Source organism: Topomyia yanbarensis, chromosome 2 (assembly GCF_030247195.1).
Source record: "Topomyia yanbarensis strain Yona2022 chromosome 2, ASM3024719v1, whole genome shotgun sequence".
NCBI lineage: Eukaryota > Metazoa > Arthropoda > Insecta > Diptera > Culicidae > Topomyia > Topomyia yanbarensis.
Window position 1 is genome coordinate 450,195,128 of NC_080671.1, and position 513,812 is coordinate 450,708,939.

Genomic DNA, 513,812 nt, shown 5'->3' on the forward strand with positions numbered 1-513,812 from the left:
GAGGTTGGGCAAAGCTGCTTGAAGGGATCATCCATCGTCTGAATACCGAATTAGATCCAAGCATTGCAAGTTATGAGCACCGTAATGGGTGTATACGGGTGTATATATCATTCATGAATCAAAAAAACGATGAATTTTAAAAAATTGGCGAATATTGGGAAATTATTCTTTATTATGTCATGTACTGCAAACCTGAAATAAAACTAGCACAACTAATACAATTTATGAATTCATTATATAGCAACATAAACTTTATACCCGGCTTTTAGTACCGAATCTTTGAACAATTTCACTGCAAATATGTACGATCCCTCCGGTATGGAAGGTGGCAGCTGGCTTTCTTCCAGTATATAATTATCGACGAAGTATGCACCCTTTGGAAAAGGACACGTTCCTGCGGCGGGAAGATTGGAAATCATCCGGAGTCTGTCTACAAATCGATTGTCAATATTCAAGGCTTCGCAAATACCGGTGGAACCGACCATCATTGGTTGTTCGTCATCACCGGAATAAATTTCGTATTTTGTCTGAAAGTGCCGACATTTCAGAAATTAAAAGCGATTATCTCACATAAAAATATTTGCGGCTAACCATATAACTGTTATCCATATCCTGGAAGACTTCGAAGTTTCCACCGATTATAAACACGTTCCGAGACTTCGGGTAAACACGCATCGTTCCATAGTTCAGCAAGTTAGAATCAGTTTCCGAGTACCGTTCGGTTTCTTCATAGGAAATAAAATAGGGCTGAAAAATACAAGAGCTTAATAGTGCTAGAAGAAACGAATGGATTAAAGTGTACCCGAGCATCGTCCGCACAGGTCGGATGAAAGAATGTGACACAGAGCAGAATCACGCAGGTCCAAACTTTTCGATTCATGGCCGTCAATCGTACTATTACTATGAGTAAGGTTCTTGAATGATTTCCACGATGTTCGAGCTGTAGGTTAAAAAACAGACAAGAGTTGGCAATTTAAAAGGTTGCCTAATTTTATAAAATTGGTTACAATCAGAATGTAAATATTTAAATGAAGCTGTAAATAGAGGTTGTAGTCCATTTGAGTAATCTATAATTGGTAACCGTTTCGTGTTGCTGCTACGCTGCGCTCGATCAATGTGATGGAATATCACTTTTCTAACAGCGCCGGAACTCAAATATCAAAATCTTCGTTGAATATTGATTCCTGGGACCAACGAGTCACTGCTCGAAAATTATTTTGTTTCACCACAATGGTAGTCTAACCGGTATTGGTTTACAGCTTTACGCTACAGTAGAAAACGAAAACAAACCCCAATTGAACTATTTCGATTGATGCCTTTTACTTTGTTCAGCCAGTTAAACTACAAACTAGCAGTTTTATGCGCTTTCAATATGCCGTGCTTATACAATATTGTTGATGTACGAAAAACAAAATAACGACTTCCGCATTTACTTCGCTTTAATCAAGTATCTTTTTCGTGTAACTTTAATCAGTACACCAAATAAAACTTTACCATAACAGGTGTTCAATAAAACTTGAGAATGATTTCAATACCTTTCTGCAATTGAAGCAAAGAGCGTAATTTTTTTTCTCTACAAAAGAATTGCTCTCTGGTCCCCCAAGAAATGGGTGGTATGTTTCTTTTCGGTTGGATGCTGTCAGTTCAATCGAAGATGGCATCGAAACAGCAAGCACTCCGCGAGCGTGTTATACGGTTTTACGAAACGCATATCATCGTGGAAAAAAGTTTACGGTAGACACATTTTGAGACGAAAACGTACCCGTGAATATAATTCACCAGATCCTGGCATTCCTGGAGCGTGAAGCGGATGGCCGGTACCGGCCGTCCCGCGAAGAAAATGACGAAGAAGAAGGAAGCGTTAAAAAAGCTGTTCGACAACAAGGACGGAACGAGTTTGCGTGACGGTGGCCGAAAATATCACTGCTCCCATACCTTGTTTCACCGAACCCTCAAGATGGAGGACATCATCTATCGGAAGAAGACTCGATCCCAGTCTGCTTCCTCATCTCGTACAAATCAGAAGCCAAATAGCGCACCGCTTGCGAACAGCACACAAACAAAAAATACTATCCGCGCCGCGCCGTTCTAACGTGTACGTGTAACATATGGACACAGGAAAGTTCCGTAGCACCTAACTTCGAGTGAAATGAGTGAACAACAAAATAAATTTCGCTCATTACGGGAGAACACAATCGCGATTGATTTTTCGCAAACCCGTCTTAGACCTTCAGTGCGCGAGGTGGAACAGTTGGTCAAGGTGAAAATGGAACTTGATCTTACAGAGGTTTCACACGTCCAGCTTCACCACACCAGGAATGTAGTACTAATAACGTTCAACTCCTTAGCCGTGACAGAAAGCTTCGTAGCAAAGAACAAAATGCAACATGACGTCGAATATGAAAACGTCAAAACCAAGATCCCCGTGTATATGTATCTCGATCTCACTGAAATAAAACTCCATGATCTGGCACCTCGTACTGGCACGGAATATATTAAAAGATTCATGTCGAAGTATGGAGAAGTGGAATCAGTCTCTAACGACACATGGAGATACTTTTTCCCTGACATTCCCAACGGTGTTCGGGTTGTGCGAATGTGACTGAACCAACCTATACCGTCTTATTTAACTTTCGAGGCCAGATCATCGCAAGGTGTTAACTACATACAAAGAACCCTTTGCACATACCCTGGACAGACGCCCATGTGCCAGTTTTGTAACAAAACGGCACACTACGGAAAGCCATGTGCCAAATCAACTAAAGAAAATTCATCTACCACAACCCACACCACCAAACAGCCTTGAACATCTACTGATACACCACAGACAGCCGGTCAAAAAATGCATGCCGGACAAACAATATTCCACGGTATCCCAAAGCCAATAGTTAACGTACGCAAGGAAGAAATAAACAAGAAGGAAGACAGCTATACCAGAGTCACACGAAAACACAAAGAGCACCAAGAATCTAACAGCGACGAACAAAGCTCCAACGATGAAGACATGGACGTAAACACGAGCGAGGGAGAGGGCAGACGGACTGAGCAGCAAGCGACAGTAGGTAAACCTGACCATTGCTCACCACCAAGAAAGAAGATAAACACGACAAGCAGAAAGCAGTGCGCCCAGAAAGGCAGCAATAATATTTGATTATTTTTTACTATTATTTTATGAATTGTAATCTATTATCTTTGAATTGTATACGAAATCAAAAAGGCGAATGACCCTTCGGGTTAAAACCTTAATAAACAAACAAACAAAACAAACACGGATGAACAGATACCGATCGTGAAATCGCAGTGCGGGTGGATGACAAAGAACTACCGCGGGACTTCGTTCGTGCTGGACGACAAGAGTTACTTTCCGCTCTCGAAGGCCCACATTCCAGGAAATGACAGCTACCATTCCAGCGACAAGTCGGTCACACCCCCCGAAGTAAAATATAAGGTTAAGCATAAATTTAAAAAAAAAAGTTATTCTGTACATCACCATATCGGACAGAAGCCGTGGTTCAAGCCGAGCGGTCTGGCCTCGCTCGCTCGCTTGCAGGCCAATTTTTAGAACATGTAGTAGGTCTCGTTCAAGTTTACCCAGTTGGCTATAATGAATATTCTTCCGCAGGAGGACACACACATACTGGCTCCGTTGAAAATCATACCCGCTCTCGCTGTTACAGGTGGATGCGGATCATTTTTCTGCTGACATACCGCCAGGAGATTAACAGCCGGAACAACTGCGTATGTATTATCAAAGCGTAAGAGGACTACGAACAAAAATTGACGTGCTGTTCGTCGCTGCTACAGATGTTGATCATGATGTTGGGGAACATTATTCTTGATTTCACAACTTGTCCAAAAATGAGACAGGTTTATAGCGTGTGGGTAAAATGAACACCTTCTGGTGACATGAAAAATGTCCTTTATGTAAGCAAAGTTTAGCGCTGGAAAGCATTTTCCGAGCAATGCTGAAGTCCCAGCATATCATGAGCATTGCATACACACAGGGCATTTTGTAGGTAAAAGAAAACTTGTCATGGAAAAATTCAACTTTCATGACGTAATATTAACCAATTTACAATCCTGTCGCATCGAAACACATCTACAAACTAGGAGTTATCCATGGGTGTTTAAACTTTAAGGATCTGTTGGAGAACATTGAACATAAAGCAACTTGAAGTTAGCGTTCCGGCTAATTTTGAGGCTTGGTACTTGGAGTAGCAAGATGGTTCATATTGCCCCCACTATAAGCTGTTCATTTTACCCCCTAAGATATTTTATTTTTAAACAGCCGTTCAGATTGATCCATTTTGTCCTGATCCCTACTTATTGTTGTGAAATATCTGCGAGAGGTTCAATTACTATGATGTAGCACCATTTTCATTCGTAACCGAGCGCCCTTTCAGTTTACACACGCGCATTGTTTGTTGTAACATTACCTTGAGTTAGGCGATATCGGTGAAGGTGTTTATCCCAGCAAGGGCTGGATTATAAACATTAAAAACATTATAAACGTTAAATTGTGTCAGGTAGGGCAGGGAAGTGCGTTACTAAACAGTTTTCTTGTCTGAAAGACGGCTTTGTTTAGACGAGCTATATCAGCTTTCTACTGTGTGAAGGTCACGCGGGTGACGGATAAAACAAACGAAGGATCAATTCACCTACCAGCTTGTCAGGAACCAACTGGTGAAGTGTTTCGTTTTTTATTTTTCTTATCGATTTTTTTTTCTTTTTTTATTGCTTTTGATTTTTTTATTTTGATTTAAGTTAAACAGTGCGGTCGAGCGTGTTGCTCCCTCAACAAAATGGAACAAACAGAAGGATCACCCTCCGAATACGAGTCTTATGGGGAAGAGGAACGTGTATCTGATTCGGAGACAGATGATGTTATGGTCGATCCACTTCCCCCACTTTCCCCCAATGTCTCACAGCCCCCCCCCCCCCCCCCCCGAGTCAAAGTTTACCAGGATGGATCCGCTGGTTCTTGGGTGGTATACTTTCGGCCCAAAAATAAACCGTTAAACAGCATAACTGTTGCACGGGAGCTGACAAAACGTTACTCGGCCGTAACCGAGATTAAAAAGTTTCAGTCAGATACACTGCGCGTAGTCGTTACTGACTTGAAACAGGCCAATGATATCGTTAGCAATAGCCTCTTTACGCTGGAGTTTCGCGTCCACATCCCTTCTCGTGATGTGGAGATCGACGGTGTGGTAAGTGATGCGGGTCCAACTGTCGATGATCTGATGAATGATGGGGCTGGCCGCTTTAAGGACCCTAACCTTCAATCAGTTAAGATTTTGGAGTGCAAGCAATTGCACTCAAAGTCCAACGAAGATGGGAATTACTATCCATCAGACTCGTTTCGCGTAACCTTCGCCGGATCTGCACTTCCGAGCTACGTTGAAGTGGGAGGAGCTCGTCTACTTGTACGCCTGTTTGTACCGCGGGTCATGAATTGTTCCAATTGCAAGCAGCTAGGTTACACGGCCACCTACTGTAGCAACAAGCAACGGTGCGGTAAATGTGGGGAACGCCATGCGGATGAGAAGTGTGTTTACTGTGGGGAGAATCCGCATGCACTTTTGACATGCCCAACGTACAAACTTCGCGCAGATAAACTGAAGCGATCCGCCAAAGATCGCTCCAGATGCTCTTACGCAGAAATGCTTAAAAGAGCTGTTCCACTTATCTCCGAAAACCCATTCGCTCTCTTGCCAACTGATGATAACGCCTCTAACGACCCTTGCGAGGGGCATTCTTTGGCTCTGCTTGGAAACACTAGGTAAAGACCTAATCAAAACTCACCTGAACTTCCCCGTAAGGGTCCTAGGTTGTCCCAAACAAGGGCACAAAATAAAAATAATTCATCAACTGGAAGTGCTGCCACAAATCCGAAGCTAATACCTCCTGGTTTTGGGAAATTGAGATACAACCAGGAGTTCCCAGCACTCCCCGGGGCACCAAAACTACCAAGTGCTCCCATTTTACAGTCAGAAACTCAACCTAAAATGGGATTCCTTAAATTCTCTGATATTGTGGACTGGATATTAACAGCTTTCAACATTACGGATCCTCTGAAAAGCTTGCTGGTTGCTATTCTACCATCAGTAAGAACATTTTTAAGTTGACTGAACAATGGCCCCTCCTTGCAGCGATCGTATCCTTCGATGGCTAACTTATTAAACGGAATCACGGATTTGATCACTGTTTTACAGTGGAACTGCAGAAGTATTATCCCCAAAATTGATTCATTAAAACACTTACTAGATTACAATAATTGTGATGCCTTTTCCCTATGTGAAACAGCGGATAATGTTAAAACACTTCCACGATTTTAACATTATCTGCTTGGATCGAGAAGACTCATATGGAGGGGTACTTTTAGGGATCAAAAAGTACTACTCCTTCAATCGAATCAATCTCCCTTCGACGCCAGGCATTGAAGTTGTCGCTTGTCAAACAACAATTAAAGGCAAAGATCTTTGCATTGCTTCTATTTACATGCCTCCTAGGGCCATTATGGGATATCGAAGACTCTCTAACGTGATTGAACACCTTCCATCGCCCCGCCTGCTTCTTGGAGACTTTAACTCTCACTGTACAGAGTTGTTTGTACGACGATAATCGATCCTCGACAATTCAAGACCTTTGTGACAACTTCAATATGACAATTCTGAACACAGGGGAAATGACACGGATTCCTAGACCACCAGCGCAAGCAAGTGCACTGGACATATCTCTAGGCTCGACATCCCTACGGTTAGATTGCAAGTGGAAGGTAATATCTGATCCCCACGGTAGTGACCACCTGCCGATTGTAATTGCAATCACCACTCGTTCAAGACCTTCGGAACCAATCAATGTTTCCTATGACCTCACACGAAACATTGATTGGAAGAGCTACGCTGCTGAGATATCCAAAACTATCGACTCAACACAGGTACTTCACCCGGAGGAAGAGTATAAGTTTTTGTCCAACTCGATTCTCGATATCGCGATTCAAACTCAGACGAAACGAGTACCTGACGGGAACACCCAAACACGTTCTCCCAACCCGTGGTGGGACAAAGAGTGCTCAGACGTGTACGCGGAGAAAGCAGCCGCGTATAAAACCTTCCGGAATGACGGGTTAGTTGCTAGTTATCGAGTGTACGCGATATTAGAAAAGCGAACGAAAAATTTAATGAAAGCTAAGAAACGCAGTTACTGGCGCCGGTTTGTCGACGGGTTAACAAGAGAAACATCGATGAGCACTCTTTGGGGCACGACCCGACGTATGCGAAACCGAAACAGTACTAACGAGAGCGTGGAATATTCAAACCGTTGGATATTCGATTTCGCCAAGAAAGTTTGTCCGGATTCCTCCCCGGCACAGAAAATTTACCGCGCCGCGTCACCTTACAATACCGCGAACGAAACACCGTTTACGATAGTGCAGTTCTCACTTGCTCTCTTATCATGTAACAATAAAGCCCCGGGACCAGAAAGAATCAAACTCAACTTGTTGAAGAATCTGCCGGACTCTGCCAAAAGACGCTTGTTGAATTTATTTAATAGGTTTCTTGAGGGTAACATTGTCCCACATGACTGGAGACAGTTGAGGGTCATCGCCATCCAAAAACCAGGAAAACCCGCCTTCGACCACAACTCGTATCGGCCGATTGCAATGCTGTCCTGTATTCGGAAGTTGTTCGAGAAAATGATCTTGTTTCGCCTCGACAATTGGGTTGAAGCAAATGGCTTACTGTCAGGTACACAATTTGGCTTCCGCAAAGGCAAAGGGACGAACGATTGCCTTGCGTTGCTCTCAACAGAAATTCAAATGGCATATGCTAACAAAGAGCAGTTGGCATCAGTATTCTTGGATATTAAGGGGGCTTTCGATTCAGTTTCTATCAACATTCTTTATGAGAAGTTGCACCAGCATGGTCTTTCACCAATTTTAAATAACTTTTTGCAAAACTTGTTGTCTGAAAAACAAATGCATTTCTCGCATGGCATTGCTTCACGAGTCTTCGGTGCATACCCTTCTTGATAACCGTCTATCCAGAACATCATGACATACCTCACATGCAGATGATATAGAGAACATCATGACAGCATCGGAGTGCCAATAATTATCTGAAATATCGACCCTCCCCTCGCCCCTGCGATTACAGGCTGCAAACTACAATACTACAACAAAGTGTGCATATCCGCCACAATGATCAATCAGCAAACGACGATGTCAATTACACAATATGTATCCCACTTCCTACCTTTTTCCTTTACTTACATAAGAGGGGAGCAAGTCGCCCCTAAATAAGGCTTTCCCTTCCCCCACTAACATGTGACATGTAATTAAAAAACCTGTTTTAATCCACCTAGAGGTGCAATTGTGCCTTTCTCATTTCTCCAAACTATGATTTAATAGCTGGTTCGTACAATATAACTTTATGGAAATGTCTTTCATTCTTATTACACTTGGTAAGTATATATAAGAGCACCTTTTTGCATTCATCGCGGTATCGGTTTGAATCGGAGTTTTCTATGTGATCGACCTCCACAACCCGTAACTCCGGTGCTGGAAGTCGGATGGAGATGGAATTTAATATCAGTTTCTGGGGACGCAACTCCTTTCATTTGAGACTAAGTTGAGCAAATCTAGCCATTTTCGAGAAACCAATATAACCGTTATTCTGACTTTGGATGCTTCCGGATCCGTCGATGATGGCCAGTGTGGCCAAAGAGACTTTGGAAAAAAATCACCTTTTTACATTCATCGCAGAATTCGTTAGAATCGGGATTTGCTGCGTGATCGTACGTATCACCCTGTAATTCAGGAACCAGAACTCGGATCCACACAAAATTCAACAGCAGCTGATGGACCTTTCATTTAAAATTAAGTTTGTCAAAATCGGTTCAGAAAATTCCGAGAAACCGATTTGGAAAAATCAAAAAATTTTGTTTTGTAACCATACTCTTCAACTCGTAATTCGGAACAAGATGTCGGTTGAAGATGAAATTCAATGGCAACCTATGGGAATATTATACCTTTCATTTGAATCTTAGTTTGTAAAAATCGGTTCAGCCATCTCCGAGTAACCGATGTGGACATTTTGTTAACAAATCCGCACATACACACACATACATACACACAGATATTTTGCGATCTCGGCGAACTAAGTCGAATGTTATATGAGACTCGGCCCTCCGGGCCTCGGTTAGAAAGTCGGTTTTTGGAGCAATTGCATAACCTTTCTATATAAGAAAGGCAAAAGAATAATATTTAATTAGCTTAATAAGCATGAGTTCAATGTTATCTTCATGTGATTATAATTTGCAAAGGTTGGTGGAATGCGTTTGAACGTGTAGGGAATGGGGGTTTAGTAGAGTGGGTGTGGAGGATGCGTCAGAAATCCTTCATCTTATTTCGGTATACGGGGTGGATGAAGGAAATCTGGGCGTGAGGGTGATCCAAGAAGAGGGGAGTGATGAAGAAGGGAGGTGTAAGGGCAAGGTGGGGAGGGGGGGAAGGGGCGGCTACGCAATACTCAACTGCATATTTTGCCTTCCATTTGAGACTTGGTTTGAGAAAATCGGTTCAGTCATCACCGATGAACCGATGTGACTTTAATTGTGTAATATGCCCGGAATTCCAGACTTCCGGAATCGTCGATAGTGGACAATATATTCAAAGAATGTTTGATTGGCAATCAGTGATCTAGATCTACGATTAGAAGTAATTTGGTGACCATTTCAATAGTTTTTAGCCTCTGAGGTATTACGATTGTACCGATTTATATGGGAAATTCCAGTGTATCCTTACAAACACCCCTGTAACTCCGGAAGCAAGAGTCAGAGCCGAATGAAATTCAGCAGCAGTCAATGGCATTACTGTATCTTTCATTTGAAATTAAGTTCGTAAAAATCGGTAGAGAATTCGTTGTGGAATGGGTGTGATATTAGCTTAGGAACTTGGCGGGTTCCCCGAGGGCGTCATGAACCGTCATAGGTGGCCAATGTGGTCAAAGCTGCTTTGATTGATCATTAGTGATCCAGACCCGCAAACTAGAGTAATGTTACATCAATTTTAATATGTTTTACATCATTTGAACATTATGGTGGTACCAGTTTATATGGGAATTTGCTGTGTGACCGCACTCTTCAACCCGTAACTCCGGAACCGGAAGTCGGATCAACTAAAAATTCAATAGCAGCTTATGGGAGCGTTATACCTTTCAGATGAAACTAAGTTTGCGAAAATCGGTTCAGCCATCTCTGAGAAAATTGTGTGAGTTTAAATGACACACACACACATACACACACACACACATACACACATACACACACACAGACATTTGCCGATCTCGACGAACTGAATCGAATGGTGTATGATACTCGGCCCTCCGGGCCTCGGTTAAAAAGTCGATTTTTACAGTGATTGCATAGCCTTTCTTTATATGAGAAAGGCAAAAATGAATTATCGGCCTCATTAAGCTACAGCATTTGGGCCTAAAAAACGTATTTAAGATAAAAAAATAACACAATTTTCAGAATAAAATTAAAATTTCACCTCAAAAGACCTTATATTCCACATGCCGAATTTAACATCAGCGACAGACATAAATGCCGATTTTTGTTTTTATCATATTTATTTCACATTCGATGGCTTTGGCGATCAAATGACATGATTTCAATATCCTTTGAATACTTAACCAGTCAGGTGTCTATGAAGTTTGTTCTAAATTTAACAAACATTAACTTGATTTGGCTACCTGTTAATTTTACACCCCCTGATCATTTTACCCACAATTCCCCATATTGTTCTGACCAAGAAGTGGCTGAAAGATCAAACCAACAGGCTATTTGGCACCGGGTGGCGGTGTACTCATTGCCGTCTCTAAACCACTCATTTACATGTGCAACAGATATTAACCCATTCATGCCCATGTTGTTTGTGGACAACAACGTTTTTAAACAGCTATAACTTTTGGTTGAGGCGAGATTTGCTCACAAAAACAAGTAAGGCTTATTAATGTGATTATTGCCTTTAATTTGAGTATTAACAGTTACAAGGATCAGTTCTAGAACTGAAGTTATTGCAATTAGTCTGATTGGATTCCGATGTAGCAGTGCTGCCAGGGACAGTTTACGTTGACGACGAAAAATGATTTTTTCGTATATCTTCGTTATGGTGCAATATTATTGAAAACTGATAAAACTTATCAATTTAGACTGGCGTTGGCTACGTTTTCCACGTAATTGGACTATTGTAATTATTCTAGGAGAATTGTATTGAGCATTAGAAGGTAAAAATTGACCAACTTCTAGCACTGCCATGGAAGCACCTATCTTTATGAAAATAGCCTTTTTGTGTTTCTTGACCCCACCGTTTTCAAGGAAAAATAGTTTAAAACCCTACATGCACTAGAAAAAAGTTGGGCATGAAAGGGTTAATCTTGGACTCGAACGAATGCGTAAATATCCTTTCTAACAATACTAATATCTGCGAAACAACACTTCCATCACATAAGAAATACAATACAATTTTTTTCATGGTTTTCATATCTCTCTTGATGGTTTCGAATGTCACTTGAGTTCGAAGAAAGACTTGCTGAGCTACGGAATTATGCGAAACTCCAAGAAGTCATTGCCGTCGGACGACAGATACGTCCCATTGTTTATTATCACAACCTCATAAACGATAAAAACCGCCTTTGGGGCCGCTCGGTTTGTAAATTTCACAGTTTATGGTACCTTTGGCTATGAATGTTTGCCACAAGTGCATATGTCTTGTAAAATTTGGTACTTCGAAGTGAATTTTGACAGCTTCTTCCACTTGAAATGGGTCATCCACCAGAAACTTTTCCTTACCGGTAAAATATTCCTATTGATGGTCTCATCATCAATGAAGCAGCACCGGTATTTCGTTAGCCACGTTGTGTAAAGTTTCCGTGCGCGCTTTGGCAATGCTTTGCTGGCGATCGTTCCGATTTGGAAATTTCTGTACCTTGTACGTGTTCAATCTAAATCTGGACAAAATTTTGCGAAACATCAAGTTTTTTGTGCAAGTTCTGCGCCGAAATATTCGGATTCCGTTTGAAATGAGCGCTCTCTTGGTTTTCTGACTCCTAGCCCCAGATAGTGGAGTAAGTCATTTTTAAACTCACTAATACGTTGCTAATGCTGCTCCAAAGATTTGGCACAGATCCCTTCATCGCAAGGCAAAATATTTTCCACTTTACTTATTCGTTAGAGCATAAACTGCCTACCCAAGCAAAAGAACAGCCCATAATACTCCGTATTTATGGTCAAAATTCATTATGCTGAAAGTGCAATAGCTTCATGTAGAGAATTAAACGAAGACGGTCCTATGAATATCCAAGCTGACACCAAACTGGCACCAATTTAGCTTGAGCTTTAGCTTATGCGACCACCTCTGGCTGCTACTCCGTTATCGATCTGGACTAGCTGAAGTTGCACAGGGAATCAGTAGATTGTTATGCTTGGGAATAGCGAAACACATCTTTCAATGTGCAACTCCTGGTAATCCAAAAGTGTTTTATTGATCAATACCTGCGCCGACTACGCCCGAACGTAGATCGCGGAAGGAAAAGGTAAGAATGTTAGTTCGATACTTGCTTTTGCTAGAGGTCGTATATACTACTGCGCAGCACTCCACAAACATCACGGGAGGAGGAGATATTTGTTAGTAAGCATAGAAGTTGGATTTTTCATCTTCTTTACCGACACCAGAGAGGTGACTCCACTATTTGGACTAAATATCGACCCATCAACTCATGGACCGGGGGGACCAACAGTTTTACTTCCCTTCCGAAGGAAGACGTGACCACAGATTTTTTCACCTCAGAAAAATCTCAAAGACCTCGGTTGGGATTGAACCCAGACCAACTAGAATAAGTGGCGGACACGCTTACCACTCAACCACCGTCGCCGTCAACACCGAATTGGCACCAGTTAGACACTAAATCCGAACAGTTTAGTTATCCATTTTTTTTCCTTTAGGAAAAATTGAATTCTGCATGCTCGTTTGTTTGGCTTTCGTACCACACGGAAAACCAATTGTTCCCAAAATCATGAATAAAGTCCATGAATTCTGGAACAACCACGTTTTTACGTTACGAAAACAGGACCATGAACAAAATTCATGGCTTTTATAATTATGGCGTTTTTATTAGTGGAAATATTTGTGAACTTAAGTCATGATTTCCGCCATGTCATTACCAAATCGATTTTCTGTTCGTGAACTAGTACACAACTTTAAGAACATTATTCATAAAACCAGATATCGACCTAGGATGTTAGTCATAGATTTAGAAACATTAGTTCACAAAATCAAAACAGTCTGGATACTTTCTCGTGAATTATTACACAAAACTTGGAATTTTTTTCATGAATACATACAATCATCGAGAACCAATTCAAAATTCTTAATATATTAGTCACGATTCAATATCCGTGCTCGAGAAATAGTTAATAAAATCATCAAATATTATTCATGTATTCGTGAACAGGTTCATGATTCCTAGTATTATAGCCACGATGTACTACTATTCATGGTCGTGAAATAGATCACGAAATCATGAAATATTATTCATGTATCAGTTACCCAATTCATGATTACTAGTCACGATTTACCATTCGAGCTCATGAAATAGTTCACGAAATCATGAAATATTATTCATGTTTTCGTTAACTGGGTCATGATGCCTAGTATACTAGTAACGATTTACCATTCGTGTTCGTGTAATGTTTCACGAAATCATTCAATATTTTTCATGTATTCGTGAACTGGTACATAATTCCTAGTACTTGACCTAGGATCTATCTTGCGTGCTTGTGTTCCAGTTTACATTGCACAAAGTACAAAAACCAATAATAACCAAAAAATAACAGATCGCGATAAAGCAAAGAGAAATTACGAATATCATAATAAAATTGTTGATGTCATGAACATCAGTCATATTACTCCACGTGTCAAATGCATTCTGGAATAAAATATCATGATAACATGCAAATAAATTACGAAAATCGTGACTAAGATCCTAAAATCAAGAGCAAAAATCATACTAATCGTGACAAAAATAACAAAAATCGTGACTAAGTTCCTGAAATCATGAAAATAACTCACGCTACTCTGACAGGAAAATCCGATAGCAAATTCATGAATAAAATATCACGTTAACTTGATGAGAAATCACAAAAAATCGCGAATGAACTCCTGCAATCAAGAACATCGTTCAACTGTCGCCTGTTGTTACCGTTTACGGGATCGCGGCTGCTCTCAGCCCCCGAGGATGGACGATGCAGTTCCTGAAGGGAACCTGCTTAAGCCCCAACGCCTGGTATGGACGTTCCGGGGTGGGCACGGAAGGCCTCTTTTTGGTCCTCGGGTCCCAGGGTCGTATATTGTTGTGGGAGGGTTTTCGGATCTGGTCGAAGGGTGTGAATTGAATTTAATTTTTTCTAGATTTATTAACTTACTCAATTAATTTGTTCAGCTTCCCAATTTGTGGCGGCGGGCGGATGGGCAGGGTAGGGCGTGGTGGTGCACTGGCGGTAATCTCTGGTGATCGCGATAGGGCAGATCGTCCCTGGTGTCAATCTTTCTGCTGCGGCGGGCCCTCGAGCCACGCGGTCGTCCTTGGCGTTTAGCGGGAGGAGCGATTAACGACACACGGTCGATGAAACCCGCGACGACGGCCTGCTATCTCTTTTACGGTTAGCCGTATCAGCACTAGCACTGATCAGGGCGAGACAGGCAAACTCTTCGCTGGTCCTTGATAATTAGCCGGCGACTTCAGTCAGACCGGCGACCAGGGCTAATCAAGCCGGTTTCACCACTTCTGGTTATCAACAATAACTTGAATAACTTTTATTTTGATCCACTCGCTTCCGTGGTTGAAACCCCAGAGAACGGCTTCCCGTCGTGCAGCTACTACGAACCTCCTCATTCCAATTTCCTTCTGTTCCTTCTTGTACCAACCCATCCCAATGCAGCCAATCACCCTCGTAGCTGACTCCTGCCAGATTTCCCAAATTCCGCCCACTGAAGTTGTACCCACAAGGCTGATAGGGTTTGGTTTTATTTTTTTTATATATTATTATTTACATCGGTATTAAACCTTCCACCAGATTAAACAAAATTGCATCTTAACTTAGAAATATTTATTATTTGTAACCGAGCGGTTACAATCCGCCCGTGGTTGGTTGAAAAAAAATGAACGATTTTTTTTAAATTTACACTTACTCTTGGTTTGTAATATAACTGGTGCAACCATTCTTCTAACTGGCTCATTAAAGAACATTAAATGGTTTAACGACGTCGACAGTGAATTCTCCTATGAACACTCATCACGACAACCACAAACTCAAACAACAGCGGGTTTACACCGAATCTAATCATAATTCCATGCGCTTATAATGAGAAATAACAAAAACTTGAGACACTTATAATGAACACTAATATTAAATAAATATCGATCTTCTTAAACACCATGGGTTTTTCTTGCCCGACACCCTAATCGCGCGCGTCGCGGGTAAAATTGCCGTAAACTGGCAGAAACACTCCAGCGAAGAGTCATACGACGACTGTCGGGCCTAATCAATCTCCTCTTATTCTATCCTACATGTGATCTATTCGTGTTTGGCAGCGACCGATCAACCAACGAAGCGCATACATTCAGCCTTACACTGAACCGAAAGTCGTTGTTGTGGTAGTTCGCCTACAGCAAAGCAACTAAGATTTGTTCTATTGGTAGTACAACCGTATTATTTCCCCTTTATTCGGGTTTGCGATGTTTTCTTCCATCGGGTCAAATTTTGATTCGCGAATCAATCGATTTAGATCGGAGTTTTAACCGAGAATAGTTCCAAATTACCATTTGGTCATTATGGATGCGAGTCCGCGTGAGCTTGATTGACTAAGTGATATCACGGTAACGCGGTTTTGTTCCTCACAAGTTAACGCATCTACTATGAGACCTGCACGTGTCTATTACACTTTCCAACATATCTACCCTATCCCACACTCCGCGGTTGTGCTTACAGGACCTGGCAGCTGAGGATCAGATCTGACGGTGAGTTTCCCGATAGCTATAGTTTTATGTGAGCAACGATCATGAGTCTATTGTCTTATCTTTAATTTTTTTTTTTTAGCTTCAGCCTCCAGAGACTGGGAACGCAAACTATGCAGGCTTTAATAGATTGGCAGGCCATATGCCTAAGTTTCGGCCAGCCGAATCAGTCAGTTCATATGAGGATGAACCGTGTCGGGCGATCACTGTGCAAGGTACATATTGGGGACCTAATTTAGCGTTATAATGATCATTCGCGTTTGACAACCTGGTATTGCGCTTGTAGACAGTCTCGCCCACCTCAAACTGTTTGGCTGCACGGCGGTGGCGCAGATTATAATTATGGGTGGATGTTTTATGTGCTTTAATTAGGTTGTTAGTCACAATTTCGAAAATTTTAGGCGAGTTCTCTTTTATGCGGGCTACCCGTGACTCGATTGACATTTCGTCTTCATCCTGAATAAGATTGTAGTCCGTACCTTTTAAGACTACTTTTTCGCAACGGGTAACGAAAAACGGGCTGAAACCGGTAGAACTGTGAACGGTGGAGTTGATCACCAGTTCTATTTCGGACAGTCGTGTGTCCCAGGACCGTTGATCGTTTCTAGCGTACGATCTGATAGCCGTGTTTATTGATCGATTCACGCGCTCGACGGGATTAGCCTGCGAGTGATATCTGGATGTGAGCCAATGCTTTACTCCATACATTTCCAGTAATGTGCCGAAGTCTTTGGATAGGAATGTGCTAGCATTATCAGTGAGAAGAATGGATGGAACAGAGTTCCTGAAGAACCATTGATCTCGCAGTACTGTCTTAAGGGATCCAACCGATATAGCAGGGAATGCATGCAGCTGTGTCCATTTACTGAATAAGTCCATAATTACCAAGACATACTGTTTTCCAGATCTGGTTCTTGGTAATGGCCCGATATAATCGAGCGCAATGATTTGCCACGGTTGGCTAGCCACTCGCATATCACCCATCAAGGGGGTGGTTGGTATGTTTGCTGGTTTAATTTCTTTGCACACCTGACATTTCTGCACATAGGACCGTATTTCGCTAGTCATTTTAGGCCAGAAATATTGTTGGCGCACCTTTGCGATAGTTTTATCAGTGCCAATGTGCATGGAATCATCATGTGCAGAGGAAATGATTAGTTTACGGGCTTCTGGACTCGGAACCGTTTTCCAATCGAACCGGGGGTCCGTAGGATCGTTTGAAAAGACGAATTTCATTAAACGATTATCTATAATTCGAAAGTCGGGATAATCTTCCGGTGTATCTTCAATCTTTTTTATCAGGTCATTGTACCAAGCAGACTCCGTTTTTGCGTCTATGGTTGCCACACTTCGGGAAAGCGCGTCCGGAACCACATTGTCCTTCCCCCGTCGATGCTGCAAGGTTAAGTCATATTGCTGGAGCGTTAAACTCCAACGACTTAATCGGGATGAGGTTTTCCACTTCGTTCGCATCACGAAGGTTAACGCGGACGAATCGGTTACCAGCGTAAAGTGGCTACCTTCCACGTAACCACGAAAGTGTTCGATCGAAAGAAGGGCAGCTAAACCTTCTTTCTCGGTGGCGTGATAGTTACGTTCGGGTGTAGTTAATTTTTTTGAGTAGTATTCTATTACCTGCTCGCGGCCATCAATTTTCTGAGTTAGGACTCCTGCAATTGCATGGTCGCTGGCATCGGTGTGAATAATGAACTCGAAATCAAAATTAGGCGAATTTAAAATGGGAGCAGTAATGAGCCTGGATTTAATTGCTTGGAATGATTCTTCCGCAGCTAGAGTCCATTTCAAAGTTTTTGATTGGGTTTTCAAAAGCTCTGAAAGGGGGGCGGTGATACTGCTAAAATCAGAAATAAATCTCCGATAGTAGTTGGCCATACCCATGAAACGGCGTAACTTTGTGACAGTTGTGGGCGGCTCATACTCCACAATAGGTCTGATCTTTTCCGGGTTGGTGTGCAATCCGCGAAAAGACAGAATGTAACCTAAAAATGGTATTTCTGAAAGACAGAAATGTGACTTCTCCAATTTGATGGATAAGTTGGCCTCTCGTAGACGTCTCGCGACCTCTTTGAGCAGACGAACGTGTTCTTCAAACGTCTCTGTGACTATGACAATATCGTCCAAGTACACAAAGACGTTTGGTTCCAAAACACCCTGTCCCAGAACTCGATTCATCAACCTGGCCAGAGTTGCTGGGCTGTTGATGAGACCGAAGGGAAGACGGGTGAATTGAAACATTCCCTTTCCTTGCACACTGAACGCTCAGTATTTTCGCGAGGTTTGAGCCAGGGGGATTTGCAAAAATGCTTCCGTGAGGTCGATCGTGCTTAGAAAGCGGGCTGGTGGTAACCTACCGAGTATGCGTCCAGGGTGTGGAAGAGGGTAGCCATCCCGAACCGTCCGTGCATTGAGTTTGCGAGCATCGAGGCACAGCCTAATATCTCCCGAAGATTTGCGAACTGGGACAATGTTTAAGGACCAATCTGAGTTAGATTCTTCTATAATCCCACGGGATAGAAGGCGATCTATTTCGGCGAAAAGACCCGCCTGGACTTTTGGAGCAATGGGGTATGGGTATTGACGAACCGGTTTATCTGATTTGCAATCATATTTTATGAGGATTTCATGCTCGATTAGTGGAGTGGTATCTAATTTATCAGGTGTGGCCACTTTAAACGTCTGCTTAACCTGTTCCAGTATTTGTTTTTGTGGCTCTGATAGAGTAACTGGCGTGTCATCGTTCATAATCGTACTAGGTTTTACTGTGGCGATCGAACACGAGGCTACCGTCGGCAGTATTTTATAAACTCGCCAAAAGTCCATTCCACATATACAGTCGTTCGTCAGATTGGGTACATATAGGGTGGGAATGACCCTGGTTTTACCTTGAAACGAGTATGGTACCAGAACCTCGCCGGCGATCTCCAAGTTGGCACCACTGGCCGTCACGAGCTGTATTGGCTCGGCCGGAGGCCTTAGTCGAACGTTGCGTAATTGTTTAAATACATTGTAATTGAACATTGTCCGGTGACTTCCACTATCGAGAAGTGCACTAAGTGGAATGTCGAAAATTTTGACTTGGACATGAGGACGGTCATCATTACCGTCGGGAGAAGTTAGCGTAATTTTACTAACTTGGGTAAAAGTGGTTTCATTTTCATTTTCATACGATCTTGGCAAATAATGTTCGCCAAGCTCCGAAAGTAACAATGAAAATGATTCCTTAAGAGGCGCTAGAGGAGAATCCTGCGACTTTAGAATTCCCTCGGGGAGTTTTTTTTACAGTACGGACAACTCGGGGAGGCGACTCCGGGGAAGGCACATACTTCGCAAAATAGTCTTCTCGGTAATGTACATTCCGAGGGTTTGTGAAACTCTAGACAATTGTAACATTCGCCATTACGCGGTGGATGGTAATTTCTAACCAGCTTCGCGAAAGCATCTGCATTACCTGAATTATTTTTCGTAGTCGATTCACTAGGTTTAGATTTAGAGGGACCAGGGGAAGGCTCCTTTTGTTCCACTTTTGTGGGTCGATTCTGAATGGTCTGATTCGAATTATTAGGGCGACCTTTATAGTTCGGATTACCTTTCTGATCTGCAGGTTGATTTCGATTATGGAAAGTTCTAGTATTCTGTGGGAAATCGCTCTTTTGATTAGCAATTGCACAGGTTTCTTTTTTTGGACTGCCGAAAACTCTAGCGAAAGCCGAAGAGTCTGCTGCATCAAGGTCATATCCTAAAGACACTAGCTGTGTGAGCGTGGTTATTCGCTTACCTACTAAAAGTTTTCGGTAGTCGTACCTGAGATTCATCTTCAGAACTTCGAGCTTATCACTTTCAGCCATAGGTTGTGACATACTTCGAAACAGCTTCTCCATTTGGAGATAATATTGTTGGAAACTTTCGGCTCGCTGTTGACGGTTTTGATAGATTTTAACCCGCAACACAGCGTCTAAATCGGGATGGCGAAACGCAGCTCTGAGTTCTGATACTAAGTGGTTCCAATTATATAGGCGGTTTTGGCTTCGCATGGCCGTATACCAATTTAAAGCGGAACCGTCGAATAAATGAATGGCTGAGTCAAATAATTCGACTTCGGAGACATGCTCCGATATAGCCATTTGAGTTACTTTTTCTAGAAATTCGTTCATTGCAAGTCCTTGATCGTCGGCTTTGTACTTTTGTATTTTCCATTGCGAGACTGGTATGACTTTGCGAGAGTGCGTTTCATAACGCTGCTGGTTTACCGGGGGAGGAATCACGGGAGGTAAAATTTGTGGGGCGTAGGAGGAAACCATCGGGGTAACGTTAAGAGGGTTAGTGAACGATACTGTGGGGCCTGACCAGGTGATAGGTTTTGAATATCTATTTGGATCAGCCCACATGGGATACTGACCTGAAGGGTTGGAAGTGCCAATTTCTTGGTACAACAGCGGTGGTTTAGAAAACGTGTAATTGGATGAAAATCTAGTGCTCTCGAATGGAGTGGTTTTCGGTGTAGCGGAAAACGTCTGATCAGCCACCGTATCGTGGTATTTTCCGGTTGTCTGTGGTGGAAAGGGAATACTTTGACTTACGGCCATGGTCACTTCACATATCGGATTTGATCTGAAATGTAGTTGGCCATTCGCGGTATGGACTTTGTCTTCGGGGTGAAGGGTTTCGTGACTGACTAAAGCTGGCGAAGGAGGAGCTTGGAATATGTCCGATATTTCCATATCTTTCAACAAGGGAGAGGAGGAGCGAGCGGGTTTACGCAGGTCTTCCTTTAAACTTTTAAATTCAGAAGATAAATCTTTAAACAAATTTCCGATTTCCTTCATCGCCGAAGTAAAATCGTCTATCGTGACGTATTTGGGTTTCACTGTCTTAGGTATTGTCCCGGTTTTTGCGGGCAATGTTTTATTTCTCAGAGCAGCTGCCCCTGCTGGGGATTCACTGCTGCTCGAAGATAAATCTTCATCGGTGAGAAGGCTGGTCTCTTTCCAGAAATGTTCAGAAAACAATAGTGCGACTTTTTTGTATTCCTCCTGGCATATTAATTGCAATTCTTCGTTGCTGTGGTTTTTTATTATTAATAGACGATGGCCTAAATGCAACAACCGTGCTTTACAATGACTGTAATTCTTTCCCCTCGACGCTAAAATTCCATTAATTTCGCTGTACATAGTTTTACAGTTATCAAGGTCCATTTCTGGGTCTTGATCATAACCAATGAGACACTCATGACCTGCTCTTTCTTCCCGTAGGATCTGATTCAATCTACGCTGGCGCTTACAACACGATTCGTCATCGAGTATTACGATGTCACGGAGACGAAGCTCATAGTCTAGCTCGACGGGAGCCAAATGGTCCACGCACATTGTGCGATATAAGGCACCGAAATTAGGACCGGAAAATCTAGGCATTTTGTGAAGAATAGTTTTAATCGTCTGTCACGTAAGTTGCTAGGTGTGAATAAATGTTCTAATGGGTGATGGTTTTGCAGTGGGTACCCTAACCTACTAAACGCTGACTTATCCGAAATTCCAATGTTTCGCGATATTCCTCAAAAGCACATGGAATTCTGTGTGGGAACTAGCAATTCAACTTGAACCTATCGATGGCTCTCGCTCCGGTTTCATCGGACAACTAACTATCTTGATCGAAAACCACGTGTCGGTGTACACACCCGCGTTGGTGAAATCACTAAATTTACTTGCACCAGCTATATCAAGAACCATTACAGTGCGAATAACCAACCACTGCGATTTTTTCAATTTGAGAGAAAATGCAATTTTCACGAAAACTCCCCCACAACTTGAAAGAAAAATTATTCCAGGAATAACTTTCCTTCTCCTAGGAAACTTTCCAAAATTTTAGTTGGGCGCCAAATGTTACCGTTTACGGGATCGCGGCTGCTCTCAGCCCCCGAGGATGGACGATGCAGTTCCTGAAGGGAACCTGCTTAAGCCCCAACGCCTGGTATGGACGTTCCGGGGTGGGCACGGAAGGCCTCTTTTTGGTCCTCGGGTCCCAGGGTCGTATATTGTTGTGGGAGGGTTTTCGGATCTGGTCGAAGGGTGTGAATTGAATTTAATTTTTTCTAGATTTATTAACTTACTCAATTAATTTGTTCAGCTTCCCAATTTGTGGCGGCGGGCGGATGGGCAGGGTAGGGCGTGGTGGTGCACTGGCGGTAATCTCTGGTGATCGCGATAGGGCAGATCGTCCCTGGTGTCAATCTTTCTGCTGCGGCGGGCCCTCGAGCCACGCGGTCGTCCTTGGCGTTTAGCGGGAGGAGCGATTAACGACACACGGTCGATGAAACCCGCGACGACGGCCTGCTATCTCTTTTACGGTTAGCCGTATCAGCACTAGCACTGATCAGGGCGAGACAGGCAAACTCTTCGCTGGTCCTTGATAATTAGCCGGCGACTTCAGTCAGACCGGCGACCAGGGCTAATCAAGCCGGTTTCACCACTTCTGGTTATCAACAATAACTTGAATAACTTTTATTTTGATCCACTCGCTTCCGTGGTTGAAACCCCAGAGAACGGCTTCCCGTCGTGCAGCTACTACGAACCTCCTCATTCCAATTTCCTTCTGTTCCTTCTTGTACCAACCCATCCCAATGCAGCCAATCACCCTCGTAGCTGACTCCTGCCAGATTTCCCAAATTCCGCCCACTGAAGTTGTACCCACAAGGCTGATAGGGTTTGGTTTTATTTTTTTTATATATTATTATTTACATCGGTATTAAACCTTCCACCAGATTAAACAAAATTGCATCTTAACTTAGAAATATTTATTATTTGTAACCGAGCGGTTACACTGTGTATTACCAAATTGTAAACAAAGATCACAACAAAAACTGAACATGTCCAGGGAACAACCACAATAGCCCTACCAAACATTCGATTGTAACGCCATGTATATATTTGACGCGAGTTAGTTTTTTGGAGACACAAACAGTTTTATGAATACGAGGTTTATTATTCCTAATTTCAGAAACTTTGTCACGGTTTTCGTAAATCCTTTAGTTCACGAAATTGTGATCTTGTTTTCATGGATTCATGAACGGATGTTTTTTTCCGTGCAGAAGACAGTTCGATCCCTATAATCGTCAGCAACCCAGAGTTTCTGTGCTTGGCTAACCGAGACATCTCTCGGTACCAGCCAGTTGCTTTAGGCGTTCACACATGTTGCGTGAACTGTTCGGATGTAGTGTCTAACTGGCGCCAATTTTGTGTCAGTTTGGAACACGAAACATTCAAATCCTACTTTTCATGCGCAAATTGGTTTATCCAATTTTTTTTCTTTAGGAAAAAATAAATGTTGAATTATTATTGACTATCGTCAAAAACAGAAAGGTATATTCGAAAACATACGAAACGGTTTCAATTTGATTGTTTTACCACAAGATTTATCATACTTTAAAGTGAATAAATTAATATAATCAATCGAGAATGTTATATAGGTTATTGCATCATTGCTGTTATCTGAGAAGAATACTTTTCATTTAAGACCAAGAATGCCTACATTGGTGAAGTTACAGTTGAGATGTTGATCAATAATTAAATACGTTAGGCATAATTCACAGAAAAAAATAAAAATAATCGTGTAGCTTTTTTGATGTAAAAATTTAAACGTTTCTGCTGTTTTTTCGAATTCGGAAAATCTATGCTATACTACATCATCCTCTCGCATAGCTTTAACAAGAAACTGCAAAATGAACAATATTATGCAGTTGAATTTTCGAACTTAATAATATGAGAGAAAATTATTGTAGTAGCCATATGTGCATATTCTTTCAATAAATAATAATAAAATTGATCATTCTTCATTTCATGAGCTGTTCTTCAGTGCAAATATGTTTTACTTGGACAATTGCAACAAGCATGTATGTAATATGTAAGTTTTCTATACCTAAACATAAATGAGTTTACATATACTAAACGTTAACTTCTGTTATTTGACCTAAAGGTTATTCAAGGTTATACGGTAAAATTAAAAAAAAAATTCCATATCAAATTTGTTCAGCGCTCTTAGCATCCAACGTCATATCCACTCAAAAATGCGATTCTTCAATCGATTCATCAAAATGTTGATTTATGGCAATCGACCATTATACCTAAGGTATTAATGCCTAATGGCATGAGTAGTATATACTTTGGAACATCCTCACCGCCATGGTCGGTTCTGTCCCATATAAACATCATGATTTGTCATATTTATGGTCTTTTGATGATTGCGAAATTTGGCACGGACTATACTCATGATCTTTTCAATGGTCTGAACCTATGAGAAGTTGTTTGAGTAACCGGAAACTATTATTTTTACTGATTTTTTTTTCTTCTTTTATTGATTTCCGCGAAGTTTGTCACTGTTCTGTTTCCGAAGTAGTCAATTATTTGACTATTACAATATTGTCGAAGATTAACAAATTTTTCTTTATTATATCATGTACTGCAAATCTCAAATAAATCTAGCACATTTATACCATTTATACATTATATAGTTAAGTAAAGTTTATACCCGGCCTTTAATACAGAATCTTTCACCAATTTCACTTCAAATATGTACCATCCCTTCGGTATGAAAGGTGGTAACTGGCTCTCTTCCAGTATGTAATTATCGACGAAATACGTACCCTTGGGAAAAGGGCATACTCCGGCTGCGGGAAGATTTGAAACCACCCTGAGTCCGTCTACAAATTTGCTATCAATATTCAAGACTTCACAAATACTGGATGAGCCGTTAGTTACTAGATGCTCGTCATCACCGGCATAAATTTCGTATACCGTCTGGAAAAATGAAAAAGCCGAAATTAAAACCGACTATCTCCAACAAAAAAAAATTTTCGACTAACCGCATAACTGTCATCCAAATCCTGGAACACTTCGAAGTTTGCAACGATTACGAACAAGTTCCGGGACTTCCAGGAAATTCGCATCCTTCCATACTTCAGCAAGTTTGAATCAGATTCCGGGTACGGTTCGACGTAATCAAGGAAAATATCATAGGGCTGAAAAATCATAAACAGGCAATAAATAGTGCTAGAAGAACACCGCCCATAATGAATGAATTGAAAGGTACCCGAGCATCGTCCTCCCAGGTCGGATGATAGAAAGCTACACAGAGCAGAATCACACAAACCGAAACTGTTCGATGCATGGCTGTCAATCAGACTATTACTACGAGTAGAGTTCTTGAATGATTTTCACCATGTTCGAGCAGTAGATAAACAATCAAACAAGTGTTAGTAATTTCAATGGCTACAGCAAGCTAAGCTAAACGCTTTAAACATGCTTATCTAATATTGTTATTGTACGGAAAATAATGTCAACTTCCTCATTTATTGCGCTCCAATCAGATACATTTTTCATGTAATTTTTAAGCAACAATCATAGTACAACAAATTAAACGTTTTCATTCAATATTTCTGCTGTTTATTCATTTTCAGGCAGTCGATGTTACAAATGAACTATCGTCCGTATTTGCATTCTGGGCCACTGTGCGCTGAATCATATAGCTCATCATTCTTCTTTAAAATTAAAAGCCCATTTTGCGACATATCTGCGCGATATGACTACCATATGTGTGTAAAGTGAATGAAGAAGGATCGTTACCAATCATGATAACTTTCACATCTTGTGAAGTCAATTAACCATGACTCGTAGTCAATCTGTTGGAATCGAATGTATACAAATAAGCAAGTCAGTAGCCCCGATTCTGAGTAAGACGGCAAGCTTTATCCGGTTTCATCACATAAGAAATGCCATACTTATATTGTTCATAGTTTTGGTAAAGACGGATGGCGTTACAAGATCCTCGAGTAAATGGACGATGGGAAACACGTGGTATGGTCACCCGATCAAAAATTAGATGTCAAAGTTGAGTCTATTAACCGTTGTAGCTAAGGCTATCACAAGCACAGGTTTCTTTGCCTAGAAAGAATACCCATTCTGGTGGCGGTGTACAGGGCGCCTTTTTACAACGGTCTCATTGTTTTGATTTGTCAAAATTCAATCACAAACCGCTGAGAACAAAGCAAATTCAAGTGTATGTGGAAATATTTTCTTCTGGGATAAAATTAATGTAATAATTCTTTAGTGATATTGTGAAATTTTTAGAACTAAGGAGTGGGAATCCAAGCTGTGTTTTTTTTCGCACAAAATTCTTGCGTTGGAAATCCTCGATGTAAAACAATTGCATATTTTTATTCAGATACAAATTTCCTTGCTTTACAAATTAAATTTTTTGAGAATAATAAGGATTTGTTTGAAATTTGGAATTATTTATTATATTTATACTCATGGAAATACATTTTGACACATCTACATCTTAAAGCAATGAGTTCAGTTCGATAGACAAAAAAAATTAATTTAAAATTTTATTCAGACTATGGGATGCAGTTAGAAATATTTTTAAGGACAATAAAAACAATTTGTATGTTTTTTTAACATGAATAATCATTTGATTAAAAATTGAAGCAAGGAGAAACAGATCTGGCACTACACAACTAGAAAAAATCGTGTAAATTTACGTCTCTTGATTACACGAGCATCAAAAATGAAATAGTTTTACATTTGATTTTAATTTAACATGTCGTTGAATTTTGCGAGTCACGTTATTGTAATTTTATGGCACTGCGCTTAGAAAGTGCATCTTTCATGTAAAATTAAACAGAACACGGTTATATTTCGTAATTTCGTCAATTACGGTTTGTTAGATTGTGGTAAGTTTCGAAATACCTCAACGGTAAAATTTAGTTTTTTTGGTGTGCAGAACACTAGGCGCACGACCAGACAACATGTTTAATGTCGCGATAGCCGTCGCCGCAAGCGCAGAGAACGCTCTTTACGACCCCAATAAGCTGGAGATGCACATTCAATGTATAATGATTGGACATGATCCGAGATGCCACCCGAAGGAAGTCACGACGTTCATCCATCATTTTTAACCAAGGTTGATTGATGCCTTTGGGATTCCTAAACTTTCATTATTTCACAAAATTTGCCAATTTTTGAGCGTTCTCTGACTCTAAATCTAACTGAAAAATTCGTTAAAGCTGCGCGATGTTTCACAAATATTACCTTCTAATGCCTAAGTGTCCGTCTTCTCATTACCATTCTAATCTAAGTGCCACTTTTCTTACTATGTCAATGCGAATGAACTCAAACTAATATTTGTATCAGGAAATCCGGAACGATTTCAATATAAAGAATCTAGGATCGCCCATATTCTCTCCGGGAAAATTAGGAGTGCTTTCCATGCTCCATCGATCGAAGCGCCTACTTGGAACTGTAACGATGTAGACATGGTCGTAGGTAAATATAAAACCATAAGTTTTGTGGGGAAAATGCTTAGCGCGAGTATCTTTGCTGTCAGATAAATTTGTGTGTTTGAAGAACAATTATTACGTTTATATACAATATTATAATTTCTCGTCTATCATTTGAATGTGAATTTACGTGGAATGCTGTTGTCGCCGATAAAGAATTCTTAGTTCCGTGTATTCCAATCAAAGGTCGAATCGAATATACGCCGTAGGGCCCAGCTGCTGGACGAAATATTGTTTCTCTCGTTAATCCGTTGACGAACCGGTGCCAATAACCGCGTTTTTCAGTTTGTTTTTTATTTGCGTTTCTAACGTCGCGTATATTCGGAAAAATTTGGGCGATCTTACGTTTAAAAAGTCCATACAATTCTGAGCACTCTCTGTCCACAACGGAGTGGGAAACCGTCCACGATTGTTCGCGCCAGGTATTCGTTACGTCTGACCTTTGTTCTTATAAGTAGAAAAACAAATCAATCAAAACGTTGCACACTGCCACCGGAGGAATTTCTCATTTTGATTCGATTGTTTCGGATATAGTGGACGCTTAGCTCTTTCAATCAATGGGTACACTAAAGAGGTAGAGTACAACGATAAATCTAACGCACTTGGCATTCGTGTCATTTCCATTGCATTCAAGATGGTCATACTGAAATTGTCGCGAATATCATGCAGTAATATAGATCGGTTATCATGAAGCATGAAGATAACCCCATGACATGCCGTGGGAGTTGAAATCTTCTCGAACCAGTTGAGGTGCGATGTATATGGAAAAGATATCAATAAAGTTTTGCCTATGATTCGGTTTTAACAAACGACAACTTCAATACCTGGTACCGAGCAAAGGCTAATCCAATTGAAAATATAGCACGTTTTGATCCCCAAAACACTCCTCAATATTGTTTTCGGCCATGAATTTCGAATAATGCTAAAATTGAGGAAGATCTATGTCGGAAGTAAACCTAGAAAAATAATATGACTGAAATATAGAGACAACTGAAGTTTTGGATGTCCCATGTGGGCTTTCCGAGACCAGGAGCCAATGGCTTGATCCTCTCCGCATTGTTCACACCGTCCCTTATTTCTACAATGGGTTCTTCAGTTCATGCTCCGGGTTACAAGAAGGCGACCAAGTAGACGAGCCCCGTTCAAAAGAACAAATTTTGGAAGAACAAATCCGGCGAAAGGCTCGAAATGAGGCTGATGGAAAATAAGTTTTCTAATGCTCCTCGATTTTTACTGAACACAATTGCTTGCATACCAGAATTTACACTGATTGAAGCACAGGGATCTGGAAGGAGCCACCCCCTATTTCGCAATCAAGGCCCGTCTCGGAGACTACACCATCAATCTCTACCTCCCGGGCGGGTACGCAGACAAAATACTTTTTCGTACACGGTCAAGTGTTGTTTAGTTAGATCACGCGATTTATCGATGACGTTAAATGACTTGTCTTTGGTCCGGAAGTAGACCATCCGGAGGCCAGTTGTATTAGATATAATTTGTATCGAAAATGAGACTTATTGGTATTATTTTTGCCATCGGAGACATATTCAAATCGACCTCCACTAAGCCTGAAAAGATGTCGGTCGCCGGAGATACCTATCGGCTCACACTCAACTAGCTTCAAAGTACAGTCAGAAAAAACCCGACTCGGAATAGTGGTGGGGTATTTCGGTCGTAGTTAAATTGAATTTTTATTTCTATCACGAACGTCAACAGCAAGGTAGCGACTGCACAAAACATTAACAGTCCTTCCCGTCATGTACGGTAAGCAAGACGTATAGTTTGGATCCACGTATCCGATCCGAGAGTCCGGATCCAGACTCTTGGCCTGGTTCAAGTCCTGACCTGGTAAGGGGAAAAGTGGATGGGTTAGATCCAGGGACTGATCCATTACCGGGTATTGGTCCAGATTCGGGAACTTGTCCGGATCCGGAAACTGGTCCGGATCGGGAACAAGTCCAGATCCGGAAACTGATCCAGATCCGGGAGGTCCACATTTGGGAACTGGTCTAGATCGGGAGCTGTGTCGGATCCGGAAGCTAGGCCGGATACGAAATCTGTGCAAAATTTTTCTTCCACTTTCCAAGTTACCCTACTAAAATTGGTGCAGATCCCGGCCTCAATTTGGGTAGAAATCCACCAGAACTCCGGCTGGTTTGACTTGATACTAATACTATTATAGAAATCGACCGAATTATCCTACATCGTCATTCTACCGTTTACTACCTGTGCGGTAATATGAGTTTAATACCGCAATGCGCAATTGCGTGGTCTGTTACCAAAAAGGCAATAGAATCTTACCCAAAAGTAATAGAAACATGCCCTTTGGATTTTGGGTGTAGTATTCAACAAACACATTTTCGCTAACCAGCCCTGTTAACAAAGAGTGTTTCCAAATAGCCACCAGATATTATCAGGGAATTTTCATTTTCACGTACACACGCCATATCTAAACTTTCGTCGGTACGAGGAGAAATCACTTCGAATTTTACTACCCACTCGGGAAAAAGGTGTTCCGACGGCCCTGCTTCCAAGCCAACATATACCAATGGCTTCGAACAGTTGGGTATACCTCCCCTTTGACGGCTGCGCTTCAAATACTGAAATTTTCGGATTGGTGAGACATCAGCATTACTGTGGATCAAAGCCAAAAACGTATCGTAGGAAATGATCAGTATTTGATGCCAGTGCGAGCGCAATTCAAATATGGAAATTGAATGAAACTTTCTGTATTATCAATGACTTCTAAAAAAATGTGTTTGTAGCGAATCCACCTTTTCCTGCCATGAAACAAAACTGACACACATCCACTATATAGTCGCATAAACTTTATACTCTGCTTTCAGTACCGAATCTTTCACTACTTTCGCCGAAAGTGAGTACGATCCCTTCGGTATGAATGGTGGAAACTGGCTTTCGTCCAGTTCGAAATTATCGACGAAATATTTACCCTTGGGAAAAGGGCATGTTCCAGGGGCGGGATAATTTGACACCTGCCGGAGTTTGGTAATGAGTTTGTTGTTTACATTCAAGTAGTCGCAAGCTCCGGCTGATCCGTATAGAATTGGAATTTTGGAATCGCCTTGGAAAACTTCGTAAGAGAACTGCAAAAGCGACATGCCATAAATTGAAAAACAAACATTTTCGACTAACCGTATATCTGTTATCCATATTCTCGAAGTATTCGCAGGATCCAGTAATTACATACACGTTCCGGGCCTTCTTGGAAACTCGCAACGTTCCAAAGTTCTGGAAGTTAGGATCTGTTTGGGGGTTCGGTTCGAAGCTATCCAGGGAAATTTCATAGGGCTGAAAAATTAGAAACAAAAATTAATAGTGCTAGAAGCACTGGAACCTATCGATACCGCCCATAGAGTATGGAGGTCAATGTACCCGGATATTGATGCTGCAGGTCGGTTGATGAAAAGCTACGCAGAGCAGAATCAGGCAGGTCCGCATTGCTTGATTCATGGCCGACAATCGAGCTGGAAATAGAGTTGTTGAAAGATTTTCACAATGTTAGAGCTCTAGTATGATGACACGGTGCTACGGTGGTTTTGAACTTTTCAAGTGATTTTGTATATTGTGTACGTCTCATCAAATGCAACACGAAAGAATTTTTGAAAAATGTTGCATACACCGAAAAACAATTTCTGTCGAAAAAAAATTCTGATGCCTTCGTCATTAAAAAATTAGTAACATTGTCATTTTTCAGCGGAGTTCAACTGATTTCTTTGCTTATTATTTGATGAAATCATATGGGATTACCAACTATAAGAGAGCCATTATTAATTAAGCTGTAAATAGATCCTGCAGTCCACTAGAGTAATTTATATTTGGTACCGTCTTCGTGTTGCTGGTGAGCAGCACTCAAACAATATGGTAAATGTCATTTTCCTAACACAACTTTCCCTTTCTTTTACACTGTGAATCAAATCAGCTCAGCACTCCTCGTTGTATATTGACCAATATGTTATTGTTTGATAAATATTTTGATTCCGGAAACAAAATTAGTACAATGGTAATCTAAGCCGCTTTGGTTCATAGTTTAACACTAAAGCCGAAACGAAAACATACCCATCTTGAACTATGTTGATTGCTGCCAATTTACAATGTCCAGCTGGCTAAGCTACAAACTCGCAGTTTTATGTGTTTTCAAAATGTCGTGCTTGTACAATACTGTTGATGTACGAGAAAATAATGTCAACACATTTACTGGGCTCCCAACAGGTGTCTTTTTCGTCTAATCTAATTTATCAACAATCAGTACAACAAATATTATACAAGCTGGCAGTAGTGCTGAACTCTGGAGGCTCAGATCGATTTTGATGTCCCGTGCAAATTTATGGAGTGTCAGTTCCAAATTTGAACCAAATCGGGCAAGTCTAGCTGCCGGACCGAGGTGTTTGTAGGTGTTATGAGATTTTTATTGTATTTACATGGATAAAAACCAAAAGTTCCCATTTTCACCGCAAGATGACACTGTATGCATTGTAGTATCACTGGAAGTACAACGGATTATGGTTGCGTATTCGTATGCTGGCGGTGCTGGCTGTTGGTTTGGAACTACTAGCCGCATTCCTCACTAAATGTGAACGCATTGAGCAACCATTACACACTGCTATAAAACGGAAAATAGTATCAATATTTATTAACTCCATTGTTCAATCAAATAATAATCAACTAGTTTTTTTAGCATTTTAGCTCGTACCACAATGATTAGAGTAGAATGGGGTCAAATAGGTATAGGGGTACAATCGATATAGGCATTACCTTTCGCTGAGGTCGAACGTATTACAGCTTCTTTTAATAGGTCAAACTATCGCTAAAGTCACCGCGGTAAAATATTTCGTCATCTGGTTCGATTCGAGAACCACATTAGAAATCTGAATTAGAATATAGGCAACATAGGATCAATTTTCCATTTTTTTTTTCAATTCAATAACTAGAATATAGTGGGGTACTCTGACTCATCAAAACTCGACGAGTCTCCTGGCTTCGACACATTCAATCAAAATTCACTGCTTTCCTAAAACTACTTCAGTTTATGTCTCAGAATTAGCCGTAATTTGGAATATCCTTGGGATCGTTGATACCCTGCCTGTAGATAATTATTTCTTCGTTACGGATAGTATAAGTTGTATAGAGTCCGTCCGTTCGATGGAGCGTGGAAAGCACTCCTAGAATTTTCTGGGGAAAGCACGAAAACTCCTGAGTGTTTTTTTCGGAGAAATCATACCAGATTAGTACCTTAGTTTGGGCCCCTTCCAATTGCTCCATTCCGGGTAATGAGAAGGCACAAACTCTAGCTAAGGCGTGTGTATTAGAAAGTGATTTTTATGAAAGATCAATTCAGTTTAACGAATTGTATATGTATTTTTCTCGTCAAGGGACACTCTAAAGAAGGCAAATTTCGTGGAGCAGTAGAGACTTACGAAAGTGGCAACATTCTATAATCCCACAAGTGTCTATGAAAGCCGGTTTAAGGGGATAGATATGGGTTGTAATTTAATTCGAGTGATGCCCATACCAAATCATTATACGTTGGATGCGCACTCCCAGCATATTGGGCTTGTAGAGAACGATCTTTGAATTTGTGGTGAAGAATTATCACGACATCGAACGTGTTGTCTGGTCATGAGACGAGTACTGTGGTGCCAGATCTCTTCTACAAGACTAGCGTAAAATCTATCGCTGCACTATTGAAATCCGAATGCAAATAACGGACTGGAAGTCGGGCCTTTAAAAAAAACTAGCAGCGTGCTATAACGGTACAAGTTTGTGTTTGTCTTGTTTCTGTCATCGTTTTCCGCCATCTTTTTGCTGATCCTAATATGCTCTCTACTACTAAATCCCCCCAATGTCGCACTTGTGAATGAACCCGTTGTGAATGTATTTCCAAAGAATTGATCCCCCATGTGAATGTCTTTCCGAAGAATATTTTGCGCGCCTACCAAGTGCCAAAATGTATTTCTCCTAGTTTTGATTGTTAAATCAAAGAATCTTTCATTATTAAAATGCTAAGATGCTTTCAAATGTTTTTAAGTCAATATCTTAGGGCCTAAGAAATTCAAATAGACACGTTTGTATATTACCAATATTCCTAGTTTTAAAATGATCATTGTGTTAACATAAAAAAACAAAGTTCTTAAAATATTTAGAGCTGAAATGCCCTAGATTTAAATATATTGAATTGTAAAACAATAAAATTGTTGGCACCATCCAGTTAACGTAAACGTGCTAGTTAAATAGAGAACTCAAATAAACGCTTCATATGCGTTAGGGGACATTATTTAATGTGCTACTGATTGTGTTCATTGTTGCGTTGTTCCCAAATGCATTAACAAGAGTTGTACTTATCCAGAAAATAAATAATGATAGCTTGAAAATATAAAGACACCGTATTGTTTCGTACATATCTGCAACGTGGTAATATTCTGAACCTTTAAATAGAGCAGAGTTATTGATGAATGCAAGAGTAAAAAGTTGATTTAATATACTGCCATGTCATCCCCTATTGCGACATTTCGATTTCTGTATTTATTACTTCCCAAGCACCAAGGAGTTTTTGAGTAAAATTTTTTTAAGTAAGTGATATTTATGTGACCCCCTTTCCACCAAAAAATATGATTCGAAATTGAAAAACTCAAAATGCATGTCAGAACGACCCACCAACAATATTACTTAATGCAAAATGTGTAGGTACAATCCTGTTTTGATCGTATTATTATGCAGTTTATCTTTAAACCCTTTCTGCCGACGATTTTTATAAACTAAGATTTCTACTCTTGGAATTCACCGACAAATGATATAGTCAACGGGCGTAGTCTGCTAAACAGAACACTAGAGACTACCATGAGAATCGTTATTCCTCAGTATTCACTACGCTAGAGTTTGTGGCCCAATCATTTTGATGTGCTTTGAATTACAGGTTCCGACTGAAACTGAAGTAGGGGAAAGTAGACTAAGACAGACACTGTAAGACACCTTCCGTTTCTCAAAAACTGGAATAATTGGAAAAATTTACTGATACTATATAATTTTTAGAGGATTCTGTAAGATAATACTATTATCATGATTAGATATTTGATCAAATCAATAATTTTTATGAGGGGCACGCTAATGCGTATATTTTTTGACACCAGAAAATAATGATTGATTTCGGGAAATAGTTTGATTTGTTGTACTGGTTATTTAGCACATGACTGGTGAAAAACAGAAATTTTAATAAGTAGTTAATAATCAAGGAACTTTTTTGCCTTTCTCATATAAAGAAAGGCTATGCAATCACTGTAAAAATCGACTTTTTAACCGAGGCCCGGAGGGCCGAGTGTCATACACCATTCGATTCAGTTCGTCGAGATCGGCAAATGTCTGTGTGTGTGTATGTGTGTGTGTGTCATGTAAACTCACACAATTTTCTCAGAGATGGCTGAACCGATTTTCGCAAACTTAGTTTCACCTGAAAGGTATAACGCTCCCATAAGCTGCTATTGAATTTTTAGTTGATCCGACTTCCGGGACCGGAGTTACGGGTTGAAGAGCGCAGTCACACAGCAAATTCCCATATAAACTGGTACCACCATGATGTTCAAATGATGTAAAACATATTAAAATTGATGTAAGATTACTCTAGTTTGCGGGTCTGGATCACTAATGATCAATCAAAGCAGCTTTGACCACATTGGCCACCTATGACAGTTCATGACGCCCCCGGGGAACCCGCCAAGTTCCTAAGCTAATATCACACCCATTCCCCAACGAATTCTCTACCGATTTTTACAAACTTGAATTCAAATGAAAGATACAGTAATACCATTGACTGCTGCTGAATTTCATTCGGTTCTGACTTTTGCTTCCGGAGTTACAGGGGTGTTAGTAAGGATACACTGGAATTTCCCATATAAATCGGTACAATCGTAATACCTCAGAGGCTAAAAACTATTGAAATGGTCACCAAATTACTTCTAATCGTAGATCTAGATCACTGATTGCCAATCAAACATTCTTTGAATATATTGTCCACTATCGACGATAACGGAAGTCCGGAATTCCGGGCATATTCTACAATTAAAGTCACATCGGTTCTTCGGTGATGACTGAACCGATTTTCTCAAACCAAGTCTCAAATGGAAGGCAAAATATGCAGTTGAGTATTGCGTCGCCGCCACTCCCCTCCCCCCCGCCTTGCCCTTACACCTCCCTCCTTCATCACTCCCCTCCTCTTGGACCACCCTCACGTCCGCATTTCCTTCATCCACCCTGTATACCGAAATAAGATGAAGGATTTCTAACGCATCCTCCACTCCCACTCTACCCATTCCCTCCACTTTCAAACCCATTCCACCAACATTTCAAAATATAATCACATGAAGATAACATTGAACTCATGCTGATTAAGCTAATTAAATATTATTCTTTTGCCTTTCTCATATAGAAAGTTTATGCAATTGCTCCAAAAACCGACTTTCTAACCGAGGCCCGGAGGGCCGAGTCTCATATAACATTCGACTCAGTTCGCCGAGATCGCAAAATATCTGTGTGTATGTATGTGTGTATGTGTATATGTGCAATGTTAACAAAATGTCCACATCGGTTTCTCGGAAATGGCTGAACGGATTTTTACAAACTAAGATTCAAATGAAAGGTATAATATTCCCATAGGTTGCTATTGAATTTCATTTTCAACCGACATCTTGTTTTGGATTACGAGTTGAAGAGTATGGTTACACAACAAAATTTGTTGATTTGTCCACATCGGTTTCTCGGAATTTTCTGAACCGATTTGACAAACTTGATTTTAAATGAAAGGTCCATCAGCTGCATTTGAATTTTGTGTGGATCCGAGTTCTGGTTCTTGAATTATAGGGTGATACGTACGATCACGCAGCAAATCCCGAATGTAACGAATTCTGCGATGAATGTAAAAAGGTGAAATATTTTCCAAAATGTGAACACAACTGTTGAATTTGTAGATCTAGGTCACCAACAGTCATTCAAAGTCTCTTTGGACACACTGGCCACCATCGACGGATCCGGAAGCATCCAAATTCAGAATAATGGTTATATTGGTTTCTCGAAAATGACTAGACCGATTTGATCAACTTAGTCTCAAACGAAAGGTGTTGCGTCCCCGGAAACTGATATTAAATTCCATCTTCATCCGACTTCCGGCTCCGGAGTTACGGGTTGTGGAGTGCGATCACATAGAAAACTCCGATTCAAACCGATACCGTGATGAATGCAAAAAGGTGCTCTTATATATACTTACCAAGTGTAATAAGAATGAAAGACATTTCCATAATGTTATATTGTACGAACCAGCTGTTAAATCATAGTTTGGAGAAATGAGAAAGGCACAATTGCACCTCTAGGTGGATTAAAACAGGTTTTTTAAATTTGGTATCATTTTGGGTATAACGGACACAATGGGGTAGAGAAAGATGGGTATATTTCCACACATTGAACCACAGCAAAATGCCGTTAAATTGTATAGTACACCCTTAGGTTATATTTTAATATCGAAACGCTGTGATATACCGAGAGAAATCAAAGTTGCGAAGCTTTTCACTCTTACACATGTTGATGAGATATGATCTCAAATCACGGTTGGCGTACAATTTGCAAGCACTGCACTACCCATGATCGCATATTTGTCCCGTTTTCTATGGGATTTCCTATCTTTATGGGACTGGTTTGCGATCATGGGCAGTGCATCACTCGATGAGTCGCCTTTGCTATTTAACCATAAGATATCCGTCTTAGGCGCAGTTCCCCTAAGCCACAAGTAAAATGTAAAGTGAAATTCATATGTAGAATAGCCAAAAAATATTTAAAAAATGAGAGCAAAAATGTGAAAATCAACATACAATGAGTCTTGAATTACTTTACGATTACTTTATGATTAACTGATTACATTGTTTTCATGGTTGATTACGCGAATAATTTTAATAATACAGACAATTACCCTGCTTATTATTGATTACCAAAGTAATCGGCGGATTACCGAATTATTTCGAAAAATCGAAGTAATTCTTGATTAAGTTTCACTATTTTGGCTCGTTGGAAACCCCTTGGTTGGGGCGTCGTTTATGTGTTCGTGTGTTGTTCTGCGTTTCGTCCTCAGTACAGTAAATTTAAACAATGTAAAAATGTTAAGTGAGGTCTTTCGTCCTCAGTACAGTAAATTTAAACAATGTAAAAATGTTAAGTGAGGTTTTTCTTGTGTTAAAATTAATGCTGAACACGAGTTTTGTGATGGTTTTTGAATATTCCTGTTTTTGAAAAAAAAAAATACGGAAATCAACATGATGTACACTAAGGTTTATTTTACACGGGGGATAAGAATCGTGTAAAAAACGCTTTTAATCCACCTAACAGTGTGATGAGACATTTCTTATAACTCTTATCACTCTCTTCGGAACAACATTTAGAACTTGATGCTTCGCGATGTTTTTGATAACACATACTACATGGGATAGTGGCAGGACTCAGAGAATCGCTCAACTCAGCATAGGACAACATCAGTGCTAGAAATCTCAAACCAAATCAATGGGAAAGCGAAAAAATTGCCCATAAAATAGACATACAAACGAATTATTGCTAATGCTCTGTTAATAAAATATCTAAATTCCTCAATCAATCCATTGTTGTGGGAAAACTGTATTTTCCTAAAAGGGTTATATATTGTACTGAGCCAAAAAATTCGAAATTTTTTTTGAAGTTTATACTTTACTCAGATTTCCAACGCGACTGAGAACTAAAAAATCGACGATTTTTCTTGAAAAGGGCGATACTAGCAGTGACACCATTCAAAGAAAATCAACAGTGAATATTCCCAGACTTGGTTTTATTTCCGATTTAAGAACTATTGTGTTTTTACATCCTAGATTGCATGATTCTGTGATCGAAACCCAAAACTTCATAAAGTATTTGAAATTATTAAATTAAAATTTGTTTTTGCTATTGAAAATGAGAGTATCGCCTGTAACCGAACGTTACAGGAATCAAACTACATTTTTGTCGCTATTTACAATGAATCAAAAGAACATTCAAGGTGCTTAATTTATACCCAAAACATATACAAAAACAAGTACACCGTACATACCAAATACACAAAACCAAACCGGTGCGACTTGCTGCTGAAAAGGCCCGATTGAAAAGGGGATCGTCAGTAGGCCTATCAAGGTCGAACACTCGGAAACAGAGCAAGAACCGCCATCAATTGGTCACCGTTGGTCAATTTCATACAGGCGAGCGAGTGCGTAAGATGTGTTCCAATTAAAAAATCAGTGAGTGACTTAAATAGAGCAACCAGTGTCATCGCCATTCAGGTAATGAGATCTAGAGGCCATCTTGATGCTTACTCGAACTCCCAAATACATCCAGTAATTCTGGGATTGCTCTCCACTCACAGGACCTTTTGATACCTACCATAATTTGGGAAGTTGCGAGCTCCCGGAGACACACCGCACACGCATCGGCCTAGGTGACTTGACGGTCACCTACGTCTAACAGTAAAGGACCAGCCTTCAGCCCTCTGGTCGCCAACGAAAACCAGGGACAAAGACTCTCGGCCCTAATTACCAAGGAGAGCCACCCTTCTCGGTCTGGTAAAAGTCGGTCTCGTCCGTCGCCAACCGATCTCGCCAACGAAGCAAGCGCCTGTTGGACACCCCGCCCAGAACGCCTTTCTGGACCGCCCTTTTACCCACAACCCCACCATCGAACCCTAAACCCAAGGATCAGTCATCGCCATCTTGCAGGAAGTTCATCGTGTCAACAGAAATTTCGGACCGAAACCGATCAGCGAGCGCTCGCCGGTCCATTTAGCTGGCAAAACAGTCTTCAATTCCGTACGTACCAGTAACTAGTAAACCCACCAGTGATATGCAAAAACCACACACCACCATACAATAAACCTACGGACTTCAAGAAACTTGAGTGTTTTATATACCACCAGATCCGCGAAATCCCTCCAGTTTGCCCAGTAGCGCGCCGACCCTGCGACTAAGTCCGAGTCACGTGCTGCTGAAGCTTATCGGGTAAACCTTAAGTTACACGCCCCTTTGGCGATTGTTTACTTTTTCGGTCCTACCTATCAGCATTGAAGTATCGCCCTTTCGTTTTTTTACAATAACTACCGTTTTACACCACCGATTTCGTCCGGGTTTTTTCAATAGCGATCATTGTTACTATTTATAGCTGGTATCAGCTTGATAATTCTAAAAAATACGAAAAAAAACAGTTTCGCCTCTAAACTGCTAGCAAAAAAAGTATCGCCCTGTTTGTTTGCATGAAGCGTAGAGGGCGAAACTTTAAATAAACAAACAAAAATACAGTTTCACTCGTTGTATTCTTTGCTGTAGTTTAAGAAAGCAATATCGTAGAATCCAAATTTTTAGGTTAATTTGTTGCGTTTCAAAGCCCTCATTCGCATGTGTGAAAAAACCTTATGTTTACATTTGTAAGTATCGCCATTTTCACAAAAAAGCGTTGAAATGAAATCGCAGCTCCTGATATCACGCTACCACTGAAGTGCATGCGTGCATAGTTCAAACTTTACTTCGACATCAACTTTTTCTAAAAGTGACTTCCCAGTAGTATCCTTGATTTGAATTATTATCACTAATCCTAATGCCAAAGAACAAATAAAAACCTCCCGAAACCGAACCATTTGCGAAAATCATCATCATTACTGGAATTTTCATTTTCACGAAACTTTTCGATAACCTTCCATCACATGCGTTAATGCACTGGGTGCACAGTGCTCTGAAAATCTAGCGAAATCGTCTTAGGGCACCAGCGGGTCTAATTCAGAGCTATCTGCGCGGCGAGTAAAGTAAAGAATACCAAAAATTAATTTCTATTCCATAATTTTCAGTTCAGCAATTCGAGAGATCGTGCTCACCGCAAGCCATGAAAAATAGACTACGTTGTGAAGCGATGGTCACTATTTATTAAAAAAATCACGGTTAAATAAAAAATTAAACTATTAAAAAATTTCAAATAGTTTATAATTTTCGCAAACTTATTAGGAAAATTTGTTTAATAAGCTTTCGTAATATTGTGTAGGAAAAAAGCTGAAAATTTCAGTATTTACTGTATCTGCAACAAATAAACCCTTAAGTATACCAATTAATTGGTACACGAATTGGAATAGGTTCGCCAAATTTTGGAAGAAATCTATAAAATAACCCCTTGAAAACTACCTCAAAATTGTTGTAGTTCGATGCAATAAAAAAATCTCCAAAAAAGAAATGTACCTATTAATGTGAAACACAGCGAATAATACATACAATAAAGCCCCATTTTTATCAACCTCATGGCATGTATTTTAGGCTGACAAAATGGGGACATTGACTAAATCGGGCAATTTTTTTCTTTATAATAAACTGAAGCTGTTAAAATAGTCTTCCCGTCCCTTGATGTAGTCTGATAACTATTCCTGATTATGACGAACTTTTTATTTTTGCGTATTTCCATCTTCATGATAAGGAAAACATGCTCAAGAAAGGATTTACTCGAATTCAGTCTTGTTCGTCTGCTAGAGCCCATCAAACATATGTTCATATTTGGCTGATACAATCGGGGTTTCAATGTATTATAATGGATATTCAGCATTCGAAGAAGTTTCTTGTGAACGAATGTAGAACGACTTTGTTTCTACTTAGTTGAAGTCAGCGGCGTAGCCAGAAATTCGGTTTGGTGGGGGTTTGGTGAAAATCGATCATACTGTCCAAACGGCATAATTCCGAAACCGTAATTTTTGAAGTTTTAAAATTATGCAGAATTAATTTTTCAGAAAATAGTAACAAAGTTCGTGTCTTTAGCGAATTTGTTGAGTCTTTATTGTAGTCATAAATGTTAACCTGAGAAAATTCACAATAAATACTTCTTGGACGACATACCGACAAAATTATTTTATCAAATGATGCGCTGTTTAACGTTTGTAAAACTCATCGAAGATACTAAACCTCCGAAATTGGCGATTTCAAAATGATGCTATCTTGACCATAAATTACTGTTTTTGAACATTTGAACATACATATAATTGGTCATACAACAAAAATCAAATGCTCATCAAAATCGATCAGAACCTGCTAGAGTCGAATGGAAATCGTCATTTTTCATAAATTTCTCTCTACATTCGGAAAGTGTTATCCTCGTTATTAATCATATTACGTTTTCGTCTCAACTCGACGCATTCCCAAAATAAAAACCTGTTTTAATCCACCTAGTGGTGCGATTGTGCTTTTCTCATTAATCCAGACTACGATTCCATGGCTGGTTATGTCCAATACAATGGTGGAAATGAATATTACATGTTCAGTACGATTTGCACATACATACAACGGATCGACAGCCAAGATCTTGAAATACTATGTGATACTGAAACATCGCATGAAACTAGCGGCGGATCATAGAGAAAGATGCGGGAGGTTCAGGTCCTGCCGAAAATTTCCAACTTGTTAAGAAATTTTAAACTAGTTTAAATTTTAAAGTAGCAACCCCTCAGTGCATTATTGACGATTGATTGACGATTTTTAGAGTGATTGCACAACCTTTCTGTATGAGAAAGGCAAAAATTTACCAAAGAGTTTACATCAAATCTCAATGTTTCATGCATTTTAAAGTTATTTGACATCAAAAATACAAATTTGATTTTGAAATTTTTTCATTTCAGTTTATATGGGAATTTGCTGTCTGATCGCACTCTTCAACTCGTAACTCCGGAACCGGAAGTCCAATCAATAAAAAAAATCAATAGCAGCCGATGAGAAGGTTGTACCTTTCATTTGAGACTAACTTTGTGCAAATCGGTCCAGCCATCTCTGAGAAACAGAGGTCACATTTTTTTCCACATACACACATACATACACACAGACATTTTCCGATCTCGACGAACTCAGTCGATTTGCATATGACTTTCTGCCCTCCGGGTCGGGATTAGATTGACGAATTTTAGAGTGAATGAGAAAGGCAAAAACATTTTTAGCAAATGTTGAAAGTTATGCATTTTTTTGGTGAGTAGTTCTATGTTTCATAGACATTAAATCAATTTTAACTTCGCTTTCTATTAAATAAAGACCCTTGTTACAGTACATCTCTACAAAAGCGAGCTCAATTTGAAAAGAAATCTGAGGATTATGATTGATTACAGAACTCTGGAATTTTCTATTGGAATGTTTTCAGGCAGGAATTTGATATTGATGCTATTAGACAACTGTGAAATCAAGACCAATAGATCAGTTACATATCAGGACCCCATTACGTCAATTTATCAAAAGTCCTCATGATTTTTACAACAACAGGACGGATCAAATAATTGTTATTGTAATATTGAATTAAATCAGTCAGCATCAACATCAAGGGTGTGGTGGGGGGTGGAGGGGTTGTATGGTGTTAAATCTTAAAACCTTCTCTTGGCTATGCCGTTGCTTGGAGTTATTTATTTCGCTTTTCATTTTCCAATATGTTTCAGATCGATCCGATGGTTATAAGTTAGAAAAAATTCAGTCAGAAGGTTCGCACAAATGAACATTTTTGCACTGATAAGTTATCAAGTTCCTTCCAGACAACTTGGAAGTGTTCGGTGATTATTTCTAGCGGTTGTAGATAGAAAAATTAAATACAAAATTCGATTTATCGAAATAGTGTTTGGCTTATTTCAATGGATTATTACTATATTGAGCAATAAATAGGCGACAAAGAGTAATACACAAACAACAAGCCATAACTTATAAAGTATTCAAAATTGATATTTGAAGTCTCCAGTAACGTTATTCGCAAAAGTAAGAGCTACAAATTTGCTGAAGGCATCATTTCGATATAATCACTTCCAAGAAAATTTGTGAAAATATCTCACTCACAGGCGGATTAATCAGCAAAAGCACAATACCAAAAGAAAGGGCATATTGCCTCCATTAAATTCTCCGAAGATACTATTGACCTAAAATAAGCCGTTTTGGCGTTAATAATAGATTACATGTTTTTGGTCATATTTCTGGCAACGGGAAATGATAAAAATCTTTTGTCCGCATTTAATGTTGAATATCTCTTTTGATAATAGTCCGATTTCAACAATCTATAGCTTGTTCGAAAGGTATTCGTATAAACTGTCTAAAAATATATAAAGTGTTAATCTATATTGTCAATTTCGGCAGATAATTTTAAAAAAACTGCAAAAGCGAGATTTTTACACATTCAAACATTCATATCTTGGAAACTAAATATCAGAATCAAAAACAAATTAATAGCGTTCTTACTGTTTTATAGGTATTTCATTTAAAATTGATTGGATAAGATCGGTTCAACCATTGCTGAGAAACACAAATGAGAATTTGTCCGTTACATACACACACACGCACACACACACAGACATTGTCCCAAATCGTTGAGCTGAGTCGATTGGTGTATAAGACTCGGGCCTCCGGGCCTCGGAAAAAATCTTAAAAGTTTAAGCGAATTCTATACATTTCTTTTATAAGAAATGTAATAAAAAGTAAGTTTTTGTAATTTATTGATAATTATTTTTTTTAACATAAATTTTTGTATTTGAGATAAAAAACCTGGTTATATGCCTAAATTATCCATAAGTCCGTCTCTGTTGTTTGACGTTAGAGAGAGAACGAAATTATTATATGGAAATTGAATGAATATTCTAACACTCTCTGAATTGTCAAATAATTTTAAAATTTTTCGTTTTTACTGAATTAACCTTTTCCTGTCCTGAAATAAAACTAACACACATCCACTATATAGTCGCATGAACTTTATACCCTGCTTTAAGTACCGAATCTTTCACTATTTTAATCGAAAGTGAGTACGATCCCTTCGGTATGAATGGTGGAAACTGGCTTTCGTCCAGTTCGAAATTATCGACGAAATATTTACCCTTGGGAAAAGGGCATGTTCCAGGGGCGGGATAATTTGACACCTGCCGGAGTTTGGTTATAAGTTTGTTGTTGATATTTAGGAAGTCACAACCTCCGGCTGATCCGAATAGCATTGGAATTTTGGAATCTCCTTGAAAAACTTCGTAAGACAACTGCAAAAACGACATACCATAAATTGAAAAACAAACATTCTCGACTAACCGTATATCTGTTATCCATATTCTCGAGGTATTCGCAGGATCCAGTAATTACAAACACGTTTCGGGCCTTCTTGGAAACTCGCAACGTTCCATAGTTCAGGAAGTTGGGATCAGTTTGGGGGTTCGGTTCGAAGCTATCCAGGGAGATTTCATAGGGCTGAAAAATTAGAAACAAAAAATTAATAGTGCTAGAAGAATTCGAACCCACCAACACCGCCCATGGAGTATGGAGTTAAATGTACCCGGATATTGATGCTGCAGGTCGGTTGATGGAAAGCTACGCAGAGCAGAATCAGGCAGGTCCGCATTGCTTGATTCATGGCCGGCAATCGAGCTGGACATAGAGTTATTGAAAGATTTTCACAATGTTAGAGCTCCTGTATGATGACACGAGGCTACGGTGGTTTTGAACTTTTCAAGTGAACTTGTATATGATGTAGGTCGCATCAAATGCAACACGAAAGAATTTTGGAAAAATGTTGCATACCCCGAAAAACATATACTGTCAAAAAAAAAATTCTGATACCTTCGTCCCCAAAAAATTAATAACATTGTCATTTTTCAGCGAAGTTCAGCTGATTTCTTTGCTTATTATTTGATGAAATCGTATGGGATTAACAACTATAATAGAGCCATTATTAATTAAGCTGTAAAAAGATCCTGCAGTCCACTAGAGTAATCTATATTTGGTACCGTGCTCGAGTTGCTGGTGAGTAGCACTCAAACAAAATGATAAATATCACTTTCCTAACAAAACCTTCCCTTTATTTAACACTGTGATTCAAATCAAATCAGCACTCCTCGTTGTATATTGACCTATGTGTTATTGGTTGATAATTATTTTGATTCCGAAAACAAAATCAATAGTAATCTAAGCCGTTTTGTTTCATAGTTTAACACTAAAGCCGAAACGAAAACATACCCATCTTGTACTATGTTGATTGATGCCAATTTACAATGTCCAGCTGGCTAAGCTACAAACTCGCAGTTTTATGTGTTTTCAAAATGTCGTGCTTGTACAATACTGTTGATGTACGAGAAAATAATGTCAACACATTTACTGGGCTCCCAACAGGTGTCTTTTTCGTCTAATCTAATTTATCAACAATCAGTACAACAAATATTATACAAGCTGGCAGTAGTGCTGAACTCTGGAGGCTCAGATCGATTTTGATGTCCCGTGCAAATTTATGGAGTGTCAGTTCCAAATTTGAACCAAATCGGGCAAGTCTAGCTGCCGGACCGAGGTGTTTATAGGTGTTATGAGATTTTTATTTTATTTACATGGATAAAAACCAAAAGTTCCCATTTTTACCGCAAAATGACACTGTATGCATTGTGGTATCACTGGAAGTACAACGGATTATGGTTGCGTATTCGTATGCTGGCGGTGCTGGCTGTTGGTTTGGAAATACTAGACGCATTCCTCACTAAATGTGAACGCATTGAGCAACCATTACACACTGATATAAAACGGAAAATAGTATCAATATTTATTAACTCCATTGTTCAATCAAAAAATTTCAACTAGTTTTTTTAGCATTTTAGCTCGTATCACAATGATTAGAGTAGAATGGGGTCAAATAGGTATGGGAGTACAATCGATATGAGCATCATCTTTGCTATGTTATGGCAGAGGCCGCTCGTATTGTGTGAATCAGGTACATGTTAGAGAATAGCGTTGACGACTGTCACTTCCGTTGTTACCGTGGATCAGCTGTATTAGTTGGGGCGTCATTTATGTGATTGTTGAAAAACTTTTCGAAGTTCGGTTTTCCGCAACTCGACTGCAAATCATAAATTACTTTATTCTGTATCTATTATAATTCAACAATTACTTACAAATTAGTTTCCTAACTCTTCAATTAATCCAATGAGGTTTCAATTTAGCTAGGTTAGGTTTCCTAGCTCTGTAGATGGTAGACAATAGTTTAATAAGGCTAGTAATACGTAGGTATAGTAATTCATTAGGTTAGTTAGGTAGATATTTTAAACAATGTAATCTTAGGTAATTTTAGGTAGATTATCAAACCTTAAATATTCCACTCAGATGGTATTAACTCCTGCGAAATGTAGCTCTATTATAGCTTAGCTGGTGTTATATGCACAGTCACTGGGAATGACTTTCATATGCCAGGGTGACATTAACTAATGCGCCGCGTCAATAGTCTTCGGCGCCGACTCAAGAAGAACCGATCAAAAGGGCCTAATACCCGCATTTCGCAACACCCCGACCTTTATCTTGAATGGTCTTACTCTCAGTGATGTCCAGCAAGGCTACTTTGATCGTTGGTCTTAAAAGTACTCCAGAAGACGTTTGAACGTCAACCTTCCTCACCTGACCGTCCTTCGTGGGGTAGATTTTAGTGATTCGACCTCGTAACCATCCGTTACGGACCGTCTCGTCTACAATGACCACTGGATCTCCATTTTGAAGCGGACGAACGTCGCTAAACCACTTGGTCCTGCGAGCTATGGTTGGGAGGTAACCTTGAATCCACCGCTTCCAAAATTGGTTTTAAAGCTGTTGCATCGTCTTCCAATTGGCTCTCAATGGAAAGTCCTGATTCACCGATATTCTTGAAGTGGTGTTAGCGCCACTCGAACTCATGAGAATGAAATTGTTCGGTGTTATGGCCTCGTCAGATGAATGCTCCAAGGGTATGAATGTCAGAGGATGACAATTGACAATTATCTCCGCTTCTGCCATAAAGGTCATCAGTTCCTCATCGTTCAGGTGACTAGCATGGTGAAGGGATTTAAATGCATCTTTGATTGAACGCACCTTACGCTCCCACACACCGCCCAAGTGTGGAGCAGAAGGAGGATTAAAAACCCACTCAGTTTCTGCATTGGTGAACGTGGACGCGAATTTTCGATTGATAGTCTTGATTTCGTCTGCAATTTCGCGAGCTGCCCCTCGAAAATTGGTCCCGTTATCGCTGTATATTTGCTGAGGAGCGCCTCTCCGTGCAACGAATCGGCGAATTGCCATTTTACAGGAATCTGCCGACAGTGAGTAGACTACCTCTACATGCACAGCGCGTATAGATAAGCATGTGAAAAGTGCCACCCACCGTTTTTCAATAGTTCGTCCTCGCTTCACGGTCAATGGTCCATAATAATCCAGACCCGTAAATGTGAATGGTCTTACGTACGGCCTAACTCTCGGGTGCGGTAACATAGCCATCCTGGGCGCGGTTGGTTTAGCTCGATAGACTTTACACCATACGCATTGCTTCACTACATTCTTCACTATGCATCGATTTTTGGGTATGTAATATCGTTGACGCAACTCGTTGACGACGGTTTCTACATTGGCATGTCCGTAACGTTGATGGTATTTGTGTATCAGCAGATTGGTGACGTGTGTTTTTCTAGGAACTATCACTGGATTCACGGATCCCTTATCGTCCAAATATGCCGACAGTTTTCCGATTTTACTGCTTCTTTTCAAAGACTCCTTGTTCTCCTCTGATAACTCGGAGTTCTTGCGAATGACATCGATTTCGTAGGCAAACTCCTGTCTTTGAACTAATCGCCACACACTTGCTTCAGCGGCTTCGAAGTCTCGTTGACTTTCTTCTTCGCTTTTGACAACAATGAACGAAGTGATACACATAGGCTAACCTTTTCAGTAGATCTTCCCAGCGAGAAAAAATCGTGAAATCTATTGTCGAGTCACAAACTGCTGCGTGATGATGAATCGCTTTGACTTCCTGCTGCGGATCGGTAAATGTAGTAGGTTGACGTGGCCACTCATGCTTCAGCCGATGTAGGAATGTTGATCCAGTGAACCATGAATTTTCCGGATCAAAGCAAGGGTCGTTTCCCCATTTGGTACCTTTATCGGCGAGATTTAGAGTAGGCGGAACATGAGCCCACTCGTCAATGCTTGTTTCCGACTGAATTTCTGCAACTCGGAAGGCAACAAATTGCTGATACTTTCGTGGATCTGATCGTAACCAAGCCAGGACGGTTGTTGAGGCTTCTGGATTGGAATTGAATGATTCTCCTGAATGCTTTTAAGAAGTCTCACTCCGATCACATCCGCGCACAGCTCGTTGCGTGGAATCGATTGAGGTTTCAAGGGAGTAACCTTCGTTTTGGCAGCTACTAGAGCACAGCGAGGTGTACCGTTGTCAATGATCCGGAAGTAAGCTACAGCACAATAGGCCATCAAGCTAGCATCGACAAAAACATGGAGCTCGAGAGTGTCGTAGCTTCCTAGGTTGTACTTCGGGAAGTAGCATCTCGGCATTTGAATTTCCATCAGATTAGGAATCAATTTCACCCAACGTTGTCAACTCTCAAAATTTTTACTGTTATCAGATCGTCCCATTTTATGCCGGATCTCCACACGTCTTGGATTAATATTTTTCCATGAACTGTATAGAAAGCTACGATCCCGAATGGATCAAAATGACTCATTACCACACGAAGAACTTGTCTCTTGGTTGGAACGATGCTCCCCGTTAATAATGGTTGAAGATCTTCACGGAACTGCGTAGAAAATACGAATGAATCAACCTTGGGAATCCTTACCATCCCAAGCACTCGTTCTGCCACCGTCGATTTCTCCGCCGCAAAACGTTTCCTTGTTTCCATAAAGTCGACCCCGACCCGTCGAAGAACTTCCTCAGAATTGGACTGCCAGTTGCGAATCTCGAACCCAGCTTTGTCGAAAATCAGTCGCACCTCTTCTACTATCCGCACTGTTTCGTAAGTGTTATTAATAATCGCCAACGTAGCTTCTGGATACAACTCCTCGAATTCCCTTGCGTTCGTGTTTTTTACATATTGCGCAAGACACGGTGAGCATGATGCGCCAAAGATTACAACATCCATGACGTATACAGTCCGCGCTTGTTCCGGTTCCGATCGAAACAAGAATCTTTGAACTTGTCGGTCTGTTTGCCTAACCAGCAACTGGTGAAACATTTGACGCACATCTCCTACTGCAACGTACTGCCGTTGTCGAAATTGGAACATAACCTTCAGCAGCGGAGTCAACAGATCTGGCCCCGACAGTAACATAGAGTCAAGGGATACGTCTCCCACACGCGCTGCTGCGTCCCACACAATGCGCACTTTCTCAGGTTTGCGAGGATTCCGAACAATACCCAAGGGAAGGTACCAGGCGCGAAGTTGATCAGAATTACGTAGCTCCTCTTCAGTTGCTTTGTGTGCATAGCCGCGCTCAAGATACTCTTCAATCTGCTCTACGACTTTCCTTTTCAGCTCTTGATCCTTGTCTAGTTTCTTTTCCAAGCAAACTAGGCGACGCTCGGCCATTGCGTAGCTTTCAGGAAACTCGATTGTGTCGCTCTTCCACAACAGCCCACATTCGAAGCTTCCTGACTCAGTTCGCCGGGTAGTTTGCGTTAAAATTTGCCTGGCGCGTTGATCTTCGGGAGATTCTAAAGATGTTACCGGTTTTGTTCCCATATTTTCAACATCGAAATAGTTGTTAACGAGACGGTGAAGTGTGTCGTCTGCAGTGCAATCGCACTTATGAAACATTACGCGATCGGATCGTTTTACTCCCCTCTGTCCGCCGCCAAAAACCGGTTCGCTACTGCGTCTCTCACGTTTGTCTAAGGTCAACTTCAGTGTTGCGTTATCCAATCCAATGAGAATCCGTGGCACAGCATTGGAAAAGCTGCTCACAGGAAGTCCTTTCAAGTGGGGGAACTGTTTGGAAAGTTCCGCATAGTCCAGGCTCTGTTGCGGTAGGTCAAGACGAGGAACCGTTTGGACTTCTGAGATAGTGTACTTCCGCCCACCATGCGAGTTAGAAATGCGCAATTCTACCTGCCGTGATGTTGGTTCATTCCTGGCTACACTTCCTGTCCACTGAATGCATAACGAACTGATATTCCCATTCAATCCAAGTTCTTCAGCGACTTCCTCTTCCATCAACGTGAGGTTGGATCCGTCGTCTAAAAATGCGTAAGTTGAAACAGACTTGCCATTATTTGACAGAAAGACTGGAAGCACCTTGAATAAAACACAAGCTTGGCGAGAACAATGAGCAGAAATAACTCCTGACGAGCCTGTTGGTAGAATTGGGCTAACCTGCTTCGGATTTGGTGGATGGAGAAGGCTATGATGAAACTCATTGCAAACATCGACTTCACAGGATTGTTTTGTTCTGCAACGCCATTTACCGTGACTTCCCAAGCAACGTTGACATAGTTTCGACTGTTCAACAATACGCTTTCGTTGGTCCATATTGAAACCTTTGAATTTACCGCAGTTGCGCAGTTTGTGATCATTCCTGTTACACGCGGGGCACGTTCTCCAATTTTACTTGATACTCTTTTTTTGAACTCGAATCGATCGTAGACTTCTTCTCAACGGAATGTGCATTCACGTAACCACCTTTCTCCTTCCTACCTCGTCGATTTTCTTCCTGAATACAGTCTGAAGGTAACGAAACTTTGCAAGCAGCACTTTTGATGGCTGTAGCGTAATCACTAAATGCTTTTAGCGTTATTTGAGGTATTTTCTGCGTATGAAGCCCCCATTCCACAGTGTTTTAAAACGTCGTTTTCGTGCTCAAAATTAATAGCGTCTAAACCGTTGACTTTAGAGATATAGTTTGTTCGGAGAATTTGTTGTTCTTATGATTGCGCATCCACAGGAGTATACCGTTCAGTGATTAATTCACCTGTAAGTGATATACGAAATTTATTTTCCGAACTAATTAAGATAGAGACTTTGTGTCTTCGGCAAAGTTGTAGCAAATGTTACTACAAAAGAAATTGCTGAAGACACCATATATCTATCTTCAGTAGTTTACGAGTTATGGAACATATTATATGGAAGACCCCTTAAAGTTAGTTTTTTCATGATAACTTTTTTAGACATTCTCGTATCTACTTGGAATCTTCCACAAAGTTATTTGCGGTATCGAAACACATATTTTTGCCGAAAATAATCACTTCCTATCTGTCGAATCTAAAAAGATATTCCAAATTTTACGATTTTTTTGAGGTAACTTCCACCTTAAATAACTCGTTAAGGAAGACCCCCCTGACACTGTTTGCCAACAGACCTCGCGAAAAAAGGTCTTCGCTCGCAATAAAAAGTTGCGCGCACGAGATCCAATTAATTAATTCTTATTTGTGTTTTTATTTTTACATGTATTGTAAACGTATAAAAGATCCATGGCTCCGTTAAGCTACCGCTATGAGCCGTATCAAATAAACGAATTAAAAAAAAAAAAAAACTCGTTAAGGAGCAAAAAGGAGCAAACAACATCATAACATACTGAAAGTACTAGCAAATGCGCTTGGATCGTTCACGCTGAAGCGAAATCAATGTACACCACTTTTTAAATATTACTCTTGAATAAAAATTGCTTGTTTAACAATGCAAAATACTTAGTCTCCCATACAGATGGAACGTAAAAAAAGTTTCATCAGAATCGAAGAAGCTCACTTGATGCAATTGCTTTATGTCAGAAAACATCTGTCACGTTACATAAGAACAACTATATTTTCTCAAAAATGAATAAAACATTAAGGTTTTCACAATACATTTTCAAAAAATAGACAAAGTAGTAAGAAAAAATGTAGGTTAGACATTGTATGCAAACTGTTAGTGTGGTCCACAAAACTTTTTCGAATTTTTGATCTGTCACGTTACAAGTTATTTGTTTTTCATTACTTCACAATTAAACAAAAGAATTTTTCATATTCATCTCAAATTTTCAAGCAATATCATCAAATTTAATTTAGACTACGGCGGAAAAATGTGGTTCCAGGCAAAAAGTTAAAAATATGGATATTTTTTACCTTTTTATCTCCTAACGGTCTTTCAGTCATTTTCAAGTCATGCAAGAAGCATCAACAAACTTTTATAAATGACAGACATGGATTTTTTTTCTGGGCTCATAATTCATTTTGTTTAATATTAGAGGTTATATACAAACGGAAAAAAATAGTTTGACGCAAAATTTAATAAAAAAAATTTCGCCTGTGGTTGCCATTTTCGGAGCTTTGACCGTAAGCTGCCTAAAAATATATAAAGTGTTAATCTATATTGTAAATTTCGGCAGATAATTTAAAAAAAACTACAAAAAACGACATTTTTACACATTCAAACATTAATATCTTGGAAACTAAACATCAGAATCAAAAACAAATTAATAGCGTTCATACTGTTTGATAGGTCTTTCATTTAAAATTGGTTTGGATAAGATCGGTTCAGCCATTGCTGAGAAACACGAATGAGAGTTTGTCCGTTACATACACACACAGACACACACACAGACATTGTCCCAAATCGTCGAGCTGAGTCGATTGGTATATAAGACTCGGCCCTCCGGGCCTCGGAAACAATCTTGAAAGTTTGAGCCAATTCTATACATTTCTTTTATAAGAAATGTAATAAAAAGTAAGTTTTTGTAATTTATTGTTAATTATTTTTTTAACATAAATTTTTGTATTTGAGATAAAAAATTTGGTTATATGCCTAAATTATCCATAAGTCCGTCTCTGTTGTTTGACGTCAGAGAGAGAACGAAATTATTATATGGAAATTGAATGAATATTCTAACACTCTCTGAATTGTCAAATAATTTTAAAATTTTTCGTTTTTTACTGAATTAACCTTTTCCTGTCCTGAAATAAAACTAACACACATCCACTATATAGTCGCATGAATTTTATACCCTGCTTTAAGTACCGAATCTTTCACTATTTTAATCGAAAGTGAGTACGATCCCTTCGGTATGAATGGTGGAAACTGGCTTTCGTCCAGTTCGAAATTATCGACGAAATATTTACCCTTGGGAAAAGGGCATGTTCCAGGGGCGGGATAATTTGACACCTGCCGGAGTTTGGTTATAAGTTTGTTGTTTATATTTAGGAAGTCACAACCTCCGGCTGATCCGAATAGCATTGGAATTTTGGAATCTCCTTGAAAAACTTCGTAAGACAACTGCAAAAACGACATACCATAAATTGAAAAACAAACATTCTCGACTAACCGTATATCTGTTATCCATATTCTCGAGGTATTCGCAGGATCCAGTAATTACAAACACGTTTCGGGCCTTCTTGGAAACTCGCAACGTTCCAAAGTTCAGGAAGTTGGGATCAGTTTGGGGGTTCGGTTCGAAGCTATCCAGGGAGATTTCATAGGGCTGAAAAATTAGAAACAAAAAATTAATAGTGCTAGAAGCATTCGAACCCACCAACACCGCCCATGGAGTATGGAGTTAAATGTACCCGGATATTGATGCTGCAGGTCGGTTGATGGAAAGCTACGCAGAGCAGAATCAGGCAGGTCCGCATTGCTTGATTCATGGCCGGCAATCGAGCTGGACATAGAGTTATTGAAAGATTTTCACAATGTTAGAGCTCTAGTATGATAACACGGTGCTACGGTGGTTTTGAGCTTTTCGAGTTAAGTTGTATATGATGTAAGTCTCATCAAATGCAAAACGAAATAATTTTTGAAAAAAGTTGTATTCCCTAAAAAATATTTTCTGCCAAAAAAAAATTATTATTAGCTACAATGTCATTTTTCAACAGAGTTCAGTTGATTTCTTTGCTTATTGTTTGATGAAATCATATCGGATTACCAACTATAAGAGAGCCATTATTAATTAAGCTGTAAATAGATCTTGCAGTTCACTAGAGTAATTTATGTTTGGTACCGTCTTCGAGTTGCTGGTGAGCAGTACTCAAACAATAAGATAAATGTCATTTTCCTAACACAACTTTCCCTTTCTTTTACACTGAGAATCCAATCAGCTCAGCACTCCTCGTTGTATATTGACCTATATGTTATAGTTTGATAAATATTTTGATTCCGGAAACTAAATCAGTACAATGGTAATCTAAGCCGTTTTGGTTCATAGTTTAACACTAAAGCCGAAACGAAAACAAACCCATCTTGAAATATGTTGATTGATGCGAATTTACAATGTCCAGCTGGCTAAGCTACAAACTCGCAGTTTTATGTGTTTTCAAAATGCCGTGTTTGCACAATATTGTTGATGTACAAGAAAATAATGTCAACACATTTACTGAGCTCCCAACAGGTGTCTTTTTCGTGTAACTTAAGTTATCAACAATCAGTACAGCAAATATCATTCAACCATACATCTGTCAGCACAGCTGAGCTCTGAGGTCGCAGATCGGTTTTGAAATCCTGCGCAATCGATCGGAGTGTCTGCTCCAAATTTGAACCAAACCGGACAAGTCTGACGCTGCCGGACCGAGGTGTTTGAGGTTGATATGAGGTTTTCATTTTATTTACATGGATAAAAAACAATAGTTCCCATTTTCACCGCAAGGTGGGACTGTATGTTATTGTGTCCAATGTCATCACTGGAAGTACAGGAAATAGTTTTGTTGTCTTCAGCATAGATTGATTATCTATTTGTTTGCTTATTTTGGAACAGGGAATAGTCCACAACCACTGGCGGCTTCAAGCAGGGCCAAGGGGGGTTAGATTTCCTATATGAAAGTGGTTTAGTAGAATTTCGTTCAAATAAACTGCCGTTATATGCATATTTGTCCCATGTTCTATGGAATTCCCTATATACATGGGACAATTATGCTTACAACGGCAGTAAAGTTTTTGTGGTTTCTTGGTTTAAAGCCAATCTTCAGGAAGTGACCTGGAGTCTTCTTAGCATCGTATCACACTCAATCAACAGATGCATTCGTTCTCACCAGTTCTCGTTACAGCTAGTTCACCGAGTGCTGTATCTACGAATCAATCAACGAGGACCACGTGATCGACAACGAGTATAGCTTGGTGTAAAGTTTATTTGTTTGAATGCGGAAACCATAACAAGTTTTCCATTGTGTACTGAGATTAATTTCTATCTACGGGAATCATTTACTCTATTGGGAAATAAACACTTTTGGCGTTTTTCATTGAAAAACCCCGGGGCGGTGGATTGCACTGGTGTTGCATTTTCTAGCAGAAGAGCAGGAAACTAGATGTGTTTCATTCCCACTTCTGCTAGAAGGTGCAAAACCAGTGCACAGTGATCCAGAATGCAAATTTAGCAGGAATTTCAACTTTTTGCTAAAATTGGCAAAGTTGTTGTACTTTGCAAGGCCCTTCTTTTTGTTTAAACCGATGCTAGGGTGGTTCTAAATTTAGCAATATTTACAATACAACTTTTTAAAGACTTGAGATAGAGCTTTACTGTCTTCGATGAAGTTGTAGAGCAACACATTTTAGACAAATTTGCTGAAGACATGCAAGCTCTAGCTTTTATATTTTCCATTGCACGAGAAATTCAAATGTAAGCCTTAGGGTGTTCCTTAAAAAACGGTTTTATTTCTGTAACTTTTGAAATTTTTATTTTACGCTAAAGTACCCTTTGGACAACTTAAAGATTATTTTAGGGCGCATAATTTGCTTTAAAACACTAAATACTTAACTTTTTTCGTTTTAAAGTTATAAGAACTTTTATATAAAAAATATAACTTTTTCGAATAGAATTATCTTCGATTCGGGCACTCAACATTGAATACTGTTGCTTTCATATGAAATAGCATGCTTTGTAGTAAAGATCACCAAAAAATAAAATATACGCAAATACGATATTTTTTTTATATCTTGCAATATTTACTAAAAAATTGTTTATTTTTAGTAAAAAGTATATATAACTTTCTAACGAGCGAAGCTAGAGGTTCAGTATATTAAGACAAATTGTTCTCCTTCAAAATGTCTGAAAGTATTTCTAAAGTAATCTTAATGAATAATCAAAACTGCAAAAGTTATTCACAGAAAACCATTTTTCAAGAAACACCCTAAATTTTTTAGTAAATTTCTTGTAAAATGAAAAGTATACGACATAGAGTTTCAGTGTCTTCGACACAGTTTTTCAAAATTTCATTGTCTTCAATTTTGTGGAAGACAGAAAAACTCTATCTCGAACCATTAAAAAGTTATTTTTCTGATTTTGAAAAATTTAGAACCACCCCACCCACTATTTAAAATAATAGGAAAGTATTGTAAAGTGCAATATTTTATCATGAAAACGAAACTATATTTTTCATATTGTTCACCGTGAAAGTAATTTAAACATATTACAAAGAGTCAATTCATGAAAAATCAAATTTTTAATATAACTTTTTCAGTTTTCATTTTTTACAACCTATCCTTCAGATGTTTTTCAGAATTTTTGAAGACGAACATTTTCTTCTAATGCATCAAAACTCTAGCTTTTATTGTTCAGAAGATACAAGCACTTAATATTTAAAAAATAGATTTTTTAAATCAATTTTATGAAATTTTAAAAATATCGTTTTCGCCATTTTTTGCTCAATTATAACTCTAATTATGACCTTATTTATAGTTCAAAAAGAATTATCTTTTATTTGCCCCAAATGAGTAATATTGTTATTCAAAACAACCCCATTGTGGCGAAAAAGTGCTCATAACTTTTCAACCCAAATAGCTAGATATATAGTGCCATGAAACAAATTATTCGCCTTGAAACAATCTTAAAGTTGTCTGAAGACTACTTCAGTTTTTAATGAATACAGCAAAAATTATTGGAATAAAACTGTATTTCTAAGAAACACCCTAAGCTCCGACTTAAAATTTATTGTAAAATAAAAAGTATGACAGATAGAGCTTACATGTCTTGAGCAAACTTTTCCAAAATTTGTCGTTCTACAACTTCGCTGAAGGTCGTTTGGCTCTAGCTAGAATGATAAAAAGTTAATTTTTTTATCTTGGTAAAATTAGAACTACCCTAACTGTTGTTTTAACAAAAAGAAGGGGCTCATAAACTACGAAAACTTCTCCAACACTTAATAAGGCTAAGTTGTTTAGTTTGAGTAAAATCTCAAAATTCCTGCTAAATTTGCATTCTGGACCACTGTGCAGTGCAATCTACTGCCCCGGTGTTTTTCAATGAAAAACGACATTTGTATCGTATACGTCGATGTGATAATCGCTGTAGTACGGCCGGATATTCTTGTTGCTTCCATCTCTTACGGATTATGGTTGCGTATTCGTATGCTGGTGGTGCTGGCTGTTGGTTTGGAAGTACTAGGCGTATCCCTCGCTAAATGTGAACTAAATGGGCCACCACTACACACTGAGCGAAAACGAAAAATAGTATCAGTATTCAATCACTCCATTGTTCCGTCAAATAATTTCAACTAGCTTTATTAGCTTTGTAGCGCGTATCTAGTACCGTCTTTACGCATGGGCACACTGGGCCAGGGCCAGGGGCCGATGAATATGAAATTATTCTATAAACTATATTTCAAAGAAATGTCACTCAATTGTCCATGACTTTTTAGCGTGTGGATAAAAATATATCAGTAGTAGCTCGAAATCGCATATTGCACTGTATCCCAAGTGATCAAGATGTTTAAAGTGCACGGCAGGAAGCGAAGCACTGCACAGTGGGCAAAAAGTGACGCCCAGAGGCACTTAGTTAGTCGCCGCTGGATTTCTATCATAATTTATATACGGAAAGTTGCGTAATTTCATAAGAAATCAACCGCAACTAGTTTGGTTCATTGCACGCATCTGTGACCAGAGCTACGGAGGTTTTAGTACCCGGAGTATTCCGGTATTAGGGTAAAGTAGTAAAAGTGCCAAAATATTCAAGTTTGTTCGTTTTCATTTCAGTTTCCAAGTGTTCACGATAGGATAAAATTTTTGTTCGAGGATTCTATTCATGGAATTTAGGGAAGTGTGATAATAGGAGAGTATAATCTTCGTGAGGAACAAACTAAATTTGGACTAATTTGATTTCTTTTCCGATAGTATTCAATAAACAAGTGTTTCTTCGCTGCTATTTTCCATTACAGCAGTAGTAAGGTTTTGCCACATTAGGGCGACTCAAAAAGGTTTTTTTGTCAATTTTGGTTCTGAAGATGAAACCATAATATGTTATAGACAGCAGTTTCATAACCATAAACTACATTTACTATATTCTGTCTTTTTGCATATTACGAGATACAATAACCAAACTAAGAATTTAGCTAGAGACTTTTTGGGCTTTGTGTAATTTGTTTCCATTCAATGACAGATAAAATTTTGCAAAAATTATAATAAAAACTTGTATTTCCATGATTTAAATATTTTGTTGTTATTTTTTCTACTGTCCATTACTGTACTGTGTAGTTTGTCTTGCACTAATTAGCTTAACATAGATTTCGAGACGACATAGATGAAACCAGGTATCCAATTTCATTTAGAACGCAGCAAACATAAATCTGATCTCATTTAAATATAAAGGCATACAAATTTCATGAATAGACAAGAATAAACAAGTTTTGCCTTTCTCGTTTAGAAAGGTTATGCAATCGGTCGGAATTTCGACACTTTAACCGAGGCCCGCAGGGCCGAATCTCTTATACCATTCGACTGTAGTCTGTGTGTGTGTAGTCTAGTGTGTAGTGTGTAGTCTCAAATGAAAGGTACAACCTTCCCATCGGTCGCTATTGAATTATTGATTTATTTATTGATCCGACTTCTAGTTCCGCAGATACGGGTTGAAAAGTACGATCACACAGCAAATTCCCATATAAACTGGTACCACCATGATGTCCAAATGATGCAACACATATTAAAATGTGTGCAACATTATTTGGATTTGCGTATCTAGATCATTAATGACCCATCGAAGTCGCTTTGACCACATTGGCCACCTATGATGGCTCTTGAGGCCCCGGGTAACTTACCAAGTTCCTAAGTTAATATCATAACCGTCGTCGAGAGCACGCATGGTTTCTTTTACACTACGCACCATGCGTTCCCACACACCACCCATGTGGGGGGCCGCGGGTGGATTGAACGACCACTGTGTTTTGGCGTCAGTGAAAATATTTGCACATTCACTATTAATACGCTTAATCTGTTGCAGCAACTGTCGATTAGCACCGACAAAGTTAGTTCCGTTGTCCGTAAAAATTTCCACAGGGGACCCAAAGGCACGGACGAATCACCGAATGCCATCATACAAGAATCGGTGGATAAGCTGTGCGCTACTTCAATGTGGACAGCTCTGACGACCAGACAAGTGAAAACTGATACATACCGTTTCTCCTTAGGTCTTCCAACCGTCACCTCAAGTGGTCCCAAATAATCAATTCCGACGTAACTGAATGGTCTGACATGGAGAGTAAGCCGCTGTTCTGGTAGTGGAGCCATTCGGGGGGCTAGTGGTTTGTAGATTGGGCTAGATTTGTCAATACTCACTAGTAATTCAGCGGAAATTACTCGATTTTTTAATAATATCGCTACTTCGTCGGAAAAGCATTCGGACTGGGCGGACTCACTTCGATCCAAAGAAAAAACAATTGCTGGGACCTGTCGTAGCAAGCACTTAAGTTGACGGCCGACTGCCTTAATCGTCTGTATCGGTTGGCTATTTGCTTTCAGTTTACAGTTTCGGATGAAGCGGTATGCAAAAGCAATCGATCGAACTAACACGTTCCACTTAGATACTCGCTCCACGCCTTGTTGAGTTTCAGAGATCTGCATATGATGGAGTAAATACCGCGGTCGAAGTTCTAATTATGTGTTCGCCGCGACTTGTCGTTGCTGTGACCAGGTTTCCTTCGATTTCCACAGCAAAGACGGCGCATGAAACCACTTGCTGTTTATATCCGGCTCGGTATCATTTCCCCACTTTGTCAGGCAGTCCACAACATTCTCTTTTGACGGCAGCCACCGCCAGTCCTGCAGCTGGGAATGTGTGAGAATCTCGCCTACATGATGGGCAACGTACTGCTTGTATCTTCGGCTGTCTGAGCGGATCCAAGAAAGTACGGTGCTCGAATCTGTCCAGAAAGTTGTACTGCAAAAATTAAGAGAGTGACAATCGTGAACACGTACCGCCAATCCCGCTCCGAGTGTTGCCGCCTGTAATTCTCTCCTAGGAATAGATTGATACTTGATCGACGCAACTATTCTTTTTGCCATGACTAACGTACAATAGACTCCCGCATCACTGACGACCCGGCAATATGCTGCGCAGCCTAGACCTAGTTCACTTGCATCGGTGAACACGTGCAGCTGGATAGAATGGGAATGATTTGGGTTAACACTGTTAAAATAGTAGCGTGGAATTTTTAAGTGAGAAATTCCGGGTAAGAGGGATACCCATTTCTTCCACTTCTTATGTTCATCCTCCGGAATTCGTTGGTCCCAATGAATGCCGCAACTCCAAAGGTCTTGGATAAACATTTTTCCATTAACCAGATATGGTGCCAATAGCCCCATCGGGTCACATAAACTCATAACGCAGCGGGCAGTTATGCGTTTCGTCGGCCAACCGTTTCCAGTCACATATTCAGCGAGATCACCGTCGAATTCGGTAGAGAACGTAAAGAAGTCGCCGTACGGGTTCCAAACCAACCCGAGAACTCGTTCCCAGCCATTCTGTTTATCCAGACCAATCTTCAATTGCTTTTGTTCGTTCCATTCTCCCAATGCATGCAAAACTTGTTCGCTGTTGCTCACCCAGTTGCGCATTTCAAATCCAGCGCGCGCGTGGATGGTGCGAACTTCTTTAGCTCGCCCTATCACCTCTTCGGGTGAATCGGCTGAATCAAAATAGTCGTCCATATAAGTGCTCCCCATTATTGCTGCTGCAGCGCTTGGAAATTCATCGGCTGACTCGAGTGCATTTTTGTGCATTACGTGTTGGACAGAACATGGCGAGCAGGTCGCACCAAACGTCACCACATCCATGATGTAAGTATCCGGATCCTGTTGTGTATCAAATCGAAAAAAGAAACGTTGAGAGTGTTTATCCTCCGGAATGATTTGCACCTGGTGGCACTTCTCTTTAATATCGCCTCCAAATGCGATCGGTCGTTCTCGAAACGTACAAGTGACAGATGGCAGCGATCGTAACAAATGTGGTCCTTTCATTAACTGCGAATTCAGCGACACGCCTTCAACTCGGGCGGCAGCGTCCCATACAAGCCGCTTCTTTTCTGGTTTCTTGGGATGTGTGACCACGTTAATCGGCAAATACCACACGCGTTTAGGATTAGCCGCATACAACTCCCTTTCAGTTGCTTTATGTGCGTACCCTTTCGCCAAGTATTCTCGAATTTGCTGGAAAACGTTTTCGCGTAGTTCTGGATCTTTTGCTAGCTTAACTTCGAGGCCTTTTAATCTGCGCACTGCCATGCCCCAGCTGTCCGGAAATTTGAAGTCATCGCTCTTCCAAATAAGTCCAGTCTCGAACCTGTTACCTATACGTCGTGTCGTTTGCTCCAGTATCTCTCGGGCTCGGATGCCGTCCGTTGATTCTGGAAGCGGGAGGGTGCACACCACGGTCTCTTCTAACAAGTATTGCTGTCGCATCAGCTCATTGAGCTCGTCGTCAATTACTCGCTGGCAATCGTGGAGCCCGTGAAACCCGCTTTCCATCAGCACGCTCTCACTTGGACCGTACACACCCCAACCGAGTGTGCTTCGAACGGCCACGGGGTCGCCAGGTTGACCAACGCGAGTTTCGATTGGCGCAAACAATTCTAGGTTCTGTAACCCAATCAGTACTTTCGGTTCTGCGTCAACGTACGGAAGAATTGGTAGACCCTGAAGATGAGTAAACCGTTCACAAGATCCAAGACTGCTAGACTTTGTTTTGGTAGGTGTAGGTCTTTTACTGTGTGAGCCCCTTTCAAACAGTGTTGCTGATGACTACCTCGAGCCGAGATTGTGATATCCACTCGTTTGGATGACCTCTCTGTACGCGCCACATTGGATGTCCAGATCAGTTTCAACGGTTCGAGTTCGCCTTTTATACCCAATTTTTTCGCCACGCTCATCTCAACAAGCGTCAATGATGATCCTTCGTCAAGGAAGGCGTAGGTATCGAGTGTGTGTTGACCACTATACAGCGTTATAGAAATTATCTTAAACAGCACTGATCTGCTTACATGTCCGTGTGTATTACACTGCGCTGTCACGGTTCGCTGCAAGACTTGTGAGCCTTCCTTTGCTTGATGTAAAAGTGGATTATGCAACTCACGACAGCCATCCACATTGCATCTTATTCTTGATCTACACTTCCATTTACCGTGATTGAACAGGCATATCTCGCAAAGTGTTGCCTTCTCTGTAACCTCTAGGCGTGATATAATGTTCATTTTATGAAACTTTTCACAATTCCGTACACGATGATTGACTTTCCCGCAGGCCGGGCAGGGCCGACGTGATGGATTCTCGTCCCCGCCACTGCTACTATGAACATGAACGTGCCCTTTCTGAGCTTGCTAACCCAACCAGGGTTTCATCTTTCTCGCGTTGATCACCTCGCTTGCGTCCGCGACCAAAATGTCCATGAAACCGGCGAATTCCTTAAGCGTTGGCTCTGTATATGCTCGCTGAAATCCGACCCACTGCATCTTATACATCGCAGGCAATTTCTCAACAAGATCTTCCATCAATGAAGGATTTGCCAAATGACTGTGGAGCTTGGCCGCTACTAAATGGTCGCACAACTGAAGCACGGCTATACCAAAATCTCTCAGGGCATCCAGGTCTTCTGGATCCGGTGCGTCCAACCTGCTAACCTTTTCCAAGAGGCCCTTCATAATCATTTGTGGTCGACCGTAGAAACGCATCAGGTTTTCTATAATTGACGGTACGCATTCGGGGAACATTAATTTTGTAGCGACTCTTTTTCTGGCTTCCCCTTGAAGGCAGTCTCGCAGGCGAATAATGTTGTCCACGTTTGTAAGGCCGCATATTTTGTTCGCCAGCTCAAAGCTGCTATAAAAGATGGGCCACTCCTCCGGGTCACCGGAAAAGGTGGGTAATTTCTTCGGTCAAACCTTTCTTGCGGCGATCTGACTCGCAGTCAGAACAATATCGGTTTCTCCTGTTAATGAAGGTGGCCGTGGGTTTAGGCGCGGCAGTACTGGGCTTCGTGGGGAAATTTCGTTCAATTGCCCGTTTTCCCCTGCATCAGTATCGTTTTCACCGTCGCAGTATTGGTTTACGGCTGAATGGCGTTGCGAACGTCGATTCGATAGCGCCTCATGATCTGTAACCGATTCCTTTTCGACCAACAGAAGCCCTCCTTTTTGCCGCTCACGTTGGTCACGTCTTTCAGCCACTCTTGCACCAGCTCTGAACCGTGCAATGAGCTGCGTTCGCCCACAATCGCAATTTCTTCCAGCAGGAGCAATTTTTTCACATACTGCTCTTTCAGCTCTATCTTTTGTTTTCTTAGCTCCCGTTCTCTGTCCTGAATTGCCTTATCTTCCGCCAGGCGTCGTTCCTCTTCCTTGAACTTTTCCTCCGACAACTTGTTCTCCTCTTCCAATCGCTTCAAGGCTAATTGATTTCGAGCACGAGCTGATGATGGTGTAGATCGCACCGAACTCGTAAGCTGGCTAGCGGATTTCAGAACAGATGGATTTTTCAAAGGGGTTTGCGGATTTGGTGGGATTTTCTCGACAACGACAACTGGATGACCGGGTTGGGTCAATTTTCGACTTGTATTGCTCTTTACATCCGGATCGATCTTAGGTTTCGGTTTGGCGGACTTTTTTTCACCCTTTTTATTCGCTGGGATGGTAGGGCAATTTGAGCAGTACCACGGGCGGTTCGATACCCCCGGAGACACTCCGGCGCACATAAGGTGATACCAGACAAGAAATTCGTCGCACTGTACCATACCCGTGTCGGCTGAGTTTGGCTCGGTACACCCACCGCAATCATAGCCGTCCGCTTCATCAATTGATCCTTCGGTCATATTTCTACTTGTCGCCATTCCGAATAGTTGCGGTACCGACCATAACCTTTGAGAGTGTTGAAATGAAAGAAACCCTTTGCAGAAACCATTTATGTTTGAGAAGCTCAAAGCTATAAAAGTTTTATTGCAGTGATTATAGTGTTTGGAAAATATATTGTTGTCGACTTACGTTAGTCTTCTGAATAATCCAGACTACAGTTAATTCTATTTTCTCCAAATATAATGGCTTATAACCTAAGGGGCAATGCAAATGGTATATACTTTCTGCTACCATATTTAATTCAATGAATTATTTTACCTGAACCTAATGTTACCTAATTCAATGGAATAGTATACAGCAATGATGGCTGCATGAAATGAATATTTAATACTAGAAAAATGAATTTGGCAAATAATACTAGAATCCGCACGTCTCTTAACAGTCGGTTCGTATCGCGATGAGACGTCAGTTGTTTGACAAGTTCGCGGTCGCTAGTCCGAACATCAGGATCAGAATATATTGGCTCAAATGGCACGTTCCCCGTACATAGTCGGGGATTTGTGCCTTTCTAGTCCGAACATACCCCATCTGGTACAGTGCTGCCGGAACACTGTTTCTCCCAGATCTTTAAACCACCCAGTGGAGTGCTCTACACAACGCCTCTCTTCCGTGTTTTAGCAGCTCACAGGGTAGTTGATCATTGCCAGCGGCTTTATCAGTCCTTAACCCGCCGATCACCTCATGAATCTTCGGTAGATCTTGCACTGGGAATCTGTCGTCGGTTGCGCATGTCCCCAGACTGATTCTTGCGATACTCTCGTCGTCTACTGCTATTTCGATGTTCGTCACAATACAAGGTGGTGCGAAGGTGCGCACATTTATGATGTTGGAAAAAAATTTCCGTTCATTAGAACGTGGTCGATTTGGTTCTCAGTTTGTTAATAAGGTGATCTCAGGGGTGAGGTTCATGTCGCTGATGAGGAGCTTCACATTCTGCCGCGGGCTCCAAATGCGCGTAAAAGTTATCTTTCTCGTTCTCGGGTTACGCTTCGTGAGGGCAGTGCACGTTAACGATGCTGTAGTTGTAGAAAAGGCCTTTGATCCACACACCTCCTTTCTCTGATCGTCTGGTACTTGATTACGTGTTGGTGCATCTTGCCCAGCACTACAAAGCTGATTCCCAATTTGTTTTTTGTGCCGTCGCTCTAGTAGAATGTAACCACGCGATGCCCGTTTTTCCACACATTCTGTCCTGCCAAGCAAAGTTCCTACAATGCTACGTCTTTGAATTTGCTAGTTTTCAGCTCATTGTGTAGGATTCGTTCGAATCCAGGGAAGCAAAAAGACTTACAGTTCGATGTGCCATGTTTCCAATCGTAGTCCTTTTTTCGTTACGAGGGCTTTGATCGATTAATCCGATCCGCCTTGTCCTCCTGATTCTTCGTAATGTAATGTTTTCCCGGCAGTTTGTTGGGTTTGACACAACCTCCTGTCTCCTCGGACAGCCGCGCGGGGTTTCTTTGCCACCTCACGTATTCAGTTCTGTCTACGGTAGGGTTATAGCGCACATGCCCACTCGCACCTTCTTATTTCGCTTCTACTGCAGAAGACGGTAGTACCCAGTTGATGCCGGGATACAGATTAAATGTCATCAATAGACGCACAGGAAAGCATGAGATAGGAGCTTGTGAACACTGGGAAGTATTCACCATTTGATGACCAACCTTCGAAGTTGATGGTTTCGAAATTTTGTGATGTTAACCGTAAGATATATTCTATTTTAAAAGTCTATGAAGATATTGAAGGTATTCTTTTTTTTCTTATTTTACCGCTGAACTGTTTTTGTTTGTGAACTTTCAATAATTTATCAAATTTACATTATATTGAAGCATTTTCGAAAAATCAACGATTTTCTTCAACGGTATAACGCTCCCATAAGCTGCATTTTTTTTATTATTATTTTAAAAGGTGGAATCCCAGTGGAAACATATTGCCTGTTAATTTAATTTATAATGTTATTTCCACATTATAAATTAAATTAAAGTTAAACACTGCTGACGGATGTTTACATTAAATTACAAAACAAAAATTGAATTTAATTGATCCGTCTTCCGGTTCCGGAGTTACGGGTTGAAGAGTACGGTCACACAGCAAATTCCCTTATAAACTGGTAACACCATGGTGTCCGAACGATTCATATTCTAACAGGTTCAACATTACTTGAATTTGCGGGTCTAGACCACTAATGACCAATCATAGTAGCTTTGACCACATTGTCCGACGGTTCTTGAGGCCCCCGAGAAACTCCTAACTTCCTAAGCTAGTGTCACACCTATTTTCCAGCGAACTCTTAACCGATTTTTACAAAGTTAATTTCAAATGAAGGATATAATACTTGTATTGAATGCTATTGAATTTCATTCAGTACTGACTTTTGGTTCCGGAGTTACAGGTAGGTTATTACGGATGGCGCCGGTGGTTGAGTGGTAAGCGTAACCGCCACAGTTGGCCAGTTCTACCCGAGGTCGTTGAGATTTTTCTGTGGTGAAAAAATCTGTGGTCACGTCTCCCTTCGGAAGGGAAGTAAAGCCGTTGGTGCTGGTCTCCGATCGATATCTAGTCCAGATAGTGGAGTAACTTCTCTGGCGTTGGTAAAGAAGAAGTAGAACCAACTTCTATATCTCTTACTAGCAAAAATATCCTATCGGACTTATCATTCCTTTCCTTTTCTCCGCGATCTACGTTCGGGCCTGGTCGCCGCCGGTATTGATCAATAAACACTTTACCAGGAGTTGCACATTGAAAGATGTTTCGCTACCACCAAGCATAATTATCCACCAATTTCCTGTGCATCTTCAGCTAGTCCAGATCGATAGCGGAGTAGTAGCCAGGGGTGGTCGCACAAGCTCAAGCTCAAGCGGAGCTACAGGTAGGTTATTACGGCCACATGGGAATTTCTCATATAAACCGGTACAAGCGTAATACCTCATAGGTTAAAAGTCTATTGATATGAACTTTGTCCAATAATGATAATTTCGGAAGTCCCGGGTTCCGGACATATTCCAGAACTAAAGCCACTTCGGTGAAGACTGAACCAATTTTCACTAACCTAGTCTCAAATGGAAGGTATAATATGCATCTGGGTGTTGCACCATCCCATCCAGCCCTCCTTCTTCTTCCACCCACACCCCTCGCAAATCTCTTACCCACTCTCCTGTCGCAGACCACCCTCACACCCACATTCCCTTCACCCACCAGAAATGGTCGCCCATCTATCAACGAAGACTAGCATATATTGACATATTTTATTTTATTTTATTATCTCATTTTTCATCTGATCCACGTTGGTCTATAATCAAATAATAGCTTATGTAAGAGATTGTTTAGTATTTACGTTGTACGGAAACAAGTTTAAAAGCGAGGGAAATGTCAGCATCGGTATTTTAGCTGTAGTTTGCAGTGAGACCAGCCACCCGGATCATCATCGATGCCTTCTTCGTCAACTTTATCTGAGCGGAATGCTCGGAAGAAGTAGAATAAAGGTGGTTCCTGAAGTCTGCACCTGTTACAGACCAGCCAAGTGAATTTGGTGAGATCAATCTGATTTATAATTAATTTTTATTATCTATTTAGTGGAATATTATATAAATCATTCTAAACCCACATCCTATTTTCCTTCGCTACTAACCAATTCTAACGTCCGTAATGCGTATGGAGATTGCGTGGGTTTCCCGCATCTTCTTAAGTAAGTATTCAACTAACATTTCCTTCCATTTGGCGATCGTAAGAATATAATGGTTAAAATGCACGTTTGTGCCTTGTCGTGTGTTACTGATTATCTCGCAGACAAAAAAAGATGGGTGGGTAATGTCAGAGACATAACCGGAGTGAATTAGAATACACTTTAGGCTGTTAATGCGAATGCTACAATTTTGACTATATTCTGATAGGTTATATTAAAACCAGCCATTTCGTTATTTCTAATGAAAATACCGAAATATCGGTACACGTACATCGAAACCTAAAATATTCTAACATATTTATCCTCATATGGTAACCCTGAAAAGATTATTAAATGAGAGTGAATCAGTTCATTTGGCAACAGTAGAGAATCGTATATACTTGTACCGTTATTTCGCTATTTCTATTAGAAATACCGAAATAACTTATTTTAATAAAACCTTTCAGAAATTAGTAAAAATTGCAGCATTTGTATTAACAGCTTAAAATGTATGCTACTTCATTTCGGTAATGTCGTTGACATTACCTACTCATCTTTCTAATCTAAAACAGAACAATTGTTTTGAAAACCTAATAATTGCTTAACCTAAGACGGTTTAAAGCTACACTTTTGTGAAATCTCAACAGAAAACAAAATTACGTGTTAGTCCGACGAGCTTTCTGTCCCGTTGTTGTTGTGAATCATAAAATTTTTGAACATTTTTCAAAGCGTTATGATTGCGATTACAGGGGGAAATGTTGGTTGAATGATATTTATTAAATTCTCCCAATTAATGTTCTATAGCTACTGTGATCCTATTTCCTTAGGAGGCGCGTTTTACCCCATGTTTTCATAAATAATAATATGCTCGAACCTTAACCAAGCAGTTAACTTAGAATGAAGTTTTCACAATAATGGAGCTTTTCATTTGTGTAGCCGCGATATTCGCAAACAGAATAAGTAAAAAGTACACTGCGTCATTTAGCCGCACACAAAATAAGCCGGGCTTAATGTGGATACATTTAATCTGTTTTACGGACCGTTATTTAACTGAGTTTATAACATGATGATACGTAAAACTTTTTCTCAGTTTGCTCCGCGGACCAAGTATTTTAAATATCCCTTGGTAGTGCAAAAATGCTCTATAAACTCGTAAATAAACTTTCCGAAGTAACTCGTATCAAATCATGAACAGAAAATCGTATTATCAGTATCCAATAAGCCAACACCATCTCCTTTACACAACGAAACAACCAGTACGCATTACGGCTTGCCGGAGGAAACAAACACACAGATAAATTCACCACTGTGCACACTGGAACGCGCGCCGTGGTGAATTTATCTTTACAAGCACCTGACGCCACATATAATTTAAAGAACAAGAGAGCGCGGTTCTCGCACCAAACCACCCCATCGCCAATCCATTTATTCAGCTCTGAAAAAAAAATAAGTGTTGTGTGCGAGACACGACCACGATGACATTAAAAATGCAACCAGTTTTATGAGCAAGCAATATAATCCGTGGCTAAATTAAAACCCGTTAAGGACATTATACATGCGAGCCACAACATAGCTGCTACGCCGCACACACCCCTCTCCCCTGCCTAACCATGTATCTGACATGAGCAAATATAAAAATACGTTTTTCAACACACTAACCTTGCTGGTGTGCCACGAAACTGCTACTTAAGGAAGCTAGAGCATTTTCCTATACAATCAATCCGAGTTTATGATGGAATACCATCTGTAGCTCCTATTTTGTGCGAAAATATCACCCCTCTTCACTTGGGATTTCTTTTCGAAGCACTCTTATTTTTCTTCTTCTCGTTTTCATTGCACTTTTTGAAATGCATTTTATTCACACACCACTGCAAAAACACTCACGAAACTTTAATCGTTTACTAACAAAACTTCAAATTTTCTGCCAATGTGCAGATGACCAAAGGAAAATGTTTGGAAACTCTCATTTGTGCGTTTGAATTTTCACTTCAGATTTCAGTTTTTCTCAATGTAAACAAGCGAGCCGGTGCCTAGCAACGTGGCTTCCACATATTTTCACCTTAATGCCATCGACTGTTTCAGAACTACACACAGGCATACTATTCTTCACTAGAGATAATTGTTGAATTTTCAAATTAAAATCGATAGATAAATTCAAGTTTTAAAAAGTTTTATTCAAATCCATGAAATGGGAACATCAATTGATGATGCTCACAAACAAAGCCTTACATCTATCTTTAAATACCTGCTATCAAATCAAATGTTTGCAAGCGCGATAGCAAAATAACTGGTCATAAATCAAATTATTCGTAAACGAAGAAAGTTCAACATATGTGCCTTTATATATTCGGTGGTTTAATTAACATTAACTCTGAAATGTTCTATATTTGGGGTCCTAAAAGGAACTATTTTAAGGGAATCATTCAAATTAACTGTTTTGTATGTGGGGTCCTGAAAAGGACCATTGGTGGAATCCAGAAATGGACTATTTGTGAGATCCACAAACACGCGTGCTATGGAATGAAAAGTACTGAACTAACTAAGGGCTTTTGGTTTAACAAAAATAACATGCAGAATGGAACAATTAGTCAGCCGCAAAAAAGGTTTGCCATCTCTACCAGCCGCATGTTACTTACATCAGATAAATATTTCGAAATGAAAAGAAACAACTTTTCCCTTCAGCATCTAATATGAAATACTGATAGCTTGAAACGTGACATCGGCTTTTATCACTTTCGCACTGATGATGGAAGGACTGCCTTCATGCAGAATAATGAAAAAATAATTGCGGATTCTTTTTGGTACGGCTTTCGCTAGCTGGCAGTGTTGCCACATCCTCCAATTTTCTGAAACATTGCAGAATTTTGGATTATGTTTCCGAAAGACTATTTTTAATAAATCACAGGTTTTCGCTAATTTTAACCTGGAAATTTACTTTAAGTAGCTGCACATTTTTGTATTGTTTCTGTCGTACGAGACGCTATAGGCACGATGTTACTTGTCTGGCAAAAGAGCAACAACTGATTCAAACAGGCACGCGGCACATTTATTTTTAACTTTTCGTGTTCGTTTGAATCACTAAGCTGCTCCCTATTGACTGCGCTGCCGGGGATAGATTGACTGATGTATGGGAGTTTTCACGTTTTCGAGATCTGTTCATTTTTGCTTGTTTTTCAATAGTGTGATATTGAAATACAAAAATTGTCACGTCATTTCATGATTAGAATCATCAGCGCCTGGCGGCAGTCATGGTATCTATTAGCTCCCATCGATGAATGTGAGCTGACATGAAACGTAGCAGCTGCTACGCTTACAACGTCAGAACACAAACTAACGAATTTTTCTTGTGTTCTCTTTCTACACGCGTCGCAGTTCGTTCGATCAAAAAGAGGCAGTCCCTGCAACGCTTGCTTTTTGAGCGAATTGTACCAACCAACCATAGATCAGATAATTACTACTTTCATAAAATCCATTATTTCCGCTATTTTTAGTAATTGTACATACTACCGAATTGGATACAAAATTGTTGTACATATTTCCAATCAGATAGCGTAATAACCTTATTTTTTCATTCAGTGCAAAGGCAGATATTCACGTTTAAAAAATCGGGTAAAATTCTGGCAAAACATTTTGAAACGGGACCCCTATATTGAAACGTTAGAAGTATTCTTCAAAAATTCGACTAACCTCATCGCTGTTTTCCAAATTTTTGAAGAAATTCCCAGCTATTACATGCAGTTTCCGGGCTTGCTTGGACATTCGCATTGTTCCATAACTTATGAAGTCCGGATCGCTTTGCGAGTACGGTTCGAAGCCATCGATGGTGATATCAAAGAGCTGAAAAAATATAATCAAGAAATTGCTAGATGAACTCGGACTCATTATTCCACCCAGCAGGAATGGATTGAAATGTACCCGTGGATTGAAGCTCCAGATCGATTGATAGAGAGCTACACAGAGCAGATTCACGCAGGCCAAAATTATAAGATTCCTGGACAGCAATCGATCTATTGGTGGATATAGAGTTGTTGAATGATTGCCGCAATGTTGGAGCTGCAGATTGACAAAGTGATAAGAGTTAGCAATTTCAAAGGTGTAATGACGGCTTTACTAAACTTGTTTTTTGGGGCTGTGCCAATGTAATGACTCGATTCACACTCATCAAAACGCGACGCGAGACAGGACATACCACATATTTTCCTTACTAACTTAGTTAGTAAGGACAATAAGTGTTGTGTCCTGTCTTGCGTCGCGTTTTGGTGAGGGCGGCTATACTAATTGTTAAATGAAATGATTAATTACCATCAAAATGCTATTATCCTAATTGAGCTGTAAATAGAAGTTGTAATCAATTGGAGTAATCTATACTTGATAGCGTGTTGTAGCTGAGCCGCTCTCAAACAATGTAGTAGAATGTCACTTTTCTAACACAATATTTCCTTTTCTCAACACTGAGACTGAAAGGAAATCACTACTCTTCCAATTACCAATGAGTTAATTATTACTACAATTATACGATAACAAACCACAATTGTACTATATTTATTGATACCTATTTCAGTGTCAACCCTGGTGCACTACAAACTAGCTGGTTTATGTGATTTCAACATGCCGTGACTATACAATGTTGTTGGTATCCGAAAAAAATCATGTCAATCCCCACATTTATTGATGCATCTTTGCAATGTAATTTTAATCATCAATCATTGCAACAAATAAAACCCTTCCATACAATATTGCTGCTGTTCATTCTTGTTCAGAACATTCGACGGTTATAATGAACTATTTTTCCATACTGCTCATAGTCGGACACCTCTATTTGGACAGTTCCCTCGTCAGTGGGGTCGTAAGTATTGCACTTATTTCTTGGGTAAGCGTCTGCTGGCCTAACTCGCCCTTCCTTCCAGCTGTACGAGATAACAGTCAATTCCTTCGAACCCGATCCGAACATTGACGCCGCGTTTCTCACGATGGGCACCGTCCGGGTGACCAGGAAGAACCGGAACCGTTTCGCCATTACCGGCGATTTTGAGTTGAACCAGAACTGGGGTGATGAAAATGAGGTAACGATAACGATTTAAATCGTATGTTCCTCGGTTAGCGGACATTCATTCTTAACTCTCTTTCCCGCACAGGTGTCCTTTGATATCAAAAGCCGAAACGGAAAGGGTCCATCGATCTACGGCGGGAAGGCAAGTTTTTGCGAATTTTTAAATATGGAAAACTCGATTATTGATGCTTTCCGGAAGGCATCGAATCTACCACCGGTCGGAACCTGTCCGCTGCTGAAGGGCAAGTACGCGATCAACGAGTTCGAGGTTCAGGAGGAAGATCTACCGCCGGTGATGGTAAAGGATCAGTATGTGGTGTCGGCCAGGATGACGGGCAGCAACGGGAAACAGGTGGTGGCATACAAAATTAAGCTGTCGGTTAAATAGTGCATGGTTGCTTGGGGTTTCACGTCTAACCCTATCAATCGATAGACAATAACAATGATCGTATCGGTCAAACTATTGAGACAATCCACCAAAAGCATTGACGCCTTAGGTTAATCGAAAAAAAGTTATTCGTAATAGATCATGCGAAGATTTTGTTGCATTTGACCGAACGTGCTCAATTTCTAAACATCGTGTTTTCTATTCAGCTCAAAAATCTAAATTAAACAGTTCGTAAACCCTACAAATTAACGTGTTTGTCTAACTGAACTCACTGATTTTTTATAGAACCATTTCTTGCTTGTGATTATCTACATCAAATTTATAACTTCATTAACCTATATTATGTGGTCAGCTTTTCACAAAATACATAAAATAGTTTTCTATAGTGGTTACTAGATATCGTTCAGCGCTTCTGTTGAAATTCCTGAAGTTCAGGAATCAGGAATTAGAATATATTTGCTAAAATGGCAGGTTCCCCGTATGTAGATAAGGATTTGTGCTTTGCCGTGTCTTCTCACCAGGCAAGAAGCAAGTAGAATTGGAAGAGTGAAAAAAAAGAACAGCGCAAAATAAACTGCAGGTAAATTAAACTCACAATTAGTTCAAATCGCTTGCGAGTAAGTATAAAGCTCTTTACTACATTGAATTAGAAAGTTTGGTATGTCTTTGAGTATCAGTCGTCCAAAAACTGTGTCGAAAACTCGAAATCGCTAATACGCTACTGCTGGGCAGTTGCATACAGATGATTGACAAAGATCACATGAAAATGACTCAGCGCACTGAATAGTTGCCATGTGATAATTGAGTTTACAGTGACCGGTTAAAGCCCTGGTCAGCATGCCGTAGTGGAGTTTCGAAAAATGTAGGAGTTTTTTCGAAACCACTGGGCACGGTTCTAGAAATCTTCACCGTTGCCAGAAGATCGTGAAAGATAAAGAGTCTGTGATATGTAAGGTCTGTTGCGGTGAAACCTTCCACGCAGTTTGTGCCAATGATGATGCAGCTTTGTTGAACAAGGCCAGCGACGGAACCGTCACAATTGGACGTTTTGAGTTAGCAGTCTTATCTTCACCGGGACGCACTAAAAACCGCACGGTGCAAGCCCCTTCCGACCCAGTTACTGCCGATCCATCAACTGTCACCATTCTTCGATGCTCGGACATGTTTTCAAATCTGTTTAGTCTTCAAGCATGTGTGTGTTTGTTAGCCTTCCAAATCCCACTGACCGGCAGCGGTATCACAAAAAAAAAGTTTTCTGCAATGGTCTGGCTTGCCCATGCAAACAACTTGATTTCGGGATGTGGGAGGTGTTAGCTCTACCGATTTTCCAATAACCCATTTCAGAATGACAGAGACCTAGTGGTACATTCTGAGGTCATCTTCCCGTCGGCAAGCCCAGCTCAAATATAATACGAGCATCAAATTTATACCAGTATTATTATTACACTTTCGATTGCTTACCACGATGAAGTGCGCATGGAATTGACACGTGTTTAATGCATCATCAAATTTTAATTCATAGCATTCAAGACATACCTTGTCACCTTGTACACATCGTCATATACTTTTAAGTGGTTTATATACAAGTGTCAGTTGCGAGTGGGACGTGAAAATCGTATCGCAATCGTTTGAATCTGCGACAGCATACAAGTTGATTGTTTGAGCGAGGATTCCTGCAGTGATAATGAATTAGGAAAATTTTTCATCTGCCCAGAATGATCGCGAAAGTGTGCATCGATGAAACCGCAGCAGGATCAAGCAATCGACAAATCGAGGCGTCGAGGCTGGGCTCCGACGTTGCGCCGATAAGCGCGGAGTTACCTGCTTCTACTTAAGGTCTATCGTTTTAGACGAAGTGCTATATCCGAAGTAGCGGAACTTCAACCGCTGTGGTCGCTATTTTTGACACTGCCAAAAGCAGTATTCACCAATTCTTATTCTATTAAAAAATGGAAAACATTCAGGAATGAAAATATCAAACGAAAAAAGCGTCCGTTCGCACACACCGCTTTGATCTCCATCTGTTTAGTCTTCAAGCATGAGCGTTGTTTCATCAGTGTGCAACGTTAGTCTGTCAGGTAACATTAGCAGCAGTATATGACCTGCTGAAGCTTCGAATGGTGCTGCTTGTTTCTCAAATGTTGACAACTTCCAGGAATAAGAGTTATCAGGCAATCATCCTGACGATGATGTGGAGGAATTTGAGGAATTGACTCTCGACGCAGACTTGAATGGTAAACTGACGATTTATTACCTGAACGTCCGAGGCCTACGCATAAAAATCGATGAAGTTTTCCTAGCAATCTCTTCCTCCCATTACGACATAATTGTTCTTACAGAGACATGGTTAGATGCTAGGGTTCATTCTCGTCAGCTTTTTGGCGATACATATGCTGTTTATAGAAACGATCGCAGTTTTGTGAACAGTCGTAAATCACGTGGAGGCTGGAATCTGCCCCATTATTGGCAGAAACCAGCCGGAATAACCGATTTTTTTTCTGGGCAGGTTGGATAGTGAAATAAAAATTATAGTCCCTAGTTCCTAGATCTGGCACAGTTCCCGATCCGGACCAGTTCCTGGATCCAGACCAGTTGCCAAATCCGGACCTTATGGATCCGGACCTGTCCCTGGATCTAGCCTATCCCCTTTTCCCCTTACCAGTTCCGGGCTTGAACCAGGACCACACTTAGCGCTTAGAACCAGCGTCTGGATCCGGACCCACGGTTCAGACACGTGGATCCAAAACGTAGGTTTTGCTTCCCGTACATGACGAGTAGGACTGTTCATGTTTTGTGCAATCGCTACCTTGCTGTTGACGTCCGTGATAGAAAAAAAATGCAATTTAACACAGACCAAAATACCCCACCACTATTCCGGGTCGGTTTTTTTATGACTGTGCTATGAAGCCAGTCGAGTGTGAGCCGATCTTCAAATACGGAATGTGTCGTGTAGAAAAAATCTAAACTCGCCTTTATCCACATTGTGTTCGCTTCGCTTGATGAGCAATACAATGTCAAGCGAAGTGCTACACACTTCTAGACAATCCGACGCGTTAATATTTATTGTATACTAATTGAATGTGTTGGTATTGCCGTTTGGGGATTTTTTGGTGAGACCGTTTTAGTATTGAAAGTCTTGCTATTAGAGCATTTTTTCTTATTACCGTAAAGGTATTACGGCCGCGTTTTGGGTATAAGTAATATATATTATATTGTCCTTGAAGAAAGGCCCATCAATAAAATTTCTTACAAGGCCCAACTTACAGCAAATTGAATGTCCAGCAAAATATGTCATTTACCGTCCAAAATAATACACATTGACCTCACATTGATTCTAATGCAGAAATATTCAGTCGTGATATATATCTTTAAAGCCTTGTTAAGCTTACAAATGTGATATTCTGTCAAAATCAAAAAAATTACGCTCCTAGCGACAAGTTTTTTATGAAGGATTACCGTGTCTACATACCCGCTAACAAAGTTGAGGTTAACGGAGTGGTCATCGATTCCGATCTACTGAAGCGCGGGGTAGTGTGTTTCAGGAACCCCCCCCCCCCTTCGAGAATATGGAAATTGCGTTTTGACTTCGTTCCATCAGAATCCGAAATTAACCTAGTGTCGGGACAAAGCTGGCGCCGGATCAATGCTAACTTCGAAACCGATGAACACTACTTATGGTTTTGATAAAACCTTTAGTCAAGCATGATGTCCCGCAAAAAAATGAACTCTTAAAGCTTTAAAGCTGATTAGAACTAATGAAAACGAAACATTGGTCCGGCTTAGCAAGCAATATGCATTTTGTTACATTTCTCCTTATGCATATTGCATGTCACTTACTACGCCAAATCACTATGCTGTGACCTTGCTCCTAAAAACTCTATCCGGATGAGATTCGCTATAAAGGCTTAAGCTTACCAACTGCACACTACGGCTCTGAATATGGCATCTGCAACTAAGAGGTGCCAACTTTTTTAAAACTGAATCATAGTTTTCTGAAAGAAAACACAGACCCACCAAAACAATAATTTGGATGACTTCAATTTTGATTACATTGGCTACATGTACCTTGAAAATCGTGTAAATTTCAAATCACATGTAAAGATACGTAACAAGTTATTTAGCTCATTTTTTACACTCAACTAAACGTACATTTACTGGTGTTATTCGAGCTCCGCAGTCTCCACGAAAACGTTTACTCCATGAAATTAGTGATGACAATGGAGACGCCAGCAAAACGAAGAAGCATAACAAAACTATTGACCATAACCTTCGAAACACCATCATCGAAAGCGACGATCAAGGTATCAGAATGAACCACTCTCGGGCGTTGTTGTCCGGCGACGCCGACAATGCTTGACCGCCTAGGAAACGAATCTACACCCGCAAAGGTAAATTGCAGTCGAGTCGTATCAAATAAATGAATTGAAAAAACACTCCTCGGTCAAACAAATTTAATGTCAGTAAACTTAATAATTATCTATACATTTTCCAAACAACGATTGTTCGTTCGTGCACTTTTCAGCATACCATTACGCACCGCCCCATTTCACAGTCGCGACTGAAAATAAACAATCAAATTTAGTCTTCGCTGACCGAAGTAAAACCATAACAAATCTCACCTCAACATGAATCGCCAGCACGCCATCCTCCGCATCGTGCGCAATGTGAATCGAAGCCCGTCCATCAGTTAGCACTGTAACGCTTTTACCCGTGCACGAATTGCCCACCTTATCGCCGGAGATAACATCACAGTAGATACCGGCAGCGAGACCCGTTTGCAGTATCTCCAGCATATCGACTCCCTGATTGTTGAAAGCTACGAAACCTCGATTGCCTCGGGAGAATGCAATCTTATTTGCGCCGTTAGACCACCAATTAGCTACCGGCGTTCCCCAGCAGATATTTCTGAATTTGATCATATTTGCGATTTGCCGCCAGCGATGCTCGCAAACCCAACCGTTTCCGCAGCTGTTATCGGTGTTGATCGACGGTGACACGATGTTGCCGTTACCATCCATAGGCGGCCCAAGGTCAAAGTCGTCAAAAGCGAACGAACTCATGATCCGCAGTTGACCGAACGGATATGCTGCTCCGAAGGCAATCGCCATTTTGTAAGGTTTCGGCAACTTATAGGAGAGAATCGTCCCGTGGTCATGACGCTGGTTATCGTGGTTATCAACGAACACCAAAGCATCACGTGACGGAAGGAGCCCCCAAGCTTCCCCAAACGATTCCAACCATACGAGGTCGTCATTTCCGCGGAACGCTCGACCCAAGTAGAATGAAAACATAAACTCCGTCACCGTTCCCAGGTGGCTGTATTCGTACTTCCGAACCACTTCATGATCGCCATTGTCGATCACTTCTTGCATCATGAAAGCCCGTGCTCCAGCCGGGAACCCAAAATCAGTATTCAGATTCTTCAACCGTCCGTAGATAACTTCCAAATCCTGAGGCCACATATGTTTAGCAGCATCCACCCGGAATCCAGCTACACCCAGATCGATCAGATGATCCATGAACGCTACCAATTTGTCCCGAACCGAATCAAGGCCCTGATTCAAATCTGGCAATCCAAAAAGTTCACAGTTTCGAATCATCACCCGATCATTCCAGTCGGTAATCTCGCAGGATGGGTTGAAATCGGACAGTGTGTAGGGAACCGCTGGAAAATCACGATCGCGTGGAACCGCAGTCGATCCCCCTGTACCATAACCAACACTGCCGTCAGCCGGATGAGCCGCCATGTGGTTAGGAATGATGTCAACATACAGCCGCACGCCAACGGCATTGCACCGTCGGGACATATCCAGGAAATCTGCCTCGGTACCGGACCTGGTTGTCAACTGGTACGACACTGGCTGATAACGTTCCCACCAGGGTCGATTGCTATCACTTGCCGGCGGTTCAACGATCACGTTCTCATTGACTGGTGAAAGCTGTGAAATCATGAAGCTTTAAACCAGTGAAAAAATGGATTGAATGATGCTAACCTGAATACCGCCGAAACCGCGAGGTCCCAACCATCGCTCACATTCCTGGGCAATGTCGGAAAATTTCCACTCGAAAAGATGAACAATGGTGCTGTGACCGGTCCAGAAGTGGGGATCATGCTGAGCTTGTATGCAGCTGAGAGCGGAAAGAACCGAGACTAGAAAAACGGCCGAATACTTCATTGCGACCGAAATTCACTGAACAGAAGGAAAGCGCGAAGAAATCAGTTCGTGGGTTCTGCGAATCTTTTTATACCGTTCGGTTATCAAAAATTAGCCAAAATATGTGGAACCAGTGGCAAAATGGCAGCGATAGCGCGTGTGGATGATAAAGTTTGATTGTGGGGGGTTGAATCTGAGATTAGTTGATGTGCGAGTGGAAGTAGCAATTGGCTTTATTTTCAGCGAAAGCATTTGCTTCCATCTAATAATCTAAGATTATTTTCGATCACTATATAACGGAGTGATCCGAACCTCATCAATCCCTGTGGTTATCGATTGCGGTAAAACTTTTTAAAAATTTCAGATTTAAGGCAGTACCTATGCAAACAGTGCTTTTTAAGACTTTATCTGAATTATCCACGCTCGATTTATTTTGCTCGAGAATGCACCAAAATGGCGCCAATTGAACATCAAATTCAAAAAGTCATACATTTTTTCATTCATTTTAAATTTCATTGACCCTGTGAATATCTCTCTACTGGGGAACAGACTAGGTTTTTTAACACTAGGTTTTTAACACTTTTGGCTACCCAGAATATAATTCACGCGGTTCATATATGCGTGAAAATTTTAAACATGCAACAATTAATTTAAACTGGCCACTACATAGCAGATAACGGCTTTGGTTGGTGAATGAAAAAGAATCAATTTGAAATGAAGGCGATCGGTTAAGTCATGCAAATCCCGCCAACTTGAAGGTGCATGATTGCGGGAGGCTTTGGATTTGAAGCTCGGTTGCGGTAGATTCAACTGAAAGTTGGCATTTGAAAATGAAAACTCGCGCCACTGCTCGGTAGTAAGCACAGAAGTTCTGGTTCGCTGATGAGGAAATTAAATCCAAAACTAGTCTTTTGGTTCGAGGACCAAACGCCTGGCACTATACAATAGTTTTGGATTCAACTTCCTCATCAGCGAATCAGTACTTCTGTGCTTACTACCGAGACATCACTCGGAACAAACCAGTTGTTCACACAAGAAGTGTGACTTTTTGGGTTTAGTGTCTAGCTGGTACCAAGTTGGTGCTGGTTTGGACGTATCTAACGGGCTCCAAGTTAGTGTCAGTTACTGAGGAGGAGAATCCGAAACACTAAAAACCAAACTTTCAAATTAGGAGTTGTCCTTTTATGCGTAAAATTTGGTCTTATCAAAACAAAATTCTCATTTGAGGAAAAAATGCATAGATTCTGCTTAATCAACTAAGTGAGTATAAGTCAAAAAATAAGTAAGAATAAGTGTGCCATTTGCAGGAAAGTCGAACTGGTAAAGAAAGTCAATGTAAACACCAAAAGAACGCAAAACTAAGACTTCGCCAAAGGCGTTAGAGGACAACGGCCCAGCCCTGTCAGTTTCATAAAAGCATGAATGAAACAGACCACTGTCCAGAGCAGTCACAGGCCACCTCTTTAAAAATGTAGCAGAGATCTGGTACCACATTGAGCTCCTCACCCAGAGTCCGGTACACAACCTAGACCCACCCAGTCCTGCACTAAATTGAATCTCTAGTTGAGATTTTGGTGTTCCTTGAAACGCTGAAAATTCCTCGTTTGAAGAGGGTGTTTACTTCGGCTCTCAACTGCATATAGTTTTAAAAAGCAGTAACAGGTGTCCCCATAATGAGAATCGTCAGAGTTGAGCTCTTCATGAACCAAGAGAGCATAATGGTAACCGAATAAACAGACGAACCTTGTCGAACCAGATGTGAATAGGTAAAGCACACGTACGGGGACAAATTGTAAGAACATACAATTTTTCCCCGTGCTGTGCGATTGCCATTTAAAATCTTAGCTCACTGGAGCAAGGCATCTTTCAAACAGCCAACTTTAGTACTTCAGTAGATCCATGCATGAAAAACACGAACCGGTAACTACACCGTAGATCTCAACTTTGTTGGCGGGTATGTAGACGCGGTAATCCTTCATAAAATACTTGTGGCTAGTAATGCTATTTGCTTGCTTTAGACAAGATATCACAATTTTGAACCTATCGTTGTGAACTTTCTAGATTTCAGCTACTCAGTATATCTCAGATCTTTGATCCGAAAAACATCAGATATGGTTCGACTGAATTCATTGTGTCGTGATGTTACTTGGACTGGTAATTCAAATCTTACGATATGCATCGTAATCAACAGTTCACCATATTCATAGTTCCTAACAATTGTCTCCTCAGTATACTGATATACAGTCTCCTAAATAGATACTTTGTCCGTTGCCTCCAAACGCTTAGGGTCTACTGAGAAGCAGATGTGAATTCAATTCAGGAACTTAACCACCGGTTCCGCCGATGGTGTCCACCGTGGTCAATGTGGGTTTGATTGGGCATCGGTGAGCTCCAAGCAATTTAGAACACATTTTATGGAGTTGCATCTTGCATCTTTTAGATAACATGCTGATACCGATTTATATGGGAATTTCATGCGCGACTCTTCGACCCGTAACTCCGGAATCGGAAGTCGGAGTCAAATGAAATTGAATAGCAGCCATTGTACCTTTCATTTGAGACTAAGTTTAATAAAATTGGTTCGGCCATCTCCGAGTAACCGATGTGCAATTGTTGGTCACACACCTACACACACATACCGTAGCCGGTGGAAGTAGGCTCAGTTGAACGTTCCTGACTAGCGCCGATCCAGCTCTGAACGCGGTACCTCATGAAGGACCGCGTCAACCCTCGCACATGCGATCTCACTGCTTGCAAATGTAACCATCCCCAGTAACAATTTCGGTTTTAAGGCACTCTTAAAGAGCTTATTAAAGCTTGATTGTAGTGTTCTATAAAACGTTAAATGCTACTTGGGATGGGATCATAAAGAGGCGTCTACTTACTACGGGCGTAGATAGCGACTTGGAGTTGGGACCCAAAAAGCGTGGAAGAAGACATAATCAACAGCAATAAAAAAAAATCTAACTGAGCAAGTGTGGCGAACCCGTTCGCTAAAGGCGGCCTAGCGAGTTTGCCGATCCAGAAAAACGATCAATTACAACAGCAAATACAGCCGTAACAGCAGCTAGCGTTTCAGGTGTGCACGCTGAAATCAAGCATTACCCAAGAAGACTAGCAGTCTGGTTTACCTAAAGTGACGAAGCTGAGGCAAAAAAATCGAAGAGCTCCATGAATTCGCGAAAAGCAATGAGCACGGACAGATCAGGGATCTAGTGATGAGCATCAAATCCGTCGTAGCAATAGCCGAATGCGAACAGATGGCGTTACTGGAGGGTGCAGATTTCTGTGCCTACACCGAAATGACAATGAAGACCATGGAGGTAGCGAAAACAGAAGTCTGTGAGGCGCCGAAGGATGACCGGTATTGCCGATCTGTGAAAAGAGTACTGGAAACACCAGGATAGGAAGAGGACCCGAAGAAACCCAAGAAGGTCGGTTGACGATACCGAAACAGCCGACAAATGGAGAGTAGTTGGCGAATCGTTGAATCCTCAGGGTTCCATACTCGGCCCACCACTCTGGAATACAATGTACTACGAAATGTTATCACTGGAACTGCCCACGGGAGTTGAGATCGTCGGTCTTAGTTTGTATAATAAATATGTGACACAAGGTGCTAAAACGCACTAAAATCCTGTCAATCCTATTTCTCATTGAATTATTTTCTCCAAATATATCACTAAGGGGCCATTCTTAATGACGCTGCGCATGGACATTTGGAAAAGAGCGTGAATTACAGAGATAAAAAACTAAAAATTAATATGAGACGTAATAGTGGATGGGGATAATAAAACCAATAACAATTTTCAATATACTTGGAGGGGAAGTACATTTTAGATATTTTTTTTCTTTTCTGCGAGACATGGTTGATGAATGGCCTAAAACAAACAATATTCCATAACGAATATCACACGTAACATCGATGATAGAGCAGTGGGATTAGGGCCAAGTTCACTCTGGGTCGTGCAAAACTGAGAAGCACCATCAATGTAAGCACAGAAATCTGTTCTCTCAAGCGTAAAAGTTGAGTAATTACGGCACATCCAAAGGTAATTGTGATGCTACCACCAGAGGTGGTTATGCCGATATTCCGTTTAGTGCGTGAGTTTTACTGAATTGATAGTGAACCAAACAAATCTTTTAAAGTTGTTTTTTTCGAACCTAGATGTCTGTTCTCAGCGATTTAATTGTAATTTAATTAATTTAATTGTTGAATTAAAATTTTAAATTGCATAAGCCAGTAGTATAGCCGAGGGGAGATGCGTTTAACATGGTTGGGATAAATAGTGAGGAGGAGAGGACATCAGTTGTGGAGGATCATACCTAATAATTTCCACTATAATAAACAAATAAAGTGGCGTTATAACATGATAATCCATCAATCATCGAAACAATCATTAATACACACGCGCATCAATCATCGAAACAATCATTAATACACACTAGAACAGCAATAATAACTCACAGAATAGTTGCAGTGAAATTAGTATTCGTTGACATTACGGTATGGTACGGGGTGTTTCCCCCTGGGCCCGGAGTTCTGAAGGGGGCCCGGATTTTTAATTTTAAACAAAAGCTAAAATTTTGACAAATACTTTTTGGACAAAAATTCATTTGAGAATGCAATTAAAAATTCAATATTTTGTGTAACTAAAAATGCGAAAATTTTAAACTACCGCACTAATTGGACATCAAATATATATTTGTACCCAACCAGAAGATCAGACCCGGGCGGGAATAGCTTGGTTAATACATGGATTGGCATGTACGCAGCTCACCCGGGTTCGATTCCCAACCCCGTACACAGGAATGGAGATTTTTTTTATAGAAAATTTTCTAACCTGATTGAACAAGCGAATGACCCTAAGGTTAAAATTTCTGTAAACGAAACAAAAATAATAAACTTATTAGAGTTAAAAAAAAATCTATTTTTTAATTTATTGAATTTACTGTCTTCGCAACTGCTGAATTATTATCGAAAGTAATTATTAGAAAGAAAAAGAAAGCTCCTCAAACTTGTGTTTAGGGTTGCCACTCCGATTTCTGGAGGCTAATTCCGGGTCTTCGTTCAGGTAATTCGGATTTCACCCGGAAGAATTTAATGAATTATTTTGAATTTTGCGAAGACCTTTCCTTCACCAGGAACTCTAAACTGAATGATTCCGACAGCTATGAATTCATCTTTCACCAAAATCTCGGTTTTTTAATCCATTTTTCGCTATTTTTTCCATTGTTTTAATATTTCCATGATTTTTTAAAATTCGTTGATATATTTTTTCAAGTGGTAGATTTGTTTATATTCTGTCTTTTTTTTATCTATTTCCATTGTTACCATATTTTTATTATATTCATCTTTTCACGTTATTCATTTTTCCAATTTTTATCATTACCACTTATTTTAATTTATAGTCATTTCTCTGTTTTTAGATTTTATTAGCAATTTTTGGAGGGAATACTGCTTTCTTTATTTTCTTTTTACTATTGATTCATATTTTTTATATTCTGTTTTTTTTTTTCTTTTGTCATTCGATTCAATTTTTTAAATTTGTTTATTTGCTCTATTTATTCTTATCATACCCTTTTTCTATTGTCTTTTTTTCTCCTTAACTTTTGCATTTCCACAAGCATTTTTAAATTCATCCCAATTTGTCTTATTGCCCCATTTACCTTCCTCGTATTTTGTTCCATGTTTTCTTTTGATTTAACTTTATAATTATTTAAATTATTTAATTTATGATTAAAATCCATTTTTTCAATTTCTTCTGGTTATTTTCTCCATTTTATGTATCTCTATAGTATACCATTTTGGTCCTTTCTACATGTTTTGCTTTCCATTTTGTCCGTTTGCTCCGTTTTTGTTCAATTCATACCTCTCGGGTTCTGGTTCGAAAAAATTGAAACCCAACCATCTCTAATGCCTTGCAGACCATCCGTGTAAACAAAAAATCCAAAATTGGCCACAGATTCTTAGAAAACAGGAATGCTTAAGCGCCCCACATGGCATATTGTTTCACTTTCCCCTACCCTTTTTTGAATTTCAGCTGGAGAAGCATGTGTTCGATTAGTGTAATAGTCAATTCATAATAACTGATCAGATGTTACTGAAATGAGGTGCTGGTTTCATAGCAGTCATAACCTAATACGTCAAAATAGCAAATCGTTCCGTGACGGAATTTAGCATCAAAACTTTGCATTGCTTCGCTAACAGAATCGCTCAAACGAACAAAAAAACAAGCCACTGAACCAATGCAAACCCACTGGTTTGCATATTCTTTTATCCTGTTTATGTTTAATATTTCTATCTAAATATGCGCACACCGTAAAACAAAACTCTGTCAGATTGTACACGTAATGAAATTATAGAATTCATTTTCCCTCGCCACAAAGCAATGCGCCCAGAAGTAAAAACAGCAACAAAAAACACACTACCATCACGCATCCGAGATTCCAAATCCAGGAAGCCGAATAAAAATATGAGCTTCAGTTGGGAACGAAAAAATTAATTATATAAAACATTATACCTACCCCGCGCGGTATCATCATCCTCCGTACGGCGACTCGAACCCGGAAGGCACGGTAAACCTCCCAAGATTTGGATATCGCGCGAACCAACCGGGACTCCGCGCGAACCCCACCGCTACTGCTGCTACTGCTACCTACGATTTAGCCCATCAGTATAAGAAGTGATTCTTTTTTCATGTCTCGCCTGTTGTATGCTCGGAGAGGCAGGGAAATTTTGCAACGTTCTCACCCTCCTGGTCTCATCTCCTTTCAACCAAATGTATGCGACGACCACCACGTAGAAAAAGAGTAATTTTTAAAATTCTTCAAATGTCCACAAAGCAAAGTTTTCTATCCAGTTCTCACATACGTGATGTAAGGGTGTTTCATATTCTTTTAATGTGTTTTATGTAATTCTTACCACAAAACATAGGGGCTAGTGTTCGAGTTTCTGTTAAAAAATTTCAAAGGAGGTAATCATTTGTGACTTTTAATCAATAGCGATAATAACCAGGGCTCTAATCGAAGTACCGAATTAAATGACACCCTAATACCAATTGCGAAACATTGCTTCATCGTAGGATACGCGCGACATCGTCCGGCCAAAGTCAAGCACTTGATGGGCAGCCAAGTGGAAACGCTGTACGTGGATTTTTTAGACTAGTAAATTGTGGCTACCTTCAATGTGATGAAATGTTAGAATTTTATCAGTTATTCATCTTCATTTAATATCGTCGGTATAATATATTATGTATTTTGCCTTCTGTACTCAACCATTTGATTTCGATTGTTTACTGTTTATTTTTCACTCGTAAGTCTTCACATTTTTCTTCTTTTTACATTCCTTTTTACACTTATTCTCCTTTCTTTTTTGAATTATTTACTCTCTTTACGTTCGACAGTGTCATTACACTTTTTACTCGTTTTTCTTCTTCTTTTCTTTTGGTAATCTTTACTTTTTTATCTTTCTTCAATCTATACAATTTTTACTCTTTATACTCTCGTTACTCTCTTCACTCTTTCATTGTAATTGCTCTACATTTGCGGAATTCGTGACTCGACGATAAGCAATGGAGTAACAAAGTATTAATATATTTGCTGATCATGGAGTTGAAATAATCTCAGCCTCAAATGCGCTTTGAATTTTTTAATGTCAGCGTATCAACAGGGTGATAGACCGTCGAGTGTGTAGAAATTTACTTAGTATCAGTCAACTACCCGACCGTTGTAATGCATGATTTTCGTTGCTACCTAAAACCATCATATTTTCCTACCCTAGCTTGCAAACATTACAATTATTTACAATTTCATACGAGAAAAATATATTATTATAATTATTAAAAGATAACATGTTGTATATCTTTCACCGTTCGCTCCCTCAGTTCCGCGGAAAAATTCATAAACAGAACAAAGCACTGTCAACCGGACAAAAGACGACCGGAGCGGGTTCCCGGCCAGAGTTCGTGTGTGCATTTTTAATGCTGGTTGGTCCACCTCAAAGGACTACGAACCAACCAACCAACCAGGCAGTCACCCAACCACCCACCCACCCACTGCCTCGCATCCTTTGAACAAATTACCCCGCCCACACATTTCCGCATCGGTCTCACCGGAAGAAATAATAAATACTTACCGCGCGTGCATTTAAACAAATATGAATAGGATTTATGCGCTGAGCGAGAATGGTGGTCGGTGGCCATTATAGGGAAGGAGCCAAGGGAGATCTCAAATTCCCTGACTGAAATAAATTAAAATTCTTTCGGTTTGTCCACCCAAAAAGCGAGCGCTTGGCTCGCTTTACCACGCCACAAAGGGCCCATCTTTTGTGTTGTCAAAGGCGAGTGAGTTCTTATCAGAAATGTTTAGCAGCTGCATACGTGTACCGGGGGGTTTAAGTACAACAACGCCGCCGGTCACCGCGGCTGGATGTTCAAAGGAGAGGCTGGGTGGCTGAAAGTTAAAATGTAATTAATTCTGCAAGATGTAAAAAAATCACATAAAACACGAAGCCGAGAAACGGTTCCACCGGGGTGCACTTCTTTTGATGCGCCCATCAGGCCGGGGCCGGTCTCAAAAGTGTCGAGGCTCTTTACGAGAGTATAATATACACAATTTTCCTACAGCAGTCGGTGCTCTTTATTTCACGACAGTTGTGCGGAAAAAAGGCGTTCGTTTGTGCACTGGAGCCATAAACGGAGGACTTGGATAATCTGCACGGTGCGAAGCCGAGATTGAATAATTGGTCCGGTGCACTCCAAGGAATATTCGGCTCGAAGCAGGCAAGTACTGTGTGCGAAGGCATATTTGAGGACTCGATTATCAGAATTAGAAATCATAGAAATAGGCTCTTCCGAATTTAAGGAAAAAAAATGGTGGGAAAGCTGTTGAGAATAAAATAATAATAAAAAATAACAACAACCTGATCCGTCTGATGGCTCATGGAAAATCTCTGGCACATCTTCGAGAAAAACAACCTGCTTTGAATACGAAAAATGTTCAGCAGTCCATGTGCTTATTGAACCTTCAACCGCTTACTGAACTAAGCGGCCATTGACGAATGACGTAACTTTTCAGCGAATTTCAAACTCCTACTATTCGTAGATTGCATACTAACGATTATCATGTTGCTTGTAGGTAGTTTAACCCATCTTGCTTGTGAGATAAATGATCGGGAGTGAACTTTATCTCTTTTGAGTTAAGTAAACCAATAGCATGAGAATCGTCATCGCCGGCCACGAACATCTTCACCGATACTTAGGATTGGATAGGAAATGTTCATGTAATGCCTACGTAGGGAAAGCCAACGACTCAGAGAAACTTCTGGAGGTATTACGAAATTGGATTGTGGGACAAGTATAGGTCTAGGATTCGCCAAAAGCAGGCAATGCGATCCGAGTCTACAAATACTCAGAACAACAAGATATTTAGTAAGGTTTTTCTTGTGCTCTCAAACTCTGGATAGCCGGCCATCGAGAGTGAATTACTCATTTCTCTAACCTACAGCAATTTAAACATCAATCAGCCGGCCGTGAGATTATTGCTAAACCTGTGAGCTAGTCTGATATCGATAGTCATCTGAGAATTGGGTAGTAAGGGCACAGAATAAGCGTATTTTTAACGCGCTCAAATCAAGCCACAACTTAGTCTTTCCGTATATCGAGTCATAGAACCCAAGACAACAATACCCTCGAGTTTTACCTAGCTCCAACATCTTAGGCCGATCGCTATCTATACTCTACCTATACAAGCATCTTCTATCTCTGTCACACCATCTTGCAATGGTGTGTCATCTTATGCTTCAGTAACACGGTCAAAATAACGGCTACCACGCCTCCAACTTCGTTTACATACAACGCCTTCTTTGCTCCTATGGATCTAGGTAGCATAACAGAAGAAAAATTCAATTTATTGCAGCAAACAATGCTACAGCTGATGATTGCAATGTTAAATTCTACCTCCATATTTGAATCTTTTCAAATTGGGTGGGAATTTGCTAACAAAATTGTAAAGAATGCAAAAATTCGTATTAAATTTTATGATAAATCTCTTCAATAAAATTAAGATTTCATCTTAGGTATGAGTGTGTGCTGCTCACAATAAAAAAATTATCTAAAGAAAGCTAAGAGAGTTGTAAAGATAACATAGTTCTCAAAAGCCTCCAACTCATACCTCCACGCGAGTCTAAGTCTATTGATGGTAATTGGTGATTTATACCGGTGACGACTGGGTACTATCCGCCGTCTGTGATGGTAGTAGCATAAGAGGGTGCGAAAAAATGAGTAGTTGATCGGAGATCAGCCCCAATAAGACTTTATTATAATTAATATCGATGATCACGGATACTGAAAATCCCCTTCGTATGTATGCGTTTATGAATCTAATTTCAAGTTCCGTTATTGTTGACAAGCCCGAGCATCAGGTTATCAATACCTTGTATTTCCCGCCAATGGTCGATATTATCGCTGGTAGGGGAACATGGGGAGACTTGACCAGGTTTTCAGCTAAACCTGCATAAATCTCTAAAAAAGCCTTCAATCCCTCAAAAGTCAATGAGGTATAATGTGCAAAGTTATTGTGCGTGTTCATGATTTTTGGTAGAATTTTAAATTTAATTTTTCAAAAGTTAAGAAAGTTTTTCTGTGATCGTTTTTCTTGGTCAAGTCTCCCCACTGCGGGGAGACTTGACCATGACCTGGGGAGACTTGACCAAGTGAATTTTTAAAAATCGTAACAAAAAATAATGACATAAAGCATACTGTAATTATTTTTTTAATATTGTCGAGATCCTTAGGAAGCAGTAAAAAAATATGAAAGGGTTGCATTTCATAAATTTTGATTTTTTTAATGCGTTTCTTTCTAAAGATTAACTGTACTGCTTACATTGCATGTTCACACATCACGAAATCAGTCATATCACTGCTAACTTTGTTTACTAATACTAAAATATATAGACTGCTGTTTGAGGTGGGATTTTTTTGTGACGTGATTAACATTAACAGTAGATACCACAGCATAGTAAATACCAGGAATTTTGTGTCTTTTTTCAGCTTATTGCCACTTGGTCAAGTTATTATTAAAAAAAATTGTTCATAAAAAAGTTGTTTCCGATATTTTATTAATTAAATGCCAAGCAGGTTTCAGAGTCTCTGGCGTGTGCCGCTTCAATCCTGAAATTTTTCCTCCTGAAGAGTTTCTGGCAGGATTTGTCACAGATCGACCCAACCCCGAAAACAAACTCGTTCAGACCTCTGCACGTGCACGATCTGATTCGAAAAGTGGCAAGTTGGTAAACGCCGATCGTCTCAAATTTTGACCAATTCCCCAATAAAAGCAGTATTGGAGGAGTAGAAAAACGAAAGCAAACGTAAGCATATGCTGGCGGAAGAAAAAAATCAGCGAGAGCTGGTAAAAAGTTCACTACAGTTGCCAAAGGTAACTCCACAAAGATTAAAAAGTGAATAGTGGATTTAATTTTCCTTACCTATATACGTAAAAACGATATTTTTTTTAATTAAAAGTTTTCCACTGATACATTTGACATGTTTAACTTGTTATACCAAACTCGGTCGACCTACCCCAGCCCTGGGGTTGGTTGACCGATTTTTCTTTCCGCATTTGTTTGTTAATAACTCTTTCCCTGATTTTTTTCATGAATGAAAAAAATTACATATGTACTCAAGGGTTGTATCTTCATGACAGCGTAAACCGGTTTTCAAAAAGTCTAACCAGTACAGAAATTCCGAAAGCAAAACTCGGCCAACCAGCCCCGGTCTCCCCTATAGAAAATCAATAAAACGAACGAAATAAAAAATAAAGCAAAAAGATTAAAGAAAAGGTGATCAAATTAATAAAATGAGTAGAATGATTAATGAAATCAAAATTATAAAATTACCAAATCAAATTAGATTAGCTCATTGAATGAAAATTTTGACTATGCTTAAAAATAGTTATAAGATTAATAGAATAAATTGACTCAAACTAATAAATTGAATGCAATAAATAAAAGGAATGACTGAACCTGAAATGAATAAAATTAAATATGTGAACAAAATGAATTAAATGAAACAGATGATTCAAATGAATCAAACGAATAAACTAAATCAAATGAATCAAATGAAACAAATGAACTCAAATGAATCAAATGAATCGAATGAATCAAATGAATCGAAAAAATAAAATTAATTAAATTAATTTAATGAATTCAGTGAATACAATGAATCAAATGAATAAAATAAATGGAATGAACAAAATGAATAAAACATAAAATAAATGAAATTAATAAAGAAAACAAACGAATCAAATAAACAAAACGAACTGAATTGACAAAATGAATAAAAAGAAATAAATCAGCAGAAAAAATGTATTGATTAAAATGAAAAATTAAACGATGTTAAAAGGTTATAAATTAATAAAAAAATTGAGTGAAATAATTTATTTGGATGAAATGAATTAAACTGAAAAAATAGTCAGGTTATTAAAATGAAGAATCTGAACAAAATGTATGAACTGGAAAAAATGAATGGAATGCATAGAATGAAAACAGTGAATAAAATAAATTAAGTGAATGATATGAGTAAAATGCACGACAAGAATAAACTGATCAGAGTGAATCCAAAGAATGAAACGAAGAAAATAGATAAAATGAACGCAGATGGACCAAATGAATAAAAAGTTGCTGAATGAAATATTTAATTAAAATGCAATGATCATATATTTAAAGTTAAAAAACATTTTTGAATAAAGAAAATGAATGAACCGAATTGTACGAATTTGAGAACCATTGCATCAGAAAGTTATGAAATGTTTTTGAAAATCCCATTTTCTGAAAATGGCTAAATAATATACAATGGACTTTCTAGGGCTTCCATACTTTTTCTGTTTTAGTCTTTTCGTTTTCATGCTTCTTTATTTGACGGCGTCGTTTTAAGATTATCTGGTATTTCTACTTTATTGATGGACCTTAATTAGTTATCAGGAATCTGGAACGTTCAATTTGCTTTGAAATTCAAAATTTACTTTTTGGTTACATATTTCCGATATAAAAGTTTTTGCACAGAATAGAATTTGCTGGTCCAGTATTTTAACGTGCAATTAAACATAAGAGGAATTCCACGAAGATCCGTCCGAAAATCTTTAAAATCGTGACCGACCATCTTAGATTCCGATGAAACTTTACATGTTTCACCGTCATGGAAGACTAAATATTTTCCACAGGTAATAAGATTATTTTGACTCAAGAGCAACTTTTCAAAAGGGCGTAAACGTTTCTACGTGCATGAATTTCGATTTTTTTTGTTCGGTTATTGTATTTTATACAGCAAAACTATCTGAGAACGAGTTACAGGGAATGAATACTTCTGGCTGAAAAAAATATACACTGAAAAAAATGTTGTGTCATTTTTCAAAAAAACAAAAATTTATAATAAAAATTTAAATTGCGAAAAAACCCATTTTTTTAAATTCTTTATATTTTGGAACTAAAAACCTAAAGAGAAAAAAAAATTTTGAATGTGATTGCATGATGGAGAAAAAATCGCTAAAAAAGTTTTTCTAACAATAACTTCGTATATGTTTTTAAATTTCATGTAACTTCCTAATGTTTCACAATATCGCCTTGATGGGGTGGGCGTAGCGTATTGGTAAATCGATTGCCCTGTACGCAGCGCACCTGGGTTCGAGTCCCGACCCCGCACATAGGGTTAGAAATGTTTCATAAGAGATTTTTCTAACCCGAAGAGGCGAATGACCTTAAGGTTAAAACCTCTATAATCGAAATAAAAAAAATATCGCCTTGATGTCAAAGAGAAAGTTACACGAAATTTTATGGGCCTTTTGAAAAACCTATTATTGTTGATGGAGAAACGTGAATAACTTATGAAAATGTCGTAATAAAACAAAATAATTGTGTTGTTAAAACAAAAGTTAAAATATCTCGTGAACTATTACATTTCACAAAAATATTGTTATGAGCATTTTGATTTAAAATGGCGTTTAGAATCATGTTCAAAAAGAAAATTGTATTTTTGACTGCAAATAGTATAAATTATAAAAATATGTCAAAAGTTGTTGTTGGGAAAACTTTTTTATTGAAAACTTCTCCATGATCCAAATACACTAAAAAAAGTTGCTTTTACGTCTTTAAAACGATAAACATTAATTTATTGTCATTTTATGATAGGGTAAGGCGAATAACTTTTAAAAAGAGCATAATTACACGAATTAATTGTTTTTGATGGAGCAAAATTCCAAATATCTCGAAAACTATCGCATTTTGGAAGATTTTTGTTAAATGCATTTTGATTTTAAATGGTGCTTAGAATTATATTCTGTAATAAAATTACAATTTTGTATGTCAATTAGTATGAAATTTAAAAACATGTACGAAGTTATTGTTAGAAAAACTTTTTTACCGATTTTTTCTCCATCATGCAATCACATTCAAAATGTTTTTTCTCTTTAGGTTTTTGTTTCCAAAACATAAAAAATTTAAAAAAATGGTTTTTTCGCAATTTGAATTTTTAACTTAAATTTCTGTTTTTTTGAAAAAAGTTTTACTGTATAAAATACAGTAATCGAACAAAAAAAAATTAAAATTTTTGCACGTAGAAACGTTTACGCCCTTTTGGAACATTAGTCTTGTATCCAAATATTCCAATTGCCAGAGAATATCATGAAGATTCATACAGCGAACACACCTGCAAAGTTTCGTTCGAATCGACGATGGTCATATTTTGCGGTCGGCCGGTTTCTCATGGAATCCCTCATAAGCATAAGAGATCGCCCGTAGTTGCTACTCCGTTATTGACCAGAACCAAATTAGATTGCAAAATGTTCATTGGAACAACATGCTTGGGAATAACATGATGAGCCACATTGCACAATCTATTCTGATCCCTGCATGCTGATCAATACCGACGCCGGCCACGTCCGAATGCAGATCTTCTGGGAAAGGTAGGAATGTTAGTCCGATACATGTTGCTACTAGAGACCGAGGAATCGTCTGCATCTCCACGTGTATAACGGGAAGGGGAGAGTTGTTAGTAAGTGTTATCATGTAGTAATTGCTCTGGGCAGCCGGCTGCCAAGAATATGGGAAATTTATCATTTCTTGTATTAATACGATTAGTAAAATAACCAATTTGAACTCCGGATAGCCGGCTATAAGGAGCACTGCTTATATTTTTTTAATAATAATTTTTAATAATATATCACGCGACGAACTTTTTCGTGTTTTCTATCGTGTCGGTGCTGATTTTACCCGGCGATCGTTTGAATAAAATGAGGAATCTTATACAGAAGCTTCATCAGACTCTTCCATAGGTGTCGCGGAGTTGGTGGTTTGGAAGGAAATAGGGTGTAGGATTCGCTACAAACAAGCGATGCGACCTGTAAATCATAGTTTATTAGGTAGTAGTTCAATTAGTTTTCGAGAACACGATCGCTCGAAAAAGAAGATCTTGTTTAGTTTTTGGTTCTTTTTAAACTCTGGGTAGCCGGCTACCGAGAGTATCCTATGTTTTCTAAACAAAAGCAATTTCAACTCCACACAGCCGATCGTGGGAGTATTGCCTAGAAAAGCTAGTCTTATCTGCGTAATAGGCCGGATCACTATTTATTGCGACATTATTTGGACTAATTTCGGTATTCCTTCTCTACGATATATTTTTTGGGTTGCAAACTACCGAGTGATAACACGTTCTACAGACAAAGAGTTATGGTAGATCTAGATGTTATAAATCCTATTTCCTATTTCTAATATCGGATTGTTTGTGAAATACACGTATTAATATAGTAAAGTGACAAAAGGTCACATGTGCTTTCAAGCCGTTTGAACAGAGAGTGACAGAGGGAGAATGTGATTCGTAAATGAGACAGGTAGATATTTCAAAGTTTTCATTTGTATTAAATTGAATAATGTGAAGTGTCAAGGCTATGACGATAGCATAAAAGGTGTACATTCAGTTGATTATAATGCAGTCTCTTTCCAGTCATCCTTATAGCTTGCATATTGTTTCGTTCGGAATTCTCGTTCAGGATATATGGATAAATGAGTTAGAGGGGACGTTTGAGGAATGCCAAATGATTGAATGACGTTATATTATTTTTATAGGTATATTATGCGATATATTGATACCTTACATCCTTATTATAAATAATTTTAGTTGTAATTTTTGCGTCATAACCAGTATAACCTAAATCTTGCAAAAGAGCTAAATTTTCGCTAGAGTTTTGGGATTCAAAAATAAGTTGCTTTCGGTGATACCACGAGTATATTTATATGAGAAATCTTTTATCTCCCTACTAGGTGAATAACCATCCAACATTTACCTCACGATTGAACGCAACGCCTAATCCAAGGGGTAAACACATGAACTCTAGAAAAAAAATTCACTATGAAATGAACTCACACATTATTTTGTTTTTGAAGTGAACTTACACATTGATTTTTGAGAAATAGCTCATTTTTATAGAGGTAATTCGCAAAATGTTTTCATAATCGAATTTATTAAATCACGTAGATGTGTTTTCATACCCCGATATTCAAAATCGGTTTAGTTTTGCCCCTACAACTTCAGTAAAGCAGTACTTGTTAGAAAGGAATTTTTACAAGCTTTCTATTAAGACACAGGTTGAGGGACAACATTGCTTGGTTTGAAAGTTATTTGCTAAAAACCTGTTGTGTTTTGATAAAATCACCAATGTCTCAGAATGCAAACAACATATCGAAAAAACAAAAATAATAGTGTCAAATGGTCACGTTAGGCCTTTCATTTGAAACTAGTTTCATCAAGATCGGTTCAGCCGTTGCTGAGATAATTACATGATATTTTGTACATACATACATACACACATACACACACAGACATTTTTCCATTCATTTGATAAAATCGCAAAAAACTAACAAATTTACCAAAGACGTAAAGCTAAAAACAAACTATTTGGGGACCAGGTTTTGTAGCCCGAGCAAACGTAAAGTCCATAATACCCCCATACTCATGGGGTTGGGCATGGGTGTTTGAAATGGATTCAACCCACGAAAACACTATCGTCATGGTCCGGTAGATCCCATTGAAAAACCTTACGTTGGTTTATTTATGGGTCATTGAGACCATTTTATGGTGTTTTAATGGTTGTGAAAGTGGGCACGGACCATGTTTACGGTCTTTTCAAGGGGCTGTGTGGTGTTTGAACCCATGAGTATTTGCTCGGGAGTGACGTCTCAATAATCGAAAGAGAAAGATGCTCGCAATGTTACTAAGGTTCCATTCAAAATTTTCTCCAGAACTAGTCTTGTTATGCATGCATGCGCATTCCTCTGTGCTTGACTCTTAAAGTGCAAAGACTCTTACTCTAAAACTTGATTCTGTCAAACACTAGTTACACTGTTATCAGTGATATTATACATAATTAATGCATTTCTATACTGGTTGTAGTCATTAAATACAACACGTATAGTGTAAAATATAGTTATCCCTTAAAGGCATAACGTTGGTTTAAAACAACATTGCGAAAAACATCTCTAAATTATTACAGTAATGTATTGAAACTATTAGACAATTTTCAAAAAATTAAAAAAGCGCCTTTAAGGGTTAATATGACTCTCATGTTTGTAAATAAAGTGAACTGTAATATCAATTGATACAAAAATATCAATTGTGCATTTTTAAAAGATTTATTACGTACAACAAGAATGTTGCCAAAAACGGAGTGTGCCAAAAAGGGAGCATGCCAAAAACGGAATCTTACTGTATCTAGGAATGATAGATATTTCGGCTCACTATATGCACATGAGTTCGAAACATCAATCATGTTATTATAGCTGGCATTCAACCCACATCTAATCGGTTTGGAGCACTAGATTGTATTTAAAAGGACTTGGAACCCTTCTTTCATCCCCTGCCAATGAGAAGGATCAGTTTGAAGCTGGCGAAATAGAAATCGAAACAATTCGGACAAGAATGTGGTCGAGAATCGATGTTCGCTTCCCGTTATTCTTGTCCTTTTGGTCGGTTAAGGAGTGGGGATCGGTCGGATGAATCTGTTGAAAAGGTTTCCATTCATAGTTCTTCAATGAATGCTTGCCCGCTCTTAGAATCACCATTATTTAAATTTGCCATCAAATCAAGAATTTCTTTCCAGTTTGCCAACACTGCTTCCACCTTCGCAACCGTGTCGGCATGTCGGCATTCAAGAAGTGGCGAACTGTCCTTTTCTTTGCCAACCCTTCTTACGATTCTCCACTTATGCATTGTTAACTCAATGAGTCGAAAAGCAACCTAACCGGAAGGTAGTCACTAACTGAAAGTTGGTTTAAATATTGGAAACCAACAGTCGATAACGTTTGTCAAAATATCAACCGCCCATTCCGGTTGGGACCGATCTCGAGTTCAGGGAAATATTGGCCGTTTTGATGGGTAGATGTTTGTTAGACTCGTGTTTCTGACCGTTTTTCGAAAATCGACTGAATGTGAACAATTGTGGCATAGTCTGTTAGATTGGATGTAATGCTGATACGTCATTGTAAAGTTCGTGATATTCTATCATATAGTCAAAATGGGGAACAGTCGTTGTAAAAGAGAATTTTTCTTAGTAATGAAATGAATCGAAAAAGGACAAACCGTAGATTTAGCTCTCCCCGAACCACAGCCTGATTCCCGCTCGAATAAGTATAGTCCCAGATAAAAACGACCAAATCGTGAACAGTCATTACTTCCTCTCACTTAATTTCCAGCATATTGATGGCAAGCCATAAAATTAATGTGCAATTTATGCGAAAAACGATGCGTGAAGCTCTGCCGCGCTATAATGGCGACGCCGTAACGCCGTTTTTACCCTAGCGACTGTTCTGTGGGATGGCGCGAAGCAACAAAAAAAACCGTCGTCAATATCGCTTTAATCATTTTCTTTCTATTAAGCAATAATTTCGCGTTTTTACTTGTAGTACTTTGCCTTTCAAGTTTTACGCCAACTTCCAGTACGCCCTCGCCGCCCTTCCAGTCGGCCGTCACTCCATCACGCGATAAAGATTTCCTTCTCGTTTCGATAGGCTGCCGCGGTTTCTTATCGGTTTGACTAGGCCGGGGAGGAGGAAAGAGAAGGAAAAGCAAGTGATGTGCGTATATCATAAATAGACTGTTCACAGTTTTTTTGTGCGTGTGCAGCTTTTCGAATACAATCGCGATGGGAGGGTGGTGGGTGATTTCGGATGCGGAAAAATCACTTAAGCGAAATCACTTTTTTCCTTCCGCTTGGCATTCAACCGTTTGCCCTTTTTTGCCGAGGAAACGATTGCAAAATTGAGCGGAGAGATGAAAGAACGTCGCCGCCAAAAGTTGAACATTTTTTAGCAGATAAATTATGCATGCTAAATTACCATATATAATAGATAAATAATGCTTTCAATATTTATTCCGTAATATCAATTACTTCCTTTTGTATTCCGGGTCCTTGGAGCAGTGAGTGGAAAACAGTCGCATCTCCGTGATGATGGGAAGGGAAATAATCGATCCATGACAATGACGGGCAAGCTTTACGTCATGCCTTTGACGGTGACGTATCTTCCTTTAATGTTGGTTATAGGTAGGCTGATCAATCGTACACAATTTGGGAGGACTGTACAAATTTTCCAATGTATCTCCGGAAAAAATACCTGCACGGATTTGTCTGGAATTTTCGAGCTTAGTTAAAGTAGATGTACTCCAGGAAAATGCAAATCTTCCACAAACAACCAAATTACGTTGCGAACTAGTTTGGCACGATCTAAAATGCAATTTTGGTGGTAACAGGCAACCAGTAAACGAGAGTAAAAAAATCGAATTTTAAGCATTTTTTCTGAACTCTAAGAACAAGTAAATTTTAAAAATTTTCCCTAACGCAGATAAACAAATTAACAGCTATCTGTCTAACTATCTATATCTAACTAATAGCGTATAATGCGTAATTTCATGAACACGGATATTGGATCGTGACTAATATATTAGGAAACATGAATTAGTTCACAAGGATTGAATTGATTCATGAATAAAATTCCGAATTTCGTGAAATAGTTCACGAAAAAAAATAGCCTGAATATTTTGATTTTGTGAACTACACACCAAAATATAATGAAATTTAAACGACATGTAAATCAACACGAATGTAAACATACAACGATTGAATCCAAAATTTGATTGAAAATTACGTTAAAATTAATTGGAGCATCAAACAGCATATAATTTTACACTTTCATTCGTGTAATATTACATGTCATTCATTTTACAACAGTATTCGAGTAAAAATACTTTGAAGCGCATTGGTTTTCCGTTTAAAGAAACTGTAATTTTCGTGTAAAATTATAATAAAATTCGTCGAAGAAAGCACGACAAGTCGTGTGTATTTGTGGTGGAACTTAATTTTACATTTATATTCATGCTCCAAATATGTGCATGAAAATAAACTTATGGCATATTCGTTTTTGACAGTGCACTACACCGGTGTAGTCGGTGCTACACTCATTCAAACTTGGGTGTAATCAGTCTATCTCTTTCTTTGCACTACACCGGTGTAGCACCAAGAAAAAACGAAAACGCCATTAAAATCACAAAATATTTTTTTCTGTGTAATGTTCCTATATCTATGAAAAAATCATGGTTCAACCTTTGGTTTTATGAATAATGTTCATAAAATTGTAAACTAGTTCGTGTACTGAGAATCGAATTATAAATAACTTGACAGAAACCGTGACTGAAACACAAATATTCCCACTAATAAAAGCGTTATGTGGGCGTTACTGAAGAGAAATTGGACATTATTATAAAAGCCATGGTTTGTGTTCATGGTCCTGTTTTCGTAACGTAAAAATGGGATTGTTCCAGAATTCATTGCACTTTATTCATGATTTTGGGTAAAAAATTTATTTCGTGTGGAAATTAAGCAAAACTTCGCTTATGAAACATACTAAAAAATTATGTTTTCCGTTACTTTTGGTTCCTTGTAAATACTTTAATATTTGATACAAGATCGTTGTAATTATTTTGACCAAATAGTTCGCTACGATAAGAATTACAGCTATTATTCTCATAATGCCATCTTGCCCATATATTTAAAAGGTTGAAGAGTGAAACTGTACGGTAATGTTTTTTGAAAGTCCAACTGGAGCTGTAGAGCTGGATTCTAGGCTGGGTTTCCCGTCAGAATCACTCACTATAGTTGCAGAGGAGACTGGAAATGTAGCATATTAAAACACCGCTTAAGGCCAATTGCAGTGGGCGTTGATTCTGATTGTAATATTTAACGTACGATTCAGATGTGAGGGCGTGGAGATTTCACGATCGCGTGGGAACGAGCGTTTAGCTTGAGACCGCGTTTACATATTTAGAAGTGCTAAAACGTTCACTTAATCACCGGAGCATTTTCATGTCTGCGAAATCGCGGGCGTAACAGTGCGTGGATGATCGCGAAGGATCCGAGTGTTTGTATGTTAACGTATTTGATCGCGTAGGTGTTTCTTTGTCGCGTGTGCTAGTGAGTATGTAACTTCGCGTGTAAATTCGATTGCTTAACCAAGGGGTCATTTTAATGTTGTTTAATTTTGAATGTACGGTTTAGATGCTAGAAGAGATTGAGTTCTCTCATATAACTAGATATCCAGCAATGTCGCCCTGAAACTTGTTGTTTAATGTATATAAACGTCATTTATTGTCTTGAGATTGCTCCAATTGAAGATATGGATGAGGGCTGCTAGGACAAGCCGTGACTGATTCATGATTATTATTGTTTATTGGGCTTCAATCTCGATGGGTCATTCGCCCTCGCGGGCGTTGGTTTGCATGGAACACCGCAATTGTATGTTCGCGTTTGTGACGAGAGTTGTATTATTGCGCAGGGCTCGAGCGTTTGTAGTTTAACGGGTTTAAAGCGTGAGCGTCTGTATGTCGCGTGCACAAAATCGTTTGTACAACCGTGTAATCGCTTGCATATTCGCGTAGGCTATTGAATGTTTGCACGAACGGCGAATTTGAGTGTACGTTTCTTATCTAGAAAGGAATGAGCTTCCCACACATAAAAAAATATTGGTAAAAGTAAGAGTGTTCCACTCTTAGCAAAAAACAACCAACGCATAATATTAGGTTGAAATTAAAACTTTTAAAATAATCAAAAATAGTAATCAAAATAAAAGTTTTCCTTTTAAGTTAATGAAGAAAAGTAATCAAAATAAAAGTTTTATTTTCGAACTAAGAGTTGGTTCTTTCTTATTTTTGCTTATTTTTGCCAACATTTTTCTGTGTGCCCGTATCACTAGAGTATCCGGCCGTAACGCCCTGAGACTACTAGCGCATTTGAATTTTTTGAGACCATGCCGGACCTAGGAATAAAGCCAGGGGCTCTCGGATGATATTGATTCATTATCGCGCTGGAACGGGTATCGGTATAGTCGTATTTGAGATCGAGTATAAACATTCGTTAGTGCTGACATATTGACTTGATCACCGAAGTGTTTTATGTATGTGAGATCGCGGGCGTAGGTGTGCGCTAGGGCATCGCGAATTTTTTTTCTGAATTCTCAAAGGCCCCCTTCTCATATTGTGACAAATTTCAAAGTCAGCTCATTCTATTCTATTCTATTCTATTCTAACCCTTACACAGCCAGTATTGAAAAGCATCCTGGAAAACACTACAGTTATTCTATAGTGTTTTTCTTGTCAATATTAATATTTGAAGCATATCTCGCAAATATTAAAACGGCCAGGCCTACTGTGCAGAGTTGGGTTTAAAGATGTTTCAAAATTAAACGACAATCAAATTATTCAATTAATGAATAATTTGATTAACGAATCATTTCGAACCTTAAAGGAGGAAGAAACGAGGACAACCGTACCAACCGTTTCCGTTTAAAGGGAATATGATAAATCGTTGGGAGTGACTTTGCTAAGAAGGTTAATGTCACTCCTTTGGCCCTTTGGGATGGGACAGAGGTATTTACACCTTGCCCTGGCTAAAAAGCCTAGGATAAAGCGCCTTTCCTCGCTCAAACAAATGTCAAGGTCAGCTCAGATGCTAAATTTCACATCATTTGGACAATTATAGACTCCCGCTAACTTCGATTGAAATTTTTGAAATTGGTACTATGGGAAAAAATGGAGGGAAAATAAATTAACCCTTTCATGCCCAACTTTTTTCTAGTGCATGCCGGGTTTCAAAATTATTTTTCCTTGAAAACGGTGGGGTCAAGAAACACGAAAAGCCTTTTTTCATAAAGATAGGTGCTTCCATCGCAGTGCTAGAAGCTGCTCAATTTTTATCTTCCAATGCTCAATACAATTCTTCTAGAATATTTACAATAGTCCTATTGCATGGAAGCCAAAGACAGTCTAAATTGATAAGTTTTGTCAATTTTCACTAATTTTGCAACATATCGAAGATATATGAAAACATCATTTTCCGTCGTCAACGTAAACTGTTCCTGGCAGCACTGCTCCATCGGAATCCAATCAGACTAATTGCAATAACTTCAGTGATAGAGCTGGTCCTTGGAACTATTAATACTCAAATAAAAGGCAATAATCACATTTATTAACCTTACTTGTTTTTGTGAGCAAATTTTGCTTTTATCAAAAGTTATAGCTGTTTAAAAACGTTGTTGTCCATAAACAACATGGGCATGAATGGGTTAAATGCTATAACTTTTGAAACAGCAATCAGAAAATTACAATTTATACCTCTTTTTAATCTTTTTAATGGAAATAATCTTAGTATTTAAATGGAGATACTTCCTTTTCTAGAAAAATACGGGAAAGTGGGTAACTGAGTCATTTTGGCCCCAAAATCCCCTATTTTTAATAAGTTTTCTGCTTCGTGATGCATATCATACATATTTTGCAGTTTTTCTAATGTAAAAAAAATCGCAGAAATCAAACGGAACCTTTTTGACCTTTGTCCGAATACGAGAAGTTGCCGTTATAGGCCCTTTTATCATTCATATTAAATTTTATCATTTTCTCGTGCATATATCTCTATTATTCTTCACTCAGTTTTAATAAATTGTACCTAGTTAAACGTGGAAAATCCTTAGGAATAAAATAAAAATAGATTCGTTCCGGTAAAATTCAGAAACATCAAACTATCTGACATATAGTCTCGATTTTACATTTTTATCATTGAATAGCGCATATTAACTCCATTTAACAACAAAATCCTTATTAAATTTACTACTTTTAGTGTAAATTAAGCTTGGGGATCACATGAGAAAAGTTTCCATCCTCGAAAAATAGGGAAAGTAGAGGTATTAGGACATTTAATGAAAAAAATGTGATTTGTAGAGTTAATGTCAAAAAAATTTATGTTTCTGAATTTTACCGGTAACGAATCTATATTTGTAGTATTCCTAAAAATTTTCCACGCTCAGCAAGTTACATTTTATGAAAATTTATTGAAGAATAATAGCACGAGAAAATCATAAAATATAATATGAAAGACTGAAGGCCCTATAACCCCAACTTCTCGTATTCGGACAAAGGTCGAAAAGGTTCCGTTCGATTTCTAAGATTATTTCACATTAGAAAAACTGCAAAATAAGTATGAGTTGCATCACGGAGCAGAAAAATTATTAAAATTAGGGGATTTTTGGGCCAAAATGACCCTGTACCCCACTTTCCCGTATTTTTCAAGAAAAGGAAGTATCTCCTTTTAAATTTAAATATAATTTTTCCTTTAAAAAAAGGTTTAAATTGTAATTTTCTAATTGCTACTTCAATAGTTATAGCATTTAATATATTTTTCCTTTATATTTTCCCATAGTACCAATTTCAAAAATTTCAAGCGAAGTGGGCGGGAGTCTAGAATTGTCCAAACGATGTGAAATTTGGCATCTGAGCTTACTTTGACATTTGGCACAATATGAGAGGGGGGACTTTGATAATTAAAAAAAAAAATGTTTTTTTGCAATGCCTTAGTGTGCGCGAATGATCGCGATTGCATGTTAACATGCGTTAACAGTTTTGTATCGCCGTGAAGGGTACAAGCGTTCTTATGTCGACGTGTTTTATCGCGTGGGCGTGTTTATGTCGCGCATGCTAGCGTGTATTTGAATTCGTTTATATAACCATGTAGCCATGTGCGGGTGGGTTTGGCGCTTGACGCATTGTTCATAAATTTGCACATTTTTATTATTGCGAGATCGTGGACATAAGAATGCTACAATTAGAATATGAATGGCCATTTTCCTAGTTAAGTGTGGGTGTAAATTTTTGATAATGGATGCACTAAGTTTTTTTAAAGTAATATCAAATAACGTAATCATTGACTTTGGGTCTTTTGCCTTTGATCTGGAACCAGGACCAGGTGGAACATATTCCAAAAGCCTTACGAAAATCACCTCTTTCAAATTCCATCATATCAAGCATTTAATATTTATAATGTTCGATCGGTTGCCCCAAGCAAATAAATCGTTTTGCATAACCACCTACAACAGGTCGCCGATCGTGACAGTGTTAAAATCAAATTTAAAAACTTCGTGATTATAGATAATGGCAAAATCGAGATTCGACTACAGGATCTGGCGTTTCACACTTGCGATGTGGCCCTTAATAAATTTAAGAAAATCATGTCGCAATACAGAAAAGTGATATCAGTTACAAAAGATACATGGAAAAAAATATTCCTAGATAATGCAATAGTGATTACGTGGTAAGAATGCGGCCTCCCTACCTGAACCTATAATACACGACACAAGACACTACCTTGAAACGGTTCACTATCATAAACCGTGGACAGCAGTCGCCAAAAAAACTCGTCTTCGGCAAGTAATACGAAGTCTTGAATATCATCACCTAATCCACAAACAGTTGTTAATTTTTTGGCTGCTGTTCACGTAATAATGGCAACTGCCACACTGCAAAAACTGTTTCTAATAACTCCAAATCAAAAGCCAGTATCATCAGTAAAGAACCAAAGCCAAAGAAGGCCGATTGACACCCGTGGTCTGTAATGGCCACAAGAAAGAAAGAAGAGCCAACCGTGATCATATGCACGATCACTGGAGAGCAATTAGTGATCCCCAAGATGCAGCAGGACAGGAAGCAAATATTCTCCTGTTGCGAAAAAGGATCTTCACGCGTCATATCAAGTCGCATGCACTTTTCCTTTTTCTGGGTTGCTACTGGTGAGATAAATTCGGGCAACCCCTCTTTTTTACATTTTCATTTTATTATCTGTATAGCATGTATACGTATAGCTATTTTTGTGAAGTTGAAGAATGGGAAACGTCCTCTTTATTCAAGGATTCATACTACAATATTTTGTAAAAACAAACGCTCGGTCTCTGCATTCGGATCTCAGTTGAAAGTTACAATTCCGATATTCCTTGTTTTGCATCTTTAAATTCTTTTTGAATCTAGTCTCCCAAGCCTTGGAATCAAAATGCCACAGTCCAAATTTACCGTCCCCAAAGCTAAGAATGTTGATATCTACTTTAATTGAATTATAACAGTCTGCAATAGCAAGAACTATTAGTTCATTTTAATTAGTTGATATGAAAAATATTAAATAAAAAACATTTTTCCTGTTGCATATTTTAAAAGCCTAATTTGATGAACGAAATGATGTCGCGGAATGATCGAGATAGGTTTTGACGGCAAACTAATTATATTTAAATAACAAAGCTCGAAACACTAACACACAAATTTTGACATTTACTTTCTGTGCTCCATCACTCACACTGAATCCAGAAAATATTTTGTAAAAATGCCATTGCCAGCGGTAAAATATAGGGAAAGTTAGATGTTAGATGTTATTTATTATAGAGGATTCAACCCTAAGGGACATTCTCCTCCGCCGGAAGGTGAGAAATACTTAACAGCCTAATAAATTAACTTTTTTTGTTTCTAAGCCTACAGTTGGTCAGCTTAGTTATAGGTTATTTCAAAATATGATACTCGATTTCAAAAGTCCATCTTGGTTGACCTTGTAGTTAGGGTGCATTGGATGTTCCAATAATTCATGGAAGCATATAGTAAATCAACAATCAAAACTGATCATAATAGTCCTGCAAAAACTAATGGCCCAGATCTTCTCCTCTAATTTTGCGCGAATTTTATACCCGAGCAAATACTTATGGTCCAATTAACATATAGAGCTATATAAGGACTAATATTCACTTCACTCTCTAGCCAATTCACTAGGTGAAGCAAAGTATGTATATCTGATAAATTTCATTCTTCAACTGGACGACATTCAGGTTGAGGACATGCGTGAAACAAACATAACCGAATCCATTCATCCCATACGACGTTACGACTTCCGGATGGACACGCAGCCGGTACCAATTTTACGAGGGTCAAAACTAGCAAAAAACACCAATCATCTGTGAAGAAAACTAAACGATAACGATTGAAGACTGCCTCCCGTCAAATGATTCAATCATGCCCCATTTCAGCTTTCCGATGAAACAAATTGGACCTAATAAGCTATAAAAATATCGTAAAATTATTCAAAACAGCAATTTATGAGCTAGACAAATATCAATTTCCCCTTATTTGATCCCCGGAACGGAAAAAAACAGAGCAGCATCACTCTGAATTGGTCCTCTGGAGAGTAACAACCTCCGAAGGATTCCGACTACACACAAAAAAAAAGAAACAAATTGAATTGATTTGATCTTTCACATCCACTTGGCAGCCCGAGAAACAACTTTGGCGAAGCAGTCCAATCATAAATAATTCTTTTTTTTAGACGTTGGACGTCGTCGGTCCGAAACCAAATCGTGCATTCAGATTTTTTTTTAAGGTAGTCACTAGTCAGTCCTTCAGCTCATTGTAAATGCACCCCTCCAGAAAAGGAAGAGGATGATGGTGCAAGGATACGGGGGAAATCTGGACCGCTTCCTCCCACACCCCTTCGCAAATCGCAGCAACAGAACAACAGCGGTGGCAAGAAAAGGTCGTGTGCCACCGTTTGATTTGCCGGCTCCCCGGGCTTGGACTCGGCCGGTTCGTTGGTCGGCTGATTTCTTTCTTATTTATTCGAAATCATAAATAATAACCCTAAGTGGATGGATGATTTGCTTCGGCAGTAGTCAGCAGATCAAGTCAGGAATTTCAGGAACTTTCGGAGGACACAAGACACGCACGGCCAGGCTTCGGCTTTGAATTTCATGCTTATTGGATCAGGGAAATTTGCTCAATTGATGCCATATTTTTGAAGGGTTTTTTCCGTGTTTTGTGCTGTGTCATTTGCGTTTTCCGTCTTTTCTTTCTGGGGAATTTGGATATGAATAGGTATGAATGGAAAAGTAACATTGATTTTTTCATTGAGATTCCAACTTAAGATGAAATATTATCATTCCAGAAGATCCCCTCAAACTAGACAGATAATTCGTCTTTCTTATTTCTTTTTTTATATTTTTCAAGCTCCTTTACAATTATCGTATATTGACCTGAACAATATAGCATTTGAAGCAGAAATTTGAAGTTAAATCAGAATCTACATTAGCAATTAGTAATTATACCATGTATGCAAAGCAATACTATCAGGAGGAGTATCAGTATACTGATGAAACTAAGTCGAAACGTTAAACATAAGCCTAAACTTAAACTTTTTATACAAAATATTTAAGCCAGGCTTACAGAATTAAAACGGAATGCTTTGTTTTAATTGTAATAAATCATAACTTACCAAAAGCCAAAGGTATTGCACCTTTATGCACAAAATGGTCTCTATCGAATTTTCGTCGATAATTCGGAGGAGGGTAGCAGGGTTGCCACATTCACAGATTTTTCTGTAATGCCGCAGATTGTTTTAACATATTTTGATCACAGATTCTTTTTCATACATTAAAGATTTTTAGAATTTTTATGAAAATTTCACAAATTTCGACAGATTAATGAAAATATTCCAATTTTCTACAGATTTTCATGAAATTTCATAGAGATATTTACACATTTTTTCCGGTTGTAGACATCACAGATGGTAAAAAGATCTTTATGACTAAAACACAGATTGCAATGTGGCAATCTAGGTGCGTAGGAGGTCCGAAAATGTTTACATGAAGTACATGGAGAGAACTGTGGGCGTATAAAAGTTATCCACTTAGGCTCATCACTATGTTTTCTTACATGTGAACGAAAAATTTTAAATAAATCTGATCGAAAATTTGTTAATTCATCGGCGTAGAAAAGTTTTTCAGGTTTGAAACGAGTGCAGAGGTCGTTTATGAATGAAATGAAAATTCGGTACTACTGGTGACTGCTCTGAGGGACTCCGGTTGAATTTAAGAACGTGTTGAACCTAATCTAATGAAACCACAACGATTAGACAGGTAGTATTGCAACCTTCCAGTTAACCACAGAAAAAACTCTGGTCTCTGTAATTTGAGACGAGTACATTGTGTGCTACATTATCGAAGATATTGAAGAAGAAATCAAACTTTTCAGGGATTTTGGCCAAACAGTACACAAGTTATGCGCAAAGAACAAGAGTCGGGGAAAATTCCTACATGTCGCAGTAGAGCAAGATAAGGGAAAAACCTTTAAGAACCTCTCTATCCGAAAGCTACACGAATAAACAAAATTTGGCGAATTTGAGTTCACCACATCATTTACATCGACAACTACAATCCGCTCCAATTAAGACAACATCGAACTATCACTCGCAGGACTCATACTCTTACCGACTTGACAGAAATGAAGTATATACTGAAAACAAAATTAAAATATCTATTTCAGCATCTATGCAAAAAAAAATCATACAGGAAGTTACTGCTAAGTAAATTAGTCAGACACAAGAGAGAAGTATTCAATCGGATATCAAAGTAATGTCAGAAAGTCTAGATGGGAATGTCCTGATCGAAATCGATATTAAAGAGTTGCGAGAAAGTAGCCAAGATCTCATCATACAAAACAAACTCCAAGTAACGTTGAAGAAACACTTAAAAACGAATTAACAAAATTATAGATTCAGATAACAATAAACAAAAAATAATTAAACAACATTTAAGAGCGAAAGAATTCTTCAATAGTTTCATAAATATTAATTTCCCCGCAATAAGACAAGCATTCAAGATATCATACCATATTGAACTTAAACTAAAACATTTTGCTTTAGTCTACTTCTTTATCTGGTACAGACCAGAAGTCGAAAAGCGCACCGCTAGTGAACAGTAAGCAAACAACAAATACTAACGATAAAGTATGAACGTGTAAATAGACAATTACTTGTTTTTGGAACAATTTGGCATCTACCTACCTACCAGGCCAATTTTCTATATTCTTTCGAATACTAGTAATTTCTAGGTGATCTTTGTGAATACATTTGTATTTCCAGTTGCATAAACATTTGATCAGTGGAAAAGGGAGAAGAAAAGGGACGCCTGTGCATATTTTCATAGAGATACATTTTGGCAAACTAAATATTTTGCCCAACAGAATTTCGGTGTTCCTCAAATTAGTAAAAATATCAATATTTTCAAATCGCTTGGGATTGGTGGATCGGACAAGATCGGAAGAGTTCGAATATTTTTTGTATAGCTGAAATCTTGTTTTGTAATACTGGTTCAGCAACTTTGCCGGATCTAGCCGTATAATGTAACTTTTTTATCATTAAAATTTGGAATAAAATGTTTAAAAAAGGTTAAGTTTTGTTTTTTTTGTGTTTCGAATTCATCTCGTCAGTAACTAGCAACGTCTGGGTGTCTAGTTAGACGATGTATCCAAACTAGCTCGGGACATCTCTCGGGACATGTGGCTTTAGGCGTTCACATATGTCGTGTGAACTGTTTGGCATTTTTTGTGTCTAACTAGTGATGATTTGGGTACTAGTTTGGATACATCGTCTAATTAGACACCCAGAAGGTGCTAGTTACTGACGAGATGAATTCGAAACACAAAAAAAAACAAAACTTAATTAAAATTAGGTCTTGTGCCCTTAACGTGCAAAACGGTTTAGTCCAATTTTTATTGCATAAAAAAGCTATTTTTTAAAGTTGGTGCAATACACAGCAATTCTACTTTTTTTAATTAGTTTTAAGTAGAAAAACTCTAGAAAGAGAACTGCGGAGACTCCATTTTGTATCGATTGGATTCGGGTTTAGCTGTCAAAAAACGAATCCAATCGAACATTGCCTATCCTTATAACATTGGACGTGTTGCCATACAATGCTGGGGCATACGTTGCCAAAAATGCTGTTTTTCTCTCCGCAGTTCTCTTTCTTGAGTTTTTCTAGTTTTAAGCTGAAGTTAAACAAACGGTTGTGTTGAACTAGTTTTGTAATAATATTGTCTTATTTAATACAGTCATCATCACTAGAAAGCGATTTTGCTGAATATATAACGAAAACGATTAAAATATCCCCTAAAGTATTGCCATTGGGCATACATGCAAAAATTCTTTAACAATTTTTGATATACTCCTAATTTTGCCACGTTATACTGTAGGTTCTTAGGTATGTAAAAAAATAACACATGATTTAATACCGTCCACTACCACGGATTATATTAAAAGATTCATGTCGATGTATGGAGAAGTGGAATCCGTCAAAATTGACGCTTGGAGAATCTTTTTCCTAGTATTTTCAACGGTGTTCGGGTATTGCGAATGCAGATGAACCAACAAATACCTTTTTACTTGACTTTCGAGAACAGATCACCTCAAGGTGTTAGCCAAAGAATGTTATGTAGATAACCTGGGAAGACACCCACGTACCAGTTCTGTATCCAGACGGCTCACTACGGTAAGCCCAACAAACAGTTTTCGCCATCTGCTGATTCACCATAGACAGCCGGCCAAAAAATAAATGCCAGAGCACCAAACGTCTGACAGCGAAAATCAAAGCTGCTCTAGCAACGACGACATGGGCGTAAACACGAGCGAGGGAGAAGGCAGACGGAACGTATATTATCTCCAAAAATTATGAATGAGGTTGAAACCTTTATCAGTAATAATAATAATAGTAATGTTTTTATTAGTTTGTTTATATATTTATATATATGACGCACAAATCCCCGACTACATACGGGGAACGTGCCATTTGAGCCAATATATTCTGATACCTGATTATATATTCCACTTTGGGTAGTGCATTCAAGGCAAGAAGGTGTGTGATATACATTTCATTCTGTTCGATCAGTTCAATGTCCAATTCGTGGGAAAAGTTTGGTTTGTCGTATGTATTTTAGTATTTTTAGTACCGCGCGTCTCTCGTGCCCAACCACCAAAACATTCCTTACTCTTTTTTCGCCTTGCTTCCCACGAAACTACATTATTTCGTGGGTCATAGGGTGGGTCTCGTTGTGCTTTTTTCGCACCTCTTTTTTTATCTCGCGAGTTTTTCGCTGATATCTCGAAGCCTCACTTAATCCTCCCAGCTTTATCGATATTGACTCGGATATTATCCGGCGGAGAAACTACCCGATTCCGAGTTAAAGTTCCTCGGCGGCAGAATTTCACTCGGTACAGATGTGTGTTTCGTGAACCAATTAGCTCCAAGCCAATTAGAATCTACGCTACTGTGAATTCCTCGGCGGTGGATTTATCCCATTGCCGATGGTTGTTTTCATGAGCCCTGCTTCGTTCCAATAGACTCGATCTAGTCCCGGACAGTGGACCAAGCCAAGTAATAATTATAATTTTATAGCTCTAAGTTTTATGAGTGGCTATAAAACTAACGTAAAACCTCAATTTTTACTAAGGCTACTAAACGAGCTAGCCAGCAGTTGCCGAGGTCTGTCCAGCGATTCCGGGTGGAGAGTAGCTTCCAATTTACTGATATCACAACGACCCGTTGCTGTCTTTTCGATGCGATCTACTCGAACTTGTCCCTGGCAGTGGATCTAGCCTAGTCACGAGCTACCCGGTAGAGCGAAATTTACACGCTGCAGTTCGATTTGTGCCTTCGTTGTTTGAAAGGATAGAGAGTAGCTTGAAGTCTCCGATCTTTCACTGTAGTGTTTTGCTAGCTCTTCAAGGTTGCCCATATAGTCGTTCGCTTTAACACTACAGTGCCGGTTGCCGCGAAGGGTATCCATTGTACGCCACAGTCGTACTACTTGGCGTTTTCCCATGACTGTTGTTTCGCTAGCTTTACCGCTTTTCGTGCTGCTGCTCATGATTTCTGGAATCGTCTGAGTGCTGCTTGCCGGGCGCGAAGATACTTTCTATGCTGCTTAACAGCTTGCTTCACTTCAGAATACCCCCACGGTACAGCTTATGGCCGAGATCGGCCACTACTTCGTGGTATGCATTTGATTGCGGCAGCTACGGTTGTTTGTATCTGCGAACTTGCCAACATCCCACTCATCTGTCGCGTTGATGAACTCGGCTGCACGATCATAGAGCCATTTTTGGTGAGATTTTTGTACATTTGACCAACTACGGATGGCGATCGTCATTGGAAAATGATCGTTGTTATGTTTGTCAGCCAGGGTTCAGGTACTTCCAGAACTGCTGATATTGACCGGCACTGGGGGAGGACCGTTTCGTTGCTAGTGTCGCGGTGATTTCGATGCCGTCTCGGTAAGGACTTCTCGATGAACCTTCTCTGGGCGAAAGCAAGGGGCGATGTGAAGAATCGGTTATGTCAGTCCAGCTCTACAGTGCCAACCGATATCATGTAAACTACATGAACATGTCGAAAAAAACCAACTGATAAACTTCTAGCAGTGCAAAATCACGTCAGATGTAAGACTTTAGCACCTCTAAATTTTAATGATGTTTAGCGCAATGGTACCTACAGAGGAGGTCAAAATCGTGCAAGACGAATAATTTGAAGCAAAGATGGACCTACAATAACTGAAAAAGTTGCACCGAAAGTAGCTCCAGAAAATCAAACACATTTCCTCCAAACATCGGCTAGTTTGTGTTTTTGTACAGAGCTTAGTACTCCTGGTCCTGGTTAGTGTCTAATTCTGATGAGATGAAGTCGAAGTCATAACCGTAACTAATCTCGAAGGAATAAATCTCAATGAAACTGCATCGAGACAAGCAAAGAAAATTATCGCGACACTTAAGCCATGGAACCAAAATTTGACGCAGCCATAGATGACAGTAACCCGAATCGGTTTGTTAACTCGGCAATCGAGAGCTTTATAGGGTGACCACGACCATACGTCCTGGTTTCCCAGGACATGTCCTGGTTTTTCACTGACTGTCCTGGTGTCCTGGGAAGTCGGCGAAAACGTTTGATTTGTCCGGGTTTTGTCCTGTAAGCCTAAAATAATTTTATTCATTGAGTCTTCACTTTATTTCCTCTGGTTCAGATCGCAGTTACGACCGATCGTAACCATAACTGCAACGAATACGACAAACTTATACGCTCAAATCACTCGATTGTACCATCCGATGTCTTTTTTAATCTCCCAACTTTCTTCTCTTATGTGAAAATTGAAAAGAAAAAGAACGAGTCGTTCTTGAATGTGAATGGCCGTTTGCAATGAAATTTGGCAGCCGAACAAATCGAAATGATTCCAGTTGTGAACCAGACTCTGGCTGCTATCAATGGCGTTGAAGCAATGATTACCAAAGCTTCTCCCGGTTTAAATCTTCTTTCAATCCGGGACCCGAAGAATTGTTTTTGGTGCCTCTGAGAAGACCAACTGCATCTGCTTGAGTTCTCGTTCTAGTGTCATATTTTCGTCTTACTGAAAATCCGTGAACATGTTTCAAATCCATGAAAAGGGAAATGACGAAACATTAATAACTATCCTGGAATAACTTCATTGAGTGCTCTCTCTAGCTGGTGATTACGGAACCACTTCAGGGACAGTCAGGCAGTCAGTGCCTAATCCACGATTAATATGGCTTCACGCCTAGATGCTGAACAGCGACTAACCTACCGAGTTTAGCAACCTACATAACAGGTAGTATGGAACGTCGCGCTCAATCTGATATTATTTACACCAACCTATCCAGTGTTTTCATATAACAATCGATAAAGTGGAGAAATTTATAATCAACGGTAGTTTTTGCAGCTATTTCGATCCTGGCTCTCAGATCGAGATATAATGATTATCATATGAGATTGCCAGGTATTTATTTTTCAGCAATGGAGTAGGGCAGCTACTTGGCACCGTTTATGTTTCTGATTTACTTCAATGACGTGTGTTTAGCGCTGATAACTCCCCGCTGGTCCTACACATATGATTTCAAAATATTTTTTCTCATCCGCTAAATTCATGATTGCCGATTCTCATCAACAACATCAACTGCGTGTGTGTAAATCCGAAAAAGAGCTCGGAGATCGAATTCCCATGAAGGATTTTTTGGCGGAACTATGCTTGCCAGACCACAGAACTGTTTTACTGCCGAAGCTCTACCTGCCAGAACTTAGAGATTTTTAGCTGCCGAAAATCTGGGGAGAAGGCACAATCGATTAAAAGGTGATGGAGAGAGGTAGTCCCCTTCGAACTGTCCTGGTTTATTACTCGCTTGATATGGTCACACAACAGCGACGTTTTAACTATAGGGCCATTTGGTAGGTTTAAATTAATCAAGTTGTAGAAATAAATCTTAGTCTAATTCTAACCATCTTTTTAAGACACATTCGAAGTTCGGTGTCGTTTCGTCCATAGTTTGGCATACTTGCCGCATAATGAATCATCACCGTCTGATGACTTCAAAAGGGTTGTAAAATACTGTGGTGAAAATGGGCTTCCACTCATCATAAGCAGTGGTCTATCAGTATGGTAAACACCCATCACATAGCTTTAGGCAACTCAAATATCAGTTTGAGGGAATCGTCTAACATTTGCACGATCTGGCTGAAAATAAGTGTGAGCTGTAACTGTTTGCTGTGACAGTATTACGCGTGAGTTGGCGAACTGGTTCGTGCCGAACGAGTTTGTTCAAACGTCTCTCTACGTATTTTAATCCCAAATCTATGAGCTGAGACCTCTGCATAGTTTCATGGGTATTTCCCACAATCGAATTTTCATATGACTTACAAGCGTCATGGTTGAAACAAACTCACTCATAATGGCAGCATTTCAAGAAGCTTGTTATCTTTGAGTTATTCGTGCTTTTAGAGCAAACCCTTGATTGATGCCGAAATTACTAGACTCATCTAACGAAGATGAAGTACTCAACTGTCGTTTGGACACACTTTCCAGGCTGTAAAGGGCCATCGCGGACGACTGCTCCTGAGTTACTTTTAGGTAGTTTTGATTCTTTGGCATTTGCTCATATAATTGTGACAATTGAATCGATCAACTGGATGAGATTCTATTGTGGTGTCTTTTCATCAGGAAAATGATCAGACGACATGGCCAGTTACCAATCTCCGAATAACATGGTGAATGACACATCGTAGGAAAGACAGATTCTGCATTTTTGTACTAATTTGTTTAAGCTATATTCCGCACTAAGGAGAAAAAATTAGGTAAAAACCAAGTTTTCTACACTATGGAGAAAATTGAGTAAAACCACTTTTGGGCGTGAAGGGAACAAAACCTATAGCTAAATTAGCTATGGAATTTGTGTTGTGACTGCGTTTCAACAGAATCCGACATTAACTTAGTGATACGATCAAGCTAGCGCCGAATTGACGCTAGGTCCAAAAAACGGAGGCAACTTGTGTTCCTGTGAAAACTGCTATTCAAGCGTGATGTCCCGCAAGAAAAGGAATTCTCATTAACCGTTGTGTGTACAACAAAAAAACACCTTCAGCAGGCGACGAGGATATCTGGGTACCCACAAATTGAAATGCTCATAACTAAAGCTTTCTTAACCCATTCATGCCCATGTTGTTTGAGGACAACAACGTTTTTAAACTGCTATAACTTTTGAATGAGGCGAGATTTGCTCACAAACACAAGTAAGGCTCATTAATGTGATTATTGCCATTAATTTGAGTATTAACAGTTACAAGGATCCGCTCTAGAACTGAAGTTATTGCAATTAGTCTGATTGGATTCTGATGAAGCAGTGCTGCCAGAGACAGTTTAGGTTGATGACGGAAAATGATTTTTTCATATATCTTCTTTATGGTGCAGTATTATTGAAAACTGGTAAAACTGATCAATTTAGACTGTCGTTGGCTACGTTTTCCACGTAATTGAACTATTGTAATTATTCTAGGAGAATTTTATTAAGCATTCTAGCACTGCCATGGAAGCTCCTATCTTTATAAAAATGGCTTTTCGTGTTTTTTTGACGCCACCGTTTTCAAGAAAAAATAGTTTTGAGACCCTAAATGCACTAGAAAAAAAGTTGGGCATGAAGGGGTTAAACCGATTTGGACACTTTTAGATGTTTTGTATTCAGGTCCACTTTTCGATTCTATGAAATTGACCCATATGAATGTACCTGGTTCATGGTAATCCGGATTTTTTGGTGGTAATGTTCCAGTATTAGGATATGACTTCAAATTTTCTCGGAAGTCTGTTATTTATTGTTACGGGACCAAATGGAAAATTGACCACGGAATAGCCAGGGAACCTGCTCCAGAATTTCCGTTCCGGGATCAAATCACCAAATGGTCCCAAAACCACAAGATACAGCCTGCTAATGCAATTCCAAGAGTTTTGTACCCATATTTCCAATATTCTATTGAAATTCACAAATAGTATCCCAGCACCGAAATATGCTTCCGGAAATCCGCATTCCCGGGATTTATTTTTACCAAGTCCAAAAGTGGATGAGTTCCTGAACCCAAAACACCCAAAAATTGTCGAAATCGGTTGGAATTTGCCTTGGCATTTCAGTTCTGTGGGTAGCCGGGTCCCCTCGTCGACCTGTTACTTAGTAAAAAAACTCAGGAACCCCTTCTCACTGCCCCCTTACTATATCCACAATATTATTAACCCAAAAGTTTAACTTTGTGAAGTTCTAAGATATCACAAAGTTTCAATTTCCCCCTGTGGATAAAGCACTGGAATTTCATTATTTGAAACATAAAAAGGTATCCGTGTACCCCGTCGGACTCATAACGGTTAGGCTGCTGAGAAGTAATGAAATCGAAACTTGGTGTGGCAAAGTAATTTTTTCGAGTCGTTTCAACACAAGATGGCGGCTGTGTAGCATTTTCCCCAATGTGCATTTTTCTAGAAAGGGTCCACGGCCCCGGAAAACTATCTCCCGTAATTTTTAATCTAGAGCCAAAAACTTTTTCTGGTTCCTTTTAAAAATAGCAATAGCGACGTACGTAGGATTTTTCCGACATTTTGATTTTTCACAAAATGGCGCATATTTGAGTTCAATTCAACACCAAATTGATAATAAAAAAACCTATTTTAATCCACCTAGCGGTGCAATTGTGCCTTTCTCAATCATGAATCACGAGAATGTGTGCGTAGTTTATATTCATTAAAAGCTTTTAAATGCATACATTACATTTTATTATTGTACATCACATGACAACTATATACAGGAAAATAAATCATTATTCGAGTTAAAAAATTTTGAAGAAGAAAAAACAGCCACGGTAATATTGAACTGAAAAAAGGTGCGAAATCGGCAAAGTCCCAAAAAGTCGATCTTTACAAAAAAAATTTTTTCGAGATAACATAAAATCTCGACGTTTCATGCATTTTAAAGATGTTTTGCATCAAAAATACGAATTCGATTTCTAAAATTTCATGGGGTCCCCCATTTGAAAAAAAAAAAATTGAGTTCCGGTTTATATGGGAATTTCATATATGACCGGACGATTTAGTCTATATTTCCGGCCCCATATAAGCGATCCGTACGAAATTTTATAAACATCTGTGGGGATATTATAGCTGTCAGATGATTAAGTTTGTGAAAATCGGCCCAACCATTTCCGGGAAACTGATGTGAGTTCGTAAATTTTGAAAGATGGCCGCTTTTCCCGGGCACTTCCGGAACCGTCTATGGTGGTCAATGTAGTCAACGAAAGTTTGGTTGGCCGTCGGTGACCTAGAACAGCAAATTTAAGTTGTTTGAGAGACATTTTAGCGAAATTTTTACCTTTTTTGCTTTCATCGGAGTATCGGTTTGAATCACAATTTGCTATGTGATCGCACGCCACAACCTATAACTCCGGAACCGGAAGTCGGATCGGGATGAAATTAAATAGCCATTTACGGGGACGCAATACTTTTCATTTTAGGCCAAGTTCAGTCGAATCGGTCTAGCCATCTCCGAGAAACCAGTCACATCGGTTATTCTGAATTTAGATACTTCCGCCGGGGCTTCCTGAACCGATGATGGTGGCCAATGTGGCCAAATAGACTTTGAATGGATGTTAGTGACCTAATACTACAAATCGAAGCAGTTGTGGTCATATTTTCGAAAAAAATTCACCTTTATGCATTCATTGCAGAATTTATTAAAATCGACATTTTCTGCGTGTTCGTACTCATCACCCTGTAATTCCGGAACCGGAAGTCGGAACCATTATAAATTCACCTTTGCACCTTTCATTTGAGACTAAGTTTGTCAAAATCGGTTCAGCCATCTCTGAGAAAAATGAGTGACATTTTTGGTAACATACACACACACACATACGTACATACACATACACACACATACATACATACACACACAGACATTTGCCGAACTCGACGAACTGAATCGAATGGTATATGTCACTCGGCCCTCCGGGCCTCCGTTAAAAAGTCGGTTTTCAGAGCAATTGCAATACCTTTCTATTGAGAAAGACAAAAATTTCACCTTTTTACATTCATCGCAGAATTCGTTAGAATCGAGATTTAATGCGTGATCGTACGTATCCTCCTGTAATTCAGGAACCAGAACTCGGATCCGCACAAAATTCAACAGCAGCTGATGGACCTTCCATTTAAAATCAAGTTTGTCAAAATCGGTTCAGAAAATTCCGAGAAACCGATGTGGACAAATCAACAAATTTTGTTTTGTAACCATACTCTTCAACTCGTAATCCGGGACAAGATGTCGGTTGAAAATCAAATTCAATAGCAACCTATGGGAATAGTATACCTTTCATTTGAATCTTAGTTTGTAAAAATCGGTTCAGCCATCTTCAAAAAACCGATGTGGACATTTTGTTAACAAATCCGCACATACACACATACATACATACATACATACATACATACATACATACATACATACATACATACATACATACATACATACATACATACATACATACACACATACACACAGATATTTTGCGATCTCGGCGAACTGAGTCGAATGTTATATGAGACTCGGCCCTCCGGGGCTCGGTTAGAAAGTCGGTTTTTGGAGCGATTGCGTAACCTTTCTATATGAGAAAGGCAAAAGAATAGTATTTAATTAGCTTAATCAGCATGAGTTCAATGTTATCTTCATGTGATTATATTTTGAAATGTTGGTGGAATGGGTTTAAAAGTGGAGGGAATGGGGGGTTAGTAGAGTGGGAGTGGAGGATGCGTCAGAAATCCTTCATTTTATTTTGGTGTGGATGAAGGAAATGCGGGCGTGAGGGTGGTCCAAGGGGACGGTAGTGATGAAGGAGGGAGATGTAAGGGCAAGGCGGGGGGGGGGGGCGGAGGGGCTCTGATGCAATACTCAGCTGCATATTTTGCCTTCCATTTGAGATTTGGTTTGAGAAAATCGGTTCAGTCATCACCGAAGAACCGATGTGACTTTATTTGTGGAATATATATTCACAATTCACAAATATATTCAAAGAATGTTTGATTGGCAATCAGTGATCTAGATCTGCGATTAGAAGTAATTTGGTGACCATTTCAATAGTTTTTAGCCTCTGAGGTATTACGATTGTACCGATTTATATGGGAAATTCCAGTGTATCCATACTAACACCCCTGTAACTCCGGAAGCAAGAGTCAGAACAGAATGAAATTCAGCAGCAGTCAATGGCATTACTGTATCTTTCATTTGAAATCAAGTTTGTAAAAATCGGTAGAGAATTCGTTGGGGAGTGGGTGTGATATTAGCTTAGGAACTTGGCGGGTTCCCCGGGGGCGTCATGAACTGTCATAGGTGGCCAATGTGGTCAAAGCTGCTTTGATTGATCATTAGTGATCCAGACCCGCAAACTAGAGTAATGTTACATAAATTTTAATATGTATTACATCATTTGAACATCATGGTGGTACCAGTTTATATGGGAATTTGCTGTGTGACCGCACTCTTCAACCCGTAACTCCGGAACCGGAAGTCGGATCATCTAAAAATTCAATAGCAGCTCATGGGAGCGTTATACCTTTCAGATGAAACTAAGTTTGCGAAAATCGGTTCAGCCATCTCTGAGAAAATTGTGTGAGTTTAAATGACACACACACACATACACACACACACACATACACACACACATACATACACACACAGACATTTGCCGATCTCGACGAACTGAATCGAATGGTGTATGACACTCGGCCCTCCGGGCCTCGGTTAAAAAGTCGATTTTTACAGTGATTGCATAGCCTTTCTTTATATGAGAAAGGCAAAAAATCAACAAAAAAATTAAATCCTGCGTACGTCGCTGGAGACATCAATTTAGAATATACTGTGAATTTTTCAAGACGATCAAAAATCATTTGTTAAAGTTACATTTCCGGCCAGCTCAAAAAACGTGATTTTGAGAAAAACGTGGTTAAAGTTTTGTGTACATTCGGAATATACATAAGAGCTATTGCGGTAGAATTGAAAATTTGAACATTTATACATTGTCTTCGTATTCAATTTTTTGGGATGTCATTTTGAACATTTTAGATAAATAAACAAATTTTTGATATTTTTTTAAATTTTACGGTGGTGTAACCGCTGAAATAGATAGAATTGTTAAAATGTATTAGAATGAGAACGTAAATGCACGGTTCATGTGTCGGTGTGAATTAGCAGTGATATTTATAGAATTTGAATTGGGATTGTCGACGAGGTTGTTTTCCCACCCGGTTCATTATCACCGAAAGGCTGCTGAGCCAATAAAAAAAAAATAAATAAAAAATAAAAAAAATTAAGAAAAATCATAAAAAAATAAAAAATAAAAAGAATAAAAAATATAATAAAGTTATATATAATAGTTTCCATTTTTCTCAAAATAAAATTATATATTTGCGACTACTACTGCCGCCTTTGAGGCTCCATTAAATAACAAGCTTCTACATATGCACCCGAAACGAGAAGCATTCAAATCTTATTTTTAGCCTCCTGACTGCTTATATCTCCGTAAATACATATGCTCAATACGAGTTTGAAACAAATACGCTGTGGTCTTGAACTATGTTTATTTTTTCCATCATTTAAAAAAATTTCATTGATTTTTTTACTTATTTTTCAATTCAATGAATATTGTTCATGTTCATGCAAATCTCATATGTGAATGTGATAAAACTTTAACGTAAAGAAATGACAACGCAAAACAACAGCCTCGAATAACACGTCGTTTCCAACAACCAAAGAAAGGACACCGCTATCCGTCCGCCATACGTCACACGAACCAATGACCATCGTGAACACTTTCGCCAACGAAGACCAGCAAACACGTCCATACAGGGACCGAGCTCCAAACGGAGTTAAGCGAGCAAATAATTGCATATTTGAATCCAATCCAGCCGACGCTGACGGTGGTGTTGGAGTCAATTTGGCTCCCTTTCCGAACGACTACTGTCCTCCGATCTAGATGCGATTCCAATAGAGCATGGTTGCGACAGGCGTTTCTCATGAAGAGAACTGCACGGAAAATCCAATGACGTGTCATCAAATATGTAGCTGTTCATTTCTGTGGAAGGTTTCGGGGAGTTCGATAGGTGTGGAGCCCGGTCCGGCTTGGAACCTAGCGGTGGTTAAAAATCGAATGTTTCCACAGCTTTAGTCAATATAAACGATTTGGTTTGTAACTTGTTTCATTTTGAACACCCCTAATACCGATGCAATTGGTCGTTTTTGTCGAAATAAACTGACCAAAGCAAGCAACCGGGATGCGGCTGTTGTCGCATCTGCGAACGAATCGAAATCGGATGGCAAACAGGATGAAACCGATCCAATTGAATGGATGCCACTGAGAGGTAGGTTGGGAGTATGGATGTTGAATATTTAATCCGCCAGTTGATTATTCGGTTGGGTTTTTTGATTTATGATTTATGCTGTTGAATTAAAACGGCCTAATTGGTTTTGTTCGGAAATGCAAAGGGGGGACCCATTTATGGAAGGTGACAGATTGTGGATGGGAGCTGTTCGGTTTAATCGAGTGTACCGACAGCTGTTAATAATGAAACGATTCAACATAATTCACCGGATCGGAATTCGGAAAGGGGTAAAATAACATGGATCAATGATAAAAACCACGGTGTTTAATGAAAGCAGTAATTGTAATCAACTTATTTGGTAGTCTAATAAAGCAACGCAATAATTACAGAAATGCAGGTCATCAACGAGATCATAGCCAATGAATCCGTAAGCGGAGCTCCAGCATCTTCGTAACCCTCACGATTACATTCGTCCTGCTGACAGGCCACGCAGATAGTCGCTTCCGGAAACTCTCCGCATACGTCCAGGTTAGCATAAACGCAACCTTTAACGAGATCCAATGTGTCATTCACCTGAAGCTTCAAACAGCGATAACCAGTATTACGAAAAGGTTCAGTTAGCGAGTTTTTCCAAGCCTCCATTTGACGGAATTGTACATTTGCTATTTTTTCGGAACAAGTCACAAGATGTTCGTCGGTGTCGCAAACATTTTCTACGGATTCGGTATCACATTTTATGCACTTGATAGCTATCGCCATCTGGGTTGCAAGAAGAATAATCCAGATAGGACCGTAGTGCGTCATTTTTGGACACTGGTTGAATGGGAAGTGACCGAAAAACGTTGCAGTTTCCATAGGCCATCGGCGAATAGTTAATCAAGGTCAAAACACTAAAGTAAATTACGCTACAGGCATACATATATATTACGCATTATCAATTCAATTAAATTGAATTGGTTTTAGAATATTCACCTAGCAGTTCAGTTCAGACAGTTACTTTATTTCATATTTTTGTAGTGTAATACATTTTTACAAGTTTTTTAAGTGATGTAGAATACCTCTTTTCAGCTTTGGATTATTTTTGTACAGTTTGTACTAGTTGGATCATTAATATTTTTTTTCGATTTTACTCATTAGAGAGATTGTTTAAATTTAGTATTGGATTCTAACTACTACTTAACCTACTATTTACAACTTAACCTACCTTAACCTACTATTTACAAGTTTATTCTAATGAACATTTAATGATAGAGAGAATTTACAAGTGGAAATTCTGATAATGAGCATTTTTCTCTGAATTTTGATTTTGTTGATGCCATTTTGTCTTCGACTGGCTGGATATCAGCTAGCTGGTGTAAGTCAGTTGTTCGGGTACCATATGGTAGGTTCAGAATCATGCGGAGGGTTCGATTTTGGGCAATCTGGATCTTCTTTTTGTGTGTTTTTGCACATGATTCCCACGCGGGTGATGCGTAATGTATCATTGGGGAAATAATTTGTTTATAGACGGCTAATTTATTTGTTATCGAGAGTCTGGATTTGCGATTGATTAGTGGATAGAGACAACGAACGAGGGTGGAGCATCTGGTGAGGATTTTGTTAACATGTGGTCTAAATGTTAGTTTAGAGTCCACAGTCAACCCTAGAGAAACTATTTCGTTGGACCAGTCAATTTGTGACCCGCATACTGTAACCTTGCAGTTTGGTGGGGGGATGAGTTTTGGTGTGGGACGATGGCGAAAGATGTTGGTCTGCGTTTTGGAGGAATTTATTTTTATTTTCCAGGTTGCGGCATAGGTGGTAAAGGTGTCAAGGCATCGCTGGAGTTTTGCCCTTAGCTCAGTTGGTGTTCTCCCTTTTACGGTGATCGATGTGTCGTCGGCAAAAAAGAAATATTGGCAACCAATGGGGATTTGGGGTATATCTGATGTGTAGATATTATACAGTAGGGGGCCCAATAGACTTCCCTGGGGGACACCAGCAGGTATTGGAAATATGTTTGACTCAGCTCCGCCTAATGTTACCCGGAACTTTGATCTAGGTAATTACGGACTATTTTGATGAGATACAATGGGATGTTGTAGCGACAGAGCTTGTACACCAGTCCACCGTGCCAAACATTATCAAACGCTTTTTCCACGTCAAGAAATGCTGCAGCAGTGGACTTGGAGACGGCTCTGTTCGTATTGATGTTGTTAATCATCCGTAATAGCTGGTGTGTTGTTGAATGGCCTCGGCGAAAACCAAATTGCTCAGGTGGGAGTATGTTATTCTCTGTTACGAAGATGTCCAGTCGGTTGAGAATAATACGTTCGAACAGTTTGCTCAAGGACGAGAGAAGGGAGATGGGCCTGTAGCTGGATGGTAAGGTCGGATCTTTCCCGGGTTTGAGGATTGGGATTATTTTTGCGATTTTCCATACCGATGGAAAGTAGCTGAGACTCAAGCAACAGTTAAATATCTTACAGAGGAGCTCCTGTGCTTTGGTGCTAAGTTTCTTAAGGATAAGATTAAATAGTCCATCAAACCCGGGGGCCTTCATATTTTTTGTGTACTTGATAGCGGAGCAAACCTGTTCAACTGTCACTCTATCAGCCGCCGGTATCACACAATCACTAGCATCCAATTCTGACACACATTGGGCAACCTGTTGTTCAAGAGGACTGCAGATGGTGGAACCAAGTAGGTGGGATGATGCGAATTGATTGCCAATTGCGTTGGTCTTTTCAGAGGGGGTAATAAGCCGCTGGTTGTTTACCGTCAGTGGTGGAACTGGTTTAGGTTTGGATTTCAGTACCTTGGAAACCTTCCAAAAGGGACGAGAACGGTCATCTAGGCCTTGAATAACACGTCCGAAATTTTCATTTCGAAGTGTATCCAGTCGCAACGAGATGGTTTCGGAGAGATTTGAGGCTAAAAGTTTTTTGGATAGATCACCAGATCTCTGGAATTGCCGTCTGTACACATTACGCAGTCTAATTAAGCAAAGTGTGTGGGAATCGATTTTAACGAACTTACCCCGAACAGGAACCCTCCTCACGCATGCCTCGTCAGCCACACCAATTGCATGGTATAGCCGCTCTATCGCTGCATCGATGTCTTCTTCGGTGGTTAGATCCGGATTTTCCTGGAGGTTGTCATCCACTATTCGGCTGAATTGAATCCAGTTGACACGATGGTAATCCTTCCGCGTGGAGACAGAAACAGCAGCTGCACTTCCATTGACTTCGCAAATCACTGGGAAATGGTCGGACGTGAGTTCGTTGAGCGAAACCGGCTTTGAAATTTCGGTGTTGGTGATGAAAATGTCCAGCGTCGATGGATTCCCTGCTTGTGTTACATACGTTGCTTCGTCTGGAAACTGTATCGTGTAGTGCCCCAGTTGTGTTTGGTCAAAAAGCAGGCGTCCATTTTGGTTACATTGGTAGTTTTTCCACAGCTCATGCTTTGCGTTGAGGTCTCCTCCGATGATAAATTTGGTGTTGCTTCTTGAGATAATAGTCAAATCCTTTTTGAAGTAAGCGGCCATCCAATGGCTGGAGTAGCATTGGCGAGGACAATATGCAGATATGAGCCTTATATCACCAGCTAGCGCGTGTATTTCAACTCCCAGTGCTTCAATTATTGTCGTTTTAAATTGCGGTAGGATTGAGAACCGTATACCTTTCTTCAGGATTATCGCCACACCACCCCCTCTGGTGTTTGAGCGATCAAGTCGGATAGTGTTATAGTTGGGAAGCGAGAAATTATCTTTTGCTGTTAAGTGTGTTTCGGTTATTAAACCAACATCGATGTCATGCCTGCTGGCAAAGTCCGCAAGCTCTAACTTTTTTGCTCTTACAGAGCAAGCGTTCCAGTTCACAATTTTCAGAGCGTTAAACACCATACCTGATAATAAACGTGCCTAGGACCTGGATTTGCTCAGGTTTGCTACGGCATTGTCGAAGAGCACTTGTCATGTTCTCGAAAATCTCCATTAGCTCATTAGCCGAAAAAAGAGATGCTGATGATGGGCTTGTCGCTCGGTGTCCAGGGGGGATGGACCATTGACCAGCGGCTGGAGTTGCACTGGCGGGCGGCGAGGATTGGGGCTGGGAATTGCGCGGTCCCAGCGGTGGGAAGTTATCCTGGTTGAAGCTGGGGGCTTTTATTTTACGTCCAGGTTGATTTGCTGCTGATGCTTGTCTCCTGATGTTTTTGTACGCTACACGTTTCGGGCACTGTTTATCTGACGCCTGATGAGCAGCATCACAATTGGCACATTTGTAAGCTACTGCCCCTTCCACCGGGCAACTGACTGTACTGTGGTTTAAGCTGCAGATATCACAACGAGCAGACATGTTGCAATTTTTGGTTCCATGACCAAAGTTCAGACACTTCTGGCATTGGGTAACGTCACGACCACCACGGTATGGTTCCCAGCGAATAATAATGGAACTGAGTGCGCGAATTGCTCGTAGCGTGTTAAGTGTGACTGCTCCTCGCGGAAAGTGCGCTAGGAACAGGCAATCCCTAAACTTCTTCTTTTTCTCGTCACGTCGCCGCATCCGGAAAATATTAAGCGGCTCTAATTTATAATGTTCACATAGCTCGCTCTTGATTTGTTCAGGATCGATGTCTGGTAATCCTCTGATAACCACTTTGAATGGTTTTTCGCCGGGGATATCATGGGTGAAAAACTCTGCCTTGGAATTTTTCAACCAGGTTAGTGTTTTGTTGTAGTCCGATTTTATGCGGACCATAACCTTGACTCCAATGCGACACAGTTTAAATTCAGCAGCGACACCAACTGTCTTCAAACCTTGGGCGAGCTGGCCAATTGGAATTGATTTGACCATAATTGGCGGCAGTTTAACCTTCACAGCAGCGCTGGCATTTGACATGGAATCTCCAAATCCATTCAATTCACTTGAATTGATAGCAGTACCGTTTCCATCCACACGGCTGTACTGGATTGGTGTATGGTTGCTTCTGCCGGATTCCGTTCCATCCTTCTGAACGACATCGATTTTACGTTGCCGTTTCTTTGGTGTCGCAGTGACTGGACTGCAATTTGCTCCACTACCCTTTGGAACGGTAGGACTGAGACTGAGTTTCTTCTTCCTCTTGGTCATAGTGATGCAAGAGAGCTTCCGATGTTGTTAACTATCCGCTTTTCAAGAAAACACGTCCTCACTTGGGACAGTCAAAAACACAATGATGATCACCTCGCAGTGGAGGTGTCTGACATATAATACATTGCTGCAACAGATTTGTCACGATTCCTGTACAGATATACTACAAAACGGGAAAACGAGCAAAAATAAATGCTTGCAAATACTAAGAGGATTCGTTTGATCAGTAAAACTTTAACCTTTCAATTTAGGAGCTTGTTTTACTTTTCAATTCAGAAAAGTAGCGTGATATTTTGACCGTGAAGAACTTTTAATGCACTGAAATAAATTATTTATTCTCTGGTATATATTTCATATGTGCCGAAATATTTACAACAACCTTGAAATTTGAGATTTGTTTATTCATAATTTATAATAATGTTTCTGGGAGCCTCGATTAATATAACCAACTAGCTGCGGAATGTACGTTTAGAAGCAAAAAGCCAACATGGCTTTAAGATACCTACTAATACTACACTCTTTCAAAAAATATATAGTTACCGTAAGCAGCATTGTGACTTTTCTGTCGGATAATAGAAGTAATAAAATATTGTGTTTTTTTCATGTGAAATTCGCCTGAACAAGTTGGGGATTGTGAACGAAGCATATTTTTAATTGCAATTCAAGTGAATTGTAACGCTCTTTTCACGTGCATCTTGCAAAATGTAAATATTTTTAAGAGTGTAGGTAAAGCTACCGACACCAACAACAGTAAACGTGTAGACAATAGACGATGCATAGGTTTTCGTAACGTAACGTAAAAATGATTGGAGTAGTTTTTTTACCTGGTACATATTCATGCAGGCAAAACGAACTCAGTTGGGTGAAATGAGCTGATTTTATATGAGGTTCCAAGTCACCCAAAAAGATTACAGATTTGCAAGCGCAACCTTTTAAAGGTATATGAATATGGCACACACTTTATTAGGCTTAGTATTGAACCGAATATCTCTGGAGTATAGTTCTTGACTTATACAAATGTAATCACCGACACCTGGAGGTTTAAGAATTGCGTACTGTAGATCATTTAGATATGGAGATTTTTATATAGTATATTGTTGAATTCATCGCCAGTTTTAGTTTTCTTGCCGCAGGGAGAGATATAATGCCAATTCATGAGTTTTTTGCAAATACAGTAAGATTCCGTTTTTGGCATGCTCCCTTTTTGACACACTCCGATTTTGGCAACAAATCGGTTCCGTTTTTGGCAACATTTTTGTTGGTCATAATAAGACTTTGAGAAACGTGCAATAGATATTTCTTGTATCAATTAATATCACATTTGACTTTATTTCCAAACATGGGAGTCATATTAATCCTCAAAGGCGCAAATCAATTTTTTTTTTAATATTTTGAAAATTGTCTCATAGCTTCAATACATTACTGTCATAATTTTGAGATGTTTTAAAACAGTGTTATGCATTTAAGGGTTGCCTACATTTTACACTATACGTGTTGTATTTAATCATTACAATAAGTGTAAAGATGCATTATTTATGTAGGGGAACCCGGGGCTATTCGGACCTACTTAAGCAAATCGCCCCTTTAGGTGGATAGATGTGAAAAAAGTTACCTGTGAAAAGTCCTAATTGTTAGTTTGAAACCTCAGCTACATTTTGGTGCCATAAAAAGTTTGTTTGCACCACTCAATGGCAGCGCCAAGCGACGATTTGCAAACCTCTACGTTTTTTCATCCTTTTACAATATAGGGGTAATTCGGACCATACTACGGGGCTATTCAGGTCGTCATTTTTGTTTAATTTGTTTACAATGGAATTATGTTTACCTATGAATTAGTTACAAAAGACACTACTTAAGGAGCAAAAAAATAAATTGCTTTACTACAACTTAATTTGGTATGCCACAGCTATCGATTGTCGGCCCACGTATTTTCTTTGCTGTGGCGTGTGCAATGGTGTGCGCAACCGCAAGCCGCTGAACGGTGATTGACGGATTAGGGGGTCTGAATAGCCCCGTACGCTCATATCGCACAAAAGTGGTGAGCGCCTCGAAAATATCTCTGTTTTCACCTAAACAAAAATCATTCCATAAAATAGGAGCCTCAAGCTTTCCAAAACACTTACCTTTTATTTTTTCACTTTTTTTGTTGCTTTTATCACGACTTTTCATTATAATGATTTTTGTTTCGAGAATGAAAAACAACAAAAAATGTTGTATCCCCTTTCTACTAAGAACAAAGAATCAACTTCAGCTCTCAAAATTGATGTTTCAGAATAGCGGTTCCACGAATATGTACGATAGTCAGAAAGTCTTTTTATTGTCTGAGAAATCGAGGGGGTCCGAATTACCCCCACTGTCTTAATAGCCCCGGGCTCCCCTATAATATGGACAAGTTGCAAGTGATTTTTACTACAAAAATGTTTTTCTTCAAACCTAAATATCTTCAAGCAATGCAGTTCGATTTTCAATCTATCAATTCCATTTGAAAGATCAACGATTGGTTAGTTATGGAGAAGCAATAAATTTATTTATTATTTAAAAGAGCTGTGTTTTTTCAACAAAATTGTTCAATAATTTTCAGAAAGAAGACATAACAGCCCCAGGAGCGAAATCAACACTACCAATCAGTGAATTGTTCAAGTTTTGACGGTCAGTGAGCCGAAGAAAAGCGATTCGAATTAAATGCTATTTTACATATTCGTAATGGAATTGCACTCGAGAAGTGCGCGAAGATTGTGAAAATTCTACAGGACGGCACAGTGGGCAGAATGCTACTTTCGACGCTCAAATCCTCTAGCGCCCTGGGTATGTATCCTGAAGGATTTGTGTCTTCGTAAAAGTATCTTGGATGAAAATGAGCATTATTTTGACAACTGACTGATAAACCTTTCTTGCAAAGAATAAGCACAGCCTTTTGTCTGAACTACAATTTAGAAAACTGCAGAAAGGAATAGACACAGCAGTTATTTGAATAAGATTACTTTATAAATTACTTAACAAATTTATTCTCAGTTCAAAATATTATATTTGAAGTCAAAAACAAGAAAATATTTGCATATATTTTAGTTTACTCAAAATTTCTCTAGCGAAGTAGGAACTATTTCACTTGAATTATATTTTTTTCCTCGTTTCATTTGGCTGCATCTTGTCCCACTTTTTTCTCTTCGTGATTATAAAGTTAAAGGTTTCTACTAGTCACAAAAAAAATTCCAGCTGCCGCCATCTGCCGCTTCGTGGGTTATTAAAAATTTTGTGGAAAATATTTTTTTAATATTTTTGATGAAAACAACCTTAAAATGTCATGATAGCATTTATCACTCTTTAAAGCATTTTTATTATTGTATTTTCGAAGATTTAGGAATTAAACATTTATTTCTAGATATATTTTTCATAATAAAATGTTAAAATCCATTTTCTAGAGAATTTTTTTTAAATGTCGTGTAGCGCCATCTACATAGGTTATAAAGTGTAAATGTCTTCAGTACATGTGTTAGAAATATCAAAACAAACAACTCTGCCGAAGAAAGTTTTTTGATAGAACACCTCTATCAAAAGATAGAACTGATCTAGATCAGTTTCTACTTATCTAGATCAAAACCAAAGTCGTCAAAATAATGATAATTTTCATCTAAGATACTTTGCTAAAGACATTAATCCACCAGGATATATACCCAGGGCGGTAGAGGTTTTGAGCGTCGAAAGCTTACCCCACTGTACGACGTCTGAATTTGATAAAATCATGAATAAAATTGAATTTGCTTATTTTTTCTTTCATCTCATTACATTTCACATATGATTAAAAATCCTTGAAACATTTTTGAAGTCGTAAATTGAAAATCCAAACTTTAAAAATAAGGTTCCATTTTTGGCACGGTTCCGGTTTTGGCAACTGAAAAAAATAACATTGTTGCCAAAAACGGAATCCTACTGTATATCCGTGAAAACAAATTTATATCCATCAGGAACGTTACCACGAGCTGATGTCTCATAGAAATTGGATTCCAGGATTTGTTTGGAACCAGTTTCCGAATAAGTTTCGCCATCGAGCAAGACACAACTATTCATTTTCGCCATAACTTGGTCGTTCAGCTTATGGACCCGAGCTCTGGCAACTATTTGTTTCTGTTTCTGTTCGACGCTTGATTTGAACTTTGCGGGAAGTTGTGAGAGTTTTCTTGCACTTTCTAATCATTCTGGCGACAACACTTTAAAATATTCCAACAGTTTTGCCAGCTCCCGAGCTGACGCTGAAGGGTTTTATAGGTAACAGTGTACAATTATTTTTCTCGGTGCCTCGACCTACAACCTACAACCAAGCCAAGCGAACGGCAGCTTGCAATGTCTCAATTTAGTGTGCATTATCTCGAGAACAAAGGAAACTATAATAAATACAAATATTTATTATCGCCGTCATGAGTAGAGTTGACAAAAAAGCTGTACTCTGACCCAACGCCGCGGTCGTTGACTTGAAATTTTGGCCTATACGACCGAATTTTTCTAGAAGTGCAATTTTTTGTAAAGGAAGAAAAATGGGGGTTGGGCTTACGGAAGTCGACTATCCTCAGTATCACCATCTTCGCAAGGCAGTAATGATACCATTTAAGACGTTAGCTCAAGCCGAACGTTTCACTTTGTACAACAATTTAAGGAGAGGTTCTCGTTCGAATGACCAAAAGCAAAATTTGAATATTTTTGTGGACCAACGAAAAAACATAGAAATAAACAGTTTTAGAATTCAAAAAGTTTATATTTTCGTCTTCATTCAATTTTGTTTAAGAAAAAACAAAATGGCTCCCGTGGTGACGTTCTGTCTAAGGTTAGGTGCGAATGAAATTCCAAAACTGCGTACAGTCTGCTGCTTCAGGATCGATCTCAAACACGAAACTAATAATAATGCTCTATATTAAATCTTTTATTGGAGGAATGATAAGAACCGGTAGAAAACTTTAAATTTGAAACAATGGTGCGATCTCAATCTTTGCGATCGATTTTTAGCCCTTTTTCCACTTTAAGGCTTCAATAAAAATAGTGAATACGAGGAATTTATTCGTTGATATAGGTCGTTCCTCCAATCAAACAGGTTTTATTTCGAGTTGTCAAAAGATGAAGTCTTTAAATTGAACTATTTTCAAATGAGATTGTACGCAGTTTTGAAAATTCATGTTTTGAGATGAACGCGTTTAAATTTTTCAGAATACTTTCTATTAATTAATCGTGGTAGAATATTGATATTTTGAATCCTTTACATGAAATTATGGATTTCGGACATCGCTGATTATGAATCTGAAGTCAGTTTTTCGAAATTCAAAATGGCCGATCCAATATGAAGAGCTCCCACTGAAAAAATAAATGGTATGTATTTCACCCAAAATCGAGAAAAAAAAGGTTTTGTGATTTATAAACACGAATTTATAAAATAAAAATATCGATTGCAATATGGTGGACTAAAATTCGATTTTAACAATTTAGACCAAATTTTTTCGTTTTCACCGTTTTCTGTGGTTGTGAAGCATTTTGGAAACGTGCATAATGCCATGAAAAGGTTTCTACCTGAGGCGCGCGTCTCGATCCGAGAACGTCCCATGGCGGCCAGGACGCCACTTCGAACAATGGTCGGTAGAAACTTTTTGATAGCACGATACACTAGACACTTATACCTTACAAAAATGCAAAGAAAAAAATCAAATGTTTGAAAGTTTTGAATGAGAACCTCCCCTTTAAATTAAGATTCCCGTGTGCATGAAAATTGACATCATAGAGGTAAGGCTAAAATAAAAATATATGTAACCCCCGAAATAGGTATCAACATATTCGCTTCATTCCTAAGATGTAGCACAATAAAAAATTTGGCCTCGCATTTGAGTGTGTTAGCCGGCAACAAAATCACTCAAATCACATGTAAGTTGTGCATGTTCATCGCCACAGTCTAAAAAAAAATTCTATTCGAAAACAAATATTTCTTTCGTCTTTCGATTTTACATAAAATTCGATTTAACGTACATGATTGAATCGGAAAATGTATGTTAAATCGAGGTATACCTGTATCGAGTAACCAAAGGTCCACTGTATACGCGTGTCCGGAGCCAGCGGAACACTTTTCACTCGAGTGGGTAGTATGATTCGGAATGATTTTTAATCGTACTGGCGAAAGGTCAGACATGGCGCGTGTAAGTGAAAATGAAAATTGAAGCATTTATACAGTTACGTCCCAATTACTCCTTTCTTTTAAATTTCCATTCTCTGCGATGGAACCTTTTCAGTGGCTACTGAAGTCCGCATGATAGTGTAGACAAATGGGAAGGTAGCTCCGTCTGCCAACATCTTTTCAGGTTTAATGGACTTTGAATACCAGTCCCTGAATGGTCGACTTTCTAACCAAAAATAAGCTTTTTAGCATAATCGATATATTCCGTGATCTAACTAAACAACAATCGGGCGTGTGCAAAGAATTATTTTGGCTACGTACCCACCCGTGAAGTAGAGATATATGGTGTAGTCTCCGAGAGGGGCCTTCATTGCGAAATATGTGGTTGGCTCCTTACAGAACCCTTTGATTTAGTCAGTGAAAATTTTGGTATGCAAACAATTGTGTTCATCCTTTCGCCAAATTTGTTCTTCCAAACTTTTTTTGAACTTAGCTGTTCTACCTGTTCGCCTTTTTCTGCCGCGGGGCCGTCATTGTAAACAATGGGATCATAGATGTAGAAACAAGGCATGGTGTGGACAAAGCAGAGAGAATTATGAAAAGTATTGATTCTGTGGAGTGACTTCACATGAACTGTTGACATATTTCACATGTAAATTATACGGGAAAAACGAAGGAGGAACGCTCCGAGAAGAAATTCTAAAATAAGCTACGCCACCGGCCACGGCGAGATTCTGACAGACCCATTGAGGGAACATCTTCTAATATGCCTATAAATGCAGAGGAAATAGGAGATTCATTTCCTCTCCTAAGCTTCCTCGTACAGGCCTGAGTGTCCCTTGATGGGTTCTGTTACAAAACCGATGCAAGTGCGTCAGTCCTGTAATTTTCTTATGCTTTATACAATGCATTTGCATTATGTAAAACCTTTTAAACTACCGGCGTAGATCTTCCATAATTTTATCATTATTCGCCAGGGCCGAGAATATACTATGTAGGAGCGTTTTGGGGATCGAAACGTGCTATAAATTCAATCGGATTAGCCTTTGTTCGGTACCAGGTATTGAAGTTCGTGGAACCGCCATTCTGAAACATTAATTTTGAGAGCTGAAGTTGATTTTTTGTTCTTTGTAGAAAGGAGATACAACGTGTTTCGTTGTTTTGCCATTCTCAAAACAAAAATCATTATAATGGAAAAACCGCGATTAAAGCAACAAATAAAAGTGAAAAAATAAAAGGTTTTGGAAAGCTTGAGGCTCTTAGTTTATGTAATGATTTTTGTTTGAGTGAAGACAGAGATATTTTCGAGACACTCACCACTTTTGTGCGATATGAGCGTACGGGGCTATTCGGACCCCCTATTCCGTCAACCACCGTTCAGCTGTTTGCGGCTGCGCACACCATTGCACACGCCACAGCAAAGAAAATACAAGGGGCCGCCAATCGACAGCTGTGACATACCAGATTAAGCTTTTGTAAAGCAGTTTATTATTTTTTTGCTTCCTTTTGCTTGTAACTAATTCATAGCTAAACATAATTCTATTGTAAAAAAAATTAAAGAAAAATGACGGTCTAAATTGCCCCGTAGGGAGGTCCGAAATACCCCTACATTGTAAAAGGCTGGAAAAACGCAGAGGTTTGCAAATCGTCGCCTGGCGCTGTCATTGAGTAGTGCAAATGAACCTTTTATGGCACCAAAATGTAGCTGAGGTGTCAAACTAACAATTAGGATTTTTGACCGGTAACTTTTTTCACATCTATCCACCTAAAAGGGCGATTTGCTTAAGTAGGTCCGAATAGCCCCGGGTTCCCCTATACATCGCATCTATGGTGGCTCTAGAAGACGATAACTCCCACGATATACTACACGTCCACTCTATCCGAAACAATCGAATCAAAACAAGAAATTCCTCCAATGGAAGCGTACAACGTTTTGATAGGTTTGATTCTTTACAGATCAAAGGTCAAACGAAACAAGCCCCGTGGATGGTCTCCCACTCCGTGGTCGGCAGAGAGTGCACAGAATGGTACGCGCAAAGTCTTACAAGGACTTTCTGTAGGTCGGATCGCCCGATTTTTTACGAATATACGCGACGTTAGAAACGCAAATGAAAAATTTGATGAAGCTGAAAAACGCAGTTATTGGCACCGATTCGTCGACGGATTAACGAGAAAAGCAATATTTCGTCTGGTGGCTAGGCCCTACATAGTGTACTCAGCTCAAACTTTGATCAGAATAGATTCCTTTTTCAGCGATTCTAAGATTCCTTTTTCAGCGACAAAGGAATTGTAGATCCCCATTCAAACGATAGACGTTTCGCGATGAAACGATAATACTGTATATAAACATAATGATTGTTCTTTAAATAATTTATCTGACAGCAAATATGCTTGCGCTGAGCATTATAGTGCGCATATCATCATGACGTAGCATACATAGCTTCTATACTAATTATTAAGAAAGTAGCGGTGAGGGCGATCATAAAAGAGGCTGTGCTGCGTACATTCTCCCCAAATAACTTATGGTTTGATATTTACCTATCAACGAACCAAACCCACATCGTTACAGTTCCAAGAAGGCTCTCCGTTCGATGGAGCATGGAAAGCGCTCAGTTCCTGAGTACTTTGTCTGAAGAATAGCACTAGATTACCAGATACAAATATTAGTTTGACTTCTTTCACATTGCTTCATTTCGGGTAATAAGAAACGCGACACTTAGATTGGAATGGTAATGATAAGGCGGACACTTAGGTATTAGAAGGTGATGTTTAAAAACGATCGCGTAGCTTCAACGACTTCTTCAGCATTTCTGGTCAGAGGACGTTCGAAACTTGGCAAATGTCGTAGGGAAGTTTAGGATTCTCAAAGGTTAATACAAATCTTGGTTTAAAGGGGATGGATGAAGGTCGTGGCTTACTTTGGATGACATCTCTGGTCATATCCAATCTGTCGCATATGTTATATGCGCATCTCCAGCGTATTGGGGACATGGAGTACGGTCTCTGCGCTTGTGGTGACGGTTATCGCAACATTAAACATGTTGTCTGGTCGTGCGTCTAGTGTTCTTGCGCCATATCTCCGTTAAACGAATCTCTTCAGTCCAGTGACTATACTCGATCACTCCATTATGTCTCTCATATACATATTTTTAAACACGTTTGATATCCAAATTTAGTTATCTCTTATTTTTTGGTTAACATGCTAACATCTACCTGGAAATATGATCCCAAGAGTTTCTAGTGGATCCAAGAAGGCCCGTCGGCGACCCTGTTCATCATGCCCTGACAGTGATCTCGAATATCTAGTCTTTAATAATATTTCGTACTATATGCTTTAGTCTGAATAAAATTGCATTTATATTTTTTGTATATCGAGTGTAAGTGTATCATCACTTGTTTTAAGAAATAATTTCAAAAAAAAACTTAATTATTATCCCACATTTTCAAGAAATTTAAACTGTAAAGCAAAGAAATTTGTATCTGAATAAAAAAGTGAAATTGTTGTACATCCAGAATTTCAGACGAATGCATTTTGCGTGCGAGACGCATTCGTAGTTGACATCAGGTGTTCCGCCGGCCCTGCGCGTGTCCGCATGAATAATTGGCCAATAGTTACTGTTTATTTCTTACATCATTGCCGACAGCCGCCACAATCGGATCTGTTCTGTCAATCACTAGCATCAGCTATAATATACACCCAATTCCACATCGTTTTGCAATCCGAAAAAAATATCAGCGCACTTCCACCAAAAAAATATATGACAACTGGTTTATTTAGCATAACTCAAAACTGATAGTTTCTTCACTAACCTCCGGGCTTCACCACTAAGTCTGATTGAATTTTATCGGATTCCAACCCCGTGTTCTGATGATTCGAAATGCCGTGTCGTAGCGTGGTTGTTGATAAATGAGTCTACACCGAGCAAAAAGCATTTGAGAATTTCATAAGTCTCGGCATATGAACCAGCCTTCTGACGATGCCATTGAACGCTTTAGAATGTCATAGGTAGGCTTATGAATTCATTTATCTTTATTCATGCACTCCATAGACGTACAAATAATGTATTTCATAAAACAGTCTTATGATTTTGCTCCAATATATGCGTTTAAGAATTTCATAAGTTTTTCTCATGAAACTCATATGAGATCTGTTATTGATTCTATAAAATTATATTGTTTTTCATAAACGTCACTTTTGTGAAAAGTTCATAATTGTTTCTTATGAATTCAGTATTGGCCTGGACGTCCAAAGGAGCTAATAGTTTCAGGCCAGCACTTTTTGGTTACCGCTGTTTGAAACAAACGAAGTGAAATTTTAGTCAAATTGCAACAAAATTTAAAATAATTGTTTTTTATATTATTCAATAAATTACTGTGAGCATTAAATCAGTTTCCATGGTTATGATTTTTCAGAAGATATCCAATATTTTGAAATGAAATCTGTTGTGCATATAATTAGTGTCTGACACGTATTTCATAATTATCAAAATCATTTGAGAAGTAAGAATCATTATCATTCAGTTGTCAAGTCGTTTCCCAGTTGTCTAAGCCCAGTTCCCCAGGAAATATTGACGAAGCGTTGCTCATTATGTACAAATTTTAATATTTAATGGGAGTTTTCTCTTCAATCTTCTGAAGGCATCTACACTTGGCGGTTCATTTGTCCCGAATTTAGTTCTACAAGATGACAACACGAATTAACTCATTATGAATTACGCTCATGTTTTACAATTCTCGGTGGTTTGTTTACTTTGTCAGTTGCGTGAGTTCGAGTGCAAAAGGTGCCCATCTGTTACATTCAAACTCACGTAACTCCCACGTGAACAAACCACCGAAAATTGTCAAACGAAGTTCATCCGGCTCATTTTGGGGTTATGTCGGTTGGTGTAAAACCTAATATCATCTAAAGGTTGATTTTTACTGTTGATTTTTTGTCTACTAAAAATGCTCGAGAAATATCAGCCATGTTCTATTTTTTATATAAATGCACAATAATATCCATAAAAAAACTTATGGCATTCATTCGATCATTGTGATGAATTTCATAAGACTGTTCTATGGAAATCATTATTACTGCTATGTTCTCTGCTTATAAATGTCAGCAATTTTCATAAATGGGCACCTATGGCGTTCATTCGGACATTTTCATAAATTTCATAAGAGTGTCTCATGAAAATAATAAGAGATGGATTTGGAAAATTTCCCCTCCAAATCATAAGACAGACTTATAAAATCCATTTAAAATCCTTATGTCTGAAAGTCATAAGACGTTTTTATGGAAATTCAAAGTAAATTTTGCTCGGTGTAGTACAGGCAGGACGGGATGGCAGCCACACGTAATCAAAGGGCACAGAGCGAGCCCGTTGGGGTTAAGCACTCTCAGCGATATAATTATAAAATAACAATAACTAACACCAACTTCGAGCCAGTTAGCTAAATCCAAACCAGAGTTTGCTCTTTATCGAAGGTCGTTTGAGACCAGTAATTTCCACCTTTTTAAACACAAGAAATAATCGGTAAAAATCGTTATCAACCTTGTACGTTTGACACCTGCATTCCCCGCGTGTATGAGCATGATACACTGTCAATAAGTAGGTCATTTTGTTTACACCGTCGCACCTCTGCTCTGGTGGTACGAAGCAGCTTGCATCGATTATGGCACAATATTTGGGAGGCTTTTCACGTTCAATATATCGACTAGTACATAGTTTTTTCGTGCATGGGAGGTAAGACAGTGCATCGTCACAGCCAGGCCAACCAATAGTGATGAGACTAAAGCCATCTTGCGTGCTACGATCAAAGAACTTAATACCTCGAATTGTTTGTTTTTCGGGAGACATTTGCGTACTTGCACACTTACAACGGTTGCAGGTTAACAGCACCGATTATCGTTAATTGATCTAGACGTAGTTGTAGACGACCATGATCATGACCGTAGACAGCATCAAATTAATTTTACTCGGGCTCTATCGACTACTCATTCATCGAAGAACAACTCATATATCGTGCACGCTATGCAGCACACGTGTCGCCAACGTAGGCCTGTGATTGCTTTTACTCGACCGAGAGGGTACCACAGAGGTTTAACCGATTTTCGACGACAGTCAATGGAAACGATTAGTTCTTTTTTACAGTTCCTTGTTTAGTAGATCTTTTTCTTCCTTCATATTGGGACAAACTCCTTCATATAAGGACGAATGTCAAAATAAACTCCAATTCCAAATTTCACAACGACTATTTGAACCCATTTTTTTATTTTCACTATTCACGTTTGTTATTACAGATGCGAGCAGAGATCCAAATCGATTAGGCGAACTCACTTACATGCAAATGAAAGGCAAACAAATCGTCAAAGTCGACCTTTCAATTCCAACTTAAGCCCTGCTAGAAATTGTATCACCGTACTCCTCATACCGTCTAATATCCATTGTTGTCTCTACCAGGTAGTTTACAGCAACCGATCTCGCACCTTAGAACTGCACGCATGAAATGCATCCAAAGAGCAATAATGAGACCTGTGCATGAATGGTTCCGTCACAGAGTGGAGAGGGGCTGCCGTGAACAACAACAACAACAACAGCAACAACTACAACACACTCGACCGCCGGATAATGATCGGTGTGAGGCTGGTCAGGCATGGCTAGACAGCGACGATCAGTACGGCAGTGATCGTTTACCGCGTTGTATCGTAAAACGCTGATTGCATTCCACATACCTACCTTTTGTACTGTCCTTTATGTTGCCTCACGCAATCTGTACTGCAGCAGCCGATAGACAGAATGACGTCAAAACAGCGGTTGACTGCTGCGACAGCAGCGGTAGCGGTGGTGGCGATGATCGCGATGGGACTAATTGATCAAGGCAAGTTTTGGAGGTTACTTTTGTTGCTCGTTAGTGCGTGCACCGCGATGTCGATCTGATTAACGATCTCACGTTGTTGTCGTTCGCAGGGGTCGTCGCATTGGACTGCCATTTCTGTGTCGGAGTTGACAATTGTAACGTGACCGGGGAGGAGATTGAACCGGTGACCTGCACGGAGAAGATCGTTCACCTGACCAATGAATCGCTGGCCGGATTTATGCCAACCTTGGGGAAGAGCCCGGTTCGAGACCGGGAGGATTTTCAGTGTGTTCACGTGAAGGCGACATCGCTGACAGACATGACGTTCCTATTCGTGCGAGGTTGTGTCTTCGGTACCAAATCGATCGAATTTTGTGCTTTGCGGTATGCCAGTTTTTGCGGAATTCGGGAATGTTTGGCGTGTGATCACGAGAATCGTTGCAACGAAGTCGTCTTCAGCAGCGCTGCTGGGAGGAGTATACCAAATAGTGCGATTGCTATGATTGTGTCGATAGCGGCGGCGACGGCGGCGAGTGCTGTAATCTGTGCCGTTCATCATCAGTACCATCTTCGATGAATAATGTTAATAATTTATCGTGCTTTCAATGACGTTCTTCGATTCGATCGAACCGCGCCTAGTCTCCTGCAGTGTTAGTGTGGAAAATTTTGCAAGCTCTGGTAGATGTATTGCGATGTCGTTACGTTAGCGCAGATCAGGATAATAAAATGTAATTAACCTTTACCACATGAGCCGTTTAATAATCAGTGAATGGCCTTTTGATACCTACGTAGTGTTGAGATAAAAATTTTCCAGAAAAAATTGTGTTGTGACTATAACTATTTTTTCTGTGCTAGTCACATAGATTAGTAAGACTTGTTACTGGAAATAAAATCTGGAACGGTCAGATTTATTGCTTTTACTTTGAATAGTTACAGTTAGTGCGGCGAATGTCATATATTCATGAGATAATTATTGTTACTCGCGAATACTTTTTTCCTACAACTGTGCTGTTTCATCTCTATCTTATAACAAAATAATATCTGCCCGTAATGGACATAGGAAATATTTATCCCCAATTCCTTATAAAGTTTGGTCGAACCGAATAAACGCCTGGTTCGATTCGAACAGACCACACCGACCCGAAAGGGTTGGTTATCATTTCAGAAAGCCGGTGTGCTTAGTCGAGTTAAATGATCATAAGAACAAGACCTGAACTATCACTTAGGTGCCAGTCCTGCACTCCTTTCCTGAACTAGTCCCATACCCAAGGTCAAAAGAGTCAACGACTATCAGGATCCACATGTCGAATTGATCAATTTGCAAGTAGGAGCACATATCTACCAATCAGCCAAGAAGACTTCCGAACCAATGAGAATGAACCATGCCAGTCGAAGGCTACAAGCCCTGCGCCATCTCGCACAGTTCCTGAAATTTGTTGTTTGTTAGTGCTACTTACAGATATCATTTCAATGGTAACAAGTAAGTGTCTCATTCCCCCTTGTGAAACTCGCTTACCGCTGCTCATCTCTTCCGGCATTTCGACGCCGTCGGTCGACCGTCATATAGAAGAGATCTCTTTCATCGAATCCTCAATTTCCGTCAGAACTCGCATGCGTCACGCTCAAGGAGTTCTACAAGCTCGAATATCAAACTATCTGAAGCGAAAAAGACGCTATATATAATTTGATAAATATTCCCTAATCCTATAATCAACTAAGCCTGTCAGTTGATTCTAATGCAAACACGCTAATGATGTGACCATCAAGAATACGTCAGACAACCTTAATTGACCCCTTTCAACACAAGTTTGGCCTTATCAAGCCGTAACGCGGGTGGCGGCGTGAAAACTGCCGAATAGGGATTGAGAACAGCTTGAAGCAACATCTGATGTTGCTCCAAATGTATATGATATCCAAGCTTGACTTGGATAGTTTCATCGACCCTAGTTTGCCTACCTTACATAACTAGACTCTCTGTTCTCCATTCACCCACTTCACGAGATAATTATTGTTGTTAAAATTCTTTCTAACATTTAAAATATTTTACATATGTAAAACTAAGCAAAATTAACGTTGGAGGTTCAAATGAAATTGCTTAAAAGGCTGTAAAGGAACTTACGTTTGAATAAAGAATAAGTTTTTGTTATATTTGTTTCCAAATATCGTTATACGTTTATATAGCTTAGAAAAAAGTTTGACAAGAAGGGGTTAGGATCTTGTATATCAGATGATTTTTTATGCAGTCTGTTTATACGATTCTGTGCTTTTCGCCAGTTTTACTGTACCGAAATATTTTTTATTTTTTTCAATTTATTAAAAGTATTGCCATACATGCAACATATGTTACCGTGTGAGCGTGCATAATGTGAGGGAAATTCCTTTTTTACTATGTTTTGGGCTGCCAGTTTAACTGGTATTTGATATTACAGAACTAACATCAATGGAAAAAGTAAAAGTTATATTTATCATCTTATTATACTAATTGAGGCCAAAAACTCTGTCTAACTATCTTTCGTGTAATTCTGAAAGTCGGTTCGACAAAATTCTTTATGTTAACTTGCCCGAGTGAAAATTTCCAGAAAAAAATTAGGGAAGGGTCTGCAATTTCGATTTTGGAATAAGCATTGTATAATACGTTAAACGAGAAAACCTCGTTTAATGAAAATCAGTTTTCGTGTTCAAATTTAGTTTAAGGTCAAAACTAGTATAAAATTGAAACTAATTTAAAATTTATCAACAAATTGAAAATTTTCGGGGGATTCCAGACCCCCAGGACCTTCTCTCTAGATCCGCCACTGCTCACATGTCAAAGCATGTAAAATTTTATTAACGGGCAGAAATAAGAAATACACATCGCAATGTTGTTTACGTCAAATACAATTTTCATTTTTGTAAGTGTGTAGTAGAGTGACAATAATTCATATGAAGAACTGTCAAATTTTGGGCGAAAGCGGTTAGCTCCCCTCCCCCCGAAGACCTTATGGTTTGTAGAGGATTTGTATAACCAAAATCTCGACAAACATATGATTACGGCCTAAAAGCCAACTGTCAAAATCCACTTTGAATGGAAATTCCGGACAAACCGTTACTAGCCGAACACAGTTCACAACAGTTTATGAAAGAGAAAACTTTTCTCTTTCGGTTACATCTGTGATTGGCGCGTTGACAGTTGGCTTTTAGGCCGTAATCCTATGTTTGTCGAGAAATGTATGGGGAAATACCTGCAGTTCACCAAATTGCCCCTAATGATCGCTGGTAAAATAGTTATAAGCGTTCAAAGCTGAATACTGCTAGTTACTATTCGCAAAGGGCATACTCAGCTTATCTCATGTATGTGAACCACGTGTAAGGGTAGGGTAAAACTGGGTAAAACTCATATATCTTTGAAATACCGAAAGATAGAAAGTTATGTAGTCCCACAAAGTTGTAAAGAATAAGTGAACTTTCATTTTTCAGGATTTCCCCGCATTGTGGATCGTAGTGACCACACTGATCAGAATTCAATACTAAGATTATAACAGAATGCTATTTTCAGCAGCAGAAGCAAAAAATCGCTACACTATAGGAGCCAGTGAAGCAAGTCAGCGCTTTGTTCTATATCTAGTGCACAAACAGGTTTTCGGGAATGATCTCCGGGCCTCCGGGTTTCACATCAACTTCTCCGGGTTTGGTGGGAAGACGCATAATTTCAATTTTTATTCTTTACAAAATATTTAAAAAGTCTAAGTTAACTATTGTTCTGGTTCAGATTTATTTTACCCGACTAACCCTTCGTTTCAAGAAGGCGAAGATAAGTTTACCAAATATGCCTGATTTCTTTCACAAAGAAATGAAAATGAAAAACAAATTTACTACAAATTAAGGAAAGTAATATTTCACTATATGCTACAATTGAAATGTAGCATCCCACTAAGTCGCTCAAAATGGTGTAAAAATTTATTTTGCTACAATTTTACCAAATCAATTCACTGTTAGTTGAGCTGATGATAGCTGCACCAAGGTATGGTAGATTTATTCTGATCCAACTGGCTAGGTCAACATCAAACGAGTTCTTCCGGTGTTGTTGTTACTCCTACAGCGGTCCGTAACTGTTGGCTAGGGAGGTGAGTTTTGCCCCTTTGATGCGACCTCTGGTGATGAATAACCGACACCACATAGTGCTTCCTATGTGATGCTGCTGCCCTGCCTCCTTTGCTCGCCTTTTCCTGTTAGTTGTGGAGGAGAGCAATGCTCGTTCGACTTGTCCTCCACAGCGAGAGTAGCAGATGCTTTTGTATTCGTGGCACTTAGTCGGGGAAGTTAAATACTACACCAGATTAAATTATAGCTTTACTTTAACGTAATAAAAAACGATTAAAGTGCTCTAAAATTCCGAGCAATCGTTTTGATGTCAATTTCTGTCTAGTTCCACTAAAAATCCACCCCCCCCCCCCAGGTCAGTGAAAAACTCCAGATCAAAGGCTCACAAGAGGAGGCAACCCTAATTGTTGCCCCCGGATGCTCAATGAAACGAGTCTGTCAAAGTAAATTTGCCCGTGCTACGGGATAACCTAATTTCTCTAGCCTAAAAAAACTCGTTTTAGACCCACAGACCAGGAGGTGGAACAACTAGTTAAAGTTAAAATGGAGCTTCACCTCGCGAAAGCTATTAAAGATCCACGGCTTATTTAATTGTGCAAAAAGTACCTAATGTTTGATAATTTTTTTGAAGAAGTAAAATGACGTAGACATGTGCGCTATTCTATAAAATGTGTTTAAGGTTTCATCTATAAAATCAAATATTCATAAGAGGTGAACCAGCTCAAAGCTGAAAGCCTCTAAAACAAAGATAAAAAAACGTTCGAGTGAAAGATGTCAAATATGGTGTTCAAAATGGCGGCTTTCTCGAAACAAGATATTTCGAATTAGCGGACATTCTCGTTCTTGAACTGTAACCTACAAAATCGCAATATAGTGATTATTACCGATTTTTTACAGCCGGCCAAAATAGAAAAATCATGCGAAAAAATGATACTTTATTTCCAAGTGACCACCATTTTGTTTCTATACCGATTTTTTACATGTTTTTAGGCTGGGACGCCTCTATGGAATGTAATCTTTTGCGACCTGTATCGTGCTCGCAGATGAGGTTGACGGAACCTCATTATCTGATATGCAACTGCCAAGCAGTAGCGCAATTGCAATTTCGAGTTTTCGGCCGTCCTTATATAGACAAAATGTTTGGACGACTGAAACTCAGAGACATACTAAAGTTTCTTATCCAATGTGGTAAAGAGCTTTAGGCTTACTTACAGGCGAGATTTTTGTGCTGTCATTTTTCCCACCCTTCCTCTTCTACTTCCTCCCTCAAATTTCTCGTTTCCGTCCGATAAGGGAAATGATGAGAAGACATAGCAATGCACGAATTCCAGACTACATACGGGGGACGTGCCATTTGAGCCAATATATTCTGAAAACTGATTCCTACCTTTGACTTAAAAATACTGACGGAACTTAACATACTGATACGTCTACCAGCGGTTCTTAGCAGCCTTCCTCAGTACTCTATAGCAACAGTCCTTCGAAACCAATGGAAGTGTTTGTCATGGACGTCGCAATACTTGATGCTACTGGTTCGCCAGCTTCTGCGCAACATGTAAAAATAACCACACGAAGTCCGCACGAACTCACTGCGATTGTAGAGTCAAGATCGTCAAGGAATCCGCCGAGCTAGTGCAGGATATTATTCATGTCCAGTGGACTGTTCACTGTTCACTCAATGGGAGGTTTCGGAATTTGTCATTTTTGGTTTCTACTCGGTGGAGAAGCCAGTCCAGACTAACCGAAGGACTTGATAGTGGAAAGAGATGGTTCAGCTGAATTTGTGCTTGGGATGACTTCAAACCCTGCAGACGATTGTTTTTCGTATTCCTTCAATCTACGAAACATTCTTCGTTGAATTCTTGATGAACTTCATGATCCTACAAAGCGAGAGGTCGTAATAAATCTTTTCGATCCGCTCGGGATCATTTTACACTTACATTATCAGTCTTCCCAAATGGACGTCAAACACCATGCTTTCTCTCTCTTGTTCTGAGGTCATTTCAAACACACGTTTTGTGTACAAACATGGCCGCCTTAATTCGTACACAAACACTTCACCTATGCGATCGAACTGTGCCTACTCGCCCAAGTAGCATTTCTAGTTTTATAGCACACTACAAGTGCAATATAGGTTTTAAGAAGGGCTTCAAGAGCGTCATTCAAATGTTACTAGGGCGGTGTACGTAAACATAGGTTCATGGCACTAATTGACTCTTTCTTTCTACGCATCATCAGTAGCGTTGACTCATTTTGGGTGATGCGTATCTTTCAACCATGTACGTACACGGTGTGCTCACATGGATGTTTGATCCGAACTTTTTACCACTATACCCCGTCCCCTTGGGTTCAGTGTTTGAGGTGAACATGTCCACCATCACATAGTGTGCTTGCGGTAACACGCGTGCATACAATTTTGTACGCATCTTCAAACTTATCCATATTCATGGGTAGACTGCTTCTGGTAGCAGCTGGAATAAACTTATCAATGATGCGCTCTTCCAAAAGTGTGTCAAACTGTTTCCGAAGCTGAATGAACCAGACCCGCACGCAAGAGGAGAATTTTTGGAGTTCAATCCCCTCTCATGAGGTTTTAAAAATATTTAAAAAAAATAACTCCTTGACCTGGAAAACAATTATACTGTGAACCGTTTTGACACATAAAATGTCATTTGAACTCTGTCACTCTAGAAGCAAGTCATCGGAGAAATCGAGGAAGAAACCTTGCGAGGGTTGTTGGAAAGGTCGGCATCTCTGGAACCGTTCGACAAGTGAGTGGACCAGTTACACAGCAAATGTTAGTCATCGAGTTAGCAACAGGAGCTAAGGAGGAAACACGAATGAACAACGCAACGTCGGAGGTGACTGAAAGCTTAATGGCTGATGAAAATGGGCATCGGTATGGGGAGAAATACCGCCGCCGAGGAACTCTCAGCACCAGCTAACGAATAAATAGGAACGAGTAGCACTAAGAAGAGTAATAAAGCCAGCAAAGGTGGTTGTAATAAGATGTAGGCCATTGTGGTCGGAACATCTGAAGTGATTCGCGTCTCAACCAGTGGTGATATTTGCAGCAGACCTGAGTAGGTCAGTTATACCGCGATAGTAGGACAGCAAGCAATAAAAAGCGGCAATGGAAGAAAAACATTAACGCAAAATAAAAAAATACAGCACAATCACCCCTGAGGTAATACCTAACGGTAACCCCAGAGGGATGAGGATTACGACAAATAAGAGATTTAAGTCGGTAGGCTACAACTACTACAAACAAATGCAGTAAGAAACTAACACTACCACGAGCCAGCAGGCAGCGGGGTCTGTTGGAGATTCGCCATCGATAATAGACGTTAACCCAGTCTATTGAGCTGAATCGATTGGTACACAAGACTCGGCTCTCCAAACTTTGGAAAAACAATTGAGACTTGGAATGAACTGAAAATACTACGGTGCCAGTTCTCGACCTTTTCTTCCAAAAACTACAAACTGCAAGTAAATACTTTTCTGGATAGTAGTGACCCTGTGCAGTTTACTTCCGAATAGTACATAATAACAGTATTAAATTAGAATTTGCAGGATTTAAAAGCAAAGTGGCACCTATTTAGACGCTCTCATCTCGACGGCTTAGGTTTAAATCTGTTATCTTGGACTACGATTCAACACAGGTACCTCGAGCACCACACGCTTACGGTATCCAATTGATATTTCTGCAGCAGTGACGTAGCCAAGGGGAAGGGGGTTAGGGGTTAAACCGTTAAAACTCATTGATACTTACTAATGTAATTAAATTTTACAATAATAATTCTCTGAGCAATTCTCAATGTATTGATTTTTTTGTGCATCACGGAGCCTTTTAGAAAATTATGAAAATGGGATCATATAACTGACCTCGTTGTCGGGATTCCATAGTTGTCAAATTTTATCAGTATCGTAGAAAATAACTGCATGAGAAGACTCCAATAGAAACTGATTCCGGCATTCTGAAACTAATCATAACCGTAAGATTTTCAGAAATAGTTTCAATGTTCATGAAATTGCACAAATTTCTAAATTTGCTGAAAATATTTTTTTAAGAATGCGTACAGTTGAGACGAAAACTTAATATGATTAAAGACGAAAATAACACTTTCGGAAAGTAGAAGAAAAATTATTGAAAATGGCGTTTTCAGTAGGTTAGGATCAATTTTATATGAGCATTGCATTTTTGTTATATTATCAATGAAAAGAATACTTGAGTTCAAGATAACGTCATTTCTAAACCGTCAATTTTAAAGGTTACGCAAAATGTTACTCAATTAAACAGCACATCAACTGATAAAAAAAAATTTGGGTTTACATCCTCCTAGAAGTATAGGAGTCATGGAGAATTAACTTTTCAAACAACTTTAGTTTGAGACTTAATGTCTTCAGTAATGTTTTCGGGAGTGAATATTTTGTCTGTAGGTTATTTTATCAAAATTACATCAAATTGTAGCAATTTCAAAAACCTGTTTTAATCCACCTAGAGGTGCAATTGTGCCTTTCTCATTTCTCCAAACTATGATTTAATAGCTGGTTCGTACAATATAACTTTATGGAAATGTCTTTCATTCTTATTACACTTGGTATGTATATATAAGAGCACCTTTTTGCATTCATCGCGGTATCGGTTTGAATCGGAGTTTTCTATGTGATCGACCTCCACAACCCGTAACTCCGGTGCTGGAAGTCGGATGGAGATGGAATTTAATATCAGTTTCTGGGGACGCAACACCTTTCATTTGAGACTAAGTTGAGCAAATCTAGCCATTTTCGAGAAACCAATATAACCGTTATTCTGACTTTGGATGCTTCCGGATCCGTCGATGGTGGCCAGTGTGGCCAAAGAGACTTTGAATGACTGTTGGGGACCTAGATCTACAAATTCAACAGTTGTGTTTACATTTTGGAAAAAAAATCACCTTTTTACATTCATCGCAGAATTCGTTAGAAGCGGGATTTGCTGCGTGATCGTACGTATCACTCTGTGATTCAGGAACCAGAACTCGGATCCGCACAAAAATCAACAGCAGCTAATGGACCTTTCATTTAAAATCAAATTTGTCAAAATCGGTTCAGAAAATTCCGAGAAAACGATGTGGACAAATCAACAAATTTTGTTTTGTAACCATACTCTTCAACTCGTAATTCGGAACAAGATGTCGGTTGAAAATGAAATTCAATAGCAACCTATGGGAATATTATACCTTTCATTTGAATCTTAGTTTGTAAAAATCGGTTCAGCCATCTCCGAGAACCGATGTGGACATTTTGTTAACAAATCCGCACATACACACACATACATACATACATACATACATACATACATACATACATACATACATACATACATACATACATACATACATACATACATACACACATACATACACACAGATATTTTGCGAACTGAGTCGAATGTTATGTGAGACTTGGCCCTCCGAGCCTCGGTCAGAAAGTCGGTTTTTGGAGCAATTGCATAACCTTTCTATATAAGAAAGGCAAAAGAATAATATTTAATTAGCTTAATAAGCATGAGTTCAATGTTATCTTCATGTGATTATAATTTGCAAAGGTTGGTGGAATGCGTTTGAACGTGTAGGGAATGGGGGTTTAGTACAGTGGGTGTGGAGGATGCGTCAGAAATCCTTCATCTTATTTCGGTATACGGGGTGGATGAAGGAAATCTGGGCGTGAGGGTGATCCAAGAAGAGGGGAGTGATGAAGGAGGGAGGTGTAAGGGCAAGGTGGGGAGGGGGGGGGGTGAAGGGGCGGCTACGCAATACTCAACTGCATATTTTGCCTTCCATTTGAGACTTGGTTTGAGAAAATCGGTTCAGTCATCATCGAAGAACCGATGAGACTTTAATTGTGGAATATGCCCGGAATTCCGGACTTCCGGAATCGTCGATAGTGGACAATATATTCAAAGAATGTTTGATTGGCAATCAGTGATCTAGATCTACGATTAGAAGTAATTTGGTGACCATTTCAATAGTTTTTAGCCTCTGAGGTATTACGATTGTACCGATTTATATGGGAAATTCCAGTGTATCCTTACTAACACCCCTGTAACTCCAGAAGCAAGAGTCAGAACCGAATGAAATTCAGCAGCAGTCAATGGCATTACTGTATCTTTCATTTGAAATTAAGTTCGTAAAAATCGGTAGAGAATTCGTTGTGGAATGGGTGTGATATTAGCTTAGGAACTTGGCGGGTTCCCCGAGGGCGTCATGAACCGTCAAAGGTGGCCAATGTGGTCAAAGCTGCTTTGATTGATCATTAGTGATCCAGACCCGCAAACTAGAGTAATGTTACATCAATTTTAATATGTTTTACATCATTTGAACATTATGGTGGTACCAGTTTATATGAGAATTTTCTGTGTGACCGCACTCTTCAACCCGTAACTCCGGAAGTCGGATCAACGAAAAATTCAATAGCAGCTTATGGGAGCGTTATACCTTTCAGATGAAACTAAGTTTGCGAAAATCGGTTCAGCCATCTCTGAGAAAATTGTGTGAGTTTAAATGACACACACACATACACACACACATACACACACACACACATACATACACACACACAGCCATTTGCCGATCTCGACGAACTGAATCGAATGGTGTATGATACTCGGCCCTTCGGGCCTCGGTTAAAAAGTCGATTTTTACAGTGATTGCATAGCCTTTCTTTATATGAGAAAGGCAAAAACAACCGTTTTTCATCGAATTTCTGGCTGCGTCACTTTTTTGCATAAATTCTACAACGGTACTGGCCGAGATCGGTTTGGGTCATCGGAGGTTCCCCATGTTGTTATTGATGCAAATAGGCGAAATATTGGCTTCGAGCGACCCACACGAGTGGAGATGGGTACCGTTCAAGTATGATCTGAATAACAATTTTGCATGTCACCAGAGATATCCATTGTCATGCTATAAGTTTTATGGCTTCAGTTTACGCATGGTCTTAAGGAGAAATTTTTTTAAACCCATCTTTGTGCGCGAAGAGCACAAACTTCGGCTCATCAGAATCCGACACTAACTTAGTAATAGGAATAATAGTCCTGTTATTATGTTAGTGTCGGATTCTGATGAGACGAAGTCGACACGCGATGTCCAAATACTTCCAAACGTCGACAAGAAACCATTTCAAGTGAGAGTAGTTTTTTTCCCACAGGAAAAATGCGATTACTTTTGACGTGTATATTTTACAGCCTGGGGTAATTGGTAACGCGTGAAAATTTTGAATTTACAAATTTTCTGTTGCCACCAAAAACCATATTTAGCCATTCGGTGTAAACCATTATTTAGAAGCTTCAAGCCACTATTCTAAGATCGGGCTGGGACAGCCGTGAGATTCTCACTCCACCGAACTTTCTTGAACCAAGTCCAATCGAAACCTATCAGGTCGAGATGAAGTATGATTTTAGGAAGAACAACAAGGGAGTGACGGAAGCTAATACTATACCTTGGAAATGATTGAAAAATGTTTAAAAGCTACGACTGTACATACTCTCATAGATGATAGGAGTCACTAGACAATCTCCAATGATTGATCCACGATATGCAAACTGTGCGAAATACATATAACGAACGCCCAATAATTTGGTTTATATGCGATGGATACATGACGCTTGTTAATATTTTTTCAACAATACTTTATTCCATCAATTATTGAAACATCCTGGTAACAATCCATCCTCCAATGAGCAGAAAAATGCTCCACGCCAATGCGGCAGCTCCATTACACCCGTCCTGATCACATTGCTGACACTTTAACTGACCGGAAAATGAAATCGTCGGCTGGCCACAGATTTTACTAGCAGAGTACAGGCAACCCCTGATCATATATGTCTCAACCGTTTGTCCTACAAGCATGAAGAATAAGAAACCCAAATTAATGCCAAGTTCACCAGCAGGTATCTATCAAAGGAACTAACCTTGTAGTTTCAAATCAACCGCGACACAATCATACTTATTCGACGGTGAGATCACGGTATCCAAAGTCGGATAAATTTGCAGCATGCTCTGCATCGTAGTCGAGGCGTAGTCCGGATTACACTGCACGATGTTATTCTTCAGCGATCCATTGCAATCCGCTACACTTTGACACTGGTAGCACTCTAACGTCGTGGCTGATGTTCAAATATGAAAAACGAAGTTACTATTTTCTTGAATATTACTAACATGTTGAAATTACCACTTCCAGTGAACACAGCATATAGGAAAAAGACACCAAGAGCTGAGATTCTAGACCACATTGTAGAGCCGTCTTATTCGGTTTCAATTCCGCAACTGATTGATGGGAAACGTTTGAATCAGCTGTAAAATAACCAAAACTTTTATCAATTTTATCGTTATCTATATGAGTCAGTGCCTAATCTCGACATAAGTTGTGGAACCCCCCGAAAAGCACTCGATAAGCAATCATTGCACTCTTTCCGATAACAACGATTATGCTGTGTTGAACAGACTGGTTTTACCTGGAACTGAATTTTAGTTGAACTGGATAGAATGCATGAAGTGATGGGGTAATCAGTAAATTATGATTGAATTTTAAGATCATTATTATTGGATTTGAGTGTACTTCTCTGTATATATTTTTCACAAGTCAATTACCATTTCTCTATTTTCAATACACCACAATTCCCAAATTTCAAATCTCAAATCTCATTTGTAGCTTCTCGGTTTTTAAATGTCCAGCCTCACTTACCTAATCCACATTGTTTAATTGATGATTTGCGTTCAGTTTCTAGAAAAATGTTTCCTATTCCTAATCTAGAAAAATGTTTCCTATTCGCGTAATTATTGATGATATGAAACGTCCTATAAATTTGATTTTAATCCATAACAAGCCATGATTAAAACTCAATTTTCATCCTAAAGTTCGTGTCTGTTAGAAAAGATTGACCTGCATAGTCGGATCAAAGGCTCAGACTCGTTATTTAAACTATTGTATTTTAATACCTTGCAGATCTTCGTATTTTGCACTATACTTATTCGATATGAAGATTAAAATCGTTCTCAACTTTAATTGAACATTAGACTGAAAACCGATTACTGCATATGTTTGTTATTTTCATGTTTTAACAAAACAACAAATATCACTGGTCAAGAAATTAAGTTCCGTGTGTTTGTGAACAGGTCAAGTGACTTGCAGCACAGAGTACAACAGGATAAATATTGGCACTCCGTCCTAACATAAACCACATACAGTTGTGATCAAAACTGTTAGATCATAGCAGTATTGAAATCTGCGAATTTTAATGTGGCAAAAACTTGTAATTTTACTAAATTTGAATGGAAATTTTGTGAGAATCACCTTATTTCACGTTACTCCTAAAAAAATATAAACATTTAGGAATAACTCGGCATTTAACGGAGGAAAACCTAAAAACTGAAAAATTTTGCAGTTTTTTTTGGAGTAGGGTAGTCCTACCATTTCGTCCGCAACTGTATACAACTGCTAGCCCAATACAACTAATGACGATATCGATCGATGCAATGACCTGCATACACGGCACACATTAGCATCACGCAAACCCATCATTCGCCGATTGACCATCGAACGCAAAAGATGTCATCTAGGCGGCCTTGGACGGACCTGGTCGTATTACTATTCCTGCTGACCGAATCAGGTGGATTCACAGGTGTTAATAATAAGCTCCATTCTCTCCACTAACTTTATTTTTCCAACTCAACAGCGCACTGCATCAAGTGCCTGTCCTGCAAGAGTGACCTGTACGAAGAGGCTTGTGATGCCGTAGGGAAACGGGTGACCTGCACCGAGGAGAACGCACACGAACACTTTCGCTATCTGCAGCGGCTGGATAAGGCACTGGTCGAACCACGGCGTAACGAAGGCTACCAGTGTATGACGATCAAAGTAGGCAACCATCGGTTGGTTAAGGGCTGCGTCTACGCTAATCTGCCGGTGTGTTTGGCATTCCGGAAGAGGGCTAAATTTTGCTCGACCTGCTTGGATGATGATTGTAACAGTTTGAAGTATAGGGATTTCTATCTTAACTAAACCGAAAGGGATTGTTATTCAGGACAATATATAGATATATTGTGCAGTGATCATCAATCGAACAATAACAGTATTGCCAGTTGGAGTATGCGAACACAGTGGATGTCCCTACTTTGTCAAGGTCCCCATTTTACCAGCCTAAAATTCACTAAGGGGCTGATGAAAACGGGTTCATTAGCCCCTTAGTGAATTTTAGGCTGATAAAATGGGGACCTTGACAAAATAGTGACATATTTTTTTCTGTTTAATAAATCAAACCTGTTAAAATATTCTACTTTAGTCCCTAGACATAGGCTCATAATCCTTTCTGATTATTCAGTATATATTTTCCTTGAGGGATCTTAATTTTTTATTTGAATATTTTGCGTCTCTAAGATGAGAAAAATATGCTCAAGAAAAGATTTACGCGAAATAAACAGGGTTCGTCTGAGCTCATCAAACGGGGATTTTTATATGAGGCTGACAATATCGGGGGCCGAGAAAATTAGGTCTTCACTGTAATCGAATTGATTGATTAAATTGAATTGTTCCAATTTAACTTTAACTGGTTAGGATTGCACGTTCCCCGTATAAAGTAATTGTTCCTTGCCGTATCTTCCTATTATTTACTTCATCGGAAGAAAGGGAAAAAGAAGTAGAAGTGCACAAACTAACTGCGTAAAAGCTTGAACCAGTTTACCGCACTGGATTAAAACCATTAGTATGTTACTAAGTTTCAGTCACCCAAACACAGCTTCGTTTATGTAAGAACACCTGAAAGCTCTAAATCGCAATTGCATTGCTGCTGAACAGTCGCACATCAGATGATATGAGGTTTCATAGTCGGGTTCAGTTGATACTAAGTTACTAAGCATTGCGTTTATCCAACTCGAGAATAGACCGAGCGCCCCCCTTTGGAAATAAATCTAACAGTTTTTCGAGATATACCCGCAGGGCCGGCGGAACACTATTTTCCCTAGTGGGTACTAAGATTCGGAGTGATTTCTACCCGTGGTGACGAAAGTTCAGACCTGGCGTGTGTAAGTGAATAGGGAAATTCCCGGATAATATTTGTTGGCTACACCCTTTGTTAACGGACTGCATGGACGACGGCTTAGCGAAAATGCGTTCGTTGATTGCTGATACTTCAAATGTTCCACAGCTAACTACCAATTACTCCATTCTTTTAAATTTCGATGCATTAATTTTCCATTCCCACCGATAAAACCTTTCACAGGTACTGAAGCCTGCATGATAGTGTTGGCTAACGGCAAGGTATCTCCAACGACCAACATCCCCTCAGGCTCAAAGGAGGTCGATTTAAATATTTCTGCGGTGGCAAAAATAATGCCGACAAGTCCACTTTGCGATACAAATTATATCCATCTAATACAGCTGGCACCAGGAATGTCTTCTTCCGGACCAAATATAAGCCATTTAACATCATCGATATATTCGGCATCTAACTAAACACTCGACCATGTACGAAGAGGTCTTGTCTATGTACCCGCCTGGGAAGTAGAGATTGATGGTGTAGTCTCATACAGGGGTCCTAATTGCGAAGTATAAGTTTGGATTCTTAAGAATTCTTTGTTTTAGTCAGTGAAAATTCTGGTTTGCAAGTAATTGCGTTCGGCAAAAATCGAGGAATGTAAGAAAACCACTAATTTTCCATCAGCCTCGTATCGAGCCTTTCGCAGGGTCTGCTCTTCTACACTTTGTTTCTTTTTGAACGGGGCTCGTCTACCTGTTCATCTTTTTGTGGCGCGAGGCATGAACGTCCCTCGTCGCAAATAATGGGGCCTACAGAGCTACCTATTGTAGAAACAAGGCACGCTGTGGAAAATGCGGAGAGATCTATGAAAAGTTTTCCTACAGTGGAGAGACTCCTCACGATCTCTCAACATATTCCACATAATTAATATTTGGGGAAAAATTGAAGCACTCTTCCAAAGAACGCTTCGGGAAGAATTGCTAAATAGGGCTACGCTACCGGCCATGATTAATTTATACGCTTCCTCTTTCACTGAAGAGCGAGAATCTGACCATCCCATTGTGGGAACATTTTCTAGCGTACCATATACAATTTCAAAGGAGGAAAATCGCTTTCTCCCCTTAGCTTCCTCGTAAAAGCCCGATACTGACCCTTGAAGGGTGCAGATAGGACATCGAAAACGCCAAGTGTTACTATATTTTTTCCTAGGTTTTACACCATGCATTTGCATTGTGTAAAACCTGGTTAACTTCCAATGTAGATCTTCCACAATTTTAGCATTATTTGCCAGGACCAGAAAAACACTTTTGGGATCAAAATGGGATTCTTTCAATCGAATTAACCTTTGCTCGGTAGCAGGTATTGAAGTTGTCGCTTGTCAAGTCCGATTCAAATGCAAAGACTTATTGGTATTGTTTCCATATACATCGCACATCAACTGGTTTTAGAAGACTTCAATTCTCACGGTATGCCAATGAATTGTCTTCATGATGATAACCGATCTATCTAACTGCGTGATATTTGCGACAACTTCATCTTGAATACGGTGGATATGACACAAATTGATTGAAAGAGCTACGCGTCCACTATAACCGAAACAATCGAATTAAAACAAGAAATTCTTGCGGTGGAAGCGTACAAGGTTTGGACTGGTTTGATTCTATACATTGCGATTAAATGCCAAACAAAACGAGTACCCGGTGCGAACAACAGTGGACGGTCTCCCACTCCGTGGTGACCAGAGACCGTTCAGAATTGTATGCGAAAAGGTCTTATAAGGACTTTTTGAAAGTCGATTCGCCCAAACTATTCCGAATGTACGTGACGTTAGAAACATAAATAAAAAAATTGACGAAAGCTGAAAAACGCGGTTATTGGCACTGGTTCGCCGATGGATTAACGAGCGAAAAAGATGTTTCAACTGGTGGCTAGACCCTACTTTCAACCTTTGATCGTAAAACATGCAGCCAATAATCATTCGGTGACAACAGCATTCCATGTAGATCCACATTCAAATCGACGTTTCACGATGAATTGATAATGATTATTTTTTATTATTTTTTAAACACACATTTTTATCTGACAGCATAAATGCTCGCGCTAAGCATTGCAGTGCGCATATTACTGTAACGTTCATCAGAAGATGACAGCTATGCCTAACTTCTATGCTATATATTATGACAGTAGTGGAGTGGCGAGGGCGACCACATCGTTACAGTTTCTGGGGAAAATATGAGAGTTCCTGCGTGCTTTATCTGAAAAATCATGCCAGATTACTAGATACAAATATTAGTTTGAGTTCCTTCGCACTATTCTATTGCGGGTAATTAGAAGGCGGACACATAAGAATGTCATTTTTATGAAATATCGCGTAATTTTTTTTTTTCAAAATTTTTTGTCAGTAGACGCTGGCAAATTGGCAAATTTCATGGAATAATGGAAGTTTAGAGATCCCATAGGTATCAACAAACCTTTGTTAAGGGGGATTGATGAGGGTCGTGACTTTCTTCGAGTGATATCTCAGGTCATGTCCAATAATTATACGCTGAATGCGCATCTCCGGGATGTTCGGGTAGGGAATAAGGGTTTTAACGACATTAAATATGTTGTCTGGTCGTGCGCCTAGTGTTCTAACGTCAGATCTATGCTAACCGAATATATTCGACCTCATTCCACTGCACTGGATGTCCTTGATCCGGTGATTTGGAAACAGTCGTTAATGTTCCCTGTTTATAAGAGCGGTGATCGTCAAAATGTTAGAAACTACCGGGGCATAACTAGCCTGTCTGCTGCTTCCAAGATATTTGAAATTGTGGTAAGCACCGTCGTACTCTCGCGCACGAAAAGTTACATTTCTACCGATCAACATGGGTTTATACCCGGACGATTCGTAACCACAAATCTTCTAGATTTCACATCAACTTGCATCACGCAGATGGAGTAAAAGGCACAAATTGATGCAGTTTACACGGACTTAAAAGCTGCATTCGACCGAATTGACCATCGAATATTACCAACCAAAATGTCACGGCTGGGCGCATCACGGCCTTTTGTTAAATGGCTGAGTGACAGAGTCCTACGTGTACAGCTTGGCTATTCTGTTTTCTCCCAATTTACGACCAAATCTGGAGTCCCTCAAAGCAGCAACATGGGACCCCTAGTGTTTGTATTATTTTTCAACAATGCTGCTTTGCTGCTTGGTTTAGGGTGCAAACTGGTTTACGCCGATGATTTCAAATTGTACCTCGTAGTCAGATCAATTGACGACTGCATCCGTCTTCAAGAGCTTCTGGATACATTCGTTAACTGGTGTCGTAGAAACTGGCTGATTATTAGCATTGCAAAATGCCAACTCATAACTTTTCACCGCATGTTCAGTCCAATACGTTACGACTACCAAATCGATAGGTAAAGGCTCACTAGAGTCGATTGCGTCAACGACCTCGGTGTTTTGTTGGATACGAAACTAACATTCAATCAGCATCGCTCAGCTTTAATCTCATAAGCAACCCGACAACTCGGCTTCATTTCTAAAGTCGGCCTGGATTTCAAGGACCCGCATTGTATAAAGGCGTTATATTGTTCGCTGGTTCGCCCACTTCTGGAAAATGCTTTTTTGATTTGGAGCCCACAGCAGCTTACATGGAACTTACGGATTGAACGGGTGCAGAAGAGATTTTTCCGACTTGCACTACGAGACCTTCCATGGCGGAATCCTCTAGACCTTGCTGAAGACATGAAGTCTCTATCTTAATTAGTTCGGAAAATAAATTTCGTATATCACTTATAGGTGAATTAATCACTGAATAGTATACTCCTGTGCATGCGCAATCAGAAGAACAACAACTTCTCCGAACAAACTATACTTCTAAAGTTAACGGTTTAGACGCTATTAATTTTGAGCACGAAAACGACGTTTTAAAACACTGTGCATTGTTCGAATCTGTCAACATTGGATGTTCAGTATCTTGGAAGAATATTACAACCTCATCTAAAAAAATAATGTTGGCGGGAAGCCTTCGAGACGTAATTATAAGGAACTAGCTAATACCCATCCCGCGTTACTGCGACTTTCAATGAAATAGGAGGAAAACACAATTTGTTCCGAAGCGCCATCTAGCGAGCAGATAATCCCCAACCAATAGCACACAAACACGCTCCAGAACAAATGCCTACTATGTATAAATTTTGACGACAATCGGTTAAACCGTTTGGGAGTCCATAAATCATATTCATTCAAACATTGACTTAGATAGATAGATTTACTTTTCAAACATATTTAGTTCGAAATTTAATCAAAAAAGTTGTTTAAAATTACATTATCAACAACTTTACTGAAGACACTAAGGGTCGATTTCTTCACCCTCGCTTAACTTTTAAACCAGGTTCACCAGTACGCTTAAACCTGGCTTAAGCGTTAAGCGAGGGTGAAGAAATCGGCCCTAAGTCTCTTACTATTTTTGAAGAGTTAGTTAACAATCATTACTTCTATAAGATTTAATCACCAATATTAAAAGATGTGCTTATTTATGTTGAACAGCTTCTTCGAGGATGTTAATACTCCAAAATTGATGCTATCGAAATTATGTGATCTTGACCGTTAGCACAGTTTGCGAACATTTATTTCACCTTAAAAGTGCACTTTATATTTTCATATTTTGACTTAGTTGACTTATTATAAAGGAAACTATAAATGGCATCTGCAAGACGAATTTTGTTTCTGAACTTTTAATAATTTATCAAACTCACATGAAATTTAAGCATTTTCGAAAACTCTACGATTTTTCTCAACCCCTCCCTCCCAAACCAAATTTATGGCTACGCCACTGGTCATTAGACTGAATGGTCATTAGACTGAATGATGATAAGACCGAATGGTCATTAGACCGAATGGTCATTGGACCGAATGGTCATTAGACCGAATGGTCATTAGACCGAATGGTCATTAGACCGAATGGTTATTAGACCGAATGATCATTAGACCGAATGGTCATTAGACCGAATGGTCATTAGACCGAATGGTCATTAGACCGAATGGTCATTAGACCGAATGGTCATTAGACCGAATGGTCATTAGACCGAATGGTCATTGGACCGAATGGTCATTAGACCGAATGGTCATTAGACCGAATGGTCATTAGACCGAATGGTCATTAGGGATCATCCATAAATGACGTAGCATTATATGGGGGAGGGGGGAGTTTTGTATTTTGTGATGATGTGTGATGACAGGGGGGGTAGGGGGTCATGTCATGCTACGTAGCTTTTTTAAAGGGGAATAGAATAGAATTTTTAAAAAATTTACGGGGAAAAGGGGGGGCAGAGTTACCGTCAAGCTACGTAATTACCAGGGGGTATTTAGAGGTTTGTGACGAAATGCTACGATGGGGGAGGGGGGTGTTAAAAATCACTCAAAAAATGCTACGTCATTTATGGATCATCCCTTAGACCGAATGGTCATTAGACCGAATGGTCATTAGACCGAATGGTCATTAGACCGAATGGTCATTAGACCGAATGGTCATTAGACCGAATGGTCATTAGACCGAATGGTCATTAGACCGAATGGTCATTAGACCGAATGGTCATTAGACCGAATGGTCATTAGACCGAATGGTCATTAGACCGAATGGTTATTAGACCGAATGATCATTAGACCGAATGGTCATTAGACCGAATGGTCATTAGACCGAATGGTCATTAGACCGAATGGTCATTAGACCGAATGGTCATTAGACCGAATGGTCATTAGACCGAATGGTCATTAGACCGAATGGTCATTAGACCGAATGGTCATTAGACCGAATGGTCATTAGACCGAATGGTCATTAGACCGAATGGTCATTAGACCGAATGGTCATTAGACCGAATGGTCATTAGACCGAATGGTCATTAGACCGAATGGTCATTAGACCGAATGGTCATTAGACCGAATGGTCATTAGACCGAATGGTCATTAGACCGAATGGTCATTGGACCGAATGGTCATTAGACCGAATGGTCATTAAACCGAATGGTCATTAAACCGAATGGTCATTAAACCGAATGGTCATTAAACCGAATGGTCATTAGACCGAATGGTCATTAGACCGAATGGTCATTAGACCGAATGGTCATTAGACCGAATGGTCATTAGACCGAATGGTCATTGGACCGAATGGTCATTAAACCGAATGGTCATTAAACCGAATGGTCATTAAACCGAATGGTCATTAGACCGAATGGTCATTAGACCGAATGGTCATTAGACCGAATGGTCATTAGACCGAATGGTCATTAGACCGAATGGTCATTAGACCGAATGGTCATTAGACCGAATGGTCATTAGACCGAATGGTCATTAGACCGAATGGTCATTAGACCGAATGGTCATTAGACCGAATGGTCATTAGACCGAATGGTCATTAGACCGAATGGTCATTAGACCGAATGGTCATTAGACCGAATGGTCATTAGACCGAATGGTCATTAGACCGAATGGTCATTAGACCGAATGGTCATTAGACCGAATGGTCATTAGACCGAATGGTCATTAGACCGAATGGTCATTAGACCGAATGGTCATTAGACCGAATGGTCATTAGACCGAATGGTCATTAGACCGAATGGTCATTAGACCGAATGGTCATTAGACCGAATGGTCATTAGACCGAATGGTCATTAGACCGAATGATCATTAGACCGAATGGTCATTAGACCGAATGGTCATTAGACCGAATGGTCATTAGACCGAATGGTCATTAGACCGAATGGTCATTAGACCGAATGGTCATTAGACCGAATGGTCATTAGAGCGAATTATCATTAGACCGAATGGTCATTAGGCCGAATGGTCATTAGACCGAATGGTCATTAGAGCGAATTATCATTAGACCGAATGGTTTTGGTCGAGTGCCCTTCGTTAAAAATTTAATAAATTCTCACAACAAAGCCCTGATGACTTGCAGTCTTCGACAAAGTTCTAGATCATTAAAAAATCTTACAGTGACAATTTAAGCTATAGCTATAGTTATTAAGTGGCCCTAAGGGGAAATCTGGTCATGAGCCGAAACGTCGGACAAATAGACAGCTACAGTTTTATTACCAGATTGATTGCATGCCGAACAAAATAATATCCAAAATTCAAATCAGTCGACCCGACCAACTGTCGTAACATCCCATACAGCCTTCAAGCACGATAGTCCGGTTGCAATACTAGTCCGATTGGATTCAAATTTTGCGTGGATACTTGTGTTAGACTAGAAATAAACTCAGGAGTGGCTAATTAAGCTTTTAAAAATTCGTTTTTTTTAACGGTTCAATGTCCAATGGACTGGAAGACACGGAAGGATTATTAAACCTTTTCTTCAACTGAGCTTTCCAGAAACCTCCTCTCGACGCTCTTTCTTTTGTATAGCATGGAAATGATCTTGTAGATGAGCTGTATTTCATAGACAGGAAGTGCCTCGCGATGGCGACATTTTTGTGCCTGGATGCATCGAACAGAAGATTGACTATCTATCAATAAAGTTGCCGAGGGATGAAATGAAACAAATGTCACATTTCTTAGGACTGTTTGGATTACTAGGAGTTGACCATTTTAACAGACAATTTGAATTAAACTAGTTCCGCTGATATACAGAAAATATTACCTCCAGCCCGAAGGTACTAGAACCGTTATACGATTAATTAAAACTGCATTAAATCTTAATTTTGACGACAGCTGAATTTCCCACGACAGTAGGTACCCGAAGAAGCGTCCACAATAAAAAGCTTCCCACTTCCGTCCGACTGGGTGGAGTTCAAACTATGCCTAGCTAGGATAGTGACTTGCTAGATATCTCTATCTCTCGCATTTTATTTCGCCCTCTGTATCTCGCCAGCCAGCCTTTCATCATGACCGACCATTCGCGGCAACGATTATAACTTTACACTTTTGGTTATAATTTATTTACCTAAATCTACACCATAAAATTGTAAAGTATATCCGCTGCACCTCCGGTGGGGTTGTCGGGTTTTCTGACATCCTCGTGCCAAATTGAATCTAATAAGAACGATTCGGACAGTAAGAATATTAGGTCATATGAATAAAATGTTTTTTTATTTCGGAATAGATTCGTGCCTCATCGAAACTAGTTTTTATGATTGACTGTTATTGCTTATTTAAAAAAAAATTTCTAGAATCAGTAGGAACTACCCTACGACCTGCCGCAACCTGCCAACCGGAAGTGGCGACCATTTCTTTCCGCAAACTTGGCTTTCACGAAAACTGTAAAGAGTTTTGCCATCCTATCCATTTGGGTGGAAATAAAAATGTGATTGCAATTTCGCGGTTTCGCTCGGTGCGGGGCCTCTCGGCAAGGAGTTGGTGGATGTGGGATCTCCGAGGTCACGTTTTACGGAAAATAAAAACACTTCTAATAAAGCTACCTGCGCCAGGTCTACACCGTGAACCACCAGTTCCTTCCCCGTTCAGAAATATTCGGATTTGCACACCAGCCGGTGGAGGACGTCATTCACACATAAACCACAATTAGTTTCTCCTCGAGAAATGAGATAATTGTGAATTATAGGATAATGTATTGTGCTACGAGCGGGGCGATTCTTCACCCAACGAACGACTGTCGGATGATGGCGAAAGGAGCTGGGCCGTTCGTTTGGTCAGGCATTTCAGGCGCAGTTCTATACTCTTAAGAAACTGTTTGTCAGCTGTGGCGGAAGCTCTTCTACGAGTAGTTATTCGAAGAAAAGGGTTCAAAAATTAAAATGGAATTAATTCACTTTTTCAGGATCCTGTTGTACCTTCCTGCGGAATCGGTGGTAGTCACATCAGGTGATTCTTCTAAGGGAGGGTGGAAAGAGTTGAGGATTGAGAATGAGCAGTAAATTAATTTATGCGATTTTTTCCTTCGTTTTCTCGCACCACGGCTTTCAGTTTCTCCATACACGTGGCAAGCGCAGAGCTGGGCGATGGGAGCGAGTTCTCTCGTGCAGGACACTGACTGCTGCAGGAGAAACACTTTCTTTCTAATTAACCGGTAATTGTATAAATATGTATTCTCAATTGAGTTGGGGGTCGGTTGGTTGGAGCTGTTCTCGCTTCTTCTTCTTGGCGTTGTTCATTGTATGGTAAGTACTGCAGGTGTGACAGGATAGGTTTTCGGGCAGATTTATGAAGATTAAATTTAGGTGAAACAGAACACTTTACTTAATGCTGAACGGTGGAATGCTGATTTATGATTGTTCTGGTTTCGAAAGAGTTAAAAGTTCTGGTGAAACTTTATCTCTGTGGACTAATAAAATTGACTTATAAATAGAAACGAAAACGAAAACTTTCGCTTACTATAAATGCGCCAATTAATGGATTGGTGCAAAGATCCTGGTGACAAAAGTATTTATGTAATTTGCATTTCGATTTCGTCTCATCAGAATCCGACACTAACTTAGTGACAAGACTAAGCTGACTCCAAAAATCGAAAACAGTATTTGTGTTTCTGGATAGTTCAGCGTGATGTCCCGCAAGAAATTAGCTTAATCAGAATTCCTTTTCTTGTTGGACATCACGCAGGACTAGCAGTTTTCGACGCTAGCTTAGTCCTGACCCTAAGTTAGTTTCGGATTTCGATGAGACGAATTTCATGCCGATTTATTTAAAACTTTATTAATTCATGGATAAATGAATAAAACAAAACAACACCTTTAACTCGTTAAAATGTAACTGTCACACGTAGCGAAAATCCACCAACGTTTCTGCCGTTTTCGGAAACTATAAACTTCATCGCATAAGCACCAGGCAGATCGGCAGGCGGAAAATGATGCTCATTCACTCCAAATCCCTCAATATGATACCGTCCCTTGGGAAACGGGCAGGTTCCTTTCGGTGGAAAATTCGATACGTTGCGAAGCGCCTCCAACGTTCGTGCATCCAGCGTGTAAAACTCACAGAATTCTCGTTCCATCTTCACCAGTAGCAGAACCGAGTCTCCCGAAAGTCGACCGAATTCGAAAGAGGTTCGAAACTGTCTGCCCACATTCCTAAGCAAAGTGAAATTCCCCGATACGTCATAACTGTTGCGGCCTTTCTTGGAGAGACGCACCGTTCCGTAGTCGGCTAGTGGCTGACCTACGCTCTTGAACGGCGTGAACGAATCCAGTGTGATTTCGTGGGACTTTCGGGGAAAGATTAAAATTAAAAATAAATATATGTAACGTTCATTAAGATGTTATACCTGCATTTGTGGAAGTCCATAAAATAGGTAAACTACAATTACTACGACTACTTTCGGCGGAAACATGTTTGGCTATGTCAGTTCTAGGATGTAAGCACATGTATTAAAAACTCGATATACAGATGCGACAGATTTTAGTTTACACGACAAACGTGTTATTTTTTACACTTCCAATGAGATTGTAGATTATACAACATGCGAGAGGTTTCAGATGAAAAAGCAGAACAAGCTAAGTTTTACAGTTCTTCCAAAATAAAACGTTTGATTTCTTCTCAGCCCTCAAATCTTTCATATTTTCGTTTATTTCCAACAGTTCAATACCTTAGCATAACAGAGCCATGGATCTCTAACATTTTTGCAATATGTAAAAATAAACAAATACTAAAATATGAGTGCCTGATCGTCGTGTCGTACCGACACAGCTTGCAACTGCATGTTGAGTTGCTATTTCTTAGCTGCGTTGTCCACCGTAACATGGGGGTCTGCCCATGTTGTGCACGGCTGAATAATTTGGTTCTTGTTCTTACGGGTCTATGTTGTGTTCATCGGAATTTTTTTTTCCTGGTGGATGTTTGAAGAAGATTGCTATTACCAACCACCAAAGAAAATGGTTACGAAACTCAGTGTTTTTGGGCTTCTGCCCAATCCAGTACGATGCGAACGACAAAAATAATTACTTTTACATTGTGTGCCTTGATAGAAGAACAAAAGGTACTGTTACTACAATTTTTGCAGTAGTAATCTGTCTGGATGAGTGGGTTGCAGAAACAAGAAGTGGTGCTCCGGTCAAATACGGTGATTACACGCGTAAGACCGAGCAATCGTGATGTGAAACATTTTTTGAAGGTGAAAAAGTGATGAAATAGCTAAGCAGCACATATCTAGGTACACTTAATGTAGGACATCGGCCAACATTTGCACGAACTGGCAGAGAAGTGGTGTTAGATGTAACTCTCTACTCTGACAGTATTAACTAAAGTTGGCAAATTGGCTCGTACCAAACGAGCTGCAACCGTCGTTATCTGATCATCGTAATCACAAATCTACGAACTGGGACCCCTACGAAGAGTGCTTGGCGACTAGGTTTTAGGGGTATCTTCCGACGATTGAATCTCCACGAGACTTGGATGAGGTCATGGATAAAACAAACTCTCCTATAGTAGTAGCATACCAAAAGGCTTGTCCGCTTCGAACTATGCGTGCTTCAAGAGGAACACAAATATACAAATATAAGTCTTAACTAGATTAAATAAGTTACTTTCGAAATCGAAAAACTTTCATGTCAGTTCGATTAGAACTGCAATGGTGAATACCCGTCAGACGAAGATATTGTACTCAACTGTCTTTTTGGCACACACTTTCCAGGTTGTACGGAGCCATCACTAACGCCTTCCCCTGAGTTCATTACAGGTAGTACGAATTCTTGAGCATTTGCTCGTGGAATTGTGCACAACCGAATCGAACAAAAGGACTCCGTATAAGTCTCCGGGGAAAGATCGAATCATTCCAGTTCTACTACAAAGAGGATATAAGGACTTCAAGCATATTTTGAAAAAAAGTTCTTACTTGTAGTCTTGCAACAGGATACATGCCATTAGCGTGACGGGAAATAACTGTCAAATTTATTCCCAAAGGTGGCCGCGTCACTTATGAGGAGGCAAAGAGCTTTAGACTGATCAGTCTGACCTCCTTCCTGCTCAAATCAGTGGAACGTTTAATCGGCCACTACATTCTATATATTAGCTTGGGTGAACACTCGCATTCAATGCAATATGCGTATCAGCGGGGGAAGTCTACTACCACCTGTTATGCTGTTTGCAGCACTGAAAAAGCTTTTTCACAAAAGCAATCAAGTTTAGGCTTTTTTCTCGACATTGAAGGTGCTTTAAACAACGTGTCTTTCGAATCATTTTAAAAGCAGCATGAGGTCATGGAGTACCTTCACACATCACGAAGTGGATACACGCAATACTTAGCAGCCGACATCAGTGCTTATCGTTAAGACAAGTAGAAATAAGGAAACAGAGTGTTTGCGGATGTCCTCAAGGTGGTGTTCTGTCACCACTTATATGGAACCATGTCGCCGATGGCTTGATGAGGAAACTTAATGAGCTTGGGATTCCGATATATGGTTTCGCCGATGATTATTATATAATGATCACCGGTATTTGCATTGACACACTTTTTGATTTGATTTAGGAAGGCTTATGTGTTGTTGAGCAATGGTGTCTTCATATTGAACTATCAGTTAATCCAAATAAAACATCAATGGTGCATTTCACGCAACGAAAGATTACAACCGGAGATCGTCCGTTGCAGTTATTTGGTTCTGAAATTTATCGCAGATCAAGTTAAGTACGTTGGGGAATTGACTCAAAACTTAAGCGGACAACTCACACCAATTTCAGACTCAAGAAAGCTTGTATGGTCTTCAGCCAATATAGACGGGCTTTCGGCAAACCTTGGGGACTCAAACCCAAGTAAATTCAATGGATCTGCACACGACGCTGTTACGACGTTATCGCCTTGACCGAGACGTGGCTCGACAACCGTACTCTGTCTCGCCAGGTCTTTGGTTCAACATTCGATGTCTACCGCTGTGACCGCAATGCCCTCAACAGCCACAAGACATCAGGCGGTGGTGTTCTTATCGCCGTTCGCCGTGGTATAAAAGCCCGAGTGATCAACGATGACCGGTGGGCGAGCTCCGAGCAAGTGTGGATATCAGTGAAACTTGCCGATCGCAATCTGTTCCTGTGTGTTGTGTATTTTCCACCTGACAGAATTCGTGATTCCAGCCTGATCGATGTACATCTTTCCTCCGTTTCTTTTATCGCCTCGATCGCCGCCCCGTCTGATGATATCGTTATACTGGGCGACTTCAACTTACCTGGCTTGACGTGGTGCCAAGCAAGTAATGGTTTTCTACGATTGGATATCGAAAAATCTGCGCTTATTAACAATGCCAGTTGTATTTTGGACAACTACAGCAGCGCAACTCTTCGGCAAATTAATAATGTCACCAACGAGAGTGGACGTACATTGGACCTCTGCTTTGTAAGTGCCCGGGACTGCGCTCCGTACTGCTGCACTGCACCGACTCCTTTAGTCAAGCAGGTGCGTCATCATCCCCCACTACATCTTGTATTCGCTGGTAACTTAGGAGTGAATTTTGAAGACGTCTCAAGCTCTATCGTCTACGATTTTAAAAACGCTGACCTCGACACCATCGTTAGCACGCTGTTGGATATAAACTGGAACGAAAATATTAACAATGACGACGCGAGCGAAGCAGCGATGACGTTTTCTAGTATTCTTAACTACCTTATCGACCGCCATGTACCAAAACGAACAATTAGTACCGATGAACACCCTCCCTGGCAATCAACCGTCCTAAGACGTTTAAAATCTGCCAAACGAGCTGCATTTAAAAAATTCTCGAAGTATAAGACACTTGCATTACGAAATCACTACTTTCAACTCAACCACGAATACAAACAACAAAGCAGACGCGCCTTTTTTAGACACCAGCGAAACGTCGAGCGTCAACTGAAATCCAAGCCCAAGTCGTTCTGGAAGTATGTTAACGAGCAGCGAAAGGAATCCGGTTTGCCATCTTGTATGTCGTTTAATGGAGTTTTAGGCACCGACACTAAGGAAATTTGCCAACTGTTCTCCGACAAATTTTCAAGCGTTTTTTCCAACGAGCGCTTGCCACCACAACAAGTCGCTGCCGCCGCTAATTTAACTCCTTCTCTAGGACGAACCATCAACCGAATTTGTGTCGATAATGCTGCCATTCTTGCAGCAAATGCCAAACTGAAAGCATCTTGTTCCCCAGGTCCAGATGGTGTTCCCTCGATTTTTGTCAAAAAGTGCATCAGTGGGCTTCTTGAACCACTTCGGCGAGTCTTCGAGCTATCACTCACTACTGGTACATTCCCTTCCTGCTGGAAAGCAGCGCACATGTTTCCAGCTCATAAAAAAGGAAACAAATCGAACATTGATAATTATCGGGGAATCTCGTGTTTAAGTGCTGTATCAAAACTGTTCGAGCTGGTTGTGTTAGATCCTATTTTCTTTCACTGCAAACACTACATTGCAGATGACCAACACGGTTTCATGCCTAAACGATCGACAACGACAAACCTGCTCTCGTTCACAACATATGTAATGGATGGATTCGCTGACGGATTGCAAACCGATGCTATTTATATGGATCTATCTGCGGCCTTCGACAAAATCAACCATGATATCGCAATAGCGAAGCTGGACAAACTCGGCATTCATGGACAACTTCTGCGCTGGTTTCGTTCCTACCTCGATGGAAGGCAACTCCAAATCAGCATTAAGGACTGTCTATCTGCACCATTCTTCGCTACATCCGGCATACCACAAGGAAGCCATCTCGGTCCAGTAATATTCCTCCTCTACTTTAATGACGTCAATTTCACATTACAAGGACCCCGCCTTTCTTTCGCCGACGACATGAAAATTTTTCAACAAATACGGGATAAAACCGATGCCGAGCTTCTTCAGAGGGAACTGGACAGCTTTAGTACGTGGTGTGATCTAAACAGGATGGTTTTAAACCCGAGCAAATGCTCAATCGTTACGTTCACGCGGAAACGCCATCCGACTCAGTTTAACTACCATTTCTTCGGCTCGAGCATTCCAAGACACTCTCACATCAAAGATCTCGGAGTCATCATGGATTCGGCATTAACATTCAAACCACATACGTCATACATCGTGGATAAGGCATCACGACAGCTTGGGTTCATCTTCCGAATAGCGAAAAACTTCAGGGACGTATATTGTCTTAAATCGCTTTACTGCGCGTTGGTCCGCTCAACGTTAGAATATTGTTCAGCTGTTTGGAATCCGTACTACCAGAATGGGATTGACAGAATCGAGGCTGTCCAACGCAGGTTCATACGCTTCGCCCTTCGTCATCTCCCATGGCGAAACAGATTTCAGCTGCCGAGCTATGAAAACCGTTGCCAGCTTATACACCTCGATACACTCAGCATTCGGAGGGACTGCTCTCGAGCCCTGTTCGTCTCGGACTTACTCTCTGCCAGAGTGGATTGCCCTACAATCCTCGGACGTCTGGATCTTCAAGCTCTACGTAATAACTCCCTTCTGCGAGTTCCGTTCAGGAGAACCAACCAGTTCTACCACTGTCGATAAGTTGGATGAAGCACAAGATTCGCTGTAGACCTGCATTCGAACATGCCAACCATTGCCGTAGCTTGCAAACTTTCGTTCAAACAAAAACTTTTCTGTCGGATGTGAGTTCGAAAATGTTGAAGAGTTTGTTGCATTTTTCCAAGCACAATTACAGTATTCCAATCAGGGCCACTGACTGAACATTGCAAACTCAATTATTGCATGAATACTATTCAGCATGCTGAGTATTATTTGTGTGATCTTTGTGAATCCGATTACGGAACTTCATATCATTTGATATGTAACAGTCCTGCAGTAACGCAATTGCGTATTCAGATATTTGGTTCTCCATACATAGATGAACCTATGTATAGAGAGATGAAACTCAAGGATATGCTGTTGTCCCTAACCCAGTGTGGTAAAGAGCTATAGTTTAAGCTGTATTTGAATAACAATTTCTTCTCGAAGGTGTTGTCATTCTGTTATCTTAATATTTCCTCGGGGTGTTGATATATTTGCGCACTATTTAAATAAAAATTCTAAATCCTTCCGGGTCGGAAGTTTAATCCCTGCTATTGTAGCACCTGCAGAACGTTCAGCATTCTTCCGGGTGTACAAAACCCAAACAATGGAATATCACTCACTAACACAAGATGTTTAATAAGCAACTCAGGATATTCAATGCAGTTCAGTGTTGCAAATATCTTGGGATTCAAGAGCCGTCAGAGCCGGTGACTGCAGTTTCAGATTTAGAATGGTCTTCATTGAATCATTGAATAGGAATCAAAACGTGTTTATTTACTTTTTCATTCATCTGACAAATTATAGTCCTAAAAAAAATTAGAAGTAATGGTAAGAGCCCGCAAAACTTAAATGTGAACATGGGCGGATCCAGAAAAAAAATTCGGAGCGGGTCCGAAATTTCGATTTTGAAATGTTCATTGTACAATACGTAATATGTAATACCCTCATTTAATTAAAATCAGTTTTGGTGGTCGAATATGGTTTGGAATGATTTTGAATTTAGAACGAAAAAAAACTAGAAACCATTTAAACATTTCTCAAGAACTTAAAAATTTTCGGGAGGGGGGTCCGGACCCCCAGGATCCGACACTGAATGCAAATAAACGTTTGTTAGTATCTTCGGATCGCTTCTGAACATAATCAAATTGATTGCACCCACCACTAAATTCACGAATAATGACTGAAATTGGTACATGGAAACCAAAAAGAGAACGGTTAAATGGAGCTGTCAGGAACAGTCGAATGTACGCCGCTGGAATCGGTGAGTAGCATTTAAGGGAGATAGACGCACCACCGATTTCTTTATATATCTTCTTTAAAGTGAGCACAGCTTATTGATCTTTACGGCGTTGCTTTAGCCACTCGACCTCTAGCAGATGACACCGATCATTATAGGGCAAAAGGTTTTTAGCATCCCTTCAAGAAAGCAAACGTAGGCCGAATCGACAAATTGTTTTTGTACACGTTCACTTCTCACAATCTACGTAGTGTGATACGGACTCCAGACAGCGAACGAAGATTCCAAAATTGAAATAAAAAATAAAAAACGGCGGATGGCAGTGAATTCTCTTGATGAATCTAAGTTGACAAATCACACGATAGATGATATCCATACGGTGAGCATTGAAACAGTGGCGTAGCCAGAAATTTGGTTTGGAGGGGCTTTTGATGAAAATCGCAAATTTTTTGAAAAAATCTTAAAATTTAATATGATTTGATAAATTATTGAAAACTCAAAAACATAAGCAGTCTAACAGACGTCATTCCAGTCTACAAACAAGAAGGATCAACATGGAACAGTTTTCAAACCTCTATAGATTATTTTCTTGTATAATATGTCAATGAAGTCAAAAATTGCGATCTTTTAAAGTGGGATAAATGATCTAAAAAGATTTCAACGTTCAAGATCACCTAATATAATAATCCTTGACTTTGAAGGTTTGACAACTTCGGGAAGTTATCAACATAAAACAGCGCCTGCTTTGATATAGAAATTTTAGTGATTAATTCTCATAGAGGTAATTATGGTGAATTAATTTTTCAAAGATATTAAGAGACATGGTGCCTTCAGCAAAGTTTTTGATAATGTCATTTCAAACAATTTTGTTGAAAATGTGAAGGCTACATGAATTTAACATATAGGGATTTAAATGGACTGGGCATGCTATATTTCTCCTTAGTGAAGAAAAATTTAGGTGAAAACTATTTTTTTCTGCGCTAGGGATAAAATTGTTTCAAACAATCATTGCGAGTTGAGAACACAAAACCTATAACTAAATTATGGATGGATGGAACTGAAACTTACGTTTCGACTTCATCTCATCAGAATCCGACACTAACTTGGTGGGCGGACTAAGCTAGCGCCGAATTGATGCTAGCTCCTGAAAATGGAATCACTCTTTGTGTTTTTGAGTCCTTTTAATATCTGGGAATTATTTGTTTTAAATCCAGTTCCCTTATTTTTTTTGTAAGCTTCAAAGGCACCTCTTGAACGCAATGTGAATTTATTATTTAATTACCGCAGAAGAGATTTATCAAATACAGTAATTTCAGCATAGCTTATTGTAACGGTTTTCTACTACTATATTTCGATACTCTGAATATGTGGGATATTTATGTCTTTGACAAAGTTGTTTGAAATAGCACTTTCGAAAACTTTGCTGGAGACATTAAGTCTGCACCCAAATTTGCTTGAAGAGTAATTCTTCTCTATAATTACTTCTAGGAGGATTAACCGTCAAAATTATTCTATCAGCAGAAGAACAGTTTTACGTTTTGAAATTCTTCAATGTTACTTAACATCGAAATTTGGCAGTTTCGAATGAATGTGATCGTGACCGTTAAAAATCTATCGAGCATTAATTTTACTTTTCTTTATTAGTCAACCTCACAACTTGCAGTACGTAGCACACAAAATTTTAGTACGCCATTCATTGTTTCTGAAATGTTATTTGAAATGTATGCAAGTTTTCGGTAAATAAGCTTATGTTTTATATGCAATCAACCTATTCAAATTTAGATTCCCATTCGAAAAATTGTCTCTAATCTATATTTTGAAGCATCTTTCCAAAAATGAGCTCATTATAATTCAGACAGTTATTTTATTTTACATTGAAGTAATTTGACAACTATGGGATTTTGGCTAAGAAATAAGTTACAAGATCCCCTTCCCACAATTTTCCAAAAGTTTGAAAGTGACGCTTTAAACACAGTTATCAATGTAGTGATCAGAGAGTATTTTTCCAAAAATATTTTGTGGAATATTAAATTAAATTCGTCAGTATCAATTTTTTTTTTTCAATGCAATTAATTTTGGTTTGGGGGGGTTTTAACCCCCAAACCCCCCCCCCCTGGCTACGCCACTGCATTGAAAGTTTGTTGGTTTCCAATAGCACCCCATGTTGATGATGTGATTTGCACGTCCAATCGTAGATTTCCCGATACAATAGTCGTGGCTCTGGCCATCGATAGAATCTTATCACTACACATTTATAGATGTTGAGGGATATACGGTTTATTTCACACTATGTCACAAAAACATTTAATATCTTTTGATAGTCGGTTGGTTTTTTACCGTCATATATGTTTTCAAAGGATCGGCATAGCACGGCAATATCTTTGAAATACAAATTGAATAGCAATGGTTCAAGACTACTACCTTGTGTAATGCCGGACTTGTTTTCGAACATGTCGTCGGAAATAATCCGAATTATAATGCCTTGTTCCGCATAAGTAGAGCTAAAACGATCACAGGAAGCTCAACTGTAATAAATGTATGAATGCGCACCGCCGAACTAATGAAGGACATTGATCTAGGCCTCTTACTGTGGACACAAATCACATAAAAATATATAAGCGCGATATGCACACGAGCGCTTATTTGTATGCATGGAGTCAAAAAATCTACTTCAAATCAAAATCAATCAGATATTTCTTTAATCTTCCCAAATGAGTCACTGAATCGATCAAGAGTTTATACGTTATTTTGTTAGTGAATCGGACACGATTCTTTTACCTGACTTTCGGTTTCCACCACCGTGGCTCAAAAACCATAACAATCACAAAGTCGAGGCCCACGAAAAACTATTTATTTATTTATTTTGTTCCGATCTTCGGTAGATACCGTCCAGATTATATAAAAATAACATACTATCCAACTTCTAAATTATTAAAAATTCCTAATAGCTAACATATAACTGGATATGGTGGTATTAAAATCAAACAAATGAGAGGCATTTTTCTGGTAAAGATACGAGTCGTAAGAGGTATTCCTTCCTACCTAACAACACCATACAGCATACACAGTAGACCGGCAACAATTTTGACTTTTTTTTCGGAACACTGTTAAATCAAACGGTTGATGGCTGCACATACTATTTGTAAAATATGAGCTTTTCTGAAAACTCTAGTTCACCCACAATAATTTTCAAGTTTGTATGTGAAAATGTATGAAAAATAGGCAAAAGAAACAATAAATTAATTAAAAAATGCCAGGATCATCTTGTGCATCCCACAATCTGCAGATATATAGCTTAAGGTGCAAGGATCAACAGACTGAAAATTGATCCGATTTTGCAGTAAAAAGATATTCTCATATAAAATAATGTGTTGCATCTCTTTCTCGTACATGCATAGGATCGCCAATTTCAAAAAATTGGTTGGTTTTCAAAGTTAAATAACTTTGTTGGAGAACTTCCAATCAATATGCAACCTTCAACAAAGTTGTTCGTTATAAAATAAGATATTCGACCAAAAGTTTTGAGGTATACAGAGTTACTATGGATTTTTTATTTAATTTTAAGTTTTTATTTCCGAGCTTCCACATATATTACCATAGAAATTTAAAACCTCTTGTGGGTGAACTAGAGCTATCCGATAAAGCTCATATTTTGCATGTGATCTTTGCATCCAATAACCATTTAAATTAGCAATATTCCGAAAAAAATGTCAAAATTGTTGCCGGTCTAATGCACAGAACGAAAATTACCCAAACCAGGCTGTCATCAGACAACACATCTAACGCGGAGTATACATCGCGTAGTATGCATCACAATCGGTTATTCATCCTATACGGCTATAAAATTCAAATGAAAATGTCTTCAATAAGATCATCTGATCTACAAACCGTTGCCAAACTTGTGACTGCTGTTCAGATCATTATGGCAACAACTGAAACAGCAGCATACAGCGCCTCAAGAGCTATAATCAGCCACATCAGCAAGTAATGTAATTGAAATGACAGCGTGTTCATACTGGTGACCCGTACGTTCAAGAAACAAGGAAAAACATTTACCGGAGCGTCAAATGATGAAAAACAATTTCGATTCAACGAATACCGTGACTAGAGTCAAAATTTGCGATTAGTATCATAGAATTTAAACGACATTCAAAAATGTCAGCTTATGATTCATAATGCTTAATGCGTAATTTCAAAAATAAGTAATCAATTTTTGAGGCATAATTAAGATTTAGCTTGCGAAATAATTCAATTTTTTTTTTATTACTGTACTGCCAAATACATCAAACGGACCAAAACTAGCACTCTTATGTATGAACTTGTGTAAACTAATGCAACTCGTTGGTAAGGGTAAAAAACACCTGCACGCAATCCGTGATCAGTCCAATAGTACTGTCGCGTATCATTAAATAGCACCGCCAAAAACCCTCGGGTATCATCCTCGGAACCATCGAGTTATTGACCAGCAGATCTTTAATCCAGTAAGAACCCTTCGGAAATGGACACAGCCCTTCCGGGGGTACCGGAGGCATATTGGTGTAGTTACTGTACATCCGTTGAAAGTAGCGATATCTAGTTTTCATGTGATCACAGAAGGGTGTGAAGGGCAACTTGAAGGGTGTCCTTTGCAATAGGTTACTTCTCATAGCGCTTCGGTCACAGATAACACCAGACTGAAAGATATATAAAGAAATTTTATTTGATTTGATCACTTCTGGTAATAAATTGACCGTTACCTCCAACGTCTCTCCCAAATTCCTCAGAACTTCGAAAGTGCCGTTGAGCACTGTGTGGGTTTGGTTAAATCTTCTTACTCGCATCTTTGTAAAATCGGTGAAACTCCCGTTTACGGATTCGAATCCGTCCAGACGGGCGCTCATTTTAGGCAGTGGATGACCACTGTTAAATGTCAGTATTACCGACCAACTAATCAGATGCGATAGTTTCATGTTACACCCGAGGGGCAGGTGCCGTTGGTTCACGAATGGCAAAGCCAAACTAATGATAGGAATGCTAGCGTACAGTATGATATAGTGGAAAATACGAGCTAAATGTGTCAGGCTATCTGGACACCATCTGGTACACACGTACCGATGTAGCTACATGTTTTTCTCACCTCAATAAAAGATTTGAACAGGTTTTGTGATCCACGCTGAAGGGATTTAATTTTTTTTATTCATATTTCCTGCCACAATTGTCTGATCTGTGATGGTGTTCACGGATCCCCCAAAGTTTTACATAAATAAAATGTTTCAAGTTGAAAAATTTCATTTTGACGCTTTCATGCCAACTTTTTTCTAATACATGCAGGGTTCTAAAACAAATTTTCCTTAAGACTGTTGGCGTTGAGAAACACGAAAAACCTATTTTGATGAAACTATGTGCTTCTCTGGCAGTGCTGGAAGCACGCCAATTTTTACCAAGCAATGCTGAAAACAATTGTCCAAGAATATTTACAATACAGTCCAAAACAGTAGTCAAATTGCTTGGCAAAGGTAGTTGCAGACAGACTAAATTGATAAAATTGAATAGTTTTCAATATATCAACATTTTACTTTTCACTGTTAACTGTGATTGTCCCTGGAAACAGGGCTCTTGCTGAATTTAATCAAATCAATTGCAATGTCTTGAGTCCTACGGATAATACATACTACACACTCAATTCGGTTCGGCAATTTCCCAACAGCCGTGTAGTCAGCAAATTTAGTAACTGATATCTCAGTAAAGTGAGATTTGTTCGCTGATTTTCGGTGAAATATTTTCCGAGTCTCAGTTATCAAACGTCACTTTTACTGAGATCTCAGCTAAAAAATTGTTTACTGAGATCTCAGCTGTTGAGATCTCGGTAAAAGATGCAAAAAAATCTGAGATTCGGCAGAAAAAAGTGTGTAGTGTTCAACTTAAAGGTTATTAAGCTTACTTGTCCGGGATATTTTGGATTTCCACCTTGCCCCCGAAAATTTTCCAGGAGAAAAAATTTCACGTTGTTTCTAGACGTCATGATACTTCAAAATTTAACATAAAATTGGTGCAAAATTTTCCGACTGATTAGTGTAACCATTTCGTATTTCCGGTCAGTATAATGATCATTACTAACGTTAAAAACTCACACAGTTTCTTCCAAAACTTTGAAAATGGGCCCCTATAGAGTACTTTCCAATCTGTATCAGTATTAGTGTGAACGACGATTTGTTTTCCTCCGCCTGTCATAATGTTCTGATAGGTGAAGAAAAACAATTTGGGTCAGGTCATTTTCGTGATGGAACCTGAACAACCGCTATTGACAGCTGGATGAAAACAAACTCTTCAGTAATGTGTGTGAAATAATTCGCGTAGATCATGCATGTTGAAAGGTTGGTCGTAGTCACGACAAAAGATATATACGATTTTTCATAGAATCTCGTGTGGGATGAGGGATATGAGTATTCCAGATTCCAAGATAAGAAAATAGAATTTCAGACGTCCTATTATAATTGAATATAATATGGATATATCTCACAAGATAAAAAATATTATTGACTAGATGCTGTGTTCCAGAGCGTCGGTATTGTTTGAAAATATTTACCAAAAATTCGTTGGCTAACGTGCAAATATCCAACCGTTTGAGTTGCTACCATATTGTACAACTGGATATTTCAAAGTGCCAGTTATGGCTGCTTTTGTCAGATTTTTTGAACATCGTTGTTTAGATATTTTTGCAAATTTACAAACATTGAAAATGCATAGTACTATCGGTAATGAACAAAATATATTCTTGCTAGCTCTAGAGAGGATCTTTTTATGGCAGGATAAGAATTGGTTCCGTAATTGAAAAAAAATGCGATAGCCAAATATGGTAATCCTGCTTAAAAAATGATTTAGATATTTGAATAGAAATAAATATTAAATTCAAAACCACAATTTACGGAGGCTAACCATGAGACACGCATAATACACTTGAAGTGCTTTCTATTTCGCCTCTCATACATGAGTGGTTCTAAAATAAGTTCTGACGCTTATGTTTATAGATTCGAGTCATTTTGACGTTCAGCTTCGAAAGACATTTTAAACAAACTTAACCTAGCACAGAGGGAATTGAATATATCTTCTTCTTACTAGTGGAAAGATTAAATAGTAGAACATGCAGAATATTATTATTTTCAAAATGTGCATAGCTCAGTTCGCTTTATTTTTTTCTGAGCTAGCCGCGACTTCTCTTAAGAATTATAGCAATGAACGGAGCCCATCAACAAGTAGCACAAAAAAGACAATTAAACAAACCGTCATTTTGCCGCAGCAAGGAACACGCGGATGCAGAATAAATAAATCTCTAGGGGATAAACAGAATATCTACACGGAAAAACACTGGTCCCAAAATCATGAATAAAGTGCCATTAATTATGGAACAATCACGTTTTTAAGTTACGAAAACAGAACCATGAACGAAACTCATGTGTTTTGTAATTATGTTCAATTTTTCTTCAGTAACACCTGCATAACGATTTCATTAGTCGAGATGTATTTTTTTTGAGCTTCAGCCATTACCAAATCGGTTTTCTGCACGTGTTCACAACTTTCTGAACATTATTCACAAAACCAAAGGTTTATTTCGGTGATCTGATTCATACGAACATTATTCAAAGTCGAGTATGCGACGTGAACTGATTCATGATTTATTACATCTTGAACATGATCTGGTTTTCGTGGTTGTGAATTAGTTCAATAAATCAAAACATATTTGCTCCTGAACTATAAGCATAAGCATAAGCAAAAGAGATCGCCCGTAGTTGCTACTCCGTTATTGACCAGAACCAAATTAGGTTGCAAAATGTTCATTGAAACAACATGCTTGGGAATAACATGATGAGCCACATTGTACAATCTATATTGATCCCTGCATGCTGATCAATACCGACGCCGGCCACGTCCGAATGCAGATCTTCTGGGAAAGGAAGGAATGTTAGTCCGATACATGTTGCTACTAGAGACCAAGGAATCCTCTGCATCTCCACATGTATCACGGGAAGGGGAGAGTTGTTAGTAAGTGTGCCAATAGCGTTATTATGTAATAATTGCTCAGGGCAGCCGGCTGCCGAGAATTTGGGAAATTTATCATTTGTTGATTAATACGATTATCAAAATAAGCAACTTGAACTCCGGATAGCTCGCTATAAGGAGCATTGCTTATATTTTTTAATTTAGTTTTTTTTAGCTTTTGGTTCTTTTTAAACTCTGGGTAGCCCGCTACCGAGGGTATCGTGTTTTTTTTAAACAAATGCAATTTCAACTCCACACAGCCGAACATGAAAATGTTGCCTAAAAAAGCTAATCTTATCTGCGTAATTGGCCGGATCACTATTTATTGCGACAGTATTTAGACAAATTTCGCTATTCCTTCTCTACTATATTTTTGGGCTGCAAACTACCGAGTGATAACACGTTATACAGACAGAGTTATAATAGCTCGACATGTTATAAATCAACGAAAGTATTTCCTATTTTCCATATCTGATTGTTTGCGAAATACACATATACGAACGGTTATATTGAACATTGAAGGGGAATACAGAGAATCGTCAACCTGATGCACGAGCTGGTTACCAAAAACGGAACTTGAAATTAGATTCATCAAAACAGAATTTTCAGTACGTATTGACCTGCGATCATCGATACCAGTCAAATCAAAGTCCTATTGGAGCCGACCTCCGAACAACTATTCATTTTTACAGTATTGTCATCTCGGCTAGATCCCACCCTCTCATTCCGCCACTATCAGTAGAAGGCTGATAGCACAAAGTCGTCGTCGGTCTAAGAACCAAATGTCATCAATAGACCTAGACTCGCACGGAGGCATGAGATAGAATTGAAAGCTAATGAATGAACATGACAGCAAAACACTTATTCTTCGTGCAGACATAACTGAAGGTAATTGCCAACCGGTCAATTCTCAAATCTTATACATGATTGAAGTCGTCATTCCACTCAAATAAGGCCATGTGCACATTGAATGCTCTGTGGATCAGTGCCCCCGTTGGTAAAACAAACCCTAAACAAACATAGAAATTAATTTGCTCAGTCCAAAGAAAAGTTGGCCGACCTGCGGATACGTGTTCCCTTACAGTGCCATCTCGTCAACGAACACCCAAAATTTACATGCGACAAAATATCTACAATCCCGAATATAAAAGAAGCAAAACCTCTACTCATTTGCAATAAAATAAGAAAGCTAAAAAACAGTTGAATATCCAAGTCGGCTCATTTTCAAAGATAGCACCGCCGACGAAACATCCAACAAAAATAGGTGACAAGGGATGTGCACGAAAATAGTTGAGCTGGTTTGTCACCTATTTTTCGGGCGAAGAATTTTGGAGCGACACCTGGTAGTCGCTAGTCGCCGGTGAAACGGCAATTATTTGAATACGCCAATTTTTCTTATTGCCGTATTTTCTCACTTTTTGGATCGAATTTTTTTCTCTGAAAAATCAGTTTTCACTATTTTTAGAATGTACACTGTGTTTCTAGATGTTTTCTGTGCACTTTTATTGTTCTTGCATCGGGAATTTTTTTTCATTTACCGGAATTCGATTTTCACAAACTGTCACCACTCGAGCCAGTCGAAAATATGCCGAAAAATGCGTTTATAAGCCAATTCACGCTGTATAATCGTTAAATTGCACCGTTATTCACACTTTCGATAACCGAGAGGCAGTAAACTGTGCCGAAAATGATAAAAATATACCGACTCTAAGGGAGCTCCACGAGAGTCAACTGCTTGCGACGAAGATCGCAAAAACCATTTATACGTAAGGGCTTACTTAGTTTTAAATTCAATTTTACATTTCGCCATTAACATGTGACAGCCGTGACCGCCACTCGTGCGCAGAAATTTGGATTTTTTTACGTTTCTTTTAGTAGAAAAGTGTTGAAATCCTTAAACATTGATAATTTTATCCTAATCCTGGAGGGCTGCGTCTTGTGTATCAATCGTCTCAGCTCAACAGATTGAGTAAATGTTTGTCAACGAGAAGGAATCATCAACAGGCACCGCTGTCTACTGACTTGTAGTAGATTCGGATTGGTTTGTTGGGTTTGGGCTTAACTCACCGACTAAACCTAAACCTCTTGTATCTCGCAATCCTCATCCATCTGGGGTAACTGGTACTAGGTACTACTTCGGTAGGTATTGTGCTCTTACTATTTCTGTTCTGTTTGTGTTAATCGTTCATGTTTTCATCCATAGCTGCTATTCTTTGCTTGCTGTCCAACCTTCACGGTTTAATTTAGCTGTCCTGGTCTGCTGCCACCTGGCGAGGCACAAACCGATCCGAAGGTGTCAACCATAATGATTTATATCTCTTTATAAGCACCTTCGCAGAGTTTCTTATCTTTCTCGGCGCTACTCGTTCCTATTTATCTGCTTGCTGGTACTGAGAACTCCTCGGCGGCGGTATTTCACCCGATACCGATGCCCATTTGCGCGATCCATTTAGCTGTCAGCCACGCCGGCGGTGTGATCTTCGACGGTGAAATTTCTCCAGATAACGATATCACGATTTTCTCCAACCTCGTTTTTTTCTTCCATAGCTCTCGTTGTAGCTCGCTGAGTGACATTTGCTGTGGAACTGGTCTAATCACAACTTATATATTATATATTTGAAGGCTTCTCAAAAGAAAAATTTGAGTCTTCATATGAAATATCATCATTTTTTAAAGGAACACTTTAAGTGTATCGGATACTGTTTCTATCTGGCATGGTAATGTGGACACACCATTTTTCCCGTTCTGCCATTCAAAATATTTGCTCACTGGACCAACTGGAGTTCTTGAAACAACTAACCCCATCTCTTCAGGAGATCCACGCACGACAATCTAGAATTGGTGACTACACCGTCGATCTCAACTTTAAAAGCGGGCATGTATCCATCATAAAAGGTTTGTCGACAGTAACGATATTGGCTTTAAACAGAATATTGTAATTCAAAGCTTATTGGGACGAATTTACTAGATATCTATCACGGCTGAATATTTCTACGTCAGTTCTTTCGAAATCCTTAGAATTACAAAACCAGTAATCTAAAAAAACGGACTGAATACTTTTGCAGATATAGCTTTTCCTTCAAAACAACGTAACCCACACATTTCTATATCAACGATGCGTTTTCGGGCATCAGTGAGAGGTTTAGAAATGGAAGCAAATTGTTCCATCTTCTTATCCAACTCATTTCTTAATGATTATCGAATTGACATCCTGCACACCAGAATACTGGCCTGATAAAGACTTCGCACACTTGTAGCAAAGCCTGGCCTTATCAGTCACCCAATTTACCATGGCTTTTGTTAACTTGGAACATTTTTGATGATATTTATAGCCGCAGAAAAAGCACAACACAAGACCTTCGATGAGACTCACCGTTCCCGTACACTTTGCACACAGGGCGCTCATTGTAGACAAATTAAAGCGAAACACAACAAAACAAAAAACTACAACACCTCACTGCGGGCAAGCCTATACAGCCGGCCGTTCTAACGAACTGAAGTCTCGAAATCACAGAACAATTATAGTTTGTATGATAATACTTATCCGAATGATATTCTGATTAGCAATTAGCACTCACATAGTGCGAAAAACAAAGTACTTCACACAAATTTTATCGATTGATTTTGCACTTTCTTCACACACAAGTTTGTCGGAGAACAACTCCATTAAATGACCTACAAAAAACTCCCCAAAACATATTTCCTCCTGAAATATTTCACGAAACTCGGAATATTATGAATCTTTTTAATCATCGTGAACTAGTTCACAATATACACAATTTCATATACGTTCTCGTAAAAAAGTTAAAAAATCATAGAATATAATTCATGTATACGTGAACTGGTTCATGATTTATTATAAATCAGTCACAACTCACAGTTCATGCTCGTGGAAAATCATGAAATTTTCTTCATGGAAACGTGAGCTGGCTCACGATTCTTAGTATAAGTCACTCAAGACCATAAAAGCCCGTGCAATAGTCCAATCATCATAAAATCATAAAATGTTTTATATATATTAGTGAACTAATTCATGATCCCAAGTAGAAGATTCATGATCTTTTTCGAGTGCTTGTGATATTGAGATTTGTACAAACTTAGTCTCAAATGAAACCTTCCCATCAGTCGCCATTGATTTTTTCATTGATCAGACTTCCGGTTCTGGAGTTACGGGTTGAAGAGTGCAATCACACAACAAATTCTCATATACACTGTAACTAATGCCACTTTTTGAACCCTATAACTAAAAACCCATGTGTGTAAAGTGGCTCGATTTTCATGAGAATTCTCTCAAAATTTTGTAGATTTTCAAAAAAAAAAAAAAAAAGGAAAGGTTGGGGCGACTTCTAAACCTTAGCGAAAGTCCACCAAATTTACGATACACGTCCAAAACACCTGTGAACCTTGGATTTTCTGATTTTCGTGTTTTTGGCTCACCTTATTGTCCTGGTCCCTATGGTAGGGCGAAGGATCTCTGAACAATTTTTTCAGTAAGGATGGCAGCAAACGACCCTAATCGTGTCATTTCACTAATTTTAGATGTCCAAAATTAGTTTAGTAACCGTTGGGAAAGACAACGTTTCGAGCAGGATTATATGCCAAGATGCCTTCAGCGGCCAGATTCTTAGCAAGTGACCAATAGTGAATCCGAAATTGAAGTACGGTGGGCCCGTACAGAATATCATCTGTACTGGCCAACTGTACGAGAAATCCATGAGAGCAAGCGGCAACCGGGGCATTCCCTGGGATCTGTTTCGTCGTTTTCCAGTCTACCGATATATCCAGGAATCCTTAAAACCGGTGTAACCAGGTCGTAGGCGAATCTGAACAGTTCGCACGTACGTGTGATTGGGCTCACCTGACGCCAGTGCGGTTCTGACTGGCAGGGTCGGAAAAGATGAACAATTGAAGGTCGTCCACAGGCTGCCAGACGATCGTGGGGAATATAACGGCTGCTTTGACAGAGAAACTCACACACAGAGGCGAGACCACCGCCATTGTTACTTTCATTAATCACCATCATTCCACATGAATTGAAGCCATTAATTAAAATCTTCGATGTGCGGTTAGCATTCGAATCCGATGCGTGTAGTTGAGCGATTGGTCTATGAAGCTGGTTTCAGTAAACTGAACTGAACATACAAAGCAAAACAAAAAAGACACAGCCGGCTTCTTCTTGCGATTCTATCAAAGCTAGTAGCAGAAGCAGCGACTTTCGTTTTCCTAAGACAATACGAAAATTCAATCTCCTTTTAATTTTAAATCAGCAATTTTGATCCTCATTTTAATTTTCATTAAATGAAATTATAGCAAGGTGCATCATATAACTCAACCAGAACGCGGCAACAACGGGAAATATGCACACCAATAGTGCTTCAGTCGTCCAATATCATCGCTAGCTTCTAATTCCACGAAATCGAACAACGACAAGTAAATATCGTCGATAGTGTATTTTCGTTCGCCCAGCACTACGTTCAATATCGAAGGGACTAATGTCGCTCTCAATCTCAAAGCGAAAACGAGTATGCGTAGGAAATAATAAAATTGCTTTAGAAAGTAGCGTCGCTGTCGCGTCGTTTTCGCCTGATTTTCGGTAAATGAAAAAAAAACATTTTTCGACTCTGAGCTGAACCATTCGAAGAAATTCTCTTGCCAGACGTTTTATTTCTAGGGACCCTGAAGGCTCGTCCAAGTTCTGTCTCCGGCACATCACACACACGGGAGTTCACTTTGCGATCAACTCATTTGAAACTTGCTATTTCGAAACATCAAAACTTTATTAAGTCATGACAAATAAGTAAATATAGCAAAACTACACCCACCACTACCAATCCCTGCTTAAGATGTTAGCGTCGCATGTAACGAAAAACCGGCCACGTTTTTGCCATTTTCAGCAATTACAAACTTCATCAAATAAGCACCCGGCAGAGTAGCCGGCGGAAAATGACGTTCATTGACTCCGTACCCGTCGATGTAGTACGGTCCCTTCAGCAGCGGGCAGGTTCCTTTCGGCGGGAAGTTGGACACATTGCGAAACGCCTCCAGCATGTGTGTATCCGAATCGTACAGCTGACAGAATTCCTGTTCCATTTTCACCGGTGGCAAAAACGAATCGCCCGAAATTCGTCCAAATTCAAATGTGGCCCGAAACTGTCTGCCCAAGTTCCGAAGCATAGTGAAATTTCCTGATAAATCGTAATTGTTTCGACCTTTCTTGGAGAGGCGCAGCGTTCCGTAGTTGACCAGTGGCTGACCGATACTCTTGGTCGGTGCGAATGAGTCCAGTGTGATTTCGTAGGGCTTTTGAGAAAATGGTTTAAAATAAGCGATACGTTACTTGCTACATATTTAAATCTTTCACCTGCACTTGTGGAATTTCATGAAGAAGAATGGCAGCAATTACTGCGACTGCTTTTACCGAAAACATGATCGACTGTGTCAGTTCTGGAAAATGACAATGCCCGATATATAGATGGAAATGATTTTCGGTTACACGGCAAAGTTTATTTTTCCCACTACCATTCGTAGATTGATGATTACACACTACACGCGAGATGCTATAAACGGGGAAAACAGAACAAGCCAGGTTCCACCGACACGACAAGTATTGCAGTTATTTGAAGTGGCACAGATAAATCAGTCTCATTCGGAAACCATCATTGATTTGTTGAAGCTCTGGAATGAAACCGCCACTTAAGGAAACTCTTCTTTAACCAAGCATCTTAAAGGGAAGGGGAAAACACGATTTATTTTCCGGCGCATAAGACGAAAACGAACAGAATCCTGCGGATGCGTTCGGTATGCAAATCGCAAGGAAGAGGCCCTGCTTTGGCACATGGCAACAGGAGTAACAATAGTGCTTCCGTAAACAACCATCACACAACAGAGAGGTGGCTGCGGTTTCGGAAGATATGTGAAAAGTTTGCGTATCGTATAAATTCTCTCCACTTCAGTCCGCTCCATCGACTTACGACTTGGTTTGCTGTTGCATGGTGCTGCATGGCAGTGTCCATCCCCACAAATAACTGACAACTGGTTCGAAGAAGGCCGGAGAAAGTGATTGTGTCCTTGCCTTTGTAGTGCTTGATTGCTGTGCTGCAATCATGGTGCTTCAGTGAGTCGCGTCAGGATGGAAAGAAGCTGATGTTGGAAGGGTTGGCAGATTCGCATTCCTGCTGGTTATACTATCAACGATTTGAGATATTATTCACAATCGTGTAAGTTCTTGCAATTTGGTTTATTTTATATGTAGGGAGTTTTTTATATTGAGTACAGATTTTGGGCTAGGTTTGTGGGACCGTATTTGAAGACAACGCCAAAGTGTTATAGGAAAACCTCATATAACTAAAGTGCCCTACGAGCAAAAGGTCTTCGGATTATCATTCTTCACGAGGCTCCGAAGTTCACGCATCGTTGATCATTTTTGTACGAAACAGTGTGCAGACTGTCCGGTTGTATCACCAGCTTATACATATCTTCCTGACGCATCCAGCTGCGCCACTTATCGACTTCAGGTCTAGCATGATGAGAGCGGTGTACGCTGATTATGCTGTAGTCGAAGAAATGACCTTTGGTGCTCTTTATACTACATCATCTGGTTGATCGCCTGTCATGCGTTGGCGCATCTTACCTGGTACTACAGAGCAGATTAACAGCTCTTTCGATGGAGTTGCTCGCTTTTCCGCTTTTTGTAACATTGGTATTGACGTGAACATTGATTCACTAACGTCTCAATTAGCAGTTTAAATGAATTCCACATGAAGGTAGGACCGAAGATTCATACGAAAATCAAATCTCATGTAAGTGAGTTTACGACGTGTCTCGAATTCTTCATCGTTCCCAGGATAATAAGTAATCTTCTCTTGAAGAAAGTGGATGTACCAATCTTGCATTACTGAAGACTGTGCAGATGATAATCTCGAATTTTAATGTATTTAATCGAGTAGATACGAGGTGATAGTCTTCTTTCACGTGTTGAAGTCACGTCGCATGAAGAATTCGAAACTACTCCAAGAAACCCAATTTGGCTCAATTTTAAGCGGCCCTGTTCCAACCTTTTTATATCACCACTGAAGAGAATCTCAACGAGATAGTACAACGTTTTTAGGAAGATCGAATCCTGGGACATTTCCGGAAAAAACATCTTCGGACGAGACCTTCATGAATCATTTTCGTGCCAATCACAAATGTATTCCGGAGGGCAGATTTGTCTTATGCCTTCCTATCAATGATACGAAAGATCAGTTCCAAAACCATAGCAGAAATTCGCGATAGCGATTCCTTGATTTACGGTAACGATTAGATAGATCCTCGAAACTTAAGAGACAGTACACTTCCTTTCTAGAAGATTATGAAATACCTTCTCAATTGTAGCCGAGATAGCGGCAGATATCGACAAACCCCCATCGGTGGGCTATTTACCTCATCTTTACGTTTTTAAACGGAGCAGCACAACCTCGTTGTATTCTTTGCGTGAATTAGTTTTCAACTTTATGAACACTAAGCGTAAACCAAAGTTGATTCGTGATTTTATTTTAAAATTTAGTAACATGATTTATTGCATCATTGGTTTTCGCGGTTGTGAATTAGTTCACAAAATCGAAATAGTCTGGATATTTTCTCGTGAACTATCTCACTAATCTCGAAATGTTATTCATGAATCCTTTCAATTCTTGTGATCTAACTCAAGATTTCTAAGCTCACATTCGTGCTCGTGAAATAGTTCACAAAAGTATAACATATTATTCATCCATTCGTGATCTGAGTCATTATTCCTAATATGATTCCTAGATTCCTTGTCCGCAAATGAGGCCACAGGACACACACACATATTCACTACGGATTTCGCTGTAGCTATTCACACGCTGTTTCCGTTGTCGTGTTAAAATAGTAAGAACAAAATCCATAGTGAATATTTTTGTGGCGTGTTGCCTGTTTCCTCGTCTGCAGACAGCCTAATAGTCACGACTGATCAGTCGTGCTCGTGAAATAGTTCAAAAAATCATATAAAATTATTCATGGGTTAGTGAACTGATTCATGATTCCTAGTACATTATTCACGGCTTGTGGTATTTAGAAGATATGCCTAATCATTTTGAATTTCATGCAACTCTGCACATCATCGTGAAATTTTCCCGTCATCAACTAGGGTGATGAGTCTATTATCACTATGTTTCTATTATCACGCTATTCATTTGAAGCCGTTGGTTAGAGCAGTGTCTGCCATCTTTATTTAACGCATTGAGTCAAATGGTAGTGCAACAATAGGGCCACTCGATTCGTGTTTTCGTTGCGCTCAAACAGGAGAATTTCACTGTTTTCAGCGCATGTATGTTATTATCTAGGTTTTTAACAACGAAGCAAAGCTGTTGATGCCAATTTGTACGCATTCCATTGATTGTAGGTCGAGTAAATAATGATTCAGTGAGGCACCCTCCTTAGTATGGTGAAAATAGGCACTTTACCCTATTTTAAAAAAATTGAAATATTATTCATTTTTGTTTCTTGAACTTTTTCATGAAATATCGCTGCTAGCGACTAATATTAGGTACGAGCAATAGATCAAAGAAAACTTTTAGGACCATCGTTATTGATTTCAAAAGGTTCAGTTTGATGTCTGGACAGAAAACGAAAACTCCTATGAGCACCAAAAATACATTAGAGAGTCACAATTGGTGTTGGTGAAATAGTTCATAAAACAAACTTTTTTTGGTAAACGCGAAATGTAAACTTTCAAATTGATACACGTTGGGAATCCGTGTTTCTTTATTGCCATCTACACAACGTGTTTGACGACTGCAGTCCAACTGCATTGCGTCGATCGCTGCGCCCCCTATATACAAACGTTTGCGGAACGCGTTTCAGGGTTTGATTTATTCGGAATTTCAGTAGCGGGTATTTACACACGTTTCGAATAGAGCCTAAACGTCTGTTATCTGTGGTCACACTTTTATGAACCAGTCCATATCGTCATGTCACCTCCGAGTAAATAATCTGATGGCAACCAAAAAGTAACATATCTCGATAAGGCGAAGAGAAATTACAGATATGGGCCCATCCATAAATGACGTAGCATTATATGGGGGAGGGGGAAGTCTTGTAGTTTGTGATAATGTGTGACGACAGGGGGGTGGGGAGTCATGTCTGCTACGTAGCTTTTTTAAAGGAGAATAGGGGTTGACCTGATGTCACGACAATCTTACCCGTTTCATCTGACATCGATTTTTTTTTATTTTTTGCCTTTCTCAATAGAAAGGTATTGCAATTGCTCTGAAAACCGACTTCTTAACGGAGGCCCGGAGGGCCGAGTGACATATACCATTCGATTCAGTTCGTCGAGTTCGGCAAATGTCTGTGTGTGTATGTATGTGTGTATGTATGTGTGTATGTATGTATGTGTGTGTGTATGTGCGTCTGTGTGTATGTGACCAAAAATGTCACTCATTTTTCTCAGAGATGGCTGAACCGATTTTGACAAACTTAGTCTCAAATGAAAGGTGCAACGTTCCCATAGGCCGCTATTGAATTTCTAATGGATCCCACTTCCGGTTCCGGAATTACAGGGTTATAAGTACGAACACGCAGAAAATGTCGATTTTAATAAATTCTGCAATGAATGTATAAAGGTGAAAAATTTTCCAAAATATGACCACAACTGCTTCGATTTGTAGTATTAGGTCACTAACATCCATTCAAAGTCTATTTGGCCACATTGGCCACCATCCTCGGTTCCGGAAGCACCGGCGGAAGTATCTAAATTCAGAATAACAGTCACATCGGTTTCTCGGAGATGGCTAGACCGATTCGACTAAACTTGGCCTCAAATGAAAGGTATTGCGTCCCCGTAAATGGCTATTTAATTTCATCCCGATCCGACTTCCGGTTCCGGAGTTACAGGTTGTGGCGTGCGATCACATAGCAAATTGTGATTCAAACCGGTACTCCGATGAAAGCAAAAAAGGTAAAAATTTCACTAAAATGTCTCTCAAACAACTTAAATTTGCTGTTCTAGGTCACCGACGGCCAACCAAACTTTCGTTGACTACATTAACCATCATAGACGGTTCCGGAAGTGCCCGGGAAAAGCGGCCATCTTTCAAAATTTACGAACTCACATCAGTTTCCCGGAAATGGTTGGGCCAATTTTCACAAACTTAGTCCCAAATGATAGCTATAATATCCCCATAGATGTCTATAAAATTTCGTACGGATCGCTTATATGGTTCCGGAAATATAGACTAAACCGTCCGGTCACATATGAAATTCCCATATAAGCCGAAACTCAAATTTTTTTTTTTCAAAGGGGGGACCCCATGAAATTTCAGAAATCGAATTCGTATTTTTGATGCCAAACATCTTTAAAATGCATGAAACGTCGAGATTTTATGTTATCTCGAAAAAATTTTGTTTATAAAAATCGACTTTTTGGGACTTTGCCGATTTTGCACCTTTTTTCAGTTCAATATTACCGTGGCTTTTTTTTCTTTTTCAAAATTTTAGAACTCGAATAATGATTTATTTTCCTGTATATAGTTGTCATGTGATGTATAATAATAAAATGTAATATATGCATTTAAAAGCTTTTAATGAATATAAACAACGCAAACATTCTCGTGATTCATGATTGAGAAAGGCACAATTGCACCGCTAGGTGGATTAAAATAGGTTTTTTTTTATTTTCTACGGGGACAAGTGGGGGGAGGGTTACCGTCAAGCTACGTAATTACCAGGGGGTATTTAGAGGTTTGTGACGAAATGTTACGATGGGGGAGAGGGCTGTTGAAAATCGCTCAAAAAATGCTACGTCATTTATGGATTGTCACTATCATGAAAAATTTGCCGATACCATGACCTATATATTAAGGGATGTTATCAGCTAAATCAGTCATAACATAACATAGCCGATAACATCCCACAAATAAAGGTCTACAGTCGTCAGATAGCTTGAAAACCTGTTTTAATCCAGCTAGCAGTGCAATTGTGTCTTTCTCAATCATGAACACGAAAATTTTTGCGATGTTTATAATCATTGAAAGCTTTCAAATGTACATATTACATTTTTATTATACATGACATGACAACTATATACAAGAAAAGAAATTATTATTCGAATTCTAAAATTTTTCAAAAGTAAAAACAACCACGGTAATATTATATTGAAAAACCCAGTTTTAATCCACCTAGTGGTGCAATTTTGCCTTTCTCATTTATCCAAACTATGATTTAATGGCTGGTTATGTGCAATATAACATTGTGGAAATGTTTATTACATTCTTATTACACTTGATGAGCATATATAACTGCACGACTGTCACGAACCTGATAAGCAACATGTCGATACTGACACACTTGAATCAAACAAAAATATAATATTAATAAGCGTAATCAGCGTGATTTCAATATTGTCTTCATGTTAACTTCATGGTGGAGAAGGGAAGGAATATAATTAGTGGGAGAGGGAGGATGCGTCGGGAATCATCTAACTTATTGCAGTATACGGGGTGGATGAAGAGAATGCATGTGGGAGGTTGGTCTGAGAGGGTAGGGGTGAGAGAGGCCTGGGGGTTGGGAGGTAGGAGGTGGAGGGGTAGATGGAGGGTTCAACACCAAACTTCATATTATACCTTCCATTTGAGACTAGGTTAGTGAAATTTGGTTCAGTCGTCACCGAAGTGGCTTTAGATCTGGAATTTGCCCGGAACCCCGGGACTTCCGGAATTATCGATAGTGGACAATACATTCCAATAATTTTTGATTCGCCATCAGTAAACTAGGTCTGCGAATTGAGGTAATTTGATGTTCATTTCACTAGTTTTTGAACCTATGAGGTATTACGATTGTACCGGTTTATATGGAAATTTTTATGAGACCGCAATTACCAACCTATCACTCCGGAACCAAAAGTCAGAACTGAATGAAATTCAATAGCAGTCAATGGGAGTATTTTATCTTTCATTTGAAATCAAGTTTGTAAAAATCGGTTAAGGGTTTGCTGGAAAATAAGTGTGACATTAGCTCGGGGGCTTGGCGAGTTCCAGGGGGCATCAAGATCCGTCATAGATGACCAATGTGGCCAAAACTACTTTAATTGGTCATTAGTGATCCAGACCCGCAAATCAAAGTAATGTTGAACGTATTTGAATATGTATGACATCATTCGGACATCCTAGGGTTAGCAGTTTATATGGGAATTTGCTGTGTGACCACACTCTTCAACCCATAACTCCGGAACCGGAAGTCGGACCAACTAAAAATTCAATAGCGTCTTATGGGAGCATTATACTGTTCATTTGAAACTGAGTTTGTGCAAATCGGTTCAGCCATCTCTGAGAAAATTGAGTTTATTTGACACACACATACATACACACATACATACGCACACACAGACATTTTGCGATCTCGACGAACTGAATCGAGTGGGATATGACACTCGGCCTTCCGGGATTTGGTTAGAAAATCGATTTTTGGAGTGATTGCATAGCCTTTCTTTATATAAGAAAGGTAAAATTGTTTTCGAGGTAACATAAAATCTCGACGTTTCATGCATTTTAAAGATGTTTGGCATCAAAAATACGAATTCGATTTCTGAAATTTCATGGGTTCCTTCCTTTGAAAAAAAATTGAGTTCCGGCTTATACGAGAATTTCATATGTGACTGGACGGTTTAGACTACATTTCCCGGATCAAATAAGCGATCCGTACGAAATTTTATAGACATCTGTGGGGATATTGTAGCTATCATTTGTGACTAAGTTGGTGAAAATCGCCCAAAGAAACTGATGTGAGTTCGTTAATTTTTAAAGATGGCCGCACTTCCGGAACCGGCTATGGTGGTCAATGTAGTCAACGAAAGTTTGGTTGGCCGTCGGTGACCTAGAACTGCAAATTTAAGTTGTTTGGGAGACATTTTAGCTTTCATCCGAGTATCGGTTTGAATCGGAATTTGCTATGTCACAACCCGTAACTCCGGAACCGGAAGTCAGATGGGAACGTTGTACCTTTCATTTGAAACTTAGTTTGTCAAAATCGGTTCTGCAATCTCTCAGAAAAATGAGTGACATTTTTGGTTTAATACACACACATACACACATACATACACACATACATACATACACATACATTCATACACACAGACATTTCCCTAAATCGACGAACTGAATCGAATGGTATATGTCACTCGGCCCTCCGGGCTTCCGTTAAAAAGTCGGTTTTCAGAGCAATTGCAATACCTTTCTATTGAGAAAGGCAAAAAGATAACGTGTATATCAATTACAAATTCATGGCTAAGATTCCGAAATCATGAACATAAATCACACTACTCTGGCAGAAAATTCTAATGCGAAAGTCGTACCTATGATCCTGACACCATGAACACAAATTACCCTATTCATCCAGAAAAATATCACAGTAACGTGATTAGAAATTACTAAAATCGCGACTGATCTCCTGAAATCATGAACATCGTTTAACTGGCGGCTCTTCTGGTTGACAAAAAGGTTATTCAAACCAGTGTATCCCCATATGATGAACAAAGACTAAGCATATCCAGGGAACAACCACAGAAACCCAACCAAACATTCGAATGTAACGCCATGGATATTTTTGGAGCGAACTAGTTTCTTGAACACAAATAGTTTCATGAATACAAGGTTTGTTATTCATAACGTTAGGATTTTTATCACGATGTCCGTAAATCGTTCAGCTCACACGTATTTTTTCATGAACTTATGAACGAATTTTACAGTTTCTGGACACAAAATTTTCAAAGGATCGTAGAAGCAGGATGTTTAACAATATATACGCGAACGGCGGTCTTAGCGGAATGTACGTACTTTACATTGGTTTTACTATGTTTGTTTTTAGTTGTATACCTGGTATTTCGATTACTACTTGTAATCTTCCTTAGTATTTGTATCAGTCTATAGGAAATTACGAGATTGCTAAGTCTATTATCTAGGAAAATGGGTAGGCTGTGGTCGGTAGGTACCTAGGTGCGTGACACTAACCGGGTTTTGCACGTAGGTAATATTTCGAAGAGCCATGAATATCCGTTACCTTGGTCTCGATTTAGTAAGGAAGGAATGTTTGAAAATTTCTAGGCTAAAAATAATTTCCAAGGATTGGAGATTTGACGTTAAATTTTAATATCTTCTATCGTTAGGTTATGTTTTTCAGAAAAAAAACGTGTTCCGCAACCTTGGATTTGAAGTGAAATGAATTGAAAGATTCCCTAGAAGCTTATGCTATTTTTGCAATATGCTCCTTGAACCGAATATCTAATATTCTTTTAGTTTGTCCAATATAAACTTTATCGCAATGTGAACATGTTATTTTGTATACCCCTGATTTGTTCCGTGTTTCTGTCGGATCCTTTGTGGATCCTAGTATTAATTTTAGGTGGTAGTTTCGACTACTGAAAACTAGGTATATTCCAAACTTGGATAAACCGTATTTTTGTTGAAATCTACCGCAACCTTTTTTTAAATTTTCAGTTGTTGGAGTTAAAGTTGTGAGATTTTTCTTATTAGGCATTCTAAATTTTTTTTATTAATTATTAACTGGAAAGTTTGCTCTGGATACCCGCTAAGCTTGCCTATTTCTAAAATGAATTCTGTTTCTTTAATTTTTGCTTCTTCCCCTAATGGTAAAGTGCGCATTCTATGGGCCATGTGATGAAAAGCGGCCATTTTATACTGATAAGAATGGTTTGAAGTATTTGGTATAATTCTTTCGGTATTTGTAGGTTTCCAATATATTTCGAAAGTCAAGGACCCTACAAGCACATCCAAGAAGGGCAATTTGTTACTTTCTTTGTGTGTAAAATTGATTTTTTTATGGATGTTGGTAATGGTTTCCAACATCCGGGATAAATTTTTACGTTTGATAATACCGAAGATATCATCAACGTATCGCCACCAGCGTTTTGGTAACTCGCCTTTCTTCTTCAAACATTTATGGAGGTTTGACATAAATAGTTCACTAAGAAAAGGAGAAATCAGAAAATCCTTGGTTTGTTTGTAAAAGACATCCCGGAATGTAAAGTTTTTTTCTTCTATGCAAAGGTTGTAGTAACCAATCCTCCAAGAAAATATTTTACCGGGACACTTGAGAATAGTGCGGTTACGTCAAAGGAGACCATAATCTCACCGTCTTTGTTTGAGAAAGGATGATTTGCTTTGTATAACCGTAGTGGGCGCCAAAGCTTTTCAACAGAGATAGATAGAAATTAGGTGTCTTCTACAAAGTTGTAGAAAAGGCATTTTGCAGTAATTCTTCTGAACATGTCGATAACCTCTCTTTTTTGAAAAGTTTGTATTGGCCCTCTATGCAATCACAGGTGGAACTAAAGTTTTCGAACTGAAACATGACTCGCATCATGTACTAAAATTCTTCTAAACTTACTATTCAGCCAATAATTTATAGATTGACGGATTGACTTACATTCTTCGACAAAGTTTTAGACAATTCAATAATCGTTCTTATTTACACTTGCAGTTATAATCTGATGCATAGATGCATAGATGCCACCTAGTGGTAAAATTGCAAGCTAGTGAGTTTTCTGTCAACAGATGCTACGGCATTTAATTAGCAAGGGACTGGAAGGTGAAGTATATTTTTCAATATTTAGAGCCATAGTACTCAAGGGAGAGCAAGGATTTGAAGGGAGAAAGTTTAGAAAATCCTTCAAATCCTTGCTCTCCCTTGAGTACTATGGCTCTAAATATTGAAAAATATACTTCACCTTCCAGTCCCTTGCTAATTAAATGCCGTAACAACTGTTGACAAATTGACTCAATAGGTCGTTAACAAAAATGATTAACCCAAAAAAGTGCTAAAAATAGTGAGTTTTCTCCAGGTAAATTGTCGAAAAGTCCTATGCAAACTGCGAGCACGTTGGGCCGGTAGCAAGACTTGTCCGATTTACTTCAAATTTGAAGCAAATACTCCTGGTGGGACTAGGAATCGACTCAGGTGTGGTCGAATGCGTTTTCAAAAATTCAATATTTTTTATGAAAATTGGGGTATAGTTTATATTCAAGAATAAGAGAACACATCGCGTCAACACGCCTCTTATTTCTCGTTTCCTTTAGATTTCCCTGATTTTAAATTACTGCAATTTATTCGATTTAATTCGATTTTTTTGGGATTTGCTATGACCATTTACTTGAAATCGAGTTTTTTTTGATTATTTTGATTACAAGAATCATTCGCCTTAGAAAAATCTGTTTTATAATAATATATAACCCTATGTGCGGAGTTGGGAATCAACCCAGGTAAGGCAATCGATTTATGCAATCAAGTGATTTTATCAATTTCGTGGCATTATTTCTGACATTAGCCAACTCAGGTTATAACTTTTGTAAGTAAATAGTGAAATTCGATCATAAACATTAAAATAGTGCATTTCTGGAGCGTTTTTGACTTAGGTTCGCTCGATGCAATTGTGACCATAAATTTTTACACGGTTTCATTCACGCTATCTAAGTCAATTGGTATACTAATTTTTAATTGTACGGTGATTGAAATTTTAGGATATCAAATGAATTGGCTCTAATCTGTTTTGAAATTGGTTTGCTCTTTGAATTAAAATAATTAGTACTTGATTTTTTTTTACAATCACCATCAAGATTTGAAGAGATATTGGGCTTATTGTAGAAAGTTGTAATGTTTATTAGATTGCAGAATTGTTTTACTATTTATTGGGAAACTGTTTCGATTGAAGTCATATAACGCGTCAAAGTTGTACCACAGAGAACAGACATAGCTTAGAACAAACTTTCCTGAAAAATCTGTGTTAGCATTTAAATGAAAATACGTTGAAAATCACCATCGCATATAGGTTCGCATGCATGAAACTCCTTTGTATCCAAGTTTGCACGCAACGCCTTATAGCATTTGCTTACCGATCGTAGCGCTACTTGCTAGTGACATTTTAAAACGACAGTTTTATTTCTTACACACATTGAAAACTTGACTTGTATGTCAGTTCTCAGTGGTTGTACTAATATCGACGTAAGGTTCTTTCGAAAATGTCGGTGTACTCGAACCGAAAAGAGAAGATGAGATTACAATTTCAAAAACATTTATTTTAAGTGCGCAAAACAAATGAAAGAGGCACTCTTGATCAGGGATGCTAACGGTACCGGTAAACTACATTTTTTCATTTGCACGAGCCGTACAGCGACGCATCACTACTGCTCTTGCCAGAACGGTAGCCAAATGGAGTACACTTTTCCGTACAGCAGTAAAATACATTTTTGTTTTGCTGCTGTACTCCGACTGCTCGGTGAGAGTGTAGCGTTGTACATTTTTCTCTGCATAGTCAAAGGGAGAGGCCCGCACACGAAAGCGTTGATGCCGGTCGTGGTGTAAATGAACCGCATTCATTGTCGTCGGTTGTGATGAAAAATATTAAATAGATTAAAAATATTAAAAAGTGTAAAGTAAGGCTGTACCGCTCGCGTCTGGTGGCTGTACGGAGGGCAGTATTTTTTGCCATGTTACTGCTTTGCACACAGGCTGCCGTGCAGCGCTGGGCATCCTGCACTAGCGAACGACAGCAGCGTCGTATGAGAAAGGACAATGTAGGCAAAAAATTTACAGCCGTAGAAAAGGTAGGCATTTTGCATCCTTGCTCTTGATTCGATTTCAATTCCTTCATCTCTTTTATCCTCGGTTTCACAACCATCACAAAATTAGAGGCTGCCATAATTGAAGAGATGAAATCAAAACGGTAATCCCACCTTGCTAACTTATAAATGCATCCAGCCGCAACATTTTAGTCGCTGTGCGATTGCCTATTGATGTCTCACTGCACAGTGGTCGGAAACGCCAAAAACGTGAACTTAATTCACTAGAGGCCAAACCATCGAACATATTTACAGGGTGTCTTTAGAAGAATTGTTCATATGAATGTTCCCCACAATCTGATAACAATCGAAATTAGGCATGGCTTACTATGATCGAACTAAAAAAATCAACTTTTTATACTGACGACGTAGAAAGTTGGTATCTTCGACAAAGTTTTAGAAATGCTCATAGTAAAGAATATTGTTGAATAACTTGAGCTTGTAGGACTAAAGGTTATCGAGTTATAAGGCGTTTCCTATGGCAACCCCCTTAAATCTATTTTTTTAATATAACTTTTTTTATTGTGACTTTTCGTACAAACTATGTTCAAGACAAATATGTAGGTATTAAAACTACATAATATTGTCGAAGACTATATATAAAAATACTCATTCATTTTGTTATTGTTATTGAAGATTTTTACATTTTTTTACGCCAACTTCAACTACGTATAAGAAAGAAAGGTGCAAACCAAAATGCACAAACAGGCACTTTTTTAATTGTTTAAACTATGCACAATAAAGCTAAAAAGGTTTGGTGCGTGGCACTCTAGCACCCTATGAATAGGGTAAGCTTACTTTATCATGTTTTTTGACTTTTTCCATACAAAAATCAGAAAAAAAAATTTTTTTTTTGATTTTTTTACCCCAATTTTTTAAATTTTTGGTTTGATATTCAATTTCAAGTATTATTTCAACTTATACCTGAATAGTTCAGATTTTTTAAACGAGGTGGCAGAATATGAAGTTTTTAATATCATTGGAGATCGCAAACTAATATATACCCAAATAGACATGTCATAATGAATTTAATGCTCACAAAAGGATGTCATACCATTAATTACTAAATTTTACGGAAAAAAAAGAAAAACATTTTTTTTGCTGATTTTTGTATGGAAAAAATCAAAAAACATGATAAAGTAAGCTTACCCTATTCATAGGGTTCTAGAGTGCCACACACCAAACCTTTTTAGCTTGATTGTGCATAGTTTATACAGTGAAAAAAGTGCGTGTTCGTGTATTTTGGTTTGCACCTTTCTTTCTTATACGTAGTTGAAGTTGGAGTAAAAAAATGTAAAAATCATCAATAACTTTGAAACGTATGAGTATTTTTATATACAGTCTTCGACAATATTATGCAGTTTTGATACCTACACATTTGTCTTGAACATAGTTTTCACGAAAAGTCACAATAAAAAAAGTTATATTAAAAAAATAGATTTAAGGGGGTTGCCATAGACAACGCCTTATAACTCGATAACCTTTAGTCCTATAAGCTCAAGTTCTTCGACAACATTCTTCACTATGAGCATTTCTAAAACTTTGTCGAAGACACCAACTTTCTACGTCGTCAGTATAAAAAGTTAATTTTTTTAGTTCTATCATAGTAAGCCATGCCTAATTTCAGTTGTTATCAGATTGTGGGGAATATTCATAAGAACAATTCTTCCAAAGACACCCTGTAAATATATTCGATGGTTTGGCCTCTAGTGAATTAAGTTCACGTTTTTGGCGTTTCCGACCACTGTGCACTGCTGTTTCGTCCACAAAAGAATTCACATATCATTTGCTTAGTCTCGGGAGTTATCTACGAGTTACTGAAGATCTCAAGAATCAAATCGGCAAGAAGATTTGGTGAATCAACGTCTGCTGTCAAGATCGTAGCTCCATAGTTCGAGAGATGCTGGTTGTCACATTTGCTTGCACATCACGAATAGCCCAGGGAAGCGATTTGGGACCGTCCACGATTCTGCTTTACTTCAATTGCATGTATTTAGTGTTGCAGCATCCAGGCCGGTCCTTCGCAACGCTCTCAAAATATTTCGTCTCATCCGCTCAATTGAAGTTTGAAAATTTCTCAAACAACAGCTTGAGACCTTCACTGATTGTGGTATAGCAAGAGCGGCGTCACGCGTGTTTGAAAATCCGGCGAAATGCTCAATGATCGAGCTCTGGCCACCAGAGCTTCAGAATTTTTTATGACTGCCGAAAACCTGGGGAGAATTTCGCCAGACTCGTTCGATCGAGTGGTAACGGTGTGGATGGGGTGGAGGGAGTTCTTTCTGTCCATAGTTTTTACCTGTGTGATATAGTCACCCTCAGAAAGCTATAAAGAATTTATTTCACTACATAAATGAAATGGTAGAATCTTTAAGATGGTGTTCAGACAAATCCCGGTCCAAGCTAGTGATCGCGTGCCGAACCGAAATCGAAGAACTAAGCATTGTCAACACTATCTACCTTGTCTGGGTGCCCGGACATTGCGGTATTACTGGAAATGAACGGGCTGACGAATTGGCCAGAGCAAGTTCAGCGTTTGACTTCGTTGGTCCTGAGCCCGCGCTGCCAATTTCGACAAGTTGGATAAGGGAAAAATACGGTCCTGGGCTTTGTCCGAGCACCGCAATTATTGGAGAAATTTACAAACGTGTCGCCAAACAAAGGCGTTTCTAGAACAACCTTGCCCAGTGATTTCGAAAAATCTCCTACATTTTTCGAAGCTCCACTGCGGCATGCTGACCAGGGCTTTAACCGGCCACTGCAAACTCAATTATCTCATGGCAACTATTCAGCGCGCTGAGTCTTTTTCATGTGATCTTTGTGAATCCGACTACGGAACCTCATATCATCTGATATGCAACTGTCCAGCGGTAGCGCAATTGCGATTTCGAGTCTTCGGCCGTCCTTATATAGACGAAACCATGTTTGGACGACTGAAACTCAGAGACATACTAAAGTTTCTTATTCAATGTGGTAAAGAGCTTTAGGCTTATTCGCAGGCAAGTTGAACTACTTGTGAATTTAACTTGTACCTCCTTGTCCTTTCCATCCGCTCAGGAAATGATGAAAACATACGGCAAGGCACAAATCCCCGACTACATACGGGGAACGTGCCATTTAAGCCAATATATTCTGATTCCAGCTGGGCGACACTGACCGTTGTCTTGCGTCCATGGCGGAGTCTCAGTTTTGCGCCCCTTTAGTTTTTTTGTTTATTTTCCTTCGGCCTCTGTCACCGACGCCAAAGAAGTCTCCACCACCTGAACCCTAGATATCGGCCCATCAACACATGCAACAGGACCAACGGCTTTACTTCATTTCAGAAAATCTCAATGGCCTCGGCTGGGATTGAACACACACCTATTGGGGTGAAGGGTGCTCATGCTTACCACTCCACCACCAGCGCCATTTTTGGTTGGTGAATTATTGATTTTCTTCTATCTCAACCGGGTTCTCACTGACAACTAAAAAACTTGACGAATGTAAACCATACAATCTAAAGAGAAAACTTGGTTCATTTCGGTCAAGTATGAAAAAGTTACTCAAGTTTGAAAGTGTCGCAATAATTATCGATTCACCCATTACGAAGCATATTATCAGATTGGAATTGCCAATCCAAGTACCGTTACGACATTCCTGTTATATCTCAGATATTATCTATCCATCTTTTGGCGTGAGTGAAACAACGATGTTTTTATGATCTGTTGCTCTATAGTTTTTTTCACATTCTTCATGTCAGTTGCTAAGAAAAGCGGTAGACTTCCAGACTATATCGAGTGAAAACAGGTACAACATTTATGCTCTACTATCCTCTAACTAGTCTTTCAATTTATCTATCTTCTGTAATTATTGTTTCTTCCTTCATATTCTTTACGTTTTCACTTTGCGCCGGACTCAAAGCCCATACACATAAATTCTTCTGTTGAAATCCAGCTGATAGTAAAGTCGGAGTCTTTGATGACGCATCTTGTTCGACATCCAAACAAGATGCGTCATCAAAGACTCTGACTTCCCATTTAAAATCATTCACACTGAACTCGCTCTGACCATATATGATTTTTCAGATAAAAAATAAACCGCTAAGTATTCTAAATATTTCCGGAATACGCAGAAATATTCAGCCGTGACAGATATCTAGAAAGTTCGCCCTGATGAGTTCAGAATTGTGAAAGTATGTCTTAAGCAAGCAAATAATGTTACTGGCTGTAAGCCTTTTACGAAGGGCTACCGCGTCTGCATACCCGCGCACAAAGTTGAGATGGACGGTGTGTTCACCCATTCCATTTCGCTGTTTAAAGGACCGAAGCAAAGATTTCAAAGATTTTAAATGGAAATCGTACAGGACGGAACAGAATTGAATGTCCCTTCAAACTTGTACCTTTAATGGAACTGTTAAGCCTAATTACGTCTTGTGCGACAACGTTCGTCTCTACCTGCTCCTCTATGTGCACCACATATCATGCATTGCACTAAACACAAACGAGTGAGCCACTGTAGCAATAAGTACCCGATGTGTCAAGTGCACAAAATATTTTTAGGAAATGCTGAAAAGTGTACCTATTGTGGGAAGAGTCCACATGTTCTGTTACCATACCCGCATATAAACAGAATCCCGGAGAATCTTAAGCATTCTCTTATGATACTATAAGCACAATTTTGCAGAAATACTTACAAGAGCTACCACAAATCATTATGCTATCGTGGCCCTGGAAGAGTGCGGCTCTCCCCTTATAAGAGTCTCTGTAACTGCTCCCTAAACTATAGGCTGACGAGATTGCTTGTAAATGCTAAAAATTTTCTCTTGACTGGCCGTCAAATCTAACAGTGTGAGATAGCGCTGAAACAAATCCGAAGCAAATAGCTTCTGATCTTAGAAATTTGTTATCAAACAAGGAGTTTCTAGCTTTTCAATCAAATCCAAAAATCTTAAGTGGTTTAACATTTCAACCAGAGATTCAAATTGGAGCAGGACTGGTTAGATCTAGATTGGGAACCGGTAACCTTGTGGTAAGGCTGAACTCCTCCCAGCATCGAGTAGAATTTAAATCTTACTGTTCGGTATTAGATTGTCTTCTCGATGATAATCTATCTGGCCATGTGACCTACTTTATTGCCATTGAATGTGATTTGTCACATTTATGTTTCTTTGAAACTGAGAAAACGAATGATGAACTTTGCATAATTTTCGCTATTTTTTAATTTTAACTCTTTTCAGTTGAAATGCTCGTGTCGTGCATGTTCGTCATTTACTCATTTATTTTTCTTACTTTTAAGAAAAACGCTATTCAGTGGCGTAGTCAGGGGGTTTTTGGGGGTTAAACCCCCCCCTAAACCTAAATATTTGAATCGAAAAAAAACTTAATGCTGACTAATTTAATAAAATATGGTGCAATGATAATTTTGGAAGTATATTGTCTGATCACTACATTACCCTAGTAACAACTTTGGTTTTATGATAGATTTATAGCCCCTTATAAAACTTACATTGCACTTGCAGTGTGCTATAAAACTTCAATTGTTACTTGGGTAAGAATCTATTGTTTTAGGTATCATGAGGACTTTTGGAAAATAGTGGGAATTGGATCTTGTAACTGAACTCTTAGCCGAGGTCCTATAGCTGGCAAATTATTATGAGTTCTTTTGAAGGGATGTTCCAAAATATGGATTAGGGACAATGCTTCGAATGGGAAGCGAAGGTTGATTAGGTTGATTATCTATAAACACAAACTTCTTTACTGAAAAATTGGATAATTTAATTTTTTTTTCCACAATGTATTTTTTTGAAAATGCGAAGAGTTGACGCAAAAACTCAATGTGATTGACAACGATAATAATATTTTGGACTATGGAAGGAAAATGATAAAAAATAATTTTTTCGTTTGGTCAGAATCGGTTTTTATGAGCATTTGATTTTTGTTGTATAATCAATTATATAAATATCCTTTAAGCGGCATAAGAAATAATAAAATTTTCAAAATATTTCAAGTTAGTGGCATATTTGAGTGTTCAATTGAATGGTGTGATAAAATGTTGTATACGAGGACTCGTTTTGGATTTGCGAGCTTCAATTGTGAATAAAACTAAAAATATTGCTTAAAAAAATTGTTTGCGGTCACGATCGCGTTATTTCGGAACTCTAAATTTTGGATGCTTAGTATTTTTGAAATATATTACAACGTAAAGTAGCACACGTTTATCTTCTAATAAAATAATTTTGGAGGTTAACCCTCCTAGAAGTAATTATGAAGTATATATTCTTTAAACAAATATAGTTCGAGAGTAAATGTCTTCAGCAGTTTTCGAAAATGCTATTTAAATCAACTTTGTTTAATGGGACGGGCAAAGCGTAGTTGGTAAGTGGATTGCCTTGTACCCATCTCATCTAGATTCAATTCCCAGTCCCCGCACATTAGATAAGAATTTTTTCTAACCTGAAAAAAGAACCGAAAGACCCTAAGGTTAACGCTTCTACAATCAAAATGAAAAAATAAACTTTGTTGACGACATTCCATAATTAATTTTGAAGAAGACATAAATATTCCGTGTGGATAGAATATCGAAATATATTAGACTATATGATCGGTGTTAAGTTAGACCGGACTAAGTGGCATTGTATTGATTTCGAGAAAAACGAATTTAAAATTTGAATCGCTATAATTCTTGCATATTGTAACATATATCAAATCAGCTTAAAAGTCGAATGTAGCTAAAGAAATTCTTTATCCAACGTTATGATCATCTCATTTTTTAAGGTTTTGCGACTTAGTCCGGTCTGACTTAACACCGATCATAGTGAAGCAAAACTTTTCAAAACAAGTTATTCTGATCTTACTGAAATTGATAAATCTCTTCTGCTGTGTATAAATAGTAAAATTCTCATTCTATTCAAGGTAAAGTCTTTTTATTGAAAAAACTGGCTTTAAGAAAATTTCTAAAATATTGTTTTGTATCTCGATATATTGCATTTATTTAGCCTTCATATTTTCTACAAAGTTTTTTAAAATAACATTATCAACAACTTTGCTGAAGACACAAAATCTCTTACTATTTTCGATGATTACTTCTCCATACCAAAATTGTTATATCAAAGCTTTTTATGTTGGAATGCTTCTTCGAAGTTGCTAAACCTACAAAGTTGATGATTTCGAAATTATGTGATTTTGACCGTTAGAAAAGTTTTTGAACATTTATTCCACTTTAAAATTGCACTTTGTATTTGCATTCTTTTATAAAAGAAATTACCAGGAGCGTGAACGAGAATGAGGACTAGAAAGCAACGGCAGCAGTGGAAGCGGGCAAACCGTAGGAGCAGCGTGACAATCAAAATACGAGTTGCCCAAATAAATTAATGAAACAGTTAATAGAATAAAGAGACATCGGTATCCGGAATAAGATGGGGTTTCTTTGAAGATGAAACAAGTTCCCTTGACAACACTCAGTTCGCTGTCGTACGATTTCTCTTAGAAGTGTGAATGGGGATCTGAAGTTCTGAGCAGTAACGACAGTAGTTACAGGAAAACCCCGGAAAGTTATCTGAGCTGGTGTGTTATGAGTGCAAACTTTTGTTCTATCATTACATTTAAATTGTTCATTTTGTTTATTGTATTGTATTATCCGACTTAGAATCATAAAGATGCTGTATATTGAACGGAACGAAGTTTTTCTGGAAATCCGATCTGTCAGCTGTTCGACGAAATTAAGCAGACCGATTTCAAAGAAACCTAGTCTGCATACTTGCGCTAGTATGTTCGGGCTGTCGATTTCAGACTTTCGCTGCAAATAGGTCTATTTTTGCAACTTTTCTTAGAGCATACCAAACAAATTTCCGCTGAATACTTGCGATACGGACTTCTTAGTTTTTGTAATATGAAATGAGATTACGACACATTTTCCGTTCCTCAATGTCTTTCGGTTTTCAATGCACCATTTCGAGAACATAGAGAATCATCATTGTAGTCGATAGCAGTTTAGACTTCCGCCAATAGGAAATGTTTTGTAATCATTTGTGAAAAGTAATATACAAAGTTCAGAGAATATCGAGGTAATACCATTGAAGCACAGCACGAACAGAATCTGCCCAAGATTGTACCTTGTGGTACACCAGAGCGTTTGGTGAAATTCGGAAACGAATTTCCGATTTTCACTTGCAGCAAGTTGAGGTGGATTTCAAGCCAGCAGCATAGTATCGCAGAAAATCTAATTTTGGAATATTTTTAAAGGGTAATATCAGGATTAATGCGGTCAACTTTTCTTTAATATTATCGATTCAAAACTTCGTAAACTCCATGAGGTTGGTGGTAATCGATCTACTTGAGATGAAACCATGCTACTCAGGAGCTATACACCACGACGTTGCTCTTGTCGTTCTTCGAATATATGATGCGTATCGTTGTTGATTATATCACTTATATTGAAAACTTGGTATTTAAAAGTCGATCCTCAAGAATGGGCTACGTGTGTGTACCTACGTTTTCTGTTAAACACCGAAGATGGACATTTGACCAGGGAAGCTTTGGAGGTGTTCGGAAACATGGTGTTTTGTTAAACATTAAAACCCTACTTATATTGCCAAACATACGGAGCGCATAGTTAACGTCATAGCAGTTCAATATAGACGACCAGGCGGTTGCTTCCAGTTCACGTAGGAGAAAATTTGGGTTTTTTGAGTTCAACGACTGGGTGTTATGTAAACACTAGGGAGATTTAGTAGGTCGAAAACAACGGTAGGATGGTGCTTATCCAATGGTACTAACGGTTAGTCGAATTCTTCCAAGACAGTATAAGACTTCACTTCGTGAACGAATATCAGATCAAGTGTTGACCTACTGTACGCTGCTATGAGCCATTCCATCTAGTAATAGTCCTTGTGCGACCACTTCGCTTCTCACACGGCAGACAAAATGAGCAAATGAAATTCTTCGTTGCTACATACGTAGGACGATGTAATCTTCTTCGATACGCTGAGATATTTCCTGAGCATATAAACTAGAATCCAATGAACGTTTGACAACGACCTACTCTCGAAAATTCTGGTATCAGAAGTGAATGCTATACGTTTCTAGCTGGATAGTCGGTTCACAAAATTGGAATGCATACACTAGGGAGAAACGTCAATCATCACGGAGCCATTCAGTGCAGAAGGTTGGTCACTTGTTTGATCATTTGTTGCTTTGCATTAGAAGTTAAGGGAAACGAGCATTTCACTTTTTTCTGAAAATTATAAATACTTAGATGGAATGGGGTCTTTTCCAACGCTGATCGAGAGTTATGAGCAGCAGTGTCGTAGTCATCTTTTATCAGATCAACATCGGCGTTTTTGGAAACGCCAGTCGATTATCAATGAATTCCTGGAAATAAACACAGTCTGGCCATGCTTCAGCGCTCAAAGCAGCATTACGTGTATCGATACCTACGAAAATAAATGGCATTATTGAAACCTGATCTTAAAAAATTGTTACCCCTCTAATGCCCAAATTATTGTTTTGCTTGAAAAAAACTTCTGCTATAGTCTTCGAGGTGAGAATGAAGAAAATAATATTAATAGTTCCTGTAAGTAATACATTATTCATTCAAACCTTAAAATATGCAAGCCACTTAAAGGCGCTGTTCTGAAGTTGGGCGAATAAAAATCAAGAACTTTTTTTCTTCTAGTTAATTTGATATTAGCTAGGCTCATTTCGCTGTGTGGGCATCATGATCAGTGTAAGTTGCCTAATAAAATAATTTGAATTCATCAATTATGTATCATACATAATAGACGAATTCAAATTATTTAGTTAGGCAAGTTCAAATTAAAAAAAAAGTTTAAATTTAAAACAAAAATGATGAAATTTAGTAACTTTATCTATTACGCTCGAAAACCCAATAAGGTCAACGCTACAAAACAGAATATTGCATTATTGCACATTGGAGAATATATTACACAGTATTTGAAGCGCACAACTAGATACATAGCCAATGAAAAATAGATTCCGCTAACTAGCCCTAAACTCCCCTGAATATTATTGAATGATAAGGATATTGATTTTTTAATAGAAGCATTCGCACAGAATTTTGTAAATATGCTTCTTTTTAGAACACAATGCTAGTTCCGGTACAATTATTAATCAGTAACAGTCAGTATCAGTAACAGTGAGCGAAAAAAAACAGAATGTTTTTTTTTCGCTCAGCTGCCCAACACCGTCTTCAGGTGGACAAAATACTTTTCCAAAAAAGCTAAACTTTCGATTAATTCCACGAAACCAATTCACATCTATAGTGAAATACTATTAATAGGCTACTCAAAAATATTTGAAATTATAGAAATTTCCAAAAATAGTTAAAATTTGTTTAATGATTTTACCACTAAACACAAAATAGTTTTTTTTGAGAATTAGAGGGTTGAGGTTCAACTAAGAAAGCTTTAAAAAGCGGTTACCTCTGAAACCGAAGGTAGTTTTTTCCGCTACCCCTGTCACAATCATCATGAAAGTCAATCAATATATTTGGGGCATTGTTAGTATACTGCAAATTGATTTTCATGATGACCGTTCCAACCCAATGGAAACAAACTGCATTTTTTGTTTTCAAAGTTGGTCACTTTTTGAGGTTTTATTATTTGAACCTCGATGTAAACTCTTTAATTCATATGTAATCACTTTGACCAGCTGCAGGTACATTGCAACTGGTTCTGGGAGATCTTGTACACACATATACCGAAAAGCGCAGACCATAGCGACCGGAATATGTAACATCAGCGGTCTTCGTGAACAAAAAATGTGTCCAGTCTCATATTAGGCACTTTTGACAGTAGCTGGAAAATAAAAAAAATTGATTCTAGAGTCTGATTCTTCGGACGACAAATTTTTGGTTAATATTCCTGTTATGCGGCACAATGAACTATTCCACCTCGGTAATTTTTGAACAATTTAATCACATTGGAACTCCTTCGAATACATGTGAACACTTTACGATGGACGATTTCAGAATTTCGTTCACGGACATATTTCAAAAATATCCATGTCTTGCTTCGCATTTAGCAGTGTTCTTGATGTCTGAATATTTGAAGACTTTTGGAAACATGTCGCCAAAACCATGTTGGGAAAATTTCTGAATCCGGATTTTAACAACAAACATTGTTGGTACTTTTGGCAGCAATTCACCAAATCGTAAGAAATCGATGATGTGTATCGTAACCAAACACATTTCATGTTATCCGGGAACAGGTGAACCCTTCACGACCGGATACAATCAATTCGGATGGTTTGACATGGTTGGTTAGCGGTTAATATCTCGTCGTAAAACAGCCACCACAAACCGGCTAAATTTTTCGAATAATTTATCCACTTGTTTACTTATTTGAAGTTTGTTTTTGTCGTTTTTGTATCATTGCGAAAATAGGTCAGCGCTTGCCGTGATCTTCAGAATTTTTAAAATGACGTTAATAAATGAGTGCGTTCAATGTCGCTATCCGTGTTGCTAGTCGTTACTTTTGACAGATTGACTTGATTTCGTTCATGATATCCCGGATATCACGCAAACATGATGATATGAGATGACATTTAAAATATATGGGATATCAAGTGATATGCTATGTAATATCACCGGATATCAAGATAATCCGCATATCACTTGATATCAGCGCTAATGTGAACATAGTATTAGACTAATTTTGTTTCTGAACTTTCACTAATATTTCTGGCTACGCCACTGACACTATTTATTGTGAATAAATTTGAATGGGACTAACAAGACCGTAGTGTGGTCCCTTTGATGGAGTACCAATTTTGTGTTTATATTACAATTATTGTAATATAATAATATTGTGTACCTGGAAATGGCACTTATCCTGCCTTATGTTATGATTTATCCCACTTATTATACATAGCAGATCCATATTCCAGCGCCCCCTGTGATTCTAGCCAACCGCACGCTGACCTGACTATACATTATTATTACATTATTACACGGATTTTTTTATTCTTGAAGGTGTCTTTCCGAGATATCTGCATTTCTGGCAGCACTGCCGCCAAGAAAATAGTTCATTTCCAACATACACCGAACACCTATCGGTGGTACCATTTGGAATGAGCCTTGGCTGTCCCACAAAATACCCATGTTTCGACCGTAAAGCTAAACCACATTATCTTACGAAAGTTGTTTATGTTTCTTCCTAATATCAAATTAAGAGTTGAAGATTAGTTACGATGGAGCGTCTATAAATTGCGATAGTCCTAAATTGATTCTGGCCACCAGCCGTGCGCACACAGTCAACGTCGGATGGATCGGGTTCCGGATTCACTATACAGTAAACGAACGAGACGAGATCCTCCTCCGACCGATGATGCTGGGAGGAAGTGGAAAGAAAGTGTACTTACCATTTTGACGCGGCTAATGTTACACTGGAGGAAAGGTGAGTTTCGGTGGTTTCTCGCCAAGTCAAGCGTTCGTCGGGTAGTTGTTCACGTTCACGCGGTGGGTTAGCGAGAGGGATCTTTCGCGGCCCGCATCTTTCGATATTACACGATGTACCCTTTCGCTGTGGTTTCTTGACGGTGAGTAATTAATTATTTAAATTATTAATATGAATTCGACGCCTTGGGTTCAACGTTAGCATCGTAGCTGTCTGGAATCGATAATTGAAAAATATTTAACTTTTAAGGGGTAGTTTTTATAAATCTCAAGTGACACTTGATTAGGTCCTAAAAACCAGCTGTTAACCTCGAACGACATTTTAAAAGATCACATTTCAAACTGATTTTTTTTCATAATTAAATTATGTAGGATGTTGTCAAATGACAAGAATTTAATTTTTAAAGAAATCAAAAAACAAAAATTTACTTCAAATCATCATATTAAATAAGCCAAGAATACATCCTGGTTGAGTTGGATGTCACTTTCAGCAACTAATGAGAGGGGAGCCACATCTTGTTTGTATTTATTAAACAAATATCCTTCGTCTTCGCCAGTCAAATAAATCAAATCTCGCAAAACCAGCCAGTCGTTCACCGCCGCCGTGTTCCAAAAATTGGCACTCTTCCAACAGACGCGAGAGCGCTGCCGCACATCCTTTACCGATGATAAAGAAGTAATCTAAATATTCTATAAATTCTCAAATTTACTACCTTCAAACCCTTCCTCTTCCCACTGTCACTGCCAACACGAACATCCGACACATTTGAGGTTCATTATTATTACTATTATTTTCGGAAATATTTTCTTATTAAAAGTACACACAAAACTCCCCCCCAACGCTCGCTACTGTGGTTGCTTGGGTAGGGTGGTACGAATGGTGCCTGTATAAACAGAATCCGCTGGGGTAAAACTATCGTCAAACTTTCGGCGAACTAACAACGCGTGGGGGCACATCTTTAGCGTAAACAAAACAGCCTCCCCCACGACCTGACTGATGATGCTCTGATGCTGACGGTAAGGATGCCCTCTATCGCATCGATGGAATGAATACCTTCAGCCACGGCAGTTATAGAGGAGGCTTGATTAGGCACGCGGCTAAAAGAAGGTGCCGCTGCCATGTTTCTTGTACCGAGGGGTGCAACTAAGTTGATTTTATTCGCTTTTTCGTTCTGTTTTTAAACGTTTTATTTTGGCCCTAGCTTAACAGAGCCGCTGGTCCAGAAAATAAAAAATAAAATAAAATCAATTTTAGAGTACGCCAAGGAGTAACCTGGGGTGACATTTCGCTTATTGAAACGAAAGGTTTTTTGTATACAAGCTTGTATGAAAAATTCGTTTCGTGCAACGTGGCCCCTGATATGAGAATCAATTGGTCCGCTTCCTCGATTGTCGGTTTCGTCCATACCATCATCGCAGCTGGTGCCTGGTAGATCATCGTTGATTGTTTCTGTTTCTTTTCATTGCTGTTTCAACATTCGTTCTCGGTTCGACAACAGTCTGTCGTCAGACTGGAGATATTCGAAAAAGTGTGTTGATTTTTCACCTTTCGCCTTGAAAGCGTCGGCAAAGCTATAAAGCTGAAGAGTCTACCAAAGTCTTCTAAAATATTATTGAACGGCAGACCAATGAATTGCCAAATCGATGTACCCCCCGAGCGTCGCGCAAGGAACCGAAAGTCAGGATTCAAGATTGACTTTTGGTGAAAGGATGAGTGTGCGAACTTAGGCAGGACGTCACCGAAGACATTCGAGGCAAATTTATTAACACCAAACACTTGCCGGCAGGCGAAAAACCGACCCCCTCCCCCACCCTGGCCAACAACCTGGCCACGACGATAAATATAGTTTGTCTTTTCCGTGGTATTCCCGGTTCATTGAAGACCCGCTCACGTGCACGGGCGTGGAGAGACATAAATTATATCGAATTTCATTTTCCATATGAGCGCATATCCTCTAGAAGGTAGTGCGGTTCTATGGTTTGGTCTAGATCGTGAGGCTGAGACAGGTCCCATGTGTCAGCTAAAGGATTTTGTTCGACCTGAAGTAGGTCTTGATTAATTGGAACGCTTTCAGATTTTGATTGAGGAGCTATTTTATAATAATAGAATGCTTCTTCACTAGCTGTAATTATAACCTTGTTCGTAAAACTGTTGGACTCGAACCCAGCACGACCCACTGAGCCGCGACCCTATCTCCCGAAAATTCAGCTTATAGTCAGTTAGAGCTCCAAAAAATCAAACACAAATATTTTACTTTGAATAACAAACATCGAATCCGTCTTCCGCCAGATTGTGCACGAGCCGACCGGTTGCGGATTGTTTTCCGGTGTTCCTGGCAGTGACAGTGAACGCCATCAGTGAAAACAAAGTTGCCCAAGCCAGGACCAGGATGAAGCAATCATCCATGCTGCCGCCGTGTACAGAAGACCATGCATGGGATTGTCATTCTTCGTCCCGATTCCGAGGATGCCAAAAGCAAAAGTAAGATGTGATGTGCGGTGGTACTGTTTTCATTTAAGATTAATTTTCTAATTACATAAAATCACAATCGGAGCATTCCTCCTCCGACCAAGACCAAGGAGACGAACGATGAGAACGTTCCGGCTTCAGGTAGATCCCGTTCGTTGTTTCGGCTGATAGGGCGAACAGTCCCATCCGTTTTGTGGGTGTTGGGTGTGGTGGTGATGCAGCCCAGGTTGTCTGTCGCATGTGAGCGAGCGTCTTCGGATGAAAATGAAAATTAATCTCGATTTTACCGGGGAATTTGACGCTGGCAAGCAGCCTGATGAGTGTAAGAAGTATGCCTCGGGACTCGAGGAACGCAGCTGCACAAAATTGGAACTGTGTTGTGACAGCGACTACTGGCAAGCTAACTCGGATCATTGGTACTGATTGGAATGGTATAATTCGTTAGAATTATGTTTCGGACTAGGTTATGAAGTCAATTGCGCTGTCGTGCCTGACAACGTTGTAGCACTGGGATGGATATGTTGCGTTAGTTTATTAGTCGTTGAAACATGGATTTTACCTTTTCTGAATATGGACGTTCCATGCATGAGGCAGATCAACAAAGATATCCGGCGAGAAACGCGTCTCCTTCTCGCAGCATATCCGCAGGGAATTGAATCGATTTATATACTTCTCTCGCTTGGATATTAAAGACGCGTTTCACAAGCTGAAACTAGATGAGGAGTAAGCCAATAACAAGATTTTTAATTCCCAAGGATATTTGCATTCGACTTTAAAATTGTTCAAAAAGGGTAGTACTGAAACACTGCTTGCTTTGCTGAAAGTATTTTCCGGTACAAGAGATTGGTTTTCGGAATTTTCTCCGTTGTCCTTCGGTATTGCTTTCTGATGGTGCTGGCTGTTTATTATGAGGTACTGGACGTAGCTTTTGCAGATATCATTAGACTGCGTTTTGAGTTTCACTTTCGTAGGCTACCTTTTTTGGTTTCTGAGCATGATGATGTATTATATGGTTACAGAACTGCCATGAATTATCGTTTCCGTTATAAGTACAAAGAGTAGTCTGAGTTATGATACCGCATTGTGATTTGTACACCAGTTGCAAATAGGAAGGAATGGGTTGCTCCAATCGCAATTTCACCACAAAAAACTACTAGGGAAGAAGGTTCTCCATGTATTCTCCGTAATGGGTTCTGCTTCTCCGAATTGGGACATAATTTTTTAATGGTAACATTTCCAGTAAGTGGTAGCAAATCGTGTAGCCATAATTCGACTGTTTCCTAGTCCGTATAGACACGGGTATTGTTCAAAATGAAACCTATCGTCTGGGCCAATTTGTTAAACGTTACCCAATACTAGGTCTAATACGGAGAGATCTAAAGTCAATGCTCACCGTATTTAGCCAGAGCACCACATTTTGCTGCTGGGACACACTCATCTTGATAGATCACCTCTGCAGGAATAAAAGTAACTGTTTTCATACGATGCCCACTAGATAAAAGTAACTATTTTATGCCGTTCGATTTCCACTGGTGCGGCGTGAAGCAGAAAGTAGACTGAATATAGTGACCACTGTCTTCCGTAGTTAAAAACAGAGATCGCCAGATAAGTATCAAAAGTTATCAAGTAAATTATTTTTGTATCTAATAACTGCATCAATGTTGTGTTCGCAAAAACCAGAATTGGAAGACTATAATGTACCAATGTTGACATTGACATTGGCTTCTAACCAATTATAGTTCGGCCCTTTCGAAACAAACGTAGGAATCAAAAGCCATCAATATGGAATATTAACAGAACAAGATTTGTGAAGATTTTAAGTAAGTTCACTGCAGATTTTTTCTGTTATATCATTCGATATCGAGTGGTAGAAGGCGATAAACGGAGCTTTTTTCGGAAGACTGTGAACTCAGTTGACACTGGGTACACTGGATCGGAAAATTTCTCCGAGAGACTGAACGAGCAGGTCGGTTTAATGAACAGACCAGTGATTAGGGAATTAAACCCGCCTCTATCATACAATCCGAGATTTTTTTGAAGATTTGTTCCTTCACCGACTATTGTATTTATTTCCGATAGAATTCGATTTCCAAACAATTCGACCGAAGCTCGTTCGTATTTGTCTGTTGCTAATTTCATGTAAATTCAAACCTCAAATCTTGAAATGTATAGCATGGAACATCTATTCAGGAGATTGTATATAAATGCCAGAAATATTGAGGAGATAATTTTTAGGAGCTGTGGTCTGCTTGATTATGGTGTATAACATTAGAGTTGAATTACCATTCCAAGCTCTGTCACGACAGTCTGGTTATGTTCCAGACTCATTTTTTGCACATACGAATGAAACAAAAATGCTTTTATGTTGTTATTGGTACAGGTTTTTACACATTCTCTATGCCAGAGGCTAGAAAAATCGTTAGCATTCAGCTATACATCGAGTGGAGAAAGATAATCATATTAGCTCGTCTGGAGATTTAATATATTATATTTCCGTAATGCGTGTCTCTTCCTACATATTTTTAAGTTTTCATTAGGCCCGTGAATTTATGAACTCTGCTGAAAAAATCCAGCCGATGGTGAAATGAATATCGAACAAGATTTGTCATCGAATATTCTGGCGTCTCGTTCAAAATCATACATTTTGAACTCGGTCGGACCATATCTGAACTCCTTTCGGGTCGAAAATAGTCTGCAAAGTATTCTAAAAATTATGAAATCTCTGTCGCCAAAATATTCAGCCGTGCCAGATATCTCGAAAATTCGCCCAGGTGAGCTCATAATTGTGATATCCTGTTTGAAGCAAACAAATGACATGACTAGCGACAAGTGTTTTATGAAGGACTATCGCGCCTACATTCCCGCTCACACAGTCGAGATCGAATGTGTGCTCACCAGTTCCAGTTTGTCATACGCTGTAAAATTTTTCATTCACTACTTTTTTGTCATTTTCCATTTTACTACGCTCACTGCAAAAAAAATCATAATGTCAATAAATATTCAGACACTATTCCCTTTAATACAACTTTAACTTTTTTCGAATTAACTTTCCATAAATAGTCCATTTCACCAAGACCCAAGTGCGTATGGGTATGAAGTGGATAGATACAAATGGGTTAAGAGAAAACAGACATTCTTTATATACAAGCGAAAAAAATGATCGTCGAAGGATTTGTAGAAGTACGTACTTCCGACTGCGAATACTCGAATCACTTGTCGTTTGACGTCTATCTGAGGATTAGGGCATTGCAAAAAAAAACTTTTTTTTGAATTCTCAAAGGCCCCCCTCGTATATTGTGACAAATGTCAAAGTAAGCTCAGATGCCAAATTTCACATCATTTGGACAATTTTAGACCCCCGCCCACTTCGCTTGAAATTTTTTGAAATTGGTACTATGGGAAAATATGGAGGAAAAATACATTAAATGCTATAACTTTTGAAGTAGCAATCAGAAAATTACAATTTATATCTCTTTTGAAAGGAAATAATCTAAGTATTTGAATGAAGATATATTTGTTTCTAGAAAAATATGGGAAAGTGGGGTACTGGGTCATTTTGGCCCCAAAATCCCCTATTTTTAATGATTTTTCTGCTCCGTGATGCAAATCATACATAGTTTGTAGTTTTTCTAATGTGAAAAAATCTCAGAAATCGAACGGAATCCTTTTGACCTTAGTTTGAATACGAGAAGTTGGGGTTATAGGGCTTTTTGTCAGTCATATTAAATTTTATCATTTTCTCATGCATATATCTCTATTATTCTTCAATCAATTTTCATAAAATGTAACTTATTGAACGTGTAAAATTCTGAGGAATAAAACAAAAATAAAAACGTTTAAGGTAAAATTCAGAAACATCAAACTTTTTGATATTTACTCTACAAATCTCATTTTTTTCATTATTTGTCCTAATACCTCAACTTCCCCTATTTCTCCAGGAATGAAACTTTTCTCATGTGATCCCTAAGCATATTTTACACTAAAAGTAGTAAATTAAATAAGAATTTTGTTGTTAAATGGAGTTAATATGCGCGATTTTATGATAAAAATGTGAAATCGGCACTATATGTCAGATAATTTGATGTTCCAGAATTTTACCGGTAACGAATCTATTTTTGTTATAATCCTAAGGATTTTCCACGTTCAACAAGGTATAGTTTATGAAAATTGAGTGAAGAATAATAGAGATATATTCACGAGAAAATTATGAAGTTTAATATGAATGTCAAAAGGCCATTTAACCCCAACTTCTCGTATTCGGACTAAGGTCAAAAGGCTTCCGTTCTATTTCTGAGATTTTTTTACATTAGGAAAACTACAAAATATGTATGATTTGCATCACGGAGCAGAAAAATCATTAAAAATAGGAGATTTTGGGGCCAAAATGACCCAGTACCCCACTTTTCCGTATTTTTCTAGAAACAAATATATCTCCATTCAAATACTAAGATTATTTCCTTCCAAAAGAGGTATAAATTTTAATTTTCTGATTGCTACTTCAAAAGTTATAGCATTTAATGTATTTTTCCTCCATATTTTCCCAGAGGATTTACAGAACTGCAGCTCGTCCATTTCCATCCTGATCTTTTTGTAGTATCGTGATGTGTTTAAAAAGGAATTGTTGGAAATGCGAGAAGCTTAATTTTAAAATAAGTTCCTTTCCGTTAGGCACAGCTAACAAAATGAAACTTATTTTAGCGCCGCCCGTCTCGTTTGCCACCCTGCGGACCCTACATTCTGGCTTCGAAAGTTTCCGACATATGGAATAGTCGGAAGGAAGCAGCTAATCAACCAACGCGCTTCATTAGGGACATCCATAAATGACGTAGCATTTTTGAGTGATTTTTAACTCCCCCCTCCCCCCATCGTAGCATTTCGTCACAAACCTCTGAATACCCCCCGTGGTAATTACGTAGCTTGACGGTAACTCCCCCCCCCCCCCCTTCCCGATCAGAATGAAATAACAAGATTATAACAGAACACAATTTTTGTAGCATATTGTGCTATAAATTAGGTCTCGTTAATAGTTAAAATAACTGAAATTTATAACAAGTAACAGTGCGAGATATAGTTTTGAAACATTTTTGTTATGTGTTTCTGATCGGGTTGTCACCGTAAAATTTACAAAAAAATAAAAACGATGTTAGTTATTCCCCTTAAAAAAGCTACGTAGCATGACGTGAGCCCCCTGTCGTCACACATCATCACAAAATACAAAACTCCCCCCTCCCCCATATAATGCTACGTCATTTATGGATGGTCCCTTCGAGCGACGGTCATATTCATCGTCAGAAAGTAGGTCGTATTCAAACTACGCTAGGCAGTCCCGTTACTCACGGCTCACAGAAAGGAGGCTTGCTATTCCGCGAATTCACAGTTTTCGGTGACGTCAGAGAAATCGTTGAGATAAACAAACGGATTTCTCGAAAGTTGTTAATTGACAATATTTGAGCTCTTACGGTGGAAAAAATAGTGTGCAATGGATTTTTGACGTAAATTACGCCATAATTACACTAGACACAGTGGATAATCAGTGCATCTATGTGATTATTAGCGTAAATCGTGAATTTGGTTGCATGCCATAGAAAACATATCCCACCGTACTTTTCTGATCATGGCAAAGGTTTTGGACATCCGCGTAGCTTCCTTGTGATTTACCAGGTGCCGATCATTCGTTAGCAACAAACAGTATATGAATTTCATGTAATTGTTTTCGCCGACGATTTCTATAACGCGCTCTCGCCAAATGTTTACACTCTAACGAGCTAGCCTAGTATATGTAAGCTGTGCGTTATGCAACGTTATGTGCAGGTTGAGTATACCAGATGCAAGTGGTGCCAAATTCATCACGTTCAGTAAAATTCAAAAATTCTTTTTAGATTACAGAATTGAGAAAAATGGTTTAATGAGCTATACTTATCAATCAAATTCTGTTTTAAAAATTGTCATTGCGTTTAAACCAAAATGAGAGTCTTATTACTACTGCAAATAGCAAATACAAGTACTAGGGTGGATGTACCAATAGTCGCATGCTTAAGGAAAACTTTTGATAAAAAATCGATTAATAGACCTATGGGCAATGTTAATACATCAAACGAAAGCTTTCAGTCCCTACTTCATAGGAAAAATATAAAGATGGCTTAATAACCGATTTATGTATTCAAAACCGCTTGTACCACTATAGGAACACATGTACCAATAGTGGTGCTAATCGCTAATTTCGGTTCCTATTGTTGCAAATCCCATTGCTTTCTTATGGGACTTGCAACTATAGGTACACTACATCAACTATAGGTGCAAGGGAGCTCAAAATTCTAATAAAATCATTCTTTTCAATAGTTATTTGAGCAAATTTCAAGGATAACAGTTTTATTGTCGCATAATTTTAGTGCGATGAATCGATAAAAAAATATTTGTTGATGGTTGGTACCTTAGTTAGGCGTATAACCCACTACTGCAACTATTGGTACACCTCAACTATAGGAGCACCCACCCTAGTTACACAAACTTTCTGGCAACCTTAGAGTGGCGTTTAGTAAGCAGTTGGTGCGGTGTGTACGTTTCGGTGAATGTCCCAATAGTTAACCCAGGAAACCCAGTAAAAAAGGGCAATTTGCTGGCTAACGGGGGGCTATTTACCAACTAGCTTCCCAGTCAAAAAAGGTGAACGAACACGCTCAGACGATTTAAACACTTTAACGTTTGACTCAACTCACCTGTGCTAATTGCTCCTAGGAATAAATGCAATTTGCGGATGCGATATAAAGGAAATTTCAATTCTTAGCCATTTTTTCTGGCGGCTGAGATGGACTTGACTGTTTTTCGCGGTTCATGTTTGACTTGAGCTTATAATTGTTCTTTTTTCAGCAATAATTCGCGTGTTCTCGCTTGAATATTGTTTGTCTAGAAATTGTGGAATCGTGTGTAAATATAGTGGAACAAGATCCCTGACTTAAAGCCTTAACGAACGTCTGATTTTGGTAAATTTTGGTGTGCAATACCAATTTCACCATTGATTTTTCCTATAGTTTAGTGGATATTACCTAGTATGTTGACAAGTTTATGTGAGTAGATAATGAATCCGAAAATAAGGATTATTCATAATTTTCATATTAGGCAATTAAGGCCGATTTCTTCACCTTCGCTTAGCTTTTAAACAGGTTCACCAGTATGTGTAAACCTGGCTTAAGTGCTAGGCGAGGGTGAAGAAATCGGTCCTAAGAGCGATTAAATGGCGCATTCCGTGGGCGGTTAAGGAGCGGGTTAGTTAGATAGTCAAATTTTGCAACCCATGACATAAGTAGATGTTCTTTTGAACTCAACAAGATTAATTCATTTTCGATCCATGGTGAAAGTATAGAAATAATGGTTCTTTTTTATAGTTTAGGCCAGACGTTTAATGTAACTACCCGGATAGAATTTTACAATAGCATCTACCCTACAAACAATAATAAAACAATAAATATTATAGTTATTACTGTTTCAACATTGTTCGATGCCAAGTTCTCACAGTAGATTTACAATAAAATTTCATGTAACAATAAATTTCACCGTTCAGCAAAAATCTGATACAGTGCATTCACATTAAATTTTACTGTTTTCGAGAAAAAAATGTATAGAGAAAAATTGATTTTTTTAATGTTAAGATACATAACCACCCCCCTTTTTCACTGTAAAAGTCTATTTTACATTGAAATTTACTGTAATAATGTTAAAGTTTATTGTTTTTGTATTGTAGCAAAACACTAAAACTTACTGTAAATTAATGTAAAATTACTGTACTGTCACAGTGAAAATCATGGTTTTGTTACTGTACATTTCTATTCGGGTAGTTTGGGAAGATATACATCTTCATACGAAGCGAACTGAACTACAAACACTTCAAAAAATAGTTATCGATACTTAACTATTTCATATGATCACAAATTTAAAGAAGAATATTCAATCAAATTCGTTGATAAAGTTAGTTTTCATTGTTTTCAAACATCAAACATTAAAATTGTTCAAATCTATACATATAAGCGGTACAACTTATTTCAAGACCAATCATGTGTATTTGGGTTCAATTGAGAAAGCTTCGACTCCCTTTCAGAACGAAAAAAGCACCTTTTCCCAAACCGTTGAAGAATTCTTCCTGAAAATCAACAGTACTCTAACAATATCTCGAATACGTTAATTGATTGATTGACTAGCGAAAAATCCTGATTTTTTCGTTCTCAAAAATGACAGTTGTTTAAGGCTTTCTCAGTTGAACATTAATACCGTGGGGCATAATTTGCTTAATGGTCGATATTTTCACCCTCGCTTAACGCTTGAGCCAGGTTTACGCACCGGTATAAAAATTATAAGCGAGGGCGAAAAAATCTGCTTTTGGTGATTATCGTTTATTCGTAGATTGAGGTTTTGAATTCAACATGAGTTAAACGAGTTCTAATATTTAAATTATTTAATTTCGTCTCCCAAGAATATTGAGCTAGTTTTCGTCTGTGTATTTTTAATACAATAATAATTGAATATTTGGGTACGATAATTCAGAAGGTTCTATTCAGGACCCATATTAAAACCAAAAATAGATTACTATAATTATTTAAACATTCCACTGTATAGTTAGAAATATGTTCATCAGAATCCGGCACTAACTTAGTGACAGGACTAAGCTAGCGCCGGATCAACGCTAGCTCCAAAAAATGAAGACACAATTTGTGTTCCTGAGCAAACCTCTAGTCAAGCGTGAATCCCCCAAGAATTTTGCATAAATTTTCAATAAGAACGAAAAAACTGATATACAAAAATATAACTCAGAAAGAATAAAAGTTCTCAGGCTATCTCGGGCCATCCAAAATTCGGATAATTTGTAAATTTTAACATTATATTTTCCAGTACCAACATTCGTAGCTATCTGTTTGGATGCGAGGAAACTTTTGCTGCAGAACTGTACAAGGTGACCGAAATACCGAGCACATTATATTTGGAGAGCCGATCTGGTCGGATTGTTTACTGTTATGATGGTGATTTCAATAAATGTTTTCCATTTCGTACCTATTATAACCAAAGAGACCAGACGGCCATCTCGAGTGTAAAACTTTTGCAAAAATTTACGCCCCATTTAAAAGTAATTGAGATATCACAATCAGGTGCACTACTGTCGTTATTTCATTTAGTGGGTGAGCTTGACAGCTAATCACATACAAATTTCAAAATGGCCGATATAATTATACAGGGTGTTTGGTTCATGGTTAAGAACCTCTCGAGGGATGATTGACTGTCATATTTGGAGAAAAAAATTGTTCTACACATACCATGAAATCTCAACCGTTACTAAGTTATTGAACTTTTTGTGTTAAAACTTAGTTGTCTTAAAATAGCTCTAACTCAAAAAATATACTTTGTATTTCAAATCTTTTAGATTCATTGGATAGGTGAGAAAATTTTACACTGAAAAATGTCCTCAAATATTTCAGCTATTGAGGTTAAGTAATCTTTTCACAGTAATTTATGTAAAATTTAACAATTTTGATCGATTTTTCGTTCACTTCACGAAAATCTTAATAGTTAACATCACTATTTTAATACTTCAAATTTTTATTCTTGAAAAGTTGTATAATTTGTTCTTTGACATGATACACTTATCTTGTCTTGTTTTCATGTGTTTGGGTTATTGAACTTGGATATTTTTATCTCATATTCACTAATACTAGCTCTTATTGAAAAAGTATGTCACTTATTGTACCTTTACTTATTTTTATTCGAAAGCCAGGAAAATGTTGCAGAGAAAAATGTATTAATACCTTTCAGTTAAGTGATTTTAGTATTCTTTTTGAAGTTAATTAGTTTAAAGTTAGTGTTATTATTAGCATTTTCGTTATTTTCTTAAAATAGTAAATAATAAACTTCATCATTATTATCATGTAATTAAGGTTGGACAGAGAAAGGGTGAAATTTGCAAACCAGTTTTTTCCACACCGTATGTCAGATCTTTATAAAAATCAATCAGCAGTAGTGTAACAACATTCTACATACGCTGATTGATTTTTATGAAGATCTGACATACGGTGTGGAAAAAAACTGCTTTTTTCGTTTGCGAATTTTGCGCATTCTCTGTTCAACCTTAATGCATCACAGCAAGTTCTACAATCCTTCCTTTGACTCCATTCAATTATCTCTTTTAATTTCGAAGCAAAATCATTTTTATCTTCTCGTTTCATATGCAAAAACATCGATTTCGAACCCACTGCATTTGTGATAAGGCCATGCTGTGTTAACTATTAAATTGCAGCGAAATGAAAAGCGATAGGGATAAAGTGTCAAATAACAAGTTGTAGAGAATATTAAGGGGCACCAAATGAACAATAGTGACGATAAATTTAGTTGATTAATAATTACAATAATTACAAAAATCACCAAAAAACGCAACTTTTGAGTTATTTTACTAGTAAAAAGTCATGTAGTACACTTAACTAAAAGATATCTGTACATACATCGAAATGAAATTTTCTCAGCTTTCCACTGAAGCCCTGATAATAGCGATATAAAGCATATTTTATAGATTAGCGTCTTTCAAGAAATTGCAAGTCAATTACAGGAAAAGTTTAGAAGTCAAATTACAAGAAAACGAGAAGAGTTAGAAATATTATGTTGAAGAAGGTAATTAAAGCTAATTATCTGAAAGATATGAGAACATTATTCAATAGAAAATTTTCTCACCTTTCCAATGGCACTAAAAGATTTAAAATACGAGGTATACTTTTTGAGTTAGAAGTGTTTTAAGATAAACAAGTTTTTACACAAAAAGTTCAATAACTCTGTAACGATTGAGATTTGATGGAATGTGTAGAACGATTTTTTGCTCCAAATATGACAGTAAATCACCCTTAGAGAGATTCTTACTCATGAACCAAACACCCTGTACACTACCAACTAAGGAGTGCAAAAAACTAAGTTATGTTAGGTATTCTGTTGTTATGCGCAAAAAATGTGTTTGGTCTTTTCCAAAGACTTTCCCGTTTTGGAATTTAGGCATAGTACCAGCAGTTTGAGTCTCATCTCAAAAGACAGTTTCGATGCAATATTCCTTATCAGCAAAAATGAGCTTCTGCGCTCACTACCGAGACATCACTCGTTTACGCGAGATGTGTGACTTTTGGACTTTTGTGTCTAATTGGCGCCAATTAGGTGATTATTTGGATTTATCTAACTAGCATTAAGTTAGTGTTATTTACTGATGAGAAGAATCCGAAGCACTAAAAACCCAAACAAAAAAAAATTGTTTCAAACTCGTACAACACAGATCCAATAATGGACGCTTGTTGAATGCCCAATGTTGGTCCAACGAAGGGCCTGCATTAGACGATTTTGAAACATCGATTTCTTAGGGGATAGTATGGTGGTATTAGGGTTTTAACGGGTATTCGTTGAAATGTTTACAGAAGTATCATAAACTTATTAGTTCGAACATGGATGATACGAGCTTTTTTCTAGAACTATAATATCATATTATAAAGACTGTTTTTAAATATTTTTCCATTACCAATGAATTTCTTTTCTTTATAAATTTGCATTTATAGCTAAAAATTATATAGAAAAATCTATCCGATGCTCTGGTGGAGCTTGTCACAGGCAATTGCGGAAGTAACATGCGGTTCTAATTTTTTTATATCTACCCTGAAACCCCCAAAATGTCGTGGTCTGTGGTCCTAGCCCAGTGTGCTTGTGCGTGGTTTTGTCTGGCTCTGAGTTATTGTCGGATTCTGATGAGATGAAATCGAAACGCAAATCCCATAATTAGCTAGTCATTTGAAAAAATAAATAATTGTTTGACCATTGCCTTTAAAGTTTCCATTGCATTTTTCGTTCTCATCTTATAAACAAATAGGAATGACAATAAAATAATTGTCTCAAAACAGTGAAATAGATACGTAGAATACAGCCATAGAAAAAAAATCAAACAAAAACTCGCATAATTTCTCAATACTTCTTTCTTCCGTAATAAACTTATCAAACCGAAGAACGTGAGCAATGCTGTTTCTCAAAGCATAAACATTTCATAAATCCTGCACACTCGCGAGCTACCCTCCCCCGTCATAAACATGCTAAAAACGAAAGCATCTTAGCGTAAACCCCTGCCCCTGTCCGGGAGTCTATCTACCATTCGCAATCCATATTCATAAATACATTCTCCTTGTCTTTCACAGTCGAAAATCATGATTTATGTATCGCCGAAATCAATTCCAACATACCTGAAATGCTTTTCACTCCCCCTTCCTTCCTATCTAAGCTCTATCTCTCGCACGTCAGTTCTTCCCGGTGGTGCCCACACACGAAACAATCATTGAGTAAACATTGACAAGGCAAAACGTGAATCCGTGTGCGGGGGAAGAAAACGGAAATGCCACCGTATAAAGGTTATGTCACTTTACTTTCCCGGCTATACATCTCCCGAAGTGCACCTTGATTGCCAATTCCGGATAAGAATAAAGATTTTACAAGCATTGCTCCCATGATGCCTTCGTTGCGTTGTTTTTTTTTTGGGTTCGATCGAAAGCACCCGACATACAGTCGTCATCCTCTAACGGAGTCGAATAAAATATGAGAAATGACTGACAGGACCTCTTCCTTCGCCCCTACCATCACCGCTGAAAACAAACACAACACATCACCCGGAGAGGGATCGAAATGGATATGTTTTATTAAACGCGAACGAAAGTGACACATCTTCGTCGGGGTCGGTTGATAAATGGGCCTTGCTCTGGAAGATGGGGAAAAATTCGCCAGCTCCGATGTGAGCGGAATATTTGCGAGTTCTCGATGATGGGTTCATGTGTTGCCGTTCCGTTTATGATGGACACGGAACATACGGCGGAAGTGTCGAATCAATTGAATTGAGTTGCCAACCTGCTTGTTTGATGGTGCTTAGTGTAGACAAACTTGATTAAAGCCCGTGGCTACGAATGTCAACCTGAGCGGAATTAATAAATGGAAGCAATGTGACATTCGTAATTGTACAGAATGTTTCGAATTTTGAGCAAAAGAAATTGAGATTTTGAAAAAAGATGATTCAAAATATAGGTTGTACTAATAATTAGTACATCCCAATTTATTTACCAATATATCAAATTTCCTTTGTTTAGAATGTACCATGACGGATATTTTTCTTCTTTTTCAAGTTCTAGTTAATTCCCGTCGGCCTATTTCCGCTACGAGGCCAAACACCGACGCCAGAGCAGTGACTTCACTATCTCGACTAGATATCGACCCATCTGCTTATAGACCACTTCCCTTCCGAAGGACCACAGATTTTCTTCAGCTCAGAAAAATATCCATGGCTTCAGCTGGGATTGAACCCAGACCAACTGGGGTAAATGGCGATCACCACTCAACCACCGGTGCCGACGCAAATTTTTCGTGTTACCAGAAACACGGCTAAATGATTCAATTTATTTATTCAATTCAGGTTGAGATCCGAAGCTCACTCTAATCAAGTCAATTATCAACAGAAAAATGAAACCATCGATTACATCAGTTAACCTCAAACCCACAGTTCGAGGAAAAACGATTATCAATGATCTGGTTACGACCCAGAGTGGATGAAAAACACGGCTCGAAAATGGTTAAAACACTTTATTTCAACCCTAATTTTTTATGAATGAGTAAATTCAGAATAATAATGCAGTGTCATAATTGTGACGGCGCCTAAACTGCGCTAAGTGGTCCACAGTGTAAACAGTTTCAACATAAAAATAATTTTTCCTCAATCAATTTCAAAAATAAAATTTACCAATCTTCACATGCTCCGCATCATAGAACCTTACAAATTCACGCGCGCTTAGCGTCCATCGGGAGGATTGGCTGTATCGGTCTTTATCGGCCACACCCAACTGAGCAGAGCAGCTGTTCGGCAAGAGATCAAACTTCGCAGTTTGACAGTTCTCTCCGTATTCGCTCTCGCATTTCGTTTCTGCAGTCGTAAAAGCCGCCGTGGATGATTTGTTTTTGTTTTGTAATCGGTCGGTTTTAATATTTTGATTGCTGATTATCGCTCCCTTGCAATACGAATTTGGTTTGTGATTAGTGGATTGTGTGACCCCGTCAGTGAATTATACAAGTGTGTGCGACGATGGCGGTAACTTCGACCGATAGTTTCGGCTTCAATGAGCTGAAGCTGTTTGAGGTAGCTCGCGATTGCCTTCCGGACGATCGGAAGAAAACGCAAAATTTGCTGGAAACCAAGGATGATATGTTGTTTGTGTGGAATCAGAAAAATTGTAGCGTACTGGTGCTGAACTGGAGGGCAGCTAATATTAAACGGGACGAGCAGGCCAAGTATCAGGTAGGTTCTATTTTTTGGTATTTCTGTCGGGAGAAAGCAACTTCCACGGGAACATAACCTTGCTTCGTGTTGATTCTTGTTTATAAAATCAAGCGAGAGAGAAAGAGAATGTGAGCAAGGCAGTGCTGCCATGTTTGCCTCCGTACCGCAAGTAACGGATCGTTATAAATACGAATGCAAAATTTAATTATTTTAGGTCAGACCGCAAGACACACACAGTTTAGACGAAATTATTTACCATTAGAGAAAGATGGGGTAAAACGCACCCCTCAAGGAAATATGATCATAACTAACTAAACCATAGAACATTATTTGGGTAAATTTAATTATTTAAATCATTTAGCCAACATTTTTCTCTGTAATCATAATCACAACGCTTTGCAAAATTGTCAAAAACAAAATTATTCATGTTTTCAAAATCAATCGGAACAGAATGCACCGCAATAACGGGGTACAATGCTTGATGAACAAGCAAGGAGTCTTGTTTTCGGAATTCCACAAAAGGGGGAAAGCATGTGGACAAAAATCGAAAATTGCACCAACTCCAATTTAAACCATGTTTATATATACTCTAGATAAGAAATTTCCAGAGCAGCTCGGAAATATATTTGACTAAACTGTGTAACATGGATGTCTAAAGATAAAACTTATGAAAAATAGACATATCACGTGCATTTTCTCAACTGTTCGTATCTTTGCTGAATTTTGAATGAAATGAAGATGTTCAGATATGTCATTATAAAGCTAAGAATGCCAGCTTTGTGATTACATTATTGGAAATTCATATATATATTGCATTAATATGGAATTATATGAAAAATAACCAATCAAAGTCCTAATATATCCATAAATTGGATCCGGGAAAAAAGTCCCCCGGAATTCTTGATGGGGGATACAAGGATAATGCATCTTCTAACTTATAGCGAAGATTTTATTTGCCCGAGTTTGAGAACGCATCACTTGAAGTTTTAAAGGCAGTCTCAACTAGTAGACCAGAAAAGGATACTTCAGTACATGTTTCGGTTGAGTGCTTTATATTCTACAACGAAATGAACGTGGGTTACCATTAGATTGTATGTATTGAAAAGATAGTTGATATGACTACATTTTTCCAATACAACATTACTGTGTAGCAATAACCGGTACTGAGCTATACTGGAATTCCCAACTTACCGTTAACACGACCAATGCAACCAAATATTTGAAATTCTTAAATAGCATGATTTGTAATTTCAAAAATGTTCATGCTTATATTAATGAGCCCCGGACTCATCAAAAGCAGCTTTAGCGACCAAGAATTTTTTTTCGTAATATAAAAAAAGTATTTCACTACTTATTCTGATAGTTTTAACCGTTTCGTTTTCGAGATGTTGGTTTATATAGGATTCATTATACTATATCTCCGGAACAAAATTCCAAATAAAACAACAATTAATCGCAAACTATGAATATAAAGAAGATATATTGGCATAGCAATCAACTGAAAGAGCGACATTAACTGTAAAGCTCATTGGTCATTTCAACATTGAAATAATCGTTAAATAGCCTATGCACTTCAAGCTCCTTTCTATTTATATCTATTTAAGTAAATAAATTAAAATATTCATCTGTTTCTTTCGCGACTTGCATTCTCTCTCCGTTACTATTTGTTTGAGGGTTAGAAAGCACATTTTATCTGAACTTTACCTTTTTTCGATTATTGAGTTTTTTGTAACACTTTGAAGCCAAAGTCCTATTTTTGCTAAAAAAAATCTACTAACATTTTTTTGTAAAAATAGTTGTAATAATAATTTTATCGAAAGGTCTTCTAGACCTGGAGAATGATGTGAAGAAGAATTGTGGAAAATTTCGCATCGATTGGTCCAATAGATTTTGAGTTATGATGCACACCGTATTTTTACGGAAATTCACTGTCACTTAACCAATGAAAATTTAAGAAAATATTGTTCAAATGTTGCATCATTATATGGAAAGTGATTGAATTGACTAAAACTCTCTGCGCCTCTTTTTTATTTTTTTGAAAAAAAAAATTCACCTTGAATACTTTAGACCAAACCCCCGACCACTCCCCCTCCCCCTTAAGGTTTTTAATCCTGGATACGTCCATTATGAGTTTCGTATATTATTAACAACTCAAACAAGATTTTCGCGAAAGAATATGAGTCAAAATATTTTTGGCCACCTGTTTGTATGGAACCTTCCTATTGTGCGATGGAGCAAAGATATAATTTTAGCAAACAGTTATTTTATTTAAATTACTTTTCATTTGCAATTCGACAGAATAACGAACAACGGTAAAATAGTAGTAGAATGTACTGATATAATAGCAAAACAGCCTTTACATGAGGGAAAAACCCTTATTGCACGAGCTACAATAATTTCATGAGAAGAGCACAAACTTTGACAGCGTATATTTACTATGGCTGACTTCCGGTTGGTGTCACCCTTTTCTGAAAATTTTCAGCAATTTTCGACGTAAGCAAGGGTTGCATTTTGCCTAGAGGGTGCGATCTATCCCATCTTCCTCTACTTGTTTAGTTGGATTAAAATAATTAAACTAGGCGCAAAATTTCTTAAACAACTAATTCACACTAAAACAAGTGCACGTAATCGGGATACCTTTAATCTATAATTTTACCGAAATTGAAACAGAAAATCAAGGTTACAGAGAATATTTTTAATCCTGAACGTCCTTTCGAAAGCATAAAAAATCGCACTTTCGAAACATGACTTAATTGAAGTTAGACTTTGTGCCCTTAATGCGAAAATTTGTTTAATCCAATTTTTTGGGGAATTAATATTGCATAATGCCAGGCGTTTGACTCTGCAGCCAAAAGACAAGAGTTTGTTTTCGATTTCTCGTCAGCAAACCAGAGCTTCTACATATGCCTTCCGGGACTTCACTGGGGACAAGTCAGTTGTTTTAGCCATTCACGTGTATCGTGTTGCCTAATATCTGATCATCTTTCTTGAAGGTGAAGCGTTAGTTGTGTTATCCCCCTTGGATGTCATTAGGTATGCCTTCTCTTGCGGTATCTTTCACGTGTATGCTGCGTCTCGGTACTGCTTTCTTGCTGTTCACGTTCAGAGGATCTTATTTGTTTCTTGTTCTTCCGGGTCACTGTTGTAAATTCGTTTTCATTGGTACAGGTCGTACTCGATTATCCGTGATTCAATTATCCGAGGAAAATGATTCGATTGTCCGGGTATTTCGAAAAGAATTCAAATTTCAGCTATAATGTCCTGATTATAGTGCTAATTCGATCGTTGCAGTCAATAGATTTTTTTGGGGTTGACCTTCTCTCAAATTTTGGCCTATCTCTAAAATAGCATATAGGGTTACGGCTCCCTAATTCATCTTAGCTCCTCTATTCATCTCACCCATTTGAACACATTAATTAGAGCAGTATCTGCTATCTCTATTCGACGCATTAGCTCAAATGGTAGGATGAATACGTTGAACCCGACTTTTCGTTTCGCTCAAACGCGAGCATTTCACGTTTTTCAAACAAAAAATTTAACTTCGGAACGAAGCAAAGATGACCTATTTAAGCGTAATCCAGTCACTCTAAGTCGAGTTATTAACGAAACAGTGTGACATCCTGGCTAATGAGATGAATAAGGGCTCGTTTACCCTATATGGGTTATTCCGCGCAAAGTGCCCAAAAAGAACCAAAGCCAATGTTTTTTCTTCGGGTTATATCTCTGCTACTGTTTGCACTAGAATCAATCAGCGAGATGATTTTTGAAGGATTGGTTCAATGTATCTAGAAATTTTGTTTTTTTAAATCCCCGGATAATCGAGTCCGACCTGTATTTGCTTCTTCTTTGACGGAAGTGGTTTTCGGTTTGGAGACATTTGGCGCATTCATTACTTAGCTGTTGGTAATGAAACGTGTTGCTGGGTGCGATCATTGCTTAGTTAATATTTGTTATTGCTCGGTTGGCAGTCATTGGTAAGACTGTGTACCGGTATTGGTCATAACAGATAGCATTTCCTTAGCAGCCTCTGCGCACAGTTCATGGACAACTATAGCGGCTGATTACAGAATTAGTACGTTCCGAAGACCCTAGGAAAGAATTTCCAAGTGTTATCATTAACGGTATTCACTTCTCCGTTTTTGACATGTGTTGTTTGGTAACGCTAACATTTCTGCGGTATCTTATCATGTAGCCTTATTTCAACAGTATCGTCGTCTATATATGTATGTGACTCCATTTTCGATTCCCCGAAGATCTGAACAGAAACTACACGCATCAACGGTTTAATCAAAAAGAGTGGGAATTTACTATCTATTCTATTTACTAAGTTCACACAATTAAATCCAATTTTTCTAACACTTATTCAAAATTGAATTATCGCACAGTAGAACCGCGACAGGTTACTACATCTAGAAGTTCAAATGATCAAAAACGATGTACTTATGATCAGATAAAGACAGTTCGAGCTCGTTGGGTAGGAGTCAGTTTGCCAATTCATGCGTACTATTTTCAGAGCAGAGAGTTACATCTAAGTCCTGTTCTCTGCAAGATTCCATTACCGGTACTTATTGTACAGAAAATAGAAGATACCAAACACGTTGGCTTATGATCGCCTTTAGCGAACCCCAGAATGGCCATTAGTCGCAATAGAAACATGTGTCCACTGTGTAACAGATTCCCTTATCACAGCAAGGATAATACCCATGATACTCCCTGCGCGACTGGCATATTTTAATCATGTCAGCCATTCAGTCCTCGGCATGGAGAAACACTTCGACTCGAGGACTCCTGTTTTCAGTCGTCTCTTGTGACATGGGAACTGGAACTCAGTGGATCAATTCTTAGCTGAGATACTTCAACCCGCCGGATGCCACTCGGCCTCTAGGCTGGTTTAGTCAGGAGAAAGATAATAAACTGTTATCAACCTCCTAGTGGACCACAGCCACGACGTGTATTTAAGTCATAACTTGACTCGAAAGTATTTTCCCCTCCCGCAGGTTGATGGGATTGACGGTATTGTAAACATCATCAAGCCACAATAGATTCAATAGAGTTATCTAAATATAAGGACCTTCGTTCTTTTTAGTTTCTATTTGCCCAAAGTTTTACTATAGAGGTTAATTATTTCCCATGGTAATAATCCACCAATCATTATGACTACACCGGATTTGATTTATATAAGAAGCCCGCTTCAAGATGTTGATTACAATAGTGGTGTATCGAGGAGGGCTGATGTGAGCCTTTTTTCTGTTATATACCTTTCCTCTATTTACCCGCTCATAGCCAACAATCAACCAGTAACAAATAGATAATTGAGAAAGGATGTGCTATGTGTGGTAGTTGGCTATTCAAGTATTAGTAGTGTTTGAAGTACTAATGTATATCTTTCATGTGATGATGATAACTCCAGCTATATCTTGTACCTGTCTAATCTATTACGTCTCTCATATATTGTCTTTTATTTCTTCTTTTCGAGTCCTATACTGCCATTCTACACCCACCTTCAGCTGGGTTAGCAAAAACGGTGATAGTGAACGTCTTGACACTCACACATTCTCAAACGCGGTCTCAAACAGGAACCTACAAAAATGCCCTCGCGCACGCAGTTACAAATCGGTCACGTCCGGAAGTCTATCCTTGATCCTAGAAGCCTAGGCCTTCAGCTGGACCATTTTAGAAAATACGCTCATGTTCAGGGTAGTATTAATTATAGAAAGGTACTAGATTTCACTAACGATATAGCGAGCCCTGCACATTTTTTATTCATTGGTACCTTGGGTACCGCTGCACATACATTATTGAATTTTGGAATTATTGAATAGGGATGAACTGTCATGTACAATTACTTCTAGTTGAGCCACCGAGTAATAAAGCTGCGATACGGAGAAGAATAATAAAAAGGTGTACACTCAGGTTTTTTTTACGCGGGGGATACGAGCCGCGTAAATGAAAACCGCGTAAATGAAAACCGCGTAAATTTCAAAATCCGCGTAAATGAAAACCGCGTAAATTTCAAAATCCGCGTAAATGAAAACCGCGTAAATTTCAAAATCCGCGTAAATGAAAACCGCGTAAATTTCAAAATCCGCGTAAATGAAAACCGCGTAAATTTCAAAATCCGCGTAAATGAAGACCACTTAAATTTAAGAATCCGCGATAAAGGGAACCTCATTGATGGATACCGCGTAAATTCCAAAATCCGCGTAAATGAAAACCGCGTAGATTTCAAAAACCGCGTAAATGAAAACCGCGTAAATTTCAAAAACCGCGTAAATGAAAACCGCGTAAATTTCAAAATCCGCGTAAATGAAAACCGCGTAAATTTCAAAATCCGCGTAAATGAAAACCGCGTAAATTTCAAAATCCGCGTAAAAAAAACCGCGTAAAAAAATACCGCGCAAAAAAAACCGCGCAAAAAAAACTTGAGTGTATTAAACTACGTACCATTGTAACACCTCGTGAGTCCTCAAAGAAATCCTTTGCCACATACTGTGCCTGGTGCCGCCATAAGGAAAACTAACTTACCGGTCACAACAGCTCATACCTATTATACAACACGTATCATGGCGACATGACTGGAAAGCCTATCGATATAAGGGATCCCACTCTCTGTCAGAATTTTAAACGCACACCGAAAATTTAATATCAGACTCACGGTGCGCGCGACCATTTAAGAGCACACGCAAATATGTTACAAAATCACGTCGGCGTACAAACGTTAGAGCCCCTCGCGATTTTCCAAGCAACCTACGCCCACGAACTCGCAAACATGATTACACCCCGGTGATAAGGTGAACTCTAGTGATATGGTTATAACTCACTCCCTGTCAGAATGTGATCCGTACACTAAAAACTAATTATCAGAATGACGGTCCACGAATATGTGAATGGCCGCAGGGTTTCAAAATCGAATTTATGCAAGCGAAGTCACATACACGTGAGCACACGCGACAAACACTTCGACATACGAACGCTTAACCCCTTCACGATCATCCACGCACACCTATGCCCGCGATCGCGCATACTTGATAACACTCCGGTAATTATGTCAACGTTTTAATACATACGAAGTTACAAACGCAGTCTCAAACGCGAATCTGCAAACGCGCGAGGTCATGAATCGGTCACGTTCGGAAATCTTTACTCTTCATTCTAGCAACTTAGGCCCATACATCCAGTTGGACCAATCAAAAAATAAAGCTCATATCCACTAGACCACACGTTCTACTGCGACATGACTGGGAACACTAGTGATACCCACTTTCTTCTAGAATCTGAACCGTACACGAAAAAATATGTATCAGATACACGGTCCGCGCGCGATCATTGTAGACCACCCGCGAATATGCGAAAGGCACACGGTTATAAAATAGAATTTATACACGCGAAGTTACATATACGTTAGCACACGCGACATACAAACGCACACGCGATCAAACACGTTAACGTACAAATGCTCGATCCCTTCGCGATGATACTCGCTATCGCGAGTCCCTACGCCCGCACATACCTGAACCGTACAATGAATATCACATTCAGAATCACGGCCCGCTACAATTGGCCTAAAGCAGTGATTTAGTGGGCGCCATTCCCCTGTCTCACCTGCAAATTGTGGTATGTGATTCTGACGGGGAGCCCTTCCGAGAACCTAGCTCTACAGCTCCACTACATCTATCGAAAAAAAACTTATTCTTGTTTATTTCACTGAAAAAAATGCTAAAATACTATAAGTTTGGTGTAATGAAATCATTGCTTTATGCCTTTACGTAAATCAAACTTTCTTGACAATTTTCGTACAAAAAGGTATGTATCCCCTTAACATGCTTAACAATAACTAGAACTGTCTGTGTATGTCAGCGGCATAAAGAATCGCCCAAATTATTTTCGTTGACAAATATTGATGCGCAATGGTGAACATACTTGCTACATCTTCTTATTATTTTGACTTTTACGGAGCCGCTGAAAGCGACCACTCCCCGAACATAAATCAACAATGAAAAGTTTTTTAATCAATATGCTTCGGGACATGATTACGATTACATCACGTCGCTTGTAAAATACTCGTACACACTGGGATTTTCCACCCGACAGCAGCCAGTAGCTGATGAACGACGGGTCCGTATTTCATCGCTCGCGTGCACTCGCGCGCACCGGGACTTTATGTGACATTAAACGGCACTGTTAAGAGACCGTCCGGCCAACGCAGATCCACCGGAGTGCCGAAGGGGACAGGGCAATGAGACGAGTCGCTGCTAAGGAAGCACCACTATAGCAAAGATGACATATTTATGACCATGAGGCTCTGCATTAACAACTGGTACCGGAAGAGCCTGAAAACCAAGAATCAACTCCGGGATCCGCACCGAAGCACCGGCAAAAGGGGATATCCTTAATTACGGAAGTATTAAGAAATTTTCAACTGCACTAATAATAGTATCTCGAAAGTATAAATTGTACCCACACTCATCATAATAATAAAATAATCCCGACCCTCCGCCAGCAGAGCAGCTCATCGTCACCGCATCTCCGACGTTTTTCTTCCGAAAAAGGAACTTCCGATTTTTCTGCGGAGCCGAGCGGAGGAAGACCACTCGCTGCACATCTTTCGCCGACTGGATCCCTCTGTCTCTCTCTTTCTCTCGTCGCCGTTCGTATAAGTGTATTTCTTGATCATCCAACTGCAGCTACCAGCTACAGCAACGCGACCGGCCGATGCTGCATCTGCAGCAGCAGGATGAAGGAACTTTTGCCATTTGCCACCCCCGCCGGTTTTATACGTATGTACGTACGTCCGTACGTACTCCCGCCGACATCAGACCGGCCTCTGGTTTACGAGTGCGACTGGAGTCGTTCTTTTTTTGTTGTTGGTCATAATTCACAAAATTATCACCCCCTGCTTTTTATTGCGGAATCGCACTGCGGGATGGCAGCCTTGAGTGTGGATGGTTCGTATGTTGGAGAGTCGGGGGTAGGTTTTGGTTCGAAATATTCACTCTGTAACAGTGACATTGCCGTTAGTTGGTTAGCTTTTAGAATCTAGAATTCGTCGTGTGAAATTGGTTCATAGTCACGAACTCTGACCGAACCGGTTGCTTGGTATTGGGCTGTAAACTCTTTTGCCTATCTACACAAAAGCTATACGCGAATCTCTCGATTTTATACAGCAAGAGAGGGCTGGGTCTATTCAGGGTCTTCAATATTTTTCAACTTCTCTACTGAACATCAATTGTAGTCCTTTTTGGACACCTGGATCGATATTTTTTGTTCAGACTGGAATTCAAAGTTTGAATCTTTCAAAAGTACGACGCTGCTGTCAACTACTACCTTATTTTATTTCTAACGTATAATTATAACAACGCAGAGTGCGTTCCACTATCACTATTTCTCACACTTCCTCCGAATTGTAGAAAACCCCATCCCATCCCCAACATTCAGCTAGTCATCCGAACATAGCCGAAACAGATAAAAAATGGCATTACAACCTATCGTTAGCTAACAACAACTGCTCCGCGTTGAAAAGCTGAGCTGATTTCGGTGCCGCCAAAGGAAAATGATCCGTTTGCTGAGATGTCGAAAGACGAATGAAAGCAGTTATGATGAAAAGGATCTATCTCCCCATTCCATACCCAAACCAACCCAAGGCAAGTGTCGCTCTAGAGACATATTTCTGCTTTTGTGACTGTATATTTTCGTTTGTTTGCCCGGTTTTTGGAAGTCGAGTGTGAGGGGGGATCAAGAGAGGGTAGTTTTGAAAGGAATGCTTGTCGAACTTGTGTAACTCACTGGCACTGGGCCTGGCGACGAGAAAGAAATGAAAAGATATAAGATTAATAAATATTAGGAGGAAAAGTTTTGCCTAGTTTGCACCCCTCCTCCTCCTTGTGGGTATGGCACTGCGTGTGTGCAAGGAAGATTCAAAGACGTTGGGAAATCGCTTTTATTAATGGTTTCTTTTCATTCGCTCGCTAAGAAGTGAGCGGGCAACCACCAACACAATCAGAGAAAAGGAAAATATGGAATGTTTACTCGATGATATCTTTGCTTTCTTTTCAGTTGGAATTACTGGCTAGAGGAATTTATCATATATCATTGATCCTTAAGAAGGTCCCTCATGTGACTACAACTGTTTAGTTTTTGTTACAAAAACAAAAAAACATCACAATCCCAGTTCATCACAGCTCCTACTTATTTTCGAAACAAAACTTTCCTTCCTACACCCTCCCTCCCCCTTCGTGAGCAGATCGTAAATTATTGACGAAATTTGCCCTCTTATCTTCTTCCCGTTCCGTGAATTTGAATAATTTTGTTACGATCATAAAATTATGAATGCAGGACAATTTTCCGGAGCGCGCTGGCTAAATTAAGGTGTATTTTTCCCGCTTGCCATCGAAAGTGAGCAACGAAATGCGATAATGTCGATATAGATTGCCGCGGCCCACAAGTTGGCTCCTTTTTTCCGGTGAAGAAGAGTGCGGCCAGCGACGGCGGCAAAGAATAAGAGAAGAGTCCAATTTGAGCGAAGGAAGAAAAAAACTTCTTGGTCACCCCCTCCGGCAAATAAATGTTAATCATTACGCTGGCCCTGGAGACTGAGTACTGCTAGGTACCTGATCCTGAAGCAATAATAAAAAAAAACTCGAACAAATTGGAACCTGAAAATGAAAAATCCATTATTTTTTCTTTGGTCTCTCATCCTCGGAGTAAAAAGTAATAAAATTTCCTTTCTATAATTTAAATCGCCAATTTTGGCGACGCAGAAGGACGGAAGTGCGCACCTTTTGCCCGGCCAGTCGCAGAACAGTCGGATTGCTGTGTGGAGTTTGCGATTGCATATAATTTAAGATTATGGCCATAAAAGCTAATTATGGCGATAAATAACTCATTATTAGTTGATAAATTGCCACCATCGGAAATTACGTGCAGGAAGTTACTTAACTAAATGAAAAATTGAAACGATGGTAGGAAAAATCCAAATTCAATGTTGACAAATAATGATCCTTTTGGGAAATTCATTTTTATATAATTGGATGCCTTTATCATTTTTTTAATGAATTCAAACCATTTTTATAAATCTTTCTTGAAATAGAACTAACTAAGTATTAGATTAACCAAGAGTTACACATTGTGCCGAGCATTGATCAGAAAATAAAATCGCTTCCAAACTTCCACTTTTCGGATCGCTTCATGACAACTAGGGCTCATTTTGAAAGCACGAGTTTCTAGGATGACACCTCTGTTTTTTTTCCATTCTGGTCCTCAAGAATCAATTCTGTCACATAATTTAGCTATCACAAAGCGTCGATTCCTGGAGAAACCTGGGAAAACGAAAAGTTTACATCCAAAACAGGAAACAAACTTAAACCGATATTTTTCAGTTTGAACTGGAAACAGTATACCCGTGGAAACGAAACGGCCAGAATACACACATGCTCATGGTCCAAATTCACCCTCCACCACCAGAGCTCAGAAATATTGACATCTTTGGGTGAGGAACCAAATTAATTTCATGTCCGCCGCACTGAAGGATATGTTTCGGTTGTTTGCCTCATCGCTTATTCATTCGGTGCAGCGCATTCATTCAGTTATTTTCGGTTCCAATTCATCTTCAGTCGTAAATTGAACTGCGTCTTGATGCTGGCTCTGAGCGGGATTATCGAGCAAAAATACGCCAGTCATAGCAGTTCACTTATGCCCGAAAATGTTTAATATGCCTACAATCTGTCCATATAATAACGAATACATGCTTTGATTGGTGAATTAATTTATAATTTCTGTGCACTGTACAATTCTGGTTTGAGTAAATTCACGTAGAAATATGCAAATTAATTTGAGGTCGACACGCACCGCATTGATAATTTCAATTGCACAACATTCGGAATTTTATTTTTGGATAAAATTTTCCTCCACAAGGAACCCTTGTTTTTTTTTATTTCGATTATAGAGGTTTTAACCTTAAGGTCATTCGCCTCTTCGGGTTAGAAAAATCTCTAACCCCATGTGCGGGGTTGGGACTCGAACCCAGGTGCGCTGCGTACAAGGCAATCGATTTACCAATACGCTACGCCCACCCACTGGTTCCTTGTTTCTAATAAGTAGTTAACATTACAACAAACGAATCGCGCGCGAAAACTGTTGCTTAAGAGCTATACGCACACGTTCACATGTGCGCCTAGAAAGAAAATAACTCACGGTAGCATGAAAAGAATATACATGGAAGACCCGTTTTTATCAGCCCCCGATTTTATCGGTTTTTTACCTAATTTTATCAACCAGACAGGATTATAAGGCTATGTCTTCGGATTGAAGAAGAACATTATTACAATTTCGGTTTATTGAAAAGAAAATGTTAAATATGTTTTGTTTTTGTTCCCATTTGGTCAGCCCAAAATTAGCCAAGGGGGCTGATAAAAACGGGTCTTCGCTGTAATACATAGTTTTCCGCTTCATTGAATATGGTTAGAACGGCCCGTTAATGCTGACTTTTAGTATTTAATTTTTTTTATATATTTGAGCTGAGATATAGCAAAAAAATAAGATCGGCCATGTAAAATATAAAAACTAAATTAACCTTTTTGTCCTTCTTGTATAGAAAGGTTATGCAATCTCTCTGAAAATCGACTGTTTAGCCAAGGCCGGGCGGGCTGAGTAATTATACCATTCGACTCAGTTCGTCGATTTCGGCAAATGTTTGTGTGTGTGTGCGTATATGAGTGTATGTATGTGATCAACAATTGCACATCGGTTACTCGGAGATGGCCGAACCGATTTTATCAAACTTAGTCTCAAATAAAAGGTTCTCATAGGCTGCTAATTAATTTCATTTAATCCCGACTTTCGGTTCCGAAGGTACGAGTTGACAAGTGTGGTCACGCTTGAAATTATCATATAAATCGGTACTAGCGTGTTATCTAAAAGATGCAAAACTTCATAAAATGTGTTCTAATTTGCTTGGACTTATAGCTTCAGCTCACTGCAGCCCAATCCAACCTACTTTGAACCACTTTTGACACCTGGCTGATATTAAATTCAATTGCAGTCGGGGTTCTGTTTTCTGTGTTACGGGTTGAAGTATGCGGTCACATGTCTAATTCCCATACAAATCGGTATAACTGTCATATCTAAATGATTCAAAGCTAATTGAAATGTATTCTAAATTGCGTTTTTTACGCGAAAACGGTAAAGCGTACAGCAATTGTGTCTTCTAGAATGTTTTATGAAAATCCAAGACCTTCATTTTGATGCCATAGTTATAGTGATTAATTCCGCTTGAAGTGAGATTTTTTCAAAGTATGAAAAACAAGATGAAGTCTTCAAAAGTATTGAAGAACTGATTTTTGCAAACATCTTTACAGAAGATCACACATCTCCATTTATTGCACACTCGATGTTATTGACCGTTGTTTGTGAATAACCCCTAAAACATTTTTCAAATCTATTCTATTCTATTCTATTTACACAGCCAGTATTGAAAAGCATCCTGGAAAACACTGCAGTTATTCGTTAGTGTTTCTCTTGTCAACATTAATATTTGAAGCATTTTATAATGTGTCGCAAATATTAAAACGGCCAGACCTACTGTGCAGAGTTGGGTTTGAATATGTTTCAATATTATACGACAATAGGGCATTGCAAAATTTTTTTTTTGAATTCTCAAAGACCCCCCCCTCTCATATTGTGACAAATGTCAAAGTAAGCTCAGATGCCAAATTTCACATCATTTGGACAATTCTAGACCCCCGCCCACTTCGCTTGAAATTTTTGTACTTGGTGCTATGGGAAAAAGTTCATATATTTTTATTAAATGTTATAACTTTTGAAGAAGCAATCAGAAAATTACAATTTAAACCTCTTTTTAAATTAAATAACGTTAGTACTGGAATGGAGATAATCCTTTTTCTATAAAAATACGGGAAAGTGGGGTACTGGGTCATTTTGACCCCAAAATCCCCTATTTTTTTGAATTTTTCTGCTCCGTTGTGCAAACCATACATATTTTGCAGTTTTTCTAATGTGACAAAATCTCAGAAATCGTACGGAACCTTTTAGACCTTTGGCCGAATACGAGAAGTTGGGGTTATAGGACCTTTCGTCATTTATATTAAATTTTATCATTTTCTCGTGCATATATCTCTATTATTGTTCATTCAATTTTCATAAATTTTACCTTGTTCAACGTGGAAAATCCTAAGAAACAAAATAAAAACAGATTCGTTACCGGTAAAATTCAGAAACATCAAATTATCTGACATATAGTCTCGATTTCACATTTTTATCATAAAATCGCACACATTAACTCCATTTAACAACAAAATTCTTATTTAATCTACTATTTATAGTGAAAAATGCGCTTAGGAATCACATGAGAAAAGTTTCATACCTGGAAAAATAGGTGAAGTTGAGGTATTAGGACATTTAATGAAAAAAATGGGGTTTGTAGAGTTAATGTCAAAAAATTTCATGCTTTTGAATTTTAAAGCAAACGAATCTATTTTTGTTGTATTTCTAAGAATTTTCCACATTTAACAAGGTACAATTTATTAAAATTGAATGAAGAATAATAGAGATTTATGCATGAGAAAATGATTAAATTTAACATAAATAACAAAAGGCCCTATAACCCCAACTTCTCGTATTCGGACAAAGGTCTAAAAGGTTCCATTCGATTTCTGAGATTTTTTTCACATTAGAAAAACTGCAAAATATGTATGGTTTGCACCACGGAGCAGAAAAATTCAAAAAATAGGGGATTTTGGGGCCAATATGACCCAATACCCCACAATCCCGTATTTTTCTAGGAACAGGAATATCTTCATTCCAATACTAAGGTTATTTCCTTTAAAAAGAGGTATAAATTGTAATTTTCTGATTGCTATTTCAAAAGTTATAGCATTTAATATATTTTTCCTCCACATTTTCCGATAGCACCAATTTCAAAAATTTCAAGCAAATTGGGCGGGGGTCTAGAATTGTCCAAATGATGTCAAATTCGGCATCTGAGCTTACTTTGACATTTGTCAAAATATGAGAGGGGGGGGGGGGCCTTTGAGAATTGCAATGCCCTAATACGACAATTGAATTATTCATTTAATGAACAATTCAACCAACGAATCGTTTTGAAACTTGAATGAGGAAGAAGCGAGGACAACCGTACCGATCGTTTGAGTTCATAGGGGGTTAGGATTAAACGTTGGGAGTGACTTTGCTAAGAAGGTTAATGTCACTCCTTTGGTCCTTTGGGGTGGGACAGAGGTATTTACACCTTGCCCTGGCTCATTAAGCCTAGGTTAAAGCGCCTTTACTCGCTCTGCGCCAAACTAATGCTGACCACGGTCTTAGATCCGAGTCGCTCTAGGCTCGCTCTAGTATTTACAAAAGCCATATAAAAATGACAGTTTAGAGTGAACTTAGAGCGACTCCGATCCAAAATGAAATCAGCATTAACATGCACCTGTGCTTTAAACTTGCATTGTCCTTAGGAGATTATTTCGTGAAAAAAATATGTGATTATTTCCTAATTTAAGTATTTAAGTATAAATATTTAATTGGAGCATGGTAGCTTGGTTATTTTCGTTCAGTTGATGACAAACAGAAGGGAAACAAGTGAAATCAAAAAATGAATATACATTATAGAAGTTATGAAGTTAAAATGAAACTCTCGAATGGAACCTTCGACTCCTGACAGCAGGTTTATTGCTAAGTCTAGTTTCATGGTCAAGACTGATTCGCTCTAGAGCATCAGCTGTCAAACCATTATAGCAAACATAAGTCGTTGGTTACCCCTCTAATGAAAAAAGGCCGCACACACGTCCTAGAGCATGGCGCAGAGTAGACGCACAAAGCATAGAAAGGAGAGACAGGAGGAGATAGCATAGCATAGCAAAAACGACCGCACTCATCATGGGTGGTTGATACAATGGAATCTTTTTATACAATAATATAGTTCATTGCACACCTGACTATGTCCGTACGATCGCTAGAGGGAAAGAAATGTTAGTTGGATGCCTACTTAAGAAGATGCGGGGAACCCACGCAATCTCCATAGGTATTACGGATGTTGGATTTTGTTAGTAGGGAAGAAAATGGGGTGTGGGTTTGGGGTGATTTATATGCGTATTTGATCAATTTATTTGTTTTATCGTCACATTCTAATAACTTTGCAATGAATGCGCGTGAATCAAGTCGCCAAAAATTAGTCTTCCCAAATGAACATCGAACATTATGTTCGCCCTAGTTCTGTGCTCATCTTATACCCACATTTCGTGTGCAAACTCGAACGCGCTTATGCGTACCGAAACACGAGCACATGCTCGTCTGCACAACCGAACACCATGTACGTACGCGGTGCTCGTACACACAGGTTCTTGATACTAGTTTTCTCTTTCTCTCACTCATCATCACTAGCATTGACTCATTCTGTTTTGTGGTTCCCTTTCTTGTGTACGCACACGGTGTACGTACACGGTGTTTAAACCTAAGTTTGCACATCGTTCGCTTGGGTTCGGTGTTAGATGCGAACCTGTACGCACAGGCAAGACACGTTTAAGGTTGAACGCGTGCACGAAATTTTGTGCACGGGTGCAAACTTGTCGATGTTCATGGGAAGACTGCCAAAAATACACCCACTCGTTCAGCGTAGCGCTATTTATAAATGACTAGTTGAAGCAACGATTTCACTGATGATGGACCCTAATTAATTGAGAGCACGTGAAATTGTTTAATGTTATTTTTTCAATGTTTATATATTGTATCCAAATAATTTTGTTATTGTAAATACGGGATCAACGAGATAATCCATTTACATCCATTTTGCACTGAAATGTTGTTGAATAAGCTCCTCATAAATAACCTGCCCTACTAACACAAACACCTATTCCTGAAACTTCTATGAAAGTAGTATGGGTTCCCTGCACTTTCGCAAGTAGATGTAGAACTAACATTCCTTTCCTTCCTCGACGATTGTAAGGACGTGGCCAGGTGTACACTGTGATGCTTGTTCCACTATGAAGAAAAAGCGTTAATCCTAAATGTTTTTTTTTTCTTGCTACACGATATAGTGGATATTTTGGTAAATATTAGCTAATCATTGTACAGTCAACCACGATTTGTGCAATCGTATATGCTATGCTATTTGATCTATTTATTTGATTTTTATATATAGATGTGTAATGATGGGTGGATCTTACCAAATTGGTTATTACTTGTATTATTCCTTTTAACCTGCCTTTCTTCTTATGAGAGCTCTCTCCGATTATTTGATAGTTTTGTTGCCTCAAGCTTTTGATTTCCGTAATAAGAGGTCAATTTATCTGCGTATTTTGCAGTATCCTACTATTTGAAACGGCAATGAAGTTGTAAATGATTTTTCTGGTTCTGATGCAGTATTTCCGATTAATAATATAGTGTTTTACAATACTACCAGTATCATTATAAAGCATGATAGTTCAAAAAACGAAAGACCTATTAATTTTCCGGAATTGAAGGGCTCACAATGGCCACTTCTGGTTCTCTGATTGCTCAAACGAAACGTTATCACGCTATTGTGTTTCAACAAAATCCCTACTAAAAAGAGACACAATATTGCAAAATGGAGTTGGTAGCAGTTCAATTGGACTACTGTGACAAGCTAAAGGATTATGCAATATTTGTTTTCTATACATACTATTTAGTATACTTTAACGATGTGCGTTACAGACATACCTAACCTAAGCTAAGCTAAGCTACTTTAACGATGTGCGTTATGGACAGTTACTTATGCTGGTTTCGTTTTTGATTTCGAGTCGCTGTACGTTTGCAGTAATGTTTGCAAAATCTATATTGAAATATAATTTAAGATTATGGCCATAAAAGCTAATTACGACGATAAATAACTCATTATTAGTTGATAAATTGCCACCATCGGAAATTATGTACAGGAAGTTACTTAACTAAATGAAAAATTGAAACGATAATAGGGAAAAAAAGAATTCAAAAATTTTTTGGGAGCCATCCAAATATAACGACCTATAACTTCTCAAGCATTTAAAGAAGAGACTTCGAGTATTCAGCAAAAATATTCGTGTAAGTAAACTCCATTTTTTTAAAGACGTTAACTCGTTACTTATACCAAACAAAAATTGATGAAAAATCTCACTTATAGGAGTATTAATAACGAAAATCATTGAAGCAAATGACAAATCTTGCTATTTTTGATGAGTTGTCCGAAAACACTATTGACGTAAACTTAGCCGTTTTCAGGTTAATATCCAATCATCATTTGAAACATTTTATTTTTCAAAAATTACCAAATTACTTTGAAAATACACAGGATAAGCCATTGTTGTAATATAGAAACCTGTTCATTTTGTTAATTAAAATCTTCTTACGGATCATACCGAACTTGTCAGAAAAATATTTAAAAAGTTAGATCAATGAATTGGCTTGATAGGGATCATCCACAAACAACCAACAATAATGTTGAAAATATTAAAGATAAAGACTTTGTGTCTTCACCAAAGTTGTTGGCAAAAGCTTGCTCTATAACTTTGCTGAAAACATAATTTTAATATTTGTACTTGCAAGAAAATTGGTAAATCAATACCACTTTTAAGGAGATTGATCCTTAAAATAGTAACGCCATATGAAATGTGCTTGTGATGTCCACAAATTCCTCCGAAGACGTCATTGACCCAGATTTAACGATTCAGGCGTAATCAATTGATCGCACGATTTTGGCAAAAACTAAACCTTAACTAAAAACACGATTTTATAAATATAGCAGTGAGATGAGACATTTCTTACATTACATATTACTGTTCTCTCATACGCAGTACGCATTCAATTACAGATGGGATGAACACAGTTTTGTGTCCTGCACGAATAATATCTTGAATAATTTAGGGAAAACAAAAAATGAATGCAATTCAAAAAATTAGGTAATAAAAGAAAAGAACGGTAATGTAAATCAAACCATTAAAATAAACAGAGCAAATAAAAATTAAAAAGAAGAAACGAATAAAAAGATTAGATTGCATAAAACGAACAAAATGAAAATTGTAAAATACAATAACAATAATATAACTAACAAAATGATTTAACTCATTAAATGAACAACATGAATTGAATTAGTAATAGCCCTTGGCATGATACTGTACCTTGATGTGGTCCGGGGGCTTTTTCACCAAAGCAGCATTACAGTGATGATATCACAGAAACTTGGGATACGATTAGGGACCGTTCATAAATTACGTAAGCTTTTAGGGAGGGAGGGGGTACGGCAAATTATGATATGTTGTGACATATGGGGGAGGGGGAGTAAGCTAGAACGTTACGTAATGTGTTTTTACTGAAGAAAAAAAAATGTAAAAGGATTTGTTACGTAATAGAGGAGGGGGATAAAGAAATCTGTGACAATTTGTTACATGGGGGGAGGGAAGAGCCAATTTTAAGCTATTTTTGCGTTACGAAATTTATGAATGGTCCCTTATTTTCTTTTTAGTTAAGCTACACTGTGATCAATTTTAGTACGTAAATTGGCGACATTTATTATCCACTGCTATGGTCAAATAATATACAATGTGGATTCAGGGCCGAATTCTCTTTGGAGGCACCCTTCTTCTATTGCTGTATTTTGAATTGGATCAATGCTAACACTGACTAGCATAAATTGCTTATTCTTTCATATACACTCACAGTCTCGTTCCAAATACACAAACGTGGCATTCACGATAACACAATCCTGGGCACAAATGCGAACACCCGCGATCTCGCCAACATTCAAACACCTCAGGAAGTAAGTTAACGTTTGCACCCAAAAATTTACTAATGCGGTCTCAACCATCAACCCACCGCTCGCGCAATCATGAATCTGTAACGTCCACAAGTCTCTGCCCTTGATGCTAGCAGCTTAAACTCATGCTTTCAGTTGGACCAATAGAAATAAAAACTAGACAAGACATCCACGTGCGATCATTGAAAAACAGTTACATTTACACTAGCACACGCGACAAAAACGTCAACGTACAATCGTTCGAGTCCTTCGCGATCATCCACACACAACCACATCCGCGATCTCGCAAACAGGATAACGGTGACTGAGTGAACGGTTTGGCACTTATAAATTCACAAACGCGGTCTCAAGAGTAAACCTCCAAATGCCCGTGTTCGCGCGATCAAGAATCGGTTTCGTTCGGAAACCCCTATTCTCGGCCCTAGTAGCATACCTCCAGTGCCTTCAGGTGGACCAATCAAAAGGCTGACACTCATATCCACTAAACTACGCGTTCCATGGCGACATAAAAATCGAATTTATACACACGAAGTCGCATACGCGCGACAAAAAAAACATACGAATGCTTGAGCCCTTCGCGATCATCCACAGACACAAGCGAAGTCACATACACGCGACAAACACATTAACATACGAACACTTAAGCCCTTCGCGATCATCCACGCACACATATGCCAGCGATCGTGCAAACTTGAGAACACCTCGATCATAAGGTGACGAAATTAAAAAATGCGGTCTCAAACGCAAACTCACAAACGCCCGCGTTCGCGCGATCATGGATCGGTCACGTCCGGAAATCTTTACCCTCCGTTTTAGCAACTTAGGTCCATACAATGGACGAATGTAAAAATAAACCTCATATCCACTAGACAACACGTTCCATGGCGACATGACCGGAAACTTTAGTGATATGGATAAACTCACTTTCTTCTAGCATCTGAACCGTACACCGAAAATTTAGTATCAGATTCACGGTTCGCGCGTGATCATCCAAGAACACATAAAATCGAACTTATACACGCGAAGTTACATATACGATAGCACTCGCGACATACAAACGCACACGCGATCGAATACGTTAGCGTACAAACGCTCGAGCCTTTCGCGATGATACTCGCGATCCCGAAGTCCCTACACCCGCACTTATTTGAATGTTTTTGGTGCGAAAACCTAAATTAAGACTGTTATTTTACTTGTTGGGTAGCCCAGCTTTTCACGGTTATTTCCAAACTTTTCGGATCATCAAAATCAAAATAATAGCTTGAACTTTTTATCCATGGCGAGTAAGGTTATGAATTTTTTTGTCAATAATAATAATTTCATGCTGAAACACACGTACCATATACGAGAAATGGACGTGGTCCAACTTCGACAGTGGCCTGACCCTGACAACATACCTCTATATAAAATGTTTAGTATTTCCGATATTTGTAAAGCCCTCTCGCAGGTTGATGGGATTGACGGTATTGTAAACATCATCAAGCCACAATAGATTCAATAGAGTTATCTAAATATAAGGACCTACGCTCTTTTTAGTTTCTATTCGCAACAAGTTCTACTACTAGAGGTTAATTAGTTCTCATGTTAATAATCCACCAATCGTTATGACTACTCAGGATTTGATTTATATAAGAAGCCCGCTGCAAGATGTTGATTACAATACGCCTCGATAGTGGTGTATCGAGGAGGCCGGGAAGGCTGATATGAGCTTTTTTCTGTTCTATACCTTTCCTCTATTTACCCGCTCATAACCAACAATCAACCAGTAACAAATAGATAATTAAGAAAGGATGTGCTATGTGTGGTGGTTGGCTATTCAAGTAGTAGTAGTAATAATGTATGTCTTTCACGTGATGATCATAACTTCAGCTGTATCTTGTACCTGTTTAATCTATTACGTCTCTCATATCTTGGCTTTTATTTCTTCTTTTCGAGTCCTATACTGCCATTCTACATCCGCCTTCAACTGGGTCAGCAAAGATGGTGATAGTGAACGCCTTAACACTCTCACATTCTCAAACGCGGTCTCAAGCGGGAACCTACAAAAATGCCCTCGCGCTCGCGATTACGAATCGGTCACGTCCGGAAGTCTGTCCTTGATCGTAGAAGCCTGGGTCCATGCCTTCAGATGGACCAATTAAGAAAATACGCCCATGCCTATTAGACAACGCGTCTCATGGTGACACGACCGGGAACCCTATCGATATAAGGGATCACAATCTCTGTCAGAGTTTTCACCGCACACCGAAAATTTGATATCAGACTCACGATTCGCGCTACCATTCAGGAACACACGCAAATATGTTACAAAATCACGTTTGCGTACAATCGTTAGAGCCCCTCGCGATTTTCCAAGTAACCCATGAACTCACAAACATGATTACACCCCGGTGATAAGGTGAACGTCTCAGCACTCATAAACTTACCAACGCTATCTCAAGAGTCAACCTACAAACTCCCGCGCTCGCGACACCATGAGTCGGGGTCGTCCGGAAGTCTCTATCCTCGGTACCAACATAAAAAAATTGAAAAATTAAGAAAAAATAACTCCTATATCCACTAGACAAAACGTTCCATGGCGACATGACCGGGAACTCTAGTGATATGGGGTAACTCACTCCCTGTCAAAATGTGATCCGTACACCGAAAACAAAATGAATATGTGAATGGCCGCATGGTTTCAAAATCAAATTTATACACGCGAAGTCACATACATGCGAGCACACGCGACAAACACTTCGACATACGAACGCTTCAAGCCCTTCGCGATCATCCACGCATACCTATGCTCGCGATCGCGTATAGTTGATAACACTCCGGTAATTATGTGAACGTTTTAGTACATTCGAAGTTACAAACGCGACCCTCCAAACGCGCGAGATCATGAATCGGTCACGTTCGGAAATCTTTACTCTTCAGTCTAGCAACTTAGGTCCATACATCCAGTTGGACCAATCAAAAAATAAAGCTTATAACCACTAGACCACACGTTCTACTGCGACATGACTGGAAACTCTAGTGATATCGAAGAACCCACTTTCTTCTAGAATCTAAACCGTACATGAAAAAATAAGTATCAGATTCACGGTTCGCGCGCGATCATTCTAGAACACACGCGAATATGCGAAAGGCACACGGTTATAAAATACAATTTATACACGCGAAGTTACATACACGTTAGCTTCACACGCGATCGAACACGTTACCGTACAAGTGCTCAAACTCTTCGCGATGATACACGCTATCGCGAGTCCCTACGCCCGCACATACCTGAACCGTACAATGAATATCACATCCAGAATCACAACCCGCTACAATTGGTCTAAAGCAGTGTTTTAGTGGGCGCCATTCGCCTGTCTCGTCTGCAAATTGTAGTATGTGATTCTGACGGGAGGTCCCAAAACCCAAATTTCCTGTATTTTACGAGGAGCGAAAACATCTGCATTTAAATACAATGATTGTGTACCTTAAAAAAGTATTAACTGTGATTTTTCGAGTGCTACTTCAAAAGTTATAGCATTTAATATATTTTTCCTCATATTTTCCCATAGTGCCAATGTCAAAAATTTCAAGCGATGTGGGCGGCAGTATTAAATTGTCCAAATGATGTAAAATTTGGCATTTGAGCTTACTTTGATATTTGTCGCAATAAGAAAGGAGAGGACTTTCAGAGTAAAAAAAATTACGTTGCCCTAATGTATGTGTGTATATGGCAAAATGTCACCTGTTTGTATGGGTGGAACAATTTGCACAAACTTCTCAAATAAGAGGTAAAACCTTCTCACAGGCTGCTGTTGATTCTGTTTTATCGATCGGAGTTTTGGTTCCGGAGTTATGGGTAGTTGGCCAAGCTGTATTATTGTGCAACATGCCACTATGCCGCCTGTCACCTCTGATACAGAACTCCTATCTCATACCCTACATTAGCATCCCAAGCGTTTGGTCCCTTTAGTCAAACAATCAAATAATTTATTCAATATTCCGGAAGCCGGTATTCAGGGTATTCAAAAGCACAGTAAGTGCGAATTCAAGTAACTGAAGTAGTTGAGTTCATCACCCGCATACACTTTCCGCTAACAGAAAGAACTGCGCATGGACTGTGCATTGTAAATGTGGTTCATATTAACTGTCAGCAAAGACTGCCAGGAAATCAAACCACGAGGCAGCTTTGTGTGAACAATGTTTTTGCTCATATTCCTATCAAAAACTGGTGAATTGTTTTCCACAAGCATCCTGTAATTTTTCTTTTGACATGTGTGCTTTTCCTCACTTCAGAAAGGAGAATTGGTCTCTTCGGAAAATACGGCGCGGCCTGGCCTAACTTCCGTACACATCCTAGCTCCTATGCAACATCATCAACAACAACAACAAATGTACGGTGGAACGAAAAACGAACCCGGCAGGCAACCCTCAAGTGTTTCCCAGCGAGGCGGCGAGCTTCAGCGATTTACGATTATAATTATTGCCGGCCACCGATCCTGCTCTACCTGCCCCACGTTTCCCGCGGCCCTCCGGTGGCATTCCTCGCTAGGTGAAACCCGTTGTTCCATATGGTTAAACATTCCGAGGTTCAGAATGAGAGGTCTTGATGCGATACAAGAGCTCACTCCGCGTTCGGATTTGTGTTTTTTTGTATGGTTTGCGGTTTCCTGATTTTTCAAACACGATCCGAATCCGCGGGAGGTGGAAAAACAGTGCAAAAAAAAGTGCGGGATTTCCCGTTTTGTGTGTGGAAGGAAAAACACAAATTTCACCATTTGATGTTTCACAAGAGTATTTCGCTTCGCCACTTAAAAGTGCAGTCAGAACAGGTATAATTTATTTCAATTTTTTCGCTCTCTCACTCTTCACTTCAGGTTAACGTTCTCACATCCTTTGACTGGTGGACTCAGTTCAGTGGGTGGGTTGATGTGTGTGTGTGTGTGTGTGTGGAAAAAATAGGAAACTGCGAAAGAGCAAAATTGCTGCCTGAATGAATGCGTTCGTCTTTGATTTTCCCGGCTCAAGTGGTCTGCTGCCTGACTGGTGGTCTTTTGACTGGGAAAATCTTTGATTTTGTGCACTACCGAACGAATCGCAATGTCGCAATGGTGTTTCCTGTGCACTGCATATAGAATAGCATAATGTTTATAAAAGAGCTCGGCTTTTTCTCCGGGTGGGATGCTTAATGATAGTGACGTGTTTCATGCTCCGAGTGTTGTTACCCAGATGTGCGCAAAAACAACAAAATTTAACGGTTTAACATTACTCATCTTACGACAATATGCCCAATATTTCCTTTATCGAGCTTAACGGCGAGAATGTTCCACATCCGCCACCCCCACCATTTATTTTCACTCCATCCACCAACCCACACTTATTCCCAGGAGACCTCCCTCCAGTCGCTGCTGGCCAAAAGCAAACCTCATCAACTTCACCAAACAGCGCGTACCGAAATCAGGGAATCATAAAGGCGAACCAAAGCCTAAAATAAATTTCCACCGAGCCGAAATAACAGATGTTTGCCCATCACCGCTGACAAATGGCCTGGTGCTGCTAAATTGGTTAATAGATGATGGATGGAGGTCATCACCACCTTCAATGCCGGGAGTGCTGGTGGTGGTGCGCGTTTCATTCTGCTGCTGGCTGGTGTAAAACACAGTCCAGATGGGTCAGTCCGAGGGAAGCTGATTTGATGATCGACGAGATAAAAGCTTTTTCCTCGCACTTTGGTTGGACACCTCTCCCGGTCTCTGAACCGAATCGAACGGAATCTAACTGGACGACACAATCGGCGGTGAGGGGAAACTGGTAGCCGTAATCATAATAATAGATCATTATATCGTTAGGGCGACGAATCACTTCCCGATGCGTGACGAAATGGATGACGGTGTGGCAAAAGGCCATTTTTATGACCTGGTCCAAATTGGATCAGCACTCCGTTTGATATGGTGCATAAATGATCCATCACCCCCCGCGACTGAACTTTATTACGGATTGATGGACTCCGGCTAGCTTCAACTACACAACTATGTATGTATAAGTCGTGAAACGATTTTCTTCGCTTGGGAAGAAAAAATCCAAATTTGTTGAAACAAAGATGCTATTTACGATTATTGTCCTTACTTCGCCGACTGCAAGGATGTGCCGAAGCGAAGCGGTGCTAAAAATTCAATTTCCGGTGTGTTGCACATGGCCTTGTGCTGCCACTGCCATCGTCATAAAGCTAGGATATTATGATCACTTTTATGCAAATCGTTTCTTACCGAGAGCAAAGGTTAAGAAGAAGGCGAGAAAAGCTTTCTCCTTCGCCCGGCTGGCGATGGGACGAAAGAATATAGTCGCAAATGTACAGATGTCTGTATGTGGTTGCAGGTCTCGCCGTATCTTGAATGCGCTTTTGATTGCTAATAAAATCGCTCTATTTATTTTTATTTTAATAACGCCGTTATGGTGATCAAATTTCATTTTTGCTAGTTGCTAATAAAAATTGAATATTTTGTATGTGGTTTCAACCGCTAGCTAGCAAAAAATAAGTGAAGTTGTAGGGAAGATACATTGTAAATGGCCGATAAGCACTAGATTGCCCAAAAAAAAAATGAATTTAGAAAAATTAAATTGTTTCATTCGATCCCTAGTACTATTTTCAATGCTTGACATGACTATTCTTTTTTAAATTCAGAAAGTACGTAAAAATTTTGTTATTAAGCTTCCCATCCTCCAAATTTTCCTCCTTAGGGTGAAATATAGCATAGAAGCTTCCCATGTTTCCATAATGAATTGTCGGGATTTCCATCATCACCCATGTACTACGGTTGTATTCACTTTTGATGCCGAACCCCAATTTGCTATGGACACAAGAGTTCGGAGGGTTTTGGCCTTGAGTGCAAGTCGTAAGTTATTTGAGGTATACTATTCCTGAGCCATTTTCCCATAGTGGCAGGAAGCTTGGTCTGACCAAAACGGCACGGAACAACTGCGTTTCTTCAGAAAGGAAACAAGTGTCTTTGACATAAATGTCTCGATTGAGAGCGGCAGTTATAACGATTGTTTCACTTTTCAACCCACACGTACAAATCACATGCCAAACCAAGTATTTTTTTTCGGAAACTTCAACAACTTTTCTGCTAAAACTTACGTTGAACCATTTTACATTTCTTAGAAAAGAAATGTATAGAATTCATTATATTAGTAGTCGTATAAAGCTCTTGATCTTTGAGTTGCTTGAGATTGGTTTGATGAACACGGGAAAAAACCTGTTCATAAATTTGTGAACAAAAAACACAATTGCGTGAACTGAACTCATTAATAATAAGCCTCGTATTCATGAAACTTTTTGTGTTTCCAAAAAAACTAGTTCACGTCAACAATATACATGGCGTTACATTCTAATATTTCATTGGGTAACTGTTATAATTCTTGTTCATAATTTTGTAATACACTCACTCAAAACAAATCGTCGGGAGCGTAAATGCATCTGCTTTTTTGCTCTCAAACTGTGAGCGAAAAACATCGAAGTGATTCGGTGCTAGTAATCATGTGTCGTTATGGCCTAGAGTGTAAAAAGACGTTTTAACAAGTAGATGTTTGTGGTTTCTACTCCTGATGCTACTCGTCAGTCATAGGTTTAGTTCCTAAAACATACGTACAAACGGGGTAATAGCAACAGTGAGCTTACTAGCGAATCTGAAAAGGGGTACCCAATATGACTGACGTTCAAAATACCAATAGTTTTATCATGATATTCGTAATTCTTATTCGTGTTATCGTAACATATTATTTCAGGGTTACTACCGGTTTTATTACTCGGAGTAATATAGCAATATGAACCGAATCATGAAAATGTAACGGATTCGCAGTATCTTGTTTTGTGAAATGTTTCACAAACACGATTTGGTATTCTAAAATGTTTTATTTAGCGCTCATCTCAGTTTTCGTTCTCTGTCCGGACATCACACTGAACCTTATCAAATGTTTTAGTGTTTCGGATTCTCCTCGTCAGTAACTAGCACCAACTGGGTGTCTAGTTAGACGATGTATCTAAACTAGTACCCAAATTAGCACTAGTTAGACACTAAAATCCAAAAAGTCACACGTCTTGCGTGAACACTAAACAACTGGCTTATACCGAGTGATGTCTCGATAGTAAGCACAGAAGTTTCGAGACTATCGAGATATCACTCGGTAAATTTCATTGGTTGTATGCTGAACTGGAATCACAGTCACGGTAAGCCTCTTGGAATTAAAAACACATTAAGCGGAAATTGTTATAACTCATACAAATATTTATATTTTTCCGTGTCATCCAGCTGATTTTACAAATTAGGCATTGTATTGCGCAAGACGTATAACAAGTATTCAATAAAAATATGACTACTTTTACAAAAACTCGAACTTTTCCTTGTTTTCCTGCAGCCCACCATATATAACACCTTAACGCAGTTCATGACCCACGGTGCAAAACGGCGAACAGGCAAATGAGCTTTGTCAAAGAAGAGATAATTAGGTAGAGCAGACTAGACGATGGTTAGCAGATAATAGTCTGAATATATGCAGGTCCTTTTCTCGTTATCTGCGACAAATTTTGAATGGTCGTTTACAGTCCAACTCCTTGTTTCAGCAGATCCGCACAATTTAAACTCGAATCGGAAACGACGCCGTGTATTTCGATCTGGTTTGTTGGTATATACACTCTGTACTCGTAAAAGGTCACTAGCTAGCCATATCATTTGTCTGCTCCAGACTATTTACCATCACCCTAAGCATATTGGTGCGAGTTTTCGATGTTTTGTTTCATGGCTGAATTTTGTTCCTTCAGGACTCTAGATATCTTCGATAGATTCAAAAATAGTTTGTCTTTCGCCCAGAAAAACAAGCATGGATATAGTTTCGGCCGGGGAGTCGATTCTATTTCGATATCCATCTCACCTTGAGGCAAATCATTGTTAAGGGAAGTCATTGTACGGGCCTAGAGCCCAGTGCACGATGGTGGGTATTACAAGAATGGGGAATGGAATATAATAGCAGCATTTGTCTTTGTTTAACGGTATCAAGCCGGCTCACAAATAAAAAAGCAATGCTGATCTGTTGCTTAGCTACTTAACCCGCTTCTGCCCAAATTGATGTTTTGCTTAAAAAAGTTATTGAAGATTGTTTATTATTATTTAGAAAGCCGAAAAATATATTGCCAGCTTACGGAAGCTACGGATTTTTCATTTAGGGAGGGGTAAGGGCTTCAGTTTTAAAAAATAAAACAATTTTTTTTTCAAGTTCAAATCTAAATATCATGATTTATGAAACATAATATATTAGGCTGCCCCAAAAAAAACGATGTTCAACCCTACATGAAAGATAAATATATTTTAAGTACTTTTATAGAAAAAATCAAGTTTCTAAAAATCATCTAGAGGTTCCGCAAATGCGATTTATGCAAAATGACAATTTTTGAGTAAAATTGTCGTATATAAGCGGTTTTCGCAATTTTTTCAAAGTTATTTTTAAAATATTTTTTTTTATTTTTCTGTACACGAGATTAAATCCCATTTAAAAGTTTTTTACAAAAAGTGCTTATATCAATGATAGAACAGGTCGTCAAACGGTGAGATATCAGTTTTCACTAAAGATATAAGAATGGCAGGGGGACGCCATGTTCCGTTTGGAGTTTCAATTTAGCTGTTGAAGCTTATAGCTAAGTTCGGATTCCGGACGGAACATGTTGTTTCTTTGTTTTTCTAATCTCTTCAGATCTCACAAGTCTGCTATCTCATGCCTCCACGCGAGTCTAAGTCTATTGATGACATTTGGTCCTTAAGGTTGCACAGAGGATGCGCAAAATTCGCAAACGAAAAAAAGCAGTTTTTTTCCAGACCGTATGTCAGATCTTCATAAAAATCAATCAGCGTATGTAGAATGTTGTTACAGTACTGCTGATTGATTTTTATGAAGATCTGACATACGGTGTGGAAAAAAACTGCTTTTTTCGTTTGCGAATTTTGCGCATTCTCCGTGCAACCTTAAACATGCGACGACTGGGTGCTATCAGCCTTCTGCGGATAGTAGCAGAATGAGAGGGTGCGAACAGATCTTATCAAGAAAACACTACCATAAAAACGAATTGCTGATCGAAAATCAGCCGCAACCACGCTTTAATCTGACTAGTATCGATGATCGCGGGCCAATACGTACTGAAAATTCGCCGCGTCTGTTTTACGAATCTAATTTCGTTATTGCGAAGCAGCCCGTGTATCAGGTTAATAATCTTTAATATTTCTCTTCAATGGTCGTTATTATCGCTCGCATACGTGTATTTTACAAATCATCCGATACGTAAAATAGGAAATACTTTCCTTGATTTATAACATCTCGCGGTATCGTAACTCTGTATAACGTGTTATCACTCGGTAGTTTTCAACCCAATAAATATATCATAGAGAAGGAATAACAAAATCTGTCTAAATACTGTTGCAATAAATAGTGATCCCATTCCGCAGATAAGATTAGCTTTTCTAGACAATACTCCTACGGTCTGCCGTGTGGAGTTCAAATTGCTTTTGATTAGAAAACATAGGATATTCTCGGTAGCCAGCTACCCAGAGTTTGAAAAGAACCAAAAACTAAACAAGATTTTTTTCTTTTTCGAGTGATCATTTACTCGAAGACTAACTAAACAACCACCTGCTAAACTATGCTTTACAAGTCGCATCGCTTGCTTGGAGCGAATCCTAGACCTTATACCCTTCCGAACTGCCAACTCCGTGATATCTATTGAAGAGCCTGATGAATCGTCTACCTTCCGTTAATTATGTAGAGCATCAACGCTTCCCGTCTACCTTATCCTTTATCCTTCCCCGTGAACGATGGGGATGGGGGCGGCTGGCAGTGATGGCTATCATGCTGTTAAAGTTTTAATATGGGTCGGATTGGTATGAATTCCTACTTCCTAAGCAACTCTTATTAGATAATCAGCAGTCAAACATGATAAAGTTAGTGTGAAATCCGCCAAAATTGTCTAACGCCAAAATTGTCACAACGCAGCTCAACCGCAATTCGGCTACTAGTCAACATTTTTCAACCATATCGCTGTTTGGACTAGCGGGATGCCTGTTAACTTTATGGTAGCCCCTCATCCCCTCGACACAGTCGAGCCCATACTGCAAGCAACGAACAGCCATCCCGGTTCAGTGTACGAGTGTGGAGATGGGGTCTTCCAAACAGGCAAGTACTCAGATAATGTGAGCAATTTACCACCGGTAATGTATGTCTAGCAGTTCAACATCAACCCGTTTTGGATCTACCACACATCAGGGCCACACAGAAGTTCTTAGGATTTCCGCTCTTGTTGAAAACGTTTCTACTTTCACGCATTCTACTCCTACTCACATATTCAGTACTCAATTGTCGACGCTTCCATCATCAACGTTTCTCAAGTCGCCGAGATACACATCTTCTCGCCTTATGGAAGCCTCTCGTCACAGTTACGGCATTGTCGCCAGCGACCTCCAAACCTCCGTTGCAGGCAAGTATGCGCACTCTTTGAACCATTCACTTCCTGTAATGTTAATCGCTTCTAGTGGCTCTAGTCAATGCACCAACGTTCCCAGAGCTACCAACGCAGCGGAAAGAAATTTAAGGACATTATACATGCGAGCCACAACATAGCTCCTACGCCACACACACCCCTCTCCCCTGCCGAACCGTGTATCTGACATGAGCAAATATAAAAATACGTTTTTCAACACACTAACCTTGCTGGTGTGCCACGAAACTGCTACTTAAGGAAGCTAGAATATTTTCCTATACAATCAATCCGAGTTTTTGACGGAATGCCATCTGTAGCTCCTATTTTGTGCGAAAATATCACCCCTCTTCACTTGGGGTTTCATTTCGAAACACTCTTCTTCTCGTTTTCATTGCACTTTTTAAAATGCACTTTTTTCACACACCACTGCAAAAACACTCGCGAAACTTTAATCGTTTACTAACAAAACTTCAAATTTTCTGCCAATGTGCAGATGACCAAAGGAAAATGTTCGGAAACTCTCATTTGTGCGTTTGAATTTTCACTTCAGATTTCAGTTTTTCCCAATGTAAACAAACGATTCGGTGCCTAGCAACGTGGCTTCCACATATCTTCACCAAGTCATATGACCGCTTGTTTTCAATATATTATCAGAACGTCAGAGGCATACGGACTAAAATCTCACGACTTCGCTTGCAGCTATCTAGCTGCGATTACGATGTAGTCGTGTTCACTGAAACTTGGCTAAGATCGGATTTCGACAGTGCAGAAATCTCGTTCAAGTATACAATATTTCAATGCGATCGTAGCTCATTGACCAACAGCCACTCGCGGGGAGGCGGAGTACTGAATTGTGCATCTATTTCGCTGCCAAATTGTGACCAGCTTGAACAAGTTTCACGGCGAGTTAAATCTGAACATTGTTTGGTGTACATTACTGTCATCTATCTTCAACTCAACGCTTCTCTTGACCTGTATAACGCTCATGTGAATGCAGTGCAGCTTATGTCGGACACTTCTTCTGCAACTGGCATGATTTTGACGCAAGGAGACTTCAGGTCAACGATGTAAATATAAACAACAGGCTTCTGGATCTTGTGTTTGTCAGTTTGCCGGAGCATATTGATATCATAGCATCACCAACATCACTTTTACCGATTGACGATCATCATGCATCATTTGTTATATTACTTAATGGTAGCTATAATAGCGCAATCACACTGGACAATGATGATGAATTTTCGCTCGTGTGATTTTGGTCGATTGAATTACGCATTCTCAATCATCGAATGGGAAGCACTATTACAGAAAGAAACACTTGACGAAGCCGTGTCAGTTTTTTACAACACGCTCTACGCGATGTTCAGTGACCATGTGCCGCAAAAGAGACAAAGAACATCTCCAGTTCATAACAAGCCATGGTGGACCTCTGAACTTCGAAATCTTCGAAACGTCCTTAGGAAAGCACGCAACCGCTTCTTTCTGAGGAAGTCCGACAATAAGCGAAACATCCTTCATGAATTGGAAACGACATATAGGGGAACATGGGGAGACTTGACCAGGGGTGGCATTCCGCATCTCGATTCGAGTGACTCGATTCGAATCGTTTTGAAGTCGTTTCGACTAAATTGCGGCATTACGTATCGCATTAGACCAAGCGTTCGAGCTTGTTAAATTGTGGTACTAGATTTCGACTGCCTGTTCAAGCGCAAACTGTCAAATAAGAGTATACACTGAGAAAAAATATTTTTAATTCTGCTACGAATAAGTTTCATAAAGCCAACTTTGGTAAAATATAGGAATTGATTTAATTTATTTAGTTTTTAGTTGCTTGTTATCGAAATATATATGGATAAGTTTCGCAAATATAACAATTTTTTCTAGTACACAATAGGGATGAGGACTTTGAAATAAATACGATGTTGTCAAACATCGGTCCAAAAAGATCCCATGTAATATGGAAATACGATTTTTTTCCTTTTATGTACGAATAATAAATTTACCCTTTCCAAAAATATTTATACTATATAAAACAATTAATAAAAGAATGAATCATTTCGTTTCATTCACGAAAAATAGTTTAGTTACCGATGATAACTTTTATGCATCGTACGGGCCAATCAACGTCAGATTTACAAATAAAATTTTAGTTCATTCCAAATTTTTTTCTTGCATTCTTTAGCTAAAAATATTTGACAGGAATTTTTGTTATGGGTGAATATAATATTTACCTCAAGGTATGAGCTTTCAACTTTTAAAGTTAGAGAAATTAAACATTTTTCAATCTCTGATAGCTCGGAAAGTATTCGATGCATGGAAAAAAATATTAAATATAAAAAGTTGCATTTTCGCATGAGCTTGCCGGAAAAATTGAGTTTTTTTATAAAGTTGGATAAATTTTTTGCTTATTGTTTCTTCAAATAATAAAAATCATGTTAAAAATATTGTGTAAAAATTTTGCTGTGTCAAAATATTTTGCGAGAAATTACAATTATAACACTAAAAAGGGCAATTTTACATTAAACGCCATGTTATGGGCGAGCTTTAATTGAAATATCTCGTAAAGTAATAAGGTTCTCAATATGATTATAAATGTTTTCATAGAATAAAAAACTTATTAGTTCAAGGTTGTTTTTTCAATATGTTTCTAACATTTGCAGAATTTATAACATAAATAACAAAAAAACTATATCAGATTTTTATTGGTGAGCTCATTCGAAAATGCACTTTTTATTATTAATAAATCTTTCCGTAAAATGAAGAGTTTCCGAGATGTCAGTGGTTGAAAAATGATCCAATTCATAAAATTCAAAAGCTCAAAACTTGAAAAAAATCTATCGTATTCAGCCAAAACAAAAAATAGATGTCAATTATTTTCTGCTAAAAATGCAAGAAGAATTTTTGAGAAACTACTCAACTTTTCGTTCATCAAGATACCATTTTTTCAGTTCGTGAATTAAACGAAACGAACTATTTACAATGCACAAAAATGCTACTTAATTCCACCTAAGAATTTTTTACAGTGTAAACAAAATTGCAGTTCGTTTTGTTTCTTTCCGATGAGCGTCAAATTCACAGAATAAAAATAGTGATAGTGGTAAATAAAATGACCCAAACATGTTCATAATTTGTTGACGTCTCTCACCCTCACCACCTTTTTTCAATGCTTGGGCATTATTTTAGTTTGATATAACTGTATTCTTGAACTTCTTACCAAAAAATTTTAATATTTCTCGCTGTTTAAGTTTAAGCACCGAAATATCGAAATGCCTAGCTGGTAGTTTCTCTTATTCGGATCTCAGTCGCATGATGGAATGTATTATTTGCAGAATGAGTTATTCACAATTATTCTTAGATTAAATAACATATTTAATATCTAAATAATTGTTTAAAACACAACTTCGAACCCGCTTTTATCATTTTTTTTTTTTTTGGAAAATAATCAAAGCGAGCAAACAGCCCTTTTCAATAAAAAATGGCTAATTTTGCATTATTTTTTTTTTTTGTTTTCAGGGTTTTTTTCAGGAAACTGATAGCTTCCAAAAGCAACAATTTTTTTCAGCAATTGATGATGCAAAAATTTAAAAACTAGATGGTTATAATAGCTTAAATAGTTGAAATAGTCAAGACAAAAATTCGTTTTCGTGTTTGCGGGGTTTTCCATGTACTTGTTAATTAATTGTTTCGTTATAGCACACAACTAGAGATAGCGAAAATCAAAATGAAGTGTTTCCAGAAATTGTAGATGGCATAATTATTAATCGGTTGATGCACTAAAATTTGTTAATAATTCAATTTGATTCAAAGTTCTTTGCTATATAAGATAATATCCTGTATTTTCATGCATTTAATGCAAATGATGATATAACACCTAATTTTGTTGGTGTATAAAACGTACATTATGGCATTGAATTGAAGGCTATATTGTGATATTGAAAACAATTGAGGTATAGTCGAGAACAAATGAATCAATTAGAATATAAAATTGTTTAAATCACCACTTTGAAATCAAAAATGATTGTGATTCTATACATCTATCAAATAGCGATTAGACAAGTCAATGTGCCTTCACTTTGCTCCATCGATTTGTTTTAACACTTTTTTATTATTACTTGGTATAGGATAATTTATCATCAATATTTAGTATTACTTTTTCCAAAAAAAGTATGTTCCTGATGGTGAAAATAGATATAACATAAAGTAGCTCAAAGTACGTGGGAGCTTTTTACACCTTTTGGTAATTTTATATCCTTTAAGTATTCCGATTGTTAACCAATTTAAAGAATGACATGAAACAAAAACTCAAATCAGAATCTCGAACGACAGTCGACAGCAATCAAACTATCGAGCAAATACGTTCGACTCGAGTCGCTTTCGAGTTCGATTGTTATGGTTCCATGATGCCAACACTTCTCGATAATCTAGTACTTCTTCGAGCTAACTCGAACGAAAATTTACTTTCGAGCTCGGTTCGAAATACATAATGCGAAACAAGGTCGAGTCGATAGAATTTTGATCGAATCGAGATGCGTAATGCTACCCCAGGTTTTCAGCTAAAACTGCATAAATCTCTAAAAAAGCCTTCAATCCCCCAAAAATCATTCAGATATAATGCGCAAAGTTATTGCGCGTCTTCATGATTTTTTGCAGAATTTTTAATTTAATTTTTGGAAAGTTACAAAAGTTTTTCTGTGAAGCCGTGTGGTGTCCGGCGGGCTGAAATCTTTTTGCGCTATTTCAGCCAAGAATAGAACCTCTGGGAACTGCTCCCATGTCGTAAGAGGCGACTAACAACATGCTAGAAGTTCCTAGGTCGAGGTATTGCTCCGTACCGAAGACTTAACCTGGGCGGACCTTAAGGTTCAGGGTTGTTAATCGATAATTAATCGTCATCGTCGATAACGTTAACCACCCGTCAACGTCATCCAGGTAACTGGCATCCCTATCTCTACATACAGAGTTTGACAATAGGCAACATCGCTTTTCCACCGATCGATGGGGGTCAGTTTGACAACGTCAAAATCGCTTAAAAAGTCATCAACAAACAATAGTAGCAGTAAACAAAAGAAAACAATGAACACTTTAACTGATTTGATGTGAACTAAAGTGCTCCTCGCTCGTATTTAAAATTAATTTCGTTCATTTTGTTACAAGCAAAGTTCTTATGTTGGCGACGAAAATGTGACGTCACGTCACCCTCTTGACGTCATCGGAAACTCCGTTAACGATAATGTATCGTTGGATTCATCGTCATCATCGATAATTCATCGGTGGTTATCGCGATACATTTTGCGTTACTTTCCCGTTTATTGGAGTTGAAGTTGATGCGGTTAAATTTCAATTGTTTAGAGATAAATAACTATTGAAGTACATGTTGTTGGCAGTTGATTTTCAAATCAATAGTTTGGACATTTTCTAAGCATAGGGGGGGGGGGGTCCGACGATGTGTCAAAATCGAATTTTTTGTCAACTTTTCGGGAGCGTTTTATATTGAAGGGAAAGTTATTGGCAGTTGACAATCAATTGTTTTAGACATTTTCAATAGACAGGAAATTCGACGATGTGTGAAAATAGATTTTGTTCAACTTTTGGGGAAAGTTTATTATATTGAAAAAGTGGTAAGTGAATAATCAGCTCCAATAAGACTTTAATTTGACTAGTATCGATGAACGCGGATCAATACGTACTGAAAATTCGCCGCGTCTGTTTTAATGAATCTAATTTCAAGTTCCGTTTTTGGTAACAAGCCCGTCCATCAGGTTAACGATCCTTTGTATTTCCCTTCAATGTTCGATATAATCGTTCGTATACATGTATTTCACAAACAATCCGATATTAGAATCAGGAAACACTTTCGCTGATTTATAACATCTAGAGTTATCATAACTCTTTGTCTGTATAACGTGTTATCACTCGATAGTTTGCAACCCAAAAAATATATCGTAGAGAAGGAATAGCGAAGTTAGTCTAAATAATGTCGCAATAAATAGTGATCCGGCCCATTAAGCAGATAAGATTAGTTTTTCTGGGCAATACTCCCACGATCGGCTGTGTGGAGTTGAAATTGCTTTTGTTTAAAAAACATAGGATACTCTCGGTAGCCGGCTACCCAGATTTTAAAATAACAAAAAACTAAACAAGATCTTTTTCGAGCGATCGTGTTTTCGAAAACTAACTGAACTACAAACTAAGGGATCATCCATAAATGACGTAGCATTATATGAAAGAGGGGAGAGTTTTGCATTTTGTGATGATGTGTGACGACGGGAGGGAGGGGGTCATGTCAGGCTATGTAGCTTTTTCAAAGGGGAATAACTAACATCGGTTTTTATTTAAAAAAATCACGGGGACAGGGGGGGGAGAGTTATCGTCGAGCTACGTAATTACCAGGGGGTATTTAGAGGTTTGTGACGAAATGCTACGATGGGGGTGGTAAAAATTACTCAAAAAATGCTACCTCATTTATGGATGATCCCTAATAAACTATGCTTTACAGGTCGCATCGCTTGCTTGAAGCGAATCCTAGACCCTATTTCCTTCCAAACCACCAACTCCGCGACACCTATGGAAGAGTCTGATGAACCTTCGGTATAAGATTCCTCATTTTATTCAAACGATCGCCGGGTAAAATCAGCACCGACACGATAGAAACCACGAATAAATTCGTCGCGTGATTGAATATTATTAAAAAAATATAAGCAGTGCTCCTTATAGCCGGCTATCCGGAGTTCAAGTTGCTTATTTTGCTAATCGTATTAATACAACAAATGATAAATTTCCCAAATTCTCGGCAGCCGGCTGCCCAGAGCAATTATTACATGATAACGCTATTGGCACACTTACTAACAACTCTCCCCTTCCCGTGATACATGTGGAGATGCAGAGGATTCCTCGGTCTCTAGTAGCAACATGTATCGGACTAACATTCCTTCCTTTCCCAGAAGATCTGCATTCGGACGTGGCCGGCGTCGGTATTGATCAGCATGCAGGGATCGGAATAGATTGTAAAATGTGGCTCATCATGTTATTCCCAAGCATGGTGTTCCAATCAACGTTTTGCAACCTAATTTGGTTCTGGTCAATAACGGAGTAGCAACTACGGGCGATCTCTTATGCTTATGCTTATGCTTATGCTTAGTTACAAAAGTTTTTCTGTGATCGTTTTTTCTGGTCAAGTCTCCCCATTGCGGGGAGACTTGACCAAGGCGTGGGGAGACTTGACCAAAAGAATTTTGAAAAATCATAACAAAAAATAATGACATAAAACATACTGTAATTATTTTTTCCGTATTGTCGAGATCCTTAGGTAGCAGGAAAACATATAAAAGAGTTGCATTTGATAAATTTTGATTTTTTTTAAATGCATTTCTTTTCAAGGATTAACTGTACTGCTTGCATTGCATGTTCACACGTCACGAAATCAGTCCTACTATTGCTAACATTGCTTACAAATTTTAAAATATAAAGACTTATGTTTGGGGTGGGATTTTTTTATGGCGTGATTAACATTAACAGTAGATACCAAAGCATAATAAATATTAGGAATTTTGTATCTTTCTTCAGCTGATCGCCACTTGGTCAAGTCTCCCCATAAAATCTTGGTCAAGTCTCCCCAACATTAGTTATTGCGTTCAATTTCATGCGAATTCTAGTAATAACTATTCCAATGTTCCAGTTTATGTAAAATCATTTCACTGCTTCACAAGGATTAAGATGGTATATTAGTCCTTTAATAGTAATTAGTAGTCGAGTAGATATGTCCATACAAAGTTTGATAAAAAATTACATAATTTAATGCAAATTTATTAATCACGTAATATTTTCTGCAAGGAAAGGATTTTTTACTCCAAACTTTCAAAATTACCTTAAGGGATCGAAACAAGTATAAAAATATTTTTGAAAAAAAATTAAGAATCGAATAGAAGACGCCATAGCCGAAAATAAAATTTTGCGCTTGGTCAAGTCTCCCCATGTTCCCCTAATGAACTGTGTCTACATACACAAGATACATTATATGGCTAGAATTCAATGCAATGTCATGTGTCTGGAATTTCCTGGGAGACCAAAAGTCGGCTATCAGTATCCCAACTAATGTAAAATTCGCCGAGTACTTTGAGAGCGTATTCACCACATCATCGCCGCTTCCTCGCTTCAACTGCTTTGCTAATGTAGCCCAACATTACATTAATCTACCCGTCATTCAATTTTCCGCTGTCGATGTACTGAAAGTCCTGGATGATCTCGACGTAGATAAAGGCCCTGGAACTGATGGAATGCCATCCATAATGCTGAAGAATTGCTCCAATGCGCTGGCACTGCCCATCACTTGTTTATTAAATCCCTCGCTGCGTGACAAAGTTTTCCCGTTGGCCTGGAAATCAGCTTCAATCGTTTCGATCTACAAGTCCGGAAACTGTAATCGCGTCGTTAACTTTCGTGGCGATTCTATTCTGTGTTGCTTAAGCAATTTTTTTGAAAAACTGATCCACAGCGTGTTGTGCAATGTTGCATCCTCAACAATCTGTCACAGCCAACATGGTTTTATGAAACATCGCTCCGCAACTACTAATCTAATGTGTTACGTCAACGCCTTGTGCCGCGAAATTGAGCTCAGGCGACAAGTTGACTCAGTGGATGTGGACTTCTCAAAAGCCTTCGACACAGTACCGCACATTTTGGTCATTGATAAAATGAGTCACGTAGAGTTTCCTCTTTCCTGTATGGATTTCGCAGTGGCTATTTTCGTACTTGGCGGACAAAACTGGTCATGTTGTAGTGAATATAGCACGATCCCAACCGTTCTGTATCACTTCCGGATTCCCTCAAGGAAGCGTCCTCGGGCCACTAATTTTTAACATTTTCGTGTACGATTTATATATGCTTCTCACCTCTTTTAGTCTTTCCTTTGCCGACGATGTGAAGCTCTTTCGAGTGATCGCTTCTTTGAAAGACTGCATGGCATTGCAAGAAGACATAAACCTTATGCTCGGTTGATGTAGCGACAATGGAATGCGCATTAACAGTAGCAAATGCAAAATTATATCGTTCACGCGCTGCATTAGGCCCATTTGTCATCAATACATGATGGAATCGGTCGCACTCGACCGAGTTTTTTCTATTTGCGATCTGGGTGTGACTGTCGACACTAAAATGAACTTCAAGGAACAGGTAGCTAATACAACAGCCAAATCTTTCTCTGCGCTCGGATATACACGCCCTGAAATAGTATTGTTCGCTGGTGTGAAGCATCCTGGAATATGCTTCCCCTGTATTGGCTCCCTTCTACGTGAAGCAGGTTTTTTTTCAGTTTAACGAGTACAGAAGAAGTTCATACGTTTTGCGTTGCGCCATCTTCCTTGGAATGACCAAATCAATCTTCCTTCATACCCCGACAGATGTCGACTGATCAGTTCGGAAAGACTCTCAGCCAGATGCATTAGAATGCAGCGTTTGTTCGTGTTCGTTGTCATCACAGGAAATATTGACTGCCCTACACTCCTTGAACAGATACCGTTCAACGTTCCTCCGCGTCGATTCCGAAGCTCGCCTCTATTGGCAGTTCTTTACCACAGAACTAACTACGGACACAACAATCCATTTGATTCGCGCCTTCGTGTTTTTAATGAAGTTGATGATAAGTTCGACTTTGATACGTCCAAACACTTATTTTGCAGTAGGATAAGACACCTAATTTGGCTAGTATTAAGCAGTTCAGCCTGTACGAATCAATCCAAGACGGTGATAAATAAATAACTATTAGGCAACACATCAGCCTGGGCAATGCAGGAGAGCAATTTTTTCAGTTTTTGGAATGGTCAGCTACAGATGACGGGGTATGATCCTGGTCTTATTATCTGTTATCTCTGACAGCGTTTATTGACAGCTTAAATACGTCGGTGGCAAAATATTCCATCACTGCTGGTAGGAAGAGGGGTGCTCCGGTACCGACATGCACGGCGTAGTGAACGTTTCTCAGCAAACAATGGATTCGACCGACAAAAAACTGGAGACCGGCACCGCATACGACCCCCGGTTTTGTACTCGGCTCAGTTTACGTTCGCAGCCATCGAAAGAAAACAGTTTCGTCAAAGAAGTGGAGATTCGAACGAAAACTAGTCTAGTTCGCTTTTGGTCGAAACGGAAGGACTAGTTATGGCGCTGATAATAACTGTTTTCACAAAAACCCCTAGTTCCCGTTATTTTTAATTATTGTATATTCTACGGAATTAGTTACAAAATTGTTGTACATATGTCCAATCAGAAGCACAAAAATCATTTTTTTTTTTCATTCAGTACAACTGCATATATTCACGTTAAAAGATCGTGTAAAATTCGGGCCGAAAATTTTGAAACGGAGCCCCTATATTGAAACGTAGAAGTGTTCTATTTTAAAAAATAACTAATAACTTCGAACTCACAAGAGCTTGGTCATTAGTCTCTTCCAAAAATGTGTAAAGTTTGCTGAAACAATGACGAGAAATTTACAGAACTTATGAGTATAATATTTAACAAGTAGTGCTAAAAAATGTTAAAAGTACGCAAACAACTAGAGATTGATTCTAATCAACTAAAATAGAGATTTGGTGTTACAGTCTCTTTGAATGTGAGACTAAGTTAAACAAACAAAAAAATTGACAGCGACCTATATTGTTACTATCTTTTTAAATTACTGTTACAGTTTTCGAGTCGCAATTTTTTTGAACCACGCAAAAATGCTTTTATTGAATTATTGTATTAACATTAGTCGCCTTAATCAACCTTTATCAACGCGGAACACGATTTCGATCCAGTGCAAAGTGAAAATCAGCTCCAACCATTCGCCATCCATTCTCATTAAACCCTTCTTCCGCCACCCACGTTCGCTGCACCCGATTGTTCTTCTTCGGCGAAGGCGGAGGCTAAATATTCCAGTCGGTACCCACAGCGCAAGTGCTTATCATCGATAAGGACCCGTATTTTAGTGCCCATTTTTTTGCAGGATTCCGTATTCCGTTCGGGTGCAACCCGCGCCGGAGCAAAATGAGCAAATGCGCAATAAATGAAAAGAGCGAGCGAATCCCATCTAAATACTCTCCCCGATGCGGGGGGAAAGGTTTCGAGTGGCCACCAGCCACCGAACACTCGAGGGAAAAGTGGCACAAATCAATTATCGATTGACTCTCAATTTTCCCATGACTGCTGATCGGGTAATCGGTTTTTGCTCTCAGTGCTCTCGCTTCCGGTTGAGCTTTTCCGGGGGTGGAGACATATACGAGCTCGGTGATGGTTAATAGCAGACGACTTGAGAAGACAAAAAAAATGTTTTGTACGACAAAGACTTCAACGCCTGAATGGGTTTTTGTTGCATGGTTTGACGGGAGTGGAAAAATTATGTCGGTTAGAACTATGGTTTAATTTGGAAAGTGGTTTTGGATATAAGTGGACGATTCCGGATCTAATTATGTAGTTCGGGTGAAATGAAGCGGGTTGTGTAATTTGTATCATATGTAGAACATATCTATAATGTGACCACTCTGCGGTTTTGAATTCACGTTCTATTTTTAAGTTCTGATCAGCACCCGTTGCCATTGTCAGTACAAACTTTATGAACTACATCGACAACTTCGATTTGACAGCACTTACAGAGTAATGTTTTCTTTGTTCAACATGTGACTTGCAAGCACCAACGCAAATTCAATTTGCTAGCTGATTTGTTTTCCGAGTAAAAATAGCACTCAGAAAATCTCCCGCTTCGTCCTGCGACCCGCACCCATCAACGGATGGTTATTTTTCCATCGCGATGAATTATACAGAGAAAAAATTGTATGTCTTTACCTTGAGGCGAATCGGGAGCAGACTTTTAATTTCAGGTTAATAAGAACCACATACCACACAAACAACGTACTTACCGCAGGTTGGAGGAGAGCTCGGAGGGTGAATGGAAAATCCGAACAAGAAGGAGATAATTTTTCTTCCATTTCATGTTTTGCGATTTTGTAATGATAACAAAACATAACATACCTTCGCTTCGGAACTGGTGCTCCTCCGGGGAGCTTATTAGAGCAGCAGCAGATTCGCACTCCCGCATGCTTTCCAGTTCAAGCCCCGGAGTGCTGTTCATTCGTTTTTGACAGAGATCTGATAGGTGAAACAATCTTAATGGAGAAATGTAAAAAATCAACCTGGCTGCGGAGATTTCTTTTTCCTTCGCCAGATCGTGGTTGGTTCGTTTCGACGAAGATTGGGGTGGTTCATCGAGTGTTTTTTTTTTGTTTGCTCCGTTCCATTGTTGTCGACAGCTGGGAACAAATAATTACTTGAGGTTTATATGGAAAACATGATACTGAAAATGTACATGATAATAATCTGCGTATTTTACATTCCCAGTCTAGCATACGACATTTGCTTCAATGGTCCAAATGGTGGTGATCTGTTGCTAGGAAAAGATTACGTAAATAAATTAGTTATGAAATTTGCGTTTCGACTTCGTCTCATCAGAATCCGACACTAACTTAGTGACAGAGCTAAGCTAGCGCCAGATCGGCGCTAACTCTAAAAGAACTTAGTCCTTTTATTTTACCAAAAGCGAAGTGATCAAACAGAAATCAAACAACCATAGCGACTTTCTTCCCATACTTCACGTTTACTATTCAAAATAGTGAACAAACTAACTCTTAAAAAGTGTCTTATGTTTGTGATTCGTTTCCATACTTCCCACCATTTTCAATACCAATGTTCGGTTCTAATATTGTCTAAACACGAAAAAATCGACAAAAGCACTTAAATAAAACTCAAAAGGAGGACACCGGAAACCAGTGTAATGGAGATATAAATTAAAGGCGAACCGTCCAGGAAAACTACCGCAAAAAAACGCAAACCCACTTTTAAAATTACAGCTTAATGATACAATCCATTACTCAATCCGGCCAGCTTTCTCCAAGCAGATTCAGTCACCTTATTAACGTGTCTATTATTCCAGTATCAATTTAAAAAATGGCACAAGCACAAGAAAAAAAAAACCGATCCTTCTTTCGGAAGAAATTACATTTTGCACCCCCCTCGAAGATGTATCCCGTACTTAGTCATGCCTCGTCGAACAAGGAAAGACCTGCCAACGAGCAGCGAGAAAAAAATTGATTTTAAATCCTGCCGCGGGAGGTGAGCTCGTGAGTTTTCCGCTTGTACAAACAAAGCCATCAGAAACAAACAAAAAAAAAGCACCGCATAAATAATGCAGATACATTAGTCAATCTGGGTACTGCCTAGCGCCAAATGAAAACCGTTAAATTTGATGATGTCATCAAAATTAAGTATCAATTTCAATTCGGTAACTTTTTGTGTACGATGATTTTCCTTCTTCTCACCGGCGGCAGGCAGGGTGAACCGATATTAATTTTCACCTTAATAACCCACCCCTGATAGCCCTGATCTCGGCTTCAATATTACACAATTGCAAAATTAATGAGCCACGATTGCCGTGAACAAAGTTCTAGTCGTTCCTGCTGGTCCCGGCGTCCGGCTAACTTTTGCCCTACCCGTCGTATCGTTGGTGGCGTCGCCGACCTGTAGGTCATTGCGGACTTTAGTCCCACAGGTGGGATGCGAGCGAACAAAACGAAATGCCTGCGCTGACATTTCCTCAAGCATCAAACATGATTTATAATGAAAACAGATTTTAATTTTTCAATTCATGAACTTTGGCGGACGTCATCCACCTGGGATTGTCAGGACAGTTACAGTACTCGAAATATGCTGAAGACGGAAAATCGAATGAAAACAAAACAAGGATTTAATTAATTTATTTTTTGGGTCTTCATAAATCTTGAAACGAAGGAGGTATTTAGAAATGCTGCTCTAGCTTTCTAATTCGGAGCTTCCAACACATTTGTTCTAGCCCTGATCAATGGATGCATTCGATAAAAATTGCATTAAAACTGTCCTTATCAAATTGCATCACTGAAAAATCGATGTATAAAATAACCCATTGCATTGGTATTTTCTCTTGAAAATTTGGGTAGAGTTAGTTTAGAGTATATTGTTTACACTGTATTTTTATCGCTTTCAGTTTTTCGAAAATTGTAAAAATTCTTCGAAAAACAACGCGGCGAATTGATTTTGCACAATCCCCTGAAGAATCCTCATCTCTCACATCGGGACCTCGGAAAACAACTCGAAATCGTGCAGTCAATGGTGACACGTCAAAGTGCAGAAGACTCCAAATCGTGACGAACGGCAAAATACGATGGGAACGTCACGGGCCCGGAAACTGTACAGCCACATTCTGACGAAGCCTCATTGTCTCATCATCGAAGATGAGACTAACGTCAAGGCGAACTTCCGGCAGCTTCAGGAGCTACTGTTCTTCACCGCCCAGTAAAATTTTTGATATTCCGGAGGAAGCAGGGAAACAGAAACTTTCAAATTTTGCTAATAAATACATGATTTGGCAAGCGATCTGCTCATGTGGAGTGCGCTGTTCGTGACTACTGCACTTGTAGAAAAAATGAAAATTACATTTGACGTAAACAACGCAGCGACGTATTTTTCTGTCGGATAATAGAATTTTACATGCTATAAAATGTAAAATTGAATATTGTGACTCTTTAGATGTAAAACTCAGACTGAGTGACCTAGAAAAAACCGAACATCTCACATTTTTACATGTAATAAAATGTAAATTTATGTGAATTGGGACGCTCCTTTCATGTGCATCTGGCAAGACGCAAAGTTACATGATTTTTTTGCTGTGTTGGACTGTAAATGGAGAGATCTACCTCACGGAGCGCCTCCTCTGTTGAAGCAATTCGAGTGCTCTACGATCTTCTGGTCGGACCTAGCTTTGTGCCACAATTCAAATGTTGCCCTGGAGTGGGGTCACAGAATACTTAATTTAATAGTGTAATATTGAAAATATTATTATGATTTAATTGGCGGTGTTGAGAGCATTTTCAAGGAAGATTACATATATCAGTTTCAATAAACTGTGGGAATAAGTTATCCATAACTAATAGTAGTTTATTCCTAAATCTCCCTTCAAAATGTCAATTAAGAAAATTTCCATTTATATTCTATTCAAAATAATTGCTGTTCATATTAACCCCTAACAGAAAGTTGCTTTAAGATGTTAGTTGCAACATGCCCTGCGCATTCCGCATCGAGGAAACGGAGAGGGCTTATTGGGTCTTTTTTATGTTACATGTCTTTTCGTACTCTCGCCTGCCGAAACCAAAGTTCAATCATTCGTTAATGTTTCTACTATATATGAGGTGTTTGGAATACTAATGTTCTCTTTCCGTGTGCTGTATGTTTGTTTTTCTCTCCTTTTATTTCAGTATTTTTTGTCGTTCTGCTCATAATTATCACCATATCTAATTTCTTACTCTAATTAATTGTAGTATAAGAGTCGTACGACCATCTACATTTTACTGAATGATTGTCTAGGTAATGTGTTGTTTCTTCTTTCGTAATTACTTACTCGGTAACACTCAAAGGAACACGATAATTAGCAAATGAAATGCAGCGTTAAGCCCATGCGATTAAAACAACGCGCGCAAAAAGATACAAGCACTCGAGCCTTCCGCGATAATACAAACACGGTCGCAAACGCAATCATTTATGCATACTTACGCCCACGATCTCGCAGTCATATAAACGTGCTGGCGATTCAGGCGACGTGGTAGCATTTACGAATTTATAAACGTGATCTCCTGTGCTAACATACAAACGCCAACTCTTGTGCGATCATGAATCATACTCGTCTGGGAGCTTCGGTGATTCAGTGAACTTTTAACACCTATAAAGTAATAAACGCAGTCTCAAACGCAAACCTGGAAACGCCCATGTTCGCGTGATCATAAATCGGTCACTTCCATACCTTCGATCCTACAGTCTAGGTCGAGGCCTTCAATTGGATTATACAAACGCTCGACCCCTTCGTGATGATACACACAAGCGACCATGTAATCGCTATCATCCACGGACAATTACGCTCAAGAGTTCGCAAGCACAACGCGGTTTCCAGCGCGAACAAATAAACACGTATTCCTGCACGACCATGAAGTCTCTTTGCCACATTTGAACCGTACACTAAATATCATAATCAGTATGAGGGCCCGCTAAAATTGGCCGTTACTAGTGTTTTAGTGGGTAATATTCCCCGTCCTGGCTGCAATTGTAGTGAGTGATTCTGACAGGGAGTCCTTCAGAGAACTAAGCTCTGCAGCTCAGCGATTAAAGAATTTAAGAAACAATCAATTGTCCAGCATTTACGACCATGTGCAGATATTTTAATCGCTTTATTTTTTTCGGTGTGCCTAACCACAGCTAGCGCTTACTCGACTTGCGAACTTTCTTTTTATCATTAAAAATATTTTATGCTCATTCCTCGATGATCAATCAAAACATACCGATCCCATGCAGAAGATTCTTTGGAGAATCCGAAGCACTGAAAATCAAATTTTTATGTTTGGTATGTGCCCTTAGGCACAAAAAATGGTCCAGACCAAAAAAAATTCCATTTGAAAAGTTTTGTATAGTAACAGGTGTTTTAATTTCATCCCAAAAGATGGTTTCGGTTCAATATTCCTCGTTAGTAAACTTGAATTTCTGTGCTTACTACCCAGACATTGCTCGGTACCAACTAGTTTTTTAAGCGTTCACGTTAGAATGTGACTTTTTGGATTTCAGTGTCTAACTATGCGCCAATTTGGTGCTGGTTCAGACTTATCATCGAACTAGCATCAAGTTTATGTTAGTTACTGACGAGAAAAATCCAAAACCCTAAAAATCAAGCTTTATTGATATTTATATCATTTGATTCCATGGATTTACGAACTATTTATGATATTGGGAGACTGAAGCACTACAGGTAGACCATATTTACTGTGTTTGCTGCGTTCTAGTAGCATTTCGTGATGCAAATACCTCTACTACTATCATGTTACGAAAATTACTGACTTTAAATTAAAACGAGATTGAATAATCGTATTGTCATAGAGAAACGAACGTCACTACTTCTGCTACTCGCTTCTAGAATCGAAAGAAGAAGGGGTTTTGGCTTTATTTTTTGTTTTGTATTTATTTAATGACGAAAGAGGCAGTTATAAGACGAAGGTGAATCCATTAAGTTTCATCATTCATTAAATGGATATAGGAATTTTAGGCCCTGGTCACGATTAACATTGGAATGAGTTATACCACATGTATGTAAAGATTCGAATAATTACGAATGTTTCTTTAATTGATTTTTTTAAAATTACATTTACTTAGCAAAGTAGCATTTGATCAGTGCAAATGCCCATAAATTGAATATATGGATTGTAAATATTGTTCAGGTCTCCGAGGCATTGACATATATGGTTGAATTCGTGATAGAAGTTGATTTCAATGATGACTTCCGCTTTCAAGGTTTGCTTCATCACTCATTTCCTCGATGCTGCGCAGTTGCATTGTAGAGCAAAATGCACAATTAAATTATATTGCCAGTGAACTAAACCCAGCAATCGCTAATGAATCAATATGATATAGATTGATACCAAGAACTGCAAGATCCGGCCGTCTGCTGACGAGGTGGGATGTTTATTGAAAAATAAAATGTAGCTCTTTCTGAAGTCGAAAGTGCCTTTTGTCGAGTCTATTTTGTAGCCATGTTATTCTGCTCATATTCTAGAAGTTAAGTAGTATACAGGACAATGTAACCGAATATTGCTGCGGCTATCATTTTTGAATCTTTACTTAGACGTATACCAACAAAATCAAACTTGTAAATGAATTTTAGTGGCATATTAATACCTTTACTTTATAGATTGTCATATTGTAATTATATCAAATTTGTATTCTGTATTCCTAGTTTTAAGATCAGCTATCTAATTTTTACTCTTTATAGAAACTTATGTCCTCCATCTTCTAAATAGAATTGTATCCCTAGTTTTAAGATATCTGTGAAATTTCTCATAAATATTTTCCCCCTTTTGTGTATCAAACTATATTGTTAGTTTTAAAATAACTGTAAAATATTTCGTAAAATACTATTAAATACTATTATTATCTCATATTCTATCAGATTTTTAAATTATAGAAGTTGTTACAGACATATTTTGGAAATCTGGGTCCTATTCGATAAATTCACGTTTTATGCAGACCAAAATGTATGCCAAATTTCGATGACTTTGAGGTCACTGTCAAGTGCCAGATTTTGCCAGGCATTGTTAGTTAAATTGCCAGATTTTCTTGGAAAAATAGTGGCAACCCTGATTGTAACCCCCTAGTTTTAAGATACCCAAAATGTAAAAACAAAAGAATTTGGCACCGCCAAGCTAACGCATTTGTGCCTATAAAATAAACGAAATGAATAAAAAAAAATATTGTAATTATAATTTACGCTGAATGTTTCGTGTTCCATTCGTCAGTAACTGACACCAATTTACTGTCAGTTAGACGATATATCCAAACTAACACCAAATGGGCGTCAGTTAGACATTAAATCCAAACAGTTCACACAACACATGTGAACACCTAAAGCAACTGGCTGGCATCGACCAATGTCTCTTTTAGCTACCCCGAACTCCTGTGCTTCGCTAACCGAGACATCACTCGGTACCAGTGTGAACTGTTTGGATTTAATGTCTAACTGACGGCAATTTGGTATTAGTTTGGGTATATCGTCAAACTGACAGCAAGTTTGTGTCAGTTACTGTATCGATTTTGTTGGCTATTTTCGGCAAATTTGAGACTAAGAGAAACGAAAGCAATGAAATTGAAAGACGGATAGGTATTCTAGAGCGAATCAGTTATAAACTTAGAACGGAAAACTAGAACTAGGCAGGCTCATATGGGCATGATCGAAAGGAAATGTGAAGAATTCTTTGCCTTATGCAGAGTAGGAGTTGGGCGTTGCACCCAAGTCTACCGCATGGTCTATGGTAGAACATAACTCATCATCATGTTTTACCGCCGACGCCGTGTGTCAGTTACTGTCGAGTGGAACACAAAACATTTAAATCTAACTTATTCAAGTTAGGAGTAGTCAAACGAATCCTCGACACATGCACATGGGGTGTGAGCTAGCTCAGGTCGACATATTTTAGCTTTATAACTACGTGAAAAGATCGCTGAAAATCTTATGCGAAATCGACTATAAAAAATATGTGATATTCCAGTTATGGCATTGTAAAACGTACCAGACATAAACAAGGCACACAAGATCGTATGGCGGGAGGATGTTCTCCGTCAGCTCGACCGCTGGGGAATCCGTGGAAACCTAGGCCATTACATACCACGTTTTCTCAGAAAGCGCCAATTCCGGGTCGGAGTCGGCGGAAGTGAATCCGGATTATTCCCAGATATTTCCGGGATCTGTCCCTGCGGTCACCCTTTTCCTCATTAGCATGTAGACAATATACGCCACCCTCCCCAAATGGATATTCATATTCATTTACGTGGATGACATCATGCTGGTTGCGACCGGGAAGACCAAAGGCCGTACCAGCATAAAGTTGAAAACTGCAGTTAACGCCGAATGCAAGGGACAATATATGTTGGTTTCCGAATATCTACCTCCAAGAACTGCATATTCTCAACCGATTCTCGAGCCACCGACCGGCCAATCCAGATATCGGACACCCCAAACTTCTACAAAAATTACGAGATTACCGGACGGAGCCTCGCAGGGTTGAACAGCATTTTAGGCCCCTCTGTACCACGGATCCATCCAGACTACATCAAAACTACTGGTCGGCGGTACATTTCGGTCCATGTCGGTGAAAGATCGCTCTGGTGGCCCTCCGGCGGGCGCTACAGGTTCTCGAGCACACGTCAGGAAATGATGACTCGGCAACGATGAGAATAGCCAGAGAGGTGTCGGATCCCTCCTATCACCCCTAGCCCGACCACACCGAGTCCCAGATGATCCGGGCCGGAGGAGCGCCGTTCAACTTACAATTAACTAGTGGAGCGGCGATTCTCGAATCATTCTCATATCTACACCAACGGATCCAGGAAGAGGCTGACGAGGTCAGAGTCGGAGTCCGCTACGGTGGGACAGGTACACCCCTCCGCCTCCCGACAAAGTGCGATCTTTTTCGACGAATCTGCAGCCATTGCTCTGATCCTGTCTCGAAACCCAGAGGACACAGTAACCACGATCTTCACCGACTCCTTCTCGCGCTTGAAAACGGACGGTCCCGACACCCCTTTGTCTAGAACATCGAGATGAACCGATCCTCTCACCACATTATGCTGGATCCCCGGGTACTGCAGCATACAAGATAACATCGAAGCAGACCACCTAACAGCGCTGGGTAGGAGAGCCAGGAGGACCCTAACCAAGGAAGTTCCAGCCGTGGACATCATTCGGCACTTCGCCGAAGTCCTTAACAATAACTTCATCGACCACTGGCAGGCGTCCCAGGGACATCTGCAGAAAAGTAAGGGGATACCGGTAAAATGGGACGACCGCCCGGACTAAAGGGAACAGAAAGTCCTGGCCAGATTGCGGACCGGACACACGAAAACCACGCATGCTCACACACCCTCAAATGTTCCACCCCCTATCTGCACCACATGCGGGACCAGGACAAGGGTGAAACATATCCTCTCCAACTACCTCAAGCTCCTGGACCTCCGGACAAGACAGGTCATCCCGCTCTCTTCGACAACATCATCTACGTAGGAACCCACCCCGACCACAGTAGAAATGGGCCCTCTGCCACACACCTCGCCCCCACTCAGCCCTTCCCACAGTGGCACGACTTAGAACAAAAGGTGGACTAAAGTCCAAACTTTACCGTATCGGTTCAAATAGGACGTTTTTATGTAATTTTGGTGCGCTGAATTCGTTTTTGACATTAAAACATTTTAAAAATAAACATTTACCATTCATTAGGGTGTCTCAATTTTTTTTTCGAAATCGTTCTTAAAATTTGTGTATGTTAATTTTCGTGTGCTAAATCGTTTTTTATATGAACACTTGTAAAAAAATCATTATACATTAGGGTGGCTCAAATATAATTATTTTGTTGTGAAGGTTCAAAATTTTTTTAAAGAAATTTTTGTGCGCTATTTTGGTTATGAAAATATAAATTAACTTTACTACTTATTAGAGTGGCTCAAAAGTAAATGTATTGTCTTTTGTAATGATTTATTTCATTTCATTTTTTTATTTTCCACATTGAAACGAATTGATTGTCATCTCATTATGGGGTTTAAGAAATGACTATTTTGTTTTTAAGGATCAAATAAGATGTGTTAGACTAATTTTGGAACGTTTAATTCATTATTGGGTTACTTGACATGAAAACTACATTTTCATTCATTTCCAAAACAAACATTTTGAGCGTCTTAGTGGAATGTTGATTTACATTCACTAATCAAAAAGATTTTTTTCACAGGTGTGTTTTAAGTTACTTAGATTGCTTATTTCATATCTTAAATAAAAATAAATCCAAACCCCTTTTTTCGCGTGAAAATTAAAAATGGTCTTATTTAAAACCCTTAAGCTATATCAGTGCTATGCAAACTCTGATCAAAATAGTCTCACCAAATGACTAGAACTCAACTGTGTTCACTCAATTTGACAGTTATTGCATAAGTTAGCAAACATAGTTCCAGAAACATTTTATGGCATATTTCAGATGGTTAAGAATATTTACTGATTTTTAAACCTTCTTAATATCTTTACCACCTAAAAACCAAACTTCCCAATCGGTTTCTTATTCTTGATCACTAGTAAAACCCTTGTAGATCATGCTCTCAATGCTATTTGAAAGTTGTGTATGTATTACTGTCATTATTCTAGCTATAAAGTGATTATTCAAATTCAATATCACTAATAACCATTGACAGTTTTTTTTTTAATTTTGACTGCTTATCGCAAGTTTTCGCAAAACTAGCATAGACTCATATTAAAGAGAAAATTAAAAGCTTTCGAATGAGTATAGTGTGATCGCGGGCATTCACGGGCGTCGTTGTTGTTATCGCATTAGAAGTTCGAATTCAATAAAAAATCATTACAACCATTTATCTAAACACTAACTAAACCAACTAGTGACTAATTTTTGGCGATTTTGCGATGTAATTTTATCACACGGATAATTTTGGTGAAGTAATGCAATGCATAAAATCAACCGTTTCTTTGAAAATTAAAATAATCGTAGGGTAAGGTGGGGCAAATCCGACCTAGTAAATGATTTTGGCTGTAAAATGCTCATTTTACATCGGATCAAGTCGTTTTATACACCAAATTAAAGGTTAGACTTCTGGGCAACTTTCGATATATACCATTTTCTTCGTATTTTTTAGAAAATTTGAAGATACAAGAGTTTTACGAAAAAGTTCATTTTTGCTGTTTTCAAAAATGGTGGGGTAAACCCGACCGCCTATGTTTTTGGTTGATTTAGTACAAATATTACCCAAATTTTATGGTTGTTCAATGATAAATAGATGAATGTTATGTTATTCAATTGTAACATGAAGAAAATGCAATTCAATGTCAATCTTGGAATGTCAAAATCACGAGCAGTAGCACGTAAAAATATTCCCATTTGCATCGGAGTAATTGTTCGATGAATACTATATTCATCACTTTTTTGTGTTTTTCGTTTGTAATTATGAACCATTGTGCAAAATAATGATAAAAAAATATTTTTCAGATTGATAAATAAACATTTCCTTTGCAAAAAAGCGGTCGGATTTACCCCATTATTTAGAGGTCGGATTTGCCCCACCGCATCATTTTTCGTTACGACGCAATTAAAAAAATTATGAAAAAAGTTGGACTAAATTAATCTATGCATTTTGTAGGACTTAAATCAAAGAATTTAAATCCACTTACATTTTTTATGCTATCACTTTAACAATCAGAAATATCTTGAAGGCAATGATGCACAAAAATCAAATCAAAAGTTGTAAAAACACACTTATTGTCGTTTGAGCTTCTCAATGTAGACTAATAAAATGCTGTCATATCACCATTATGATTATTTTCGATGCTCTATACGACAACATTGATATTAGTTCTGGTAGTGCTTCCGATTTTCGATAACAGAGGAAGGTCGGGTTTACCCAACGGTCGGATTTGCCCCACCTTACCCTATGTAGTTCCTATGGTCAAATAATGCAAAAAACACTTGAGTTATGACCTTCAAAAAGCTGTCAAAAATCCATTTTACGTTCAAATCACCTAAAATCTCGCGAAAATGTCTCTGATGGCTCAGCTGATACGAGAAAAATACTAGTGGGAATATCGCATAACCTTCATATACGGACTTAAGTCCGGGCTCGTCCCACTGTGCTTCCCCCTTCCGAGATGGGGAAGTCGCCCGTAGCAATTTTTGTTGCCGCAACTACTTCATAACCAGTTTGCAACAATAATTCCATACAATTCTTATTGCAAACTGGTTATGAAGAGGTGGCCCAAACAATAATTTCTGCTCGGCTCCCCACCTGCACCAAATAAAACCAGCTATGAGCCCTCCCTTCCGGTGTCTGAGAGGTCGTCCATGGCCCAAATAAAGCACCAGACAGCGAGAACTCCAATGAAGGCATAGCATGAGTTCTCACCCCCTTCATGCTTCCATTTTGGATCACTGTGCATTATTAGCACCGCCCCATTGGATGTCTATAAACGATGGTATTGCATAAAATAATTTGCCTGTAAGAAACACTCTTCGGTAGTGGACCAGCAACAAATTGCATATTGGCCCATACCAATCAGACCATTCGTAAAATCCAGCGGCGTAAACGACTGTTGGCAAAGAAAGTTGCTAGCAATAGTGGACAGTTAAGATTTCAGTAGCAAAGCAATCTCTTTTTGTAACTTGCCTTCGTTAATTGTTATCGGAATCTCCAATACTGTATTTCCGTGGGAATTTACAAAAGGAAAATGTGGACCCCATATAAAAAAAATATTTAAAAAATATTTCGAAAAAAGCATATCTCGCTATTATATCTATAGAAAGCAATACTGCAGGGTATTTTTGTATTATATTGGAAGAAGTTAACAGAAACAAAATCCGACGAATTCGACAGGACTAGATTTACTCTTGGAAAAGACCTTCAAAAACGGCTGAGATGTCGGGCAATCAGCAAATATATCGTTTGCCTAAATTCATAAGACTCAAAAAGCCGTAAGCACCTCCGAATATTCCGTAACCAGGCGTCAAATCATATTGAATATAACGAAAAACGAGAGACAATGTTGGGTTACGTGTTCAATCATTGAATCGTAGCGTTGATCTGTAAGGATTAACTTAAAAATGAGTGTGGACAAGTCCACTAACACATACTGAAGCGATAAAATCGGCACGTTAATCCCAAGTTACTAGCCACAAGATGCAACCAGTAGCAACATTTTAGTCACTCTCTCTGATTGCTTATTGTCGTGCCTGTGCCGTTTCGTTGCGTCGTGTGTAAAAACGCCTAATATGCTACTGCTAGTTACAATATTAGGTGCTTCTATGAATACTACCTAAGAGCGAAGCAAAAATAGTTATTATATTCGCATTCGGAACCATCATACTCTTGGGCCACTCGTTGTGAATGATAATTCAATTAAAAAACAACGACGCTCCATGTACACGCATCTTACAAAATGTTCAATTACAAGATTTTGTAAAGCTGTGCGATTCCCACCTTCTTTAAAATTATTTTCAAGCTAATTTGTTTCTGTATCGTAAATTATTTTTCTACCCTCTGGTTTATGAAACGACATCCACTCGTAATATGGCATATTTTTAACAAAATATCCAGGTCATCCAATTATCTATTCAAGGTAAGGTACCCTCGGGACTAAGCACTCTTCATATATATTGATATATTTTCCCCTCAGCGGAGACAGTCTGTCGTTCATCATCGGATGGCGAAATAAGCCAGCAGTTTATTATCAACGGTTATCAATTATTCATATTTATTGCACAACAACGCTATAAAAATGCAAAAAAGGACACGCTATTGGCTGGTGGAGGAACTTGCGAAGGCTTCGACTGTAAATCTCATTAATGAGTTAGGGTTCCCCTTCTCTGATTTCAATCTGCGACGCTCGGGAGAAGGACCAACTTTTTACTCCAATTCAAAAATTTTATTACAATCATCTTCGCCGGCCAACGTCCTGATGAGGTCTCTAAAAGTAACGCGTTGGAATCAGCAATACAAACAAACCAATCGGCTGCTTAATTTTGAGGCATCATTGCCGTTTTTCTAGCCCTCTCACCGGCACCGCGACCAAAATCAAGCGCGGCGGAGGTGAGATTATGTGAATCATTGTTTAATTACCGGGGTATTATTTTTCTTCGCTTGCAGACGCTAATTCCATCGGCACCGCAAAACTTTACCGTCGAGAAGATTCTGCCATCGACGGAGTCCACCTTCCTGGCGCTGAATGGGTCGCGAGGACTTTCGATCCTGGAGCTGCCCCGCCGCTGGGGACCCAACGGACAGTACCAGAACGGGAAGGAGTGTATCATTTGTCGGTAAGTCCTCGTTCAAGGGATGATAATTTGCTCGCAATCGCTGGCAAGAGGCGTGCTGAAAGTATACGGCGTGGGGATTAAAGTTTGCGCTTTGCCTGGGCACTGTAAGCCACGGACAAGGCTTAAGAAAATTGGTCAAATTTCCATAGAATAGCAATAATATTAACACCGAGCTGACTTTCGGTGGCAAAGCCGTATTAAATAACTGGTCGTAGAACTATAATAAACTGCTCGGAAGTAGCTTCCAGCAATTGACACGAGCACGAGTTGTCACGAGTCAAAATCAAACGAGAAACAGCCAAACTAAAACAAAGCTCATAGTATCCGAGGAAAAAAGGAACCAAATTCTACTGGAGCACAAAAACGTTCATCTAAATTTCATTTGATTTAATTTTAATTAGATTTTGTGTTTAACTAGCAAAATCTACACTTGCTCAATCTGACTTTCTCTCGTCGGTTGTCGACACATGCTTCCTCACCGGGGCAAAATCTTCCGAAGCACACATCCGATGCCGGAGCTTATGAGCTTCCGATTTTCCACTGGCACTAAAAAACTCATTTTGTCGAAGCTTCCAACGGCACTTCCCATTCGAAAACACTTCCTTTTCCAGCTTACTCCTCCAGCAGAAGGTCCAGCTCTCCATCCCCATACCCATGATGCAGCGACAACATCATTCGAAATGTTTTATAAGTTGGAATTGTTTTCCAACCAAGCTCCCCCTTCGCCACCACCATCTCCATTCATACAACCAAACGAATTAGAAGATTTCCTTCGGGAGGGGAATGGGGGGGAGAAAGACATATCATATATTAGCTTCGACTTCACTTCACACCACACCGGGGCGCTTGTCAACGCTTGCCGCCATACTATAGGTACGGAGAGATTCAGTCTATTAAGAAAGTACCTATTTCCGCTTGCGAAAAACGAGCGATTATTTGACTTTGAAGATATTTTGGGATTTGCTCGGTTGCAGCCGGAGGCACCGTGGAATATGAAGTTTGTAATTGTGGAAAAAATACTAATATTTAACGTCTGGAGCACTCTTAGGAAATTGAGGTTTTCCATTCAGTTCATTCTTGATTTTATTTAAAATTATCTTCAATCTTTTTAATTAAATATTTCCAAATGATCGCATCGCGCACTCCATGTTTCGTCTATAGTTGCTATTCCCCATTAAATCGCGAGTCCAAGTTTATAAACCGAAAGCCACTAACATCTACCGAACAACAGAACCAAACCAAACCATACAATACGTATGGAATTTGGTGGGATTTGGAGGCATTTAATGAGTGTATGGCAGCGGTACCAGCAGGAGCTGCTGCAAAACAGCATTTGGTGTTTCTAAATAAAGTAAATAAATAAACATACCAAATTTCGCTCGAGTAACCAAATCCCCACCTCCCGGTGAAGCAAATGTAGTCGGAAACTAATGATGATATCGAGTGCAGGTTGCAGTAGGTAGGATAGGAAAAGGAAGCCACGAGTGAGAGAAGTGGATTTAAAGTTTTTATTATATGTGAGGAAAACAGGCTCGGAGGAAATTTCCCCTCTCATACCGCGACCATCCAGGGCACAGACATCGAGCGAACGATGGTGGAATAGAATTTATTCCCACCGCATATCAAACTACAAAATAGAGACTGCTGCATTGCTATTATTAAAAGATTATAAGAGGCTGGGAATGGTGCTTTGGTGTTTTGGTGCGAAAAGTACCGCTTCACACAGTGGTCACAAATCCGAAAAAGGTGGTCAAAATATTTTCTGGCTTTCGAAGATGTTACAATTGCGATTTTATAATACTCTTGAAGACCCTTTAAAAAGTTATTAACTTTGGTATGCTTTGGTTTACTATAAAACATAAATTGTTACTTGGGTGCTTAACTCTCCGGCAGTAACGTGATTATCTACATTTAGGTAACCGCTTGAAGCTCTAAGACGATTTCGCCAGAATTTTGGAACAGTGTACTGCGCTGCTTCCCGAGTGTTAATCGTCTTCAGTAACGTCACGTGAAACTTCATTAATGGTTACTTAATTGTTTTTAAAGGAATGTTACCACTTTTTAAATATTGTTTCAATCAATAAAAAAAAAATTTGTAACCGTCTTAATGTAGCAGCTAATCCCTTCGTGATTATCGCTTATTTTTAGTGCATTCTAAGAAGTGATTGAGTTTCTAATTTAATTATGGATTTTTATTTTCTAAAAATCTATGACATCCCCAATACGACCTTTTAACAAACCTGTTTTAATTCAACTAGTGGATCGTTTGTGCCTTTCTCATGTATCGAAACTACCATTTAATGGTTACATTCAATAAAACATTGTGGAAATGTCTTTTACATTCTTATTACACTCGGTAAGCACGACTGTCACGAACCTGATAAGCAATATGTCGACGCTGACACACTTGAAACAAACAAAAATGTAATATTGAATTAGCTCAAGCAGCGTGAGTTCAATGTTGTCTTCAGGTTAACATATTTTGAAATGAGCGGGATGGGTATAATTAGTGGGAGGGGAGGATGCGTCGGGAACCACCTAACATATTTTGGTATACGGGGTGGATGAAGGGAGAGCAGGTGTGAGGTTGGTCTGTAAGGGTGGGTGGTGTGAGAAGGTGGGGGGTGAGAGGAAGGAGGGGAGTCCATCTTCGAACGGCATATTATACCTTCTATTTGTGACCAGGTAAATTGAAAAATGTTCAGTCATTACCGAAGTGGCTTTAGTTCTATATTTGCCCGAAACCCGGACCTTCTGGATTTATCTTCAATGAACAATATATTCCAAGAATCTTTGATTTTCCATCAGTGATCTAGGCCAGCGAATCGAAGTAACATGATTTTCATTTCAATAGATTTTAGACCTCTGAGGTTTTACGACTTTCCGGTTTATATGAGAGATTTCTAAGAGACCGCAATATCCAACCTGTAACTCCGGAACCAAAAGTCAGAAATGAATAAAATTCAATGGAAATCAATGGAAATATTAAATCTTTCATTTGAAATCCAGTTCGCACAAATCGGTTGAGAGCGTGTTGGGAAATAGGTGTAGCATTAGCTCAGTAACTTAGTGATTTTCCCGGGAGCATCAAGATCCATCATAGGTGGCCAATGTGATCAAAGCTACTTTGACTGGTCGTTAGTGATCTAGAACCAAGTAATGTTGAACCGATTTGAATATGTATCACATCATTTGGACTTCATAGGGTCTGCTCTACCCCATTTGGCATAATGTGATATGGCATAATGACCATTTGGCATAATAGTCAGTTGGCATAAAAGTGACTTGGCATAATGGCAATTTGGCATAATGACCATTTAGCATAACACCATTTGGCATAATTTTATTTGGTGTATTTTTTTTATTTGGTATAACATTGGATTAACAATAAGTTAGCATCTAAGGATTTCATTCTACTTATGTAAATTTTAAATAGAAATTTTGACAATCTTTCTATTTAAGAACAGCTCATGTTTAAAAGAAGGGAAAATCATCATTAATTTATACCGAACTATCTAGTCTGTACTTATCCTAATTATTGAAAGATAAATGACATACTTTACTGAAAATTCATCCTTCTTTTAATTATGAGCTGTTCTTTAATGCGAAAGTTTGCAAATTCCTAATTTCATATTTCCACGATTTATGATATCTTACTCAAAGCAAATTTTAGTTTTAAAATTCTTGTGTAAATAAATTCAGTAAACTACGCATTTGTTCTGTTTCTTTCGATAGTTTATGTGCAAATTAAAACAAAATAAATTATATTCAATAATTTTATTCGTGTTCGCCGTCATAGGGATTAGAAAATTTAATTTAAAAAATCATCTTTATTGCGAGCCCAGATTTGCTGCTATTGCTTGAAGATAATCAATAGTATCAAAATTTTGTATGTTCGTAACAATTTTGCACAGTTTCGCATCAATTATCCGATCTTTGGTACGACGCTTCTTCTCGGAGGTTAGTGACATATGCGCCAAGATTTGTGAAGTGATAAGATTTTCCTCTAGTTTCAGTTCTGCGATGATATGCATCAGTAAGTTCAGCCGGTGCTGATGATTTGATGTTTGCGTAGGCGTCAGATATTTTTTCGGCAGGTAAAAATGCGAGAGCATCTGTTTTGCCTTTCTCATATAGAAAGGTTAAGCAATTACTCTGGAAATTAGGGTTGTCACCCCTCCGGGATTGACCCGGAGACTCCGGTTTTCGGGAGCGATCTCCGGGTCTCCGGGTTTTACATAAATTTCTCCGGGTTTGGTGGGAAGAAGCATAGGTTCAATTTTTTTGGAATTAATTGATTCTTTACAAAATATTTAAAAAGTCTAAATTAACTATTACTCTGGTTCAAATTTATTTTTCCCGACCAACCCTTCGATTCAAGGTGGCGAATAGTTCACCAAATATTGCTAATTTCTTTCATAAAGCAATGAAAATGAAAAACAAATAAAATTGACTACAAATTAACTTTCCGGAAGTCGCGCTAGTGCATTGAGTGCACGCTGCACGGAGGGCCTGAGTGACTCAGTTCGTCGAGATCGGAAAAAGTATGTGTGTGTATGTGCGTATGTGTAAAAAAATGCCAAGATTTGATACACTCAAAAAAATTTTTTACTTTTTTCGATTTTGGTACATTTTTGCCTTTCTCATATAGAAAGGTTATGAAACCACTCTGAAAACCGTCAACCTAATCCTAATATTTTTTTTGACTGGCATAAGGTTTCTGAATTTTAACAGGAGCGTAGTTGAGGGTATACGGGGAGGAGTTACCGTCTCCCTCTACTGTTCACCCCCCTCCCTTTAAAATCCCCTTAAATCACCCCTCAGACCAACACTCCACCCAGCCCTCATAACCCCCCCCCCCCCCAACCCCATCATCTTTAAACCACCACCATATCACAAAGCATACCAAATTAAGCTGGGGAGTCGTTCGTTCGTGGGATTTTCGCCCTCCTTACACACCCACCCTCGCATGACAAAATGAGTTAGCAAGCAGATAACATTGAACTAATGCTGATTAGGCTTATTAAGTATGATATTTTTTGTTTCAAGTGTTTCACCGTCGACACGTATCTTATCAAGTTTGTGGCTGGCAAGCCATTGTGTATAAGTGCAAAGTGTACTAAGAATGTAATGGACATTTCCACAATTATGTTGAAAATAACCTGCCACCGAGCCGTAGTTTATAGAAATGAGAAAGGCATAATTGAACCGCTAGATGGATTAAAACAGGTTTTTTGTATGTATTAAAAAGTTTTAATTTTTGTTGAAAATCTGCAACAAACGATTTTGTTGGATATATTTCCACCAGTTCATGATTAAATAAAAAAAATCCATTATGCCTTGAACCAGGGAACTTTTCGGCAAACGCATTGATAAGAGCCTTTCCAAATCTGTTAAAATCACTTCTGGATGCAATTCAACGTCGATCTCATCAGCAATTTCGATAAGCTTAGTCAATACTGCTCTATAGAGAGATTCTGATTTGCTTGTCATCAGAGCAAACACCAAAGGGAAGGTGCAGTGTTCCCCTCGATAGTAAAACGCAGACGAAATAAACTAGTCGAATGTATTGTAGACCAGGTTGATCTTTCCTGGACCGTCAATCACCATTATCCCTGCACTCATAACGCATAGGCATTCTCCTTATTTGCGCACATTCAGCAAATGCGGAGTGTTAATTGGTTATGCCAAATCACCCTTTTGCCAAATGGCATTATGCCAAATGGCATTATGCCAAATAGCAATATACCAAATGGTATTATGCCAAATGGCATTATGTCAAATGACCATTATGCCAAATGGCATTATGCCAAATTACCATTATTCTAAATAACCTTTATGCCAAATGACTATTATGCCAAATTGACATTATGCCAAATGGTCATTATGCCAAACGGTCATTAAGCTAAATAGCATTATGCCAAAGGGCATTATGCCAAATGACATTATACCAAATGGGATAGAGCCGATCACACTGAAGGTCATTTGGCATAACGGACATTTGACATAATGGTTATTTGGCATAACAGACATAAGGCATAACGGCCTAATTTTGCTAAGTGATCTCACTGAAAGTCATTTGGCATAACATACGAATATGTAGTTTATCAGGTGAATGACCAATAAGGTTAAAGCTGCACTAAGCATTAAGAGTAATGTGTTGTTATCCATTACCTGATATTGATTATATTTCGAGTGAATTTTTAAAATTTTATAACTGATTTTGCCTTCTTTTAAATATGTGCAGTTCTTTTGAGTTTCAATTTGAAATTGTTGTACTTGTTCATTTTTGCAATTATGGATTCTTTTCTATGACTTACGTTTTAGTATAGTATAGTATAGAACTGTGATCCGCCAGACGTATGTTTTGTTTTGGCCATTATTATTATGATCGCCAGTGAGTTTTGGTTTTCCATACAGCATTTCAATAATTAAAATTATCCTGACTATCTTTTTATGTTATCATATCATTAGCTGTTCTTTCGAATTTTATACTTTAATATTTTTTGGATTTCGCCAAGTTTTTCAAACGATGATTTAATCAATAAACTTACATATATTCAACCATCGGTTAGGGATCATCCATAAATGACGTAGCATTTTTGAGTAATTTTTAACAAGCACCCCCTCCCCCTCCCCCATCGTAGCATTTCGTCATAAATCTCTAAATACACTCCCTGGTAATTACGTAGCTTGACGGTAACTCTTCCCCTCCCCTTGACCACGTAAATTTAAAAAAAATGAACGATGTTAGTTATTCCCCTTTAAAAAGCTACGTCTCATGACATGACCCCCTGTCGTCAAACATCATCACAAAATACAAAACTCCCCCCTCCCCCATATAACGCTACGTCATTCATGGATGGTCCCTTATTACACTGCTATAGCATTTTTTATTATTAATTGGTGAAGAAGAATAATGTAATTAAGTTCAATTTCAGTAGTATTCGTTAACCAAACTCATTTAGAGTCATTTACATATTTAGGTAGTTGCATTATTCTGAAACATTTGAGCTACACGCCAGCTGCTTACAACTTCATAACTAATTTCGCTCGATCAATGAACGTTATTGTCAACATACAATCAAAATATAAAATAAACACAGAAAAGGATATACTCAAAAACATCCTGGTAATTAATAACTTTATCACTTCGTATACCTATGCCAAGCGACCGTTATGCTAAATTACTGTTTTCCTTAACATAAAAATATTTGTACGTTATGCCGAATTACCTGACATCTCGCACAGTGTTTCTCTGCAGTTGAAAAAATGACAAATTAGCTCCAGTGTGATCACTTCTCAAAATTATGCCAAATATCCTTCAGTGTGATCAATTCTTGAAATTATGCCAAATGACCATTATGCCAAATGACCTTAAGTGTGAGCAACTCTCAAAATTATGCCAAATGACCATTATGCGAAATAACCGTTATGCCAAATTACTTTATGACAATCGACTCAGATCCCGATTAAATGACCACCCCCATTTGATACACACAAAAAGCAGCTCTTTTGCGGGCATTTTGCATGACATTGGACAGCATTTCGGGCTTAATCGCAGCAATTTCAGCTCGTATATTAGCTTTGAGTTCGTCAAGGTCCTTAGGTTTGCTAGTATAAACTTTACTTTTCAAGTAACCCAACAGAAAAAAAAGTCTGGTACCGTTAAATCCGGAGAATGAGGAGGCCATTCCAAATCGCCACTTTTTGAGACAACGCGTCCGGGGATTTTCTCTGCAAGAACTTCATTGTAGCCGCTATGGTGTGGCAAAGTGCCCCGTCTTGTTGAAAATAGAAGTTCTGGGGAGTTTCTACAGATTCACCAAATTACGGATTGTCTACAAAGGCGCCGAATGCCTGCCATATTTTTTACGATAAGCACGCACAGTTTTCACTATGAAGTTTCAGAATTGTGTTTACCTGTCAAAATCGGTTAAAAAAATGGCGGAGTTGTTCAATGTTGAAATAGGATACATCCATATGACGCACCCTGCACATACACACAGGTATTTTGTGACCTCGACGAACTGAATCGAATGGTGTATGGCACTCGGCCTTCCGGGCCTCTTTATATGAGAAAGGCAAAAACGTAAACATTGGAATCCTTGTTTGTTATTTAATATTTTTCATTCTAACGATTTTAAACTAGATTAGTTTATATATCCTGTTCCAATGTCACCAAGTTATGAATATGAAACTGGTTTCATTTACGTCCGTCAGTTACCGCTGATAATTTCATTCGTGGAAACGAGATGCAACACTACGTTGAGCACGAAGGCTTCCAAATCAAGATCCACATTTATTTAGATGATAACACGATCGAGGTAAGACTACACGATTGTTCGTCGCATACTACCGAAAATGCTATTGCATAAAAAATATTGATATTCATTCACATGCACGGAATGCAAGACACCAGCATTTTACCATTTTTACAGCAAAAAATTTAGAATTCGATCCGCGTCACGAAATTGTCGTATAATTTTAAACGATTATAATAGCGTTATTAATTGTAGATGGATTTCCGCCAATCGATTCATACAATATTTAACTTATGTATTCTGCAATTATTAAAAAACATTTTTTTTTAAGTTTGAGCAAAAATATTCTTTTGATTTTTGAAAACCTGTTTCAGGTTATTTGTGAGAAGATTTTGTTAAATTTTCAGAATAGATCTCGATGTATATCTCGAGATATTGCTATTATACAGGCTCATCACAGAGCGTTCAGTGTGAAGTTGTATTGCCTAATTATTATAATTATATCCCTCCCTAGGTTGATGGGTTTGACGGTATTGCAAACATCATCAAGCATATTTGTGCAACAATTTTAAAGAAACTCTGACACACAATAGCTTTAAGATGGTTACTGCATTACGCCTCGATAGTGGTGCATCGAGGAGACTGAGAGGGCTTATTGTATATTTTGTGTTTTTTCATACTTTGCACCAACCCAATCTAACGATCAACCATTAGCTCGAGAACGCTGGCGTGGCCGACTGGTGGCCGGCGTGGATTGACTTTTGGTGTTAACCGTGTTTGCAGACATTGTTCCACAGCTTGATGGAAGTGTTGGTAGACACGACTCGCAATGGGGGTACGATTGTTATGTTGTCTGAGTATTTGTAATAGCTATTTCATGCATCTGATTCGACTCATGATGGGATGATCGAATTGTATAAATTAAAGTATGATTAATTTACCGACGCAAGTGAATCATCCAGTCCCATCAGCATAGCATGATAAAATTCTAACAAAATGCAATTATTGTTAATAATAAATTAATTTCATTTGTTGGTATTCAGACGAGTTCAAATAGATTGATTATATGTTACATGTGTTCTCTTCTTCTACTCCATTAGTCTGTTTTTGTTACTTGTATAACTTTACTTTTCCACTATTCATGTATGCCAAAAATAATATCAGTCACTTCTAATCAATCTCTTTCTATCTTTTTTCTTTTTTTTTAATTCGGGATGTTACATTTCCTTTTATTACCCGGGGCTATTCGGACCTACTTAAGCAAATCACCCTTTTAGGTGAATAGATGTAAGAAAATTTACCGGTCAAAGGTCCTAATTGTTAGTTTGAAACCTCAGCTACATTTTGATGCCATAAAAAGTTCATTTTCACCACTCAATGGCAGCGCTAGGCGACGATTTGCAAAACCTCTACGTTTTTCTATCCTTTTACAATGTAGGGGTAATTCGAACCTCCCTACGGGGCAATTCAGACCGTCATTTTTCTTTATTTTTTTTTGCAATGGAACTATGTTTACCTATAAAATATTTATAAGAGAGACTCATTAAGAAACAAAAAAATTCCTTTACAAAAACTTAATCTGGTCTGTCACAGCTGTCGATTGGCGACCCATGTATTTTCTTTGTTGTGGCGTGTACAATGGTGTGCGCAGCCGCAAGCCACTGAACGGTGGTTGATGAAATAGGGGGTCCGAATAGCCCCGTTCGCTCATTTCGAACAAATGTGGCGAGCGTCTCGAAAATATTTGTGTTTTCACCCAAACAAAAATTATTCCGTTAAATAGAAGCCTCAAGCTTTCCAAAACACTTTCTATTTTTTTCACTTTTATTTATTGTTTTAATCACGGTTTTACCATTATAATGATTTTTGTTTTGAGAATGGCAAAAAACGAAATACGTCGTATCTCCTTTCTACAAAAAAAAAAACAATCAAATTCAGCTTTCAAAATTAATGTTTCAGAATAGCGGTTCCACGAATATGTACGATAGTCAGAAAGTCTTGCTATTTTCTGAGAAATCGAGGGGGTCCGAATTACCCCCACTGTCTTAATAGCCTACTATCATAAAGTAAATTCATATTAACACTCAGTAACACAATCAATGGTATATTCTCGTATACACCCTCAATCCCTCCAATTCCAAGCGTGCAAACGATCGTGGCCTTCTCGATAACACAAACCTGGTAACGCACGCGAACTTGCAATTGCAATCATCCATACATACTTAAACCTGCGAATGTGAACGATGTGGTCACATCCATAAGTCAACCCTCGGTTCTAGCACTAAACAACACGTTCTATAGCAACATGACCGGGAACTTTAGTGATATGGGGAATCTCACTCTCTTCTAGCATTCAGCACGTTAACATACAAACGCTTTAGACCTTCGCGATCATCCGCGCACACCAAAGCCCGCCGTCTCGAAACCATTTAAACCCCCCAGTCATCAAGTGAATGTTTGAGCACTAATAAACTTACAAACTCGGTTTCAGGTAGCGTTGCCAAGTATTTTGAATCAAAATCTGGTACCATCGAAAAAAAGCCTGAAAAATCTGGCAGCCGTTATCTTACGATAAGAAGGCAGACGGTATCCTATGACAAGAAAATGACGGTAGGCCTTGTACGCAACTTACATGTGCTCGATTACTAATCGTGCCAATCCGAAAAATAAGCAAATGACTCACCGGGTAAAACCTCCATAATTGAAGCAAAAAAATATATAATTATTTCTATACTTTTAATTTTTTGTCTTGAGTTTCTTGAGGTGCTTGTTGGCTCCGGTTGACAGTTGTCTCGCTTGTAACATCGAAAGAAACAGCCAGATCAATCCTCATATGCAGAAGGGATACCATTTTTTTATTACCCCTTTCATGCCCAACTTTTTTCTAGTGCAGGTAGGGTTTCAAAACTATTTTTTCTTGAAAACAGTGGTGTCTAGAAACACGAAAAGATAGGTGCTTCCCTCGCAGTGCTAGAAGCTGCTCAATTTTTACCTTCCAATGGTCATTACAATTCTCCTAGAATATTTACAATAGTTCACTTGGGTGTAAAAAGTAGCCAAAGACAGTCTAAATTGATAAGTTTTATCAGTTTTCAATAATATTGCAACATAACGAAGATATACGAAATCAACTGGCAGCACTGCTCCGTCGGAATCCAATCAGACTAATTGCAATAACTTCAGTTTTAGACCTGATCCTTGTAACTGTTAATACTCAAATGAAAGGCAATAGTCAGATTTATTAGCCTTACTTGTTTTTGTGAGCAAATCTTGCCTCAATCAAAAATTATAACTGTTTAAAAACGTTGTTGTCCACAAACAACATGGGCATGAATGGGTTAATATACCTCTGAAATTGCAAGATAAAACTTCCGGTATCTGGTGATTCAGAATTAGGGATCGAATCATATCTGAGTGCTCAGTAATTTATAACTAAAAATCTTTACCTAGTAGCCCGTTGTCGGGACCTGAATTCCAAAGTCTTTTAGATTCCATTTTAAAGGAATTTAGAACTCATCAGATTGTGATTCCAAAGGAATTCATGAAATCTCAAGGGGCCATTAGTAGGTTGATGTCATTTTTTTCTTGCTCCGGGCGCAACCCAACTTAGAGGCTGCGTGGTATCCGGCGGCAAAAGCCAAGAATTTACCTATACTACATATTTGTTTAGAGTGACGAATTGAATTGAATTTGGAATTATAATTGTCTCATTTCATTTCAATTCTTTCGTTGTCGTACTGCGTATGTTTGTTACAAAACTGATCGTCTCTATCGTCTAATACAATGTAGTATACAAGTCGTACATCTAACCTTTACTGAATGAATGTCTAAATAGTGTGTTTTTTCTTCTCTTGCACGCGGCCATATGCAAACGATCACTCGGTTATAGACACGTAAAAAATACATACACGTTAGCATACAAATGTCTACGCCATAACAAAATCGCAATAACAGCAACATGCAAACGCTCGAGCTTTTGGCGATAATACAAACCCAGTTTGCAAACGTGATCATTCACGTATATCTACGTCCACGATCTCTAAATCATATAAATACTCCGGCGATTTTCTCAACATGGTAGCACTTACAAATTTATAAACGTGATATCATGTGTCAACATACAAACGCAAACCCGCACGATCATGAATCATACTCGTCTGGGAGCTTCCTACTCTAAAATACGGAACTTATATGCACTATACAACAAGTCTCAGAGCGCTATAGTTGGAGACTTCAGTGAGGTGGGAAAGTTAAGTTTTTTCCTTCATCTGAACCGTATACTCTAAATTGAACATCAGTATGACGGCCGGCGAAAAAATTGAAAGGCTAAAATGGGTTGAAGACCTGGTTATATAAACGAATTCAAACACTTGAAGATATCCGCACGATAGCATACGCTACAAAAAACACTTATGTGATCAAATACGTGCCATTCGTGACAGTACCATATGCCCGCGATTTCGCATACATTAAAACGCTTCGGTGATCATGTCAATATGTTAGCACTTACGAATTTATGAACGTAGTTTCGAGAGCGATTATACCAACGCCAGCTCCCACGGGATCATGAATTGGTTATTCCCGGAAGCACCTTTGATCCTAGCAGTCTATGTCTATACCTTCAGCCTTCATCTCAAAAACAAACTCATGTACACTAGAAGCCTCAGAGCGGCATGGCGTATTATGCGGAAACTAACTCGCTTCCGCATCTGAACCATAATTCGAAACCGCGGTTCGCACGAATATCGAATATGAAAGTGATTACACGGTTATACAAACGTATACATACACGCGACACACACAAATACCCCCCCCCCCGCTAACATACAATCGCTCGAACTCTGCTCGATAATACAACCCTGGTCACAACATGCAATTTCAATGATCCACGTAAACCTACGCCCGCGATCTCGCTACCATAAAAACCATTCGGTTTTAACTCAACGTGGGAACCAATTTTTTTTATAAACACGAACATATAAACGCTCGTTTCAACACGTTCATGAAATCTCCATATTGCCATATTTGAATCGTACACTCAATATCACAATCAAAATAAATTGCCCTTAAACAGTGTTTTAATGGGGGAGGGGGAGGGCATTTCCCGTCCCGTCAGTAACTATAGTGAGTGATTCTCACAAGGGACCCTACTGAGAATCAAGCTCTAGAGCTCCAGTTAGACCACTCTAAAAAGCTGGAAGTTGGCTTATCGGGGGTCCTTTCCCCATCTCTCTGTATCCTAGTGTATTGAATGTCGCTTGAAAGAATATTACAAAGAAAATATACATTATTCAAGGTGGCCTTCTAAACAATGCGCGCTTTTCTATAGGAGACGAACCACTGCGACCAGTATTTAGATCTGTTGTGATATGCCTCTTCCTTAATCGAAGTGTACTACCTACTATATCATATCACTATTTTGGAATGCGCGGTATTTAGGTTCTGAAGTTGCGGCACCGACTCTTAGTTGGATCAGTGGCCGCCGGTCGGAATAGAACAACCATACGTTTTAGCATGGAATTATTCTGGTGCTTAACCACTCAGCCATCATAATGCGTATTTTCCTCGCATCTACGACACTAATTGTATACACAAGGTATACAATGTTTAATATGAAATTAGTGATTTTGTACGCTGAACAAAAATAAGGATTTTAAGGTATTCTTCTAAATTACTTAAAGAAAGTTTGTTTACAATTCGTTTTAATACGTTTATCCTGACACATTTACCAGGGACAACATATCAACAAAACGCAAAAATTAAGAAATAAATGCATCATCAGCCTGTAACCTATTTTACAATGGTTTGTAATATTGCCATATTTCTAACATAAAAAGTACTGCAGTCAAATTTTCTCACTATCCCCGCACTATTGTACCCACGAATTAAACCAATGGTAAAACATTCTCGCAAGATTATAAATTTGATCTGAAAGTCCTAAACTCTAAACCGCACTCGTCCTGCTATGGACCCAAACCGGGACCAAATTTTTCGAAATTCGCACACCTAAAAAGAGAAACACGAGAAATTAAATATGTACAGTCGAACTAAATACAGTGAACTCGGAACCGTTCAGCTACCTCTCTCGTCGCATACACCCCCCCCCCCCAATGCCTCCCATGGATCCTCATTTCGACAGACAAAAAAATAAAGCAACACTCCTCGGAAACGGGCCGAATCGCAAATAATTCCACACAAGCATTTTCCATATTCATAATGTATTTATGTTGTTCCGAGGATAATCTTCTAGTTTATTTTCTCCGAATAGAATGAGGGTACCTACGACCGACGCTTACCGACCACCCCACCCCCAGTCATCCGTGGTGTCCACCCGGACCCTATACGGCACTGACCGTCATTAGTAGCGCCAAAACGGTCTCTGGATGTGATTATTATACGATTTTCGCGCAAAGAATCTGCCAGCGACTCGCCCTCTGTAATTATTTGATCAAAGCAAACGTATATTTCATGCACATTCGTAGGTATGCGGGTGGATTGGATGCTTTTCCGAACCGAAGGATTCTATTTTCGTGATCTTTGCGGTAGCCCCACGCGGTCTGTACAGTGGGTGGGGCAGGTGTGTGGAGTTGTGCTCGAAAATCGCGCGTGGACCCTTAGGTAGAATCCGCTTGTACGGAAAGGTTCCCTTCATCAAAGTCCGGCTCATTCTCCAGATTTAGTACGTGTGCGTATATAGTATTGTTTAGAAGGGTAAGGGACGAACAAAAAAAGGAACGAAGTCTGATTCCGTGCAACGAACATACCGTGAGGATACATATCTCTTTTTGATATGAAATTGGACCTTTTAATATTTTATTACATTTTATTTGTCTGTCGGACCGACCGACCATTCGGGCCCGGCTAGGGCGAAAAAAAAAGATAATTTATTCGCGTTTATCAGTGCACGGTTCTCCCGGAGAAAAGTGTAATCGCACTTGAACGAATTAAGTCGGGCCCGCTTTGATATTGGAGAATGTAAAAAGATGTGTTTGTGTGCTTGGAATGCTATACGTATCATTTTATGGATTCCATTCTGAGTACCAGGAGACAAAAAATCACCCCCGACTTGTACCTATCTCCTTCGTGTCACCCAAAATTCCGCATTAATAATATGCTAATGAAATGATGTATGCTTGCATACGAAAACATGTATCCTGGCTGGCGACAAAAAAGGCGAACATATATCGGCTTAGAAGGAAAAGCCTCACAACCGCTCCGTTATCCGCTATCAAACACTTGCTTTGACATTGCTTTCTACTTTCTCCAACGGCACTTACCCCGCGACTTCCGGACTGCTATCACCTCATTGAACCTCCGCCACACTATATCTATTGACACCCACCAGAGAACGACAGTTTTTACTTTGTCTTATTTTTAATAAATTTTAACCCGCTTCTTCTCCGCTTTCTCGAGAAACAAGATAATGCTCCCTCGAATGAGTCGATTTTCTTCAAAAAGTGCGGTAATTAGGCGGATGATGATAACGAGAACGATCCGGGTGAAAGTTGATTCCTGCGAAGAGTTAGCGAAACTGTTGGTGGTTGTAGGAGTTTTCCGGTGAAATGGTGGATGTAAGCTTTTGGGCTGTTATAAAGTACGGCGAGGGAGGAATGATTTGCTTTGAAATTGAATGCTACGTACCCAGAAACAGTAATAAACAAGGTGTTTACTATCTTAGATCAGTATTGACAATCATAATGGTCTTATCTTACGATGTACATGTATTTCAAACTTGATGGCTTCGTTCCACTACGAACATTTTTCAAGAAGGCAGCCAACGTGAACTAAACCATAAACAATGCACACTTATATGACTTATATGAGAATTAACTTACCTTTTTTACTATAGGCAAATTTATACCGAAACAACTTGTTAGATAGAGAAGGAGCTTCGGATCTTCAAAGCAGTTCACGCACGTTTTATGACGGGTGACTTAGCTAAAAGCTATATAATTCGATTAGATAATTAGATATCAAATATAGGCATAAGTACTCACATTTCATTAACCTCACTTTTCCACTATCCAACAAATTCATGTAACTGGTTTAAATTCTATCTAAATGTTCAAAATTATTTATATTGTATAATAATTGGACCAAATAATACTTACAGCTTCAATTTAATATAATTAAAAAGATGTTTAATGTTGAAGCTTTAATAACTATTGCTCGATATTGCTCTAAACACACAGATCGGTTTTCTGTTCAAGCACAATTATTCTTTTTTTTCCTAATGATTCTGCCTATCATGCTGCCTGACATTTGATTTTAGGTCCACGTCACTGAGGAGCTATTAATTTGACCCTCACGTCATTGGGGAGCTATTCATTGGCCGAGGGGTCTGCTACAGGACTGGTGCGACATTCCGTAACACAACTATAGTAACCTATTAATTTTAAGTTGCAATGTGCCAATCTTGCAGTATTATGGCATTATAAAATGTCGCAAAGTGACTAGCATAAGCGTGCCAAAGAACAGCGGTTTCGCAATATCGATTACAAACTTTTTTTGTCTGTAGAAATGGCCATTCAAAAAATTAGAAAGATTAAGTCGTATGAAACATTAACTAAAACTAGTATTTCCTTACTAGACATTGGCGGGTATGGATTTTTTCGTACCCGGACCCGACCCGAACCAGAATATTATTTTTAATTGGGATAATCTCGTGTGAAATACAAATAAAAATAAAAAAAATAAAAATACATGTTGAAGTACATGTAAACATTCCTCTTTAATCTTATCAATAAATTTTAGAGTAATGCCAAACATTTTTGTTAATAAAGCCATAAAAAATCTACAATTTGATGGTTGATTTAGACTATTTTCCTTAAACAGATCGATAAAAGTCATACAATACAGTAGAATGGGATCAAATAGGTATGAGGGTACAATAGGTATAAAGCACTAACTTTGCTATGTTATTGCAGAGGCCACTCGTGTTGCGTTAATTAGATACACGACAAAGAACCTCGTTGATGACTGTCATTTTGGCTGTTTACCGTGGATCAACTGTATTACTTACGGCGTCGTCTTTCGTCCTCAGTACGATACATTTAATCAATGTAAAAGAAGTTAAGTGAGTTTTTTCTTGTAAACGTAAAAATAATTCTGAACACGAGTATTGTTTTGGTTGTTCGATATTTTTAGTTTTAAAAAAAAATATGGACATGAAACATACGCGTGAGGGCTACTATAGAAGACTACTGTTAATTTGGATTTTTTTTTTACAGGGCAATTGTGCGTAATTTCGCGCGAAAAACGCCAAAGCGAAGTGAAGAGGGCATAAAGAACACAATTGCTTCTGTACAAGATAATGCCAGTATTTGATCAGCCTCTAAACAATTCAAGGTTCCGTTAGAAACATGACGTGCTCGTGTGAAACGAAAGTGCTCGTCATCAATTAAAGCGCTCAGATATTTCGCGTGAGTTAGCACTATAATAATGTAAGGTGTTATTGAAGTCGATAATCGAAAAAATCATGATTGAAAAAGAGAAGGAAAAAGGGTCCAAAAAATGCTACGAAGTGCGATCGTGATTGTCGCACAGCTAAGCAACTTCTTTAGCCGGAATGCACAACATCAATTCCACACTCTGGCGACGACGAGGACACCGAAGAAGTAATTCGCAGGTACAATATCAGACACAGATGCTGCAAAAACGTATTTGTCAACATTTCCTTCCACGGTTTCATGATTTTTCACCTCATTTGCCACTTCCTCATTTTCTTGCCTGCATGGCATCAATGGGTTGCATTTATTATTAATTTTTAAATGAATTGCAGTATTCACAAAGAATTTTTCTAGTGGATCCAGTCCAAAATCTATGGATAGTCCCGTTCAGTCGATACATGCTCACCTATTGGGCGAATGTATGTCAAAATAGGTAAATTGTGCCTGTTTTTAATTTTTCTACGAGGATAAATGATCACTTTTTGATATTGTAAGTGTGAAAGATTTCGAAAAAACCCGATCCGACCCATACCCGGAATAAATAACAAAACCCGAACACGCCCCGATTCCTACGGGTACGGGTTCGGGTCGGGTATCGGGTAAAAATACCCGTACCCGTCCATCTCTATTCCTTACGAAACACATTCGGAGTTGCCAACTATATAGTTTCGCTTTCGAATTGATAATAAAACTGTATTTTCGACAAAATTCCTGACAGCAAAACTGATAAACAACGTCGCTTTGTTTCATTCATCAGTTTTGCACAACTTTCGTTTCGAACTCACTATTCTTCGGCACAACGGTAACACTGTATTGATTTTGTTGGCTATTTTGGGCTAATTTGATCCTAAGAGAAACGAAAGCAATTGACTATGCGGTAGACTTGGGTGCAACGCCCAACTCCTACTTAGCAGAAGGCAAAAGACTCTTCACATTTCCTTTCGATCGTGTCCATATGAGCCTGCCTAGTCCTAGTTTTTCGCTCTAAGTTTATAACTGAACCTATCTGTCTTTCAATTTCATTGCTTTCGTTTCTCTTAGTCTCAAATTTGCCGAAAATAGCCAACAAAATCGATACAGTAGAACCTTGCGGCAATTAAAACATAGTAACATACAACGGTAACACGTTTGGTGCGAATTACCGAGAGCGATCATGGTTCCTCACCAATTCTTATAAAAAATCTCCTGAATAACTTTGCCAAAGACACCATCATTCTAAATAATTATGATCTTGAGATACACAAATTAAAAAAAAAAACATTTCGAAATATATGCCCTTTTGAGGAATTTTATGGAAAACACCATCTTCATAAATAATTCGACTTTGCAGATATAACTTAACCTGTTATGTCCTAGAAGCTCAAGTACTTTCTAACGGGGTGTAGTTAGTGAATTCACTACTAAATTAGTCACCATTGGATAGCTCTTGAACTCCTGAAATGTTTTCCGATACAACTTCTTAATTATCAGCATCACAACAATGTGAAAGAAAAACTAAGTCACCTTCACTAAGGCCGCCTGCCGAGAGACATTCAAACTCGTTGATCTGTCGTCACCCTTGACCTCTCCAAGAACTTTGCCGACAATAAGTTCTTTCTAAATTATCAAACTTCTGAGATAGAAATTGATCTACCATATATTGGAAACTTGCACTCTCACTAGCGCTCATTAATTGAATAATTTCCAATTAATCTGCCCATCATTAACGTTGCAGTGTCTTCCAACACTACCGAAGACACCATCTTTCAAAATTATCGTGATCTAGAGCATAAACAATTAATAGAACTGTTTGCTTTTATGCCGTCTAGCTGCACTGGTGTTACAACTCCATCATAGAGCATCACTTGACCTTACCAAGAACGTTGCTGGAGACAAATCTAAATTCTAAATTATCAGACTTTCGAAATAGAACGTAATCTATCATGTACTGGAAACTTATAGGTTCTTTGGCGTCCCACGTTCGGTGAATGTTGAACTATTCTATATGCCATCGGATATCCCTCTAAAAGAATTGGCGAAAACACCTACATCATAATCTGAGGTATATAGAGTTCAAAACACTTTTTCATCATTTAACAGCCCTCGACCTAAACAATAGCTGTTGCAAACACCATGTTTCTAGATTGTCAGAATTTTGAGACAGATAAAAATCAACCAAATACTGAACGCTTGCACGCTCACTAATGCCTCATAGTGGGAGTACCCCGAACTAGGCTATCACTTTCGGTCATCCTTTAACCTCCTAAAAAACTTTACTGAAAACACCTAAAAAGTGAGCCTATAGTTATTGTGACAGTGGAAAAAGTGGAAAAATCATGCGAAAAAACGATACTTGTTTTTCAAGTGGACGCCATTTTGTTTCTATATCGAATTTTTTAATAGTTTTTAGGTTGGGGCGCCTCTACGAAATGTAATCTTCAAGATCGTTTTGGTCTGCTGCTCGTAGACGACGAATTGCGACCTGTATCGTGCCCGCAGATGAGGTCGGTTTCAAAACTTCTTTTACTGTAGCCGCCATTTTGGACACCTTACACTCGAAAATTTTTATTTCATAGAAGAAAACTTAATAAACATTTTGCAGAATAGCGCTCATGTCTAAGTCATATTACTTCTTCAAAAAAAAATATCAAACATTAGGCACTTTTTGCACAATTATATAAGATGACCCCCTTAACCGACACGAACCAAATTTTTCACACGTTCTTGTGAAAAACTTTTTTTGCTCCACTAAGAAATAAACTGTACCTAAAGGCTGTGGTCAGCTATTTTAATCCGCGCCCTTATTACCTATTTTTAAAAGGTGATTCATAATCAGTGCTATTTTTTAAAATGAGCCACCTTGACTACGCAACAAATTTTTACGATCTTATTGTAATTATATTCAGAATAGCGCATATTTTTTCCTTAACAATTTTAAATATTCTTTGATTTTATGGCATTGTAAGAAGACACGTATCCGCCGGGTGATGCGAATTGGGTATACATTTCTTTGGAATGAGCCGACTAATTTCTTTGTGTGTTTAGTGTTTAGGGAACTAATCCACTGGGCATTAAGTGTGCATGGGGAATACGCATGGTCTTGTCTGAGTGAAATGATCACGGTGAAATCATGTATGCGGATTAAGAATTGATAATTCGCGAGAACGATTTACCAATTTAGGCAGCCATCCCGATCAGAACGACATAACAAAAAGCTATCGAATTTATATCTCATGTTGATATTTGTTACTCACTGTGTTACTTTTGTGATATCCCAATCAGCAAGGCAAGCAAACTTATATCAAGATTATATCTTCTAGTGATATCATTGAACTGCTAATATGATTTTAATGTACGCATATAAGGATGATGTTATAATATATGACATATTCTTTCACAATTATCATTGAACGCTAACTGTAAACTGTAAATCGGGCAAATGACCAGTTGGTTAAAGCCCCAATAAACAAATCAATCAATCAACTGTGAATGATTGTTATATTACACAAATGACTGTCTATTTGCTAATACGCTGAAGCCTCCTTTTATGCGTATTTATTCAACTTTTTAAAGCAAATTTTCGAAGTATTTAATGATTTCCTTATATTTCCCTTTTCCACATGGATATTGAAAGTTCCACGATTTTGAGAATAGATATAAGTTTTAGATGCAAGTGGTCGGAAAACTTGAAAGTAAGGTGTTTAACTTACTTGGTTGCATTTTGATTAAGAGATAACCTATTTCCTGAAACACTCGTCTGACACGCAATTTCGAATATGCGGCATATGATTGCAATGTTGAAGCCTTTATTCAAAAGTTTTGGAATCGTAAAGTTATCAACAAGCTATTCTAAAGATTATAATTTTCATATAAAACTTATTTTAAAGAAGATGCAGGAAGTATCAAGCACTCCAGATGAGATAAAGAAACACGGATTTAAATAAAAAAAGCATTTTTAAACTATTTGTTATGGTTTAGTCAAATGATTATATAAAGAATTGTCTTTTAATTAATTGTGCAAATTGCGAAAACGAATTTTCAGAACTTAAAAAACTGTTTTATATATACTGATTTCGACAATACCGTATTTTGAGGATCTTCGAGGATCTTCAGTCCAATTTCTCCAATTTATGCGAGTTTTTCATAAACAACCGAAACTTGTCCAGTTTGTGGGTATCTCATTTTGTGCGTTCTCCGAATTACCAAAGCATTGTAATTTTTTTATAAATAAAAAATAGTTGAGATTGAAATTGTTGTATCTTTTCATTCCACCTAAGACAGTTTGACATTTACAATGAACTGACAATTACTTTGAATGCGCATATGAACTAATGTTTCCGTTGTATTCGATGGTGCTTCGTTCGTTTTAAAAAAAATCGAACTAACAAATAACAAAACTAACAAATTTTCGTAATAATAAAGATACTTGATTCATTTTGTAGAAAGTTAAAAAAGGAAATATTCCAAAATTCGTCACACCGAAGAATCCTCAACAATTTCTCGAATTTTCTGATTATCTGTTATAATATTCGCAATTGATAGATTGAACTATTGTAAAAAAATGTATTTCTGCGAATTTATTAAATGTGAGATAATTATACTGGTTTGCTTAATCTTCCCCACATTAAAAATGCCAAAAACAAAACCTAGAAAGCGACTTTACTTGAAATTCTCAAAATTTTTATTTATTTATTAACAGAATAAGGCCGAAGTGGCCTGTGCCGTATACAAAAGATTCCTCCATTCCACTCGGTCCATGGCCGCGCGTCGCCAGCCACGCAGTCTGCGATGGGTCCGCAAATCGTCTTCCACCTGGTCGATCCATCGTGCTCGCTGCGCGCCACGTCTTCTTGTACCGGTCGGATTGCAATTGAGAACCGTTTTCACCGGGCTATTGTCCGACATTCTGGCTACGTGCCCGGCCCACCGTAGTCGTCCGATTTTCGCGGTATGACAGATGGGCGGCTCCCCCAACAGCTGATGCAACTCATGGTTCATTCGCCGTCTCCATGTGCCGTCTTCAATCTGCACTCCACCGTAGATGGTACGCAGCACTTTCCGTTCGAAGATACCAAGTGCGCGTTGGTCCTCCACGAGCATGGTCCAGGTCTCGTGCCCGTAGAGAACTACCGGTCTAATCAGCGTCTTGTAGATGGTCAACTTCGTACGACGGCGAACTCTGTTCGACCGAAGTGTCTTGCGGAGGCCAAAGTAAGCACGATTTCCTGCCACGATGTTATAGTTATAGGTTTTGCGCCCTTTGCAAAAGTGGTTTAAAACAATTTTTTCCTTAGTTTTTACCCAAATTTTCTCCACTAAGGAGAAATACAGCATTCAACTTTAATAATTTTATCAACGCCATTTAGTTTTATCAAATTTATCTATTACACGGTCTCAAGCGAGAACCTACAAACGCCCATGTTCGCTCGACAATACATCGGTCACGCCCGGTAATCTCAACCTTCGGCCTTAGCAGCTTAGGTGCGTGCCTTCAGTTGAACCAATAAAAATGACGCAAATTTATACACACGAAGTTGCATACTAGCACAGGGGACAAACAAACGCCCACGTGATCGAACATGAACGCTTGAGCCGTCCGCGATGATACACGCGACCATGAAATTTATACGCACGCACATATTTTAATCGTACAATGAATACCACATTCAGAATCACGGCCCGCAATTTGTCTTAAGCAGTATTTTAGTTTTTACCCAAACTTTTCTGCATTATAGAGAAATATAGCATTCAGCTTTAATAACTTTATCAATATTATTTAGTTTTATAAAAATTTATCCATTATTTAAAATCAATTGTATATATTACTTTCATTCTTCTAGTCTTCTAGTGAAAACTTTTTATTCTTTTTATATTAATCTTATTAATTTAATTCATAAGGTCCATTTTATTTAAATGATTCATTTGATGCATTATGTTCAATTTCTTCGGTTTATTCAGATTATTGTTTTTCCATGAAAATAACAGAAACAAACCATCTTAATATTGTTCATCAGATAGCGCACACCTTTCTTTAATCACAATCTTGGCTAGTTGCATTCAAAAATTCTTTATCCGATCAATGCGACTTTGGTGACTGCTACCTTGATTTTCATTATCTTGTTATGTTTCTTTACTAGACGAAACTGGGAACACTTCAGTGAATTCAGTTCTTTTGGGATGAACTGTACTTCATTGCTGTTGAGCCACTGTAGCACGTCTTTGCTGAACTATCATGGGACCTAATGAACGATAAAATCTGTTTTTGAACTACCCCGTTGGAACCTCTGAATTCATGGTCTTATCAGTCGCAAAAACACTGGTTTTCCCACAGGAACAGATCTCTTGCAAATTCAATTTTTTTTCGCGAACCCAAGTCTAAATTTACTAGGTATCTTATCGCAAGAAAGAGCCTTGTAGAATTAGAATCCCGGTTTGTGAATTCGTTTTATTCGTCGATCAATACACATCCATCAAGTTTCGTTAGCACCTGCTCTAACAGCTTACAGACCCGGACTCCGACGACTGTTTATTTTAAGGCTTCGGTTAGGTTGTTTACTTGTCGCTAACATTTGGAGTATTCTCGGAGACGGATTCGCCAACGGTATTCGGGTAGCATTCAGTTTATGCGCTAAATCATAATCCGAGATGGTAAGATCAACCATGATTTTCCGAAACACCTTCAGCTTTAGTTGACGATAGAGGTTCAATTCCAACGCTTTTCGGGCAATTATGGGAGTTACTTGTACTTTTAATCACCTGCGCCACCGTACTTTTAGGATAAACCAACAGTTGTAGCTCTAGAGTTGACGCTGATGGATTTTGTAGGTGACTGAGAGGAACTGTTCTCAATCAACAAAAGGAGCGACGTCATCGTTAAAATTAATTGACACATTCAATATAGTCAGAGTTCACTAACACATCTGGGTCAAGGAATGGATGCAGAACTGGCGCATATGATAGGATAATGGGAAATCCTAGACGCTCATATTCACTAGACAATACGTTCCATGGTGACATTACCGGGAATTAAACATCCGGGCCACGGTCCGCGCAATAATTCACACGATTATAGAATTAAATTCATCCACGCGAAGTTAAATATACGCTAACAGACGCGACAAACATATTAAAATACAAACGCTTGAGCTTCGTCCACGCACAACTACGTCTACCACAACTACCCCTGTGATTAAGTGAAAGTTTTAGCACTTTTAAACTCATAAAACTCCCATCATTTGAAAAAATCAAAAAATGACGCTCATATCCATTAAACAACGCGTCCCATGGCGCCACGACCGGGTACCCTAGTGATACGGCGAATCTTTCTCTCTTCTAGCATTTAGCACGCTAACATACAAACGCTTAGAGATTCGCGATCATCCACGCACACCAAAATCCACGGTCTTGCAAACATAAAAGCACCCCGATGATTAAGTGATTGTGTTATCACTAATGAACTTTTAATCGCAGTGAGAACCTACGACAATGTACCGGTTACGTGTGGTCTTAGCAGCTTAGGTCCATGCATTGACGCTCATATTCACTAGACAAACATGGTTCCATGGTGACATATCACTCTAGTGATATGGAAAAACTCTTTCTCTTCTGGCATCTGAATCGTACACCGAAAATTAAGTATCAGATTCACAGTCGATCATCCAAGAATACACGCGAATATGTGAGTGAAACATGGTTATAAAATCAAGTTTATACACGCGCAGTTACATACTAGCACACAGGACAAACACACGCCCACGCGATTCAACACGTTAACGCACAAACGCTTAAGCCCTTCGCGATGATACACGCGATCGTGAAGTCCCTACATATTTGAATCGTACAATGAATATCGCATTCAAAATCACGGCCCGCTGCAATTGGCCTTAAGGAGTTACACCACGATAGAATAAAAAAATCGAATTTTTATTTATTGGTTTAAAAATGTTCAAATTTTCAATTCTGCTGCCATGTCTCTTATGAAATCCCCGAGTGTACTGAAAACTTCAACCGCGTTTTTCTTGAAACCACATTTTAGAGCTGAGCGGAAATGATTTTGTTAGTTTTGAAATTTTCGCAGTATTTTTGAAATTGGTTTCTCCAGCGACGACGTAGGATTTTTTTTTTATTGCTTAATTTTTTTAAGAAGATTAAGTAATTATGATTTTGTGACGATTTTTGTGACATTTTCGACGTTTTTTCACTCAAAAGTTCGCGAAAAATTAAAATATCAAAAAAATTCCTACGTACGTCGCTTGCTACTGTTATAAGGAATTAGAAAAATTTAAGTTTTTGCTCTAGGTCGAAAATTTCGGGCTAAAAAATGCGCATGGAACCATGCAAACATCCTGTGATGAAATTACTCAAAAAAATGTTTTTCATTATTCATTACTCATTTAAAACGATCTCCATTTATCTCTTTATTTCGCCAAGAAAAATTCCCAAAATTTGCCTATTTTTTGTGCTCTAGAGTGGCGTAACCCCTTAAGTAGTATTTTAGTGGATGACATTTCCCGTCTCGTCTGCAATTGTAGTGAGTGATTCTGACGGGGAGCTCTGCCAAGACCTTAGCTCGACAACTCCAGTAGGACAACGCTGGAAAAAGAAATCCTGCGCTTCAGGTTTATCTCCCCGCTAATCACAAATTTCGAAGAAAAGAAGATCAGCTTTGACATCCCCTTCTCACTAATTGTCAGCTTGATGGGACGTAAAATAGCCGGTCCCCTGCCAGTCATTGCTTTCAAGCGTCAGGTACATTGTGTTGTCCATGATTACAACCATGTTACGCTTCGCAGGGAAGACTTGCTTGATGAGCACGTTCAATCGCCGTTTTTGGGTGATCACTTGCGCATCCGACACAGCTAGGAACTTGTATATGGGCGCTAATCTGTATCCGATGACGGACTCCTTCGCTCCACGGTGGAGCCATCGGTAAATACCAACCATCGATCGTAGTTGCTGCATTGCTTTCGCCATGACTACCGTAAACGAAACGATAGAGCTGTCAAATTTTATATATTGTCTACTTATATTTATTTTACGATTTACCGATGGACCCACCCCAAGATGGCAATATAGTCGACCGAAAAATCAGTAAACTTTGTCTTTTTTTAAACGCAAACGTTAAACCAATTGTCTCCTTATGGGGTAATATAGCAAAGAATTTCTTTCGTATTTTTCTTGAAAATATTCATATGCAGTTCAGATATAGATAAAAAGAGGCGATTAGATATTTATCTGTACATGCAACGAACAAAATAGTTGAAATACATTTTGACAGGTCTCGAAACTCGGAATAACTACCTCTGGAACATCAGCACCAAACTTTATCCCTTACGTTTAACAAATAACACCTCATTTGCTTCTCATAGCTCAAACGAATCGACTTACATTCGCGATGAAAATTTTGAATAATCGGCTCCAATATATTTAACTTTAGCTCAACTAACATCTTAACGCCTACTTCCTCATCAGCGCAATGCCCGCTCGTTTGTACCGAAATTCCTACCTACAGTTCATACGCCGGGCATAGGCCACACAGTCACCCAAATATGGACCCCTTCGCGCTATTTGTAATAATTAAATGAAAATATTATTTTTAATTAGCACCGACCGAACATTCGCTTCGACTGAAAAGGGTCTCCTCGGCGGAGGCTCACCTTCTCCACGCAGGACAGGAATGTTTGGATTTGTGGTCGTTCGGGCGGTCGGTCGGTCGGTCGGCTGGTGTTCCATTAATCTTCGGAACCGATTTTTTCGCTCGGCTCGCTCGAATCCCGTGACGTCAACCGGGGGCTTTTTCGCTTTTTCCCAAGGCGATTTCAGCAGGCAAGTACACCGTCGTCCAATCTTCTGACAAAGTTTTTGGACCGCAAAGAAGGAAATCCCGTGTGTTCGGTCGCGAAACTTTGACTGATGAAATGCTGCTTGTCGTAATGTGACCGAGGAGGATTCGGGCGGTGGGGGGGTTGGTTGTTTGAAGAAATTTGAATATGATTTGCTGATGCTTGGGAGAGACGCGGAAAGGGGCGATAAAAATGAGCTGCAGATCCGTGACATTATTTTTAATTTAAAGTTTTTCCTGATCCCATACACGAACACACAGAAACAGTGCACGGTAGGGTAATCAGAGATTAGAGATTTTTCTTACCTCGATGTTTGGTGCGGTGAGTGTGTTTGTACGTGTGTTTAACGAGCGAAGAACGGCAAGAAGCTGCTGATGGTGGTTTCTTTGATCTTCCAGGAGCACATATCATTCTTCTTTTGTTTTCGTGGAAGGGGGGTAGAAGAATTCATATATGTTGTATACAAATGGCTTATTTTATGGCCAGAGGGAGCAAGATTTTTAATTGAATCTCATTTTTCCTTGCGTCACGTTTGAGTGGGAAAAATGCCACCAAGCGGAAGATTGACGGTAAATCATAAAATCTTGTGCACAAGGAATGCTGGCGATTTGTTACACAGCGGAGGTTTGTTTTGCAAATATGCGATAACGGAAGAGTCTAATTGAGAACATTCATGGATGTTGTCCCGTAAATAGGCCAAATTTGCTAGCAATGCTGGTATTCACAAAATCTGCTCATGATTTCGGAATCATCCACGAGTAACAACATTCCTAATTTGTAAAGTATGGTTTGCTGTACTGCCCATGGTCGCATAGTTGTCCCACTTTTTATGACATTTCGTATCTTTATGGGACTTATTTGCGATTATGAACAGTGTATTACATACTAAGGAATAACAATTGGACTAAAACCATTCCTATAACTTTGGTAACTCTTGGATTTAAGTTTCAACTTTGTCTCATCAGTATTGTGCGGACCGACTTAATTACTAGATATCTAAATCTAAATCCATATAGCCCTGCCAGATACTGATGAAAAACGAAATCGAAATGCCACTACATGACTTACTAATGTTTTTATCTTGCTTCAGTTAAAATCCAAAAAAAAATCTATCTTTCGTTTGGTTTGGCCAATAAAATATAATTGATGCCTTTGTGGTCAAAATGCAGGTATAATATTTGGTATTGAAATATTAAAAAAGTATTGCTACGAGTGTTGTATGAAATATCTAACTTTCCTATCAATGTCCAACATTCTTGTTTTGGCAACGTTAGTTTTTCAACCATTACTTCATTCCTACAGTGTTCCACTTACTCATCGTCTGCTTCTTCGTGTCCACTATCCAATAGTTTTCGATTTAATTAAAGTTAGACGAATTATTGGTTTCTTTCACAAAATCCGTTGTCGACACCACATAAGTGTATCTCAGCTATGGTGTTAGCTGAACAAATCTAGTTAAAACGTACTTCGTATACTATACTCTTGTTTGTTACAATCACTTGACGTTTGTCCCCAGCTACAAATATCTTGCCAGATCAGGAGTTTTATAACCAGTTTATCAGCGAGAACGAACTTGAACTTGCCGGGAATATCTAGTTGTCCAGTGTAACGGTGTTAATTACAAACCATTTGCGTTCGTAAATTGAATTAGTTCGTAAAAAGTGTTTGTTATTTGGGATTTAGTTCGTAAAAAAAGTTCGCTTCGCATTCTTATTACAACTCGTTACGTCATAGCAATTCATAAAATTTAATGTGTATAACATATCCTGGATATTTTTAGAACTGGCTTGTTTAGCGGAAGATGCAAATAGTAATTTGGAACCTGTTTGAAATTCAAGATAGAGACTTCCGGTTGAGCAATAGTCTTGATAACCTTAACAATATCGGTCTTCTTGAAGCCGGTTTAACTATTAGATGATGAAAATTAATATTTTGAGTGATTTTTAAATCCAAGATTAGCGACTTCCGGTTAAGCAATATTCTTGATAACGCTGACAATGTGGGTATTTTTGGAACGGGTTTGACGAGTAGTTGATGAAAATAGTAATTAGAGACCTGTTTGAAATCCAAGATTTTGAATTTTGAATTTTGAATTTTGAATCTTGAATCTTGAATCTTGAATCTTGAATCTTGAATCTTGAATCTTGAATCTTGAATCTTGAATCTTGAATTTTGAATTTTGAATTTTGAATTTTGAATTTTGAATTTTGAATTTTGAATTTTGAATTTTGAATTTTGAATCTTGAATCTTGAATCTTGAATCTTGAATCTTGAATCTTGAATCTTGAATCTTGAATCTTGAATCTTGAATCTTGAATCTTGAATCTTGAATCTTGAATCTTGAATCTTGAATCTTGAATCTTGAATCTTGAATCTTGAATCTTGAATCTTGAATCTTGAATCTTGAATCTTGAATCTTGAATCTTGAATCTTGAATCTTGAATCTTGAATCTTGAATCTTGAATCTTGAATCTTGAATCTTGAATCTTGAATCTTGAATCTTGAATCTTGAATCTTGAATCTTGAATCTTGAATCTTGAATCTTGAATCTTGAATCTTGAATCTTGAATCTTGAATCTTGAATCTTGAATCTTGAATCTTGAATCTTGAATCTTGAATCTTGAATCTTGAATCTTGAATCTTGAATCTTGAATCTTGAATCTTGAATCTTGAATCTTGAATCTTGAATCTTGAATCTTGAATCTTGAATCTTGAATCTTGAATCTTGAATCTTGAATCTTGAATCTTGAATCTTGAATCTTGAATCTTGAATCTTGAATCTTGAATCTTGAATCTTGAATCTTGAATCTTGAATCTTGAATCTTGAATCTTGAATCTTGAATCTTGAATCTTGAATCTTGAATCTTGAATCTTGAATCTTGAATCTTGAATCTTGAATCTTGAATCTTGAATCTTGAATCTTGAATCTTGAATCTTGAATCTTGAATCTTGAATCTTGAATCTTGAATCTTGAATCTTGAATCTTGAATCTTGAATCTTGAATCTTGAATCTTGAATCTTGAATCTTGAATCTTGAATCTTGAATCTTGAATCTTGAATCTTGAATCTTGAATCTTGAATCTTGAATCTTGAATCTTGAATCTTGAATCTTGTATCTTGAATCTTGAATCTTGAATCTTGAATCTTGAATCTTGAATCTTGAATCTTAAATCTTGAATCTTGAATCTTGAATCTTGAATCTTGCATCTTGAATCTGGAATCTGGAATCTTGAATCTTGAGTCTTGAGTCTTGAATCTTGAATCTTGAATCTAGAATCTGGAATCTGGAATCTAGAATCTTGAGTTTTCAATTTTCAATTTCGAATTCCGAATTCAAATTTCAAATCCCGAATTTTTAATTGTATATTTCGAATTTCGAATCCCGATTTTCGCAACTTGAAGTTAGAATTTCTATTTTCGAATTTGAACTCCGGGTTTCACTTCACGGATTTCGCATTTTTGAACATTTCGGATGTTTGGCATCGGATTCTGAATTACAGGCTTCAAACTTCGGACTCTACTTTGCAATTTCGGTATCTGGCTTTACGATTATGGTTTTACATTTCTAATGTAGAATTCCAAATTTTCGACTCTAGATTTCAGTTTGAATTTCGAATGGCTCCCTATTTCAAATCGAATATCAAATGTTGAATTTCGTTGTTCAAATTTCGGACTCCGGCTTACCTATTCCGGATTTCAAATTTCTGGTTCCGAGTTTTAGAATACTTTTTCTGATTTTTTTCTGACCTTCGAATTCCAATTTTTGTTTCCGGTAGTGGGATATCGGAGTCAGTCGTTAGGTTTTCGGTTTACCGTTTTTGTTTATCGGTTTTCGGACTTCTATTTATGTAGGGTGATGAGCCCATTATCGCTATGTTTCTATTATCACGCTACCCATTTGAAGCCGTTGGTTAAAGCAGTGTCTGCCATCTTTGTTTAACGCATTGAGTCAAATGGTAGCGCAACAATAGGGGCACTCGATTCGTGTTTTCGCTTCGCTCAAACACGAGAATTTCACTGTTTTCAACGCATGTATGTTATTATCTTGGTACTTAACAACGAAGCAAAGCTGTTGAAGCCAATTTGTGCGTATTCCATTGTTTGTAGACCGAGTAATTAATTAATCAGTGCGGCGCCCTCCTTAGTATGGTGAAAATAGGCACTACACCCTATTTGCAATTTAGAATTCCAAGTTAAAAATTTCGAATTACGGCCTCTTGATTTCAAATTTCCTATTTCCCATTTAATATTCCAAATTTTGCAATTTTAACTTCGGCTTTACGGATCTCAAATTTAGGAACTCAGATTTCGGATTTTTTGATTATTCAGTTTTTTTGAATTCGGACTGCAGTTTTCGGATATCTGCATTCGCATCTTGAATTTCGGATCTTGAACTTCGAATCTAAATTGTGGAATTTCGAATTTCGGGTTTTGAAATCAGAATTTCGAATTAAGAATTCTGGACTCCAGATTTCTATTTCTTTTTTTTTAAATATTTGGAATTCTGGAAATCGGATTTCGAAATTCTAATTCTGGAAATCAAATTTCGAATTTCGAATGACAGGCCAAATTTTGGGGATCAAATTACAGATCAAAGGGATATCAAATTTGAATTTCCTAATTGCGAATTTCACTTTTCAATTTCAGTTTCCAGTTTTCCGATGCTGGATTTAGAGTTCGAATTTCGAATTCCAAATTTTGGAATTCGGATTTCAATTTTCGGATTTCGGACTCCGAATTTCGAATTTTTTGTACCCGGATTTTATATTTTCAATTTCGAATGTCGAATTTCCTGTTTCAACACTCGTAATTAGAATTTCGAATTTTCGGCTCCAGCTTTTGAATTTTGGACTCCGTTTTTTTGAAATTCGAGCTTCGGTTTTCCTATTCCGGATTTCAAATTTATGTTGCTCAATTTTTTATTTCGAATTTTTCTGAATTTTCGAATTTAAATTTTTTTTTTCGCTATTTGGATTTCGGATATCGGATTTCGAATTTGTTTTTGGTTTGCATTTATTGGTTTTCGAATTTTGAACTTTGAATTACATGTTTGAAATTCAGAATTTAGAACTACGGATTTCAAGCTTCGAATTTGAAATTTCGGTCATTTACTTTACGATACCGGATCAGAAATTTTGAATTTCGAATTTGTATTTGAAAATTCGAAATCAAAGAATTCGAATTTCAGATTTTGAATTCCGAATTGTGGGTTTCGCATTGCTGTTTACGTATTTCGTATTTCACTCTTCAGATTCCGGATTTCGTATTTCTGGATATTTCGGGTTTTGATGCTCCGGATATCAAATTTCGAATTTTAAATTCCGTATTCAACATTTGAATTTCCAATTCCGTATAACCGATTCTGAACTTCGATTTCGAATTTTTAATTTCGAATTCCAAATTTTGGAAATTTCGGACTTCAGATTTCCGGATTTTTTCGAATTTTCGATTTCGGATTTTGGTTTGCGGATTTCGACTTCGAATTAGAATTACAGGCTCCGCGTTTCACATTTCACGAGAGATAAATTTCGAATTTCGATCTTCCGTATTCGATTTTCGAAGTTCGAATTTTGAGTTTTGAATTTCTAATGTCGAATTTCCTGTTTTGTACTCCGTGTTTTGAACTTCAAACTACGGCTCTCCGATGCCGGATCTCAAATTTTAAATCCGGATTGCTGTTTCAGGATTACGGATTTCGGATCTTGTATTTCGAATGTGCAATTTCGAATCACGAATTTCAAATTTCCAATTTCAAATTTCCAATTTCAAATTTCCAATTTCAAATTTCCAATTTCAAATTCCGGTTTCGAATGTTGGATTCCGAATTTCGCATACCGGTTATCGGATCCCGGATTTCAAATTTCATTTCCTGAATTTTGAATTTCTTTTTTCGAATTTCTAATTTGTAATTTCTAAATTTCAATGCCGAGTCTCGAATTCCGTAATCCATATTCCGATTTTCAAAATCCGGTTAGCGATTTTCTAATTTTTACGTCTGATTGTTTACTTGAGGTCTCGGATCCTGGTTTTCGGATATTGCAGTTCGAATATGCAATGCGATAATCATGAGTTCTTCCTGGGACGTCATCATATATCAGGGATAGCATAAGGGTTGCAGGTTCGATTCCTGCTTTGGGGGGAATTTTTCACATAATTACCTTCGCTTAACTCAGTCGATCTGTTTTCCCCGTCGGATACCACCACAAAGGTTTTCGAGTGTTGGTAATCGGGTATTGGATTATCGAATTACGATTGTCGAATTCCGAATTTTGGGCCCGAATTTCGGTTTTCTGGTTTCAGATTTCAGATTTGGGATTCTGGATTTCGCCTTTCCGGATTATTCTATATCGGATTTCGGTTTTTGAAATTCGAATTTAAAATTTCAAAATCCGATTTTCGAGTTTTAACTTCCAAATTCGGATTTTGATTTTGGGAGTTCCGAGTTTTTGGAGTTCTTGATTGTGGATTCGGATTTCTGGCTTTCGGATGTCGAACTTCAAACTTTGACTTTCGACCTTTTATTTTTGAATTCGAAGTTTCGAATTCTGAGTTTCAAATTTTGGACTCCACGTTTCCATATTCGGAATTCAGATTTAAGACTCCGGATTTATTATATTTTGGCTTGCGGACTTCGAACTTTAAATTTTGCAATTCAAATTTTGAATTTCGAATTTCAAAATTCGAATTTCGGATTCCGGTTTCCAATTCTCTGATTTCGGATTTCAAATTTCCGAGTCAGGATCTCGGATTTTTTTAATTAAGGATTGCGGTTTTTGAAATTCAAATGTTGGTGTTTTATTCACGAATTTTAAATTTTTGATTCCTGATTTCGATACACGTTTGTATTACAGATGTAGGATGTGGGATTCCACCTTTCCGAATTTATGGGATTTTGTATCTCGGATTTTTAGCTTCGAATTCCGGATTAGAGATTTCTTTGTTCGGTATTCGGTATTACTTGGATTTTGGGTTCCGGAATTCAAATTTCGAATTTTGAACTACGGATTTCCATTTATGGTTTTCAGATTTGAATATCGGATATTCGGATTTCGAATTTCTAACTTCGAATTACGAATTTCGAGTATCAATTTTCGAAATTCGAATTTTGAATTCTGAATTCTCAATTCGGTATTTCGTATGTAAGAGTGCGTTTTTCGTATTCAAAATTTCAAATTTCGGACTACAGATTTTAATCGTCGGATTATGAATATCGAATTTCGAAGTTCGGATCTCGAATTCATGGTTTTTTTATTGAAGTTTCGGTTAGCTTGCCGAATAGTCAACCAACAACAAAAAAAATTCGAGTAAAGATCTAGGATAGAGCACTCGACAAAGTACACGGCAATATTCAACCGGACTTGGTACTTGAATATCAGAATTGAATTCGAATCTACGAAAGTGTCCTTGCTTGATCGAGAGCTGCAAACGGTGAAGTCCTTCGGGAACTGTGATGGCACGGCCCAGGTCAACAAGAATTCTGCATAATAAAGCAAACCGCGGGTACCGCGTTCAAATATTACATCTGCTACAGAAAATTTGTTGGAATTTTTAGTGCTTGGCAAGCAGCAACTACCGGTTATCAGAATTTTCTAAACCGGAAGTCGCTATCTTGGATTCAAAATGGCTTCCAACACCAATTTCCGTCATATACTCGTCAACCTCATTCCGAAAATATCCATCTCTTGCCATATCAGTAGTTTATGTTATTTAATTTTTAAAGGTCAAATTGATCATGTATGTGCGTTCTTGTGGTAAAACTATTGATTCTTAAGTATACCGCTCAAACTGTGTTTATGCAACCAACTGCTTTTCAAGCTATTCATAGAAAAGAGCTCTTCAAACTCAGGAACCGATAAGCTATGATATTATTTTTTTCTGGGATGGCTCACCTCACAATAACCCATACACATATTTTGAAGGTTTACGAGCAGATATCTTTCGATAATAGTTTTTCATCATGAGAGATTCCTTTCATCTTACTTCCCTTCCGTGTATGTTCATCCTTCTCTCGTAAAAATTCAAAGGTCTCTGCTTCACAATTATCTTGCAGAGCTGTTTAAATTTTAGTTCACTTGGCGTATTCTGGTAAGGCGTTGAACAAATTGTAGCCTTTATAAAATAAAGAGCTTTACGTACAAGATTTCTTAGCGTTGGCCAATCTCAGATTACCGGCTTGTCTGGATTTATACCGGTGCACATCTCTTCCGTACAGAACAGTGCTGGACGGGTACTGCGGCACCTTTTCATGTTGACTCTGTACATAGATAAAAACAAGTATGTTATATTCAATACGTCGCTGAACTGATATCCATTGTATACAAATGGAGCAGTAAACTTTGAGGAGTTAGTATGTCACATCGGATTAACAGTTGCATTACCTTGTTTTGGAGAATCTGCATTCGCTTACACTGCTTCTTGAATTCTAGGAACAGAATAGAAGCGCAGTAATCAAAATAAGGAGCTATGATGGTCTTATAAACATTTATCTTCGATTCAAATGTGAGAAACTTATCGATCCGTCGAAGAACGCCAATCAGTCTGGCTGCTTTCCAGATCGTGTAGTTCACATGCTTTTTAAAACTCAGTTTTTTGTCCAATGTGGCCCCAAGATATTCGATAGTTGCTACTCGTTCAACCATTTCTCTCTCTATTTTAAAAGTTGCAGTATCTCCATTCCTCTGCCGCGTAGTTACATTAATATATTTGGTCTAGGTAAAGTTCGGTTTAAGTTTATGCACTTTAACTAATCACTAAACTTTGTCAGTTGAAGGTTCGTTAGCCTTATGCACTCATCAAAATTATAAACCGATAATAAACAAAACTGTATCATCAGAAAGCAGCTTTACGTCCGCAGATTTTTTTCATGTCGTTAATGAATAGGATAAACAAAAGTGGTCCTAGTACACTACCCTGTGGAACATCGAAGTTAATTTCAACTTGCGACGATGAAGAAAAACCATATTTTGTCATTCTCAATGTTTTATTGAATTTACAAAATTTTATTTCGATAAAATATACCAAAAAATTTGTTGCTGGTGCCGCGTTGGAATAGCTAGGACAAAATCCATAGTACAGTTTAACACTTTTTGAGATTGTGCATAACTTTTGCAATATCCTTATGAAGTACACACACCTCTGCTATTACAATGCGATTTTTTCATTTTGACTGTGCTCAAATATGCCTTTTCGAATACTTAGCATAATTTAACCATGGTTTGGAATCTTGCGCAGAATAGTGAGTTATTTTTTATCCTTATACGATCCTTGTTTCTGGTGGAGGTATTTTTAATTTCGTTACCTTTTCCTAATATTCAACGACCCCATAAAATTATCATTTAAATGCCATTATTTTGTTGCTTTAATTGCCCGAAATGACAAATCAGCACACAATTAAAGAACGAGCGTCTTCGAGCAATAAATATTTATTCCACCGCAGTCAGCGCCGGCAAGAAAACACATCGGCGAAATGCTAAATTGCGAACCCGTGTGCAATTAAACACAAACGGTGACATCTCGTTTCAACTTTTTTCGCGCCTTTTGGCTTTTTCGGAACCCTGTCCCGCAAGGGAATCGTAGGCTGTTCGAAGGACGTGCACTCTCCTGTCGCCGGCGTGGATTCATTTTTTGGCGCTGTAAAGCAGAAGAAAAAAATCACTCCACAGCCCGTACCTGTCCACCCGTTCCCCAGGCACCCAGTGTATGAATTATTATAATGTCTTTACCTGACTTAAAACTTTCGCAACTAATGTGCTTCAGTTTTAAATTTATACCAAAAATTTCACGCAACTCGCTCGCTTGCTCTGTCTACCGCGCCGCCTCTTCTGTAATGGAGCAGCGAGTGCCACATTCTGTTGTTATTTGTTTTTCCGATTTTTTTCCCCGCTATCTTGCGCTTTTAGGAAGTTTTCCGAGTTAAAGTATCGCCTCATCTGGTTGCATGCAAGGAGAAGATTTTAAATATAACTTATAATGTGCTTTATTACCTTCGACGCCCGACTCTGCCCGGAGAAAGGACGGCAACCTTCTGCTTTAATGGGAATAAAATTGTAATTGCAACAATCTGGTCACTGTTCAGAGAGGGGGACCTTTCCCCGTCTTCGAATGCAAATATCAGCAAATTATAGATATTCTATTCGTGCAAAAGAATGCGTTTGGTAGCCATTCGTTTCAGTTCATGGCGTCGTTTACAGCAATTGCTATTCGTCGCCATTTTCTCCAGCAATGACGTCCCTGTTAGAAAACACTTACATTATTTTCATTGCTATTTGAGTACTGCAAATTAAAAAAGAATGCCATTACAATCTTTAATGACAGCCATCAATTAGAAGCAAAATTAAAAAAGTAAATTTTGCGCTAACCCTTTGAGAAAGTACACGGGGTTCACCTTACCGGGCCGATGAAGCCTTTTTTTTATTCCCATTTTGTCAGGAAAGGCTTTCACGCCCGCTTGCTACTTCGCGCTCTGGACGATGGAAAATTGAAGGAAAAAATATGAAAAAAGACGACACGATGTGGGACACTCCCCTATCACTTTGAACACGTATTTTTTTTCGGGCTGCCTTCGTCAAGCTAATTAATTAGAATCCAGCTGCGGGGGTAGGTCGAATCGCGTTGCTTCTTCGGGGACTCCTAAAAGATCAGCTGCCGCGCTGGGCAAGAGAGAGAGAAGCAAACAAAGCGCTCCAAATTGGAAATCATAAAAAATCAACACAATTCTTTTTGATGATATAAATGTCCCCAGCGGCAGACTGACTTTCTGGGGGGAGGGGGTTCGTTCGGAGCAGGTGAGCAATGGCCGACTGGCTTTCGAATGTTGGTAGAAGGAAGGAGGAACGGGTACTTATCTCCAAGAAACACGACAACGAAAAATGGCTTGTAATTTACACACGTAAAATTTTAGAACCAGGCGTGAGAAATTGCTGGAAATTCTGATCGGTTAGGTTCTGGGTTAGAGAATGAAGGGTTACAGGTACGTGAAGAGATTTAACCCAAAAACCCAAGCGTAGAAAATGTTTCTCCTATTTAACCTCATCTTTGAATGATAAGTTTGTTCAAATTTAATTACTCCCGGTAACGTTCTTAGGAATCGCGTAAAACTGTTCTTATTTAACTGTTCTTTTAAAAAAAAATACAATTGAGACTTACGTGCATCTATTGTTCTAAAGTAGTTAATTGTCACTGCTTAGAACGTTTTAGGTAAAAACTATTTTTTCTCCATCAATGTGAAAATTGTTTAAAACAATATTTGCTCGTGAACGGCACAAGACTTATAACCAAATTAGTTTGGAATTTGCGTTTCGACTTCGCTTCATCACAATCCGACACTAACTTAGTGACCTGTCTAAACTCCAAAAACGAAAACACTATCCCGTAAGAGCTAGTCGTTTTTGGAGTTAGCGTCAATCCGGCGCTAGCTTAGTTCTGTCACTAATTTAGTGTCAGGCTCTGAGCTTTGAGCTTGTGTGACCACCCCTTACTGCTACTCCGTTATCGATCGGGACTAGCTGAAGTTGCACAGGGAATCAGTATATAGTTATGCTTGGGATTAGCGAAACATCTTTCAATGTGCAACTCCTGGTAATCCTAAAGTGTTTCTGATCAATACCGGCGCCGGCTAGGCCCGAACGTAGATCGCGGAAGGAAAGGGAAGGAATGGTTAGTTCGATACTTGCTTTTGCTAGAGGCCGTATATACTACTGCGCACTCCACAAGTATCACAGGAGGAGGATATTTTTGTTAGTAAGAGTATAGAAGTTGGATATGCTTCTTCTTTACCGACGCCAGAGAAGTGATTCCACTACCTGGACTAGATATCGATCCACCAATTTCATATAATTCGGCCATCTCACGATGAATTTTCAATTTTTTTGCGCATATCGCCCTAAAATAATTCTAAGAATAAATTCCAATATATAAACCCAAAGATTTTTGATATCATGGCATTAAAAATTTAAATAATGTATAACCTAGTAAAAATATCGCGCATTAACACACAGAAGATAGCGCTTCCCAAGTCCAGCACGTATCGCGCTACGCTTCTATGAATGACGTCATCATTGCCTATTTAAAGAACGAATTTGACCGGACAAGCTCAGTTGCATGTTGAACGGCAGGTGGATCAGATCAGTGCGTTATGTGTTTTCACAGCCAATTTATTTCAAAAAGCTTGTAAATGTGTGAAGATTTTAAGAAATCTTGGCGATGATTGGAGGCAAATTGTAGGTCATTACCCTATCTACAATATGAAACAGCCTGCATTCTTCAAAAGTCTTGGCAAGAATTCATAGAATCTGCGTAAAACAAATATTTTTTTTTATATGAGCGCTGCAGGAATGTATGCAAAAATGCTTCTACGTAATTTTGGGTTATTTGAGAAAGACAAAAAAGCTTTCTCCAATTTTTGAAAAGGGCGTATTTTTCAGTGAAAATTATGTATAACTTTTGAACCAGGCAGAATAAAATTTGCTGCTGATCATGCTCTAAAAGTATATATATATATATATAAGAGTACTTCTGTGAGAAAAATCACACTAAATACTGTAAGGAGAAAACTGTTTTTTGAGAGACACCCTAAGTTATAACAAGGAACTCACTATAAGATGAAAACTATTTGAGATACAAGATTAGAATCTTCAACAAAGTTGCTCAGAATTGATTGTTCTAGAATATTTCAGCAGAAGGTATCATTCTATCTCAACTAGAATGTGAAATAATTTCTACAACTTTGACATTTCAAGGACCGCCCTAAAACCGTTTCAGCTAAAAGATGCAGTTTGTCACATACAATAAATGTTTCTAAGACACCAATTCTCTAAATCTAAAGATGAAAGCGTAATTAATTGTTTCCCGCTAATTTCGCTTCCTGGACCACTGTGCAGTGTAGCTGAGTTAGAAGTCCGTTACACTAGCTGTGGAGGTACGCTACCTAGTTCCGTCCAGCACGCGACTGAGCTTGTCCATTCAGACACTGTGCTTTATTTTGTGTTGTACTCGTTTCCAGCACACTTTTATGTACAATCTCGGACACAATTATTCGTACACAAAATCGCTTGTACATTTGAGCTCCATTTGCAAAAAACGGTTAAAATTGTGTCGTGGTACTAGTTATCTCTTCCGCTCTACCCATAATCATCAGCGTTGACTCATTTTGCTTTGTGCGCTTGGGTTCAATGTTTGAGGCGAATGTGTAGGTAGGTATAACTAATTTGCTAGCAGGGTTACCGGTGTCCCCTCGACGTTCTCACACTCCGGCCACAACGGTGACGTTGCGTGCCTAGACCGATGAAGATACTTCCTGAAGCAGCCATGGTCCAACAGGAGCTGTGTCAGGTGAAAGTTCACTTCTCCGTGCTTTCTATTGACCCACGTCGAAAGGGATGAGCCGGTTAGTCCACAGTCCTTTCTCTGTATTGTCCCATTTATGCTGCCACCTCGCCATCGAATCAATTCTCGCCATCTTCCTAACGTTTCTGGTGTTTCTTCGATTGTAGCACGCTATATTCTCCGCCAGGGTGATGCAGATCGACGATAACGTACACTGCCTCCGACGATATTGTTCCATACGCGCTCGCGACTCGTTCGGCCATCAGCCGGAACGTCGTATTTAGCTTTTTGCGGTTCCGCTTGCTTTTCAGCGCCGTAACCCAAGCAGGAACCCCATATCGTAGTACCGATAACAAAACACTAGCTAACAGACGTCTCGTGATGCTTCTCGGACCGCCGAGTGGTAGAATCGTTTGGTATGATCCTCGCTATTGCGTTCATTGCCTTCGCCAACTTTCGGCAAGCGTAGTCGACGTGGTTGTTCAAGTTCATCCAGCTTTCGATCGCGTCAATTATCTCCGTTACCGACACCTCCACTTCTTCAAAGGTCCGCGAAACCCACGATTTTCACTTTCATGGGCAGTCGCAGTGTTATGACCCCGTCGTACATCCCGTTCCAAAGAGTTGGACCGATAATGGAGCCTTGATAAACGCACGCTGTGACTCGCATTGCTTTTTGCCCTTCGTTCGGCTCTAACAGCAGCATTCTGCTCTGGAAGTAGCTCTTCAGAATCTGACATAGATAGTCGGGAACCTTCATTCTGTACAGCGCTGCGGCGATGGCTCCCCAGCTTGCGCTGTTAACCTTCCGGAAGTCGCGCAAATGGGCCACTGAACGAGCAGCCAATTTCGCTAGATTTTCAGAGCAGCGTGCACTCAATGCACTAGAGATCGTTGATGAATAAGAGAAAGATCAGTGGCACTAGATGACTTTCATTTGACTTCAGTGACTTCGACACTTCTGCGAGCTCATCGTTTGTTACTTGCCGATCGTCTTTGTTCGCCCCTTGTTCTTCACGTTACGGTTTCGACGTGCAGGTAGTCGGATCGTGCTTCGGGAAGAGACCCTCAACGATTATCTTCAGCTTTCCCGGGCACATTTCGGCTGGAGTCGACGGGCCCTTCATTTTTGCCTTCACGGCTCTGTACATGCCCCCTTGACTTGGTACACTTGATCTCCCGTTTTAAAGCGGCTCTAGCTTCCCGAAACGCTGCTTGGCGTTCCCCTCTACCTGACTCCAATTCTGCTCTCTAAGCCCTCCTTCTGGTTCTGAGACAAGCAGCGCGTAGCGTACTGAGCGTCTTGTTCCACCAGTAAGCTGAGCACCGTCTATTGCGTGGTTTCAGTTTTCACATCATTGTGGCGTCTCCAGTCGTCCCAATCCTTCTTGTAAGAGTGTCCAGCCAAAGTGCTTCCACAAACAGATTTTTGTTGAAGGTTTTCGCCTTCCACCGGTCATCCTTCTCCGTGCTGCGGCAGGGTTCCGTTGGTCGATTTGGTAGCGAATTGAAACTGTTCGTATACACCGTTAGTGAAGGACTACAGAATGTGACGTTGATGATAGACTTCCTTCCGTGTCTCTGAAAGGCGCTAACGGAACCTTTATTACACAATCGTACGTTCAACTTCGCTAGAGCTTCCTGCAGAATACACCCTCTTGTGTCGATTGCTCTACTGTCCCATTCCACAGGCCAGGCATTGAAGTCACCCCCAATAACTACCAGCTTTCGGCCGATCAACTATTCGGTTAACTGCTCCAGCATTAGACTGAACTGCTCCACTGTCCACCTTGGAGGTACGTAACAGTTACACACGAAGACGCCGTTGATTTTGGTGATCTCGAAGTCTTCGTATGAGCGCTCTACCACTTCTTAAATGGGGAATCTGTATCGGAGGAGAACGACCCCTAGAGCTAAATCCTCCATAATAAACAAATTCTAATGGGCAGTCTGCCCATAACTTGTACAGCAGCCCTTGCCGTTCTATCTGCCACCCAGTTACCGGGTATTTGATACGACTCTGCAATCAAAACGACGTCACATAAAGTTACTGTCGTAGACTGCTGTAACATTTGCTGTGCGGTGTCACATTGATCCAGATTTTTCTGGGTAATCTCTCTTACCGTTAACCTGCAGTCGCCCTCTTGTAGGCAGGGCATTTGAAGCCACCCAGTGCGAAGCACTTCGGTCTCTGCGTGCAATCTCTCGCATAATGACCTTGTCAGCAGCGATTACCGGTAGACGAGGCTGTCTGTGTTCCGCCGTACCCCCTCTTTTAATGGATCGTTATATGCCTTCAGCGCACCCCTCTACCGACGCGACTTTGCAGAGTCTTATCGTGTCCTTCCCGATAACGGTAACTGGGTGGTGGATAGTGCTGGGATGGCGGCAGTCCAAGTGATGGACGGTTTCCCTGTTCAAGAGGTGATGAATAGCACACACGATGGCCTCGTTGATCGTCACGATCAACGGTGTATTCGCCTGTAGTTGCTATGATGGACACCGGAGCAGTATAATCGGATGACGCACTAACCGATTCGTTAGTCGGACGAACAACGGTTGTTAACGCTTGGGCCGTTGAGTGGTGTAGCAAAAGGTTACAACTTGTTGGAAGCCCTGGCGAAGCTGGATGTAGGACAAGTGTCGGTCAGCACATTCCGTAAAGACGGTCGGAAATCCATCATCGAAATAACATTTTGCAGTCCTTCTTCGCTGATAGATAACATGAATTGGCAAGTTAGTGAGCAGTACACACATAGAGACCACCAAGCGATCCACTACACCATTGGTCCGCGGTATTGTATTGTAATGCGGAAAATGATGGCTGGCGAGCGGAAGTGGAAAATAAAGGACTTCGACAAAGACCTTTTAATGGAAGCACTTCGCGCTGACAGCCTCACTCCAATTCCGAATATCGATGAACTGTCGGAAACAGTACCGAGGGCATGTGTAATAATGCCGAGGAAGATGGAGCCGAGAAACTGCCGGGTTCTGGCGTATTGGTGAAACGAAAGACTCAGCACCTTCCGTGCTGCCTGCCTAAAATCCAGAAGACACGTTCAAAGAGCAAGATCTGACGCAGAGTTTAAGGTGACATTCCGAGCGGCCCGGACCGTTTTTAAACACGAGATAGCGCTAAGCAAGTCCACCTGCTACAAGGAGGTGTGCAGAGAAGTAAACGCTAACCCCTGGGGCAACACTCATCGTGTCGTATTGGCTAGGATGAAAGGTCCAATGAACCCACTCTAAATGTGCGCTGCCAAAACCAGAGAAATCACCAGGAGATCCAGCATCGTATCGGGCTATATGCCTACTGGATACTCTTGGTAAACTTCTGGAAAGAGTGTTCCTCACAACCCGCTAATGAACTACGCTGAAAGTGAGAACGGACTATCGCAGAAGCAGTTCGGGCTCCGGAAAGGATTCTCAACGACGATCGTAATCCGCACAGTCTTCGCTAGCGTGGAGGAAGGATCGAAGCGAAGGGATAATCGCTGCTATGCCTTGGTAACGATCGACATGAAGAACGCGTTCAGCAGTGCCAGCTGGGTGGCGATCGCCGTAGCCCTGCACAGAATGCGGGTTCCGGACTATCTGCAAGATTCTTAAAAGTTACTTCCAGAACCGAGTACTAGTCTACAAAACGAACATGGGGCAGAGGTCGATTAGAGTCACGGTGGGAGTGTTAACTGGACTGTTAACACTGTTAACAGTCCAGTTAACACTGGAATTGCCCAGGGGAGTTGAGATCGTCTGCTTTGAAGATGACGTTTCCCTGACGATAACCGACGAGATTCTTGAGAAGATGGAGATATTGAGGACAGAGACAATAGGCATCGTGGAAAACTGGATGGCTGACGTCAAGTTGCAGCTGGCTCACCAAGAAGTAGTGTAGCATGTCGTAGTCAGCGTCGGGGGCAATCCATTCCATCGATGCGTGCGCTGAAGCACCTGGATGTGATGGTCGACGATCGGTTAAATTACAACAGCCATGTCGATTATTTATCTGAAAAGGCCGCTAGGACAACGAACACGCTGGCAAGGATCATGCCGAATCATGGAGAGCAAGATGCAGCACGAGACGTCTCCTGGCGGATGTCTCATCCTCGGGTCGCCTTCGAATTCCCTATGTTCAAAGAAGTTCGCAGGGTAATCGGCGGACCGACCTCGATACCCTACCGGGTAGCCCGTGAGTAGGCTAGGTCCACCGCTGGGGACTAGATTGAGTAGATCGGGACGAAACGGAGAGCTAAATGGCTTATGGAAACGAACATCTTTATCGGGAGAAATCTACCGCCTGGGAATTTACAGTAGGGTAGATTCACCGCCGTAGATTTTCCGACTATATCGTGACAAAAATGGGAGCTAATTGGCTCACGAAACAAACATCGGTACCGAGAGAAATTCCGCTAGCAGGGAACTCTCAGTCGGAGTTGGCTAGTTCCCTGCCGGATAATTTCCGAGTAGATCTCGATAAATCTGGAGCGAAATAGTTTAAGGAAGCGGGAATCGGTCTCGGGAGAAATTCCTCCGTCAGGGCACTCTCAATCGGAGTAGTGTGACTATCCGAGTAGATCGTGACAAGACCGGGAGCTGAATGACCCACAAAACAGAAGCAAATGGCTCATGGCATCAGCATCTAAACGACTCACTGGGACGAGAGCTAAATGGCGACGTAAAAGATGGAGACAAGAAGCAAGGGAAGATTCGAGAATTGAACACTGGCGGCTCCAGGGAGGGGCACGCAGGGGCACTTGCCCCCCCCCCCCCCCCCCCTATTCGACCAGAAGCTGACCAGACTTGCATTTCACTACTTCAATATGTTAATATTCTAGAAGTGATGAACAAGGTGATCAGTTTGTTTTTTGTAATATTTTATTTAACTAAGTAAAAGCTAATTACTTTAATTTAGTAATAAAAGCAATTTCGAATTTTTGCAAACAATAAGAAAAGTATTGTTTCTGTTAGGATTGTGAAACCAGTAATACCGACAACAAAAATCCGTGGAATACCGATCCACTTTTGGTACCGAAATATTGGTACGGAATCATGCATAACTTTTGATAAAATTGTATTTTATATATCTAACTTTGAGCTAAAATTTGACGAGAATCAAAATGCCATCGTCTTCAGAAATAGGGTAAATGTACTATAATTCGCCCCCCTAAAACATTTGTTTGCGAAAAAACTTTAAATTTTAACAATTTTGAATTGCTCTAACTAATTTTATTTTATCATTCTCATCACGTATCATATAATATCCAATAATGATGAATAAAAGTGATTTAAATCATTAAATTAACGAAAAAATAACAATATTCTAAATCAAGATGTGTTTCAATTTTCGTCCCCCTAAATTTAATCTTCGCCCCCCTCTTGCTCTATTCTTTCGCCACCGTGCGACCACGCACAATTTCACGACTTCTATTATGCTACAACTACAATATCACAGAATTGGTAGTAGAAAAAAGATTAGACAAATCCGGATTATATTTTCAAACTATTAAACAAATAATACGAGCGAGAAGTACACCAAGTCCGTTCGTTCGCGAGCGTGTATGAATAGCATGCCTAGCGCTCTTCATCGTTCGCGCCCGGGTGAAGCAAAATCTCGAGTGGGAATGCTCGCGAGAAACCCAAGCTTTCATCTAGTATGTGAGGCATATCCAGGAAGCTTTTCTCGCAGTCTCGTAGGCTTTGTTATCTCGAAAGCGAGAAATGCGTTGAAGAGCACACGCGAATGTGGATGCACGAAGATCATGGACTCGATATTTCGCGCGAACGAGGAAGGCGATGTACGCGACAACAAACGAGAATAGCAACGTACAAAAACGAACAAACCATTCGTTAACTAAATAGCATTACTAGAAAAATACTCTACATGCTAGAAAAATCAAGACACCCCAAGGTAGTGAAAACACTACATTTTCGTATTTGCACAGGATTAAAAATTTATTTGCTTTCGGTTTTGCAGCAGGTGCAATGGATATCAATATGTCAAGCATATGTCTTAAAAATCATTTTGGAAGTATCAACTTATATTCTTTACATAAATCATGAATGAAACAGATAGATTTTTTGGTAGTTGAATTGAAGCAACTATTTCCATTTCGTTCAAATATTTTGAATATGCCCCAAATGACTACAGATGCTCACTTATATTAATGGGATATATGTGTAGATCCAAAAATCGAAAAAATAATTATTCTTTTATCTTTCTTATCGTTATACGCAAAACTACCCCATGCGCAATGGAATTCCCAATACACATGAGACAATTTTACGTAGAGCGGCACTATAAGTTCGTAAGAATGTTTTCCCAAATTATTATAAAGATCCAAGCAGTAGAACCAACATTATAGCGTATTTCACTATTCCCTAATGAGGTCCCGGGTATATACTAGAAACTTTGCACGTGATTATCTCGAAATCATGTTTTGCCGAAAATGTTTTCAAACGATGTCAAATTTCTTTTTTTAATTGTTTGTAATTTAATTGTCGTGTCCTTGAATGATTCCATTTTTTCGTCAAAATTTTCATATCATTGTTATGAATTTCTTAAAAACAATTTCAGTAACAATAGAAAAATATTGGCTTTTTTGGAAAAATCGTGCCCGTTCGCAAAAATAAAAAAATTACAATGCATAGTTCAAGGACACCACAAGTGCCTGTACTTATGATTTTTTTTTGTTTTTATATTTTCAATTGAGCTGTTATACAGGAATCGTAGTCACGGAGAAAAACACGCTTTTGCGGAAATGGCTATAACTTCGACAATTAGGGTGGATACTTAGTCGCATACTTAAGGAAAACTAAAAAATTGCTAAAAAATTAAATGATGAATGAATAGTCCTATGGGCAATGTTAATACATTAAACGAAAGCTTTCAATCCCTACTTCATAGGAAACATATAAAGATTGTTTGATAACCAATTTATGTATTCACAACCGCTTGTACCACCATAGGAACACATGTACCAATACTGGTGCAATCGTTATTTTCGGGTCCTATTGTTGCAAATCCCATTGATTTCTTATGGGACTTGCAACTATAGGTACACTATATCAACTATAAGCGCAAGGGAGCTCAAAATTCAAAGAACATCATTTTTTTCAATAGTTATTTGAGAAAATTTCAAGGATAACAGTTTTATTGTCGCATAATTTTAGTGCGAAGAATCGATAAAAAAAAATGTTGGCGGTTGGTACCTTAGTTAGGCGTATAACCCACTACTGAAACTATTGGTACACCTCAACTATAGGAGCACCCACCCTATTAATATTTATTCATGTTAACCAGTGGATTTTTCAAATTAGACATTGTACTACGCTAGATGTATAATAAGTATTTATATATTAATATGGCCACATACCTTCATAAAATTTCAAATTTTTCCCTTTTGTCCTGCACCTCAATATACATAACCCCTTAATCGCAGACAGACACTCCGTTGTATTTGTTTTCAATAAGGCTTTCCAAACGAATTAATTTTTGGCTTGTTTCTCTATAAACTATTAAAAAATGAATGGAGAGGAGGTATTTTGATACGTTTTGTCTTCCTTGCAGAGAAAGCCTATAAACCTGCTCGGTGCTGTTTAGAATCCGCATATCATGAATATATATTCGTAAAACACCAAACATTAAGTTTGTAAAAGGTTTTCTAATTGAATTGTTAATAATATATTTTAGAAATCGAAAACAACTGCGCGGGATTCAAAAATAGATTGCAGAATCTCTTCACTGCAACTGAATAGGTAGAGAGCAGTCTTGGGGCGATTTTATTTTTCCAGTATATAAAAAAGGTACTTTCATTTAGTTACCAAGTAGTTTATCCGTTTTACTCGGTTTAGAGATGTTGACATTAGAAAGAGTGAATAGCTCTTTAAATAGCGAAAAGCGAAGCGAAAACAGGTTATGGTATTTTGGAAAATTATCTATTTCAGCCTTCTATATTACTTTCTAGAACATCAGAAATCGTTTGAAGCTGTATAATAGAAGTTGTGGTGAATAAACTGTTTTTGAGGGGCCTTTCACAAACAACGCCCTGTGTCTCGAAAACCAAGAGTTTCCGAAAGAAATCTTCTTGGTAAGTATTTCTACAACTTTATTGAAGTGAGTATTTTTCTATCTGAATTATTGAAGAAAATAAATTTCGTAACTCACTATTAAGGGGATTAGTCAACGATCCGATGTGATTAAAAGAAGCAGCGCTTTATTTCAAGAAATTTCCTCAAAGACATCACATAGCTAAAATCAATGGTCTACTTTGGGACAACTGTGGAACGGGGCGAAGATAGAAACATATACGAAGAAAAGAACGCTATATGCGATTTCGCCAGGGGCGAAGATTAGAATTGAGTTTCATCTTGCGTTAATTTTCGCCACTTTTTAAAATTGTTCAAACTTAATTAAATTAAGGCAATAATCGCGGATGTACGTTGACATGTATTCCTGCAATGCTCAAAAACATTACTATTGAATATTCTAACGCTTACTCAGAAAATTTATATAACTTTCCCCGCGATAAAAAATTGTCACCATTTTGAGTTTTCAGGAAAATAAGTGCTCTACAGGTATTACTTTATTTACGATTGAAAATACGTTATGAAATATTTTTATTTAATTAGGGCAGTTTTCACATTTTATTCGTCTTAGTTTGTTTTTCAATTATAGTCGAAAACGAAGGTCCAGATCGTGAAGCAGACAGAATTATTTGTAATTGTTCTACAAGGGGGGCGAAAATTAGGGAGGGGGCGAAGAATGATACTTCTACCCTATATCCGGTAACAACGGGAGTCAAATGGCACACTCAACAGTAGATCTACCTTTACCAGATCACTTGAAAAATACATTCATATTTTTTATTTTGTTGCACCGTGTTATCATTATCAAAATGCTACTCATTGAAGGCTAGACCGTTTAGACATGGGACGCTTTCAAATTCATGTATTTTTTACCCTTTTTTTCAATCAATAAACTATCTAAGGTGGGGTTGGAAAATAGATAAGTAGAGCTTATTTCATGGGAATAACTGAAACAATTAATCAGTTTTTTTTAATATGCTCATAATTTTAAACGTCATCACACTTTCTTTTAGTCACTATCGCGGCTAACCGAGCCCACCAATTCACCATCTGTCCGACGTCGCTGGTGACTGCTCCTTTCATCTTCAGTTAAAGTTTCATTATCGCTCAAGATTTTTCTTTTGAACGGAAATAGTAACAATTTTGCGGATTCAGTTAGTTTGAGATGAAATGACTCCGATGTTTTTGTACAATTGTTGCACGCAGCCCGTGCGCACGGATTTAGAATAATTACCTTTAATCATGTCTTAACAGGAAATAATACTGCGAGTCGTTTAAAACATAAAACGTCATTTGAGTTCAGACAACCTAGGAACAAGCCATTGAAGAAATCGAGGAAGAAATATTAAGAGAGTTGCTGGAAAGGGATGTAAGTCAAACTGGTCGATATCTCCGGATCTGTTCTTGTTTCGACAAGTGGCGATACTAGCAATAGTTGTGAGTAGACACCGAAAAGGTCGATCAGCGAAATTTCACTGTCGATGATATCTCCGTCGGAGTGGTTGAGAGCTATATGGTAAGCGAAAACAGGCATCGATACCGAGAGAAATACCGCCGCCGAGGGATTCTCAGCACCAGCTGAGGAACGAGTCGCACCAAGAAGGATTAGAAAAGTAGCAATGGAGAAAACATGAACGATTGTCACAAAATAAAAAGAGCAGGAGCACAATCCATCCTGATGTAATACCAAACGATGGAACCGGAGGTTGAGGATTAGAGTAAACAAGATCTTTAGGTTTAGTCGGTAAGCTTAACTACCACAAACCACTGCAGTAAGAACCCAATACTACCACAAGCTAGCAGGCAGCGATGTTTGTTGAAGAATCCTTCTCGATAACAGACATTGACTTAATTTGTTGATCTGAATCGATTGGTACGCAAGACTCAACTCTCCACGGCTCGGAAATAACTTTCACAGTTTAAGAATTTCTGTACCTTTGTACCTAGAAGAAACGTAAAAAAATCAAAACCCTGCCTTTCCTTGAGGATTTTCTGCGCACGGGCCTGATAGCACGTCTTTGCTGTTGTAGCAGCTGACTAGATTTCGCCAACACGTCATTTGAGAATTAATGAAGCTTAAAATCTGTTTATTGAAGCACTCCCTTTTAAATATTTCCAAATTCATAGCCTAATCCGTTACAAAAAAGCCGGTTTTCTTGCTGAAAGAACAGATCCCTCGCCAAGTCATTTTTTTTTCGTGAACCACGAAAATAAACTTGCATCTTCTAGGAACCTTGCCGTGAGCAGGAGCCTTGTATAGTTTGAACCCCGATTTACTTGAAATTCCCATAGACTTCATCGTCGATAAAGACACATCCATCGAGTCAGTACCTCATCGTACAGTTTTTTTCGCCAAACCATAATCCCAGTGAGATCAGGTTTGATTTTTCGAATGGCCTTCTACCACAGTTGACGAGAATGCCTAGCAGTATTGAGAGATTCCTTGTACTGTTTTATAACTCGAGCCAGAATACATTCAGGATAATCTAACATTATTGCCTGATCCCGAGTCGATGCTGAAGGTTTTTCGAGTAACTGTTCACAGTTATTATTGTTTTTTTTTTCGCCTAGATATAGAATAACTCGGAACCATGTTGGTTAAAAACTGTGAAATTAATAGACCGAGCACAAATGTTTACAACAAATAAAAGGCTTTCGAAAGCTTGCTGAGATCAGCTCAAGTATCCTAATTTCTCGTGTATCTGCATTCCGTTGAACAAGGAATCTGCCCAAAATCAATGGAATGCAAAGGCTACAAATTTAAGGTGACTGGAATTTGTTTGACCAATTGGTATATTGGTCTTTTCCCCCTTTTTTGAGTTCAACAAGATATCAAATACACAGAAGCAATATAGTAACATAACTGTACACGCTGTTATTTAGAAATTCAGAGTTTATATTTGATGTTGATCGTACTTGAGTAAAGTCTGATAGCAAATTGAAAACTAAACTTGATGTTGTGTTGTTGCCGGCAATGATCACTCAGGTTGATAACGTTTTGGTTATTTTAGTGGTTAAAAGATCAAAATCGAGAGCAAGAAATTGTTCTTTGACATTAAACAGATCTGCTATAAGTGAGAGCAAATTGAAAACTGTTGAAATGTTTCGATGATAACAAAATAAGTACTCAATTTATTTATTTTGCCAAAAAATGAAACACAAGATTTTTTATGAAAAAAACAGATCGTGAAAGCACAGCAAAATTACATAAAAATATTTCAGAATATTTTCTGGAAGTGAAAATGGAGTTTAGGCTTATGGAAGTCATCTTACTTCAGTATCAACACCTATCCAATGCAGTACTGATATCATTCAACTTGTTAGACCAAGCAGACATATTCGTTTTGCAGAACAAATTAAAATAAGTGGCTGAAAGTTACAGCGTTGGAATAAAGATTCTCGTGTATATAGAAAATGACAGTATAGAGGTAAGGTTATATGAGCTATCAACGCGTATCCCGTAAACCAAATGCAAAATACACGTCATAACTTGGAGATGTAGAATCCGTTTCTCCTGATATTTGAAGAAACTTATTCACGAGTATGACTGATGTTCTTGTAGCGAGAATGCGGGTCGAAAGATCTATACCCTCTTAACTAGGGTTACCAAGGTCGTCTTAGCACCTCTATTCATCCCACCCATTGGAACACATTAGTTAGAGCAGTGTCTGCTATCTCTATTCAACGCATTAGGTTAAATGGTAGGATGAATAAGGGTGCGTTGTATTCGGCTTTTCGCTTCGCTTCAACACGAGTATTTTACATTTTCCAAGCCAGATTTTTTATTGATTTGCTTCTTCAGAACAAAGAAAAGATGCCGATGCCTATTTAATCCAATCCAATCAGTGTAAGTCGAGTTGTCAGCGAAATAATGTGACATCGTGACTAATGAGATGAATAAGGGCACGTCTACCCTGTACAATTCAAACAGAACGGAACTATAATTGAACAAACCACGATATTCATATTTGATGGGCAGATTTCTATATGCAAGTACTGTAACTAAATGGAACATACTGGATAACCTTGCGCGGAAGATGGTCAGGAGAATACCTCAGAACCGGTTGCCAACACATCCACGGCAAATTAATCCAACTACCATCACCTGAACCACATAAGGTTATCAATTTTGTGGCAACTGTTCAATTGAAAACACAGCATCAAGCACCACAACATCAACAGCCAGCACCTTCAATGCGGGTTTTGTCATCTGTAAGTGCAAGAGGTAACGCAAAACATTTGATCGTGAGCACGAACACGGCATGACTGATTAGAGATGGGCAGACTAGTTCTGTAAAAAAACTAGATCACATTTTTTCGTTCAGTTGAATTTTTAATTGTATATAGTGAATGATTGTCGAAACAGTCTGATCTGGAAAGGCCGGAAGACACATGCAGTTTAATTTTTGAGCGAAAACTCTCGTTGAGCGTTTGCCTGAGTATTTTTTCTATTCTTCTTGAATTTCGTTCTTCGTTCAGTTCCACGTTAAGAGAGCATCTAGAATAGTTCGTGGGACGGTAGGTCAGTTCATTGTCATTCGTTCGCCTAAAAATTCGTCCCTTGAATTTGGCAATCTGCTTTACGTGAACTGACCAATTCGTTTCCAAGCGAATTAAGTAAGTACTACTGTGCTTTGACAAGGAACTCTCATTCACTCTTTCTATTTGTAGAACCAGTTCTCCTGATCCGATCGCGAATGGATTTCCCATCTTTACGTGAATGATAAAAGTATATGAACCTCAAGATGCAGCAGGCGATCAGATAAGTCATACTCAGTTGCGTTTCGGCTTCGCCTCATCAGAAACCGACACTAACTTATTGTCGGAATAGATTAGCGCCGGCTTAAAATATAAATATTGCATAGGACCAGATAAGTGTTTCCCGCCGCGAAAGAAGCTATAGAAAGTAGCATGTACGAAATCCGAGGAACACTCAATAAAATTTTGTAAATATATAAAAGACTCCGTTAAGACACAGCAATGAGCCGTATCGAATAAACAAATTATACAAAATTGTGATTTCATACAAGGATAGCGTTTGATTAAGTAGTCGCCAATCCCTAAATATGTACCGTGTTAAGAAATGAGTTTCCAAAATTCTACGCTTCTAAATGTATTTATTTTTTGAAATCGTCTATAAGAAATATTTTGTCAGAAAGGCGTGCCCCTCCTTTGTCAGTCAGCTAGAGCCGCCTATGGAATTGAATCAATGCCCAAGGTCGAGCCGTTTCATGAACCAAGTGAGGCTCCGAGATAGAGTAGAAGAAAGAGGTGCGACGAAAGCACAACGACCCCTCCACGTCCCCACGAAGTATCACCTTGATGTAGTTCCGTGGGGAAGAAGTAAAAAAGTAAGGAGTGTTTTTAGTGGCTAGGCACAAACATGAGTCTTGGGTCCCACACAGTACGAATACACAACAGACCAGGTTTTTGTAGCTTTTTAAACCTCAATCTCGACGAACCGAATCAAACGGTACATGAATCATGGGGCTTGGCACATCTACGTTCTAGTGATTCCGCTTCTTCACGCATTTAGAGCATCTTTTACCTGTGACATTTATCCATCTTACTGGAAATTCGCGAACATGTTCCCAGTAACAAGCGAGACCTTAATAATTACCGTGGAATAACTTCCTTGGGTGCTGTCTCGAAGCTGTTCGAGTTGGTGATTAAGGGATATTTACAGGCTCACTGCAGACAGTTCCTAAGTGACGAACAACATAGCTTCACATCTGAGCGTTCGACATCGATTAACGTGCTGTGCCTAATATCCTACATAACAGACCTATCTGCCGCTTTTCACAAAGTGTACCATAATGAAACAACTTTGAAGTCGTTAAACAAGCACTGATCAGGCAAACCTCGGTCCTCCGGAGAAAGAGGTGCCAACAGGAGGCCCGAGATCGCGAAACGATGGAACAACTGTACCGCGTAAACGACACACGGAAGTTCTACGAGCAGCTGAACAGTTCGCGCAAAGGCTACGTTACGCAAGCCGATATGTGCAGGGACTTAGCGCCGCCTACAATGTCCTCTCCCAAATTCTTTGCCGTCAATTGTCATCATTTGCAAGGAAGTTCGTGGGGCACTACCAAGCGGGATTCATGGGTTTCCGCAGGAATGCCGCGAATACAACGTGCCCACACTTCATTTGTTCATCGATTTCAAAGCGGCATATGACACAATCGATCGAGATCAGCTATGGCAGATAATGCACGAGTACGGTTTTCCGGATAAGCTAACACGATTAGTCAAAGCGAAGATGGATCGGGTGATGTGCGTTGTTCGAGTATCAGGGACACTCTCGAGTCCCTTTGAATCTCGAAGAGGGTTACGGCAAGGTGATGGTCTATCGTGCCTGCTGTTCAACGTTGCGTTAGAAGGTGTAATAAGAAGAGCGGAGATAGACACGAGTTACACGATCTTCAGGAAGTCCGTCCAGCATCTTGGCTTCGCCGCTGACGTTGACATAATGGCACGGAACTTTGAGGCGATGTCGGAAACGTACATCAGTCTGAAAGCTGAAACCAGCAGGATTGGACTTGCCATCAACGGGTCGAAGACAAAATAATGAGAGGAAGAGGTTCTAGAGACGACAATATGGACCTCCCATCCCGAGTTCGGATTGACGGTGACGAAATCGAGATGGTCGACGAATTCGTGTATTTGGGCTCACTGGTAACTACCGACAATGATACCAGCAGAGAAATTCAAAGACGGATCTTGGCGGGAAATCGTGCCTACTTTGGACTCCGGAGGACGCTCCGGTCGAACAAAATTTGCCGCCACCCGATTATCTACAAGACGCTGATTAGACCGGCCACGAGACCTGGACTATGCTCGAGGAGGACCAACGCGCTCTTGGAGTTTTCGAACGAAAGGTGTTGCGTACCATCTATGGTGGCGTGCAGATGGAAGACGGAACGTGGCACAGGCGAATGAACCATGAGTTGCATCAGCTGCTGGAAGAACCATCCATCTCACCTACCGAAAAAATAGGACGGACAAGTTGTAAGAATATCGGACGAGGACCCGGTGAAGATGGTTCTTGAGGGCGACCCTACAGGAACAAGAAGACGGGGTGCACGGTCGATCGACCAGACAGCGGACGACCTGCGGACCCTTCGAAGACTGCGATAAGCAGCAATGGACCGAGTGGAGTGGAGACGGCTTCTGTATACAGCAAGAGACAACAAGGCTCTAGCCTGAACGGTAAGGTAAGTAACCATAGAAAAACAATCCTCAAAATGGAGATTGAAATTTACTGTAGTTTCTTGCAGTTGTGTCGACCTTACCTCACAGATAGAAATAGTGGAATTCATTGGAGACTTCCAGGCACCCACATTTATTTCTACGTTAGGGGTACCTCAGAGGAGTCGCTTGGAGCTTTTGATAGAAATTGGATAAAAATACTGCCACTCTCTGTATCACCTCATTTTTTTAATATGCCTTTTTATGGAATTAACCCTCCCTCCTTTAATGCAAACGATATGAGACCTACTCCTCTATCCACATCTCACCAGATAAAGACTTCTTCCTCTTTTCAACAAAAATATCCAAATATCAGGAAAAGACATCCAATTTTCTCCAGAGCGCACAACCCACAATGTAAATAATTTAATCGCAAAAACAAATGGCGAACTCTTCTCCGCTACGCGAAAACATGTGATTTTCCTAGTAGTACATTAATCTTCACCCTTACCAATGTTACACTTGATCCACCCGATTCATCCCAATCCTGCACTAATAGCCCACCACGGCAACCGACTCCCGTAAGACCGACGACAGCAAGCCTGAGAGTTCCGTGTGTTCTTTTTTTTATTCGTTCGTTCAAAGCCGAAAATTCGTGCCTATGCATAAGCTAAATTCATAATCAACGCAAGAACACTTGCAACCAGGATCGACTGGCCGGGCAAGGAGTGGGAAAAAAATCTGAAAGATAGCTCTTTTTTTTACAACCCTTCCATCCCTTTCTGGAACCGATGGGCGGATCTGGACATGGTTATAAATATGCGTATTTTTGTTAATCTCCTCTCTCTGCTGCACTGCTTTCCGTGCTCGTTCGGCAGAGTTGACCCTTTTGCGTTGAACGCTTGGTACTTTTTACGACTTTCACCGCAACCGGGAAGATTATCTGGCATTCTACAGAGCCGGGTGAAACTTGCTCGATGCACTCGGTCCTTTACGGTACGTGGCGAGCAAAAAAAAAAAGAATAACTGTTCCATCGAGTGCGGATGTGCTTCGTAATTTATGATTTATGTATAAGACTGAGGTTGAATTGAGCCTGAAAAAAAACTGTCACACTGCTTCCGCGCCACTCCTTTTACGCCTGTAAATGAGGTGGGCTGTTTTACGATGTCTGATGTAATTTCACTTTGGCTCGGTACCCGGGTGCATTAAAAATATACCTTGTACTACTACTGGGCAAGTACCAATCTCGTCGCTTTGCAGGAGATGTAGATTGTTGCGCTACCTAGAAAGGATTGGATGCTACGTATTTTACGAGCTACGATTAGGATTGATGAGATTGCTGGTGAGTTGATGAAAGTTCAAGAATTAGACCAAAGACGTTGTGGTCTTGGTAAAAAAAACATACTCAAAGCTCTCGAGGCAGCCAATCTAAAGTTAATTGTTGGTCGGAACTTCGGGCTTATCTAGCAATCCTAACGATTCGAGGGAATTTATGAAACCTGATTTTACCGTTAAGTTTAGTTCACCGTTAGGTGACGTTGTATGCATCAGATTATCGCTGCAGATTGGAATAAGAATGATAATCTTATTGCTAATAACTTTGGCGAAGACAGCAAATCAATCCATCCTTCTTAAAAGTTTTTTATACTATTAAAGAATTGCTGTCAGAATCAGTTTTACGTAGGGCCTGTCCACGTATGGTGGTGAATCAGTAATCGGTTCTCACTAATTCTATTTAATTGAGAAAAAATTGTTGGGTTTAGCAGAATAGTATTTTTGGAAGAACACTAACTATTCAACGAGAGATAAAACATGGACATGATATGAAGAGTTTCTGAAAACGGTTGATCTATAACTTTGTAGACGACACCTTCATTCTATCATTTTTCGTTGAAAAGTTTGGTAGATTGGAAATTTGGCGTTATCTTTTAATATCTTCAAGATGATACTTTTCTAAAAAGCGTTTTGCTTTCATAGATTTAAAAGATTTAAAGTGGATAATAAATCTTAAAATCTTCCCTGTAAGTTTTAGTTATTTCTGCTATTTCTGTTCCTTACAATGAGATTCAAATGTTCTCTAGGTGCACATTTCAGGGGACTTCTCTAAGTGAAATAAAAGTGTGTGCTGACTCTCTCTGCTTCAGTTCCACATCCAAGGTAGGAATGCAGGATTAATATTACCATAACCATTTGAAAGAAATCATCCTTTGTCCACCGCTTCCAAATCATAGTAATGACCTAAACACACAAGATGCATGTTTCAACATCCAACATTCCATTTATTAACCCAAACCGTAATCGTTTCCAAATGGATAACCCGAGACGGGTAAAGCAACCCACCGAAACCCTTTCCGCGTCCCAGCTGACCTGACGAAGCCAGAGAGCACCTGCATTTTCACAATTTCAACCAATTACACTACGCTGCGCTACTATTTCGGTTCACCTTTCAGCGGTGCGAATGAAACAATAATAATAATTTGATATTTCATTCTCATCATCATTCCACATCTCCTTCCGCCAACCATCGCCACAGCCAACTTCGGACCAAGTACCGGGACGGGAGTTCAGAACTTGAACACTCGCGATGATGATGACGATGGTAAATAACAAATATATTTCGCTCCGGTACCCGAGTCCTCAGGATAGTCCGGAATTCGCCCGAATCTTGCGCTGATTCTCTCTACTCCGGCTCTCGTGTCTGTGTCGTGTGGAAACCTATAGACAATATATGCCCCGCTATGCTACTGTGGTCCGGGCCAGCATCAGCAGCACAGGCAGCAGCAGCAGCAGCGGGGACCGAAAGGAGACCGGGTTTGTACTTGCTTGTTTTTGGGAAAACCGACTGCACGAACGGAAGGCCGGTTCCCGACATCGGAAATGGCCAGCTCCGGGTGAACAAGTCAGCAGCAAATTTTCTAGTTAAATTAATTGTAAATTTTGCAATTATTATTTTGCGGTTAGGTAAATTAAATATCAGATAATTTCATCGTTTTCTCGTTGCCCGAGGTTCGGAATGGAACGACGAGCAAAGCTATACGTGGAGGATCGTAGGTTTTGTATTATTGAGTTATCATCTGCACTGAAAGTCATCAGGGCATATTACATTCATAGGTAAATTTTATGCAACCTGATTCTATACTTGATTCAAATGACTTTGAATGAATTGAATTCAATTACTTGGGCCGTTTCTAAGAAATTTGTTCATCCAACTCTTCGCCATCGAACAACGCACTCGACAAAAGAAGGTCTGCCTTGTCCAAAACTATAGCTTCCAGCATCTATTTCGGAAGTCGCAAATATAAAATGCAAATTATTAGCCAAAGTTTTTACCTTCAATAAATTTCTTCAAGAAAATCCTTCCTTCACTCAACTCTCGTTTGTGTCGCAAGGAGCAGCAAGTTCTCTGTGGCCACCTCCCGTGGCTTATTGTTCGGATGAACTCTTCCAGAAACTGCATTCCGACGACGATGACAATCAGTTGACTGAAGAGAGGGAGAGTGGTAAGGGGACCGACAGTTGGATTTCAACGGGGACCGGTTCGCCAGCCCCGCAACTTGTGCTCGTCGGTCGGCTATCTGCAAATTATGAAGAACCAAGTCCGCTTTTCAGCAACAATATTTCCTATTATCAACTGTAAATTGTAGGACTTTTATCAAAGAAAACGGCCAAATTTGTTCGGACGGGGAAAGAGGTACGACAGTTGATAAAAAGTTTTCTGCTTCGGAATTCTGTACCCACACACAAAATGATACTTTTTCGAAGGGTTAGTGGGTGTGGGGATGGCTGCCGCCGAAGCGGGGAGCGGGGTGTGAAATTAATTGTCTATAATTTAAATTTTTATTCTATCGTAACCGAGCGGAAACCGTCTTTGGTTGTTCTGAGAACCACTGGATTACTGCTACCGTTGCCTTTTGTCGGTTGGGAAGAAGTTTACAACTTTTGAATTTGCTCTGTTTTGTTTGGTGGTAAATTATTCCGATTGTATTACTAACTGAAGGTTTGTATTTTGCTTTATCTTTCCAGGTAAGTTTAACAGGATCGAACTGGACGAGTAAGTTACTCACTGCGGTTTGTAAGTATGTGAAATGGAATCTTTATTATAGTTTAGATTCGCAACATATGATAAACGAAATACCAAAACTTTCAATTGATAATTCAAATCAGATGAAGCATTCAATTAATAGATTGCATACAAGTTTCCTGTATTCACTCGTCTATTACACAAGGAACAACATTCATTTTTTGAAACCCGATCCACCTAACACCAGTTTATTCGTAAATCTCCATTGAAAGTGTCAAATATAAAAATAACCATTCATATTCTATTGAACATAATTGTAGCCATGCCGTTTGACCAGTAACAAAAAATTACTTTACTATGTTCATTGCAATACGCCTCAGTAGTGGTGCATCGAGGAGGCTGGAAGAGTTTATTGGACCTTTTTCATGTGGCATGCTTTTTCCTACTCTGACATGCCCAAACCAAAGATCAGCCATTAGTTAGTGTTTATTATATTCGAATAATGTTCGGAATACTAATTTTCGTTTTTATATGCCTATTCCAAAAATTGTTTTGTGCAACAGGGCACAATACCTAACTAAAAATTAGTTTTTTAACGCTTCGGATTCTCCACCATCATGGTGTCAGTTAGATGAGAAATTTAAACTAGCAGTAAAATTAACACTAGTTAGAGGTTCAATCCTAAATCCAACAATTCATACGAATTGCATGATCTAAACATCTGGATTGTTCCGTGTGATATCTCGGACGGCAAGCGCAAAAGTACTGGTTTACTGATTATGGTTCATGGTGCTAGTTTAGATTTATCCTAGATTTATCACCTACTGGTGCTAGTTACTGATGAGGAGAATCCGAATCGCCAAAAAACTATTACACCCAGGTTTTTTTACGCGATTTTTTTTGCGCGGTTTTTTACGAGATTTCTTTTACGCGGATTTTCCAATTAACGCGTTTTTTTTACGCGGATTTTCCAATTAACGCGGTTTTTACGCGGATTTTCCAATTAACGCGGTTTTTTACGCGGATTTTCCAATTAACGCGGTTTTTTTACGCGGATTTTCCAATTAACGCGGTTTTGAAAAAATATTCTAAGTCCTTTTGAATGTAAAAGACTTTTCGGAAAGATGGAAGAGACGGGTTTGTAAGATTCCTTATGGCCCGCACCCCAACAATATGGGTATTTTCGGAATGAACTTGAAGAGTAGGCGCCAGAAATTGATTTTTGACGCCATTTTGAAATCAAAGATGGCCACTTCCGGTTTAGTGAGATTCGCTATAACCCAATCAATACGGGTATTTTCGGAATGGTCTTGAAGAGTAGGTACTAGAAATTGATTTTTGACGCCATTTTGAAATAAAAAGTGGCGACTCCCGGTTTAGCGAAATTCGCTATAACCCAATTAATGTGGGTATTTTCGGAATGGTATTGACAAGTAGGTGCTAGAAATTTATGTTTGACGCCATTTTGAAATCCAAGATGGCGGCTTCCGGTTTATAGGAAATTCCCTACAACCCATGCAATATGGGTGTTGTCGGAATAGTCTTGAAGAGTAGATTCCAGAAATTTATGTTTGGCGCCATTTTCAAATCCAAGGTGGCGACTTCCGGTTTAGCGAAATTCGCTATAACCCAATCTATATGGGTATTTTCGGAATGGTCTTGACGAGTGGTAGACAATGATCGATGTTTGATGCCATTTTGAATTCCAAGATGGCGACTTCCCGGTTAGTCACATTCACTATAACCCAGTCAATATGAGTGTTTTTGCAATGATCTTAACGAGTAGGTTCCAAAAATTGATTTTTGACGCCATATTTATATCCAAGATGGCGATTTCCGATTTCGCGAAATTCGCTATAACCCAATCAATATTGGTATTTTTGGAAGTTGAAGTTGTAGTACAAATAGTTTTAATTAAACAGTTGAATTTACTTAAATTTAAGCAATATGTTTAATTTGAATAAATTCAAACCCCCAACTCACACCACATAGTCTCTTTCTTCTCTCTCTTCCATTCTCACCGTACTTTCCTGAATGAACACATAAAAATATTTTGCATTTTGCTGGTTTATGATTAGATCTTATACAGTAAGATTCCGTTTTTGAAACGTTCCGTTTTTGGCATGCTCCATTTTTGGCAACAAAAAAGTTCCGTTTTTGGCAACATTATTTTTGTTCATAGTAAATCTTTTGAAAAATGCTCAATAATCATTTTGTTGTAATAATAGATATCGCTTTTGACTTTATTTCCAAACATAGGAGTCATATTTGCTATATTTTAAGTGGGCGGACATAGCGAATAAAGTTAAATTTGTTGATTTTTTCTATTATTTCATTCCATTTCACGTATTCTTCTATAATTAATGTTCTTGTAACATTTATGATGTCACAAATGTAAAATAAAAGCTTTTAAGGTAAGGTTCCATTTTTGGAACGGTTCCAGTTTTGGCAACTGAAAAAAAATTGTTGCCTAAAACGGAATCCTACTGTATTTGAGGGTGATTTAGATGATTGCCCAAATTTTTCATGCGAGAATTTCGGTAAGGGACCATTCATAAATTACGTAACGCTTTAGGGGTGGGGAGGGGGTACGACAAATTGTTACATATTGTGACATAGGGGGGAGGGGTGGTAAGCTAGATCGTTACGTAACATGTTGATGTCGCTTACCCCTACGTTGTGATTCTGTTCGATGTCACCAGAATTTTCCGGTAGGATGAAGGCCACTACAGGTACACGTACCCTACTTGCAGCATGCAATGTTACCTGGTGCAGGTATCCAATATTACCGCCGAGCAGCAGCAAAACGCCGACCACCGAATAGCAGCTCGCAATTAAGGCGAGCATAAAACAGAACTGCACGAGAAGCAGCGAAAACTTACGGTGACTGCTATCAGATGCACCGAACACCGAACAGCGAAGAACTTAGCGCAGGAGTTTTCGGGCTAGTTAAACTGCACTTTTTCACTGTACTAAACACTGCCTTTAATCGCCTACATACGGCTTATACCTTGCACACAGTAACTTTATTTTATCAAACGTACACTAGTTTTCAGGATCGAAAAAGTGATCCACTTTCGATGAAGATTTATTCTAGACTGAAATGCTAGTCACGCTCATAGAGTGAGCTAATGTTGGCTCACTACTTCTGATCATTACCCGGTTGCCAGAAGGGCTAGAAAAACCGGTATAACTGGTGCCCGGTAGCACCAATCTTTGCGTGAGAAAAGAACTTCTCACGCAGTGGGGCCAAATACTATTGCGTGAACCAACACATGTTTTCACCGAAGAAAAAAAAATTTCAAGGAATTTGTTACGTAATAGGGGAGGGGGGGATATAGAAATTTGTGACAATTTGTTACATGGGGGGAGTCAATTTTGGGCATTTTTTGCGTTACGTAATTTATGAATGGTCCCTAAACCGGAAGTCGCCATCTAGAATTTTAAAATGACGGCAAACATCGAAGTTTGTCTGCTACTCGTCAAAACCATTCCGAAAATACTGATGTTGATTGAGTTGTAGAGAATCTCGCTGAACCGGAAGCAGCCATTTGGGATTTGAAAATGGCGCAAAAAATCAATTTTCATGGAAAACCTTGCGGGGAAGGTGCAGATTTATTTATTTTACTCGTCAAGACCATTCCGAAAATACCCATATTGATTGGGTTACAGCGAATTTCGCTAAGCCGATAGTCGCCATCTTTGATTTCAAAATGGCGCCAAAAATCAATTTCTGGTACCTACTCTTCAAGACCATTCCGAAAATATCCATATTGATAGGGTCATAGCGAATTTCGCTAAACCGGAAGTCGCCATCTTTGATTTCAAAATTACGTCAAAAATCAATTTCTGGCGCCTACTCTTCAAGTCCATTCCGAAAATACCCATATTGATTGGGTTATAGGGACCATTCATAAATTACGTAACGCAAAAATTGCCCAAAATTGACTCCCCCCTCCCCTCATGTAACAAATTGTCACAAATTTCTCCATCCCCCCTCCCCTATTACGTAACAAATTCCCAGAAATTTTTTTTTTCGTCGGTGAAAACATGTTACGTAACGATCTAGCTAATTCCCCCTCCCCCCTATGTCACAACATGTCACAACTTGTTGTACCCCCTCCCCCCCTAAAAGCGTTACGTAATTTATGAATGGTCCCGTAGCGAATTTCGCTAAAACCGGAAGTCGCTATCTTTCATTTTAAAATGGCGTCAAAAATCAATTTCTGGAACCTATTCTTCAAGACCATTCCGAAAATACCCATATTGTTGGGGTGCGGGCCATAAGGAATCTTCTAGACCCGTCTCTTCCATCTTTCCGAAAATCTTCTAAGTCTTTTGCATTCAAAAGGCCTTAGAATATTTTTTTGCAAAAGCGAAATCCACGCAAAAAAAAACTTCCAAAAATATTCTAAGTCTTTTGCTGAGAGTTTTTTTTTGCGCGGATTTTCGAATTAACGCGGTTTTTTTACGCGGATTTTCCAATTAACGCGGTTTTTTACGCGGTTCGTATCCCCCGCGTAAAAAAACTGGGTGTATGTTAGGTATTGTGCGCTTCTGGCACTGGCATTTTTTCATATATTATACAAACATGCTTAAAAATGCTTGTGAGTAAACCAGAAGCACCCGATTAAGTTAATATTTGACCTAAGCTTTATGGATCCAATAACGACGTTTCGAAAAAAAAAACCATTTTTGTGCCGGTTTTATACACACACACACCTTCACGATCAAACTCGTTGACAATACAATCGCTCGATCTCTGCCCGATAATACAGGCCTGATCACAAATGCGATCACGCCGTTTTTGCTTGGACCCGGGGCTGGGTCAGTTTCTGGCCCAAACCGCTGTCAGTTCATACATTTTGACAGCGGTTGAGATTGGAGCCTGACTCAATTTTGCTTAGGGCAGGAGTTGCATTAGTAAAAATCTGTGGGTCGTATGCTGACGGGGAAGCGGAACAAACGACTTGCACGTGGAACTGTTGATGTATCCGGCACACAAGGTAAAGTTTTCGGTACAGTTAACGCTAATTTGGGGTCGTTCAAATTTATTTCTTATTCTCTTCACAAATAAAATTGAGATATCTGGTTTTCCAGACTTTAGCGATCGTAAAGACACGGCCAAGCGGGCAGTGAACTATACTATTGTATAAAAATATTTCACTGTATCAGCCACCCTTGATGAGTGCGCTCGTTTATGCTATGCTACGCTATCGATAAATTTTTTAGAGACTATTTAATTATTTTCCTTTGCTAGTTCTCCTTCTGTAAAAAATATTTGAAAAAATATCGATTGAGTATGTTTCAAGATATTTTCTCGCTATTTAACATGGAACTCAAACTCGTCCCCGTCGTCGTTCCTATTGGGTCGTGACAGTCTAGATGTCCAGCAATCTTAGATGAGAATTCTACGTGAACTGGGAAAAAGACGAAAAGAACCCCAGTGGGCTTTTTACTTCCAAACAGTGGCCAGATTGTTAGTCGACGCGATTCTCCCCGGGTGTTATGTTCAATACAATATGCCATCGCAGTGGTATAAATTGAAATATTCATCTTATATAAAATCATCTATCATCTTATATAAAATTTGTAGTAAAAATAAGTTACAGTTCACTACTGTACGTTGAAATCTAATCCGCAACGACCGAATTGACAATAATGAAATCGTATAGTTTATTTATGTTCTCTTTCGTATTCATTACCAACTATTGGCAAAACTTATATCATAAAATGTGTGTCAAAATCAGTTTATCACTATAAGATGAATTGATCTGATCTTTTCGATATCAAATTTGAGCTCAGCGACTCCAAATTCTTTTATATGGCTATGGAACGAAATTCTCTAAAAATGTATATGGCGGATGAAGAGAATATAGGTCAAAGGGGAGGGAGGGGGCGTTGATGTAGAAAGAGATGGCGTGGGGGGAAGTTGAGAGGGGGCTGATGGAGTATGCAACACTCAACAGCATATTATACCCTCCATTTGAGATTTGGTTTACGAAAAACCGGTTCAGTCATCACCGAGTAATCGATGTGACTAATTCTGGAATATGTCCAGAACCCGAAAATTCCGGAACTGACAATAGTGGACATTATATTCAAAGAATCTTTGATTGTCCATCAGTGATCTAGACTTGCAAATAGAAATTATGTCATTTAGTCTTGCAAATAGAAATGTATTTTTATCCTTTGAAGTATTACGATTTTATATGGAAAATTCCTATGTGATCACAATAAACAACATGTAACTCCGGAACAAAATGTCAGATACGAATGAAATTCAATAACAGTTCATGGGAGTATTGTATCTTTCATTTGAAACCAAGTTTATGAAAATCGGTCAAGAATTCCCTGAGAAAAAGGTGTGAGATTAACTTACGAACTTGGAATGTACCCGGGGCATCAAGAACCGTCATAGGTGGCCAATGTGGTCAAAGCTGCTTAGAATGATCATTAGTGACCTAGTCCCTCAAATTTGAGTTATGTTGCACCTTTATTAATATGTATTACACCATTTGGATATCATGGTATTACCATTTTATATGCGAATTTGCTGGTTGACCGCACTTTTCAACCCGTAACTCCGGAACCGGAAGTCCGGTCGACAAAAAATTCAATAGCAGCTTATGGGAGCGTTATACCTTTCATTTGAAATCAAGTTTGAGCCATTCGGTTCAGCCATCTCTGAGAAAAGTGAGTGAGTTTTGAAACCACACACATACACATACACACCCACATACAGACATTTGTCAATTTCGACGAACTGAGTCGAATGGTATATGGGACTCGGCCCTCCGGGCCTCGGTTATATAGTCGGTTTTCAGAGTGATTGCATATCCTTTCTATATGAGAAAGGCAAAAATCACGATTTTGTGAACTGAACGATTTTCAAATTTCGTGACTAAGTTGCTGACGTTATCAATAATAAACCTCATATTTATAAAACTATTAGTGTTTTCAAAAAACTAGTTCGCTCCAAAAATATACATGGCGTTATATTCCAATTACATTAGTTATAGAATTTGCGTTTCGACTACGTTTCATCAAAATTCGACACTAATTCGCGTGAAAATTTCATGACAATGTGCAGATTTGTATGAAATTGTAAATGATTAGGGCTATCCTCTAAATATCACAATCCATCTAGATAGATCATGAATCATGTACTAGGAATCATGAACCGGTTCACGTTACCATGAATAAGATTTTGATTTTGTTAACAATTTCACGAGCACGAAAGTATGAGCTCTGATTAATATACTAGGAACCAGTTCTCGAATACATGAATATGATGTTGATTTTGGAGTTTTAGCATTTTGTGAATAATTTCACGAGAATGAATGGTAAGTCGTGACAAAATAGCTAGGAATCATGAATCAGTTCACGTATACATGAATATGTTTTTATGATTTTATGAACTATGCCATGAGCACGGATATTGAATAGTTGCTTATATATTAGGAATCATGAACTAGTTTACGATGATTGAAAGGATTCATCAATAATATTCGGAGGTTCGTGAAGTTCACGAGAAAATATGTTTTGATTTTGTGAACTAATTCACAACCACGAAAACCAGAACATGTTCAAGATGTAATTGGTCATAAATCAGCTCATGTCATATAGTCAAATTCGTAATAATATTCCTAAATCTATTCATGAAATCGCGAGTGAGTGGGATTTATGAATTACGTGCATAAAGTTGTGAACTAGTTCACTAATAGAAGATCGATTTGGTATTGATATAATGCAAACCGTGACTGAAGTTCACCAAACAAAAACAAATATCTCCACCAACACAAACGACTACTCCAGTATCTTACGGATTTTATTCATATGATTTCAAGACGGATAGACCAAGGAGCTTTTATTCTCAGGTGATACGATCCTCGAAATCGCCGATCAGCCATGTTGGTTCTAGAAACGACAGCTAACAACATTGTTTACTACATCCCAATGTATGTTTGCTTGGATTTCAGTATGTAAAAAAAGTTGTTCGCTGTCATTTTTCTACTCCGCAGCTTGCTGCACGCTTACCTCACTCGTCACCTAGTTACTGCCAATGACGAATCACCTTATAACTCTAAGCACCTTGGGATAGACCATTCAAGGCTGTCTTGAAAGGTCAAAGTTTGGATGAAAGCGAATTGAAAAATTTACTTGGCTTTCCTCCTTCACAAGTTATTCTTATGAAGAGAAAGGCTTGCGGCGAGAACACGCCAGTACGCTGTGGAATTATCCAGGAGCTTTATATAATTCATTTTAACCGTAATGAGGTTAATAATTTGAAAGTATTTGAAAAAGCACGTTTTATGTTCCACGTGCGAGTAAAGTGGGAACATTATAGACGACATGGGGGCAGAGTTCAAAATCTGACCCAGTGTCGTATATACCAAGGCTTTGGGCACGGTACAAAAAATTGTCATTTGGATTCCAAATGTATGATCTGTGGTGATAAATTGCACACGAAAGATACTTGTCCGGTGAAAAAAACCACAAAAAGTTTCAAATGCGCTACTTGTAGCGAAAATCATAAATCGAATTTCTGGGGTTGTCCTGTTCGAGAAAAAGTTATAAATTCTCGTTCTAGACAACAAAAACAACAAATAAAAAATGTACCTACTTCTCCAGGTACACTTCAAGAAAACACGCCCAAACGTGTTAATCCGATACAAAATATATTAACAGCTTCTTCTACCTCCGTCACACCGTCCTACAATGGTGTGTCATCTTATGCTTCAGTGGCAGGTAGCTATGCCAAAATAACGGCTACACCTACCACGCCCTCAATCTCGTTTGCACCCAACGCTTCCTTTAGTCCAATGGATCTAGGTAGCGTAACGGAAGAAAAATTAAAATACCTACAAGAGGCTATGTTACCTATGATGTTTGCCATGTTAAATGCTACCTCCATGTTTGAAGCTTTTCAAGCGGGTTGGGAATTTGCTAACAAAATTGTAATGAAATTAAAGTTTAACAATGACTTTAAATAATCATTTAAATTTATTAAATTGGAATGCTCGTTCATTAAAAACGTGCGAAGACGAATTTTTCAACTTCTTTCTTTTCTAAAACCAAATATTAAATTGAAGAGTAACTCTAATATTGTTATTCATCGATTTGATCGAATTGTTGGATTCGGCGGAGGAATCGCAATAGCGGTTAATCGCAGGATCAAACATTCCGTTACGCCATCTCTTGACACCAAGGTGATCGAGAGTTTGGGTATCGAAGTTGGAACTGGTCTTGGTAACATTTTTATTGCCGCAGCCTATTTGCCTTTTCAGTGCACTGGCGAGCAAATTAATTTTTTGAAAGGAGACTTACAAAAACTTACAAGAAATCGGTTGAAATTCTTCATAATCGGTGATTTTAACGCCAAACACCGAGCCTGGAATAATGCTCAAAGCAATTCCAACGGTAAACTACTTTTTAATGATTGCTCTGCTGGTTATTATTCAATTTTGTTCCCGAATGGTCCTACATGCTATTCGTCTGTAAGGAATTCATCAACAATTGATTTGGGTTTGACAGATCAAAATCACCTTTGTAGCGAATTGATTACACATGCTGACTTTGATTCTGATCATCTTCCAGTAACTTTTTCACTTTCTCAAGAAGCTGTTTCCAATCCCATTAGCTCAGTGTTCTAATATCACAAAGCGAATTGGGAAAGGTACAAAACTTATATTGAGAATAATTTTAATCATGACCTTAATTTACAAAATAAAGCTGACATTGATACGACATTACAAAATTTAAGTATATCAATAGTTGATGCTAGAAATTTATCAGTACCAACAACACAGAAAAAATTTAACACTCCTATTATTGACGACGATCTTCAACTTCTGATTCGCTTGAAGCATATTCGAAGACGTCAATATCAACGTTCTCGTGATCCTGCTATGAAATGTATCTATCAGGATCTACAAAAAGAAATTAAGCATAGATTCACACTCTTAGAAATGAAAATTTCGCGAAAGAGGTTGAACAAATCTAAACCTTTCTGGAAACTTTCTAAGGTTCTTAAGAAACCTCAGAAACCAATTCCAGCTTTGAAGGAAGGTGACCACATACTTCTTACAAACTAAGAAAAAGCTCAAACTTGCTCAGTAGTTTGAAAGCGTCCATAACTTTAATCTCAACGTTGTGAGTCCTATTGAAACCGAAATCTTACAAAAATGTGAAAACGTTTCAAATCAAGTATTGTTGAAACAAACTATGAGATCAAATCCATCATGAAAAAATTAAAAAATATGAAAGCTCCAGGTTATGATGGAATTTTCAACATTCTTCTTAAAAACCTTCCGGAAATCACCATGAGATACTTGGTCAAAATATTCAACAAATGTTTTGAATTAGCATACTTCCCTGAAAGATGGAAAAATGCCAAGATTATTCCTATTTTGAAGCCAGATAAAAACCCAGCAGAAGCATCTAGCTTTCGACCAATTAGCTTACTCTCTTCTATTAGAAAATTATTTGAAAAAATCATCCTAACTAGAATGATGTCACATATCAATGAGAATTCTATTTTTCTTTCTGAACAGTTTGGATTTCGTATTGGACATTCAACTACTCATCAACTTGTGAGAGTAACTAACATGATAAAGGCAAATATCTCAGAGGGCTATTCCACTGGAGTTGCTCTGCTAGACATCGAAAAAGCGTTCGACAGTGTTTGGCACAAAGGTTTAATTGCCAAAATGTGGGATTTCAATTTTACAATTTACATAATAAAGATAATTAAAAATTATCTTACTAACCCTACCCTACAGGTTTCTTATCAGAATTGTAAATCTAATAAGCTACCCGTTAAAGCAGGCGTCCCTCAAGGATCAAGCGTCGCACCAATACTATATAATATTTTTACCTCTGATCTTCCAAATCTACCTACAGGCTGTAAAAAGTCACTTTTCTGTGATGATATTAGTATCTCAGCCACTGGGAGGAGTCTTCGTATTATCTGCAGTCGACTGCAACGAAGCTTGAATATTTTCAATGATTACCTGAAAAAATGGAAAATTTCCACTAATGCGGCAAAAACATAATTTGTGTTTCCGCATAAGCCAAGAGCTTCTTTTCTTAAACCAAATAATAACCATATTATTAAATTTAATGGTTTGAATTTAACGTGGACAGATCAAGTTAAATACTTGGGTTTGATTTACGATAAAAACTCACTTTTAAGGATCACATTGAAGGAATCCAAACAAAATGCAACAAATATGTAAAATGTTTATACCCTCTTATATGTAAATAGGAATTCTAGGCTCTGCCTAAAGAACAAACTATTAATTTATAAACAAATACTTAGACCGGCAATGCTATATGCAGTGCCAATCTGGGCAAGTTGTTGTGCTACTAGGAAGAAAACGCTTCAAAGGATTCAGAATAAAATTCTGAAAATGATTTTGAAGCGTCCTCCCTGGTTTAGCACAAATGAGTTGCACAGACTCGCAAACATAGAAACATTAAAAATTATGACGAACAGTATTATAAGCAACTTCCGACTAGCTCTCTTTATAGTTTATAAGTTAGTTAATAAGATTTGTTTAGCTCCTTATTCAGAAGACAAGTAGATTTAAAACATCCTACTGAAAAAAATACTTAACTGCGAAAGCATATTATAACTTAATAATAATTAACTGAATCATGTAAACAATAGGGATGAAAAGTCACCACTTGTAGCTGAACACCCAATATACAAAATTAGAAATGTAATGCAAACAAAACAATATAATCAAATAGAAAATAATATAAAAAAAATCTCCACCAATAAAAGCGTGTTGCAGGCGTTACTGAAGGGAAATTGAACATAATTATGAAACAAGATTTTTGTTCATTTGTAATATTTTCGTCAAGTAAAAACGTTATTGTTCCAGAATTCATGGCACTTTATTCTTGATATTGGGAGCATCTTTTATTCTTGTTGTTTACATATTTCCAAACCAGTCAAATTTATAGTCGGTTGCGGTAGCCAAAGTAGTGGGCTTATTTTAAAGGCATGAAACTTGGTCTCGTCCGAATCTAATATCACCGTTCCAATCCAATGTTCTGTTCAGTTCTTTCGAGCTACCTTGGCAGCAAGAATGTTCTGTCATGATGCGAGGTCAACGTAATTCTAGTTTTTTTTGTTTTTTCAAGAGACTACAATCGTTCTAGATTAATGCAAGTTACAAAAATATCTGACATCCATTGAATTCAGGCACTTTTTATTAACTCGCTATCGGTGCACAGTGGGACGGAATAAAAAAAAATTTCTTTATTTTTTAAGTAGTTTAATATTATGTTGGAAAATTTCGATTTAAGGGGGTATATACTACCCTTGATCGCATAGTTGTCCCGTTTTCTATGTGATTTCTTATCTTTATGGGACTCATATGCGATCATAGGCAGTATACGCAGATAAAAAAAATAACTTTGCAACTTGTTGCCAAAACTGATAGTCATGTATGGAAAGTTTGTAGACGAAATGATTTTATGAAACTTTGTTGAAGTAGCAAAATGGCTATCTGTTAAGCGAAAAAAGTTATTGGGTGAAATTGAAGTACATGTCGGAATAGCCCCTTAAAAAGTGTTTTTTATTGTAACTTTTATTTGATTTTTTACAGTTTTTCGGTGTTCTAGAAAGTTGTAGATGCTTTTAAAACACACCTTTTTGCGGAAAAGACCAACTTTCTATCTCTTCGGTTTTAGGATGTATGCCTGTTTTTTGGGCTAACTTTAAGGGGCTACGGTTTGTAGAGTAGCAGGTAATAGCAGCTAAATTTATTTTGTTGTTGTTCAACAAGAAATACCCTATTGAAACATATAGAAATCATAGGGGATCTAATGGGATGCTTGGAATAATGTGGGGTAAAATAGACTAGCGTTTCAATAAATTATTGGTATTATGAAGCATGAAAAATAAACTATTATGCGAAATTAATAAACCTTTGAGATATTGCCATAGCCCCTTAAAGTTAGCCCAAAAAAAAAAACAAAAAATAAACAGGCATACATCCTAAAACCGAAGAGATAGCGAGTTGGTCTATTCCGCAAAAAGGTGTGTTTTGAAAGCACCTACAACTTTCTAGAACATCGAAAAACTGTAAAAAATCAAATAAAAAAGTTACAATAAAAACACTTTTTAAGGGGGTATTCCGACATGTACTTCAATTTCACTCAACAACTTTTTTCGCTTAACAGATAGCCATTTTGCTACTTCAACAAAGTTTCATAAAATCATTTCGTCTACAAAGTTTCCATACATGACTATCAACTTTGGCAACAACTTGCAAAGTTATTTTTTTTATCTGCGTATATACCCCCTTAAATCAAAATTTTCCAACATAATATTAAACTACCTTAAAAATAAAGTAACTTTTCCGAAGACATCAACGTGCTATAACCAATAGTTTCGTCGCAAATATCAATATCCCGCTTTTTTTTATTCCATCCCACTGTGCGGTGTCTTTAGTTATTGTATTTGGAGTATTTGAACAGCGATAAATTTTTAAAGGACACGTGGATTTTTTGTCTCGATACGTGCATTATTAAAAAGATTTTACTAGATGGAAAATGAGATTAAAAAAACTGATCTCAGCGTGGTCAATTCGTCGTTGAAAATTGTCGGTTCTGCCGTGGGAAATGTTCTCAATCGAATCCTTTATCACTCGGAAATTAATGATGTGGCAAGGAATATGAAGCTCTGGACTCAAAACCAAGATTTTCGTTACCAAAAAACGATGAGCGAAAAAACGAAGATGTATAAAGCAACAGTGTCTGAAACAATGTATACTGTCTTTCACTAGGACACAAGTAAAATTTGAATCAGATTTGACAAGCTGCCACTACAACCAGGAGATGCTAAATCGACTATTAGGTGGATTTCGTCGACAAGGATACTAATCTACCCAGCTGCCCGCAACTCCGCGTAATCTGAAAGTATTGAACAAATGTTACAAAGTTAAAGAAAACTGTAATAACGATTCTATGCGCTACATAGATGGTTCGATACCGCTGACCAGTACAGTTTCCAAGAAAGTCCCCGAGTTCGTCGGAGCAATTTTGCGATTTGTTTGTGAAATTACAATACATTACCTTTATTTATACTAAACTTTTTCTACGTTTTATACGCCAACTAATCTCGAGAAGCACCTTGTTTTATACATCCCGATTCTAAGCGGACCAGACCTTAATTAAAAGAAAAATACATGAAAAAATGATAAACACATCACTCTTGAACATTACTCGATGCACGCCAGTAAAACAAACACTTATTTATTACATCAGTTATTACTAATCAAACTACTCGGAAACGCTAATCATTAAATTAAACTTTCCACCAGTGAACGTTTGCTTTGTATTGTAGTTTTTCTCCTCCTCCAAAAACTACAACAAGCTACACGAATAATTTCCGCAGAAAAAAAAACATGTAAAACTTTTTCCACCACCGATGCTGCAAATAATTACCCGAGCAAAATCGCGAGGGCAAAGTTTTTCACATGCATGAAATAAGTAAAGTGATCCTGCTGAGCTGAACCCGAACTCGTTTAACACGCGGTGGTGGAGCTCATCTTCATCAGCACAGTCCGTGGCATCGCGATATCTTCATTGCATGGAAACGTGCAAAGATTAAAAGGATCTGACACACAAAGCAAACATCCTGCCAATTCTTGTGTTATGTTTTGAATTTTTTTTTCTCTCCACTCCCCGTTTCGAATTTCTTTGTCGTGTAAATTTTTCACTCACATGCGAGAAAAATATCTTCCCCTTCGAGAACCCCCGCTTCACCTTCGCGCGGAAAGTTGAGCAAAATTTCAATTGTTTGAAAAATTCTCGACATGATGAGCAGCCAAACGAAGAGGTTGACTTTCATTGCCTTGCCGTCGAAGTCGGTTTTTTTACCCTCGCGACGCTTTGTGCTGTATCTCCTCCAACCAAAGCAAAGCTCCTTCGCTGCAAATTACTCGCTCAGTTGGCAGCGCAGCGGAAAAGTAAATATTTTCCGGGACAAATATTTTTTCTTCAAAGAGAAAATTGATACAAACGCGCGCGCGAGCGTGCAATTCCAGCTGTATCGAAGGACAGACGACACGTGGGGCAAACCGGGACTTGCACAATGGATTAATGAATGTATTTTCAACTTTTCCACCCGAGCGACTGCAGCATGAATGAATATTCATGGCGCTGGTAATGATCGTTTGTCGGAGCGATTCGCAAGCACAGGCTAAAAATCGTTTTTAATTGATATGCAATTGGATTCAGGATCAATGGAGCGAGTTGAAATGGGAACGGTCCTCGGAAGCATCGATTTTAGCCTATCACCGCCAGCCGAGGCGGAGAGATGTTGCACTAATGGGAAAATATGAATATTAATGAACTCAGGGGGCGACCATCGGCAGACGCTGGCTGGATGATAATTTCAATTGAAAATCAACGAGTTTGGTTAATTTTATGCTGTTGGGGATCGATATTTTTCTAGGTTTTTAAACAGTTAAAATAGGTGAAAATTTTAATTTTCATCATTTAAATAGAGTAGAAAGTTGCCACTTTATAATATTGCGAAATTGAAGCACGAAATACAAAAATCTTATTTGTTCTTGAACTGAAATTAGTTATAATGATTTTTTCTATATTTTATCTAATAACACAGGTAGCCAATACCTAAAAACCTCCACAAGTTGTCACTTTATAATATGATTCAATTGAAGTGTGAAATACTGAAAATTTGTTCGTTTCTGAACTGAAATAAATAATAATGAAAATAAAGTACCAGTTCGTTCAAACTGCGATGATGCGAACCCTTTCCGCTTGAATACCAGGTACCATAAATCTAGCGAAAAGCAAACATCCACTCTACAGCATCAACTGAACCGCCCACAAGATAATGTACCACCGGATCAGATTGGCCACTCGCCAGCTCCACCCGATTCGTATTCCCCGCGGGGAAACAATAAAACAATCTGGTCACACAGTGTTCATATCGTTTCCGAGGTCCTGATCCCGGATTCCCCCACGACCCGGCCCCGAAGAACGAGTAATGTAATTGTTAAAAATGAGAAACCCCGTGCACCGCAAGGGATCGAGAGAGAAAAAAATCCGTATTAATATAACATGTTTAAATTAATACAAAGCCTCTTATACCCTCGCGCTGGAATCTGCTGGCTTTTTCTGGTCTCCTCCGTGAAATGATGCCATAGCCGGGATGGGTAATTTTTTAGTTTTGTTATTTTTTTTTTCGCTCCGGTACTTCCGTTGTCGTCGTCCGCTGACCGAAACCGTCGCCACCCTTCAAAGGCGCTTTTTTTTGGTTCCGGATGTTGTTCTTCTATGTGGTTGAAAACCCCTTTTCTTCAGGGTCAGCCAGCCTCTGCGAACCGGATTGCCCCGAATTCGCGAGCTTATCTGTTTCACCCTTTTTTCACCGCACCGCTTCGGGCAAGCCGCCTGAGATGTGTGTCCAAAGGGTTTCTCTTCTTTGGGGCAGCAATACGCTTAGCTTCTTCTTGTTGTAGGTGGATTTTTTTTTCGCTTCAGTTTTATCAGAACTCTACTGGAAGGATGATTCGGTTGGTCAAGGTAGGTTGCGGAGAAGGGAATATAATAAAATAATACGTTATATATGCTTTCGCTGTTCGGGTATAAAGTGGAAGAGTTTAGCCGAAAAAGCGATTCGGTCAATTGTTCTGCGGCAGGGTTTGCGAAACGTAGATCGAGTGGAATTCTATTTTTATATTCAATTTTCGTTCAAATCGGGTCGTCACCTGATCAGCGTCAATCCTAGTTCATCTATTCAATTAGTAAAACATTGATGGTTCCGATTCTAAAAATCTCAAAAACGTACGAAAGTTTTCTAACAATTTATAATCAATTTGAACAAAAATTTATGAACTGGCAAGGCGTTTGCAGATGTGGACAACATGTCTCAAAAATATTTCGATACAATCTGGACGAGTTCATCGTCCAGTTTGTACTCTACCTATTCCCGAGCCGGCAACAATTAGCGAGTGTACGAAACGACGTTCGAAATGTATAATAAACAATGATTACATTCACCGCAACAACTGTTTGCACAAAAGGATTCAAACACCATTATTCTTGTAGCGAGAATCTGGATCAAAAATAGGTATCCAAATCCCAAAAGTGGTCGAGGCAGTGCCAAAACTTGCTAAAAGATTTTGGATTTATCTTTGGCGTATTGTTTCGATAGTTTCCGAGCAGCGTTGCCAGATATACCGATTTATCGGTATTTATACCGATTTTTACACTTAATACCTATAGCGTCTCTAAAAATACCGATTTTGTATATAGTTAAACTTCTTAGTATGAAATAAGTTGTTAGAGTGTAGGTATCTTTTTGAAAATTGCCGTAATGTTCCATTATTTTCTTAGAATTCTGTCTAGTTTCTGTCAAAACACTAGCTCAAGCTCAACAACCGATTGCGACTGAACCCAAAAATTCTAATATGCGTATTCAAAAATAATTATAATTTAAGACTGGTTTGCAAGAATTAAAATTATACCGATAAATATCGTTTTTTATATTTTTTCTTCAAAGTTATACCGATACTATATGAAACCATCTAACAACGCTGTTTTCGCAGCTTTTGTGTCCTTCAAAGTTGGCCTGGATCTATAACTGAAAGACAGCGCTATGGATCCATCAATTTGGCCGAAAGGAATATTTTTCCGTGTCTTCGAAGATCGCTGTCGCTCGCAGGATTTTTGGGGGCCGAACGCGTCGAATGTCTGCTCCATCCCAGATAGATAGTAGTTGGTGTTGGAATAAAGGAACGCATACTGAGACTCACCACAGCTTGCCTCGGATCGCCCTGCCAAAGTCGAGCCATTGTTACCAGTGCTCATCAGTCGTCCCAGTCCTGTGTGAGGGAATGGTGAAGAGGTCTTCCAAACTTCTTGCTTCGGCAACTATACAAACATTTCTAAGCATTCTAGCGTTGATGAATGCTACGCTTCTAGATCGTTTGTTTTAACTCAGGCCTCTGTGGACTAGACATCGACATTTTTGAAGAGTCAGGTTTATCCCACACAGACAACACTGCACTGCACTACAACTGGTATCATGGTAGACCCCGCCACAGTCAAGCCATTTCAGTCAGCGATTACCAGCCGTTCCAGTCCCGTGATCGGGGTCGGGTGATGGGGACTTCCAACATGTCACACACGGCAATTCTTAATCGTGTGGTCAACCTTCTCAACCACGTCACTCGAATCACCAAATGTACTACCAGAGCGTTGGCGGTATGAACACATGTTTCGATAGTTACCTGTTGGCGAGCTCAGATGAATGCTACAACTTTATCGCTCACACACATATGTGGTTCATCGAAAGTACTTTATCAGTGAAAGCTTTCGGTGTGAACTATGAAGTTCTCCCTTTGGACTGCAGTTCATGTAATAGTCTGAAGAAAACCGGTGGCGGAGTGCTTGTTGCAGTTCACCGTTATCTGAAGGTACAATTAAGTGTGAGTACTTTAGGAACTAGTGTCAAACAGGGTTGGGTGCAATTTAAAATGGCAGAATATTCCATTGTGTGGTTTATCTTCCACCGGAACGGATGCGCGATCTAACACTGATAAATGCGCACACTGATTCGCTGGATGAAACATTCTGAAAGCATGGATGAAATATCTTCAGTTCATGCTCTTCCTGTCGATGAACTTTTGATTGTCGGTATTTTCAACTTCTCCAATCTACAATCCAAAAGGAACGACACCTTCGATGGATTCCTGTCTGTGAATCCAGAGCTGTCAGTATTCCAGTATTTATCAGTGCAAGCTTTCGAGGCGAACTATGGAGACTACCGTTCACGTAATAGCCTGAAGAAGACCGGTGGCGGAGTACTTGTTGCAGTTCACCGCCACCAGAAATCACAACTAATTGTGAGAAATTTAGGAATCAGTGTCGAACAATTTTCCTTTGTATGGTTTATTTTCCACTGGACCAGATGCACGATTTTACACAGATGCGTACACTGATTCGCTGAATGAAGTATCTTCAGGCCATGCTCTTCCTGTCGATGAACTTTTAGTTATCGATGACTCAGACTTCTCCAATCTAAAATAGAGCGCCACTTCCAGAGGTCAACATCACAAATTTGCTCAACTGTTAAAGTATTAATTTACTACGCCAAATTAAACCCTCCCCAAGGTTTAGGGGTTTGACGGTATTGCAAACATCATCAAGCATCAATTGCTTTAAGATGAGTATTGCATTACGCCTCGATAGTGGTGCATCGAAGAGACCGAGAGGGCTTATGAGCCTTTTTTATGTTATGTTTTTTCATACTCTGCACCTGCGCATACCAACGCTAAACCACTGATCTACGCGCGGTGTCGTGGACGACTGGTGGATCGACGTAGATTGACTTTTGCTGTGTTCCATGCTTGCAAATATTGTTCTATTGATGGTATTCGTGGACGAGGCTCACGGAGGGAATCATTTTGTGTCCATTTATCGGTCGACTTCGTCATCATGCATATACTAATTAAATTAATTTAATAATTAAATTAATTTAATAAAGTAGAATAAGTAGAAACCTATTAGTTGTAGCTTTGTGATAATCGTAGTTTTTCGTACTAGTGTACAACTGTTATGTGCTAGTCGTATGTCTATCTATGTATGTATTCGTCTGAGTATTTGTGACAGTTGGGTCAGGGAATGGATGCAGAACTGACGTATATGATAGAATAGTGGCTAATACTTCTGGTGATCAATCTGAGCATTTGGTTCTATTCATTCGGGAAAATCGGGTTGGATAAATTAGGGTACAATAAATTTACCGACGCACGTGAGTCATCCATTCCCGGCCAGCATAGCATGATGAAAGTCTAACAGCATGCAATTGTCGTTAATAATAAATATACAACATTTGCTGTATTTAGACGAGTTTGATTACATGTTACATCGTCGCTGTTGTGCTATCTTATGACAAGCGCCATTTAGCACATTTCGAGAAAAACGATTTTTAAAGTTTGAGAATGAATATCTTGAAACTTATGAATGGTAAAAACAATTCAATGAAAACAATTAATGCTTCAATCTATTCTGTATTAAACTCTCAAATATCATGAAGTTCGGTTGAACATGTTGCGAGTTTTCACTATAAATGTAAACAAAAGTCACACTCACACGTGTCGTAGGTGTGTATTGATGGCAAAATTTGTATGGCGTGTCATAATTGTGCATGGAAAATTTTCCATAGAAAAAAAGCATCAATTATTAACTTTTATTAATATCTTCGGCTTTATTCGGCCTAGAAACAATCGATGAGATGCATTTTGAAGGAAATTGAGCAAGCAATCTAGAAAAAATAGTAATTTTTAATTACAGTGTTGCCAAACATGAAATATTGCCAATTTAAAAGTAAAACTGCATATTTCTCGCAATACATGTATTTTTATTTTAAAAATTATTATGCCATTGTGTTCCTTAGACATTTTTACATACAAAAACATCTAAAACTTCTACATTACTTAAGCGAATCCCAAGATACAGTGATTTAAAGCAAAAAACTGACAATTTCTCATCACTTTTGTCGTGACTAACGACTTACCTTTCAATATAGGGGCCCCTTTTCAAAATTTCGGAAGAAAAATGATGTAAGATTTTGAACGCTTATATCTTTTGTTGTACTGAATGGATTTAATCAATTTCTTCGGCATTTTGTCGAAAATATTTGTACCAATGTTGTATTAAATTTTGGAATATGTAGGATATTCATTATCAACGGAAAAATAGTGTTTTGAAAAATCTTTCGAAAACGACTCGGAAAAGTGAAAATTTTCAGCCCATCCCGCACAGAGCCGTCAAAATGGTGCAGCAAATGAACAATAAAATAATGAAAAGTTTATATAAAGGTCCACTACATGTTTGTTCCTATGATTATTCGTATTGGGTTGCTTGACGAGAGCAGTTGGTGGGGGAAAGCCGGGATATTAATTTTGGTTACCCCTTAGAAGTCGGACGGAAAGGAAAGGCTCATGCACGCCACGAGAACGAGCGAGAAAGCGATAGTAGTGCATATTAGCGAAAGCGTTACGTACATTTTGAACCTTATTAACTTTTCTTCTACAAAACGGATTGCCAATCTTGTTTCATAAATCGGAAGGAAAACGTTCAATGCTTGCTACCGATACGTTCTTTGCTATATAAAATTTGTTTAAATAGTTCGAAAACTACTTTAAATGAAATCAACATTAATGATAAAACCTATAAATAGGGGTGTCGCAGCTTTTCTCAAAGCCAGACGTGTGTAAGACGCAGTGCATAACAGACGTGCGTGGTCGTGAGAAGCTGCATCGGACGACCAATCAAATCAGCTACCATCGGAGAGAAGAAGAAAAACGTTGGTGGAGGTGGGGGCGGTGAGAAGTCCAAAAAGCCAAAGGCTAAGAAACGCAGTCACTGAAAAGGCGGTAGTAACTGCCACTAAAAATGCCACCAAAACATGCGAAAGGGGAAAGATCGTACGGATGTACGCAGTAAAAACAATCGTCGGCAAGGTTTGAATTGTTTTAAAAGATTCCCGTCTTGAATCAACATAGTTATCCACAAACCGTCCTTATTAGGACAAAGGCAAAATGGAAAAAGAATTTAATTAGAAAGTTTCTTTTATTAACTAGTATTAAGTTTGCGCTTGGTAATTCTGTACTTTTACCAGTGAATCATAAGAAAATGTTTTTCCAATCTACAAACCCGAAGGTTTTTGCAAATCCTTCCAAGAAAATCAGTGAATGTGGCAACTCTGCCACTAAGCGAAAGCTACACCAAAACGAATGATGAAAATATTTTCATTTATCGAACAAAAGGACGTCCTTCCATCTGCATTGTAAAGTCAATAAATAGGAACAGCTTGATGAAAACCGTGCTCATTCGGTGTGAGCTGCGAAAGGGGAAAGATCGTACGGATGTACGCAGTAAAAACAATCGTCGGCAAGGTTTGAATTGTTTTAAAAGATTCCCGTCTTGAATCAACATAGTTATCCACAAACCGTCCTTATTAGGACAAAGGCAAAATGGAAAAAGATGGGTTGGTAATGTATATGACATAACAGGGGTGTCGTGACCACACCTCGAAGTTATTTCAAATCTTGCAAAGCATAAATTGACATAATTTCAATGATTGTTCCTTTATGAATGAAATGACAAATTTTCAGGTCAACGCGGCAATAACTTTGCAATTTATAGAACTATTTTATATTTTTAGTTATCATATATTAACTGTCATCTCTTCCAAACAACTTAACCCTCTGCTGCCAACCACGTGGTTTTGCAGGGTTAAGGAGAATCATTGTAAAATGTCCAATACATGATTTTATGTTGTTACCTCCACTAAAACCACTTCAGAACACTCCCACCTGTCATACATGTACATTGTCTGCATGTTGAAATCATTATATGAAATTATTGACCTGTATTCAACGCGGAGAACTCGGTAATAAAATTGTTTTGCTGAATATACTAACGAAAGGGATCCCCAGGAAAATTTCGCTGAGCCCGGTGAATCGAACTTAATGCGCAAAATTTATCCATTTGAAGGAGATACAAGCAGAATTTTGAGAATATGAGCATCGCGGTTATGTCCCGGACATTACCCGCCCCTAGTTTTTCGCTAAGCGTGTTCATTTCTGTACGGAAAAGATTCCGATGGTTGTTTCGAGCGATTTTAACATTGATATTTCAAAGCAAGAAAATTGTTCATTTCATGAATGAATGTCTCAACGAGCTTAGAATCCAGCGCATCCCCTATCAACGCAGACGCCAACAACAAAGGTTCTTTTCAGAACCACCATAATTATTATAAAGAATAACTTGAAACATTCCCACATATTTCATTGAGTATCATTCGATTTGAATTACAAGTCAAACGAGTAGTCACGACACTCCGGTTATGTCCTAGACATTACCCACCCATCTTTTTTCGCTATAACTCAGTAACCAAGCAAAATTTCAAAATTCTGAAAACGCCATTTTGTAGAAAATTTGCATATCTAACTCAGTTTACCCCAAAATGGCGTTTGTCATAAGATAGCACAACAGCGACGATATGTATTTTTCTATTCTACTTCGTTAGTCTGTTTCTTTTGTACATCTATTAGTTTGCTTTTCCATTATTTATTCGGCATGTTATGATTCCTTTTATTAGTATATCTCTACTATACGCTATCTTTACTCATATAGGTAAAAACGCTCGTGGCCTTCGCGATAACACAAACCTGGCCATAAACGCGACCATGCAATTGCAATAATCCACATATACTTACGGCCGCGATTTCGCCTACTACGCCCAGGTAGTTAAGTAAACGTGGCATCTTTAAATTTCCAAACGCGGACTCAAACATTAACCCACCACTCGCGCGATCATGAAACGGTCACGTCCGAAAGTTTTACCAGTCTGAACTAATGCCTTCAGCTGAACCAATCAAAAAAGTGACGCTCATATTCACTAAACAACACGTTCCATGGTGACATGACCTGGAACTCAAGTTTCTCCATAGGGAAACAGACTACTATCTGTACCATACACTAAAAATTAAGCATCAGATTCACGGTCCGCGCGCGATCGAACAAGAATACACGCTACATCATTATAAAATCTAAATTATACACGCGAAGTCACATACACGTGACAAACACGTTAATATATAAATGCTTGAGCCTTTCGCGGCACCTACACCCGCGATCTCGTAAACATGATAACATCCCGATGATAAAGTGAATGTCTCAGATCCTATAAATTTTCAAACGCAGTCTCAAGCGTGAACCTAAAAACTCCCGCACGATCATGAATCGGTCACTTCCGGAAGTTTCTATCCTTGGTATCAACAGACTAGGTCCTTGCCTTTGATTTGATCAATTAAAAAAAGAAAGCTTTCATATCCACTGGACACCACGTTACATGGCGACATGACCTTGGACTCTAGTGATATGGGGTAACTTACTCCCTGTCAGAATGTGAATTGTACACCAAAAACTAACTATCAGAATGAAGGTCCGCGTGATCATCCAAGAACGCACACGTATATAGGAAATGCCACACGGTTCCTAAATCCAGTCTTGTACACGCGAAGTCACATGAACGCGAGCACACGTGACAAACACGTTAACGTACGAACGCTTAAGCCCTTCGCTATTAACAACGCACACCTACGTTCGCGATCGCGCAAACTTAATAACACCCCGGTAATAACGTTTTAGCACTCACAAATAGAGCTTCCATCCCGGGAATTTATACGGAATCCCGGGATTTTTGGATTTCCCGGGATTCCCGACTCCCGGGAAATTGTGTTTTTTCATTCCCGGGATTCGGGAATCCCGGGAAAAAAGATTTTTAATTTATTCCAAAAGGCTTAGGTTCTGCGAAAGAAATTCTGTAGGAAATATCTTTTCCGGCAAACATTTGGAGTGAGCAGTGGATGCAGATACACTGCTAAAAATGTTGATATTTTAATGCAAAAATTGATGTTGATATTTTAATGAACAAATTTACGGCCGTTGTACCGAAGCATTTTCTTACAGTAGCGTTAGTGATGCGCACGATATCTCTGCAACTGATCAGCCGATTGATGAGATTTTCTAACAGTTCTTTTAATGGTTTATTTTAATAGTTAGATCTTGAATGTAAGTTCTTGAATGAATGCAATCAAATTAGTAATTGAAATGGCGGTAATTTCTTAAAAAATCGATGAGTGTTTGTTTCCAAACTTGGCATGGTTTGTAGTGATAGTGTAGTGATCATGCTTAACGCAAAAGCTATTTAAAACAAGGAATGTTTCTAGAACGTCTGCAGAAATATTGTGTCGGTTCATCGAATGCATATTTCGTCTAATTTGTTATACCGTAACTGTAATATCTGTAAATTTTTGGATGTATGAAAAGAAATACATAACGCTGTAGCTGTCCGATATCATGCGCATCCAAACTCTTTGAATGTCGCTTTCAAGGATGCAGGATTGCTGCACAGTTCATTCATTATCTGCTTGATTTTGATTCGAACTTAATTCAGAATGATGCTGATCCTACTGCGACGGAAATGGATTCAATATATCACATTTTCTCATTTGATCGGAAATATCTGCACATTACCCTGAAGCAGCTCAATGTTTTCATTCAAGAGTATCAAAGAAGGTGCTTGCATTAAATTGATCACATTCCATCGTATCAGAACAACGAATTCCAATTTGGACAGTAACAGCAGCTGCGTTTAGTATATCGTCCCAATCGTAATCGTAATTACCAAAATTTAGGTTATACATATAGCCAAGAAAAATCATCAAAAGTTGATGTTGCGTAAACTTATTGACGAGTTATCAAATGATTGAATGATGTGTAGGACACCAAATCGCTGCTTTCTGACAACAGCTTCTAGGACAGATATACCTGCAATCAAACGGGTTTGAAAACTTTTCAATTTATTCTTTTTTTTTTTTCAAGAAAATCGTTCACCATTTTATTTTTCTTTTGTATTCCCGGGATTTCCCGGGAAATTTATTAGTTATTTCCCGAATCCCGGGAAGCTGAAAACCGTCGGGAAATGGAAGCTCTACTCACAAAGTTTCAAACGCTGTCTCAAACACGAATCTATAAACGTCCGTTTTCGCGCGCTCATGAATCGGTCACGTCCGGAAACCATTGCTCTCTGTCCTAATAACTTAGGTCCATACATTCAGTAGGACCAATCAAAAAATAAAGCACATATCCACCAGACAATACGTTCCATGGCGACATCACCGGGCACCCTAGTGATATGGAAGATCTCACACTCTTTTAGCATTTTAGCAGTACACCAAAAAATAAAGTATTAGACCTACGGTCCGCGCGCGATTATCCAAGAACACACGCGAATATGCGAAAGGCACACGGTCATAAAATAGAATTTATACACGCGAAGTTACATACATGTTAGCACACGCGACATACAAACGCACACGCGATCAAACACGTTAACGTACAAATGCTCGAGCTCTTCGCGATGATACACGCGATCGCGAGTCCCTACGCCCGCACATACCTGAACCGTACAATGAATATCACATTCAGAATCACGGCCCGCTACAATTGGCCTAATGCAGTGTTTTAGTGGGCGACATTGCCTGTCTCGTCTGCAAATTGTAGTATGTGATTCTGACGGGGAGCCCTTCCGAGAACCTAGCTCTACAGCTCCAGTAGGACAACTCCCGAAAAAAAATTACTACGCCATATTAATCACGTAGCGATCGAGAACAACCGATTTCTAGACCGTTGCTTTTCGGATAGTTCCAACTAAACACCTAGCATTACCGTAACATCTTTCTCTATGGTGAAATTTGTTCCGCAACACCCTCCCCTGCATCTTGCGATTGGGACAAACCATTTAACGCATGACTGCAACATTTTCGACACCGTCACCTATAATTTTAGTAGAGCCGACTACAATAGAATAACTGAAATCTTATCATTTTCATTTTACAGCGTTTGGTAGAACAATGAGAACGCAAATCAATCCAAGACCGATGATAGGAGAGGTAAAGGCTGAATAGTCCATACCATGCAGACCACAAAAACGCCATGGGAGAGGATCAGGGTGTGGGTTCGGATAGGGTTAAGAAATTCTTGTACACTTGACGCATAATTACGCTGCAAAATGTGACGATGAAGTGAATTGAACAGTACTACTGTTAGCTGTTCAGAAATAAAAAAAAATCGATAAGCTTTACCTGTCATATTTTTATTTCGTGATTATGTGATGTCAATTTTTAAGTGCTCAAAAGTTAACTTTAGCACTGTGGTTTTATCAAGATTGCGAGATCGCGAGTGTAGATCTGCGTGGATGATCGCGATGGGCTCAAGCGTTTGTATGTTCACGTGTTCTAGCGTATGTCAGCACGTATGTGATTTCGCTCGTATAAAATCGATTTCGTAACCGTGTGGAATTTGGGTTTGCTTTCATCTATGAACTACGGAGAGCGTAATACACTGGAAATTTACCAGTTTTTTGTAACGTTATCCAGTGTGCTTTTTTGCGAATGAAATCTTAACACCGCAGCAAATCTACTCACACACATACATACTCACTGTCAGTTCAGCGGCGCGGATTCGAATGTGTTTGCGATTAAATTTGTATCCTCTGTTTCGATAACTAACAGTTGGTTAGCATAGTTGGTGTTATAGTGTAGATAAGTGCACGCCGGTTCCAGTGATATAAATATCTACCCTAAACTGTGACGCTGTTTCGAAATATCGAACAAAAATTACAATTGTTTTTGCATCGTTTTGAGCAGAAAAATCCGTTGGTGGAGTTGCTTTCGGTACGCGGGGTCCCGGGGGCGATCAAAGCAGAAGGCGCAAAACTGCTTTGAACAATGACGTCTGTGCTGTGTAGTGCGTGTGCGCGGAAGATATCCAGCGAGAACGATCGCATTTACTGCTTCGGCGGTTGTGATCAAATATTGCATGTCAAGTGTACTGATATCAATCTTGCTGGTATTACCGCGCTAAGAGCGAACACCTCGCTTCGGTATGTGTGATTTGGATGCCGAAAGAAACAGCTTTGTCTGGTTGATGTGCAGAATAAGTGCTCAGATATATTAAATGCTATGACCGATATGAATAAGCAGCAGGAAAATCGAATGAATGATCTGACCCTTAAGGCAATCGCTGCATTGGAAGAGCAGGTACAGGCTATGGAAAATCGCATTGCTGAGAGCGTTATTTCCAGAATGAAAAACCTCAATTTGAATAACGATCAGGCTGCTAGTGGATTGAGCGACGGATGCAGTTTTGCCAGCGTATTATCGGGGAAATCGAGTAATCTCAAGCGAAAAGGAACTGGTTTACCCTCAAATGATTTACCAGCCAACAAAAGACCTCTACTTGGAGACCTTGCGAACGACAGTGATAGCGGTGGTCTATTCCGGTCAGGCCGACGTCGCATTAACAGTACCGAAAAGATAACTGCACAGCCAAAAACTTATGCAACTCCGACGGCAACGCTCCTGCCAAGCCAAACACTTCGAACAAATTTGAGCAAACGGTTCTGATCAAACCAAAATCAAACCAACTAAACAACTAAAAGCATCATACGGATGAAAATCGATCCGGTGCAGTTTGCAGTAAAGGAAGTATTCTTCAAGGAAAACGGATATGCGGTTATACGATGTGACACTCAAGCGGCGGCTCAAAAGCTTCTCATGCTGGCAAAGTCTTCTCTTCAAGACAACTACGAGGTCGAAATCCAGACTGCGCTCAAACCTAAATTAGGGTTTTCTGACGATATTAGCGAGGAAAACCTAATTGAAAAACTCAGAAAGCAAAATAACATTCTTGAAACTGCTGAAATAAAAATCATTCGACTGGTAGAACATCAGAAGCAGGATGAAGCTTTAAGATAATCATTGAAACCGACGCCAGAACATTTGAGATGCTATTGACAGTACAGCGTGTTAATCTTGGCTGGGAAAGATGCAGAGTGTACGAGTATATAAGCGTCCTTCGCTGCTATCGTTGTTGCGAATACGGCCATATTGCAGCAACATGCACGAAACCGTCACGTTGTCCTAAATGCGCGGAAGAACATAATGGAAAGGAATGCACCTCGTAATCCACAAAATGTGTGAACTGCTGTAACGCGAATATCGACAGGAACAATCGGCCTAAGGACAATCAGCTCGCAATTGATCATTCTTCGTGGAGTTCAGACTGCCCGATCTACCTGAAAAGACTGAAGAAATCTAGGCAGCGAATAGACTATACTGCATAGCAATCAGCCCATCATGTGATTGCTACCAATTTTGAACTGGAAGAGTTAGTCGACACTCCTGCTCTGTCAGGTAAATATATTAACAGTATATGCCCGCCTGAAGCTAGGATTGATACTGCACCACACTGTAGTCAGATTGAATTTCAGATCAACGATGAACCACAATATAACACATCAGGCTTGGATGACTTCACAGGAATAAAAGAGCTAGTAGAAACTCCTGCTCTGCCAGGTAAAGCCAGGGAGGGTATATGTCCCGCCGAAGTTACGCTAGGTACTGCACCTCCTCAAAATGAACTCCATTTGCAGACAACTGATGGACACAATATGCTTGATTCCACCAACGGTTACTTCAACAGTGAACCCGAAGATCATAATAGTTCAATTTCAGTTTACTCAGGTAAAAATAAAGAGTGTATATGTTCTTCCGAAGTTGGACATGTTGATGCGCGCCCGTTGAAAATCCATCTCCTCCGCAGGTGGATAGTACCATTGCTATAAATCAACCTCAACGTACATGTATGCTGTCGTCAGATCATAATATGTGTGATCAGCTTCGAATATATTAATAAGATACACCATCTACCGCAATGATCGTGACCCATCAAGTACTGGAAAAATGCGAGGTGGTGGTGTTCTTATCGCTGTATCCAACCGGCTATCGTCAAAACGAAACACAATTAACAACAACGGTATTGAACAACTGTGGGTAAATATTCGCATTCAAGATGCCACTATATGTGTAGGTGTTGTGTATCTTCCTCCGAGCTCTGCTGATGACGCTAATGTTATTCAAGCGCATGTCGATACCGCGCTTGATATCACTAACTCACTCTCTGGAACCAAACGCTGTTCATTTACTGTTTGGCGATTATAACCACCCTGGGCTTATATGGAAATCCACTTATTCTGGCTACGCTTCTCCCGATCCATCTGAATCTACTTTCTCAAGGTCTAGTATTGCTTTGGTCGATGGGATGTCCATACTAAACATGTCACAAATGTGTACAGTTACTAACAAACGGAATCGAACCTTAGATCTGCTGTTTGTTAACGAGGAAGCTTCGAGAAACTGCTATATCTTTGAAGCAGACGAGCCGCTGGTCGATATTGACTCACATCACCCTCCTCTCGCAGTGACACAGGTCTGCCCCCAGCGGATTTCTTTCGATGAGATCCTTGAAGACCGAAGTTAATTTTTTAAAAGCCGATATTCCTGGTCTCAATAACTCACTGCAGAATATCGACTGGTTGAACCTGCTAAATCACGCAATAGATGTTGACGTTGCTGTAGATAGGCTTACACTCACCTTAACAGATTTGTTCAGAGTACGTATTCCTGCACCTAGTCCTCGCAATGAGCCTCCCTGGCTCGGCGCCTTCGACAGCTCAAAAGTTGGAAAGCAGCAGCACTCAGTCATTATACAAGCCGACGAAACCCATTCACAAAGCAGGAGTTTATTATCGCCAGCAGCAATTATAAATCGTACAACCGCTTTCTTTATTCCAGACATGTTTCAAAAACTCAATCCAATCTTAAACGGAATCCAAAAAGCTTTTGGTCTTTTGTAAATGGAAAGCGCAAGGAGAATGGACTTCCTTCCAGTATGTTTCTGGCAGATGAATCTGAAAGCACACCTCGTGATATCTGTGATCTGTTTGCGAAGCATTTTTCAAGTGCATTTAAAAAGGCTTCGGCCTCCCCAACTGAAATTGAATGCGGTATCCGCGATGTTCCTTGTGATGTGTTGAACCTAAGTAACATTAGCTTTTCCGACGAAGATATACTTGCGGCTATTGGAAAAATGAAGACATCAACTTCAGCTGGACCAGATGGGATTCCTGCTATAGTCCTGAAAAAATGTGCAAGCACACTGTGTGCTCCGTTGAAATTAGTATTCAATCAATCGCTTTCCCAAGCAGTGTTTCCGCTGTGTTGGAAGAAATCGGTCATGTTTCCCGTTTTTAAAAAAGGTGATAAACAGGATGTGGCAAACTATCGCGGCATCACCTCTCTTTGCGCAGGATCGAAACTATTCGAGATTCTAGTAGGGAATGTACTATTCAGAGCAACTAAAACGTACATATCATCAGAACAACATGGCTTCTTCCCAGCTAGATCCACAACTACGAATTTAGCTCAGTTTACCTCGCACTGTATTAAACATATAGAGTCTGGGGCCCAAGTAGATGCTATCTATACGGATTTCAAAGCGGCATTTGATCGCGTCGATCACACTCTTCTGCTAGCGAAGGTTGAGCGGCTTGGTGCATCTCGAAACTTCACGGAGTGGCTCAAGTCATATCTCGTTGGCCGATCCTTATCAGTAAAATTAGGAAACCATGAGTCATATAGCTTCATCAACATGTCGGGAGTCCCCCAGGGAAGCAATCTCGGACCCTTACTTTTTTCCTTGTATTTCAACGACGTTTGCTTTATTTTACCGCCGGGATGCAAACTAATTTACGCTGACGATCTGAAACTATTTCTCATCATATGTTCCATAGAAGACTGCATCGCACTACAGCGACACTTATATGCTTTCTATTATTGGTGTACTCGTAACCTCTTAACTCTCAGTGTGTCCAAATGCTTTGTGACAATCACTCGAAAGAGTGTCAGTTGTAAGAGACCTTGGCGTGCTGCTGGATTCACAGCTGACCTTCAAAGATCATTATTCAAACATTATATCCCAAGCAAATAGAAACCTTGGTTTCATCATAAGAATCGCAAAAGAATTTACCGATCCGTACTGTTTGCGATCTCTGTACTTCTCTCTGATCCGTTCTATTCTCGAAGCGTCAGCTGTCGTCTGGAGTCCTTACACGGGTGTTTGGACAAATAGAATTGAAGCAGTACAAGCTAGGTTCATTCGTTACGCTCTCAAATCTTTACCATAGCAAAAGCCACTGGAGCTACCACCATATGTCGATCACTGCCGTTTACTAGACATGGATACCCTTGCCAAAAGAAGAAATATATCTAGAGCTGTTTTTATTGGAAAGCTTCTAACTAGTAAGATAGATGCCCCAGATATATTATCACAGGTTAATGTTAACGTGCTCCCTAGATATTTAAGATCGCGAGACTTTTTAAGACTTGACTTTAAACGTACTGAATATGGCCAGAACGAGCCCATTAGGGCAATGTGCAATGTATTTAATAAGGTTTATGAATATTTCGACTTTTCTGTATCAAGTGATGTTTTTAAAGATAGGCTTAGACGGCTTACTTAGCATATAAGATAAACATGAAGAATTATTTTAAGACTGATTGTTATTTAGTTAAGATTAATGTAATGTAATGTGAAACTTTGTTAACCATGTGTGTGCTAAAAGATAGTGAGGTTTTTACGCGCATTTGAAGATCCATCTTCAAATGGGCTTTTCCTCCTCCACCTTCATTAAGACCATTATAGGTCAGATGAAGAAAGAAGTTTAAATAAATAAATAAATAAATAAATAAATAAATAAATAAATAAATAAATAAATAAATAAATAATATAATTTCTATGTCTATAGAAGTATAATAAAAAAAATCTCAGGTACAGCATCTACTGTGCCTATCTGAAGCCAGTAACTGAACCATATTAACGACGACGTGGATTTAATAAGAAAGGCGATCGCTAAAAATAGGATGACAAACGGCAATCGGTGTAGCCGCATCTCTTTGTCATTTGATTTGATTGTCACTCGTTACAGGAGTATTTTCCGCTTGATGGAACTCTGCATTCTTGGTTCCAGTATACAAAAATGATGATAAAAAAGAAAATGATAATTACCGTGGGATTACTTTACCAAGTGCTTTATCCAAGCAATTTGAAAACGTTGTTTTGGATACCATTTTCAACCCTTGTTCTGCAAGCAATATATCATCGATGTCGAATGCTCTATAGCTACTAATCTTCTGTCTTTCACGTCTCATATCATAAACACATTATCCAGATGTCGACAAACGAACTCTATCTACACAGATTTAGCTCCAGCTTTCGACATGATTGACCACGCCCTTACTGTTACCAAGATGGAGAGAGACTTGACTCCAATGTAATTCGCTGGATTCAATTATACCACAACAACCGCCGTTTTCCGTTTAGATAAGCGATTGTGTTTCCGAAGAGTTCTTTGCCTCATTCGAAATTCCGCAGGACAGCCATCTCGGACCATTGATCTTTCTACTGTACTTCAACGATCTCATTATTGGCCTAGAAGGTCCACGCAGTGATACCACAAGTACAGATTTATTTAGAAAGGCACAGATTTTTGAAGCATTTTTGGTACAGATTTTTTACATGACAGCAAGTTAAAATAATTTAACCCTGCGAGGCATCCCAGTAAACAGCAGGTAAACGTTGAGTTGGGCAGCAGTGATGGCAAGAATTTGAAGTGAAGCGTTACCGATTGAGCTTTAACTGAAGCTGACATTAGAATGCGATATGCGAGAAATCTGCTTCAATCAAATCAAAGGGATGATGTCTAAGTGAAAGCCGAGCGAATCTTCTCGGAGTTTACTCTGACCTGCTCCATTTGAATTCCTGTAAGCAGGTTTCTCGCATCCTATTGATATTACCGGGCCCATATCAGCTTCTCGCCGCCACTCTGTTGGCTACCTCTGGTTGCAAACAAAGTGGCAGCGAGAATTTGAGCTGGAGCTGATATTGACATTACCCAGTCAAACTCATCCGGAATTCAAACTGGTTTCTTGCGCAATTCCAACTCAAATAAAACTACCGAGTCAGAATGTCTGGTTTGATTTCCCCGAATGAAAAATATCTATGTTCAAGAAAAATGTTTTTTTGACAACCTTGTTATTGTTTGGGTACAGAATCCGGTGCAGATTTTTCTAGAGAATGTATAATATATTTCGATTATCATACGTTCACGCGAAAGAAGGCACCCATCCGATTTCTTAATCGCCTCGGTGCAGAAGTGATTACCAGAATAACATGTGTCAAATATCTTGGAGCTTTTATTGACGAGCAGTTAGCATTTCAGCACCATACCTGCTACATTGTCTGCAAAGCATCCAGCTGCTTGGGTTTAATAATAAGAACAGCTAAGCACTTCACGGACATTCACTGATTAAAGTCTTTCTATTGTCCACTACTTTGCTCAACGCTCTAAAATAGCTTTGTAGTATGGCATCCTCACTACCTCAATAGTGTTCATGAAATTGTGTCAGTTCAGCATAAAGAGATTCGTTTTGCTCTCCGTCGGCCTACAGCAGTTGCCAAATTACGAAACTCGAGGGCTTCACATTCATGATGGTGTCTGACATTTTAAACGACAGAATTGATTGCCCGGCGCTTCTCAGTGAAATAAATATTAACGTTCGTTATAGAGCCTTCCAGAACGTTGAACAGAGTATTCTCCGGATTCGACTTTCACTTACCACGTTGTGGAATGCAGCTAAATTTTTATTAATACACTTAGAAACTATCATTAGGACCATATATCTCTGTTACAGAGCGAGTAAAGGCGCTATAACCTGGGCTTATTAGCCAGGGTAAGGTGTAAATACCTCTGTCCCATCCCAAAGGACCAAAGGAGTGACATTAACCTTCTTAGCAAAGTCACTCCCAACGATTTATTATATCCCCTTCAAACTGAAACGGTCGGTACGGTTGTCCTCGTTTCTTCCTCCGTTATGATTCAAAACAATTCGTTAATTAGATTATTCATTAAACGAATAATTTAATTGCCGTCTATTTTTGAAACATCTTCAAACACAACTCTGCACAGTAGGCCTGGCCGTTTTAATATTTGCGACATATGAAAATATGCTTTAAATATTAATATTGACAAGAAAAACACTACAGAATAACTACAGTGTTCTCCAGGATGCTTTTCAATAATAGCTGTGTAAGGGTTAGAATAGAATAGAATAGAATTAGGACCATATATCTCTGTTGATTTTTATTATTATAAATAAAAAAAAAAATCCCAAAATCAACTCGAGTCCTGTCTGCTAAAAATCAACGCTGGCGCTTTTCTATTAGTAATCTTCGTGGCGGATATTCCGTAATTTTCTGTCTGATACCCACTTAGCTTATAGTAAATGCAGCGTGAATGCATTTTGGTAACAGGTTAAAAGTTGCCCAGTTCAACAGAAGTATTCGACTTGTCGAGAAGTGACAGACCAGAAAAGCTACGAGCCGAATGCTTGCAGCGGCTACACGTCCGAGCAAGGGACGATAAACTAAGTTGCGAACACTAGAGAAAAAACGTCGCCTGCGGAGTTCTGACGAAACAATGATCGCGGAGCCAGTGAGAAGCTTTGAAAAAAAACGACGCGTAATTATTTTACAATACTATCAAAAACACGAAAAAAGCGTCCTCCATCTAGAAAGAATTGTTAGTGTCAGTAGGATCAGTAGGTTAATATGATATTAATCCGTTGTAGATTTTTAAATTTCTCTGTTTCTTTCTCTATTCAATGTGTAAGAAATATAACTGCTGAAATGAAATGACATCAGCAATTTTTGGGGATTGGTGACATTTGATACCTTCTCCACCAATTCTGAATTGATACCAACTACTGACATTCGCCGAAAAGTATTTTGTATCATACAAAATTAACTAAATGCACGACGCTATCATAACGCTTTGCAAACCCTACGCTCATCAATCCCCTGGTTTTAGCCCATCTGAGACATACCCAGCACCGAAAAAAAACGTTACCACATTTTTCCTCCCAACCAGCATTAAACTTGTCTCATTTTTCTATATTTATACAATGTGCAATATATATTACTCATATTATTGTCGCGGCCTCGGTTCACCCCGCTGCCGGCTGCCTGAGCGAAGGATGCTAATTCCTCCGTGGAACGTGTCCTCTCGAATGTGTATCCTGCCTTTCGGATGTCCTTCTCGTCGTCTCTCGAAACATATACATATATTTTAATCTGATGATGGCCCAGCTCGGCCAGAAGTTTTCCAACGAAAATAAATAATACCACGGCGGTGGTGATGCCGCCGGCCGAAGGCGGAAGAAATCGTCGCTGGAAGGGAAGAAGAAAAAGTAGAAAAAAATCGCAACCAAAAGCAACTGAAACAACGGACGACCAGGCGATTAAGCGACGAATTTGTACGAGAAATCGTATCTGGAATTAAGAAGGAGCAAAAACTCGCTGCCTAATGTAGAAAATAGCAGGAATACATACAAAAAAATATAGGAATAATGCCAGCGATTTTTTTGTGTGCTTCAAAGAAAGTGGACAGGGAAAGTGACAACTTTGGAGTAACTAACCCTTTCGGTCGTATGAATTTACCGGTGCAAATTTAGGGCGGACTGCTTATCTGCCGGCTTCGATGGGTCCGGATTGTCGGAGCCGCAGATGATGTTTGCCTGTCCTGTGGTTTTGAGAGTCCTGAACATCATCGAAAAGCATGAAAATAAAAGCGGTGTATTCGGTATTTAGTAATGATGTTTATTTTTTTTTTTTGTTTCGGTGGAACCAAATGGTTTGATACTCAAGAGTCTGGAGGATTAATAAAAAAACAACGGTTCGGGAACCCGATGTTTGTAGATGTAATTGATAATGTAGCTTTTGAATCATAAAAAAGGAATAGTAGTAGCGGAAAGAGGGTAACAGTGGAACTATGAAAACGTATTGTTTTCATAGTTCCACTGTTACCCTCTTTCCCCAACCATTTTGCCTTTCTAAATAAAAAAAAACAATTCTAATAAAATTTATCTTTTCATGATTTTTCAAGTCCTTCATATTTTACTAATTATAATTTTTTTATGTCAAGGATTTCGTTTCTAAAGGGTGTTTTTATTTTTATTTTTTCTATCTTGATTTTTTCTTGAAGACTGAAGAAGATTTCAACCAAATCTTTCTTTTAATTTATTTTTTCTACAATTTTATCATATCAAACATATACGAACACCGTCTCCAAATTTTGACATATTCAAGCAAAAATGACCTTTCGGTCATGCAAACTTTTCACAACTGTAAAAAATTCAGCTTTTCACCTATTCAGTGTGATGAGATGAGCAACCTGAGAATATCCTAGAGACACAATTTCATCCCAATAAAATGACTATGTGCTGTAGTTTGTACACAAATGGCATGCTGTGTCCATTTTCTTCAAAAATCACGCTAAAGACATCAACATCACTAGCGAGCAATATCGAGACATAGTTGAGGACTGGTTACTTCTAAATTTGTTACACAAGATTCGGTAGACCTTTTGCCAAAATAAATTGGGGCAACAAGTCACACGGCCGCTGCGACAATCGACTTATTGAAGACAATGTTCGATAGACGAATCCTTTCGAAAAAACATTAATGTCGATTAGCTCCCTCATTCTTGCGATTTGACATCCTTGGAATTTTGTTCGCGGTGTAAATTTACTCGTCTACACCGACAAACACAAGAAACTGATGAGCTACAAACCAACATGGAATGCGCCATTTACGAAATGACTCCTGGTTTACTCGAAAAAATACCAAAATTGATCAAAATTATACCGACTGAAAAGACTAGTTATGGACGATCATCTGAAACAATATCAAAACGTTAAATTGTAGACCAAATGCTACCAAAATACACATAACACATACAACAATGGTTGCCAACGGTTTTTTGCACGTTTTGCATGATGTTCTTCATAATGAAGTTTTCTGCCTCGGATAATCTTTTAAACGTTATCAGTATACAATTACGCACATGATGTAACTGTATATAGGTCACTTTCGTTACGCCAATCTCCATTTTCACCTTTAGTGACTGCGCAATGTAGGTCTAATATGAGTTCGTTTAATGTCGCTCATAATTGTATTTCTCCAAGATAAAGGAACTTCTAACTTCTTTGATTCAATCATTTTGTAGAAGGTTGGGGCAACGATAATTTACTGTTTATACAGTGGTTAAGCAACAAAAGGTAGCATTGATTGTTCTCTTCACACGTAGGGATAGCGGAGTGATTTTAAACTTCTGCATTGGGCAAGATGAGAAGATAGACTTGTAGGAAGACAAAGCATTTTAGAATCTTATTTCCGAATGTTTAACTTGACCCTTTACTGGTATTTCCATTTCAGACACCTCGTCTAACATTCACATGTATATTTAGAGTCGAAGTAGACTACGATATATTTGAATGTGGGAACCACAGCAATCGTTTTACCGTTGTGCTTGTTCACATTTTCTAGAGAAAAAAATAACTCGCTTTTCTACATAGGGAATTCAATACCCAACATTAGGGACAAATTGTCTATGATTTCTTACGATGGTCCTAGCTAATCGAAGCTGTTGATCCTGTGACAGAGTACACCTGTTATCTGCAAGTTCAGCGTACATTAATTCCAATGACATTCCCAAGAAAATAACTCAACTAAAGGGACTGGAATGAAAAAAAAACATGAGCAAAAATTAGGCCAAAAGCGTTCTTGAACGATTTCCTGTTAAACGACAGCATCGCAATCGGCCAATAAGAGCTGTGATCAGAGGCGCCAACCAATGGCGATAACCTTCACTTGTCTTCCTCCAATCCTGAGGCGTAACGAAGTTGAAGTTGTTAAATAACATGTGTTCGGAAAGTATTTAGACTGAATTCCAGTGTACACAATTTGAATACAAAATATCGAATTGAAAATACTTCTTAATGGTAATTCATTTTATGTAAAAACTGTCGTAAAATTCATTTGCAGTGCACTTAATAGACTGCTGTCTTCAATTCTACGCAATGTGCCACGAGCATTTCGAATTAGGTTTTGGACAGTGGCGATGTTGATTTTTTAACCTTTGTATGATTCGAAAAGTCTATTGCTACTCGTTTATCGTACAATAGGGTAAAGTGCCTATTCTCACCATAATAAGTAGGGTGTCTCACAAATTCATTAATTTCTTGGCCTACAATCAACGGAATGGATAGAAATTGACATCAACAGCTTTGCTTCGTTGTTAAGAACCAAGATATTAACACAAATGCGCTGAAAACAGTGAAATTCTCGTGTTTGAGCGCAACGAAAACTCGAATCGAGTGCCCATATTGTTGCGCTACCATTTGATTTAATGCGGTGAACAAAGATGGCAGACACTGATCTAACCAATGGCTTCAAATGGGTAGCGTGATAATAAAAACATGGCGAAAATGGGCTCGTCCCTATATGTTTATAATAGCCCAAATATTTTCGCTTTGAAGTGCTTTTAGCACTTCTCTAGAATTATTCAAATAATAATTCTAGAGAAAATTTTCAATAGGACGTAAGTAACAATGAGAGATTCTCTTTTGAGTCTTTCTCTTCTGTTCATTACTCGTCCATTTCAACATTTACTACTCTACTCTTTGCAGAATATTCTAGTAAAACCCGTCGGCTTTCGATATGTACCGGAAAATTAGTGCAGTGTTGTAATGACGTCGTAATAAACGAAAGAGAAAATAAACAAAGAGAGGCTCTCAATGTTACAATGTTACGTCCTATTGAAAATTTTCTCTAGAATTATCCAATTTTTCACATTTAGCTATCAAGCTTGAAATATCCAACCAAAAAACTTTACGAGAGTGATATTTTTCAACGAATTGCTTTGATTTTGGCAGAGGCCCTTAATCACCCTTCTCAGAAATGGTTGCCTACACCAAACAGTGTCGGATCGAATTTTGATTTGCCGACATATTTAACATCGTCTAGTTTTGTTCCAATATTGTTAATGTAATAGCCATCAATTTCACGTAATCTATGGTTGAAAAAGTGTAAAGATCGGTTCATTATCAAAAATGATGAATTTGCCACTCGCAAAGTAGTGTTTACGGTGAAGTGTACAGCAGCAAATTGGTACTTTGGAGGTTTTTCTTTAAAACATAGTTTTCTTTCTTGCAAAATATAGTAGACAGTTGATTTGAAGCATGAAATATCAAATATTTCACGCCAATTTGCGTGTTGATTTTCCAGCTTGATATCATATTTTTCTTAGTTCTGTCACTCAGTTTTGGTGGTAAAGTTCATTTCTTTTTATTCTCTGATTTTTTGCCACCACGACAATCCTTCAAAAGATTAAAAATAGATGCACGCGAGATTGGCTTGCGTTGACACACTAGAACAATTTCTTTTATCGTCGAAACAGTTTGACGCCATATATACGTAAATCTAGTTTGTACGACATTTCGTTTGTAAACAACTGAACAATTTGTTGTTAAAAGGACTTTAGAAGTTCAGTCACGTGTGACAAATGCATTAGTTGCCCTTTTTGTGCTTGTTTAGGCAGTAGAAAAAAAGGCCTGGATTTAGCCTAGAACCTTTCCGAATAGAAGTGAAATTCAATAAGCGTCCATTTACATAGACAGGTAGTTTTTTCAAAAAGTTGAATTTTGTTCAATTCTTCTAGCATTCTGATTCTGTTCCATGATAGAGAGCAAGTGAATACTTCACCATCCAATCCACCATCACGATATCGTTAGCATTGTTTCGTTTTCGCATACATCGGTCTGTACCCCAAACAGTGTTCATCGATGTTTCTCTCGTTAGCCCGTTAACGAAACGACACCAACAGTCGTTTTTTCGCTTTCTTCGATTTTTTTATTTTCTATTTTAACGGTTTTAAAGTGGTCTGGTTTCTCGACATCTAAAATCGTTCTTATATGGATTTTTTTCTTACGTGGATTTTTTTCTGGCACGTCAGAGTTCTCTTTGCTCCTGGGTAAATCTGGTTCTTGTTTAATCTGCGCTTGAATCGCGGCATCGTGAAGCAAGCCAGCCGATACGTTTCTTCTGGATATAGTTCTTATAGACAATCGAATTTTCTACAGATCGCCGTCGAAGATCGAACTCTTCCAATCAATATTTCAAACCAAATATTGTGCTACGTTGTCCATGCATCATTAGCAATTAACATAACGACTCGTATATGGTCGCAACCGCGAGGATTAGGTTCCACGTACGTTTTATTGTATTCAATGTAATTCGATCAGAGCGATAAATCCAACGCGCTTGCACGGATAGACAGACCACAGGCCTTCCCGTCATAATGTGGTTAGTTAGAGATGACCCAACGACGGTTACGCAAAACTATTCTGACATAGCACATTTCCATTTTTATATTCTTTTTCACGGCTGAATACAACCGTAACCACGCCATGTATCTCCACGTCACAAGCGGGAACGGTGATACGGTCCTTTGGCGGGCTTTGCTGATCTCGGTCACGGCCGAATTAGTATGCCATCAGGTCCTGAGAAATGCTTAATATGTATCAATGTTGTTTTTCATTGGGTCGGAAGAACACCATCCATGGCCCTAATGAATTATCAAGGCAAATTTGGATACGGGGAAGATCAGTTCCATTCCATTAACAGGGAAGATTTCAGTGACAGAGTTTGCCGGTTCATCCTGTTGCACCCCGCATAGGAGAATTGAAAGTATAATAATAAATAGTGGAGCTACTTAACATCATGTCGCAAACAAATGGACTCAGCATACAACTAACTATTGTAACTGTAACTGCGGTAACTGTTTACACGCGACTGCTTTTACGTAAGATTTATTTAGGCAACACGAGTACTTCAAGAAATAAATTTATGGGAACTCCAGATATACCCCCGAATCCAAGAAGTTTTACAAAGCAAAGAAAACTGCTAAGCAAAATTCATATCTTTCACAATTTCTGTAGAACTTTTACAAGTCCCACACATTTCCAGGATGTCGAGTCTAAAATCGAAATGTTTCTACGAACTTTGGCACCTTAGTGAAACTCTATGATCTAGGGTGCACGAACATTAAATCAAACGATAGTTCCTGAAAACAAATAAGCGAAGCGATCTAACCTCTGTGAAAATTTGTCACAGAGTAAACATCCCGATAGAGGCTTCAGTCAACGGGCGCAGTAACTAAACAGACTACGAGAGTTCTTTGGAGGCGGGATTCAGGATCGTTATGTCTCGATGACTATTACACTCCAGTTTATAGCCCTTCTTGTGGCGAAGGCAAATGTGGTCATACAAGCAAACGGAGGGTTTTTCTTCTTCCATTCAGGTCATCCCGATCCGATCACGCTGTTGATTGATTCTTACAGCCGGTATGTCCCGACTTCTAGAAATTCAGCCGGGATTTCGCTTTTCCCAAGAACCTTACCGTTTTTCAACTTTCGGATAGTCTTACGCACTTTGTCTACCATCCATCATCATCAATCCTTATTCTATTTGTAATTTCTCTGTTCATTTGTTCGTTTAACAATAACTCAAAGTGCTCCATTCCCCTGGCAAACACTTCTGTACAATCTGTCAACAGATTTCCGTCCCGCTCGTTGATCATGGCCATTGCCGGGGAGCTTCATGTCGATACCTTTTAATCGTACCCACGATTCTTACGCCAATGAAATTTTCTCTCGACTACCCTGCATGTCGATTAATGTTCTGATGTGTAGTTGCGCCAAGCATTTGGCTTCTAGACCACAGTGCACATAATTTTCAACTATACGACTTTTAATCCCCAGCTTCCAATAGCTGGAATAGGAAAGTACCAACATTCAGACGAACGATATGAAACATCTCGAGCCGAGTCTGATTTTGAACGGAGTATTATTGGCATTACCACGTACATCGGTGGTTCGACAGCGCTGTTTTCCCTACATTCCGTCCAACGTAAATCCGAAATTGATCCGATGTTAGTCCGACATTGGCTGACTTCCATTCGAAAATGTTTTCGATCAATATTTTTATTTCCTTGCATTTCCTGCAAGTAAGTTTCTTGCATTTCATGTAAAAATATTTCTTATATCAAATGCAAGGAGGATTCTTGCATTTTTTGCACATTACCACAGTACTTGAGCCGTGCAGTACTTGGGACTCTTGCATTAACGTAAGTAATTCTTAGCTGGTTGATTTTGGCTGTAGTTGGCCGTTCTTCGATTCGGTCATCGAGCTTCTGTGTATATTCCTGGTAGACACCATCAGCAGAAAGTCGCTGTATCCCTGTATTCGCTCACACCTGGAACCGATGATACTGGACAGTTTTGCACGAATTTAACGCACTACCAGATAATGGCCAGAGTTGACGTTCCACGTCTTCAGAAGTGCCTGATATCGATGTCATTGGTCTAATGTCGACTTCTATCACAATATGGTCAATTTGGGATACCGTTTCGCTATTCGGGTGTCTTAAGGCGTGTTCCCGTTACTGGTCCAAACAAAATCAAGTTTTCTGTTAGTGGTAGAGGAACTGGGGGTAAGACGGACAATTAAGCATATAATGAAATATGATATAGTAAGAGCATATTTTGTCAACATGTAATACTCTATGTTGTAGCTCCATATGTTGGCTTTGGAGTGCCCAGAGGAATTATATTACAAAAATCATTAAGTAGCATTTTTTAAAGAACTGGAAAACGAAGAAATATCTGCACTTTTTCCAGACTACGGGTGAAACGGACATATGGTGGGGGTAAGGCGGGCATGTTGCAGAAAAGATGATCACAATGCAAAATATTAAAATTTACTGTTTCTGGCGGATGTTTAGAATAGATTGTGGTTCTTCTTAATATATATGTTCAATTCGAGGTGAAAAATGACGTTTTGTGGTTCGATTTAGAGTTGAAGCAAATGATGTATTTTCTAATATCGTTTTTGCCGTTGTCATAAAGAGAGTTAGACAATCAGTTCCAATGATCAGTCACAATCACTTATACAAAACTGGAAAGTTATATATTAAACGCGTAATTGGTAACATTAGTTCCTCGATTACACACAGCCAGAGTTTGGGACCTGCACAAAATCGTCTACCAGGTTCTAGGAATTCCGTATTGAGCCTCGGTCACATTAACGTACATCCTGCAGTCTACTGCATGTGAGACTTCAGCTAACTTGATGGTTCTTCACGTTGGACTGCTTTAATTTCGTTTCTACGGGCGAGACATTCATAAAAGGATGAATCAATAGAATTAATCAAGACTGTCCGTCTTGCCCCACCAGTACACATATTTTTAAAACGTTTGTACTTAATCACGCATAAATAAACTTACCTGTTATTTTTCATGAAGGTGTCACTTAAGAGTTACTTCATTGAAATAAAGGAAAAAATCCGAGAAAGAATTGATTTTTTCATTGCTAAACCTTAAAATCGGAATCTTGAAAATTACATCCGCACGAAACTGACCTACTGATTATCAATATTTGCTTAAATTGTGCACGTTTAGCACTATTCAAGGCCTACTAAGTGTTTCATAATTTAAGGTTACCCTTAATGATAGGGTACACATACAATGCGATTGAAGTTTTAATGTTATATCCCTAAAATAACCATGTGTCCGTCTTACCCACAGTTCCCCTACAACCATCCAAATTTAATACAAGATTGTTGTTACAAGCGGAACTATCGAAAATATTTTTAAGCGGCAAATTTGAAAATGCTCTGCCGTAGACTCAGGTGATTCGCATTTCCAATGCCAAAAGATCCTGACTCCTGCGGTAGCATACAAAGGGTTAAGTCGCCGGTAAACTCTAATGGCATTTTCGTTTTTGACAGTGCACTACACCGGTGTAGTCGGTGCTACACTCATTCAAACTTGGGTGTAATCAGTCTATCTCTGTCTACACCGGTGTAGCACCAAGAAAAAACGAAAACGCTATAAGCTTGCTCATATGACCCTTTCCACGCTTTTCTAAACTTTCTTCCTTCAACTCCTTGCTCTCCCTTGAGTACTATGGCTCTTAATATTGAAAAATATACTTCATTTTTCAGTCCCTTGCTAATTCAATGTTGTTAAAACAAAAAGAAGGAAAATTGACTCCCTCTTAGTCGTTAATAAAAAAAGGGAAAAAATGCTCAGTAAGGATATTGCAAAATGTTCGCCGCCAAATTCTCCAGCGTCGCCGAAACCTTATCGGAGGACCAGTTTGCCGCTGCTGCCAGCAGTGTACCTCAACTTGAACGTTCGATGTATGAGCCATAAGTGAGCGATTTGCATATAATCTCAGCTGCTTCTAAGCTAAACTAATAATCTTCTTCTGACCCGGATGGCAGCTGAACCACTTCGTCGATTATTCGCTCGACTTTTGACAAAATCAGTCACGGCATCACCATCGCTAAATTATTCAAACTGGGATTCAACGGATTCCTCCTTCGCTGGTTCCAGTCGTATCTCGTCGGCTGTGAGCATAGTGTGAATATAGGCTCCGACTACTCTGAAGTTTACAGTTACATCTGGCATCCCACGAGGAAGCCATCTTACGTCACTCTCGTTCCTTTTATTCCTCAAAGATATGAAATACAAACTGAGTGAACCACGGTAAACGTACAAGTATAACCTAAACATCTATAACTTGATCAGGATTTTGGACTATTCGACCTTCATTTGAGCCGAGACGTAATAAGATTCCTAACAGTGTTTGGTTAAAGCTATCATTATTAGGACCATTTCCGGAACGTTAGTGATTTACGTTGCTAAATAAAAAGATCAATGAAAAGGATTGAAACGTGTTATTATTACTATTTTTAATTATAGAGGTTTTAACCTTTGGCTCATTCGCCTCTTAATATCACTATTAACAATCTCTAGAGGTTCGTCAATCGCGGCGCTAGCTTAGTCCTGTCACTAAGTTAGTATCGGATTCTGATGAGACGAAGTCGAAACACAAATTTCATAACTAATTCAATTTTATGCTAAAAAAAGTGTATGGATCTGATACATTATCTGAAAGTTTACCAAATCCCATACATATATAAGTAATAATGCCTGAGTCATTACCATATGTAACGCTTTATCAAAATATTTAACAAACAGTTCAGTAGCCGACACGCTAAAAAAGGCTCTCAACTGCTCAAGTAATTATTCTTCGAAGCATTCCATAAAGCATAACCACCAAATAGCAAAACACTGGCACCGATTTCAACTGTCCCCATCCCACAGCACTCTGCTTCCCGAGACTTTGTAAAAGAACCCGATGATTGATTTTGTAAATTAATTTTTAATTTATGTAAAAACAATTCCCTCGCACCGCCCGAGGTAGTCTTTCAAAACTTTTTTTTCTTCTTTTCTTGCCAATCTTCTTTTTTTTCTCGTGCGACAGCTTTTGCCTTGATGGTAGCCATGACCGTGACCGGGGAGAGGTATTGTTTTAACGTTTTGATCCAGTTCCAACCATCAGAGTGAAAGTTCCAGCGCAAAGAATCAAAACAGGCAACAAAAAAATTGCTGGAGAAAGAAACGAATTTATATTCAATTTTAATTGAGTTCTGAATTAATATATTCACAATTTTTCGCTTTCCAAACGCAAGCCGATTTGTTCGGGAATGACAGACAATTCGGGAGAATGGGAGATTTTTCCATGCTTCAACTTCACAGTTCGGTGTGATGATGATCGTTCAACATGAAACAACCGGCGCGGTGGGGTAGGAGGGAATCGCGATTTGATTGTAATTTCTCATTTTTCGCTTGTTTTTAACAGTAAATTGAATTATCCGTCGTCGCGAAATCGAAGTAGCCAAGGGGTCCGACAGGGGAGTAAATGAAAACAAAATAACTCCCGGTCTGCTGGAAATCGGTTCCGAGAGAATGGCGATGATCTGAAGATTCCGGGGTGGTTCGTTTCAATCTCCGTAAATGTGGAATTTTCGCTAAATTCTAGTTTGCTGTGAACCACCCAAACGACCCTATTGAGAAAATGGGACGTTTGCCATCAGCATAGAAAAATGATTTGTTTTAATTTTCTGGTCCAGTGCAGCTTTCTTGGCCAGAGTATGCCTTCGTGTCACCACCGGCGGTGGTGGCTGCTGCCCCGACAAGGAAGGTTGAATTTCAATTGAAATTGAAAATTAAAAGCTTCCCTTCTACACACCGCAGGGACCTACTTTGGAACAAAAACGTGATACACCGACAATGAGCAGACCAAAAACTGTACACGGGGTTATATTTTTTTGATTTATTAATCACCGTGCGTCTCCAGCACACGAATCTACGATTCACTCCGACGACGACATCGCGGCTCTGGGCTAGGGACAACACTTTCCTTCCCCACCGCACTTTTAATGACAAATATGTGTTGAGAATTAATCTAATTATTCGAAAGGTGTTGCAAATTCCCGGTGAAAAGTATTTGGCCCATTAGCGAACATAATAGTCGCACGGATATGGGCCCGCAAGGCTTGCCGATTATTATATGAGTGTGTTGGGAACAGGGGAAAACACCGGGATCGTTCCGCTGCAATTAAATGAAGGAATGAGTATAATATTTATTGGCTTCTTTACACCTTTCCCGTTTCTTTTATTGTGTAATTCCGAAAACGAGAGTCTCAAGATGAGGGTAAAATGTGCGCTCGGCAATTCTCACGTGCCTACTTTTGGCGATGGGGGCGACATTTCTTGAAATGGATAATGCCTGTTTGTACATGATGAACGTTTAGATCTAATATTATAATATAAAACAACATTTCGAGGACTATCAAAGTAACTGACATCTTCGCCTACTATTGAAGAAATGCTTTTTTTGGGAATATTTTTTTGTTTCGTTCTTTCAATAACAAAAATTGGTGCAGATTTCTAACCATTACGCGTTTGACAAATATCTCCACATAACCATTATTGTACTTTGAATTCAACTTTGTAGTCATTTGCTAAAGTATTTCCAACCCATAAAAAATTAATCATCGACAAACACTCCTCCTTCACTGTCTACTTCGCGATTCCGTTTCATTAGTTGAAATTACCACACCTTTTGGCGCGAACGCAGCGACAACATCTCAGCAAACGATTATTGCCATCAATTTATCCTGTCGCAGGACCTCCTTGACTATCAAGTGTCTGTCGAAGTGATAAGCAGTCTTCCTCCAAGTTCTGATTAAGGTAAGAAGCTTAGTGCAATAAAAAGTTACAACTACTTCAAAATATCTGATGCTGTCATTCCATTGCTGGCTGTCATTAGCGGAACTCCGTTGCGTATTGGTTGTTTTTCCGAATCGGTGAAAGGGTTGAAATGACCCGGTATGCGATAATTGTTGTTTGTTACTTTTCATTCTGTCCTACCAACAGCGGAATTGTTAATTGGAGATGCAATAATATTTTTTGCGCGTTTTGCGTTACTCGCAGGTCAAAGATTTTCCAAGGATGTGAGACGTCAAATTTATCAAAAGACGTACCGTCGTGCGGGACTACTTTGCACACTTCAATTTTCCGGTATTTTCTAACAGACGCACTTTTATTAGATTTCGTATACTTTTGACAATTGTAGAGCCATACTTTTTAACCACGTTTCCTTGTCATTTTTCTTAACCCTGTTTACCAAAACAATCAAAACACTTCAAAAATCGATAAAAGTGATTGGAGGCTCGTATAACGAAACTGCTTGAAAAAACAGAAAATCTTCAGTGTACTGAGACCACATATTGTTTTTGGGAAAGAAGAAGAAAAATGATGAAAAATGGCGCTTTCCGTTAGTTTCTAGTACGTCAGAATCGATTTTTATGAGAATTCGAAGGTTGTGACTTCAAAAAAGTTGTTTTCAATATCATTCTCAACAACTTTATCGAAGATACCAAGCCTAAATAATGATTTGAATTTATTCTCCATAATTATTTCCAAGAGAATTTATTACGAAAATTGTTTTGTTCAAGTGAAGCTCTATATTATATTGTATAATGTCTTTGAAGAAATTGAACCTCCAAAGTTGGTGGTTGCGAAATAATGTAATGTTGGCCGTGGAAAAACTGGCTTCAAACCTTTATTTCAGACTTAAAAAGTGCATCACTTGAGAACGTGACCTTGGGTACTAATTTTCAATCAAATTTCAATTTAGTTAGTATTCAAATGTACATCATAAATTTCCCCTTACTTTACTTTTTTTATTTTGCGAAATTTTCAATCTTTTAATACTCTTAAATACCAATTCTGACATACTAGAGATAAACCATGATCCATGATCAAGATCCGGAGAACAAGCCTAATCATGAAGTCCAACTGGCATCTGTCAGTTGTTGCAACGAGGGGATGCCAACTCGGCGGTATGCAAAGAAAGTTTGTACCGATTTTGAAAGCCAGTAGGGGAGCATAGGAAGACTTGACCAGTTTTTCAGTTAAACTTATGTAAAAATCTATATGAAGTATGAAATGTCACTGTAATATAACAAACAAGAATTGCGCTGGCCCCGTCCGCTGAAGTCTTCGGCGGCTGCTGGTGCAGGGGACCCGAATCCCTTCCGGGTAAGTTCCACCCTACCCCTCCACAATCACGCATCCCCCTCAGACATGCGCCGGCACAATCACAGGACAACCAGCAACATGACCCCAAACACTCCACCTTGGCAATCCAGTGGAACATCAACGGGGGGATTTACAAAACATAATTTCTCATACCGAACCTCTCTGCCTCGCTATCCAGGAAACGCAGCTCCACACAAACACAGATCTCTCTCCTTGATTCGGCAACAGATACAAGTGGGGAAGGGCAAGGGGTGAAATCAACTACCAATCCATCGGCCAAAGAATAAAACGGAGCTACTGTCAACACATCTTCCATTAGATTCTGAATTAATCGCGGTAGATAGAAGAATAACATATTCCAGACTATGTTATTCTTCTATCTACCTTTATTTACCCCCAGAGAACCGTCAACGTCAGAAACAAGCTTTCCAGGTTGATAAGCCAGATCCCCGAACCCTTAGTCATCATGGGAGATCTCAACGCCCACCATACTGCTATGGTAGTGACCACTTTCCCATTGAAATAAGCATCAACCGCCAACCGGGACTCTTACGAAGCCAACTTGAACGAGAACACACACATACTCGCCATCTGAACTCTCGAATATAATAACCTACGCAGCGGAGAAAAACATCCCCAAACCCCCAAACCACTACACCGATCTGTACACTAGTGGAACTCGGAAGTTCCTGCCGCCACTAAAGCACGTTGTACAGCTCTCTGCATACTTCATAAAACACTACTCAACCGCCCTCTTCGAGACCAAAAAGCAAACCACTTCAGGACACTACGAAACGCAGCAAGAAAAATAATCTTAACATCCAAAAACAACAGCTGGTCCAATTTCATCGACGGCATCTACCCGAATTCCTCAACCACCGATCTATGGAGAAGAGTAAACGCGCTCAGTAGAAAACGACGACAAAACGGATATTCTCTATCGGTCAATAACATGCTCCGTCACCTTCCCCCAGCAGCAAAAAGAACACTTCTGGACACCTTCAACACAATCCGGGAATTTGGAACTTTCCCAGACGAATGAATATTGACATACATAGTACCTGTTGCTCGACAGCAGTGAGTACTGGCAGATTTTATCAATCTTCACTTTATTGTAGATGAAACGTATGGGATGATTATAAAATTCCTAGAATGATTAAGGTTTTAGTTTGATAGGATAATGCATACATTCCCTTACTTTTAGTGACTGTACTGTCCTGCAACGTGTTTAAACTTTCCGGAGAGCGATCAATCTGGCGACACTATATGCAATTTATACATCAAATCTATTTGTTAGCTGACAATCTGACCACTCACCCTAACGACTCAGTTCAGCACTGTACTGATTTCTACGCGAACGTGAGCTTCAAGGCGGTACTTGTACTCTTAGATCCGTACTAGGTTGTCCCCGTACTATCTTGATCCGTACTGTAGCTGTAAGTTTTAGGTTTAGTTTTAGCTCTTAAATTGAATATAGGCTCACCTTTTCACAAATAGAATTGACTAAATTAAGAATTGCAAATAATCGATACCGCTCACTAATCCTCACACACTAGAAAATTATTAAATGCTTCTAACTGTGATAGCTTAGGTTATACAATTTACGATTGTTCTTCACGAAATGACTTGACAACTATTTCCCCCGCTTGTTCGACTGTCTTTCACGTCACCCTTATTCGTGCCAATCCCCCGAGAAGGCGGAAGGCGCGGTTAGTGTTGTTGATTTGTTGCATGGGCGCCGAGGGGCTCGCTTAACTGTGTAGCGCTGTTAACACTCCCCCCGGAATGCAGTAAGGGTCTCCCTGAAGCATTCATCTCAACGCCTACGTCCAGGACAGCGAGTTTAACGGCAGGCCTCTCGTAGATTCCGTTGGCCGTCTGCACCGTCGCCCATCTCACTTGTCCATCTGCACCAGGTTTGACGCAGATAACTCGACCCTTCGGCCAGCAGTTTCGCCGTAGGTTTGGGTCCACGATGACGACGACATCGCCGACTGCAATGGGTTTTACTGGTGTGAGCCACTTCGGTTTCCGAGTTAGTGTTGGAAGATAGTCTCTAACCCACAGCTTCCAGAATCGGTTAGCCATGGTCTGCGAACGTTGCCAGCTGTTTCGTAGAGCTGCAGAGCTGTCGTCGAACGGCACCCACGGTTGTAGGCCATTTTGACTACCCAGCAGAAAGTGGTTGGGCGTCAGCACTGGAGATTCGTCATCCTCCAGCGGGACGCTAGTGAGTGGCCGCGAGTTGAGAACGTTCTCAACTTCCACCAACGCGTTCTGGAGCACCTCGTGAGTTGGCGTAGCATTCGATTGCAGCACAGTTAGGTTCCGTTTCACGGACTGAACCAGACGCTCCCATGCTCCCCCCATGTGAGGAGAGGCTGGCGGATTGAAAGTCCATTCCGTTCGAGCCGTAGTGAACTCCCGCATCAGCCGGTCGTCGTCGAGTTCCTGTAGCGCTAGCTGTAGCTCCTTACTGGCGCCCTGGAAGTTTGTGCCACGGTCGCTGTAGATCACTGCCGGAACTCCCCTTCTAGCGAAGATGTTGCGTATAGCCATGATACAGGAATCTGTCGTCAGTGTGTGAGCGAGTTCTAAGTGTACAGCGCGAATGGTAAGACATGTTGCCAGTACCCCCCAACGTTTCTCTGTGCGTCGTCCGACGGATACCGTCATTGGGCCAAAATAGTCTATCCCCATGTACGTAAATGGTCGAGCAAAGGCAGCCAGGCGAGCGAGTGGTAGATCGGCCATCGCAGGTGGTTGCGGGGCAGCCTGGTTATTTTTACACTGTTGGCACTCCTTCCGGATCGCACGGTACGTTGCCTTCAGACGTGGACTGCGGAATCGCTGGCGAAGCTCGTTGATGATCGTCTCATGGTTCTGGTGGTTAAACTGCTTGTGTGCGTTGGACACGATAAGCCTAGTGATGTGGTGATTCCGTGGAAGAATAACCGGATTAGCGGCGTCGTAATCTGTGAATTTACATTCTTGGGTTCGGCCGCGGGCCCTTAGAACGCCGTTCTTGTCAAGAAAGGCGCACATCTTGCTTAGTGAACTGTTGTTTTTTATAAACTTGCGTTGCTGGGTGGTTGATAAGGGTTCATTCAGGACTGCTATCTCATCGGGATACGCACTGCGCTGTGCAAGACGAAACAGGTAATTTTCCGCTTTTCTTAGCTCGTCACGAGTCAGAGGGCCACTCTGCCTTGGTTTTTTCATCTTAGCTTGCCTCAGGTTGTCCACGAAACGGGTCACATAAGCCATTCGGCGCAGTAGAGAAGACCATTCCGAGAAATCATGTGGCTGAACCACTGGGTCCAACGGCATGGTATGAAGCAGAAGATGAGGCCGCAACTCCTCTTTAGTCGATCCAAATGAGTGCGGGGAAACAGGCCATGCTTCCTTCGGTTGCCAGAGAAAATTGGGACCGCAAAACCATCGACTAGAGGCTGTCATATCTGGAGCTCGTGTCCATTTGGTTCCCTCGTCTGCCACGTTCAGCTTCGTTGGCACCCACTGCCATTCGTTGACGTTCGTCGTTTCCAGGATCTCACTAACACGGAAGGCCACGAATTGGCTATACCGACGGTGATCTGAGTTGAGCCAGCAGAGGACATCTCTGGAGTCAGTCCAGAAGAAACGTTGATTGATTTTGACGGATAGCGATTTGGCAATGGTTCCCGCTAATCTCACGCCTATCACGGCGGCTTGCAGTTCGGACTTCGGAATGGAGAGAAACTTTAGCGGCGCGACTCTCGTCTTTGCTCCGGCCAGTCTGCATTCGATGGTTTCTCCTTCCTGAAAACGCAAATACACTGCAGCTGCGAAACCGTTCTCGCTTGCGTCGACGAACGTGTGCAGTTGTACCACCGTTCCGTCCGTCGTGGATGTGAGTGTTCGGTAGCATCGAGGTATTTCGATAGACGATACCTGCGGCAACACTGTCAGCCATGACAACCACTTTTGAAACAACGACTCATCGATGGGGTCATCCCAGCCGACTGAAGTTCTCCAGATTTCTTGCAGCAAGGATTTTAGTTGCATTAGGAAGTGTGCTATGAGTCCTAAGGGATCGAATATCATCATTAACGTCCGAAGCACTTCGCGTTTTGTCGGTCGTCGCTGCCCACTGATCAGTAGCTGCTCGTACCGCGGTGACATTTTATATGTGAAGCAGTCTGTTGAGGTGTTCCACCACATTCCGAGAACCCGTTCTGACACGTGTTTGTCGCCGATACTGAGGCTTTTCTCATCGGAGCCTGTTTCGCTCATAGCTGCCACAACTCTGGGTGAGTTGGAGATCCAGTTCCGCATTTCGAAGCCTGCTGATCTGTGCACTGTCTGTACTTCTCGAACCACTTGTATTGCTTCCTCCTCAGATTCCACACTCAGAAGCATATCGTCAACGTAGTGTTGCTTTACGATTGCGTGAACTGCTTCTGGGTGTTCTTGTTCGAATCTCTTTGCATTGTAATTTTTTACGTATTGTGCCGTACTCGGCGAGCAGCATGCGCCGAACGTCATTACCTGCACTACGTAGACGCTAGGGTCGATATCTGTCTCGCAGGCCTTCCAGAAGAAGCGTTGGCAATGCTGGTCGTCCTCCCGCATCCTTACTTGGTGGTACATCTCACGGATGTCGCCGCATACCGCTGTCCGAAACTCCCGGAACTGGATCAGAACAGATAGAAGAGATGTCAGTTGGTCTGGGCCTTTTAACAGAACTGAGTTGAGTGAAACTCCAAAGGCGGTGGCAGCTGCATCCCATACGAGTCTCGTTTTGCCCGGCTTGTTCGGATTGACGATTGGAAATATCGGAAGGTACCAAACTCGTGGGCGGTTTACTTCCAGCTCTTCCGCGGACAACTTGCGAATGTAGCCTTTGTTGATATGATCCTGGATTTTCGCGTTCAATTCTCCCGCCAGAAGTGGATCCTTCTTCATGCGGTTATCTAAGCATCGCCATCTTCGCAGTGCCATCGCTGCACTATCCGGAAGTCGAACCGAATCGTACTTCCATAGAAGCCCGGATTCGAAACGGCTGTCTACGGCCCGAGTGAGTGATTCCAGCATTGACTGTGCTCGTTGGTCCTCGTGTGACAGAAGTAGTTTACTTTGCTTAGATATGCCCAAGCTGTCGAGGGCAAAATAACCTTTGACGAGTTCGTGAAGATCTTCACTGGTCTCTCTGTTGCACTGGCAAATCTGTAGTGCATGATAGTTTACGTAGTGCCCAGCATTCTTCTCTCCCACACAACTGCCGAAAACAATCCAGCCGAGCCGTGTTTTGATTGCAATCGGCTCATTTGACTGTCCCTCGCGACTCTTCATTGCATATCCGAGAGTGGCATTATCCAAGCCGATTAGGATTCGCGGATTGGCCTCGTTATACGACTCAATCGGTAGTCCCATGAGGTGCTGGTATCTCTGTTGCAACTCCGAGGTGAGGAGAGTCTGTGGTCGGATCTGCAAATTTCTGATCGTTCGTACACTGGAGAGATCATACCTCTTGATCGGGTTCGTTACACTGGAGATTTGAAGACTAACGTTTTGTGATCTGTTTTCGATCTTGGTGGTTTCGCCTGTCCACTTCAGGCACAGTGGATTCTTTGGTCCCCTTAACCCGAGCTCGTCTGCTAAACTCTGTTCTAGAAGCGTGAGTTCTGAGCCGTCGTCCAGGAATGCGTAGGTTCGAATTGCCTTCGATGGGCCGTATAAAATGACCGGAACTACTCTGAACAAGATCTCCGACTGCACTTGGTGCACGTTGCAACTCTTCTCGTAAACAGCGGCTGCTGTAGGAGATTCACCAGATCGAGGGTTTCCGTAACCGTGAAGCAGAGGATGGTGCAGATATGTACAGCCATTCGTTCCGCATGGTTTTTCTTGTCTACATGACCCGTTGTGTTTACGCAGGCATTTGCGACAAAGTTTGTAAGCTCTTACTGTCCCCCACTTCGAATCGTAGCTTAGGTCTACGAACTGTTTGCACTTGGCCAGCATCGTACAATCCCCTTTGCACGCCACGCACTTCTTGGTGTCAACGATGGTTGGTTTCTGTGGAGAGTTGGCTGGTTTCGAATCCTTAGAGTCTATTTCCGAGTGAACATTCAAGAAGCCATCCCGCTTAGTACCGCGAAACCGTTGATCGCTGAATACGGTATCTACGACCGCACTTGCATCCTCTGCTGTCTCGTACAGCCACGTACTGAAATCCAATAGGTTCGGAGTAGGGTTGTTCCTTGAGAACCTGGCCCAGCTCAGCTTCAACGTTGGTGGCAACCTCCCTACCAACTCGTATCGCAGCGATGCATTGTAGACGAAGTCACTAACCTCACACGCTTGAATGGTAGCGACCAAATTCTCAACTGTCAGCGCGAAGTTCACCACTGTCTCCAACTTCTCTATGCTCGGTGACGGCAATGATCGTATCTTCTTGATAACCGCCTGCACGATTGCTTCCGGTCGTCCATAGAGCATCTTGAGAGTTGAAAGGACTCCCGCAACGTTCGATGGGTGGAGCAGGCGACATCTTACTGCTTCCAATGCTCTTCCTTTCAAGCACTTACGCAACCGTAACATATTTTCCTCATTGGAGAATCCGCACATCTGAGTCGACGAGTTAAACATCGAGAAGAACAGCGGCCAATCTTCCGGATTACCACTGAAGTCCGGCAAATCCTTCGAAACTGCCTGGCGTGCGGCGATTTGACTTCGATTCAACACACAAGCCGTGTCGTCACTGAGCCCATGCGCTGGGAGGGATGGTCGTCCAACGGGGGTGGAACGCTGACCTAGTACAAACGCATTCGCTTCGACCCATGATCCAGCCTCCGGCGCGAGAGCGACTGATTGTCGCATATGGGAGCTGCCGAAGATTGGCCGAGTCTCTTGTTGGCCGGAAACACGTTGTGGGGGTCGTCGGAGTTGGATATTAACTTGAGTCGCACGCTGCTGATCTGGAACTGGAGCATGGTGCTCTATAGACGCAGTCGAGTTCCTCGGTGGACGTTTCTCTAGTTCCTCGGCTTCAGATCCGCAGTCAACCTTCTCGCCGTATCCATCCGTGTCGTCTATCCACTTCTTCACCTTTGACATTGATACTGATTGGGATTCACTAACAATCGACGAGCAGTCGCTACCGCCCTCTAACAGAATCTTGTACTTGAGTTCTAAATATCGTCGTTCCAACTCTTTTTCCTCCTCTAACCATTGTAGTTCCAAAGCTTGTCTCCGTTTGGCCTGACTTCCGATGCTGCTTGCCTTGCTCTTTGACCGTACAGTGGATGTGGTACTGCTTACGTTGGGGGGATGCAGAGGGGAAGGGGTTAGATCCTTTGCGTGTTCGCAGTTCATGCAGATCCAGCTCACGTCAGCAATCCCTTCTGACACTTCTACACACGAGAAATGATACCACTCATTGCAACCGTCACACTGAACCATTCGACTATTATCACGCTCATCACACACTTGACAATGACCGACCCGATTCTTTCGTACGCGGCGGAACGGATTACGTTTGACTACGTTCGTTTTATTTTTCTCGGCGGTATCCTTTTCCTTAGGATTTGCTCCCGGCCGGTTGGATTCATTGGTAACTTTATCATTTACCTGTTCGCTGGGGGGAGGATGGACAAACACTTTAATCGCCGAATCCTTAGCGTTCGTTTCGTCCTTCTGCAGCTCAGTCGTAGTCGCTTGGACGTTGTGACCGTCAACTGCCGCGTCATCACCTGGGGTGACCTTATCGACCGTCTTCTTGCTGGATCCGGATTTGGCTTTCCTGGATGACATCCTTCCTCCGTGAAGCAATTCTCGTAAAAGAATTTTATAAGATGTTGCTCGACAGCAGTGAGTACTGGCAGATTTTATCAATCTTCACTTTATTGTAGATGAAACGTATGGGATGATTATAAAATTCCTAGAATGATTAAGGTTTTAGTTTGATAGGATAATGCATACATTCCCTTACTTTTAGTGACTGTACTGTCCTGCAACGTGTTTAAACTTTCCGGAGAGCGATCAATCTGGCGACACTATATGCAATTTATACATCAAATCTATTTGTTAGCTGACAATCTGACCACTCACCCTAACGACTCAGTTCAGCACTGTACTGATTTCTACGCGAACGTGAGCTTCAAGGCGGTACTTGTACTCTTAGATCCGTACTAGGTTGTCCCCGTACTATCTTGATCCGTACTGTAGCTGTAAGTTTTAGGTTTAGTTTTAGCTCTTAAATTGAATATAGGCTCACCTTTTCACAAATAGAATTGACTAAATTAAGAATTGCAAATAATCGATACCGCTCACTAATCCTCACACACTAGAAAATTATTAAATGCTTCTAACTGTGATAGCTTAGGTTATACAATTTACGATTGTTCTTCACGAAATGACTTGACAACTATTTCCCCCGCTTGTTCGACTGTCTTTCACGTCACCCTTATTCGTGCCAATCCCCCGAGAAGGCGGAAGGCGCGGTTAGTGTTGTTGATTTGTTGCATGGGCGCCGAGGGGCTCGCTTAACTGTGTAGCGCTGTTAACACTCCCCCCGGAATGCAGTAAGGGTCTCCCTGAAGCATTCATCTCAACGCCTACGTCCAGGACAGCGAGTTTAACGGCAGGCCTCTCGTAGATTCCGTTGGCCGTCTGCACCGTCGCCCATCTCACTTGTCCATCTGCACCAGGTTTGACGCAGATAACTCGACCCTTCGGCCAGCAGTTTCGCCGTAGGTTTGGGTCCACGATGACGACGACGTCGCCGACTGCAATGGGTTTTACTGGTGTGAGCCACTTCGGTTTCCGAGTTAGTGTTGGAAGATAGTCTCTAACCCACAGCTTCCAGAATCGGTTAGCCATGGTCTGCGAACGTTGCCAGCTGTTTCGTAGAGCTGCAGAGCTGTCGTCGAACGGCACCCACGGTTGTAGGCCATTTTGACTACCCAGCAGAAAGTGGTTGGGCGTCAGCACTGGAGATTCGTCATCCTCCAGCGGGACGCTAGTGAGTGGCCGCGAGTTGAGAACGTTCTCAACTTCCACCAACGCGTTCTGGAGCACCTCGTGAGTTGGCGTAGCATTCGATTGCAGCACAGTTAGGTTCCGTTTCACGGACTGAACCAGACGCTCCCATGCTCCCCCCATGTGAGGAGAGGCTGGCGGATTGAAAGTCCATTCCGTTCGAGCCGTAGTGAACTCCCGCATCAGCCGGTCGTCGTCGAGTTCCTGTAGCGCTAGCTGTAGCTCCTTACTGGCGCCCTGGAAGTTTGTGCCACGGTCGCTGTAGATCACTGCCGGAACTCCCCTTCTAGCGAAGATGTTGCGTATAGCCATGATACAGGAATCTGTCGTCAGTGTGTGAGCGAGTTCTAAGTGTACAGCGCGAATGGTAAGACATGTTGCCAGTACCCCCCAACGTTTCTCTGTGCGTCGTCCGACGGATACCGTCATTGGGCCAAAATAGTCTATCCCCATGTACGTAAATGGTCGAGCAAAGGCAGCCAGGCGAGCGAGTGGTAGATCGGCCATCGCAGGTGGTTGCGGGGCAGCCTGGTTATTTTTACACTGTTGGCACTCCTTCCGGATCGCACGGTACGTTGCCTTCAGACGTGGACTGCGGAATCGCTGGCGAAGCTCGTTGATGATCGTCTCATGGTTCTGGTGGTTAAACTGCTTGTGTGCGTTGGACACGATAAGCCTAGTGATGTGGTGATTCCGTGGAAGAATAACCGGATTAGCGGCGTCGTAATCTGTGAATTTACATTCTTGGGTTCGGCCGCGGGCCCTTAGAACGCCGTTCTTGTCAAGAAAGGCGCACATCTTGCTTAGTGAACTGTTGTTTTTTATAAACTTGCGTTGCTGGGTGGTTGATAAGGGTTCATTCAGGACTGCTATCTCATCGGGATACGCACTGCGCTGTGCAAGACGAAACAGGTAATTTTCCGCTTTTCTTAGCTCGTCACGAGTCAGAGGGCCACTCTGCCTTGGTTTTTTCATCTTAGCTTGCCTCAGGTTGTCCACGAAACGGGTCACATAAGCCATTCGGCGCAGTAGAGAAGACCATTCCGAGAAATCATGTGGCTGAACCACTGGGTCCAACGGCATGGTATGAAGCAGAAGATGAGGCCGCAACTCCTCTTTAGTCGATCCAAATGAGTGCGGGGAAACAGGCCATGCTTCCTTCGGTTGCCAGAGAAAATTGGGACCGCAAAACCATCGACTAGAGGCTGTCATATCTGGAGCTCGTGTCCATTTGGTTCCCTCGTCTGCCACGTTCAGCTTCGTTGGCACCCACTGCCATTCGTTGACGTTCGTCGTTTCCAGGATCTCACTAACACGGAAGGCCACGAATTGGCTATACCGACGGTGATCTGAGTTGAGCCAGCAGAGGACATCTCTGGAGTCAGTCCAGAAGAAACGTTGATTGATTTTGACGGATAGCGATTTGGCAATGGTTCCCGCTAATCTCACGCCTATCACGGCGGCTTGCAGTTCGGACTTCGGAATGGAGAGAAACTTTAGCGGCGCGACTCTCGTCTTTGCTCCGGCCAGTCTGCATTCGATGGTTTCTCCTTCCTGAAAACGCAAATACACTGCAGCTGCGAAACCGTTCTCGCTTGCGTCGACGAACGTGTGCAGTTGTACCACCGTTCCGTCCGTCGTGGATGTGAGTGTTCGGTAGCATCGAGGTATTTCGATAGACGATACCTGCGGCAACACTGTCAGCCATGACAACCACTTTTGAAACAACGACTCATCGATGGGGTCATCCCAGCCGACTGAAGTTCTCCAGATTTCTTGCAGCAAGGATTTTAGTTGCATTAGGAAGTGTGCTATGAGTCCTAAGGGATCGAATATCATCATTAACGTCCGAAGCACTTCGCGTTTTGTCGGTCGTCGCTGCCCACTGATCAGTAGCTGCTCGTACCGCGGTGACATTTTATATGTGAAGCAGTCTGTTGAGGTGTTCCACCACATTCCGAGAACCCGTTCTGACACGTGTTTGTCGCCGATACTGAGGCTTTTCTCATCGGAGCCTGTTTCGCTCATAGCTGCCACAACTCTGGGTGAGTTGGAGATCCAGTTCCGCATTTCGAAGCCTGCTGATCTGTGCACTGTCTGTACTTCTCGAACCACTTGTATTGCTTCCTCCTCAGATTCCACACTCAGAAGCATATCGTCAACGTAGTGTTGCTTTACGATTGCGTGAACTGCTTCTGGGTGTTCTTGTTCGAATCTCTTTGCATTGTAATTTTTTACGTATTGTGCCGTACTCGGCGAGCAGCATGCGCCGAACGTCATTACCTGCACTACGTAGACGCTAGGGTCGATATCTGTCTCGCAGGCCTTCCAGAAGAAGCGTTGGCAATGCTGGTCGTCCTCCCGCATCCTTACTTGGTGGTACATCTCACGGATGTCGCCGCATACCGCTGTCCGAAACTCCCGGAACTGGATCAGAACAGATAGAAGAGATGTCAGTTGGTCTGGGCCTTTTAACAGAACTGAGTTGAGTGAAACTCCAAAGGCGGTGGCAGCTGCATCCCATACGAGTCTCGTTTTGCCCGGCTTGTTCGGATTGACGATTGGAAATATCGGAAGGTACCAAACTCGTGGGCGGTTTACTTCCAGCTCTTCCGCGGACAACTTGCGAATGTAGCCTTTGTTGATATGATCCGGGTTTTTCGCGTTCAATTCTCCCGCCAGAAGTGGATCCTTCTTCATGCGGTTATCTAAGCATCGCCATCTTCGCAGTGCCATCGCTGCACTATCCGGAAGTCGAACCGAATCGTACTTCCATAGAAGCCCGGATTCGAAACGGCTGTCTACGGCCCGAGTGAGTGATTCCAGCATTGACTGTGCTCGTTGGTCCTCGTGTGACAGAAGTAGTTTACTTTGCTTAGATATGCCCAAGCTGTCGAGGGCAAAATAACCTTTGACGAGTTCGTGAAGATCTTCACTGGTCTCTCTGTTGCACTGGCAAATCTGTAGTGCATGATAGTTTACGTAGTGCCCAGCATTCTTCTCTCCCACACAACTGCCGAAAACAATCCAGCCGAGCCGTGTTTTGATTGCAATCGGCTCATTTGACTGTCCCTCGCGACTCTTCATTGCATATCCGAGAGTGGCATTATCCAAGCCGATTAGGATTCGCGGATTGGCCTCGTTATACGACTCAATCGGTAGTCCCATGAGGTGCTGGTATCTCTGTTGCAACTCCGAGGTGAGGAGAGTCTGTGGTCGGATCTGCAAATTTCTGATCGTTCGTACACTGGAGAGATCATACCTCTTGATCGGGTTCGTTACACTGGAGATTTGAAGACTAACGTTTTGTGATCTGTTTTCGATCTTGGTGGTTTCGCCTGTCCACTTCAGGCACAGTGGATTCTTTGGTCCCCTTAACCCGAGCTCGTCTGCTAAACTCTGTTCTAGAAGCGTGAGTTCTGAGCCGTCGTCCAGGAATGCGTAGGTTCGAATTGCCTTCGATGGGCCGTATAAAATGACCGGAACTACTCTGAACAAGATCTCCGACTGCACTTGGTGCACGTTGCAACTCTTCTCGTAAACAGCGGCTGCTGTAGGAGATTCACCAGATCGAGGGTTTCCGTAACCGTGAAGCAGAGGATGGTGCAGATATGTACAGCCATTCGTTCCGCATGGTTTTTCTTGTCTACATGACCCGTTGTGTTTACGCAGGCATTTGCGACAAAGTTTGTAAGCTCTTACTGTCCCCCACTTCGAATCGTAGCTTAGGTCTACGAACTGTTTGCACTTGGCCAGCATCGTACAATCCCCTTTGCACGCCACGCACTTCTTGGTGTCAACGATGGTTGGTTTCTGTGGAGAGTTGGCTGGTTTCGAATCCTTAGAGTCTATTTCCGAGTGAACATTCAAGAAGCCATCCCGCTTAGTACCGCGAAACCGTTGATCGCTGAATACGGTATCTACGACCGCACTTGCATCCTCTGCTGTCTCGTACAGCCACGTACTGAAATCCAATAGGTTCGGAGTAGGGTTGTTCCTTGAGAACCTGGCCCAGCTCAGCTTCAACGTTGGTGGCAACCTCCCTACCAACTCGTATCGCAGCGATGCATTGTAGACGAAGTCACTAACCTCACACGCTTGAATGGTAGCGACCAAATTCTCAACTGTCAGCGCGAAGTTCACCACTGTCTCCAACTTCTCTATGCTCGGTGACGGCAATGATCGTATCTTCTTGATAACCGCCTGCACGATTGCTTCCGGTCGTCCATAGAGCATCTTGAGAGTTGAAAGGACTCCCGCAACGTTCGATGGGTGGAGCAGGCGACATCTTACTGCTTCCAATGCTCTTCCTTTCAAGCACTTACGCAACCGTAACATATTTTCCTCATTGGAGAATCCGCACATCTGAGTCGACGAGTTAAACATCGAGAAGAACAGCGGCCAATCTTCCGGATTACCACTGAAGTCCGGCAAATCCTTCGAAACTGCCTGGCGTGCGGCGATTTGACTTCGATTCAACACACAAGCCGTGTCGTCACTGAGCCCATGCGCTGGGAGGGATGGTCGTCCAACGGGGGTGGAACGCTGACCTGGTACAAACGCATTCGCTTCGACCCATGATCCAGCCTCCGGCGCGAGAGCGACTGATTGTCGCATATGGGAGCTGCCGAAGATTGGCCGAGTCTCTTGTTGGCCGGAAACACGTTGTGGGGGTCGTCGGAGTTGGATATTAACTTGAGTCGCACGCTGCTGATCTGGAACTGGAGCATGGTGCTCTATAGACGCAGTCGAGTTCCTCGGTGGACGTTTCTCTAGTTCCTCGGCTTCAGATCCGCAGTCAACCTTCTCGCCGTATCCATCCGTGTCGTCTATCCACTTCTTCACCTTTGACATTGATACTGATTGGGATTCACTAACAATCGACGAGCAGTCGCTACCGCCCTCTAACAGAATCTTGTACTTGAGTTCTAAATATCGTCGTTCCAACTCTTTTTCCTCCTCTAACCATTGTAGTTCCAAAGCTTGTCTCCGTTTGGCCTGACTTCCGATGCTGCTTGCCTTGCTCTTTGACCGTACAGTGGATGTGGTACTGCTTACGTTGGGGGGATGCAGAGGGGAAGGGGTTAGATCCTTTGCGTGTTCGCAGTTCATGCAGATCCAGCTCACGTCAGCAATCCCTTCTGACACTTCTACACACGAGAAATGATACCACTCATTGCAACCGTCACACTGAACCATTCGACTATTATCACGCTCATCACACACTTGACAATGACCGACCCGATTCTTTCGTACGCGGCGGAACGGATTACGTTTGACTACGTTCGTTTTATTTTTCTCGGCGGTATCCTTTTCCTTAGGATTTGCTCCCGGCCGGTTGGATTCATTGGTAACTTTATCATTTACCTGTTCGCTGGGGGGAGGATGGACAAACACTTTAATCGCCGAATCCTTAGCGTTCGTTTCGTCCTTCTGCAGCTCAGTCGTAGTCGCTTGGACGTTGTGACCGTCAACTGCCGCGTCATCACCTGGGGTGACCTTATCGACCGTCTTCTTGCTGGATCCGGATTTGGCTTTCCTGGATGACATCCTTCCTCCGTGAAGCAATTCTCGTAAAAGAATTTTATAAGATGTTGCTCGACAGCAGTGAGTACTGGCAGATTTTATCAATCTTCACTTTATTGTAGATGAAACGTATGGGATGATTATAAAATTCCTAGAATGATTAAGGTTTTAGTTTGATAGGATAATGCATACATTCCCTTACTTTTAGTGACTGTACTGTCCTGCAACGTGTTTAAACTTTCCGGAGAGCGATCAATCTGGCGACACTATATGCAATTTATACATCAAATCTATTTGTTAGCTGACAATCTGACCACTCACCCTAACGACTCAGTTCAGCACTGTACTGATTTCTACGCGAACGTGAGCTTCAAGGCGGTACTTGTACTCTTAGATCCGTACTAGGTTGTCCCCGTACTATCTTGATCCGTACTGTAGCTGTAAGTTTTAGGTTTAGTTTTAGCTCTTAAATTGAATATAGGCTCACCTTTTCACAAATAGAATTGACTAAATTAAGAATTGCAAATAATCGATACCGCTCACTAATCCTCACACACTAGAAAATTATTAAATGCTTCTAACTGTGATAGCTTAGGTTATACAATTTACGATTGTTCTTCACGAAATGACTTGACAACTATTTCCCCCGCTTGTTCGACTGTCTTTCACGTCACCCTTATTCGTGCCAATCCCCCGAGAAGGCGGAAGGCGCGGTTAGTGTTGTTGATTTGTTGCATGGGCGCCGAGGGGCTCGCTTAACTGTGTAGCGCTGTTAACAGTACCCATCCCAAAAAAAAGCCAGGGCACCCGCACTACGAACGATTTTCGTCCAAGATCAACGGATCTCCCGACCTGTGGTGTGACCGAGACCTCTTGAAAGAACAGCGAATACTCTCCCGATTCCGGGTGGGACATACAAGAATCAACCTTGAGGTGCTTGAGCTCGCTTTTGTAGAGATGTATTGTAATAAGGGTCTTTTTTTAATAGGAAGCGAAGTTCAAATTGATTTAATGTCTATGAAACATAGAACTGCTCACCAAAAAATGCATAATTTTCAACATTTGCTAAAAATGTTTTTGCCTTTCTCATACACTCTAAAATTCGTCAATCTAATCCCGACCCGGAGGGCCGAGTGTCATAAGCCAATCGACTCAGTTCGTCGAGATCGGAAAATGTCTGTGTGTGTATGTGTGTATGTGGAAAAAATGCGACCTCTGTTTCTCAGAGATGGCTGGACCGATTTGCACAAAGTTAGTCTCAAATGAAAGGTACCTTCCCATCGGCTGCTATTGAATTTTTTATTGATTGGACTTCCGATTCCGGAGTTACGAGTTGAAGAGTGCAATTACACAGCAAATGCCCATATAAACTGAAATGAAAAATTTTCAAAATCAAATTTGTATTTTTGATGCCAAATGATTTTAAAATGCATGAAACATAGATGTTTGACAAAAATTGACTTTTTTGGACTTTGGTACATTTTTGCCTTTCTCATATAGAAAGGTTATGCAATCACTCTAAAAATCATCAATCATACCGGCCCGGAGCGAGTATGCAGTGAGGGGTTGCTACTTCAAAATTAAAACTAGTTTAAAATTTCTTAACAAGTTGAAAATTTTCGGCAGGACCCGGACCTCCCGGATCTTACTATATGATACTGAAACATCGCTTGAAACCAGCGGCGGTCAAGCGATGTTTCAGTATCACATAGTATCTCAAGATCGTGGCTGTCGATCCATTGTATATATGTGCAAATCGTACTGAACATGTACTATTCATTTCCACCATTGTATTGAACATAACCAGCCATGGAATCTGGAAGTCTGGACAAATGAGAAAAGCACAATTGCACCGCTAGGTGGATTAAAACTGGTTTTTATTTTGGGAATGCATCGAGTTGAGACAAAAACGTAATATGATTAATAACGAGGATAACACTTTCCTAATGTAGAGAGAAATTTATGAAAAATGACGATTTCCATTCGACTCTAGCAGGTCCTGATCGATTTCGATGAGTATTTGATTTTTGTTGTATGACCAATTATATGTATAGGTCAAATGTTCAAAAACAGTAATTTAAGGTCAAGATAGGGTCATTTTGAAACCGCCAATTTCGGAGGTTTAGTATCTTCGATGAGTTTTACAAACGTTGAACAGCGCATCATTTGATAAAATAATTTTGACGGTATATCGTCAAAGAATGGTGAATTTTCTCAGGTTAATATTCATGACTACAATAAAGTCTCAACAAATTCGCTAAAGACACAAACTCTGTTACTATTTTCTGAAAAATTATTTGCATAATTTTAAAACTTCAAAAATTACGGTTTCGGAATTATGCCGTTTGGACAGTAAGATCGATTTTCACCAAACCCCCACCAAACCGAATTTCTGGCTACGCCGCTAACTTCAAGTAAGTAGAAACAAAGTCGTTCTACACTCGTTCACAAGTAACTTCTTCGAATGCTGAATATCTATTATTATACATTGAAACCCCGATTTTATCAGCCAAATAGCCACAAGATTGATAGGACTACTCGAAAATCATGACAGCATGCAAAATCAGCGGAAAAGTATTAGAAATGTTTCACTGGAATGGAATAAATTTCATAAATTTAACACAAGAAAAACTGAAAGCAAGTCTTCGCAAACAAGAAGAATGAATAACAGTGACACGATTTATCAGAAGCGAGTGATGCAGAAATGATTGTGCTTAAACATATTTTTAGATTCGTGTCAATTTGGTGATGTTATTAGTGAACAATTTAACAAGTTTTACGTGAGTTACAAGATACAATCAGTAATCACGTTGAAAACTGAAAGTTACAGAATTAATAATCACAGTTTTGCTCAAATGTTTCCTATTAGAGTATAGCACACAGTAGAAAAACATTTTCCCTTAACTTTTCTAAAGCTAGGAAATATTTTCCTAGCTTCAATGGTTTTCAAGATTGTTTAAAGAGCTTATGTTCTTAGTAATTAATAAATAAGGTTTCACCTATTTCTTAAAAATTTGACAATATTATCGAACACATTGAGTTAATATACATATAAGTTATGTATGTAGTTTCATTTTTAAATCTAATATATGTAATTGATTTAGTGCTAAATTTGCGTGTTATCGCAGAACTAGTAATCGTGGCAGGACGGCAGATCAAGTTGAAACAGAGTTGAACTGTTTCACTACATCCACGAATCGCCTGCCAGATCACAGAAATGTCTGGACAAATAATGTTTTCTGAGACAGATTTTTCATATAAAACTTTTCTCAACTCATTCCAATTTTGTGCCATCTAGACCATGTAAACTTAGTCTAGAACATCTTTCCATTTTCTAGCGACATCCGAAATTGTCATGATCGATTGGTCTTTGATGCATTTGCTTTAAAAATGCATCACTAATACCATTTTGAATTTTCGTTCAGTTTTCAGTGACTATCTCGAGTCATTATGATTATTTCATTTATGTATTCAATTTTTTTATTTCGTTTATAGAGGTTTTAACCTTAAGGTCATTCGCCTCTTCGGGTTAAAAAAATCTCTTATGAAAAATTTCTAACCCTATGTGCGGGGCCGGGACTCGAACCCAGGTGCGCTGCGTACAAGGCAATCGATTTACCAACTATACTACGCCCACCCCCATGTGTTCAATTTTCAAGGCTGCTTCCGAATCAAATTCCTTACTACGGATCTATGTTTAAAGTTTACATAAGCAGAGATTTATTTGATAAGGTCGAAAGGTATTTTTTCACAACTTCCTATTTTAATACCAGTAAATCAGATCAGATACATAAATTCAATCTTTAGAGATATTAATGCGTTGTTGTGGCAGGATATAAATGGAAATTCTACACAGGTTATAATATTTAGGTAATACAATAAATAGACACATGTTAAAGAACGATCTATTAGACACAATTACACCAAATTTTTATGGTTTTCCTTTCGTAACTGATATTGCGATACGTTTCATTAGATTGAAATAAAAGCGTGGAAATGTGACAAAAATGGGATATGGTATGGTACTAAAAGTTAGTAAAAATCAGGTATGTTGTATCTTTCATTAGCTTATTACAGTGGATCTAGTTCCCCCAACATTAGTTTTTGCGTTTAATGCCGCGCTGAGTTTTGCAATAACTCTTCCATTATTCCGATGCACATGAAATAATTTCACTACTTTATAACGATTAGCATGATACGTGAGTATGATATTTTCATTCAAAGCTTATAAAACTACGTTAAGGGATCGAACCACGTTAAAAAAATATGAAAAATTGAAGGACGCAACACTCACATTTATACGAGTTTCGTGCTTGGTCTAGTCTTCAAAGGTTCCTTTACGTGGAGTTTATAAAAGAGTGGGATTAATTTGACTTCTGCAATTAGAAAACAGCAATTTCGGATCCAGCCGGCATGAAAGAACGATGGTACCTACCTCACCATGTCGTCCAACTCCCATCGAACAGCAATTTGATGCTTCGAAGTGTTTGCCGTAGTGGTGTTCCTGAAGACATATTCACCAACGGCTCTTGAGCCAACTTATAAGGAGATCGATGACAGGACGTGCAGATCAAGTACTACGTGAAAAATTCCAAAATAATTGATTACGTTAGTATCTGGTAGAGCTACAAACTAGTAGCTAATAGGGTAAAAAGGCCAACTCCAGGGAAGGCAAAATTCCGATAATCAAGGAGGACAATCTACCGGCCCAATTATGAAAACTTGCATATAAACTCACCCAGGTCAAGACAACACGGTTCGTGTGGTTGGCTGGAAAATGCAGTTTGGAGTATTAGAGCGGCCATTTCACAAGCTGGTTCATCTCCTATTTCTGGGTAATTTGAAGTCGTCAATCACTTCCAGTAGAGAGGATATTCGTGCTGCATCTTAACACCTCGAAGAAAAAACTGTAATGAAAATTTACTGAGCCTTCGCTTGCTACGATCGTTCGAAAAATTTCGTAACGCTTCGCTGTTAACGAACCAGCTGAGAGGGGTAACCAAGCTCCTTGGGGGTAACGTTCAGAGATGCCAGATGTGAAGACATGTCTTCATTTTGATTACATTTGAAATGAAGTGAAGACATTTAGAGACTTTTTATGAAAACTTTGGATATTTTTTCAGAATACGGAATTTCAGGAAGAATTCTTACTCAAAAGCAACAATGTATACTCTGAGTTTTTGTTTCTGAAAACAAATGAAGACATTTGATATTTGAAGAAAGTATCTGATCCAACCAAGCATCCGATAGATTTCCGAATCGACAACTCACGTTTAAGGAATTTACAGTCCACGGTTATTTAGAAACAACCAAGTATTTGAACTAAGTTGAGACAGATTTAATAAAAAGTTCGTATGTATTCATGAATTGTTCAGAGTCTATGTAGTTGTTGGTGTTTTAAAGATCTAGGAAAACCTAAAAATCACTCTTTTCGAAGTCTTATTTCATCTCGAATTAAACAAGTTTAATTTTTCAATTTACCAATCACTAAATTATATAAGGGATGTTACGTCTAATCAGTTGCAAATGAATACAGTTTCCATCAAACCCGGGGTTTAACTAAAAACTTATGTTTACGTACACATTTTAAGAAGTCCATGGATCAAGCCATTATGATCCGTTTGCTCGGGATACAATACATCCTTTTTAATCATTTACCACTCCGGCCTTTCTGGATCCCAAAATTATACTTGTTTGTAAGAAAAAAAAATCGACGCTAAAACGGCATATAACTTCAAAGCAATGAGAAGCGTGAAAGTTTACAACGCAACCGCACATATTTGCTGAATGGGTCTCACATGAAACCGCCGTTCGAGTGGCAAAATTAGCCTACACCTTCCGCCGTGAAGAGCAATCCGCTTCCCCCTATCTGCCCCACCGAAAACGGTCCACTAGGACACCGTACAGGTACCTATTTATTTATCCAGGCAGTAGCAACAACCCGAAGCAAAGCGGCCGAACCTCGCGAATCCGCCGGATCCTTTTGGTTTGCTTTCGTTTCGGAAAGCAAAATCTCCTTGCGTGGGTATAAGCCTCTCCGTCAAGCCTACTGCAGAATGGCAAACTAACGGCTCGGGTTCTGCGGTTCCGCGTGTGTTTGAAAGCGATTGCCTAAATGTACAACCTGTGTTCAACCGCCGAGAGCGGCGTACGCGAACGAAGTGGAATGAAGCCTGTGGGAAGGGGGAATGATACTCATGAACTTTGGCTTCGAATGCCAGCCCCGGTGGTTCCCGGTCCGGGAGTGGCGTAGGCATCCACCAACTAATGTGATTGTGCCTTGGGAAGCTGGGACGGTAGAATGTGTTCCGGAGCGAAAGGATTAAATAGCGCAATGTTTATAGATTTTTATTTACATTTAAATTTATAAATTAATTTGAAGAAAATGCAAAATACATGTTGGAAATTTCGGAAAGTTTTCGATTTATTTGCTTTTGCTTTTCACCGCTCGTCGGTAGCGTGGTTTCGGTGGAGGAAAGTAGAAAGGATTTGTTTGCTAGCCGCGAAGTTCATACATATATGGTCTGGTAGAAGCTCGCCTTTGATAGCGAGATTTGTTCACCCTTTAATACTAGTGGATCTAGTCCTGGGGCTTTATGCTAGAGAGATAAACTGAGTTCTGCCCGAGCACGAGTTACATTAGTGCGGTGGCAAATAATTTAACATGAAAAAAATAATATTTTTGTACTGGAATCGAACTTTTAGCTAACCATTATTTATAATATTATTAATAACGAGTGTTTGCTTCATATCTTCCACGTTTCGAGAATCGTTCGAACCACCACTTTTCTCGCATTCCCCACGCCCCTTGAAAAATCCACCAAAACTACGGCAAACTCTTTCTGCATTAATAAAACACCAGCGATAGGAAAATTATAATTGCTCCCACCAGGATCATTTGCCACTCAACAAACTACGCTATCTGCCTGGGCGCGCGACGTTCGACCAATAACGAAACCAACTCGGAAGAAGCTATTTGCCACCGCCATTTTCGCGCCCTTTTTACCAGAGTGAAGATCGCACCGCACCAATTAGCATAATTTCGTCAGTTCGTCACTATCGGGAAGATTTAGTTCGACTGGTGTTTTGAAAATCGCCTAGCTGATACTGATCCGAGACGGGGTTCGAGGAGTACGCTAATCGAGCTATTTTTATTCAAACAGAGCTGATAGCCTCCTTCCTATAATTACTTTCGAAAACACCGTCGACGAGTGAGTGTTTCGGTAGTGACTACCTCTTTTAGGGTGGAACTTCTTTTAACTCAAGATACTGGTTGCCGTCGGAGAAGTCGCAAACAAACGGGTGATTAGGGAATTTTGCTGAGCTACCATTGTTCTTCGCGTTCGATTGGTGTTCGAACTGGCCGGAAGAAAGGACGCAATCAGCATACGAATTCCATTAGGAGCGATAGCGCCAAAACTTGAGAGCTAATTTGTTACAATAACCATTTCTGGTTTAAAATGCTTTTTGTAATTTATGTTCTGCTATAATTGATAAGCACAGCGAGGAAGAAAAGGAGTAAATGCACAGTGATATCCTCAAATTTTAACTACACAGAAACAAATCGGTTTCTAAATTCATGAAACGAGTCATGCTTTCGCAATGATTAGGGATATTGTCTAAATTGCATATTTTATTGTTTTGTTAATCATTTCTCGAGCACGAATTGTGATTCGTAGCTAAGATTATATGAATCAGGAAACAAGAATGTATCCATTATTAATGTGTCGAATTTGATGAAATCAGATTATCAGTCTGGCTTCTCATCCGTTTCCAAAATATTCGTTCTGAACCAATTCAAGTCACCTCTGGTGTCCCTATTCTTTTTATCTTGTACACAAACGACATTTCTTTTATACTTAAACTATAAATGTGTTTGTATATGCGGGCGACATGAATCAGGAGTTAGTAGCGACTGACTTATGTTGATCGGAGATTCGTGTCTAGCCATAATTTGTCTTTTCTTCATTTCCCTGATGGGAAGGATTGAGGAAGTGGTAAGGTTAAGGATAAGGAAAATAACGACACAGAGAACATAGACAATACGGAAGTATTCTTCACTCCCAATGGAATGAAGACACTTCTTGATGAGCGGATATATCAAAACGTGAGGGGATATTGAGATAACAGAGCGATAACAACCCGAAGATATACTGTCATTCAACCGAAAGAGTACGTTTGAATGATCAAAGACTATGTACTTATGATCAGATAACGACGATTCTAGCTCGATGGGCACGAGCCAGTTTGCCAACTCATGTGTAACATCGTCAGAGCAGAGAGTTACATCTAACACCTATTCTCTGTCGGATCGTGCAAATCTTGGGAGAATTCCTACATTAAGTAGCAAATTTGTCCATCAATTCGGTGCCTCTCAAATTGATATCTGAGCTGCCTCAAGTTATGTGGTGGTGGATAGGGTAATGTCGGGAGAGATGCCGCACTTTCTATATCTCGTATAAAGTGTCACTGTAGTACGGTAATATGGTATTGCGAGTTTGTTTGGAGATGAAAAATAATCCTCATTATTAACCCACAAAAATATTATTAATAATCATGTTGCATTGAGGAATACCGAAAATTTTCATTACCATACTAGAATTTCGTTTTTATTGGTAAATTATATATCAGTTGAATAGTTGGGACCTTTCAGAAGGCATTTTGAATTTCAGAGGAAAACGTCGTCGTGCGGCATCTCTCCCCTACAATTCGGAGAGATGCCGTATGACAGAGGATGCGTTGCTAAAATACATTTTTTCACATCGGAATGCCATTAAATGAACATTTGCGTCAGGTATAGGTTTCTAATAAGGACTATCCATAAATTTAGCACCGTGACATATAGGATTGTGAGTCTATTTATTTAAACGGGTTATGTATCTAAGTATTGGTTACTTCGGTTTATTCCCTCCCCAAGGTTTAGGGGTTTGACGGTATTGCAAACATCATCAAGCATCAATTGCTTTAAGACGGGTATTGCACTACGCCTCGATAGTGGTGCATCGAGGAGACCGAGAGGGTTATGCGCCTTTTTACGTTATATGTTTCTTCATACTCTGCACCTGCGCATACCAACGCTAAACCACTGGTCTATGCGCGGTGTCGTGGCCGACTGGCGGATCGACGCAGATTGACTGTTTCTGTGTGCCATGTTTGCAAATATTGTTCTATTGGTGGTATTCGTAGACGGGGCTCACGGAGGGAGTCATTGTGTGTCCATTTATCGGTCGACTTCTTCATCATGCATTAACTAATTAAATTAATTTAATAAATAAATTAATTTAATAAAATAGAATAAGTAGAAACCTATTAGTTGTAGCTTAGTAATAATCGTAGTTTTTCGTACTAGTGTACAACTGTTATGTGCTAGTCGTATGTCTATCTATGTATGTATTCGTCTGAGTATTTATGACAGTTGGGTCAGGGAATTGATGCAGAACTGACGTATATGATAGAATAGTGGCTAATGCTTCTGGTGATTAATCTCAGCATTTGGTTCTATTCATTCGGCAAAGTCGGGTTGGATAAAGTAGGGTAAAATAAATTTACCGACGCACGTGAGTCATCCATTCCCGGCCAGCATAGTTTGATAAAAGTCTAACAGCATGCAATTGTCGTTAATGATAAATATACAACATTTGCTGCATTTAGAGGAGTTTGATTGCATTTTACATATGTTTTTCTATTCTACTTCATTAGTCTGTTTCTTTTGTACATCTATTAGTTTGCTTTTCCATTATTTATGTATACCAAAATAATATTGCTCAATTTATACACTTCTAGTCAAGCTCGTTGCATCTTTTTTTTATTCGGCAATTTATGATTCCTTTTATTGGTATATCTCTACTATACGCTACCTATACTCATATATGTACAAACGCTCGTGGCCTTCGCGATTACACAAACCTGGCCACAAACGCGACCATGCAATTGTAATAATCCACATACACTTACGCCCGCGATTTCGCCTACATGAACACACCCCGGTAGTTAAGTAAACGTGGCATCTTTAAACTTCCAAACGCGGTCTCAAACATTAACCCACCACTCGCGCGATCATGAAACGGTCACGTCCGAAAGATTTACCAGTCTGGACTAATGCCTTCAGTCGAAGCAATCAAAAAAGTGACGCTCATATTCACAAAACAACACGTTCCATGGGGACATGACCTGGAACTCAAGTTTTTTCATAGGGAAACGGACTACCATCTGTACCATACACTAAAAATTAAGCATCAGATTCACGGTCCGCGCGCGATCAAACAAAAATACACACTACGTCATTATAAAATCGAAGTTGTACACGCGAAGTCACATACTCGTGACAAACACGTTAATATATAAATCCTTGATATCAGCAGACTAGGTCCATGCCTTCAATTGGATCAATTAGAAAAAGGAAAGCTCTCATATCCACTGAACACTACGTTACATGGCGACATGACCGAGAATTCTAGTGATACTCCCTGTCAGAATGTGAATTGTACACCGAAAACTAACTATCAGAAAGAAGGTCCGCGTGACCATCCCAGAACGCATGCGAATATGTGAATGGCCACACGGTTACAAAATCTAGTCTTGTACACGCGAAGTCACATGAACACGAGCACACGTGACAGACAAGTTAACATACGAACGCTTAAGCCCTTCGCGATTAACAACGCACACGTACGTTCGCGATCGCGCAAACTTAATAACACCCCGGTAATAAGGAGAACGTTTTAGCACTCACGAAGTTTCAAACGCTGTCTCAAACACGAACCTACAAACGTCCGTTTTCGCGCGCTCATGAATCGGTCACGTCCGGAAACCATTACACTCTGTCCTAATAACATAGGTCCATACATTCAGTAGGACCAATAAAAAAATAAAGGTCATATCCACTAGACAACACGTTCCATGGCGACATCACCGGGCGCTCTAGTGGTATGGAGGATCTCACATTCTTTTAGCATCTTAGCAGTACACCAAAAAATAAAGTATCAGACTCACGGTCCGCGCGCGATTATCCAAGAACACACGCGAATATGCGGAAGGCACACGGTTAAAAAATAGAATTTATACACGCGAAGTTACATACACGTTAGCACACGCGACATATAAACGCACACGCGATCGAACACGTTAACTACAAATGCCCGAGCTCTTCGCGATGATACACGCGATCGCGAGTACCTACGCCCGCATATACCTGAACCGTACATTCACATTCAGAACCACGGCTGGTTACAATTGGCCTAAAGCAGTGTTTTAGTGGGCGACATTGCCTGTCTCGTCTGCAAATTGTAGCATGTGATTCTGCCGGGGAGCACTTCCGAGAACCTAGCTCTACAGCTCCAGTAGGACAACTCTCGAAAAAAAGTATTGGTTACAACGGTTTATTCTTTAAATTTTCAGGCATTAACTTTCGTGAATGCAGTAATTTGAATTGATGTAAATTTTGGGATATGATCGACAATTTCAACGAAATAATGCTTTAAATCAAGCTTTCGAGAATAAACCTGAGTGATATAAATTCATTGCTCGGAGAAACCGTTAAATAACTGTTTTTAAGGAACTCCTAACAACACATAGATTCATATCGCACGTACAAACATATAAATAGTACCCTTAGAAAAGTTACGCTAACTCAATCATTACACAAGTTTGCGAAAGAAAAATATGTTTATAATGCATGACAAAAAAATGTTTCTAGAAATGGGAGGACACCCTTATGTAAAGTGAAGGTGCTAGCCGATGTATAAGCGTAATGAAGTTTCATGAAACTTAGCTGAAGACACCTAATCACTAAAACATCAACGAGAGCTAGAAATACTTTTGTTCATTACTCTCCAGTTTGAGATCACGGTGCGGTGTCTCATCCACGCATGCGAAATCTCATCCGAATTGACATTCTTTTTATTAAAAGTGTTCGTGGAAATTTGATGATTTTTTTCATGACAAAAACCATTTCAGTGTATTTTAGATATTTGTCGCAATTGATCAAAATGATTTCACCATATATATGGTTTACTTTGATACAGGATTGATTTTTGGAAATGTGCGAAATCTCTCAAAATTACCCAATTTGCATCACTGCAGATTATTAGTGGAAATCCATTACGACCACAGTATAATACAACCCTTTCGAAGTCATCAGAAGGTGATGACTCATTATGCGGTGAATATGCCGAACAGTAGACAGCCATTCCGTTTTTATGTTATCAACAGTCATATTGACTGTGACAGCACAAATATAGTAAATTGTGAGGTCGGATAGAAGAATTACGTCGATATCACGCTTTACAAATTTACATGCACGAGGCACTTAACGTGGATTTGTTATGTCATTTTGTAGTAAGCTACAAAGACAGGGTTAAATAGCTCTCCAACATAGAAGTTTCCTTCATGGAAATACGATTCTTGGACCTATAGAAGCTTTTACTTCCAGCAAAAGGCGGGATATATTCATAGTTGCTGTTCGTTTATGTTGAAGATTTGTGCTACTCGAACCATGGTCAATCAGAGCATTACACAGTTCATCACCGGCACTTAATGTACAGCAACTAGAAGATACCAAACATGTTGGCATAGCGAACCCCTAAATGGGCATTAGTGGCATGACCTTCTGAATCCCATGATTTGCGAAGAAAAACCTGTTTTAATCCACCTAGTGGTGCAATTGTGCCTTTCTCATTTGTCAAAACTACGATTCCATGTCTCATTACGCTCAATACAATGGTGGAAATGTATATTACATATTCAGTACGATTTGCACATATTACATACAATGGATCGACAGCCACGATTTTGAGATACTATGTGTCGACACTGAAACATCGCTTGAAACCAGCGGCGAATGAAAGAGGAAGATCTGGTAAGAAATTTTAAACTAGTATAAATTTAAAGTAGCAACCCCTTACTTCATACTCCTCCTGCATTTTAAAGTCATTTGGCATCCAAAATACAAATTCGATTTTGAAATTTTCCCTTACTCCCCCTTCGAGAATTTTTCATTTCAGATAATATGGGAATTTGCTGTGTGGTCGCACTCTTCAACTCGTAACTCCGGAACCAGAAGCCTAATCAACAAAAAAAATCAATGGCAGCCGATGGGAAAGTTGTACCTTTCATTTCAGACTAAGTTTGTGCAAATCGGTTCAGCCATCTCTGAGAAACAGAGGTGACATTTTTTCCACATACACATACACATACATGCGACGGTGGCTGGAAAGGAATGTAAGTCAAGTTGGTCGGCATCTTCGGATCAGTTCACATGGCTAGCAACAGGGTCTAAGGAAGAGAAACACGAAGTAGGAGAAAATCGGGATATCGTCGTCTGGAGAAATTCCACCGCCGATAATCTCTCTATTTCAGTGGCTGACAGCTAAATGGCTCCTGAAAACGAACCTCGGTATCGGGAGAAATATCGCCGCCAAGGAACTCTCAGCACCTAGCAGATAAATAAGATAGGTTGGACAGCAAGTGAGAAAAAGCAGTAACGGATAAAAACATGAACGTTTAATACAAAATAAAAAGAGTAAGCAGAATCCCTACTGAAGTAGTTCCTAACAGTTGCCCCGAAGGAGGAATGCGAGACACAAGAGGTTTATGTTTAGTCGGTAGGCTTAACTACTACAAAGCAATCCGACACTACCACAAGGCAGCAGGCAGCGGTGTCGATGGAAGATTTCTTCTCGAATACGGACATTTAGCCAATCTTCAAAGTTTAAAGTTTCTCTACCTTTCTGTCATAAGAAACCTAAAACAATCAAAACCCTCCCCTTGAGAATTTTCTGCGCACGGGCATGAGACCGTCTATTCGGGAAGTAGAACAGTTGTTAAGGGCGGACATGGAACTTAAGTAGGAAAATGTTCACACCCTGCAATTCAACTACATTACTCGTAACGTACAGATAATGTTCACGACAACTACCCAAGCAGAGTCGTTCGTTTCGCAAAACAACCTGCAGCACACCTTCGAATATGAAACCGTTTAAGTTAGCAATTCCGATGATGATTCAATCGAGGTACGATTACACGATCTAGCATCACGTGCCTCTGATAACGTGATTATACAACTCATGTCATATTAATTTCAAAGAGGTGTACCGTGTTAGGGAAGATGCTTGGAGGTACTAGTGCATCCGACAAAACGTATTCGCTCCTATCTGACCCTTCGTATCAAAGCCTATGGTGTTACATATACTCAAAAAACACTGGAGACGTATCCGGGGCAAACCTCTGCGTGCTAGTTCTGTATTCAGGCGCCGCGTCATCGAAAAGCATGCACAGCTGTCACACAAAATGCATCTTGTGCAACAAACACAAGCACATAGGCATCTTACGATAATTTACCTTTATTTATTTTTATTTTCGTCAAGCATATGTAGACTACATAGAATGGTATTACAATATTTACTTATATACTATTCATCATTTCTACTATTAATTTCAAATTTAATTTGGTTCTAGACATGAAAAGGTTTTCACAAATTTTATTATCACGCACTACGCATTATTACACATCACCCATTTTTTGTGGTAAATGCTCTCAATAACCAATATAAGTATTTTGGAACGGGCTTTACGAATAGATACCAGAGATCGATCTTTGGCACCATTCTGAAAACCAGGAAGGCGACTTCCGGTTTAGCGTTTTACATTTATATGAAGAAAGCCCACCTGGTCGTGTTTTCGCCGCTATACCTGTTTATACCAGGTTGTCTCGACGAGACAATTTGGTGGGGGGCGGGGTTACCCTGTAACCCTCCTCCCTCTTGGCTGACTTCTATCTGATCTGTCTAAAGCTTTGGTAAAAAATGGACTGTCTGAAACTAATTCAATTGCAGTGAATACGATCCGTCAGCGCATTAGCAGTGCGTAATATTCGCACTAGTTTTTCACATACACATATTCTGGTTCTGATGAAGAATGATGTTCATAATGTCTTTGATGATTGTTGAAATGAAGAAATCTCCTTTTCCCTTTGAATCTTAATGATTCAAACATTCATATTTTTCCATTTTTAGTAAATTTTCGCAGGGTGCTGACAATCGTGCGCATTTTTCAAAATGGTAAAAAATTATCGTGTTACTGAATTGTTACTAAATTTTTTCAAGTCGACAGAATTAATTACTTTCTTTCATAAGTTATTAGCTAAGGCCTCTAGCTTTCCATTGGTATGCTTATTCCCATATATTATTCAATTGGAGTAATGTTGTGCGCCAAAAACAAAGGTGTGCCGACAACCTAATACATAATATATTATATTCGATTAGAACTCTTAGGTGTCCCATATTGACGGCTCTGCCGGAAATAGGCTGAGTAATTTCGATTTTCCTTGTCGCTACCGAAAGTTTTTCTTAAAATCGGTTTCTGCGCTGTTTATAAATGTTATACATTCTTCGAAATTGAACACAAATTTGGCGAACATTTTGCCGACTGAGTAATGGAAACGTGGTGTAATTCCATACAATACAATGACAGTTACTAACGTTCAAAAACCTTCACTCCTGCCTTTTCCTATTTTAAAAAGGGGCTCCTATATTGAAAGGTTAGTCGGTGTTACGACAAAAATATTTTCTAAATACGATTTGTAATGATTTCCCACAACATCCCACGACAAAATCGGCTGCGCGACGTTTAATTACGTTTGGCAAAACGTACGTTAGGCGTAATGGCATATTTCAAAAATAAATATTTCAACCTTGGGCTCGTTTTTCGGATTAGAAAAATCTTCGCTACCTGGCATAGCTTTAACGAGAGACTGCAATATTAAAATCATTATGAGTTATTTAACCCTTATATGCCTAGATTTTTTTCTGTGTTCTTGCAAGAGAAAGTCTTCATGCTTTCTTCATTTAAGTGAATAGTTTTTATTAAACAGATTTCACGCTTATATTATTGTATTACGCAGCGAATTGTATTACCAACACAATTGTAACCAAATTTTTGAGAAATATTACACAATGATAATATGCATAGTGTTTCGTACTACATATAACTTATATAACTTCCCAGTTTTGAATACTCCCTCCCCAAAGTTGAGGGGTTTGACGGTATTGCAAACATCATCAGGCATATTGCGTGTATCAGCGTTAAAGAACAACTGCTTTAAGATGATTATTGCATTTAGCCTCGATAGTTGTGCATCGAGGAGACCGAGAGGGCTTGTGCGCCTTTTTTTTGTTCTATATTTCTTCATACTCTGCACCAGCGCACAGTGGCACCTGTTCATACAAAGTTGTGACAAAATTATAAAAATTGGTCAATGTGGCTAAAACTTGGGTTTTTAACTAATTTTGGGTCGCTGAATCCATTTCTACTATCAGTTTTGATATTCCATATTTCATTTTTTCGACTAATTTTATATAAACCCATTTGAATGCGTTGGTCGTTAAAGGGTTAATATAAACATTAATCATAGTAGCCAATCTCATCGGATAGCAGAAATGGTTAACAAAACTAGTAAAAATCACTAAATTATGAGTATGTATGATGTTGTTTAGGCAATTAATTTGTAAGGAGATTTATGAGCTACAGGGTGTCTCCATATGGGTATTTTCAAAAACTAACATATACCAACTTCGGCGCAAAAATGCGCAAGATGAGCCCTATATATCTTGAAACTACAATAAATTTTGAGTCAGATTCATGATAAGTGACCCATGGGAGACCATCTCAAAAATTGGAAGACGTATAAAGATAAATTACTGATATGATATAAAACTTTTTAATTGGATTTTTTTGATTCAGAACAGACGTAAATCAGTTTTCTACAAAAATCTCCCATCTATAGTTTAGCATATTCATTCTTCTTTTCAATGAACCTAACATTGCTCCAATCGGCTGTGTAGCTCTTCAAATATCGCCATTTGAAACTATAAGGTACTAAAAATTCTAATGAATTGAATTGAACAGAAATCCTCGACATCACTTGCTTCAACGACATGTTAAAAATTCATTTTTCATCCGATTATTTAAAATTTTGAGATATCTTTATTCAAACTGAGAGAAAAATAAAATAAATATCTATAAAAGAATTACAAGACATTGATTTTTGGGGTTTTGTCACTCGTCGTGTCACTGTGCAGCGCATACAAACGCTCAATCACTAGTCTGTGCGCGGTGATGTGGCCGGCTGGCGGGTGGTCGTGCATTGACTTTTTCTGTGTGCCGTGTTTGCAAATATTGTTCCAAAATTTGATGGCGATATTTGTGGACGGGGCACACAGTGAGAGTGAGTTTCGCCTACATGAAAAAAAACCCGGTGGTTAAGTAAACGTAGCATCTTTAAACTTCCAAACGCGGTCTCAAACATTAACCCACCACTCGCGCGATCATGAAACGGTCACGTCCGGAAGTCTTACCTCGGTCCTAGCAGTCTGGACTAATGTCTTCAGTAGAACCAATCAAGAAAGTGAGGCTCATATTCACTAAACACGTTCCATGGTGACATGACCTGGAACTCTAGTGATATGGGATCTTCTACCATCTGTACCATACACTAAAAATTAAGCATCAGATTCTTCTTTTTGGAAACGAAGACGATTTTTTCAAAAAAATCGCTATTTTCACCTGAAAAAAATTATTAAATAATTGATAACAATAATATGAAAAAATGGAATCGTTCAAGGACACGGCAGTTAAATTACGAACAAGCAAAAAAAAAGTTTTGAGATCGGTTGAAAACTTTTTCGGTAATCGTAGTCACCGCAAAGACGTTTTTGGAAAACATGATTCCGAGATCATCGATCTCTATAAAAATTTGCGATAACATTCTTAAGAACTCGAACTTTACGATAGAAGAATAAAAAAAATCGATTTTTTGGCCGACCTCAACATATGTAACCCTTTAAATCGATCATTAAACTCATCGAAATTTTAATCACAACTGCACAACCAGCTCTGTTAATCCAACTTCCATGCATCGCTTAGAAAAATAATAAACTTTCCGACGGTTCGTACTCTTGGTATTGATTCAGATTCCAAACCGTTCTCCAATTCATAAAATCCCCACCCCGGAGACCAAACCACAACCACGCGCGTACTAATTCCACTAATCAACCCCAAACGTCAACCGTGGTGAAAGTGTTAATTTAAAAACTTTATAAAATTATTAAAATTCATTCCGCTATCAAGATGCGTGCTTTTCGCGTGTGCTGCTTGTCGATGATATCCGCGTGCACCCCTTCGAGACCAACCAACTGCTTCCGCTGGGGATGGGAAAGAAAACCCGTCACTCTCTCTCTCTCTCTCTCTCTCTCTCTCTCTCTCTCTCTCTCTCTCACCTGTATAATCATGGGGGTAAGACGTTTCACAACTCTTTTTACGATATTGACATCACACCTATCTCCACTCCGGTGTGGACGGCTAATGCTGAGGCAGCAGCAGCAGCTACTCATTTGTGAGACGCCTTTTATTTGTGATTTCCGCTTTCTGACTTCGTGTTTAGCCGTGGGCATCGTCATCATCATCCAGCATCGCCACATTTGATGCTGCCGATGTCAGCAAATTTCGGATTTTTATTAAAATATGTAAATGTAATTTTTATGATTATTATTGGATTATTTAAAACAGAGCGTAATTAGTTCGGTGTTTATAGTTCGACAAACAGTGCGAACTCATTACAGGCCAATCGTGGGGGAAGTGGATGGGGATATTCGTAATGCTCGAGCAGTGCTCGTGAGGTGTTTCTCGATTGCGGTGTGCGCTGTTCCAATAACGTTCTCCAGGGCGCTAAAAATCTAATGATTATTATTAACGTTCGGTGTTTGCCATCTTTGTATAAGCCTTTCGTGTGCTCCAGTGATATTCATTTTATTTTCGCAGGACTAAGACCACGTTAAACCAACATTTTTCGTCGATGTCAGCCCACTGCTCGATGTTCTTGACTTTGGAGTAAACTTGAGTTCAACTATGCAAAATTCCTTAATGGGAAAATTTTTTAACGATACCAATTTTTTATGCAGAAGATTTAACATAAAGTATGGTTTTTTTTAGTGTTTGGAATTCTCCTCGCTAGTAACTGGCACGACTTGGGTTTCTAGTTGATCGATGTATCTAAACTAGTACCCAAATTTGCACTCGTTAGTAGGGTTCGTCGCGGTTGCGGTAATTACCGCAACCGCGCGGTATTTGCCGCACCCGCACCGCAAAAACTGCGGTGCGGTGAGTCACTTTCTCCCGCGGTTGCGGTGCGGGAAATGAGCTTTTACCGCGCGGTATTATCGCACCCGCACTTCAAAAAATAATTGATAAAGTCTGCAGCCTGCATTAAAAAGTGAATTAAAACTATGACTTTTACCATTTGAGAAGGACACAACTAGTGTATTTATATATGTTACTGTTACTAAGAAATAAAATCTATAAGCTGTGTCCAATATAATTTGGCACCATTATTTTTTACGACATATTTTGAACACTATTTATTTTATATTTTTATTTTTTTTATTTTTGACTATAGATGTTTTAACCTTAGGGTCATTCGTAGGGTTACCAAATGGACTGAAAGCAAATTAAGGACATCCTTGCCAAATCTATTAGGAATTGGAGCCTGAATCGGTTGTCACTTGAGCCAGAATTCTGAAAAAGCCGGGATTCTGGCTTATTTTCCAGCAGTTGAACTGGGACGTTGAATCTTGATCGAGACAAATTGAAATGGTGTAGTGCCAATATTGAACAAAGATAACCAATTTGGCCAAACCTCATATCGAGCTATCCAACAAATTTTGGTTACTTTTGAGTAAAAGAACTTTTGGTTGGAATGAGTCGCAGAGAGTATGCATTAACAAAAACAATCGCTGGAAGTATTTGAAATTGACAATTGAAATTGATTCTCTTGGAATGAAGTTGATCTGAATAATTTAATACAGGGTGGCTCATCATGACGTTTTTTTGATCTCGCAAAAATTTGAAAAATCAAATAAATCGCGAAATGTTTATTTATCAATCGAAAGAACATTTTTTGCCATTTATTGTTTGAAAACAATTCCTTTTAAATGTTGACCATGTTGGCGCTTGGGGTAATCCATTCAACTGGTCCAATTTTTGATGACGGGTTCGAGTATTTCAAGTGGTATCTGGCTAATAGTCGAGTAATGTTGGTTTCCAATGTTTGGGAATGTCACCGCCGCGATGTTTTCTGCAATGCGTGCTGGATGTGGTCGATTTGTTCGCTAATCATCCAATAACGAGAACTGCAACTTTTACTCTTTGATTAGGAAAGTCAGTTGGCCGATTATGTCGACCATATTATGATCAGAGTGCACGAAACACATTTCTCACAGATCGGTGATTTTCGAAATATAGTTGAATAACTGTGGTGGCATACAATACTAAACTACAATAACATGACATGCCCTGTTAAAAAACATCATGTTGAACCACCCTGTATATGCCAAGGTTTTGGGACTAAAATAAGGACATTTGAAGTAAAATAAGGACGCTTTCCAAAAACCTCGAAAATAAGGACATGTCCTTTAAAATAAGGACGGTTGGTAACCCTAATCATTCGCCTCTTTTCGGGGTAAAGAAAACTCTTTTGGAAAATCTCAAACCCTATGTGCGGGGTTGGGAAAGAAACACAGGTGAGCTCCGTACAAGGCAATCGATTTACCAACTACGCTATGCCCGTGCCCCTATTTATTTTATACTTCAAAGTAACACTTAACTAACGAATCTTTTCAATTACATAAAACGCACAATCCAATCATTGAAAAAAACAATTGAATTGTACTGTCAAATCCAATTTAAAATGCCTCATTTCTCGCGATTTTTCTAGGCAATTGTAGAATTATGAATCTTTTTTGATGACATCTTCTCAACTGTGAATTTCGATTAATTTGGAGAACTTAAAGATAAACTTATAATACTGCGACTTAAAAACAACCCAAAGAATGTAATAATCATCATCAAATCAAATGAATTTGGAGGAATTGGCAGTAAAGGAGATAAAAGTATGAAAAGCGTCCAAACTAAGGAGGGGTCCAAATTAGGCTAATTACTTTACTATTCGTTCATCAACATCGTATTTCTATCTCTTTTGCTTTCTGTGTAAATTCGCAATGAATTTTTCTACAGTCCGTTTTATAAGACTCCTTCTCAAAAAGTATTCTACAAAACTTTTTTCTCGCGTACGTCCATTGTTCGTCCAACTGGGGATATTTTCTACCGAATTAACAATCAATATTTTTCAGTTAGGAAGAAGTTTTGTAACTTTTTGAAAGTAAACTTTCGATGCTAGTAGGGTATTGCGATTTTTTGTGTTTCTCAAGTGTCACAGTTAACCCAGATAGAAAATTTTGCACAGTTTGGACAATTTTCGACCCCTGCCAACTTCAATTGAAGTTTTTGCCGTTTCTTGAAAAATACGAAGTTAGGTTTTTAGGGTATTTTGTTCCTAAAATTTCCTATTTGTATTAATATTTCTACTGTATGCTGTAAATCATACATCTTTTGCAGGTTTTTTTTAATGTTCGACAACTCTATACCGGTTGAGATGAGATGGATTCTTGATTTTTTTGTCAAATATGGCGACGTTCGTATTGATGAAATTCAACATGTTTTATATCACTGTATTGGAATAATATATAGAAGTACTGGTGTTTTTCCTTGATTTTTTTGTGAATTTCTTTTAAGAGTTAAAGATGATTTTTGGTATGTAAATGCAAAAAACGTTCATTTCATTTGCATGTGGCAAAGTCATTGAAAATATAAAAATTTAAAGAAAAAAATATACAACTTTATTATTCCATTTTTTCAAATAACTTAAGGATAATTAAATTAAAAGTTTTTCTATTAATTGCTGCAGAAGAACGTTTTTGAATGAAAAATGATGAAATACAGCTACATTTCATAGGACTTCAGTGCTATGCTGATATTTAGAGAAATGAGAATGTTTTACCTTGTTTCGAAAGTATTTGTCTAAAAATGTACGGCATTTTATTAATAAAACCTGCAATTTTTTTCATAAATGTTACATTCTGAGGAGTCCATCAAAATTAATTTTCGTGTAAATAAGAATAACATTTTATTATATATGCTTATACAAAATAAATGAATAATTTTCCAACTCAATTTTTAAAAAAACATTATTTTTACCGCATTTACCGCATTACCGCGCGGTGCGGTGCGGTAAATGCAGTGCGGTTGGGGTAAGCGGTGCGGTTTTATAATTTTCTTGCGGTTGCGGTGCGGACTATCCATTTACCGCCCACATCCGCACCGCGACGAACCCTACTCGTTAGACACTAAAATCGAAAAAGTTACACGTCTTGCAACTTTTTGGATTTTAGTGTCCAACTAGTGCTAATTTGGGTACTAGTTTAGATACATTGTCTAACTATACACCCAGATGGTTACTGTCGAGAAAAATCCGAAGCACTAAAAACCACACTTTGAATTCAACGGTGGAGCCCACCATCACTGATAAAAACTTTTTGAAGATTTTTTATTCATAAACTACATAAACATCTTAAACCTAATCTAATGTACAAGGGGCATTAGCTGAATGTTATTATGGCTGAAAGATCATTAAAACTTAAGAGACATGTATTTTTGGTTGGAGATGAACCAATGCGACCAGTATTTAGATCTATTTTGGTATTCACCTTTCTTCTACTATGACATACAACTTTTGATAAGTGATTGTCGTTATTGAGATACACACTCTTCCCAGTTAGGCACACCACTTCGTATGAAGTTTATTACCTGCTTCTTCGCTGTATCAATACACGCAGAGCAGATGCTCAGTTGTTTCACATCAGATCCGCAGACGTGGTATGTATCGTTTGTAAGCTTAACAATTTTCTTAAGATGATGTTTACTCAGACAGTATCCGGTAAGTGGTGCTGTCATGATGCAAAACTCTTTTTAGTTTAGTCTAAGCAACTCCATGCTTTTCTTTCTCGTTGGGTAAGATAAATTTCTGTGATTGCCGTAGTTCAGGTGTGGAATGTACTCCAGTTGTTCTTTATAGCTGTGATTTCCCACTTTTTCAATTCCATTTTCAGGGCACTCAATGAGACTCCATAAAATGCTTTTGGGTAGATAAAATTAGTGGAAGACGTATATACCTGACCTAATCTTGAGAAACTAATTCAACTTCACAAGGTGGACCAATTCCAATAATAGTGCAAAAGAGAGTTAAGACAATCGCGTAGTTAAGCTCTGATATTTGTTTATTTGTATATGAAGCAATTCATCTGACATATATTGTCTTAATGAATAAAAAAACTTAAAACTAATTGTCACGAACAACATTAAAAAGGTCAAGTAGTCGCTGATGAAAGACCTTGGACGACACATTAAAATCGAATAGTTCTGCAAATTCGTTGAACCTCGTGCAAGCAAATCGAAGCGGATCATGCTGACCATATTGCGTGTTGCGTGGTTCCAGGAACAGCAGATTACGGCGACGAAGAGGTCTCTCAGGAGCGTACACATTCAGCTGAGTCAACAAAGCAGAGCAGTCGATGTCGCCCGTGAGTAGTTTTGCGACAAATGATGCTTGTGAAGTAATCCGTCTTATGTGCAGTGGCTCGATTCTTAGCAACCGACAGCGGTCCTCGTATGGCGGTGAATTGATTGGGTCACGCCACGGCAGAAACCACAGAGCGTACCTTATAAATTTACGTTGAACACTCTCAAACCTCGCGATCCAATTAGCATGGTAAGGACACCATACAACAGCGTTATATTCCAGCAATGAGTGTACAAGTGAACAGCACAATGATCGTAAGCATAGAGGGTCTCGAAATTCTGCTGCAATTTTGAAGATAAACACCAATTGTCGGTTTGCTTTTGACAGGATATCGTCGTAGTGAAGTCTAAAAGTCATTTCACGGTCCAGAGTGACGCCAAGATCTTTAATGTGCTCTACTCGTGTAAGAGGGCTTCCGCCAACTTCATAATCGTACACGATTGGCGAACTTTTCCGATGGAAAGAAATAATGCTGCATTTTGCGATACTTAAACACATAAAGTTCTTTTTGCACCATACCTCGAACATATGCAGCATATTCTGTAGCTCCAAGCAGTCTGAAAGGCACTTGATGATTTTGAAAATTTTCGTGTCATCCGCATAAAAGAAGTGACAGCCCGGTGGAAGCAGCGTGGATACGTCGTTTATAAAAAGCGAGAACAGCAACGGACCGAGGTTACTACCTTGTGGAACTCCGGATCGGTTTGAGAAAGATTCTGATGTTGTCGATCCAATTTGAACTTGTACAGAACGGTTCGTCAAGTATGACCTGAACCAAGCCACAGCCATCACTGATATACCGAGCAGTTCCAGTTTTTTATAGAGAATCCCATGATCCACTCGCTCAAATGCCGCCTTCAGATCCATGTACGTCGCATCGATTTGCCATCCTGAATCCATAGTCCGTAGGCAGTTCGAGGTAAACTGCATAAGATTAGTAGATACTGAGCGTTTTGGAAAAAGCCATGCTGTTCACTATCTATATAACTCTTACAGCGAACGAACAGAGTGTCGTTCACAATTATTTCGAACAGTTTTGAGCAGGCTCACAGAGAAGTGATTCCTCGGTAATTGGAAATATTACACTTGTCGCCTTTTTTGAAAACTGGGAACAAGTGGGAAAACTTCCAGCGTGTAGGGAACTCCCTTTGCTGAACCGAGAGATTGAACAGCCTAGCCAGTGGATTACAAAGAGCGACTGCACAGCGCTTTAGCACCGAAGACGGAATACCATCAGGACCAACAGCAAACGATAGATTCAATTTGTGCATAGCAGACGCTACCATGTCTTCTGTTATATCTGGAATATTGAAATCAAATACATCACGAGGCATCTCACACGTTGCTTCTTCTATCTGGATCGAAGTGGCGGAACAATCGAGGAATACTTGCTTAAAGTGCATCGCAAACAAATTACACTTCTCGCTTTCAGTGCAGGCAGTTGAATTTTCTAAAAACATGGAGCATGGTAAACCAGTTTCGTTTCTTTTTGAGTTAACAAACGACCAAAAAAGTTTTGGATTTCGACGAAGATTCTCACCGGTGCGCTTAACATGACGATTATACAGAAAAAGGTTGTAGTGACGATACCGGTTGCTTGTGATGTTCAATTGTCGTTTAAAATATGGCGACCTGGAACTGCAATAGTTTCGAAGAGCAGCAGATCGCGCTCACTTGAAAGAGCGTAATCTTGGATTCGACCACGGTGGTTTTTGCGGAGGCAGTTTAGGCGGAACAGCGTAGGAAACAGCATCTTGCACAGCGGCGCTGAAATATTCCACTGCTTCATCAATAGTGGTGGCCGATTCAATAAAATCCCAATTGGTGATTAGGAGCGTATCTTTCAATGCGGCATAGTCGGCTCGACGAAAGTCCAGGGAATTCGAGATGGAAGGCTCTTCATAGACAATTTGAGTAGGCAAATTGAATGCAACACTAAGAGCAGGGTGATCAGCATCAAGATCAATCAGGGGCTCAATGGGTGCCGATACTGCAGTGACCGGAAGAGCGATATCATTTGCGAGAACGAGATCCAACAGGCGTTCGTTTCGATTCAATAATGAATTAATTTGGGTGAGCCCATGCAAATTAAACCCATCCAGAAGAGCGCCGTAAGCAGCCGGCATATGCGAAACCAGCGGGTCAATATACGGTGTGTCTCCCTCCGAGATACACCAGTGAAGATTTGACTGGTTATAGTCGCCAAATAGAATAGCAGGGGTGTGGGGGTTGAATCGTGATTATATCGAACCCAAAGATTCTACGTGTTCATTGATACTCACTGCGTCAAATCTTCGATCGGGGGGCAAGTATATAACACCGATACTGAGTGCGTTTTGTGGTATATCAACAACGACCCACAACTGTTCAAGCGTGTTTGAGATGGTTGCGGGATCAATATAAGCGTTTAGTTTAAACGACACTGCTATCAAAACGCCTCCGCCGCGAGTCTTACGGCTGTTCAAAGGGGACCGATCATTCCTAAAAACGTATTGATGACCAAACAGCTGTGCGGAATAGATTTGATCATTCAACCAGGTTTCCGTTAGGACGATTATGTCGTACTCAGATTCCGAAATCGCCAGAAAGAATGAATCTTTTTTGGTCCTTAATCCGCGTACGTTTTGGTAGTATATCCGGAGACTGCTTGAAGCAGCGTTGCTGGAATGCGAGAAATCATCAGGTACAGCAGGTTCAAAAACACTATTATACTTGCCTGGGATAACAGGCTGGAAGCCCCCTCTGCCATCACCGACCTCAGGAACAGAATGATTATATAGAAGGATGTTAGCGGAATGCGTATATGGGTCGGGAGGCGCAGGGGCTTCCTCAATGCTTGTTATTGTTTTTCGTGAATTCGAAGCTGCAGTTACGATTGCTGGTACCCCGCTGCTGCGTTGATAAAAGGGGTAAACATTCCATCTGAAACGCGTTTTTTAGGCTGTTCTTCGATTTCCCTGAACAGAAGACCACTTGGCCAAGTTGAAGCATCGAGCGATTGTTCCTTCCAGATAGGATCCAGTCCAATTTTGAACGATATGAACGACATTTTTGAAACGTCCGCTCCTTTGGCAACTAGACGCACCACGTCAACAGCATCGGTCACATCCAAGCAGCGAGCCACAATTTTTTGAACATCGTCGACTGTTACCATTGGTTGGAAACCGGACAAGTAAAGCCAGAATTTCGGTGGTGGTGGTGAAGTAACAACGACCGGGACTGACAAATCGCTTAAGTCAATGGACTTCGTTCCACGCTCGGCAGAGGCTTGCACGGGTTGTCCATTATTGCCGCGGCGCCGTTTAACACCTAATTTAGGCCAGTTGGAATCGTTTGGTGGTCCACTAAAGGCGCGCTCAACTGCGATATTTTCAACCTGTTTACTAAGTGTTTCAATCAGGTTGAAAAGTTGACGAACTTGAGCAGAGAGAGTATTTAAATCTGTCGGTTGAGACTGCTGCGATTCTATTGCATCGTTGAAGTAGGATAAAACGCTTCGACCATTCAACTTATCCTTGCATTTGCAGCAAACGAAAATTGCCTTTCCCTGCGCAAACAGATCCCTGTTCGAACGGTTGTTGAATCCACAGCATTGCTGACTAATGTGGAAGAACGCGTCACAAAAGCCACAACGTACAGGTTCCAGCTCGTTTATTGGCAGATTACATTCTCCACACAGTTTTTTCTCCATCCTTGCTTTGCTCAGATTCGCGGCTGATGAAAACAGAGCAGAGGGGGAAGCTGCTAACTGGTACTGTCGGTGCCAAAAACAAGCCAGTAGAACAATGCGAATTGCAATTGCTGTTTACAAAACTCGACTTTTAATCGCTCGTAATTGCAAGTAGGGTGATAAATCAAGGTGAACTCCAAACACTAGGCACTTCTTGATAATCAATTTATAAGGATGACACACAATTTTAGCGATACAACGGGGTTTTACAGTGAAAAATTAAAAATTTTATTTCAGCGGTAAACACACGATCAACACAATGGTACGATCAACACACAGTGACACATGTAGACCATCAACACACTAATTTGGTGTAACAATCGTGATGTCGAAGGACCTGAGCATCGATGGTATTCGATAGATGTTTTTAAAGATGAGAAAAGGAGAAAGGAGCTACATTTAGATATTTTTTTTCATTTTTAGTAATATAACATCTAGGGAAGATCGCGGTTTGTCAACACACCGCGTACCGAAACGTAAACCCATAGGGCAACACAGTATTCAGTGCACGGCCAGACAACATGCTCGATGTTGTGGTATCAATCGGAACAAGTGCAGAGACCACTCTCTACGAGTGTAGTGATTGGGCATGAGCTGGGATATACTCCACCTTCACGATATCATGACAATATCCTTGTCTGCTACAGCCTGATCAGGCCAGGGTGGGCATCCCACCATATTTCGGTTATTTTCCGGAGAAAATTGATCCTTCATTGGAATTTCGGTTCCAAATACCTAATGTGACAATCCCAGGTACCTTTTAAAGTCGAACTTCGAAATATTTAAATGAGTGATCGTTTTATCTATAAACTAGCGAATACCCGTCGTGCGTTCCTGCGACTTTCAACGAAATAGGAGAAAAACATGATTTATTCCGAAGCACCATCTGGCGGGTAGATAATCCCCAACCAATAGCACTTAAGCTTAAGTGATGCCGGTTCACTCTTTATTAGAATAAACAACCTTTTCAGTTTTCTTTGTGGAGAACTCGAAACTCAGCTAAAGAGCCCAGGCGAACAAATTTTCGCAGATATAACAAATTGAACAAAAACTTGTTAAGAGCAAATGAAAGATCATACGAGTACAGATCCTCTGAGAGAACATTGATAGAAACCCTCCTTCATATCTAAGAACACTGATGCCATGTTCACTTTGCAAGCTTGGGCCATTTGAATATCTGTTAACAACAACATACGGCGTTCGTCCCCTTTGCAGAAGTCAAATTGTGTGTTTGACGAAGCGGTACAGGATAATTTTCACGAATAGCTTCCGGACGCAGGAAAGCATTTCAATTGGGATGGTGATGACCTTCACGTCTGACAGACAACTTCTTTAAGATGGTTATTGCATTACGCCTCGATTGTGGTGCATCGAGGAGACCAAGAGGACTTAGGGGCCTTTTTTTATATTTTATGATTTTTCATACTCTGCACCAGCCCAACCTATACCCTGTGCACAATGTGCACTGCACACTGACGTGGCCGGCTGGCAAGTCGATGTGAATTGGTTATTGCTGTGGGCCGTGTTTGCAAACATTGTTCCACAGCTTAATGGCGGTGTTGGTGGACATGACTCGCGGTGGGGGTCATCGTGTGTCGATTTATTGGTCGACTTCGGCATTCTGCATAGGCAAATTAAAGACATGTAATAGTAGAAACCTATTAGTTGGAATCGTAATAATTGTAGTTTTTAGTACTAGTGTACAATTGTTATGCGCTGGTCGTATGTCTATTTGTGTATGTGCTCGTCTGAGTATTTGTGACAGCTGGGTCAGGGAATGGACGCAGAACTGGCGTATATGATAGAATAGTGGATAATCTTTCCGGTGTCACAGTGTTTAAAACGTAGTTTTCGTGTTCAAAATTAATAGCGTCTAAATCGTTAACTTTAGGAGTATAGTTTGTTCAGAGAAGTTCTTTCCTGTATGATTGCGCATCAACAGGAATATTTTGCTCAGTGATTAATTCACCTATGAGTGATATACGAAATTTATTCCCAGAACTAATTTAGATAGAAACTTTGTGTCTTCAGTAAAGTTACAGAAAATATTACTACAAAAGAAATTTCTGAAGACAGCATATTTCTAACTTTAATAGTTTTCGAGTTATGGAACATATTATATGGAAGGCACCTTAAAATTGGAATAAATTTTTTCATAATAACTTTTTTAGTCATTCTCTTACGTTCTTGGAGTCTTCCACAAAGTTATTTGCAGTGTCAAATCACATATTTTTACAGAACAAAGCAACTTCCTATGTGCTATATTTAAAAACATATTCCAAAGTTTGCGATATTTTTAGCAAAAAGGAGCAAACAACATCATAAGATACTGAAAGTACTAGCTTTTTACTTTCATAAAGTGGCTGACTTGTTTGTCGACTCCCCGAGTCTTATGTTCCATACAAAATGCTGTCACAGGGGTATACAATGAAACATTCAAGCGCTCTACGACAAGCAGGTTCACCTTCTCTTGGTAAATTACATAGCATACATTCATTATTGATATACTATGTTTAAAAATTTGATCACATACATGATCCAAATATGAAACGTGGCAGATCGGGTGTTAGGGAAGCGTGTATAGATTAGGTGTATGACTTTTCAGTCTAACTTTTTTATGCGAAGACAAATTATCTTGTCTTCATACGTCGTTTCGGTCCATTTTGGACATTTTTCAAGATTTCCAAAAGGACCGAAACGTTGGATGAAAACAAAACAGTTGGCTAGTGCTTAAAAAGAAATTGGACCTAACCTAAAAATTGAAAACAGTCTACTCCAGTTCAAAGAAGCGTGCCCAGAGAAAGTTAACTATTCACTGGACACTGAGAAGCTTTAAAAATGACGGAAATTCCACCAGCAGGTTTGTAACAATTTTAATTAGTACTGTGGAATGTATGTATGTCCTTCGTCACATTTATAGTGGAGCTTCATAAATATCACCTGTTCAAAAGGTGGGTTCATACGAATACGAGAGTACGGTAGTAAAAAATCGAGCACGTTCTCGAAGCACATATACTATAGGTATTTAGACGCGCATTTAGTTTCTCCTTCTGAAGCGAAATGAAGAGTTCGCATTCTGTATTCTTATTTGTAAAGACTTTTGATTAAGTAATATCGTTTGGAACAGTAGATTTTAACACATTGCCTCAAATGTTTCATTTTATACCATTTTATACCACTGCGATGGCATTTTGGTTTGACCTAGTACTTTTAGTATCTTATGGATGTTGTTTGCTCCTTTTTGCTCCTTAACGGGTTATTTGAGATGGAATACCTAACATCCGTAAAAATATCGCATACTTTGGAATATCTTTTTAAATATAACAGATAGGAAGTTACTTTGTTCTGCAAAAATATGTGATTCAACACTGCAAACAACTTTGTGGAAGATGTCAAGAACGTAGGACTTAAAAAGTTATTATGAAAAAGCAAATTTTAAGGGGTCTTCCATATAACATGTTCCATAACTCGAAAACAATTAAAGTTAGAAATATGGTGTTTTCAGCAATTTCTTTTGTAGTAAAAGTTTCTATAACTTTGCCGAAGACAAAAAGTTTCTATCTAAATTAGTTAAGCATAAGCATAAGCATAAGAGATCGCCCGTAGTTGCTACTCCGTTATTGACCAGAACCAAATTAGGTTGCAAAATGTTCATTGGGACAACATGTTTGGGAATAACACGATGAGCCACATTGTACAATCTATTCTGATCCCTGCATGCTGATCAATACCGACGCCGGCCACGTCCGAATGCAGATCTTCTGGGAAAGGAAGGAATGTTAGTCCGATACATGTTGCTACTAGAGACCGAGGAATCCTCTGCATCTCCACATGTATCACGGGAATGGGAGAGTTGTTAGTAAGTGTGCCAACTGCGTTATCATGTAATAATTGCTCTGGGCAGCCGGCTGCCGAGAATTCGGGAAATTTATCATATGTTGTATTAATACGATTAGCAAAATAAGCAACTTGAACTAGGGAAAGCCGGCTTTAAGGAGCACTGCTTATATTTCTTAATAATATTGAATTACGCGACGAATTTTTTCATGGTTTCTATCGTGTCGGTGCTGATTTTACCCGGCGATCGTTTGAATAAAATGAGGAATCTTATACAGAAGGTTCATCAGACTCTTCCATAGGTGTCGCGAAGTTGGTGTTCTAGGATTCGCTCCATGCAAGCGATGCGACCTGTACATAGTTTATTAGGTAGTAGTTTAGTAAGTTTTCGAGAACACGATCACTCGAAAAAGAAGATCTTGTTTAATTTTTGGTTCTTTTTAAACTCTGGGTAGCCGGCTACCGAGAGTATCCTGTTTTCTAAACAAAAGCAATTTCAACTCCACACAGCCGATCGTGGGAGTATTGCCTAGAAAAGCTAATCTTATCTGCATAATAGGCCGGATCACTATTTATTGCGACATTATTTAGACTACCTTCTCCACAATATATTTTTTGGATTGCAAACTACCGAGTGATAACACGTTATACACACAAAGAGTTATGATAGCTCGAGATGTTATAAATCAACGAAAGTATTTCCTATTTCTAATATCGGATTGTTTGCGAAATACACGTATACGAACGATTATATCGAATATTAAAGGGAAATACAGAGGATCGTTAACCTGATGCACGGGCTTGCCACCAATAACGGAACTTGAAATTAGATTCATTAAAACAGACGCGGCGAATTTTCAGTGCGTATTGACCCGCGATCATCGATACTAGTCAAATTAAAGTCTTATTGGAGCTGATTTCCCAACAACTACCCATTTTTACGGTATTGTTTTCTCCTCTAGATCTGTTCGCACCCTCTCATTCTGCTACTATTGGCAGAAGGCTGATAGTACCCAGTCGTCGCTGGTCTAAGGACCAAATGCCATTAATAAACTTAGACTCGTGTGGAGGCATGAGATAGAATTGAAAGCTAACCAATGAACATGACAGCAAAACACTTATTCTTCGTGCTGACATAACTGAAGGTAATTGCTTACCGGTCCCCGATTTCTCTCGGGAATTGTCAATTCTCAAAACTCATACATGATTGAAGTCATCATTGCCAGTGCCATCAACGAACACCCAAAATTTACAGGCGACAAAATATCTGCAATCCCGAATATTAAAGAATCAAAACCTCTACTCATTCGCAAAAAAATAAGAAAGTAAAAAAAACAGTTGAATATCCAAGGCTGCTCCAAAGATGAATGACGCCTACGAAACACCCAATAAAAATAGGTGACAAGGGACGCGGACGATATTAGCTGAGCACCGACTGGCTGGTTCGCCACCTATTTTTCGGGCAAAGAATTTTGGGGCGACACCTGGTAGTCGCTAGTCGCCGGTGAAACGCCAATTATTTGAATATGCTAATTCTTCTTATTGCCGTATCTTTTTTCACTTTTCGGATTGAATTTTTTTCTCTGAAAAACCATTTTTCACTATTTTTAGAATATACACTGTGTTTCTAGATGTTTTCTGTGCACTTTTATTGTCCTTGCATCGGGAATCGACGGCCCGTAATGCGAGGAAAAGATATTTTTTTCATTTGCCGGAATTCGATTTTCACAAACTGTCACCACTCGTGTCACTCAAAAATATGCCGAAAATGCTTTTATAAGCCACTTCACCTTGTGTAATCGTTAAATTGCACCCTTATTGACACTTTCGATAACCGGGAGGCAGTAAACTGCGCCGAAAATAATGAAAATTAACCGACTCGTAGGGAGCTCTACAAGAGTCAACCGCTCGCGACGAAGATACACACTCGAATCAAAAAAGTTTCTATCTAAATTAGTTAAGGAAATAAATGTCGTATATCACGCATAGGTGAATTAATCACTGAATAGTATATTCCTGTAGATGCGCAATCATGAAAGCAAGAATTTCTCCAAAGTATACTCCTAAAGTTAACGGTTGGGACACTTAATTTTGAGCACGAAAACGACGTTTTCAAACACTGTGTGCTGTTCAATTCGATTCAATTTATTCGGATAGATCGGATTGGAGAAATTGAAGTAAAATTAATTTACCGACGCACGTGAATCATCCATTCCTGGTCATGATGACATGATAAAATTCTAACAATTGCAATAATCTACACACACTTACGCCCGCGATTTCGCCAACATTAAAACATCCCGGTAAATAAATGAACATTACCCTAGTAACAATTTTAGTTTTATAACCACTCATAAAACTTAGATTACACTTGTAGCGTGCTATAAAACTTCAATTGATACTTGGGTGTAGCACCTATAAACCTGAAGCATTAACCCACCGCTCGCGCGATCATGAATCGATCACGTCCGCAAATCTCTACCTTCGGTCCTAACAACTAATGCCTTCAGTTGAACCAATCAAAATAAAGTGATCTGAGACAACTGACTCTTCTATCATCTTAAATTAAGCATCAGATTCACGGTCTGCGCGCTATCCTTCAAGAATTTATACACGCGAAGTCACATGCACGCGAGCACACGCGACGAACACGTTAACATACGAACGCTTAAGCGCTTCGCGATAAACAACGCACACTTACGCCTGCGATCACTCAAACTTGATAACACCCCGGAGATAAGGTAAACATTTTGGTACTTACGGCGAACATACAAAGGTCCGTGTTCGTGCGATCATGCATCAGTCACGTCCAGAAATCGTTACCCTCCGCCCTAGAAACTTAGGTCCATACATTGAAATGGACCAACCAAAAAATAAAGCTCATATCCACTAGACAATACCTTCGATGGCGACATGACCGAGAACTCTAACGATATGGAAAATCTCGCTTTCTTCTAGCATCTGAGCCGTACACCAAAAATAAAGTATTAGATTGACGGTCCGCACGCGATCATCCAAGAACACACCCGAATATGCGAAAGGCACACGGTTATAAAATAGAATTTAAACACGCGAAGTTACATACACGTTAGCACACGCGACATACAAACACACACGCGATTAAACACGTTAACGAACAAATGCTCGAGCGCTTCGCGATGATACACGCAATCGCGAAGTCTCTACGCCTGCACATATCCGAAACGCACAAAGAATATCACATAATTGGCCTTAGGCAGTGTTTTAGTGGGCGACATTGCCTATCTCGTGTGATTCTGATGGGGAGCCCTTCCGAGAACCTAGCTCTACAGCTCCAGTAGGACAACTCTCGAAAAAAAATCACTTTTGGCACTCCGCGCAGTTTTCATTTCCTTTCCAGGCGGCACATTTAACCTTATCACATGAATAACGATCTTCGAAGTCCTAAAAGCTGTCTTCTATCTGTTGTTCAAACCTATTTCGGGTCGCTAATTGTTTTACACAACTATGCTATATTTCATAAAATAGTTCACGAAACAAAATTGGATCCATGAATAGTATTCCAAATTTTGTGAAATAATGCATGTGAAACATTCTAGACCATGTGCAGAGCTGCATGAAAGTGAAAATGATTAGGGATATCTTCTTAATTTTATAGGCACACATGATAGATCGTGAATAATATACTATGAATCATGAACATGATCATGAATCGGCTAAAGCTCAAAAGAATAAATGGATTCTACCAACTTTAAGTTGTATATTCGGAATGTTTTTACTCACATCAAAAAAAAAATTCGTGTCTGTCTTAGAATTTGGAGAGCGTGCATGTTGCAGTTTACCCAAATACCACTCGATCACTCAGCTAACAGACGTTATTGTATTCAACACTTTCAAGACAAAAGGCGGTATCGAACTGGCAGATGAATTACGGAGGACAGAGTCTCTCGCTGAAATACTTTTCTGGGGTATTGCAAATTACGATTCAATAGACCAGAATCACGAACGGTTTCAGGGTGTGTCAGTTAAGTCAGACGAACAAAATGAAATGATGTAATATTTTTAAGGATTTCGCAGAATCGTACATAATGTCGATTCAGTAATTTTTCCAACGGCAGCAATCTATGCTGTGATATATTGTATTGGTAAAGAGCGCATACACGGATTTCGTAACGGATCTGACATTTCTAAAAAGGGAGAAATCATCTGAGAGTGTCATGATATATTGCTGACGCCGTTCGAATCTCATAGTGCGAAAGTCGACTGTGAACTCCAGAAAGGAATATTTACGAGTAATTCCAACCCTGGAGGAGAATAGGCAGATTTGTTCAGAAGATGGGTGAACGTTTTTTTAAGGCAAGATATCATAACACATTTCTTCCCAGGTCAATGCAGGAACGGAATGAAGTTAACTTTACAGGTCGTACACTAAGCATATCTGAATTGAGGCAGACGCCGATAACTCCTCACAGGGGTAACACTCATAAACTTTATAAAAGAAAATACTGCGCGGTTTCTCCAAGTCGCTTTGACAGCATCAGAGCGACTTGAAGAAATTTATCACCTCGTTGAAAAAAGTAGACTTAAGTAAAATAGGAAGAAAGCCAGAGCTTGTGAAAATCCGAACCGAAAAACTTTATTATAAAGAAACAGTTCTCCGGAACCTGAACAGCTGAAAACCTACATCTTCAAACATCGAAATCGGGAAGAACCTGAGTAGCGTAAGGATCGGAACGACAAGGAAAAGCTGCATAAATTGGCGGTGGATAATCAACGGAAGGAGCAAAAGATTGAGTAACTTGAGAAGTTGAGACTAAAGCAATAGTATTAAGTTGGTGAGAGACACCAGGAAAGCCTAAACAAAAATGATTATTGATTTATTTCAAATATTCGTATTTTCAACCATCTGCATACAATTGTCTAGTTAATATTATTATTTCCATTAGCCAAATGTGACGAAGCATTTATGTGCTACTTTTCAATATCCTGTTTTCTTACAAAGAATTGCATTATATTAGAAGATACTGTAGGATTCGGATGTTGTATACCCAAATTTTAGCTCGATGTAAGATTATTTATTCGATTGTCGACTTCTTGCAGAAAATTTCCCAGATGAGCTACCTTCTGAATTATTTTGCTATTCAGCATCGTCGCTTACTACACTACTTAACCTTCCGGAAGGCGCGCTAGTGCACTGAGTGCACGCTGCTCTGAAAATCTAGCGAAATCGTCTTAGCGCACCTGCGGCTGCTCGTTCAGTGGGCCATTTGCGCGACTTCCGGACGGTTAAAGTAAAAGGTGTCTCAGTTTTATCCTAGATTTCAGACTCAATTTTCAATCGTTTGTGTTGAAGTCGATTTGTTTGATTCAATTACCGCCAGTGATGGCATTTCACCCTAGTGATGCACTGGCGCGTAAGTGTGATGCCTACACAGAGGATACAATGACCACACACCACAGAAAAAAGCAGAACGCTCTTTCTTTCGGAGCTGTATAGACCGATTTCAAGTGTGCGCTGGTGTTGAGGTAGTTGGGTGCGAGATAACCGTGCTCTCTTGCTCTTTAAATGCTCTGTGGCGCGCTCAGATAAAGTCACCACCGCGCGCGCCACAGAGTCGCTGTGGTGTATTCACTGGTGTGGTTTCACTGGCGTGTATTCACTGGCGTGTGATCTTTGGTTTGTTACAAGCGGCATTGCGAGTGAGATTGATTTGATTTGCACAGGTTGATGTGTTGTGTGGATGGTGGTGGCTTATTTCAAGCTTATATTATTTTCTACTGAAGATTTCATACAAGTTGCTTGGTAAAGCGAATGAGTTTATAAAGTATTGTTACACTACCTGCAAAACTAATAGTACTCGGTCCTCGGAGCAAATTGGGAAAACTTTTTACGTATCATCGTATAGAGAGTTTTATAATGACCAGAGGCACCTGATATGCAAACTCGTGTTATAAGTATTAATAGTTTTATTATAACTTAATCCTACAAGTTTAAAACGAAATCTTAGATTTCCTCGACAGGCTTGACATATTCAGTAAAATTAGGTATACGCTTGTGACGATAATTAATTTACATACAACATCACAATTGAGCGTACACCCGTTATTCATTTGTTTATTTGTCTATTATTTTGCATGGAAATCGTTTAAACAGCAGGCGAAAGGGAATGTTTCAAGAGCATGGGAGCTAGGACCGGGATTCTGCGCGTCAATGAGCGAAATAAATTGGCTCAGTTTCGGGGTCAAGAAAAAAGGCCGCTAGTGTTCACGCTTATTTTAAATGAACAATGAATCTTGTGTTCCATAAAAGGATGTTATAAATGGGTCAGCAGCAACAATGTTTATTATACGTATTCTAGATTTTTGCGTCAGTTAGTATTTTAGACCGTAATTATAATGCACGGATTCATTGCACGTAATATCAACAGCAAAACAAAGTATTAGGTATCTGGTAGTATCTGTCGGAATCTCTGTCAATCTCTATGAAATTATAGTATTTTCAAGTAACAAGTAAGGTGTTTCCTCAAGTTTAAACAAGCGATTTTTGTGTGATAAATTATTCCTCATTATAACTTTCTTGAATGAGGTGTTTTATCAAAAAGGTAGTGTTGAGAAAATATCAAAATATCAATGTTCACAACAGAATCTTTTCATCGCCGATTTTCTAATAAAAAGTTTACTGATATAAAATATCGCTACGGAAAAAATTGTCAGTGAACTTCAAGAGTGCCTTGTCAGTGAACTTCAAGAGTGCCGATGTTTGGGAACATTATTCGGTTCCAGCAAATATCGGAAGAAGAAAAGATCGCTTGCGAACTTTTATATCAACGAAAATATAGAAAAAAGTTCGCCTTATGAAAACATCTTGCACGATCTTCGAACAGGGGATTGCCGAGGGATTTTCAAAGATTCCAAAAACCTGTAGATTATTACGGCGATAGCTCAATAGGATAAAGTGTCAGGCTACTTTTGTGTCAACGAAGCTTTCTTCAGAAGCCATCGTGTAAAAAAAATCATCAATCGACAGAATTAAAATATGAAAGAATTAAAATGGTGCTTGAATGGTATGTTGTCAATATATATATATATATATATATATATATATATATATATATATATATATATATATATATATATATATATATATATATATATATATATATATATATATATATATATATATATATATATATATATATATATATATATATATATATATATATATATATATATATATATATATATATATATATATATATATATATATATATATATATATATATATATATATATATATATATATATATATATATATATATATATATATATATATATATATATATATATATATATATATATATATATATATATATATATATATATATATATATATATATATATATATATATATATATATATATATATATATATATATATATATATATATATATATATATATATATATATATATATATATATATATATATATATATATATATGAAAAAAAAAAAGCAAATTCTGGTATGGTGGCCGGTTCTTAACAACTTGTTGTTTGTATGACCGAGTATGAAAGTTATATATAGTTGAGCTAATGTATCTATAGTTGCATGTCTTATAGGAGCCGTAATTAGCAATGGCTACATTAATGATACATGGTAGTGGTAATGGTACAAGAAGTTTCACATACATAAATTGGTTAATAAACAATCCTAACATTTTTTTTATCATTTTTGGGATTAAATGCTTTCGTTTAATATATTGACATCGCCCATAGAACTTTTCATCGATTTTTTAGCAGAATTTTCACTCAAATATTCTAGTTCTTTGCACACATACCAAAGATACGTTGAACGATTTCCCATATTTGCAATTAAAATTCTAAGGCAGTTCATAAGACACGTAGAACAACTTTCAACATTCTGCTTTTATTGAACTATATTATTAGTCTAACTAATGCTATCGTTGTAATGCAGTACAATTGTAGATTTTCGAAAAATTTATATTATAATTAGAACGAAATATTTTTTTGTATCGCTACGTCGTTCGAGAATATCCAAAAAAGCGTAAAATATTTGGCTTTTACTGACCCAAGCATGACTAAAATGCGACTCACACCTTAAGTGCGGAACTATTAAACTATTATGTATTTACTTTGTTAGCAGTACTAGAGCATTCGAAATTGATAAATTTTGAGAAGAAAATGGAATATGTTGAGGATAATTAGTATTGTCTGATGTAATATTACTAAATATCCATAAAAACTTATTTCATCATGAATAAAATCCTATATCTCTGTTTATCAGAAAATTTGAATCACCTAATTGGACTAAGAATAAAAATCACGGAAGTGTACTCGATTCGAAGTGTATGCATGAATACTTACAGGTGAATTGATTAATATATGTATAGAATACGAAGTTTACGTTAATTTTTGGGATAAACGTAGATCGTATTCCTTTTTCGGATCGCAATGAAAACAAAAGCACATCCTCACGTCACGAAATCAACTATAGGTTCAAGGTTTACACAAGAAGATTTTTATTCGGTCAGGTCATAAACATCCTCTGATACATAAACATAATATTATAAGTTTTACAAATTATAAAATCACGGTAAACAGATGAACGTTCTTTGGAACAATTTAGTATGTACTGCAAAGACGGTAGATTTGCCATTTTGAACTTCTTTGCTATACTCGTACCCGAACATGTTAGGTTTTAATTTTAATTCTCTCTCTTATTATTCCATCGCATGGAAATTCGAGAGAAAGCCAGCTAATTTATTTAAATGATGGCACAGAAGAAAAATGCCGTCAAAAGATTCCAGAACTAATTATTGAGGGGTTACACCACTATAGAGCACGAAAAATAGGCATATTTCGGGAATTTATCTTGACACAATAATGAGATGAATCGAGATCTTGTTTAACTTTCCGGCAGTGCACGCTGCTCTGAAAATCTAGCGAACCCGTCTTAAAGCATCAGCGGCTGCTCGTTCAGTGGGCCATAAACGCGACTTCCAGAGGGTTAATGAGATATATAACATTACTTTATTGCAAAAAATGATATATTCGAGTAATTTCGTCACAAGATGGCGGCTGTGCAGCACTCTCCCGTCGGGGAGTTTTTTTTTTTGGAAGGGGTCCACGGCCGGACTCTATGTCCAGTAATTTTTGATCCAGAGCCAAAAACCAAAGCCTTTTAAACTTCTTAGAACGACAGCAAGCAGCATACGTAAGATTTTTTCTATGTCTTGATTTTTCGCGAAATGGCACATTTTTTAGTCGAAAAACGCTGAAAATGTGTTAAAAATCGACACAAAATTTGCTTATTAAAAATTATGCAATGAAAAAATTAAATCCCACGTACATCGCTGGAGAAAGTAATCTTGAGCATGCTGTAAAAATTTTAGGCTGATCAAAAATCATTTGTTCGAGTTACATTTCCGGCCAGATCAAAAAAAAAATTATTTCGAGAAAAACACGGTTAACGTTTTCAGTATACTCGAGGTATACATAAGAGGCGTTGCGAAAAAATTTGAATATTTATGTATTGTTTTCGTGATTCATTTTTTTGGAATATCATTTTCAGCATCCTAAAGCACCAGTAAACAAAATTCAACCAATAAATAAAAATTAAATGTTTCCAAAAATCTACAGTGCTGCAACCCCTTGAAAGCACTGTACCGGTCAAATAGAAGCGCTTCTAAATTGGCACGTCATTATTTTTAATAACGCGCTACAGAAAAAAAACAAGTAACAATGTGAATTCTCGTGAACGTTATCTTGTTTTATGTGGACTTTATCTCGGAAAAGTTGGACATCGGATAAGCCTCTTCTCGCGTGAGTGAGAGAGAATTACAATGCCTGCGTATGATAATAATCGAAAACGTGTGTAATACCAGGACATTACTTGTAATGGATTACTTTACTTTTTGGCGTCGCCAAATTCGCAATCAAAATAAGTTAACTTACCATTGAGTTATTCAGTCGAACAAAAAAATAGGCCGTTCCTAATGTGGATGTACAAATCCCGTCTTACATCTGTTATACGATTAATCTGATATTACAGATCATTATAAAACTTTGTTTATACCAGCCGATACATTGATACGTAAAACGTTTTCCTTGTTTGCCCCTAGGCTCGAATACTTCAGGTTTCCCACGGTAGTGTAACAACACTCTATAAACTCGCAAGCTTTACCAAGCAACTATGAAATCTTCAGTAGAAAATCATATAAGCTTGAAATAAGCACAACCACACAACGCAACAACCTGTGCAAATTAAATCAATCTCACTCGCAATGCCGCTTGTAAGATGAAAACAAACCAAAGATCACACACCAGTGAATACACGCCAGTGAAACCACGCCAGTGAATACACCACAGCGACTCTGGGGCGCGCGCGGTGGCGAATTTATCTGAGCGCGCCACAGAGAATTTCAAGAGCTCTTCTCCACACTCTAGATCGTTCCAGTGTTGGGTGTATGAAAATTTACCTCTGCCATCAACGTGCGCTTACACATATCAAATACGGTGGTGTATATGAGCGAAAGAGAAGCGCTCTCGTTTTGCTTGCCAGAGTGTGGGGAGTAATTTCAATTTCTCTTTACTGCACAGAGGATAGGGACATCACTGATTACCGCTATAGGTTCACTGTGTCACTGCCTTAGGACCCATATCATCACTATAGAGACAATGAGATGGTCGGGTTTCAATTTTTTCGAACCCGAACTCGGCCCGAACCCGAGAGCTTGAAAATTGAAAACCCGGAACCCGACCCGAGCCCGAAATTATAAAATTTGAAAAACCCGAACCCGACCCGAGCCCGAAAATTTTAAAATTGAAAAACCCGGACCCGACCCGTACCCGAGAATGAAAATTTTGTAAAACCCGAACCCGACCCGACCCGGAGAATTTTAAAATTTGAAAATCCGAACCGGACCCGAAAATTTAAAATTTGAGAAACTCGATCCGAACCCAACTTGCTAGTAGGGAGAATCAACCAAAGATCTCGATGATTTCTAATTTTAGGCACCCGAGCTGGACCCAAGGCTCATCTAAGACTAGTAGAATCATTCGAATTACCATACGCATTGAGTTATATCTGTCTATGGCAAAACGAATCACTGGCGAGTAGAATTCGCATTTATATTGACTATTATTGAACATCGAATTTGTAATGTTCTGAGAAACTTATAAATCGTCGATATCTTAATCGGAAATCAGGATAAATCGGTGGCTAACTCAAGGGGAAACAAAAAGCTTAATGGAGACAGTTTCAAACAACCTTGCCCGTCGCACTTAACCAAAATTTCTAATTCTTTATCAAAAACCATTCTTGAAAAGGCAGATTTGTATAATTTATTACTGGTTGGTACGGTCAAACTTGTGTCGCAGGGTGTCAATCAAGATTCTCTGACGCGTTTTTTATGTCAAATCATTAGCGTTAGGGTATCTAAATTATATTATGCTTCAGATTATACGGTAAGCGCGCCAGTAGAGATGCTTCGACATCTCCAATGGAGCTTTCGGAAAGACTCCAAACTTTAAAAAATCCGTCAATGGCTTCAACAGAACACACAATTTGCGATTAATTCCTCAAGAGTGTGGAAATTCATATATTTTCATGAAGAAATCCGGATCATGCAACGGCCCAGCCCGGGGACAATCTGACAATTTGTGAGTTCAATATATGGTAATTTGTCTTTGTAGTAAATGGTTGAAAAGCATCTCGTGGATCGCAACTATGCCAAGAATATACAAATCGTACTGCCTTGAAATTTAATTATCATTTTATTTCATGTTTCTATTTGTAATATACATAGTTAAAACAATTATAATTCAATATGTAGCAAAAAGTACTACTATTCAGTATACTCGCGACACCCACTTTTCGATTTCTCGCGACTGTCAAAACGACCAATCAGGAGCGGATCAATAGATAGTTTTTTATTGTCTCTACTTCCCTTAGATTTTCACTCGCTATGCTGTAGATACGATTTGCTGTAGGCTTTAGCCGAGTTTCACGCGTTTACTCTAACCGCGGCCTAAGTATCAGTTATAAAGTACCTATCGAAATTTATAATAGAAAGTTGAACCAATATTTTCCGAGAAATTTCTGTGGACTTGGTTTGTTACTAATTATCATGAAAAATAAATTGCAAAAACATTTTAGATTCGAAACGTTTTGTTGAATACTCTAAAATGAATGTTCGTTTAAAAAAAATAATTCGAGTAGCTTGCGAATCTGAAGAAAGGGAATTTTATACAAGAATGAAAAAATACAATATTTGAGCACCAGAAAACAACGACGAATTCTAGCGATTCAAATGTGCTAACATTTAGTACGGTTATATGTGTCATCCATTCGTATCAAGAAGTATAATACACTACTACAAAAAGAGACTGGGTTTTGTGTACAGACGCCAACTGCATCGAGAAATGGTTGGGTTGTTTTGTTCAAAACCCGAACCCGACCCGACCCCGATCATTTCTAATTTGAAAAACCCGAACCCGACCCGAGCCCGAAAGTTCAAAATTGCAAAAACCCGGACCCGACCCGAACCCGAGATTTCCAAATTTGAAAACCCGCAACCCGACCCGAACCCGAGAAGCTTAAATTTATAGAACCCGAACCCGACCCGAAACCCGTCGGGTTCGGGTCGGGTCCGGGTTTCGGGTCCAAAAACCCGAATCCGACCATCTCTAAGAGACATGAATGTTACTAAAGCAACTAGATTTTTTCGATAATTACTAAATATATATTTTCACATGAATTTGTATCTATAGTATTGTATAGTATCATCTAGGTTAAAGACAAAAAGCGCCACAATTGGTAACTTATCCTATTATACCTATAAAAACAATTACGTAATCAAAACTGCAAACTATAAAACTAACGCCACCTTTCCGTTGCTTACATTTCAGTTCCTACAACCTGGACGAACATCTCTTCATCGAAAACGCAAATCTCGAAATCCTGCAAATCCGCTGGCATCCGGCATCGCCAACAGATTCCCACATCCTGGTGCTTTTGTCGGACAACTCGATTCGGTATGTATGTATAGCCTAGCGCCCGAACGCCATCGTCACGTTTTGTGTGCCATGTTAATTTATAAGATTCATCTCCCAAACCAGTGATCCGTTGGAGTCAACCAGCATTCAGTGTGTCAGAATCCTGCATATCCTCGGAGGTTGGGGCAGGCAGTTTCAACTTGTTTGCTCAAAAAGCCCACCAGCAGACTAGCACGTAGGCAATCTCCGCTCCTTTTTCCCATTATTGCATACACTCATTGCTAGTCTGTCATGGTTGACCTAACCTCAAAAACCCGACCGACCGCGGTCAACACCGTCGTGGTCTTCTTCGTCGTCGTGGTCAGCGTCGTCGTTATCGTCGCTTGCTTTGTTAGCCGCTTTTTCAATAAGACCCCTTCAACCCGCAGACAAAAACCGGTGGCAATATATTCAGCCGCGACAAGAACAGTGTCGTCAAGTGGCTCAAAGTTGGATCAGTTCTCCTCTCCATGTACATACTATCCAGGATTACGTCACACTTTTTGCTCCATAATCCCACTGTGCCTGAACAAGAAGCAATAATAATCAACTTGCCCAAACTTTCCCCCCCTTTCAGCGTCTACGACGTCGACTCGTTTCGCCATGTGTGGCGTGTTGGCCCTTCGCCTTCGCTGATCAACGGTGGCATTAGCAAACTAGCAACCCCATCATCCGCGACCGGTGCTGGAAGCGTCTCGTCGTCCTCCGCAAAACTGGCCTATCTAAGCAGCCTCGGTGATACGGCCGTTGATTTTGACATCGCTCCGCCACGTGTGGTTTCGGCCAGCGCCAACGCCAACGACACCCTATCGCTCGCCGTGACGACCGGCATGATGAGAGATAATTTCACCATTTCTTCGGCCAGCCAGCCAGCCAGCGGTAGCCAGATGAGTGTAAGTTTTAGGGTGATGGAAGAGAAGGGTTTTTTTTTTGTAATTTAGTGGCCGACCAGGCTTTTCTTGTATGTATATTTTTTTTTCTAACGCGATTAGTTTAAACTCACAATCTTCTAAAAACATCCTCTAGGTTCTTTTATGAAAGCTTTGCTGCGGACTCTGCTGTATCTGCATTTATGAGTATCTTTTTCTTTTACGCTTACGCAAAACTTTATTCTAAACAGACACCTGAACTTTTAAATTCTGTACTTTTAGAAATTCGGGTTTTTCTATTAGTTGTAAACTTCTCTTGAACTATTTTTAATTATTAGAGGTTTTATCGAAGCCTCATCTGGTGGTTCAGGGGGTAAGGCACTGGGCTCATAAACTAGTCATCGTATGTTCGAATATTAAGCAGGTAAAATTTTTAGTGGTCGGTGGTATCGTAGCACTAGCACTGCAATTGTCCGATACATGGGAAATGCCAGTTTTTGTATCTCTGCTCATACAAATTGCTATTTCACCAGCAAGTTGAAGGAATTATTTATAAAAATATTTTGACATTTTTAGGATAAAAGGTTAAAAATTGATTAAAATCCACCGGAAAAAAATAAGAAATATTTGAATCTTAAAATGTTTTGTATTGTATTTAATCACGCAATCGAAGAAAATTGGAACATGAGAATGTAATCTATCTGGTCAAATTTGTTTCAGGTTCATTAAATTCCACCACTTCTAAAAACTTGTTTGTTAGTGTTATTCTGAACTCTTCTGAACTTGCGACTGAGATAATTATTGCGATGGCTTGAAACTTACATGGCCGAAATTAGCCGCAATATGCCCAGTTCCTCTTTAGAGTGTATTGCTTACATCCGCTAAGTTTAGCAGTTGTCTATCAATCTAAAATGTCACAATCATTAACGACGCACCCTTAATTAGTAGCTGTCCTTCAAAATTCGTGACTTCCCGTTGCAATTGGAGACCTTCTTGCGCCGTCGTCACATACGTCCATATCGCCATCGTCATTGCTGCCTTGATGCTCGGGATCAGGTTACGAGTGTGAACCTGTCGAGTTTCACAAACGATCCCTCGTTTATGACGCATGCTGTGTATTTTAAGGTGCTGGATGCGGCTTTTATGGTGTCCGGCGGGCTAATTTTTTTTTTTTGCTTTATTTCAGCCAAGAATTGAACCACTACACAGTGTTTTAAAACGTCGATTTTGTACTCAAAATTAATAGCGTCTAAACCGTTAACTTTAGAAGTATAGTTTGTTCGGAGAAGTTGTTGCCCTTATGATTGCGCATCGACGGAAGTATATCTTTCAGTGATTAATTCACCTATAAGTGATATACGAAATTTATTTTCTGTACTAATTAACCCTTAAATGCGCAATGTAGCTTTAAAACAACATTGCGAAAATCATCTCAAAGTTATCACAGTAACGAAGAAATAATTTTCACAGAATTTGAAAAAAAAAAAATGATTTGCCCCTTTAAGGGTTAAGATAGAGACTTTGTGCCTTCGGCAAAGTTATAGTAAATATCACTACAAAAGAAATTGCTGAAGACACCATATATCTAGCTTTAATGCATTAAAAGTTATGGATCTTTTTATATGTAAGACCCCTTAAAATTAGTTTTTTCGTGATAACTTTTTTGGATATTCTCTTACTTTCTTGAAACCTTCCACAAAGTTGTTTGCGGTATCGAAACACATATTTTTGCCGTACAAAGATACTTCCTATCTGTTGAATTTAAAAAGATATTCCAAATTTTACTCTATTTTTGTGGTAACTTCCACCTTAAGTAACTCGTTAAGGAGCAAAAAGGAGCAAACAACATCATAACATATTGAAAGTACTAGCTTTTTACTTTCATATAGTGGTCTGACTGTTAGTCGACGCGATTCTCCCCGAGTGTTGTTTTCAAAACAATATGCCACCGCAGTGGTATAAAATGAAATTGTCTAGCGCACTGCGACAAGCAGCTTCATCTTGGAATACCTTTTTAAGTTCAACAAATAGGAAGTAACTTTGTTTGGCAAAAATATGTGTTTCCGCAAACAACTTTGTGGAAGGTTTCAAGAAAGTAGGAGAATATCCAAAAAAGTTATAATGAAAAAACTAATTTTAGGGGTTTTATATAAAATGTTCCAAAACTTTTAAACCATTAAAGCTAGATATATGGTATCCTTAGCAATTTCTTTTGTAGTGACATTTACTACAACTTTGCCGAAGACACAAAGCCTCTATCTCAATTAGTTCAGAAATAAATTTCGTATATCACTTATAGGTGAATTAATCACTGAAGGATATACTTCTGTCGATGCGCAATCATAAGGGCAACAACTTCTCCGAACAAACTATACTTCTAAAGTGAACGGTATAGACGCTATTAATTTTGAGCACGAAAACGACGTTTTAAAACACTGTGCACTGGGAACCTGCTCTCATGTCGTAAGAGGCGACTAACAACATGCTAGGAGTTCCTAGGTTAAGGTATTGATGCGTACCGAAGACTTAACCTGGACGGATCTTAAGTTTTTGCATAGCAAAGGATGAAGTCTAATTCTACATTAAGTAACAGCATATATTAACCCATTCATGCCCATGTTGTTTGTGGATAACAACGTTTTTAAACAGCTAAAACTTTTGATTTAGGCAACATTTGTTCACAAAAACAAGCAAGGCTAATAAATGTGACTATTGTCTTTCATTTGACTATTAACAGTTACAAGGATCAGCTCTAGAACTGAAGTTATTGCAATCAGTCTGCTTGGGTTCCAATAGAGCAGTGCTGCCAGACACAGTTTACGTTGATGACGGAAAATAAATTTTTCATATATCTTCGTTATGTTGTAATATTATTGAAAACTGATAAAACCTATCAATTTAGACTGTCTTTGGCTACGTTTTCCACGCAAGTGAACTATTGTAACTATTCTAGGAGAATTGTATTGAGCATTGGAAGGTAAAAATTGAGCAGCTTCTAGCACTGCGAGGGAAACACCTATCTTTATGGAAAAAGGCTTTTCGTGTTTCTTGACCCCGCCGTTTTCAAGAAAAAGTAGTTTTGAAACCCTACCTGCACAAAAAAAAGTTGGACATGAAAGGGTTAATATACCGGCTCTTCCACGCTAAGATAAAACTTCCAAAACTTTGGTTTGAAAACCGTAGTTAAAAAAAGGCAAAATTTCAAGTAGGAAATTTTTTGAATTGGCCTAAGATGAAGCTGTCGAAATCCACAAAAAGCAAGCGATCTGTAGATGTGTCAAAATAAGCCAGTTTTTCTTTATTAAATCTGAAACCGTCTACTGATAAATCTACCTTGATGAATACCTCCAATCGACTTCTTGAGGTCTCATGAAGGTCTGACACTAGCTTTGTACTAAATTTGCTTTCCTAAACAGTGGTAAACATTTGAACACTCCAGAACTTCACTCTGTCAGAGAATGCAGGGCCATCGGAAGCTAAAACTTTGTAAAATCGCACTCCTGGTCCTTTCTTCAAAATCATCCAGTGCAGTACTCTGAGTCACTCTTTCGATCATATGGTAGTCGGTCTCTGCCAGTATTGTTCTTCTCTTGATAATACTATAATCTTAGTCTCTTTAGGTTGCACATTGAGTATGATTTACTACCCCCAAGTATTATACAATCGATTCAATATGCAATTTCAACAGACTTTGATCAATCAGGGGAAACTTACGGGCGGTCAACTAAGCTAAGCTAAGTGCTCTTTGAATATGGTTTTATGTAGTGGGCCATCTGATTACAAAATTTGCTACTTGCGTAATGAATTCTCCTTTAAATGTGTAAAGAGTTGTCTGTTTAATGGTCCCGCATTGTGTTTTATTGTCCTGAGTAACGTACGAATTTTCTAAAAATAATATTATAATTTTAAGTTAAAAGGGTATCAGTTACATATCAACCCAAAATATCACAGTATAGATTATGTTCGTCGCAGAGACTTGAAATGGTTGAAAGAACTTTTCAGAAAGGTTTTCTGAGCTATATAAACGTAGTTAGGAAGTCAAAATACTCATATACTTCAACTAATAGTAAGATCTAACCATTCTGATACCACTCATCACTTATCTTATTGCCATTTGATCAATCAATTGTCATTGTCTGTTGATATTAGTCCCATAAATAAGCCGTTATTTGTTTGAGTTCTGATGAGTAATTATTCTCAGTATCAGCAGAAGCGATGCATTGTATTAACCTCGTGGTAGCCCAAAGTTAGTTTTAAATCATGCTGGGAAGTGAAAAAGTTATCCTAAAAAATTGCTTCACTCATTTAAAAAAAAATTCTATTTTTCCCAAAAATTCCGCCATTTTATGAGTAAAAAATCCCCTCTATTGAAAAATTATCTCGAAAACTTAACGTAGGGGTTAGGTATTATTCAGATAGAATGTGTATGCAAGGTTTCAAGTATAATCACAGACTAACAGACATAACACTATGAGGGAATTCCCTCAAAAAACATCGATCCGACCATTTTCCCAGAACACTAGCTCCACCTTTTATTCACGGTCCCAAACGCTCATTTACTGGTGGTGGTTTGGGAGCAATTTTTCACTAGTGGTCTATCCCCCATATACTTGTTCATATGTCAGTGGCGCCATAATTTCAAATGTGGCCACAGTCCCAACTACAAATATATTTAAAATGACCGTTAAAGCGGGCGAAACTTTGTTTTTAAGTGTTATGTCTGTTAGTCTGTGGTATAATGGTTAAGTAGTTTTTGAATGGCAGTTAACAACGCAAATCGTGTTTTTTCCAAAGACGTTCTACAAAAGGGTTCGTCACCGAATCGCTTGTCGATATTTTTACATATAAAAATTACAGAATGTTATTGAAATGATACATTATAATGTATTATTCTAAAAAAAAATCGCGAAAAAGTTTTTTTACGCTGAAGCTCCTTACTTCTATTAACGAAATTCTCTATGACCCAATAAGTATAAATCTTTTCAGAGCGGGCCCAATGAGCGCATGATAAAGATTAATGTTTTAGCCCATTTTGAAATACAAAATGGCGGCCACCGGCTTTGCGTTATTCTATACAACTCAGACAACAAGGAGTGTTTTGGAACGAATATGTAGTTGCCACTTTGCCAGGTCTGACATAATTTTAACATCCAAGATGATTCTGATCATTTAGTATAAATAGGGGGGAAGTGGTCCAATGCGTGGACCGCTGGCCAATTCGGACCCCCAGCTGTTTCTCAGCTGTGGTAATATTATAAAAAGCGTATATATCATTTTCATGGCTGTTCTATCTCACCAAATTTAGCGGTTCTCAGTTAATTCAGCGCTAGGAATGAATGTTTCAAAGCGCTTTTTTTGAAAAATGTGTAAGCCGAAAAACAAGATTTTTGCTGGCAACAACATTTAACTAATTCAAACGCATTATCGTGATTTTGGATCTGCCAGACAATATCTTTTATTTAATATTTTGTTTTGGGCGAGACTATCAACAGGACAGGAAAACATAAGTTTTCGCAAATCGGTTGACGTTATAGCTCATAACGTATGCGGAATAAAATTTGGACAAAATTCAAAAGGCAGTATTTTTGTAGGAAACCCTTTATTAAATGTTCTCTCTATATGAAAACATTTGTCAGCTTATTAACTTAATGTGGTATAAAAATTGAGTCCATTCGAGAAGTTTTATGTGAGTTTGCAGAAACTTTTTGCAAAGGAGTCGAAAAAATTGATGTTGGCATATTCTTAATTTCTTACTTAATTTTGATTATCGTGTTTGTTAGTTTTAGGTCAAAAATTACTGGAATATACACTCAGCATCAAATTATCACAGAAATCCTCATTTGGACACAATTGCGGTACATTTGGAGGGTTATCAGCCTTTTGTACAAAAGATATGCCATAATCCTCCAATGCGCCAAAACTTTTTTTTGGCATAACAGCTAGGTGCCAGAGTGGCCGTTCGCTGTCATTTTGTTCACATGGTTTCTCCTAGCGGGTCGAAATTAACACTGGATGTTTAAAATAAGTGTGCCTATAGTATGACGTTTAGTACGGGGCCTTGCGCAGGGTTGCGTTTTTGTTTTAATGCTGGAAGCGTTGTCCAAATTTCATTCCGCATACGTTAACCTATTTTTAGGTAATTTGGCTCGGCTCTTACTTTTTATTGTATATTTACTACAAAGTTTTATATATTAAAGAAAACTTTTCATTTCACAATTGGAATTTTAGTGAAAATGAAATAGGAATAACTTAGGTCAACATAATAATTCATTTCTATTGCAAAAAACGATAAGAAATGGGTGGTCCGAATTGGAACAGGGTTGGGGTAATTCTGACCTTTCATGTACTTTGGCACAGATCCCTTTATTCACAATACGGTAAAAGATCGGAAAAGTAGCGTTAGAAAAAAATTGATCTGGCTAACAGGATTTTTTTTGTTTATTTGTGAATCGGTTGAAAGGTTCCAGTTCTATAGTTCATAAACCCTTACTAGGCTACACCACCTGAGTCTGCGGCATGTCCGGACAAGCGTAAAGTGACTTAGTACTTTATGCTTTTGAAATCGACTGTATTATTAAGGGTTATGTCCACTAAGCCAGAAGTCACCACCGTGGATTAAAACATGGCTTCTGGGATTGACATCCGATATCTATTCATCACAGCTATTCACATGGCTGTAATTGTAGGAAATTTCACTAAACCTAAGGCTTCATCTTGGTTTTGAAAATGGCCTCAGACATCGATATTTGGAATCCATTTGTTTAGCTCGTTCCAAAAACACCCATGGGTTTTAGAGAATCCCACGAAACCGGAAGTCACCATCTTGTTTTTCACAATGTAGTATTGTGCCGGACAAAGGGATTTTCAACATCCGCCTTTTCCAAAAATCTTTTAAGTTATTTGCATTTTAAAGGATGTTAATCAGTAAGTTTTTTTCATCAATCATATTTTTGTCTAAGATCATGCTCAATAAGAAAACCGTCTAAATTCCTGTTTTAATCCATAGTAAAGGTGACAGAACGCCACCTTGAGGATAGCCACAAATAGTTAATTTCCTCATCTCTGACTGTCTCAGTGACGAGCAAAGAATGCGGTCACTAAGTATCGCGTTTATCCAACCCGAGATACATACAGATACCCCATGACCGCGTGTCGCTTCCAGAACAACGTGTGTTCAATAAAAAATGAGAAAGATTTCAATAGATTTCTGTAATTGAAATAAAGAGCGTAATTTTTTTTCTCTTCAAAAGAATTGCTCTCTGGGCTCCCTAGCAATGGGTGGCATGTTTCTTTTCGCTCGGGTGCTATCAGTTCAATCGAAGATGGCGTCGAAACAGCTAGCACTCCGTGAGCGTGTTGTATGGTTTTACGAAACGCGGTGTCATCTTGGAAAAAAGTTTACGGTAGACCACTTTCGAGGCGAAAACGTGCCAGTTTACCGGATCCAGGTATCCCTGAGCGTGGAATGAAAGGCCACTAGCGGCCGTCCGGCGAAGATAATGACGAATAAGAAGAAGGAAGCGTTGAAAAAGCTGTTCGATAACGTGGACGGAACGAGTTTGTGTGACGCCGTCCGAAAATAGCACTGCTCCCATACCTTGATTCACCGAACCCTCAATATGGAGGACCTCATTTTTTCGGCTCCCTCAAAGGATACGTAGCAGTTGACCACCAGGATCCGGAATTGTATCCGAAAGATGGACGTCAGTGCCGTCCAGCGCTCTTGTGAGAGCATCGCGACTAAGTTGCGTCGTACAGCTGACCAGGGCCCCTTCTTCAATATTTAAATGATCATTTTTTTTTTGAAGAATAAACATGTGTTTAATAAAAAAAATACTGAACTCGTTGAATTGTTTGTTTTGTTTTTTAACTACATGACTAAAAAATTCTCATTTTTGGTTGAGCACCCGATAGTAACGGGATCGATCTTAATGAAGACACTTGGAGAAATTACTTCTCCGGCATTCTTAGCGGTGTTCGTATGGTAAGAATGCTGCTAGTCCGCCCAATTCCTGCTTTTGTGACTCTGGAACATGGATTCCCTCTGTACTCAAACCACGCTATGTAGCTATGATAATCAAACTACCAAGGGTCAGTTTTGTAAGCAAACTATACAAAACCTGCTCGAAAACCCCTGGGAATTAAATTAAAGTGTTGTATAAAGACACGACCACGATTACATTGAAAATGCAGCTTGTTCAGCGAGAATTTCAGATTTCTAGATTATCATTTCCAGATATAATATTTTCCAAATTATCTGTAATATTTGCACAGATTGTTGTTTTTTTTACCATCACAGATAAAAGGATCGTTTGACCTGAAACACATTTATCAATTATGTAAATGTACAATGGAACGGAACAATTGAATAACAGTCTTCTTACTACTTCTGCCGGAGTTAGACCTACAATCGAACCAACTGAACAACAGGCCTCTCGATCTAGTGTGCATTGTCTCGAGAACAAAGGAAACATCGCATTATTCTTGTCATCTTGTGTGAAGTTGACGGAAAAGTTCTACTCCGACCCAACGCCGCGGTCGCTGGCTTTAAATTTTGTTCAATATGACCGAGTTTTTGTGAAGTGGAATACCTTCTGAAGGTAAAAATGCAACTTAAGCGTACGGAAGTCGCGTACATTCAGTATCATCATCTTTGCAATGCAGTGTTAATATCATTTAACACGTTAGCACAAGCCGAGTGTTTCGTTTTACAGAACAACTTTAAACACGTGGTTGAAAGTGACAACGTTGGAATTAAGATTCCCGTATCTATATTGAAAATAATTACATAGATATAAGGCTACATGACCTAGAAGTAGAATTTGTTATACCTGATACCCGTGTACACTTAACGGCGTTATTTTTAGTGAGGATACAGGTCGAAAGGCATGTACCCTCCTACTTGACAATAAAACTCAAAACTCACGGAACGACAATTAAACAACCTACGCTATGCACCCATGAGGGACAAACTTCTATGTGCGAGTACTGTAATCGGACAGCACATCATACACTAAAAATTAAGCATCAGATTTACGGTCCGCGCGTGATCATTGAAGAATATATGCGAATACGCAAATGGCCACCCGATTATAAAATAAAATTTATCCGCGCGAAATTTCATACACGGTAACGCTAGCGACAAACACGTTTACATAAAACGCTCGAGCCCTTCGCGATCACACTATTACGCAATTAGTGAAATCCCACATCAACAGCGACAGATATGCACACCTGGACTCGAATGTTAAAACTCACACCTTCCACGCACACACCACAACAAGCCTCACAATTAGACTACCAACCTCGGCCCTAGTTGTCCATAAAGGAATAAAAAAAATATTCGACTTTTTCAAAACCACATTTTACATTTTCTAGTAAGTTAATAGCTCTACATGTTCCTTATGTATCCAGACGAATTTCAGAATTTTACGCTTCGGTTTTTATTTGGCCTTTGTTAAGTTATACCGAACTGAGTACCATAAATTTTACATATTTATTGTGCAAAAGTTCATTGTTCGATTATTCATCATTATCAAAGAAAGTCTTCAACCACCCTGGAGCTGTTGGAGACCTAATCAAATTAAAGCACTTTTTATTTCCATTCACAGGAATCATTCATAAAATCCCAGAAACCTGATAGCGGCCGGGTCGAATGGCCGATCGTAATACTGCGGGGTGATGGAAACGTGTACATTCTCTGTGCCGGCATAGACACAGATCGACCCAAACTACAGGGTCCAATCTCGATTCTGCCCCAAGTGGACGACAACTACGGACTGGATTCGTGCTCGCTAGTCGTGATCCCATCACTACCACCGACGGTTATAATCGCGGAAAGTACCGGTAAAACCCATCACGCTCTGCTACTGGAAGAGGAATATCCGACCGAGCGATCGTTTACTGAGTTGGATTCCAGCTTAGTTATCTATCCGTCCGAGTGGTACCTGCAGGTGTTGGAAACTGTCGAGCTCGAACTGGGCCTAACCGGTGTGGACGAAGCAAAGACCTATTCCTGTCCGATATACTTAAAACGGGATTTGCTCAATGAATCCCGCTATTTCGCATATCACAACGCCGGACTTCATGCGATTACGTTGGATTTTACCCGACAGCTCAGACAATTTGCGGAAAATGACGAAGATCTGAGCGAAAGGTACCCACTGTTCAATTCACAAAGTCGCGCAGAATATTTGGTTTGTACAAAAGCCCTCCAGACGATGAACACGAATGCAGTGCTCGGTTTTGCTCTACTTCAATCCCCGGCAGGAATTCTTCTGTTCCTAGCTTCCGGGCAGGTTGTCACGATGGACCTTATCAGTGACCATTGCTTGATTCGCGACTGGAAGGTAAAATCCAGTGGAAAGCCAAATTCAGCCACAGACTCTCCGATGAAAAAGTTGCTCAAGGATTCCTTCCAAGATCGCATCCAAATGATACTGAAAACTGGAACCACTCAACCAATTCTGAAGCTGGATCAATCCTCGGAACCGACGGCGCAGGAATCGTTTGAATTGCTAACTCAGGCGACTCGAATGCTGCGAGAGCACTACTTTGTCAGGCACGATAAGGCCCGCCAGGAAATTGAAAAGCGAGTCCACGTGCTACGGCTGCTGAAGGTGCAACAGCTGAACGAGATTGCCCAGTTGCAACAGGAGAAGCAGCAAATTCGTGAAACCGCGGAACGACTGGCCGAAAACTACGAAGATATTTGCGATAAGCAGAGTGCTCTGTTCAAACGGTAAATGACTAATTATTTGTTAAGTTTCGTTTGATATGTCTTTTTGTTTTCAACTTTTAGAGCACAAGAGGTAGTTCGTCTGGCAACGCTGCGCCTTCCGAAAGGATCATTCTCGGAGAAAAAGTACGCGGAAATGATTGAAAAAATTGCCAGTGCAACGAAGCAGCTGCAGAAAAATGTCGATCAAGGAAAACAGAAGATTGCCGCTCAACAGGTGCAGGTGGAACAGAACCAAAAACTGATCAACGAACGTGCTGTTTCACTGCCCAGCAAACAGGAGGAAATTATTAAGCAGATAATTGGTGAAATGTAGGGGGAGGCATTGGTTTTACAATCGATTCCAATTTTTATTAACTTCGTCATTCTGTTTCCAGGTATACACAAATTGAAGGTTTCGTTAAGGATGTGAAGAAAATCAATAATATACTTAACCTGTCATAAATGTACAAAAGGTACAGTGAATCTTTCGCGCATTGTTGGTACCTACTTTTATTTTACAGTATCTAATCACCCTTTGCGTTAGTGTTTAGCGTTACGCTCCTAGCTGTTACATTTGTGAGCAATCTACCATTCGAAGTTTTAAGCATTTCAACAAATAAAACTATTCTTTGACTAGGGTCTTAACATGGTTTTGAATTCTTCGAAGTGCTTGCTCTATCTATGAACATAGTAAATTAATTATTGCATCTACTCAGTATACGGTGGTACATTAGTAGGCAAGAACAATGTACCGGCAAAAGAACACTTGCATCGTAAGCGTTACACAGTGATCACATATTGGCAAAACCTTAACAGTTTCCCAAATTTGATGAAAATTCGATCTTAAGGTATAAGTTTGTTTAATTGTTGATAATTTTAAAGGTCTTCTATGAATTACAACATTACCAATTCTTTGCATTAGCACACATCAAAGCAGTGTTTAATGTCCAGAAGAAACGTTCTTTAGCTTGAGGATCATAAGCAATACTATGTAGAGATGATCTGAACCGAGCAAGAGATTCACAACTCACGGAACAGCTTAGATTCGATCAGTTTTCTCAGGAACACCAAATCGTGACAGACTCTGCACTAAAAGCTACAGGTCTTTAGCTGTCATATCCGGAATAGCTTCAGATCAACATGTGTAATAGTCAACAAGCGTTATCAAATAGCGAAATCTGTTTGATAGCGATAAGTGGCCGCACTAGCTGCAGTACATCATCAATCCTAGAGGTTTGTGCAACAACGCTATAAGTGATAGTAACTTCGTAGCAAAGCAATGCGTTGATATTTCCATTCCGTTGCGGAATTTGATCTTATATTTCGACAGTCAGACGATTATTCGTGTACAGGAGAATTGTAGGATTATTCGATGATCCTACTAACCACTACAAATCCTGTCTGGCTAGGGCTCGAGAACATACGACAACTGGATTGTGAGACCTGTGTCTTATCCTCTGAACCACCAGGCGAATTCATACATTAATAAAAAAAAAAACCAGCTTTCCGTATCTGACCATTGGAGATTCCTGATATCGTCCTTTTTATTTAATAACTCTATCAGCTTGTCGATTATGTGAGGAATTAAACGTTGAAAAACATTGACAAGAGCTAACAATAGTTCAAACTTTTTTACAGTTATCTTCAGTTCGTACTGGCACACTGCTGTCACACGGTATTGAAGGGATTGAATTGCATATTTGTCGATCCAAAAAAATCGACCGGCCGCTAAACAAACTAACATTTTAATAGTGTAAAATGACCAGTTGAGTACTTAGACGGCGTAGGTGGTTGAGTTGGTCTGGGTTCAATCCCAGCCGAGGTAGTTGAAATTTTTCTGAGGTGATGGTCACGTCTTCCTTCGGAAGGGAAGTAAAGCCGTTGATCCCCGATCCTTGAGTTGATGGATCGATATCTAGTCCAGATAGTGGAGTCACCTCTCTGGCGTCGGTAATAAAGAAGTATACTTACTAACAAATAACCTCCTCCCGTGATACTTGTGGAGTGCGCAGTAGTATAAACTCTAGCAAACGCAAGTATCCGACTAACATTCCTTCCCTTTCCTTCCGCGATCTATGTTCGGGCCTGGTCGTCGCCAGTATTGATCAATAAACAGTAGGATTACCAGGAGTTGCACATTGAAAGATGGATCCGGATCGACAACGGAGTAGCAGCCAGGGGTAGTCGTACAAGCTCAAGCGAATACCCGCAGGTGTTATCAGCTGATGATGGTATTGAGGTGAACGGACAAAATAGTGTTGACCCCCCAGGACTGTTAAATCAACGACAACAGTTGAATCAACGGATTAATCCCGCACCGGCGGCCCACCACCAGCTGCTGCTGTCGCTCCCATTGTGACTACACACTAGCAGCAGCAGCCGTTCATTCCCGTTTCTGTAGCTCAGCAGCAGCTGTTTTCAAACATTCCGCCCCACCAATTGCAACCCCAGGTTAGTAACGATATGCTCATGCAAATAATGCGGTTGATGCAACAAACGATTGCTCAAAGCCAGCTCCAACACCAACAGCTCATGGCTCAGCTGGTACTGCGGCAGCAACAGTCCGACTAGCAACAACAACAGTTTTTTTCGTACTATTGCATCGTCAATAAACGTGCAAGTACCACCGAACCCGGAACAGATCCTTGAGCCCTTGGCCAGCAACATCAAGGAATTCCGGTACGAGATCAAGAGTAATGCCACTTTCGCAGTGTGGTATTCTAGATACGACGATCTTTTCGAGAAGGATGCTGCTAGGCTGGATGACGAGGCAAAAGTTCGTCTCCTAATTCGAAAGTTGGGTTTAGCAGAGCATGAGAGGTGCGCAAGCTTTATTTTACCAAAGTTTCCCAAGAATTTTAGTTTCGCGCAGACAGTTCACAAGCTCAAGAGCCTTCTGTTAAGTAGGTGGAGCATCAATGCTTCCCGTTTACCTTATCCTTTATCCTTCCCCGTGAACGATGGAGATGGGGGTGACCGGCAATGATGGCTATCATGTTGTTGAGGTTTTAATATGGGTCGAATTGATATGAATTTCTACTTACCATTTCCTAAGGAACTTTTATTAGATAATCAGCAGTCAAACATAATGAAGTCAGTGTGCAATCCGCCAAAATCATCGTCACACATCGTCTCCTCGCAAAAATTGAGGACAAGAACTACGTTACATTGGAGCAGCTCTCCGAGGAGTGTCAGCGTTTGTACAACCTCAAAACCGACAGTGCGATGATTGAGTCTGCGGCATTATACAACCAAGCGTAAGCGATTCAAAAGTTTGGTGGGAAGCGATTACGTGAGCGTGACCGAGAGTCACCACAACTGTCTTCGAGTGCTACCGGCAGGAAGCTAAGTTATCCTTGTTTGCTTTGCAGTGCATTACAACCAAAAGTGCTCCGATTGTGGCCAAGTCGGACACCGTGAAGGATACTGCAACAGTGCAAAGTCCCGGAAACCTGGAAGTAGACGTAAGAAGCGAGACGTCTCTGCCAAAGTGGTGGTGGTTTATGCATGCAGCGTGCAGCATCGACGCAGATTGTTGGCCTGTCTGGAACGGATATTCGACTGCAACTTGACACTGCATCTGACATTATCGTCATCAGCAGGGAGAGTTGGCAGAAACTCGGTAGTCCTGCGCTATTGCCAGCAACAGTCAAAGCGACGACAGCATCCGGTAACATTTTGTCGCTCGATGGGGAATTCGAGTGTGACGTCACAATCGGAGGAAGTACACGACGTGATCTGATCCGTCTTACCAAGAAACAACTTCATCTGCTCGGTTCCGATTTGGTCGATAGTTTCAACCTTTGGTCCGTGCCCATAGACACCTTCTGTTGCCACGTGTCAGACTCTCCTGCGGCACCCGTTGCAATACAGTCGATTTTCCCAAACGTTCAACGATCAGCTCGGTTTGTTTAGCAAAACTAAAGTGAAGTTGGAACTGAGAAACGGTGTGGGTCGAACCCGAAGCGCCCAGTTGCGTACGCGATGTATGAGACCGTTGACCAGGAACTCGACCGACTGGAAAAGTTGAACATCATCAACCCGGTGGAATATTCGGAGTGGGCTGCTCCGATTGTCGTCGTCCGTAAAACTAATGGTTCATCCGAATTAGTGGAGACTATTCCACGGGGTTGAACACTGCGCTCCAACCAAATCAGTATCCACTTCCCCTACCGGACGATACGTTCGCCAAGTTGGCTAACTGTAAGGTGTTCAGCCAGATTGATTTGTCCGACACTTTCTTGCAGGTGGAAGTCGACGAACAGTACCGCAAGTTGCTTACCATCAATACGCATCGTGGCATCTACTCCTACAACCGCCTCCCGCCTGGTGCGAAGATCGCGCGTAGTGCGTTCCAGCAGCTCATCGATACAATGCTAGCCGGTCTGCAATGCACCTGTGGCTACCTCGATGACATCATCGTCGGCAAAAAAAAAAACTGAAAAAGACCACGATCGCAATTTACGGGCTGTTCTACAACGAATTCAAGATTTCGGTAGCAAGTACGTGGGTCATATTGTCAACAGTCGCGGATTACGTCCAGATCCGTCCAAAATCGAAGTTATATCCAAGCTGCCGCCTCCAACCCGTATATCCGGATTGCGGTGCCAGAGCTTACAAATTACAAAATTACAAACTTACAAACTTACAAATACTCTCCTACCATACCATACCAGGTTCCCCGACTTCACAATCAAAGTCGTCTAACATGCTTCCAGAGTACTCACGAAAGTTGAACAAGGCTACAGTCAGCCGGATCGTGAAGGTTTTGCTATCGTTTTCGTCGTCACGAAGTTTCACAAAATGCTTTTTGGGCGGCACTTTCGCTTGAGAACCGACCACCAGCCTTTTCTCCGTATCTAAAAAGGGAATACCGGTCTATACAGCCAACCGCCTACAACGGTTTGCGCTCAATCTGCTCCTCTACGATTTTGACATCGAGTACATGCCCACCCACAAGTTTGGCGACGCAGACTTGCTCTCAAGGTTGATCAACCAGCACGTCAAACCAGATGAGGACTATGTGATCGCCAGCATCAACCTGGAAGAGGACCTCAGGTCGGTAGTACCATCACAATCAGCACGGTTGGCCGCAATCTAAACTTTCGGAATCCGAAAGCCAGCGATTCCAAGCCAGACAGGAATCACTCTCCGTGGTAGATGGGTGCATCATGTTTGCCGAACGGCTCGTCATCCCTTCGCTGCACCGCAAGCGAACAGCTCCATTGTGGCCATCCCAATATATGCAGCGTACGAAGGCTCTCGCTCGAAGTTACGTGTATTGGCCCACTTTGGATGCCGACATCGGCAACTTCGTCAAGGCATGCCACAATTGTGCGGCCGTAGCCAGGTCACCTCCTCATTCTCCACTGGTGCCGTGGCCCAAGCAGACTGCTCCGTGGCAGCGCGTCCACGTGGATTATGCCGGTCCAATCGAAAGCAAACATTACCTGATCGCCGTTGACTCCTTCTCCAAGTGGCCAGAGATCATCCAAAGGTCCCGTATAACATCGGTGGCAACCATCAACATTCTCGGCGGGTTGTTTGCTCGGCTGGGGTATGCCTGTTACACTAGTCAGCGACAACGGAATCCAGTTCACGAGCGCTGAATTCGAAGATCTCTGCGCCTCTAACGGCATCGAACACCTCACAACTGCTCCACAATCAAATGGCCAAGCAGAACGATTTGTTGACACGTTCAAAAGGGCTGTTACAAAAATTCGAGAGGGGAGAGGATCGATACAGCAAGCGCTAGATATATTCCTGTTAACGTACCGGAGTACACACAACCGGGCGCTGCCAGACCAAACGTCGCCGTCCGAGGTCATGTTTGTTCGCAAAATACGCACCTGTCTCGAGTTTCTACATCCCCCAACGGTTCGAACTCCAGGTGGCAGAGGACCACACACCACCGAGGTTCTTTAGCCGGAACGATTCCGTTTATGCTAATCTTTATGGTCGTAACGGCTGGAAGTTGGCTCCTGGTACAATCATCGAAAAAATCGGAGACGTAATGTATAACGAGTGGGTCGATGATCGCCGAATGCTGCGTTCCTATATCAACCACCTCCGGAGTCACCTAGCTGTTGACTCGACACTAAAGCAACCTGCCAATCAAACCACCTCTCGTCAGCATTAGTTACCGCTCGACATCCTGTTAGATGCCTGAAATCTAGCAGATCAACCTTCTGGCACGCAAGCACCGTCCCTTGTTTCGAGTGGATCTGCGTTACCGCCTGTCTCCAGTCCCGAGCATACCTTGCTAGGTTCAGCGCTGCCGCACAGTGGGACCAATCCCAACAAGGTGGGACAAAACCTATTTGATGATTAGATGTCATTTTGGAGCCAACATTTCTTCGTAGCATATGTTCACAATGTTATCACAGAGAACAGACGTCCATCTTCAGTATTCAACATGTGTAAAATCTCTAACGGTTTCGAAGGTAGTTGGGATATCCGAACCAGGTGCTCTACTGCCGTCATGTTTTTTTGTGGCTGAGTTCGACTGAATTGACAGCGGTTATTCCTCTGCCCAGTCAAACTAGACCGGAACCGGTTCGGACTTCCAGCATTAATTCCAGCTAAAATGCATCAACCGATAGAGTCAGAATCGGTTGTTTTCTTTGAGCAACATTCCATACTGATTCCATTCAGGATTTCGAAACCGGCTCCGGAATGAATTTGACGGATAGTTGGTATAAGTTGGTTTGGCGGCGCTAGTGTTCATCGTATATTAATTCAAATGTTTACACACGTTTTTTAAATATTTTTGTTCGATCATGGATGTCTGTTCTCTGTGATGTTATTCTGCAACTTTTTAAATAGAATATTTTTTGGTTGGACTAAAGTAGAGTACCGGAGCAAAAAAAATTAGAGGGTCGATGTCTTCCACAAAGTTGTAGAATATTATGTTTTGAATAACTTTTTCTAACATACCACAGACATCAGACCTCATTTTTGAGGCAAAATTGTTGTTTTTTTTTATAATTATGACCTAAAAATAAGTTTCAGTCCATCTAACCTATCTACTGAATGAATGTCTAATTAATGCGTTGTTTCTTCTTTCGTTGTTACTTTCTCGGCGACACTCGTAAGAAAACGGGAATAGGCAAATGTAATACAATACAAATGCCCACGCGATTAAAACAACACGCATAAAAACACAAACACTCGAGTCATTCGCGATAATACAAACACGGTCGCTAACACGATCATTCACGCATACCGAATACGCCCATGGACTCGCGATCATATAAAAGTCCTTGCGATTGAGGCAACATGGTAGCACTTACGAATTTATAAACGTGATCTCATGTGCCAACATACAAACATCCGCTCTCGCGCGATCATGTACCATTTATACATGCGAAGTTACATAAACGATAGCACGCGCGACATTCAAAAACTCACGCGATCGAATGCTTTAATATGCAAACGCTCGAGCATTTCGCGATGATACAGACGAACATGCAATTGCGATTATCCAAGCACAACTACGCCCAAAATTTCGCAAACACAAAAAAGCTCCGATGATTTAGTAAACGCTTTAGCACTGATAATCTGATCAAGCGCGAACAAACGCTCATTTCCACGCGATTGTGAAGTCCCTACGCACGCACGCCTGAACCGTACATTCAATATCACAATCAGAATCACGGCCCGCTGCATTTGGTCTTAAGTAGTGGGTAACATTTCCCGTCTCGTCTGCAATTGTCGTGAGTCATTCTGACTAGGAACCCTTTCGGGCACCAAGCTTTTTAGGGACGGAACCTTAACGGAAAACTAAGTCGTGTCTAATGCGATGACATTCAGGGGTTTTACAATTGTTCAAAATGAACGGTGTCAATCCTATTCCGGAACCGGTTTGGAATGTCAATGAATTCAGTGTCGATTCCCGCTCAAATGCAACAACCGATTCCCACTGAATCTGTTTCGGAATCGGCAGATGCATTTCAGTTGAAATCGGTACTTTAAGGATTCCGAATTAAATTCTGATTGGTTTGTCTGGATAACAGAAACACGGAGGGTAGTCTTGTAAGCCACTTTATTGACAAAGAGAAGTGTTGGAAGGAAGTGACTAATTAAAATGACGGTGACATTAAGCTTAGGGTGACCAGACGTTCTGGTTTCCCAGGATATGTCTTGGTTTTTAACTGACTGTCCTGGTGTCCTGGGACTTCAAGGAAAATGCTTGATTCGTCCTGGTTTTTCTCCTCCATGCCAATTTTTTTTTTCGCTGACTTGATTCATTTTGTTCGAACCATAAACAAATCAAACCGGATACAGTCGTAGACCACATTCGACATTTGATGGAACGATAAATATCTGAGCTTCTTCATGGTTTAAATCGTCTTTCAACCCTGAAACCGGCGAATTTTCTCCACATCTTTTGAAAAGTCACATTGACGTTTTGGTGACTCCGCTTATTCTCATATTTCAAGCATCTCTTGCCAGTGGCATTTTCCATCTTGCTGAAAATCCGCGAACATGTTTTCAGTTCGTAAAAAGGGGAAATAAAGTGCGACGTCAATAATTATCGTGGAACAACTTCATTACGCGCCCTCTCGGAAATTTTACGAGCTGGTCATTATGGATCCTTTTAAGGCTCACTGCCAGCAATACCATGGTGACGATCAACATGGCTTCGCGTCTGAACGTTTGACAGAGACAAACTTTCTGTGTTTACCAGCCTACGATATGCTACATAATAGAGAGTATGGGATGTCACGATCAATTTAATTAATCGAATTAATAATAATTTTTGTAGTTGTTTCAATCCTACCTCATTGACTTCAACATCAACGTATACCCCAAGGAAGACACCTAATACTCTTGATGTTTCTGTTTTACCCCAATGATGCATATCTAATGCTGAAGATGTCACGACCGTCCTTCGCGGATGATCTCAAGATATTTCGTCCGATTGGCTCAATTGGAAATTGAAGATTTCTTCAACATCAGTATCCAGTTTTGGTTGTTTCGTATAGAAACTATCTGCAGAAATTGAACGCGATTTTCTTGACTACCGAATACCTGTAAAAGAATCTGCCCAACACGTTTGAGCGGCAAGCACCATCAAATTGACTTTGCATCCGCGGGAAGGCGGGGTCCACATTCATTAGGACGGCTTTCATTCTATCAATTTTATAAAAAATAAACATTTCCCAAGTACTCCAATTTTGTTTATGATCTTGAGTTCGTAGAACCGGTTGGGCTATCAAAGTTAATTTCCCACAGGGCTGATGCAACCAGTAAAGTAATATTTCATTTCATTTCCGTAAATTGAAATATTTCCTCCGCTGGCTTGAGGAGCACTACGCAACGTTGCGTGCTAGAACATATCGATGTATACAAGTTCCAGCTTGTGTGCAATTACTCACTTTCACGATTCAGAGGATATACTCGAATTTGGTGGAACATAAAAGCTATTTAGTTGGGAACTTTTTTAGTTGTTCCAGGACCTGTGCTTTTATTGGCAAAATGTGAATTATGGCAAATGGCAATTACAAACGTTAGCTTTTTTAATCGAAGTAAATGTGTTTCGGAAATAGCAAAATTGCATTCAACTGGTATCGGAGTTGGTAAAAGTGAAGAATTTTCCCAAATACTTTGTATAGTGCATTATGGCCAAGTAGGTCAACCGATTTATAATAGCGTTGTACTATGAAACAAATTCATTTCCAGGAAACTTTTCAATCTCACCGAGTACTTAATTTAAATTTTACGAGAAGTGGATAATTTGAAAATTATTATTTTTATGACAATCCTGTTCTGGTGGTACCGGTCAAAGGCCCTACTGTTCCTGCGATTTTGTGCTAACTGATTTCAAATTCCACCAAAAAAGTTCCTTTTCCGGATCGTAGTGCAACTTCAAAGCCTTACTTTTTTGTTTGGTTCTTCTAACAACTCATTAAAACAAACAACTATTATTCATCACTTTATTAAATTTGAATATCACAATGGATCAGACAAAAATGCAAGAGTAAGTATAGTCATAGAGTTGTAAATGCTCATTATCAAAACATCTCGTTAAACCTAATATGTATAGTCATATATGAAATCCACCTTTCCTCACTCTGTCGCATTTCCCTGATATCCGCGTTGAACAAGTCGATCGATCTCAATGTTCCACCAGGGGTCCCCAGAAGCGTCGCGAAACGTCTGCTTCGTTCTCGCTCAGGAAAAAGTCTCGTCCGAGCTTCACGAACTCATCCAGCGTAACCTGCCCGTCACCATTCTTATCAATAACGGCAAACGAAACGGCCGCATCCTCGTCGGTTAGGCCCAGACAGCGGAAGAATAGTTTGAATTCATTCAACGAAATAGAACCGGATCGGTCCTTGTCAACTGCCTGTTTGGAGAGTAAAGAGGATTATAGAGTAAATGTAACTTTCAACAATGAGCGTTCAATCAAACCGTACCTTATAGAGATATGGAAGGAATCGGTGAACCTTCTTCTTCAGATCCTTATCGTTGACCACGTGGTGCATTTCGGCCAGGTACTGTTCGACTGTGATGAGATTGTAGGGTGAAATTTCGCCCCATTGCTGGACCCAGGTGTTCTATGTGAAAAAAAATATTCCGTTCTAGTATATATCATGCATTTTTATTCTATCTGACAACAAACCTCCATAATTTGACGGAACTCTTCCTTGGCCTGCTGATCCAAATGACCGAGAGAGCCGAACTTTTCCGTTAGTAGCATAAAATCGTCGTAAGAAATTACGCCGTCATTGTTCACATCCAGCAGGCCATGCAGGGTGCGCATTTTTCGTCGCCAAAATTCAGTGTTGCCCTGTTGAAAAAGAAAAGAATTTGTTGGATTATTCTCTAGTCTGCAGTTTTGAACGAAATTTCAAGCTTCTCATGTACGTACAGAAACTCATAAAATTTAGTTTTTTTTCTTTGGCAGGTAGATTTGTGTCATCTCTTTAAGTTTGAATGGAGAATGGAATAAAAATCAAAAACGAAAACAGCATTTTTTCCCACACCGTATGTTAGATCTTAATAAAATCAATCAGCTTATGTAGAATGTTGCTACAGTACTACAGTACAGTGCTGATTGATTTTTATGAAGATCTAACACACGGTGTGAAAAAAATGTTTTTTTCATTTTCGATTTTTACCTCATTCTCTCTTCAACCTTAAGCTCTGATAGTTTTTTTATTCATTCATCCAATTACTTAAATGCTGATGAAGGTATTGATGATTATGAGGGCGCGTGTACAGGTATAATGGAGTTTAGGGCAGAGGTAGAAACAATTGAAGGCTTCCACTGATATTTCGATAGTGAATGGATTTCAAGCATTGCTGAGAGACCTTGTACAGTCTGTTGCATTACGCGTATCAAATTAATTGTTAAAAGTCATGGTATGAATGATTGTGCTACCAGCCCCCCAAGTTTGAACTCATATCAACTGTAGAGCTACATACAAGATTGTGATCCGTACCGCATTAATTAAACGAACACGTTTTGTGTATTGGGGCGCACCTATTGACACACGTGGAATGATCAGGGAACCATGATCGTCAAAGTAAGCTAGGGGTAGCTGCGGTCAACCATCAAACAAGTTTATGCTCACTTGCACGTTCCAAACACAATTCGAATCGATAACAATCCAAGTAACAATCGTATCTTGTGTGTTTATGTTTTCGATGTTTTCATAATCCTAGTGACCTGTTTTCTTCAGCCGATTGTTACAGAACGGCTGCTGGTGAGATAAGTGTCTTCATGCGTTATTGATAGCAGACGTCTGCACGGGAGCTTGTAAGTGTTTGTGAAAGGATTTTGCTTCATTTTTGTTGCTTTATTTGCGATTGTTCGAAAAAACGGATTCCGTCTGTTTCGAATGAGACGAAAATGTAATAAAAGTAATAAAGAAAGTACAGTCTGCAGAAGAATATACCTTAGAGCAAAAAGAACTTAGATGCGATTGAATGTGTTCTGAACCTGACTGATGTGCACTGTAATTACATTGGCGTTGTGTTCGTTTCAGTCTTTGGTATTTTTCAGACTAAATTTTCCATTAACGAAAAAATAATTTAATTTATTTAATGTTTACCAAATCTGTGTAAATTATTTCGGAATAATATCGAAGCCTTCAATCGGGCACGCTTCTACTGTTGATCATTCTCTAATGTCGCGAAACGAGCAAAACCTTCCGAATCAAAACAGAGAAAATATGAAGATATACAAAACACCTCAAAAAGAGGTGAAAAAACTAATTTGTATAACCTGTTTCTCTCCACTTTGTAGTTTAAAATTATTCAGACCGGACACGACACCGCCGACCGGCTTAGTGAGCGCCTTTTTGTAGTGGTGTACGATCGGTTCCATCGAAGGATCGCACCAAAGAAGAAGAGTATGTAGTAGCAATAACAAAACCATCGCCTTGTGAACCGCTGCCGACTGACCTGGAGGAGCGATGCTGTAAATGCGGGTACACATGCTGTGTTGGGCTCTGTCAATATTGAATCCATCAAGTGATGCGTTATTTGAGCTGCATACAAATTGACCCTCACATCATATCTGCGGCTTAAGTGAGCGGCAAGTGCTTCAGTAGCTGATTATGTATGCTCCTCGGAATCATGTTCATAATAGAGTAGCGCGTGCGAGATGCTGGGTAGGTTGGGAAGAGATAGCCGAAAAGAATGATCTAGATGGATTATTGTTAGAGCAAGCTAAATAGGTAGTCATTTGACTGCTTTCATTTTAAGATTAGTTCAATTATGTTTAAAGGAAGAACAAGTGATTTTTTTGAAAATCTGCAGCATTTGAAATTGGGAGAATGAATTAATAAGACACAAAAAAAAATGAACAGCACGAAACAAAAACCTTATATTTCCGGAACTATCGCATTATCGAATCAATTATTAAAGAATCAAGCAACGGAAAAGCCCCTGGATTAGACAACGTAAACATGGAGTTGTTGAAATATGCCTCGATGGATACGATGGAAGAACTTAAACAGATCTTCAAATTCCACTTCAGTGGAAAGAAACGTTGCTAGTTCCAATCCCCAAAGTATAATGCGTACCCCACTTTGACAATTCCCTAGTCCACTGGGGACCCTTCATGAATTACATAACGCAAAAATTGACTCCCCCTCCCCCCATGTAACAAATTGTCAGGAATTTCTCTATCCCCCCTCCCCTATTACGTAACAAATTCTTCGAAAAACTTTTTTTTGTTTAGTAAAAACATGTTACGTAACGATCTAGCTTACTCCCCCTCCCCCATATGTCACAACATGTCACAATTTCTCGTACCCCCTCCCCACTAAACTCGTTACGTAATTTATGAATGGCCCCTGTCAATTTTATCAATCCTAGTATGCCCTGCTTAGATCTGTTTTCACGCCAAACAATATACGTCATTTTTATTGATTTCACTGCGTTTTTTGTCGTTGTGATTAACTTTTGAATGGAGTGATTTTTTTTTAAATGCTTTGAAAAACCTAGAGCGGATACAAATGCCAAGACGTTGCATTGTGAACGGATGTAGTGCAGTGTATGGAAAGGTTCAAACGGGATTTCATCGTTTTCCTATGGGTCACATTGCGCGTGAGGAATTTCAGCGAACACAGTGGCTCGTAGCTCTAAGCATGAATCCTCAAAATGTGGATAATTGCTACGTGAATGGACAGCATTTTCATGGAGGTAAGTTTCCAGTCGAAAACACAAAATGTTTAGTTCCAGTAAACATCCTCTTCCAGGAAAACCTGCTGCACCAAATGATATGCTACATCCAGATTGGATCCCCACACTGAACATTATGCGAAATGACGACAATGATCAATCTAGTTAGTGACGAAACATAACCTTAATTTTAAATTAATATGAGGTTGTTAATTTTTTGTTGTATCGTCAGGCAATTTCACATTATGTAATAATTTACCTGACATGAATAACAATGGAGATTGTGAGCCTGCTGAGAATCAGATGTGCGACCCTACAGAAGAAACAGTCCAAATTCTGACGACCCCTGAAGACTACGAAGAGGAATGGTTGGATAATCCCACTGAAAACGTTACTGACTTACCCAACATAAACTTTACAGATGAGAGTTTTTCAACTTGCACTTCAGATCACGTCAGCGGAATGATAATGCAACGGATACAACAATATCACTTCACGAAAAAATACGTCGATACGAGGAGGTAATGAGACAGCAGGTTGACGAGATATATCAATTGAAGAGATAATTTCTAAACAACAAACAATTCTCCAGTGCTTCAATTATAATCTAGATTTTTTCAAAAATAACGACAGCAAAGTTAAACATCTCACCGGCTTTACGAGTTATGAGACTTTGGAATTGGTATTTGGATTTGTTGAACCGGGAATATTGGTATTCTCCGATGTGTTAAGCAAAGCACAGGTGTTCATAATGGTATTGATGTACCTACGGCTAGGACTATGCTTCCCAACTCTAGCATATTCATTTAGCGTGTGTCCATCAACTATTGCTAAATACTTCTATTCAGGCATTGACGCATTGTTTAAACAACTAAAAGGATTAGTTAGATGGCCAATTGGAGAAAGTATCAGTTCCAACATTCCTCCAAAGTTTCACAAATTTTACAATGCTCCAATTGCTGTAATTCTGGATTGTTTTGAGGTGTTTACTGAGATACCAGGTGTTAAAGATTCAATAATTAAAATGTATAGCTCATACAAGCATTGCTACACAGTCAAAGAAATGATTGGTATTACATCTTATATCATTCATATCCAAACCATATTCAGGAAGATCTTCAGATAAATATGTAGCAGAAAATTGTGGCTTTCTTGACAAACTCATGGAGAATGACATAGTATTAGCTGATCGTGGTTTCACTATAAGAGATGCAGTAGACCAGAGAGGAGCTGGCCGATTTATTCTCCTTCATTTAACGCTTAAGCCGTAAAATGAAGGACGTACTGATGAACCTGAAACGTACTGATGAACCTTATTTAAACATTAAGCGAGGGTGAAGAAATCGGCCCTAAGACAGAAAACTGGAATACTAAGCACTCGGCTCCCAATAATACTTCTAAATCACAAACACAATGGAGAAAATGTATTGAACATAATTATAACGGTTGCTTGTGCGATTTTTAATCTTTGCCCTTCAATTGTTTCGCAAAACTAGCGTATGCTTCCCATTTTTTTAGATCTAGTTGTAACTACCTTCAATAAAGAGTATATAAACTAAAACTATTCGACCATTTTTAGTTTTCGCATTTCTCCTATATAACGCCAAACCAAGACGCTGACGCGGAGGGCTGAGTATCAGATACGAAAGATCGTACCATTTTTATGACCGAGTTATGTTCAGAAGAAAAGTTGGAAGTAGCCGTCGAATTCAGAACACACCGCGCGCTCGCTGGCTGTGTGCAAACGAGGAAGATGTATAGGTAGCGGACGTACAAGGAAACGTTAGAATGGCAGCCCAAGATCGAACAAGCTAGAACTACATTCGGTCATGATTCGGATCACCTGGATTGCTGGACCACGAAAACGATGTTATCGAGTTTTATTGGAATTAAAAATCCGATTTCGGAGAAATGGGTTGATAATGCGTTATGTTGTTCCTTACATAATTCAATATCAGTGAAAGAAAAACCAACACTACATACTAAAACCGTGTAGAGTAGTATCGCCCAATAATTTCTGGTGCCAACACTTCTAGGAAAAAGGATTGTGCTTTAGGTACTTGAATATCCCAAAACTCTTCATTGTTGTCCACTTTTACAAACACTGAAAATCTTGGGGCCCCAACTAGGAAAATCCCTTAAGATGCTCTTGTTAAAAAAGTTTGAATCTGGACCTGGTAGTAGTATGGATGACTGTGGCACATTTCAAGATTTCCGTTATTGTCCCGACGTAGGTATATAAGGCTGCTGTCGATGTAGTAGCATATTAATACTAAAGGCTAAAAGTCAATCTTTTGCAACACTAACAGTCACCTGCGCTGCCATCTCACAGAAATAATCGATGTGATTATTGTAGTTTAGCCGATCATTACTCCCAGCTGATTCAGGACGGGTTTGGATACTATTATTATGCCTTACACGGGGATCTGAACTCACGAAAGTGCTTTGCAGCTGCTGACTAGCCCCATCTCCGTTTTGTGGTGGGTTAGTTGTAACTTGACTCCATTCATCCAGTTTTTTATTGTGTTGGTGGCCTCCACCTCTGCCAGCATCTCCCCTGTTATCGTTAGTACTACGTCATCCGCTAATCCAACGATCTCGATTCCTTTGCGCAGCTTTAGCATTAGACACCATTATGTATGATGTTTCAAAGCGTTAGGTCCATGCTTCTCATCGACTTCTGCCACGAATTTATTTTGCAGGTCTCCATTTTGATAGAAGCTTTTCACAACATTGCACAATTATTGAGGGGCTTGCATTGTGTGCAACGGTACTGCTATAGCCTTCCAGATAGCACTGTTGGGCGCATTCTTGACGTGTATCGTTGTTACTGCGCAGTAACGATCACCCTCTTTCTTCTGCTTGGACGCTTTCTCTACTTTCTCTTATTGTCCGGATTACTTCTACAGTCGATCTTTCTTTCCGGAATCCGAACTGTGTTCGGCAGACCGCTTTCGCACTCCGTGCATTTTGTCGCCCTGTTCAGGATAACCATTTTTCATTTGATTCCCGATGTAATCCAACAGGCTTGTTGATATGTGTGATGCTCTCCTGGTGATTTCCTTGGTTTGGGAAGCAGCACCAACTTATGGATTTTTCATCTGTCTGGGAGATAGTCCACTTCAACGCATTTCGTCATCACCGTCCTGAACATGTTGGGTTCAGGACGGTGATCCATCGGAACCGGAAGCTTTCTTCGCTTTCTTGCTTTTTCGCCAATGCCAGAAGCTTGTCATTGGAGACCTACATATCTCAATGTATAAGTGGAAACCTGTACGATCGTCACTATGGAATTACTGTCTCAAAATTCTGAACAGAGTTGCCAGTCTTCTTGATATGTAGTAGTGTGTAGGAAAGAGGGAATGAGTCAGATAAATTATTGTTTGTGGCACTAAAAACTGGACTCTAACCGCACTGCGCACTTACCATTATTTCATTAAATTCTTCTCATAGACTGGTTAGTTCGACTGGTCTGTCTATGAAAGTACCATCTCTATCACTGGGAATACATGTGTTTTGACAGCTCGCAGTTTTGAGATCACTCGCACTTTGAAAGTGCGGAGTCCAGGTTGGTGGGAAGTGCGCAATAGTCACCGTCGTCGAATAGCTGTTACTACTGTAACTATGGGACCACTCACAAATTATGTAACGCAAAAATTGCTCAAAATTGACTCCCCCTTCTTCTATGTAACAAATTGTCATACATTTCTCAATCCCCCCTCTCCCATTACGTAACAAATTCATTGAAACATTTTTTTCGTCAGTAAAATCATGTTACGAAACGTTCTAGCTTACTCTCCCTCTCCCATATGTCACAATTTTGTCGTACCGCCTCCCCCTCTAAAAGTGTGACGTAACTTAGGGACCACCTATGAATAATTTCGGAGGCTAAAATGATTTAGAGGATTAACTAAAATTATGTGCTTCATTTAGACGTCTCAACTAGTCTCAACTCCCCTTAAATGATCAAAACTACAGACACATTATAACCAGACTAGTGAAGTGGCAAAAAGTGCTGGGGACGCTCACGCAAAGGTTATGGAATCTTCCGTAATGCCAGGAGACGTTCTGTAATCAAAACTATGTTTTCGAAGACGATTTATAGACAACAGTTAATTCTTTCTCATGATTGACGGGTCCAACGTCTGTTTCACAAGTTAACAGTAGTTAAAATAAATCGGATCTATCTCCCTTGATAAATGGGGTTACGATCAAAAATTGGTGAACGTCAACAAGACGCAGTTTTTCATCGTGCACTAAGAAAAACCTGCATACCCATTATTTTAAAGATGTATGTGTACCATCATGCCCACTCAAACGTTTCTAACATTTGCTCTTCAGTAATGAAAGTGGCAACGAAGTAAGAGAAGCAACGGGGCAAAATTTTACTTACACATCACGAAAATCCGAACTACGCGAACACCAAGTTATCGAAATTGTTATAAGTGTCCAAATCAACTGTCACCAACGTAATAAAAGTGTCCGGGAAACGTTTGTCTACAGCCAGGAAGATTGGATCGGGGGGTAAACGACAGCCGCAGGCCGCAATAAAGACGAAAAGAGTTGCCAGCTGTTTCAAGCGGAACTTCAGTCTCTCCGTTGGAGATGTCGCAAGCAAGCTGGGATTGTCGTCTACAGTCGTGCATCGAGCTAGAAGATGAGCCGATCGACTTACAAGAAGATGATGACTCCAGCTTCCTGGACAGAAATAAATGTCGACTGGAAGCTGCAGAAATTTTCAAACACCACACGTTGAACTGTCGAAGTTCGTTTAAAAATATCCCGTCTGGCAGGCCATCTGTTCCTGTAGCTTGAAGAGCGACATTCAGATCGCAACCAGAACCATCAACCAGGAAATTTATATGCAGGACACAACTGTTCCGTTCCGATTTGGAATCTTATCATTACAGAGAAGAAGCTATGGCATTATATGCCACGAACAACGTCCAGGTGGTGCCCAAGGACATGAATGTTCACATGTTTAGCAATCGTCAATCGAAACCTCAAGAAGGCGCGAAATACCCGCATCAGCGAAATACAGTTCGAGGCAAACTAGCGTTCTGTGTCGAGGACAGTAATCAAGAGGACTGTACAAAACTTGGAAGAAGTCAAACGAAAGGCTCGGCAATACGCATTCGCCAAAAAGAAAGCTTGAGTGATTTTTTTTTTGATTCTGGATGAATTAAACTCAGAAAGGAACATGGTTTAATTTTTGTAACAAAAAGCATTTAAAGTAGTATTTACACATATTATTCTTCGACCAATTTTGGATCGTAACACACTTTAATGAGTTCGACAAGCACTTCGAGTTTACATACAGAGGAGGATTGTGCTACACCAAACTACCGCACTAGATGTACATCATTGAAGTACAGCATAATCATCAAGAGTTCCAAGACATTCAGATATTTTGGATTGCGAGAATTTAGCTTGCTCCACGTCCTCCGAACTAGCCTATAGCTCTTAGCCTAGATGAAAATTCTCCACGCATTGTATCAAATCATGTACGCAAAATCCATTTCAATTATTTTCATTTCATTTATTAACACATTGTAAATATGAAAAAGAACAACAATTCAGTCAAGCTAATTCATTGTACCGTGCAAACGAAACAAAATTTAAGATAAAACAGAGAATACAGGTAGTCGAGGATATCTTTCAGAATGGTTCGAAAGATCTACATAATTCTAGGTTACATTGTTAATGTTGGCACCAAAGTATTGATCGATGAATTGGTTAACGAAATGTAGAACTTATCGCGACGGTACTTAAAAACTCATCTGTGTTAATAACTGCGATGCGAGGTAACAGTTGCGATGCCCATAGTCGCGTGTGTTACGAATGCTGAAACCCAACTTGTAGAGCACCGATCTGATAAAATTTTAGAGAAATATTGGTCTTTGAAAATTAAGAATATTTATAAAACTATAGCTAAGACCGTGTTGGACAGTCCAAAATGTAACAACAAAATAGAATGTGTTATTACAAGGAACTGTCGATTAGTTAATCGGAGGATTAGACAAAGTATTTTTTTGATCTTATTTATTCCTGAAATAGAAACTTACTAAAAAAGTCTGTTGGGTTGAATTGAAATTTAAACATTTGTAACTATTTATCCAGCAGTGTCATTACATAGTATTGAAACATTTTATCCTCGAGTAAGCGATGAAGACCGTGATCATCTGATCTTCTAACACTATTTACTTACCCTGTCTCGTCCACCCTTGGGCTTCCTTCGTGTGTCTTTCTCATCATCAGAATCCGAATCGGAGTCACTGGCATAAGCTCGTTCTGGTTTGCTGATTTTGCTCGCATATTTTCGTACACTTGTGGACACCAAGTTGGGCGCGTTCGTTCCGACCGCAACGAACTCAGTCTAAGAAAAAGAAATAATAAACCTTGATAAGAAATGCGTTGCGAGCTGTTGTCTGTGCAAACCATGCATCTCTAATGTGAAACTTTCATAATCATTATTTAATAGTTCCAGGTTCTGAACCATTACAAGTGAATAACTTTTCATCGATTTCTTCTTGGGCTGGTATTTTTTTATTTAATCTATCGTTGGTTAGTCTGCACAGTTAGAGCAGCTTTCAAAATGAAATAAACCTGAACAATCTGCACGAATCGTTGATTACCGATTCAAAACAGGTTTCCTCCCCCGATGAATGTAGAATTGAGTTATATCAAAATGGGCCCGTTCGTTGAATACTTTTCCAGTTGCGTAAATTTCAAGCTTACCTTATCCTTAGACAGCAGAGTGAAATTTGTCGAACCAAACGCAGCAAGCGAGCCCAAATTTCGTTCCCATAGCGGAAACGAGGACCGCGCACAAGTTCTCAACAAAGCAAAAGCCATTTTGGATGGGTTTCACATAAAATTGTATCGAAAATTAAAGTCAATATAATGAGCTCAGTTTTTGTCACGGTTGAAATTGGACGATCTTCAAAACACTGCACATCGATGTTATTTCACTTTATTCAAAACACTGTGTTTAAACAACCTACAAAACCACACTTTCAACTGTTCAAATTTTAAAACCAAACTCGCGTTCTCGAAATGCGTTGTGACGACGCTCGTGGCAGAACCAGAAATGATGAATTTGAAACTCGAACGAGGTTGGTTTCGGCGATCCCTGCCTGTGGTGCGCCTACCTATCGACGACTATAAAAACCTACTTTTGCTCTGCATGCATGGCACACTACCATCACCATAATCTTTCTTTCTGTTTTGCGCTGGCTATCCGCCTGCTGTCGGCGACCTTATCGTCTCTTTGTTTTGGTGCAATACTTTCGGGGCAACGTGCGTGCGGAGAGAGTATCGCCTTTCAAAACATTCGTTGAAACTTGATAGTAATTATTAGCCGAAATTTCAATTTAAATAGATTTTGTTGCGCTGTACCTTCAAACATTTAAGTGTATTGTATTCGGTTGAATTTTCCGCTAGGGTCTCGTAGAAAAATCAACAAGTAAAAGTTCATGTTTTTTTCGCACACAACCAAACAAACGTAGTCAAAACAGAAACAAAACTTCACCAAAACATCGACGCTCGTATCACAATATGTGCGGTTATGCGAAGGGGAGTTCGAGTTACGACGTAGTTCGCACTGTGTTTCCGGCAAAAAAGACTCGGAGCGTAGCAACCTACTTGCATCGCACGCACACTAGCATTTACCCTCAGCCAACTTTGTTTTCAACTCCATATCACCTTCACACAAGACGGGCTTCGACCGACACAGATTCTGTTCTTTCGCCTTCGGCCTTCGCCAACAGAGGAGACTGGAGCGAGAACATGTCAGAGCAGTAGCATTTGGCATGGAGATTCAACCGAGGGTACTCCCTTTAGTCACGTAGGCAAAATTAAATTAAGTGTTTGTTGAGTACTATTTTAGTCGTTTTCGAGGTGAATTGAGCGTAATCAATCATGAAAGGGCTGTCGGTATCTGTTTAAATGTCGATAGTTGTTTTTGGAATTAAAAGTGAAAGGACACCTGATTCAACACATCTATTTGATACGGCAAGGATTCAATTAACAGGAATTCATTTTATAAGCTGCGAACTCTGTAACGAATAAACATTTCTTTCAGATCATCCATACACCGCCGAAAATTACAAAATGCCGATAAACTCTGCATCCTCCAAATATTTGGCACAATCCTTATGGTAGATGCAAATCCCGGAACGGTTTCTAACGTAACCCACCAGGCACTGGCAACGATTAATTGGTCTCATGGCACACAGCTGACCGTAGGTGCCACATGACTTTCCACACAGTCTTCCGATGTGTCGAAACGTTTCATTCGCCGCACAGTTTTGTGGTGCTGCAAGTAGAAGACAAAATTGTCGCCATGGAAAATAGCATTTACCGAAACTCACGTGTTGCAGCTTCTTCTGGCAAGAGAAACCTTATCCCGACAGTATACAACCAGTGATACGTTGGTACTACTTGGTAGCCAAGTAATACCAGTATCACCCAGAACTGGAAAGATGTCGACGGTAACATATTCTATTCAATAATGTGCACGGAAATTTTTATTCTACAGTAAATAATTCAATGGAACTACCTACCAGTTAAACGGCCAATTATTTTCCCATTTATACGAAGTTTAAAAGCAGAGCAGCTATCAATACAGAGAGCTGTGAAATATTTTTCGCGCGCTCTGACGCTGGTGTGGAATATTTCAACGGCGAACAGAATAAGCGCCTCCTAGTCGCCAAAACATGAAACACTAGGTCGTTTAGGCGAAGAAAAAAAGTAAACCGAACTTCCTGTCTTATATTTTTATTTCTTTTTATAACCATAAATCGTGAAATGAAACTAAAAATCTCAGGGAATACTTCAACGAAATCACCAACCTATTTTTGATATTTTCTATTTAAAATAAACTATTTTTAAGACTGACTCTGGCCTGGCAAATCAGAGCCACGGCCAGAAAAGACTCTTGGTGATTAATATGATTAAAATATAAATCTAAATGATTTAATCAACTGAAGGAAACTGCCCAGAATTTAATATATTAAACAAAATTGTCTACAAATCGAACGAAAATCAGATAACACTGATTACTACTATCTTCTAATCTACGTAAAATTTGTTAAATGTATCATTGATGACACCATCAAAATAACTAGCAACTGCAAATATGAATAAACTCAATAATTTCAATATCTCTTGCTTCCGACACATGGAAGGGAATACACTGCACTTACTTCCCCTTTCCGGAAGAGTAAGTAAGGTGTAAGGCCAACTTTCTATGACGATTTCGGTTACACTTTCTAAGTCATTTCGTCACTTTGTTAAACAAATATATTGACACTAATCTGTTCAGTAATTAGGTTTTTTTCGATACAGAAATTGTTGGATATATTTCGGAAGATCCTTATAACAGCGCGTTTTCGTAGCGACTGCTTAAAGATTTATCTTCCCTTTGTTGGAGGTACAAAAAGATTCGATCGCCTAATCCTAATCGCCGTGAAAATAGATTTTACTCAAAAGGTATCATCTAGCTGCTTTCCTTTCGCCATATCCAACACAGGATTCAAAGCGATATAATTACTTATAATTTAATCAATTTAATTTTAAATGAACTAAGATAGCAATAAATTTGTTACACAAATTTCAGACTGTCACGTTCTCGATCAAAATTATTCTGTTCTACGTACAATACATATCAGGCCCGCCTTCAGGCTCGCCTGTCACCGCCATGTATTTCTTATTGTGCCTGGTTGCCAGAACAGAAATCATTCTTGGATTAATTAGACATAGAGCGTTGCGCCCCTGTTCCAATATTGACAACTGAGAAAAACGCGATCGAAGATGAATTATGTAGCCGTGTGGTATCCGATGGGCTGAAATCTCTCTAAGCCAGCGTGTTTGGTATCTTCTAGTAGCTGTTCAATAAGTGCCGGTGATGAAATGTGCAATGCTCTGATCGACCATGATTCGAGTGGCCCAAATTAATATTCAGCATAGACGTAGAGCAACTATGAATCTATCCCGCCTTTCGCTGGAAGCAAAAGTTTTCCAAGGTTTAAGAACCATATTTCCATGAAAGAAACTTCTATGTTGGAAAGCTACTTAATCCCGTCTTCGTAGCTTACAACAAAATGGCATGACAAATCCACACTGAATGCCTCGTGCATATAAACTTGTGAATAGTGTTATCGACGCAAATCTTTTATCCGACTTCAAAATCGTGATATTTGTTACATGGGTGCGTTTCGGCTTCGCCTCATCAGTAATGATTTGTGCCCTTCAAATGCAAAGACTGGTTTTACCGAAATAAAAGAAATTTTGGTGTTTACCCAATTTTCCTCCTTAGGGTGAAATATAGCATAGTGATATTTGTGCTGTCACAGTCAATGTGACTGTTGATAACATAATCAGGAAATACGTCTATTGTTCGGCAAATTCGCCGCATTGTGAATCATCACCTTCTAATGATTTCAAAAGGGCTGTATCATACTGTGGCAGAATTGGGTTTCCACTCATAATCGGCAGTGGTACAAATGTCCACCACATAATTTTAGGCAGTTCAGATATGAAGGTACCGAATTGAAGGACTGTGTAAGCAACACAAATTCGCATATACTTAATGTAGCAAATCACCACATTTGCACGATCTGGCAATGAAGAGGTGTTAAATGTAACTCTCTGCTCTGACTGTATTACGTATGAGTTGGCAAACTGGCTTGTACCCAACGATCTCGAACCGTCATTATCTGATCATAAGCACGTCGTCTTTGATCATTTGAACGCCTAGATGTAGTAACCTCTAGCGGTTCTTCTGTGTGATAATACAATTTTGAATTAGTGGTAGAAAAAATTGGAGTTAATTGTGTGGACTTTGCTAGGTTGTAAATTCCCACTCGTTTTGATGAAACCGTTGATGCGTGTAGATCCTTTTTGGTTTTTCGAAAAATGGAAAATTGAGGCACTTCCCACAACATCAGGTAGTAGTTGCGAGAAATGGGATACATCTAAATCCGTAAAAATGAAAAACTAATTCATCAAAATCAAAGAAAAGAAGCACAACCGCAGAGGTGCCCGCTTCAACAATGCTTCGGCTTCGAGTCTCAATACTTATCGAGTGCAAGCAAGTTTGGAGAAAGGTCACTTTACGATTGCGCTGAAGGATGGTCTGCTAAAAGATTTCACGGGTGTCTCCTTTCAATCCCTCCTAACTCATTCATCCCCAGTTTCAGTGAGTTTTGATAGGTATGGTATTGTTTGGTTCTCTCTAGATAACGAACAAAGCTGTACTTGGCTGAAAAAGAAATTTGAGGAGATAATTGAGAAGGCAGGGAACTTCCATTTTATTGTTGAACCATATAGCCTTCACTAGAATAGGGTATTCCTGCACATTCCATGGAATCCCACGGAATGTTTGAAGAGTACTTATGTTTTGACGACACTAGAGTTCCATAATCCTGGTTCGTGAGCAGTTTTTTGGGAAGTTCTAAGAACCAAGTCGCTTACAGAGAAAATAAAGCAGTATTTTTGCAGTATCGACGACCGTTCTCTGGAATAAACTGGAAAAGGGTTATAAACTAAACAATGGCTTTCAAATGTCACGACGATAGTTTATAAACCTAAACCATTTTAAGCCGAATTTGAATGAGAGTATCTCTTCGGGGGTGTTATCTCAATAGGGGAGACTGAGGAGACTTGATCCCCGGGAGACTTGATCCCATCATTGTAACTCAAAGGCGGATCAGAATACATTAATCGAATATACTAGAAAGTTGCGCAGCTTTATCTAAACATAAGTTTCTTTAACACAAAAAAATAAATTGGACATGTATTATCGAATTTTTACCGATTCAAAGAAAAAAATCTCAGAAGAACTGAAGAAGATTTATTTTCTAAATTTTCAAACTTTTATACAATTGATAAAGTCACCCACTACATACTATAGTTTTGCATACAAAATTCCAGGAGAATGTCAATTATATGAATACGTTATGATTAAGCTGATTTTTTTGTTCAACTATACTTGTACTAAAGTTTGCTGAAACAGATGCTATGGGTTCACTTGATCCCTTCAAATTCGTGAAGATTTGATCCTCTTTGGCATGCTTCATACACACCACTGAAAATAACCAAATTCACACCAGAACAATTGAAGTCATTGTTGCCATAAAATAACAAAAAATACTGTCAAAAATGAACGCTTCATCGTACAGAAACTTAACTGTAATTGTTTACTACAGTATACGTAGAAACCATGCATCCCACATTTGATGTTCCTCAACCATAATAACGACAGCTTTCAAATAATTGCACAGAGATTTGGGGAATTCGTAAAAAAAAACTTGTGAGAGATGCGTAATATGTAGTAACAAAAATAGTAATATGTAATCACAACAATTTAATCGATACCACATACATTTATAACAATGAATGGGGTTAGGTACCTATTTTTGTCCTATTACCACATTATTTCATTATTAATTTTATTATTTCAGCTTCTTTGCTTTGTTATTAGGAGCCATTTTTTATTTCGATTATAGAGGTTTTAGCCTTAAGGTCATTCGGCTCTTATTAAGAGCCAATATAATAACAAAATTGTCTTGAGAATGGTGAAAATCTTCTGTTTGAGCGCAGCAAAAACTCTAATCGAGTACCCCAATTATCGCAACAGCATTTGAGCCAATGCGTTGAGCAAAGATTGCAGACGCTGCTCTAACCAAAGGCTTCAGATGGGTAGTATGATAATAGAAAAAGGGTAAAAATAGGCTTACTACCCTACATGCTCTTTTGAACACGCTTTCAAAAAATAATCATGTGTCCCCAAATTAGGGATCGAGTCTCCACTAATCAAAGAATTTTCCAGTTTTTTGTTGTTTTCCAAAAATGCTCATAGCTCATGTCCAGTATAATATTTCCATGTAACTTTTTTATGATTATCAGTCAACCCTAGAAACAATATAAAACTACAAAAAATACATAGTTTTTGTATCATTCCACGGAGTAGGATTGAAAAATAAAAAAGGGGATCAAGTCTCCTCAGTCTCCCCTATCCTCTCGGGGGTGTTGATATATCCGCTCATCGAGAAGTGTCTTTATTCCCTTGGGAGTGTAGAATACTTCCGTATTGTTTATGTTCTATGTGTCGTTTTTTTCCTTAACCCCAACCTTACCGCTTCCCCAATCCTTCCCATCAGGGAAATGACGAAAAAACAAATCATGGCAAGACACAAATCTTCGATCAACATGGGGAACGTGCCACTTGAGCCAGTCGCTACTGATTCATGATTCCTGGTGTTTCACTGCATTCTGCGCCCATGTTCCAATATCGACAACTGAGAAAAACGCGATCGAAGATGAAAATTATATTGGCTCTGGAGAGAAAAAGTGCACCAAATAAAGCTTTACAGTCTAAAATTATGTTCATATCAAACGTTAACAGATTTTTATTATAAAAATTCAAGTTAAGTAAATTTTAACGAAAAATTCTCAATGGAAAACCTGATAGAAACGGGAAAACTCTATGCATGTTAGCACAACCATGATCCATGAAAATGAAGTTTTTTATTAATTTTTCACGGGTAGTCGCCAATGCGACCTATTTTGAAAAATTTGTCCCGCAAGAGATTATTAGCTAAATTATGACCAGCGTATTACCAATCGCCAAAAAAGGCTTTGGTTTAAATATAGTTTGCAATTTGGCATGAACTACAACATAATAGTAATCTGATATTACTAGGTATACATTACAGTAATGTTTCGATTATATCACGGTCGGTCTGTATTTTAGCGTGATATATTTGAAGCGTGATATATTCAAAACAAAACAAATTACATTCAAGCATTAATCCATGTATTTATATTAACAAAAAGTATTAAAAAGTTAAAGTTAGTCAAAAAAAAAATAAATCATAGTAGGGTAATGAGCCTATTTTTTTTTTATTCATTTCGTTTATTTGATAGGCACAAATGCGTTAGCTTGGCGGTGCCAAATGCTTTTGTTTTTACATTTTGGATATCTTAAAACTAGGAGGTTACAATGTTGAAATATTTTTTTTTACAAAGGAAAAGAAAGTTTACAGCTATCTTAAGACTAGAAATAAGATTCGATATACAAAAGAGGGCCAAAAGATTTTTTTATGAAAAAATTTAAAACAAGGGATTCACTTTGATATACAAGAGGGGGAGTAATAGTATTTTACGAAATGTTTTACGGTTATCTTAAAACTAACAATATAGTTTAGTACACAAAAGGGGGGAACAAATATTCATGAGAAATTTCACAGAAATCTTAAAACTAGGGATTCAATTCTATTTACAAGATGGAGGACAAGAGTTTCAATAAAGAGTAAAAATTATAGCTATCTTAAAACTAGGAATACAGAATACTAATTTGAATTTTTTAACTAAAACTTATGCTTGGTCAAGATATTCAAAGGGTGGCTTATTTCCGCATCAGTGTAGCAGCAGTTGTATCAAGGACAGGGGAGAGACAGGGAAAGAAGAGCAAAACTTGCAACTTTCGCTCGAACGGCGGGGGGGGGGAGGGGGATCAGCGAATCAAATTTGCGCCTCAGTATAGTAAGTCGTCGAGTACCGGATTGGCGGATGGTATTCTTCGGACCCGCGGAGAATCCTTCAAAAGTCATCGGACCTCGAGTCGCTCTCGCTTCAGTTTCCTTCTATGCAGGCGTAGTGGTAAGGGCGATGGCGGTTACATAGTGGCACTCTGGAGCTGATCGGTTCCACAAGGCAGGAGGAAACTCTAAAAACGAGAAATAAAAGAGAGGGGCTAAATTGGGATATTTATCGTTTTTATGAAGGTATAAATAAGGGACATATAGGGGAAATCACGAGTTGCCAGCATATCTCGGACTGGTACATTGGGTGGTCTACCTCGGGCCCGAAGGGATTCCTTTAACTGAGACCTGGCGTCACAATACCCGGCGCACACCCAGACAACGTGTTCGATGTCGTGATAGCCCTCGTCACAAGCGCACAGACTACTCTCCGCAAGCCCAATACGCCGCAAATGCGCATCCATGGTGTAGTGATTGGACATAAGTCGGGACATTACACGAATAAAATCCCGACCCACATCCATCCCCCCGAACCAAGGCTTCGTTGATACCTTTGGGATAATCGAATGTAGCCATCGTCCAAGTTCCCCATTGCTCCACGAGGTTTGCCAACTGTTGAGCGTCCTCTGACGACAAATACTAAAAAAATCGTTGAAGCAGACTGGTCTTTCGTATATGTCACCATTTAATGCGCCCACCTTTGCTAATGAGTCGGCCTTTTCATTGCCCGGGATAGAACAATGAGAGGGGACCCAAACAAAGGTAATCTGATAAGATTTTTCAGATAACGTACACAAGGACTCCTGTATCTTCCCCAGAAAATACGGTAGTTGCTTTTTAGGCTTCACCGCACGAAGAGCCTCGATAGAGCTGAGGCTGTCCGAAACGATGAAGTAGTGATCTGTGGGCAGAGTGTCGATGATCCCAAGGGTGTACTGAATTGCAGCTAACTCTGCGACGTAAACTGAAGCGGGATTATTGAGCTTGAATGAAGCGGTGATAGTATTGTTGAAGATACCGAAGCCAGTGGACCCATCGAGATTTGATCCGTCAGTGTAAAACATTTTGTCGCAGTCGACTTCTCGGAATTTATTATAAAATATATTGGGTCACCTGCGGGCGTATATGGTCCGGAATTCCACGAATCTCTTCCTTCATGGATGTGTCGAAGAATACAGTAGAATCAGAAGTATCTAGGAAACGGACACGGTTGGGATTGTACGAAGAAGGATTGATGCTCTGTGCCATGTAGTCGAAGTACAAGGACATAAAACGGGTTTGAGAATTAAGCTCGACGAGCCTCTCGAAGTTTTCAATCACCAACGGGTTCAGAATGTCGCATCGGATGAGCAATCGATATGAGAGTTCCCAAAATCGATTTTTTTAGCGGAAGAACGCCCGCCAGCACTTCGAGACTCATCGTATGGGTCGAGTGCATGCAACCCAAGGCAATGCGCAAGCAACGATACTGGATTCTCTCCAGTTTGATGAAGTGTATGTTCGCAGCGGAGCGGAAACAGAAACACCCGTACTCCATCACCGACAATATCGTTGTTTGGTACAACCTGATCAGGTCTCCTGGGTGAGCACCCCACCATGTTCCAGTTATTGTTCGGAGAAAATTGATCCTTTGTTGGCATTTCTGTTTCAGATACCTAATGTGACATCCCCAGGTACCTTTAGAGTCGAACCAGACCCCGAGATATTTAAATGTGAAAACCTGGTTGATCGTTGCACCCATTAATAAAAGCTGGAGTTGCGCCGGCTCACGCTTCCTAGAAAAAACAACCAACTCAGTTTTCTCCGTGGAGAACTCAATACCCAGCTGAAGAGCCCAAGCAGACAAATTGTCCAAGGTATTTTGTAATGGTCCTTGCAAGTCGGCAGCTTTGGGCCCTGTAACAGAGACCACCCCGTCGTCTGCAAGTTGCCTTAGCGTGCATGAATTGGTAAGACAATCGTCAATGTCATTCACGTAAAAATTGTAGAGCAGGGGACTTAGACATGAGCCCTGGGGAAGACCCATGTAGCTAAATCGCGATGTTGTTAAATCGCCATGCGAAAAGTTATTTAAAATTGGTGAAAGATCATGCTGGTGCAGCTTCTCTGACAGAATGTTGATAGAAACTGAGTCAAAAGCCCCCTTAATATCCAAGAAGACTGATGCCATCTGCTCTTTGTTAGCATAGGCCATTTGGATTTCTGTAGAAAGCAACGCAAGGCAATCGTTCGTCCCTTTGCCTTTGCGGAAGCCAAATTGTGTATCTGACAGTAAGCCATTTGCTTCAACCCAATTGTCGAGGCGAAACAAGATCATTTTCTCGAACAACTTCCGAATACAGGACAGCATTGCAATCGGCCGATATGAGTTGTGGTCGGAGGCTGGTTTTCCTGGTTTTTGGATGGCGATGACCTTCACTTGCCTCCAGTCATGAGGGACAATGTTACCCTCAAGAAACTTGTTAAATAAATTCAACAAGCGCCTTTTTGCAGTGTCAGGCAGATTCTTCAGCAAGTTGAATATGATTCTGTCTAACCCTGGGGCGTTATTGTTGCACGATAAGAGAGCAAGTGAGAACTCCACCATCGAAAACGGTGTTTCGTTCGCGGTATCGTGAGAAGACGCGGCGCGGTACGTTTTCTGTACCGGGACAGAGTCCGGACAGATCTTCTTGGCGAAAGCGAATATCCAACGGTTTGAATATTCCACGTTCTCGTTGGTACTATTATGATTACGCATACGTCGAGCCGTACCCCAAAGAGTGCTCATCGCTGTTTCTCTCGTTAACCCGTCGACGAACCGGCGCCAATAACTGCGTTTTTTGGCTTTCATTAGACTCTTCATTCGCCTTTCTAACGACGCGTACTGTTGATAGCTAGCGGGTAACCCGTCTTCCCGGAAGGCCTTATATGCAGTGGACTTTTCCGCGTACAGCTCTGAGCACTCTTTATCCCACCACAGGGTGGGAGACCGTCCATGGGTATTCGCGCTGGGTACTGGTTTAGTCTGAGCTTGATTCGCACTGTCGAGAATCAAGCCAGCCAAAAACCTGTACTCTTCCTCCGGAGGAAGTTTTTGAGTGGATTCGATTTTAACGGATATCGCGGTCGCGTAACTCTTCCAATCAATGTTCCGTGTGAGGTCATACGAGACATTGATTGTTTTCGATGGTCTTGAACCGTTAGCAATTGAAATCACGATAGGAAAATCATCGTTACCGTGGGGATCAGGGATCACCTTCCACATGCAATCTAACTGTAGCGATGTCGAGCAAAGCGATAAATCCAACGCGCTTGCGCGTGCTGGTGGTGTAGGAATCCGCGTCATTTCTCCCGTGTTTAAGATGGTCATGTTGAAATTATCGCAAAGATCTTGGATTAATGTTGATCTATTATCATCATGAAGACAGCCCCATACCGTACCGTGCGAGTTAAAGTCTCCAAGAACTAGCCGCGGTGCCGGTAAGGATTCCGTGATATTACAAAGCGTTCGGTGCCCTACCGAGGCTCTAGGAGGAATGTAGATGGAAGCAATGCAAAGGTCTTTACCTTTGATTAAAACTTGACAAGCGACAATTTCAATGCCTGGTGTCGAAGGGAGGTTAATTCGGTTGAAAGAATAGCACTTTTTGATCCCCAAAAGTACTCCTCCATAGGGGTTTTCTCGATCCAGACGAATTATATTAAAGTCGTGGAAGTTGAGATTTATATCGGAAGTTAACCAAGTTTCACATAATGCGAAAGCATCACATTTTAAACTATTTAGTAAAAATTTAAAGGAATCGATTTTCGGGAGGATACTTCTGCTGTTCCACTGTAGAACAGTGATCGAATCGGTGACCTCGTTCGATGACTTAGCCATCGAAGGATACGATCGCTGCAAGGAGGGGCCATTTAGTAGTCAACTGCTTCAAAAATGTTTGCACTATAGGGAGAAAACGTATCAGAAGGCTTTTAAGAGGATCAGTAACATTGAAAGCTGTGAAAATTAAGTCCACTATGTCAGAAAATTTCATTAGTCCGCTACTGGACTGAGTATCTGTTTGAAAAAAGGGGACACTTGGGGTTTTGGATGTCCCTGGAAGTGGTGGGTACTCCTTGTTAGAATTAATATTTCCAAGTCCTGGAGCAAATTGCTTCGGCTTTTGTGCATCACTTCCGTTGGATTTATTGGTTGTAGATGGCGCACTCTGAGTGGACGACACCTTGGCACCCTTACGAGGCAATGTAGGGGAGGCTGGATTTCTCCTCTTCCTGGATTCCCCTGGGTTAACCAAAGATGTTCCCTCTCGTGGGTCGTCAGATTCTTGCTCAACGTTAGCCAAACCAGCATAGGGATTTTCGGACAGGACAGATGGCGAAGCATTCTTTAGCATTTCTGCATAAGAACGCCTTGAGCGTTCCTTAAGGGAGCGCTTAATTTTATCCCCGCGCTGCTTGTACGCAGGGCATGATTTAAGAGCATGTGAAGGGCCCCCGCAGCAAATACACTTTTCAGTTTCTTTGTCGCAAGAGTCATCCTCATGCTCTCCTTCGCATTTGCCGCATCGTTTCTTATTTCCACAATATGTGGCTGTGTGGCCCAACTGCTTGCAATTGCTGCAGCTCATGACCCGCGGTACAAACAGGCGAACTGGTAGGCGAACCCTGTCAAGGAGGATGTAGTTGGGAAGAGAGGACCCGGCGAATGTCACCCGAAGCGAGCCTGATAGAGAGTAGGTAGTCTTACCTCCCTCGGTGTTTGCGGTATACAATTGTTTGCATTCTAAGATCTTAATCTGTTCAAGAGAGGGGTCCTTAAAGCAGCCAACCCCGTGCTCCAACAGTTCTTCGCATTTCAGGCCCGGTTCGGACACTACCCCATCGATTTCACAGGCCACACAAGGCACCTACGCTTTAAATTCCCGCGTAAAGCGCTCACAGCAAGCAATCGCGTTTGCCTGGCCGAGATCATTCACTAGAACACGTATCTTGTTTGCCCGAACACGTGTTATCTGAGCTACAGCCGGGTAATTAGCAGTCAGATCTCGAAAAAGTTTTAATATATTAACCGGTTTCTCTCCGGTCCGAAAATATACCACCCATGGCCCAGAGGAACCTTCTGGGTACTGCTTTATACGGGGAGCAATGCGAGTATTAGGGGGATCAGGGACTTCCATGATTACATCAGATGGTATTTCGCCCTCGGCCATTTAAGCACGAGGGCAGAGCGTTATATAAACGGGAATGTGTCTTATTATTTGATTACAAGGTAGAGTAAAAGTAGGGAAAAGGAAAGAAAGCAAACGAGGGAAAAAAATAAAGCAAAACTTATCTGCAAACAACGTCGATTGTTCCGCACCAGCGAAAACAATGTACTGGATTTACTGTCGGCACCAGCAGAACGGCAGCTAACGAACGAACAAAGGATGACCTTGAACTCACTAAAATTTACACACCGAACACCACTGTGAAATATAACGATCCGTTCCGTTCAAAGGTTGGGAGACGTATGATGAATGAGCCTATTTTTGCCATGTTTCTATTATCACACTACCCATTTGAAGCTGTTGGTTAGAGCAGCGTCCGCCATCTTTGTTCAACGCATTGGGTCAAATGGATAATTTTTCCCCACACAGTTTCACTTTACGTATCCCGTACTGTTTATTAAAATTGTTGAACCACCCAAAACTAAACTTGAAAGAATCTGGCACGTTATGGTTTTGGGCAAATATCTTGACTATTAAATTCAGTGTATTCGAAGGGCCTACGATTCAGTTCTCGTTGTTTCAACATCCATAGAAATAGTCCCATATCCAATCGTTGATGTTGTCCTTCGAAAAGAAAAGTATTCACATCAATTCAAGAGAAAATGCATATCTCGGCATACCTACCATATCTTGCGTATCTTGTTTTTCTCATGATATTGTTAGATTTTCCTGCGGATAACTAACAATTAAGCGAATAAAAAGGAAGTCGATTTTTTTACCCGCTGCACCAGACGCATCCTTAAGGACACAACAAATAAGTTACGTAGAATTTAAAACAAAAATTGGAATCAGCCGACAGATGTTTCGGCTATCCTAGTCATTGCAACAACGTTTTTGGTAAAACATGATTTTTAAATTATTCACGTTCAAAGCTTCGTGCCACGCCCTCCGCCCACGGTGAACAGCGCCATAACTTTGCTTCTACTGCTTAGACCTCTATAAAAATTTCAGATATATTCTTAAGAATCTATACTTTAAGATAAAAGAATAAAAAAGTTTGACTTTTTGACCGACCTCATAATATATAAACCCTTAACGCAATAGTCCGAAACCTAATAATAGACTCGTTACCCTACATGTAAATCAGCAAATCAATTGTAAAAATATTTTAAAAGTGCCAGGACACAACATGTGGCTTAATTGGATCAAAACGTAGTGTGCCTTGTCTGTTTTTCAAAAAGCGTGATATAATCGAGGGTGATATAAACAAGTATTGATATAAACGCATAGTGATATAATCGAAACATTACTGTATATACTACATAGGCGTCTTCAATAGAATCACAGATAATCGAATTTTCAATTTAAAAAACCATACTTTGACTCAAATAAACTTTAAACGATGAAAATCGCACAAAGTGCTCATATTGCATAAGTAGCTATGTCGGCAACTAAGAAGAGATTATTCCTCGAAAATGAGCAGAGACTTAATGTTTTACGAAAAAGTTTTCTTTTTACTCGAAATCTCGTCAATTCAGTGTCAAGCACAAAAAGTAGAAACATGGAATAGGCGATATCTAAAATAAAATTTTCATGGATAACCACTCATTGTTAATTTGATTTCTGTACACAACTCTAATTATATAGTGTTACAAAAACCATTTAATCCAATTTTTCAACGACAGCAGAGCAACATAAGTGGCATGCATCTATTTTTGCGCGGATAATATGTAAAAGTGCGTTGTTTTTTCATGAAAGCACACAACTTAATTTTTTTTAGTGTATCTAAAATATGATTCTAGTTTAAAAATTGTATTAAATAGGACCGAAGTTGAGTACATTACCCTACATTTTACTACCACTTAATATTGCAAAGACCTATTACCTTTATTGAATACAATTGGAAGATTGTAGGTCTGAATTGCTGGTATATAATAATGAATTTACGGGAGGTTCATAAAATCGGGGGTGCATAAAAACAAGGGTGCATAAAATCGGGAGTTAATTTAAAACGGGTCGAAACTGTAATCATTTCTGAAGGACCACAATCAGATGTAAATCAATTCGTTTCAACATTGAAAATAAAATCAGATTACCATAATTGCAATTAAAAAAATCATTACACTCGAAGGCAAAATGCTTACTTTTGAGCCACCCTACTAAGCAGTAAAGTTAAATTCTGATATACTTTATAACCAAAAAAGGAATTCAGCACAAACAAATTTCTTCAATAAAATATGAACTGTGACAGCAAAATATTTATTTTTGAACCACCCTATTGTGTAAAAAGGTTTTTTAACAAGAGTTAATATCAAAAACGAAAATTTATATACAAAAATGTTAAGAACTGTTTCGTTAAAATATTTTGTTTTTGAGATATCCTAATGAACAGTAAATGATTATTTTAATATGTTTTGATATCAATAACGAATTCAGCGTACCAAATCACATAAAACCGTCCTGTTTGAACCGATACGACCAAATTTTGACTTTAGGCCACCGCACAGTGGTCGCAATGGTACCAAAACGTGCGTTTAATTAATTGTGCTCTAGGAGTTGATCTTAGTGATTTGTTGTGTTAGGAATACTTCTTTGGAATGTAAGCCCCCTTCTTTTGATATATACTGAATTGTGATTAATTCACCTAAAAGTGAGATAGAAAATTTATTTCTACTAACTTTCGAGATAGAGTCATAATGTCAATGACAAAGTTGTAGAAAATTTTACTAAGAGAAAACTTCCTGAACATGCAAACTCTCCAAAATGAAACGGTGTTGAGATAAAGCGCGTTGTTCGTGGAAGGCACCCAAAAAACCATGCTTTCATTATAACTTTTTTCTGAGATTTTTTCAATTCTTTAAATGTTCGAAGAAGTTGTTGGAATTGAGAAATTAAACAAATAGATGGAAGCAATGCAAAGGTCTTTACCTTTGATTAAAACTTGACAAGCGACAATTTCAATGCCTGGTGTCGAAGGGAGGTTAATTCGGTTGAAAGAATAGCACTTTTTGATCCCCAAAAGTACTCCTCCATAGGGGTTTTCTCGATCCAGACGAATTATATTAAAGTCGTGGAAGTTGAGATTTATATCGGAAGTTAACCAAGTTTCACATAATGCGAAAGCATCACATTTTAAACTATTTAGTAAAAATTTAAAGGAATCGATTTTCGGGAGGATACTTCTGCTGTTCCACTGTAGAACAGTGATCGAATCGGTGACCTCGTTCGATGACTTAGCCATCGAAGGATACGATCGCTGCAAGGAGGGGCCATTTAGTAGTCAACTGCTTCAAAAATGTTTGCACTATAGGGAGAAAACGTATCAGAAGGCTTTTAAGAGGATCAGTAACATTGAAAGCTGTGAAAATTAAGTCCACTATGTCAGAAAATTTCATTAGTCCGCTACTGGACTGAGTATCTGTTTGAAAAAAGGGGACACTTGGGGTTTTGGATGTCCCTGGAAGTGGTGGGTACTCCTTGTTAGAATTAATATTTCCAAGTCCTGGAGCAAATTGCTTCGGCTTTTGTGCATCACTTCCGTTGGATTTATTGGTTGTAGATGGCGCACTCTGAGTGGACGACACCTTGGCACCCTTACGAGGCAATGTAGGGGAGGCTGGATTTCTCCTCTTCCTGGATTCCCCTGGGTTAACCAAAGATGTTCCCTCTCGTGGGTCGTCAGATTCTTGCTCAACGTTAGCCAAACCAGCATAGGGATTTTCGGACAGGACAGATGGCGAAGCATTCTTTAGCATTTCTGCATAAGAACGCCTTGAGCGTTCCTTAAGGGAGCGCTTAATTTTATCCCCGCGCTGCTTGTACGCAGGGCATGATTTAAGAGCATGTGAAGGGCCCCCGCAGCAAATACACTTTTCAGTTTCTTTGTCGCAAGAGTCATCCTCATGCTCTCCTTCGCATTTGCCGCATCGTTTCTTATTTCCACAATATGTGGCTGTGTGGCCCAACTGCTTGCAATTGCTGCAGCTCATGACCCGCGGTACAAACAGGCGAACTGGTAGGCGAACCCTGTCAAGGAGGATGTAGTTGGGAAGAGAGGACCCGGCGAATGTCACCCGAAGCGAGCCTGATAGAGAGTAGGTAGTCTTACCTCCCTCGGTGTTTGCGGTATACAATTGTTTGCATTCTAAGATCTTAATCTGTTCAAGAGAGGGGTCCTTAAAGCAGCCAACCCCGTGCTCCAACAGTTCTTCGCATTTCAGGCCCGGTTCGGACACTACCCCATCGATTTCACAGGCCACACAAGGCACCTACGCTTTAAATTCCCGCGTAAAGCGCTCACAGCAAGCAATCGCGTTTGCCTGGCCGAGATCATTCACTAGAACACGTATCTTGTTTGCCCGAACACGTGTTATCTGAGCTACAGCCGGGTAATTAGCAGTCAGATCTCGAAAAAGTTTTAATATATTAACCGGTTTCTCTCCGGTCCGAAAATATACCACCCATGGCCCAGAGGAACCTTCTGGGTACTGCTTTATACGGGGAGCAATGCGAGTATTAGGGGGATCAGGGACTTCCATGATTACATCAGATGGTATTTCGCCCTCGGCCATTTAAGCACGAGGGCAGAGCGTTATATAAACGGGAATGTGTCTTATTATTTGATTACAAGGTAGAGTAAAAGTAGGGAAAAGGAAAGAAAGCAAACGAGGGAAAAAAATAAAGCAAAACTTATCTGCAAACAACGTCGATTGTTCCGCACCAGCGAAAACAATGTACTGGATTTACTGTCGGCACCAGCAGAACGGCAGCTAACGAACGAACAAAGGATGACCTTGAACTCACTAAAATTTACACACCGAACACCACTGTGAAATATAACGATCCGTTCCGTTCAAAGGTTGGGAGACGTATGATGAATGAGCCTATTTTTGCCATGTTTCTATTATCACACTACCCATTTGAAGCTGTTGGTTAGAGCAGCGTCCGCCATCTTTGTTCAACGCATTGGGTCAAATGGATAATTTTTCCCCACACAGTTTCACTTTACGTATCCCGTACTGTTTATTAAAATTGTTGAACCACCCAAAACTAAACTTGAAAGAATCTGGCACGTTATGGTTTTGGGCAAATATCTTGACTATTAAATTCAGTGTATTCGAAGGGCCTACGATTCAGTTCTCGTTGTTTCAACATCCATAGAAATAGTCCCATATCCAATCGTTGATGTTGTCCTTCGAAAAGAAAAGTATTCACATCAATTCAAGAGAAAATGCATATCTCGGCATACCTACCATATCTTGCGTATCTTGTTTTTCTCATGATATTGTTAGATTTTCCTGCGGATAACTAACAATTAAGCGAATAAAAAGGAAGTCGATTTTTTTACCCGCTGCACCAGACGCATCCTTAAGGACACAACAAATAAGTTACGTAGAATTTAAAACAAAAATTGGAATCAGCCGACAGATGTTTCGGCTATCCTAGTCATTGCAACAACGTTTTTGGTAAAACATGATTTTTAAATTATTCACGTTCAAAGCTTCGTGCCACGCCCTCCGCCCACGGTGAACAGCGCCATAACTTTGCTTCTACTGCTTAGACCTCTATAAAAATTTCAGATATATTCTTAAGAATCTATACTTTAAGATAAAAGAATAAAAAAGTTTGACTTTTTGACCGACCTCATAATATATAAACCCTTAACGCAATAGTCCGAAACCTAATAATAGACTCGTTACCCTACATGTAAATCAGCAAATCAATTGTAAAAATATTTTAAAAGTGCCAGGACACAACATGTGGCTTAATTGGATCAAAACGTAGTGTGCCTTGTCTGTTTTTCAAAAAGCGTGATATAATCGAGGGTGATATAAACAAGTATTGATATAAACGCATAGTGATATAATCGAAACATTACTGTATATACTACATAGGCGTCTTCAATAGAATCACAGATAATCGAATTTTCAATTTAAAAAACCATACTTTGACTCAAATAAACTTTAAACGATGAAAATCGCACAAAGTGCTCATATTGCATAAGTAGCTATGTCGGCAACTAAGAAGAGATTATTCCTCGAAAATGAGCAGAGACTTAATGTTTTACGAAAAAGTTTTCTTTTTACTCGAAATCTCGTCAATTCAGTGTCAAGCACAAAAAGTAGAAACATGGAATAGGCGATATCTAAAATAAAATTTTCATGGATAACCACTCATTGTTAATTTGATTTCTGTACACAACTCTAATTATATAGTGTTACAAAAACCATTTAATCCAATTTTTCAACGACAGCAGAGCAACATAAGTGGCATGCATCTATTTTTGCGCGGATAATATGTAAAAGTGCGTTGTTTTTTCATGAAAGCACACAACTTAATTTTTTTTAGTGTATCTAAAATATGATTCTAGTTTAAAAATTGTATTAAATAGGACCGAAGTTGAGTACATTACCCTACATTTTACTACCACTTAATATTGCAAAGACCTATTACCTTTATTGAATACAATTGGAAGATTGTAGGTCTGAATTGCTGGTATATAATAATGAATTTACGGGAGGTTCATAAAATCGGGGGTGCATAAAAACAAGGGTGCATAAAATCGGGAGTTAATTTAAAACGGGTCGAAACTGTAATCATTTCTGAAGGACCACAATCAGATGTAAATCAATTCGTTTCAACATTGAAAATAAAATCAGATTACCATAATTGCAATTAAAAAAATCATTACACTCGAAGGCAAAATGCTTACTTTTGAGCCACCCTACTAAGCAGTAAAGTTAAATTCTGATATACTTTATAACCAAAAAAGGAATTCAGCACAAACAAATTTCTTCAATAAAATATGAACTGTGACAGCAAAATATTTATTTTTGAACCACCCTATTGTGTAAAAAGGTTTTTTAACAAGAGTTAATATCAAAAACGAAAATTTATATACAAAAATGTTAAGAACTGTTTCGTTAAAATATTTTGTTTTTGAGATATCCTAATGAACAGTAAATGATTATTTTAATATGTTTTGATATCAATAACGAATTCAGCGTACCAAATCACATAAAACCGTCCTGTTTGAACCGATACGACCAAATTTTGACTTTAGGCCACCGCACAGTGGTCGCAATGGTACCAAAACGTGCGTTTAATTAATTGTGCTCTAGGAGTTGATCTTAGTGATTTGTTGTGTTAGGAATACTTCTTTGGAATGTAAGCCCCCTTCTTTTGATATATACTGAATTGTGATTAATTCACCTAAAAGTGAGATAGAAAATTTATTTCTACTAACTTTCGAGATAGAGTCATAATGTCAATGACAAAGTTGTAGAAAATTTTACTAAGAGAAAACTTCCTGAACATGCAAACTCTCCAAAATGAAACGGTGTTGAGATAAAGCGCGTTGTTCGTGGAAGGCACCCAAAAAACCATGCTTTCATTATAACTTTTTTCTGAGATTTTTTCAATTCTTTAAATGTTCGAAGAAGTTGTTGGAATTGAGAAATTAAACAAATTTGTCGAAGACTGACGTCATTTTTTATTTGAAAACTTAAGAGTTATTGAATGAAATATTTAAAAAAAAACCGCCATTTTGAACGTCTATTACTAGGAGATGTGGAAATATGTGGAAGACTTTTCGATTCTATTAGAAAGACAGTGAAAAGTACTACAAGAAAAAATAGTAGTTACAACGGGCATCAACTGGCCTGTATGTAAAAATTACTTTCCAGTAATGCACGTTTTGTATTTTGTGACAAAATAAATAAGACTTTTTCAACATAACTTTTTATGGTGATTTTTTCTATTCGTCAAATGTTCTGAAAAATCATTGAAAATGTCAAGGAAATCGTATGAGACCAGAACTCTTAGTTTCTGTAATCTCAAACTTACGAGTTATTCATAAATTAACACGATAACTAGCGAATTTGGTTCGCTAGGTGGACGAATGACAAAACTCCCCGAAGGAAACGTTAATAATGTAAATGCATCCGTTCACAATTTCTAATTACTGACTGGTAGTTTTTTATTTGGTCCAACCATAAGTAATCACTAAAGACTGAAATTTTTTCGCTCAGGTGCTCAACACCGCCTTTAAGTGGGCAAAGTATCTTACAAAAACCTGTTTTAATCCACCTAGAGGTGCAATTGTGCCTTTCTCATTTCTCCAAACTATGATTTAATAGCTGGTTCGTACAATATAACTTTATGGAAATGTCTTTCATTCTTATTACACTTGGTAAGTATATATAAGAGCACCTTTTTGCATTCATCGCGGTATCGGTTTCAATCGGAGTTTTCTATGTGATCGACCTCCACAACCCGTAACTCCGGTGCTGGAAGTCGGATGGAGATGGAATTTAATATCAGTTTCTGGGGACGCAACACCTTTCATTTGAGACTAAGTTGAGCAAATCTAGCCATTTTCGAGAAACCAATATAACCGTTATTCTGACTTTGGATGCTTCCGGATCCGTCGATGGTGGCCAGTGTGGCCAAAGAGACTTTGAATGACTGTTGGGGACCTAGATCTACAAATTCAACAGTTGTGTTTACATTTTGGAAAAAAAATCACCTTTTTACATTCATCGCAGAATTCGTTAGAATCGGGATTTGCTGCGTGATCGTACGTATCACCCTGTAATTCAGGAACCAGAACTCGGATCCACACAAAATTCAACAGCAGCTGATGGACCTTTCATTTAAAATTAAGTTTGTCAAAATCGGTTCAGAAAATTCCGAGAAACTGATTTGGAAAAATCAACAAATTTTGTTTTGTAACCATACTCTTCAACTCGTAATTCGGAACAAGATGTCGGTTGAAAATGAAATTCAATAGCAACCTATGGGAATATTATACCTTTCATTTGAATCTTAGTTTGTAAAAATCGGTTCAGCCATCTTCGAGTAACCGATGTGGACATTTTGTTAACAAATCCGCACATACACACACATACATACACACATACACATACATACACACAGATATTTTGCGATCTCGGCGAACTGAGTCAAATGTTATATGAGACTCGGCCCTCCGGGCCTCGGTTAGAAAGTCGGTTTTTGGAGCAATTGCATAACCTTTCTATATAAGAAAGGCAAAAGAATAATATTTAATTAGCTTAATAAGCATGAGTTCAATGTTATCTTCATGTGATTATAATTTGCAAAGGTTGGTGGAATGCGTTTGAACGTGTAGGGAATGGGGGTTTAGTAGAGTGGGTGTGGAGGATGCGTCAGAAATCCTTCATCTTATTTCGGTATACGGGGTGGATGAAGGAAATCTGGGCGTGAGGGTGATCCAAGAAGAGGGGAGTGATGAAGGAGGGAGGTGTAAGGGCAAGGTGGGGAGGGGGGAAGGGGTGGCTACGCAATACTCAACTGCATATTTTGCCTTCCATTTGAGACTTGGTTTGAGAAAATCGGTTCAGTCATCACCGATGAACCGATGTGACTTTAATTGTGGAATATGCCCGGAATTCCGGAATCGTCGATAGTGGACAATATATTCAAAGAATGTTTGATTGGCAATCAGTGATCTAGATCTACGATTAGCAGTAATTTGGTGACCATTTCAATAGTTTTTAGCCTCTGAGGTATTACGATTGTACCGATTTATATGGGAAATTCCAGTGTATCCTTACTAACACCCCTGTAACTCCGGAAGCAAGAGTCAGAACCGAATGAAATTCAGCAGCAGTCAATGGCATTACTGTATCTTTCATTTGAAATTAAGTTCGTAAAAATCGGTAGAGAATTCGTTGTGGAATGGGTGTGATATTAGCTTAGGAACTTGGCGGGTTCCCCGAGGGCGTCATGAACCGTCATAGGTGGCCAATGTGGTCAAAGCTGCTTTGATTGATCATTAGTGATCCAGACCCGCAAACTAGAGTAATGTTACATCAATTTTAATATGTTTTACATCATTTGAACATTATGGTGGTACCAGTTTATATGGGAATTTGCTGTGTGACCGCACTCTTCAACCCGTAACTCCGGAACCGGAAGTCGGATCAACTAAAAATTCAATAGCAGCTTATGCGAGCGTTATACCTTTCAGATGAAACTAAGTTTGCGAAAATCGGTTCAGCCATCTCTGAGAAAATTGTGTGAGTTTAAATGACACACACACATACACACACACATACACACACACATACATACACACACACCGACATTTGCCGATCTCGACGAACTGAATCGAATGGTGTATGATACTCGGCCCTCCGGGCCTCGGTTAAAAAGTCGATTTTTACAGTGATTGCATAGCCTTTCTTTATATGAGAAAGGCAAAAAAACTAAACTTCCGAATTATTCCACTAAACCAATTCACATCTACAGTGAAATGCTAGTAACAGGCTACTCAAAAATATTTTTTTTAGTTGTTGAAATTTCCAAAAATAGTTAAAATGTGTTTAATGAAGATTTATTTATTTATTTCGTCAATCGATGTAGACTGGTATAGTTACAGTAATGTTTACATTTTTCTTATTTACTAAAATATATATATACGTAATTTTATTATAAATAAAACAATTTCAGCTTTTACAGAATCATTTTCTTATGCGTTAGAATTTCTTTTATGTATAAAATATTGTGTGAGTTTTAGTTTGGACATTGTAAAATCAATTGATTCGCAATAGCGGTTATAAACAGCCATCATTCGATTTATAGGGCCATATTTTGCATAATTTGTGCGATATGGAGTTATTGAGAATATGCTTCGGTTTCGTAGCTGTCGAGAAGGTGCATAAAAGTTCAATTTGGATAAAATTTCGGCTGAATCAATACGATGCGAGACGATATTATTAATGAACGAAAGCATTGCAAATTCACGACGTTCCTTCAATGTTTGTATATTGATAAGCATGCAGCGTGCTTCATAAGATGGCAAAGGAAATGCTATCCAACCTAGTTTACGAAGGGCAAATAATATGAATTGTTTTTGTACAGATTCTATTCTTTCTTCATGTGTGCTTGAAAAAGGGCACCAAACGATGCTGCAATATTCCAATATCGACCTAACATAAGCAATATATAATGTTTTGATTGTATACGGATCTACAAAATGATAACTAAAGCGTTTTATAAAACTGAGCATGTTGTTAGCTTTGTGAATAATTGTGTTATAATGATCAATAAAATTTAACTTGGAATCTAATATAACGCCTAAATCCCTAATTCTTTCACATTTTGCTACAGTCTGTCTTCCTAAGGTAATCACAACATTCGATGTTTGTCGTTTTCGACTAAAAGTGATTGAATTGCATTTTTTCACGTTTAGCTGTAGGAGGCTTTTTTGACACCACGTGTGGAAAACTAGAATTTCGTTTTGGAATGTATCAATATCCTCGGCATTTCTTATCTCCAAGTAAAGTTTCATGTCATCGGCATAGATTAGTACTTTCAGTTTTTTGAGAAGGAAGGAAATATCGTTCACATATAAAATAAACAATAGAGGTCCTAAATGAGAGCCTTGTGGAACTCCTGAGGTGACTTCAATTGGATTAGATTGCTTTCCTTTGAATTTGATTATTTGCTGGCGGTTGGATAGATATGATTCTAACCACGTACGCAGCTCAGGCTCAATTCCCATCTTTTTTAATTTATAAAGTAACATTGGGATGTCGATTCGATCAAATGCTTTACTAAAGTCTGTGTAAAGTGCTTCCACGTAGTTTCCATTGTCCATTGCAATCAGTGAATAGTTAATAAATTCTAGTAAATTTGTTGAGGTCGAACGACCTTTGAAGAAGCCATGTTGGAGGTTAGTAATTCTGTTTTTTATTTGAAGAAATATTTTTTCGTTAATGATTGATTCAAAAAGTTTCGGAATGCTGGAGATTATGGCTATTCCACGATAATTGCGAACGTCAGATTTTTTCCCAGATTTATATATAGGTACTAAGAAAGAACTCTTCCATGTTTTGGGAAACTCTCCAGATTGTAAAGACATATTAAAGAGCCAGAACAATGGAGTTGTAAGCTCGGTTGCTAGGTTTTTCATAAATAATGGTGGAATTCCATCAGGGCCAGCACCTTTTGATGAATCCAAATGGTTTAGAGCATTGAAAATGTCCTCCACTATGACATGACTGACGCCAATATCCATAGGAAAATCTGGAAGAAAAGCAAAATAATCGCGATCGCGGTCTTGTTCAGAAAAAGTTGTATATATTTCTTGGAAGAATGTTGCAAATAGGTTGCAGATTTCTTTCGGGCTATTATGTACGTTGTCATCCAAGTGCATTGTTGATGGGAAATTATCTGATTTTAATTTAGTTTTGACGTAGTTAAAAAAATTTTTTGGACTGGATTTAATCTGCTGTTCAGTTTTGGAGTTGTAATCCGCAAGTGCAGAATCTATGGCAATATTTAGTTTATCGCAAATGTCGAGATATTGTTCCAAGTGCTCGTTATTTTGATTTTTCTTGTATAGCTTGTGGGCTTTTTGTTTCCTATTTTTCAGATTTTTAATTTGCCTATTGTACCAAATAGGATGCTTCGAGCTACCGTGTCGTCTTTTCTTCTTAATGGGCACCTCTTCATGAATAATTTCGAAAATTATTTTGTAAAATACGTCCAGGGCGGTTTCAATATTCGCTTCATTCCTAAGAGTATTTTGCCAGTCGACATTACCTACCTTCCGTCTGATATTGTCATAATTAGCTTTATGGTATTCAAAGACTTCCTCAAAGTCATAGACGTTGGGTTCTTGATTTTTATGGATGAACAAAGAAAATTCAATAGCAGTATGAAAAGCTTCATTTTTCCACAAAGGAGCCAAAGATTCAGATACACAGAAATCATCCTGAGTGTTTGTAAATAAAAGGTCAAGATAGCAATTCTGTTGATTTTTTACATGATTAATTTGATTTAATCCTATGCTAGCAGTTTTGTCAAAGATGAAATTCAATGTTTCGTTTTCTCCTACGACTGGGATTAGAATATTTTCATTTTCAGAATCCGGAATAAAATCGGCATTGCGCTGGTTAAAGTCTCCGTAAATGTGAACTTTGACCTCGACCGGAAGTTCAAATAAAATTTGTTCAGCAATTTTGAAAAAGGCTTCATACGATGATATATTAGCATGCTCTGGTGGGAAATATACAGAGGCAAAAACATGTATTTCACCTGAAATGTTCGCTTTAACCCACACATGTTCAAATTCTTTAAACTTCACTGTGGGAAGAATTTCAGAATTAAATTGAGCCGAAACGCCTATAAGAACTCCTCCACCAGACTTCTTTTGAGATACTAAAAGATTTCGGTCGTCTCTGAATACGTTAAAGCCACTACCAAAAATTTCCTCACTTTTTATGCTATCGTTCCAACTTGTTTCAGTGCCTAAAATAACAGAATAAGAGGAGCTCAATACATTACTATAGATTTTGCTCATTTTAGATGCGCTCTGCATACGATTAAAATTTTGACAATATATCAAAATTTCTGAAAGCGTTTCTGATAAAGTTAATGGCAATTTGTCATACTTAGAAATATCATGCAAAACTATTGATCCGTTTTCATCCGTAACCGGTTCGTCATGGTCTGCCTCTGAAGAGTGCGTTAGGTTGGACGAAAACACGAATGCTCACAGGAACAAGCTGAACAGCGCTGAGAAAAGGAATTCGTTAGGACAGGGGTTACAAACCTATCTGGTGCGAAAGTTGAGTTAAATTGATGTACAACCGGGTATGGATTCAGTGTTTCACCACGTTGAAACCTGATACCACGCTGATTTTCAAACGGAGGCCTAGAGAATTGCACCCTTGCCGCCGCAAGTAGATCCTTATCCCGGGGAAGAGAGTTGCCAGCTGTTGGACGACCGCATTGCGTATTGTTGTTGTTGTTGCGATTATTGCTGCTATTGTTGTTTCGATTGTTGTTACGATTATTATTGCTATTGTTGTTGCTATTATTGTTGTCATTGAGGTTATAGTTATAATAACTGCTTCTGGATATCTGATGTTTATTTGTCTCATTAGTATTACGGCTACGTTGGTGTCTGTTTTTATTGCGATCATTTATTACCCGATGCAACTGCTTTTTATTAGCTTTTCTTCGTGCCATCGCCCTATCTTTCATCTTTTGCTGTTGAATTCTATGCTGATTACGTGTGTCGTACTCCGTCCAGTCAGAGCGCCACACTTTCTTCGAACCCAAAAAGCGCCACCCTTCAGTGGCTTCGGCAGTGGAACGGTGACCTGAGTCACCCGATTTTGTTGATTGGGCATTTAATTCGTCCATCAAGCTGGGGCCCGCTGGTGGCAAACAAGCATCGCGTATACTGCTATCCAAAGTGTTAATTGAGCCGGCAAGAGATTGTACTTCTTTGAGAATGTCACTGCCAACTGAATTTGTTATAATTTTCACTTCGTCTAAAACTTCACGTGTAGGACGCGATTCACTCAGGTAGTGTTCATTACAATGAGCTGCCATATCTATGGTAAGGGTGCTCAAGTTCTGAACTTCGCTGCAGATTTTTTTCAATTCTCTGGTCAAATCGGCAGTGAGATCATTTACATACTCTTCAATGTGTTTTTTTGTGGATCCCATAGATATGTTGAATAGTGATGTGATATGGTTTTTCAGCGTGACCAGCTCATCGGCCTTATTAAAAGAATTACTGTCAATGGCCTGCGATAGTGCCGATACAGCATTTGCCACTTGCGACGATGTGTTTATGTTCACATTCGCCACTGATTCTTTAAGCTGCAGCTCAACATTTTCGAATAAGTCAACAATTGAATTGAACTTTTTTATGTCGGCTGCTATTTGTAAGTTGCAGTCCGTTTGCGTAGTTATAGATTCAAATAATTTTTCCTGTTGGTACAGCACTTTTCGTGTGTCTATGCCTACCTTTAGATTATGCTGGCAATCTGCACACAGGGGAATCATGAAGTGCGAGATAAATTCTTCTTGATTTCGCTGGACTCCTACACAAGCTGCGTGATAACATTTTCTGCAGAATTCACACTGCCACAAGAAACGATCGTCGCTGATATTACAAGATGTCACACTGCAGCTCATTATGATAACCGTTGTTTAATAGGATTGAACACACGCGCGACGGTAGAAAGATAAATAAATAACAATTAACTGCGGACCGTAAAAACACGTCTATACACAAAGGCGTTCGATTATCGAATTCCACTATACGTCTATACACAAAGGCGTTCGATTCCGATTACCACTAAACACAAAATAGTTTTTTTTTCCACGTTTTCCTCGACTTTTCAACTTTAAGCTTCAATTGCCTTTGACAGAAAGCTACGAATATTCAAACAATATGTGCGCATGAAACTAGGGGCAGATCACTCTAGGAATGTATAACAAATTTGCATTAACTTAGAAAAAATGCATTTAATTTCCATTTTTGCATTTACTTTGCACTCCCTCGCAGAAAAGATTACTTAACAATCGTCCTACGCTGATCCACTTTGTTCGATGTTTTGTTGAATGTAGGGCTGTTTTGCAAGGTTTTGACGTCTTACACGCAACGCAAAATACATTGCACGCAACGCAAAATGCATTACGAATTTATATTTTGATGGAAAGAAATGCATTTAATTTCGCTGATTTTTAAAAATGCATCACAAGTGATCTGCCCCTAGGTAGGAAAGGTGTGAGCGTTGGGAAGGAATGCTAGTGCGGATGACAACATACAATCATGTTTTAGTAGTTATATTTAGATTTTTATAGAGACCGCCTAGAGACTGTGGTGGGAACTAAAGGGTTAAGCACACATTGAATGATTAAATATTTGAAATTAAAATTCGACTGAGTTATAATATACACGTGAAAATATTTTTCTAAAGTTTTTCTGGCTATTCTGGTTCTAAAATGCAACTCTGATTACGAAATGGTTTCGTGAAAACGTCATATAATACATTTGGCAATGGTTCTTACTCCTGCAAATACTGTTAAAATTTGTGCATGTCTTATAGCATTAACATTCAAAGTTGTGTCAATTTTTTAATATTTCCTAAATTTTAGATTACAGAAAACTTAGAGTTCATGTGTGCTTTGAAACTTCCAATAAATAAAATAAAAAATGTTGACGTCTTCGACTAATTTGTTTAATTTCTCAATTCCAATAACTTCTTCAAACATTTAAAGAATTGAAAAAATCTCAGAAAAAATTTTATAATGAAAAAAATGTTTTTTGGCTGCCTTCCACGAACAACGCACTTCATCTCAACACCGCGGTGCACCGTTACATTTTGGAGAGTTTGCATGTTCAGGAAGTTTTCTCCTAGTAAAATTTTCTACAACTTTTCCATTGACATTATGACTCTATCTCGAAAGTTAGTAGAAATAAATTTTCTATCTCACTTTTAGGTGGATTAATCACAATTCAGTACACATCAAAAGAAGGGGCCATACATTCCAAAAAAGTATTCCTAACACACCAAATCACTAAAGTTAACTCCTAGAGCACAATTAATTAAACGCACGTTTTG

General features: G+C 39.2%; 11 protein-coding genes and 1 long non-coding RNA gene across 12 annotated transcripts; 4 read left to right on the plus strand and 8 right to left on the minus strand.

The window, feature by feature from the left end:
• Positions 1-233: 233 nt before the first annotated feature.
• Positions 234-139,619, minus strand: LOC131681105 (uncharacterized). The gene is made up of 6 exons (XM_058961815.1): positions 139,551-139,619; positions 71,867-72,004; positions 71,639-71,788; positions 803-940; positions 592-747; positions 234-527 (listed from the first exon to the last, which is right to left on the minus strand). The coding sequence occupies exons 3-6, from the start codon at positions 71,714-71,716 to the stop codon at positions 234-236; spliced, it is 666 nt and encodes a 221-aa protein (XP_058817798.1). The 5' UTR covers positions 71,717-71,788; positions 71,867-72,004; positions 139,551-139,619.
• LOC131685775 (uncharacterized) lies at positions 72,568-73,486 on the plus strand. Its single transcript, XM_058969718.1, has 3 exons — positions 72,568-72,797; positions 72,859-73,014; positions 73,087-73,486. Exons 1-3 carry the CDS (start codon positions 72,729-72,731, stop codon positions 73,387-73,389), a joined length of 528 nt encoding a protein of 175 aa, XP_058825701.1. The 5' UTR covers positions 72,568-72,728; the 3' UTR covers positions 73,390-73,486.
• LOC131685773 (alpha-amylase A-like) lies at positions 77,825-79,593 on the minus strand. Its single transcript, XM_058969716.1, has 3 exons — positions 79,383-79,593; positions 78,009-79,328; positions 77,825-77,947 (listed from the first exon to the last, which is right to left on the minus strand). Exons 1-3 carry the CDS (start codon positions 79,563-79,565, stop codon positions 77,936-77,938), a joined length of 1,515 nt encoding a protein of 504 aa, XP_058825699.1. The 5' UTR covers positions 79,566-79,593; the 3' UTR covers positions 77,825-77,935.
• A 713-nt stretch (positions 139,620-140,332) lies between the features above and the next one.
• On the plus strand, positions 140,333-141,343 carry LOC131685774 (uncharacterized). Its single transcript, XM_058969717.1, has 2 exons — positions 140,333-140,551; positions 140,641-141,343. Exons 1-2 carry the CDS (start codon positions 140,470-140,472, stop codon positions 141,105-141,107), a joined length of 549 nt encoding a protein of 182 aa, XP_058825700.1. The 5' UTR covers positions 140,333-140,469; the 3' UTR covers positions 141,108-141,343.
• Positions 141,344-152,291: 10,948 nt separating this feature from the next.
• Positions 152,292-153,448, minus strand: LOC131685776 (uncharacterized). The gene is made up of 4 exons (XM_058969720.1): positions 153,338-153,448; positions 152,825-152,946; positions 152,565-152,759; positions 152,292-152,492 (listed from the first exon to the last, which is right to left on the minus strand). The coding sequence occupies exons 2-4, from the start codon at positions 152,883-152,885 to the stop codon at positions 152,296-152,298; spliced, it is 453 nt and encodes a 150-aa protein (XP_058825703.1). The 5' UTR covers positions 152,886-152,946; positions 153,338-153,448; the 3' UTR covers positions 152,292-152,295.
• Positions 153,449-154,193: 745 nt separating this feature from the next.
• Positions 154,194-154,787, plus strand: LOC131685777 (uncharacterized). The gene is made up of 2 exons (XM_058969721.1): positions 154,194-154,262; positions 154,329-154,787. Exons 1-2 carry the CDS (start codon positions 154,202-154,204, stop codon positions 154,652-154,654), a joined length of 387 nt encoding a protein of 128 aa, XP_058825704.1. The 5' UTR covers positions 154,194-154,201; the 3' UTR covers positions 154,655-154,787.
• A 9,406-nt stretch (positions 154,788-164,193) lies between these two features.
• On the minus strand, positions 164,194-165,901 carry LOC131681106 (uncharacterized). Its single transcript, XM_058961817.1, has 4 exons — positions 165,836-165,901; positions 165,334-165,775; positions 164,409-164,448; positions 164,194-164,332 (listed from the first exon to the last, which is right to left on the minus strand). The coding sequence occupies exons 1-4, from the start codon at positions 165,899-165,901 to the stop codon at positions 164,194-164,196; spliced, it is 687 nt and encodes a 228-aa protein (XP_058817800.1).
• Positions 165,902-176,596: 10,695 nt separating this feature from the next.
• LOC131681107 (uncharacterized) lies at positions 176,597-177,274 on the minus strand. Its single transcript, XM_058961818.1, has 2 exons — positions 177,005-177,274; positions 176,597-176,941 (listed from the first exon to the last, which is right to left on the minus strand). The coding sequence occupies exons 1-2, from the start codon at positions 177,215-177,217 to the stop codon at positions 176,597-176,599; spliced, it is 558 nt and encodes a 185-aa protein (XP_058817801.1). The 5' UTR covers positions 177,218-177,274.
• Positions 177,275-186,122: 8,848 nt separating this feature from the next.
• On the minus strand, positions 186,123-187,981 carry LOC131681108 (uncharacterized). Its single transcript, XM_058961819.1, has 3 exons — positions 187,915-187,981; positions 186,646-186,728; positions 186,123-186,584 (listed from the first exon to the last, which is right to left on the minus strand). The coding sequence occupies exons 1-3, from the start codon at positions 187,979-187,981 to the stop codon at positions 186,123-186,125; spliced, it is 612 nt and encodes a 203-aa protein (XP_058817802.1).
• A 39,718-nt stretch (positions 187,982-227,699) lies between these two features.
• LOC131685772 (nuclear pore complex protein Nup88) lies at positions 227,700-464,664 on the plus strand. The gene is made up of 7 exons (XM_058969715.1): positions 227,700-228,099; positions 284,616-284,785; positions 452,310-452,435; positions 453,013-453,328; positions 462,916-464,045; positions 464,106-464,354; positions 464,420-464,664. The coding sequence occupies exons 1-7, from the start codon at positions 227,887-227,889 to the stop codon at positions 464,484-464,486; spliced, it is 2,271 nt and encodes a 756-aa protein (XP_058825698.1). The 5' UTR covers positions 227,700-227,886; the 3' UTR covers positions 464,487-464,664.
• LOC131685778 (uncharacterized) lies at positions 412,666-413,211 on the minus strand. The gene is made up of 3 exons (XR_009304869.1): positions 413,110-413,211; positions 412,807-412,948; positions 412,666-412,747 (listed from the first exon to the last, which is right to left on the minus strand). It is a non-coding gene; the product is annotated as an uncharacterized LOC131685778 (long non-coding RNA).
• Positions 464,665-473,961: 9,297 nt separating the features above from the next.
• On the minus strand, positions 473,962-485,025 carry LOC131685779 (sarcoplasmic calcium-binding protein). Its single transcript, XM_058969722.1, has 5 exons — positions 484,401-485,025; positions 483,871-484,038; positions 474,652-474,819; positions 474,446-474,586; positions 473,962-474,375 (listed from the first exon to the last, which is right to left on the minus strand). Exons 1-5 carry the CDS (start codon positions 484,515-484,517, stop codon positions 474,145-474,147), a joined length of 825 nt encoding a protein of 274 aa, XP_058825705.1. The 5' UTR covers positions 484,518-485,025; the 3' UTR covers positions 473,962-474,144.
• Between the last annotated feature and the right edge of the window lie 28,787 nt (positions 485,026-513,812).

Excerpts from the sequence above, each read along its gene's own strand:
- LOC131685776 (XM_058969720.1), bottom strand. The coding sequence starts at position 152,885 with ATGTGGTCTAGAATCTCAGCTCTTGGTGTCTTTTTCCTATATGCTGTG. Across the intron at positions 152,760-152,824 it reads TGCTGTGTTCACTGGAAGTG|CCACGACGTTAGAGTGCTAC; the intron begins GTAATTTCAACA and ends TTTGAACATCAG. Across the intron at positions 152,493-152,564 it reads GGTTGATTTGAAACTACAAG|GACAAACGGTTGAGACATAT; the intron begins GTTAGTTCCTTT and ends TCATGCTTGTAG.
- LOC131685775 (XM_058969718.1), top strand. The coding sequence starts at position 72,729 with ATGAACTATTTTTCCATACTGCTCATAGTCGGACACCTCTATTTGGAC. Across the intron at positions 72,798-72,858 it reads GTTCCCTCGTCAGTGGGGTC|CTGTACGAGATAACAGTCAA; the intron begins GTAAGTATTGCA and ends CCTTCCTTCCAG. Across the intron at positions 73,015-73,086 it reads ACTGGGGTGATGAAAATGAG|GTGTCCTTTGATATCAAAAG; the intron begins GTAACGATAACG and ends TTTCCCGCACAG.
- LOC131685777 (XM_058969721.1), top strand. The coding sequence starts at position 154,202 with ATGTCATCTAGGCGGCCTTGGACGGACCTGGTCGTATTACTATTCCTG. Across the intron at positions 154,263-154,328 it reads ATTCCTGCTGACCGAATCAG|CGCACTGCATCAAGTGCCTG; the intron begins GTGGATTCACAG and ends CCAACTCAACAG.
- LOC131685772 (XM_058969715.1), top strand. The coding sequence starts at position 227,887 with ATGGCGGTAACTTCGACCGATAGTTTCGGCTTCAATGAGCTGAAGCTG. Across the intron at positions 452,436-453,012 it reads TTGTCGGACAACTCGATTCG|CGTCTACGACGTCGACTCGT; the intron begins GTATGTATGTAT and ends CCCCCCTTTCAG. Across the intron at positions 464,046-464,105 it reads CAGAGTGCTCTGTTCAAACG|AGCACAAGAGGTAGTTCGTC; the intron begins GTAAATGACTAA and ends TTCAACTTTTAG.
- LOC131681107 (XM_058961818.1), bottom strand. The coding sequence starts at position 177,217 with ATGAAACTATCGCATCTGATTAGTTGGTCGGTAATACTGACATTTAAC. Across the intron at positions 176,942-177,004 it reads ATTTGGGAGAGACGTTGGAG|TCTGGTGTTATCTGTGACCG; the intron begins GTAACGGTCAAT and ends TATATCTTTCAG.
- LOC131685773 (XM_058969716.1), bottom strand. The coding sequence starts at position 79,565 with ATGAAGTATTCGGCCGTTTTTCTAGTCTCGGTTCTTTCCGCTCTCAGC. Across the intron at positions 79,329-79,382 it reads GCGGTTTCGGCGGTATTCAG|CTTTCACCAGTCAATGAGAA; the intron begins GTTAGCATCATT and ends ATGATTTCACAG.
- LOC131685779 (XM_058969722.1), bottom strand. The coding sequence starts at position 484,517 with ATGGCTTTTGCTTTGTTGAGAACTTGTGCGCGGTCCTCGTTTCCGCTA. Across the intron at positions 474,820-483,870 it reads CCAAGGGTGGACGAGACAGG|GGCAACACTGAATTTTGGCG; the intron begins GTAAGTAAATAG and ends CTTTTTCAACAG. Across the intron at positions 474,587-474,651 it reads AGTTCCGTCAAATTATGGAG|AACACCTGGGTCCAGCAATG; the intron begins GTTTGTTGTCAG and ends TTTTTCACATAG.
- LOC131681108 (XM_058961819.1), bottom strand. The coding sequence starts at position 187,981 with ATGTTACAAAAAGCGGAAAAGCGAGCAACTCCATCGAAAGAGCTGTTA. Across the intron at positions 186,729-187,914 it reads AATCTGCTCTGTAGTACCAG|AACTGACACAGTCGATCATG; the intron begins GTAAGATGCGCC and ends GTCATTTTCCAG. Across the intron at positions 186,585-186,645 it reads ATGAAATTCCACAAGTGCAG|CCCTACGAAATCACACTGGA; the intron begins GTGAAAGATTTA and ends TTTTCTCAAAAG.
- LOC131681105 (XM_058961815.1), bottom strand. The coding sequence starts at position 71,716 with ATGCGAATGTCCAAGCAAGCCCGGAAACTGCATGTAATAGCTGGGAAT. Across the intron at positions 748-802 it reads CCTGTGCGGACGATGCTCGG|CCCTATTTTATTTCCTATGA; the intron begins GTACACTTTAAT and ends TGTATTTTTCAG. Across the intron at positions 528-591 it reads ATATGGATAACAGTTATATG|ACAAAATACGAAATTTATTC; the intron begins GTTAGCCGCAAA and ends CGGCACTTTCAG.
- LOC131681106 (XM_058961817.1), bottom strand. The coding sequence starts at position 165,901 with ATGTTTCCGCCGAAAGTAGTCGTAGTAATTGTAGTTTACCTATTTTAT. Across the intron at positions 165,776-165,835 it reads ATGGACTTCCACAAATGCAG|TCCCACGAAATCACACTGGA; the intron begins GTATAACATCTT and ends TTTCCCCGAAAG. Across the intron at positions 164,449-165,333 it reads CGTTGGTGGATTTTCGCTAC|AAGAATCACCTGATGTGACT; the intron begins GTGTGACAGTTA and ends ACCCTCCCTTAG.
- LOC131685774 (XM_058969717.1), top strand. The coding sequence starts at position 140,470 with ATGACGTCAAAACAGCGGTTGACTGCTGCGACAGCAGCGGTAGCGGTG. Across the intron at positions 140,552-140,640 it reads GATGGGACTAATTGATCAAG|GGGTCGTCGCATTGGACTGC; the intron begins GCAAGTTTTGGA and ends TGTCGTTCGCAG.